This window comes from Drosophila arizonae, chromosome 2 (genome assembly GCF_054131065.1).
Source record: "Drosophila arizonae isolate 15081-1271.41 chromosome 2, UAZ_ARI_1.0, whole genome shotgun sequence".
Lineage (NCBI taxonomy): Eukaryota > Metazoa > Arthropoda > Insecta > Diptera > Drosophilidae > Drosophila > Drosophila arizonae.
In genome coordinates, this window is record NC_142922.1 from 7,475,905 (window position 1) to 7,882,888 (window position 406,984).

Genomic DNA, 406,984 nt, shown 5'->3' on the forward strand with positions numbered 1-406,984 from the left:
ATAACATGTTGAATTTCTAATTGTTAAATTTGGAAAACTTGTTTATCGATTGCCTTGGGCCTAGACCATCTAATAAATTGATTGTGAATTGGCAAAGCAAACCAGAAAAAGATTCTCAGATCCGCAATAACACTTAGCCACATGCCAAGCATTGGCGGCATTCGCTTTACAGTTGAGGAAAAGGTCAATAGTCCTAGAGACTTGAGGGAGCTCACCTTTCGGCTGCTTGGCAGCGATATGTAATCAATGCTTTGAAAAGCCTTTTCAATTCGTGGCTCGGCTTTTGTTTTGCTGAAATCAAGTGCGGCAAATTGCGCAGCCAAATCCGTTGATGTGGCGGTGCGCAATAAGGCCCGCCCTAAGGTGGGCGTATCTGTGCCCTCGCCGATTGAGCCTCTGGGCAACTCCGTAAGGTTTTGCGTGGCTGCCTATCGCTGGAGGATATTTCACTAGTAGCCGAGTGGTAGCTGAGCTGAATACTTAAACAATAGAGCAGATCTCTGGGCATGGCATGTATTTAATTATAATACTAATAATGTAACTATTTAACGACGTGTTATACAAGTTCAAATGGCTGTTCACCTGCAGATAAGTCGTCATTGGAGCAAGAGGATGACGCAGATTGGTTGCCTCAACTTAGGATCAATCATGCATAGCTGGCAGCAGGCAAGGCAGATGATATATAATTAGTGCAGATGAGCTGCATGTCGATAATGAGAAGTTAATTAAACTCAATACTTATTCGATAAACCTATCAAAATCTCAGCGCTAAACAACTTAAAAGGAAGTCTTGTAGTTGAAGTTGAAAATTTATTGAGTTATATTTGTCTGCTCTACCTGGAAGTAAAATTCGTATAGTTTTAAACATATTGTTATTACAGTTAAAGTTAGTCAATTTATTTATTTTTAATGGTTAAGATAGATTGCAAGAAGTAATATAGAAATAACTAATAATAACTCAGACTTTTACAAAATTTGATTTTTGTAAAAGTATGAACCTAATTCTGTATAACTCTAAACATATTGCGAATTACTTATCTCTTATGAGTAAACTTTTGTGCATTGCCCGGACTCAAATGAGACATACACTCGCATATGCATATATACACGTACAGAGTGCAATTTTGCTTTCCATACAATTTGTAAGCTTTAAAGTTTCTTTCTGTTCTGGACTCCCATTTGATATTCATTGGCAGCCGGGCCAAGTGCTTTCCATTTGCGACTCCTTGACTCTGTCTGTAATTCACTTGAGCAATTAGTTTGCTTGATATTGAAATTTCCATGCAAGCTCGTAAATTTTCATGTCTTGTGAATTTATGCTTGTGAAGGTTTTATGCTGCAACTGATGTTTGTGTTCATAGACCAAATTGCAGCGGCACTTTAGAAATATTATGATGATTATTTGCCCTGTTTGCCATCGTTGTAAAACACTCATACGTGCTTGCTGCTCTTAAAGTGAATCATGGCAGTCGCAGTAGCTAAACCGAAGCTTATATGCTCTAGTAGAGAGCTGACCTTTATAACGGATTGAATACTGTAGCTCTAATGACTAGATTGTCAGAGAGAAGAGATTGTTAAAATGAACGACAATTTTGCTTAAATACACTTTTATATGAATCTTGACATTAAAGCAATCCTTTCTGATGAATTTTTATGGGTTCAGGTATCACAGCTAAGCTGGACTCATTCGGAATGTTAGGAAAAGTTACGTGCCACAGCTCTAACAGAACTTGCACTGCTAAAAGTCAAATGGACTAATAGCTAACTATGTGTGCAATAAGCTTCGGATGGGTTTGCTGCGTTTATCAAGCGATTGCCAACGACAGGCACTGTCAGAGCCAAATCGAACGCCCTGAGGCACTTTGGCATTCATATGCATATCGCTGGCAGCTCCACTCAACGTCAAGCAAGTGGCCAGGCAACTACGTGACAATGTCGAGCCCATGGAGTGTCGCGCAAACTTTGGCGCCTCGAACTTGTCGCACATGTGTTGCCTAGACAGCACACGGCAGCCACGATGTTTACTGTATGCTACATGCTACATGCTACATGGTATATGGCATGTGGCATGTGACACACGGCATGGGGCACTGTTGACTCCAGACTAGTCAGAGTCCTTATGCCACTGTATCTGCCAAAGCTCGTATAAATATTTAAACAATAATAAGTTGGCGGAAAAACGCAGAAAACTTCCACTGTTCCACTGTGGGCCTGCCTGTGCAGGGGGAGAAAATAGCGAAAACTTTTGTTATGTTTTCACCGTGAAAACGGCACGAACTGAATGTAGCTGGCTTGAGCTGTCGGGCGCACTGAACGTTCACTAATCGTGCCAAGGGTTGGAGCAGGTAACATTGTGTATACGCCGAGTATGACGCATATACAGTCTGTCTGCGAGATATCGCATTTCATGTTTTCAATTAGTGTTAATGTCAACGCAAACATTGAACTGGAAACGGTCTATGAGCCACGGCTGACCAAATAAAGTCGACGATATACTAGATATAAGTAGACCATATCAATCATGATTACAAACAAATTGTTTATTTGAGAAAACGAGATGATTCCTAAATTATGATCCTTCTTGAAGTCTGTCTAATTGAGTAGTTCCTCTCAGTTCCATGTAGCGCATGTGAATGACTTGCAGTATCGAGGAAGGTCCAAAGAAAGGGTTACAGTTATACAGCAGTGGCTGTGTAAATATTGTCATAGTCAACACCCCCAAACGAGGCGCGGCCCTGTAAGCCATTTGCATAAATGTCAATCATACGCCGCGTGTACCACAAATGTTGCTCCCAGCAGTGCCTATTTAGACAGCCAAAATACACGAACATATGCGAATGTACATTCTTTTTTTTTTGGTATTTTTAATCCACTCACACCCCGCCCTTGCGCCCCTCTTCGGCGAGCAAGTACAAGGAACACGGCACGGCATTGTGACTTGCGCTACTCGATTTGCGTTTTATTTCAAAATTGAATTTCTGCACTGATTATGTGTATGTATTTTTCTTTTCTCTTTCTTTTCTTTTATTTTTTTTTTTTTTCGATTCTCGGTACTCGTGTTGTGTTCTCTCTCACTCGTTTGCGCTTGCTCTTCCTGTCTCTTATTTGGTTGCTTGGGGTGCATAAATAAGGAGCACTCAATTATTCGTGTTGTGGCTGAAGCTATATTCGTAATCCTTTATCCTTGTACCTGCGACGTGCTGATTTGATTTGCTTTGCAATTTATTGTGGAAACATGCCACACTCGCTATCTCTCTCTCTCTCTCTCTTTAACGCTCTCTCCCTCTCTCTTCCTGTGCTCGTTCTTCCATATCATCTATATAATATATTCCGTCTGATAAATGCTTTATAAGTTTTATGTTTATGCTAATACTCAACAGAAATCAATTTTAGACCCGACGCGCGACTTAAAGCATTCGGATCGAATTTCAAAAAGCGTCTGTTGCGATACTTATTGCTGTACATGTAAGTCGAGTACGAAATACTCTCAAATTGTTCGCATTTGTTGTCTTTGGGTCGAACTTCATACCTTTGGCCCGCCAATAGCTGGCATGCACATATTTAGCCTGTAAAGAAATTTTTCATTCGCTGCGAAACGTCGCTGGCAATTCTCATTTGACTAAGAGCATTTAATTGTGACCCATTTCAGTTTTATTTGCGATTCGCCTTTGAGGCTCCCCGTTGTAGCATTTAATTTCAAATTTTTCAATAAAAAATGTTCACTCGAAACCTTTTACGGCTCCACTCATTGTTGCCCTTCGGCCCAACAGCCAGTTACAAATGTTCAGCTCATTAGGAATGAATGAAATGAAAAAAAGACGATATTTCTTTTTCAAAAGCAATATAATAAATAGAGATACATTTAAGTATGCGCTAAAGCTTTGCCTGGCTCTCGTGCATTGAATCAAAAAAAATTTTATTTTGTTTTTCTATTCTACGCAAATGCTGGATAATTGACTATATTTTAAAAAATTCTATTAAAGCAAAAAACAAGAAAAACTTTTCCGGAAATTAATACAAGTTTTTAATGGTTTGAGTGCCCTGAATTGCACTGCAAGTATAATTAAGACATACATGTATAAAACGTCACAAAGTTCGTCAAAAAAAAAAAAAAAAAAATTATAATAAATAAAATTTCAATAGGCTTTAAAAAAATGTAGCCAGGAATAAAAGAGCCGAGAAAATTCAATGAGAATAATAAAACCAGCGTCATTTTTATCACATCCATATTTAAATTTGATGGGAAAAGTGTCAACAACAGCCAGCATTCAGTTTCCAGAGTTAATCGAAAAGTGGACATGAGAATAGAATCGAATCGAATTTATATATATATATATATATATATATATATATATATATATAGCTATTTACTACACAAATATAGATTAATTAATATATATACACATGGGAATAAAAAGCTTGAGTGCCTTAGAGCACTTAGGGCTTGGTCTGTAATTGTTTAAAATATATTAGAAAATCTTATTTTAAGATGCAGTATTTTTTTAAGCCTGAATATAAATATTTTATATTACTTTTTTATATGTAATTAATATTTGTTTAGCCAATTTTTTAGGTATCTCTCTCTCTCTCTCTCTCTCTATTTCTCTCACCTTCTCTTTTCATATCACTCTATCTCTCTCACTCACCCTATCTCTTTCTAACTCTCTCCCACATCCCTATCTCTCTCCCTCTATCTCCTTCTCTCATTCCATCTCTCTCCCTCTGCCTGAACTTATGTGGGATATCTGTAATATATTGATCTTTTCGTATTAAAATATGCATATTTAATTTTCCCTCAAGCAATTGTTATATTCTTTTTTGTTCCATTATATTGGTCTGTTAGCGCGGCTGCAGCTGCAACTTTAACCAGTTCACCTGCTAGCCTAGTATCAGAAAAGGTGAAATGTGCATCGCGTGCTGCTCTTCGGTAGCTGCACTTAATTAGCATCGTTGCCAACGGGATATGTTGGTCAGCCAATTGACTCTCTGACAGGCAATCAACCCATTTCAGTGACAATTGCACTTTGGCTTATTATGCAACCTGAAAATGCAATATTGTAATGTACACATACGATATGCATTGTATATATGTATGTACATGCATATATGCTCTACCATGGTCAATTGTCCAAGTTAAGAACCAACAATATATATGTGCATATGCACACATATATTTATATATATAAATTTACACGTATGTAAATACCAAAGAGCACCACAGGCTGAACTCTTATGAAATTAAAAAAGTGAGCCTTTTGTCCGTTCAAACGGTTATATAAAAGTTGTTAACGATTCTGATTTCTGAACGCATTCCATGATTTTTAATTAATTATCCGCGCGAAAATCATTTAAGATTCCAGCCTTAAATAACTCGCATTTAATATTTTAAAAATCTGTATCAGTTTTACGTCAAGTTTTCATATGCTTCATATTGCTGACAAACTCATAATTATAATTTAATTTATAATTAAGTGGGGCTTATTTTTTTGGCATAATATTTATCAACGAAAATACTTAAAAATTCGTACATTTTATTTAAATTTTTTAAGCAACTCTTTTTATTATCTTTTGTGAAAAATCTTAGAGCTCTCAACATCTAACTTAATTTTATACAAAAGCGAAACGTGTAAATTAATTGTTAATATTTTATTTTAATAGTTTATTAATTAGTTTATATTTTAGAAATATATTCAATGTAACCATTTTTCTTTTTATAAATCTATACCATTAAAACTCTTCTTTTAAATAAATTCCCAAATCGAAATGTGCAAAGTCCATTCAAAGCGTAAGCTTGTTAAAGTTCACAATATTTTTTGCTAAGCTTGATTAATAATTTATTTTATTTCATACTCAATTTAACTTTGTGAAAAGTAACCAGATAAGGTAAGCTAGACAAGATATATATATATATACATATATACTTATATATATATTCAAGATGCTTTATATATGTATACTTATATATATATATATTCAAGATGCTCCAATCAAAGTTTCCATTCATGAATTGTGTGCAAAGTGGGAAATGCTGTGGACAGAAATTGACTGCGATCCCATTGAATGAATGACCACTGTGTGGGATGGCCAGTCCATTGGTTAACCTAAATGGCAGCAAATTAGAACTGAAGTGTTTGGCGCTTGTTCTAATTCTTCGCCTCGCTGCCCGTTGAAAAATCGAAGTCGCTTTCGCTGCCGACGCCAGACGCGCTGGCCGCTGCTCCCGCGGGTGCTGTGGCGCTTGGGCTGGGGCCGGGGCCGGGGCCGGGGCTGCCAGTAAGTCCGGGTGGCTCCTGGACTGGTTTCGCGCTTGAGCTATCATCCGTTTCGCTGCTGTCAACGAAATTAACGCGCTTCTTCTTCTTCTGCTGCTGCTGCTGCTGCTGATGCGCATCATTAGGCATCGCTTGTTTGTCTGTCGACGCAAGTATCGATGTGGGTTTCGCGGGCTTGGCGGTGCTGCCGGCCACCGCTGGTGAGTGAATGGCCTCGGGCTTTGCATCAGCCCCGTCTGATGGCGGGGCTTGCTCCACTTCCTGTGGTGCGACCAGCTCCGCTGCTGTGCCATTGCTATTGTCAGACATCGGATAGGCGCCTTGCTCTTGTTCCTGATGCTCTTCCTGTTGTTGTTGCTGCTGCTGTTGCTGTTGCTGTTGCTGTTCGCCATAGTAATCATAATTTGCCGCTGCAGCATCATAGTCCTGGCCCGCGTAGCTGCCATCCGGGGCATACTGAGCTGCATTGGGATCGGCTATGTACTGGCCAGTGGCCTCATCGTATATGTAGCCCGGGTACTGGGCATTGGGATCATAGCCAGCTGCATATTGCGCGGCATCGTAGTTGCTGTAATCCATGCCGGAGTACTCTTGCTGCGCTGTGGCTGCAGCCGCCTCTGCCTCGGCCTCGGCTGATGCGTTTGCTGCATCCGCTGCATATTGCTGATAGTCTGTGGGATTTCCGATTTCACTGTACAGTGGCTCGGCCGCAGCGCCTGCCGGCTGCTGCAACTGTTGCAGCTGCTGCTGCGGAGTCGACTCAATGCTGGCGTAACTGGGCTCACCCGGATCCACATAGCTATTGGCATCATACTGCCCGTAGGCTGTTTGGTCTGCTCGCTGCTGCTGCTGCTGCTGCTGCTCTGACAACTGTTGTGTATCCATGGCACTCACCTGCTCATTCCCATGCTGCTGCTGCTGCTGCTGCGGATGTTGTTCCTGTTGATGTGGCTGTGGCATCGATGCGTTGCTTACCAAATTCTCCACTAATCCCGGTGTCGATGCAGTTGTTGCTGTTGTTGTTGCTGCCGCCGCCGCTGCCGTTGCCGCTGCTGCTGCTGCTCTGGCTGATATCGCAGTGGTTGTTGCCGTCAAACGTTCACCGTAAATGGCATTTTCAATATTCTCAATCGACACTCCGGGCTTAGCGAATGGCTCATTGGGTGCCGGTGGCGACAATTGATTACCTCGTGCTAGCTGCTCATCAACCGCAGCCGCTGCCTTCTCCAAAGCAGCACGGCTGGCTTTGACTTCGTCAAGCAAATCGCTGCTGATGCCGCCAACGAGGCCGCCAATGGCGCCATCGCCTCCAACTGTTTTCATTTTGCCAGCACGCACGCTTAGATCCGCTCTGTCTTCGTACTGGTCCTTTGGCCGTGTCATTGTTGCCATTGGAGCTGCCGTTGGTTGCCAGGGCTCATCGATTTTCATCTCACCAAAGTAAGCATCGAAATCGCGTTGCTGTTGTTGTTGCTGGTGTTGCTGGTGTTGCTGGTGTTGCTGTGGTTGCTGTTGTTGCCCGCTCGCCTCATTATAGCCAACGACACTTGGCGATTTTTCAAGCTCGCCTTTAGTCACGCGTGAATTTGGCCAAGCATCCAGCTCCTGCTGCTGCTCCAGCTCTTGCCGACTGCCCCTACGCAACTGCGCCGACACTTGCGGTCGACCGCCAGCGTCATCGACGCCAGCGACAGCGACAGCTGCAGCTGGCAGCTCAGTCTGCGCTGCCGTCATTGGCAATTTATCAAATGTCAACGAGGATGTTGCCAGCGTCGAGGATGTGCTGCTCAGCTCCCGTGCGCTCATATCTTTCACTGAGCATGGAGTTGATATCGTCGTCGTCGTTGTCGTTGTCGATGTCGTTGTTGTTGTCGTCATGGCTGCTGTTTTTGCTGGCGCTGCTCTGTCAACGCCGCCACCTCGAGATTCATCGACTGCTAGGGCGGCCGCATCAAAGTGCGTCATTCGCTCCGGTAAATCGGCATTTTCATTGTCCAGGGCACGCAATGTGGCGCGCAGGTCGAACAGATTGGATGTGGCAAGCGGCTGTCCCACGCCCACCACGCCATAGCCAGCCCCTGCGCCGCCATACAAGTCCGGGTAGGGCATATAAACGGCGGGCTGTGGTGTCACCTGCGAAGTTAATAACATGCCAGCTTGAGTGTGCGTCGACGTCGGCGCCGACGCCTGCGTCGCAAAGGCCCATTGCTGTGGCCCTGCAGTCGTCAGGGGATACATCAGTGGCTGGCTCTGATTTGCAATGGGAGCTGCTGCAGCATTAGCCGCTGCTGTCCCAACAGCTGGACTCGACACGGCCGTCGCCTGGCGCTGGGGCTGTATGAGCACAGGAATCGTCATCGCGCCGCCTCCTGGAGCGGCTGTCTGTTGTATGCAGCGTAGTGTTTGGCTTTGAACCAATTTGGCAAAGTACATTTGGTACTGCAGCTGCATGTGGACAGGCAGATGCACATGGAATTAGGATGCGGCGGAGAGTGACTTTCGAATTGCACCTGTGACTCACCTTCATCATTTTAAGTCTCTCGCTGCGCTGCGACATGACAGCCGTCTGCTCGTCGATGCGCTCCAGCATCTGCACCAGCTTTTTGTTTCGTTCGTTGCGTAGCGTCTGCTCCTCCAGGAACTCCTGGTATTTCTGGCGTGTCTTCTGGCGTATGCCTTTCTCGCTGGAGCACATGAGAATGAACGACGTTATAAATGAGTTCTTGGACTCGTTGGCACAGCAAAAACAAATTTTACTCACATTTCACTGCGCTTTTGCAGAACCTTTTCTAGTTTATGCTCCAGCTGCTGGCGATTGTCCTCGCTGTGGCACCGGGCAAAAATGCGGAAATTAGTCATACATAAGAAGCAAAAAATATATTATAAATAACAATTTTTTGTATAACCACAATATTGATTCCCAACTTTTAAGTTTTGCCTCACTTACTTAACTCAAAGTTCATCAAATAATTAGAAATTAATGTAAGCTACAAGCAAAGTTGCTAAACTAAAAGCAAAGTTAAGTATTCTCCTCTTCTTGCTCTGCCTGCAAAACTTATTGAATAATGTTTTTCTGCGCTTGCTTAAAGAGAGCTCGCCTAAATCATATTTACTTCATGTTGCACTTATATCTAATTATAAAATGTGCTCCACAAACCTGCGACGCAGCTTCTCCTGCAGCAGCTCCACTTGCAGCTTGTAGTTCTCCAGCTCCGCCTGCGGATACATCTCGCTGCTGCACTGGGTCTAGTCACGCTCGCACTCACCGTCCGACTGTCGATGGCAGCCGGTGCTCTGCTATGTTGACACAGTTAGCGTGGCACCGCGGGCCCAGCACCAAATACAATAAATGCGGCATTGAGAGTTATTTTTAAAGCAACTTTATTCGAATGGGCGCATAAAAGGTGCAAGCGTATGTGTGCCTGTGTGTGTGTGTGTGTGTGCGCTTGGCATTTGTTTATTGAGTGCGGTTGTCATGGCTACCTCATTTCTTGGTTCAGTTCTGTTCACTTTTTATACACTTTTGGTGGTTGCTTGGCATTGGCCCGGGCTACAAGCGACAGGAGGCAGGAGACAGGAGACAGGAGACAGGCGACAGTCGACACTGCGGAGTGACCTGCCCTTATTGATTTTACTTTGGCCCCTTTTGGCTATGGCCACACAATGTGGCGGGCATTGAGAGCGGCCGGCTAACTTTCAATTTTGCCCATGTTCACATCTGGGGTGCGCATTAATTGCACGGCCAGCAAGTGGGTCAGTTTTTTAGGCACCTGTCTGGCTGCGCGAGCTCCACTCGAACGGCGAGAATCGTTGGGGCTGGCCAGAGCATTTGTCATGGCATTGCACGAGATCTGCCTGGGCGGGCGACCGCAGACTCCGCACTAAACTTTACCGATCCCTGTCCACACTTTAGGGTGGCTGACAAAAAACACATGTTGTTCTCACTCTCACTCTCACACTCACACTCTCACTCACATTTCTGGCGAGGCAACCAAGCGTGCGGCACCTGAATGTGAATTAATGGTAGCGTCTATCACTCGTTGGCCGCAGACAACGGCGCTCTGACATATTCACAGAGTCACCATCATGACCAGAGCCGCGACATCGCCAGTCGGTGCAGCAGAGAGGCCCGACTCCTTCTCCGGCTCCTGCTCCTGCTGCTGCTGCTACTGAGGTTGGCTTGGCTTTCGCTTGGCATCTGCCGTTGTCGTCACGGTGTCGTGGTTGCGGCTCGCAACATACAATTTTCGGTTATTTACACTGGCCAACATAAATGCGACAAGTAATGCGCGCATAAACAGAGTATGCAGCATGCAGTGTGTGCGTGTGTGTGTGTGTGTGTGTGTGTGTGTGTGTGTGTGTGTGTGTGTGTGTGTGTGTGTGTGTGTGTGTGTGTGTGTGTGTGTGTGTGTGTGTGTGTGTGTGTGTGTGTGTGTGTGTGTGCGGGCTTGCATTGTGGATGGATAGCTTTTAGAGATGGTTCAGTGTATATTTAGTAGAAACTATAAGTAGCTAGCTAAAATATTAAATACAATATACGAAATAAAATAAAATAATAAAAATAAAATTAATGAAGCATTTATGTAAATATTTATTTTCATCAAAAGTCAAATATAAACCTATTTGATCTGTTCTACAGCTCATAGATTTTAATCTAATTAGATCCTAAAATCTAAATCAGATCCTCATTAGTCCATTTTAATCCATTTCATAATACTAAAATTAGTAGACACAAAAAAAAAATTAATAAATAAATAAATAAAATAAAATAAACTATATATTTTAGAATTAATCTATAGTTTACTGTGGAGGAACAGATTGGGAGACACACTAGCCGATATAGTGACAGACTGGCTAGACACCGGAGCAGACTAGCGAGAAGATTGCTTGAAGAAGATACTTGTAAATATATATTTGTAAGTCCTCCTGAATACATCAGAAGGTTAGGTGTTATATAAAAATTCTAATTGTGTTGTTAAGGTACTAAACTTGCATTGTACAGATTCAGCGCTTAAAATATATATACAAACAAAAAAAAAAAAAAAGTAATATCTATAAACCAAAAAATAAAAAAAAAATAGTTATTAGCCTATGATAAGATATAAAAACATGTATATAGATTTGATATTAGAAATATTTGAAAAATAAAAGAAAAAAATAATAATAATTAAATATAAATAAAACTTTATTGTGGTATATTAATTTTTATAATATTTATAAATTAATTTTTCTTTCATAAAATATTGCAAAGCTACTTAAACGCCTTTTTCTTTTCAATTTATATGCCCCTCGTTACCTCGTAACCACATGTCTTATGTAAATATTTAAATAGCATATGACAAAGACAGACATAAGTCAAAAAAAAAAAAAAAAAAAAAAAAAAAAAAAAAAAAAACAGAATTCAAAGCTGAAATTCCGATTATTGTTTGTAGTGTGGTCAGAGTGTTCACCTTTGCCACCACCGTATGAATTCCTATCACCTGTAAAGTCCTCGACTGAGGAATTTGCTTTCATGTTTATGTTGGAGCTTATTGCGAAATGAATTTAAAACAATTGAATTGCCAAATAAAGTTGTTGCCAAGTAACAAAAGTACCAGCCACGCCCATACCACTCCACAAAGCTGATAAAAATATGAATGAATGAATGAATGAAAGCCAAATATTTGCTAGAAAATTCCATTGACATGCAATCATCAGCTCAGAGACTGAGACTGGGCCTGCGGTTGATTGATTTTTAGCAGACACTTCTAACGAAATGTATATTTATTATTAGCATTGATCTGCAGCTCGCGATAAAATGCATTGACTAAGTATTGAACAAACTGAAGCTGGCTTCAATGGCTATGCATTTCTCCAGCAAAGTATAAAAGGAACGGAATTTGCTGGGGAACTTTCTTGGCGAATCGAAAAGAAAATTGAATATTTGGCCAGAGCGAATTTATGTGTATGGCTTTATGCTGCAAATGCCACATTTTGTGAGACTATGCTGCTTGCAGGAGTCTCTCTCTCTCTCTCTCTCTCTCTCTCACACACACACTCTTTCTCTCTATGCGTGCGTGTGTGTGTGTGTGCGCTGCCTGCTTATCAGTCGCTGCACAGCATACTTTTTGGCGCATTTAATTTCAGAAGAAGTGGCGACCTCGACGCCTTTTCCCGATTTGCAGTCAATGAAGCAGAAAACTGAAAACTTTTTCTTTGCACTCTATTAAAAATAATGGCCGCTGACAACGAAGCCACTCGCCCATCGCCAAGCGCCAAGCGCCAAAGACGCCACATGCAGTTCCCATGTGTCGGAATGCCGCGGCGGCTCTGCTCTGTGCCAGCCTCGCAGTGGCTCGCAGTGGTTCACAGTGTGTGCACGAGACAGCAGCTGCCATAATATTAATATATATGTATGTATGTATGTGTGTGTACTTCTGGTAATTTCTCATAGCGCTCCATTCATAGAGCCTGCGCTGCCAATGACCACTCGCGAGTGCCTTTCAAAGGGCCGCTGCTTGAACTGTGGGGCAAAAGTTCAACCACTAGAAATTGATTGAATTTTCTCTTTTTATAAAGTTAGACATTGTGAATAATTTAAGTGCAGACATAGCTGAAATAAATACAGAAAAATTTAATGTATATATTTATTATTTATATTATTAATTTATTTATAATAAAAATATCAATTTGCTTAAATTTCAGTGGTAAAGCTAAGTTGCAGGGTATCAAATAGTCGCATATGCTTAAAGCTCTCCGGACTGTGCTTGCTGTTTGCCCTTTCGCTGTTGACATGGTGGAAAAAGCTTCAGAGCAAAATCGCGCAGCTGTGCACAGGTTTTGCGGTTAACGCGATAATTTAATTGTAATGCGGGTCTGCCACCTTGTGTGCCAATAACTTAAGTTGCAATCGGCGCAGGGCTTATTGGGCAGCAGGCGGTGGATGGGAGCAGGGCATGTGGATTGTGCAAAGACGCACAGGCTAGTTGGCTGGCTGAAGAAGTGAATGAACCCAAGAGGAACCGCCGCAATGGCTGGCAATGGAGCAGCAGGGCAGCAGAGCTCGGGAGACAAAGATAAATTCCGAGACTGCTCATGCTCATGCTCATGCTTCTGCTGCTGCTGCTGTCCCATAAAGGCGCCAGCACGAGTTTGGCATTTTTGCACGTAAACGAACGGGCAACGGCGGACGACGACGGCAAATGCGTAGCATACCCATTGGCGCTTGGCCAAGCAGAAGAGGACCGAGACAGTTGCATTACTTTCAGCCAAACAACAGTTGCCTTGGCAACCTCAAACATGCGATATCGATAAAGTAGCCTGGCAGCTAAGCAGCCAAGCAGCCTCACCTCGCACATGACCCGCTGCAGCCAGTCACAATGGAGGCCTTCGATGAGGAGCAGCAGGCTGAGTGGAAGCGCTTGATGCTGGCTGTCACCTATAAGGAGACCATTGATAAGCTGGTGCTGCAGCAGCGCTCGCAGCGCCTGAATATGCAAAAGCCGCCGGCCCGGCTGCCCGCCTCCTTGCGCAGGCTGCGCAGCTCCTCCATTGGCCAGCAGGCGTTGCCTCAGCGCCTGCTGCTCACGGGCAAGAAGCTGCCGCGGCTGGAGTCCTTGCTGGGCGACACAGATCTGGATGACGTCCAGGTGGATGAGCGTGTGCTGGATGCCCTCAAATATGAACGAGATTTGGACGCACTGCGCGCTTTTGTTATGGCCGCCAACGAGCAGCTGTTCATGACCCAGGAGGAGCTGGAGAGCGAAAAGCCCAGTCGCCTAGAGCTGGCGATTAGTGACCTGAGCGGCAACAACAGCGAAGAGTCCGTGGCAATGAAGGAGCTGCAGCGCTCCAAGGACGAGCAAATTCAGCTCAAGGCTGAACTGGAGCAGCTGGAAATCGACGGGGCGGCCAAGCTGAAGGAGATGGAGGAACGCATCGCCGATGCCAAGTACAATCTGAAGTGCGTCTCGCGGGTCAACGACTTGGAGTTCAGCCTGGTCGAGCGCTGGGAGGCGGCGCGCGTGACTCAGGCCCAGATCTGGGGCGAGAATGCCGAGCGAGCCTACCTGCGAGACATACTCGACTACAAGCAGCGTCTGGCACGCGAGGAGCGCGTCGGCCAGGAGCTGAACGCCTTCCGCGGTCGCGAGCTGGCCGACCTGAGGGAGCGCATTGAGCATTGGCAGCAGCGCTATGCCACTGAGATGCGACGCGTTGAGCGCGAGACGGAGGCCTGGCAGCTCCGCATCCTCGAGCAGAACAAGTTGCTGGCGCATCATCGCGAGCTGAACGCCCAGCACAGACAGTTCGTTGCTGAGTATACAGCCAGGAAGGAGGAGGAGCAGCGGCTGCACGATCTGGAGGTGCATCGCATTGAGTGCGCTGTCAGGCTGCAGGCCTGGTGGCGTGGCACCATGGTGCGACGCGGCCTGGGTCCCTTCAAGAAGAAGCCGAAGCGCGGCAAGCGATCCAAGCCCAAGAAGTAGACAAATTAAATGCAAGCCAATGGCAGTTGAGCCCGCCTTTGCCTTATGGAAATTCACTCGAGCCTTAAAACCAATTAAAAAGTTGGCTCGCTGCAGTTAACACGTTAGCGGTCAACGGCTGGCGTCAGCCTTAATGGCTTGCCGGCATTGTCAACAGCCTTGGCCATTGTTTACGCGCCGCTAATGGGCCAGCAGTCATCACAGTGCTCTGCTGCTGCCACTGACAGCAGAAGGCAGCAGCGGCAGCAGAGGCTTCAGAGGCTGCTGCAGCAGCTAAAGTTGAAGTTGGTATTAAAGCTTTTTTATTTTTTTTTTTGATTTTCTGCTCTTATTATTTGAATTTTTTCTCTTTTTTTTCTGCTCATATACATAGCTGGGATGCATGGCGCCAGCCAAGTGGTTTCCAGTAGCAACAATGGCCTGCTTGGCAGTCAGTTATTGTCGTTGCTTTTGGTTTCATTGTTTGAGCGCTGTTGGTGCAAGGCGATAAACAGCGACAATTTGCCCGCTGAATGGGTGCAACTTTCTCTCTGTCAGGCTCAGCAGAAGCGCAAGCGCAAGCACAACTCGCCAGTGTATGCCTGTGTGTGTGTGTGTGTGTGTGCATTGTAATTTAAAATATAATTAATGGCCGTTGCCTTAATTTATTGAATTTGCATGGGCGCCGAGCACGTTGCCATTCCCTGTTTCACTCTGACCGTGCGCCTTTCGCCCGCCCACCACACGGCCAGCCTGGCCGACTGCTAGCCTGGCTGTTATTGTTTGGCTTAATGCTCACTTTTGTTTTATACCCTGGCACTCGCAACAACAATAACTACCCAATAATGACTGCCGCAAGTCCATTTTGTTGCAAGGCCTTTTGTCTATTTGCTGACGGCTGAATTAATGGAAGATGGCGTGAGAAGAATACAAAAATAAATATAAAAAAAATAAATAAAAAAATGTGAAAGGCACAGTAACCATTTTCATGCACACATCCATATGAAATAGCACGAAAATATTGCTGAAAAGAAAATGTGAACGAAGGCGTATATTGTTAATATGTATATTCCATATAGAACTAATTGGGACTAGCTTAAAGTGCTATGCATAGCTCTATATTAAATCTGAGTTATTTGAATATGATTAGTTTTTGTATGGTAATGAAAGCCATTGCAATTATAGAGTAAAATAAATATGAATGTAAATAAAAAAAATGTAAATTTTAAAATAAAAATCGTAATTAGTTTATATGAATATTCTTTGATAAGTCGACTATATTCATTTCTATTTATATACAAGTATTCAGCATATAAATATGAAAATATAATTTTTATAAAAATAAAATTAGCATGAATTAAATTTTACAGCTAAAAATTGCGACCAATTTTATTTCCAGTAAATCAAAAATAATATAAGCATATTGAACTTTTTACATAAGCTGACATTGACTCAGGGCAAAGCTTTGGCACATATGTACATATATGTAAATTTAAATGATATACAGATTTTTTTTAATTTTGAAAAGAAAATGTAAAATTAGTTTAAAGAGCATTTATAATAAACTAGAAGAATTAATCTGAAAGATGCATTAATGTCATATTGACTCAGGACAAATTTAAATGAATGCATTAATATAAAAATATTTTTTTAAAATTTTTAAATTAGTTTAAAAGGCATTTATAATAAACTTCGATAAATTAAACTGAAAGAAACATTAAATATAAACAGGGCATATTTTAGAACAATCACTCTAGGAACCACATGAAGATTTTTACTCTATTCTCTATTCAGGAGTCGACATTTTGACTGTTTACGCAGATCAAGATATAAGCTACTTCTTAGGCAACTAACTATTCTGTTTTAAAATATCTTTTATATGCCTGTACATAAATGCTTAGCTTCTTGCAAGGCCAGCTTAAGCCTGTCGCTCACCCTTTAATCCGGGGATTAAATTCATAACTAGTTTGATGTGTAGCCCCTCGCACTTGTGCGCCCAAGTCGCCCAGTTACAGCCAAGGACAACTAGTTGGCTAAGGGCTTGCTCTGGAGCTCAGCGCTGACTGTCGTATGCATTAGTTAAAACATACTAAAACGAACGTTTGCCGAAATCCTTTAAAAATGGCGGGCCCCACGAGAAAAGGGCCCCAAATAGGGCCCACGAAAATTTACATTCAAATTAGGGTTAATGAGCAGTGAAATTGTTATTTAACTTCACTTGGCCGTTAGCCGCTTTAAAGGGAGCAGCACTTGGCCAGGTCTTGTTTTAAATAACCACGCAGTTTGCGACACGTTTTAGATATTTTCTAGTGCCAGGCAAAACGAAAAGGAAAAACGGAAAAATGGAAGATTACCAGAGGCAGGCAAAGAGAGTGAGAGAGAGAGGGAGAGAGACTGAGAGAGCAGCAACATGCTGCTTGCTGGATATTCGGGCACATAAATTAATTGAATATTGTGAATGCGCCACGTGCTCAGACATTAATTTCTTACGCATTTTATTTGACGTCGAGTAATATTTAAAATTTAATCAAGCACTTTAATTTGATTAACTACACACGTCTTTCAATATAAATTTATGGCCGCTCGACGCATAATCAGAGACCAGATCCGCTGCACTGACCAACCGTAAAAAAGGGTTGCCCACCTCGCCAGCTCAGCTCACACAATTTTTTAGTCTCGTCACAGCTTTCAACACTCCAGCGCCGTCATTTAAAATGCGTGCGTGACGCGATGCTCGACGGCTGGGAGAGGAAAGGGGTGCCGATGCTTTGGCATCTAATAGCAACACGTACGCCTGATAAAATATTTTATTGGCTTTATATTATTTTAGCATTTAAAATTAGAGCCGCCGACCTGCTGCTCTGAGTCGAGACTTGAAAAATTGACAACTGAGAAATATATAGAGATATATGTATATGTATATATGAGAATTTAATGAGCTTTTTGTGACAAACACACCCAGTCACACACTACGTTCTGCAAGAGTACTTAAATAGTTTGCATTTAAATTCCATTTTATTTTATATTCATTTAAAAAATACAGTCAACTAATAATATATTTATAAAAATAGTACTTACACAAAAATACTTATAATATTGAAAAAAAAAAAATAAAAAAAATTTAAATATTAAAAAAGTTCAACTTACTATATGTATTTAAAAAAAAAAATAAATAAATATATGTATGTAGAATATATGAATATAAATATATGTATATAGACTTTAATTATATTATCAGTTCGCTATAAAACAATTACGTATTTATGGAACATGAATTAATTTAATAACTTTTCAAATTTTTATTTGTATTTTAACTACTGTTTGCAATATAAAAAAAAAAAAAAAAATAAAATAAAATAATGTCCCATAAAAATGCAATGTCTCAATAAAAAATATTACAAATTTTTTTTAGAGCAGCGAGAAATCATCTATCAGTAAATTTTAATTTTAAAACTAGTGTGAAATCGAAGTTTGGCATACAAATTAAATATTAAACGTAAATAGAATTTCCAAAAAAGAATTTCACATATTCTTAAAATAAAATTGGTTGAAATTCGGATCTTATGAATTTGAATAAATAAATATTAAATCAATATTCATATACACAATAATTCCAGATCCAGATTTAGTATTCGACGGGACTGGCAAACTTTTAGAGTATTTCTTGACGGCCGCTGGTCGAAATCCATATTTTATGTAATTGGTGCGGAACTTTAACGCTCTTGGCGTGTGCTGCAATTCGGAGTCCATAAATCATATTCAAATATACGACCCGAAAGTGAGGAGCTAAACACAAACACCGGAGTCATTTTTATTTGCGTACGTGTCCTTTGTGTGGCGCCTGGCTGAGGACTGCGAACAGCCAACTACTCGCACTGCATATCGCATCATGCAAATCTTAAATAAATCTTTAATTTCTGTTTCACGGAAATCACGCCCAGCCGGCCAGCAATTTAAGCTCGTACTTGGACTATCTAGGACATGAATGGCGAACGGCAAACGGCACGCGGTAAATGGCAAGTGGAAAGTGGCAAATGGCAAATGCTTCATGCTAAATTTCAAATGTGAAACGCCAAATGCCGACTTCTGCTGCCAAATGTTGCTGCTGATTGTGATCTATGTGGGCCGCTCTCGCGAGCATCTCGCACAGTTGCTGCTGGCATATTTGCGTTTTCATTGCCGTGCGCCGTGAAGCATGATTTGATTTTCATTTTGCCCGCTCCACATTTTTGTGGCATAATTCAGCAATTAGCTGTGATTGTGAGCTGCGCTTTGGTCAAGTGGGCCTCTCGCCGAATCAAAAATCACAGCCTCGCACTCGCCTCCAAATCTGTGTGCAGCGGACAAGCAAAAAGGAGAAAAAAAAAGGAACTAGGAAAAACGTTGCTCGCAATGGCGATTCGCTGTTATTTGTTTACTATTTCTGCTGTTGTAGTTGCGCGTCGTTTGGAATTTTAAATATGGCGTCTGTTTTGTTTGAAAACGGAAACGAGTGTCTGTCAGCTTATTTGTTTGTCTGTTCGTTATTGTTGCTGCCATGTTGTTGTTGCTGTTGTTGTCAGCGACGTCGACGACCCGAAATGAACTCCAGCAACTTTTATGCCGCTCCCTTGGCAAAGGAAACGCCGTCTAATGTGTTATTTTGTGCATCCGTCTGCTGTGAGTTTTTCCATGTTTGTGTTTTTGTGATTGTCATGGCCAGTGGCGTCGTCGTCGTTGACCAGGCACCAGAGGGTTTTACTACATAAGACATTTACTTGTGGCCCTGTGTCCCCAAAGATTAGTTCTTACTGTTCAGCAACAATAAAAAAACTAATTATATATACCTCCAATTTTATGAAATTTTCATTTGGAAACTATTATTTATTTCATCCAAAATGGAAAATTAATAATGTCTAAATCATTACCAACCATAAATACCGCCGAATTTCGCATGTTATGAATTTTGCCAAGTTTTGTATTATTTTTGTTCTGGCCTCTCTCACCCTGGCCAATTATTTGTATTTAACGCACGTCCCTGTCTCATTTTCAGCGGAAAACTGTTTAAATAATCAACTCACATAGAGCATGACATAACGGCACAGTGCGCTTCTATGCGTTCGCCCTTTGCACTAATAAACTTTACTTTGCATTTTTAATAGCCTACTTTTCGGCGCATTAATTTTAATGTTACTATTTTGGCCAGCAGCCGACAGACAGAGAGAGACTGAGAGAGAGAGATAGATTCTAGAAGGCAGCATAAAAGAGTTGGGTCGATGCGGAGCACCTTGCTTAGCATTTGATACCAGATTTAATCATTTGCAATTTGACTTAATTGCCAGCACTCAATTTGTGACTCGCGAGCTGCCTATCGTAATGGAGAGGCCTTGAGCTGGGCAAATGGATGTGGAGAGCCGTTGGCAAAACAAAACTCGCTTATCGCCAATTCCCAATAGTTTTTGCATGACCTTCGATACACTCGGACACACACTCGCACACACACACATACAAACTAACATATGAGCTATTTATGCAGATTTTTTGCATTTATAATGAGGCAGCCGCTGCCACAGATAAACGTGCCAATAAATTAATGTGCTTTGCATTTCGTTATTTGCAGTCAGTCATACGATAGTGAAATTGCAAATGCATACACAAATAGCATGAATCACATACGAGCTGCCATATATTTGCGTGCTTTTGTGCCGTGATCTGCCTTCGGGCTGCATTTTTCCGCCAAGCTTAGCACAGCACATAATTTTAATTAACTACAGCTCGATGCAGGCAATGCGCATATATCAAAAACTAAACTTAGAAATAGAAAATAAATAAATAAATAAATAAATTCAAGTACACATATTGTCAACCATATTCCCATTCTCAGCGGGTATACCGAATGCGATTATAATATTTAAGTAACTATGCTGGAGATGAGATGAGGTTCGCCCAATGGCTGTGCACTTAAATTTGTTGGCCAAGGCGAACAGCGGCAACCAGAATAAAGCAAAACATTTCTGCATGAAAATAAAAGTGGGAGATGCAGTGACAGATGGGCGAACATTTTGTCACAGAGTATGAAGTGTAAAGCAGTTTAAAAAGAGGGAAACACACAAAAAAGCAAAGGAAAAAAAAAGGAACAACAAAAATAAATAACTAAAGGAAAAATAAAATGCCTGACGCCATGCACAAACAATTTGCAATTCAACAGCTAAAGGGATCAGCACTGACAAGCGCATTTGCAGCACATCAACGGGAACGGGCGTTGGCCATGGCAGCGGTTCAGCCCCCAGCCCCCCAGCTCCCAGCACCGCCCCCGCACCCGCACCCGCAAAACCAAAACATCAACCATACACATGTTTCCTTATCTTTTTTACAATGCTGGATGCAAAATCATCTAGCATCCATATATGCTGTGCACGCTCTCACGCTTCATTTTGCAGTACTCTATCGCAGAGTCGACAGATTTAATTGTGGAACAAGTAATCACTGCTTAATCTAACGAATTTTCCAGAGAAAGTAAGTAAGAATCTCTCACATAATGAGCTGGAAACTGTAGCTGATGGAAAACAAATTATTATAATAAGAAACAATAACCCATATATGTATATAAATATGTATATGTGAAAGAGAAAAGACAAACCAAAGCTAAATTAATATAATCTAAATATATAATAAACTAAATAATAAAAATGTACATAAAATCTAAAAAATTAAATGATTATAATTATTCACTTATTTATCTTGTTCTTTTTATTAATATCACAATTTATTGTGAATATTATTAGAATCATAAAAATTTGCACAAAACGTTAGCTGAACTGCGACTTAAATATATTATTAATTAATTAATTATTAATATTTAAAACACTCCAATTATAACTGAAATATAGCGTATTCATGCTTCTGTATGCATACAGAGCTCTGGCAATTTGTTTTTTGTTTTTGAAATTGTCATTTGCATTGCAGTCGTAAATGCGTTTGTTTCATGTCCTCACTCCGATTTGTTATTGCTCAAGTTGTTGCTGTTATTGTTGAGGACGTCCGCCTTGTTGAAATTAATGAATTTGTTCGCATGAGTGTGTGTGTGTGTGTGTGAGTGTGAGTGTGTGCGTGGTCACACATCATTGTTTTTCGAATCATCGTTAGTGTTGATGGCAGCCTTATGATAAAAATAAATTAATTTTATGCATGCGAAACAAATTTCAAACTTGTTATACCCTGTTGACGCTTGTGCTCATTTCAGTTGCTTACTAGGCACACAAATGATTCCACAATGAGAACTGCTCTCCATATGGAATGTGTTTAATAAAAAACAGAAATAAGAGCGATTTGTCATGAGACTTGAACTCCTTATGCAGGGTATTTGCTGATTCAGGTTTAATTCTGAAATTCAGATTTAATTGAGTTCTAATACAGCAATTGGCCTGCTCTCTTATTAGTTTATTGATGGCAGCTGGAGATTGTTCATTATTTCCGGCTCTGTTTTTCTTTTGCTTTGATTTCTGTGGTTAATTGGTGCCAGAGATGACAAACACCTGATTCGTTGGCCGATAATAAATTGGCAATTAATTGAGACAGTTGCTTACGCGTTATTAAAGCCCACTAAGAGACTGTTATCGATTGTCAGCCAGGGCAGAGCTCATTAATAACCCAGCAGAGAGAAGAAGGCGAGGAGAATGGTGTCAAATAGCTAAGCGGAAAACACCTAATGAAAATACTTATTACTCAAGTGCGAGGGTAAATTGAAAGCGAAATGCATTTTAATGCCACATTTTCAACTTAAATGCAGCGAGCACACTTTCCCTCACACACACACACACACACACACACACACACACAGGCACACGCACACAAACAAACATCCGGCGAGCGGAAGCCACAATGCGCAATAAAGATTGCCGGGCGTGGGCAGTCCATGCTGCTCGAGTGGCGGCCGAGGCACGTAAAGATCGTTGCCATTGATTTATGCACCGCGTGCCAGCGCCAGCGTGAAGCGTGCAACAAGCCAAGGCAACGCGCAGCGCACCGAAAAGTAAAAACCAAAAAATAAAAATAAAAATAAAAATACAAAAATAGAAATAAATATAAAAATATAAAAAAGTTTGCGGGATGCTGGATTGGTATAGAGCGAGAACGCGCTGGGGCAAAGCACAAGCTGAAGTCGTAGCTGGTTAGCTTTTTGGCTTGCTCGCTGGCTTCGGGTAGGAGTGACGAGTGCGGGTCAGCTGTTAAATAAGTGTGTCAACACGTTGACTTCTTGCTCCCAGCTAGCGACCTTGCCGCCCGTTTCACTTAACTGCCAGCCAGTTTTGAGCCAAATGAAGCGTGCCCCAAAGTATGCAGCGAATGCTGTGTAGAACGTGCCCCAATCCATTTTAGCTGCCCTGTCAGTTTGCTTGGCGAAATTTGATTAAGTCCAAGCCGGCGATAAGTTCATTGTGCGCCTCGCCATAGTCATGGCCATTTTACATGCATAATGTGACGTGGTCGTGATGTGAACGCGAACGCGAATGCGAATGCGAAAGCGAATGCGAAGGCGAGTGCGAGACCAGGCGATGCTCACCGCTACGAACATAGCAATTAACTCACACACACACACATATATAGACACACTCTCTCACATAGACAGACCAGCCAGCTGTTGCGGCCTAACACAATTACAGCTGCAGAGTCAAAATTACGGCCTGTCGCCGGCATCAGTGTTCGATTTTTGTCACGCACCAGATGCGAGCTGTGGGCGTCGCTGTGTTGTGGCGGGCGGCTGGGCACGGTTATGGCCATATCTGCTGCCAACGTATTGTCACAATGCCACAAATCGAACGTCGCGGCCTGATGGCACCGTTCGCTTTGCGGCTGTCTGCCGTAAAAGTTTCCTCATATACCGTATAATTACTCATACGACTCGTTGCTCGCTTGCTTTGAAATCGCATTTTGGTCAATGACGACTATGCTATTACATTCATCACCCATTTACATAATGCCATAACCTATAAAGGCGACCCAACAATCACATATCTAACCATATCTAACAACAATAAGCCAAAATGCTAATTCTGCATTTGAATTGCATTGTTGAGTGAGCTATTAATATTTATAACGCACAGACTGCTGATTATGCACATGCTAGGGCCAGTATCTGAAAATATATATAATTGGCTGGGCAACAGATTTATATTGTCCTCAACTATAAATTGCAATTGAGAAAAAAAAAAAAGAAACAAAACAAAAAAAAAATAAATAAATAATAATAATAATAATAATAATAATAATAATAATAATAAATAAAAAATAATTTTAATTTCATGTTTTTTTTCTAAGAAAATATCTAAGCTACTTACAAACTTAATGTATTTCGATTGGATTCGCCGAAATAGGGCTTATTAAAAAAAATTTATATTTTTATTATTTTACTATTAATTATATTTTATTATTTATTATTATATTTTTCATTATTATGATGACTGTTATTATTACTATTAATATTTTTATAAATATTATAGTACATTATTTATGAATATATTTATTATTATTATTATTATTAATATTACATCACATGCTATAAGCAAGAGGACTTAATTAATGGGCAAGTACACAGTTATTTCGCAACATGAACGAATATTAAAGCAAAGATAGTGTTATATAAATATTCCATAAAACAATAAATAAGTTTGTGTGAACTTAAGCCACAACAAAATCAATAAGAAGTGTTAAATGTTGTTTTAAATTATTTACTTAAACTATGTTTAATTAATCAGCATTGACTGTGCGCATTGGCCTGCGTATAATAATAACAATAATGATAAATAATGCAAAATTAAATTTTCTCAAAGCAGATATCAATTGGAAATTGTAAAACACTTAAGTTAATTTAGATTTCCTTTGGCCATCGAAATGGAAAATTATTGTGAAATATCTATGCAAATTTGCACTTGCCAGGCTGGTATCTTTAAATGAGATTGGAAATTTATAAATTGACAAATGGTATTCGTATAATCTCTGAAATAAAAATGCAACGCCAGCAGCTCTCCGATTATTCATATTTGCCAATAGAGCCTGTTCATAATTCCATTTGATAATGAGGGCGCATAAATGATAAAATATGCATGAGAGTGCACATAGCATTCACACAAAAAAAAGGTACAATAAAAACAACAACAAATAGGAAAAAAAACAATGCTGCAAAATGAATCTGATGCCTCGGGGCGGCATCACAGGCGATAGTGCAGATGCCAGGGGCAGGCAATTTCCGCAACATTTGCGCAGCTGTTTGCGACGTGATTTGCATTAGCCACGCCCACCAGCTCCGCCTGGGCGCCGATGCCGCCTTGATGGGCGGCCGGGACAGATGTTTTCTCCTCCTCTTCCTCTTTTTTTTTTTTTACTTTTCACATCGCCATCAGATGGCAAGTTTTTGTGCAATCTATCTGCATGTTGCACGTCATGTTTAGCTATGTTGCACTTATGGTTTTATTATATTGCGGCCGAAGATTTATGGCCCGACAGTTTATATTCGAGCTGTGACCAAATCTTTCAAGCAGCTGCGGTCATGGTTAGCTAAATTTATGTGCGCCTAAGACAGACCACAAATGCCAGCTGGCGAGCGATAACTTGACACAATGTTGCACAAATAAACGGCCTTAAATAATGAGTGCAGCGACAAGAAAATGCCAACGAGAGAGTGAGAGAGAGTGGGAGAGAGAGAGTGGCTCAAAGACTGTCCCAAAAGGGGCAGATCCTTGGTTAACTTGGCCAACTCCGCATAAATATTTGCACTGAGCCCCAAAGTTGCAACTGCCACAAGAATTTCGTGTGCGCTCAAAAGTAGGCAATGGAAACTCGAATCGTCAATTGATAATGGCTAATTATTGGCAAGTACAATTCGCTGGAGTTACAGCCATTCTTGGCCGGGTCAGAGCCTTCGCTGTGCCGTAACTCTCAAAGTTTTGAACAAAGATATAAAAAACACTGGCCATAAATTCGCAGTTGGGCAAGTTGTGCATTGTCGCCCGGAGATTTCTGGCCCGCCTGCCAAGCAAAAAGCCAAGAAGCAAGAAGCAAAAAGCAAAAAGAATGCCAAGCCAGTGCACAGCGCGATAACAACAATAAGTTGCAAGTTGCAACTTGCAGCAGCAAGTGGCAGCTTGCTCGACTGCACAACAGGGCAAGAGTCGATAGTTTCGGAATACTTTTGGCACTGCCAATGCGAGCGGCCCGCTTGCCCCTTTGATAAAACATTCGAACAGTCAGCGCCGTTTACTGTCAGTCCGGCTCGGCTGGCAGTTCGAGGCAAGTCGAAGTGCTTGGCTGTTTGTAATTTATGGCATTTTAACAAGCAGCCAGCAAAAAGCAGCAAGCCGAACCAAACCAAGCACCGAGTGGGCCGCGGGGTGGGAGCGGGCAGTTCCGTTACAGTTTCTTGCTGCAAATAGGCATAAATTTGCATTTAATGCAGCTGAGAATGAAATGGGCTAAAATGAGGAGCGCAAATGCCAAAAATTATTTTGCTATTTAGTAAGTGTATAATTTCCTGGTCCGCTTTGGGCCTCCACCTGGATTGCAGGTGCCAGGTCACAGGTCGCCGCTCACAGGTCGCAGGTCGCTAGGTGCCATAAAAGCGGCATAAATTTTTTTAAACTTTTACAACAAATTTGCATTGCAAATGCCTTGAACACACACACACACATATACACACACACACATACACACATACAGGTACACACACAGGCATATACGCTGCTTGCTTTAGTATTTTTCGCGTTTTGCATGCGGTTTTAACAGCGTTTGGGTCAGTCTATTAAAATGCAAAAACCCGTCGCACGCCCCCTTCCCCCCCCCCCCCCCCCCCCTCCTTCCCCTTTGCCACCCGGAAGTCCATTTTGTCTTGTCGTTCACGTCATAAATATAGCCGGGCAAATGGCGTGCTGTTTACGGCTTAGTCTGCCCGTATAGCCGGGCTGACAGTGTGTGTGTACGTGTGTGTGTGTATGTGTCTGTGTGTGTGTGTATTCGTTTGTTTATGTGTGCCGCTTTTAATGACAATTTGCTTGGGGTTTGCATTAAATTGAAGCGAATTTCACTTGACACACATACGTGAAAATATTTATATGTGAGTGTGTGTGTGTGTGTGTGTGTGTGTGCGCACTTTGCACCATTTCGATGTGCGTCGCTTCTTTCGGCTTTATTTTGACAGCATAAATTTAAATAATTTCCACTCTGCATTCGCTTTTACAACTCGCTTTTTGAAATTCGTCTGTCTAGATACTAATCTATATCTCAGTGTGTGTGTGAGTGTGTGTAATAACTACCTGGTTTACGGTTCACATAATGACAGTGGACTGCGAGAGCAGCTGTACTATCATCAACTCAACCTGCTGCTGGTAGCGCAACATGTCTGAACTCGCTGTTTATGCTTGATACAACTCTTTGCGTCTGACTCATATGATTGAGATAGAACACTTTACACTGAACTGAACATCTATTTGAAACTAGCATATAAAAACTTGTAGCTCCTGCCATGGTCTCCTCCTCCATGTAATTGAATCATATGAAACATATGTTTTTATCTTGTTGACTTTTTGTTATTATTAATATAATATATACATGTAGACATATGTATAAAATATTAAATATAAGCCGAAGGCCCCAGTTGCCGCTGCTTAATATTCAAGCTAGTTTTAATTTAACATTAAATATAAAATTCATTTTATTTATTTATTTATTTATTTATTTTTTCTTATTCTTACTCACAACAACATTCCCGCTTAAATTTAATATGATGCAAGTCACATTTTAAAGTGCTAGATCCAGTACATGCTATTTTATAAACTAACGCTATGTGTCTTATTTTTGAGTATTATTTTCCACACGAATGCTTTAACATGCCAAAATTTACTTGCGAAGGCGAAAAGGAAGATGAAGTTGCTGTAGCCTTTGCTACTTGTCACTTAGCTTGAAAAACAATTTTTCTCCAGCTATGAAGCTATGTGTGGCCATGCTGTAGCTGTATGTGTAGCTGTGTCTGTGTGTGTGTGTGTCTGCGCTTGTGTATCTATCAAAAAACCAATTTTCGCTGCTAAATTGATGTTTATAGCAATGTACGATGATGACAGCGACGAGCTAGATGATGTTGCCGTCGATGGCAATGATGAGCTCGTTGTGACCACCGTCTCCCTTGTCAGCCTCGTCTCCAGCTCCCATCCTCCACCGCACACCAGCTGATGAAGACAAAGTGCCAATGCGAAAAACTAAACGGCAAGCCGCCCGTCTAGGTTCTCTCACTTGCTACAATGCGCCATGAAAATCCTTTTTCGACTCAACTCAGCCCGCCTCGAGTGGCGTCTGCACACGCGACGCGCCTTGACAGCATTTTGATGCTTCCGCCAGTAATTTATGTGACACTTGCAGCACGATAGATCAGTAACAGGCGCTGCGGGCCATGACATAGCAGCGTCACTGCTTTTGTTGGCTTCTTTTAGTAGCTATTTATAGCCAGTTTATGATCCATTGATGGGCCTGGACAAATGCCATCAAAGGCAATCAGGCTCAATAATCACGCAATGTAACTGCCTAATCATTTAATTAAAACGGAAGTGCAAACAACAAACACACACACACACACACACACACACACACACACACACACGCACACACTTGAGTTTCCTTTTGTTTAATATTCTCCGTGCTGCTGACACCGCATTCAATGCAATTGCATATTAATTGAAACTCTCTCAAACATCAGCGCACCTCTCTACGGGGTGGATTGCACATTGAAGCCCGCCTACGCCGTCTCATACGCCCCGTCAGCCACTTGCCGTTTTCCATTTGCCACTGCCACTGCCACTGCCAGTGCCACTTGGCATCTGCCACATGCCGCATTCAGCTTTATTGCGAGTATATTAAAACGTTTGGCTGCACGCTTGCATTTAATGAATGCATATTAAATGCTTTTCTCGTGATTACAACGTGCTGCACTTGAAATGCATTTGGCACACCCCAAAGCTTAAGCCGGCTTGCATTTGACATTAACTTATTCATATCTCTCTGTAAGTCAGATCAAAGCTCCCATGTCATATTTCCCCCACTGCCAAACACGTTTCGTTAAGTGGTGCATAAATGTGCCTGACAGCGGCTTCTGCGGCAATTAGTTCACATGAACAGCGAGAGAGAGGTGAAGAAACAGAGAGAGAGAGAGAGAGAGAAGGAGTTGCATTGACAGGATTAAATATGATATTATCCAAGATCAGACTAATGGGAGTGAACTAAAGCTCTCAGCTTGAGCAACTGAGATGTGCTTACCATGTGCAGCTCTAGCCGATTGTCAATGTTTGGATAGCCCTGACAACGCAGCAAATTAGTCATTAACTCTGCCGCTCATTTGCACAGCTGTTTTCAATTAGTGTCACTGCCATTATCTATTGGCCGGGGCGTGGCTTGAACAAAACTTCAATGTTCCTGCCAAGCATTAGGCTGTTGGGGCACACAGCTGAGTGCCGTCGCATCGAACAGCAACTTGATTGCTCCACTCCGAAATTCGCTCGAATGAAGCTATTAATCTGGACGTGTTTGCTGTGCCTCGCTCGCAGCCATGTGCGTGGCATGTTCTTCGAGCTGCCCGAGAATGCAGCAGAGTCGGCGGATGGCGCTGACTTTATGGACGAGGCACTAAATAGCATCAACCAATATTTTGGCATTCCGGCAACAGCAACAAGTCCGAAGCCCACAGGCAGCAATAGCCCCAAGGCAACGGCAGCCACAACATCATCGACATCGACATCGTCTGGGTTCCTCGATGAGGTGGAAACGTCGCTGGAGCATGCAACAAACACACTCGACGATCTGTGGCAGCAATTCAGAAAGGTAATTAAGATAGCACCAACACTGATTGCGATATATATCACGCACTGCGTCTGTTACAGGGCCTGGCTGGTCTGCTGGGCGGCTTCAATGCTGACAACACAGACACTGATCGGCAGAACGCAACGGCAACGAATGGCTTACAGCAACTGGAAGTAGCCACAACTGCGCTGCTTGTCGAGCTGACATCAACAACGCACAGGCCAATACCCGAAACAACAACAGCAGCAATGGCAACAACACCATCAGCACAGGCAACAGCAACAACCACCGTGCGACCTGCTACGCCGTAAGCACTTCACAAGCAAATATATTATGTTCACTGGTATATTGAATAGACATATACAAACATATTTTCCACTTTTATTGTTTAAATATAAAAGAATAGAGTAAATTGACAACTGTTTTAGAATATTTGCTCAGATGTTTACAGTATACAAAATATTTTGATGCGCTTCAGTCGTACAAAACTCGACTCTACAGTCGTTCCCGACAGACACGATGAGCTGCTACATTAATCTAGCTCTCCTAACGCTGGCGCTGAGCTCAGCTCTGGTGCAGGTAAATGCCGAAGCCAGAATAGAGAAAGAATAAACTACATATGCGATCAATAATCCGTGTCTACATATAATAGAGCGCTCCACGGGATGCCGTACTGACCATATATCGCGTTGAGCAAGCGGGCTCGCCAGCCAACAACATTGTATTCCCCGAGAATCCAAAGATGGTGGTCCAAATGATCCCAGAGCAGCTTTCAGATGTGAGTGCGGTCCAAATGCATTTTCTGCAACTGAATCTGCTGAAGATTTTGATAATATTGGATGTGATTATTTTAATGTGCGTATATTATTCCATGAGCAGCGATTAGAATTGTACTATTTATTTAAATTATATCAATTATGTAATAGTTCGCTTTAGGCTTTAAATAATGAATATAATGTGTAAATAATATAATTAAACCAATGCGTTGCGTAATTAAAGAAAATGTATGACGACCCCACATGATTATGAGATGTATTAGCGTGAGATTGCACTGAACTTGTTTATTCTATCAGATCCTGAGAATAAAAAGTAAGAAGGCTCCAGTCGAGACTGCTCGACTGGGAGATACCCTGAACCCTCCAAGCTGATATTCTACTCATTCTGCACTTCTTTTATGCACACATACATACACACGCATCCACACACACGTTTAGTCACGCGCTCTACTGATTGCGCAGTTAGCAACGACAGCGGCAATACTAAGAGAATTATTAATTGAATGATTTCTTCTGTAGTGGGACTATCTTTATGACTATCTCTTATGAAAGCGTTCAAATTGGGCTGAAAAATCAAAATAAATTTTTCGATTATTCTCGATAAACAAGTTATCAGATGAGTTATCGAAAACATATGATAATCTTGTACTGCCTATGGTATACACGGGTATGCATGCCAAATTTCAGCTCTCTAGCGCTTATAAATTCTGAGATCGATTTGCGCAAACGGATGGACGGACGGACAGACGGAAAGGGCTATATCGATTCAGCTCGTCGTCCTGATCAAGATTTTTCCTAGGTCCGTGTATATCACGCGCATATCAAGTTTTTCTTTATATTTCGATAACTAGTCCCGATATTTTATTATCGATTAAAAGCCTTATCGAAAGCTAGTTATTTAATTATATCTCCTACACCTTTAGAGCTAGAGCTTCCAAATTTTAAATGTAGACTTATATGTAATTTCGATTTTTATCAAAATTTACCCCCACCCCTATATTCACCCCCTCACCCTCACCTTTGTAAAAGGCGTATTTCAAGTACTAGAGACGTGTGCTTTGGAATGTACATACATTTTTACCATATGATTAAGCTCTGAAAGTTTCATTAAGATTGTACGCCTAGAAAATAAATTATTCAACAAATAAATTCTCATAATATTGCCCACATTGCAGCGCAGCCCAAGCGCAGTCGCTGCTTACTGCGCAGTTAGCATAGCGCGTTCTACGTGCGTGTGTATGTATGTGTGCCGAAAAGAAGTGCAGACTGATTCTTTTTAAATAATATACATATAATATATTATATCACTAGGGAGCCTGATATCCATAAAAAATAATATGATTTATTCCACCATCTGATACTTCACTTCACAATAATAAGTCATTATGATTATCTCCAAGCTAATCAACTACTCTTAGAGCTGCAACTGCAGTAATAAGCTATGAGCCAGAATTAGCAAACCACTCGAGTTGCAAAATAAACATTACTCTATCATCTTTTTGAACTGAACGGAAATGCCAAAAGGCAAGGCCTATGCAACATGAAATGTTTTTAATATTGTTTAAATATAATCGCATGGTTTACTTTAGCAACTCAAAGTAGCTCGGAGAGTCTCCTCAAGTCGTGTAAACGTAGCCAGAGTGTTGTGGCTTACTTAATTCCGTTTTTGTTTGGCTTTTAGTGTAGCCGGAATATAATTCCATTTGGCTGAAGTAGTCAGAGTTTTGCTTCACTTTGTGAAAGTGAAGTTTACTTATGATCACATAATACCTTAATTGCCATAGGCCATACCGCATCTGGCAATTAACGCAGCCTGCAAAGCTATTTTAACTTTATTTGTGTTGTGCTGGCAACTGCGCAATGTAAGTGCACAGTTATTCAATAATTATAAACCACTTGATTCGCTGCGAGACCTGAACATCATGGCTAGCACCCTTGAGGCTAGAATGCAATGCGCAAAATATCATTAAATATTGGCAGCAACTCATTGGACCAATAGTGCTGGCCAATTGTGTATAACCAGTCAACGGCAGCAGCAGCAGCAGCAACAGCAGCAACAGCAGCTGCAATGGCAGCAATTGTTGTTGCTGATTCTCGTTTTGTTTGTTTGCTTTTTCGCTGGTACTTGCTATGGTCCCATAGCCTGAGTTCATAAATATTAACAGCTATTAAAACACTGAAACTGGAGCAGGCTGAAAATTAATTTTAAAGTTTTAAACCGACTGCCGCGCAGTTTACGCGCAATTTAGCCAACAATGTGAAAACACGGTCGGGAGTCATGTGCAAAGGGGCGTTTAAACCAACACACAAATACATGCACATGTGTGCGTGTGTGTGTGTGTGTGTGCGCGCCTAAAAGCTTTCAATGGCAATGGGCAGCCTCAATCTAATGGCTCATTTAATTAAAAACGGAAATTGAGCAAGTGACCAAGAACGAGCCGAGTGGCCAAGAGGCCAAGTGGCCAGCAGAAACTTTTTACCAACTCCTAGGAAATATTAAAAACGGAAAACACTTTCAAGCAACTAATTCTCAGGCAGTGGCTGGCATGCTTTTTTCTCGCCTGCTCTTCTGCTCTTCTGCTCTTCAGCCTTTAAGTCTTTTCTGCTCTTCACATGAGTCTCACGATTTTGTCATGGAGTATGCCGCACCTAAAATATATATTTTTGATTATACACACTCTGTGGACATATCATATATAGTTATATACTTGGTGCAATGCTCTTTGCAGTAGCAGATGCATTTATGCTAGTTTGCGAAAGTGTATCAAATTGTCGACAGTCCTTGCTGCAATTTTTTGCCGCTTTTTGGCAGCCTTTTACGGGCTCAGGACTTGGCCGGTTAGTCACTTTGCAGAATGGGCGGGGCGCCGCTGCACAGCCAGTTGAGTGCCAGTGCCAAGAAAAGGAAGCTAACGCGGCGCAATTAGCAAGTTTATTGCATGAAATTATGAAACGCTTAATAAAAGAATATTTCGTTTAGCTCTTTGGCTAAGGACGGACGTGTGCGTAAATAGAAAAAAAAAATATAAAAAAATAAACGAGAACGAAAAACAAAACCGAAAACAGAGCCACTAACAGCAGCAGGAGGCGGGCTCAGTTTGAGCCCAGCGAGTTAATTAAAAGGTTCACATATTTGAAAAGTTCTGTGCTCTCGCAGAACAAGCCCGACGCAGTTTAATCATGTAAGTGCTGGCAAATTGTCGGCTAAAAATTAGAGCCAGATAAATATTGCGCATACGCTCAGTATGCGCGTTAAATGTAGGCTGGCTGTTCCTCTTCCAACTGATGATGCCAAGTTTTATGCTAATGGCTTTCGTTTAAAGCCAAAAGTAATTTATTGTTGTCAGTGGGCACCATCAAAAATGTTGCTGCACATTCATTATGCCCCAATGTATGCGCCTCTCTTTGCTATATATGTAAATGTGTGCGTATGTGTGTATGTGTGTATGCGTGTGTGTCTTTGTTGCTTCTGTGGCTCTGTGTGCTCGCTGCGATTGTGTATGTGCATTAAATATTTTAGCTGAAAACATAAAGCCAACTCCCCGTGTCGCCTGCGAGCTAAAAGCTTGCATAGAAATTAAGTTAGCCAAGGGGAAAAATGCTTGAAAATTAAATGAAATGTTTTGCCACAAGTCTTGCAATTATTTGGTATGCAAACTATTTAAATACCCTGTACATATCAAGCAAAGGCATTAGGAAGTGAATTAAATTAAGGCTTAACAAATGTTGTTTATATAATTTTCAGATTTATTTTTTCTGATAGTAAGCAACATGGATTCAATCTTTTCTTACTAAAAAAAAAAAAAAATATATATATATATATATATGTTTCATGGGTATCTCTTAGTTTGTCTCTTTAGACTTTTTAGATTTTGTGACGGCTGCGTGAAATAATAAAATAGAAATATTGTTGATTTCCGTGTGCAATAGAACATGAAATTCAATTTATTACAGTTGTTCTTTTTTTTTTCAATTATTCTAGATTTGCATATTTCAAATGCTTTCAACCACAGATTCAATAGTTGATGGTAATGTACTCTATTATAGTACTATTTTTGAATTATTCAATTGGGTCTAATACCCAGAAATCCTTTATATATGTGTTTAATTTGTTAATTAATTTCAGAAATTTCCATTGATTGCATTCAACATGTTTTCCATGCTTCTGTTCAGAAATATGTGTTTCTAATCAGAGAGAATCTAATCCGAGTCCATTTATGGAAGTAGGGTAACTTATGCATGCAAATATTTTATCCCTGGCTTCTTTTCATTTAAATCTTTGTTTTTATTTAAGCAGAGACACAAAAGTTTCATAGTTTGTATTTGGACTGGCTTAATGTATGTTTGTTCGCTCGCTGGAGAACTGGATTTAAATATTTAAGCAAGCCGCTTGCTGCCCACGCGACACGTCTTTGACGTTGTTGGCCTGCTCGTTCTCTGGCCGTTTGTCGTTGCGATGCGGCCGGAAGTATGCAAAAGATAAAACGGGCGCGAACTTTGCAACATGTTTACGGTAAAAACGTGATTTTCTGCCCAAAAACTGAGCCCGGCTGCCGCTGACCAAATGTGGCCAAGGCCGAACCCTTCACCAACCGCAAATAAGTTAAGTTGGGCAACCACCCACGCACCACCAACCAACCTCCCCTTCCCCCCCACCCTTTGCCCATCCGGTCGCAGAACTCTACTGGCTTCACGAGGAGGCTAAAGCTCGTATAAAAATTAAGCATTTGTAGCTTTGTCACGTTCGTGTTGACACTTTCTTATCACAACCGGGCGAAATGAGTCTCTCCAACTCCAGATTCAGCTCCATCTCCAGCTCCAGCTCCAGCTCTATCTCCTGCTCCAGTTTCGGTTCAGTTTTCGGCACCCGACCCGGCCCCAAAATATGTGGATGTGCGTGACGGTATTGACTGTGACGGTGCTCTGTGCCGCACGCTAGCTCACCTGACCCTAGTTGAAATGAGAGTGCGTTAAGGGGCGTCTGCCACGCCCTGCTATATACACACATATGCTCCACGTTTTCATTACGCTTAAAAGGCGAAAGTGCGTCAACAATATGTCTGACTGAGCAAGAGCCCAAATGCTAAGCGAACTTTTTGCCAAATTGAACAGCAAATCTAGAGGCGAATGAAAACCTTGAAATGAAAATGAAAAGCCTTCAAAGTTTTATGCAAATTGGCTAGAGTTTCACTTCGGCTAGACTATTTTTTAAGTTGGTTAAAGCTTCGGGTTTTTTTTACAACTTAATGTATTAAGCATCTCCACATTTTGTAGCTGCCCGAATGAGTATGAACATCTTAATACGCTTCTTAGTCTGGCTTACACACATCTGACAGCAGCATCAACTACAGCACTCGGCGCCGACCTAATGTGGTCTATAGCTTTGGGCCAGTTACCTGAGCTCTTAATGCATTGCCATTGCCTGGGCCGGAGAATTTCATTTTCATATTTAATAACTACGAAACTGTTGTTCGTCAAGCCGAGCTACGTCTTCTGAGGTAAATTTATGGCATGCCATTCAAGTTTAAGTTTTAGATCGAGTACGTATGTACATGTACGTGTATATGTATGTACGTGAACGTTAAGTGGGCGAGAGTGAAAGTTGAGGACAAGTTTGTTGCCATGCAACTTTAATAAGTCGTCACACGAGACCCCAAAACTTGCCAGCCAAACGCTTCAAATTGAAAAAGTTTAATGAGCATGCGTATTTGATTAACCTAAGGCCACACATACAAACAACCACACACACGCACACAGACACTCATACAGGTATATATGCTACACTCTTTTCACTTTGCAACACATTTTAGTCCTCACAGCATTAAGCACAAATGCAATAAGAGGAAATAAGGCAATTGGGAGAGAAAAAAATCGGCAGTCACAGCATTTTGCTTTGTTTCTAGTATATGGTGAAACACCTATGAGACTACAATAATGTGAGTTTCCTTTGTCGAAGCTAGTTTGGCGTGTGGCTCAGCATTTTGTAAAGTTGCCATGGCAGATGCTATTGCTTATTACATTTTTAATGCACTGTTCATAATAGACAGGGGGCCGTATAGTGCCACCTGTGGGTTCCAATGCAGCACAGGAAATGAACATAGACGAAGTGCATGTCAGTTCAGGCAATTTCACAGCGTGTTATTCTCAGAAATCAAGGGACAAGGTTTGTGAAAATGTATGTAACAGGCAGAAGGAGGCGTGGCAGACCCCATAAAGCATACATATCGGGTTGACGAGCTGAGTTGATTTGTCCACGTTCGTCTACCCTTATATATATGTGAACGCGTCGATCTCAGAACTTGTAAGGGCTAGAGGCTACAAAATTTTGGTGCTGTTATATGGTAAAGTTTGTTTACAAAAGTCGATAACTATCACCGTTTTAGAGTTATCGATTAAAAGCTTTATCATATATCAGTTGAAGGACTATATCTTCTTCCTTTGTGTTGCTATATAATAAAGTTTGTTTACAAAAATCGATAACTATCACCGTTTTAGAGCTATCGATTAAAAGCTTTATCACATAACAGTTGAAAGACTATATCTCGTACATATTCACAGCGTGTCACCAAATTTGTGATATATTTATAAGAATTTGTATTGTTGTATTTTGAATAACGGCTCCAAACTTTAACTTCGCTTTAAAGGTTTATGATTATAAAATTATCAATTGCAAGCGTAATTTAATTTCGTATTTATTTATAACAGACTCTAGAAGACTCAACAATTATATTCAACAGTGCCTATCGAAGCCCTGAGTAGAGCTTTCAAAATACATTTCGCCTCACATTGTTTCAAAGACTCCAAGTGTTTGGCCTAGACACGATGATCTGTAGTTTTGGCAAACGCAGTCGCTCTGTCTGGCCAAGTCCCTGGCAGCTCGCAGAAAGAGCCATTCATAATTTAAAGCTCAAAAGGCGCGTGTCGTGCGCGCTCGTATATTCAGTCTTCCTTGTCTCAATGGCAATCAAAGTTACAAGTTTTTTGCAAACCAAATTGCTAAAAAGTTGAATAGACTTGAGCAGGAAATTAAGTTGATGCTTCTTTTGGCTCAATTTTGAGCGCAAGCGTCTCCTTTGTGCACATGCAACACACTTGACTGCTTATTTCCATTACCCAACTCGTCCTACTCGTCGTACTCGTCCTACCAGTTGCCATGGCACGCTTTGCTGGTAATTATTTTGACTCTTTCGGCTCTTTGGTTTTCGAGGTTAACTTCAACAGTTTAAACGTTCTCCGGGCCAGATAAAAGATGGCTTTTGTACGCGGAATGCATGAAGAATACAGAAAAATTCGACGGTTTTTCTTCAAGCAGCTTCTTTAATGCAACTTTATTCATATTCTAAGATTAAACTTGTTTGGTTCTATTCATATCCTTATACATAAAGTATTTATGTAATTATTAAATCAAACTAACTTAAATCAAAATGCTTTAAGTAAAGTATTTGTATAAAAATCAAATGCAAAACTTCTAAGGGCATTTTGCATACGACTCTCAATGAATAAAGACTTAAATATTTTGCAGCTTATTTTTTATTTTTATTTATTTTTCTTTTGTTTTATTTTTACTGCTTTGTTCGTCACAATTTTTTATTAAGTTCCGTGCATGAATTTCTGAGAAGCAAATGCCAATTTATTTAAGCTTATTTTACCATAAACTTAAAAATATTTGTATTGTGTTGGAAAAAGGAAATTAAAGGCAAATTTCTTATTAACTTCATGGGCAAATATTAGCTTCCAAAGGATTCCGTGCCATTTGAACTGAGCAGCTCGGCATTAGCAGGAAGCACACAAAATAACACAGCGCTACAGCTGCCTCGGCACACTCACCCGAATAGTCATTTGCATTTCCCGCAACAGTTTATTAAACTTTGAACTTTTGCAAATTACATGAGTCCTGCCACCGGATGCTGTTATGCTGTTTACGGGGCACCGATGTCGTTATCGCTCTTTGTTGTTGCAGTCGCTATGTGTGTGTGTGTGTGTGTGTGTGTGTGTGTGTGTGTGTGTATGAGTGGGTGTATATCTTAATGCTTGTATGTGCTAATGTGTAGCCTAATCTGCGCTCCTGGTGCAGTTCGAAACCTGTGCCATGGCCAGTCGAGCACCATGTCCTGTCGAGCAATGCAGCTGCATCAGCCCCAACTACAGATTTGGCACTTTGAAATTGAATTTGTTATCAAATTAGTTACATCAAACTGAAATTGGGACGCAAATAGCTGTTGCAGCTCAAGAAACATTCACATTTAAGCTGTCAAATAAATAATGTAAATATAAGTTGAGCGTATAATATTGTTTTGTTAGAACTTAGTAATGACCCGACAACATAATCACTTAAGCCAGTCTTTGCTCACGAGCTACTTAATTAGCCATGTACAAGAGACTGCCAAAGTGTAAGTAATTACAGTAAAGTATAGACTTTTGTCTTAGACTTAATCATTCATTAAGATGTGCATTGGCTATTGTTATTATACAACAACAAGACTACTGATATATGCAGTCTATGCCTGAAGAAGCAGAGAGTGGCTTTCAGACAACCTCAAGTTCCACTTGCCTGTGTCGATATCTATATATACAGATATTATATACATATATATTTATTCATATCAATATCAATTTACCTACAGTGCCGTGCTACAATCCCGAACAGGCTAATAATGTTTGTGATTCAGCCAAATGGAAAACAATATTGAAAAATATCACTTGTCCTGCCAACAGGTTGAATTGTCATGTTCTATTTGCCTCGGTCGCATCCAAAGCAGCCAACGACAATGCTCAGCTCTCTGCAGGTTGGCATGAAAATAAAAACACAGAATAACTTATGAAAATATGATGCCAGTCCTCGTTTGCTGCTGGTCAGATAGAAGAGTGAACCGACTGCAGCAACTGGCTGGAAGAAGATGGCTTGAGCAATTGCACGACTGCGGCTTGATTTGGTATTTAAATGAAGTGGTTAGCCGGCCCTTAGAAGCAGAGCAAAGTATCTGTGTGTCCGCTCAAGTTGAATATATTCACAGCTGTAATCAATGAAAGGATGTTGAGAGTCCTTAAAGCTGCAAGCGGCTTAGTCCTGCCATTACTGCGCCGTTGCTCTATGAACTGCCATTAGACACGAGTGCGAGGTCGCATTCATCGACATTTAATTAATATTAATTCAATTTAATTACAAGCCTGGTACACTCATTATCAAGTGTTTAAACATTCCTTCGATGCTCGAAAATCAATATTTACAAATAAGTTTCCTGTGCAGGCAGTTAAGAAAGAAGAAGTAAATAAACAAAAAGGCAAGGAAAACATAAATACACACGGATACTTGCTTCCTTGAAAGCAAGACTGAGTTTGCTTCAGTCGAGTATGCTCGCCTGAGAGACCGTGTCTCGAGTTAATGAAGTAGAATTATGCTTTATAGCATGATGTTCATGATGCATTTTAGTCGACTCCAATTTGCTGCCCCATAAAGAGCTGCGTCTGCCATGGCTTTGGTATTGAGCAAGCTATATTGCAATTTTGTAAATGTGGACAGACAGGAGCCGCTCATGCCATTTTCCATGGGTAAATAAGTAAGCTCAATACTCGTTTGCAATTCAATTCAGTATAGGAGAGTTGGCTCATCGTGTTATGTGAGGTATTTAAAGTCACTAGCTTTGAGATGAGACATTACGACAGAATGCGTTTAGTTCTAAAAAGTTGCAGCCGTTGCCCTCTTGAGGCGCACTGGCCAATGTTAAGGACATGTAAATTGGCTCAATCGTCACTAAAGCGTAAAGTGTAAAACTTTGAAGGCTTTCAGATGGCAACTATCAGTAGCATTTGGGCTTAGCTCTGATGTCCTCAGATGAATAATGTGCAAAAGCCAATTTGCACACACATGGCAATAGCTGTATGTGTGTGTATTACCTGCGCATTTTATTTTCGCAATTTTCCCAAATGAGCTTGGCGCGGCTTATGCATGTACGTACTTTTATTTCCGAAACCTTTTTCATTTACTCGCTTCAAGGATCTGCTTGAAATTGAGGTCAGTTATACTTCAATCAGCCTTAAACCGAAGTTCAAACTTAATTTCATAAAAGCAATAGTGAAAATATGAAATGCTCTTTCAGAGAGAGAGAGAGAGAGAGAGAGAACGTGAAGAGTGAGCTTTTCATTGCATTTTCTTCAACAATGTTGCTTAAATTGATATATCCAAAGCATCCGAAAGGAGCTTAGAAATTCCTCATACATATATACTGGAGTGAAATTATTACGTGAGTTCTCTCTTGCCTTTTCAGCTACGAACGAAAATGCACAGGTGAATGGTGTGGCTCAAATTGGCTGTTGCCTCAAATATTAATTAGAGAATGAAAACACGCACAAAAAGGCCAGGCTTAAAGCGCAGTGGAACACTCTGTATTTCATTAGTTTTCAACTCGGTTAACCAAAGCCCAAATAATTTTGGCACACACACACACACAAACACAAACACGGCTGAACTGGAGCAGCAACTGTGTAAGTGGGCAATGCTGCTTCCTGCTGGCCAACATTCTTAGAAAATGCTTTCAAAGTGTTTGGCAGCGGGTGTCGCCTGGAGTTCTGCCAAAATCTCCATTCAGCGGCGCTAATGCTAATGGCCCTCGGCTTCGTCTCCGGAAAAGGCGTGCTTAAATACGTGTCTGTATAACTCGGCCCCAACTCGCAGACCTCCGCGGCACTGCACTCTGGTGGGCGTGGCCATGCTGCGCAAACTTTAAATCTACTCAAATGTACAATTAAATAGACACTCATTAAAACTTAAGCAACTGATTTTTAATTTCTTCCTGAATAAAATATTTTAAATATATTTCTTGATTCCGCATTGCAAAACCATAACGATAAATTGTGAAGTCATTCAGTTACAGTCTATGTACAACATATGCTTGGACAGCTTTTATTTAAAGTCTTCTAAATAAATATTTAAGTCATTTATAAATTAACGTTAATATTAATTTTTTTAATTACAGATTAGAAATAATTTTCCCCCTGATTTAATATTTAATATAATACCAAAAAATTTTATTTTAGCAATTTGGCTTTTTACCTTACATATGGGTATGAATAAATAATAAATAAATAATAAGTAGTTAAATGTTAAATGTATGTAAGTAATTAAATGCTCTGTAATACTTTAATTATATATATATTTCTTTATTTATTTTTTTTATTTATTTTCAATCTGTTTTACTTTAATTTAATATCATTTTTTATTTTTTATTTATATGGGACACTTTATTTTTAATCAATTTACTGCATACAAAAGTTTTGTGTTTAACATTTTTTAAATTTAAAAGCACAGAACATATTGTCCTTTTCTACTTAAATATAATTCTATTTAATATAATATTATGCATTTTTTTATTGAATTATTTTACCAAATGAATATGACAGAAAGCAACCTACACAATTTAATATTGGAATATTTACAAAATGAAATAATTTCTTTCGCCTTTTTTGCAATTTCCGATAGTCTAGCCTTTTAAAATCAGTTGAATTCTCGTCACTTCACATTTGTTTAACAATTCTGAGTAAATTTGCACACTCGAAAAGAAACAAAATGTATGCAAGGATGTTTTTGCTGTTACTCGAATGCAAATTGAAAGCATGTGAAAACAGCAACACAGTTTTGAGTGATGGCCATGTTGCAGCAGCATGTTGCATGTGTCAATGCAAATGTTGATGGCGTCAGTATTAGTATGCGACATGCAACATGCTGGCATTGCTTGCTGTACACACAATTACTTGGCAAATAATTAAGTACGTGCTCTGACGGCGGCAGCAGCTGCTGGATGTGCAGGCATTTTTTTGTCCTTTTGTTTTTGTTTGTTGCTTTGTGTTTTAAAGGACATTTCAGCTGAGCATCGGTAAATGTTTGCGCTGCAATTAGATGTGCACTCGCTGTTCGAATGAGTTACGTAAATACAAACTGAAGTCAGAGCAGCACGTGTGCCGAGCTGAGCGAGTTTGTTTCGCCTGCAGCATTATATACATATTTGGCCAAATTGGAAACCAGTCAATGGCAGAAGCTGTTTGGCCAAAGGATTCCAGCAGTCGAACAGCCAATACAGTCGCATTAAAAACTGTCCCGGCAGCTGTCCGCTTGACAGCAAGCAGCAAGAGCTCGCCCAAATGTGCGTTGTCAACTGTCGTAAATTTGAAAAATGCTCCACAAATAAACAAATCAGGTGCTGCTGGAGCTGGAGCTTTGAGCTCCAGCTCGACCATTTTGTTTATAATTTATGACATCAACTGGAAGGGTAGCTAAGCCGGCGGCAGCACGGCACGATCCGGCCCGGCCCGGCACAGCTAAGACATCACCGGCCGTAAAGCACAAAACTGAAATATTGCCCAAGATTTTTATTATTTGCACACATTTCTACTGCTGGCAGTCGACCAAAGTAGCTGTGGTTGTTCTTGTTGTTGTTCTTGTTGTTGTTGACTGCTGTGTATTGAGAGCTGGCTGCTTGGCTGGCTGCGTTGGGAGTAAAAGGCTGTAAAAGGCGCACAAATAAAATCCTGCAAATGCTGACTGAGTTTGTGGCTCTGCTGTGGACATATAAACAACAGTAGTGGAAAAACAAGTAGTACAAGTACAACAACAACGGCAACAACAAACACTCCAGCAGGAACAAGAAAAGTGGGTTTCATGTGCTGCTTATTGAGCATAAATCTATAAATATGCCAAGGCAATTGTTCTCAGTGCACACGAGCATGGACATGAGAGCTGGCTCATCTCCCATCTGACCCAATTCTCAGTGCCATTCATTACGCTTTGTTCACAGGACATTCTCGAGGGAAACGCACAAATCACGCTAAATTAGCAGCAATCTAATTGAAATCGCGTATCTACCAAGAAATCGCTGAGCTACACTACATAATGATCTCCTAACAAGGCATTTCATAACAAATTTCGATAGCTCTTCCTATCAATTTAATTAGCTCGAGATAACTGTATTAAAACTGCTTGAAATTCGTAAGAGCCTTTTAAGCCTGCCCCAGTTTATGTTCTTAATAAATTCATATCTTATTTACTCATTGCGAATTAAATCAATATAGAATGCTTAAGAGAGCAATTATTTTATTATCTAACATATGTACACACACACACAGATACAATCGAAGTACTTAACTTGAAGGTCCTTTTGCCTGGCACTTAACTGTCGCATAAATCGCGAGGACTTTGAAAGAGTCACACAGAGTCAAGCGCTCCACTGTTGTCGTTTGTCGCAAATTAGTTCAGTTGGGGGCGGGCAGCACCACTTGCCACACACCACTGAAATGCCATCCCAATATTATCTAACATTTAACGCCCACACACACGCACACACACATAAACTCCGATTAGTGCGCGAGGCAAGTGGAGGGCGAGAGCCGCGTTGATGTTGGGTTATTTGTCATTAATATGCAAACAGTTAACAACAAGTGCATGATTTAACTGTGTGTGTGTGTGTGTGTGTGTCTGTGGGTTGGTTGTACATCACTGTATATGTGTGTGTGTGTGGGTGTGTGGGTGCATTGTGCATTGTGCATGCAACATAGTTGATTCAGCACTCGCTGGCTTCAATCAATGCCGGAAGCGGAAGTTAATTGTGCGCATGGCTCGTGCCTGGCAGTGACCGTTTAAGCATTTTACGTAATGACAACAACAATCAAGTGTGAGCGAAAGAGAGACCCATAAACAGTTTCATTTTATAGTGCATTGTCGATAGTAAATTACTGTGATAAGGATATTTAGGCAATGCGACTCAGTCGGCTGCATTCGAGTTTATATCGTGTTAGCTGGGCCAATTGGTAGCCAGGCTTTAAGCTGTAAATACCAAAAATTCAATAATCTGCTAAATTCCTAGCGTAAATGCAATACACACACACACACACAGACGCCGAGGCGTGGCAGGAGGCTGGCAAGCAAAAAAAAATGTAATTTGTCGCTAACCAAGTGTGTACTAACCTCATTTTACTAAAAGCATTAAAAATAAAACGTAATCACATGCTTCATAAAAGTAATAACTACACACACACACACATACACGTGCGCAGAGATAGATAGAGAAGCAGAAAGAGAGGGACAGAGGGTGAGAGAGAGAGGGAAGCCAGCTTCCTGCAATTCAGAGCGTGGCTGACTACGTGTCGCTATAAAAGTGCTTCTGAATATGCAAGTATACGATTCACTGTGTAAATGTGTGTGTTTGTGTGTGTGTGAGTAACAGTAAAAGCCTTGACGTCGCGCCGTCAGCCGTCACTGTCGCTGGCACTGCCATAGACGATGCCATTGTCTATGTCATAGCACGCACAACGCAACCCCAATTCAGAAAGAATGTGTTAGATAGAGAGCAGTAAGAGAGAGAGAGAGAGAGGGGGGGGGGGGGGGGCGATAGCTACATGTATGGCCATTGCATTAGTGTGCGTGCGCGTCTGATTTTTACGAGACGATTATGGCTTGCTCTTTATGATTTGCCATTGAGCCAAAGCGTTGCGGCATGAAAAGAACTACATGCCATGAGCCAGTTCGATTCGGCTGCTTACCTCAGCAGCTTCTCAGCTTTAACTCTCGCATGTCAGGCAACCGCCTGGAAGTGACAACTTGCCAAACAATTGGACGCACCGTAATTAACCAGCTCAATATTTTAGCACCTGCCGATCGAAGTGCAGTTGCAGTTGCTCGCTAGTGGCTGAGCCCCACAAACCCTTGGCTATTACCATTATCTGTCGTTCCTCAGGCACTGGGGCACTTCTGAGGACAGCTCGCTGTCAGTGGCATCGATGCTGCAGGCAAGCGTTGATAAATGCAGTGTCAGAGAAATGAAATATTGACGCCAGTAATCCAAAGTTTTTGGCTCTGAAATTGGCTTATTAGGAAAATGTCAGAATTTTGAATTCATTCAGCATTCGGTGAAAGCAACTGGCCAAGAGCTTTATCATGTTGCATATGACAGCCAAAACAGCTGAAGCATAATGAGGGCCCTCGGTGGAGGCCAGCTCGACCCCTAATTACAGAGTTGACAAGTCGAGAAGCTAAGTGAAAAGTTTCAAGAAAATTAAGGCGAGCCCTGTGAAAATCTCTCTCGCAGTTAATGAACGTCTCTCAAGTTTTATGAGTTGCTGCATTAGTCCTGACTCAATGTACGAATCCGCAATTGGCCGAGGCCGGCCCAAAGTCAGCTCGTGCGCACATGTGTAGCCCGGCCCCATTATGGCAACTGTTGGTAGTGGACTCATGAAGTATAATCGCCGACCATGCGTGGCAATTGGATGCTCGAAACGCCAAGCACAGTGAGCTATGAAAAAGTTGGTCAAATTAATTAATTTGCATGCGAATTATGTTCCTAATTAATGCAACTGAATGTGGCCCCTGAATGTATTTGAAATCAAGTATTATGAAATTCAAGTAACCTTCGTATTCATCACTAATTAGTTGGACTGTCTGCCAGTTGATTACAGACAAAATGTAACTGAATCCATTTGCTATTGAAAAACAATTTCATTAATTGAATAAATATATATGTATGTAAGTATATACATATGTATCTACGTCCGCACTGCCATTGGCAGGAGTAAGGCAAGCGTTTCTGAATTTAGCGCTCTTCCCGGAAAACACAAGAGATCCGCAATTCAAAGAAATTTGATTTAGCGTCGCATTGCGACTGTAACGAAGCTCTGAGCGACTTCCTCGGGGCTGTTGTCGATTAGGGCCAGGCGAAATTGTATGCAAATGATTATGTAGCCTATCATGCCAAAGATAAACTGTAATCGAAACGGAAATAGCGAAAGCGGCCTTGAAATTGATTTGGTAAGTCGATACACTCACCTTGCCCAGAGACTCATTATTGATTACCATCAAGCCGCCAGCACTGAACCTGAAGGACTCCTGGCCCAGCTGCGCCGAGATGCGGTATAGAGCTGTGTTCAGCTGGGCATTATGCCGATCTGTGGCGACTCCGTGCACAGTGGAGCGCAGCTGGCGCTGCACCTGTTCGCATCTCGTGCAGATGTAGCTGGGCAGAAAGGTCAGCAGCAGCTTGCAGGACTCCTCAGTTGCGCAATCTGCAAGCAGGAATGAGTTAGGACTGGCAGTCCCATTGGGAGTGCTCACCCACAGTATGTAGTGGAAATATCCACATGGTTATAGTTGTTGACAAACATCCAGTAGGGCAGGACGGAGATGTCCACAAAGTACTTGATCAGCACAACTATCAGGCTCAGCGCGAAATTGCGTTCGATGAGCCGCACTGTGTTCCACAGCAGCCCGTGCAGGTGCTGCAGCACGTACAAGCGCTCCAGCGACAGGCGGCGCAGAGACCAGACCTCATAGCGTGTCTTGTCCAGCTCCAGGATCAGCCGGCGGCTAACCTCAGTCAGCTCCATGTAGAAGACCAAGATCAGCACCGCGAACACAGAAAATTCGCTGAGGCGCAACAGCAGAATAACTTCCGAGTAGAAGGCGTAGACGAGCAGCCGCGACATGTTGGTGACCAGATTATTGTAAATGGTCATCAGCAGCAGCATTAGGCAGCATATCAGCAATATTGAGTTGATGATCCGGCAGTAGCGATGCACTCGCAGCATGTTCACCTTCTGGCCGAACTGCACTCGGAGCACGTAGCGCACTCGCTCCAGCTGCTGCTCAATCTGCTCGCTGCGATCCCTCCAGATCAGCTCCATTGCGACGACCAGGTGGGCGGCGGTCAGCGTGACAAAGTTCAGCAAGTCGACAACACGCGAAAAACTATCATTGCGATTGTAGACAACGCCGTAGTTGAAGCTAAATCGCCAATGCAGGATGAAAGCCAGGTAGCTCAGCAAACTAACGGTGTAGAGCAGCCTTAGCTGCAGCAGCGGATGGGGCGGCAACAGCAGCAGCCAGAGCTTCAAGCGGCTTACGCAGCGCAGCGAAGCTGCATGCAACTCGCCAGGCACGTGCCACATGACTAAAGTCCTTTAAAAAGGAGCACAGCCCCCTTTCATAATGTTGCATGCTCTCTGAGATCCACAATCAGCTACTAATTGGCTAATTGAAAGTTAATGCGCTCAACTGTCCTTCAGCGCACACAATGAGCAACGCTATCTGGTTGAGTTTACACATACATATATACTTTGACAAATATGCATATTAATATATACCTACATACATATGTATATGCCAAGGGGAATTCCAGGAAATAAAATGTAAAAGTCTTTGTTGAATACAGGATATCTTATATTCCCATCAACGTACATACATATGTATGTATTTTTTATACTGTTTGTAGCGAAAAGAAAAGTTTCGCTAGAATTTCAGTTTATATCTTGTCTTTGGGAGCTTAAATGCTTCCAAAGAAAGACTTAAGGGCGCTTAACTTGAACTACCATTTCCTAGGAAATTTTCTTCGTTATAAATGTTATAATGAAATAAAAAGAAACGAAAATTAAAACATGTCTCATACTACGTACGTAGTATATATGTATATGTACCTATGTATCTCCTTTTGACCATGATTCTTGATGAACCTTGATAGTCCCTACCGGAGCAGGCATTTATGTATATACGAGAATTGTAACAGACTTAAATAACATACATATTGGGGCTTATAGAAATGTATTTATTTATTGTATTAATTTTATAATTTGTATTCCTTTATTGTTATTACTATAATAATAATTATTATTTTATTATTATTAAATTTATTATTTACATATATATATTACTATTTTAAATTTAAATCATATTTGAAAATTTAAATCAGGCATAGTTTTTATATGAAATTTTGACTATATAACCTTTATGGGGTCTGCAATGATTCCTTCTGCTCATTACATACTTTTTCACAAAACCATTATACCCTGATTTCCCATTTTCAATGGGTTCGAGTTCAAGAATACACAATTACTATTATTAATAATTATAATTTTTTCTTTCAGGCAAATTTAAAGCGTTAATATATTGACATTCAAATTGTTGTTCCATTCAATGGATCCTGATTAACGCCAGCTCCAGTTTCTGCTTCTAATCGCATCTTCGTCGTGTATGTTATCCAAAACTGAATGCAAATCAAAGTATAGCTCACAACTCCGAACAAAAACTGTCAAATTAGTATATTAGAGAAGGCCTTTTTATGATATATGAATCATAGCTCACTTTGCCCAACAAATTATTATTGATCGTAAGCAATCCGCCAACTGTGAACTCACAAGATTCCTGCCCGAGCTGCGCCGAGACTCGTAGCAATGCGGTATTCAGCTGCTCGTTGCGTCGATCCACCGATACTCCGTGGAAAACCGCTCGAAACTTGCGCTGCAGTTGATCGCAGCGGGTCCAGAACCAACAGGGCACACACATCTCCAACAGAATGAGAAGCTCCTCCGTAGCACACCCTGAGAGCAGAACTGAATAGATATAGACTTTATCCAGATGACGAGCCTACACAATTACCTACAGATCTGCATTGGAACATTGTTCGTTTGGATTCTGTTCACATAGGCCCAGTAGGGGTGCACCGAGGTGTCTATAAAGAATTTCAGCATCAGCACAATGAGAGCGCGCTCGAAGTATTTCTCGATGTCTCGCTGCAGATTCCAGAGCAGAAGATGCAGCTGCTGCAGACAGGCGATGTGCTTGAGGGGCAAACGGCGTGGGGACCAAGTGTGGCACCTCGAGCTCTCTAGCCTTGAAATGACAGCGGAGGCAGCCTCATACATCTCCTGGTAGATGGTCAGCACGAGAGCTGAGTGCAATGCGAACTCGCTGCAGCGCAATATGAGCACCACTTGCGAATAGAAGTTGGCGATGAGCAGCAGCGATTCGTTCGAGCTCGTATTGTTGTAAACTGTCAAGCCCAATAGAATGAGTATGCGGAACAACAACAAGCGAAAGACTCTGTTCGTGATCAACCGACTGCGAGCGGCATTGACCTTATGGCCAATTTTCTCATAGAGCACATTTTGTATGTGCGAAAACTGTGCCTCGATTCGACTGCTGCGGCTCTGCCAGATCAATTGGAAGGATATCACGAAATGGCTGACTGTCAATGCCACAAAATTGAGCAGGTCAAGCACATAGGAAACGGTATCATTCAGCCGGTCGTAGTCCACGTGGTAGTTGAAGGCGATGCGCCAACGGGATATTAGACAGAGATAGACTACCATGCTTCCAGTGTACAGCAGTCTCAGCTGCCGGTGTGGGCGTGGCGGCACTATAAGCGTCAAGCACATCAGCAGCCGTATGAAGCGCAGTGCCGAATTGTGCTGCTTGACTGGCACATCACACATGACTGAGGAGCATTCGTTTTGGGTTTTTGCGCTCGGCGACTTAAAAATCAATAGCTAATTGGCTAATTGAATTCGATGAGGTACTGACAGTCCCGCTCATTCGTTTAATTAAAAGCTAAAGTTGTCAAATCAAATATCAAATCGCATCAAACTAAATGAAAGCAATCAGAGATTTTCGAAATGATATTCGAATAGTAATTCAATTCACTTACGGCTGGATTTTTCAATATATGCAAATTGAGAAGCATTCAAATAAATATATAATTTTTTTGTTTCTTTTATATTTTATTTATGTGGCATGTGCTAAATGTAATATATCAACAAATTTCCCTTAGAAATTTTGTCATCAAAATAAATTCTTTAATAATGACAGCAGGACAGGGGAACTGTGCCTGCAATATCAAGGATATTTTGGTTTAGAGCGCAATTTCTATTTATACACACGACCAGCGGATAGCAGATAAAAAAGAAAACAAATAAATCAAGCATTTCCTTATATTAAATACTTGCTCTACTGAAGCTAAACGAAATGAAGAGCCTAAACGTTATGGCTGAGCTCTGAGTTGCCGAGCTAAGCTTAAAGATGCAAATACGCTTGACTTCCGTGCGCTCTTTGAATATTATCAAATCTATAAATAAATTCACCTTCAAAGGGGGCAGCAGCTCAGGTATTCGCTGGAGCAGCTGCGCCAGTTGATTGAAATTGTTTAAAGAGCAGCTGCGAAATGCTCGTCATTTAAAGCCTTAGGCCTCCTGTCTGTCGTCCGTCGGACGCATTGACATCCAGCGGCACAATATAAATTAACTTTTAATTAAAAAACTTTTTCTGATTAATAATTTACATAATGCCCTCATTGGCCTATTATCAATTTAATTATTTCAATGTTGGCGATTAGTCAGAATATAATAAAGCCGAAAAAAAGGCGAATGTTTTCAGAATTTGAATGATAATTCTAATAATATTAATTTTGAATCGTAAAGCGTGTTTGTATTTTGTAATAATTATGATTTGGTATTATAGCAAATTGTCATGAAGTGGTATTGTTATAGACAAAGTGAATTCTATTTATTCACTTATTTATTCAATTTATCTATCACAATAAATATGTGATGTGAATTATAAATTTGCTTCCGTGTAAGACTTGTGTCTCATTCTACATATATGACCACAAGAGCTTATAATCTTCAGAGAACAAAAAAGGAAAACTCTCCCAGTTTGATTATGTTGCTTATCAAATGATGTACACTTATTGAAGTCTCAAGTGATGCATTCAGTTGCTTTCATCTGTGCTGCCTGGACGCGCTGATAAGAGAGCGTTTGTTGTAATCGCTTTAAATGCCATTTAGCCCATTCAAATTGCCATCAAAGTGACGCCAACAAGTTGGAATCAGCCCCAGAGAGGTATTATTTGTTAATTTCATTACACCAAAAGCAAAACTCACTTAGATGTACGTACACACACACACAGAGAGAGAGAGAGACACACACACCAATGCACAGGCAAACAACCACAAAGAGCGACGAAATTGCTTATCAAAAACATGGGCAGGCGCTGGGAGTTGTGGTTGGGGTTTGAGGTCGGAGTCGTAACCAAAGCTGGTATAAGTGTCAAACACACACACACACACACATAGACATGTACATAAATTTGCATGTCTTTATTGCAGCTCAAAGCCAGAGACAAGCAAACAAACATCGACACACACACACACACACACACACATTGTAAGGGATATGGCATGCTGGAGTTATGCAACCACTGAAGCTTTCTGTTTGCACACTTATAAAACACCTATGGAGACGATGGAGCTCAACGCCTCCAGTTATTTGAGGTAATGACTTAATTGCCACGCTACTGCTGCTTAGCCCCTTACTTAAGCCACCCCTCGAAGCAAGCCTCTTCAGTTCAGTTTAGCGCAGCCAACGACACATCATCAGGTCTGCCTGGCTGCCTGCCTGCCTGCAATTGGGCTCATAATTTGTGCAGGTGTCGAGAGCGCTTTGTCTTTGATTGCGCGACTGGCGCGTCTCTAATCTCTGTCAGCCACAACGCAATCATCAACAGCAACAGCCGGATCTGTATTATCCTTTGTGCCAATACTGGGCCACTTAAAGTACAGCAAACATCTGGCGTGGCAGGAGGCTGGCTCGACAGTCAGCCCAGGACGGTGGCCCCGCGGTTAAATTGAAGCAATTGTGTGGCGTTGATTTGTATAATTTTGTAATTTGTATACCAAAACGTAGCCACACATGTGTATTTCCATTAGCCGTGGAGCAATTCCACTTTCCCTATGTATGTATAAATAAATTAACGCATACACATATTGCTATAACCTATGGAATGTCTAGGGGGGCTACAAAAATTACAATGCATCTAACTCAGTTAGAAAATATAATAAATATAATTTATTAATGTAATTTTAAGCAATAAAATTCATTGAAGTGAGAAACGAATCAGCTAAATATATTTCTAAAAAAATATATATATTTTAATTATTTTGCTCATTTACATTTATATGTAGCTAATATCAACAAATCTTTCTATGAAATGAACATCAATAATAATTTTATTTTAAAATTATATAAAGATTTTTTAAAATTGCATACATTATATTTATAATTTTATTTATAATTTTATTCGCTTGTATAGACACGTTTCTCGTTTGTCATAAATTAAATATAAGTATAGTAAATAAAATAAAATAAAATAAAGGTTATTACTTAAATTTCCAAAAAAAAAAAAAGTTTGGTAAATGTAATTTATTTAAATTTTAAATTACATAATTGAAAGCCTTTACTAAGAGATTTCAATATATATTTATTTTAATTTACTTATTATTTCATATTTTGTTTTGAGCCCTGTTTTCTTTATTTTTTATCTTTTTTTTTATTTTATTTATTTATTTTATTTTAATATTTACGTGTTTGTTATTTTACAATACTTTATTTTATTATTTTATTTATTTATTTATTTATTTATTTACTTTTTCTTGTAATATATATATTTTAAGATATAGTAAATGTTTTTTTAATTTTTCTATATATATATATATATATATATATATATATATATTTTTATTGTGCTTCTGCCTTATTAATATATAATTGAAAATGTAAAATTTTTATTTTGCCGTTTCAATATTTCTCTTTAATTCCCTTGACTTATTAATTTCTAATTGAAAATGTTAAATTGGATTTTGTCAGTTTTTGCATTCAACAATTTCTTGACTCAACTATGCATACAAATAGAATAGAAATATTTGTGTGTTGAATAAATTTGAGGAATTCTACGAAATACATTTGGCTCAACTGTATAAGGTTAACACTTAGCATTTCAAGTAAAGCAAAAATATTTTATATACATTTGGTATAGAAGTTGTGCAAGGTATTTGAGTTATTTTCATAACTTCCCTCGCACTTGTTGCCCCACTCCCATGACTCGTGCAGTAAAGGAAACAATTTTTCCAAATGTAATTATCGGCATATTTGTGCACAAGTATTCTACATACTCGCACTCGCACTCGCACTCACACCCCCACTCACACCTCGTGTGTGCGTGTGCGTCTGCTTGTATCCTTGTGCCAGTGAGTGTGCTGCACGTGCCTACTGAAATGCCAACATGCTGACTTGGGGTCTCACTGAGGCGTTTGTAGTTCAAAGAGAGTGCCCGCCGCCCCAACTTGTTTTTGTGGCTTCGCTTTTTATAGCCAATTCGCCTGCTCCTGACGGAATATGAGCCAGAGATCTTTGGCACATCTGCTTATATGACACGTGGAACTTGCCCAAGTGGTGTGTGTGTGTGCGAGAGTGTGAGAGAGGGAGTGTGCTTTGTGTAAGTCATTATATCTTATCTGATTTTAATTTGCAGCAATTTACCTTCTTGCACCTGTTGACCCATGTATGTTAATCTCCAGGACCCCCAGCCGGCTGGCTGCCTGGCTGGCTGGCATTACAAATATGCAAATGCGTAATGCGAAAATGTAAATATGGTAATTTCGGTGAAAATTGATTTTGCAATTTAATTGAAAACTCAACAGAGGTTTTTGTTGCGGCGCACATATCGTTGTCGCATTCATGTACGTTTGCCGTTAGCGTTATTGTTGTTGCCCTGATTGTTCAAGCAGCTGCCACAAATTGCATAAATACTTGAACATTCCCACTGCCACATCTTTCGCACATCGTTTGCGACTTTTTCCTAGATTGTTTTTAATGACATTTAAATTGCCAAAATTACAACAGCATCGCACACATGCACACTGATGTGCTGGAAATCAATAATCAGAGAGTTCAATTGGAGTCATTGGCAGATCCAGATCCAGCCAAAAAAAAGAAAGAAAAAAGCGACCAACTGCGGGAGCTGACAAATGCGCCTGATATATGTTCTAGTCTGGCTCGATAAATTTCATGTGACGCCACGTGTGTGTGTGTGTGTTTGTTGACTTGCAAAAATGCCAGGGGGCGTGGCCAGGATGTGATATATGTATGTGCGGCATGTGGATAGCAATGCAAACATGGCACCTTAATCCACAATAAAAATTAATTGCATTTTTTTCAAACACATAATTATGATACGGGGGAAAGCGGCGCGACATGAAAAACGACTCCAAAGTCACGTTAGTTCACACTGAGACAGACAATTGCAAAAAGTCAGGTGGCAGCACTGACAGCACACACACACACACACACAGATACATAGATATAAGATCTCAGCATTTTGTTACAAACTTCGATAACATCATTTATCTTCACTGGCCACAGGCAGCCAACGGCGAGACGAGGCGGGGCGGGGCGAGATGAGGCGTTGCCCAAGTCAAAGACTCGGCGCGCCGTTGCTAGATTATTGTGGGGCAATCCGGGGAGGGGTCATGGCACAAAAATATTCCTTCTTTGGCTATTTATTGGCAATTTCGTTGCTCGCTGCGATATATTTCAAATGGAAGCATCCTTAGCTCTATATTTCAAACTAATTGGCAAGGTTAAGCGAAGGGCTAACTGCGCAAGTTTCGCATGTGAAAAGTTGTCACTCGTTCGAAATCAACTTTAATTCACTTGATATTCGAGAAGGCGCTTTATTATCTCTGCTGCCAGTTGCCAGCAAGGTCACTGGCATAATAAGACTAAGACCATTTTTATATTGCTCCATATAGACAGCAGCAGCAACAACAACAACAGCAACAGACTTGAGTCGACCCAGTTCGCCTTGGTGTTGTTTTTCTTTCTCTTGGGTGGCTGACGCCGCAATTAGGCCGCTCTAATGTGGCGCAAATTTCATGCAGCCCGACCAGATAAAGCGTATATTTTTTTAAGCCCAGTGAGTTCACAAAAAAAAAAAAAAAAAAAAAAAAAAAAAACAACTCTCAAATATGCGCATACAGTGTATGCTATACCCTCAGTCAGACGAACAATAAACTCGGAGTATCAAGAGGGCGTGCATAACTATGCCATACTTTTGCCACAAATCTCAATAGAAGCTTTGACAGCGCAGACAAAGGAGACATTCTGTGCGAGCACATTATTATATTTTATTTGTTTATTAACCCGTAGGTGATAATCTGTGCCCAGCAGTGGATTGTCACACATACATATACAGCAGACATATAAATACATTTATATCCAACAAAAATCCATAAAAGTCAAGTTTATTCTCTGGCCAAATATTATGCCATTGAAAATGCAGAGAAGCCATTTTGAGAATGAGCAGGAGAGAGATAAAGTTCGAGTGAAAATTTATTCAATTCTCAAAACAAACTGTTAATGTAATAATTTCAATCGAAGCATGAAAACCTATAAGACTTACACGAATTCAAGGAATTCGCAAAACAAATCAAAATTAAAGAAAGTCAACACACACACATACATGATTGTTTAACAACAACATTTTTAATTAACAGAGAGCTTATAAAAAAAAAAAAGCAAATCTCAAGAGCAGCTGCTAGTGAGCCTTGGCCTTAAACTCTGCCGAATACGTGGCTCACTTCTTCTTCACTTATTATGCAGAACAAGTAGAACAATTTGCGCTGACAGGATTTGCCGTGCTGCCAGTTGCCAGTTCTTCGTTGTCAGCTCCGTCTGAGGCTGACATCTTCATGGGAGTCTGGTAGAGAGATAAATACCGCAATTGACCGCAACAGCTCGTATTCATACCTTGTCCACTTGCTATTGAAAATAAAGAAGAGCTCGGTTACATATTTATGAACTTCTTCAGGAAGTGTGTGGTTACAGAAGAAGCCAAGTGTGGAGTTAACTAACCATCTGCTGGCCTTTCCATCTTCCATCCTCCATTTTCCTTCTGCCATCCCTTTCGTCTTCATTTGGTTGTATTTCCATTGGAGGTTCTACTTATTGCTATTTACCATATTTCTGCTTATTTGTTTGCCTTCTATGATAAATATTTGAATTTAAATTCAAACGTGCTTGACACATAATACAGTGCCTGCAGCCAGTACTCGACGTAGCCCATTTCGCTGTGCAAATATTTTATGAATTTCAATGAGCCCCCGGCGTCGTTCGCCGCCTCCGGTGCTCGGCTAAAAGGGAAGCGAGACGTTGCCGGCGCAAATGCGGCAAAGTGTAAAAGGTAACAAAATGCGAAATTAGTTTGACACGTGTAGAAAAGTAAAAGACAGAAAGCTGCTCAGCTCAGCTCAGCTCAGGCCAGGCCAGGCCAACCAGGACCAGGACCAGGACCAGAACCAGGCGTGGCTGCCAGGCCAGACCGCAAATGTCGCAGATTTGGCTGGCAATGATTTCTAGGGGATTTGCATCCCGTCGCCACGCCCAACAAGGAACGTATGTTTGCTTTCCATATTTGTGCTGGATTTATAGATTTATGTTGGCCAACGCTTCTTCAACGTCTTCAAGGCTTCTAATTTATTCACACTTTTGATCCTTAAAGTAACAAGTCATGTTGCTCTTAATTGAATTACATTTATAATTAAATATAATCCATGGCCATGCAATTTACATAAAAGTGTTTTGACTTTTCAAGGCTTGCCAAACGACATGCTAAGTAAAACCACTAATTAGATTTGAAGTTTGCTTCCTTTGTTAGCCAACTACAACATAGACTGCCATCAGCTGGCATTTTTACACAATCCCAAGCCAATGGGCCATGCCGATTGCTGGCGTAGTTGGCTGTAAGGATAGAAGCTTTCAGGGACAACCAGGCCAGCAATATTCGTGAACAATATATGCAAACAAATGGGCGAATGTGTACCCACATATGTGTGTGTGTGTGTTGTGTGTGTGTGCACATGTCACCGCAAATCTACTTAAAACGCAATTAAGTTGAATGCAAATACAGTCGACGACAGCGCCTGACAGTGCAGCGCACACAATGGCAGATAGCGCGAAGGTGGATGCAGCTCTAATTGTCCCCTCCTCCCCCCCCCTGGCCCAAACACCTGTCAGCTCACCTATCGCTGGCTGTTTGTGATAATAATTCTGGATGGAATAAGAGATATATGGATATAAGAAACTATAGCAATGTATGCAAATATGCCACGAAGACCTCAACGAACAAAAGATACCCTGTAAAAGTGAACTATGCGAGATCTGCCAGACTAACTCCATACAAAGTCAATGGAATCTAATTAATTTAATAATATTAGAGCATAATTTTCTTAAAATCTAATTAGATTTTCAGCCTTTGCTAAGATTTCATTTCATTCAAATATATAAACGCTTTATTTGATTAAATTCTTTGGAAGTCGACTTCACTAGAGCCGCATAAGTCGCCCAGCATATGGAGCAGGCAAGTCGACATCTATAGAGAGTTGAGTCGTGGGTGCTTAGCTCCAGCTCGAGCACTAAGGCAGTGTAGGATTTGCGCATATGGTGGCGATGTCCTGAATTAAGCATCCTTTCAACCTGCTGCTGCTGCTGCTGCTGCTGGGTGCAGTGCATCATGCCGCACTCAGCTGGCATTGTTCCTGATGCCTTAAAAGTTAAATTTGTTTTTGAATAAACTTTAATCAACTTTATTTGAAGGGGGGAAAATAAGACACGAAACAGAAGTCGTCGCATTGTATAACAGCGAAACGTTGACGGCTGCAACTTTTCCATTCAGCTTGACGGCATTCTTGAAGGTTCTTTGAAACTTTGCTGAAGAAATAACCATGTAATTGATGCTGCCGGCACAAGGGAAGCCCCGCCAGCACATTGTCTATTGTCTACCCATATGCGGCAGCTGCGGCCCGTGTGTGAGGAATTCGTTTGTGAATAATTCACAAATTAATAGCGCGCTCGTTATGAAACCTTTCAACAGTTTGGCATTCAATTAGGCAGCCCTGTATCGGTGTGGTGTGGGAGCTCGTATGCAATTGGCTGAGCACGAGTGCATTAGGTTCCCACAAAACATCCAAAAGGCCGCACCTTCCGCACTTCCGAGACTAAGACATAAACAAACGGCCAGTGCCAGGCAGGCCATTCCAGCTGCAGTTGCAGTTCGAGCTGGGGAAATTTCTTGCCATAAATTTACTAAAAGCTTTCGCAACGAAAATTTGTTGCTGCCTTCCGCTGACAACACGGCTCACCTGGCAGAAGCCACACACTATATCTCTCGCTCTCTCTCTCTCTCTGTCTCTCACTCTCCCTCTTGGTCTCTCTCTCTCTCTCTCTCTCTCTTTCTTTCTAGCGCTTTCTCGCTTCGCAGGCTGCAGCCAAAGCAAAATTTACGCCTCTCCCTTCATTATTATTGCACTCTGCCCCAGCTCCAGCAACGTTGTTCTACACGTGCTTGTTGTTGTTGTTGTTGTTGGTGGTGGTGGCGGTGCAGCGGCTGCTGGCGGCTGCTGTGGCTGGCTTTGCGCTACCGCAGACAATTTGGCAGACGTGCAAACCAAGTTTCTAAATAAAAGTGCAAACTAAATGAGCATTTAGTGTGCGCGCATCGTAAATTCCTGTTGAAATATTTCTGTCGTCTTACAATTTAGCTGGCATTCCAGCGACTTGACTTCCACTTCGAGATGCGCACGAATTTAAAGCGTTAAATGTGGGCTCCGCCAAACGATGTAGGCGGCATGTGTTCAGTTTACACTTGTGTGGATTTGTATAGGTGTGGTGTGGTGTGTGTGTGTGTGTGTGTGTGTGTGTGTGTGTGTGTGAGTGGGAATCTTTGACAAAGTTAAGTCCGCCCCATGGCGTTGGCCATAATAAAATGGTTTAATGAGGCGTCGCTGCTGCCAGCGCCCGTCATGCACCTTTTATATGTCTGGCAATGGTCGTTTGCCTGGACCTGGACAAGACAGACACACACACACTCACGTACATCACACTCGCACACATAGACACACGAGCTGCCACAGTTGCTGTCAACACACAGTCGTACATGACTTCATTAGTGTAATGAAAACGGGCAAAACAGAACAAGAAGAAGAAGCAGAAGCAGAAGCAGAAAATGTCAAGGTTGCTCTCGGGCCTCTGCGTGCGAATTGTGGCCGTCAATGTTGGTCCATTTGCGAGAGCTTAGCGCCTACTGCCAAAAGGTTAACACTTGCAAAATGGCTGACGTGGACGTGCCGCATTTTCGTTTTGAATAACAAATTTAATTAGAATTAATATATGAGAGCTGGAGCCGGGCAGATCTAAACATTACCGCAGCCGCCTCTTGGCAAAACTTGTACCAATATAAATGCATATATGTGCGAACACATATACATACGTATATGGTCATGTATGAGAAAGCCATTCACATATACGAGTGTATTATACACATCAGGCAATTACTATTGCTATGGCTCCACTTCCTTGGCTCGTGCAGTGCTCTAAGCAGTCGACCTTTTATAAGACTAAAGGTCCTTCGCAAGTAGATCTAATAACAAATTTAATCTACAATTTACTAATTGAAAAAATTGAGGGTAATTGTTTTTCTTACGGCTGAAGCTGAAATACTTAAGAAGCCAATTAAAGCGAATGTTCTACATTATGAACTTTTGGCAGGATATACTAATCATTCTTGTTAGCCTAAGCTTGAATGCAAATTGAAGGTATAATTCAAGAAAATAAGGCAAAGAAATTCGAGTCCGAACTCGCACAATTTCCTTGACACAGAGTTCATCTTTTCATCTGTTTGATGTGAGCTCAACATTCACCTGAAGAATAATAGATCTGAAACATTTAAGTCGATCAACATCAAGCAGAGATTAACTTTATTTAGTATAATTAAAAATTGAGTCTCATAAAACTACTCGAAATATTAAATATACAAAGTCGGAGAATTAATGGAGAAAATTAAAAAAAAAATTTTACAAATATATAGAAATACAGCAACGACATTGTATATGTAAATGATTTCATAAGATATGAGATGTAGTAGAAAGAGCAGAACGGAGAGAGAGAGAGTGAAAGAGGGAGAGAGATAAATTGATTCCAATTCTTGAGTACAATTCGAACGATTAAACAAACAAGCTTTAATAAGAGACTTACTACAATTATAAGAATAATATACTTGTATAGTTAAAGTGTATAAATGCATATGAAATATAACTGGAATGTTATAAAATTGTTCAATGGTGAGTTGCATAGTCTTTTTAAAATTTATATATTTAAATTTTCGTTTAAGTTTACCATTATTAATTAGTCGAATAGGTTGGGTCTTAAAGAGCGTTTCCAGGTAAATGGCATGTTGAAAATTAATTAAATTAATTTAAACGCTGCATAATTTTTGTTAATTTATGCGTTAATTCAATTCGACGTGAGAGCTGCATTTCGAATATAAGCCCAGAAAGGCATATTAAAGTTAACTATGTACATGTATGTGTGTATGTATTGCATATAGTCAATATAGTTGTATGTATAGGTTTATTTACAGAAACATAATACGGCGCACGGCACGTGGCGGATCCTCTCTGGGGAGGCGAGGGTGTGGGGTCCATTGCAATTTAACGCGCAATGGCCACGGATATCCGTTTAATGGCCATGAATACATAAATAATAAAAATGTATTTGTTTATTATACACAGACATCAGAAAGACACGCGCACACACCCACACACACACACACACACATGTGCAGAAGTCAGCTTACATGCTTTTATGCCAATTTATTTACCTTCGCAAATAAAATATATGGACAGTCTTTTTTAACGGAAAGCAATTTAAACAATACCCAAGAGTATTTATAATAAGCGCAATAAAAGGCAATGCAAAAACTATCTGCGCAAACTGTGAAGAGATTGCCTTTTGTGAGTGTGTGTGTGTGTGTGCCTCTGTTACTGTGAGTGTGTGTATTGGTGAGCACTTCCGTTTCCTGTGGCTTTGTTGAAAATAATTTAATTTTATTGCATTTCAATTATTGTTTGCTGCTTGAATGGGCGAAACAACAACTAAAGCTATTTTCTTACATTTTAGAAAAGAGTTCGCATTCAAATAAAAAAAGAAAAGAAAAAAAAAAATGACAATGGTAAAATCAGACACTTTAGCACAAAGACTCTTCACTTTTACACTTAGATATTCCGAGCGGAGTAAATTAAAAATGCCATTGGCCAGTTGGGATATGTGCAAGGGGGAGTATCTGCATGTGCTCCACTTACACAAAGTGCTTAATCAAGCTAAAAAATAGACGACTTGAAAAAGAAATAACACACACACGTACACCCACCCACACACACACACACACACACACACACACACACACACACATTGGCACTGGCACTGGAATGGCTCACTCATTGAGTGGACAAAGTAAAGTGAAGTACTTTAAAATTAACAAGTAACACGACTCACAAAAAGGAAATAGAGCCGACTGGCAGATACCCTAAGTTGCTGGCCTAAGGAGCTGTGAAATATAATTAAATATCAATTGTTATTATTTGGCACTATAGCAATCGAACGAGCAGATAAAAGTCCCCTACGGCTTGTAGCACAACAAAAACTGCACTAAGCTAATAAGCTCATTTTACCCATTGCAAATGGACTCAGGGTATAAAAAGGACACGTGATCCTGCAGCGCGGACGGTCGCCTAAGTGAAATTCAAGCGAGCAGACAAGCGAACATTGGGATTAGGAGCTGCTCCGGAGGGTGCTTTCATTTGATTTGGCTGCCTCCAGTTCGCCTGCATGCCGCACACATTCGAATCAACGATTCTCTGCTTGTGTCTATTCTGCTAAATGTTTGCACATTGCAACGCACAAGAAGTGCAATTATGTTCACCAAATGGAAAATGAAGCAAGAAACTGGAACAATTGCAGGCAACGTATATGTATATATGTATATGTATATATATATATATATGTATATGTGTATATGTATATATATATATATATGTATATGTGTATGGAAAAAGAAAAAAGTAATAGAGCAAGGCTAGAGAGAAGGAAGGAAAGCGGCTCAGAGAAAAACAAGACCTTACTAATTAGTTTACATGGTTAGTTAATAAGTGTTGGCTAGATAAGCTTGTTATACAAAAACTAAAGAACCTCTTAGAAATCGTGTAAACTATAAAATCAAAGGATTACAAATATACTTACATATATATATATATATATTTGAGGCCTGCGAAGAGCTCACACATATCTGTTCATATAAAATGTAATGTTGAAAACGATTTTTAAATATATATTAAAGCAAAGTATACCTAAAAAGTTTTTATATATATAAAGTAAGCCTAGAAAAATATCTATAAAAAAATATATATAAAATGGGTTTAAAATAAAAGAATAAATGTATAAAAAATATTTGAAAAAATATAAATATATGAAAAAGTCTGTTTAAAAGCAAAAATAATAGAAATAAAAATATATAAACTAATCACTAAAATGCACATAAATATGTATAAAATAATAAATTTAAAAAAAAACACCAAAAAGATTGTAAAAATTAAAATAAAGTACAAATAAAAATTAAATATCGAGTTTATACGTTTTAATTAATGACTGTAATACTGTTACTAAAAATAAAAAATTATAAAGAAAAGTATTTACATATGTATATAGGACAAATTACCTTGACCTTTTCTTAACTGATTCGATGTGCTCATATTTGTTTTACCTTATGCAAATATTCAGCTGTTTTATCAATGCAATTAATCGCATTGCCCAAATAGCCTGGAACTTAACTAATTAGTCGAACTTAACTAGTCACTCGAATTGCTCGCTCGGTAATATGCTGACTGCAGCACGGCCCTATCTGCAGTTGCTCGCGCTGCTGACGCTGACGCCGCCACTCAGCTTCTCTGCGTGGCTGCGAGAGGCGGCTCTGGATGCTCGGCTTCGGCTGCTACTGTTTCTGCATTCTGCTGCTGGGCATTGATGTGACCCATGTAAACATCAGAATACTCAACTTTGAAATTCTAATGTTAGAGGTCGAGGACTTCACAAGTGCCCAGGGCAGGGTACAAAAGCTCTGCTACCCGCTGCACTTGATCGTCATTCATGGCAATATGCTGATATACTTTCGCAAACTGGGTAGCATTTACACGGAGATAGCAGCCCTGGAGAGGGACAGCGATGCCGCCTCGCAATCTTTGGGTGGGCTGGGAAAACGTCTCAAGTTTCGCCAGCGGTTGGCTGATTGGATTGTGGCTTTTGTTTCTATCGATTGCGTTTCCATTGATTTCGGTGATCTCACTGACCGAATTTATGGACTGGTACTACAAGATTTTTACCGAATTAATCTTAGTCATGTTTCAAATGAAAATCGTGGAATACGGCTTGTTCGTGCTCTTCGTGGAGGAACTGCTGCTGCTCATCCAACTGCAGCAGGAGTTTACCAACTGCGAGCACCACGCTCTGCTCCAAGCCTTGTGTGTGGCACTCCAGCGCAATAAGCAGGAAATAGCAATCCGGAATGGCTCAGCAATATTCTGCGAGAATATGTACTGCAAATGGAGCATTTAGAGCTGCGCTTTAGTTGCAGGAATTTCTTTGATATAAATCTAAGGAGCTTTGGTGGCGTAAGTTGCATCAGTGAAAAGAAATTCTATTTATATATTCATATAAGATATTATTTGCCTTGCAGATGGTGCTCACAATAGTTAGTTATAGCATTATTCTGATACAGGTCAAGCTAAAAGACTTGGTCGAGGCAAAGCCAAAAAGCTTGCCGAAAGCTCAATGAAAGCTCTGCCCTGCTCTATGTTAACTTAACAGACCTTCAGCTTAACATTGCAGACATGGCGGCAAATGCGATTTTTTAAAATACATATTAAATTGTTTTATTGAAACATTTATGCTATTATTGTTTCTGCAAGTGCATCGGAGCAACTTTAACACTCAATTCTCATTAGGCTATATCTTAGTAGCTAACATTTAATGTTTTTCCAATAAATTGTACTCATAATTAGTGTAATATAATTGCGACAGTCAGCTTATGATTACTTACGAACTAAATATTGCTTATCACCTACTGCTAAACATCTGCCTACCTGTGACCCATCAGTGTTGAATTATTTCTATAATTAGCTTACATTTAATAAATATATGCCTTGATTGTTTTTCTCTTTAACAAAGTCGTGAAATGTTCAGTTACGTACTTTTGTTTGGATTTAGATTCGACATATAACTTTCATTAGATAATCACAGATTGAATAACTGGAATAACTTTTGGAAGTTCCCCGTACAAACAAGACATTGAAGAATATTTAACTAGAGCAAAAATTATCTATTTTAAAATACGCCCAGCGACATTATCAGGCGCAAGCTAACCAACAAATCTCAAACATGCACGTATTTAAATACAACACACACAATAATGCCTTCAGTAGCAACATTTACAATTACGGTTTAAGGTAAAGCTCCATACAGTGATTGTTAATGACTATGTAGCTATGTATGTATATAATTGCAGTTACATCTATAAAAGTAATAACAAAGTGGAAGGACACTGGTGGTCATTTATACATACATAGAACATACAAGGTGTTATCGTAGATACGCAATTAATTTACATCCAATACTCGGTCTAGCTAACTAAAACAGGCCCAAGTTTTCGTTCATATAGCTAAGCAGATAGTACAAATAAATAAATAGACACACTGTAGGCAGGAGATAATTCAGCAGTAGGCTAACTATTATCCCGTCCCGTGCTTTCCGTTCTCGAACAGGCCCTTCTTGAAAAAAGACGACAGCTGAACGAGGGAGGCACGCGTGAGGCCCGGTCCCCCGGGTCCGTCATAAATTGGACACTGCGGTATTTTCGAGCAAACGACGAAAAGACGACGCAAGTACAGCTCCAGCAAGCGACGACGATGCTTCGCTACCGGCTCACTGTTCGACGCAAAAAACTCCCGGCGAGGAAAAGGCAGTGCAGAGATCTGTATAAATCCGAATCAATAATTTATTAAAACACAAAATATGTAAACTTAACGCATTCGACTTACCTTGGCACCATAGCAGTGCTTCATGCACAAGTGCAGCTCTCGGAACCGACTATAACGACGCAAGATGTTTAATTTGCCATCGGGAAGAGCAATTCGTACCTCGTATTCGTAGTGGGTCTGCTTGCCAGCTCCGCGCATCACGAAACTTGGTATGGTAATGAAGTGTTCGCCTTCAGCTAAGCACGTAAAAAAAATACAAATTAATTTTAGTCAATTTTGGGTATTTCAGCAAACACATACGAAATTCTCTCATGGAGGGGCAAGATCTCGTCATACTGGGCGAATATATCTGTGAGGTAGACTCCTCCATACTGGTTGGACTCATCACACTGGAGCGCATTATGGAGCTTTCCATATCGTATTGTCTCTCCATGCCAGTACGCTCCTCTCTGCAGCAATCTGCGTGGGATTCCAGGTCCTGCACTGTTTGCAGCAATTCTTGTTCCATCTGCATGTAGCTTCGCTGAAGTTCCTGTAGGACCGCAATTTGCTCGTCCAGCTGCGCTTTGTTCACATCCGTTTCGAGATTTTTCATAATTTGAGCCTTCTGAGCAGCGATCTTGCGGCGTTGCACATGAAGCGGGCAATAGGCGCGCGTCACGTCTGAGTTTCGACCCAGCTCACAGGAGGAACAGGAGCCCGTTTCATCGTCGCTGGTGCGCGTGGTCTGTCTGTAAGTGCCACCCGATCCGTTTTGGACGACCGCCTGATTGCGGCTCTCAAGGCACACTCCACTGTCGCTCATAATGGCCTGCAAGCTGGGCGCATTTGAAGTGCTGCCGCTGCCACTGCCACTGCTTGGGCCGGCAGTGCATGTGCGTGAAGCATCCTCGCTGCTGCCGGAGAAGTCATCCTTGCGCGTGTCCTCTGCGTCGTCGTCTCTATCGCACGAGCAATTGCTCAGCGGCGACTGCTGGCCCTCTGTGATGGTAGGCGATGACAACAGCGAGAAATCCGATTGAGCCGTATGGAAGGTATCACAGGTTTCATATGTGTCCGATTTCGAAACTTCGTCCGTATCATTTGCAGCCGGCATCGGCAGTTGCATGCTCTGTTTCTTAGCCCTCATTGCCTGGGTCTCCTTCTCGCTTTCGGCACGCTCCTGCCGCAGTCGCTCCAATTGCGTCTGTATTTCCAGCATGGTCTCGTCCACCTTGGCGATTTTGCTTGTGCTAGCGTTCAGTATGCGTTCCTTCTCAGCAATTTGCTCGTCCAGCCTGCGTATCTCCTCATTCTGATTGTATACATTGATTTTAATAAGATAAAAATTGAATATAAAAGACTTGGACTTACATTTCTTCGTACCGTATCCTTGATAAATTGTGCTGCAAACAAATCTAGCGAATCGGAGACATGCAGCAGCAGCTCGTCATTTAGGGGGGTGCCGTTCTCAATCTTCACTCCCATCTGCAAACGACAATTAAGGTTGAACTTAGTTAAGCATACTATCTTATTAATAACCTAAGTGCAAAGCAAAGTAAAATGTTAAAAATAATAAACAAACCTCGTCAAGTTTGCCACAATCATGCAGCTCCTGCAATTCTTTCGCTACATACTCAGAGAAATCGCGTTTCTTAGAGTCGAGCTGCGTTTGAAACGCTGAAATTTGTCTACACACAATGTCGATCTAAAATGAAAATGAATCGAACAGAAAAAAAACCATAAGCAAATGAAACGAAAATAATAAATCAAACTGGACAAGCACATGCGAAACAAAAGAATCGTAGCATTACATGCATTTCGTTTCATCGGTGGCACATACCTGAACTTTTTCATTGTTCTTTTCCCACAGCAGCATATCCTTGCGTGCAAGCAGCTCTTGCTCACGGCAATTCAATATCTGCATGTTATCCATTTTTTCCAGCTCCAGACGCTTCAGTTCCTCAGTTAGCTTTCGCACCTTCGTCTTGTATTGGTCATGCATCTGAACGCGCTCCTGTTGACAACACAATAAAATGTTAACAAATGGCGAGGGAGATTTACTTGAATACCACATACCACATTCAGTTGCTTCAGTGCATTCTCAATGGTATCCAGAATTTTGCGATTTTCATCCTGCAACTCGGGATCGTCGCGCGACGTGGGCCGTTGCGGATAATATTGGCGGTCGGATCGTTTATAGGGCGACGATGTGCTGCCTGTCATGGCATCTTCATCCACATAGGTGCTGCATGTGAGCAGGTTTTCCCGCGACGATGTTATTAGCGACAGGCGCGACATATCCAGCTGAGAACGGTTCAAGTCCTTGCGTAATTTTTCTGCCTCGGTGGGATTGTTAAAGCGAAAAATGTTGGTGCGACCGAGCAGTATGATATCGCCCTGAGAAATCTGTTTGGGTTCATCGATGAGATGCGCATTGACCCAGCACTGAGCTTGCGGACAGGGATGCAGCGTAGCCACACCCCCTTTGAGAATAATGCTGCAGTGCTGCGGCCGTATGCCATCGCCCATAAGCTCAATGTGCTGCGGCACCTCTGCATCCTCAGTGCCGATGCGAGTTTCGCCCTCCTTCAGACTGTACAGAGTGACGCCTGTGGTGACATCATTGTGTATGCCGATCAAATGCGGAATCTCCGAGTCGAGGACAACGCCCACGCCAGACTTGCGCAGCCCGAGACTCTTTTGCTCCTGCAATATGGACTGAGCCACCTTCCATTTTTCGGTCCACTCTTCGGTAAGGACTTTCTCCTGCGCCTCCTTCTTCTGCAGATCGGCCAGCATCTTGAGCGAGGGCTGCAGCGATTGCTGATTGGGCGTAACAAATTATTATTTACATTACTCAAAACATTGAATTAAGCAACTACTTACAACATCGCCAGTCAGCATGGACTTGAGCTTGTTGATTTCCTCGCGCAGTTCGCGTATTAGCTTCACATTCGCATCCTCATTAACCGTGGGCTTGTTGATGATGTTCTTGGCGCGATTCGCGTAGCGCAGTGTGCTCAGCGTTTCGCTGTAGTTGCAGTCCGCCGGAGAAAGAGCTGCAATCATGATGGTCTTGCTGTTCCCGCCCAGACTGTCCTTGAGCAACCAGGTGAGTATGGAGTCCCGATAGGGAATGTACAGCACGCGCTTCGTGCCCCCGTTCGGTGTGGTGGCCACCGTGGAAGTATTATGGGCGCTCGTCTGTTCCGCTAATGCTGAAATGACGCTGCCCAGCGTGACCAGGGATTTATTGATGTGGGCACCCTCCTTTAGCCGCTGTCCCGTTGCACCCGTTGCATTGGCCCGTTCGCTGCAACAACAATTGGTTAATGACATAACTCTATGCTCTATGCAGTAACTAGCTCACCTGCCCGCCAAGTCGACCAAATGGATTTTGGAGACGGTCTCGCTTGGCATGTCATTCATGAAGACAGCCTGCACGAACGTAATCGTAAAGATGGCATGACTGCGACTGCTCGTGTCATTCATGTTGGTGCTGGCCGTGGTGCGATGGGCATTGCCCCGCGCAATGCACTCCTGAGAAGAGGCAGAGACAGAGAGAGAGAGACGGATAGTATTAGTATCGTATGCTACGCAAATCAAGTGCCAGCACTCACCTGTATCTCTTCAAAGTCGGAGACCGCATGCTGCGACAAGTTCTCCACGTAGGGGCCCAGGCTGCGATGCTCACGCACGCGCAGCGCATGGCCTGTGCTCTGCGCGGCGAGCAGATCCTTCACCCGTTCGTTATATATCTCCAGGTAGCTGGCGTGTGTGCGATATCCCGTGCCCGACTCCTGGCCTACGCGCATGCGCGCGAACAGCTCCTCGCAAATGCGCGGTATCAAACCCGGATTGCTCGGCGTGCCCATCATGGTAAACGTCTTGCCCGATCCCGTCTGGCCATAGGCAAAGACGCAGGCATTGTAACCTGTCAAGTTAAACAAAGACCATGTGAATGCCAACTCCTATTACCAATTTGAAAAAGGTGAGAGGCTGTTGCATCGCAAATTGTTGCATGCAATTGCGCCACTTGACAAGCGTTGGCCAACACACGAGTGGCACTGCGAGCCGTGACTAATGTCTGGCATTTCGATTACGTCAAGTCTATTTCAAGTATACTCTTTAAACAGTACATCATAAATATTATCTTCAATAGAGGTGAAAGTGGCAGACGGATGCAAAAGAAAGACATCTGTGCTCATAGATCCTGAATGTGAGATATATTTGTAGCTGCTTCTAATGATTGATTGGCAATGTATAACATACCATATCATTTTAATAAATCATAATATTTTCTGGATTACTAAATATTATTAATTCATTAACAGAAGAGTCTTGTGTTAACAAACTGAAAGGCTTTTAATCCACATAGTTTCCATAGGCCATTATACAAATACTCATACTGTATAATATAATGCATAAATATACATACATATAATATAATAACACAATATAATGCTGACTCATGTGGCTCAGATTAAGGTAAATTGCTCTTTGGGCATATTTACACTATGTGCAATCCGCTTGGCCATTGCACATCCGTAGACGGAAGAGTAGACAATGAAAAAAGGGAAAAAAGTAAAACACTTTTACTGCAATTGCAGCTCAAGTGTCTGTCGGTCACCAGGCGGTCGGTGGCGACAGTTGGTCCCACCCACTGGGCGGGCTGTGACGCGTTTAAAACATTTCAACGGCTTGTTTGGCCGCTGGCTAGCACTGAGACTGCTTGAATGGGACTCGGCGACGACATCTTCGTCTTCATGGACCGCACAAGTGTCGCAACAACAACGCAAACAATTACACTGCCAAGTCACTGGCTCATTTGGCCAGTCAGCCACACGACAGACACTAGGCAAAGGCAAGCCCCAGCACCTCGCTAGGCAAATGGACATCACTGGCAGTTTTCGTTTACTCTTTTGTAGCCTACCCTAACAAGGAGTATGACGCCTTTTTCTTTATATGTGTTTTGTTAGTAATCTAAATAGTATATGGCTGATTACATAAGATATGAATGCTATTGAATGCTTGTTCTGTATATACTGAGTAAATGTATTTGTTTAGAATAGATGTTTAATTGAAATGAGAATTTGAATTGAATACTAGGTACAAAAATATATTTGAGGAGAATATTTGAATAATTTAAATAAGAATTTGAATTGTATATCAATTTTACTGGAAAGAAGCGCATGCATATATGCAGAGGTACATTTATTCTATGATTCTATTCTATTCTATTTCATCACATATGACCTGGCTTTAATTGATTTGTATAATATATTTATATATATATACAGGTATATGCAAGTATAGTATGTTTATGTGTAGAATAACATTTTTTAAGTGAAAATATATTTGCAAAACAGCAGCATTGGCTTCTTAATATTTATTATTTGTACATATAAAAAAATTTTATCAAAACTTTTAATCTTTATTAAAGTCAAGTTAGTTAAATAAATTTATAAGCGCAGGCAAACGCCCATTCATTCAGTTATTCATATATATTTTTACTCAAATTTTAATTTACATATATGTATGTCAGTTTATGATAAATTAATTTAATTCTATACAGATAAAAATAGTCTGATTTGTTGTCTGTACTAGAACTCTATTAATCGTTACTAAATATGATAAATATTTCAGCCGAATTAACTTCTCGAACAGCCAAGGTGTCTCAATTGGTTCGCAAGGGTATCTGAACTTCGGACTACGCAACTTTGTATCCGCGTTTAGGTTTATCCAAGTTTTTTATTTGCTTTTAGCAGCACATGGTTGACTCGTGTTCATGCAGCTTTTGTCATTCCCACTTGGCCAATCTTGGACGGGTAATTTGATATTGAAAGCGTGCCAAGCAGCAGAAACGGCAGCCGCAGCAGCAGCCGCAGCAGCAGCAAAAGCCAACGACAAACAATAACAATAACAAAATCAACTAGATGCAGCAAACAGCTGTTCCATTTCGTTTGGCATTTTCTGCAGTTGTGGGCGAAAGTTTTTTGTTTTTTGTTTTTTTGTATTTTTTGGCTTTTGTTTTTTATATATTTCGCCAGCAATAAAAGAAATTAGCCTTGTACTATAGTTAATGTCGAGTGAAAGCGCATAAAATATTACGCACTGATGGAAATGATATCCCAGCACGTGCGAATCGTGTCAACAATCTATCAGCGCACTAAGGCGGTGCCAGTGCCAGGGCCGGTCGCGGGGTGGCACCCACCTAGGGTATGATGGGCTGGAGCCGAACGTCAGCCGGAAATTTGCATGTCTGTGGGGGCGAACCGCAAAGCGAGTCGACTATTTTTAGACACACGCATTGGGTTAACCACAGCGAAACCCAGCAAAATCGAAAATAAACTACAAAGCAAACTAGAAATTGTAAACAAAGCAGAGCGAGTGCCAGCAAATGAACTGCCAAATATGTGCGTCTGTCTGGCTGCCAATATGCGAAGCCAAATCAGTTAAAGTCGTGGCAGGCCGGCAGCCGATTCGACAGCAATTAGCTGTCGACTAATGTGCACCACCCCGTGCCCCTGAGGACCAGCGAACCGGCGAACCGGCGACCCACAGCAGTTCTGATGTCATCGCAGCGCTTGTTTGCCTCTCGGCTCGCGATTATGCAAATGAGAACTCACCTTCGTAGGCACAATCGACCACATCGTTGCCCAGATCGCTGTACACCTGCTCCTGGGTGGCGAAATGCGAGTCCTCCGGGTCGAATGACCAGTACGAATAGTCAAAGGTGAAGTCGTGGAAGGCCTCCCGACCGGCGTCGCGTATCGACTGCAAGCGTGGCTTCAGCAGGCGCGTCTTCTTGCCCTCCATCTCCACAATTAGCTGCGCGTCCATATCATTCTCGCTGTAATGAAGAGCAGAAGAGTGACATTTCAATACGCCGTAAATGACCTTGGCCCCATCACAATAAAATCAACTGACGTCACGCAAATGATTCGATTTGCCATTGTCATTAGATTGTCCCATTAGTGAGCGCGCCCCCCGCACGTTGGCAACCCGAGCTGGCCCATCCATTACTATTGCTATTCATAAGCGCAGTGCATGATCCCCAAATGGGGTATGACGCGATAGCAGCTGAGCCTAGAGCCCTGCCACATGCAGCGTTGGAGCGAATGTCACATGATTTTTCAGTCGGCCAATTACGAAAACCGATTCCGGTTTTTGTTAACTGCAAACTAAAAAAAACTTGAATCACTAAAAAGAAAAGACGTTGACCAGCGGCCACATAGTAGAACGTTTGCTGCAGCAACCGGTTCACAACGACATCGTCATTCTCATTATGATCATCATCATCGCCATGCTGGTGGAGGCTACACCCACCGCAGTTGCATGTGCCAACGGCATCAACAAACAAATGCCACCAATTTCAAAGACTTGCCACTATGACTCAGTCAATGGCCCCGCATAAAGACAGACGCTGATGCCGCTGCTGCTGCTGCTGCTGCTGCTGCTGCAGCGAGCATTTTATTATTCTATACGCTTCTATAGGGCATTTCAATCATGTCATTGAATATGTGAAATCAATAAAAGGGAATTACTGAGCACAATTCAGTAGTGACTGCTATATTATATTTAGAGTCGTTATAAGAGGCTAAACCAAAAATGAATAATAATAAAAAATAAATACAATTTGAAAATATGATATTAAAGAAAAAACTTAATTATAAAAAAAAAATTAATAATAATGATAACAATGATAATGATAACAAAAAAAAAATAAAAAAATAAAAATAAAAAAAAAAAAAAATAGTGCTAAAATAGTGTTAAGGTTAAACAAAAAAAAAAAAAATAAATAAATGATAATAATAATAACACAAATATTTAAAGTAATAATAATATAAAAAAGGAAACCAGTTTTTAAATATAATTTCAGTGTTATAATAAAGGCTTTAGATACTGAAATAATTATAAATTTAAGCTACATATATGAATAAGAATTATTGGATTTTTCTTATTGTAAAAAAAATTTAAGTTAAAAGAAAAATTAAAATTAGAGGTAGTTGTTTAAATAAAGATACATTTACAAACAAAATTATAATATTTAAAAGTTCATTTTAAAGTAAAAATTTCTAGAATTAATAAAAAATTGCATATGCATAGATAGTATATTATCTTGGTGCAAGCGTATGCAATAGTCGGCCTTGCGAACCTAACTGTTCCATGTCGCTTCATATATGTACATATATTCTATCTATTTTATTTATTTATTTCATTTTTTTATCTACATGCGTCTTGTCCCCATTTAAAGCTCAATTTTAGGTCGTTCCTCTTTTTCTTATGGGCGCATTGCTCATTGCTCATTGCTCGTGCCGCTTTGTTGGTGGCATGTTTACGCTCCACATTCACATTCACATTCAGCTGCAGCCTGCCTGAATGTGAGTGGTTCTCTGCTCAATGCAGTCGAGTGGTTTTAATTCTTTAATCTGTTCGTTGTTTTGTTGTCGAGCGCTTTGAGTCGGTTTATTGCGCATTCCCCTGCGCTTTATCTCAATCTGTGGCGCTGATTTTATTCCATAAACTAGAGACTTCTGCCGTTCTCTTGACTATGACCAAATTTCTGACTCATGACACAAAAAAAAGATATATATTTATATATAAAAATATATATACACATGCACGAGTAAATCGCTAATAAGCTTTATAATGAATGTGGAAGTTGTTTGATTTGCACTTGCGTGCAAAGTGTATTCAACATTTATGCATAATACCTATAAAGCCTGTCTGTGTGGGTTTGTCTGTGTGTGTCAGTTGTAATACTCTGTCAGTATTACTCACGAAATTTGGATACAATTTAAGTGCTGCATACTAACATATAGACAAACACACACATACACCCATCTATAAGTATTCACATACAAACATATTTACTTAATAAACAATTACATTTGGCTTGTTTCATTTTTCGCCCAAGCGAAGCGCTCTTCCATGACTGCTGCAGTGAGCGAAAAAACCGGGTCAAAACCAAATTCCAACTGGAACTCATAATTTATTTTAGCACTCAAAAAAAAAAAAAAAAAAAAAAAAAATTTACAACTTCAATCAAATAGGCAACCATATAAGATTGTTTAATTTTATATTCTTTATTGGTGAATCAACTTTGGCTGTAAATAGACTACAGAGGTCTCTCCTAAATTAACTATTTACATTTAATGGATCATGTAATTAAAATAGTATATTTACAATGTTTCCTACATTTTTTGAGAAATAAGAGAAAGCAAGTTATTCATTAAAAATTGTATATAATCAATGAATGATTCCAATAAAACATCAACAATAAAACACACATATACATCATTCTACATATCGAAAAAATATACGACAAACGTTATCAACACTACAGAGTGTGACTCATTATCTGTGTGGTTTGAAAGATACTTGAAAAATCACTTTTATTTACTTATACCCTCAGCCAATGGAAAAGGGAAATGCCATGCTAAAATGCTATATCGCTTTTGTGGTATATATTTTCCTAATCAGTCTTAAGGACGTAGTTCATTGAACATGATCTGTAACGAAATTTTCTAGTTTCCAATCAATCGATTAAAACTCCCATGAGAACTTTAGCTTTTAGCTTTAGATCAATTATTTATTTGTTAGTACACAGATAGATTCCCCCAAATTGAATACAAATTAAGCTAAGAAAGTTAAAAGTCTGATAGTTCAGGGTACTACGCAGCCGACTAAAGCATTATTGCTTATTTGCTTTTCCATTTCTATTTCATTTCAGTTTCTTTTTTGCCTTTTCTTACCCACAAATACTAAAAAACTTTTATTTATATATAAATCAAATTGCTGATAAGATAGTTAAAAGTTATCAGAAATGTTTGATTGTTATTTGTCTTGGCGGACATAAAATATTGAAGTGTTTTCGTTATCTTTCGTGGCGGAAGTGATGAAGTTAAATTAATCGATGCAAAAAATAAATAATTAGTTATTATTAATTATTTGTTGAGTTTTCACACAAGAGAGCAAACATTTCTCTCTGTGTACAATCAGGTAAAATTTGCAAAAACAAATTTTGTTTTCACGCTAAACAAATCATCAAATATGCATATTTCTTCAAGCTGTGCGAGTGTATGTGCAGGTGTATGTGTGTGTGTATGCGGTTATTTGTGTAGCCGGCAGCAATGGTTTTACATATGCCGGATGACGTCACTTGATATACAAATTAGGAACTCCAAAGAGCAAAAGTGAACTCTAAAGCGCACCAAATCTAAGTTGAATCTCAACATTTGGCGTACAATGAAAGTCATGAAAAAGAAATTAACTCATTTATTTTGCTTCTTTTTTTTCGGTTTTTCTTAATCGAAGCGAAGCGTATGAAATGAATGACATCATTAGGGCTTTGGCTTTGTTGCTTTGTTCGCTGCCTCGTTGCCAAAAGAGTTTTGCGCTTCATGAACGTCTAAGCCAACTAAATGTGCCACAAGCAATGAACGCGTCAAGATAGACAACATAATCACAAACACACACACACACACACACACACACGCATAGTAAATATGTTTAATGTGGTTTTAAGTAGCCGCTGGCCAAGTTTAGGCCAATGTACTTTGAGAGCGCTGGCTTAACTTGTTGGTCAAAAACACAAACAGTAGCAAAAAATAATAATAAAAAAAAATTTCTAGAAAATCACAATCTGGCAACGTCAGCAACGCAAATGTTTTTTTCGTCGCTGCTTTTAAATATTTAACGGGATGCGCAACAGGCCAATCGAGGGGCGTTCACAAATGGTCGCTTTATCAGTTCTAGTTGGAACTAGTATGCGAATCCCAATTCGAATGCAAATCGCACTGGCTGCATACACTTACCGCGAGTTGAAGGGGCGAACCCTTACGGCAACCTTGAGCGACGACATTTCGGTGGTTGCTTTGGCAGCAGCTCTTTTAATTCCTGTTGCTGTTGTTGCTGTTGTTATTCCTTGGCTATGCGCGGCGGCAGCACAGTTATGTTAAATATGTGGGTGCGAGGGGGATGTACAGTACGGCTCGGCTGGCGTGTTTGGGCATTCAACGGAATAGCAACAGCGACGTAACTTTGATTGTATTAGTTTTGCCGCACGATTGTTCACAGTGTATTTTGTTACGATATTTCTTGTTTTCTTCTTTTCGCTTCTTGTCCATGCACATGTATATATGTTTGTATATATTTGCGTGTTACTATTGCTCTCGTTGCTGTTGTGCTTGTTGTTGCTGACCTTGTTATTTTGTTTTTGTTTTCGTTGTCGTGTGCAGCGTTTCATCTTGCGCGCGACAGTCGGAAACAAGCACTACACATAATAGTAATTGAAACAATAATTGTGCACAATTTGATTCACTTGCACCTTTCATTGTTTATCTCCTGTCCAGAGCAGCAGCAGCAGTAGCAGCAGCAGCAAGAACAGCAGCAATAGCCAGCAGCAAAGCCTCTGGCAATGCGCTTCATAAGTGTGCGTGTGTGTGTGTTGGAGTCAATTAGTGTGGTTTGCTTTATTTCAAATGCAAATGTTTTTGTCACGATTTAAGCACAGAAGAGTAAATTGCATATATTGCACATCCGAGCGTGAAAACGCACGACACAAAAATATTGGTTATTTTATTCGACTTGTTTTTCGTGTGTATTGTGCGCGTTCCGATGTTGTTGCTTATGACGTCTTCTTCTTACTGTAGAAATGTTACAGTGTTGCACAATGTTAATGTTAGCACAAGTCGCTGTTGTACTCAAAATGAACACTGTTAAAAAGCAGTATTTTTCAATCTTGCTGGACAGTAAGATAATTAAAAAAAATACTAAAATCAATTCAATTAATATTGCCCAAACTGTAATTTATTAGAGTAGTTGAAAAATATTAATTAAATTCACTAAATACTAAACGTAGTTGAGAGCCAAACTTACGCTAAGATTGTCTTTTATTTTATTGATTTATAAAAAGAATTTTTTGCAATATATATTGTAGTATTAAAACGAGGCATGACGTTAACGCAAAATGGAGCAACGTAAACGCAAGTGCACTGCTTGAAATCAGTTGCACTGCTTTGTGGAGTGCAACGGCGCAATGAATTTTCCAATTGGAGCGGTTGGCAAAAGGTTCCTATAAAATAAGTTACCTAAGATATATTAATTATATTCAAGTAAAATTATAAGAAATTGATCTATAAAAAATTTCTCTAAATCAGTACTAAGAAAATGTACAACAACTTAGATTCCCTTCGAAATTAATTTCCTGTTAAGTTTTACAAAATGCTTAAATTCTAAATCAGTTATATTTAGACATTAAGTCGCTTATACTTAAATTAGTTTTTTGTCTGTGCAATGACCGCACGCACACTCACACAATAGACTGCGTTGCTTTTGCAATTGTGAGTGAAGTGCTTAATATGTGACAAAAGACCGGATATATTTAATTCTGTGACCTGCGTAGCCTGCGCAGAAAACCTACTGATCAGCTACGAGATACCCTGTGTAAAAATATTACAGCTGAATTACAATCTTTTGTCTAACATAATTTGACTTGCATAAATGAGAAGATTTCAGTTGGCAAAGGTTGACAATATTCTCTATGTGTGCATACACCTTTTATAAATTAAATGTTTACAGGGTATTGCGATAACAAGGAAAATATTGTGTAAAGTGTGTAAAACGGCGACAGAAACAACTTCGCTTAAACCGGCTCAGTCGCTTTTCATCAACTACAACAACAGCAAAGCAAGCAGGAGAGCACTAGCAGGGAGTACACGACTAGACCATACCCTCTATTCTTGCACTTTGGTAGACAAACAAAAATCAAAGTCAGGCAAAGTTCGTTCAGTGAATTTTGAATATATATGCTATATAAATATATATTTTTAATAACTTTTTTCTGTATATAATTTAAAAGTTTATTTTCTTGCCAAATGCGCTATAAATAATTTATATAAATGATATAAATTCATATAAATATTTAAAATTTACTTTATTAATTTATTAATTTATTGATTGATCTGACAGATTGGCATTGTCTTCTTCTGCCTGCTGCGTAGATTTGGCTGTAAACGATATACCCTCTTTACCCATTTCCAATGGTAGCTGATTGCACAGAGCCCATAGACATCGTTCAGTCTGTCTGTCTGTCAGTCTGTCTGTCTGTCTGTGTCTGTGAAACTCTCAATGATTTCGCTTTCAGCTTTGGCTTTTCAGTTGCATCTCAAACTGTGATCGCAGCAGTCGCCCGAAGCCGAAGCCCGCTGCCAGAGTGAGTATTGAAAATTTTATTCGCTTTTCCTCTGTAATTCGAACAGAACCGAACCAAACCGAACCGAGCCGACCTGAGCAGAGCAGAGCAAAGCTGAGCTGAGCAGATCAGAGCTGAGCTGAGCTGAGCTGAGTTGAGCTCACTTTCTAAATGCAAATGCTCGATCAGCTGCTTCTGCCTGCTCGCATTCACAAGCTGTGCACGACGTCAACGTCGTCATAGTCACGCCCCGAAGCCCCTGCCTGAAGCTTCCTGACTTCGAGTCAAGCTTAAAGTAATTCAATTCAATCTAAATGGCATGCGCTGCATAATAATCATCCTCAGTTTTGAGTCATACAACAGTTTTACAATCAGAATACATTTGTTATCGCCCTTTAAGGCACACTGGAGAGCGAATAAGAAATGGACAATGGTATTTTAGAAATATGTATTAGACTATTTGGATTGTAAAATTCTGAAAACGAGTTAAGAGAGAGAAAGTTGTTTGTTTTAGAGAACTGAAAGCTGAGTGAAAAATATCTAGAGCAAAACTGATTTACAATTCTTACTTCAATTCATTAAACTTTTATGGTTTAACCTAAACGGAAACAGAGAGTATTAATATAAAGAAACAGTTAAATTAACATAAAGAAACAATTTAATTAAAACTAAAGAGCGACAAAATTTAAAAATAATTGGGGGAAACATTTCCGTTTTTGACTTAATTAAATAAAAGCCTTACAGACATGCTTCAACATTTCAATTGATATGTGATTCAATTTAGAATTAAAGTAATTAAAATTAATTTTAATAATTTTATATTTCAAAAGCAAATCAAGCTGAAAATGTAGTTTTTTATTTACTTTTTTTTCTTTTATATATTAGTTTTATTTATTTACTTATTTTATAAATTTCTTTGAATTATTTGTGTTATTTATTTATTTCTTTTTTTTTGAGATGGTTTAAAGTGGAAGACAAATAGATCTCTATATATATATATATATTTTTTTTATTTATTTATTTATTTTTTGTTTTTTCAGAAGTAGAAAATTAAAGAATTTTAATAGTGAATAGCTTAACTGATAATTAAATTAATTCTAGTTAAATTAAAATTATTATGGAAATTCTTATTTTTATAATTTTTGTCGTATTTTATGACTAAGTTGTTAATAATTCATTATTGTATATATTTATGTAAGGGCTGTTTAAGCTTTTTATGTACGCACAAAAATATTTAAATCTATGAAATCTAAATTAACTGCTCAAAACACATATAAGTATGTATTTCAAATGATTGACAATTATCTCTATTCGAATTTTGCAACGCTGAACTTGATGCCGAATTGTAAATACCCTCAGCGAGTGTATAATAAAATATCTCTTGAAAACATCAAAAAAGCTTGCCTAAAACCAGGAGAGTAAAGGGCCAAAGTAATTTTTGATGGGGCACTCGACGAACTGAAAGGTGATTGCAGTAACAATAAATAAAAGCTTGGCGATCGGGCGTAACTGATTGCATTATACTTGTTCTCGTGCCAATATATATATATATATATATATATATATATATATATATATATAGATACATATTCTTCAGTTTGACACGTAAGCCCTTCAATCACTTAAACTAGTTTATTATACAATTATAATATTACTACCAGAACTAATGAAAATTATTTGAAAGAGGTTAACTAATTGCAATAAATATATCTTAGCTCTGTATACAGCGCTCGTGAGTAACGTAAGAGACAAAACCAATATACTCTTCTCCCACTGCGAGCTGGTATGAAAAGCTTGTTTAGGTTTTTAGTATTTGAATTTACATTTAAAGTGCTTTTAGTGATTTCCTTAACTGGGACGCATGTGAAATCCATGAGGTGCTATGAGGAGACTTTGTTTAGCATATGATATTTATGAGGACTTTCTAATAGACTAACTACAGATTACGAGACTCAAAGTTTAGCTATTTTATTTATTTAACTACTCCGAGCATCAGCTCTGTAATAACTTGTCGTTAGTTAGTTTTTTTTTTTTTTGATCAGTCGAGAGTTCAGCCGAACAACTTGGGCATTGACCATGGTCAGCCATTAGCACTTCCCAGTTGCGAGCGAACCTTAATAGGCTTTAGGGAAGTACTTACTTGAGTTGCACTGTATTATGAGCTCTGCTGTTTGCTGTTTGTCGAGTGCAAATTAACGCATCTAACATCACATAGCAAACGGCTACAGTGGACAGTCGCCAAACAAGACCCAAGCCATGCCAAGTCAAGTGTAGCTCCAGTCAGTGCTCACAATGAGCTAATCAAGCCGACACTAGAACGTCACGGATGCCCCCAATTAGTGACCAATCCAGGCACGCATGCCAGCCACAATAGGCACTAAGCGATCAATTGCTCAAATTGCGCCTCCAGAGTCTCCGGCTCTGCTTGGCATGCCAGGCAGGCCCACCAGATAGACGGCAGATCGCCCGATTAGTCAGACGGCAGACAACGAACAATCGATACGATCTGCCCCAACTGGCCTCAGCTATATGTATCTCTATATATAGTATCTGTGCGACGCGACACTTGCTCAGTTGTCGCTCAGCAGTTGCGCGGACAGCTTGAAATAAACTGTCCAAAACTAATTAGCTGACAAGCCAAAGCCAGAAAAAAAAAAGCAGAAAAAAAAAAAAAATAAACAGAAAAATCTAATTCGATTGTAAGTGAATTTAAAGTTTGCTTAACGAGCTGAAATTACTTAATTTAAAAAGATTAACTAAATGCTAAATGTGAGCCGAGTGTGTAACTGTAACTGTATCGAATCTGTATATTAAGCCAGTGTAATTTGTTGTTATATAAACACCTTGGACCTTGGATATATATCTATATATATTTGCATACTTTGAGTGTTGAAATATAGCAGTGCTCAAAAGACTTAAAAAAAATATATATAAAAAAAATAAAATAAAATAAAAATATGATACTAAAAATAATTTTTTCAATTTTAATTTCTAATTTCTTAACTTGCTAAAAATTTGAAATGTGCTTAAATTAAATAAATAGAAAATAATATCTCAGATAGTGTCATTTCGATTTCAACTTGTTAACGAATTCGTAAGATATTAATATTAATAATTATTTTGTACTGTGCAAATTGTTGTTTACTTATAATGACAATGTTTTTATTTGGCTTTGTCATTAACTACTAACTAAGTACTTATATGACGATAGTGTCATTAGAATATCTTCAAGATATATTCGACATTTTCAGCTGAGTTTAAAGTCTGCTAATTTCATTCGCAAAGTCTGTCATTTATAATTTTTTTTATTTAATATTTATGCAAATATTTACGTAACAAAAAATAATGTGAATTTTGTCAGCCATTTTATTGTATTTTTAAGATACTTTTTGTTGAGCACATATCTCAGCAAGTATTATTTATAGAATTGCAATTTTTGGTTTGGTTTAGTCTTCAGCTATATTTAAGTTTTTTTCTTGCACTGCCATCGATATATCTTTGAGTTAACTTAAATTTCGGCTACTTTACTGCAGTGGCATTGCTCACAGCTCACAGATACTTGCACATTTCACCGCAGCTTCCACTCGGCGTCAGCTCAATTGCACAGTTTTGAAAGCTCAAGTCAAGGTCGATCTTTCGTTAGTAGCGCAAACATCGAACCGGTTTGAGTTGGACTTTTGTTTATTTAGTTTTTGCTGAGCCAAGCTTTTGGCCAGACTCGAAGCAGTAGTTGCACATCAATCACTCAGCCGAGCACGTCGCACACTCGCACTCGTTTACTAAAGGAAGAAAAATCTCTCTTATTTTAATCAAACAGTTTCTTCCCACTTTGGCGAAATGAGGTTCAACTCCGCTTTGATTCTGCTGGGTGCCGCAGTGATTGGCTTTGCCGCTGCCACCGATGTGAGGCCATGCCCGAAATGTGAGTAGAATCACAACGACCACGCCCACACACACACACACACACACAGCTAAACAAGCTAAATTGCTTCACCTCTTCAACTAGCCAAAGCACGTGCTCTGGGCCCCGATGAGGTCACCATATCGAACTGCCCCAAGAACAAGTGCATCCTGAAGCGCAACTCCGAGGCCAGCATCACGATGAAGATCAAGCCGGAGCGCGACTTTGCCGAGCTCACCTCCGACATCCAGGGCATCATTCTGGATGTGCCGCTGCCCTTCCCCGGCTACTATGGCACCAGCGCCTGCCCGCACATCTACGACGCTTCGGGCGAGAACAAGGTGGGCTGCCCGCTGAAGGCCGGCGAGACGTATACGTACAAGAACAGCTTCAAGATACTGCCCGTCTATCCGACGGTCAGTCTGGAGATCCATTGGGGCCTGGGCGACAAGGAGGGCGACGCCGCCTGCTTCCAGATACCCGCCAAAATCAAGGCTTAGACGGAGATCAGATTGCTTTGCACTATAGTTCATAAGTTTTATTTGTTACTATTAAAACGTGTTGTATGTATAGAATAATAGTTACTTTACTTTCGGTTAAGTACAATTTAAATTGATTATGAATTTGAATTCTGAATTTGGAATTCGTATATTTGATATATATTCAAAAACATTTGATTAATTGATCTAGGCAATATTGCGGCATCCAGCCAATGGCGCAATATTGTGCTCGCAAAGCGCAGAGAGGGAAGAAAACAAGAAATATGCATATAATGTGGTTATAATAATAATATTGATATTGTTATTGAAAGTATAAGTAATTGAAAACAAAAGCTTAAAATGTTTCTATCATTTACATTTAATGTTGCTTAATAATACAATAGATCATTCGCATTTAACGCTTAGCTCTTGCTAGCTGGCCGACGTGTCGTATACGCGATTCGCGTGCAGAAATTCCAAAGTTGCGATCAAAAACTTTTGTTTGCCATTTTGTTGTAGTTGTTGTTGTTGTAGTTTTTTTTTTTAATTTTTTAATTTTTTAATTGGGGCGCAGCATGCAAAGATCACTTATCTGATGGAATAAATATCGTTTAATTGTTTTTGCTTAACTTCAGCTCAATTTGTTTATGCGTGTGGCTGTCTGTCTCTGTGTGTGAGTGAGTGTGTGTGTATGTGTGTGTGTGTGTATCTGTGCCTCGTATACATGATTTTCTCATTATTCGGTCAACGTTCACTTTGCAAGTTCATAAAAGTCGGCAACCGGCAACAGTTGCTGCTGCTGCTGCTGCTGCTGCTGCTGCTGCTGCTCTGCCTCGGCCAATGCTTGCTGCAACTTGCGCCAGCTCTCGGCTGCATCGCTCGCATCGAACTGGCGTTGCATCTGGCGCAGCTGCAAGCGATGCTGTCGCAGCAGCTGCCTCCATTTTGCCTCGTTCACATCTCGATTGCGTTCGGCTGCGCTCGATTCGCTCGCTGAGGGCGTCAAAGCGGACGCAGCTTGGGGCAAGTTGTAGTTCTTCATATTGTTGTTGTTGTTGTTGTCATTATTATTGTTGTTGCTGTCATCGTCAATAGCATTCATATTGTTGTTGAAGAGCTGCTCAGCCAGGCTGTCGGCCAGAGGTGTTGGCTACAGACGAATGGAGGGAAAGAAGAAGAAATTAGATATAGTTTTGCAACGAGTGACAGACAAGATAAAAGATATGGGGTTCTATTGTTGTTTGCATGCCATCAGTTGCTTGGATTGGTTATTATTATATCTCGAATAATATTGCAAGCTAATTACGACAAAATTTCTTTCATATAAGAGGTAAGGCAAATGATCTCCATATATCTATATGTTACGATATTATTATAAAAACAAGATACCCTAAGCTCTCTTGTGTTCTTTTAATCATTTTAGCCTAAACTAACCAAAGTTAAAGGCTAGTCAAACAAGACTTTTAAATTTAGTTAACGAGGAGTACAGGATTAAAAATATTGGAATAGTTTGAGTATGACTTTCAGTCAATAGCAAAAGTGAGAGGTAAGCTCAAATAACTGAGTTTGATTTAAATTACTGAGCTGAAACTGAAAGATCAATTGATTGTTTAAAAAAGAAGAACCAAAGTCTAAGATCTGATGTCTCTAGCTGTTATGGCTGCTGAGTTAGAGCTAAACAAGCGGCTCTATCGAATTGGTTACTTAGGCAGATCCAAGAGTAGATACATATAAGCAAATAAATAATAATGGGATCGTTGACCTGTTCTTCTGTCAGCAAAATGCATTTAAACCAAATCCCATTTAATTTGAATTGGGGTTATAAACAAGCTTCAAATGTGCTAAGCAAATACTTCAGAGTAATATTCAAGTGAATAAGTTAACGCCAAAATTCCATTAAATATATTAAATAAAGCAATAAAACTTTGAAACACAGCTAAGAACAAAGACTTAAGAGTCGAATATGAATTCTAGCATATAATTAATGGCTAAATAAATATAAAGCTAAATATGTTTAAAAGTTTTTATAGTTTTATAGCTATATATTATATATTTAATAATTGTAATTAATTTTGGTTGTCGCTAATTATTTTAGCTAAGGGCCGCGACACCATAAAAAAAAAAAAAAAAAAAAAACATTTCCTGTCCCAATTAATATATCAATTGACACGCAGTCAAATTGCGCCATTTCAACTGGGTTATTTAGCTATAAATCCAGCTGAAGCTAAATGCTGCCGGATAAGATTAGCTCGATAATGGTGCTTTATGATGTGGCTCAACATTTGTCAAATCATCGCAATGGGGAACTCACCTGCTTAGCTGCAATTGCCGCCCTGTTGCCCGACCGCTTGCCGTGAGCTATGCCAATCAGAGAGAGAGAGAGAGAGAGAGGGAGATATAGGATGATGCCACATAACGTCAGTTTACAACTTACCGCCCCAGCACGAGTGTCCAAATTCCAAACAGGAGCCTGCAAGCAACAGGGAAAGCAAAATAATGTGGACTTAATAAATCATCATCATTCCGGCAAGCCACTGAAGAGTTAAGCTATGCAAAGGAGTAAATTATGACAGAGCGCCACGAACTGCCCCGCTGCGCTGCACTGATCACAGCGGTACATGGAGTCCAGGCGTGGCTGTGTAGGCGTGGCAGCTGACTTAAAAAGTTAAGAATTGCCCAGAAGTTATGGCGGCTGCTGCGGTTTCCTGGTTTACTTTCATTTTACATATATTTGCCCTTTAGGCAGAGTATTTTAATGTAAAACATGAATCTGACAATATATGGTGTGCACAGTGCTCGACAAATATATGTGTATCCCTTAAGCAATTATTTATTTTCTTGTTCAATTAAAATTGGCTTTACTTCAAAATATATTTTAGGGCATAAATTATAAATAAAATAATAAATTAATTTTGGGTATAGGCATTGTCACTCAAAAGTCCAAAAAGGCAAATCCATCAAAGGTATGCATATATTTGTCGATTACTGTAGATATGTATACGCCCAAAGGCTATTTACTGCCTCACTGGGCTGGGCTCTATACAGTTTAATAGCTCTAGGACTGACATCGTATAGCCATAGTGCAACCATAGTAAAATTAAAGTATTACAAATGCCTTTATCCGATATGCTTTATATAAATATTCATATTATAAATTTGATTGATTGATATATCTATGCAAATTTCATAATACTCATACCAATCTCAGCACATGATACGTGAATAGTCGTATATCAAATCAGGCAAAGCTAACGAGAGAACTCTTTAAGAGTATTGTGTGTGCGCCTCGACGCTGTACAGTAGTACTCCATTATGGTTGCCATGGAAGTGTTATATAATGCCGCGACCTGTGATAAATTTAGTCCATTACAAAGTCGTTTGATATGGCGCGTAATAAGCATGCACCTGGGTAATGTGTTGTTGAAAGCAGCTCTCAGCTGGCTGGAGAAGTGCTAAAACTAGATGCAGAGTGAGATAGAGACAGAGAGAGATAGAGGGTGGAAGAGAGAGGGCTGGAGTGTGAGGAGCTGTTATGCAGCTCGACGTAGATAGGGGAAGGACTATTATGCACTGTCCTTGATGCTGCAGTTCATTGTGTGGCCAAAAACTAATCGCACAAATGGATAGCCACGTCGACAAGTCCACACAAAGGACTTTGGCTTGGCTCACATGTCACACAATGAGGCGTCAAAGAGTCAACATAAGAGCAGCTGCGACACTTGGATAAGTTTACGCAATCCATTCAAGGAGCAACAGCAGCAGCAGCACCGGCACCAGCAGCACCAGGAGCCGCCGGAGCAGCATTTCCTGGCAACAAAGCGACGCAGCTGGGCCGCCCCTTCGTAAGTGTCCTTTGCGTAATCTCCTCCTGGCCGGTGCCAGGCACATTGATAACGGAAAAATCAACTTTGACTGGCCAAACAGAGCCGTCTATCATGCCATGAGCCATGTGCCAAGAGCCATTGGATGACTCTATCTATGACGCCGTATTTAGCTGTTGCCAACGCCCGTTGTCGCCGCCATATGTCCGATGTGTAATCATTTGTCAATTACTTAAGCCATGGATTAATTGTGGCCAACCGCGCTATAGAGATAGCCCCCGCTCAGGGATTTGGATGACGCGTCGGCGGCCAATCGAAAGGCTGTCATTAAATGGCCAAAGAGGACCCTTCTAAGCGCCTAATTAACGTGCCCAGCCACTTGACTGATGCACTGTGTCCAGTTGCTGTTGACGTTGGCGTTGCCATCGACCCTCTTCATTCCGAGTAAAGCCAATTCTTTCCTTTTAATAGCCCCACACAAGTCGCACGTCTAAATTAAAAGTGTTACGCCATTGGGTAATAAAGCTATTTTTAAGTGTCCCGAAGTAAATGCGGGCATAAAATTGTCATTTTTGACAGGGGAATCACCTCTTACGAGGCAGTTAAAAGAATATATATATTCTAAGCTCGCTCATAAGCCAACCTGTTGAATGAATTGCTTCAGGCGTGATTTGGCTTTAGATAAAATTTGAATTTTACAAATTATAACTTTACTATGAATTTTATTCCCGGAACTATAAATGTAATCAGTGAGCTGAGTAGGGAAATAGTATTATGAAAAGTAATGCTTAAATTGCTTAGAAGATTAATCAGTTAAGCAAACGAAAAGTTCTTGAATTTATCGCATTCTCCACTCTATTTAGAGCCACTTCTAACTGCTGATAAGAGTAAGCTAACATCAAAAAACTTCCAAAATACAATATTGCATAGTCTCTAGTCGCTCCAGACATATGAGCAATAGTAAATGCCTTTCCCATATGATGGAAATGCCTGTGCTAATCGCTCGCCTAATCTGTCATCCTGAACCTAGGCCAACCCAGCTAGTTTTCCATTATCTGAGACTCAGTTCAAAGGCCAGTGCCGACACAAGGGCTGCAATCTAAATTGTGCTGAGGATAAGCATGGTCCGTATTAAGCCGCAAGCAACCACAACTGCAGTGGGCTGCAGGCGGTGGCACAGCTTGAGTGGTTCACACGACTCTTTTTTTTTTTTTTTTGCTTCGTCACCTAAGAGTGGAGCTGAAGCTATTGCTATTGCTGCTCCTATTGCTGTTGTTGCTGTTGTTGTTGTTGCTGTTATTTGGCACGCAATTTGGATTAATTTACGACTGCAATTAAAATCGCTGGGGCATTTGCAGGCATTTTGTATACCGTTGCCGTGTGACAATCGACGCAGTTGACGCCGCGACGTAACGAAAAATTATAGCAAATATGCCTGATGGGCGTGCTAACTAATGGGCGTGGCACGACTTGATCAAAGAGCAACGGGAAAATGTGCATAAAATAGATAATGCGCATTACAATTTGCAAAAAAAGAAAAAAAAAAAAAAAAACAAAAAAAAAAAAGAATGAAAGAACAGGAACAACATAATATTAACAGCAATATGTGTTAATCAGGTAGTTGGTGGTTCTTGCTTTTATGGCCGACACCGCATATTATTGTGGGAAATTCTAAGAAGGCTTTTCCAATGACGCATGGTCAGCGCTAGTTTTGTCATGTTGCTGTTATTAAATATGTACTATGTGCAGGTTCTACTAAAATGCAATGGAGTCATGATAATCCAACTCTTGAGTCGAGCACTGCTAAATTCTGATCTAATTGAAATTATGATCCATTATGCAACTGAGATCGATATAATTCTATTTGCAAAAAACTTGTTGATGTTTAATGATAACTTTGAGTTTCCCCCTTCTTCCCTTTGCTGACCTACATAGAGTGCAGATAGGCGATAACAATTAGGGCAAGCGTCATTAAAAGTCACGCTAGTTATGCAGCCACCACTAACCTCTATAACTCAACTGAAGCTTGCCATATAATCTTAGTTTTATAATTAATTAATAAGCGGGTTTATTAAGAGCAAGGGTAAAACTCAGAGGACAAAGCCATAAAAGATGCAACTGCATTTTTATAGCATACTTTTAGGCTGATCCGTTTTTGGCTACCTATAAAACCGAATTAATTAATCAATTTTTGTACAGATTCAGCGCTTAAAATATACATATATACAAAAAAAAAAAAAAAAAATTTTTAACTATTCGATAGGCATATAATTTGGACTTCAAATAAATAATTTCCTCCAACCCAAGTGACTTTAGCTTAGCTTAGATTTATTAATTGTTGACTACTGATTTTAACTGTCGTTATTGCATAAGGTAATACAAAATTGATTACAAATTTATATGAATTATAATATATATTAATATATTAATTATTAATAAGTTAATTATACTTCCTCTAAACTTTCAAATATTAAATTTAAAATATATTAATATATATATTATATATTAATAATTAACGTATTAATATATATTAAATCTAGATAAATTATTTAATAATAATTAAAATATTCGTATGTACTATATTTACATATATTATGTAAATATTAATATATATTATATTTCATGCAAAAATATTTTAAAATGTATATGAATTGTCATTTACTTATATGAATACATGTATTTTTGGATTTAAAAAAAAAAAAAAAAAAAAATTAATATTTATATACTTTTTGAAAAAAAAAAGAAAAACAAATTTTGATACAAATACTATACAAAGTATGCGTCAATTTGTATCAACTTATGTGGGATTTCTTTTGGTACTTTACCTGTCACAAGCGTAAAGAGGACCAGAAATACAAAGATAGTCCAGCTAAATTTCTGGCAGCACATTTTCAGATCGAAGTGAGCACGTTTTAAACTGTCAAAGGGAATTTGTACGATATCAACTGTGGCCCGCTTTCAACTTCACTTTTAATGCACTGGCGATAAAAAACTTTGTGCAACAGTTGCGCTGTGTAGGTGCTCTGTGATGCAGGTGTAAACTGGAATGCGTGTGTTCGAAACACTTTTCGAATTGGCAGCAAAATGCGTTAGACGTGCGCCTTTTATAGCTCGACCCGTGCACAATATATATAACAGAGAGCCGTTACGGCAATGAGATAACGACAGCCAATGCGAGCGTCCACACACGAAGCAGCTGGGCCAGACGAAGGACGACGATGGCAACGCCGCCAACGCACGACCGACGCAATGCCGCCAATGAGCGTTGCGTTCCGTTCCGTTACTTTGCCAGGACCAGCAACAGGCTGATATGGGAGACATAGGGGTTAGACCGCGTGCTCGAGCCCGACCAAAAGGAAAAGCTTTCATTTTAATGCTCTTTAAAGAAAAAACGCAATCTGAACAATTGTTTATTGTCATATCCTAACATAGTTGTGTAAGTCGCCTGTGATGTGCCTGTGCTCCTTAGTATTATCAAGTGTAGTATTATTATTCAAGTGTTTAGCTACCAAATACAACATTTCATCAATCATTTAGTTTCGAACGCAGTGTGGGTTGTGTGTATTGTATCTGAACTGTGTTATAAGTCCCCGATCTGTCTAAGTGTGCGATGTTTCATGTAAAATGGGCCGATAGTCGATGCAGTGTATGGACTTTGGCTTATTCCAGCTTGGCCAAGATGTCGCTTTCGCGGAATAGCACGTATTCGCGCTTATCATCCATGTCCACCTTGGTGCCGCCATATTTCGGCAAGAGCACACGATCGCCCTCCTTGACGCCCACCGGCAAGTGTCCAGCACCAACGGGGTTACGTGCTCCGGGTCCCACAGCTACGACGACACCCTGCATCTCCTTGGGCACTGAGTCCTCTGGCAGCAAGATGCCTCCTGCTGTAGTAGTCTTTACCTCGGCGCGCAGTATTAAAATGCGATCCAGCATTGGCACAACCTTCTTGATAACGTTAGCCATACTTCTGCAGGGCCAGAAAAAAAAACCAAAAAAAAAAAAAAAAAACAAGAAATTGATATCCAAAAACGAATTTTTCCTCAATAAGAAAAAAAAAAAATAATAAATAAAATATTTGTCACTATTTTTGCCAAAACTTTTACCTCAGGTTTTTTAAAACAATTTTTTTATTTTTTTTATAATTTTTTTTCAGCCGTTCACTTCGAGTGCTAGAAACAGACTGAGCTATACGAGTTCTACGGGAGGTAAGGAGCATTACAATTACATGGCCTGCTCAGTTTCAAAATTTGTTTAGCCTACTATGATTTTGGTTCACCCTAAAAAATGCTCAACAGTGTCCCTTTTGGCGTTCAGTGTAATTGTGTTTCAACAAACTTCAGTTACGCGCAATTGAATTATGTGTGAAACTAGTATAAAAACTTTCTAGCTGTGTGTGTGTGTACGTGTATGTGTGTGTACGTACACATACTTCGTAGCTGTTTGAAATAATTTCATGGTATTTGCGCGTTGTTTTCATGAAATTCCCACGCTGCATGCGTCAGCGCCACCTGTCGGCGCTACTGCGCACTAACAACCATGTTTGTGTGAATGCGCGCGAAAATGCTTTTACGTACACGTATGTGTGTGTGTGTGTTTCTTCTTTGACTTCCCGACTAAATGATTGGGATGAAATCGGTGCTTTTTGTACTTCTAACTGTTATTGCTGACAACTTTTTGCCAGAATTTCGCTTTTTTGTTTCCCGAATTGCTCGTAAATCACTAAACTTCACACTCTCTACGTCATTTTGCGGGCGGCCCATGTGTATCAGTGGGTGTGTCTATCGACATACATATAAATGTGTGTGAGTGTGTGGATCATTTTTTCTTTTTTTCTATTGGCTCGAAGGTATTTGTTAGTTCCATGTGACGTACGCGAATGATATGTGAATGAAAGTGTTTAATGGGTATATTAACTATCGCTTGAAGTTTGTGACGCTTACACGGATAACTTGCCTGAAGTTTAACTCAGTTTATTCACATACACGAATTCAATCTGTATTTAGTTTTATCTTTAAAATAGAGACATATATTGTTTTAAAGTTATGTTAAAGTTATTGCAAATAAGAAATTATCATTTGAATCATAATTATTGATAAATCTGTAATTGTTTTACTTAGCACATTTTTGATATACACTAAAAAGCTTAATTATGAATGAAGAAGTTTTTTTTTTTTGCAGATATACATATAAAGCTGTAAATTACAAATAATCTTCTGCAGATTGTGTAAAACTTATGTTAAAAGAAGATTCAAAATTTTTGCACAATACCATAAATAAAGATAAGATAAATAAAGATAAATACTTTATTAATTACTCTAAGTCAGTCTCGGTAAATAATCATCTCAAAACATTTGGAATAAAAGTGTTATAATATATAAAATTTCTTTTAGTAACTTACCAGATATTTACAAAAAATTAAGTCAAATCAATATGTACCATATAATTATGTTTATTATTTTATCAACAAACAAAAATATATTTTTCACTACTCCACAAAGTATTTAGTATTTATTATATTGTGAGCGTGCTTTTGGTATATATGATAAATAAATAATGAAGCTTAGCTCAATTAGCTTAATTATGAAGGAGAGCTTTACTGACTACAGTAACGGAATATATAGAAGATACGAATTTTGCAAACAGAAGAAAATATTTGAGAGTATTCATATATCATCCATGCTATCGTAAGCAATACAATTTGTACTTGCTTATAGATTTATGCTTATGCGCCAGGGATAATTCTAATTGCAGCCAAATCATGACGCATTTGGAAAGTGTTTATGGCCAACTAGCTGTGAATACGTCAGTGAATAGAATGCAGAAGTCGATGCCGGGATGGGAGACAATCACAATGATATGTGGCTAGTCCATTTGCTTGATTGCATTTTCATAAGAAATGCACCTTTGAGTGGGTGAGCGATATTACGCATTCGCCACGTTGACAGTCGCCTGCGATTGCAGTTCGTGACCCTGAGCTGATTATAATCGCAGTGCACGGTGTGTGGGACCTGATTAACATATTACTTATTTATGCAAACACCGAGCGCATTTTCATTTCATTTTCATTTTCATTTGCCTGCAAACCAAATCGATACTAACAAATTTTGCTTACGCGCATTGCGATATAACGAATAGAAAATACATATTTTTTCCACGTCTCCAACTCTAGCACAACAAAAATGGGCAAATTAACGAAACCCTACAAAAAATAATTAACTTTGCTACTTAGTTATTTTATGTGTTTTGTTTTTCATTCACACCAAATATAAATACACTTCAATGCGTACACTTCTTAAAGCTTTATCATCATCATCATCATCAATTAAACTCTCCTTCAGCATTGACATTGTTTACTTTCCGGTAGAAGAAAAGTGCGATATCCTCCTTTTACCCTCTGCTCATTTGTCAATAAAAAATGACAGATTGAACTATTGACGCAGCTCAGCTAAAGTTTGGCAAAACTTTTATTAAGCTATAAGACTTAAAAATGGGAAAAGATTTGCAATTTCAATTTGATTTAAAGATATATTTTTGTATAATAATACTTTAATAATTTCTCATTTATATATATGTCAATATTTTTTCTGAATAATAGAGTTATGCATACAATAATGTAACATGTGTATAAATTGCTATATATATATATATTTATATTTTGGAAACTGATTAGCATAGTACTTCGTTTACAGTATTGTTTATATAACGTTAAATTAATGTTTAATATAATAAGTTTTACAATAATACAGTACATAATACAGTGCATTCTTGTATGCTTAGAAATACGCCAAAATACATCGGATTCACTTGAGAAATGAATTACATTTATAATAGTCTCTTTTAATTAATTTATTTTTTAATTTATCATCTCTTCACTACAGATAATATATTTAAGAATAACGACTAGTTAGTCCAGCATGTCGCACTTACTTAGCTTTTTTTTTTTTTTTTAATAAATAAAAATACTTGCAGCGTTGTCTGAACCTTCAAATTATATTAAATGCGAATTATATTAATACATTTTTCAACTGACATATTTTTAAAGTAAGAAATAAACTCTAAATGAGAAACAAACTAGAACTTGTACTAAACGCTTTGGTAGCTGTTGGTAAACAAATTAGCTTAGAATTTATATAAAAACTAAAGCGACTTACATAGGGGGAGCAAAAAATTATAAATTACAATAAGTTAACACTAGAAGTAAACAGAAAAACGATATATGAATATCGATAAATGAATTCACTATAATTAGCAGTGCATTGTGCATTGCAAATTACGAAACTAGTTGCGACCTTGCCGGCAGCGGGCGTTCATTTAGAGCTATCTAAAGCGACAGAGTGAGCGAGAGAGGGGGAAAGAGAGAGAGAGAGGGAGAGAGAGAAAAGAAATAGAGACAAAGAGAGAGAGATAGAGAGATAGAGAGAGAAGAGTGAGATGAGGAGAGACGAAATCATATAAACAATTGATGTTCTATTGCGTAATTTTAAGTAATATTACTCATACGATCAGTGTTACAGACCTGCATTAGCGTGTGCTTCGACTCAGTGGAATCTCGTTGCGTCTGCGACGACGAGTTGAGGGTTGTTGTGCGCCGCAAGCGACGCGACTCCGGCTGATGGCGTGAGTTCAACGAGCCCTTCGAGTACTTCTTGCCCAGCAGCACAGCCTGCAGCAGATCAATCAAAGAATAAGCAAATATATATATAAAGAGCGCCAGAGTGGAGACTCACTTTGAAGGCCTCGCGGAACTTGTTGCTCATCAGATTGTAGAGCAACGGATTGATGCAAGTGGACAGATAGTAGAGCACACCCGAAATGTATGTCATCACCGTGTAGAGGAGCTCATGCTGATCATGGAGCTGGGCGCCCCGCGCTGGCGCGTAAATGGCAATCAGACGCTGCGCGTGAAATGGTGCCCAGCACAGAAAGAAACAGATGACGACGGCAACTGCGAAACGAATAGATAAACCGAACAATTGTATGTGTATTTATATTCATAAACGCTATGACAACTGTCATCAGCTAATATCATCTATACTCTGTTTAGTTTGATGTTGTTGTTGTTGTTTTTTTTTTTTTTTTTTCGGGGCCCAATAAACGCGAGCGACTCATAAATGTCGAGCATGTCAAATGACAGACGCTATAAATGGGCCAGTGAATGGCTGATTAAACGTGCTCATCGTGTGCCCTCTGCCCTCTGCCCTCTGCCCCCGCTCGGTGCAGGCAAATATAGCCAGAAATTGGTTATTGGGCTCACAGCCTGCGGCCATTCTACATAATTGGCTGTCATCACTGCCGAACCACACTCACCCAGCATCCGCAGCACTCGGCGCGTGCCATAATGATTCAGTCGCCCTCGCACCGAACTCAGCTGCGGCCCCGAACTGTTCGCCAAAGTCGAGCTGGAGCCGGCATAGCGGTAGAGTACCGTATCACTTTGCACCGCCTTCATTTGCTGCTTCTGGAGCCGCACGCCGCTGTAGCCAAAGCCGGCTGACGATCCCCCGCCGCCACCGCTGCCCCCGCCTCCGCCACCGCCGCCAATGACGCTCGATCGGTAGAGATGCAGTCCAATGCACAGGTACAGCACCAAGATGATGGACATGGGTGCGAAAAAGAAGATGATTGTGGACAGCTGGAACGAGTGCTGCACTATGACGCGCACCACCACGCACTTGTCGATGCCGCCGTAGTTGTTGATGCCGAACTGTGCCGCCTGCGGTATGGCCGTCAGCACGGCCAGCAGCCAGATGAGAAATATGATGCGGATGGCGCGGCTCAGCTTGCTCATGGCCTGGCCGAGGAACGGATGGCAAATGGCCATGTAGCGCTCCACGGTAAATGCTGTGATGGTCAATACGGTGGCATTGGCGGATGTTTCGGCCAGCAGGCCACGGCCGATGCAGAAGTATTCGCCGAATACATACGGATACTTGGACCAAATGAAGTACATCTCCTGCGGCACACCCGAGAGCAGCAGCATGAAATCCGATATGGCCAGCGAGAAGAGATAGTAGTTGGTGGCCGTGTGCATGGAGCGATTCTTCTTGATCACAATGCAGGTGCTGATGTTGCCCACGACGCCGGTCAGGAAGATGAGGCAGTAGACCACCGTCACGGGTATGACAATGGCCAGTGGATCGCGCTGGGCCCCAAACAGCTGGCTAATTGCTGACACGTTCTGATTGATGGCAGGTGGCTCGGTTGCCGGCGACATGTTTGCTCGAAATTTTCCTTCAACTGTGCGCTTTTTTGTTTATATTCATTCAAAATTTCCACTTGCGCTGGAATGTGGAGAGCCGCTTAACTGCCAATATATCCCCATATGCTAATTATTATAATTCGATGTCACGACTAAGGTAACAGCGCCACAGAACTTGAGCTAGCCAATCTCCGCTCAACTCGACTCAACTCAACTCGTTTCTTGACTGACACGCAACACACACACAACAGACGACACTAAAGTATATAGCCGGCCCAGCGAGGTCGCGATCGAATCCAGCCACGTTGCCAAATGCCCCCGCCCAGCGATTGCTACGAGCACTGGACGCTGGACACTGCGTTCATTTGATTACAACAACTGGCCAAGCAGCTCCCAGCTAGCCGCTCTCAGCTCACAGCTCACAGCTCGCAGCTCTATATGACAATGCTTGAATGCATTGAGCCCAGCTGCATTAAGCCCGTTGCCCGTATCCGAGTTGCGAACCAAAACCCGAACCCGAACCGCACGCTAGCGCGCTCTGAACTTATCTGATAAGCACTGGCGACAATTTCATTCAGATTTCTATCCACGACGACGCGTCGCTGTCGCTGCTGCTGCTGCTGCTTCTGCTGCTGTCGTTGCCTCTGCCGCTGCCAGTTGACATGTGCATATTTGTAAGTGCTTCGGTCTGTGCCTGGCTTTGTTTGTGTTTTGGCCACAATTTCTCATGGTCGCAAAAAAAAAAAAAAAAAAAACATTGCCAGCTACCCACCCACACTCCGATGCCAACATAAACAAGAGCAGCAATAAGAAACCCCACGATGACGGCTGGCAAAAAGTTTCATTCCATGCGTTTTGTCAGTGCCAGATCTATTTTCCGTTCCACGTAGCTGACGAGTGACATTTTCGTTGGCCGCATCATATATATTAGATACACACACATATATCTCATTCATTTATATTATTTCGTTTAGCGCCACCTTAACTAACTGAACACCCACTTCCCCAGCCACCTCCCTCCCCCACCCGGCGGTGTCAAAGTGCGTGCGTTGTTTTCGAAATAGTTGCACACATACATAGACAAGGAGACTACACGAAAATGGTGGCTGTCATGAGCTACATGTGTGTGAGTGCGTGTGTGGGGGAGAGTATGTGTGAGCTTCAGCAATTGCTTGCTTTAAAATCTCTAACTGCAATCTGGCTTCTCTGTTTGCTTATATACGGCAACTTAACTACAATAATTTCATATACATATACAAAGTGTTCAACAGATTTTAGAGAGCGAAAGTTACACTAAGTAGCAGTATTTACGAATCGAGAAGCAGAGTAAAAAGACATGTGATAGGGGCAAGATTCTGTATTTCATTTTTTAGCCAATTAATCTATGAAATTAGGATTAATTTCAAATTTATAAACAAAAAAATTCCACGTTACTGAACTTTGTTGGCCTGTGTTGTTTAGAGCTCGTGTGTGTTTGATTTATCATATTAAGATTGCTTGCATACATTTAATATATACTCTTATTAACGGTGTATAATGATCTGAATAATATTGAATGCTTAAACCGCCGCCTTTGTTCTAACTCGGAGTCTAGAGTCCAATTCATTTTATCTCAGGCGCTTTCCAGTCTCGTGTTTCGTTAACTTGCAGAGATTTAAGTATTCCAGTTGACTTTTAGTATAACTACAATTTCCCAATTGTCAGCTTCCTTTTCACTTAAAAAAATAACAGGAAAAAGAAATCAAACAATTTTATATAGTTAGACAAATAGATTGAGATGCAACATCAATTTTATTATGTTATGTGATAAATCGTTCGGTAAGACTTAAGACAAATTATTATAATTATAGAGAAATGTGAATACACTCATATATTCCCTATATCAAAAGACAAAGACTTGATCAAATGAAGTCAGTAAATATATCATTAAATCACTGGACACGTATTCAACCAGCCTTCACCGGGATCGGAGCCCGGAACATCGTTCTTCGTTACCTATTCAATAGACATTTACCAATGCATGGGTTATGACACAAAAGTTTATATGCGTTTAGTATTAAAGACTTGGCAAGAACCAATCGTATAATATATGCAATCAACAACACATATGAAATATCTACTCAGTTGCGCATGGCAATAATTATATAGTTGTAGTATATATATATTTATGTATATAATATGTTTGTAAATACTATCAAACTACTAAATATTTATTCTTAAAATGTATTCATTCTACTTCCACATGTTATATCATACACTTAAGTATGATATGGTACTGTTAAAAAAGAAAAAGAAAAAAAAAAAAAAAACCTTAAAACAATACAATCTTAAATCAATTTCATTCTTTTCTTTTCAAACCACAGATTTGTTAGCTGTCAGTAAACAACCTTTTCATGATTTTTCAATATCATTATAAATTAATTAGAATCACTAAACTAGGATAGTTGAGAAAATTTGTTTTCCTTCCTCAATGAATACCCTAAGTATTTAAGTTTTTATTTCTATTCGTAAATATTCCCAAAACTTGTGTAAAATTCAACTGATTTAAATAATCAGAGGGCTATTTCCGGGAAATCTTTTGCTTTGTTTTATTTAACTTAGCTCAATTGATGTACTTTTATGCAACAGGTGCTCATCTGATACACTTGTTCAGCATAATTAATGGGAGAGGGAAATGTTGTTAATAAATGCTATCGACCCATATAAGAAATCTCATCAATATTAGTTATGAGCTATTTCATTGATCATTTAAGTCGATCAAATTTTACACAAGTTCAAGTTCAAGTAATTAGTATTGAAAGCCTCATTCTGTATTTGGCATTGTATAATGTAAATGCGGATAAATATCTGTATATCTATATAGATATATATGTATATAAGTATTTTCGATTATGGTGCAAGTTCGCAATGGGCGGCATTTTTGTACATATAGAGTAAATACATCGATATATCGTATTGATCTTATGATCGTTATGTTGCTCAATAATTTTGACACTTTGAATATATTTTAGACATATATATGTATATCTGTTCTGTATAGTATATATGTATATCTGCTCATAATATATGACTCACAATAAAAGTGTCTTGTAGTGAAGCTCGATAAGTTGGTAAGTCTAGACTTGACTAGTTTTCCCAATTCTGCTTGGGATCATCATTATACTTTGCTATATCACATAACAAAATTTTTGGATAGCTTTCATGTATCTGATAGTTCTTGAAGAATTTTGACTTTTTGAAATGTTTGGATTCATTTATTTAGAGGTATGTTAGTAGCATGACTTTTTGGCTTGAACTATTGTTGAGTTGAGAACCATAGCAGTTACATGAGTTATTGTATATGTATATATAATATTATCTCAACTAACTGTTGAGCGAATTACAACATTTCCTCTAAGTGTATGAATTTGTATATACGTATATGATTTCACCTAAAGTTTACGACATTGTGAAGCACATTTTAATGTTTTGTGTAAAACTTAAATATATATTACTATGTAATAAACAAAAACATGAGACATGAGAAAGGGAAACATGCGTAAAACAATTTGAATAAATTAGATTAAAATATAGGAAGTAATTATTATAATATAGAAAATAATCACTAAAGTCAGATTAGACAGTGAATAGAAGTAGATTCGATCGTATTGCATAGATCTGGCTCAGATAACAATCTCGATGATTTCCGGTTCGTCCTCGTCGTCGGTTCCCCAGCCGGCGTGGGGATTGTTTTCGTCTAGTCAGTGAACCAGCCTCTCCTGCTATAGCGTCACATGCTTCAGTTCTGGCAGCTGTCGCGAAAGAATCTTCTGTGCTGCATCTTGGTCGAGTCCATCAATGCTGCAAGCAATCAATTCCCGCAGATTCCGGCCATGTTTGGCAATATATTTGAAGGCCTGCAGTGTGAGGATCGAGCAGTTGCTGATGGTGAGACTGCGCAGGCGTTTCAAATTGACAACGATGTAGCCCACCGCATCGTCATTGATCAGCGAGCAGCTGGCCACGGACAGCTTTTCCAGGGCTGGGCAGTTGACACTGAGCGCCGCTATGCCATTGGCCTCCAAGCGATTGCAGTAGTCCAGCGTGAGGTCCAGCAGCTCCGGCAGATGCAGCGCTCGCTTAAGCAGACGATCTGTCAGATTGCGACAGCCTCGCACATTGAGCTCATGCAAGCCGCGCAAGCGACTGATGGGCGCCGGCTGATTGCCAAATCCTATGAAGCCCATGTCGGTTACCTTGATGCAGTGGTCGATCCTTAGGAGGCGCAGCAGTGTCTGGTGGCGGAAGATGGTGGAGAGGGTGCGATCGGTGGTTGCCTGGCGGCAGTTGTCCAGGCTGAGCTTGCGCAGGTTGGGCAGACGCTCCAGCATTGTGCACATTGACGCCTCATCGATGAAGCACACATCCTCCAGGAAGAGCTCCTGCAGCGTATAGTTTATCTGCGTGGTCAGGCCCTCGACGAGGCCCCTGCCGGTCAGTGCGCGGCAGTAGGCCATGGTCAAGGACTCTAGGCAGCCGTTCATCTTACGCAGGGCCGACACACAGCGCACGTCCAGTTGCACACAGAACATGAGATCGAGTGAGCGCAGAGTCTTGTGCCACTTGTCCGCTATGCAGAGCAGCATTTCATTGGTTAGCGACAGCATGCCAGTGAGATCGAGGTGCTCTAGTTTGCTCGTTTCGGGAATCGCGTCCAGAATATCATCGAGGAGCACGAGATGACAGTTGCCAGAGAGCTTGAGAGTGCGCAGATTGTTCATCCGCTTGAAGGCCGCACACCAGCGCAGAGTTTCGATGCCCGGCGAGCAGCTGAAGAAGAGGTCAACGCACTCCAAGGTCGGCGCATGATCGTAGAGCACCTGCAGCAGTGCAGTCTCATTGTTACGGCGATACTCGAATTGCAGATGACGCAATCGCACCTTATTCTCCACGCGGCGCAGCTGCAACAGCATCAACAGCTTCAGAGCTGCATCCAAGCTGACGCCATCGCACTCGAAGCCGGTCAGATGCATGAATTGCTTCATATTGATGCCATCGATGGTCATGTTGACATCATCCAGGAAGCTGGTGGTAACTATTTTCAAGATCTTCAAATTGGGCAGCTTGCCATCCATGTTACGAAAGACTGGCGCATGCCGGACCTCCATGTGCTTCACCTCCGGTCCCACCATCTTCAAGAACTGCGACAGCTCGGGACTTTGCGTCAGATCACGCAACTCAACATCGTCGAAGCGCAAATACGAAACTCCACGCTCGATGTGCGCCTTCATTGCAATCAGATTCTCTTTGGTAACAATCACCTTGCCCTTGGATGTGAAATACCGTCGATTGACCAATTCGCGACAGCGCCAAGATACCAAACGCAGTTGCTGCAAGTCTCTGAATGACAAATATGTCATAATCTCGATCCATAGATCATTGGGCAGTTGCTCTATGTGCAGCGGCAGACGTGTTCCATCCTCGCTAAAGGGCATCAGCGAGCTGCTAGTCCCAGTGGCCTCCATATCTGGGTCAACCTTGTTTTCCTATAAAAAAAAAATTCAATTAAGCTTGATGAATTAGATTGGTGTTTGATAATCAACGCGATTCGATATCGAAAAGCTGATATGTCTAGACTATAATTATATTATTATATTTTATAATATAACAGTCAGTCAAATAAAGTTGCGAATATCACAATAGTTAAGTTAATTCAAGCGAGACGAATGGCTTTGAGTCAAACTACTTTTGTGGAGTTGAGGGTATAGTAGGTTTACTTGCAATAAGACGGATAAAGAAAATGTTTAATAAATTATTTATTTTTAAATTATTTATTTAGTGAATTTTTAATTAATACACTTTTATTGAGTTTGTATTGCGACAATATTTCTAATTAATCATATATTACCTATGATTTTTTTTATTTTTTATATATTTTAATGAATTTCTTTTTTATTTATTAATTTTTTAAATTTTATTTTATTTGTTTTATTTATTTTTTATTTTTATTATTATTATTTTTTTTTTATTAGGTAGTGCAATTTACTTTATTTATGATGGGGATGTTAATAATAATTTTTTAACTATTATTTATTAGCTTTTTAATTGACTTTACCTTTTCTCTTTTATTGCGCCAAAACTTATTTATTTTATTTATATATATATATATATATATATATATATATATATATATATATATATATATATATATATATATATATATATATATATATATATATATATATATTTTTATATTTATTTATATTGTATATTTTTCTTTAACTAAATGTTGACACTTTTATTCATGATATAAAATTAAGTTTCATAAATCATTAGTTTTTAAAATTTTGAATATATATTTATTTTCGTTTGTACTCTATGAAATCTTTAATATTATTTGCTTTCTGCTTTCTTTTTTTTGCGACAATATTAATTTGGTTTTGCTATTGACAATTGCTTCTGATTGATTATCATGAAAATATTGAGTATATAGCAGTTGCCTACTCAAACTTCACATCATTCATATATACTTGAAGTTTTCAGTAACAGGGGTGTTTGACAACTAATACCAAGGGTTAAAGCGCCTACTAGCCTCTGTGCAGGTGGGCTGCACGGACTTGTTGGCCTGTCCAGACTGTCCGGGCTGTCCGAAGTGCAGCCGTTAGCTGTTGCTATGCATTGCAGCGCCAGCCCAGGCAGAGCTGGGTTTGCTTCCCAGTCGAACCTCCATTTATATGGTTTATGTATAGATACATGAATGCATGTACGCTTCGATTGCAGTTATACCCACACGACACCCACACAACACCCACGAAGATGCAATTGGGATACTTTTTCAGTGGTGTCAGTGGTGGTTTGACAGCGCGGCGCCTACACAATTTTCACTCACCTGCGCCTCGACGGGCCTTTCGAAGAACACAATTCTGCCCCGGTTTATCCGTACCAATCCACTCGTAGTTAAGTTGTTTCCCATCCAGACAATTTAGGGTTTCGTGTAGAGCAAGCGAGAAATAATTGTTATCTGCGTCAAATTGCGCATTTATGAATGCCGATTCGAATAAGTCTGTCGTCTGTCGTTTGTCAGCCACTCGAGTCGAGTTTTCCAGCGCTCTTTTCCAGTTGAAGTTTTAGAATATTTCTCCTGAATTATTATTATTATCTTTCAATTAATTTATGTATTTCATTTGCAGTGGCAGTTCCCTGTGCGACAGCAACCTGCTCACTGTTCGAATCACAAAACACGAATACCAAGGGGGAACAAGAGCCACGCACTGTCCATACAGCTGTGTATCTAATAATGAAAATCAAACTGCCAGATACTTTTGTGCATGCTGATAGATAATTTACCGTGGCAACGCATGCTCGCATGCTCAACTCGCTCTCACAGTGAGCTCTCTCAGCGACGCACCGTCTCGCTTGCACGCAGTCTGTTGCGCCCCCTGCCTCCTCTCAGTGTTGCGGTCCCACTCTGACTTATGCTCAGCGTTTGTTTATGTTTGTTGCTGGTGACCCAGTTCCGAAAAACAAGAAACTTATATTTTGGGCCGGCAGTGACCTTAGTGGTTGCTTGGAAACGAAAATTCTATTCAGTTTGTCAAGTGTGCGGAAGGGCTGCTCTTTACATTTACAAATACAACAAATATGTGGCTTATAATGAGCGCTATCAGCCGAGCGGACATTGAATTGCCAAACAAATATGTCATTCGGACCACGATAACAATCTACAAAAGTCAGAGTAAATTTGTTTAAATGCGATAATTGAATAAATCTAGACACTTTATTTAACATGAGAATTAATCAGCTGTTTAAATTCAAGTATTTAATTGATATATGTATATATATATATTGATATATATATAAAAAAAAAAAAAAAAAAACAAAAACAAAAACAAAAAATATTTTGAAATTAACTTTTGGTAAAGCTTAAAAATTATTTTAAAAACATATATATATTTTTTAAATCAATAATAAATATTACTACTACTGTGAAGTTTATCAACATTTCTATATTGTATTTACTATGAGTGTAGAAGAAATAGTTAACTCACCTATAAGCTTATAAGCACTTCTGTATATTGTATTTAATTTTATGTAGTTGTTCAAGTGACAGTGAAGTTAGGGCCCACGAACCGCAGCCAACTTCGCGTCTAAAGTCTGTGCTGCCAGATTGTTTCGAAAACATGTTTGTCAATGTAACGGAAAACTTCAATATCAAATTTTCTCAATACGGCAACCGAGATTTCAGCTAATGTATTTACATTGAATTCTCTTAAGAATTAATTTGGATTGACTCTACATTAGAGTCTGCACTGTGGTTTTATATATCGTTTTTTAACGGAAATAAGTTATACAAATATTGAAAATAATGCAGTTCTATCAGATAAGGCATTTATTTAAGATATTAAGCAAACATAATTAAGATTAATTGCTAAAGTTAATTCATATATTAAGCATATTGCTAAGTTTTCTAGATTCTCTAAATAGTAGTAATGCACGTTCCATCGATAGCAAAACCTTTACAGTTAGACCTGAGCAGTTCGGACAGAGCCGGCGCAGTTGCCTCTAAGGATGCGTCTGTTTGCTCAGACGCAGCGAGGGGCGACGCATGCCGACCCCGGGCGCAGCAGTGGTCAGACGGGGCAGACGGGAATTCACTGGCGGACCCATCAGACGATCGGGACCATCCGCCACGATAATGTGCTCGGCGTGACCTTCAATGGCCGGCAAAGGCGAGGCGGGTGACCATTCGGAGCTAGAACTAGAGCCCGGGGAATCGGAGCTGCAGGCAAATGAGATATACATAAATATTGCACATAAAGAGTCAGACAGAGAGAGAGAGACAGAGACAGAGAGAGAAATGAGTGCTGACCTACCCAGCTGTGTATATGGGCGGCAGCTTCTTGTCGTAGCTGCTCGTGCTGGGCGTGACAACTCCCGCGTGTATCTCCTGCTGGTAGAGACCGTAGAGTTCGCGCAGCTCATCCGGCAGCTCCACGTTGCCCTCCTCGATGAGTCGGCGCTGCGAGCTAATGATGTCCTCGCACAGTCGCCTCTGCCGTTCGGCGCGCAGCAGCTGCAGATCCCGACGCCGCAGCTCCGCCTGGCGCGCCAGCCGCTCCGCTTGCAAGGAGACCTTGTCCGCCTCCAGTTCATGCACGCGGCAGAGCAGGGCGAGCAGCTCGCGCTCCTCATCGCTTGAAATGCGCTCTGGAAGCTCCTGAGGATCAATGATTAAATAATGAAATTGCTTATAGTTTCTCGATTAAAGCAGTTCTTAGAAGTAGTTTTAGTTAGAGTAGTAGTCCTCGCACTTACATCCTCTAGTTTGACGCCCTTCTGGCGACACTGCTCCAATTCGTGTTCAGTGTGCTCACGAATTTCCTTATATCGTCGCGTCTCCTTCTCAATAGCCGCCAATTCACCCCACGCATTCTTCAAAGCCACGGATCCCTCTGACTCAATGTCTGTATAAGAGAAGAAATTGAGATAAGAAAACAATGAATCCATAATTCAAAATCAGCTATATCATATAGAGTATAATTAAGATCTACTATCAAACTTTCAGTTATTATATTCCCATATATCAAGAGATTAGATCTAGAGATATCCTATCAAACTTTTAGTTATTATATTCCCATTATATCTTAAGATCTACTATCAAACTTTCAGTTATTATATTCCCATATATCAAGAGATTAGATCTAGAGATATCCTATCAAACTTTTAGTTATTATATTCCCATTATATCTAGAGTATATTATTCCCTTAACATATATCAAGAGATTAGATCTAGAGATATCCTATCAAACTTTCAGTTATTATATTCCCATTATATCTAGAGTATATTATTCTCTTAACTCAATGCTCACCATCTTCTCCGGGCGCATCGTACAGTTTGCCGATGCGTCCCTGCCAATGTGATATGATCATGTGCTGTCGCTCGGCATCCAGCTCAAGGCCCAACAGATGGCTCTCGGCCTCGAGCAGTTTGCGACGCAGCTTCATCTGCTGCTTGAAGGTCAGCACAATCTGTTCGCGCAGATACCGCAGCTCCGCCTTGCGCTGCTCGTTCTGCTCCTCGCTGGGCGGCTGCTGGGCGGCGATTGAAGCGGCAGCGGCGGCAGCACCGCTGCGCGGGCGATCCGTTAGCATTTTGGTGCGCAGGCGGGTGACCTCGTCTCGCAGCTCTGAGACGAGGCTCTGATAGTGTTTGGTGGGGAAATTCTTGAACTCATCGATGTAGACGGAGCTCTGCAGCTTGGTGGTGATGCTGTTCGCGCGGTCCGCGTACACCAGCGTGTTCTTGGTCTCGTCCCGATGCTTGCTCTCAGGCGCCACATGGGCTATCATAACCGTCTTGCAGCGACCACTGAGCGCCTCTTTGAGCAGACGGGTGAGCTTCGAGTCCCGGTAGTTTACGTAGCGAGCACCGCCAGACAGTGCATTGATGCAGTTGCCCAGGGCCAGTAGACTGCGATTGATGTGGGCGCCCTCCTGCAAGCGCTTGCCCCGATTCTTAGTCTTCTTGGCCCGCTCCGAGCCGGCCAGATCAGTGAGGAAGAGCCTTCCCTGCTTGGTGCCCAGGGACGTGCGCGTCTGCACGGTAATACTGAGGAGGGCATGGCTGCGCGAAGAAGTCTGGTTGGCCGCAGTTGGCTCCATTGTTCTCGACTTGTTGCCCTTGATGAGCAGGCTGACGACCTCCTTGCGGCTAGACGTAGTTATCTCGGAAAGGCCAGCCACTGTGATGCGCTGACCCCTGTGATCTTCCCTTAGTTCCAGCGGGCCGCCAGGATTGAGCAAGTCCCGTATTAGCTCGTTGTAGATTTCCAGATACGATATGGATACCTTGGTGGAACTCTCCGGCCCAGCCGCCTCGATGTGACCAAAAATATCCTCAATGGCGCGCACCATTAGGCCAATGTCCTGACTGCTAACGTCAGCCTCGTAGCCAACGACTGCCGTCGGCCCACGATCCGCCGTGGAGGGCTTCTTCCGGGGCACAGGACCGAGCATTGTGTGCGTTTTGCCGGAGCCTGTGGCGCCATAGGCAAACACGGCCGCATTATAGCCATTCAGGACGTCCTTGACCAGTGGTGCTGTGGTGGTTTTGTACACCTGCTCCTGTGTGTCGTTCTCCTTGAAGACGTGATCGTATGAGTACTTGCGTGGCCGGCTCTTGCCGCCGTCGTCATAGAGCAGAGAGCCGCTGGAGATGACCTCGATGCAGCGCTCCGTGGCCTCCAGGCTGGGACGTACGCGCACCGCCACCTGGACAATGCGAGGGCGTGAAGGTTCATTTACCTCAGGTGCCTGATGTTTGATTAACTTACCACTAAACGCTCTTCCTGGGCGGGCTGGGCGGTCGCCAGCTGGCGTCCTTGGGAGGATGTGCTGCCCCCGCTGCTGCCCGACCAGCTGCTGGCACCAGCGCTAGCCGCCATCTTTGATCAGTTGACTGTCCTTCACAGGTGGGCCACGTGCCTTTGCAATGCTGATAACCTGAAACAAGGCAACAACAATAGCAACAACTGCTCACAAATGGTGTCAATTTGTTGTCAACAATCGTAAAACTGTCATTAACTGGGTGTTTCCCAATGTCCCCACCTCCCGCCTACCATCTCCCATCTCCCATCTCCCACCATCCGCCAACACCTTCAAGTAGTCGTAATGGATTGAAAACTTTAGCGCCAAGGTCTTTCCTGCCATGAACATGACTTGGCTTAATCGATGTTGTTGGCCAAGTTTGGCAGGTGAAAGTCCCGCGGGCTTTGTTTACGGCGTGGCGTGCGCCATAAATTAAGCCGTGAACTTGAACACCTTCCTTGCATTTGCGTGTCCTCGCATGTAAATCAACGAGCATTAACTCTTCAAGAGTTCGATGGCAGCTCAAAAGCCCAATAACTTTCCGGATGACCAAGCTGACCGGCAAGGAAAACGGCATAAGCAGACCATGACTCAAAGTTTCGATATTCTTCAAGAATATTATCATTATCGGATAATGAATGTCGAACTTTCAAGTAATATAAACTAGAAAATGTATGCAAATTTCTATAAACCATTTATACGTATATTATTCCAGGTAAAAGCAGAAATTTCGTGTAAGGAGCCGAATCAAGTTTCAAATTAGTGTTCAATTATAAAATAAGTCTCACTTGAAGTGAATATCCATTGTTGACCGCTTGCTCAATTAGTTAATGAATGAATTATGTTAATCAAGTCAATTAAGTATGTGAATTCTGAAGAGCCAAATCATTGTAATAAATTGTATTTTGCGTTAAGTACAAGCCGCAATAAGTTGACCTCGTCAAATTAAATAGTTATCTAGAATAAGTATCACCTGATACCAGACACACACATACTAAGCCGCAATGCCACCCATTTTCATTTCCATAACGATTTTCTTTTTATGGAATAAAACACCTTTCCTTGGCAGTGAATTAATTATAAAGTGTGCGCAGTTGTGGTCAATATTTGGGCGTTAGAATGCATGAAATATTCAATGGATTCAGCCTATAAGTGCTTAAATTATAAAGTGGAATTTCGTATAAACAAACGCGCTGCAATTGGTGAGTGCGTGGCATGTAGACAAATTACCGGCCTTCAGTGTCAATAAAACAAATCGAGTAATCCTCGGGCACGCCCACTGGCAAACCAGGTCTTTGTACATTAAGTAAATATAGGCAATTCCCAATAGATCATCATAGACCCAGCCTATCATGAATTTGATATTCAAATCGATTCACATTGAACGCTTCGTATGCCCCAATCAAAATCAACCTGAATTTTTGTCGACTATTCGCTGCTGCTACTTCTCTTTGAATACCCTGTCAATTTGATTATCAAAATGTCCTCTTCTATAGAGAAATATACGTACATATATGTATAGCATATCAGTAATATCCGAATGAAATTGGCCATTATAGATATCTATGACTACAGACTTTATAAAAAAACAGAATGTTGATATTGAAGAAAAATTAGAAAACTTTTTTAAGGCAAGTTTTATTCGTTTATGATCAAGATCTAACTTCAAAGATGTCTCAATCTGTGCGTATACTTCAGCTGCAGAGTATATTTTAGTCAGTCATTCGCAGCAAGTTGTCTCTATTTATTATGAGTCCATCGAAAATAGAAAATTAGGGTATATAGGATTTCAGAAAAAGTATGTACCTATTTTCAATCAAGGCGGCTGTCCGTCCATATGAATGCTGCGATATTAAAAAGTAATCTGTACATAGTATGAGTTTATAACTTGTTCCGTTAGCTTTCTACCTCCCCGCTTCCTAAATATAGAAGAACTTATGAACTTTAATTACCACCTAGCTGGCTTACAGTATCAGCTCATCGTGTTATACAGAGTATCTCTGAACAAAGCAGTCTCGACTGGAGCACTCATACCTGTTCGCTATTGCTGCTTATTGAAATTGTGTAAATTGCCCGTAGACACGACAACTGTAGAGCAAAGGGACTAAATTTATTTGGTGTCCAGGTGAATAGCTATACAGAGACGTACTTCCCTTTATGTGTGCGTGGTTGTCCATGCTTTTGGTTTTGTTATTTGACGTTGTCGCACTCTCATTGTTAATGTTTTAATATTTTGAAAGACCGCATTTGATTTGATTTCGGTCAGGAGAGTCCGCGACAAAACTTAGCCCAGATTACGCCCAGCGATAGGCCCCCCCACTGCGCTTGCTTAAAGCATGGGGGCAACCCCTTGCATTATGTATATGCATATATGTATATGTAAGTGTGTATATGGGGTATATATTCGTATTGAGGCTCATTAGTGGCCAGCGGGCCTCTCACACCTACTTAGGTGGTATGTATGAGTAAATAAATATATCAGTGGGAGCGCGTGCTCCAAATGAGCTCCACCATTTTTCATTTGCATTCCTGTGTATGTGCTCAGGCCCAGCTCCCAACTCGACTGTCGCATATTGACAAATTGCCGAGCGCTAAACAAATTTCATTTATATTTACTGCGAAAAATCAGCGACAATACACATTTGTTTATCGAGCGCACACTCATAAAATGAAGCCACGCACATTTGTGTGTGTGCTTAAAAAATCTGCAGTAAATTTGTTGGATTAAATATTTTATGCGATTTCTTAACGGAACTGACTTTAATTTATGTGAAATTATTGGATATCTCATACTGAATTCTGAATCTATCAGATAGTTATGTTTTATTAGCTGCTCCTTCATTTAGTTTTTTATTACAATATTCTGTTTCTCCTTTATCCCAGTCTCTTTTTTATTTTCTTCAGATATCAATGTCGTTCACCACATGATCTAGGCTCTACAAAAGAAGGCTGTGGTTCGTCCGTAATTCATGAATTCATAAAGATCTCAGCCAGGAGCAGATATCCTTCTACTCAAGTTGATAAACGGCTCAATTTGGTATTTAAATTTTTCAGTTCACAATCTGAATTAAATACGAAACTGTTAGCTCTCACGTTTAACTATAATTTTACCTTTGACTCTCTGGTCTTAAAATAGTCTATTTTAACACACAAGTACAACTTTTAATTGCAACAAAACGAAAAGTTATTTCTGTTCTCATTTTTGTTCCGAACTTGTTTCGAATCAACAGTTAATTCATGCAGCTAAAACTACTAAAATAAAGTTTTCACTAATTAGAACACAAATAAAAATTAAAAAAATAAATAAAACGCAGTCAACTCATTTATAATAATTTAAGCTTGTGCAGTCCAGGGCTCTAGGGATTGTGATTGATGGCCAGCATTTGTGGCCAATAGTTAATTACGTGTGCTCAGTTGTAGGTGTGTTTTATGGCTATTTATAGAGTCCATCAAATAAAATGTGCCTGGCTAATCGTTGTAATATGAAGTTTTTCCTGGCCACACTTCATCATAAGCCAGCAGAGTGAGCCACGAATTTTGTTGCTGGTTTCGTGGGGCTTCAAGGGAAACTGTTAACCTTCAGGCTGGGCAATTAGTCGGCGCAATTAAAAAACTCGAGACGTTAACGCCAAAACGTCTTTGCAAAGCAGGTGTGCGTGCCACAATCTCAAGTGCTTGTCCTGGCTTAGAATGGAGGGCAACTGCTTCGCATTGTTTACAGTGCCGACGAAAGTTTTCGCACATTTCAAAACAAAATGACGCCCGGTTGGCCCCAATCTGAGCATGAAATAATGTAATATTTTACAATTCAGCTAAAAGTAAATGCAATGCGAGCAGAGATGGCCGCGATAAGCGGCTCAGGCAAGCGCCTCCAACTAGGTCAATTATATGCGCAAACAGCTGAAGGACCGCCAGGACCACCAACAGTCGCTCATAACTGTATGCCCAAACTTAGCATCGATTAACTTCACCAAGAGAACAAAACCTTTGCGCCACTCGATGGCAAAGTTTTTCAGCACCTCTGCAGAATGCCGCACTTACGAAATGTTGTTTGTTCACCAACTATTTGAATATTACGGCAGGGCCTAGATAAATAAATGTTGATATATATGTGTTTGTGTATTTATATATATATATATGTATATTTATTTAGACACTCTCGAGCAAAACTTGACTCGCGCCAACAGCGAACCGTTCGCGTGAACTGACAAAACTCAACTGAAAGTCCACCGGCTCTATCGGACTCTCTGGCCTGGTCGACTCTGGTCAAATTATAGGCATAGAGTACGGCATAGTACCTAGTCGGGAGCTATTGGATACACCCCTAACTGTCGGCTGGCTCTGTGCTGCGCTGTGTTTTGTTCTGTTATGTCCTGGCCGCATAGCTCAATCAATTTCTCAGTTGTTGTTTCTTGGCTCTATTTCTTTTTTTTTTTTTTTTTTTTGTGTAACTCCACTCGTTTTTCGAATTGTTGAAATGCTAATGCGCCATTTTGCATACATTTCTTTGACGTTGGCCAGTTGAGCGTTCGCCCAGGGATTCTTGAATGTGAGCGGATTTGTAATTGTTGGCCTGCATAGCTATGAGGATGGCCGATGGCAGCCATAGAATCCCAAGTTAAGTTAAGTTAGCTGTAAATACCAATTCAAGCTCTTGTTTGCACTTCATAATGATAATTGCCTGGGCATATATAAGTAGCTAAATATATTTATTTCTTAGGCAATATAATATTGCAGAAATGTAACTAGCTAAAAGAGTCGAAATACCTTTCTTATGCATTTACTGACATATATATCTGATAAATAAAAATAAAATTTGCAATACAAGTCCATATTTTTATATTCATAATATTTAAAATACCTATATTAAAAATGAAATATCAAGGCATAAGTTAAGCCTTTATTAAATTTTTATTCCAATCTGCAAAAAATTGCGCATTTTGTTTATCAAAGTTAATTTTAAGAAATAATAATAATGAATTTTTTTTTTTTTTTTTTCATATATAAAAGAAAGAAATCAATATAAAGTTGCATTTATTTTAATTTTGCGTTTTTTCCAGGAGTTAAACCCTTTTTACTTTTTATGCAAATCACTTTAGGTTTTAGTTTTTGCTGCGACATAGTGAAGTCTAGTCGGGCAGCCGGCGCCTGTCCGGAAAACTAGAAACGTTTCCGCCCCATCGATCTCACACCATGCCACAATGGGTCGACTCAAGTCGAGTGAATGGGGCCTGATAATAAATGTTGCAAGTAAAAAAGTGTTACACATCAACATGAAGGCATTAATTTCCGTGTCGTCCTGGCTGGCTGTGGGAGAGCTGTTTGGCCCGATGCCGTTTTGCGAGCGCGACATTGAAATGTGAATTGTTTATATTCATGCAGCAATGGAAAATTGATTGATTGATAGAATTGGGCGGGAGCTTGATAAGCGTTGGCATTTGTAAATATTTTATTGAGAGCAGTCCAACAGCCGGGCACCCACGTCAGGCATCACTCACGAGTCCAGAAGCCAGGGACGTACTCGCATTACCCTTTCAAACTGAGCACTTTCACTGGGCGTCCCAATTTTCATAAAAGATTTCCCCAGGCACACGTGCATCCGGCACGAAAAGGTCGAGAGGTCCTTGGTATGCAAACGAGCAATGCCAAATTGCATGGTCAAACAACGAACAGAGCTTTTGAAATTTGAAATTTTTATTAGCTATTAGACCATATAATGCATGTGGAGCTGTATATATTATAAATGTAATTTGATTTCTTTGTTTTTTTGCAATTTCACTTTAACTAAATCTTTAGTATGCATTGACGCAAAATAATATTTATATATGCAAATTGCAGTGTTCTTGTAAATAATCATGTGTGCATAAGAAAATGCATAACCAATTGGCCAATACTTAAATGCTAAAGGCTAACTGAAATTCGTATAACCTACGATACTGCGGGAATTGGGGGGGGGGGGGGGTCTGGTGGAGGCGTGGTGCAAGCGCAATGTAAACAATAAAAACCATTTTAACACAAATTGTGGTAAGCGCCGGCAGTTGTTTAACCACTTTATACTTTGGGCCGAATTCGTCTATATGTCAGTATAATATAGTTGATATATATATATATTTTTTTTGTATACATATATATGTATGTTCTCAATTTCATGAATTTTTCATTCCTTTGGGCTATTTTCGTCTATTAGATTATTGAATTAGTTTATAGTTAGTTTACTTTATGTAGAAAATAGCGAGCGCGCTCATATAAATGCTCTGACAATTGTTGCTGGAGTGTGCGTGCGTGTGTGTTTATGCATGTATGCGTGTGTGTGTGTGTCTGTGTGTGTGAGAGTTTGTTGACCACTTGTACATATTCAACTATATGTAACCAGTTGCCATTCCGTTTATGCTAGTGGAATACTTTTGGAGCGTACGCTGCGGCTGTAGTTGTATAACTATCATTATCAATATGCGCAATTCTTATCGTTTGCGTTATAATGCATATTATTGTTATTGTTAATTCCGTTGGCAGTGCTTAGACACAGGGCTCGACATAATTTCCCGGGAACAGACCGGTTACACCATCCATAACTCCCTCCCACCAGCCATCGTCATTCTTCTTCAGCACATACAGAACGGAACTCTCCTGGAAGCTGAGCTCGTCATCCTTGTCAGCATAATAATCATAAATAGCCACCACTAAAAGGAAAAAAAAGACAATACATATGAGAATACACATCAAAAAATATATGTATATGCTCTGGAACTTACCCTTTTCAATGTAGTTTTTGGGCACCCAGCCAGGTAAGTTCTGATCCTCCGGCACAATTGGGGCCAATTGTGGGCCCGTTGAAGTGCGTGGTCGCCCAAAGTCTTGGTGCTCATCCTCTGGCGGCGGCGGTGGTGGCAACGGCGGCGACTGCGATCCAGGGCGAGCGAAGTTCAAGCTGAAATGATTTCTAGGCACACGAAAGAATTAACATAAAACTTAACTAAATAGTAAAAAGCATGCAATTTACCTATTCGGATTCCTGTGGCAGGTAAATGGCATTAAAATGGTACGATATGAGTAATATACAAACGAACAATGAGAACATGCTATGTGTGGTTGCTTACCTATTGATGTTGCGACCCAGGGTGTGCATGCCAATGTGACTCTGTTCGGTCATCTCGTGCTGCGAGACGGTCAACGGCGAGGGAGGCGCTGCTAAGGGTAATCACAAGAGTTTTCAGTATTTGCTTTTCGCAATTCAATTCAAATCGCTCGACTTACGCGGCATGCTGCTCCTGTCGTCGTAGGTGGTAGGCGGCGGCGGTGGCAGCGACTGCATCATGCCAGCCGAGGGCAGATTTACGTGCGTGGCAATCTGCTGGCTAGGCGGCATGGGCAGCGCACTGTAGCCGGCGGCGCGCTCATTGCCCGCTGCACCGCCACCAGTGGTGGTGGTTGTGGTGGACGAGGCCGTTGACATGCGCTTGGGATGTCCAATTGGATAGTTGGGAGCATAGTGTGAGGGCACTTGCGGTGGATTTACCACTGGAGGCGTGCGGTACTCCCGCGAACTCTTGCCAAGTGTTCCAGTGTTGCTGACCGATTTGCCCAGAGTGCCCGTGTTGCCGGCACGCGACATTTGTGGTGGTGTCGGTGGCTTCGTGGTGGGCGGCGGACCCACCGATGACGGCACCAGAGATTGAACAGAACCATGACTCGAACCGCGGTGCTTCTGCCGCACTACATGCTGATTGGAGGAATTTATCCCATGTCCAATCTCATCCAGTATGGAATAGTCGATGGGCTTGCGCACATACTTGATGGGCTTCTCGGGATTAATGGGCGCCACAATCTTGAACTGGCGTGAGCTCACCTTATTGGCCGTGAGCACACCAATCTCCCTGTAAGAATATATGATTAAAGAAACTCAAATGGTTATTTGTCTTAATATGGTCTTACCGTCTGGCTACCTTCTCCTTATGTATGTGCACGGTTTGAGCGATGTGGTTCATCTGCGACTCCATTTCGCTGAGCTGCTGCGCCTGCAAATCCAACAGCTGCATGTAGCTGTAGGCAAGAGTGTTGATCTGATACGCGACACTGGCCAGCGACTGAGTGGTGTAGTTCTTGGTGGCCTCAAGTGCAGCCTTTTTATTGTCAGCACGATAGTAGGTGTCCTCGCAGTAGTCGGCCACACGCTCGAGATTCGTGTAGCTGTCGCGTAGACTCTGGCGGCCATCGGGAATTTCGGTACGGATCAAAGATGCTAGTTCGTCCATTATGTTGTCGCTGGCCATGAGCGCTTCGGTTAACATGGGTATGGATGCTGCAATGAACACAAGCAAAAGTTTTTGTTTAACTTCAATGATTGCATTTCATATTCGATTTTCACGACATAAACAAGCGGAAGTAAACATTCGTAGCAGTAGGGCGGTGACGAGCGCTGACGCTGACGTTGGCAGCGACTGAGATAATGACAGAGGCAGCGAGAGCGTGTATGTAGCTTAATACTAATTGGAGCGTGGAATGCTTGGCACTTTAGCTGCGACCTGTTTGTTCACTCACTTGATTCACTACACGATTGCACTAGAAATTGGTTTTTGATTGGACTGCGTCGCGATAAATGCAATTAAATGCAGCTTCTGTTTTACATTTTACGGACGTGAAAAGAACGCAGAGCAAGTGATAGTGCTGTAAAACGCACTGTTAATTGCTCAAACTCTGGTCGCACTACCATAAAATGGTGCTGCCAGATAGTGCACTGTTTCTGTGCAAAATGTAAACAAAGATAAAATGATGCCACCTATGCCACACAAAATTAAAAGAGGTGGCATCGCCGCTTTTCTTGTGAGTAATACACTTTTTTTCTCCTATTAGAATTTAGAATTGCACTCAGTTCACAATGTCGCACCAAACAGGCATCAAAGGTAAGCTAGCGGAACTGCAAGAAAGAAAATATAAGCAATAATTCTATTGGTATAAATTTACATTATTATTAATATCAGCCAACGAGCAACTAGCAAAAGTGTTTGCCAAGGCCAAGAACGGTAAAATACGGGTGATAAAAGTATCAATTGAAAATGGTGAGTGGAACACACACACATAGATATACACATATCTATATGAATATGAATCAAAATATAACACCGGAAATGTTATTTCCGTTTGCTGATTCGCCCCCACAGAACAGCTCAGCTGCAGCGCCACAGCTGATGTGAAAAAAGACTGGGAGCGAGACTATGATAAGCTAATGTCACCCCTAATTGAGGAGAGTGTTCCCTGCTATCTCTTGTACCGCATGGATACGAAGCTGCCTCTGGGCTATGGCTGGCTACTAATCAGTTGGATTCCAGACACTGCCAGCATTCGCCAAAAGATGGTCTACGCCTCAACGAAAGCCACACTCAAGACCGAATTCGGTTCAGCGTACATCATGGAGGAGCTGCATGCCACGACTCTAGAGGAAACCACCCTGGAGGGTTACAAAAAGCATAAGCGTGAATTTGCTGCGCCGGCGCCGCTTACTATGCGTGAAGAGGAGATAAAGGAACTTCAGAAATCTGAAGTGCGCACCGAGATATCCACGGATACACGGCACCAGACGCTGGGCGGCATCTCCTGCCCACTGACGGACGCAACACGGACAGCAGTGCAGGATATGTTGCGCGGCAACTATGACTACTTGCAGTTCCGCATTAGCCTGGAGGAAGAGCGCATTCATGTATCCCATGCAGCCAATGTGGAGTTGAGCGATCTGCCAAAGCAGGTGCCCGACGACCATGCGCGTTACCATCTATATCTGTTCAAGCACACCCACGAGGGCGACTACTTGGAGTCCTTTATATTCATATACTCTATGCCCGGATACTCTTGCTCTGTGCGCGAGCGCATGATGTACTCCAGTTGCAAGGCTCCGTTCCTTGAAGAGCTAGCCTCTTACGGCATAGAAATAGCCAAGAAGGTGAGCAAATCAAGCTCTGTTCAAGGCGCTGGTTGAAACTCATTTGATCTATTTACAATACAGCTGGAAATCGACAGCGGCAACGAACTCACCGAGCAATACCTGCAGGACGAGCTGCATCCCAAGAAGATATTGCATCGCCCAGCGTTTGCAAAGCCAAAGGGCCCACCGAACCGCGGAGCCAAGCGCCTAACGCGTCCCTCCAACGAAGACGAAGTCTGAAATTTATCGAGTCATATTCTTCACACGCATAATTTATGTTTCTTGTTTTCCTCGCAAAGCATTTAATTTATTGCATTTAAATTCTGTGCTCCATCTTCACTGTATCTGAGTCATATCTGTATCTTTAGTTGCACTAGGCATCAACTGAACAATTGAAACGCATAGCAGTAGCCGACTTGGGCTTCCTTAATTGTATTGTCTGTACATTTCGAGGACATTATTGCAATTTATTATTTAAATAAAAAGTATCTAAAGTTACATTGAGCTGCTTCACTTGACCGTCTCCAATGTCACCGTCTCGCCCACACGTTTATCGTGCGCGGTGAACAGATCGGGCGCATCCTTTTCGGCTTGGTTCTTTAAGGCTTGACGGATGTCATCGTCGCGCTGCACCCGCCATTTGTACTGCCAGTAACGCACTTCCTCCATGGTGGTGCCCGAAGCCTTCATTAGCAGCAGCGATGCCACGCCGGCAACGCCGCCCATGAAGCCACCAATGATGCCTCCAGCTGCCATGCCACGCAGGCCCAAGTTGAGTTTATAGAGTGCGCCAGTTATGGAGCCCGCTGCTAAGTACTCGTAAATTGACGACTTGCCCCGGTAAACGGATATACCGGTTATGATGCCGCTGGTGAAAGAGCCAACTCGTTAGGAATCTAGTGGGACAAATTATCTATAAAGACTTACAAGTAGGAGGTGGTAAACAGGCCGACGCGCCAGCCCCATTTGAAGCCGCCTTTTGCGAAATTCACCGTAAACTGATCCTGCAGCTTTTTCTGCAAGTTTCATTGAAAAGTCTACTTATTCAATTTACTGTATGAACTGAGGTGTCTTACCTTGGCATCGAAATGTGATTTGAACGCTGTCGCTTGATTGTTCTCCATGAAGTTCATGTAGCTCACTCGTGATTGTGTAACACCGCCATAGATGGCTCCAACGAGGAAGCCGAAGAAGCCCACCTGGTAGATCGAGTTGAGCTCTGAGGATATGCTGCCGAATTCACTGAAATATGAAGTATTGTTATTTCAAGTGTCTTGACGTCGTTTCAGTTGCTTTACTTACTCCACGGTAAACATTTGCTTGAGCCGCTCCATGCCAGTTTCATCGTCTCTTCTATGAGCTAAGAATGATTTGTATGTTTTGCTCTCTTTGTCGACAACATCGTTAGCGCTGCGGTCAATGCCCGGCAGAATGCCGGCAATCAAAAACCGGCCGCCTTTCCTTAAGAAACTCATGTGAAGTCCAGCGTTAAATAACAAAAAAGTACAAGAAAAACATGCAACGGCACAAACAGCTGTTCCCGCTGATAGCGATGGGCACGCGATATCGTAAAGTCTGTCGCAAACAGACCATGAAAAGTATGAGAAGGATACCCTATGTAAAAACTATTAGAAAACATATTGGTTTAACAAACGTAAAAAGCAAAAAATCATTTATGCTTAAAGTTAAGATCAACAATTATTTTTCCTCTTTGAGCTACTATCTATAATAATGTATTTACATATTGGCTTATGAATTAATAATATTTATTTGAGTATCTCAAAAAACAAAAGGTTTCGGATCAGCATATCTTGCAAATAATACATGATGAAATTGCTATGCATCGGATGCACAGCATACTGGGCACTGTACGCTATCGATATCTATAAGCATCGTTACTGAGCACTAACTATCGATATTCAAGTACTTCGGTGTTACTAACACTAGTCCCAACAGAATCGCCGCTTATTGCGGTGCTTGTAGGATTCGTCATATCAATTTCATCAATTTATTTAAAAAATTAAAGGATTCTTGATATACCAATTTCTTTTATTTTCATCAGTGCACAAAGTGCAACAAGCTAACAAGTCAACATGATGTACGATAATGAAGAAGGTAAGAATACGTCTAACAAAATTGCAGCGCACGCCGCGCAAAAAATTAACATGGCGGCGGAGGCGCTGGCGTTGTCTGCAGAAAATCAACTGAAAAATAAATATTTTTGCAGAGAATTTCGATGAGGAAAATGCAGAGGAAATCTCTCACGAGCTCTGGCAGGAGGCCTGCTGGATCGTGATCAACGCCTATTTCGACGAGAAAGGCCTTGTGCGTCAGCAGCTGGACAGCTTCGATGAGTTCATACAAATGTCTGTGCAGCGCATTGTTGAGGACTCGCCAGCCATTGAGCTGCAGGCTGAGGCCCAGCATACATCTGGCGAAGTGGAGACACCTCCTCGATTTTCCCTAAAATTCGAACAGATTTACTTGTCCAAGCCGACGCATTGGGAAAAGGATGGCTCACCCAGTCCTATGATGCCCAACGAGGCGCGCTTGCGCAATTTGACCTATTCAGCTCCACTATATGTGGATATTACAAAGACAAAGAATGTCGAGGGCATGGATCCCGTGGAGACGCAGCATCAAAAGACCTTCATTGGCAAAATTCCCATCATGTTGAGATCAACATATTGTCTGCTCTCACAGCTCACCGATCGTGATTTGACTGAGCTTAACGAGTGCCCGCTAGATCCGGGTGGCTACTTCATCATTAACGGCTCAGAGAAAGTCCTCATCGCCCAGGAGAAGATGGCCACGAACACGGTGTACGTATTCAGCATGAAGGATGGCAAGTACGCCTTCAAAACGGAGATACGCTCCTGCCTGGAGCACAGCTCGCGCCCCACCTCTACGCTCTGGGTGAACATGATGGCGCGTGGCTCGCAAAACATCAAGAAATCGGCGATTGGACAGCGGATCATTGCCATTCTCCCATACATTAAGCAAGAGATACCCATAATGATAGTTTTTCGTGCCCTGGGATTTGTGGCTGATCGCGATATTTTAGAGCATATTATATACGACTTTGACGATCCCGAGATGATGGAGATGGTGAAGCCCTCCCTGGACGAGGCCTTCGTGGTGCAGGAGCAGAATGTAGCCCTTAATTTCATTGGCGCTCGCGGCGCACGCCCCGGCGTCACCAAGGACAAGCGTATAAAGTACGCCAAGGAAATTCTGCAGAAGGAAATGTTGCCGCATGTCGGCGTCTCTGACTTTTGCGAGACAAAGAAGGCCTATTTTCTAGGGTACATGGTGCATCGCTTGCTGCTGGCCTCGCTGGGTCGCCGAGAGCTCGACGATCGTGATCACTATGGCAACAAGCGCCTGGATCTTGCTGGTCCTCTGCTGGCCTTCCTCTTCCGTGGCCTCTTCAAGAACTTGATGAAAGAGGTGCGCATGTACACACAGAAGTTCATTGACCGCGGCAAGGACTTCAATCTGGAGCTGGCCATAAAAACAAACATTATCACTGACGGTCTGCGCTACTCGCTGGCCACCGGCAACTGGGGCGATCAGAAGAAGGCGCATCAGGCTCGCGCCGGTGTCTCGCAGGTGTTGAATCGTCTCACATTCGCCTCCACATTGTCCCATCTGCGTCGCGTCAACTCACCCATTGGACGCGACGGCAAGCTGGCCAAGCCACGTCAGTTGCATAACACACTGTGGGGCATGTTGTGTCCGGCAGAAACGCCTGAGGGCGCAGCTGTGGGCTTGGTAAAGAATCTGGCACTGATGGCTTACATTTCCGTGGGCTCACAGCCGTCGCCGATTCTGGAGTTCTTGGAAGAGTGGTCAATGGAGAATCTGGAGGAAATCGCGCCCTCTGCTATTGCAGATGCTACCAAAATCTTCGTGAATGGCTGTTGGGTGGGCATACATCGAGATCCCGAGCAACTGATGGCCACACTGCGTAAGCTGCGTCGTCAGATGGACATCATTGTATCAGAGGTGTCCATGATTCGCGACATTCGCGATCGCGAGATCCGAATCTACACAGATGCGGGTCGCATTTGTAGACCTCTGCTCATTGTCGAGAATGGCACGCTACTGTTAAAGAAGACTCACGTGGAGATGTTGAAGGAGCGAGACTACAATAACTACAGCTGGCAGGTGCTGGTTGCTTCTGGTGTTGTTGAGTACATTGACACACTCGAGGAGGAAACGGTCATGATTGCCATGTCGCCCTACGATCTCAAGCAGGACAAGGACTACGCCTATTGTACCACCTACACTCACTGTGAGATTCATCCGGCCATGATCTTGGGTGTCTGTGCCTCTATTATACCCTTCCCCGATCACAATCAGAGTCCACGTAACACCTATCAAAGCGCTATGGGTAAGCAGCAGATGATCACTCTGATTAAAGTGTATATTAACAATTTCTCCCTATTTCTGGACTCTAGGTAAGCAGGCCATGGGTGTATATATAACCAACTTCCACGTACGTATGGACACCCTGGCGCACGTGCTGTATTATCCCATGAAGCCATTGGTGACAACCCGATCCATGGAGTATTTGCGTTTCCGTGAGCTTCCTGCGGGCATCAATTCGATTGTGGCTATTTTGTGCTACACTGGATACAACCAGGAGGATTCCGTTATTCTGAATGCCTCCGCCGTGGAGCGTGGCTTCTTCCGGTCGGTGTTCTATCGATCGTACAAGGATGCGGAGAATAAACGCGTCGGTGATCAAGAAGAGAACTTTGAGAAACCGCATCGCGGCACTTGCCAGGGCATGCGAAACGCTCATTATGACAAACTGGACGATGATGGCATCATTGCGCCTGGCATTCGTGTCTCTGGCGACGATGTCGTCATTGGCAAGACAATTACGCTACCCGAGAACGACGATGAACTGGACAGCAATACAAAGCGATTCGCCAAGCGCGATGCCTCCACATTTTTGCGTAACTCTGAGACGGGCATTGTAGATCAGGTTATGTTGACACTAAACAGCGAGGGCTACAAGTTCTGCAAGATTCGTGTGCGTTCCGTGCGCATACCACAGATTGGCGACAAGTTCGCCTCTCGTCACGGGCAGAAGGGAACATGTGGCATCCAGTATCGACAGGAGGACATGCCGTTCACCTGCGAGGGATTGGCGCCAGATATTATCATCAATCCCCACGCCATTCCCTCTCGTATGACAATTGGCCATTTGATCGAGTGTCTGCAGGGAAAGCTTGGCTCCAATAAGGGCGAAATCGGCGACGCCACGCCCTTCAACGATGCCGTCAACGTACAAAAGATTTCTACTTTCCTTCAGGAGTACGGCTACCATCTACGTGGCAACGAGGTCATGTACAATGGTCACACTGGCCGGAAAATTAATGCTCAGGTAAAGAGGAATATCCTGGCTGTATAAATGAATGAATATTTAAAAAAATGTCTGTTGCAGGTATTTTTGGGCCCAACCTACTATCAGCGCCTCAAGCACATGGTGGACGACAAAATCCACTCCCGTGCCCGTGGTCCAGTGCAGATCCTAGTGCGCCAGCCTATGGAGGGCAGAGCCCGTGACGGCGGCTTGCGTTTCGGTGAGATGGAGCGTGACTGTCAAATCTCTCACGGTGCTGCTCAGTTCCTGCGCGAGCGACTGTTCGAAGTGTCCGATCCGTATCGCGTGCACATTTGCAACTTTTGCGGCCTGATTGCCATTGCCAATCTGCGCAACAATACGTTCGAGTGCAAAGGCTGCAAGAACAAGACGCAGATCTCGCAAGTGAGACTGCCGTACGCGGCGAAGCTGCTCTTCCAGGAGCTCATGTCAATGAACATAGCGCCGCGCCTGATGGTTAGCTGAGCTCCTGATAATTTATATTAATGTAATAAGCATCATTTCGGAGCTCTTTGTACTTCATTTAGTAAATAATGATTTTCTCGTAACTATAACCAACTTAAACCCTATGCGAATTGTATTTTCTACATTGTCTTCTAAGTCCATCTCGCAAGTGGAGCAAATGCGTGCGCAGAATTGTAAAGATGTGAACGTGTCTGAGACTCTTAAATAGCTGAGCGAAAGTCTGCATTAAAAATTTACAACGTTTAATTAATCTGAGCCGAAGAGATTTTTCAGATGGATCGCTCGGTTTTCATACAAAGTTTGTAACGTGTAATGAAGCAATGCAAGATTTCAGAATTATCAGGTTTAATATCAGAGTTAGGAGTATATAAGATTGCAATCTAGCGATCTCTATAAGATACACTCTCAATATTGCCAATTTGTTCTTAACATGTAATTGTTTGGCATACTTCATATGGTATACTTTAAATATGGTTATCTCTGTATGTGTCTATCCTAAATTTAAACATGTCTATTTCCATCAATATATCTATATATGTATGCTGTCTGACTGTTAACGCTCTTACTCTGATTATTCTCTCTTATTCAGAGCTGGCATATTTCAATGGAATCGAATTTTCAAAGCAGGTTTCGCGTATTTCATCATTCATCATTAATTTTTTTAACATATAGGCTTGCAGATTTTGGGATATATGAAATTTCAATAAGTTAGAATTAAGAAAAGTTAATGAATAGAATTTACCTAGTACTCATCTAAAATACTAGGTAATTATTTAAAATGTTTATTTGCCTCATTTTGAACAGCTTCGTTTTCGCCTTACTTTCGACTTCTCCCTGGTATCGTCAACTGCAGCTATCACCTATCTTATGTAGCGAGTGTATTCGCACAGGGGCTCTATGATAGCTTTCCTTTCATGGCATTTTGTTGCTATTGTTGCTTTCTATGATTTTGACGTAATGTTTGGCCCGCGGTCTGTGCTGGCCGATGACAAAAGGGGATTAGTTCTTTGTTGTGATGCTGGAGCTTTGAGTTGGCTTTAGTTGTGGCAACCAATTGACTGACAGTTATTAATTGCCGCTTGACGTGAGCCCGTGCGAAGCGCGTGAAATTGTGGCTGTCTGGGGCTTTGGGGGGTTGGCGCTGTTGCCACCGCCCATCATTCAGCGGCAAATGCGGCCGCCTTTGTTATGGATAATTGAAATGGCATGTAAATCGTCTCGCCAAAGCGTGTCTGATAAGAGCCTTTCGGCAGTATTTGAACAGCTCCAGAGGCATTTATTTATAGCGGCTTATATACATAACATAAAAAACTTAAAAGCTTAAGTGCAACAAGGATGCAGCACTCGGAACTACCCTCCCCCTATTCACTTCTCGCCGTTGCGGAAAACGGTGATCGCATAGAACTCGGGCAGTCGATAGACCTTTAGGCGCTCGTGACTGAATTGTCCATTGGCTCGCGCCTTCACAAAGAATATGTCCTTAATGCTCAGCTCTTTGCGGCGCTGGGGCTTCTCCACGTGTCGCTGCTGCTTGGGCCGATAGCCATCCAATTTGTCCGGGAGCAACTTGACGTAAATTATGTCCTGCTCCCCATCGCCTGCCGCTGTGCGCGCCTGATAGAGAAACTCCTGCGTTTCGGGATAAATCAGCAGCGGCTCAATGGGCAGCACTTCACTTGGGGCCTCTGGATATGTCACGAGATTCCTGTCAAAATTTGAAACTGGAGCACCAAGCGATTTGTCGACAGTCAAGCTGAAGCACATGCATATTATCAATGCTGAATGGACGGGCTGTGGAAAGGAAGGAATGATAGGTATAGAATATTTTTAATATAATTAAAATAATGCTGAATACCATAAACATAAAAATTTAGAAATGTGAGAAATTATGCTCTGATATGATATGATGAACATATTGAAAATTTCAGTTTAATCTAAAGTAAATTCTAAAACATATTTCTTGTCAAGATTAATTCGCGAAATAAAAAACAATAGTAATCATTTGATATGAAATTCAGAGAAACAAATGCATTATACTATAAATTAAAAAATTTGTAATTACGAAATTAGCTACCACTGTTACACTATCCAACATAGTTTTTAACCAAGAACCGGAATATACTTAACGCTTAGAAAGAATATTTAAGCAAGAAGCTTACACTAGTAATTCATTATATATATGGTAATGAAAATAAATTTTTAAGCTTGTTTTTAAATCGGTTTAATTTTGTAAGTCAAGAGTTTTTAAAAGTATAACTATAATATATAATAAATATAGTAACATATAATACAAAATTATAACACACTATAAACACTTTTATATAAAATGACTAAAGGCTGGTTGCCTAATGGCAACACGGTGGCTAAAACGAGATTTTAAATAGGCAAATCCCAAAACATATTATTTTAGATTTTGTTATTCTATTGTGATTATTATTTAAAATGTATTATATTTTCATTAATACGAAGTACTTAAGTTTGTAGTCATATAAAAAATGCTTGGTAATCAAGCTACTAATTAGTTTTGCGATAGTATCCGACCATGGCCAGATGATTGTTTTGAAAATCATCACTTTTTTTTTGTTTGTTACTATTTTTAAATTATCTTTACACTGTTTAATTTGTGTCCCGTTTTGCAGTTACCGTTTTGAACTTATGCTGCGACATGTTGACTGATAAATCGTGGCACGCTGATTAGGCTTTAAGGCAAATTGGATTCTATAATTTAAGCCGATTTACGCGCTGCCAAATATATATAATAATAGCCGAATGTCGCGATCAGAGCCGTTGTGTGCGAATAGTCTTGAGGCAGTTGAGTTTAGAGCCAAGCGCGACGCGCAAATGTTAAGCAGAGACTGGCGCGCGACAAGGCCAGGTTACTTCATTTACCAAGTCCAAGTCCAAGCCGGCGATGGCGACGGCGACGGCGACGGCGACTGTCTGCGTCTGCGTAAGCGTCGTCAGCGTCATCAGCGACGACGGCGACGGCGTTCTGCGCAAAATGAATCGTAAATTGAAGGTAAATAAATAACGGCTAAGTAAAATGTTAAATGTAGAGGCGTTGGGGCGTTGAAGCTTTGAAGTTGCTAAGTAGCTGCCGGTATCGTCTAATGGCAGCAGCTAATAATAATATTCATAATATTATTGATATTAATTGATCACTAGGTCGTTGGGGCCGAGCCAAGTCAGCGCGGGTTCAATGCTATCGACATGCTGCGCTTCGAGAAGCTCTCTAACACCCGCAGCAGATGCTCAGCTGACAGGCATTTACATTTAGAAATAACAAGGTTTGCTTGTGTATTTTATGCTTTTACGCGCAATGATGTCAATTTTATTATTATTGCCCAGATAAATAAGAGTGAGAGAGTGAGAGAGAGAGAGAGAGGGGGAAAAACATGCGCAGAAATGTTTAATTAGCAAATATTTGCGCATACCTGAAGAACTGTTTGGTTCTGCTTGACTATTGTCTTTGGCCAAATTATAATAAACATTTCTATGATTTGTGGTATTATTAGCCTAGCTGATTGGCTACTTTGAATTGACATTGATGAGTTTCTGCGACTGTTGATTGCAATTGAACGTTGCGCGCTGTAAGCAGAAGCGTTTATTCAATTTGAGATTTATGAATATGAATGACGTGGAAACCCTTACGAAACTTTTGCTTTGGTCGTATAAGTAGTATATAATTGATAATTATAATTGTCAGTAAATTGTTGAATATTGTTATAGCTGCTTGCTGTAAAGGAGCGGGAGCGAGAGAAATTGCATTATTAGATATATTTTTGAGTATTCTTCGTTTTGTTAAAGTATTTGCTATTTATCTTCTTATTGAATCGATCAATAATGAGCAATAGACTTGCCACGAGCATGAACCTAAATAGGTAGCTCCCGGTTGATCTCATTTAAGGATTAACTTTTATAAAGAATAATAGGCTTTCATTACATTTAGTTTTAGTTGTTGTTGTTGTTGCTGTCCAGAAAGAGTATTAATCAGTCGGTTATTTATACCTAAGTTTGACGAAAGGTGTTAAATACCTCAACTAAGTGACGATAGGCATCAAATTATTTTTTATTTATTTTGTTTTATTTAATTTAGTAATTTGAGATTTTCCACCTTCCAAATATATAATTAATAAATTAATGTTAATCCCTACATCTTTTATTCTAATATAATAATAATGCCTTTCAGTCTAATAAAAAATATATATAAATGAAAAACCAGACCAATAATAATATATTTTTTTCTAGTTTCCTACTTCCATATTTTGTACGCACAACTGGCGTGAAGCGCTTAAATACTTTCCATTATTTATCGGGTTGACCTTAAGTTTAGCTATTTACCAAATAGAAACGAAATATTGTTATTTTACTGTGTAAGTAATTTATAATTAATCATGCGTCCCATGGACTCCACTGCCTCACAAGCTTTCCAGTAGCAATGAAAAAAAAAAAGCCTGCCTAACAACATTGTATACACTATATCTAATGATGTTTACGCAAGCTAGAGGAAACCGTGCATCAGCTTTTGAAGTAAAAATCACAACAAACTAAGCCCAAATAATTGAAGTAGCAACACAACACGCTGCGCTCTTAAGAGTTACCAACTGGGCATTATCAAGGCCATAAGCGAAATTTAATCGCTTTAAATGTGAAATTATTTACAAGCTAGAAAAATAGAAAAAAGAGCATGCAAAAAATGAAACTGAAATGAGGCTGAAATTGAATTCGAAGCACATCACATAATCAAAACAGTTGTCGCTTGATTTCATTTTTGAGCGCGGGTCGAGTACGAATTCGTGATTTTTTAATTGTAGCAGCGCATCTCTCACCTGTTTTGCTTACGGCTTACGGCGTACGGCTTACGGCTTATGCTTTCAGCGCATCGCCAATGGGCGATCTGATTTGAGCCACTCTACGCTCTGGCATTCAATTTTCGTTTCGTTTCGTTCTATTCCACCAGAAGCGAACACGATTAATGGCCACATTCGTATGCAGCCGGGGAGTTGTGTGAAAGGTGAATACTTATCGCATATCGAGTCGCCTCTGGCGTTACTTAGCTTTGATTCCGATGGTGCTACCGTTTCAGCAAATGTCACGAAAAGTGAAAGCCCAGCTGTGGCGCCAGCATTAGCCATAAATATATACACATATATGTATATGTTTGCACATATGTATTATGGTTTATTTGTATGGCAAAGCTATCATCACAGAGTTATTGGTTTGTTAGTTAGGGCGCCTAATTTAAACTGGCGACCATTGGCATTTCTCTTTAAAATGCAAACCTGTTTATTATAGCGAAGTCGAAACTCTCATGATAGTTAATATGTTTCTGACTTTATTATCAGCTCATTTTGCTTTCATCATTCGCTTCCGCATATCTGGATTATATATGTAACAATCTTTTGGAATATAATTTAATTGTAATATAACTAAGTATTTCCTTTAAGTATTTCCTCTTAGTATTTACTCTTAGTATTTCCTCTTAGTATTTCCTCCAATTATTTCCACTTAGCCTTTAATGCTTAGCTGAACGGTCACTCAATTCACTTCACTTCACTTTACTGCACTGCGACTGACCCTCACCAGGCCTGGGTGACTGAAGAAATGCTGCAGCTGCTGCCCTTTATATAGGACAACTTTAACTCAATCACTTAGTCGCTCTCAAATGTTGAGCCCGATGTCAGTCGAGCCTTAAGTGACCAATGGGAACACTCTCTGCTGCTGAAGCACTCTAATTTCGTTTTAAATGACCTTCGGTCCTCATTCTTCGTTCCTTACTCTTGTTAGGTACACAGACAGAGACACTGCCAGAGAGACATACGAACAGATATGTGTCAACACGACGATCTCTATAAGCTACACGAGCTAGAGAGCTAGCCTCGTGCAGATCGAAGAACGCTAAGCATTTTTCCTCTTCGCGTGCACACATACATTCAAACACGCATGGGCTGTATTCTATGTGAATATGCGTGCATTCTAGTATATTCTACAAATCACAATTATTATGCAATTGGGGATACTGTTATAAGAGACTTGATGAAAATATTTCAAAGAAACTGTATGGAAATATAAACAACATATATTGACAGTTATAATGCAGTTTATAAAAATTATATATATAAAAATTGTTGGGTATTGATATATCATATATGCGAACCATGTTTAACTTTATGTCTGTTGTTTTTTAAGCAAACTTCAGGCTTAAATTTGTTAGGTAAACTTCACATCTGCTGCAGTGTCTCACCTGCTCTTTTTTGTGATTCCTTCTAATTATAGATATTCTCAAACACTTTGAATGCAAAAAAGAACTAAGCCGCTTTGCCCCTTAATAAAATTGCTCTTTCCCTGCTCCTTGATTTCAATTCAATCATAACAAAATATAATAATAACATTTTAGCAAAACATATATATGTATATTTCATATTTAATCAAGAGGCCGACTTTCACAAAGATTTATTGAAACTATTTTAGCAAATTGGTTTTCCGTGTCATACTATTTAAACCAGAGAAGCATTCAAAAGTCAAGAAAACTTTGGGAAAATAGTTGGGTATGGTGTACGTACAGGCAGCTATAAAATGTTTATCTGTAGCCAGCTTTAATGGCCAAAACTTGTGTCTGCTATGGCTTGTTCAATGTGCTTTTCCAGCTACGTGATGAAATAAAATTATACTGAAGGAGAATCTAAAAAGCCAGAAAGGTGCTTCACTATACAATAAGGCACGAGGAAGACAAGTCGGTGCTCTTTTAATTACCATAATTACATAACTGCACACACGCACAGGCACACGCACACACACACACACACACACACTTACAATGATAATATTGCGGTTGCCTATAAGTATGCAGCACTTTTAATTGGTGGAAGCGAAACAGCAAATGTTTGTGGAGTGGGCTAAGTGCAAAAACGACGGAAGAGAGTGAGCGTGAGAGAGAGAGAGAGGGAGTGAAGCTACAGGACAGGCATGTGCCACCCTGTTGCTCTGCTTTTATTGTCCTTATCGCATAAACTTAAATAGTTTTTACCAGCCACTTTGCGGTTTTTAAGTTATTTTGCGTGCAGCACTCTCAAGTCGCCTACTCAAGCACGGGGAAGCCAGCTTTCCTATACGCCTCTCACTCTCACTCGCTCTCTCTCCCTCTGCTGCTTTTCCTCGCTCGTATTTTCTTTATTGTTTGCTGCCAGGGCAAATTAAAGCTGACTTTTGAGGTTCTGTGCGAGAGCTGCAAGGAGCAGGTGTTTAGAGTCTTACGCGGGGCGCCAAAGTTCGAATGTTAAACTAGTTATTTGGCTAATTAAATCGCAGGTCCAGTCTGATATTCATCTGGCCGCAAGTCTTATTTGAAACTTTTAATTATTTCTCATAAGATGGGGTTAACCTAAGGTACATTCAGACCCACAGTTTGCACGGCAACTCAACCCACCTGCTTCCTACCATACCTTAGCACTTAGCCGCCCGGCTTAAATGTTTCGCAATTAATTTTCATGCAACTCGGTTATTAACCCACCTAACATATGAGGCGAGTGGGTCGATGTGGTCTTTGTTGGCCTCTTTAATTTTCCCAGCGATTTGTTCTGCTTGGGGGCGTGTTGCCGGTGGGCGTGTTCGCTGTACTAAATCAAAGCTCTTACCTATTTGCATTCAAACACTCTTGCATTTATAATTGCAAAATAACTAGTGATTAGCACGTTCAGCTATTTGGGCCAATGGTCTGACTTTAGTTTTTATACAAAGGGTTTACTGATGGGAATTAAATTTATATAAAATCTATTTCAATAAATATAAATTTCTAATTAGTAAAAATATGTGTTAATTAATCACTGTTAAAGAGAATATTTTCCCATACAATATACAATATATACATATGTATATAAAATCCACATTTTTTATTGCTGTAAAATATTTTCATTTATTGCATTTCCTCGATAATTTATTCTGTCGGACACGAATTTATGCAGAGCACTAAAAATTTACATAAAAACAAAAAGGCTTAAATTTGTTACATATGCAAATTCCATTCCATCAATAATAAAAAATATGGTGTCAAACAATTTAATTTTCAATTGCAAGCGAAGTATTTGTTTGTGACATAATTTAAATTCATATCAGATTTTCTTTTAATTGCGTTACTCGGGATTGTTTAGGCTTATGACATTAAACTGTCGCTTTATAAGCAAATTATTGTTAAATCAATTGCAATCAGGAATTGCAAGGTAAATTGTTGACTGTAACAAGTTGTCTTGTACTACTTTTACTACTCCTACTACTATTATTTTTACTACTATTGCCATTACTTTTACTACTATTACTTTTACTACTATTGCTATTACTTTTACTACTATTACTTTTACTACTATTGCTATTACTTTTACTACTATTACTTTTACTACTATTGCTATTACTTTTACTACTATTACTTTTACTACTATTGCTATTATTTTTACTACTATTACTTTTGCTACTATTACTACTACTACTTTTACTGACACTACTACTACTTCTTTTACTGCTACTACTACTACTACTTTTACTGCTACTACTACTACTACTTTAACTGCTGCTACTACTACTACTTTTACTGCTACTACTACTACTACTTTTACTGCTACTACTACTACTTCTCTTACTGCTACTACTACTACTACTACTACTTTTACTGCTACTACTAGTACTTCTTTTACTGCTACTACTACTACTACTACTTCTTTTACTGCTACTACTACTACTTCTTTTACTGATACGAATACTACTTCTTATTCAACTGTTACTACTACTTCTTTTACTGCTACTACTAATCCTACTTCTCTTCAACTACAATTGCTACTATTACTAATAGTACTACGACTTCAAGTAATACTTCTACTAGTACTACTACCACTTATCACTATTACAACTACTACACAAATAAGTACTACCATTACTATTAATACTAATACTACTAATAAGGGTACTACTAATAATACATCTCAAACAATTCTATTTATGACAAATTATATATTTGGACTTGACTTGCGTTTTCTGGCTTGTGTCTGAATGCAAATAAGTTATACAAAAGGCATTTATTAGGAAAGCATTGGTACTTATGCTTACCTATTTATTTAGCAAACAGTCTGAGACTAGAATTTTAACTTTATTGACCTGTTGTCCAATCGGGCAAAATGGCCAAGTTATACGTGCGTGCGTGTCTATCAAATTGCCTTTGCTGGCAATTTCAATTTCATGATTCGGTCACAATTTCCATTGTCGAGTGCCCCAAATGCATTTGGCTTTCATAAATAAATAAGTCCGTTAAATTGTCCATGCTCCAGAGGCTCAGTGCCTTTGTTAGCATGTTCTGTCTCCTGGCCATGCTCTGTTTTCTGCTTGTTTGTCACTTTCTGGCATCGGATTTGAATGTTACTTTGCTATGCTTATCACGTGCCTCAGTCCATGTCCATGTCCATGTCCAACCCAGTACTGAGTCCATGTTAAAATTGTCAGATGTTTGCTAGCTATTATCCCCACGGCTCAAGCGGCCATTTAAGCGGCTTACGGAAAATGCGATTGAAAATTTCCATGAATTTCTGTTTTGCCAAAGGAACACCGAAAAAAAAAAAAACAAAATATCTATATTTATATATATATATACAAAACATTGACAGCATCCGATTTGTAACTAACGTCCAGCTTTAAGTTCGTTTTCTAGTTGCTCGTTAGCTGATTATAATTAACTACATTGAAATGTTCTCCAACGTCTTTCAACTGGCAAGTAATTGATTTTTGCAAAACACTTTTGATTCTCCATTAAATGCCAAAACTTGCTGGCTATGGCTGAAGGAAAGAGGAAAAATGGCGTAACTTTGATTGCCAATTTTGTTTGCCTCAACCAAAGCTCATTTTGTATGCTCCACTAAGTGAGAGAGGGTATAATGCAATATTACGAATTGTATGTGGAAGTTATCAATTTATTCAGAGAACCCCATCGTTCGACTTTTTTATATTAAGTAATTTTCTATCCATAAAAGAGAGCCTAGAAAAATATACTGGTATTCTGGTATTCTATTGTCATTAGTAAAGATTCTTCATTCTAATGGGTATCTTCTAGTTGTTTAGTCCCACGTCCGTTGAGCTCTTCGTTTGTGTGTTGCAAATGCAGTTTTGTCTGTGCGCGCTTTTTGCAGCTATTTCGACTGTTTTTCTTCGCTTCCTTTTCTTTCTATCTTACATTTTTTAGCAGATACTTTCCATTTTTTTCGTTCTTGGCATTTTTCATTTACCCACCTTGTGTACCTTTTGCCTTGCAAAACAAATCCTAAATCGAGTGTGGCCTGGCAATGTTTACTGCTTAGTTTTGCCAGCAGCTGCAGGATAAAACAATTTGATGCCAATGTCAACAGCGAAGTATTTAGAGCAACAAAAATTGTGCCATAAGCTCAGCTTTATGCATTTTGCTTTTTGCATATATAATAAAAGAGAGTTGACTTCTTATTTTGCTAGGTAAGTTTCGACATGTCTGGTAGTTTTAGAAATGGAAATTGATTTTTCGGTGAAGCAGGATTAAATAATAAATATCGCTTTTGCCTTGGGAAGTTTTGAAGTTTATCTAAAAATTGCAATCAATTAACTTTAGCAAATTTGTTTTTTTTTTTTTAGATGATACGAATATTATGACAGATTTTCATACTAAAATAACAAAAGAAAATGTTTAATTAGAGGTAAAGTTTATTTAATTCACTTTTATGTTCAATTCTTCTTATAATGTAAATACTGTTTTTTAAAAAACAACAAACTGACCTTTAAGTATCATAAACTTTTTATACCTCTGCCTATTTACTTATTCGTGTGTATATGTATGCATGTGCATGTCTATGTGTGTGTGTGTGTGTGTGTGTTCAAAGTTACAAGCGCATTGACAGGAAACACATAGAGGTCTAATGGCACTTAAACGGTAGAAAAACTATAATGTCGACAAACAGAATAACGATATGAGATTGTTGCTTGGACACTGCAGAGAAACAGAGACAGAGCAATACAGGCATAGAGAACGAGACGGAGAGAAATGGGGAATAAGAGATAGAGTCTGGCAGCATAGAAACTTTGCAGACACGCAGCGAAAACTTTTGGCGTACCTGGCGAGTGCGAGCAGTCGAAGATGCGTGTGCTGAATTTTATTGATGGGCAGACGAAACGTTTGCTGCTGCGAAACAAGGCAGCTAGCTAGCTGTATTTACAGCCTTATCCAGTGATATGTCAACTGTCAACGGCTGTCAATTCTTAATTAAATGTATACCGGCAACTAGGTGACCAGCAACTGTGCCTAAGCACACTTGATTTATATATGAGCCAGTCAGCTGGATGCCGCCTGTCACCCATTGTACGAGTAGTATTCGAGGAAATACAGCTCCAGTCAGCAGTGCCAATCTACCAGATACTTTGTAATGGGAGCTGTTCCATCTACAACTCTATACAGGCTCATAAAAGTTTATACATATATGCACATATAAATGAGATGTCTCATCCCAACTCGTGTCCGGAATACCCAGTTGTCGTGCTGTGCGGAGTGCAGGATATTACAAACATGATACACAGTAGTTCTGTGTGTGGTTGCCCTATGTTAATACTGGAATTGCCCTGACATTTTTATTGCTCGTTACTAATAACTTAATTGGCATATTTGATTGCATGTGTGTGGGTGTATGGGTGTGTGTGTGATTTATGTGCGGTTGTTTGTGTGCGTTTTATGCAATTTGTTAAATTGCTCATTTAAATGCTACAATTAAATGTCTGTGTAAAAGTAAAAATATAATATTTGCATAATTTCTTTTTGACTCCCGCTCTCCCTCGCTCTCTCACTGTGTGCGTGGCCGTTGATGTGCTATTGGTTTAAATTTAATCTTGAGTTATGCCCAGAATGTTGAGTATATCGAGGAATATGTTGATGACATCCAAGTAGAGATTGAGCGTCGCGAATATGTATTCTTCGGGACTAATCGCATATTTGTGAGTGCCGCCCATCATTAGCTGAGTATCGTAGACCAGGTAGATGGAGAAGAGCACGGCGCCGGCCGATGAATACATCAGCGATATGATTTTGCCGTGCATGAAGATGGTCAAGACTCCAAAGAATAAGAGGGCCACCAAGCAAGCGATCAGAATGCCGCCCATCATTGTGAAATCGTACTTGGTCTGAAGGGCGAACACCGTCAAGGCCAAGCAAATGGCGGCTGTTATGCCAATTGCCATTAGCACCTCCTTGGGAGCGAAGCGACTGGCCGCGACTCCAAGCAGAAACGATTCAGCTACAGTGAACATGCCCAGAAATATGAAATTGGTGGGCGTCTCGCGGCGCACCCTCTCGCAGCAGATCATGGACAGCATGGTCAGCAGCATGGTTCCTATAGCCACCCAGAAGAGCCATAGATTCTGGGCCGCAAAGTTCTTGGCGTCTTCGCTGTACACAAACACAGCCACAGCCCCAAATGTGATCACCAGCTGTCCCAGGAGTATCATGTACACCTTGCGTATGAATCCGCGGCGTATGCTCTCATTGTCAAAGGTCAAACCCTTCGCCTGGGCCTCGGCATCGGAGCCATAGTCCCCATAGCCAATAGCGACATTCACTTCAGGTCGACTGTGATAGACAGCGTATGGATATTGTTGGCCGCAATCATTTGATGCCATTTCCTCGGTTAGCCAAAGGTCTTGCAAATGATGAATAGTGCAGAATGTTTGAGTTGTTTTATAAAAAGTTATATAGCTAGATCGACGACTACTTGTGAATTGTTGAAAGATATTTGAAAGATGTAGAAAATCCTTGAGCAGTAGATTGAAAAATTTCACTTGATTTTTGTACTGGGAAATTTAGTTTCAAATATTATTATTATTATCAAATATTTTTGTGGCATCCTTTTCCATGAAATTTTAATGCTCTGTATATTTCGATTTTCAGCCTATTTCTAACTCATAAAATGGCAATTGATAGGTTCCCAAATTATTTATTTAGCACACGAATTTTAATCTGTCCATAAGCCTTGTTTTGATCTAACTATATTATGACTTGTACCTACATAATTTGAATATTACACAAGATAATTTAATCAGTTAATTGCTTATTATCTATTGTGATTTCTAGTGCTTGCATGAATTAACAATGTTCTCAATGCATTGTCAATTCGATTTGGCTTGGCATACATATCACACTTGACAACTGATAACTCGCTGGAAAACAACAACAGGTGTGCCTTTTCCCCATTAAAGTGATTTGCATATGCTTTTCTCTGCTACGCTCTCTTTCCCTCTATCTCTCTCTCTCTTTCTCTATCGCTCTCTCGCTCACATTCCCTCTCTCTCTGTTTCTGACTCTCGCTCGTATTTCGCGTTTGCGCTCTGCGTTTATTCAGCAAACATTTCTTGCTGTGAACCTCTGCTCTGAGCTTTTTTTTTGTTGGTTTTGCAAAATGATTTTCAGTATTTTCAGCGCCTTTGTCGGTTTAAGTGGCCAAAGGAATTGAAAATTGGGCTAGGCAGGAGCTACGCTTGGCATCTTCTGATTGCCTGGTCACCGAAATTGTCGTATTTTTCGGGCTTTCATTGACCGTTTTCAATTGATAGAAAATATTTCTGTTTGAATTTACAATTATTTGTCAGTCGTTTTTTTTCAGATTTTGCATGCCTAATGAATAGAAGTCAACAGAAAAAAAATTGACAGTTCGTGTTATGAAAAGTCAGTAACGAGCATAACCTAGTTCCACTGGCAGCACATTCAAATATTTATGCTCAAGAAATGCACAGCGTACTGCAAACCCTGTACATTGGTTGCAGTCATTCAAAAGCAAATTCTGTTTGCATTGAATAGTTCTCCTATACTTGGGAAGGAGTGTCTAAGATTTCAGAATCATGCTCAAAGTTGATGAAAAATTATCCACACTAAACCTAAATTATGACTGAACTGCGGATTCGCAATAAAATGAATCTGCTGTAGAAAAAACGTTGATTTGAATATTTTCTTTTATAATTTTAATAACTTGAATTCCATTTGAAAAATCTTCTCTAGAGCTCAGTGTTGTCTGATACCAATGCGCATCTATTTCTTTAACTTTTCATATAAATATTACATTTAGGAGTTTGCAATTGAAAAGTTTGGGAGTTACTAACTAAAAGTTGATTTATTGCGCTAGCTCCAGTTCTCCGAGCAGCTGCTAAAATTTGGGTTTGCTTTGCTGACTTGCTTTTTGTCCGCCTGTACAGGGTATTAAAAATATTGTGATAGGCGAATGAATTTTCACATGCCGTCTGTCAATTGCCAGCCTTTTGTTTTGTGCCACACATCAATCAAAATGCCATTTGGGCAGGCATGCGATGCGACCCAACTTCCGAAACCTTACATTTTTTTCTTTCTCTCTTTTTTTGTTTTGCTATTTTTTCGATTGAGCCTGAAATGCTTCTGCCAGCTGGCACGGCACGTGTACCTTTTTAAAGTTGGCTTAAAGCCCGCAAAATCTCCCAGTCGCTGTCTGCAAACTATCAACAAGTTTTATTTGCGGTCGTTCCCTTTTCGTTGTCAGGGCTACGCAATAAGAAGGTCGCCAAAGTGATAAAAAAGCGGATTAGGCGATCAAATGGCCTGTGGGCAAGGCTCCAAGTTTTGAGTAGCATTTTTGTAATATTTAGAGTAAATAGTTATGGGGCCATGCAGACTTGGCTTATTGTTAATAATTTTGGATGCATCTATAAAAACGCTTTTTGCAAACTGTAGATAAGCAACATATGTAAATATAAATCACATTTCTTTTTGCTATAATAAGAATAAAGCGAAATTCAGCTATAAAGTACTTGACTTAGAAGAAACTTTTTTCCAACATTCCCTACGATTGCCGCATGTGAACCTTAACTCGAGGGTAGCCAAAAATAATAGAGGTGAAGTAAGTTACGCGTTGCCCTAATCCCCATTGCTGACACATCCAGCCAGTGAAACTGGCTGCAGCCAAACTTTAAGAGCTCAGCATGGTCGCAAGGGTTTGGCTGCCAGTCAGTTAGGCATCTATCAACAACAAAAGTACGAAAGCGAAAAAAAAAAAAAACAAAAACTACACTTTAAAACTTTAAATGAGTTTTTGTGCGGCGCAAAGTTTGGGCCAAAAATCAGGAGAAATCTCAGCGAGGAAAACTGAGTAGATAAGAGGGGGAAGAAAAGCCAGGCAGCCACAGCCACAGCAAATCGCTAACAATTTATCGACCAAATCGCAGGCGTTGACAGTCTGGCCAAAAATTGAAAATGGTCTAAGCCAAAGTTGTGACAAGTCTTGACCATAGCCAAGATAAATACAAATACAAACACAAAGTACACAGTACACAGTACACAGTACTTAAAAGAAGTATATATATATTCCAAAGATTCGGTAAAAATAAAATACAAACCACACAGCTTAACAAGCAACAAAAAGCTTGTGCAGCTCGAAAAAAAAAAAAAAATCTCCAAGCAACAGCACAAACAACAATGACCACATCATTATGACATACTTTTCGTCTGACCAAAAAACGCGAACTCCATTGCAGTTTAATCTATGCAAATCCAAAAGAAAAACTAATTTTGTGGCTTTCAACTTCATGAAACTCAGATGAAGCCTTTTCAACAACGACGACGACGACGACGGCGACGACGATGACAACCGCAACTGCAAACAAAGACTGTTGAGTCCACGCAAATTTTGCAGTAGTTTCTGTGTACTTTAGTTGGCGAGAGGAGGAGATTTCTGGCGTGGGAATTATTATTGGGGTCCTTTTGTTTTTGTGTATTTCCATACTGGCATAAGATAACAAACTGCGAGTGCATCATACTTATATTTTAATGCGGTTTCTCTGCAGCCTCAATCAACATATTCAAATTTTAAATATAGATGCCGAATTTCACATGGCTTTATTATTATTTCAGTTTAATTAACATTTATGAGAGTTTCATTAAATTGATTTTCACAAGAATTAGTCGAACGCCTACTAATGAGGCATGAAATAAATAGCCCTTTGGGTATTTCAGCAGTCTTTGTGCTGTAATCTAAGCTTTGACTAAGAAAGCAAAGTTCAAATCCAACGAGAGAGTGTTAGTCGAATATGATTAACTCAGAGATACCTTAAGTTCTGGGCAGAATATGCGAAGATGTCATAAAAGCGGATGTTCTTTTGAATTTTTTGTTAGCAAATTTTAAATGATATATGAAAAAGAACTGTATATTTTATAAATGAGTGCAATCAATTTCATATATTTGTATGGAATCATATTCTGGACACATATTCAATGGTATAATGACTTCTCTTTTCAATTAGACTCTACTGGATATATTTCTATCAGGTATATCTAATAATTAATATACAAGTTTCTTTGCCGAAACCACAGAAGACTTCAAGAAGGCAGCAAATTTCTGCACTTTGTGAAAGCTTTCAAAAAGTTTTTGTTTCATGTTACCGCAGTTTATATACCAATTTTTGTTATTAACTCAGCTAAGAATATGCTGATAATCAAAGAAAGGTTACTAGAGATAATATCTTATATATATTTCATTATAAATTTGTATTTTTATAGAAAAATAGGCTAATAATGGAGAATATTATTTAATTATTATTTATATTTTCACTTAACAGCTTGACTTAACTCATTCTGAAGCTTAATTACTATTTTAATATTCATTTATTGGCAACATCTTCTGCTGACTGAATTTTTATTTGCCTTAAACATTTTGTGTGCAATTGCGAAAGTTAACTCATTTTTCTGTCCATTGACTCCAAATATGAAAACATTTAAGCACATTTTCTTTTTTAATGCGTTGCACTTTCGCAACGAGGTCGGATATATGTATATTGCTGGACAGTAGCTGCTATTATTTTTGCTGTTGCTGCTGTGTAAATATTTTGCAAGTAAGCAAAACATTTGTCAAGACATCGACAGACAGTTGGACAGACAGACACCCAGACAGATAGATAGATAGAGAGACTGACAGACAAGCCACAGGCGATGGCAACGATGTTCTGTGTCATCAAACACATTCAGTCAATGACTCGTTCCATGTGTTCCATGCTAGGAATGTTTGTTGGCAATTGAGTTTGCTCTAGCCAGACGCAATGAAAGTGCTTATTTAAAAGCATTTATTAGCTTTCAAGATACACAGATTAAGGATTTAACCTACCCACTAAAAGATACTTTCATTATGCAATGCGAATGCTGTGGTTAATATCATCTGAGATACTGTGAATAAATTTGTTTAATTGAATTTCATGCGGTGTTCAGCCATGCAAAAACCTCTCGCTCTTTGAGTGACTCTGAACATGTGTATGTGTGTGGGTGTATGTATGAGTGAGTCTGTGTGTGACCCACTTGTGCGCACTGCTGTGGATACTTTTTTGTTTCCCATTTGTGGCGAGTCGAAAAGAGTTGGTTCTGGTTGCAAGCCAGCCAGCAAATTGAATAATAAGTGTATTCGTAATTAATTGAATTTATGCCGTCATTTCGAACTCTTTATAATGATAAATAATAATTGAGAGCGCGAAATGTAATATTTCTATTAGTTTTCTGCCATAGAATATTAGTTAAATGGCCGTACGCAAATGAAAAATATCAATATTCCACTATAAAACAGAGAAGCTTAAAAAAGTTGATGTATTTTTTTATTTAAAATTCCGTTTTGGGTCAAAGAGTTGTTCGGGTATTTAAGCTTGTTTTTACTGTTGTTTGACAACGCATTTGTGTGGCTAAAAATATTTATATTCCTGGCCGAAAATACAGGCAGCAAATAAAATAGTTTTATGTCATTGGAACGAAATGCTACAGCTGCTGCTGCTGCTGTTCTGATTTGATAAAATGTGAAAATGAAATTCAAGCATTTTCGGTTTATCCTATTTTATGCAAATATAATAAAAATGCTTTAGCATGGCGATTCGTGCGTATGTTTGCATGCATATTTTATTGCATACTTTGCGGAGCGCTGTGTCAAACGACCTCGCCTGCAGCTCATATGGATGACACCCAAGCACGCCCCCCGGTCTCAGTGGGAATGCCTGTGCATTCAAAAAACGCATAATTAAAAAGTTTTATTTTCAGCACTTTTTACGCCGATGCGTAGCGCCGAGGGCCTGCCCCTTTACCCATAAACAAACTGGCGACACTATATGGTAGCTCTCGGGCAAACCTTTCGGGCAGCTTTGTTCATTAAATGTGGATTCAGTGCAACTGCCTTGAGGACGTAGCAAAATGTGAAAGTTAAACGCTTTGAATATTAAAGAAATAAAGCTAGAAAATAAACTCGATATTTCTGCTATTAGCCACCTTGTTTTAATTACCAGGGAGCAGAAAAAATGCTTCGCCAACAAAGTCACGCAAAAAACTTAGCGCTCGAATCGCCAAAGCAAACCACTTTAACGCTTTAGTCTAGAACTTTTCTCTTTCGACTTTTAACTCCTGTTTTACCCTCTAGCCCAACCTAATTAAAGGTCATGCGGGCTAAGCAAAACTGTTTAATGAACTTAAGCTGTTGGAAATTCAACAAGAAACGTTGAGTCTTTAAAGTATGTAATATACTGAATTTAAATGTTAAATTATTTTTGTCCATTAATCTCTGACATTCTTTACAAACCATATCATAATTTTAAACATTACCTTATGCATAAGAAATAAGTTCTTTAATTTATAGTATATATAATTAAGCTATAAAGACTAAGCAATGAAATAAAAATTACAAAATTATACACAAAATACTTTAACAGAAAAACTGAAAGCCTGTCAAAGACTGAAAAATTCGCTCGATAGTTTAAAAGCCTCGTACTGTTAAAAATTTTGCAATTTGACCTTTCAGCAAAAGTTTCTTTTATTATTTTTGTTCATTCTCTAACATCGGTTTTTACACATTTATAGAATTTGTGTGCGGTTTCTTTTACCCTAGAGTAGTAATAGTAGTAATACTAAATCAATTTTTTTTTTGAATTAGCTTTGGAACTGATATTCATTTAAAGAACTCACACAAATCCAATGAGGGGTATCTCAGCATTGAACTCTTGTATGTAAGCTTTTACTATTTGCCGTTGTTTTCATTTTCTCGTTTTGCAAATTGCTTTACAAAATGTGTGTTTGTATTTTCCTGGACATAATAGTTGCATAATACACACACACATGAATTCACTAACATTTTCCGGTTACGCTGCATAGTTATAGTTGACGCTGTTTGTTCCGCATACGCAGCGTTGGCACAGCGTCGCTTCGAGCACTTTTGCATTAATTAGGCCAACGTTTGCATTGAAGTTGCATGCCAACATGCGACTGTTGCCGTCCACTGCTAGCCGCTTGCATGGCTCTGGCTATTAAAATGCGCCAATCGAATTTTCAATTAAAATTGGGAATTTTCTGAACCGCAAACGTTCGAATTTTTGGTCAAATACCATTTGCCATTTCAAATCTTTCTCTTATGACAAAAAAAAAAAAAAAAAAGAGAGAGCCAAAATCGAATACTGATGCAGCCAGCTGGCTGTTTTCAGTGGGAGCAGCAGGTGTCGCATAGCTAGCAACTACATCTCTCCCTCTTTTCGCTTGTTGTGTTGTTGCAATCGCATCGCATTGCATTTGGCTCAGCGGGCTGGCAAAGCTAAAACAGAAATCTGCGAACGGCTAACTGCGAACTGCCAACTGGCCAAAATGGCAACCGGCTAGCCGACAGCTGGCAAATGGTAACAGCGACACGCGCAGCTGCCTTCAAATTGCAAAAAGTGCCAGAAGCGCAAGAGCGAGAGCTGCAAAACTTTTGCAAATGAGTTAGACAGATTAAGGCGGGGAGTTGGGGAGGGGGCGTGGTGGGCACAACTTCTAGGGAACTTCAAAATGATGGGGCAACGGACGGGCCTTGGGGCATTTACACAACTACAGTCATAATTATAATGAATTATGAAACAATAACTCTGCCTAATGGATCCGGCCCCAGGCCACACGCTCAATACGCATCTCCGGCCGGTTTTTGGCACTCACGTAACTAATTGACAAATGATGATAAAGTGTCTTGGTCAGTACCCAAACGACTTGACTTTATTTTTAAACATTCTCATTTCTTCCTAATGCGGCTGTCCATGTTGGACGGTGTTTTCTTTCGCGATTGTGCTTCACGCTTTCAGGTGTTGGTCTTGCCGCATTTTACATGAAAATCTGATAAAAGCTTTGACTCTGACGCCGGAAACGGATGTTAGCTGCCAGGCCGTATGGACACTGGCATGACTGGCACAAATTGGACTCGAGAGTGGCATGACGAGCAGATTTACACTATTGTGTGAATGCAAGCAACTGGTGTGTGATGCTTAACAATGGAGCTCATATATCATAAAACCACATTAAATTTTTAGTATTAATATTGAGTTGTTATTAAACTGCCAGAAGTTGAACAAATTAAAAAATTTACCAATTAAATTCAAGTAACAAAAATATATACCACTTTAGATCCCTTATCAAACGTCAAATTATATTTTCTTTTTACCTTAGAGTATTTCGTGTTTTGTGTTCGTTTCGCTTTGCGCTAAAATCTGTTCGCCTTTTGACCTCTTGTGGCGAAGCGAACAAATGAACAAATATTTTGCATGAAGACTTCATAATGTTGACCCTTAAATTTTGACCTTTTGCTTTCTGTTGGTCGCGACTCTCAATGTCACATGTTTGCCGCTGAGGCTTAATGTTTAATAAGCCCTTTACCAGAACTCTTGATTCTTTTCCAGGTTTGCATAATGATATTGTGTGTCGTTGAGTCATTAAAAATGTACATTTCATGTTTATTATGCACAAAGCATAAATATTTACAGAATACAAGGTGTAAGGATTTTTGTTGAAATATTTATGTATTGTATGAATATTACGAATATTGCAGGCGTCTAACCATAATTTTTGCAAACAAACAAAATCGAGGAGTTGAATATTGGAAAAATAATATTTTCGCATGAATGTGAATAATTTAGTAGGTAAACTTATATTTATTTATCAAAATGATTTATTTTCTATCGCAAATATCCCTAGGGCATGGTGTGATATAGTGTGAGGGAGGGTCACGCTCCCACGCTGACCATTTGAATAATTCTTCTTCTTGCTTACAATTTCTGCCAGCAGGTATTTGTTGTAGACTTAAGCTTTCGTTCTTAGTCACTTTTTTCCCCTGCGACTTTTTGCTTAATTGCCGCAATGCCTTTAATTAAAATTTTGTATTTGCGTAAATTTGATACCTTTTTGGGTCGCACTCCTTCAGCCTCACCTGTTTATGCCCTCAAAGTATTGCAAATGCGTGAACAGGTATATATTGCCATTGGGCGAATGTATATGTATAAGTTTGCTCAAGGCTCTGCAGCTATGTCTGTCTAAGAATGTCTGTCTGTCAGTCCTTCTATGTGTTATTTAATATAAATATGAGATGAAATTTAAAAAATCGCTTCAAGATTCTTTAAAATGAATTGAGTATATTACAAGTGCTTTAATATTTCACACATTACAACATAGGTAAAAATAATTAATAAATAATTCAAATATATTCACAGAAATTTAGAGTAATTCTGAGAAAATGGAAATAAATGTAAAGTGTAAAGCGCCTTCGGGGAGCGTGATTAAATATTTGTGTGTATAAGAGGAAGCTTAGGCTAAAAGGCTCATAAGCGTAGAGGCAACTGATTAAGGATATCTCATATTTGCATACTTGCGATTAGAGAACTCTTTGTTGTTCAGATTTTTCCTTTTTCCGCATTAGAGCGCGGGTCATTAAGCAGGCTTGATTGCAGAGTCTAATTTACGCAACTCAACTCATCCCTTCCCTCCCTCATTGAAACAGCAATAGTCCGAGTGCCTACTTATAATTGATTATTGTTCTTGTTTCAGTATACGAATTGTGAGTAGGGAAACACATTGATGGAATGCTAATCAAGAATGAGGCCTAAGCTGCTTGGGCTTTACATATTCGCAATGCTAAGCATGTGTACAATTGTAGTTAATACATGAGCCTGGCCGCCTTAGTCTGTCCTAATTTCATGGGCTTAATCAATATGTTTCTTGTAAAGTAAATATTTAACAAATAATATATATTACTGTATTTTCGATTAGTATGAATCGGAAGAAATCAATACGACATATTTAAAGTCTATGAAATGACTTATTCCGAATTCATTCGATTCATTATGCCCTGTTAAATGATTTGCATCCGAAAAAAACTTTTATTATTAAATGTATAAAAATTTGTCGTCTGTTACATAAAAAATGGTGAAAATTTGGTTATCCAAATGTAAAATTAAACTTGATTCATTTGCCGCGATAAAAGATGAAATATTGCCAAATAGGCAAGGAGGACATGGACGTCGAGATCAACGAATTTGGCTCATCACATGGAGGGCTAACTGTTGTATTGAGGGCCTCGTCCCCATTTCCAGACACACCGTCTTTAGATACACTTCCAGCTGATGCACCATATGCAGGGCGAGTGTGTGACGTCCCCATGTAGTGCAGTTATAGCTGCACCAAATGAGGCTTAAACTGCTTACATAAATCGGCGCTGAATACAAATAAGCCGCAAATGTATGGTTGGTGTTGCTGATGGGGACGTGCGTTAGTTTCTCATCTTGATTAGCTCTAATACGGGCAGTAGCAGCACGGATAGCAGCACGGGGTCATACAGGAATTGTAGTACTGGCAGGGGTCGTAGCCTCTGCCCAGCCGCGGCATTGTCTCGAGCGGCGGCATAATCATCGAGTTCATGAGCTGCTTCTTGTGTTCCTCGTAAGTGAGTCCATCGGGTGCCACGACGGGCGGGATCGGCTTCGGGTTCTTTGGCTGAGGATTGTTTGGATCCCAAGGCTTAGGCAGGGCGCCATCTTCTCTCAAATACTGAATAAGATCGATACCCTTCTTTTTCCGTGCAATCTCATTTTTAATCGCATCCTTAGCCGCTTGCTTAGCATCTTTAACTGCTTTAATATCTTTATCACGCATGCGAACAGGGATGGGTGCGGACTTCCCAGTTCCCTTCTTCTTAAGGCCGGGGAATGATTTGTCGAATAGTGCTCCCATTCCACCAGCGCCGCCAGGGCCTCCACCCATGCCACCGCCAGCACCGCCTCTTCCGCCACCACCTCTACCACCACCGGCGCCACCACGCATGGGCCCGCCGTGGCCGGAGCCCCATATGCCGGGTGGCTTCGGTCTTCCACCCGGAGCCGCAGAGGCCCCGTGTGGTCCACCGCCTCCGTGGCCAAAAAGGCCATCCTCAAACACAGGCTCACCAGGCTTGCCAAATGCTGTGCCGGTGTACCGATCGCCTGCAGCACAGTCGTAGACTCGCCAATAGGGATGGATCACAGTTGGATATTTCGGAGTTACTTTCAAGTCAGCCGCGGCCGTCTGCGTTTCATGGTTATGCGTCTTGGGCTTGACGTATTTCTGCGGCGATGCCGCTGGCGGTGACACATCAAAGTCGAATTCCATCTCACTGTCGCTGGTGTCTGTCAGCACCAACTGAGCGACACAGCTTTCCATATGCCGACGCTTGCACTCCTTCTGCAGCGCGGCCTCCAGGCACTTCTTCTCGAAGATATCACGGCATACGCACATCATCAAGGGCTTGTGACAGGTGCACTTGCGGAATCCCTTCGCTTTGAACTTCTTCTTGATCTGACTTAGAGCCACGCCCAGATCACTTTTGACCACCTTGAAGACAATCGGCTTCATGGTCACATTCGGATTATCGAGGGCGCGCAAAGTGATGAAGATTTCGCCGTTCTTCTTGCGCAAATTGAGGATGGGCGGCTTGTCTTTCTTCTCTAGCTCCATTAGTTCCTTGCACTTCTCAGCTGCCAATTTCTCAGGTGAGCCCTGCAAGAAGAATTTCATAATTCTTTTAATCGGCTTGCGCACGAGTCCTGGCTGCCAGCCATGCTTGAGTGCCTCCTCGCTGGCGTACCAGTTCCAGCCGTGATTCGCCGGAATAGAGGGCACGCGGTTCGCGCATTTCTTGTGGGAGGGCGAAATTCTTCGATGGGGTTTGGAGGATCTGCGTTTGATCGGAGCTTTACGCTCGCTGGGAGCGGCTGCTGGCTTCTTCTCATCCTTTCCACAGGTACCAGCTTGCAGTCGCCCGGCTTGCATTCTTTCCGCTTTCTCTTTCCTTGCGCACTCCTTCTGCAGCACGTCGAAAGGTTTGATATCCTTGATATTATTTAAGTCGCGTATTTCGGAGAATACGCGCGATAGAAATGGACGAGAGTCTGTTTCTTTGACGCCCACCTCAGACGTTTCCTGGTCGGAGTCCTCGTATACAAGAGACTCCCTAGGTGGCTTCTCAATGTCATAAAAGTCGGCCACCTTTTCGCGAACTCGACAAAAGGGGCACAATTTGCCGGCCCTGCAAGTGCACCGACATTTCCTCGGCTTCACCTCATCTGGTGGCGTATCTTCTGGTGGTATAATTAGATTACTATAAATCAGATCGTCATCGGGTACTTTTATATTGGGTTTTTGAGGCAATAGCATCGGCTTTAGGCCGCACTTAGGACAGGCAGCCAATATGGGAAGCCACGTCAAATTGGTGAGGCAAATGGGACAGAAACGTTTTTCCTTCAGAAGGTCATTTTTCCTTTCACTTAGTGTGTTGTATTCTTCCGGATCTAGCGGTGGTATGCGCGTGAAACATGGAAGCCGAAGATTACTCTCCTCGAGAGGCATTCTACAGGAATTGTAGTGCATATTCAAAGTGCAAGGATGGCCGAGTGGGTCAGGGGGCCCTCGGCAAGGCGGTCTTAATTTCTTGTTATGATCCAAGCTGATCGTAATTGCGTCAACAGTATCGTTACAGTCCTGAGCCATTTCCTGTACACACAAAAGTATCGTTAAACGCAATCTGGTGGAGGTCTACTTTATTCATAGTTACCTTCACTTCACAACAGATAGCATTGCCAACTGGATTATGAAGAAACCTAGGTGCAGGTGGCTTGCATTTAATATTCTCGTTTGCGAAACTTTGAGTGCCAAATTTGAGATATTCAGAGTCCTCAACGCTGTCTAATGCACCTAGGCAGGGATCGGTGCACTGCTGGGACTCGCTCATAATAAATAGGATATCCTTTTCGTTGATACTTTTGTCCTTGAAGAGCTGGCACGTGCTCTCCTTCCCCCTGGCAAATGATAAAACAGGAATAGAACTTCTTTACTTCATAGCAAAACCGTTTACTCACTTTTCCTCGTCGACACATTTCAGCTGCAGAGAGCATAGCATTTCTACTCTGCCAACAACTTTGCCGTCGCGATCAACCGTACAGGACTCTGTGAGGACCAATTGCTTCATGCTGTCCCCTATCCCCTCCAAGTCTTCTGGACGAAAGCGAACAGCTCCCATACCAACTAGAAAGTCTTCATACCTTACTGATATGGGTACTCCGCATTCCTCGATAGTCTGGCGGAGAACGGTCGGGTCTATGATGACATCCGTGCTATACTCGGGCATGAGCTCGGGCACATTGAAGCCACTTTGTCTTATTGTTATAAAAGCATTACAAAAATTGACCTCAACTTGTACTTTTTGCAGATCCTGAAAATCTGGATTATTTAACTCAATGCTAGTCAGCACTGCATTAAAGCCAAAAGTACAGTTAGCCATTTTTTTTTATTTAAAAGTGTGCGAAAGAGCAAAATGGTAAAAAAAATTTATTGTCAATTTTCAAAAAATATTGAATTTAAGGCACAGCAAATTTTAAGTGAATAATAATGAAACAGAATGCTATGCTGATACACCAAAGGTCTCTATGATTTTGTTTTGATGGCTTACACAAATGCCAAATATACATACATAATATGTATTTAAATTTTAAAATGAAATGAACTCAATTGTTTTACCATGCTAATTCTTAAATAGCTAAAGGTGTTTATTGTATGACTTTACGCTGGTAATTCAGAAGATCATTTAAGTTGTCTATATGTATGCAGCAGAATTATTTTACTTGCAGCTGCAGAGTGTGTTTCCATTGGTCACTTAAGGGTCGACTGCAACGAGCCCTACCTGGCACCGTCTCAACATTTGAGAGCGACTTAGTGATTGAGTGAAAATTGTCATATATAAGCCGCAGCAGCTTCTGCATTTCTTCAGTCAGTCATGTATTGCAGTGCAGTGCAGTAAAGTAGGAAAAAGTGAAGTGTCTGATCATTACAGACTTAGAAGAAATATTTGGAGGAAGGAAGTACTTAGAAGCTTAGGAGAAATGACTAGGGAAAATACTTAGAGGAAAGACTTGGAGGAAATACTTATACGCAATACTCAAATCTGAAATAAAAGGTTATTCATCTAACGCTCTGAGGCCATCACACAAATAAAAAGCTGAACTGACTAATAATAACATTTTATAACATATACATTGCATTTACTCATACAATAATTTATGCTTAGAAATTGTTAAAACGAGTACATAAACATTTGGTGGTACGCGTATTCTGGCACTCGTTGTCCTTGCGATTGGCCAGCTCGATGGGCGGTGAGGAAATTTGCAAGAAAGCGCGTTGTCTCTTCTGTAAGTCGGTCAGGCCATCATGGCTGAGTAGAGGCTTTGGCTTAGTAAATGAGCCGCTTTTCTTCAAATAATGCATGTCCCTATTCAGTTTTCTCTTTGCTATTTCGTTTTCCTTATCTGCAGTCTGGGAGTTGACGTTATTTTTGGTTTTCATCGCCAGCCGCTTGGGCATTGCTTTTGGCATGCACTTGGAATCGCATTGCCCGTTAGCCGGCTGCTTGTTTAATCCAGGTATAAGCTGAACAGCCATCCCGCCAGTAAGGCGTCCGTCGTTGAGAAGACGACCCTTAAAGCTTGGGACAAACATACTTTTGATCAGCTTGTGTTCAGGGGGTTGAGCACGCCCCATATACTCATGAGTTTTATAATCACATTGGAGCGAGCCACTGCTGGTGCTCCCCGGAGTAGTATTCCCTTTGTACAGACCGCCACCCATTTGCCCAAAGACCCCGTCCTCAAGCACTACCGCTGCCGGTCTGCCGAAGACTGTGCCCGTGTATCGGCCACTGGTAGCACAGTCATAGACACGCCGGTAGGGATTTTGCTTGAGGGGATATCTGGGTGGGATGCATAGACTAACATTCTTCACCTGGGTGGCATTATTAACGGTCGGGGGTTTCAGATTCGCCTCTGGAGTCGGCGCCGTCACATTAATGTCAAACTCCATTTCGCTGTCGCTGGTGTCTGTTAGCACGAGATGGTTCGCACAGCTTTCTATGCCGCGACGTGTGCACTCCTTTTGCAGAGCTCCCTCGAGTTTCTTTTTCTCGCAGACGCTGCGACAGACGCACATCATCAGCGTATTGTGACAGGTGCACTTCCGGTAGCCCTTGGCCTTAAGCTTCTTCTTGATGTCGCTTAGAGCGGCGGCTAGGTCGCTCTTAACAATCTTGAACACAATCGGTTTTACTTCAGCTTCCGCGTTGCTGGCAGCGCGCAGCGTTATGAAGATTTCGCCACTCTTCTTGTATATGCGGAGAGTGGGCAAGTTGTGTTCATTCTCGTTCTGTTTCTTTGCCATGCTCAGGCACCTGTTGAATGCATTGCGCTCGGGCAGGTATTGCAAAAAGAATTTCATAATCCGTTTGATGGACTTGCGCACGAAGCCTGGCTGCCAGCCGTACTTGCGGGTCTCGTCGCTCTTGGTCCAGGCCCATCCGTGATTTGGCGGCACGTTGCCGGGCAGCTGAGCGCAGAACTTGTGGCCGATTTTGATGGGCAATCGCTTTGGCAGGACAGTTGTTGATAAGGTTTTCTCGAGCTTCACCAATGGTTTAGTTTTCAATTTGGGCTTGGCACTCGCATTCAAGTTGTTGTCCTTTGGTTTGCATGCCACTGGATCGCATTTAAGCTCTTTAAGCTCTTCCGAGAGCTTAGTTGCATTGATGTCGTATAGATCGCGGAGCTCGGAGAACACCCGCGTCAGATGTGGGCCGCACTTCTCTGTCGTCTTATTTTCCATGCAAATGTCCTCGATCGTGTGCTCTTTCGCGTCGAGGCAAGCAACGGGCTTCTCATCCTCATGGAAAATATCGGCGCAGAGCTTACGTATTCGGCAGTGGGCACAGGTTCTCCCGTTCTGGCAAGTGCACCGACATGCGGGCCTTAGATCTTTTTCCTCAACCACAACTGTGGCGGGTGGCTTACTGCAGTAGTCTTCAATAGTTTCTGGCGGCTTGCCCAGTAAATCCTTTAAGATTTCGTCAGCCGTTGGCGTCTTCTCCTTGTGGCGCTCCTCAATAACTGGCACAGGCTTAGCACCGCACTTCACGCAGGCCGCAAACTTGGGCAGCCACGACATGTTGGTCAGGCAGATGGGGCAGAAGCGTGTGCCCTTAATGTCTGCATTTTGCAAATCTTCCACATCCACTTCCGCTTCCACTGGGACTAGCCGCGGGCCATACAAATCATTGTTGATCACCTCGCTGACTGGATCGTTTACAGAGTAGTGAATATTTGGGGTGCTACGACTGTCCGACAGAAAGCTAACTGCATTGCTGCTTCGTCCAATGGATTTGCGGGCAGACAGCTTGAATGGATGAAATTCGTTTCCTCCCCTTGCGACTATGTCGGTAAATCGCTCAGGTCGGCGGCCCAAGGTCTGTGAATAGAAGCAAAATCTAAGGGGCGAGCTTTTCCAAATGTTGTATGTGTAGCAACCTTTATGCCACAAGTGGCGCCACTAGTTACGGGCTTATTCGGCAAAGGTTCCAAGGGTCGAAGGGGATCAGCTTTTGGCCCAGCACTTTGGTATGACTCCAATTCGAATCGTAGTTTGTTGTCATCTGGCGGCAGTATATCTGGGCAAATATCGCTGGCCTTGGGGCAGTGGAGCACATCTCCCATAAGGAACATAATATCCTGCGGGTGAATGCTATTCTTTGCAGTTTGGCCACAGTCCGATTCGCGCGGCCTGAGACGAAGCACGATTAAGCAATTTAATTCATTGATTTGTGAATCTGACTAGGGAACTACATACCTTGATGTATCCGTACACTTCATGTAGAGGCGACAGAGTACCTCAAGAGTGCCGGCAACTTTGCCCGCCAGCTGAAACCTGCAACTGCTGGCACACAATATATCGTTCATGTTCGCATCTATGCGATCAATGAACACGGGAGGAAATCCGATGTTTCCCAGCCCGATAACCTTGTCATTGTATTTGACGATCACTGGCATGCCATACGCTGCTACATTCTGCCGCAAGATTTCTGCATTGCTGCTAAACTCAAAGGATGACTCGCCCTTGAAGTCCTTCACATTAATCCGACTGGATGTTATCTGCAGCGGTTTGTTATCAAAGCAAACATCAACTTGCAACTTCTTGGGATCTTCGATCTCGATTTCTGTTGTCTTTAAATAGGTGACAATGACATCGAGCATATAAGTACACGCCGCCGTGTCCATCTTTCACTTGCTCATCCAAATTTATTCAAACAAATAATTTTAATATCGAACGGCTAGCTAAATCTGATCTGTGCGCTAAATTCAATTGAAACACAATAAAACTGTAGTCTCTTAGTATTTTATTGTCAAAATTTTTAAATCAAATGGTGGCTTGATTAAAAAAAAAAAAATTAAAATAAATATAAATATTTAAATATATAAAATTCTATACCAGCTACTCAGCTACTACGCTCTGGCTTTGGGACTCTGTGTCTTCGACTTGGCGCCCTTACTCATCATGTACTTCATCATTTCAGCTGTTTTTTTCTTGGCCGTCTCAGCCTGGGCCATCTTGGCTTCTTGGGCGGCTAATTCGCGAGCCCGATAGTAACGCTTCGTCATTCGGACAGGAATTGGATCGCTTTTGACTGGTGGCGCTTTCGGAATACCCGGAAATGTTTTTCCGCCCGGAATGCCCCGACCACCGCGCATTGGTCCGCCAGGTGCTGGCCCCCAAATGGCTGCATTTTTCGGCTGGGCGCCAGGAGGCACTCCGTGTGGACCCCCCTTTTTATATCCAAAGAGCCCATCCTCAAACACGATTTCGCCATAGTCGCCAAACGCCGTGTTTGCAAATCGATCACCGGCAGCACAGTTGTAGAAGCGCCAGTAGGGCGAGTACTTGATCGGAAAGGGTTTCGGCTCTGGCACAGGCTTGGTGGCTGTCTGCATACCGAAATTGACGGTAGACGGCTTAGGCGAAGGCGGCTTAGCCACGCCTGCCGGCGTATTCACGTCGATATCGAACTCCGCCTCGCTGTCGCTGCTGTCCGCCATCACGAGCTGATCCACGCAGCTCTCCATGCCACGCCGCCTGCACTCGCTCTGTATCGCCTGCTCCAGGTATTTCTTCTCCACGACATCGCGACAGACGCACATCATCACCGAGTTGCGGCAGCTGCACTCGCTGAAGCCCTTAGCCCTCAGCTTCCTTTTCATCTCGCTGAGTGCGACGGCAAGATCGCTTTTGACCACCCTAAAGACAATGGGCTGCATCTGCACATGGCTGTTGCTATTGGGCCGCAACGTAATGGTGATTTCGCCGTTCTTCTTGGTCAAGTTGAGCACTGCGGGCCCACATTCATTTTCCTCGTGGCTTCTCAGCACATCCATGCACGTTTTACGCGTGGAGCTTCTTGCCGAGCCATATAAAAAGAAATTCATCAGTTTTTTTATTGACTTGAGTATGGCGCCGGGTCGCCAGCCATATTTGCGCGCCTCCTTGCTGGAGGACCAAGCCCAGCCGTGACGGCGCGCGACGGGTCGTTTAGACTTCACGCAATGTCTGTGAGTTTTACTTTTATTCGATTTTCGCTTTCGACTCTTGCCGCTAATGTTATTTGGTGGGGTTCTTTTCTTAGCCCTGGGCTTGGCTACTTTTTCTACTTCTCGGACATGCTCAACTGGAGCGACTTCCTTCCCCTTCTCCTTCTCCTTCTCCGGCTGAGCACAAGTCTCCTCGTTCGGCTGCTTTCCCACATCAATGTCATACATCTGGCGCAGCTCAGAGAAGACGCGTGATAGAAACGGACGATATTCCGAAGACTTCTTCGTATCTAAACAATAATGTTCGGGATCCGAATCGGTGTCCTCCTCAGATGGCATTGGGACATCTGTTGACCTGGGCTGCATAATGTCCGGATATTGTTTGCGCAGTCGGCAGTTGGCACAGAGCTTGCCATTCTTGCATGTGCAGCGGCACGTGGACTTGGACGACTTTTCCTTGGACGACGCATTGGATGGAAGCTTACACAAGTCGTCGAGGGTGGGCGGGGGCTTGCCCAGATAATCGTTCAGTATTTCATCAGCTGTCATTCGTCTGGGCTTGCGCTCTTTAACGATTGGTATCTGTTTAATCCCGCACTTGGGACAGTTGGCGTATTTCGGCAGCCACGACATATTATTCTGGCACACAGGACAGAAGCGCAGCTCGTAATTAGGCTGTGAGTTGATTGCACTGGGTGGTGCAGCGGCACACATGTTGCTGCTGTAATTATATGGAGAGTACTGACTCGATGACAAGTTCGACAAGGCCAGGTCTATGGGACTGGGGGTCGCCGTTGAGTGTGGGTAGCAGCACGGTGTTCCACAGGGACTTTTCAATGCTCCCGCTGTTTGGCGGGATGTGTTCTTCTGGCTCGCCAGCTGAGTAATTGAGTCGATTATTTCGCCATACTGAGTTGCCATTTTCCTCAAGTCCTCGCAAATGGAGGGGCGCATTAAGTCGTATTTAAAAATCTCTTCATGCTTAAATTGACTTGGCTCCACATCGGGATAGCGTCCCAAATCCAATTTTATATACTCGTCCTCATCTGGCTGCCATGCATCTAGACTAGGCAAAGCTGAGTAGGGATTGCGCTGGGAGTCGCTCATAATAAACAAAATATCCTGCGGTTTAATGCTTTTGTCCATATCACGAAGGCAACTGCTGACATCGATTCTGCAAAGAAAAGTTTCCCATCAGATATAGTAAAGTAGTAGGAAGACTCCCGGACTTACCTTGGCTGAGCTTCGCATGTCATAACAAGCCGACAAATCAGCTCTAGGGTACCAACAACTAACGATCCCTTCCCTATGAAGCAGGTATCCATATGTTGAAGCTCGGGCATGTCCTTGTTGATGTTGTCAATGATTTCCTGGGGAAAACTGATCTGGGCGGTGCCTAGAATTTGACCCGAACACTTTACAATAAGCGGCATTCCACATGATTCTAGACTTTGACGCAGCTTCTCTGGTGATTCAACGAATTCTGTACTTGAGCCGTACTCAAATTCTGATACATTAATTCGACTCGAAGTTATCTTAATTACTTTATTGTTCAAAGTGACCTCTACACTAATGTTGTTCAGGTCCTCATTGCTTACATACGGTGACTCGAATTGAGTTACTATAATATCGAAAACAAAATTGCATGCCATGTTAGTTGATCTCAATATGTCACTTTGGGCAATTTCTGGACTCTGGTAAAATTAGAGGAAATAACATACAAACGAAAATTTCAAATTTATTGTAAATTTTTAAAATTCAAATTTCGATGACTGTGTACACTTAAACATTACAATGGAAACAATAAATAATTTGTTCATTTCTGTACCACATATACATAAAAAAGCAACTATGATGAAGTAAAATTAGCTTCGAATTTCTTAAACAGTATTATTATTTTTAACAGTATGTTAACAGTAAAAGAAAAAACAATGGATTATTCTTGAATTGATGAAATACTTCTGTTTCTACTCCATTGCGGCATACTTGGATATTTTACAGATTTTCGTACATTACACAAATAGCTTTTCGCCTCAACCATAGTAAGTCCATGGGGAGCACCATTGCTGATAACATTGGTTATAGTTTTGATAGCATTGTGCAGCACACGGGTCGAAGCCCCTTCCGAGTCGGGGCGCAAATTCGATGGGACACAGGGGAGCCTGTAGCTGCGAGCGTCGCATACGTTGTGCCGCGGCTTGAGCATCTCGGCCAGCTGTAGAGCTTGACTTGGATTTTACTTTCGTAAATACGTCATGATCCTTCAAATACTCCAACATATTTATGTGTTTATTCGCTGGAGCTGGAGCCGATGGAGGTACTTTTTTCATAAAGTTCTTGGTTAACTTTACAGGAATTGGCTTTTGGCTCGTTGCTTCGTTACCCCGTTTTTTCAGCCCAGCAAATGGTATACGGTTCTTTTGGCTTAATACATTGTCAGAATCTCGTACAGAACGTCTACTTTTAAGAACTGTGCGCGCGCCAAAGCGATTCCTCCATGGATTAACACCGTGCGGACCGCCACCCATGTGCCCAAAGAAACCGTCCTCAAACACCGTCTGTCCTGGTGCGCCGAAGACTGTGCCCGTGTACCGACCACCGGCAACACAGTCGTGGGCACGCCAGTACTTACTTTGCTTGATTGGATATCTAGGGGGAATCTTTCGATTAATATTAGTTATTTGGGTAGCATGCTCAACGGTCCGTCGCTTCAGCATCGCCGGCGTTTGCGGCGCTCTGGATGGCGGAGACACGTTAATATCGAAGTCTGCTTCACTGTCGCTGGTGTCTGTGAGCACCAGATCGTTCACACAGCTTTCAAGGCCTCGACGCTCGCACTCATCCTGTAGAGCCACCTCTAGTTGCTTTTTTTCAACGTTGCTGCGACAGACGCACATCATCAACGACTTGTGGCAGGTGCACTTGCGAAAGCCCTGGGCCTTGAGCCTCTTTTTGATGTCGTTTAAAGTCACAGCAAAATCGCTCTTAACTATCTTAAACACAATAGAGCTCTTCTCTAATTTACCGCCATTCATTGCTCGGAGTGTAACATACGTTTCGCCTGCTTTCTTACACACCTGTAGAATCGGAGGGAGATGCTTCATTTCCTCTCTGGCATGCCATTTCTCCTTGCGCATATTATCGGCTTTTTCAGCGGGCAGATAATACAAGAAATAGTCCATGAGTTTTTTGATGGGCCTCAGGATTGCACCTGGCTTCCAACCATATCTGCGGGCCTCTTGGGTAGAGGGCCAATCCCAGCCGTGACGACGCGGGACTAGAGCCTGCTGTCTCGCGCAGGCCTTCTGAGTTGTCCGTCGTCCCTTTGCTGCATACTGATTCCTACTGTCCTTGTGACTAATGTTTGAGCTGCTAAGTTTTTTATTATCTCCATATACGTTTTTTTCCTGTTTAGGAACGGTGTCTAAATTTGTGTTGTGTTTTTTCTCTTTACATTGATGATTGAGCAACGAACGGTCTTTGGTGTCCTTTACATTATAGAGATCGCGTAGATCGGAAAATACTTTAGCCAAATGTGGACGAGAGTCCTCAGACTTAATACAATGGTCGGACGGCTTTTGCTCAATGCACGCTTCAGAAGATTTAAAGATATCGGAGCACAGCTTACGTATTCGGCAATGAGCACACAGTTTGTTTTCGCACGAGCACCGACATCTTGACTGGCCTTGTTGGGTTACATCCTCTTCAATTGCCAGTTCATTGGGATCAACAGACCTATCTAGTCTGTCAGCCTGGGGCTTGCCCAGGTAATCCTTTAATATTTGATCGGCCGTCAGATTCTTCATTTCGTCAGGCTCACTGTTGACCGGTATGGGCTTGACACCGCACTTGGGACATGCGGCGAATTTCGGTAGCCAGGACATATTATTCAGACAGAGGGGACAGAAACGAATGGGCTTTATCTGCTGGTTATTTTCATTAATGACGATCATATCTGGCGGCTTTGGACTACAGAAATCAACGAGCTTCTCAGAGGTTAAGTCCGAACTACTATGAGCTTCGGGTATAACAGGAAAGTTTTTGTGTCTTGAATTAAAACCTGATTCACCGCAACAACTTTTCAAATTTATAGATTCAATAATGCTCTTGCAGTCCTCTACCAATTTCTGTAAATAGAATTGTGCATCAAAAAGTTATACAAAAGATGATGTAAAAAAAACTAGAACCTTAAGTGGCTTGAGGGCGTCAATAACATTATTGTTATTTATAAAAATATTCGAGTACTTTTCTTCATCAGTATTCACGCCCTGATAGCGATGCAAATCCAAATCCAGGCATTTGTCGAAATCACTCGATTCCCATTTCTCTACACAAGGCTCGCAATTATTGGGACAGTGCTGCGAATTGCTGACAAGGAACATGATATCCTGCATGTTAATGTTATTGTCTAGCGGCCTTCCAGGATGTGTTGAGCATTAATACCAACTCCATATACTCGAAAAATATACTTACTCATCATCGCATTTAATAATGAGACGGCAGCGAATATCAAGCGTACCCACAACTCGATTGTGATTCACGATGTCAACGGACTCTGTGTGGATGAGGTCAGACATACCCCTCTGAATACTTTCGATGTACCTCTCTGGAAAGTATATCTGAGCTCTTCCCACACAATCAGCTTCGTTATATATGAGCATGGGCAGGCCACACCTTATGAGGGCATCGCGTACCTTTTTTGCCGACGCTTTAAATTCTGTGGCTGTACCAGCTTGAAAATCATTTACATTGATGCAACTGGATGTTAGGCATATATCTTTATTATAAATTTTTGCCAACACTTTCAATTTACTGCCATCATTAATAGCCATGTTGGCCACATTTAATTTTGTGACGACAATGTCAAAGACAAAGCTACTACTAACACTCATGGTGTCTTTTGTGCGATTGGGGCTTGTTAGTTTCTTAAAAGTTGCAAATAAATCCCAGAAGAGCAAAAGTTAACAATTTGTAAAATAATTTTGTTTGTAAAACAATAAATCGTGATTCGTGTGACAAAATAAGAGATGTTGTAAAAAAAATTAAACATTACGTTTTCGATCCTATAACTAGGCTTGACTAATTTTTTAAGTATAAACTAAATGTTGCGACTGGGAAGCAATATCAGAAGACTCCCCCAATCTTTTAACAGAATTCCTCTTGACAGCTCATTGACTACAAATTTTAGTCCATCATTAAATCATCACTAATCTGAAAATCCAAACTGTACACAATTAGCAACATACCGAAGAATGCAATTATGATATCTAGTTTATTGTAAAAGTTTATTCTGACAACTGAACATTGGCATTTTACTGGTACTTGAGCCTACTACTGATAGGACCAACACGGATAGCAACACTGGGCTGCGCATGGGTTGCATGGATTGCATGGATTGCATGGATTGTAGTAGCATTGGCAGGGATCGTAGCCCCTGCCCAAACGAGGCATACTTTCGAGGGGGGGTATGCACGCGCCCAGCAGGGCGCGTCGTTTACGCTCTCCAGCCTGGAGTCTTTCCTTCTTTTCTATTTCCTCCTTTAGCAAGTCCTTGGCGGTTTTCTTTGGGGCTGGATTGTTCGGGTCCCAGGGTTTACTAATAGCGCCATCTTTCATTAAGTAATCAATGAGGTTAACGCCCTTCTTCTTTTTGGCTATCTCTTTAAGTTTTGCCTCTTTTTCAGCCTTAGCAGCCTGTTTCAGCTTCTCATAGTGCTTCTTGGGCATTCGAACTGGGATTGGGGCGCTCTTGCCCTTGCCTTCCTTATCTTTATTACCGGGGAACGATTTGTCTTTAAAGAGGGCAGCTAGTGGTCCACCTGGTCCTCCTGGTCCACCTGGTCCGCCTGGCCCTCCTCTTCCGCCTGGTCCGCCTCCTCCGCCTGCCCCGGAGCGTCCACCACCAGTCATAGGACCCCCCTGGCCGGAGCCCCATATTCCTGGCACCTTTGGCCTTCCACCCGGAGCTGCAGAAGCCCCGTGTGGTCCGCCGCCTCCGTGTCCGAAGAATCCATCCTCAAACACAATCTCACCCGGTGAACCAAATGCCGTACCGGTGTAGCGATCGCCCGCCGCACAGTCATACTGTCGCCAATAGGGACCCAGCTTAGTTGGATACTTTGATGGGACTACTAAGTCCTTCTTGACTGTCTGCGTGCCATTGTTCATAGTGATGCGCTTCGAGCGCGGAGACGCTGAAGCAGCTGGCGGGGACACATTAAAGTCGTACTCCATATCGCTCTCACTGGTGTCGGTGAGCACCAGTTCGTTCGCACAGCTTTCTATTCCGCAACGTTTGCTTTCTTTCTCTACTGCCTTTTCGAGATGCCTTTTGGCTATCGGGTCCCGGCAGACACACATTCTCACCGTATTGTGGCAGGTGCACTTGGGGAAGCCCTTTGCTTTGAGCTTCCTCTTGATGGCGCTAAGGGCAACTGCTAGATCACTCTTGACTACCCTGAACACAATCGGCTTCATTTGCACAGTTCCATTGTTGATGGGCTGCAGTGTAACTAGGATCTCGCCATTCTTTTTGCATACGTTCAGAGTCGGTGTCTCTTGTTCCTTTCTCATTGCTTCTTCTTCTGCTACATTTGTGCAGGTATTGAAAGCTGTGTCATCTGGAGAATAGCGCAAGAAGAAATCCATCAGCCGCTTGACTGACTTTTTGACGAATCCTGGACGCCAGCCGTACTTCCATGCCTCCTCCCGTAGGCCCCATGCCCAGCCACGATTGCGAGCGACTGCCCCTTCCGATTTCACGCAATTCTTGTGCAGGGCGCTGATAACTGGTGGCTTGCGCTTGATTGGCTTATAACTTTTCACAGTCTTTACACTCTTGCTGACCGGTATTTTTTCCAACGAGACTGTTTCTCCTGTTTCATTCTGTTTCATTCCACAATTATTACTGCGGAGCGTGTCTTTGATCTCGTATAAGTCCCTCAGTTCGGAGAACACACGCGCTAGATATGGCTTACAATCTTGAGAGTCTTCATCTTTCACACAAAAATCTTCGGAGGACTTCGGCTTAACCTTGGGGCATATCATCTCATTTTTAGTAGCTTTAAAAATGTCCGCACAGAGCTGACGTATGCGACAGTGGACACAAAATTTTCCACCCTTGCACTCGCATTTTCTCGAGCATTCACCCTCATCGTTCCTCTCTCTCTCCGCTTTTTCGCAGGGATCTTCGCAAAAATCAGCATTGGTAGTCTTTCCCAAATATTCCTGTATTATTTGGTCTGGAGTCAATTTTTTCTCTTTATGCCGTTCCTCAAGCACCGGCATAGCCTTGGCACCGCACTTGGGGCAGGCAGCCAACTTGGGAAGCCACGACATGTTGGCCAGACAGACGGGACAAAAGCGTGGTGGTTTAATAAATGGCTTATTTAAGTCACTAATTGGGGCAGGTATTAGCGCGGGATCGCAGAAATCGGGACTATCATCTTGTCGTGCTGGTATATACGAGAAGCACGGGCCATAGGCATCAGCCAGTGCTATACTATCCTGAAAATATTGACTCGGTATACTACAAATACCATCCAGTTCTGGGCCTTCTGGTACACGGCAGGGTGGCTTGATATCCTTGGGTTGACCCACGCGAGCGGTAATGGAGTCAACAATCTGTTCACACTCATTTGCCATTTGCTGCAACAAAAGCAAAGCTCAATTTCAGAGTCGCTACGAAATCAATCGTCGACTTACTTTGAGCTCACAACAAGCTTTTGATCCTGTGGGTTTATGTGTAAAAATTTCTGATATTCTCTGGCTCTTGCCGGTTGGGCTACGATAACGTCCTAAATCGAGAGTCAGCCTCTCATCACCATCATCTGTCTCCAAGGCATCCTGACAAGGGTCACAAAAGCTCGGACATCGCTGGGTATCACTCAATACGAACATGATGTCCTGCTTATTAATCGCCTTATCCACATTACTCACGCATGGAGTGTGTTCCTCACTGTAAAATGCATAACGCATATAAGATCAAGATCAAGAACAAACTTTGCACATGGGTTTACTCACTTGGCCAGCTCATCGCATTTAATGATGAGGCGACAATACACTTCTACCTTGCCAACATACTCGCCTTCCCTCTCGATTGAGCAAGAGCCCACATACATTAAATCTGACATTCCTGCGTCTATCATATCTATTGTCTTTTGAGGCACTGATATTTGGCCGGCCCCGATCACCTTATTGTTATACGAGACCGTCACCACTATGCCACATTCCTCAAGACTCTTACGAAATTTTTTGGGTGAAGTTTTGAGATTAACTCCAGCACCACTTTTGAAGTCTGTTACATTTATGCTGCTCGCTGACAGATTCACTCTTGCATTGCCAAAATTTGCGGTTACTTGCGCTTTACTGAAATCTTTAATTTCGGGACTTTCCAACTGGGTAACGATAATGTCGAGCACAAAGTTAATGCTCTCCATTGTGCAGTTTGCTTGATTGCTTATAGATTATAATGATATTTTAGATTCTGTGTCTGAGCTTATTCGATTAAAACCAAAAATTTTGAAGGGGGTTCTCTTGTAATGGTATTTAGTACATTAAATTTTAATTACAATTTTTTTAGTGTTTTATACATTAATTTTTTATAGACAATACTATTGCATTACTTAAGAATTTTTCAAAATCTGATTTCTGAAGCTCCGGATGTATACACGTTCTAAATCAAATGCTACTATGATAAAATAATACATATGCTTGCCTTCGTTAAATACGCGGCTAGCTTTTCTAATCAAATCGAACTATGCGTATATTTCCTAAGTTGAATACAAACCCATTTTGCCATTCGAACGCAAATTTCCGAGCAAAATAAACAATACACAAATGCTTAATTTTTTATTTTAAGTGTCTTATTACTTATAATTAGTATCTAAGTTGCGTTCTAAATCATCAACTTTCAGGAATAGCAATAATGATAACAATTTTGTGTTGCACTCTGCATCGGTCGTTCCATCTGGCCTTATAAGAGGTCCAGTCATCCATTTATATCATATATCCAGCACAAGTGACTGCCAGTCACTTTCACCATGGCACCCGCCAATGATTTCTGGGTTCCGAGACTGTTTGAAATCCAATAAATATTCATTGGAGCAGTTTTCTTCTTTCTCTTTTTATATAACGATCTCGAGGATCAGCAGATACTAAGGGTCAGCAAATACTAAGGGCTAAGTAAGGAGTGCACATTGAAAGTGATATAGTATTGAGCTCCACTGTAAAACAAGATTCTTCATTTTCGTTAGATTCTTTCCAAATTGCTTAATGCTTATTAATAGTTTTTCTTGACTGTCCGCTTTTTAGCAGGTTTATGTCCACAATAAGCCCTACGCTGCATGTCTTTCATGCGGTACAAGTCCCTTAGCTCAGAGAACACATGTGTCAGATGTGTCGTGCACTCTTGAGGGTCAATCACTTTCACACAAAAGTCCTCGGAGGCACCTGGCGTAGCATTGGGGCATTCAACTTCATTTTTGGCAGCTTTGAAAATGCCAGCACAGAGCTGACGTATGCGACAGTGGACACAAAATTGGCCACCCTTGCACTCGCACTGTTTGTTGCATTCCCCCTCATCGTTCCTCTCTCTCTCCCTTTCCGCTTTTTGGCAAGGATCCTCGCATATTTCGGAGTCAGTCTTCGGCTCTCCCAAAATCTCTTTTATTATTTGCTCCGATGTGAGTTTCTTCTCCCTATGCCGTTCCTCAATGACCGGCATAGCCTTGGCACCGCATCTGGGACAGTCGGCCAGCCTGGGAAGCCACGACATGTTGGTCAGGCAGATGGGACAAAAGCGAGGTGGTTTAATAAATGGCTTATTTATGTCACTGATTTCCGCTGGTATCAGAGTCGGATCGCAAAAGTCCGGACTGTAGCCTTCACGTGCTGGTATATAGGAGAAACATGGACCACGTAAATCACTTGGTATTGTACTATCCTGATGATATTGATTGATGGGACTGGAAGTACCGCCCAGATCCTTTCCGTCTGGTCCCCAGCAGAACGACGTTACAGTCTTTGGCCGACCAAAGCGACAGGTAAGGGAGTCAATCATCTTCTCACATTCCTTTGTCATTTGCTGCAAATAGACAAAACATCAGGGGCGCTAAAAAAAACTAATCGACGATTTAAACCATTTCCACCCACTCTCACCTTTAACTGACAACAGGCGTTGCTACCAATGGGCTTACTTGTGGTAGTTGCTGCAGTTACTCTTTGGGCCTTGGTAGCTGAGCCTCTGTAGCGTCCCAGATCTAGATTAAGCCTTTCATCGCCCTCATCTGGCTCCAAGACTTCCTGACAAGGTTCACAAACGTCTGGACATTCCTGAGGGTCGCTCAAAACAAACAGGATGTCCTGCTTATTAATCGCTTTTTCCACATTGCGCACGCACGGAACCTTCTGCTCCCTGTAAAAGATATGATGCATATAGGAGCCACACTTTTACACTTTGCACATAGGTCTACTAACTCCATTTCCACTTCATCGCATTTGATGATGATGCGACATAGGACTTCTGCCTTGCCAACATACACGCCTTCCCTCTCAATGGTGCAGGTGTCTATATACATCAGATCAGACATTCCCGCTTCTATCATGTCTATGGTCTCTTGAGGCATATTTAGTTGACCGGTACCGATGACCTTACTCCTATACGAGACAGCCATCGTAATTCCATTGTCCTCAAGGTTTTTGCGCAGCTTTGCCGATGGTACTGCGATATCCACTCCCGCACCAGTTTTGAAGTCGGTCACATTTATGCAGTCGGCTGGCAATTTCATTTTTGTGCCACCGAACTTGGCCGCAATTTGCACAGTACTGAAATCTTCAATATCGGGACTCTCCAAGTTTGTAACGATGAGGTCGACCACAAAGTTAAGGGTATCCATTTTGTTTGCTTATGTTTTAGAAAGATATTCTGATGCTGATATTATTTTATGAAGGCAGGGACAGTTTTGACGGATGTTTAGTAGCCGGGAATCTAAATGCGTCTAATTAAAAATTTTTGAAAAATGTTTTTGTTTATTTTTTATTTTTTATAAAAATAGTATTACATTATCTAAGAATTTTTGAAAATTGGATTTTGGACGTTACAAACATAAAGCAAACATGTGTAACTTAAAATGCTACTGTGATGAAGTTAATAGTTTCGAATAGAATTCCCCATGAATTTATCGACTCGGCTCGCTGACCCGTTAAAATTCTCTAATCATGCCCATCTACTTTGTGAAGTAAATAAATTCTCGTATTGAAGATGCATTTAGCAACACAAAATAAAAACACTTTTGAATTCTCTTAATAGTAAGATAAAATTTATAAACTTTATATTCAAATTATTAATTTGTTTATATATATATATATATATATATATATATATATATATATATATATATATATATATATATATATATATCTTAACATGTTCACATTCACCTAGTTCGATGTCCTACTTAAATTTGATTAGTAATGGGCATACTTTATCTGGCATCCCAGTATAAATATCTTCCTGATTATTTTAACAATAGTAGGGACAAGGATTGCAATATTGGACGCATGGAGTGTAGCACTGATTAGCGCATGGATAGTAGCATTGATTGATGCACGGATCGATACCCTTACCCAGCTTGGCTAAGCTGTCAAAAGGTGGTGCGCAAACCTGGTTGAGAGCCTTTCGTTTGCGCTGCTCATCGGTCAACCCATCTGCCCCAACAACCGGACCCGTCTTGACCTTAGACTTGACTTCTGGTTTCGGCTCATTCGGATTCCACGGGGTGGGAATAGAGCCATCTTTCATTAAGTACTTCATCAGGTCAATACCCTTCTTCCGTCGAGCAATTTCATTCTTAACTGCATCTTTTTCGGCTTGGATAGCTCGTTTAACAGCTTCAACGTGGCGCTTAGGCATTCGTACAGGGATGAACGGAGTTGGCTCTGGTTTCTTTTTACCACCTGGAAAATCTTTTCCGCCTCTGCCTCCCCCAATACCCCCAGGTCCACCAATGCCTCCAGGACCACCACGCCCACCTCCTAGTGCACCGCTACGTGCGCCCCCACGCATAGGCCCACCTTGGCCGGAGCCCCATATTCCAGGGAGCTTAGGTCTGCCCCCGGGCGAACCTGATGCACCGTGCGGTCCACCGCCTTCGTGTCCAAACAGTCCATCCTCAAATATAGCCTCCCCGGGCTTACCAAAGGCTGTTCCAGTGTACCGATCGCCCGCAGCGCAGTCGTAGACACGCCAATAGGGATCGAGCTCGGTTGGATACAGTGGTGGAACCTTTTTATCTTTTTCATCTGTTTGGGTACTCAATGTAAAGGTACGTGGCTTAATCGCTAGCTGGGGCTTGCCGACAGCCAAGGGGGGTGTCACATCGAAATTAAACTCCATCTCACTCTCACTGGTGTCCGTGAGGATCAAGTGATCTATGCAGCTTTCCATTCTTCGTAGCTTACACTCTTTCTGCAGTGCGCGTGCGAGATGTTTCTTATCCACTGCGTCCCGGCAGACGCACATCATAACGGACTTGTGGCACACGCATTTAGGAAAGCCTCTTTGCTTCAGCTTCTTCTTGATCTCCCTGAGAGCGACAGCGAGATCGCTCTTGACTATCTTGAACACAATGGGTTTCATCTCCACGTGCGGGCTATTCACCGCACGTAGAGTTATATAAATTGCGCCATTCTTCTTGCGCATATTGAGAATCGAGTGCTGTATGTTCCTCTCGTCCTCTTCCGCTTCCTGACAGGTGTTAAATGCATTATTTTCCGCTGAGCATAAGAAAAATCTCATTACGGCTCCGGCATAGCGGCAAATAGCTCCCGGACGCCAGCCGTATTTGCGTGCCTTTTTGGTCGACGGCCACGCCCAGCCATGACGTCTGGATACATTGAGCTCTTGCCTTAAGCAAGTCTTGTGCCCAATTTTCGGCCCATGCAGGCGATGCATAAAGGTTGGACTTCCGGTCACCTTCACGATGGCACCCGTCGATGACTTTTGGGTCAGCACATGTGAGCTGTTCTGGGATAGTTTGAGCTGCAATAGATTCTGCGCGCATTGCCTCTTTAAAAGAGCAGCCTTATTCTCGTCTCTTTTTTTATAAAGATCTCGAAGCTCGACAAATACTCGTTCCAAGTAAGGGCTGCACGACAGCTGATTGGGCTCGACTATAACACAAAAGTCCTCGTTTTCGTTTGGCTCCACTTTGGGACACCCCTTCCCGGGGCCAGGCGGGGGACCCAGAATGTCTGCACACATACAGCGGATGCGACAATGGGTGCAATACTGGCCTCCCTTGCAGGTACAGGTTGTCGTACACAACTTCTCTTTCTCGTCACTGGCTGGCTCCGCACAGGGATCTTCGCAAAAGTCGTCGGCTAGTTTTTTGGGTTTTCTCAGACACTGATTAATGATTTCATCGGCAGTCAGAGGTTTCTCTGGAATAAGGTCAAGCTTGGGCATTGCCTTCGTGTCGCACTTGGGACAGGGCGAGTATTTGGGCAGAGAGGACATTGGGGTGAGGCACACGGGGCAGTAGCGAATGGGCTTTATGCCCATCACTTCAATGTCGCCAAGCGGAACACTTATTGTGCGATCGACATACTTTTGCCTGAACGGCGTCTGTTGGCCACTCCAGTCTGTGAATATGAGCTCGTTTTTGGGCAATTGCTTTACTTTCTTCATAACGGAGTCAATTGCAAGACCGCATTGATCTGTCATAGCCTTCAGCACGGAGGTCGCTTCCAGCTTATAGTTCTCCGCAGGCGGCAAAGTTGCCCGCTGATTGTCGCCGCGATAGCGATTCAGATCCATTCGGAGTCGTTCATCGCCCTCCACAGTCTCTATCTGCTCTGCACACGGCTCACATACCGAATCGCAGGGGTCATTCCTGCCAATTACAAACAAAATGTCTGCCTCCTTTATGGCCTTTCCTAGGTTGGCACAGCTCTTCTTACAGGGTCTAAGTGAACCAGTAGAATGTCAGTCGAATGCTTTGGATAAATTACGGGTTGCCTTACTCTGTTGTTTCTACAAGGGTCTCACACTTGATGATTAGACTGCAAAACACTTCCAAAGTGCCAGCCACTGCATCGCGCTTAACTAGAGTGCACGAATCCTGATGAAATAGGTCGCTCATGCCGTCCTGAATGCGATCGATGAAGGATTGGGGAAACTTGAATGTTGCAGTTCCCACAGTCATTCCACTGTAACGCACAGTCATTGGCATTCCTTGCGTCTCGAGACCTTGGCGGAGGATCTCGGGATCACATGTGATTGCTGACTGACGTCCTGCCTTAAAATTAGCTACGTTTATACGGCTGGGCGTTATGGACATGGGAATATTATTAAACTTTAGATTAACAATTAGTTTTGATGGATCATCGACTTTATCCTTGGTGAGCTGCAACCGAGTTACAATAATGTCGAAAAGGAAGGTCGGTACCTTCGACTGATGTTCCGACATATTTAATTTACTATTAAAATAAAAACTACAAAGAATCTAAGAAAATAAAAATAAAATTATAAGTTAAGATTTGGCACTCCGAAACCCGTTAAAAACTCTACAATAATGAATTAGAAATTTATCATGACTGAAAATGCTGTTCGGTTCGATTTCTACAAACTTCAAACGGAAATATATTTCAATTTTTAAGGCGGGTGAATTATTAATGCAAGTTGCAATACGAAATTGAAACGGAAAAAACTGATATTACGTATATTAAATGCATTTTTGTCTTTTATTGAAATTCTCATTAAATAGATTCGGCCTAAAGACTTTGCCTATTACAATATTTGCCTAGTTGTGTGTGGAATGCACTTAAAACCAACTCCACAGACCCAAACAAAGCATTCCGAACTAAGCCACAAACCTGCTTTAGCGCCACACATTTATCGCTTCGGCTGCCTTTGATTTGCCTGTAAGCCGCTTAGCACGCAATGTGCCGCCACCACGCGCTCCACTCGCACCACTCGCACCACATATATTTTTGTTGCTCTCGTGTTCGAAGTGTGTGATATTATTTCACCTCATGCACTTATCTAAATTAAGTTCAATTTTAATTAAATTTTGCGCATTAATTTGGCGTTCAGCTTGCGTCTGCGCTCTGTTCATGAGCGAGTGAACGATGGACTTTTTCAATGATAATACATTTACCGTTAACCTTTTGGGGAATAATGCTTGATTGTTTTTGTATGACTGCATTCTGGGGGCCGGTGCATTTATCTCCGAAGACAAGTGCTTAATATACTCTAAAATTTATTGTTTAATTTTTGGTGATAAATAAAAATACAAAAAAAAAATGTTTTTTATTTATATTGATTTATTCAAAAACATCAATTGCCATCATGGAATAGATGTCTTCTCGCTTGACATCGCCTATAATAAATTATTTATCATTATAAATTATTCACTGAGCTATTAAAATTGTAAGTTAAAAAAAAGCGATTCAAATCTATTTATATAAATTAAGATACATATATTTGCACAAAATACGATATATTACAATGATTTGGTGTTTAGACCCCCACCGAGTTGGGACCTCGTGCGAGACTTTTGCACTTTGTGGTCCCTTTGACGGTAGAGATAATTGAGCTCCATTAATACATTTCTCAGTTGTGGACGATTATTGATGGACGACATGTCGTCTTCATCTGTTTTGGATGGACTTATCTGGTCTGTTGATGAGATTAGCTCCGCGCACATTTTGCGAACGCGACAGTGGGAGCACATTTTGTGTCTCTTGCACTGGCAACGGTCGCGGTGTCTAGTCGTCTTATGCTCTTCCTTCTCTGGAGGTTCACAGACCTCCTTAGCAGACTCTTCTTCTGTCGTGGCAGACAGCTTCTTCATGGCGGCTTCTTCAGGCTCCTCGACATAGGACTTTATGATTTGGTCAGCTGTGGGCAATCCCTCCGGATCGATCTCGACCAGTGGCACAGGCTTCGTCCAGCATCGAGGACAGTGAGCGTATTTGGGCATCCAGGACACAGAGTTACAGCAAATGGGACAGAACCGTATTGGCTTCATATCCGCCTCATCCGCATCAGTAACGGAAGCTGGCATAAGGCAATCCGTGAGTTCGGAATTGTTAATATACTGTAGATCCTCGTCATCTGCGTCTTGACAACTTATATCTGGCGTCGACGAAGATAATTCTGTGATTTTCTCAAGAACCGAGTCGATGATTTGTGCGTACTCCGTGGCCATGGCCCTAAGCAGATTACACGCTTCTGTTCCGCTTGAATCCTCCGATGACTGGCTCATACGTTGATTAATGCTGCGATATCGGCTGAGATCTAGCCCCAGTTGTATGTCGTTTTCTTGCTCCTCCGGCTCCGTCAAATATGATTTGTCTGCTATTGCGTCGGTATCTGGATTACGCATTAATATCATGATGTCCTTCTTGGCAATGTTCCCGCAGGCGTCTTTGCATGGTCTAGGGAGGTCAATATGGCATCAGTACTGGAATACCTATCGATAATTGCGAAATATGTCCTCTTACCCTACGAAATCATCTTGACTCTCGCACTTGATGGTCAGCAAACACATCACATCGATAGAGCCCACAAGGCTGTGGTGTCCAAAGAGGTTGCAGGTGCCTGCATAGGTCAAATAGTCCATATCATAGTCAATCTGGTTAATAAAACTTTCGAGGAAGGGGACGCATCCTTTCCCTAGAACCACACCGTTGTATCGCACGATTATGGTCAGACCATTCGCTTCCAGATAGTCACGTAATACTGCTGGATCTGTTTGGCAATTAATGCCTTTCGTTACATCGAACTGGTCCACGTTTATGCGGCTCGATGTGACTTTAAGCTGATTCTTATTAAAGTCCACATTCACCAATAGATTTTGTGGCTCATCGATTTCATGCTTACTCAGCTCTAGGCGCGTTACAATAATGTTAAATAAAAAACTTGCTTTAGCCATTATCGTTGAAAAACCTGAAATTTTCTATAAAATAATTGCAACTTAATAATTTTCTGTTCGTCGAGCAAATATTTAAATGGTTATATATAAAATTTTGTGAGTGAAACTTATGTGATGATATAAATCGAACTGAAATTATGTAAACCTAACTAGTCATGACACTAGGTTCAAAGGTTGCTTCATTAAGTGTGAGTCTTATACAGCTGCTTCTACAATATCGCCTCGATATAGCCAATTATTAAACACGGGCGCACTTGAGCCAAAATTGCCCGCGAGAATTGGCAAGCCATGGCCGTCAAATTGGGTTAGGTGTCATTGTTTAAGGGTATTGCTCATTAAGGCGGCAGCTACTTAACAGGACGATGCACTTGGCGGCTGCGTAAATCCCGCGAGGACAGCCACAGCAACAACAAGCCAAACGTCTGGCCAATTTCTGCCTTTGATTTACTCATAAGCGCCTTAGCACGCAATGCGTTGCGAATCACACCTTCAATGTTAAGAGCTTCAGAGACTCTCAGCAAGCGACAATAGGCCGCAGGTGCTTATCTAAATTAAAATCATATTAATTAACTTTTCGCCTAACTATGGCTTCTAGACTACAGACATTAAAGTCAAACTATAAACTTTCACTCTTATTTACTCATGCCTATTCGAGGAAAACAAAAATTTTAATGACTAAATGAATATAAATCTCAATCTTAAGACTTAATTTAGCGTCTTTAAGGATTACTAGGTAGAAAATAATTCAAAATAAATGATTCATGATTTACAGAAATTGCTATATAGCTTTAATGCTTGGGAACTGATATGATATGACAATGCGAAGAAATTAAAGAAGTTACCGATGACAACCAATGAGAGTAGTAAAAAGTGTTATAAAAATTATTTATATAATCTAGCTCCGGAGTTACGCAATTGATAATTGAGTAACAAATGAACTTCATTGCGGTTAAAACTTAAATAGTTATCAATAATTTTAAATATAACAGTGTATTTACACACACAACCACTTCATTTCATAGCTTTAAAAGCTACATATATATAAAATATTGCACTTTAGCTTTAGCTATGAAATGAATGAACAAATTTAAGTAAATTAAAAAAAAAAAAGAATTAATTTTTCATAGTCATAACACAAGAATAATTGCGTCATATTGTTTCAATATATGATTGTTGAAATTGAATAAATCACACAATGGAATAATAAATTTGTAAATTATTTAAGCTCTCGTTTCTATAAAGCGCTGCCGAGAAAAGACTTGATAGCTTCCAACAAAGACTTATAATCGTTGACTACCTCTGCATTATAGGAAATGGAAAATTTACTTTGGGCATGTTATTGAAAATCTTCAACAAATCGTTTTGTTCTCCCATAACACTGAAATCAAGTGGTTGGAATAGTTTTTAAATAACAGTATACATATGTATGTATCTACTTTGTATTTGTTTACACTATAAGTTCAAGCAGCAGGAATATTTGTTTATATATACACCTACATATATGCATATATTATATGTACATATATGTAAGATACACACACCTGCACTCTAATCAGTTCACACTCCACTTCTCGTTCAATAAAGTTCTGTGCGAATGGCGAAGTGCAAGTCTGTGGCTGCAGCCGTGGTTTCGGCAAGCCACAAGCAGATTCTGTTGCTGGTAAACAAATGAGCAATGCCATTAAATGCGTTTGAAATATGCTGGCAAATCATTTACAGCAGCCACAGAGGAGCAGGTCTGACTGCCTCACTGCCTCACTGCCTGCCTGCCTGCCTGCCTGCCTGGTTGCTTGCTGGTTTTCCAATAAATCTGAAAATGCTGAAACTGACATGGCTTAAGGCTGCCAGCTAAATGAAAATCGGTGGAAAGTTCAATAGAGTTTGGGTTAGGGCTTTGCTATCCTGCAGGCAACGTGGCGCACAGCTATAAATACGTTCCGCCTTTAACCTTTTAGACGATTCAGAATAGAAATATATACTGAGTCTATATACATACATACGTGAACTATATACATATATACTGTATGCATGTAGCCATGTATGTGTGTATTTGTTCTGCTTTTTATTGCTTTTTCGAATTTGCAGCATTTTTGGAATTAGCACGTTTTATTTCTATCAATGCTTAACGATCGCAAAAACTTTTTTGTTTGTCCAATTTGATGAAAATAACTAAAAAGTTTTTTTGTGTTTTTTTTTTCTTCTTCTTCTTTCTTTTCTTTTAACGCTATTTGCTAGTATAGATTCATAAAAAGTTTCTCTTTTCTTAATTTTATATCTTTTTTTAAGAGCTAATATCTAATATCTTTAGGGAATTTCTTAAATAAAACTAGATTATTTAGTTTACATATGATATAAAAAGTCCCTCTGCACACAGCACTAAGTGGCATATATCAGCCGCAGGTTTGCATCGCGATTGGTCGTTTGCCGTTTGGCAGTGAATTTTATTTGGGGGCTGCCCCCAGATATGCAAACTTTTCGGGTATCATTTGCTGACTGGTTTTACCCTATGGAAAAATGGGAATGCTGGGTATGATGAAGAATAAAAACAAAAAAACTGACTCGCAATTTCGTTTAATTCAAGAGCCGAGTTAATTTTTTAAATAATATCTAACAGCTAATATTCGCATAAATTTATTTATTTTACATCAATTGTAAGGCCTAACTCGTAGATAATTATTATTATTATGTACTCAGCATGATTCTCAATATGGTACAGGATATTTACCAGTCGAGTGGCGTTGTCTAGACCATTTTTTGTACTTTATTTCTTTTAGCTTATGCGAATCATGTTTTTCATTAAAATTTTTTACTCACTTTAATGTGTTGAACTCTCGCATTGCCTTGAGGTTATTTGTACGTTTTATTTGAATCCTGCTGCTGCCGTTGCAGCAGTTGGTCTGAAAGCTAAATAAAAGCACATACACGATTAGCCTTGGAAATTGGATATATGCAGACAAATATGTTAAGCAGATGTGAGCCAGCCGATGAGTGTACAGTAGAGCCTTTGTGTGGAAAATGTAACCAAACTCAAATATTTTCAAATATTCAAAAGAGTTTAATAAATTCATGCCGAATTGTATAATCTGTTAACCCGAAAAGGGTATTATCCCTATAATTATAAAGCAAGCGAAATATTATTATTATTATTCTTATTTTTTTTTAATCTCAAAAATACTTATTTAAAATGTGAATGTATAGCTCGTTTTTTGAAATGAAAGTAATCCCCTGTAAAAAAAAAAAAAAAAAAAAAAAATAGCACACACTGTGCGATGGCGCATAAAACGAAGTAAGTTCATCTATTTTTTATTTTTTATTTTTATCTGCTTTAGCCAGATGCCCTCAAAGGCATAAATGTATATTGTGTGTTTGCATGAAGACTCGGTCCATTATGGTTGAAAAGAATCTCCTTTTGGCTTTTGTTGCATTCCTTTTTTCATTCCTTTTTAGCATTCGTGCCGTATTCAGATGGCAGACATTGTGCCAAGGTAAACAAATTTAGGAATAGAATATTTAATAAAATTTAAACATGACTAGATGCAGAGTGGGTTACATCTTGACAAAAGTACCTACCTACATTGCAAAAAATATTAATAATAACAACAATGCCAACAAGGCTCCTCTTCATAAAACCTCTCAAAAGATACTTGTTGTAGGCTCGTGTTCAATCCTTACTTCATATTGAAAACCCTATAACATATTTTAATAAACTCATATCGCATGCTGTGCAGTTAACAATGGATGTATATCCATGGACATTTAGGATAAGCATAGAAAACAGATTAGAAATGCTTTGAGCTTTTCATTTCTACAAAAGAGACAAAGAGAGAGGAAGAGAGAGAGAGAAAGAGAGAGAGAGCGAGAGAGAGAGAAACTGCTATACCATTTAGATAGGCTTTGACCTCTAAAGCTATATGGAATTACAAATTTCATTTAAATTTAAAGAGCAATATAAATTAACAATTATTATATTACACATGCTTCCATACTTATTATAACACGTACTTACCGAAAACAGTCTGATTACGAACCAAGTCCCTCCACATAAATAAACAATGATGAGTTTTCTTATTAATATATTCAGTATTTATTTAAGTAATGCTCAGTAGGTTTTTAACTTAACAATAACTTTGAAATGTACAATTGATAATCATCAATAATTGAATTCATTAAGCGAAGAGAACAGCTGCGGCCTTTGCCAATGGGGTGATCCAAGTTCTTAAATAAATATGGATTATCATCTCTATATAGACATTCACACATAGAACTAATTCCTAGCTCTATTCGAGTATTTTGCAGGGAGTTCTATTTGCTTTATATTTTGTTGTTTTCGCTTTCGCTTTTGTTTTTGGTTTATCTATCCAATAATACTATATATGTTCTCTTATATTTGCATACAATGATTGAACGCACACACTTACATCAATGCTATTATTATTAGACAGTAACATTTAACAATAATTTCTGGCTACATCGAAACATAATATACACATATCATTAGTTATATACGTATATATTGATAATCCATGTGGGGCTTTGACTATACTTTTGCAATCATCGATAAGTGTTTAGCTATCAATATTTCTAGTCCTCCTCAAGGTATATTTATACTATTAAATGCTTTTAGCATAGTTTTTACCTAAGATTAGCCTGTGCATTGGTTTAAGCAATAAAATTCATTTCTGTTGTCAGTTTCCATTAATTCATATAGTAAGTAGTATATAGTTGTTGTTGCTTAGCCATATATATATTATATATACTGTTTTATAAGTTATACTTAGTAGTTAGTTGTAGGGTTCCTTAATAAATTCGAAAGTGGGAATCAGAAGGTACAAAAGAGCTTTGTCATACACATTCATGGGTCTAGTTTTATACATAGATGCATACAGTTATTCCGAGAGAAACACACACATATTGATATTATTTATGTTTATATATGTAAGTAATAGTCTCTATTTGCGTATATCTATATACTGTCATCTCAGCTTTAGTCAATAACATATCGTATAACATAAAGTATTCTCGTAAATTTGGTTTAATTTTTTTTTAACTTCGAATTATACATTTATTTATAATTATTTTTATTAGCTATTTGTTCTTTGGTTATCTAGCCAATTTCTGGTTAAGTCCTCTTCGAGTAGTTATTTACATTTAGCTATTTGGTTACAAGTAATGCAGTTGGCTTAAGTTGCTAAGGTTTCGGGAAGTGGCTTCCGTAAACTTATCTGAGTATGTATGCGTATTGGGGGTCTGTTTGTGGGCTAAAGATATGTGGCCAATGCTATCAAAGTAGCAGGATACTCTTCGCAATCAAGAGTCTTCTGATATGTCTCACAATGTCTGCGTGGCATTCCTTCAGACAGCACACCCAGTGCATTGTGTGTAAGTATGTGTAAGTGTGTGTATGTGCGTGTGTGTGTGTCTGTCTGTGTGTGGGCTGACAAACGTGTGCCGACACTATGCCGCATTGTCATTTCCGCATCGGGCATTCGTATTGACATTTGCACTAATGGCACAGACGCTTGGCTTGTGCATTTGCCGTAACCCAGAAAAAGAGAAGTCTACCCGGAGTCATGCGGTTCGTTATTTTATATTTTATAAAAGCAACATGGCAATATCTATTCGTCAGCCCGTGGCTTGCCTGTCACGGGCTGTGTGCACTAGCCGGGAACGAAGCGAATGCTCCGCAAAGTGGAGCTCAGCTATGGGGAATATCCTTTAATACTTGGCGCTTCGCTCGCATTGGGGGCAACACTAAAATAAATATAACATATAAAACTGTATATACTCTCTGGAATATGTCAACTTCGGTGCCAATTGTGCGCCCATTAAACTATTGCGCTACAGATGCGATGCTGGCTCAGCAGCGCTGCAGCGCTGCAGCGCCCCTCCTCTCCTCAGCTGCTCAGGTTGATATGAAATTCGACATCTTGACAATTTTCAACAGTTTTGACATTTCGACAAATTTCGCAATTTCAAGTTATCTCCCGATGCAGGCAACTGGATGCAAAAAACGTGCCAATCGATGAATGTCTTTGTGCTTTATTGGGGGTCAAGCGGACCTTTGACAGCTCAAGCTTTTGCTCGTAAACATTTTAATAGTCTGGCACTTAAGTCGAAAGAAATGCTGAAATTGCATTAACCAGTGCAACCAGAGAGCTGGAGGCTTACCATTCTTGTACTACAGATATTATTTGCCCCAGTTTAGTCGAAGAAGAAGTTTAAGAAGAGCTGTCCATTCCGGTTTTTTCATTTCAATTTTGCTGTATGCAAACGACTTGGTCGAAAATGCCCCGAAGTCGCTTGAAAAGAAACTCCTTTCACATACTTTCAACGGAAAGCAATTAAGAACCAATCCGGTACAAAGGCTACACTGTCTGCAACTAGTAGCAAATGCTTTTCCTTTTTTTAAGTGTACACACAAACAGCTGATTGTTGCGGTTTTAAGTATGTAAATATTTAGCAAACGGAAAAAATAGACAAACAACCAAATAAAAATACAAGAGTATTGGGAAAGGACCACGCCGGCATTAATTTATGCACGAAAAGTGGACGCAAACGTGTTGAAACTTGCTGGGCGATGCCAAAATGGGCGGGGCCGAGAGGGAGCCGGGCCCGAAATCTCGCAGAGCATTGTTTGCGCTGCTCCGCTTTCAGTTTTTTCCTGCGCCAATTGCAGCTGAAACTCAAACAAAAACAACAGCGCCAAAAAAATGGGGTGTATATATTAAACAAACAAAAGCAAGGAAAAAGAAAATAGAGGCGAAAATTGCCGGCGTGGTGAGGCCTAGTGAAGCCTGGTGAGGCGCAGTGAGCAAACATTTCAGAATTGTTTTTCGCCTTTCTTTGCATGCCGTCGTTAAATGAAAATTCGTGCGAAATATTTAAGCCAAATCTATGTCAGCAGCTCCAGCCAAGCCATAACATTGCCAGCCAGCATACAAATTCACAGCAAAGCTCGTCAACTTTGACCCTCGAATTTCAGCTCAGCAATGCAACTTGATCTATTGCACTCAATTTGGCACTTCACACTAAAGTTTTTATTCATTAGGAGGATGCTTAAATTTCAAATGGCAAATTGCGACTAGTTCTCACAGTTTTCTCTATTTACTTAAAGTCGCGGGACTGAAGTAGTTAATTTTCATTCAAAAGACAAGTATGATAGCATTATCATATTTATTTTCGATTTAACGCTTGATTATTTCTTTAAGATCTGCTACTTCCTCAAGAAAGCTATATACCTCTCTGGCATTTGCTTATCTGATATTTCAGTCCTCTTGGCATAGAGTCATTTCTCTAATCAGCGGCTGAGTTGACACGAAAGTTTCAAACTACAAATTATTCCAAAGATGTTGTGTTTTATAAACAGGCAGCGAGTCACATTTAATAAGCGAGCATTAATGCTCAAAGGGAGAAATAATTTGTATTTACTTGACGTATAATTGATTGCAATTCGCTCCCAACTGCAATCAGTATGCCAAGGATAGCAGCTCTATCCTGTTTTAACTTAGGGCGGCACTTAATTGAATGTTGGGATGCAATTTATTTAATTTCCAAGTGGAAAACTCTGGTTGCGAAACTGCAAGTGAAAGAGGAGAACGAAAAAGAGGGAGATAAAGAGAAAGAGAGAGAGAGAGAGAGTAGGAAAACTTTTTAATGATGCTTATCGATTGGTTTATTGGTCAGCAAATCCAAATCAAAGTTTTGTTAAGTCCGCATCTTCAAATTGGATAATTGAAGTTTTGGCAAATGTTCTCGCATTGTAATTTGCGGACAATTAATTTGTCATAGTAAGTCGTTAAATTGTCTTGGCCTCGGCTGTGTCAATTAATTAAGGATTCGGAAAATTCAAATTGCAAATCAAAGTAACTGAATAATGCTTAAATTCCGAGTCAAGCCACATTCATAGTCTGGCAATTAAACTTCTCTCTGGCTAATGGCCAGTGTATTGAGTAAATCAACTTTAAGTAAATGCCACATTTTGGCTAAGGTCAAGCGAAGCCTCTCCATGCTGCTGTTAGCCCACATGATTAATGATTGCTGCCGCAGAAGCAACAGGAAAGAAATGGAACGCCAAAACATTTAGACAACAGTTTCATGATTTATATCAAACAAATGGTTCACATTTACACGCACAGGCAAGGGGAGGGGGAGGGGGCGTTGCCTTTGCTGAGCTGACCAGCAGCTAGCAAGTAGGCGTGCTACACTTGGGGGCGTGACAATTCGCAGAACTCGCCGTAGGCGATGCCCTAGCCTCTGTCAGAAGAGCACTAAGAGACATTTTTAAGAGAAATCCTGCTGCCTAATAGGCAATTAGCCGAAATAATAAAAGTACACTGCGAGCCGTTTACATTTCGATGAGGCTTCAGTGGGAATGCAGCGCAGCGTAAAAGGCGCTAAGGGAGCCCGTGCCTGAGCTGGAGCTTGCCAGCGCGTATAAATTACAATTAAGTGTAATTAATCATCCGCCGATGGCCGGCCGAGCCGAGGCTGGGGCTGCTGTCCTGCTACAGTTCAGTCAACGTCTATTTCTTGGCCCGCAGGCGTCTGTAATTTATTAGCCGGGGCCACGGTCAAGACATCAACATCAACAGCGTTGTCGACATCGTTGCACAAGACGCAACATGCGGTCCAGCCGCACCTTGCCCACTTGTGGGACGCGCGGGTTGGCGCTCGATTGGTCAATCACACGGCCACTTAGCAAGCTAGCAAAACAACAACAACAACAACAACAACTAGGCCAACACCATCTCTAAGTGACGGAACAGTGCCGGTGACTTACAAACGCTTTTAATAGCCGGCCAAATGGCCAACTTTGCCTCGGGGCACACGCTCTTCTGCGCTAGTTGGTCCTGGCAAAAGCAAATCAATGAATGGATATTCATTCAGAATGACGCATAGCCAAAGGGTTGCACGGACTCTGAGGAACAATGGCAGTGCCCACACAGTGGACTAACAGCACCACCACCACCACCACCAGCACCAGGAGAGCAGCAGCAGCAGGAGCCGGCTTGGGAGCGGAAGCGGCAGAGCGACTCCATCGGCAGCTCGTTCGGCTGGAAAACTTATTGCGCCAGAAGTAATTCTATAAAGAAAGCTCAGTAGCTGTCTATCCCTCCTGCTCACTCTCTCTCACTCCCTCTCTCTCTATCTCTCTCTCTCTCTTTGTCACGTGATATCTTTCCAGCCTTGTCTAACCGAGCGGCTCGTTTAGTTTTCTTGTTGATGAAAATGATTTGCTTTTGGCTGCTGCGGTTGCTGCTGCTGCTGCAAACGCCATGTTATTTTGGTGGCAAATACAAAATCGAAATATAGAATACGTGGAATACGTTAGGTGCATATACATATATAAATATATCAAAATATATATAAACTGGGCGATCGATATTCTCGAGCACTTGGGCTATTTACAGCTCGGCCAGCGAGCCAGCCCTATGGCAAGAAACTCGACTTGGGGCAGTAGATTGACAAAAATATTCGATTTCCAGCATCGAATTTTTGGCTACTGTATTGTGTTGGTTTGGGTTAGGATTTTGTTCAGGGGTAGGGTATGGGTTTGGGATTGGGCTTGGGTTCGGTTGCTTTCGACTGTATCGAATTTTATATTTTGTAAAAATAAATTTAATTTGATTAGTTGGGTTCATTCGCACGACTCAAGCGCACACACGGGCCACAACCCCGTTGACCGGCTGGTCGAAATTGATTTTTCTTCAACGGTTTAATTTGACAACATAATTTAATAATAAACTTTGGCACTTTTAGCCATTACAAAGTCTGGAAAATCGGCACGCAAGCGGAACTGCGAAGCCAGCATGAAGTTGAGCTGGGGCCCGTTGAAGCCTGAAATGCAAGCCATAATGCCAGCATTGTTGGCCCACAGCTAGCCTAGCCGTAAGAGCTCCCGCCCCGTTACCCTCGTCCAGCTGCCTGTCAGAGCCATGCCCGTATCCACGGGCGCTCCTTGGCGTTAGACTGTGGCTACAACTGTGCCTGCGGCTCAGTGGCCGCACTCGCATTTTTATGGCATTTGTTGGCTGGAATTCGAATATTACGCTGCCAGCAGAAATGATTATTTTAAATAGTTTACTCCCATCGCAGTCAGCTGAAAGGTTATTCGAGCTGTTTTATTTTGCGGCTGTCGCAGCTGACGATTATTATTGTTTAATTTAGGAGCAACAACAGCAGCTGCGGTTGCCACCAATAAAAATATTTATCAATTAATGCAACACTAATGTGAGCTGAGCATAAACACCATTTGGCCGACTAATTTATGGGAATCTGTCAAATCTAATTTATGCTCAAATTGTCACGCGCACAGCAATAAATGCAAATTATTGTATACATATATTTATATATATGTATATATACGTTGCGAAATTATTTGCTAATTACGAATTAAGCGGGCTCAATTAGAATTAATATATTGATGTCGATTTAAATTGACAAGTCATCGTTATTATTATTGAGGATTATAATGCGTTAAATATTATTTGTTTCATTATCTGATATACGATATACAGCTAATAATGCTTTTTTAATGTTTAATTTTCAACAGGCTTAAAGCATTTAACAGTCGAGCAATTGACTATAGATTATGAATTAAATTAGGTATTTTATGCTTAAAGGTGTAAACAGTGGTTAATTATAATTTCTTATTTTTGTTATTTCAGCAAAATGTTTAAAGAAATAGATGTTAAAGAAATATGTGCTGGCAAAAGATTTGATTTGGATATGAAGCTGCTTATAACAATTTTATAAGTAGCTCCATTAAATTATGGAAAAATTTTTTTTTTTAAATATTTGGAAAGCACATGACTTATATACTCTTCATGTCTCTATTAGAAGCTGTTACATTTAAGAGAAGCAAATAAGTATATTTATATATAAGTTTATGATAATCACCGTGCTACAAATGAAGTTTTTATTGAATCATGAGTCCTGACACAAATTGATTTTTCTTATATACAAAATTTTATTTAGGAAAATTTACACGCTTCAGCAAACTAACTGATTTATGAATATATAAAATCCAAACACACAACTATATAGTATTTTTTATTAGTGCATAACTTAAAATGTAAGTGAATGAGGAAGACTGCACAAAATATGCTTAACAAGAATTTTTTCACCAACAAGCGAAAGCAACCAGAGGCGCAAGTCAGCAACAAACTACACAATTAAGGCCAGCATATACCCTGTAAAGCTATGAATATTGACAGTAACTAAGATCCATTTAATTTAAATTTTAAAAGTACAGCAAATCGAAGTGGAATAAGAACTATATATAGGTCTTTATTTTCTTTTTTAATATCTTTAACATGAAATACTCATTAGCATAAATTGCATAAGTATATGTGTCTCTGAATAACATTTGTCGCTCTTGTACAGGGTAAAAAATGTACGCTGCGCAACAACTTTAGCCTCGGTGGGAGGGTGCGAGGGGGCAACGATGACGCGGTAATTTAATTTGGGTTTAAAATTGCAAACTATATGTCGTTGGCTGTCCGGGCACGGCTTACGCAGACATATATGTATGTTTATTTGTATGTATGTGTATGTATATGAGTATCGGCTGATAACGTGAAATGGAATGGCGAAAGAAGGAGGATTCTCAGGATGCTGCTGTCCAACTCTTTGCCGTGCTCTGCTGTGCTTGTCGCTTGTCGCTTGTCACGGCCTTTTTAATTAAAATGCATGTCAGGCAACTGTGTCTGCTGCTTGTACTTGTGCAGATCGATTGAGTGCAGCTTAAGTTAAGTAAGCCGTCACACATCCACTGGGAGTGCAGGGAGTGCTGTTATCCACATGAAAGATTAATTAATCAATGTTATTTTGTGCACGAGCAACAATTAAAAGGCCAAGAACTATACGCAAACTTGACTCGCCTTACAATACACAATTTACAATTTGCAAGTTGCAATACGAACTTGATTTCAGGCCGCCCATCAACCGTCAGCCGGCTGAAGCGAAACAAAAACTTTCCATCAGGAGTCAAGTTCGAAATTGAATTTGTTTTTCAATTAAATTGCCATAATTGAAATGGCGGAAGACAAACAGAAAACGGCACTAGGAAAAGATTCGTGAATCGAGAATCTGGCATCGAGAGCTCATTCGAAATGTGCATTATGAAAATGTGCAGCAGCAGTGAAAACTTTTGGCTCTAGGCGGATGTTCTGAGCATTTTCATTTTTAGATAATGGCAGAAGCAGGGTGTGGCCCGTCGGCCAGGTGGTTGAATCTGACTAAGCCGCCGCCAGCGACTCCCCAAGGTGGGCTGGGGCGAGCTGTCAAAACTTTCTGCATTGTTATTGTTGCAGCTCGAGAAACTTTTGGCGTCGCAACTTTGCCACTGCAACAAATGGTAAAATACAAAATGAAATAAAACCAAAAAAAAAAGACGCAACGAGCGAAAGTTTATGCGGCAAACGAAAAGTTGGTGTAACAGCTTTAAGCGCTTTAAGTTTTGCCAAATGCCAAAGATTGCGCATACGCAGTGTTGCCCTTGCCAAAAGTCAAAGTAGCTGCACTGCCAGGTCAATGGAGCAGCTGCCCTTTAACGTTAACCCCCACAATATCTGCCGGCCGCAAGGTCAAGGCATAGGTCGGCCAACGGTACACTGTACACCGCGCTTATCTAGCTCGGCCATGTATGCAAAATTTGCGACATCCATCAAACGCTTAGCCGAAATCCTGGCGCATAAGCAAAAATTGTGATTAAAAGTGTGTTTTTATGAAGCATTGAGTCGTGACCCGGGGCAATAAATGGAGCGCGGTGCCTCCATGTATAAATTAGCACGACCCACAACTCTGGCAATAAAACGCTTTCGGGCGACGTATACGTAGCGTATACGTAATGCAAGCCACGCTCCACTCTGCTGTTCGGCCTCAAAGAGAAAAGTAGGCAACCGAATGACACGCGCCAACGGAATTTGTAGAAAGTCGTAAAACGAAATAAACACTTTAAGGCGCAAAGTCATAAAAGCACCGAAATAAATTCAGAGCCCAGGGGCTAGGAGGTGTTGCGAGTGTTATGAGTGGTGCGGGAATGTGAGCTGGGTGTGCGCTCCACTAAAGTTTCAACTACAGTTCCGGGCGACATTTTGTGTTAGTTATTGGGCACACTGTTCACAACTGTTGCTGGCGGGGAAGGGGCGCTGGTTGGGCAGCAGCTGCAAGTTTCTCAGCTCAGTTGGTTACGCTCTGCAAATGAAATGTCAATCTGTGAATCTGGCAGCCACTAAAAAAAGAAGAGGAACTTGCTAGCTCACAAAAAAACCCATCCAAATGTAACTGGAATTTAGCACTCGCAGATCGCACATCAGGCATTTATCCAGCCATCAATCAATCAGTGCGTTTGGCCCGCCTGATGGCCAATGCTGCTCGTCTCCTTGGCAATCGTCATGCAATTTATGCAAAACGCTGACATTTATCGCCGAGCATTTTGAGTCGCCCGCACTCGGCTTATTTGACTTTTAGCTTTGCCCAAATAGCACGAAGAGCGACGTCAAGTGTAAATGTACGTAAATTGTATACAAACATTTAAAGGGTCTCAAAGGCTTTAGCAACTGCATATATATACATAAGGGATATGTCAAAGGACTGCCGCTCCTGCTGCTGTTGCTGCTGCTGCCTTGTTGACTTTGGGTAGGCTGTATTTAAGGCCAGATTTTGAGTCAGTTTTAAGTCGGCTTTAATTCTGGAGAATATTTTTGCCATCATCTGCATTGAAGTAATCTGTTTGAATTGCGTCAAGGACTTAAGGAAAACTTTTTAAGCATATATGCGCTTATCAAACAGATGTTAAAGCTTTTAAATTATGCAAAGGAGCAAATAGCAAAAGTAAAAGAGAAATCTGTAAATAAATAGCAATTTCTCATTTCAATGTGTCGAAGCTCTTGAATGCAACGAAAACTGATTTCAATTGTGTCAAGCCATAAGCGCAGTGGCACTTTTTTAATGAACCATTAATTGGAGGTAAATGTTTATTTAACATTCATTTGTGTTATTTATGTTTTTTTTTTTTTTTTTTTTTTTTTTTTTTTTTTTTTTTTTTTTTTTTTTTTAATCGAACACGCGCTGAATTGTAAGTGAATTGTATTTGTGTTTGCATTTGCTTTTTTATTTGTATTGAAATTTTAATTGTTTGCTTTGGCTGTTGACACTGATGGCTGTTTGTGTGTTTTGCTTTCCTTTTCTCAACTTCTCTGTGAATCTTTGTGGCAAATAATTGAATTGCGAAAGCAATTACAAGAAATCTGTTTGTTTAAGTAGCAGCAGCAGCAGCAGCAGCAGTAGCAAGTGCAGCGGTGCGTATGAGTAATGTCCAATAGGGCATCCCATGCCGACGGCCGCATTCGCCACACTCGGGCAGCACGAGCGATTCTTTGTTCAGCGATTATGGTAATGAAGGGGCAACTGTGGTATGTTTTATGCAACAGTGGGCTGATTTAGGCCCAAGTCCGCTCAGGCCAAGGGACTCATTTGATTCTTGTTATGCACGGCACGTCGCGGACCAATTGTATACATACCTACACACCTACATACATATCTATGTATATAAATACAGAGAAATATAAATTAAAGAACACGCAACATGAAATAGGTCGACTTCCTGCAAACGAAGCGAAACGATAAATGATTCAATTAAACTACGCAAAAAGTCAATTCGTGACGTGCAAAAGAACGGGACAAAGAAGTTCCCGTTGCTAAAGAAAATTGCATAAAAAATCAAAGTTATTTTAATTGAGGTGACCAAAAAAGAAATTCCAAGAACCTGCAGTACGACACTCTAAGGTGTCTCGCATGCCAGCCACGCCCCCCAATGTCAGGAGACATCAATAGAGAGTTTGGCAAAGACAAAAAGCAATCGATGTAGCAAATCCAAGGAATGCAGCCTTGTATCCAATTCTCTAAACTGAAATGGGCGCAGCAATGCGGCTGGCTTCTAAATATAACCACATATTACTGGCACGTGGCATTTGCTTGGCATATTTATCATGCCATTTGCTGTTTGCCATTTGCCAGTTAGGCGGGCTGCAAAACACCAAAGTCAATGCCAATAGCAATGACAATGGCTCGATAGGAACTCCTCGCCCCGCCCCCACCTGCCTGCACGGTGCGTGCGTGCCGAGCACAGTAGGCGCTGAGCACAATTCAAGCCTTTCGCTGACTTGGAGAGTCACAGCTCCTAAGCCCCGATGCCGGAAAACTTGGCACGTGCGATCAGCATGCGCTGGGCAAACAAAAGTGGAATTGATTGCGTGCCAGATGCTGAAAGGAAATGAGCCAGAGGCTTGGGCAAACCTTGGCATAGGCTCACGGGCGGTGGGCGTGGCAAAGTGAATGAATGAATTCCGTCGCTGTGCGAGTCAGTATAAATAAGTATATTGTAATTAAAATGACGACAGCAGCTGCTTTTAATAAACTGCCAAAACAAATGAAAACCGAAAAAAAAAAAATAAATAAAGTTATTGTAACTTAGAATGCTTGACTAGAAGGTACCCTAGATGGAATATTAATTTAAATAATATATATATTATGTATACAAATTAAAATTGATAATGATTGATAATAATATAAAGTTCCAAGCATTAATTTTATTTATTTTTTTTCTGTATATGTGGACTTTATTTTTAATTTGAATAATTAATTCATAATTTTAGGAAAATATTAAATTGTGAAATAAAGATAGATCAAAGGTTAAAATTTATTATTTGTTTAAAAGCATTCAAGAAAGACTTTCATAAAAGGTAATTGAAAAATGAACACACGAAGTGGATAGGGTCCAGCCCTAATGTTTATGAACTTTTTACCTCACACAAATTTACCAAATCCATATGTTTTTCCAATATAATACAGTAATTGCACAAGCTTATACCCATTTGATTATTTTCTTTGGGTAATGGGTATAAAAAGAAGACATAAGCTTGATTGCGAATATTTGAGCGGATTGTCAGGGACTACACATAATTAACAGAGCAAAGAGTTGCGTTGCGGTAAGGAGGTGGCTGAAGGGTGCCGCAAGGGATTCCGGCACACACAAATACTCAAGTGAAAATGTGTCTGTAGCCTCAAACCGAAAGCAAAACAAAGCAGACAGAAGAAAGAAGCACGAAGAGAAGCTAAAGCAGCGTAATTTTTCATTATATGACTGAGGATGGAGAGCGGCTTGTGTTGTCTTGGCATGAAACGCAAACTGTTTACATTTGTTTCCCTTCAGCGGCGAACGCCAGTGGGCCGGCAGCCAGCGGGCCACATGTTCATTATCTGCCGTCTGACAGGCAGACACGGCTGGGAAGGGCCCGGTGGAGGAGGCGGCGGTGGGAGTCGTTGAGTAGTTAAGGTGTTATCGCCGTCAACAGAGCGAACCCGCATTGCGGCGCTTCAGGTGCGGCTCATTAAATCATTCGGCAATCAGGGAGCAATGCTCAGCCCCTAAGCAACTTGGCGTTTTTATTTCGCCTCAATTTCGGGTCTGTCAATCACAGTTGAAGGCAAATTAAAATTTCAACTCTGCCGGCTTTCAACAGTTGTATCCTTTTTACTCAAAATTGCGCTTATTAAATGAATATTAGTTGATGTTCTTACAGTTTGACAGCCCAAATGAATGAATGCGCATTGCTACAGGCGATAAATTTGCATAGATATAAATCAGATTGAGAAATTCGACACTAACATAAGCGGAATAGTAAACGCTGGGGATCTCAACATTTTACTTATAATGCTCCCAAATCGACATAATTCTCTGAATGATTTATGCGTGCTGTTGGCAGCTTTATGGCACGCTGACTCTTCGACATGTACCGCTTTGCCATATAAATTTACAATAATAATTCAAATGTAAAGCTTCGTTTGCTATCCGTATACGGAAAATGCAAGCGAGTGCCACGTTTTGTTGTTGGTCTTGAATGAAACTGTGTCAATCCATGTATCTCTATATATGTGTGCGTGTGAGTGTGTGTGTGTGTGTCGGTGGATGTATATTGTCCGATTGTGAAATTTGTTTGACTGATGCCCTTAGCTGGCTTAGTCATAATAATCACAACTTCAGCTCCTTGTTAGGATGCTACAATGGTATTACAGCAAACGTTATTCATTCGAGCTCTTGGCCACATGCAAATTGTGTTTTATTGTATTGTTAACGGCTATTGATTGTTGCCGTTGCTTGGCTTGAATCTTAACAAAATCTTAAGGGATCAACTACACGTATTTAGAAGCTCTTTGGTGTGTGGGGATCTTAGACCTAATCACGACTCGGTTGCTAATTAGTAAGTTGTTTCACACATTCATCAAGTTGTAACTTATGTTTACGATTAAGTATAAACACTGTCACATATGACGGCTTGTTAGTAGTAGATTGCTTAGGATACTAGAATACGCTGATAATACTTACAGGCTCTGCATTTGCTTTGGGATTGGGGTAAGCGAGCTTTGGGCTGGACTGGGCTGGGCTGGGAGTGTTACGCATGGATAGATGCGTGTAGGAACCCAATTGCTGACCAGCTTTAGACAAGCTCCGTTTCCATTTGTGCGGCCTCCACTGTCTCCACGATGGTCGTTGTGGCCGCCGCGACCGAATCTCATGGAACGTACCTTGTGGTCAGAACACCATCATCGTCGTCGTCCACATTCAAGCCGCTGCCAGTGCAGCAGCCGCTGCACAGAAGCCAATTGGTTGCGTTGCCGGTGCGTTTTGGTCAAATCGCAGACACCTGCTCCAGCTCGGCACTGGAGCGGCCCGAGTTCATGACCACAACATTCTTGGCGGCATAGTCGGTGATGAATCGATCGCTATTGCGCGGATGTATGTTGCCCACGTCCTGGGCGCAGCACCACGGATTGCGCATGGTCAGGATGCGCTTGAACGCATCCCTGAACTCCTTGTTGAAAATTGAGTAGATGATCGGATTGAAAGCGGAGTTCGAGTAGCCTAGCCAGGTGAGTATCTTGAATGTCTGGCCGCCGATGCACGTCTTGCAGAAGGCAGCCGTGATATTCACGCAGAAGAACGGCACCCAGCATATGAGGAATACGCCCATTATGACGCCCACGGTGACGGCTGCCTTGTGATCGGACACGTGATAGGGCGAGCTGTGGTGCAGATTGCGCACCTTGAACTTCTTCGGCTGGTTCTTGGGCCGACGTATGCTCTTGTATCGTTGCTTCTCGGCCACCTCGCCGGGTCTTGTTACCGCCTTAATTGACTTCACGTGTTTCTGGGCATAGCAGTAGAGCCTGCGGAGTGGAGAGTACACGAGTTCAGGTAATTAATCGATCTTATACGAAACTTGGATTACAGTTAATCAATTTCAAGATGTTTAGAAAATGCCTAAAGCTGATTTTCTCCTTTATTAATAGCCTTGGCCCTGATTTGACTACGATTATAGGTTATGCGCTCTCTGCCAAATCCAACGTAATTTGATAATAGTAGTAGAATAGTAGCTCGGCCCTCAAGCAACGTTTGCCTAACGAACCTATCGAACCGCCTTGTGTAATTTCAATGGAAGGGCATTTGATTAGTGTCTATCTAGTTGTTGACCTGAGTGTTTCTGCCTGCCGCCTATTGTTATAAGTGATATGATAATTATTTACTTTTGCAGCCCTGCCAATTATCAGCCTGCCCCAGGGAACTCCCACTGGGCTAGCAGCTCGCAATCGACAGCTGTCTGCTGGGCCACACAGTGCGTATACTCAATACGCAACGTAGCTCTGCGGCGTGTACGGCGTGTACGGCGTGTACGGCGTGTGCTGCCATACATGGCCGCTCATTTACCGAGCATACGGTCCGGATGGAAACATGAAAAGGATAAGATGGCTACGCACAAATTATGGCGATAAAAGTCTATTTACTCTGTAATTCAAACGAAATTTGATAGAACATTCCACTGGCAGCCACTAGATGCTTTAGTGGATGCCCGGAGCCTCAGCTCGATGGGCGAACAGCTTGTCTCCATTTGTTGCCTAGTTGCCCATTGGCCGCAAATCTCGTTAAGCCAAAATGGCAACGTGCCCAACGCCGTCGGCTATTTTCCTGATGAGCGGCCCTATCGCAGTGCTGTCTGTGATGATGATGATGATGATGATGATGTTGTTGGCATCCTGTTGCCGCCCCTACACCTATTGTCTAGCCCTTTTCGCACACGCCCTCTGCCCGCCTTTGGCTTAGCTCAGGGATTACTTAGCTGGACACTAATGCGTGTGCTTATTTGTTTGCTTTATTTGCTTCGCGTCCCACTCCCAGCACTCTCAGCACTCAAAGCACTCAACACCCAACCAACATCCCAGTTTCAGTTTCTAACTTCAAGTTATCCCAATGCAGCCGATCTCGTGTCTGGGCCACATCAGCGTCGAGGTCCTGACGGCCTTTCAGCATTACGAAAGTAATTTCAAAAGTGTTTGCCATTATTTTATTATTTCCGTCTTACGACTTTTCGTAGCACATAAAAATATTTAAGTTCTTATTATATTTGCTCAAGCCACATTTAATTGTTGACCTAGTTCGTCATCAATTTGTTTATAGGTTAATTGCCTTAACTATTATTTATATTCTGGTTGCAATAAATTCTTTTGTAAGCCAAGTTAAATTGTTTTCCTATATATGAAGTATTCGATAATTGAAAAGACCTTGATCTAAATATATATTTGAGATTTAGTATTTAGTATTTCCTGCTTGCATTTAATTTTGAGCAAAACTCCAAGTGTCGTAAGGCAAAGGCATAAAATTATTTAAGATATATATATATGTATATATATAAGTTTAGCTGTTGACTCTGCACATCTCTGATTTGGTATGCCAACCATTTTCATTTGAAAGTTTTCCCATTACATTTGCTATTCCTTTTGTTTGTGCTTTCATATCTGGCCGCTGAATAATTGTGGCCCGAGAAGTTTTGGGCCATGTTTCATAGAAGTTTATGACGGTACTTATCTAACCATACTCACCGACAGTAGATGCCAATCATGACCACACAGGGAAAGTAGAAGCTGATACAGCTGGAGACGACAGCGTACGTGGGTGTCAGGTCCAGTGCGCATGTGGGATACTTCTTGCCATTATCCATGAAAATCAGCGGCTGGTCGGGTCGATGGATCCCCAGCGAGATGGGCACAAACGAGACGAATGCGGCCAGCAGCCAAATAGCTGCAATGGTTATAACAGCCACCCGGCGTGTCACCCAGCGGCCGTATCTGTAATGAAAGTCACAGAAAGAGATAGAGAAAGAGGACCACATCAATTTTGAGTAAAGGAAGTGCTTGTGATTGTCCCTTGCGGTTGCCTGCAGTAAAATGGTTAAGCGACGGCAGCAGGAGTAGTCCATGGCAAGAGTCAGAAGAAAGAGTCGCACATTATGATTGCGGCTTTGCGTGCTGAGGGCAGTCCGGGGCGACACCAATTTCCGAGAGCAAGCGGCGACAACTGTTGCGGTGCAGAGCGGTGCCGAAATTCAGCCGGCCAAAAGGTGCGCATGGAACAGTCGTGTAATGGCCACTGCGGTTCGCCTGCATGTCATTAATTACCCGAACAGCGTAGGCGGTGCCAAATCAGCCTGAGCCAAAAGCCCAACCGCAGCACAAACCATTGAACACGACGCATTCTCCAAGGGCTGTGCGGTGATATACAGATATACTACATAGTATGTCTGTATGTAGGCCTAGCTTTGCTCTGTGCACATATGCAAATCATCGTGTATGGATTTTTGTAGCACTTCGATTTTGACAACGGTCGCACAATTTGCATTTACAGCAACGGAAATGAGCAGGCAGAAACGCAGAAAGCTGATGGCATTTTATGGCCCACTGTGTGCATGTGTGTGTGCTCGTGTGTGCTTGTGTATGTTTGTACACATTGGCATATGCTGCCGCATTTTGGCTTGTGCGAATGTAACCGCCGGCTGTGCGGCAGACATGGGCAGGAAATCAAACAAAATAATTCAATTTCAATTCAAAGACGCACTCAGTCAACGTGCAGACCGAAAATACTAAAGATGACAGAGGCGTCTGCAGCAGGTGGGCGGGGGAGGCCGAAAGGACAACAAAGCGGAAAAGGAAGTTTTGGTAATTGTGTTCACAAACAAATTCGATTTCATGTGCCACCAAAATTGATTTCTATTCGAGCAGCGACGACATCAGCCCGCACCGGTAGCCATTTAGTTGCCACGCCAAGCCCCCGTCCGTAAGCCCATTGGAGCACAGGAACTGGCACAGACACTGAAAGTAAGTGCAAATACCTGACAGTCCTATTACTCCAAAGAGTTTGCCATGTGCCAAGTGGGGCTAGACGCGTCCACTGATGGAGCAACCAATCATACCCCAAAGAGCTAATTGAAATCGTGTGACTCTGTGTCAGTGTGTGTGTGTGTATGTGTGTGTGCCTCAGTTCTAGACGAAAGTCCGCCCGCATTTGCATTTAATGTTGCCCCTAGGTGTGTGTGTGAGTGTGTTGCACGCACTCAAGAAATTGGAGACAGACACGCACGGTGCTAGCTGTGCGTGTGTGTGTGTGTGTGTGTGTGTGTGTGTGTGGGTTGGGGCTGCATAGCTCGGCTAACTCTGTCGTTTATTTTGTTTGCCTCTTGTCATATGCGGTTTTATGAGCGTTTTGCACAGTGAGTGCCTAAATGTTGCAAGCACACGATGTTGCGATTGTTGCTGTTATTGCTGTTGTTGTTTCAAGTGTTGCGGGCATAGTGGAGAGAGTGCTTACCCAACCCAGGCCCAGGCCCAGCCAGTCCAAAACACAATTACAAACATTCCCAAAGCGGCATTCTCGTTCGCTTTTGTCGCTTAACTGTTATACCTCTCGCTCACGCATGCATGTAACACCTATTCGCCCCAGCCCCAGCCCCAGCCCCAGCCCCATTTCCCACTCGCCCTCTCCTGCATGCGGATGACATAAAAAGTTTGCGTCGCTTTTTATTGCAGTTTAAAGTGAATTTTATGCATGATACGAGTGTGCACACATATGTTTGCTCTGGCCCTGACAGTTACGACGATGACAGGCGCCACCAGATTCAACTTTAGCGCATAAAACAAAGCCAACAGAAAATACAACAAATACAACAAAAGTGATGTTCCTTATATCTGGCATAATTTTAACTTTGTCAGCGGCTGCTTCTAATTAGATTTCCACGCGCTTTTCATTCAAATTATTTCTTTTTTCGCCAATTTTCGCTGGCACTGCACAAATCTGGGCAGGCGCAATTAAATTAAACGCTTGCAATTATTCTAAGACGCTGGGAAAATACGACAAATTTCTCTACGCCAGAGGTGGGCATCCTAATGAGACGCCCAGCCCCGAACAGTTCGCGAACTTTGACACGTCGCGCCACGGCGAGAAAAACTGAAGAACACAAATGCTGTCCCTACTTTGACATGCAAATAAATCAGATTTGCATAAAGAGCAACCCAAGCTCAGGGCCAAGCCTGCTGGCAACGTTCTTCAGGGCCGGCACTAATACCGCTAGACAGGCAGCATTCAGACGCAGACGCACCCCCATCCGTCAGCCTTATTATGTATATCTAGCTTCAGACGAAGATCAAATACTCTTCATTGAATTTGAAATGCATTAATAGTCAAAGCATCCTTATGTAAAACATATCTAGATTTGTGATTCCAGTATATACTTTACTAAGAAAAACTATTCCCAATAAGATTTAGTAAAGGATTTATAAAGCAAGTATGCTTGCCTATAAATGTATAAACAAGTTTCTTGGAAATCTCTTTTTATTCGCTCTTAAGAAAATATTTGCAGATTAAATGTTAGATAATGAGTTCTAAGAAAACATAGTTTCATTCATTAGTCTAAGATAAAAGGGAAAAAGGACAAACTGGTTGCCAAGCTAAATTTCAATTTCAATTACATTTCGCATTATTTATTATTTCGAGTTTTCTTAAGAAATTGTTGAACAAAAATGAATACAGTTCCGAAGTTACATTCCTTACGACAGCACTTAAGAACGTGCTCAGCGAGGGTATATGAATGTAGTAGAGTGTGAGATGCGATGCCTGTGAGACTGGGCGTGGCTTACTCGCAGGAGTGCTAGGCCAGAAGCTTGACGCCTTAAGTACAGCCGCAGACACACTTGGGCCAGAAATTCATGGCGAGTCCAGAAGCCAAACTCGATTTCATTGTGTTTAAATTGAACCGCAGGACACGCGCAAATTTGCAGCAAAGTAGGCAATGCTTTTGTTACCTGCCACGCCAACGCTCTTCAATACAAATTATTTGGTCCGAGATAATTTAAAAATAATATTGAGTCTTATAAGCATTATCGCTCAAACGCCTTGAGTACAATGGAAAATATGAATGAAATGATGTTGATGTTAATGTTGACGTTGCGGCCAGCCCAAGAACATCGCGTTAATTACGCTCAACTGCCAATTATTTCAAAATGATGAGTTAATTAAATTTCTCTCAATAAAAAATGCTTTATGGCTTTATAATGCGGAGCCACTGTAGCAGCTGTGAATTAAAAAAGCGCAAGCCAACTTTTCGCATTCAAATATTTTCGCCACCTCAATTTGCAAAATTTACGAGCACGTCAACTTTGCCAACGCAATGAAGTGTGCTCCAGCATCAGCTCATTATGCGCTGAAAGTATTGCCAATAAAGAAGAACATGACTTCATTTGAAGGCAGCAGCTGCAGTGGCTGGAGCTGCCGAAGATTTAGTGTGTAACATTCTTAATAAACAAATAAAGTTTCACCGTGGACTTGGCAGGTGTGTCAGGCGACAGTAGCCTAGAGACTGTGCACATAAATAGAGAGATGATGGACAGCAAGCCAAAAGGGGTATTCTATGGCTGTGGCTGTGCCAGTAGCTGTGGCTGTGGCTGTGGCTGTGGTGAGCAGAAAATATTTTTCCACTTTTGGCTTGCACTGAAAATAGCATCAAAGCATTTATTACGGCTATTTGCAACAGCAGCTGCTAACGTGCCACTCACAGCCAGCAGTGTCTCGTCGTCATATGTGGACAGCAGCTAAGTTCTTTTCTTTTCTTCTTTTTTTTTTTTTTTTTTTAATTCTACTGCCTGAAATCGCTTGGTGGCAGGTCCTTTGCAGCCATTGAGGCACATCAACTTCATTTGTCTTGCTGCTGTGAATTTTTCCTTGGCCAGCGCAATTTCTAACACACACACACACACACACACAGCAAAAGTGATACAAAACCTGTAGGACATGTCTGTCTGCGTGTGTGTGTGTGGTTATTCTATTGTTTGTTCTGTTTGTGACATGTTGCTGACATGTCATAAATGTTCGTTTGATTTTGTCCAAAAATTGTTTGGCTTCCTGAATGAAATTGTTGGTTTCCTCCTCGATTTTTTGCGTTGCGGAATTGGCAAAAACAAATTTAATTAACCCACAATTGTTAAGCCACAATGCGAGGTACAAACGAATCGCTGATATATATAGTTGTTCCCACTTGCCGGCTTGTCCTTTGTGCCAGCTACATTCTTTGACAGCCAATTCGGGTTGCAGGGCCAACAATCTCAGCTGCCACAAAGCAATCGCACACGCAGCTTGCATAGCGCCCGCAGACGACAAAACTGGCAGAGCTGACAAAATGCAGTACAAGCAGCCGAACAAGACATTATGTCACACCCAGCTGTAGAAGTTAAACTGAGGACTTGGCACAATTTCATTGCGTTTGCCCGGACAGCAGACACACACACATATACGCACACACATGCTTTTACACTCGTAAATACTTGTCTACTAGTGTGTGAAATTAAATTGGAAGCAGGTGAATTTTGTGCGTCTTTAAGAAATAATGGTGCTCGAGCACTGCTAATGGCCGGAATTCTTTATCGCCTGTGCTCTAGAAGAAGGACGTCAAAATTTCGTAGTAAATTATTTCAGAATTCCTGACTCAATTTGCAATTGTTTTCATTTCAAATCTGAAATTCAGATGCTACACATGAGACTGCAGAAATGTACAAGTTGCATCAGTTCTGATTTCAATCGTAGAATACTTAAACAGCTTTAAGCACAATGACTTGCTGAATACATTAAAGTAGATGTAAGCTAAGCCAACAAATCAGTGTCTCGTGAGGCAGCGAAAGTGCTTAGCAAACTCTTATATGCAATGGCTAAAAATGTAGTCAGCATACTGATTCTGTTAGTCGGCAAAAAAGAAATATATATATATATATATATATAAATATCGGTAATCCCCCATAAATCTGTTACTAATGAAACAATTATGAGCTGCGATTAATGAGAGGCGGCGCCATAAACAAATCGAGTGTCTGTGGAGCCACAAAGTGAACGACCAAAACGCTGGCAATGAGAAACGTGACGTGCATGGCAACGCGGCGGATGAGCAATATGCATGAGGAAGGTTGCTGCTCTACGGCAAATTAATGGATGGGGGCTATGTAGGGGAAGAGGCAGGTGTCACTTCAACTGTCTGTTTTTAATAAATCGATATTTAATCGGTCCTCCATCGGGAGCGTCAATGTCACATCAATAATATTTCCACTCTATTGCTGACATATAAGTACAACAACAGCCCTGCATGAGACTGAGAGTCAATGCTAAACTAAATAGGGTTTGCACTCTGCGTTATGCTAACTCACTCCACGCATAGTTCGGTTTCGTCTGACCGCTCGGTCAGATTCCATGAACAATTAATTTTGGATTTTGGATAGGCTCGTGCGAAGGACGCGATGACAGGCAGCTGAGGCTATTGACAAATTGTATTATTCATGCATGTGACAGTGTCATCAGCATTGTCGTCAGCATGATTAGTTATGGCACTCACCTGAGCGGATCCTTGATGTGTATGTAGCGGTCCATGGATATGGCGCACAGATTCAAAATGGAGGCTGTCGAGCACATGACATCAAAGGCCACCCACGTATCACAAAACTCTGCGCCAAAGATCCAATAGCCTGCAATCAAAGAAGTAAACGGCAAATTATTGATTGAATAATTGATTGATTGGCAAATGATTGAGTAACTGTCGCACTGATTGCTTGTTTAAAATACTTAATGACTCCTCCAATACGACCGACTCACTGTACAAATGCAATTTAAGTGACTATGCATGAGCTGGAGCGGAAATTGCCACGTTCCGGCCGTCAGGAGTCACTGGCAAATTCTTAATTTTCTCGACAGCCAGCAGAGGCTGTAACGAGCGGAAAAGGACCGCAGAGCCATATAAATGTCAAAGCTTCTCAGTCAAGCTGCTATAAAGGGGCATGGTCAGCAAATGCAAGTAATTTGCGTATGATAAGGAAATATATATTTATCAATGGGAAATCTACCAGACAGCTTTTCTATTTTCCACATAACTCCAAGTCGACTATGCGAGAAAAAGTCTTAAAGGACTTAAAGGTGTTTTCTATCTTAAAGTCAGCCCAAATCGTTTTGCCACATGCAATACAATCCGCACGCTCTTGCCAACTGCCTCAAGTTAGAGTTGCAAACAATTTCGTACACTCAATCAAGTGAAATGGCTCTCGACAAAGTTTATGGTATCTGGCTTTCGATCATGTTTTCGTTGCTGCAGAGCTCTTGCTAACATGAGTGCTTGTATTTACTTATTCATAACGCAAATTGGGTTTAAACGATTTCATAAATTAATTTCCGTTTCCTGTTTCGCTGCAGACATCAGGATGGCTGTCTGCAAAAGCATGTCTCATATGTTATTTGCATTTGATTTTTGCTGGCGATACAGCGATCCCTTTTTGATAGCATTTCCATAAATGCAGCAATTACGGAAAAGGACTCTGAACAAAAAAAAAAAAAAAAAAAAAAAACCCCAACCGGCGAAGTAATCTACGTGCTCTCTACCAACAACCCGAGCGGATGTCCGGCGCTCTGTCCACTGCACCCTGAACGCTGAACGCGTGAAGGAAATCAGCATCGCACGCAAAACATATAAATGCTTAGCTATAATAAATTTAATATCAGATCTCATAGCCCAAACATATTTATTCAGCGTGCGTGGGTGTGCGCTGACTTCATGACATTTAATGATACACATACGTCATGCTTATACGTCCGCCTTGGCCTTTACGCCACGCCAGCCATGTCACAGGATATGGCTCTTTAGCGCACAGGATGCGGCGCATCAACAAAAAGGGCTTAGCCCGTCTCAGGCGATTATCTGCCGTCGCAAAGTGCAGCACTGAATGCAGGCTATCGATTACGTAATTTCTTGCTCTATCTGCTTATGCCATCTGCGCCCATAACTCTGACGACAGTCATAAATCCATCCTTACATTGTGAGATCCTCTGAACTTTATAATTCATCTATAAATATTTTACTACAGATGAGTAAAACTCATTTCGTGCAACACTAAAAGCAGCAACCGAAAATAAAAGTATTAAAGTTTGAGGAAAACTATTGTTCAATGCTGAAGTAATTTAATTCATTAAATGAAAGCAGAAATCAAATTGGAATTCAATTGCTAAAAATACATATAGTAAGATAGATATACTAAATGGGCGATGATTTGCGCATTTATTTATATATGTATATCAGACAGTCTTGTAAGTGAGGACCTTTCAGAGTTATATACTTGACAATTGCATTGTTAGATCTTTTGCATTGCTCCCGGCTGACACGAAACCTCGTCAAGTTATTCAAGCCAGCCCTGTACATATATCTATAAATACTTATTGGTTATGCCCAATCCACTATAGGAGTATATATAGAGCATATATACTCAATGACTTTGCGTGTGTATTTTCTGAGCTGGCGCAGCTGCTGCCGCCTCGCAGCTTCCCTGTGGCCCGTGTTGTTGCTCAAATTTGTATAAATATGCTGGCGCTTGTGCGTTTATTTGCTGATTTGCCAGCCTTGGAGCATGCCAAATGTTGTTTTACTGGCACCCACACAGGTTCATGTTTGCCGGCACTTTGTCGAAAATAATTTGACTCAACAGCTCTCAATTCACATGTGTACCCCGGCATATATGTATGTATGTGTGTGTGCTGGCTGGCCCTCAGGCACCTCTGCTGGCACTCCAGATGCTGTTTGTCTTCAACACTCTGCAGCCAGAGCATTTTTATTTATTTTTTCACACTTTCTGCTTACGCAGCAGCAGCAGCAACAACACCACCACCACTAGCAGGAACCTCAAGAACGGCGCCTGGATTCGGATTCAAGCTCTGGATCCATCTCGAAGTAGCAAAGTCGTTTATTATTTTCACGCACAGGCAGACAAACGGAATGACAGCCATACATCGAGCCCCATATATATATGGGGCGCGTTGACGTCGCTGTGTCTCCCGGTTCCTGTATTTGCTGTTACCGAGGTAACGCATCACTAGACTTCAGCACATTTCCTCCAAGCATTGCCTGGCCAGCTGCTTCCCATGTTTTATTTTTTTCATATAAACATACATACATACATATGTATATATACTTGGCATCTCGCCCTCCCCATTAAGTAAATACTGAGCAAGCATTGATGTCAGCTGCATGTGGGACTCTTCTCCTATGTAGGCAATTGTCGCTGCCGGCAAGCAGCAAGTCTTCAAAGTGATTCCTTTGATTTGCCTGCTGTTTGCTTAGAATTTGTACTTTTAATTCTTAGCTGGCGGTTTTAGTACATCAATTCAGAGGCTCTCAAATGGCCAACTGCTGCTGGTGGTCTAGTTATAGCCATGGCATCTCGACAGCTATGCTTTTATGGCCAATAATAATTCGTACTGGCTGGGTTAATGGCAGCAGCTGCATTTTGTATGCAGGCTGAGAGCAATGAAACTCGGCTTAGATATGAGCATACATCAAATAGGCATTCGTGTTGCCTGAGTTGTTTCACCTTTTTGCCGAGTGAAAGTGCATTGTGCACTCAGTGCAGGACAGGCTAATGCTCGATGTGCTTTGCGACCACTCAGCCGGCTGAGCAGAGCAGCTGACACTTTAAAAGGCATTGCACCAAGCCATACGAGGAGCCTGCTTTAAGCGCTGCCAGGCATGTCAAGTGGGCTCCTCTGCCAGCCAGCTGACTGTGCTTCCATTAGCCCCATCGAAGATTCGCTTTTGCACGACAGCCTGTAGCATTTTGCATAAATTTGTGGCTCGAGAACTTCAATTTCGAATTTTGTGCTCCACTGTCTGCGTATGAGATTCACACTTACCCAGCAAATCGTTGACGCCCGCAAATGTCATCACCAGAGAGGCCACGAACAGATCCGCAATCGCTAATGAGGCCAGAAACAGATTGCCAATGCGGCGCAGGCTGCGCTCCGTGTAGATGGCCAGGCAGACGAGAATATTGCCGGCGACCGAGAGGAATATCAGAACCGATAGAAAGACGCCTATGGGCGGGACAGAGAGTGGCGGATTAAACGTATATGTATTGGACGTAAGAAACGTGAACATTCATAAACATAGCATACTTATGAGGGGTCGAGCGTGTGCGTGTGCGTGTGCGTGTGCCTATGTGTGTATACGTGTGTGCTTGTATTGTAAGCCACATGCGTTTCTGTGCACTAATTGAACAGCAAATATTTTGCTCGATACTGTGAAAAGTGGTGAAGTGTGCGAACATGTGGTGGTGCGAATGGTGTGGGTGGTGCGGGTGGTGCGGGTGGTGGCGGTGCTGGTGTCTGTTTCGCTTGTTACACGTTCAACGACATTTACTTTACCAACAACTACAATTGACACAAGCGAGAGCTCTTCCGGTTCCTCACCCACTATTGTATCCATTTCAGAGGCGTTAGTCCAGCTCGTTTCATTGTAGTACGATGTCAGCTGCAACGGTATAAAAATTAAATTTAAGTGACTTTAAGTGTAATCAAGATGGAACCTTTAAGAGTATGCTGTATGCTCCAGATCTGTAAAGTGGCAACAGCTGCCAGCATCAGAATATTATCCTTTGTCTCCACTAAATTCTCCTCTAATTACGTGGCATTCAAGTTGCCACACAAAACACAAGGCGACGCGAATTTTGAGGCATAGCGAGAGCACGGCGCTGCGACAACTTTTAATTAACATCAAAGACTTTGACTTGTCTTCACGCTAAGCTAATTAAATATATAAATTCTGAATATGACACAAACTGCTGCAGAATGAAACATTTTACACTAATTAAACTCCAGACTCTATTTCGCATGAGTCTAATTTTCAATTACGTCGTGTTTGCCTTGACTCTGGCCCCGGCATGCAGGACGGATTCTTTGACAGCCCTAGCCCTGCGGTTTGTGGTCTGTGCGCCACATGTCCTGCTCCTGCCGTTGACTTGGCCCACACAGCAACTATCAATCACTTGGTAGATGCGGTTGCCCAGGAGCGAATCACTTGGCTAGGCGCACTAAACCGCATTATTCATAATTAAAATCGACAAGCTTGAGCCTCTGCTCCATCACGTTTTAAATGATAGATGTCTGGGCTATTCTATAATCAATTTGCAACTATTGTTGTCCGCATAGATGCATCACTCAGTGCGAATTGGCTTTGGGCTTTTGCGGCAAGTGGGCAAGTAGACTCTATTCTCTGTGAGCTCGGCATTGGGGCAATGTATTTGCATGTTGGCATTTCAGTGGTTGGCTCATCATCGCCCCCCGGTTGCTGGCCTATGTTATGCATGCATGCATGAATCTAATTCGATTTCAAACCAAAACTGAGAAACGATTCGATGCGAGGCCTTCTTCGACAACACAATATGAAATACCAAAAAAATGCAATTAAAACGCCAAAACCATTTGAAGCCAAGCTTGAGGCTTGTCTACTCGATGGCATTAATATGCATACCAGACAAGCCCTGGCAGTAATAATGAAGGAGCAAGATCTTCAGCAGCTGACATGAGTATAGTATTTCACAGTCACATTGCAATAATTTGCAGCTTGGCTATCTATCTAAGATCTTAATAAATATCTCAGTTGGAAAGCAATAACTAACCTCAGTTAAAGATAAAACTGAATCAAAAATAAATATAAATACATATATGAATATAATATATAATAAATCTAACAGAAGTTCAACCAACTGCTGATGGCAACTTGTTAATTGAAAAAGTTTTACTTCTCGCAGCTGGCAGAGTATTCAAAGCTGTCTGCTCTCTCGCAGTCAATTTAGCGCATTGTTAGGCCCACGCGGCGTATGTGAAACATTCATTTACCACAGCAATGGCTCACACACAAAACATAAGCAACGAAAATGCAAATGAGAATGTGCTAAAAGCCAGCCTCAAAACCGCTGACATATGCAATTAATTAATTTAAACATAAAAGCGCTGCTGCTGCAAAAGTATATTTAACTTGCTGCGGGCTGAGGGGCGAACAGGTGGCAAGGGCGGTAATTGTGATGATGGGTGTTGTGCACCTGTAGACGGAGAGACAGCCAGGTGGCTGGTTAACGTTGTTTTTTTTTTTTTTTTTAATTTTTCTCAGTTTGTTGTTAATTCATATTTTAAGCAGCTTAAATGTTGCTAATTAGTTGAAAATCACGCTATTCATTATATGATGCAATCGGCTTAGCCCAGATATTGTGGGAGTAAGCGAAAGGAGAAAGGTACCTCATACAGTTAAAGCAGCCATGACATATTCCTACAAAACTTTTTAATTAAATACAATACATAAAGGGCAATGTTTCAGTCATTCCATTGAAACGTCCAAAGTGTAGGCTTAATGTTGACAATATGAGCTCCTTCAATCAAATCAATAATGAATATTAAGTCGCTATGATCTGTTAAGTCTGTCCGTCAGAATGCTAAATTGAATTTAATTTGAATATTTTAAAAGCCTAATTTCAAATTCAATATTTACGTAGACAATGTTTAGGTCAAGTGCATAATAAAATAATTACGTTTAAGTGAGTAATTGAGCAGCTCAGAGCGGGCTCAAAGGCATCTGAAACGGCGACTTCGTATCGTTGCTCTGCATGTAAACAATATGAATGGCTTTTTCTGTGGATGGCCAAAATTGAATACCAGACAATATACAGCCAACTAAGTCGGCTAGCAATATAAAAGCTTTTATACGTCGTAATAAATGCTAATGGCTGAGATATTTAAGGATTACGCATGCATTCGCCATAAACAAAGTTAATTGTCGCAAACAGCTTCAGAGCTTCAATCCCTTGGCCATTAAACCATCCTGTGCATCCATCATATAGACACTTGAGATTAAAAATGAAATACGATATAAATTCACTTTTCTGTTTCATGGGCTGACGGAAACATATTCATTAAATGAGCAGATTTTAAATGATGTCAGACACAACGGCATGAATGCTGCCACAAGAGAGGGGAGTAGCACACCGTTATTTTTATGATAATTTTCATAGCATATTGTATTTTTATATATTGGCAGCCTTTTAAGATATGGCATCGCATCATTTGTGGCTGCTCATGATACAAAAATTAGTGTTATTTGTTGCTATCTTGATGCTTCGTGTTTTCATTAACAGTGAGAGTTACCAAACTTTCTTTTTTTTTTTTTTTTGAATGAACACAATTTCATATATAATCATTTTAAATTTGTTTTTATTCATACTGTATTAAATCTAAATTATTGGAGACTTTCTTTTCTAATAATAATAATAATTATAATATATGAGTTAAAATATGTAGTATATGCAGGTTCGAAAAAGTATGCATGGGAAAAAGTTTTAGTGCTAAAATAGAAGACCTTTAAGTGATTTAGAATTTAATACTATTTATCCTATATACTAAAATATCTTATTTGGAAAACTCATACCAGGGGACTAACAGTCAAGCACTGCAGATGACTTGCTTGCCGTTTCCTTCTTTTCTCTCTACCCATTCGCAATCAATGCCACATATAAATAACCAAAGTAGCTACGCTAAGCCGTATGTAGGGCTACATTTAATGTCATTGCTTGTTGTTAATTAAATTTCTAATTTTAACTATTTTACAATTGAAACAATTAGCTAGAGGGTAAGAGTCTGAGCTGAATCTGTTTCATAGACAACAGAGCATTTTGTGAGTGAATGTGTAATAGAATTAGAAAAGTTGGATTCCAGATGCGAGAGCTAAAACAGCAGCTGCAGCATTTAATTGGCAATAAAAAGTGAACAAAAAATGTCATGGAGCAGCTAGAGAGGGTCGCCCTCTGAACTATTTGATCTAGTTCTAAATTTGTTAGCTAATAGAGTGAGAAAAGCTTTAAATAATTATTTAAATTACGCGAAATGAAAAAACAAACTGACGATCAAATATCTGGCAATAAATATATTTTATATTCCCCTAAACAAATTAATTTATTTCTAAGTCTAACATTACGGATTTTGTATAAAATGTTACTCTATTCTGCAAAGATTTTAATATTAAAATAAATTAAAAATAAATCTAAAAATGAGAAATAGAAGATGGTTTGACCTAGCTTAGTTCTATTTCTAATTTTTGGATAGAATTTTATTGGCGCGTCTATATATATGGCAGATACATATACAAATAGCACTTTGAACTCTTAAAGCGTGAAATATTTGTTCTTTTCGTTCGACATTTATACCAAGCCATTTAGCTATGAAGAAATGAATGCTGCATTTTATTTTCATTTTTATTTGTATGCCGCATGAATTGTACTTTTTGTTGAACTCCAGTTGCCAAGTACTTAGCAGCAAGGCGCTAAAAGTCTTCTTTGTCGATTTTTGGATAAATTTTTAAACAACAATTTCGAAGAAAATAAGAACGTTTTATGTTTTTAGTGCAACGGTGCCAGCTACAGCGCCAGCTTCAGTGGGGCAATGCCAGTTGGCCTTCGGTGACCAATGCGAAATGTCATACATTTTTAAGGAGCACTTTCAAGTATTTTTATGTGGCCGGATTGTTATTAAGCTGCTCCCGATAAGGCAGGCAGTGTACGAGATAAGCAAGAGCAACAGAACGGGCACAAAAAACAACACGCCGCAGGATGTTGCTTTGAATTAAAGTGGTCTTGTGTGTGTGTGTGTGTGTGTGTGTGTGTGTGTGTGTAGGCGCTTAGGTTTTGTTTGTAAAGTTAAATGGTACAATGCGTTGATTAAACGCACACCCACTCCAGCACACTCTAGCACACACACACACAGAGAGAAAAAACGGACACTTACACTTACAGCCACACAAATTGCCCAATGGCGGCAGCCAAGCGAGCAACGCAGCAAAGTCGACTACAATAATATTGCGCAGGAGGCGAGTCGCAGAACCTGTGCACCCAACAACAATGACAGAAACAAAACACAACAATAATAGCAACAAGAGCAACAACAGCAACAGCTGTTGATACAGCTCCCTTCGGCAGCACGCCTCCTTTATCTGTCCGCCCAATTGGCTGTCTGACTGTCGGCTTTCTGTGCGTTCGCCATGTAGGCGAGTGTATAAGTGCAAATATGAGCGCCCGACGCGTCGGAAGTAGTGTGATTTACAGGCACGACGCGGCAACAGCCCACGAACGCGCATAATAAGCAAAGCCAGCAGCGACATCAAGCTCTGCAGCTGCGTTGAGTTTCCATTTACGTTCCATTCGCCAGCTTTACGGCCCAATGGAGCCTGTGTACTTTAGTACCTTTACAGTGTCATCTAAGCAGTTCCGCCACTTGAACTGCTGTTTTTTCTTGTTTCGCTCCCCATCCTCCTCTTCGCTTTTTATTGCCAGAACAAACAAACAGGAAGTATACGAAAATAGTTGCTTAGGTTTCAAAAAGCCGCTTTCAAGTATTTCACAAGAATGCAAATATTTTAATGGGAAATTACTTTGAAGTCAGCTCATTGAGCAATTTACAAATAGCATAAATATTTATTAAAGCAATGTATATTAAATCTATCTGTGGTATTTTATTCTAATAAGAAATATATTTATATATACACAGCATGAAGGTAACATCTAATGTAAATGTAACTGCAGGGAGCCAGCGCTTATTTGGTATATTGGCCAGTATCTGTTAAATTATAAGTCAACAAGACACTGGCCAATATCCGGAATGATTGCCTTATAAATCTATGCGATACTAGCCAATATCCGGCACAAGAGCTCTGTCTTGCTGTCCTCGGTATATTTTATCACACACAAAAAATAAATACAAAAAATAAATAGATAACAAATAAACATTTGAAATCGTGACTCAACTGCGGCGTATTTGTACACGATAGTTCTTCGATATATTCTTGTGTGCTGTTGGCATTTCTAACGGTTGCAAATGCATCAACTGCAGCTTTTACTGTTTATACAAAGTCAGTTGCCATATACCACATATACAGATATATTAGTCATATCCTATTTAAGAATCATAAAAATAGAAGATAAAAAAGTGCAAATTTATATTGCATATTATATGAAGATAAATGAATTTTAATATTCCATATAATAAAAGATAAATGAGTATTTATATTCTATGCTTATGTGCTGACAAATTTTCTTAAGTAGATAAATTTTCATTTCCCTTAGCGACCAAGAGCTCTGGCAGTAAAAGTAGTTTCATGTGTATAGAAGTAAGTGCAAATAATTGAAAAAGCTGCTCGATACTAGGTTAAGGGTATTTTCTAGTCACGCACGCCCCCGGGCATTGAGACTGTTTCAGTTTTATTTCCTTTGTCCTTTCGCTTGACACCGCTGCAACTAAGCTCGTTATTTAACTGGCTGCTTTCAGTCGACAGTTTTATTCGAATCGACTGCTCTTAGATTACATTGGCACATTCCGAACGAAGTGCTAGATTTCCTGTGCATAAGCAATTTTTTTCAGCTGGCTGACTGCACTAAGCTTAATAGAAATCAGCTAATAAAACTTTGCAACTTCTGTCGGCGATGATTTAAAGCGGCCTTTAACTGCAACGCCTGAATAATTCAAATTCCAGCACACGATGAACTTCCATGTGTAGAAAGGTAACATGTATTCAATATGTATTCATTGTTAAGCCCACACATACCACAGGCAGCTGCTTATTTTGCTAGCTTTCGTAAACTGTGGCATGGTGAGCTTGCACTTTACGATCAGACAAGCCACAACAATGATTAGCATAAATTTAAATTCACATAATAAACATGAAAATTCGTAGGAGTTTCCTGCTCAGCTCTATTTACCACACACCCACACACACTTGGATACACACATGCACACACACAGTCATACTTGCAACACGTATTTAGTTTGGCAAGTCGTGAAATTGGGCAGAAGGAAGCGTATATATATTAGTGTATGCACAGCATGGTGCTGCTCGACTTGCTTATAGATATGATAATAACTGTGCTAACATGCTGATTTATGCGCTGCGCAAATATTTGTTAAGGCAGCCCAAAGCCTGAAGTCGACTTTAAAAAGTTTCTTAAGCCCGAAGTCATCCCTCGGCCTGATTGCTGGCACACATACAGCGTACGTCTATTTATGTTATGTGAGTGTTGACATTTAAGCAGACTTTTAAAGTTTGGTATACTCTGTATTGAGTTAGAGCAAAGGATGTGGCCATAGTGATGATAAACTCTTAAATTACATCACTTGAATTGCTATTTTAAATAAATATATTCGGCATTTGAAATCAAAGAGCAAAGAGAAACATTTGTACGATTTCTGCTTTGGCTTCGCCAACTGTTCAAATGCCTATTCTTATGCTCGCCTTCTGACAGCACGCTTCTTTCTTGCCCCGCCCACCCACTCAATGAAAATATATGCTGCAATAACAATTGTCAGAGTGCTCGTCGTGCCATTGTTTGCGCTGTCAATGGCTCTGCGCCAGTTGACAATTGCATCCAGCTGGCAGGGCAGCGCCTTGTTTCCACATGTTCACATGCTGCAGAGGAGTTGTGCCTGTTTGCATTTGTCTACGATTGTCAAGGCACAGGCCCTGTGTGTGTGTGTGGGTGTGTGTGTGTGTACATATGTTTGGCTGACACTGTCTGCGACTTGTTTGAGTTCATTGTTGGCATTTGGCATAATTAAACGCAGCTGAAAGTCATGTCAACATGGCTGAAACACACTCACAGCAGACACAATGTTGGAGCCATTGTAATTACGCAAATAGACACTGCGACACTTGGGCTCTCCGGCACGCCCAAAAGTATGCAACAGCCGCTCCACATGTGCTGCCTGTCAAATCTGGCAGCTCATCATAATTGAAGCAAAGCATCTATGAAATTTTTAAAGGCCTTAACGAGCCTCTGCCCAAATGCAAATGAGCATTTAATGGAAAGAAATGCCGTGGCAGAAACACGATAACATATTTTATGGCCAAGCACTTGCGGGCTTAAAAAAATGTATGCGTTGAGTGCTTGATGGCAATTTCAATTATTAAAGCATTAATTAGATAAGTTTCGCACGCAAACAGAACATTATCTACTCCCAGGACACTCGGGTCTGATTTGAGCTTGGACTCAGCCAACTTCCGAGGTGGCAGCTATCACGCCCAACGTAATCTCGTTTGCACATATCCAATTTATGCACTTGATAAATAATTAAAAAGGTTCTCAGCCTCTCTCTCTCTCGTTTTTTGGGCATAACAGTTATTAAGATTCTTCATGGCCAAACACAGCCCTCTGTATCTCTTCTCCCCTCCCTCTACCAATCGACCTCTGAGCTTGTGAACTCTGCAGCTGTCAACTGACCCAGTTTGAAGCTTATCTACACGATTTGTTATCTTGTGCAGTCTCACAGAGAATACGTTTTAAATCAACTGTAATCATGAGCATGACAATTGTTTGAATGTTAATAATTGGGGAACGTGCTCAAAGACATTTGCATATATACACATATCGTATGTATATATTACGAGTACAGAACTAGATAAATTAGCATATCCCACTACAATTGCAATATGTATCAATTTGCGTGTGTATGTGTGTGTGTGTTTGACAATTGCAATGCAACAAATAGAGGTAGATGCTAATTTATCATGAGCTGTGCTACGGCTTTCCATCTGACGGAGCTGCTGTGGCAAACTGTCAATTAGCTGTGTAATTGTTTGGCTATGTCAACGTCACCTGCTCTGCTCTTGTCTGAGATGAGATGAGATGAAGCAATCGATTGCCTCGCAGATTTTCAGGCTATCAACAGCACAATAATTAGCTGCTAGAGCACTTGGGCTTGTTGAACGCCACTCGAAAGCAAGTTGACTTAAGCTGATTGCGATTTGCAGACTGTCAATCGACGACGAGTCGACTGCCGATTTCAATCTGAATTTCCCGCTTTTGCTGCCTTGGTGTTGCTGCTTCATCACACTTTAACTAGCAGTGAAAGCCAATCGATTTTCTGCCATGTGTCGCATTTTTTGCACTTGCCATGCAAGTGAATTTGAGTGGAAGACTTGTAAAGCGAATGGCACTGTGGCTCTCTGTACCTCAGCGCGCGGCGAAGGCTGCGCTCCTCTGCTACATCAGCAACACACACAACCTCGCAGCAGCACCTCTTATTCTGTGAGCTTGAAGCCAAAGAGGTCTGCTCCTACCATTCTCTGCACTCGTCCTGAGCTCTATTGATTGTTGCACATTTATCCAAAAATAAAGACCTGCACTCCCTCACACACGCACACACACACACACTTGGAATGTCATTGCGGCTGCTGAATGGCAAATTATAAATAGTTCTCGATTTATTTCAGTTATCAACTTTTTTGAACATCCTCAACGGACTCGATTTTATTGCAAATTTCTAGTCCAAGTAACTTGTGCATCATTGTTGTATCGCAATTACATGCTCAACTTGCAGGGCTTGAGCTGCACTCATCGATCCCGGCATGAATAGGGCAATGGCTGGAAATCCACAATAAAAAGTACGTAATGAAAGTAGCAAAAAAACGGCTCATGTTTTATGGTCAATAAAAAGCGGAGCCTTTTGGGTTTATTGAAACCCTTGGACTGTGCGGCATTGAAAAATCTTTTCCTGCCATCTGACCCTCGTCAAAAGGAGACGACCTATCACTGAAAACTGAAATGCAGACAACATAAAAATCAGAAAGTACCATTCTCATTTGCTCCACAAGACAGACAGAGAGCGACCAAGAGAGAGAGAGAGAAAGAAAATGACAGACATATATATATATAGAGTGGCAAAGGACATAATGCTCTGCGCAATTATATGGCAACATCCATACAAACGTTGCGGCTACTGTGGTTAAGCTTAATGGCTAAGTAGAGGTGTGAAAAGACCAGAGTCGCTTCCCCTAAGCGGCTAAATGGCAGACGCACAGTTTCACACCTACACAGCATTGCAACTGGCCAACGAGTTATGAGTAAGTGTGTGTGTATGGGTGGGGTGAGTGTGTGTGTGCTTGTGTCTGCATTCCCTTTTTGCGGTTTTTATTTGTGACCCAATTTATGGCCAGGCTAGAATGAGCGCATTGCACCCAGACATTGTGTTCATTTGTTCCCATAATAACGTCAGGCATCTGCCAACAGCACGCACACCCACACACACACACATACACACATGGTTGGTGGTATTTAAATCCGGCTAATAAAATTCAATTGCTGCGATTCTCTCACCGTTACTGATGATTTAATTCAGTTGTGCCACATCAAAATAAATGTTTGCATTTACATTTTTAGCTAGGATACAAATTTTAATTACAGCAAGATAAACTGATTATTTATAAAAACGTTATCTGATTAGCTCTCACAAATATATCTGCCCCAAATTATAGATATATGTTCGCTGAGCCAGCAAATTGGTGTTGAACCATTATGAGAGGTATGCGCTATTCCCCTCGCAGTCTGATTGACCGGTAATCGATGCCGCTTGTCACGCCCACCGGCAGCGATACAATCCTAATCGAATTCAACAAATTATTGGCGGAAATGTTTGCACATTTCAATTGGCACCAAGGCCCACATTGTGCGCGATTCTGTTTGCATTGTATTTGACCGACAACAGCCTGTGGGCTGTGGTCATAGCAGGGGCAAATATGGGACAATAAACGCTACATTGTGAAACATCAACAATGGCTAATGCTATTAATATTTTATTATTATTATTATTATTACTACATACTTCGTAGCTATGCCGAACAATGGCAAAAACTGGGCATTCTGTGCTCCTCCTGCCGGCTAATGGAGAATGCCGAATTAAATCCAACACAGCATCGCAGACAAATAATAATGGCAACAATAGCGTCACTGTGTAGTTGTATGGGTGTGTATACGGGTGTGTGGACTGTGTGGGTGTGTATACATTTGCACATCCCAAGGCAACGGAAAAAGTCGGACGTGTGGATTAATAATTCAATTGGATTGCACAATGCGTCGCATGCGTTTTGCACTCTAAATGCAAAGTGCCTGCCAGGGCGAGAGAAAAAATAAGCATAGCCCGGAAGTGCCCAACTAGCAGATACCCTGTACAAATGTTAATATGCTTATACATACAGATTACATATTTATTTATTTATTGTTGTATTTTTATTCTGATCATTTTAGGTTTCATTTCACTAAGAACTACGGTTGTCGAAAATATAACAAAATATAAATATTTTTATGTAAAAAATACATTTATATCGGAATATTCTTTTTGATATATTTGAGTGACAAGTGAAGCAAGCGAAAAGTACGAATATTGAACATGGTGAAAACGAATTATTCTGAATTTAATTTGGGCATTAAAGTAATAAGAGCAAGTGCCTAACACATCAGAGACTCTGGAGTTAAGCAGTTTTTAGCATATAAATAAAAAATACTTATTGTTATTATTCTTGTTTTTTGGGACGGATTATAAATTGATTGAGGAAAATCTATATATATAAAAGAAAGTTGTGTAAAAGTGAAGACTGCTTATAACTTGATTTGGGCTGAACCAATTTTCATGGTTTTTGATTTGTTGGATTTGTCTCCGCAACGAGTTTAGTATAGGGTCTTAAAAATACTGAAAAAATTTGCCGAATACTTGAAAAACGCGGTTTTTTCCCCAAATGTTCAAATTTTTTTTATACCCAGTAGGCTTGGTAACAGTGACAGTTTTGACAATAGTGTAGAAGTAAATAAACAAATGTAGTCAGTCAGTCTACGGTCTCCTGACCTCGAGCAGACCTGACTATTCAAAAATAAAAAAAAAAAAAATTTTCAAATCAAAAGGAAAAATATTTCAAATCAAAAATCTGCAAAAAATCAAAAGATTAAAACCTGACTGTTCAAAAAATAAATAAAAAATTAAAAATTCGAAATTAAAAAAAAAAAAGGTAATTATTAAAAAGTGTATTTTTGGCTTTTTATATTTTCGGACTTTTAAACTTTATAAATATTTCAAATCAAAAATCTGCAAAAATTAAAAAAAAAATCAAAAGATTAAAACCTAACAATCAAAAATAAATAAAAAATTCAAAATTCAAAATTCGAAATTAAAAAAAAAAAAGTTAATTATTAAAAATTGTATTTTTGGACTTTTACAAAAGCTAAATATCTCGAAAGTTCAGGTATTTGTTTGTCTCAAACATAAATTTGTGTAAATTATTTATATTTATATTTCTCGATTGTTTTATATGGTTTTGTGCGAGGGCAGTATTACTATTAATAAAAATGCCGCGTCCTAGAAGATCTAATCTTTCCCGGCGGACCCATAATGCAATTAGGCAACGGAATAGCGCGAGTCAATTATCTGACGAAGAGCGAGAAATCGCCCGAGAAAGGCTCCGCGTTAGTACCCAGGGAAGAAGGGCCTTAATTCGTGCTTCTCAAAGAGAGGCAGCCCGTGAAATGGCAATAAGAAATGGTTCAAGGATTGATTTGAATCGAGCAGCGTTTCGATATGATTGCACCATTGATTACAGCTTGAATCGTTTAGTTTGCATTGGTCCAATGGACGTTGTTTGCTAGCATTGTGGCGCATTGAAGTTTGCTGGTGAAACGCCCGGTTTGTGCTGCCTTAGTGGTAAAGTGACATTGCCATTAGCGGTCACCATAGCCATTGCGTTCCCTGCTTTATGGCGAAACACTAGAATCACGACATTTTCTAGCGAACACTCAAAAATACAATGCCTGTTTCCAAATGACATAATTTGGGGCGGAAAATATTGGAGACGGATATTTAAGGTAATTTACGTTAAAAATTTTATTTTCTATGACTGCCAAAAAAAATTTTGAATAATGTAGTTTGTTAGATTTCTGTAAATAGTGTTTGTAAATATAACTATAATAACTATGGCTTTGAATTTAAAGATTCAAGGCCAGATTTGCCATCGCATTGGATCATTGCAACCTATTGAAGATGCACAGCAAAAATTCTTGCAAATATACTTCATGGGCAATATGGAAGAACAACTTGACCGGCGTCAAGAAATGAACACAGCTATGAAAAGAGCAATTCTCCATGATTTGCATGCTTAGAAATTTAAACCAACCAAAACTGTGCAATGGAACGCGTTTGGTGATAAGAAAACTGATGAGCAATGTGATTCACGCGTTGATACTCAAAGGAAAATTTAAAGATGAGGAAGTTCTTATTCCTAGGATTCCGATGAGCTCAACAGATATGCCCTTTGAATTTAAACGAATTCAATTCCCGCTTCGTCTTGCCTTCGCCATGACGATCAACAAGTCACAGGGCCAATCTTTGACTATTTGTGGCCTCAATCTAGAAAATGCGTGTTTTTCTCATGGTCAATTGTACGTGGCATGCTCACGTGTTGGCAAACGATCCGCATTATTTGTTCTTGCACCCGACCAAAAAACGAAGAATGTCGTTTACAACAAGGTGCTTGAATGAAAATCCGATTAATAAATTTATCAGTGTATCCCAGCCTGAACAACATAGCTTTCAACAATTTTTTACCTAGAAATAATATAGAGGGCAATGCAACGTTTGCCGGGCCAGCTAGTTATATAATATAATATAATATTGATATATCGATATTTTAAAGTTGCATACCAAGTATCACATTGATATTTTTCAAAACCTAAAATACAGCGATACGATATTTTAAAATTGTTTGGCAGCCCTAGTAAGTAACTTTATAACCTCTTAAAGACTAAATATTCATACTATATCTTTAGTTCATCTACATAGATTTTCAGTATACTATATAGATACTTGAATATAAACTCATCAGCCTGTTTGAGTGTATAATATCAGTATTAATCTCTATTCTCTATTATCAATTATCTCTGTTATTATTTGTCTATTATTACTCTCTTATATTCTTTGCCATAAGTGCACTAACAAATATACCCGTTTCTTTTCAAGTTGAATGGGTAAACAAAAACTCATATACATGCAAGTTTAATATGAGCATATTTTGTTCATTCAAATGTTGCTCTGTTGCAATACCAATTTCAATGGCAGTCGACTACAAATTCTCCACCAAAAATGTATGCAAACTTTGCAATTTATCGATTAGATGTGCTTTTCGAAAGTTATGCAAATGTTTGATTGTCAATTAAGTTGACAACATTGTTAGGCAAATTGACACAAATTGCGTTATGAACAATGTTGCCATAGTTTCCGTATTATAATGTTGTTAATAGTCCATCCACTTGCGCAATTGCTCGTTTAATTAGTTAGAGGTCCATTTAGACATAAACTGTTTAACGACGAATATGGCTAATTGCTGCCTGCTCGGACAGGTGCGTACGTAGGTGAGTCAGCAGCAATGACAACAGCAACGGTAACGGCAACAGCAACCGCAACAGGGTTATTCTCAAAGCACTGCACGTTAACTTCGTTCTAGTCATTATTTACATTCGATTGAAAGTTAAGCGTGCAAACAGTTCAGCACAGAGAAAACTTTATCGTTGTATGGATGGGATACGGGCTACGAATAAATACTATATAGTGCGCTCTGAATTTGTATCTGTGTGGCAGCATCCATATATATATATATATATATATATATATATATATATATATATATTTCGAGTACTTTTCATATCCTTTACGTGGCACGTAAATTTTTCGTTAGCCAAAAACAGGATAAAGTTTGGCACCGCCGCGCATTACCCCTGCCATCTGTGGACCCTTTTCAAAAGTGGATTATGCATCGATATGTACATACATCGCATCCATATATATGTATACGATTATACATACATATAAATATTGTATACATATAGATTTACCCATATCTGACTCGTGAAAAGTTTCGCCTGTGCGTGTTCTGCTAATGAGTCCCACATTAATATCCATTTAGCACCTGGTTACTGAGCAATGAAATAGAAAGACACATACTATTTATATAAGCATATAATCATCCCCCCAATCCTCAGCCATAGTTCGTGATTATTTCAATAAACTATAGCGTGGGTAACTATGGCAAGTTAAGTCTCATATGTATAGCTTCAACTAATGTGTACTAGAGCATCTAATATTAATATATATATATTATATATTCATGATATGATCATAGTAAATTCTTTGCATTTTATTTTTTCCGCCCAAAACTATTTACTGCTCACATTTATTGAAGTCTTTAACTCTTTTAGTATGATTACATTTTCCAGCTCAAATATGTCACTGACATTGACAGCCCAAAAATGTTCATCACAGACCAAGTTTACTACCCATCAATACAGAACGGCAGAGAAGGTGAACAGGTTTTTGCAGCTTTTAAATGCTTTTAATATTACCAGATTTGTTTTATCTTTACAATATTGTCTCGGCAAACTTAAATACAAAATGAATCAAGCTTTATATGTGAATAATATTCTCATATACTGAGATGCGTAATCACATATCGACTTTCGATTACCACAATGTCAAGTAGATGCCTTCTTTTCGGCGCTTTTCTATTCTTTGGTTGTTGTTTGCGCTTGACAACTCGTGCATCGGGCGAGGCTAGTGCAGATATTTATTGCGTATACGCTCCATAAACCGCATGCAATCAAGCTACAATGTTAGAGGATATGCGCGCGCGTAATAAAAGTGAGTTCATAAAAGCTGATGGCTGCTGCTATATGCCGGATGCCGGATGCCTGGTGTGGCTTGGCTGATGGCTGATGGGCAATGGCTGATGGCCGATGGCCGATGGCTGTCGTAGTCATGTAGCCGATCAAACAGTAAATTACAGGAGCATCTGAGTCAACAGCAATACCTGAGTCTTTTGTGTGGCAAAGGATAATTTTACGAGCATTCCGAGGACATAAGGCAACCTAAGCCATACCGATAAACCCATTCACAATCGATGTGCCATGCCCATTAACTTACCGTAGTGCCGTCGTAGCCATTTGTCAGCAGTTGAATGTCGATTTCCAGCTCCAGATCCACTTTGGAGGTTGTTAGTTGCAGCGGCAGGTGATCGACAGCCAACAGCCCGCTGTGGTTGCGTCGGCTGCTAGTGCCACTGTGATTGCTGCTGCTGCTGGTGGTGGTATTGCTGCCCGGCAGTAAAGTGGCCTCGCTGAGGTTTCTGTTGTTGCCGCCGCCATGATTAGAGGCAGCCGCAGCCGCCATGGCGGCGGACAGAGCTGCGATGGCCGTTGCGGCGCTCACGGCATTTATCATATTGCTTTCGAGGGGGATGGGGCTGGGGCAGTTAGGCGAGTTGGATGAGAGGACTGGGGGACAATAAGCTGGCTGGTTCTCTTACAGCCGCTGCGTGCGGTAGTATGTGCAATCGAAGTGCAATCTCAGAACGAACAACAATTCGCCAGGCGATTGTGGCATGGCATTTTGGCCTTGATTGTTATGTCTAATTATTGCGTCCTTTGGCTGAGTGGCTCGACGTGTACTTATTGGCTCCAAGCATTATTGCTGCAGCTGCTGCTGCCCTCGATTGTTCTATTCATTAGCGTAAGGCGCATATGCATATGCATTTCCCATTTCCCATTTTGCAGTCGGCACACACATATGCACATATGCACTTAAACAATTGTGAATGCAGCATAAACACTGTGTAAATCAACGTCTCCTAGGCGTGTGCTGAGCTGTGCCCAGTCATCGTCATGCCACATTTCCCCAACGGAAATTGCATATTTTCAACAGTTTTTTGCCGTGCGCCTCCGACTGCAGAGTCATTTATTATTAGCCACGACTATAACATGGCCAAGACGTGACCATTCGACGGCAACTGTGCTTCACTTTCTGTCTGCGTGTGTGTGTTTGTATGTGTTTTGAATGGCACTAAGTAACCGTTCAGTGGAACACTGCATGCAGCCTGGCGCTAGGCCAGTGCCTCTGCCACGCCCTTTTGTAATCAGGCAAATTATCAAATTATCATTTGAGTTTGAGCTCGAGTTTGAGTTGATATTGGGCCAATAAGCCCCGCCACTAGATGTCTTCGATTTGGAATCACACTCGAATCTTGCACTCGGCACTTTAGTGCTTGCACCTTCGCGCGATGTGCACAGCAAGCGGCTTCAACGGAGGCAACTGATCAAGAGTCACTCACGCATACGCACTTACACACACGCACCTGCACACACGGACTGCTGGAAGAACTGCGTCGGCTACTGTTTCGGCCGATGGAGGCTGCTGCCGCGCCGAACTGCGCGATTTGAAGGCTGAACGTTGACTGCCCGTTAACAGGCACGCACGAGCGACACGTTGCTCCATGGCGGGCATACGGACAGGCAGGCAGGCAGGCAGGCAGGCCGGCAGTCGGGCGGGCGGGCGGAACGCAGGCGAATGCCGTGCGTTCATTTGCCAGTGCCGCTCGGTATGCAACAAATTTGAAGCGATTTCTAACGACACTGGCGGCGAAGGCTCCAACGATTCAACAGGATGTGCCAAATGGCTAGTAGCACAGGCGAAATATGTGCGCAGCGCACAGCAGAGCGAGCTTTGCCGAGCGAAAAGAGTGACGAGAAAACGAGAGAGCGGCAACTAGGCAGATTGAGAGTGAGAGGGAGGTGCACAGAAAGCACCCGCTCTTATCGGCTAAGCACCTGTTGTACCACATCGCATTTGGCGCGTTTCATGCGCGTTTTATGCGCTGTTTATGCGCGACTCCTGCTTACATCCCCGCCCGCAATTTAGCTACGTTACCGCCAGCTCGACTCAGCGCGACAGTGTGAAGTGCAAGTGTAATGAAACTAAATTGCGACCTCTGACAAATTGCACTTGCCCAGCAATTTTTCAATTTCAATTTCATCTAACTTAGGCTAGCATTTATTTAGGCACACAATTGAAAATATATATATCTATCTCTCTCTATATTCTCTCTCTCTCTCTCTCTCTCTCTCTCTCTCTTCCACTTATCACAAGTTAACTAAAGCCTAAAAAGAAACGAGTCGAGTCAGAGCCAGATGTGCTGGCGCAGCCAACTAATATGCCTCGCCAGATCTGTATAGATGACGGGCTGCGTCAAATCGCAGCGATTGGTAAACACCTGGCCAGCGGAGACGACGCCGCGCAGCAGCCAGATATTGTTCTCCTGGAGCATGAGGCCGCCGCCGGAGTCGCCGCTGCAGGGTCCCGCCGCCTGTTTATTGCTCGCACAAATTGTGTTTTGCGTGACCAGTCTGATGCCCTCGCTGGATCTCAGACTGCGCAGGCACTCGGCCTCTGTGATAATATCCGTATCGGTCATCTTGGCTACGCGCGTGTTCGGGTTTCCATGCTCGTCGGATCCCCAGCCAGCCACGTAGGACTTGTAGCCAGATGGCAGCTGCAACCGAAAATTCTCATTCCACAGGCAAATGGGCTTGATGTATTCGCCAAAGCTGCAAAAGAAAATGCCAATGAAATTCAGTTTATCAGCAGTTGTTAAGGGCACTATCGAAACCTACCTCACTGGAGACGAAAGCTTGAGCAGCGCTATGTCCGCATTCGAGTAGTTTCTGGGCGTGTATGCTTCGTGTACCATCAGCACAGATACCTCACCCAACAGGCCGTCCGATACCAAGTCCAATGTGTTGCGGCCCAGCGAAACACCGACACGGCTCGGCGGCAAGTTTCGCTCGGCGTAAACGAAGCAGTGCGCCGCCGACAGCACCGTAGAGGCCGAGATGAGCGTACCGCCACAGAAGAAGCGAAGACCGTCGGGACCACGCTCATACAGGGCGGCCATCCAAGGCAGCTGGCCGCGACGCACCTGGCTGCCAAAGTGAAGTAGAGGCGATGTGACCGGCCCTTCTCGGCCGCAGATCTCAGAGAGCTGGGCAAGTCCGCCTGCAGCGGTTGCTGGTGCGGGTGCGGGTGCTGGTGGCCTGGGGCGAGGAGCAACTTTAGCAGGCGGCAATTGTGGCGCTACTGATGTCGGAATAGGCACTTGTGGATTACTGAATGTGGGCCGCTGTGGTTGCGGTTGCGCCACACTTTGTCCCCAAATAGGTCGCTGTGGCTGATTTGTTTGCTGGACGAATCGAGGATCTTGGGTGAACAGCGGCACTGAGGTAGAGCGTAGCGAATGTGACAACGTCAGCGTTACACTGCTCGGGGGATCTGTAAGGGAAATGTAATCAGCTTCGGCTCACTTTTAATAATAATCTACGAGTCACTTACATGGCGATGCCCGGCATAGGACAACATCGTTGATCATCATCAATGTCAGCTTAGGCAGCACGCCGGGAGTGGGAAAATCCACGCGATACTTGATAGGAAGTCCATAGCGCAGGTTAGACTTGGTTGTCTCTTCGTCATCCCACAGAGTGAGGCTGCCGACGTAATTCTGAATAAATAAGATTCTCATTAATGGATGTAGGAAAAAATAAAAAACAAAACCGGAAACCCCTGTTCAGCATTGCTCTTTTATTCCCGATAATGTTAACGATGATATTTTATAATATTTAGCACCGACTCACACACAATAAAAAAGTCGAGCTTTGTCTTTTACATAGACATATAATCATGTATATATAAATAAATTGATTTGGTAAAACCAACAGCGTTGCGGTTTTATTTTTGAGGCAAGAGGCAATACGATTTATGGCAGCAGAGTAAATTAAATAATACAATCGATTGTCAAGAAACCGGTCACACAACTTCTAAAACCCAAGTATCAAAGCAAGAGAGCTGCGTCGTACCATCTAGAATCTTATATTTTGCACTGTGTACTATTTATTGAATCGTAATAATAATTGAAAAACGATTTCTGCTTTTACTATAACACACTCTACAATGATAATATTAACAATATAAACAATCCATTTGCGAGGTCGCTAATACAGGGAAAAATCAAAAGTCTAATCTTCGCTCGGGGTCAGCGTGTGATAAGAGCATAGAACAAATCAATTGGTATGAGACTTGAGCGGAGGGAATTCCAAATACGAAAAATCAAAGAGTAATTTCGAAAATTATTTCTCACCGAGCTTAGACTTCCTGGCTGTGAGAACTCAACTCTGAGCGTGTTTTCCTGATACTGTGGATCATGTCGTATCGAAATGCGACCCACGTATTCCTGATTGTATGCCAGATACTCAAAGTATTCCGGGCAGGCAATGGGCGGCACTTGCTGTGCCGAGCTGAGCCTAGGCAGAAGAAGCAGCTTTATAATGATACCGCACAGTATCAAGAACTGTTCCATAATCTAAATGAGCCGAGACGCGAGACTAATTGAACAAGCGCAGTCACGATTCAGACCTCAATGGAAGAGCGCCAAGCGGTGACTATTGTATGGGGAGTTCTGTTCCGACACGCAGCGGTCAACAATCGATGAGCATCGATGATCTGGGTGAAACCCGTTTCGTTTTCGCTCTGTTTCTCTCTCGCTCCCTCTCACACTCGCTCTGTAACAACAAAGCAATAGTTGGACGATCTCTCTCGTGCTGTGTTTAGATCGATATCAATGTATTAATTTCTCTTTTTTATTCATCTTTTTACTCTCTTTTGAACGGGTATTTATTCTAGATTATCAGTGTTTTGGTTCGTAAATAAACGAGCTTATTTACTCAGAGTCAGCATATTATTGACAGCGTATCTCGACAAGGGAATTTGCATATATATAATCCACCCTGGTGACGTTCATAGTAGTAGCTGGGGTATAGAGCGAATATTTGTATAAATGTTTGATTTATTTATAAATTATTTACAGGAAGAATTTGACTTAGAGCTGAGTAATTAATAATAGGTAGAGCAAAATGCTTTTATGGCACTATTTGGAGACTGGCTAATCCCACATGTTCTGGCGGAGCCAGGCAATGTGTTTGGCCACGTCCGTGTAGATGGAGGGTCGGTTGAGATCACATGTGTTGTTTTTTTGCAGGCCAAGGGAGATGACTCCACGCAGCAGCCAGACATTGTTATCTCGCAGCATCAGTCCGCCGCCTCCGTCGCTGGCGCATGGACCGGCCCCCATGCGCTTCGCACAGATCGTGTTCGGCTGCACCAGGGAGCGCACACTCTCGCGCAGACAGTCGGACTCGCTGACGACGTTCGTGTCCGTGATTTTCGAGAACTGCGTGTTGACATTCCCGTTCTCATCGGCTCCCCAGCCAGCTACGTACATCTTAGTGCCTGCTGGCAGCTGCAGCGGATAGTTCTCGTTCCATAGGCAAATGGGAACAATGTAATCGTTGAAGCTAAAAGGGAATCGAGATAAGTTAATTCCATCGGATATGATCGTACATCGGCTTACATGACTTTCTTTGCTAGTCTAATGAGCACCATGTCCGCATTCGCGCTAAAGGCTTCATATGCGTCGTGGAAGAGCAGCTCTGAGACCTCGCGCAATTCACCCTCCGAAATGATGTCGATGGTGTTGCGACCCAGAGACACGACTGCGCGGTCAGCAGGCAGATCCCGACCAGGTAAGCGGAAGCAGTGCGCCGCCGACAGCACCGTCCTCGAGGATATAAGCGAGCCGCCACAAAAGAAGATCAGACCATTGTCTGTCCCGCGCTCGAAGAGACCGACCAACCAGGGCAGCTGGCCCCGCTGCAGCTGCTGGCCTTGGAAAATCAGTGGCGTTGTAACTGCTTGCTCCCGTCCGCAGACAGTCGTCAGCGTTTGATCTATGGGCACGGGCGTAGGATTCACCCTACTATTCAAATTAGTTTGCTGCTCTACGGCGGGCCGTGACCTGGGAGTTGTTCTAGGCGCCGGCACTTGAATCTGCGGTATCGTGTAGTCCGGTAGCTTCGCAGCCGGAATGGATGGCCCAAGGTCCCACTGCCGAATGAACCCGCTCTGACCACGCCTGGAGTCCAGGAAGGCAAGCGGCACCGTTGTGGACAGCAGTGAATGCCTAAGTATGATGGCGGTCTTTGGTGGTGGATCTGCAGAAAGATGCGAAAATTAGATGGACAACTTAACTATACTGGATTAAGTGACTCACACTGCGCTGCACTGCAGAGCACCTCATTATTGAGAGTGATTTTTGTCAATTTGGGCGGATCGCCGGGTATGGGAAAGTCGACGCGATAGTTAACGGGCTCGCCATTAGCTAAATGGGACTTGGTAACCTCCGGATTGTCCATTAGTGTCAAGCTTCCCACATAGCTCTAAGTAGATGAGAGTTAGAAAAATATATGATTAAATAAATAATTGCACTTGATAAAAACAAAAACAAAATCTGTTTTTTGTCGTTAAAGCTTCATACTTTTGGTAGGGTTATAAAGATGCCGGGGATCCACAGTTGGGTTGATAAAAACAAAAACAAAAGCTGTATATAAACTGGTCGCAGCTGTTTGGCCATGCACCAATACATGCATAGCTAATGCCACTTCGACTACCCACACAGAGAGCAGCAGAATCGAGCAATCAAGGGAACCACTTCAGCTTGTGAAACTTGCTCTTTGCGGCTATTAATAACTGTTCTCTAAGGTTTTCGCTCTCATGTTGACTCAGTCAATTAGGCATCTCATTGATTGACAACTCATTGCGTGCACACCATAAAAAAATATTCACATTTGTTTTTACATTCACTTATTGCTTTTAAATGGGGTTTTACCATGTCTATTAACTAATGCAACTATAACTATTCTGAATTATTAAGTGCATTAGCGTTCACAGCAAACAAACACACTTGTTGGGGTCAATGTGTGATAAGAGCAGAAAAATTAGCACAAAGCAGTCCAGCGGGCAGATCTTACTTACCCATTGATAAGCACCGTACTGTGAGAATTCCACAACGAGCTCGTTGCTCTCGTATTGCGGGTCATGTCGTACTGCAATGTGTCCTATGAACTGCTGATTGTACGATAAATACTCAAAGAACTGTGGGCAAGCGATAGTCGGCAAACGCTGAGCCGATATCGGCGAGATGAGTCCATGCAGTGACAGCAATATGCCGGATAATAGCAACGCACTCTCCATATAAATGGCTACTTGATGAACTGTTGATTATGATGATATGAAAATATAGAATCTACTCGTAAACTACACACGCGATTCACGCTGAAGCGAATGTCTATGTGGAACAGCGACGCACCTCGCGCTTTGAGCATCGGCACACGAATGATTTGTGTTTGCTTCAGAGCATTAAATACTAAGAGAATCGATCTGGTTCACTCAATTTGCTCGGGCGAAACCGGATAGCCACACGTGTGCGCATCGTCTGGTAAAAATATTACTCCTTCACGTGGAGTCTCCCAGTTTCAAAATTCTATTTCCCTTTGGGAATATATTGTTCGAAATATTGATAATCACTTTATGGATGCCTAGCTTATATGTAGAGTGATTATGGTTATATTGTTAAAGGTAAAAAACAAATGAATAAATAAATAAACAGGTTTATTCTGTATTTGGCTAAAACTCTTTTGTGTCAGTTTATTTATTAAATGTTTATATTTTGATTAAGTACTTATCTTCTTCTTCTTATCAGCGTTTTTCAACAAATTTAATAATTATGTATTCATATATGTGTGTATTATTATAATATTTTTCAAATAATAATTATTATTATTACTATATTATTATTTTTAATTTATTTCGAGAAATGTCAGCTGCCTCTGTTCGCTTGGTATATATGTACAAATATTTCCAATTATTAATAGCAATTAAAGATGTTCCTAAATGATTTATTTTTTTAAATTTTCTTTGAAATTAGTTTTTTGTTATTATAAATAAATATCATTATCAGATTCATATGTCATATGTAAAATAATTTTTAGGTTTAGCGCATTTTATTCTTTACAAGAAATTTAGGCAAAATAAATAATTAACGTGCCGACAAAATAATACTTATATTAATATATTTATTGACATTAGACGGCAAAGCATCCGCTTTTAACCAGCTGTAGCATATATTTACGTACTGAGTTTATTAAATTTACATAATACATATACACAGAGATTAGCGTATGTGTTGGTTAATCCAGGACATATGCTTGGCAAGATCGCAATAGAGGACATACTGGTTGTTGTTATTGCAATTGCCAATCGTACTGCGTTCGCCCAGCGAGACAATTCCGCGGAGCAGCCAACGGTTGTTGCGCTTGATCATCAGGCCTCCGCCGGAATCGCCGAGACACGGTCCGGAGCCGTCCAGATTGCCAGCGCAGAGCGTGCGATCCAGAATCTTCTGCACCTTCCAACGGCGTGCGCATTCACCCACAGTGGCTATCCTCGCAGTGACGACACGCGGAAAGCGGGTCATTGAGTTGCCGTTCTCGTCGGTGCCCCAGCCGGCAATGGAACCGATCTCGGGCTCGGCTGGATCCCTCTCAGCTGGATCCCACAGGCAAATGGGACTGATGATGTCATTGAAGCTGTTCAGTACACGAAAAGATCATGAGTCAGAGTTAAACAATCGATCAAAACAAAAGGCGGTTTAACCCACATGACTGGACTATCTAATGTGATCAGCGCAATATCTGCATCGGGCTGCAGCTGAAGGCGCGAGGAATACTCTGGATGCATCACGATGCGACTGGCGTCTCTCACTTCGGCACCGTCCTCGCTGTAATTGTCCAGGTCATAGCGCCCCAGGGCCACCAAGACGCGATCCTCTCTTATTTTGTAGACACAATGAGCCGCAGTGATGACTAAGCTCGTCGAGATGAGCGAGCCACCGCACTTGAAGGCGAGCGAGAAGGACTCTTTGTGATACACAGCTGTCAGCCAGGGATATCGGCCACGAGGAAACTCCATGCCACGTTGAATATAGGGCACCCCCGTGCCTTCCTGGCCACAGACAAACGAAGGCCAAGCTACCCCAGGGGGAGGATTTCCACGAATGCGATTTGGAATGAAAGACGGTGCAGGCACTACTGGTGCCCAAGGCACAGCAGCAGTTCGAGAAGTTGTTGCTGCTGGTAGAGTAGGCCAGATCTGACGAGGCACTGATGAAGTTATGCCAACTATTGCCGGTGACCTGGGCGACCAATCGGCTGCGGTGGACTGCTCATTCACCAGGTCGCCTAGAATACGAGATATCGATCCTTCTGCGCCATCAAGAACTACTGTCTTAATCTGCACATCGCTCGATCCCTCTGAAAAATTGCGAATGCCTGGCGTGGGCGACAGGCGACGAGGCGATGGTGATCCCTTGATTGGAAGCTCGAAGAAACGGTTGAAGAAACTCTGCGGATTATCTACAAACGCAATCTGCATATCATTGCCGTTGGCCAACTAGATCGCAATGTGGCTTACTTACACTCGCTGGCTCTGCACAGTATCTGATTATTGTGTTGCAATCTCGTGAGCTTGGGCAGCACACCCGACGCATCCGGCCAGAGGCTAACTCGAAACTTGGCGGCTCCCGGATTAGCCTGGACTTTGGCCTCATCGGGATACGGCAGCAGAGCGCCAACAGCAGATTGCTGTCAGTCAAGTCATATTGGAATTCAGTGGCACAATCAGTTCACTATTTCAATCGCAACAATCTAATCAGCTTATAGAATAACTACATACATCGTGAGTGCCACGCTGCGAGAATCGCACATCGATTCGATTGAGACCATTCGGTAGGCCAAGCGTCACCTCGCCTTGAAAAGCGCCAATGCCAATCTGCACATACTGGAAATGCTGGGCGCATGGGTTTTCCGGGAAGCGCTGTGCAACGGAAGCCATTAACACCATGGCCAATAGCAGCAGCAGCAGCGCTAGCTGCGCGTCCATTGGAACGTAAAAAAAATGATAATTAAAAACAAATAACAATTCCAGTTAAAATCTTGTCTAGTTATTGAATGCACACGCGACAAGCGCCAGTGGGCGAATATTACTGCATTCGATAATGACAGCTCAATTGCACTGAGCACCGAGCACCGCTGAGCAGTGAGCACCACTGAGCGAGTATGGCAAGAAAACTGGAAATACTACATCGTTCTAGAGCTGATAAAGCCGACATCTACGATAGAGCATCTTTAGAGAGTAAAAAGTGCTGAGAGGAAACTGCAAACTGAAAAGTGAAAATTGAAAACAGAGAACGGAACGAGAACTATACAGAAGCGTGGCTATTAGGAGATAAGCAGGCAGCTCTTTGTTTATTTTGTTAGCTTATTTGTTGGCACTCATCTCACAATATTCCGCTCGACCCAGCCGAGATGTCGAGCAACGTCACAGTAGATGACGTATCGCGACAAATCGCAGCCATTGCCAGAGCGCTGGGCCAGCGAGACAATGCCGCGCACGAACCACCGGTTGTTGCGGAGCACCATCAAGCCACCACCGGAGTCGCCCAGACAGGGGCCATGCCCCTGGCTGTTGCCCGCGCAGAGAGTGCGGGGCGTTAGGAAGTCCTTGGCGGTAACCATCTCACGTAGACATTGCTCCTGGGACACTGGCCGCACGTTGACTGTTGAGGGGAAGCGCGTTGGCTTGAAGTTCGCATCGATTCCCCAGCCGGCGACAGCAGTCTGTTCGCTGTCATCGATGCCGAGCGAGGTGCTGCTGGGCCACAGGCAAATCGGACGCACGTAGGTGGAGTATTGCACCCGCTCGGTAAGCACCAGGAGGCCCACGTCCAGATCGGGCACCAGATTGCCCACAAAGTCCGGGGGCGTGTGCACGGACTGCACGGCCATCAGGGAGGCATCCTTTTCGGGATGCAAGCTGATGTCGTGACGACCCACATAAACTCTTAGCTGAGCCGGCGTAAAGCCGTAGATGCAATGCGCCGCAGTTATCACGGTGCGAGCCGAGATCAGCGTCGTTACGCACTTGTAGGACAGCTCAATCTTGTTGGGATCCACGTTGCTGTCGTGATAGAGCGCGGCCAGCCAGGGGAAACGGCCCCTGGGCAGTGTTTCGCCGCCAATCTGTAGGCCGACGAGACCCTCCACGCCGCACTCATACGCCGCCGGCTCATGCCGCGTATCCACGGTGACAAGAGGCCTTCTGCTCGCCAACGAATTCAAAAATGGATTATCATTCACTACAAAGGACGTAGTCGGACTAGCCGTTGCAGTGGGTCTGATTCTGGTCGTCGTGAATGTGTTCAGCTTTGTGGATGTCGGCACTTGAGCCGATGCATAAGTCACAAGCTGATTGAAGAATGAATCTGGATCTATCGGTTTATACTGCGGCAGTCTCGTTGGGGGCTGCGATGGCGTCTCGTGCATTTGATATGTGGTCGTCGATGAGACAGCCATGTTCAGCTCCCGCGTTGATGTAGTGGCAGAGCCTTCGTCTAAGAAATATGAGATCGATGTGAATATTGATTGAAAACAATATTGTAAGAGCAACAGTTTAATCGATCGTATATGGCTAATTACACATTGCAAATAATATACCATAATAATTGCGTTATTAATACTGCTAAGCTACGTAATTCGAGACGTTAATCAATTTGATTCGATTACTCACATGAGCTGGCTGTGCATAGCACTTGGCCGTTCAATTCGATGCGCACTATCTTGGGCAGCTCGTCGCCGTAGCCAGTAAAGCGAACGAAGCACTCGGCCCGACCACCGTCGTGCATATTCTGTAGAGCGACTTCCTTGCTCGGATACGGTGCCAGGGAACTTATCGTGCCTGGCTGCGAGCAGGTGCAATCGGATGACGTTAGAAACGGGTCTTGCCACAGATACGCGCTGTGTCTACCTACATACGTACCGTGTTAACGCCGTGCGACACAAAGCGCAGTGTCCAGCTGACGCTCTTGAGGCCATCTTGAGGCGGGGTAACGTGGCCAATCCATTGATCGCCCTGGCGCCGATACTGGAAAATGCTGCCGCAACCATTGGGTGGCAGACGCTGCGTCAGAGCGAGGCGCAGACAAAGAGCTAGCGCCGCGAGGCTCAGTGTTCGCTTCACGATGCCCATTGAATGTCGTTTCAGAACTGTCGCTGATAGCAGTCGGGCGAGAACTGAGCATCTCGATTGCCCATGAGGCTGGAATTATCACAACGCCAGCCAGCACTCAGCTAGCTCTCTGCGCACTGTGAAATACCCGAGCGTAAGAGCGACTGACGAAGCCACCATCAGGACAGGTTTTCGGGCTTTGCCCGTTGGGCCCCTCAGGTGAAGTCAGTTTGAAAACTGAATATATATAGTATTCTGGAACCTAAAGCACATGCTATCTACGTGCATATAGTCCGATTATACTGATGCTTGAATGAAGGCAGCCAGCACTTTGTTTACAAAATAAAAACTACACTCTTTCTCTCTTCTCTCTCTCTCTCTTTTTCACTATCTCGACTTTAATCTCAACCGGTTGGAATATGGCTCTCCCTGGGGTGCCTCCCCGTGCTCTCTGTGCATCTCTGATGCGCTCTCAACAGCCAGCATAAGTGCATTTGAGCGAAACGAGTTTGACGGCAGAGGCGCAGATGCTACCTGCATATTAGCTAGTTTTATGGAAATACAGCTTGAATAACTGAATAAATTCCCCTTCTCGCAGCATTTTCCAGTTTAAAGCACGTTTTCCTGGTCTTAACCAAAAATCCTGGCATTGATAAAACTTTTCACTGACGCCACAATTTTCACTTATTATACGAAAAGTTATAGATTATATCAGACAGAAGGCAACTTTTAATGCTGTAACGCAAAGTATTTGTATGTAAATATATATTGAATATTCTGGTACACACGCAAGTGTCAGTATGTACTTGTCAAAGTAGCAGAACTTTTAACAACAATATAAACGCACCCAATTCCGACGTTTAGCTGGAGCAACGAAATTCCGGCACCTTTGGGGCTGGATGACATTGTTGTAGCACTGGCATGCTCTGGCTCGGGCTTCTTTTTTTCACACCAACTTTTATAATCAGCTCAAGTTTGTAAAGCTTTTGTGGTAATTTGTTCGGATTTCTCGTAAATTTCATTCGCTTTGCCAAATATAATAAATGAAAATGAAATATGGCTCCTCTTGGCTAACAACTTGCTGCCAAGTTTCGGGGCTAATGGCCGACAAAGTTGACGCCGCTGGCATTCGTGACAGCCGCCAGCATTGCCCCGAATGCCTCAACAAGCACACTGAGACGTCTATATCCGACCAATTTGACAGCTCCTCAAGGCGTTTGCAATTGCTTCCTAACAGTCGATGCAAGTCGCCCAATGCCAGCTGCAGGAAGTGCCTGCGCCCCGTAAATTGTGTGCACTCGAAAGCCTTTGATTGCCACTGCGGGGCTACGCCATAGGTTAATTAGAGGCAGCCACTACAGAACTACCTACCAAAGGGATCAATACTTTAAGATGAGCTGAAGTGTTTTGCATTTTCCGTTCAATAAATCATTAGTATTATTATTATAAAACTTAGCCTAGTCTCAAACAAAAAAGATTAATTTAGGCCGACTCTGACTATTCGCTATGCATGTACTGAGTATAAGATATGTTTTAAATATCATTAATCATTTTATGATATAATTTATTTGTCAATTTTAAACTCTGAACCAATTGAAAATGGGCACTTAAAATTGGGTGATTCATTTTTTAAATTTATTTATACATTTACAAAGTAATTAAAAACTTCAAAATTTAATTTAAAATATACGAATAAGAATTACATTGTGAAATTCTAGTGAAATCCTAATTGAAAATCCCGGAACAATTTTACGATCTGCATAGAGTTGCTACGTTTCTTGTTTTGTTATATCCTGATAATAATTACCTTAACACACACAAACTTGAATTTTCATACTGTACATCGTTCGTATTAAATCAACAAGTTAATAGATAAATTTGTTAGTTAGATTGCCAATAATCAAGTGCGGCGCAAAATTTTGAAGGTGTCGCAGGTGCAGAGACCGCGATAACGCGAGAAAATGAAAACAAATGCATCGGCGCAGTTTTTGAAGAGCTCCAATCTGGTGGCCTCTTTGAGTCCCGTGCGGAGGGAGCAGTGCAGCTCCTCGTGCCAAGAGTTGCGCATATTTTCCTCTATTATCAACGTGTGGAAGACGTTGAGGAGCTGCAGGTGCCGCTGGACGCGCGGACAGCGCACCAGACACAGCATCTGGACGTATCGACGGAACTTTGTCCAGCGCAAGAAGTCGTCGGCGCAGACCTCAGTGCTGGCATCAATTATCATAAGCTTGCAGTCATAGTGATAGATGCCCTCCAGGATGGCACGCTCCATCGGGCAGAAGAACTCATCGCGCACCTCATCCGTGAGCAGGAAGCTGATCTCCTGCACTGGTGTTTGCATGGTCCACGGATATGCGCGATTGGCAAAGGAGTAGGCCAAGCGCTGGCGATGCTCCTGCGCCTCGCACTGGTGCTTGACCTCGTTGTCAATGCGCACGATGCCACGCGAGCCGGTGGGCTGATAGTCGCCAATAGCCTTTTCATTGAGCTCTTCAGTGGCTTTATTGGCCTCAGTTTCGGCCAACTTCTCCAAGTCCTCCTCGTCCTTGGCGGCCTGGCAGCATCGCATATTATGTGGCTGCTCATATAGCGGAAAGCCAACCTTGGCCAGCATGCTATGCCAATGCAGATAATCGAATGGTATGCGCGGTATGAAAAATTCAACGGATTCGCTTTCCACTCGACACTGATTATCGTCCAATATCAGGGGCCACAGCGTTTCGAAGAAGGAGCTATCCAAGGACTTATTGTCGTCCCGACTATCACTGTTTGAGTGGCTGCTGGCCTCCATGTTGAGGCTTTTTCAGAAACCAAAAACAAAAACTTGGAATTTGTATGATTGTTATTTAGTAGCTTGAAGAATGTAGCTATAAGTTGTGCCTATCTGACAGGCAATGCCCCAGTGCCTTACTCTCTAGCATACTATTTGATAGTCCATACGATACGCACACTTGTTGTGCTCTCGTTCAACGAGGCGTATGAGCAACAATTTCATTTTATTATCAGCTCATAAATCAGCTGCTGACTCGCATTCTCTGGACATTTGTTTATATTTGTCTCGAATTTATGTACGCCCATGGCAATAACGGCATCAGCAACAACAACGACAACAGTTCGAGTATATTTTATGCCATTTCTGTCGTAGGTAGTCGCCGATCGCCGTCGTCATTTTATGAGCTCGCCTGTGCCGGAGCTGTACTGATTTTATGAAGCAATGTATGCACTGCAATATGCCTACGATTTTCATTATGTGATGAGAGCTGCGATGGGCATGGCTCCTCTAATAACACCCACGAATTTGTGTTTGTTTTTGTTTCGGGCTCATTAGCTTTAATGCCTTGGATTTTATTGCCACGCACGCACAGCGACATTTCAGACATGCCATTCGATGCGACGCATCAAACAGCCATTGCTCATTACAAAACAAAACAACAACAGATAGCAGACAGCTGACAGACATGGGTAAACCAATTCTTGATCTTGACAATGGGCATGAGCAGTTAAATAGAAAATACACAAGCAGGCCAGCAAAAAGAAAAAGGGGAATCGAATCCTTACACATATACATACATACATATGTATTATCTAATTATAGGCTTGAACCCCTTTTGCACTTATTTTTTAACAAAATCAAGCAAAAAATTTAAATTGCTTCGTCAAACAAATTGAACCCCCAGATATCCTTACCTTAAAACCTCCTTCGAGTCGCGGCTGCCGTTAATTATAGTGTGTTCGGGCGTTCTGTGGTGAGGTGTGCGTACCCACTGTGCCATGCTACAGAGATTGAGTATACGCCACATGTGGGCAATAAATTTTCATAAATCAATTGCGCGTGCTACTTTCAACGCGCCCCACTGACTAACTGACACGCCCATTGTCCGCCCACCTTATGCCCACCAGCCAAATTGAAATCAACATCAAATCCGAAAGCCCTTATACCTTATACTTTGCCGTCGTACATTTTTGAATACCCTGTAGTGTACTGATAATGGCTAATCACAAGAGTGGAAGGAGGGGAAAAGAGAAGAGAGCAGACTGCATTGAGAATCAATTCAGATTGATTCTGGTCACACTCAAAACATTAAGTATGCTGTAGGGTATATTCCAGCCGGTCATTCTTCTCCCATTCTCTGGTATCAAATTTATATGCACACAATTATTTCAAGTTCGTTGCGGCTGCCAAATGTAAAGAATAAAATTTAGTGACGAATGCTTATTTTACGCTTCAGCTTTCGACAACTTACGGCAAATGTGATTTCATTTCCAAATTCTGTTATTCATTCGTTTTCGCTTTCGTTTTTTCAGTTTTTTTTTTTTTTGCGTCACGGTGCGAAAATTTGATTTGTGCTCTGAAGCAGAAGCTGCCGTTTTAATTTAATTCTGTTTGGATTCTTATTGCCTTCTACATGTGCGAGTGAAGATTTATGGCATACCGTTTTACCAACACCGGCTGCTCTCGAACCTTGTGGAGGGATAGAGAGGGGCGGGCGCAATGGCAAGGGCGAGTCTCGAAATGTATTTTTAATATTTATGCCGAGTTTCAATGAAATAGCTGAACACTATCATGCTCTTAGCCTCCCACTCGGACAGGCTGAACTAAAAGTTGCGGCAAAGTTTCCCCATACCAATCGGTTTGGGCCAACATGTTTGGGTGCTATTAAAATGCGACAAGAATTCCGCGACATTCATCCGCAGGCGAAACGGCAGCTTAAACGAATGAAAATTATTTGTATATTTATTGTGTTTTATTGAAGCACTCAAAATTCGAGCTGTAAGAGGATACACGGAAGTAAAAAAGTGGAAAATGTGAGAGATACTCATGCGAATGAAAAACACAAGGAAAACAAACGGCGAAAGCACCGCAACAAGAGAGAAGTAAAATCCATATTGACATAAAAGCCAATCATTTTAAAATAGCTTTAAGCAGAGTCTACGAGTCTGTACCAGGCAGAAAAAAAAAAACGAAAAAAATAAAAACATCAAAAGGTCCTGCCAGTGAGGAAAATACCAAGTACACGTCCAATTTGGAGGCACTGTGGAGAGCTGTGTAGCACAGCTTCTGGCTGGCTGCAAGTGTGTTGTGGACAAAGTGAATGCATTTTTCTGCTTGAGCACAAAACCACCGCAGCACTGACACCAGCAACAAGCACCACATCCGCTGGAAGCAACATTTCGGTTGCAGACAGCCACAGCCTTATGCACTTTGAACTATCGCCAGTCCTTCGCCGTGGGTCTCTTGGCCGACCGAGTGCCGCTGCACGCTTTGCAAGTTAGATTCGGGAAGCTATTAGCAATGCATGGACAACGCGTACGCGTAGCCTTGGAGTGCAAACTTAAAGCTGCCCAAATATGGGGGCTACGGCAAATCAATCAATTATCACTGAAGCGCAAGACTCCATGAATAATGTGCCCGACGCCAAACATCAATCATCGTTCAACTTAAGTGTAGTGCTCTGTGGCGAGTAGATAAATCAGAATCAATGCGTTAGTCTGGAGAGCTGACGTTGCAGCTGCACATATAGCCCTTCATATATTATGGTTTTCGACAACAATGATTAAAGACACAAAAGTCATCTGTTCAACATTCAAAATAATGCTCAATAGAAGAGTTTCATGGTATTTACTTTTTGATTATACAGCTCAAATGTGTGGCACAGTCAATAATACAACTTTTTATTACTTTGGCAAATAATACAAAAAATATATATATATATATATATTTTTTTTTTCATAAAATAAAATAAAATACAAAAAATTAAATTTAATTACTTTTATCTTAAATTAAAATTGTATATATTCTATTGTTTAACAATTTAATTTTCTCTATAATAATAATAATATATGATAATATTAATAATAAATATATGATTTTATGCTAATTAAGTATTTGTCATACATAAACTTCCTCTCAGTCTAGCTTTCAGTCTTATTCTGTTAAAAAATAAAAAATAAAATAAAAAAAAAAAAAAAAAAAAAACATTTAGGAGTCCCCTAAGTCTTCGTTAAGTATATTGTTTGGACTTACGTAATTTTATTTTGTTTTAAATATTTTATTAGTCTAAATTAAGCATACGAGTTCGTAGTATATGCTCAAGTACAACAGAGTTACTTGAGGTCTTGTTATAAAACTCGCAGTATTTTTATAAAGACACGCAAAAGGCTTACGTTTTTAAGCGGATTATTGTCAAAAACACAATAAATATGATTTCACACTCAAACAAAAAATAAGTCAATAAATACATGTCACTCGGAGCTTAAATTTCAGCTAAGTAATTGCCAACACTTTTGCTTTGATTAGATCTTAGAGAGATTTAAATCTTGGCCACAATACATTCATATTTTATATATTTTAAGTAAATAAAATTGATATAGGAAATATTTGCATGCCATTTGAGTGATTGCATGTCTAATGCTGCCATTTAAACCTGTTATCCAGATAATCGTTTACACAATTTAAGAGAACAAAATTTAAGCGTAGTTTTCCTTAGCAGCCATCGTGTGTATTTGTAGATATGCAAATTGATTTTGCAAGGTTAAGTGCCTTCAAAATTCTTGCAATACTTCTGAGTAAATATTTGATGTTTGCTCGCTGGTGCATAAAAATAACTCAGCTTTTGCAGCATTAAATGCATTCAGCTCGAGCATGCAAGAGAGTTCGTACTGAAATAGACTGTCCTAGTGCTGCACAGATAAACTGCTCAATTTCAAGGCAAGCTCTTGCCGCATTTTCCAAATAAGACAGCAGCATATAATCGGCAGATCGGAAAACTAGTCATCAATTTGAGGCTTGACCCCGTGCCGAATAGATGGCTTTGATCAGTGAAGTGAACAGACGCGAAATGTGTATTTAACTTGGGGAAAGTGCAATAAGCACTTGAGGGCAAGTCGGCCACGACTCGCCTGGCGGCAATATTTTATCACCCACGTGAAAACAATTTCGTCTCTATTTTATCTGGCTGACTGACTCATGCTATGCACAAATTGAAGCTCTCCTTCATACTTGCAAACTCCTGCGGCTTACACTTTATCGATTTTACACCTTGCAACTGGCAATCAGTTTTCGGAATAGCTGCCCTCAGTAGCGTTTAAAGTTGCAAATATTTTATCAGCTGGTAAATTGCTTCTCTCGTTGCACAGATAATGACCACAAGTATTTACGTTGGCAGCGCAAGGATGCAATCAGCTTTGCCCATTGTGCTTAAAAGTTTCATTGCAATTGCTTTTCGCTTTTAAGTCAATCGGCTTTAAGGCCAGCTGGCCAACAGCATTGGCCACATGCTCACGTTAAGTGCACATCAACTGGCGAGTATTAATTGCCACAGGCATCTTTGCTCAATGAGCTTCATTATGTTGTGTTTGTGCTTAGCTTTGACCAACTCCAAGTTTGCCAACGCCAACCATCAACCATCAACCATAAACCATCAACCAGCCCAAGGACCCCACAGAGTGCATAAACATTTTCTGGTCGTGTCGAGTTCGACTCTATCGAGAGCAGCGTAGCCCACAGCACTGCGAGCACTCGCGGTTTAGTTAAACGAATTATAAACGTTTATAATTATGCTTCACAGCAGAAATTAGATTATGTCTTTATTTCAATTTAAATGCACTTAGCTCGATTGATTGCATGCATGCATATGTTATTCATTTTTTATACTACTACCCATAGAACTGGAAATTTCAACAAATATTCACGCCTTTGAATTGTTTAGCAAGAGAGCATGCTCAACTGGTCGATACCCAGCAATGCGTATGAACATGAGTGTCGTTGCTTCGAAAGAGGAGAGCTTCAACGGGTGAGGCTTATTTGAGTTTGTTTTACTGACTTGCAATAGCAAGTTACTCTAAAGTAAGGCTATATATACATATGTACATCCAGAGAGTGAGATGTGCCATTCTTAGACAGTTGTATTATCAGCAGATTTGGCCATCATTGCTTTACTGCTCCTTCTAAGCCATAGCCAGCTTATAATTCCTTTCACAATTATACTGGACTAAAAGAACTTGACTATTGGAGAGTATACACACTGATACTCTTTATAGTTCATAGCTCATCAATACAGGGTATGCTAAAAACAAATTTCAATTGCCATTTTTTTGTATATATATTTGTTTTTTGCCTTTTCTTTGCAGTGCTTGTTGTCAATTTGTGTGGTCGCCCTCAATGCTTCTGCATTTGAATATTCGTGTGTGTACGTGTGTCAATTTGTGATTGCGTGTTTGTGTGTGTGTGTGTCAGCTCGTGCGTGTGTGCGTGTGTGTATGAGTGCGTGTTTGTCGCTGCTCGGAAATCAATATTTAAACAGCGTATGCTCGTTTAGTCCTTGCCTTCGTTGCTTCAGCCAGTGAGCGTTTAAAAATAAAATCCAAACTCATTCAACTCGTTCAACGACTCAATAAATGTTGCAAATGTGCTCGTTGTCGCTGTGGTTGCTTATTGCTGTTGTTGTTGTTGTTGTTGCTGCTGTTGCTGTTGCTGTTGTAGCTGTTGCTGGCTGGTGAGCGTGCTGTACCATTTTATTTATATAGTGGCCAGGGGTATGAGGAAGCGGATAAGAACATATCCTACCATGTCTGCGCTCTGTGCGCTTCACTCGAGTGTGTAACAAATTTTGCTACAGCAACATTTCAAACGTTATTTATCTTGATTTCTCTAGCTCCGGCTGTGGCTGTTGCTCTGGGTCGTTCGTCGGGCTATGGCTCGCTCGCTCTGATGTTTGTTATTTGCTAACCGAAATGATATATACATTGCTGGCCACAGTTATCATTAATCATGCTTTGTTTCACAGACAGTCGCACACTCGTCCACACACACACACACACACACACACACACACATTCGAGCATACACATCCTTTGGGGCATTTAGCCAGCATTTCGTATACTTGATATAGCATATTGTTCGTGTCCCGCCTAACCTCGTTTATCGATTAGTAAAAACTTTGCATAAACTTTCTGCATAATTCAAACGAATTTTGAACTTTCTGCACATTTCAATGCTCAAGTCTATAAAAGTACAAAGCCATCAAGAAGGCCGTCAACAAACGTTGCCGTTAATTACTCGAAATTTCAGTTCCTCAAGTGCTTTAGTTAAATTAGTATCAACTTTTCAAAATATCGACAGCCCCAAAAGTTTTCTTATGCAAGGTTGCCAAACGGCATTAGCCGTTTTATTGCCAATACTCTATGGGCGGATGGCAGGCGACAATCTAGCCATTATTAGCGACTCGGCATGCCCTAAACTGCAATTGACGTTGGCTAAACATTTTTGAAATTTCCCAACACACAAATGTCAAGCAGCAGCCTGTTGGGCCATAATCAAAATCTATTAACGTCAGCTCAGCTCAGCCCCACTCAACACAATATTGACACAAATCGACTCAGCTAAGTAAACCAACAACTGCTCGGTACTCGCGTCGCTAAATACTCTTAGAGCCAACTGAGTGTTCATAAATAATTCACTTACTTAATTGAACGCAAAGGACGCGAGACCAAATTATGTTTGTTGCTGCTTTTTACTTAGTTTGAGATTAAATTTTAGACATTTGACATTTTCATTTTGAGCATTGATAAATTAAGTAGCTAATATTAGTTTGACATTCTAAATATAAATTGACGCCAACTAAATTGTAGGCTATATCAGACTCCCATCTAGATGATTGTTAGCTCTCATAAATTATATAAAATTATATATTACATTATATTTCATTATATATATTTAAATTATATATTTCATACATTTGAATTTATTATATTTTTTCGCGTTTGCCTCAAAGCAATATAGATCTATGAATGAATGAGTTTTGCCAAATCCAAAATTCATCTAGCTATTGACAACCCATTCAGTGCTCTTTAAATTCACATTTATTTCATTTTTAACGCACATATACAAATTAATAATTTATATTTACGCACACGTATATTTATATACAAACAGTCTAATTTGAGAAAACAGCAGCAACAATTACTAATCTGCTTTTACTCATATTTTACATATATTTTGATAACATGAATATATTCATCTCTTATCCGATGTATGTTTTCATTTAAAATATTTATCTTTAACCCAAAACTTTTAGTAAAACTGCAATAAATTTCATTTCCCTTTTACTAAGCAAATATTAAAACGTTAAATAAATTTAGTCATATTAAAAAAATAGCCAGTGTATAAATGCATTACCAGCACACAATAGAAACTCAAATCAAGTGCATTTAAAATAAAACAAAAAACTTGCATAAATATTTCAATCGATAATTAATTATGGAGTGCATATTGTTACAGCTAGTAGTTTCAGGGCCACAGGGGACTTCAGAAAGCATAACAAAAATTTAAAACCATTTGTTTTTATGAATACAATTTGCACTGAATGGACTCTGAAAATTTAATGGAAGTGAGAAAAACAAGAGAATAAAACAAAACAGCCGCAAAGCTTCCCCAATGCTCGCATAGCATAAAAATACACAAGTTAAATGTAAAATTTAGATATAAGCCCAAAGCTTGTTTTACAATACGATTCCGGTTGTAGCTCGGCTGGGGAGGGGAGGGGAGGGGGCCGCTTAAACTGATTGCAACAATAAAGCGAAATAGTCCCAAAACAAAAAGGGTCGAAACCTGAGCTCCGAAGTCGAAGCACTTGCAGCTGGGTGTTTAGTTGAGTTATCTGCCTCAAGCTGAGCCGATAACTTTATGCGCCCAATTCCATTTGATTGATGAGATTTATGCTCACTACGCCCACTCAGATTTGCAATTTATTTTTATTTTTATTTTTACTTATATTTGTATGTAGTGGTGCCTCGAAATGTAGCTACAAATTCAAGCCTGTTGCACGAATTCCTGTTGTTGTTTTTCTTGTAGCTTTTATTTCTCGGATCCCAAAACAAAGTCAAATAAATAAAAAGACATTTAAAGCGGCTCAGCGCCAACTGTTGAAGGGCAAGTCCTTTATTCCGGTTGCTTTACGCATCAAGTCAAGTCTGCCTGTTGCGCCGTACGAAAGGAAATCAAGTGGATTTATTGTCAAAAGACGTATTAAGGCTTTGTCTTTATGTCATTGTCATTTTTAATTGGCTTCATTGTGCTCTTTGATATGAAAACAGTCCGGCACCAGGTGGATCGGCATTAATTAGTAACTGCAGCAACGCACCTACAGGTCGACGACTTTAACATCTCCCATTTCAGACAAACCTCACTCATGTCAAATGCCATGGCTACAGGACTCGATGTAAGATATCTTTGCTCAAATACCTCTTAATACGCCGACTCCAGGTGCTCCCACACAGCCATATATATAGATGCAGGCAGGCTGAGCGGGTAGAAGACAAGGGATGCTCTCACAGCTGCCTATATGTACTTTCGTTGGATATATGGATATGTTTACCGTGTCGACCAATGCATGCATGCAGCCTTTGACAGAACTCCTACATTATTCATTCTCTGACTACGACGCGTCGTCCACAGGAGTAGCAACTCGAGTTGTCATAACTCACAGAACTCATAGCTTTCAACATCAAAGCCAATAGCAATTCACACATAACTTACAGATGCATAAGCCCACTAATATATTGATACGTTTCAATTTAGCTATTCGGTTTCTATATATTTTTTAAATTTTATTATCAAACATAGAAGAAAATACAAAGATATAAAATATTGATGATTTTATAGGGGTTTCCTTTTTCTTTTTTTTTTTTTTTTTTTTTTAATATCACATGTATTATTATAGTATTATATTCGAATGTTTTTATACAATTTTTGCCAATGTCAACTGGATTTTGACTAGATTTTATTAGTTACTCTAATAATAACAAGTACTTTGATGATAGTTAATAGTGATAATTATGAAGATCAGTGTCATAAAAAAAATTTTTTAAAATGGGCTCAGGGTATAATGAGAGCAAATTCCAATACTGACCTGTCCATTGATTAGAAATACATTACTTAATTAGTCAATCTAAACAATTTGATTACAAGCATTACATACATATGTGGGATTCGTAAAAATTGCAACACCCCTGGCAGATGAACCGCAGGGAATCGGAGTAAACGTTAGTTTTTGAACTAGATCAAGAGTCGTTCTTAGAAGAAGAAGAGTCGTTATGCAGTCGTCGACTAAGAGTCGCGAGGCAGCCGTCAAGCAGCTAAGACGTACAACAGAATCAAGTGTCGCTAAGTAAAAGTACCGAATAAGATAAAGAAGAACAGAAGTGAAATAGAGATCACAAGAAGTGAAAAGATCATGAACACGTACAATTAATTAAATAACCTAAGTGTAACTAAAATTAATCTCTATAATAAAATACAATATAATATAATATAATTTTGTAGACATTTGTTGTAAAACTCGTTATAGTTTAAAGTTAAAAGGAAATCGTTAAATTGACTTTTAATTTACTCAATAAATGTAAAATCCTACACATATATAAATCTATAAGAGCTCAGCTGCGGTGCATATATGTATTTTGTGTACTGAAAGTAATTGCAGAAGACAAACCTTGACATTACACAAGCACACAGCATCTGCACACCTACACCTACACACCTACAAACACCCACACACAAAGGCATAGCCGGGGTAAGAATATTGCAGTCGAAATTAATTTTCTTGCGCTCATTTGTCGACTGTCGGCGCCTTAGTCTTTGTCGTCCCGCTCGTCTTGAGCTCAAGCTGTTGTTTGCCCACGCTTTATATTACAATTTTGCATAGCCTTCTAGCTGCTCCCTTCGCTGGCTGCTTGCTGCTTTAGCAGCTCATATTTATTGCATAGTTATCCATGCCAGTTGGCAAGCAATCAAACAGAAAAAAAACACTCATACTGCATATTATGCTGTAAATTGATTAACCTCACTTCATCAGCGAAAATATGTATGATCGTTACCAAAATAAAATTAAAAGAAAAATTAAAGCTTGCATCTACTGGTAATACATATTGAGACCTTTAAAGACGTACGAGATTAAACTAATTGTATAAACAAGCAATAACAGCTATAACCTGCCTGGAACCACACCCGGCGAGAGCCAACACTTAGCCTTGTTTAGTGTTTGGGCCAACCAGACCACACACCAATACTTGAGCAACACACGCAAACAGACACCCTTTCAGCGTGAGGTTAATAAAGGTTCTACGACATTGTGACCTACAAAAAATCTATGTATATGTATATATATATATATAAAATAAAATGGCTACCAGTCTGTTGCTTCCGCAGTGCTGGCCATGTTGTTGTTTTTGCTGCTGTCGACTCTCCAGCTGCGCCGACAGCCTGAAAGTATGCTTCAAATAGTGGCATAGTAAAATATTTACTTTGGCAGCGGCTGCAACGACAAGTGGCCCACAGCCGGGCAGGGATGGGGCCATAGCAGCAGCAGCAGCAACAGCAACAGCAACGGCAACGGCAAGGGAAGGGCACAGGCGAAGGGAACGGCAAAGCCAATGGCAAAGGCAAAGTGCGGCTGCCACTGTTGCCCACTATAAAATGAAAACCAAAAGCCGGGCAAGCAGAAAAAATTCATTAAAAGGGATAATGACTCACATAGTTTGCAGCGCTCGTTGTGTGTGTATGTGTATGTAACGGATTAAGGATTTTGGTAGCATTTTTGAGCGAAATTTAATTACAAATTATGTGAAGCGGCAAAACAGTTAGACAGTGGACGATTCGGCTTTAAGTAGGCCAACCACGCGGTTAAGTGCCATTCAGCTGGCTCTCTAACTGGCTAACATAGTTCACAAACAAAAAGCGGCTTATACCGACATTTTCGCATACTTGAAACCGTCCATGTTGCGGAATTTATTGTTGCGCCAGTCCCACTCGAGCGTCAGTGACAAAAATATAAAAATTCTGCACTAATTAACGAGTTTTTCTAATTAAAAGCCAAATTTGCTTTACTCTATTTACATATTTAATTGGCTTCTTTATTAAATTACACGAGATTGACTCGATGACCCTTTGCCATTTTATGGCAATTTAAGCGCATTAAATTTTTGTTAGCTTTAAACAGTAAATATGAAGGATTTTGTTTTTCTTTTTTTTTTTTTTCTTTTAAATCGAGGTGGTGAAAAATATGAATATTTATAATTTTAAATATTATACAGCAATAATTTATTTGGATTCTATATTTTCACACTCCAGTTTTTAAATTTGAATTGCCTTTTTAAATCTTATATTACACTAACATTTGCTTTGAGTATCAAACAGCCGATTAAAGGTTTTTATAGAAATGAAATAAATTAGTATTGGTTTCATATTTGATCTGTATGAGTTTTGTTTAATGTGCATATAATACATATATAGCAAATACTAATATTTCAATAAACAAATGCATTTTTAATTATCAATTTTAAAGTGAATAAATACAGTTATAGTCTGGTAATATAAATTTCAACTTTGACTACAAATAATGAAAATTCGGAATATTAGTATTCCAAAGAAAATGTGAAATAAAACCTTGCTGCACATAAAGCTCGGTTTATTTTCTATAGTTTCCATGCTCGTTTCAAAGATGTCTATCTGTTAAGATTATTAAAAAAAACATGCTCTGCTGGCTTTTTGTTTTGGATTTTCATAAAACCAAAGATTCGTAGCCTGCTTCTATAAGGAGTCATTCATGAAATTCAGCTCTGTTCATAACGGATGCGCTTGAGGCACACTTCAGTCATGACTTGCCACATGCAGCATATGCAGCAGCTCAACTTGCCGCATCACTCACTCAACTGCAACGGCAGTAGCCGGAGCATGCCCCGAAGAGTGCTGACTAAGCAAAGCACCAGGAGCACCAGAAGCACCAGGAGCACCACGAATACCACGGCACATCAACTCAGACTGCAACTGCAGCAGCCACTAAACAAGAGCAACAACAATGTGGCTTTAATCGCTGACAGTGGTGCAGAAATTAAAGTGCTCGAGAAGCTGTACGATTTTTAATCAGAGCGCACAAATGTACTTTTGAATATTAAAGGAGGCAACGAACGGACAACTTAACTCAAAGCAATCAACGTTCTATAAGTCAAGCGGCGTCTCGCATCTACTCCTGCTGCTGCTGCCAGTTCTGATTTTGCATCAGCAGCTCGTTCCGCAGCTACTCTGTCAGATTTCTGTGCGCACTTCATTCAAGTGATGCACGTGCATTTTTGTTCTTTTTTTTTCGGCATTCGCTAGCGGATGCAGCGCACAAAAGCTCAAGGATACCGTTGCCATTTGGCAGCAGCCTTAAAGAGTAACAGGAAACGAAATCAATTTGCGCTTTGATGTCTGATTCCAGCTGAACTCAATCTGCGATTGTTGTAATACTCCAGCCCGAAGCACATTTAGCCTGGCCAATGCGCTTAATTTGGAGTATCGCACATACGCCACGTAAGACCAAGACGCAATTAAATTATGCATCGTGCTCAAAGGTAATGGAAGCGATAGCAATCCGGTAAGATCCGTGTATGCATATCCAATTAATCAAAGTGCAATAGCACTAATGAACCTTTAACGCTTCTGCTCGAGCTTAAGCAGCATTAAGTCGGAGCAGTCGCTAAACGCATTACCTACTGCAGGAGACCACCACCGCACGGTGTCCTGCGGCTCGCTGCCGCACTGCTGCTGCCGCCACTTCATCCACAACCGCAGCTGGAAGCTTCCAGGCTGCCGGCTGTTGCTATAATTAAATTTATTATGCAAAACCAGCAAGTCAAGCATGTTGTTGCTGCTCTCGCAGCGGTCGCAATCACTTGAAACTAGTCGCGCATCCGTATCCTATCATCTGCCTTTGGCATTTTCTGACCGCACTGACGCCTCTCGCCAACGAGGTGTGTATCAAAAATAACTGGAATATTATCATTTAACTCAGCTCGAGCGTTAGTACAACGCCCACGCACATACAGTACCCAGCGGCAGAATAGCCCAACTAATGGAAAATAGTCCAGATGCCGGGCATTGCACATGCCATGCAAAGCAGTTTTGCCTGGCACATGGCGACATATATGGCAGGACATTCCGCATTACCTTTATAGGCGCAGCGCCTCCTGCTAACCCATATACCACCTCTTGGCCGCGCGCACAATCCAATTTATTGAAAAGCAGAAGCATTTAAAAATAGGCAGACTAAACAGCTCGGACTTTCGAGTTCAAGTTGAAAGGCTGATTATTAATCTACCACGAAGCTCAAGTTGAGGTCTGTGAAATATATAATTCGGTATGAAAAGCGAATCATATTTTTACATTATTTTGATGAAATCAAGAAATCCTAATCAAGATATAATAATAAATATATAGTAGTGAATATAAAATAATAAAAAATATATCAATAATTTACCAGGCGTATAATTGATAAGGATATGGAGGGGCATGTTAAATTTTTTTAAATTACGTAGGTTTTTTGACAAAAGTATATAAAACTATATTAAATCAATATTTATTGACCTAAAATGTTTCTTTGTCACATCTGACTATTTTTTCAAATTTATGTCATTTGGATTTCCCAAGAAAAATGTCAAACCTACGACATTTTCTATAGAGACATTTTATATATTGCCAAAAACTTTAATGCCGCAATTATAATCTTGCTCCAAACTGACGTGAACAGCGCACACGAAAGTCTAAAGCCCTTTCACTCTGCTAAACGCAGCCGTAAGAAATCAGTTATGAAAACCCTCTAGAAGTAACGCAAGAACTTAAAGCAACCAAAAAATATGTGTTCATCTGCATGTTTTTGTGGGCGTTAGGGCTTACACGTTGTTAAACAGCTTGTATCTATTTCACTAATTAGACTCACTTCATGTGCGTTGACACGAATGTGCGGCAAGTTGTTGCCAGCGCCCGGCTACAAACAAATCTGAAAGTTGCAAGAGCCCTTCAGCTGCTGCACACGGACGGAGGACGACAGCCGACACAGGATCCGGCAGGCTGTGCGTCGCGTTAGTTTTATTAATTGGCAGGCGCTGCTTATGGGCAGCTTGGCAACGCGGCATATTAAAAGGCAACAGCAACTGGCCTTTTTGTCTGCCAACACTTTGTTGCAACAGGCCAGCACTTCACTCGGCGTATACGCAACGTTTTATTATTGCCTGCTTAGCCTAATCAGCATTGGCTCGTTGCCGTGTTGCCTCGTTATTGCAGTCGCTGCAGGAGGTCAACTGAAGTGCCTCCTTCTTCTTTGTTAAGATGCCCTTTGAGTGCGCTGAGTGGGCGTTATTTCTCAGCTGGCTCAAACCTTTTATAACTCGTCTTAAGTTTCACTCTCAGCATTGGCAAATGAAAACAAGTTAACAAGCTCCAGTGACGAGGCAAATTGCTCGCACAGCATCTCTCTAGCTAGCTTATATCATTAAGTACTTTAAAGGCGGAGACGCAGCTGCTTTAGCACTCGGCCCCGCCGGCCATAAATAAAGCACGAGCACCTGAACGAATCTCCATTATGTGCAATAAATAACAAAATATGCCGCTGATATGCGACCGGAATGTGACTACAAGATAGATTCGAGTATCGGAGGCCGTTGTTCCGCTCTTGGCGCATAATTAAGTGGATTTTAATGAGCGTCGGCCCGAGTAGAAGCTTCGACCGTCCCCGGCTCAGAGTCAAATAATAATGGGCTCAGTTGTGCGCTGCTCGGGCTTTGATTTGTGGCCACTTGGGCTGGCTATTTAGATTAAGTATACGCAGCGTGCCACAAGCCCCAATTCATAAATGTCACGACGAAGCCAAATGAATACATTCAGTGGAGAGTTAAGAGTTGAGTTGAACTACTCGAGCTGGGCTACAGTTTATTACAGCTACGTGCCGGGCTAACTCAGGACATGGTTGCTGATGTCTTTCGTTCTCTTTTGGATTTACTTCGCTTGGATTGCGCCGCAGACTGTGCTCGCTGCTCTCTCGGTTTATCCTGCTGCTCGACAATGCGCTGGAATAAAAGTGCACTGCTGTGCTCGTCCAGCTGATGGCTCTCGGGCCCGTTGCCAGAAGTGGCCGTGGCGAAGCTCTCGCCCAAATGCCGCCAGCTGCGCTGCGCTATGGGCACGTTCAGCTTATCGAGCAGGCGGCTGGTCAGCTGCGGCATCATTGGCTGCAGCACAATGCCGCAAAGCCGCAACGCGTCCATTGTCATAGCGATGATTGTCTGGAGGCGTTGTGCATTGGGTGAGCTGCCGCCCGCCTTCAGCTCCCAGGGTTTGGCGCACTCAAAGAAATTGTTAGCCGCATGCAGTGCTGCGATGGCCGTGTCCGCCACCAAGTGGAAGTGATTGCCTTCGTAGTGCTGCTCGCAGCGCCCTGTAAATGCAAATGGGAATGAAAGTGGAGGCATTACTTGGCTGCTTTCTGGCTGGCCGCACTCTCAAGTGCACTTCGCCCACAGTTATTTTGCCGGAAACGCGCTTGCCAGCGACATCCAGGCAACAAACTTAACTTCACTCAGCCACTTCGGAGCGGCTGCTTAAATATTAAAATGACAAACACGCTGACTTACCAGCCAGATGGAACAGCGCCTCCTGCAGCCGTTTGCCAGCATCCAAGTGCTGCAGCAGCTGTGACAAGTGCTCCACATGCGCCTCCGGATACATTTGTTGCGGGTTTAGCGACTTGGCACAGGCGCGCGACAACAAATTACCCAAGGTGTCGGCCAGCTCCGAGTTTAAAATGCGCAGCGCCTTCACGTGGCTGAAATCTGCAAAGGTTTAAACAATTTAGCAGCGTCAGCAAAATATTCACCTAAAATGCCCCTCCCAAGCGAAATTAAGCTGGGCGCCTGATTGATGTTCCCTTATCGACGGCCAGCCAGCCAAGCTCCAGAGGCCAAGCATTTAGCTTTTAACTGCCTGCAGCATGGCCTATTCCCTTAAACTCGTTGTCCATTAAGGCGTTTACAGCAACAACAAATGCCTAAACTGAATAATGTGCTGCTGGGCCACGTCCAAAAGGCTGCTCGGCAGATAAACTGATGTTAAAGCAAATACGACAAGGCAAATAAATATGCATGCGAATCACTAAGCGAAGCGAAGGCCGCACACACAGCTGCAGCATGCAAATACCAGAATAAACTGTTGCCACAAATCCAATCCAGTTCAGCTCGAAATATCGCATTTTTCAAATCTGCAACAAATGTTTAAGTTGCTCAACGAAGCAAAGGATTCTCTACAAATTGTACATCAATTTTGCTCTGCTGCTCGATGCCAAATGATGCTGGGCCAATTTATAAGTGAGGCTAGGACAAATGACGACCCTGAAGTGATTTGTATGCAACTTAAACTTACTTAATAAACTGAATGTAGATTCAATATATAGTATAGATGATAACCCTGAAAGGATTTGTATGCAAGTTAAAAGTCTACTCTATATAGTACAGATGACTACAACTTAAAAATCCACACATACAATATATATCACAAGTTAAAAAACCAATATATACCCTATATAAATATATATATAGCGACGAGCCTAAAATAATTTTTATGAAAGTTAAGTCAGTATCTACCCTATATATATTATATATACATATATTTAGATATGCAAATGTATTCGTATACCAAGAGGTTTCTTTTGTTATGCTTGAATACTTGTGGAGCTAAAATATCACAATACTATAAATAAAATAAAAAAATTTTTAATTAAAAAATTAAGTATTTACTAATTATGTATTGTCCTTAGAGTTGAGCAGACATGACTTCGTTATAGGCCTATCATTATTTTACTATTTATTCAAATTAATTCCGCTTAGTTAAACAAAACTGATGCCAATTTCCCTAACTTTCTTTCAGCTGCTCTTTAATTTTTACAAAAAATTTACAAAATATTGCAGAAAAGTCAACTCAGTTGTGGCTCAATTCAATATTGAAGCCCACAACCAGGCGCAGATTGGCAAAAAGTATTGAAAATGGGGCAACCATAGCAACCTGTATTAATCAAGACATAAAAAAGTTCATTCGCTGCCAACATTCGATACGTTATTGCCGGAATAATAATCCATATATTGGACCGGGGCAACCAAAATTGAGCCGCAGGCTTGAAGCATTGCCATATGCGTGATTCACACCTAATGAATGAGTGCCAGAAAAACCTCAATTATTTTACTGATGGAAAATATCCCAGATAATGGAGTCGCTTACGTTCGTTTACTTAACATAATGGACAATGCTGTGCGTAATTCTGATTCATTGCGTTATTGCGATGCCAGTTCAATAGATTAGCAATGGCCCACAGTCCACGAATATTGAACCCGCTCAACTGCCAAACACTAACTAAGTAAATGGATAACAATTAGCAGTGAGGTGGATTTATTTACCTGTCTAACTGTTTACTGAACGCGACAATATTAGTTACATTTCATTCCCAATTAGCGTCGCTAATAATAACCGACATCATTATCTGGGCAAAAGCATCAGATTCGCCCAAGCGAATTTCAGAATTTCGCATGCAGCGTTAATTAAAATACATGAAATTTGATTTCCATGCGACAGGCGCATCCGCAGGTCGCAGCACGGCCCGAACAATGGCCGCCGATCAAAGTTGGCCATTGCATAATTTTGGCCAACAATACATTGCTGTTGCCAGTCCATGTTGCCTGTCCATGTTGCTGCCAGTTGCGACTGTTGTTATAGGTAATTAAAAGTTTGCCGCATTGGCCCTGGCTGATGCATAAATTGCACGTGGCATACGGCCAGCTATTGCGACAATTGATTGACGCTGGCTTTTCCAATAAAAACAGATTTCGGTGCTAATTAGTTGTAGCCATAGGAAATCATTGAGTCATTGCAGCCCGGTAGCTGCGTGCAGCGCACTCAAATTCACATTCACATTCACATTCAAATTCAAATGCAAATTCTAAGCTCCCGCACAACTACACACACAATGCTACTTGTTATTCAAGTATGCATAAAACTCGCTGTGGTTTTACAGTGCAGGGAATTGCATTTCCATGTCGAGAACTTGAGCCCAGCTCCGGTAGTTGAGCAGCTGTCGTGTGTTCCAAAAACAAAAACAACAAATGCATATGCATGCGCATTACACCTGCACTAACGAGAGTGTAAATGTGTGTGTGTGGGTGTGAGAGAGTGGGCCTGTTGCTGGGGATATTTCGCTCTCTGTAACCTGAGGTTTGACAGCGACCAGGGTTTCTTTCTTTCCCCTCTTCTTTTTGGCCATGCAGCTGCAACGACCAAAAGTGTTGCCTGCTTCTGGGCGCCCACATCATTAATGCAATTGTATTGCCGCTGCCTGCTCAACTTTTTGCTGCTGCCGAACTCTGCTCCAAAGTCAAGTTGGCAGCCAGCTGAATTTGAATGCCAAAGCACACGGGCGTGCAGTCACATGTATAAATACAATACTTACATGCAACGTGGCTCTGCTTGACGAACAAATGAATATTTCGGCCAGCCAATCGCATGACTCTCGCAACACCCTGTTTGGAGTGAATTTTTCAAATTCTATGACCCCAAGGCTGATTCATTGTGTTATAAATATAATTATTTATATTTTTTTCTATATTTTCTATATGTAATTTTCTCGATTTTATGAAATCATGTTTAGATGAGTTTTTTCTTATTTTAATTATATTTCCCTATCTCTTTCTAGGGATATATCTTTTCTTATACTCCAGATTTCTCTTCCTCTCCCTCTCCCTCTCTTTCTATATATCTGTATATGTCTCTCACTTCTCTTTCTGTTTGCTTCTTCTTATTTCTATTGATTCCTTCCTTAGCTCGTTTATTCTTTTTTTTTCTCTCTCACTCTTATGATTGATAGGAAAAACCTTTCCTCGACTTCCCAATATTTTTAACAGTTCTTCCCAGCTTAGCTTTATTTGTCATCTGAGAATGGTCTCCTTTGCCACATGTTCAATTCTCAGGCACACATAGACACACATGTAATATTGCAGCACTACATAATGTAGTCTGGTATACCCATGTGATTGATGAGTATTGAAAATTCATTCAATTTGCTTAAACGAGTGTTGAATTGAATTGAATTGAGTTTTCCGTTGAGCAGCATTTGATTTTCTATGCATTGCATTGTGAGGGTCATGGCTGCAAGTTACGTTCGGCTTGAATCAATCGCAATCCCCATCGCAATTGGAAAGAGAAATTGCGAAATGTACTCAAACATTGACCCACTTCACAGCCATTTGGGTAGCAATTATGCCGACGCGGGTTAGTTTTTGATGCACGGGAGCGAGCCCAGAGACCCGCAACACGTGGCCTAACAGCAATGTTCAGCTATCCCAATCGCAGATGCAATCGCACTCGCAATCGTAATCGCAATCCAACCAACTCTGTCTGCCGGCCGGGCCATGTTGCTTTTAACTGCTTACGTGTGCAGCTGCAAATTGCAAAGCCGGCGCTAGCAACAACAACAGCGCCGACTCCGGCGACATGAGGCGCGTTACAGCCCAAGGGGCACATGCAATGCCAGGTGCAGCAGTCGCCGCCATAACATCCGTAATTTCGCCAAAGTTTTGCACATGTTGCACAACGGGGCACGTGACTGTCGTACTAGATGGGGGTCGGTGGCCCATAGACAAATGTTGTGCCATTTGTTGCCCATAACAAAAAAAAAAAAAAAAACAAAAAAAAAAATACTTCCATACCATTCAGGTTCTTTGTTTTTTGTATTTTTGGCCGACTTCAGGCACTGGAAATTGCTTAAATGACTTGTCGCATGTTTTTCCTGTCACCTACAAAGCGTTTGGCCCTTTTTTCGGTGCTACTCCTTCGGGCAACTGACTATCGCAGCCGTAATCCCGCTCTCTGCGTATATGTGAGCCTTTTTTTGCAAATTACATCGCTGCAAGTCTGACAGCCACACCCTCTGGAATTTCGGGTGGCCCCGGGGCGGAGAAATGCCAGCTTGATGAGCGTCAACGTCAACTATTTGAGCGTTTTTATAACGCCCATTGCCGAATTTAAAAACACCTAAAGCGACTCAGTCTCACGCTGCCTGTGGGCAGTGGGAGTGGATCAATATTTATCAATATTTCCATAAATCTTTATGGCATCGGAGTCTGTCACCTTTTTTGACTACTTTACTTTACTTAAAGCAGGTGCATCTACCTGCTTTATTTCCACGGTAATAAAAGTGCTCTGATGCATGATTGTTTAACAATATTCAACAATGAACAATAATATGATGAATTAGAAAATTAAAATAGTTTGATCAATTGACTCTTGACGTATTAAATATATCCTCAACATAAACACTCTTCTATATCTCAGAAAATTAATTACATTATCTAAAAAAAACTCGAAACACTATCTATCATCGATAAGAATCATGCCTTTCCCTTTAACTGTCACAGAGAAAATCTACCATATTTTCTATATCTATACATAAGATTATAACACGGTTTATTGAGCAAAACCTCAGGAAAGCAAAAATTCTAGCTCGAGAGATTAGATTGTTACCCCAAGTTAGGCTTAGCTGGGCTCTATGTACTGTCATATTACGTACTGAGGCTGGGATAATACTCATAGTTTACTGGGTGTCGACCTATAATCCATAAAATATATCCGTAGAATTACGCTTTGAGGGGGCAATGAGCTTGAATGGGAAGAGAGAAGGATAGGAAGAGAGAGGTAGAGGTAGAGAGAGGGGGGAAGGTTGAGGGGCAAAGTCTAATGGAGCTTGGAGGGCTAGGGCATAGGATGGGAAGGGCGTGGAAGGGGATGGGGTGGGAGTGGAAAGGCGAGGAAGGGGGTGGGATAGGATTGGGAGCTTGTGGTGAAGAGAGAGGGGGAGAGAGACTAGTTTAATAAATTCTTGATTAGGGGTGGGGGGTAAAAATTAACAAAAATCTAAATTTTATAAAGTATATATGAATCTACATTGTACGCTGTATATACGGACATAAAAAAAATGCAGGTCTCAAGCTCTTATCGAAAATCGACTCAGCTCGTCACCCTGATCAAAATATATATACAAAATATATATCCTTCTGCATGTTACATACATTTCAAGAAAACCATTATACCCTGATTTCCCCTTTGAAATGGGTTCAGGGTACAAAAATAAAAGCAAATCAATAAGTAAATAGATAAACAAATGAATAAATTCATAACTACAAAATAATAAATAAAATTACTCAATCACATTAAAAATAACAATCAAAGATATTGCATTGCCATCCTGGAAAATATTTTATAAAGCTGTGATCAGAATGTTAGTTGAGAGACAGCAGCACAACGTGATAACTGACATTGAGCACACATAATATTTATTTATAAGCCATTGCGGGGCAATCCCATGGAGTTGGGTGTAATTTAATGCAGACAAGTGCTTCAGTCCGTAGATAGTTGAGCAAGTGCTTGATATTTAAACCGAATGACGCCTTTGGGGTGCTCTGTCAGTTGAGTTTTTTTTTTTTTTTTTTTTTTTCTTATTCGTTTTTTATATTTATTTGCGCGTGTTTTCTCATGTCCATAAAACTTGACGGGGGCGATGCTCTGAGGCATTCCGTTAGCAGTCGCCCGGACACTTTCGCCAAATGCAGTTCCAGTGTCGCAGCAGGAGGCGGACAGCTTTCTCAAGGCTGAGGCGGAAGTGGGCCGGCGGCACCGATGCAGCGACCGCAGTGGCAGAATTTCAAAATTAAATTGTTGGTAATGAAAAGTTGCGCACTTAATGATGTGGCCTCCAATGCGAACGATGATTGCGCCGCTGTTGACGCTTGTGCTCGCCATAAAAACTGCGCTCAAATGCTGTTAGCTGATGGAGGCGGATGTCGCCAATCAGCGCCACCGGGAATAAACGAACGCAATCCAAAAACTTATTCAAATGCACATTGAAATGGGGGGATTGGGGGGGGGGGGGGGGGGGGGGCGGCCCCGGAGTGGCGCTGGATGCGTATTGAGTATACGCCGCATTATGCAATCCTTGGCGACTGTGGGCTCGACCTGTAGCAAATCTGATTTCAAATCGCAGAACCAATATGGAACAACTTATAAAGGAGAAACACGCCAGAAAGCGGCCTAATTGAATTCAACATGCAGAGCGCTGCAAATTTGCTGCTTTTCTTCTGAATGAGCGCAATATTAACGCGAAGCGCTCAAAATGCAATAAAAATGCAATTAAATTAGCCGCAAGGCAACAGGCCAAACAAAAAAATAAAATAAAAAATAAAAATAAATATAACCGAGAGCCAAACAGAGTCGAGCTGCCCGACAGCCAACAGAGAAATTCATCAGCCATAAACTGTAGAGGCAAATTGAATAAAGGCAGGTGTGGGCGTGGCCGAGCCGAGCAGAACGGAAAGGCAAAGTTGGCAATAATTGAAAATTGAAATTAAATTTAAATTCCTGGCAAACAAAGCAGCCGAAAAGCCATTAAGCTTCAGACTCGGCAGCGGCCATTTATGCAAATTGAATACCGAAAAGGTTATGGAATCAATCAAATCGCATCAAAAGTGGGCGTGACAAACAACAACAGAAACGCGCTGCAGCAACAACAGCAACAACAACAACGACGGCAGCTCTCAAAGTGATTTTGATGACTTCTGGCTGTTTGTCGAGCCGTGTTAATTGCTTTAGCAAAATTTGTGCGTGTCTCTGACGGCTGAGTCGTGTCCAACAGCCTCTTGTTGGTAGCAAAACAATTGAAATTAGTTTATCCCTATGTGAAACTGGTGCTGCATGATGGGCATGCATGAGCTGCATGCCTGGGCTGCTCACCTGCTGATGGTACAATAGATTGAAGATGCTCGGCCCAGCATTAAATCATTTCGCCATCCATTGTGCCGGGAATGAATTTTACGGTTGAGCGAAGAGAAAATATTAAAGTGTGGCGGAGGTGGTCACGGAGGCGGAGCAGTGGGTGGTGGAGACAAATGACAAACTAATCATATCCAACAGAAACTTGCCCTCAACTTTCGACAGCCAGCCACAAGCTCGAGTGGGAGGCAGCCTTAGGAATTAGCCAGCGGTGCTCTTATGCAAATCAGCAAATCCTGAGCCAAGGTTCAAGATACAAAAACTTTGCCAGCAAATAAACAAAAGTCGGTTTGGCAGCAGCAGCAACAGAGGCAACAGCAACAGCAACAGCAACAGCAGCAGCAGACGAAAAGTTTTTTCCGCTTCTTGCTATAAAATTGAAATGCAAATTCAACTAAGGTACAAGCAAAACTAACGAAATCAGCAAACTGACGAGGCAGACATATTTGCATGCGCAGATGTGTAGGGGCTCCGCTGATAGGGGAAAGCAAACTCTTGAAATAACCGCGGGTGGTGTTTGGTCATTTTGGCTTGATAGATTGCAGTGACTGCAGCAGCCACAAGGGTCGGAAGTTGGCTGGAATTACTTACTGCCATCGCTGTGCGCCACGCCCTCGCGCAGCAGAAAGTAGCGCAGGCCCTCCATCGTATACTGCTTGGCTGCCTCGACGGGATCTACGACATTGTGCTTGCTCTTGGACATCTTCTGACCATCCACAGTCCAGTGAGAGTGCACATGCAGCTGGCGCGGCGGCTCCAGGCCGGCAGCCAACAGAAAGGCGGGCCAATAGATGCCGTGGAACTTCAGTATGTCCTTTCCAATGACCTGCTGCGCCGGCGGCCAATGAGCCAGATACTACAAAGGCGAAAGATACGCTCTAGTCAGCAATAGGTCTAAGATTTCTCTGATATAGTTGCGCTAACCTGTTCATTGGGATAGCCCAGGGAGCTGAGATAGTTAATGAGAGCATCCAACCAAACATAGACCGTTTGCGTCTCGTCATTCGGCACGGGAATGGCCCAATGCACACGATTCGCTGGCCGGGAGATGGACACGTCGGGCAATGGTTCGCTTAGCGTATCAAGCAAAATCTTTTCAAATTTAGCGGGACGAATGCGCGCTTCCTGCTTTACCCAGTGACGCACGTCATCCTGAAACTGGGACAAGGGAAACATGTAGTTCGTCTCCTCAGTCCACTCCACGGGATGGCCAGACTCTAAGGAATAACGGGCTCCACTTGCTTCATCCAGTCGCAGCTGCGAGTCAGTCAGAAAGGTCTCATCAGAAACGCAGTACCAGCCGCTATATGCCGCCGAGTAGATATGGCCACGCGATTGCAATCTGTGCTGTGGAGGATACAAGATAGTTAATGGGGATTAGCAATCAGCAACTGGACTAACTCACCCAGAAATCAGATACGGCCAATTTGTGTCGCTGCTCGGTGGTGCGAATGAAATCATCGTATTCTATCCGCGCCGCCTTAAACACTTCACGATAGCGCGCGGAAATCTCATCGCAGTACTGCCCCACAGGCACCTCGTGCGCTGCTGCCGCCTGTTGAATCTTTGTGCCGTGCTCATCCGTGCCGGTGCAGAGGCGCACTTCAGTGTCCGGATAACGCAGTCGCTGGTAGCGGCAATGTGCATCAGCTATGACCGCTGAGTAGAGATGTCCAATGTGTGGAGCTACTCAAGGGAATGATTATTCTCAAACTGTTATTCAATATGCACGCGCCTTACGCGTACCTGCATTAACGTAGAATATTGGCGTTGTAACGTAGTGGGAGCTTCTGTAACGGACTCCAAGTAGTTGGATGTGCCTTATTTTACTAAATAACATTTTAAAACAAGTGCATTACTTTTTTCACTTTATAAATAAACTAATATAACAATTTGCCGGCTTCTTTAGCTGGGTACAGCTGTTTGGCAGTGCTGCCCATCGGTTCAACAGCAGATGAATTGCCATAACAGCGAGCATCAGCTGTTAATAACAGGTTGACAAATGTTATTTAGTATATTCTGAAATCAGAACTGTTAATAAGCGATTGGGACTTTTGGCAGTGCTACCAATAATTCAGCGCTGGGGAAATTTATTTTTGAACAAAAACCCCTAATGAGAAATGCAACCCCAAATTTTAATTATGTAACGGCTTAAAGGAATTCAAACAAAACCAACAAGAACATAACAGGTGGACCATAAATATCAACTGAAGCTAACAAAAGTTTGAAGCCTATAAAGAGATTAAGCACTACTTCTTGGTGGCAGAACCAGATTTCATTGAATCTTTTGCTTGATGCCAACGAGTAACCATGCGACGATTTCTGGCAGCTTTTTGTTTGGCCTCGACTGCTGCACAGGCTGCTTTATATGCAGCCTTCTTCGTCTTCTCAAAGTCCTGCTTGGCCTCGTTGAGCTGGCGATTGAGGCCCTCCACGCGATTCTTGGCCGCCTCCAGGAGTTGTGTTTTCTCAGCCAGCTCCTGCTGCGCACCGTTTGCCACATTCTCAATATTGGCCAGATTCGCTGTGAAGGCGGCTACCAAGCGTTTCAACTGATTGAGCTGGGCTTGCGACTCGGCGACAACTTGTGTGGCGGTGTTGGCATTCGCCTGTGTGGTCTGCAGTGATGTGGTAATGTCCGCCACAACGGCATCCGCTTCTGTCATTTCCTGCTCCAGTTGCTCCACAATCTGCTGCTTGCCGGCCAGCGCGGCCTCGGCGGCACGTGCCGACTGCGCCGCCCGCTCGGCCAACTCCTGCTTGACCTGCGTGGCAGCTGCCTCTGCGGCGGCCATCTGCGCATCACTGGCGGCCCTCGCCTCCTGTGCCGCCTTCTGGGCAATATTCGACGCCTTTGTCTTGGGATCACTTTTGTCCAACATATTGGCGGTCTTTTTGCTGCAGCCGTCATCCGAGCATCCGCCCGTATCCTGTTCGCCAAGAGCTCGCTCTTCCCTCTTAGCAGGCTCGTCATAGCTGTAGCTGCTCAGCCGCGGTATGGCCTGCAGCAATAGCAGTAGCAACAGCAACACGGTTTTATAAAACATATTCGACAGCGACTTCACAGCTTTGATGCCAGTTTTCACATTGACTAAGTTTTCACAGCACGAGAAATCAAAGTACTCCAAATATCTAAAAGCCTATGAATCAAACTTGAATCGACATTAACTTCCATTGCTCCATGATTGATATCGTATTTTATTAGCATCACATTCCCATCGCTGTATACGATATTCTCAAATTTGCGCAGGAAGTGATGCCAGTGATGCCCCTACATAAATCTTATCACAGCAGATTCTATTGGAATCGAATTTTATTGAAATCAATATTTCCCTAATCTTGTTCTCAGGCATAAAGTCGCAGACATTGCGCAGTGTCTGCTGATAAAAAATATACAATATGAGATAAATGGTCAAGGAGAAGGTGATTTGGGATCTGCGGCTCTACGTCGAGTCCTCTGCGCCTTCTGCTTGGCCTCGACCGCCGAGCAGGCGGCTTTGTAGGCCGCCTTCTTGGTCTTATCGTAGTCCTGCTTGGCCAAGTTCAGCTGACGCAATAGGCTGTCCACTCGATTCTTGGCCGCCTCCAGCAGCTGCGTCTTCTCGGCCAACTCCTGCTGTGCGCCGCCCGAGACGTTCTCGATGTTGGCCAGATTCGCAATGGATGCCTGCACCAGCTGCTTTAGCTTTCCGAGTTGGTTCTTAGCCTCGTTGGCCGCATCGCTGGCCGCTGCGGCATTCGCCTGTGTATTCTGTAGGGAGTTACTTACGTCCTGAACGACCGCCTCGGCCTCGCGATGCTCCGCCTCCAGTTGCTCCATGATTTGTTGCTTGCCCGCCAGAGCTGCCTCGGCCGCGCGGGCCGACTGTAGCGCCTTCTCGGCCAGCTGGATTTTCACCTGTGACGCAGCTGCCTCTGCGGCGGCCACCTGTGCATCATTCGCCGCCTTCGCCTCCTGCGCCGCCTTCTGGGCAATATTTGTGGCTTTGGTTTTCGGGTCGGTCACCCCAATGGAAAGAGCTCCAGAGCACGTCTTGGTTTCACACTCCTGACCAGTCCCGCCGCCAGCGTCTTTCGCAGCACCCGAATCCTCCAGCTTCACCGTGTCCGGATATATATCGAGGCTACGTTTGCTGGAGGCCTGGCAGCCCACGTTAAATTCTAGATTCTAAAATTAAATTCTAAATCCCAATCACATTCTACTGACCTTCTCGCGCGCACCGATCTTATAGCTCTGGGATAAGCAGCCGAAGTTAAGGACCAGTAATACGTATATATAGTGCATTGTGCTAGCCCTTTTAAGTTCATTGTTTCGATTTCAAGTTTGACGACTAAAACTTTTATAGAGAAAATAAAACATGTGGAAGTGCTCTAGTCAACACTGCTCGACTAGAGGAGCCCCTGAACCCCGCATATTCCTATCATTCTGAGCTACACACACACATATGCACACGCAGACAGAAACACGTTAGCCTTATTATAGGATGGATATAGATGACGACCATAACCGACCATAACATCACTGATCTGTGGATCTGTGGATTGGCAGGTCTTGCAAATAGAGTAACCCCATGAAATTGGTGACATTATTGAAATATATATTTTACTGTTCTTAATCAGGTTGTACATTGTGCTTGTTCAAGGACGATTTACCTCAACACCATCTTTCCGAGGCAGGTTTCAGTTTTTTTTTTTTTCAGGTACAAAAGTGTTTCAGTCTTCTATAATACATAGCAAATATACAAGAAAATTTATTTTTGCATCTTTGATGCTATAAAGCTTAAACAACATTATTCGATTGCTTAAAATCATTCACAGTTCGATTGAAATTATTCTGACGCCGACTCCTTTGCGCCTTCTGCTTGGCCTCGACTGCTGCACAGGTTGCCTTGTAGGCGGCCTTCTTGGTGTCCTCGTAGTCGTTCTTGGCCTTCAGCAGCTGGCTGGCCAGGGTTTGCTGGCGATTCTTGGCCGCCTCCAGCAGCTGGGTCTTCTCGGCCAGCTCCTGTTGGGCCCCAGTCGATATGTTCTCCATGCTTTCGAGATTCTTGGTGAAAGCTCGCACAAGTCTCTTGAGGTTTTCCAGTTGGTTCCTTGCCTCGACGATGGCATCGTTGGCAGCGATAGCATTCGCCTGCGTATTGTGCAGCGAGCTGTCGACTTCCTGCACCACAGATTCGGCTTCGCGGTTCTCCAGCTGCAGTTGCTCGAAGATCTGCTGCTTGCCGGCCAGAGCGGCCTCGGCAGCGCGTGCGGACTGAAAGGCCTTCTCGGCGAGCTCCAGCTTGACCTGAGTCGCGGCAGCATTTGCCGCTGTCATTTGTGCATCATTCGCCGCCTTTGCTTCTTGAGCCGCTTTCTGGGCAATGCTGGAGGCCTTGGACTTGGCATCTGATTTGCCAATCGAAATTTTGCAGTCCTTGGGGTCCTCACCGCCTCCATCCTTTTTATTATTACATTCCTCGGCCAGCCGCGCAATATTTGGAAATATCTCAAGGCTACGTTTGCTGTAGATCTGTCAGTTTGGGTTTGATTCAAGCTGGAATGGGAATATCGCACTACTGACCTTCTCCGACGGCCTGATGACAGAGCTCTGGGATATACAGCCGATGTTTAGGACCACAAATACGGAAATATAGAGCATTGTGCCGCCCTTTCCATATTCATTATTATGAAACACAGCTGTCAAGTGGCACCATGTTTTGAAACTGAGAAAGTGAAAAATGTTTGTTAGTACGGAAAATGCGACTAAACTTTCAAATCATGTGGTTCATTGTATTGTCGTCCGTTACACAAATAGAATTCACTTCGGGCTACTCATCCCGCCGGGATCTGCATAGAGCAGCGCATCAGGCTCGGTTTAAGCGGCTATTGAACCACGATAGCAAATTCGTCGACGACAGAGTCAGTTTCCAGGGCACTGGGGAGAGGGATCACTCGGGCTGTGACAATGATGGCGACAAGCCGTCGCCTCAACCCAGACCCAGAAAGTTGAACTCGAAATCCCATGGGACGGGCATAGCGATGAAAGCAGCGATGGAGGCTAAACAGGCCAACGACGATATGGAGAGTGCGGTGAAGGAGGCGTCCGATCGGATTAAGCTCGAGTTTTCGGAGAAGGCGGCCGCAGCTGCCAGGGCGGCGGAAGCTGTGCTGTCAGGAAAACTTCAGGTGCTCGAGCAGCTGGAGATGGAGGTGCGGGAGGCCGAGATAATTGTGCATGAGGAATCCTCGGAGCTCAGCTCAGCCGAGTCGAACAGCCAGTTGGCGCTCAAAGCACACCGACAGGCCCAGGAGGAACTAAAGCTGCTTATCGCCGGCCAGAAGCTGGCCAGAGAGAATTGCGATAGCGCAGAGCAGGTCTCGGCCGCCTGCCAGCAGTCCATGTCGGACAAGACCAGCCTCCTGGAAGCTGCCCAGAAGCGCGTCTCCGTTCTGCTGCGCCAACTGAGTGAAGCCCGCAACGACTACGCCAAAACCCAGAAAGCCGCACGCAACGCACTCTGCGCGGCCAACGAGGCGAGGCAGCGAATTGATCACGCCAAACCCTGAGCTAATCGCAGAAATTTGTCTCTCAAGGAGTTTAATTTCTTTCAGCATACTTGTGTATGTATATATATATTTTGTATTGATCAATCTGTAGAATAAGAGAAAAACAAAATAGTCCGTAGATCCTCATTTGATCCTCATCATTTTCCAAGAAAAAGCAATATACATTGTTTAAAATAATTTATTCTGTAGTTTATTAAACTTTTTTCTTTAGGGAATAAAAATATAAAATTCCTTGACGTCGGACAAAAAGTGCCCGCGTCTGAATGGCTGCCAAAAATGCTGTGGAACTTTGCCTGTACATTCGTATGCTTGCTAGCTTTCGTATGATTCCGAACCGAACTATGTAAGTTATACTATAGATAATGTGGTTGAATTAATCAAACCGACTTTTGACAAAAATACAAATATAAAACGAGCTAAAAGTAGGCTTAACCGAATCAATACATATTACAACTAGTAGAATACAAGGGAGCTGCTTAATAAATAAGGATTACTTGTAAAAGCCGGCAATAAGAGGCTGATGTGACGCATAAAAAATAAAAGAACAATTTTACATATTTAAACTAGTTATAAATTTAGAACACAATCTTTTGTTTTTAAGCGACGACAAACGAATTACACGAATTTACATAGAATTTAAGAATCGACAAGAAATACATAAATAAATCGCACGAATACGTGCTCATTTGAAAACTATAGTATAATTATGCGTTTGTTTGTCGCTTCTTTACAATTACATTGGTGTTTTCTGTTCACAAAATAATTTCAAAGGTGATGCTTAGTTACTTCTCGCGTAGCCAATACTAACATACATATGTGTATGTGTGTTTGTGGTGTGTATGCATGTTTAAGTATATATGTATGTATATATATTAGATTAGGCCATTGGATTATTATTATTTGTAATAGTTAGTTAGTTAGTAAGTTCAATTGCAACAAACATAAATACTCAATTTGCAAGTGCGCATATATCTACATAAAATAGTTGAATCTGCTTCTTTTATAATTAGAGATTTGTTGCTTCTTATGCATAAATATTTAATTACCTAACACTTTATATTTAATTCAATGTTCGTTTTTGTTTCTTTATATACAATCTAACACAAGCCCCTGTAAATAATCATTAAATGGTTGTCCACCGATTTGGCCATTCATGGATTGATAATCTGACCAAACAGGTATACATATATATTGATCTTGATCGCGTGATTTGCAACATTATTATGCCTAGGTTAATTATTTTAATATATATAGAATCTGTCAAGCCTTAATATACTGAATTTCATATCTGGTAGCTAATACATATGTATATAATGCATATATTTTAAACATAGTTCATATACAGTTAAACCATTTTCGCCGAATACTGAAATCATCGAGTTTTTCCATATTATTATTATGTGTGTGTGTGTGTATGAGTGTGTTACAGTGTAAATCTACACACTTTAGATACATGATAAAATATATATTTCGTACAGATTATATCAATGGGTTTGCCATATAGATATGAGCACAAGTCGCGTTATATTATTAGAATATTAGTTGTTTATATACGAATATGTATGGGATATATATTTTATATAATATCAACGTTTAACTCTTACGTGTACAACTGTTTTAACTACGTCTACTTAAAATATATGCTATCAAATGAAATGTATCACGATTGACCAAAAATAAGATCGAAATAACCGTTAACTACACATGTTGCTTGTTTGTCGTATTCTTCATTGAGTATGTCCTGGACGAGCGCGCTGCGCCGTCCATTATTTGTATTCTATATATGTTTCTATATGCATTTTGGATCTGGCCTAGTTTAAGTACTTGCGGCAACGCTTTGAGCCGCATGAGCATGGTATTTTCTCATCCTCGAATGGAAATTTGTAGTCATAGGTCAGCTCCTCGCCCTGCACGATGCGACGCAGGGCGAAGATGATGATGTGCTTGTGTCCAAGTATATCGACGACTTTCGAGTAGCAATTCGGCTGTGAAAGACAAAATCATTCCAATTTTATTATCAATGTATTGGATCAACCTAAAGCAGTACCACTCACCTCACAAGAGTGATTGATAAAACGTGCCGCATTGCCACGCATTGTGGCATCCACAACTAGATTGTCGTCAATCTTGAACATGTAGCAGCCAATGCCGCGGCTGTCATAATACCGCTCCCGCTTGTCCGTCAGCGTAGAGCGTATCAGTTCTCCAGCGTACTCGATAACCATTTCACCTGTGGAAAATTAGTTGCTCAACAATTAGCTTAAATTCATAGAAAGTTCAAGGACATTACGCACCCGCTTCGATATCTTTAGTGCAGTAGAGACCACGTCCATGGATGTGAGAGCGGAAGACGCCCACGTAATCCTTGTAGGTCTCCTTCAGCGTACGGTACTTCATGGCCATGGGAAGATTGCTTCCAGTTCCGCGTCTACAAAATAAATCGTGGATTAGTTCAGTTCGCATATCACTCAAAGTGATGTGACCTACCTGGGCACCAATTCGTTATCGGAAGGCTGTACAAACACCTGGATGGGCTGCTTGCGATGCCTGGACGCCAGCCAGCTAAACATGTCGTATTCGGAGCGACTGCTATAGGGCTCACAGCGTGCACACTCGTATGCGTTCTCCTGCAGCTCCTCCTGATCAGAGCCGTAGTCTATAATCGGCTGGCCATCCGTTCCAGTGCCAAGAAGTGCTGCACTGTTGCCAGACGCCCCGCTGGCCGCATGCCCAGCTCCGGCAGATGTGGACACATTCCCGTTGCGCTTGTGATATTTGGGCGTGTACTTGACGCACTTCTCGACGCCCGGCAGTTGCTCGATCAGATACTTGAGAGCGTTCGTCTTGAGCCCGATCATTTGCACTCCGCTCATGTCGGCCAGTGGTCCTTCTGGCAAGGGCGTCAGACCGTGAGCACGCCGTGCCACCTGCACAGCTTCGAACACCTTCTCCCATATCTCGGCAATCGAGCTCGACTTGTAGGTGAAGCCGTCTTCGCTTTGTATCTCGTACAGCAGGTGGGGTCCACTAATCTTCTTGGGGTCGCGCACTGGCGGCGGCTGCTGTGGGGCAGCGGCTGTGGGCATCTCATTAGGCTGCACGGCATCTGGCTGCTGTGGCAGGTCGAGTTTGGGTTTCTTCAGCTCCAGCTCAACACCCGCTTGTAGCTTCAGCTGCAGCTCATGGGCTTCGGCCATTTCGTTGATGTAGCTGGCCGCTGCTTCTACTGCAGCCGTCTCCTCTGCTGTGGCCGTGAAGGCTTCGTCATCCGTAGCCACTGAGCCGGCGCCAGTCGTGGCCAGCACATCCTCGACCATTTGCTGATAGCCAGCGCTCGCTTCGACTGTGGTTGCCGTGGCTATTGAATCGGCACAATCATCGTTTGTCAGGTTGTCCAGAATCTTGCTGATCTTCTCCTTTACCGCTGGCTCCTCACTATCGGACATCTCGTGATCATTGCATGCCGACGTTGCCATCTTCAAGCTAAAGTCATCGTCGTCTTCCTCCTCCTCATCGGCATCATCCACTTGACCCAGCCCCTCAGTGCCGTTGCCGTTCTTCAGGCTGTCATAATGATCGTCCGTCTCCATGGGCACAGCCTCCACATGGAAGCCATTCTTCTCCAGCAGGCAGCTCCCGTTAGATGTTAGCTGAAAGCCATTACTAACTATATCCATATGCTGTTGCTGTTGTTGTTGTTGTTGCTGCTGCTGTTGCTGTTGGCATGAGGTGGAGTCAATGAGCATGAGATCGTTGGCTTTCGGTTTCTCCAGCTGTGGCTGTGCCTCCGACTGCTTCTCGAAGATGTGTTCGTTGTAGAGCGGCTCCTGTTGCTGCTGCTGCAACTGCAGCGTCGTTATGGCATTCGCCTGCACGAGACTATCCAATGTGGTGTTCGTCTTCAATTCCGCCTCGTAGCCAGGAGATTTCTGCTCCTGCTGCGCGTAGCATTTGAGCACTGCCTTCTGGGTGGATGCGGCCGCAATCACTGGCTCCTCTATAGGCTTAGGTGGCGTCGGCGACTGAACCACGGCGTCGCAGTTCAGTGGCGCCGGCTCCTGCCGCTGTTGCATGGGCAGCACCCGATTCGTGGGCCGGCTATTTATCGTAATGCTGTTCTGCGACGCCGCAGTGGTGCTGTTGTTGGTGGTGCTAACAGCTATCGGCTGCTGCAGCTGCAGAGGATTTACCACATTCGTGGGTAACGAATTGCTGGTATAGTGCTGCAGCCTCGTAGGATTGCCATTGATGAGAAGATCCGGCTGCTGCTGCTGCAACTGCTGTGGCTGTTGGGACTGCTGCTGCTCCAGCAGCTGTATGGGCTGTGCCTGCACCGTCGGCGTAATTACAAACTGGGTGGTTGCCTGGGGCTCTGATGTGTTCACTATGCTGATGATTGGCTGCTGTGTGGGCAGCAGTTGAGGCACGGATAGCTGCTGCTGTTGTTGCTGCTGCGGCTGTAGTTGCTGCTGCTGCTGCTGTAATTGCTGTTGCTGGAGCGGTGCGGGCAGGCGCTGTTGTAACAGCGCCACCTTAGGCATCTGATTAGCCACCGCTGACGGCTGCTGCTGCTGCTGTTGTTGAATTGCAGCTGCCGAAGTGGGTAGCTTGGGTGCCGGCTTCATAAGCTTTGGCTTCACCTCAACCTTGTGAATGGGCCTGATCAGGTTGGTTTTCTTCTGCAGCGGCTTCGAGGCTATGCTGGGTGGTGCGCCACACGTGGTGCCCGTCTGCTGCTGCACCGCTGCCTGCTTGGTCTTCAGCTCATTCGTCAGCTGCTGCCGCTGAAATTGTGACGTATGTTTCACATTCAGGTGACTCGCTTGCTGCTGCTTTGGCTGCGGATGATGCTGCTGCTGCTGCTGTTGCTGCTGTTGTTGTTGTTGTTGCTGTGGCTGCTGCTGATACTGCTGCTGTTGTTGTTGCTGTTGCTGCTGCTGTGTAACCACATTGGTGGGCAGCACTTTGTTGACCACTTGTGGCTGCTGTGGCTGCGGCTGCACCTTGCTGAGCACCGAGATGTTTGCCTTCGTCGCGTTTGCATTGCGCTTCACTTGTGCCACCGGCGGCACCTTGGCCGTAACCACCATTGGGGCCACATAGTCCGACATGGTCTGCTGTGCGGACGATGTGGGTGTGGCGGTCTGGAACTGAAAGCCAGCATTCTGCAGCAGCTGTGTGGTAGCGTCCTCTGTCGTCTGGGACTGGCTCTGCTGCAGCACGCTGGCAGTATTCCAGCCGGTGCTGCTGCCCGCATCCACCGCATTGTTGAGCACCACATAGCCAGCGGGGAGATCGACAATCGGCTCGATCTTGCTGGCCTGGAACACCTGCGTCGTCGTGGCCGAGAAACTTGCATTCTGGCTGAGCACACCCGGCATGGCCGTGGACACAAACTGCTGCGAAGACATCACCGTGTTCTGGACTATCGTCTCCAGGCCGTAGTACATGGGCTGCGTGGCCAGTATGACCTGAGGCGTCGTAGTGGCAAACTCCAGCCCAGTGGCAGCACCACCAGTTGCACCACCCAGTATGAGTGGCTGCTGTGTTGTCGCACCCTGCGTTCCATCTCCCCCCGTGGTTAGCTGTAGCGTCTGCGGCTGGATGAGCGTACCGATGACCTGGGGCTGTGCCTGCAGCGATCCGGTGAGCATCTGCAGGCCCGAGTTGGTCGGAGCGGTGGTTAGCACCAGATTTCCACTTGCATCGGTTTGCAGAAATGTCGCGCCGCCGCCCGGCGCTGTCAGGAACGTGGGCGTGGCCGTCGTCTGCTGTGACTTATAGTCATTGGCCGTCGGTATCGAGATGTACTGCAGCGGCTGGTTCTGACTGCCGTCCCCGGTCACAAACGAAATGATGTTCTGCGCCTGCGTTTGCGGCAGCAGCAGCTGCGATGTTTGCGGCTGCGAGTTGCTCTGGAACAGCAGCTGGGGCTGCAGCAAATTCTGGCCAAGCAGCTGGGTGGTGCCAGCGGTGACCGTGATGGGCTGTTGTTGTTGATGCTGCTGCTGCTGTTGTTGCTGCTGTTGTTGTTGCTGTTGCTGCTGCTGCTGGGGCTGCAACTTCGCCTGAATGGGCTTGACGCCTTGCGCTGACTTCAGCTGCTTCTGCTTAGCCGCTGCTGTTGCCTGCTGCGCCGCTTTCGTGGCCACCGTCTTGAGCGGCTTGGCGGTGCCACGCAGCGGCAGGACGATCTTCTTATCGCTGTTGGTCGCCTGCAGCGTTTGGTATGTGGTCGTTGGCATGGCTGTTGGCGCAGTCGTCTGCAGCAGCTGTGGCGCAGCTCCATTGGCCTGTGGTATCTGTATGAACTGCTGCGTTCCATCCGGGTTCGTGGAGAGCGCTATTAGCTGTGGTTGCGCCTGTGCATTAACCGTGGGCTGTGTCAGGGCAAAGCCGCCGCCCAGGTTGGCCGCCAGATTCTGCAATGAGTTCGCATAGAGCTGCAGCTCATCGTTGCCATTGGACGTCGCCTGTGTGGCATTTGGCTGGGACAGAAAGAAGCCATTGCCCAGAGACTGCGCCTGCAGCTGTAGCGCCTGCAAGCCCTGCAGACCCTGCACTCCGAACTGGCCCAAGGTGGTCAGGTTCTGCACCTGCGGAAAGGAGGTCTGCAAATAGTTGAGTCCGCCCGTGTTGCCCAGCGTGGCTGCGGCGATTGCCTGTTTCTGCAGCTCGTTGAGGCTCTCGGCGCTGAGCTGAGTGGGCCCCGTCGTGGTCTCCGACTCCGATTCGCTGGTGGACATGGGCTCACAGCTGGCCAAGTGTCGCTGGAAGGAGTCGTAGTTGCGATATGTGCACTGGCAGCGCTCACACTTCACCTGCCCCGTGAACTGGGCCGTCGACAGGTTGCCATCGCTGCCAATAATCCGATACTCGGTTATGGAGTCGTCCACGCCATCCATTTGCATAATCTTCAATTTGGCTGCCTCGTCGCGAGACTCGCTCTTCTCGAAATATCGCTTCGCTGCACTCCACGTAAAGCTCTTGGTGCGCATGGCTGCGTTTCCCTCGGCGAGCAGCTCGCTGCTGCCGCAGATCGACTGACGCCTCGTGATGCCGGCCACGGTGGCCATTTCCTTTTTGTTGCGCTGATTGAGACTGAGGAGCACGCCCTCGGGCAGGTTCTTGGAGAGCTTGCGCCGCTTGAAGACCGCAACGCTGCTGCCATCCATCTTGGGCCAGGAGCGCGTTTGGGCTGTGGCCGTTTTCTTAAGCACCTCGCTGTTTCGCTGCTTCGCCTGGTTGGAGCTGCGTGTGGCGGACAGCATGGCATCTTCAACGGGATTGCTGGCTGGCCAGCAATTACTGAGCTCCAGCTGCTTGCTGAGGCTATTTGAGTTGCGCGTGTCATCGTCGCAGATGCTCACTGATCCGCCTGTCGCCTGTGATGTGGCCGTTGTGCCGTCCTTGGACTGCTCGCTCATGGCGAACAGTTCGGTCTTGTCGCCCAGATCTTCGTACATGAATATGTCCAGCATGGAGATGCCATCGAGCAGTTCGTGCGGCAAGTCCTCGAATATGGCATCCTTTATCTCTGGCGGCAACAGATCCGCATTCTGTTGCGGCTCCTCCTCGGTATTCTCATCGGGTGGCACATACGAATTCGGAAACTCGGCCCAGTCCGTCTCCAGCAGGTCGCTGCGCGCCAGACTGCTGTGCCATCGCGCTATCTGCGCCAGCCCCAGCTGCACCAGCGAATAGTTCGGATTGGTGTGATCCACAGTGAAGTTTCGCCCGGCGTCGAGTGTCAGTGTGGACGAGTAGCTGTTCTGTATGGTGGTGCGCACCGTGTACTCAACGATCTTCCAGGGCTCCTTGGAGGACCAATACAGCCGGCTGCACAGGAAATTGATCGGAACTAGGGCTTCGAAGGAGTCAGAGAAGCGCGGCACAATGGAACCCAGCTGTCGCACCTCTAGCGATCCAATGTGGAATTGCACCTTGGCGGGCTCAATCAGCTTTTTACGCTTGCGATCCAGCTCCACGTAAACGGGACGCGAGACCTCAAAGTTCGTTTCGTAGGTAACGCCCGGGGACCCATTCGCCTTGAGCGCATTGCGAGCATGAACCGGACAGTACATGGACTTGTCAGTGAGGAAGGCACAGTCGATGCTTCGCGCACAGGGATAATGATAGTGCTCGCCACACGACTTGACATTGCAGCCAACTGTGGCGCCGCGATTGCCGCAGACGGTGCACTTGATCATCCGACCGCGGGCCACCGCGCTGTGCACATTCTGCAGCGAGCCATCGATCTCCTCGAACACCTCGGCGGACCACATGGCGCAGTTCGTGTGCACCCAACAGTCGTGGCCACAGTAAAGTAGACGCGCTTCCTCCCCGGATAAGCCCTCGCCGCTCTTGCGGCAAAAGAGGCAGACGCGCGTGTCGAGACGTGTCTTCACCGCACATCCACCCAGATCGTCCACGTCGGCCAGCGGTATGTCCAGGAGGCCGGCACTTGGTGGCTGCGTTGCTGTATTGTGCTCGGCATATGCGGACGGAGACTCCTCTAGTTCCTCATAGCCGCACGACTCAAACATATCCTCCTCGAGCGCATCCGTGCAGGCCTTGGTCTCGTTCTGAAACCAGGGAAACTGCTCGCTCAGCAGCTCCTTGTAGGCTATGTCCAGCTCATCACAGTTGCTCTGCTGTATCACCTGGCTCATGTCGTAATTGAACTCCGCCAGCGAAACGTAGGCATTGTTCGCGATCTTCTGCTTAATGTCGACGAGGCTGAACGACTGCGATTGGGTCGATGGCTGCAGGCAGGTACATGGCACCGGAGTCGAAGGCTTCGGATTGGATGAGCTCTGCTGCTCCTTGAACTCGTACACATCGTCGCTGTTCTGGCTCTCGCCATCGCTGCCCAGTCCGTTGTAGGTGAACTGCAGCGCCTTGGGCTGCAGCTTGCCTTGAGCCTGAGCCTTGCCTCCTCCTGCAGCACAGCTGCAACGGAGTTTCTTGCGCGGACTCAGCTTGAGCAAGGCGCACGCTTGCCGTGACTTGCTGAGCAACTTGAGCACACTGTACAGGCTCGACTTGAACTCCTCCATGACAGCCTGACGCCACTCGTCCGCTTTTTGGCGGGAGACATCGCAGCGCCTGGCGCACTTCTTGCATATGAACTCAATGGATTCCGGCAGCGTGCTCAGCAGATTGTACTGCTCGTCGCTGAGGCCCTCGCATTTGGAGTGCACCCACTGGTTGCAGTCGCCGCACTCCATCATCTTCAGGTCGAAGTCGTTGTCGTCGTAGCACTTTTGGCAGATAGGGCAGAAGTTGCCCTTCTTGCGCAGCTTGAAGCAGGCGGTGCACATGGGCAGATTGCCCACGAACTTGGACACCTTGGTGGTGGCGCAGGACTTACACTTCAGACAGTTGACGCAGATTAGGGGCCGATCCGCACCCAGCAGACGCTTGCTGGTGCCCAGGCACGTGCTGTGGTAGTTCTTCTGGCACTTCTGACACTTCACCTTCGACCCGGACGACATGTTGCACGTATAGCAAACGGTGCACCGCGGACATAGCCAGTTGAGTCGCTGCGTCAGCTGATTCAGCGCCGTATTCGTTGCCGCTGAAATGGCGCAGGCATTGCTGGACGTGTCTAACAGGCTATTCATCAGCGTATCCTCGAAGGAGCTGTGCTTCAGATTATACTCGTCCAGCACACAATACTGATGGTAGGGCTCACAGCAGCAGGCGCAAAAGATGAGCGGATCCAGGCCCGTCGAGCCGCACAGAAAGCACAAAGCACGCTGCGCCACTGGCTCCGTGACAATCAATCCAAATCCCGTTTGACATACTTCGGCCGGATCGTAGTTCTCCCAGAAATCGATTGAAATCAACGCCTTTAGCCGGTTCACTTCCTTGCCCAGGGCACGGCGACTCTGAGGAGCAGCCGCCTGATTGCCAGCCGTGCTGCTCCCCTCGTAATTCCGCTGCTTCTTGCTGGGCATCAGACCGCTGGCCGCTGATGTCACAGTTGCAGTCGCATTTCGCGTAGTAACCTTGCCCTTGGAGGAGGCCGATGTAGTTGTCGCCTTTTTAGCCTCTGTTTGCGCACTTGATTTACCGCTCTTCGGTTCCAGCGCAGCCTTAGCGACTGGCTGGGCTTCTGCTGTGGCTTCATTAGTCGCTGGCTTGCAGGTGGCACAGTTGTCGTTCTCATCGATGATCATCTGCACGGTCTGTGGCGACTTGGGCTTCTTGGCGTTGGCCTCTGACACAGTTGCTGGCGGTGCTGTCTCTGCCGCTGCCAACTCATCTTCCTCGTCGCCAAAAGTGGCTAGCGGCTGACCAAGAACTATGGATGCACTGCGGCACACGTGTTTCACACGCGGCCCCTTCAGGTCAATGCGCTGCCGCTTCAAGTTATCCGGCGCTGTCGATGTCGGTGTGGAGGCTGCCTCAGCCGTCTCCATTGCACTGTGGGTGGCGGAAGTGGAGTTCGTTTGGGCTGCAGAAGAGCTGGTGATGGACGCTCCAATCGCTGCAGCTGGCGGATGTTGTTGTTCATCCTTTTGAGTCTCCGATATGTTGACATCAGCCGCTTTTCTTGTGCTGGGACTAAGCTGCTTATCGCCTTCCTGTTCCTTTGCTTTCTCCTTGTCCTGCTTGGCCTTGCGCGTGGCTTTGTTTGGCGCAGCTACTGATGGTTCACTGGTGCTGGGCACTGGACTTAGAGCAACCGCCTCCGTGGACGCGGACGCGACTTTTAATTCTTTCGGCTTTTTGTTATCGCTGGCTATCTTTAAGAACAACGGCTTTTCGAGTATTGCAGGTCGGAGCAATGGAGTGCTGCCAAAGGTAACATTATTCTCTGCCAGAGGATTCGACTTGATGATGTTCACTGCAGACTCCGCACTGGACTTCCACATGATGGTCGTGCCGGAGCTCGCCGACGTGGCGGAGCTAGTCGGCGCTGTGAAGCGCATGTTAGCCGTGGGCGACAGCAGCTCCGAGCTTTTATCATCCTTGGGTGCGCTCTCTTCGCGCATATTGGCGGGCAGCATGGCACTCAAGCGGCTTCTATGCCCCGAGGGCAGCTGGAATACCGTTATGCATTTCTTAAGCCAACAAGCCGTGCAGCGCTCCTTGTAGAGCTTCTTGAAGTTCTTCAGCTGGCTCTTGGCCGATTGTATGCTGCAGTTGCCGCCTGTAGATTGAGGAAATATTATTCATGTATCTATTAGCAATAATTTTGATAGATGCATACCGTTTGTGCCCTTGCACTGCAGTTGCTGGGCCGACTGTGTTGGCGTCGATAGCTTGGATACCTTTGTCATTCTTGAGTTGAACTTCCGACAAACATCACAGGCAATTGCGCCATATTTTCGCTCCAGCGTCGCATTCTTGCTGTTCACTGGCGCTGAGCAAATGGCGCATGACGTACTCACAGCTGAAATTACCAAAAACTCAATAAAAAACGATGCTCTAAAGGTGCTTCAACTCCACGATTCCCATACCTGAATTGGCATTATTGAGAGAGCCAAAGGATAAAGCATTTGCTAACGAAATGGCACTGGATAACGCAGGCGATGGCGACGCTGTGGGCAGCTTGGCGCCCACAAACGACGCACCCTTGTCACTTTGGAACTGCAGGCGCGGCTGGCGCATCACAAAACTGCTGTTGAGCTTCGTTGTGCCAAAGCTCGGAAACGTTTCCTTCAACAGCTTCTGGCTCAATGCAACGGACGATGATGATGACGATGATGCTGACGACGTCGAAGCGGCCATTTCGCTGGCAAAGTCCGTCAGCCCAAAGTAGTTCTTCGGCTTAGGCTTGCTAACGGCATCGCTGTTGCTCTTCTTGCTACTTATCCCGCCCATGTCAAGAAGACGCTTATTGGGCTTTATGATGCGAGATGAGCGCGTGCTGCGTTTGGGCAACACGAAATGCTTATCCACGACCAGCTGCCTGTCGTCCCCATCCTTTTCATCCAGATTAGCTGTTGTTTCAGCACTCTTCTCCGGCTTCGCCTCTTCCTTGTCCTCCACTTCTTCATCATCAATGCCTTCATCGTCCTCAATGTCATCGCTACTTTCGGAGCTAGAAATTATAATAAAAATTTCGTTTAGTTATCATTTCAAAATATTTTGTATATTAAATTAGATCCCTGAATGTTCCGCGAAAATTATAAATAGGAATTAGATAAACAATGAATGCGCTAATTCACTCAATTATTAATTAATTAATACACTTACCCATCATCGTCGTTGTCTTCCGTTGCTCTCGACTGGGGCTCCTCCTTGCGAAATGTGACACCGCCCGAAACGGTGTCCTCGTCGTCCATGGGGGCGCCAAAGGCTCGACTCAGACCAGAGCCAAAGAGACTTGCGGAGCTCGATTCCTGTGCGGTGCTTGCCGAGGCGTGCGCTGAGCGAAATTTCAGCGAGTTGAGCTTGTCGATGTTGGAGTTTTTGTTGAGTATCTTGGACAGTATGGAGGGACGCACAATGAACTCGCTGCCCCGGCAATAGGTGAGCGGTCGGTTCAAGCTGTCCTTCTTCATGATCGAAACGAGCGGCACCCGATTGTCCGGATTGTAGAAACGCTTCACCACCGACTTGTCATCACTGGTCTCGAGTATATTCTTGAAGGTGACCGTCTTCTTCTGCTTGGTCGCCGTGGGGGCCCCTGGGGCGGCACTCGTGCCGGCCACCGCATTGGCGCTGGGACTGCACCCATTCGATTTGCCTGCGGCGACAGCGGCTTCTGGGCCGGCCTCAGTGCCCATTTCGTTTGAAGCCTTTAGCTGGAAAAACGCAAACGGCAGGTTAGTCATAAAGGTTCCCCTCCATGTCTTTTGGCCAATCAATAATGCATGCAAGTAAAAACAACTAAAGCGAGTAAATAACATGCATGCTCGTAAAATAAAAAAAAAGCAAACAAACAAAAAAAAAACTAAAGCAGGCGGAAGAGCATGCAAAGCAAAGCAAAGCAAAACAAAGCAGGGCAAGGGATATGCGAATAGGAGTATGGGGATGCAGAGGCCGGGGTGCAGGGTGGGGAGAGCAGTAAGCAAGTGCAAGTTTTGGGGGAAAAACGAGTTATTTGCAGGTACAGACAGGCAGGTAGGTAGGTAGGTAGCTAAGTAAGTAAGTAAGCAGACAGGCGGGGCGAAGCGCGAAAACGTCATAAGAGCCAATTAAGCAGGTAAGCGAGCAGCTCACAGGCAATAGTCAGACAAGCAGGCGATAGGGTAACCACTAGTTAGTTAGCAATCCGAGGGGCGCATAATTTAGCGCCCGACTTGACGGGATTCTTATTTACATTGCCTGAAATGGGGCAGAATAAGCAAATAACACGCAATACACATAAGACGAGACACCAAACCAAAATACAACAAAAATCACTGAGTTAAATCGCTTTTAACTTATTTTTGTGTATATATATATATATAAACATATGTACATGTATGTGTTGCATGTTGCTGTAGGTGCGCATTTATTAAGCGGGCGCGTATCGTGTGTGTACAGTACAACATGATCTAAAGAAATCCACTTACCATTGCAACATCTTCGCCAGCGCCTGCTGCTGCTGTTGCTGCTGATGCGGCTGCCGATGCAGCGGCTGCTGCCTCTGCCACGTTTGTCTCGACGCTGGCAAAGGGGTTCGCCAGAAGGCCAGCAGCAGTGCCTCCCCCGCCCCCAGCAGCTGCTGCCAGTGACGTCCCAGGCATGCTTGACGCCGACGACGACGTTGACGTTGACGTCGTTGCCGTCGTCGATGCCAGCGCGGCAATCGCTAAAGCCGTCGCCTTTGTTGTCGTAGGAGCGGATGACGATGAAGACGATGAAGGGCAATTAAGTTGCAATTGCTGTTGTTGTTGTTGTTGTTGCTGCTGCTGCTGCTGCTGCTTGAGTTTCGACGTTGAGGGCAACATCACCTCCGCTCTGGCCAGATTCAAGTTTTTGAATTTTTTATTGCCTCCTTTGCGTGCACGCTGCAACGCACCGAGCCCGGGCCCGAAAGAGACAACGCCGGCTGTTGCCTTCCTGTCATTGCCACTGTCATCCTCGTCATCGTTGTTTGTGTCCTCGGCGTCATCGGGCCCAGCGCCAATGCAGTTGTTGGGCTCGATATTGTTGCCTTGATTTTTGCATTCCTTGACCTCTGCCGACAGTGGGGCTGCAGCTGTGGCGTTCTTGTGGTGACTGCCTCCATTTACATTGCCGCCATTTGTTGTGTTACCCCCGCTGGACCCGTTATCGGCGCTGCTGCCACCTTCGGTGGCAGTGGCACCCGCAACTCCTCCGGATGTACTACTGTTTCCGCTGGTCGTCGCACCACTTGGCGCATTATCATCGTCATCGTTATCACAATTGTTGCCCTTCTCCCGCGACGCTGAGCCGGCGCTTTGCTCGCCCTGCTGATGCTGCTCTGTTGCCGCTGTGCTAGCCGCAGCGCTAGCCGCCGCCGCCGCTGCATCATCCTCCAATTGCAGGACACTTATCCGTTTACGGTTGATCGACTTGGATGGTTTCCCGGGGAACTTAGAGCGGCCCATAATATACGCACTTGCTGATCTTTGATTTTTTGCATTTGTCTATGCATTTGCATTGGCAAATCGTTTATATTGACCTGGCTCTGTATTTGCAACGCGTTGTTGGCGGCACAAACTTTCTTTGCAGCGGCTGCTGGGAACAATGCAAAAATACGATAAAAAAAAAAAAATAACAACGTTCACGTGAGTCGAAAAGACCGGTATTAGCAACGCGGGACTGCAATATCAACAAAAGCAGCGGCAACAGCTACAAGAGAAACAACGTCAGAGTCAGCGTCAGCCTATGCCTGTAACCGAACCGCGTTTGGAATGCGTCAATTTCCCCCTTGAGCACTCACAAGCACTCTTACACACACACACACACTCACACAGGGACAGACACTAGTGGGCTTTTGTTGCTGTGGTTACCGATTCCACTCTACTACGCCCTCTACTCCCCTCTTCAAAAACGCTTTACTCGTTTCGTCAGCTCGTTCCTTTTCTCGTTTTGCTTAGCTCGTTTTCGCGCGCGTTCCTCGCTCCTTGCTTTGCAAATTACAACTACTAAAGCCGAATGGCCGAAGGTGACGTCGCGACGCGCGGCAGCCGCTTCGTTTACTTCGTTTGTTGTTCGTTCGTTTCGGCCCTCGTTTGCGCTCTCTGCCTCTCGGCACACACGAAACATGTACAGAGAAGCCGCTCTCTCGGCTGTCGCTCTTTGGCGCTCCTGTCGCTGTCGCTGTTGTTGCTGCTGCCGCTACCGCTGCCGCTGCTAAAGGTGCAATTGCAGCTGCCTTTGTCTCGCTGTTATTATTGGTTCGGCTCCTGCAGACGATTGCCACGTCTTGCGTGACCACCAGCACACACACACACCACCTTTTCACTCTACTACCACTAAATATATAGTTTACAAAAATATATATCTAAAAAAAAAAAACGTCGTCGCAATAACAACAACGGCTGCTTCTTAGCTCCTTAGCACGCGTTCGTCTTTGTCGCTCGCAGATTCCTGTCGCGCCCTACCTCCCTCCCGCCCTTGTCTAACACCTTTTTACGCTCTCTCTCGCTCGCGCTCTAGCTCTAGCCTACGCTCGCTCTTCTGACGCGTTAATCGCATCGCTCGTCCGACCCCGTCAGCGTTTCATCGATGTTTTAAGTGGTTTTTCTACTTCGGACTTGAACTTTTTTTCTACTTCGCAGGATTTTCTTGTTATTCGCTGTTGTTGTTGCTTTTGTTTTCTTTACTTTATTTATTTTTTGCTAGAAATTGAAATTCTTACTGTTGTTGTTGTTGCTGTTGAAGCCCACTACCCTGTTAAGTGGTGGGTTTTCCTTTATGACTGCCTTTTTACGACAGTTTTTCTTTCCTTTATGGGTGTCTTATGGTGACGCGAGCATGAAAATTCTTCTTTTTGCGCGTTTAGTTTTTCTGCGTTTTGAGTTTTTGGTCGTATTTACAATTTTCCACATTGCTGTACTTTCGCGAAACGTTGCTCAACTATGTTAGCAGTGCGGCCGCGGCTGCCACATTAAAATCAACAACATCTTCATCATGATTATCATTATGATCGCTTTCATTATCATTGCAATCATCTACATCATTAGATACTAGCAACACACTCACACATATACTAGCACACTTTTTGCGCATTTATATGCGTGCCTGTGTATGTGTGTATCTGCGCGAATTTTTGTCTTAGCGCGATTTCTTGAATCTGGAAAAATGATTGAAAAGGGGGAAAACAAAGTAGAAATTTATTAGTTCGCTTCGTCGCAGTTGGCAAACAAGTTCAGATTTTTACTGTGTGGGTGTGCGATGACTGTATGAGTGTGTGTATGTGCGTGTGAGTGAGACAGTGAATGAATGAATGTATGTGAGTGCACGGGTGAATGTATTTGATGTGCTACTGTTGTTGTTGCTGTTCTTGTTGTTTTTGCTACTGCTGCTGCTGCTGCTGCTGCTATTTGCAGGAGCTACATGTGACGGTTAACCAGGTTTGCTGCTGAACTACTTAATGGCCGATGGAATAAAAATGAGGTGAAAAACGTTCAACTGCGTGTGCGCCTCTCCACTCCACTTCAGTCCACACTATGTCCCACCCTCACCGCCACTGCTATACTCATCCCATTCTTTTGACGACTTGTTATTGCAGTTTTCTTCTTTTTCACTCCCTCTCTCTCTTTACATATATTTTATTTGCTGTTTCTGTTGTTTTTAACAAGCTACTGCTGCAATTGAGTTCGAGTTCGAGCATGAGTCGGTTCGTCAGTTGGTCGCTTCGTCAGTTCGTGCTAGGCTGATTGTTTTTGTGCAAAAGGTGTTTGTATTTGCCTAGAGACACACGACACGGCACGACACCAGGCGACCCGGTAGCGGCACCAATTACCACAACAGTTACTGCTGTTTGTGGCACCACTGACTTGTCGGCCCGGCCAAAGCTGGTTAGCTGTTAGCTAGTTAATTATGCAGCTAGTCGATCATGTCAACTGTACTCCAAGTGCAGTTTTGCTTTATAGTTTGTTTTCCTCCAATACCCTTTATGCACCAAATTGCTTCAGCAGGGTATGCCTGTACAGCAAACCATAACAAAACTTCACTCGAAATACTTTATTCATAAAAAATATTTTATATTCTATTTAAAAAATTGAGATCAACACCAAGCAATGCCATCCAACGGCAGTACGTTGATCTGATTTACAATACAGACTACAGGGTACTTTTTCGTCCATCATTCTTAGTTTTGTATTTTTTTTTTTTAATATATTTCTGGACAGTCAATTATTTATTTTCCCATACACACACACATATATGTATGTATGTACATGACGTCTATAAGCAACTCTATCTGAGATTGGAGATTGTAATTTCATTTCAAGCTTGAATTGCTCGTTGTCGATTTTCCTTTGATCTGCGACATGATGTAAGCATTAAGTTCAAAACGATCGACTAACGCTTAACGCACATACATATACATATATAAATTCCCTGTGTATACAATGTGCCTTGCGATTACACAAATTGCATAGAGATAATATCGACAAGTATATCGGGATTTTGCATGCTAAATAAAATCAATTCATATAGTGATTTATTTTCAGGTGCGATTCATTTGATCAATATTCAATTCACTGGATTAGCACCTCATTCTGCATTGACTTGAACTGAAACATCGTGAAATGCAACTATATATTACCTCAGGACTGCATTCCGATTAATAAGTCTGCTGATGTCACGATGAGTGCATGCAAATTATTTTAATTGTGAGACAGAATCAATGGCAATTAAGTACTAGCTATTTCAATCAATTTGAATATTGATGCACATATTCACATAACATGACAGATGACATAACAAACTAAAGGTTAATTTGCTCAAGCTCAAAACAATTGTCAACAATTTGCTACTCTTCGAGTCGTTCGCACACAACACGAGCGCAGCAAACTACAAACTGCGCTTTAAATTGTAAATGGAATACTAAATGACATAAAAGTTTGCAAACTAGAATTAATAACAACGCGGCGTTGACATCAATTAAGTAAATCGCAACAATTATACACACATGTAAACATACATAGGTATGCATGTGTGTGCTGCCCGGCACTGGTAGCCACAGTTGAGCGTAATGTAATGCTTAATGTTGAACTAATCAATAAAATCTCAATAGATGACAAAATACAATCGAATGGCATTCAAATATACCCACAAAGCAGCAGATGAAAGCAAGTCAAAATGTAAACAGGGACAGACAGAGAACCGACTAAAAGATACCCTGTGTATTAAGCAGTTTCATTTAATATATGTGTATTGCATATGTACATATGTATATCATCATATTAAATACGGATGAGTCGCGACAGGCAACATCGTTAACAAATGCGAATAACCTTCTTTAAGAGTGTATAAAATAAGCAACTGATGGAAATAATTTGAATACTACAAATAAATAAGAGTCACGCGAGGTGCGTGGCTTATGGTGGAGCACGAACGTGGTGCTCTGGCCGAAGGTGGCTGACAACAAACCACATATGCATACATACATGTTATGGTACATATGTATCAACAAAATATACATTCGCCGATGTACGAGCGAGCCAATTTGTGCAAGCGAATGAAAGACGACCGAAACCGAAAAGATACGAGCCAAAGGAGCCGAGCAAAAACGACGACAACAACGTCAAGGCGCGAGGCCGCACACACACCTTTAATTTAATTGCCATCAATTATGGTAAAAAGATTAAGAAATCAAAACAAGCTCAAAACGTACAGCAACATGAATAAGGCGAACGAGAAGCAAAACGAAACGAAACATGAAGACAGACTGTCACACAGACACAGCCACGCACCGCCACAGGCACACGCACACACGCTCAGCCAGGTAAGCAATGAGATAGACAGAGACAGTGACTTACTCAAACAGTCGCACACACAACTTGCAAATTGCGAGTAATTGAGCAGATTAAAGTCAAGCAGCGACAGCAACAGCAACAGCGACAGCGACAGAAACAGAGGAGGGAGCAGACCAGACAGTCAGGCAAGCAGGCAGGTAGCTAACAACAACAACGATGCCTGCGAGATGTCGATTGAAAACCGAATCGACTGACGAACGATTAAAAACGTGAGCACGACAATCACAACAGCGAACTATAGAATAGATACACACACATATATGCATACATACCTTCAAATGTATGCACACAGAGCGCGACAAAATATGCACGCTTACACCAACACACAGATATGCTAATTTGCATGAAATTATGCAAAAATGCCCAAATTATGTGTACATATGAAGGCATGTGCAGGCGAGAGCAGCACAAAAAGAAACTTAAAGGAGACCAAAGACCAGTGTGTAAATAAAGAGCGCAATGGAGCCGAACAAGAGAAAGCCCAACAGGCCAAGCGGAGCAGCTGAAGATGTTGAATTAAGCAGCCAAAGACAACAAGCAACAAATGTGTCCCGTCTAAAGATAAAAAAAAGAGCGTCTAAAACCAAAAGAGCGGGAAGGTGAAAGAGAGGGAGAGGGCCGGAGCCGAATCCAAAAAGAAACGAAACGAAGGTGGGGCCAAATAATGAGCGTGAGAGCAAATTTGCGGGGGTGTGAGAGTCAAATAAGGACAGAGAGAGAGATAGAGAGTGAGAGGGAGACTGAATATATATATGAAAATATATATGTGTGTGTGAGTGAGTAAATGCGGCATAAGCGATTGAGCAGCCAAAAAAGACGTCGAAATCAAAACACGCAGTAAAGGTGAAAGAAAATGTGCGCGCCAATACATAAGTATGTGGGAGCGCAGCCCAGAGGCACTATACATATGCATATGTGTGTGCTTGTGACTTCATGAATGAGCATTTAACACTGAGCGCGAAAATGATGTTTGGTGCTCGATTGCCACGAATGCGAACACAACATCAACATCAACAGCTGCAGCAGCACCCAATTTTAGCTGTTGCACTGTTGCTACTGCTGTTATTTGAATCAAAGATGGGTGTTAGATGTTTTGTTGGCACGAGATGAAAACACACCTCAAATCGAAAACACATCCCAAACCGGATTAATTAGTCAGTGATTTGCTTCTTTTTTTTTCATTTAAAAGCGTGCATACGTTAAATTGGATTCGAATATTAAGTGGAGTCATACACAAGTTGAAGCGGCTCGTGTATGCTCGTGTCACGACACTCGTGCAACTGCGGTAGGCTTTATTATTGTTGACGTTGGTAATTGTTGGTGGTGTCGGTGGTGGGTTCTTTTCAAGTGGCAGCAGCTGCTGCGCAAAAACCAATAGAATTGAAAACTAATATTTCGCCAAGCGATGTAAATTGTGCGAGATGAGTTCGTAAAGTTTTCGGTAGTTGCAGTTCCCGCTGCAGACATCGCGGCGTTGCGTCCGCTTAACAGAGCGTGAAAAGCAAATTTGTGACGTTTCAATAATTCAGGCATTAACCCATGGCCCACTGGCTGTGGCTGCTGTTAGCTATTGAAAGGCAATATATTGCATACAATCAACATTCACACACCAACTCACACACTTGCACATTCAAATGCAAATACACAATATGAGCAATTACTCATTTCGTACGCGCTCACACACTTAATATTCGGAATTCGCCGATTTATTTTTATTTTTTTGATCGACTAAAATGCCTAAGCAAATGTGGTGTCAAAAGAGAGCGCGCGTGAGAGATTGAAAGAGGTAGGGACACACACACGCACAACAAACAAGCATATATATATACACACACACATGGCCTATGCAAATAAATAAAACAAAAACACATAAAAAATATTTCGTAATTATTTATCAAAAAATTAACATCGACGGCCACAGCAGCCGCAAATATCAACGCGACCGGCCACGACACAGCAACAAAAACAACAACAAAGACAAGAACGACAATAACAATAATAAAACTGAGAGAGCAAGAACAACAAATACAAGCCGTATTGTCGTAAGCACAGCAACTCGGGCCAATCGATTTGCCAGCTATTCATTTTATTATATACACACACACACACATACATATGCATGTGTATGAGTGTGTACATAATTTATTAAAAAGTTTTAACACCAACGCAAGTGATCAGCGCAATTTTAGTTATAAATACAAGCACTTGGCCGCATTGGTGCGTGCGAGATGCAAAATTTGGTAGACAACGAGAGTATGAGACCGAGATAGCACGAGCATTTGATTTTAAATGAGAGCTTTTAACAAAAACAATTAACTGTAGGTACTAACTAGACACATTAAACTGTTATTTATTGATGCTGTTTTATTGCTTTGTTTGTTGCTCCTAACTGCCGCGCGCTCTCCGTGTCTAACTCTCTTGCTCTCTCGCGCGCTCAGACACACACATACCGTCAGCTTTTATATGCATGTGTGTGTGGTGTTTTCCAACTTGCTTTCTATAGTATTTAATATTGCGAGTATATTTGTAAATAACTAAACGACGTAGATACAAAAATATTGTATTTAGATGCAAGTAACTGTATAATTTGTAGACTTTTGCTATTGGGCGTCGCGTAGCGCCTTCGGTTCAATGTAAACTAACTACAACTACACATGACAATTATCTAGCTAAGTATATATATGTATGTAAATGAGTTGTTAGTTTAAGTGTCAAAATGCATTTGTTAGAAACGATACGATTTGATGACTACATTAAGTGAAAAAAAAAAAATCAAATATGAAACAAAAAAGAAAACAAAACTCGAGCGTCTGACTCATCGACCAAAACAAATCCGCCGACAACGCCTGGATGTAGCATTATTTTGTATTTACCTTATTTTTCTTCTTCCCGCAATGATATTACGACGTATCCAACTTTTTATGTCTGCGTCAAAACATAATTCACCTTGCAGAAATGCACAAACGCTCAAACAATACTTAACATTCAACAATACAACATTTAGCGCACACGACTTGTTCGATATTCGGTATTTTTCGTTTTTATTTTCGTTCACTTATTTGTTGGTTTTTGCTTTGCTCTCGCATTCGCCTTGTTGGCGCGCTGCTCTCGCTCTCTCTCACCGACACGAGCACACAAAACAGCGCAACACACTCACGCATACAATTACACATTCAACTCTACTCACGCTCTTTCTTTCTCTCTCGCGCCCGCGCGTTATTTATACATATTTACAGCTGCGTGTGTGTGCGTGAGAATGTCTGTATGTATTTTACGACTATGAAAAAAGCCTGCCTCTTCACAAATCAGGTTTGCAGCCTTCTTATTTCACATTTTTGAGCATTTTCTAAAGAAAATTAGATTACAATTCACTTTATAAAGCACTTATAAACACTTTTTACAATAAATTATCAATTTATTGCGACATTTCGACCGTTTTTAACGAAATTTCTCGAGCAGCTTCTGAACGCTGGCTGTTGCCAGATATCATCGCGTATCGATATTAAAATTTCCACCCTGCGCAGCTAAAATACTATCGGTATTAGGACTACTCTAATCGAAACATTATCGAATTTACGTGAAGATAAATTAATGTCTATAAGTTTTTATTATAATGTTAAACTAGAATAACTAGAATATTTCTAAAGCAAATGTAGACATTTTTATTACGACTAAATGCTAGCTAAATTTATGCTAAACTCATATAGTAATGTTACAAAGCAGTCGCAATGTAAGCATCAGCGGCACCTGGTGGGCTTATAAGGAAACATTTAGATCGGTTAAATTTTGAATTGGCGGCAATTTAAATAGAATGTTTTTTTTTTTAACATTTTTTTAGCTCTAATGGTAATGTTAAAACCCCAATGTATGCATTAGCGACACCTAGCGGAACCACAAGTACTGATATGAATCGGTTAAAATAGAAATTGGAGTCAATTCAAATTAAAGCAATAAATTTTACAATTTATTTCATTTATGGTTCACATCAAGCAATATAAGCTAACGATATTGCTGGTAGCTCCCTGCTCCATAAGAGAATCTCTCTTCCGAACTGTGATAACTATCCTGTTGTGAGAGAATTATATTATAATCCCGAAGTTTTTTGCTCGCCAGATACTGAATTCGCTTCTTCGCCTCGGTCAAAGAGCTGCGGAATGCACCCAAATGTGATTCGAGAACAGCATTCAACGCAGTCGTCGCCTCGATTACATTTTCATCCATCGGAAAACAGGCCAAGGCGTTCTGGAACATCGTCCTCAGCCTCTCGATTAAATGCTCAAAGTTCTGGATCTCGTCGTTGTCCAGCATGAAACGCAATGTTTCCCAGTCCAGCTTGTCCTCGACATCGTGGTTGTAGTGTAGATTCTGGCTGTACTGGCGCCACAGATCACCGGAGCGGAAGGGCCAGTTGATGTGGTCCCGCTTGCGCTTGGTCAGGCACTGGAGCATCCGCAACGAGTGGTTCTTCTCCACAAGATAGATCTGCCAATCGATCAGTATGTCCGGGGTCGAATCGAACTCAACGGGCTCCCCGTCAGGCTCATCGTCAACATCAGAATCAGACTCGCTATCGTCTCCCTCCTGAGTCTGGCATGCACCATCGTCCAGCCTAGGTAACTTGCTTGGAACTGGGTACGCACGCTCTAGCTGCAGTGGCCGCACCTTGCGTCTCCGTAGCAACGATTTGGTATTCAGCTGCGTCTCGTTGCTCATGTCGATCATGGAGAGACACGTGCGGTAGATGGCAGACAGTTGCTTGCCGGCGGCGTGCACTCGTGACCCCGGCATAAAAAACAAACTGGAGTTGGCGAAGATCAACTCGAAGTCTTCCAGCGCCTCGTTCGCCCGCCAGTAGTAGTTGTTGTTCAGGCGCTGGCGTATGGTGCTCAGGTCCATGGGATGCTTAATCACAGTGTGGTAGTCCGGAATGCAGAGCTTAGACGCATCCACCGGTTTCTTGAAGTAACTCGACCAGCGGCTCCTCCACAGAGACTCCAGCACCGACTTCAGGCTCTCCAGCACGTTGGTCAGCCGGCCAGGCCTCTCCGGCGGCGGTATCACCGGCGGCTGAACAACCCCATTCACCGGCAGAACACACGGCTCGATACGAGGCGGTATCTCCTCAATGGATGGCTTCGCCTGCTTTGGCTTCATCTTGCCCTTGCCCAACTTATACATTCTCGAAAAATTCTTTACAATCCGATTCAGAACTCTCAATGAAATCAAATGTCAAACCGAAGGCCAGCTCAGCGTTTGCACTTGCTTTGACAACTGGCATCAAATGCAAAGGTAACTAAGCTGGCAACATTTAGAATTTATTTTCGATTATTCTGAATTTGAATGCAAATTGTAACGAGAAAAAAAAACAACAAAATTTTAAGAATGTATATTGTAAACATATGAATTTTTATTGAAACTGAATATTATTAAAAAGTTAAATTTTAAAGCTTTAAGAAAGTAATATAATAAACAAAACTGCCTTGAATATGAGTAATCTTTTGAATGATCAGAAAATATTAAAATCTAAATAAATGCAACAAATTACAATAAAAGTAATCTGAAGATACAGTCGATTCTCAATAATTTGTACCCTGCTATTTCAAATCGAACAAATTATAGCCCTTGAAAAAGTTTTATTCTCGATAATGATCGATTATTGTAACTTCAGTGTAAATCGAAAAGAATGCCCTTGCCATTTCGAATTATCGGAGTTCGATTATGTCGATATTAATAATTTATTTTTTTGTTATTTGTTCTTAACTTGTTTGAACATTATATTTAAATTATGTTCTTATATTAAAATATAGATATTAAATATAATTTTAAAATATAAGATATCTAAATTGAATAATATATATTAATAAAGTCTCAATAAAAATATTCATTTATGATTTTAAAAATCTAAGATAAGTAAAATTAATATTAAATAATAGTAAATAAAATTAAATAAATTTAAACAGCTACAAAAAAAATGTACAGTAATTCATAAAAAATATTTGAAAGTGGTTTTCTTTAACTTGAGATCACTTGAATAGATTTAACATTCACTTGACGGCAGGCTCTCCACACTTCAAGGCGAAACGAACTTAATTTTGAGTCCAATTCAGCTGAAGTGTCATCCATATTTCCAGACTTGCCGCTACGCAAATTAAGGGCACTAATCGATTTGTTAGGGGTATTCCGCAGTGAGAAGACTCGCTACTTTGTATTATTCATTTCAGTCTTTGATTGGATTGCACAAGATGTTGACTCTCAAGCTAGTTTTAGTGGCGCTGCTGCTGCAGCTGCTGGCAGGAGCCACGTCATCTCACGACATGGTCCGGGTACTGCAGGGCGAGGACGATCTGTTCAAGGATCTGAGACTCTATGTGGCAGCTCTGGAGCGCAAGGCGCGGACGACTCGCCTGTAAGTGAATCACTGAAGTTGATCTCTATATACAATATAAATCTATATATTTCTCTAGAGTCTTAGAGGATGCCCTGGCCAGGCTGGAGGAGTCGCAGATTGATCCCACGGCCTATGTCGAAAGTCCGTTGGTCGCTTTTTCCTTGGTGCGACGCATGCACATGGATGCGGGCAAGATATTGAACTACCTGAAGCAAGATGCGGGCGCAGGTAAACCAATTCGGCAAAAGCTCATTCGACAGTGACACCAGACTTTATACCGCCCACAGATCTACAACAGATTGCGGACTATCGTCTGGACATCATCACTGAGGAGGATCTGGCGAAGGCTACGCAGGGCTTGCTCCGCCAGCAACAGCTCCAGGGCCTGAGTGAGCGCGATGTGGCTCGGGGTCTGCTAGGCCCGAAGCAATACAAGTGGGTCTCTAGTCTGTAGATCGCCAAGTGGACTAGGTTCGATATCTTCGTCTCTTATATCCATTGCAGCGCCAGCCTGAGCACGCCCGACTGTCTGACCCTGGCGCAGCACCTGCTCAAAAAGGGGGAGGATGAGCAAGCCAATAAGTGGCTAGAGCTGGCACTGGAGCTCTATGAAGGGACGCCGGAGCGCGTCTACGAGCTGCTGAGTATCGATAGTGAAACCATATTACGTGACATGGTCGACATTCATGCTTCCAGGGGTTAGTGCCATGAATAAACAATGAATCCAACTCGACTTTCTGGTGGTTTTTGTGATTTCCTTGCAGAGAATTGGCTGCGCGTTCGGGCAGTTCTTCTGCAGATGCTTGAGCTCGCTCAGGACAAGCAGCACATCTTGAACTTGCTGCGCTCCGTGGACTTTCATCTCACGAACTTTGAGATCTGTCGGGGTCAGAGGCAGCTGCCCGTTAGCGACTCGCTGCGCTGTCGCTATAATGCAGAGGGCTCGCCCTTTCTCCGACTCGCTCCACTCAAGCTCGAGCAGCTGAGCATCGATCCATATGTGGCGCTCTGCCACAATGCCATCCATGACAATGAGCTGGAGTACATCATCGAGCAGAGCAGGCCCTATCTGAAGCGTGCCCTTGTCGATCAAGGCGTCGTGCATGAGAAGCGGGTCACCATGGATGCGGCATTCGACCTAAATGCCTCCACCCAGGGACGAACTCTGCGCCAGCGGCTGGAGGATATGTCCGGCTTCGATCTAAGCAACAGCGATCAGCTGGCAGTGCTCAACTATGGCATCGGAGGTCACTACTCCATGCACTTTGATTGCTGGTCTAGCAGGGACAACGTGAGTGCTACGAATGGGTCTCAAATTCTATATGGTAGTAGAGGTAGGCCTGGGTAGCGGTAGACTGACTGATTGAGCTACGGAACTTGACTGAGGTTCAGATGACTTCACTTTCCTATTGGGCAAATAACTGGATGATTGAGTCATAGATTGAATGGCTGATTGAACAAATCATAGAACTTCTAACTTCTTGACTGACTGATTGACAAATTCAGTGAATAATCTAGATATTTATTGACTGGTTGATTATCGGCATGATTGACTGTCTCATATATTGATTGATTGACTGATTGATAGCTTGATCGATAGATTGACAGAACGAATGATTGCATATTGATCGACTGATTGATAGCTTGATCGATAGATTGACAGAACGAATGATTGCATATTAATGGACTTAGTGATTGAGTAATTGATTGACTAATCACTGATTGAATGACTGACAGATTAAATGATTGATTGACAAACTCATTGGCAAATTGATTGACTGATACACTAATTGCTGATAGGCCGACTAATTGATTGACTGGGTGAGTAGTTGAGCTATTGACAAACTGATCAATATACATAGATTAAATTTAGTAATGGAGTAACTGATTGATCGACGCAGATTGAATAACTGATTGGCTGACTGATAGCAACCCTCTGACTGACAAATGATTTAGTGACTGATTGATTGACTAACTTAGGAGTTGGGACAGCTTTCAGACTGATCAGTATTGATTACTCTAAAATTCTACCATACTTCCAATTTAACTGCAATTAATTACAGTAGTTCAAGTTTACTTGCGATTACCCATTCCTTTATGCCTTTATGCTTTGCAAAGGGATTAACTTTCACTTTTTGTTGAGAGAAATCTTTGAAGTTTTTAATGCAAGTTTTGGCCAAGGAATCTGTTAGGCAGGCCCGACTTGTCGGAGCTCCAGTGCTGGGCACACTGACAGCCGCTGCTGAATGCCTCGGATTTATGTATGTAAATACTCTTTTTTGGCAGGCAGCCTATGAGGCTTACATCAGGAGTAATCGCATTGCTACCATTTTGCTGTACGTAAGTAGAGGGCTTAAATCGCATATTGCGCGCCAGTTGCTTCCTCACTCTTGTTTATCTTCTCCTCTTCTCGGCGTCCTGCTCGTCCTTTGCAGCTGAACGAAGTGCAGCTTGGCGGCATTACATCCTTTCCCGCTCTAGGCCTGGGCGTGCAGCCAATCAAGGGCTCGGCCCTGATCTGGCATAATATGAACCATGAGATTGAGTGCGACTACCGAACCCTGCACGCCGCCTGTCCCACTCTGCTGGGCAATCGCTGGGGTAAGCTAATTAATTGAATGCACTGTACGAGGGCCGTTCTAAAGCTAACCGACCTAGCAAACGCATGATATCTGGCAAAGCAAACTTTCATTGGCCAACTTGCTGTTCGATTCAGTTTTCCCAGCCATTTCCAATAACTTCAATTTCCTGTTTATAATGAGAACTGTCTAGCTCAAAATAGATATTTGCGATAGATTTCAGTTCTTTACGGCTGAACTTTTTTCGGAAAACCATTTTATTGAGTTAGTTTTTTAATACAAAAAATATAGATAAAACAGATCAAATATAAAATATTTCAGGGGTTTTCAAAATGAAAAAGTATTCGATGGCGAAGCTATTCCTATATTAATGCCTGGCTTTTATACTCGCTCACACAGTGAAAAGAGTATATTGATTACGCGTAATGCTTGACATGCTCTGATTTCGTCTTATTGTTCGTCCGTCCGTTCGGTTGCTCTTCCGTCTCTTTGTCCATCCATCTTCTCGTCCGGATATCCGCCAGTCTGATTGAACGAAAATCATTTCACCGCTACTGAAGCTGTATAGTTTTGGGAATTTTTACCGTAACATTTTTTGTATGATTTTTGAATACATCCAGGGAATGAAAAATATATATGTATATATTTGGTATACATAGGTTATGAAACGATTGAGTTTGGACACTTGAAATATTGAAGAAATCATAAATCTCATCTAGGAATGTGGGGCAGACGTAGCAGATCGAGAATAGCTAATGATGTAACGGGAACGATATAATTAAAGACTATACATATGCCATGTATATTATTTATCATATACTATGTAGATGATTCATTATTAAAAGATATTATACGACTGAAAAAATAAGCTGATATAACTATTTGTATATAGAGACAGCCGTTGCATTTGAATTCCTCTATAGAGGGTTCTATAAATTATTAGGTATATACATTCCGTCAACGTGCAGTATGCAATATCTCACGAAACTACCCTCGCCCCTAGGCTATTTCTCTCATACTCACCTCGACCACAACGCGTCGAGTCAGCTTCGATAATCGTTGCAATGAAGGCTTTGACATGAATGCATTGAGTCCTCGTGTCATAGAGCATAGGCTGGTCGGTTGCCTTTGGAAGTCTCTGCTTGTTGCAATGTCCGCCTATTTTTTGCTCACACATCCCGTTTATATGTATGTCTTCTTCTTTGTGCAGTGGCCACCCAGTGGGTCGACGTGGACGGGCAGTGGCGCAGAAAGCGCTGCACGCGCAGCTCCCCGAATTAAAGAGGGAAGAACGCATCTGGCTTAGTTTTGCGATAATTTATTCAATAATTTTCCATTAATTACATTTATGCACTATTTTATAGTATTCATGTGTCTTCATATGCAATGCGACATATTTATTTACTTTATTCTTATTTTTTGGCATTATTTTCCATTTGCCATCTCTTTCTTTTGTTTTTCTTCTTCGTTTCGGTTATTTATGGGGGGAAAGGACTTTGAACAACAATTCTCGTGATACGTATTTAAATGATATTCGCGGGGTGGGGGAGCTTGGGGCCCACAGCGCTTTTGTAATATGTTTAGCAGTACGTTGCATATATGTATGTATATATATGTATATAAAAATGTTAAAAAGAAATTGTAAAAATGAACCAAAACATTGGGAACAAATTGAAAGCCCTAACAAAAACAACAAACAACACAGACGCTGATAAGGAATTATGGGGGTCGCGGGGCTTGAGCGGGAGCGTAAGCGAAACACTTTGCGGAGGGATGGGGGATATCGGCTCAAGGGCTGGGTAACACCTGTAGGAATACTTGATTGCCGGCTCTCGCTCAATTTTGATATCACGCACTCCAAGCGCACAGCAGCAGCAGCAGCAGGGGCAGCATCAGCCACGCCGTCTGCTTGAAGACGGCGGCCACATTGCGAGCCTCGTCGTCCAGACCTGCCGGCGGAAATGAGAAATCGGAAATCGGCGTCAGTAATTGGCTTGAGAATTGTGGAGCGTACGAAAAAAGTGAGTGGAGCTTACCGCCAATGAAATTGAGGCTCTCATCGTTGCTGGCCGAGGCGCCCGGATGTAGCTTGATTTCTAAAACAATCGCAAGGTCAAAGGTTAGACAAATCGCATGGGAATGGGGCATGGGAATTGTGTGTGCCGATAACGCATACGCACCGTATAGCCGTAACGTGCCCTCGGCACGGCCCAGCGAGTTTGTGCTGACGCAGTGATAGGTGCCCACATCGGAGGCAGAGAAGGAACGCACCACCAGCAGCATGACGCCGCGATAGCCATCGCGCTTTTCCGTGATGCCATATTTGGGCCTGGATAGCAAATTCGTGAGATTGTTTGACTTGTGCAGGGCTAAAAATATTGGCCCACGGCTCAACCACTCACCCATCCAAGAGCATTTCGGGCCCGGGCGAGCCGGACTCCAGGCTGGACGTCGAGATGCTGGCGAACCCGTTCGAAGTGCGCGCGCCCTTCAGCCAGTAGGAGACGGGCGACGGGGAGGCCTCCACCTGGCACTCGAGCTGCACATCAGAGCCGAGCGGCGTGCCCAGCAGCTGGCTGGGGGCACGCACCATGGGCGCAACTGGAATTGGGGAATGACAGACAAACGCAACAATGAATCCCACTTATCCCACTGACACTGGGGCAGATACCTACACTGTACGCTTAGGGAGACGCGCTTGCTAACCGCCGGCGGCACATCGTTGGAGGCGATGCAGAGGTAAGCGCCCATTTGACGGCGCTCCAGGCGAATCAGCCTCAGCGAGGACCCATTGTAGGTTTCCACTGTGAGTGAAGATTGTGATGGAGCTTAAGCTGTCGGGCTACATGACGTTGTGGCACTCACCTTTCATTAGCTCCCGGCTGCCCGGCTTACGTATTAGTATCATTTCGCCGTCCTCACGCCGCCAGATGACTCGCGGCTGCGGATTGCCCGTGGCCTTGCACGTGAGCGTCGCATCCTCGCCCTCCTGCACGGCCAGATCGGCCGAGGACTCCTCGTTACTAATGTCCGGTGGCACTGCGAGCAACCAACATGGCATTACATATATATTCGCATATTCTCTTCAATAGAGCAACTCTCAAATACCTTGCACATCGATGCAGCCCACCTGCTTCTTCATGGGACTCGTGTTGATTTGGCACATGTAGCAGCCGCGGTCGGACTCCCTCAGCTTGCTGATCTTTAACTTCCAGCTAATTGGCCGTAGCAATATGGGAATATAACAAAGAAACAGATGAGAATATGTATTCTAATTAAGATAATATATTGTATATATGAAGTGCTAAGTCAATAAATCGTTTGCATAGATCAACATTGATCTTTCAATATTATAATTGATCTTCATTCTACGAAAAGTGTTTAGGAAAAAGCAAATATCTCCGTTGAATATATTTATGTTTATGAAAGAGCTTCGACTTTCAGCTAAATTTAGCAAGAATATTGTTATTAAATTCTCAAGCTCTACCTATATAAATCAATATATAATAGTTCAAGTCTTTATATAGTTAACTTGTATATCGAAGTTCTTCAAAACTAAAAGTTTTTTAAGCGGCCCAAGTCTATTCAGTGGACAAGAACTGCACATCGACCAACTTTTCAACCTCTGCCCACACTTGGTAAGGTTCATTCTATCGCTTTATGGCGAAAAATTGCTGTAGCACTTATTTCTTGAATCTTGGTTTCCCTATAAAATAAAAAACTTATTTTAAAATAAAAGTAATTAAACAGCTTATTGAATTAATTCCTCTTAAGGGTCTATGCTGCATCATTAATTGTAAAATTTAATTGTAATAATACTAATAAAAATTATAATAATAATACAAATAATGTTAATAATAGTATTAATATTGATATAACATTTTTTTTTATTTATTTATTATTTATATTTTATTTTTAATGTATTAAAAAATATATGTATACTAATATCAATAATAACTTAATTAATTTCTGAATTATTATTAAAATATATAAAATAAAATGTATTTTGTATGCCAATCAACCCACTCTAGGTGCTTCACTTACGTGTGCATATCCTGATGCATGACACTGATCCGTGCATTGTGAGTTACGACGCGTCCTTGCAGGGCCAGGACCGTCTGATCGGAGGCACGCAGCCAGCCGACCTGAGGAGCGCAGCAGAAAGGCAGAAAATACGATCAATAGGAATTAGATGGTGTGCAACTTGAGTCAGCCAGGTGAATGGAATAGTTGACCTACTTTATTCTTGCCCAGATTGCGCACGGAGCAGGCGAGAACGGCCTCACGACCAGCCGGATACGTGACATTGTTGATGAAGCCAATAAACTCCGGATCGGGATCCAGCTGTGAGTTTAACTCTGTGCACAGCACGTGGCATTAAATTGAATTAGAATTTGATGTTGGGGCCAATGGGGGCAATTGAATGCTTGCCCCTGCTCGACGCTCTACTTACCATGATGCTGATTCTGTGGATTTCCATTGGCGCATTTGGCGGCCATTATCAAAATGACAAAGAGCAGGCCTAAATGGCTCTTCATTTTGTTATTGTTGCTGTTGTTGTTGCCCCTCCTGCTGTTGTTGTTATCGTTATTGTTGTTGTTGTTGTTGTTGTTGTTGTTGTTGTTGCGGCTTGTTTTTTCGCTCTGCAGCTGACGTTTGTTATTTGCAGCAGCTGTTGCTCGATTCGCTGTTGCCGTTGTTGCCGTTGTTGCCGTTGTTGCTGCTTTTGTTATTTTATGGGTATTTTTTGTAGCGAACGCCACAAATTCTATTTGCATTTGAATTTCTATTTCTATTGCTATTTGCCGCATGCGTTGTTTGTGCAAATTGCGCAAGGGGCTTTGATTTCACTGCATCTGCATCATTCCCAAGTGCTGTTGACATCTGCAAGCAAATAGGAAAAAATAGCAAAAACAAAATAAAATGGCATCAGCATAAAACACCCAAAACAAAACATCAAAAATTTCTAACCAAAAATTTATTTCACCAAACAACAACAACTGCAATTGAGTTTAGTTTAAGTGCTGCAGCAGCAACAGCAGCAGCAACACCAACAGCAACACCAACAGCAACAGCAAAGCTGCAACAATAGCAATCAAGTGCTGGGCTGCTGAACTGGTTGTTTGTGGAGCTCACTGGGCCGTGTTGGGGGCTGTGGCGCTGTTAACTTGATTATGTGCGGCGCACAGTTTAACAATGTTACGTTGGCTGCTTTTAGGCGCGGCCAATATGGCCCACAGTCCGGCAGAGAGTCGTGGTCCGCTATCTTCTTTAGCCGCTGCTCAAAGTGAACGCAAATGCAATTTTCAACACAAACACAAATTTATGGCATGGCCATCGTGCCACGCCCATGTCACGCCCATCCACCCAGCAATAAAAGAAAAAGTGCGCTCTGACGACGAGCTGCAAAATAAAATATAACTGGAACAAAATAAGAGCACGAGTTGCGAGCGTTGCGAGCCAGAGCCGAAGCCGAAGCCAAAGCCAAAGCCAAAGGTGCAAAATATGAATGTAAATATTAAAAAAGTTTCAAGACGCAAAAACTAACGAGATGTACGCTCATTTGCCCAGCTTCCACCGGGGACCAGCCGGCACCACCAGGCACTACCAAACACCATCAGGCACCAGCATCCAGCGAGCTGCTGCACTTTGCTGCATCTGTAATTTAATTTCTGTGTGAAATTGAGCGCTGGGCTAATACTGAATTTGCAGTAAACCAGTTAGCAAGCCAGGCCGAAGCCAAAGTGCATTCAAGTCAAATACGGAACGGGGGGCTGGTTGCGGGGCGGCTGCGGGGCGGGCCAAGTGCAAACTTTTGACGAGGTGTCAATGCCGATGCCACGGGGCTAAAATGCGCGAAATGCCGTCAGTGGATGCGATGCCAAGGAAGGCAACTTTCTAGCAACGGAAATGCGATTTGCTTATTGAATTACCTTTTGGCTGCACAGAGTTGCGACAGTGCAGCTGCCACGACCAGGAGTAGCACGAATAGCAGGAGCAGCACCAGCAACAACAACAGCAACAGCAGAGCACACCGCGATTGATTAAATAATATTGTTCGCCTATTCGCATAATTGAATTTCTGAACAAAGCACTGGAGAGCTTTGCGTTCAATACAAATAGCTTTGCTATGCGTCCTTAAAGAGCTGACCACAGGACGACGTCATTTCAAAAAGCCAGACTAAAACATTATTTTTCAATATTTATCGATCAAATTTTGCATATACATAAGCGAGGTATTAAGAAGGCTCCAGGTCAGAGCTCTCCTTCAACTCTGTTGGTTTATTGGTACACATTAGGATAACCTAATTATTACCTTTGATATTCCATTCAATATTCGAATCAATGTGTATTCAAAGGTCTGTGGAGTAAGCAGATCCAGTGCAAAAAATTATTGCCGAACAAATGTTGCATTTGATCTTTGAGTAAGTTACAGGGCTCTAAACGGGAGTTCTTTGTGATTAAATGTTTAAATGACGACAGCCTAAGAATCGTTAATTGTGCTGAGGCATATAAAGTAAGGAGAACCTAACAATTTATTGTACTCTACCGATTATCGCTTCGCTTTAATTTAGAATATTTAAAATTTTGAGGGCACAAATGGGTTACTTATGTCCAGTTCCTCGTTTTATTTGTTGTAGGATATAATTTAAATCCCTCAATTCCACAGCTGAGACTCAACAACACTTGTTCATCATAGGGAATGATTATAGCCAGTGGCGCAGTGGATATCGGGGTTTGAAATAACCCGAGTTTTTAGAGTCGCAAATCTATTGATAATGAATCGGCCAATCTAGAGATTTTTGTTAACCTTGCTTTTTCTATTTTTTTTTTTTTTTTTTTTTTTTTTTTTTTTTTTTTTTTTTTTTTTTTTTTTTGCTTTTAATTGTTTGTATCGATTTTTTTAATAGTCACATAAAAGGTACACAAAATGGATCGTTATGTGTGCATTCGGATATCAGGATATTTATCACTCCAATTAATAATAATCTATATTAATTTCTTTCTGTAATCTAACAAACTGGCAATTAATAAGAATCAATAAGAATCACCTCCCATTATCGACAAAGTCGCTACGCCTCTGCAGGTGAAAATATGAGTTCTTGCTACAGTTCTATCAAACTCTACTTTAGAATTTAGAATTTATTGTACTACTAGCATGCACTCGATAGTTCTTGATCTATCTTTCTCTCTCTCTCTCTCTCATGCTTTCATGTTTTGCAAATGTAAATTCACCTGACTATTTCCAATCTATATGTATAAGCCAATTGCCCTTTGCAATTGAGTTGATTTTCTTTTAATAGCTTACAGATGAAAAATATGCTCAAGGTACTTCGATAAATATATAGTTTATTTATAGTTAATTCTGACGAGGCTTCGCATTGCTGTCTATAGAGCAGTTAAGTGGATAAAACAAAATGTCGCCGGCAGCTCATCCACAAAGTTTTGTGTTTGTGTGTGTGTGTGTGTGAACATTTAATTTTTAATTGTGGCACATAGTCCGAGGCAATGCAATTTATGAGCGAGCTAAATTGTTGTGAAAATGCCAGCGGAATTCAAACTTGAAGTGAAATTTCAACTCATCAACTTGAACAATTGTGTTTGCTTCCATAGCTATTTGGGCGCTTTTTGTCGCTGTCAGGAAAAACAAATTTGCATCCGCACTCAAGAAAGGGAATATTTAAGAATGGGCTCCGAAAAATGTGCCACAGCGCGAACATAAATAAATTTGCCGTGTAAACAGAAAATATGGCAGAAAAAAAAAAAAAAATGGAGAGAAGGATAAAAGGAAAAAGTGCGGCAAACAAATGAAAAGTAGAAAGTAGAAACTGCAAATCAGCGCAGTTGCAGCTGCAAGGTACGCCAACAGCTGCCCCAGAGAAAGACACAGGCATACATAGAAAGAGTGAGAGAGAGCGAGAGAGAGAGAGAGAGAGAGGGCGAGATGGAGCTGGAGTGTGGGTGAGACAGCATCTGAGTGAGCAAGCGTTGTAGCAAAGTGGCAGCTGAGCCGGCGGTAACAAAAAGAGCAAAGGCGAACTAACACAGCGCCAAAACCTTTTGAAGTCGCACAGCTGGCAACAACAACAACAACAACAGCAAACTGGGCAACAACAACAAAGAGGGCGTGCAGGATGGCGAGGGCAAGCACTTGAGCGACAAGCGTCAGCAGGAGCTTGCTCGCTGACAGCTGAGCCAGGTCCTACGGCCAGCGAATGGAAAATGTCTTAAATGCCTATGCCGTATGGTTGATGGCGGCCCGAGGAGGGCGGGTCAGATGTGTTGCTAAAGGCTAACGGTAAACTGTAAATGACCGACGCTGCTAAGCGGCAAAGTGATTTGACTTAAAAGTGCTGAGCACTTGCTCGGACGCCAGCAGCCAACAGGCAGGCACTCAGGCAGGCAGCGTGGGCGCGTGGGCGCGTCAGCCTCGCGGAGCTGCTGTCACAGCGACAACAGCAATGCCAGCAAATAAGCAGCGGGCCGGGCCTTAAAGGATCAGGTTTAAGCTCATTTATTTAAATTAAAACAAACACTGCGGGGCTAAAAAGCCAAAGTCAAGTTGCGAAAGGGGCTGCTGGGCGGGATCTCGCACAAATCCACAAAGTCACGACTGAGTGCATCCAACTACACACATTGTGCGCTCGACTCCACAGCTGCGTGAGTGTGTGTGTGCGTGTGTGAGTTTTACGTATGCCTGCAAGGCGCGGCTCTCCCTCTCTCCCTTTCTCTCTCTCTCTCTGTGCGTGTGTGTGTGTGTGACTGCTGTAGAACTTTGGTAACATTTCCGATTGCTAACGCTGGCTTTAGTCGCAGTTCTGGCATTGTCCTTTGTCCCTTGGCCGTCAGCCGCCCAGCCCGACCAGCCCGCCCGCCCGCCTGACTGTCATTTGTCCACTACACAAACAGGGCAAATTGTTTGCAATAATGCGCGTGGCAAGTGGGCGGCATGCCTCGCCCATTAGCCAACGCCCCCACATTCGCCTCCAGCCGCGCCCGTTAACACATGCGCCGGCATTGATATGACAACGAATGCTCGCTGCAGGTAGCCCACCTGGCATTCCCCCCTCAGTTGCGCTGGCCATTGGGGATAATGAATTTCGCTGGCAATGGCAACAACCGCAACAACACTAACACCAGAAGTAGCAACAACAACAACAACAACAACAACAACAGTGACAACAACAGCACTGACAAGTGCGATAAATAACGATGCAAAGTTTAAGCAGAAAATCACAAAATGAAAATGTTAATTGTTTGGCTCACTTTTCTTATTGCTTTGATTGCGCCTCATACCCTGGGAAATGCCATAAGGGAGAATATGCACTATGAGAACTAGGTTGAATATTAATCTGTATATGAATGTTAAATTAAACAATAATAAATGTGTATATACGTATATATATGTGTATGAATATTTTTAAAAAAATATATGAAATGTTATTATATAAATTATTTTCTATTTTCTATTTTTTTCCTATTATTTATATTTCAATTTTATATTATTATTTTTTTTTATAATTATTTTATATATATATATATATATAAATAATTTTTAGATTTTATATAGGCATATATATTTTTATATTTTATGTTTTTTAATATAATTATTTATAATCTTTTATTAATTAATTTATTATTATTATTATTATTATTATTATTTTTTTTTTTAATAATATTTACACAAGTACCTAATATCTACGTTTTTTCTTTACGTTAATAACATAATGTTATGCTATGTAATGTTATCTGCTTATAATATGTTGTTAATATAATAACATAGCTTCGATAAGGAAAGTAAACCAGATCACAAGGTATCAATTCGTCGTACACTTTATAACACTTTTGTTTGTTTAACTTTTGTTTTATTTTTTCTGCATTTTTTTTTTTTTTTTTTTTTTTTTTTTTTTTTTTTTTGTATGCAGAAAAGTTGTGCAGCATTGCTCAATGAGATTTTTTATTGCAGTCGGCGAAAGTTTTTATGTGGCGCCATTAGTAGCCAATTATTGGCGACTTTTTACGCCCGAACGCTCGAAGCTTAGAGTTCTGGCTGACAGAGTGGACTTATAGCATCGCAGACTGGCAGCTGGCAGCTCGGCAGCTGGGCAGTCTGGAGGCTGGCAATCTGGGTGGCTGGCAGCTGGCAAGCCAATTTATATTCGCTGTCAGCGGCTGCAAAACTATTTGACTGTCTGCATTAAAAAGTTCAATAATTAGCTACTAATAACTCAATTTGCGATTCAGCCAGAAAGGGAGCTGCTAATTAAAACCGCTGTCAGAGGACAGAATGTCGCTTAATTCAGTTGCAGGGCGAGGCGCAAACGAGTGCAACGTTGCATTTTAGCTAAATTAAACATTGGCGCCTCCGTTTTAATTGATTGTGAACAAACTGTAAAGCAGACGTGGTCGTTGGAGCGACGCGGAACAAGACGGCGAACTGGATGAGTGACTGGCTGAGAGACAGGGAAAGATGTAAATAAACAATTTAACTAAATGCGCCGCAAAGTAGGCAACGCTGCCGTCGCCGTCGCCGTCGCTGCTGTCACAAAAGCCTTGAGCATTAGACGTGGCATAGAAATGATGCTTTCAAAGTGTAAATGTAAACAGAGCCGTGGAACAAAAGGCCGGCAAGGAGTCGCGCACGAACAATGCGTAGGGCCAAATGAATAGCAATGCGAATGGGCACGGGTAAGGGTACGAATAGGGCTGTGGGTGTGGCTGGTGATGCGGATGTGGATGTGGATGTGGATGTGGATCTGGGTGTGGAAGATGCTAGTGCTGCTCTAGGCCGTTAGCTGGCGGCGACTGCTCGCTGCTCACTGCTCGCTGCTGCACGACTGAATGAATGAATAGCAATGGCTATGATTGTAGGTTTGGTTTTCACGGCTGCTGGCGGCGCGTCGCGTCGAGGGTCGAGGGTCCCGCCCCCTTGCCCCTAGGCAGCAGCAAAAATAACAATGGAAGCGGCGCACAGTGTGCCGGCACAATTGTGATAATTGCCGTTGTCTCACACCTTTTGCCAGCGGCAGCGGGTCGTGAAATGATGACAAGCAAAAGCTCTTCCGCTGTCTGTTTGTCTGCCACTCGTAGGCATAGCAAATAAACTGTTGCCCCCTCGCTGCCCCCCGCTATTTATTTTATAATTTCATTGTTTACATTTATGTTTTAGCTTTAACACACACACACCAGCACACACACACACACACACGCACATGCAGAGAGTCGGGGTACATAAGCCCTGGCATCATGTGTGCGCCTCGTCTATGCATGCGGCACAAGTTTCTCCGGCTCCTTGCTGCTCGTCGCCTTTTCTCTCTAGTCGAATTTTCTTTCATTTTGGCGCTTTCTCAACTTTTTCGCGCACAATTTGCATGCGAATTTGCCGCTGTCTGTTCGCCCAAAACTTTGCCCCGTTCGTCTGTTCGGCTCGTCCTGCACATCTGTCTGTCCCTGCCGGTCGTCCGACCATTTGCTATCCTCCGGCTTCATGCGCGTGCCTTTTACTGCACGACTGCCACTTGCCAGTTGCCTGCCGCCTCTCGACCCTCTCGGCTGTCTTCCCCCACACACACCCTGCACATCTAGTGTCAGCTCTACATGGCCGCCTGCCTGGTCTCGTGCAGTTTTTCTTTCATTTTTTATGCGCCGTTAACAACTTTTGCTCGGTTTACTTTTTCCGTGTCGAGCGGCGACGCCGGCGCTGCTTCTTTCAAACTTTAATTGTTGTTGCATGTCCTTTAGCGCACTCCTCGACGGCATCGTCGTCGTCCTCGTCGTCGACGTCGTCTTTGCCATCCCTGTCCTTCTTTTCTCTCGCGCATTCCCCCATCATCATCGCTGTTCTCATAGCTGTTACTTTTGTTGTTGCCCATGTTGTTGTTTTTCTGGCGTAAATTGTACGCCTCACGTTTTTACGCCTGCAGCCAAAGGACACCCATCTGCATATGTGTGAGACTGTGTGTGTGTGTGTGTGTGTGTGTAAGTGTGCACGTGTGTATGTCTGTGGCGACGGAAGTGTGAAACTGAAATTGAGCAACTAAAGGACCAAAAGACTCTGCAGGTTGCCTACTTGCCATAACTAAACACTGGTTTCAATTCTGCTTAAATTATTATGAAAATAATATCAATTAGGAAAATAAAAAAGATTTTATTTTACGAAGAAAAAATTTTAAGTGCACGCTTTTCATATATGTAATATGATTATTACTTATATTTAATAAAATATACCTATAATGGTAAATAAATAATAATAAATATTTAGACAAAAAATATATAAATTTTTAAATTGGATTCATGAGTTTTATATATATGAATGCAATATATATTTTCTTATATTAATAATTCCAGAAATTCTCGACGATACTGATTTGTTTTTACATCTTTTGTATATTATTTATGTTATATGCCCTACGGAAAAATAATCTAAGGTATCTTGCTAACAGTAGTTATATTGAAGTTAAACGATATTTCCAAGACATTTTTAATTTTCATGTAAAATAAATATAATCAAACTCATAAATTAATTAAATTACTCAAAATTAATAAAAATAATAAAAGAAAAGTGATATATACATTTTTTCATAAGCAAGTAACTTTTTTATAAAACATAAATAAAATGTAAATTTGTTTTTGTTCTGCACAAATATTAAATATTGCAATATTTATGGCATTTAACACTTGCAGTGAAAAATAAACGGATGAATATATTTTCATATCAAAAATACGAAAATAATGAATTCATTTCGGTTTCGCATGTGTTGGTCCACTGTGCCTGGCCTGTGCATTTGTGTTCATTGCCAACGTCTGTTACTGTTAAATGTGCGTGCGTGTAAGTATCTGAGAGAGCTATGTGCGTGTGTGTGTGTGTGTAAGTTTGTGTGCATGTGCTCGACTTTATTTGGTTTTGCGTAGCACTTGGCATTTATTTGCCCACACCGGGACATGAGGATGCCGCCACCACGCCCCGCTCCCACTAGACGTAGCAAAAAACTTCGTTTGTCGTTTCGCTTCGCTTCGTTTTTTTTTTTTTTTTTTTTTTTTTTCTGAGAAAAAAGTTGGTTTCGAAATAGCTTTAGGGAGTTTGTAAAACGCATTGTGCTGAACGCTTTTAGCAATAGCCCCATTGAACCGGGCACGCGTGTTTGTGCTGTCTTCTTCTTCATTTTATTTATTTTTTTATTTTTATATCTGTACAGCTAGGCGAGCTGGATAAGATAACCCATATGGCTGGATAAAAGGCTACATTTGTTTGACATGAGTTATCTAATAGTCGTGATTGCTCAATCAATTCGCAAATATCATTATAATTGAAAGCGACTCGTAAAGGATGATTGAGATCGGAGTGTTTCCATTAGAGGCTTCAGCAGCAGTTGACATACTCGACGGAATTATGACAAGTTGTCAATGAACTCAGCCTCTGGCTTTCAATTGAGGCACAGCTGGCTGCTGATTCGGGCCCAAGGCAGCGCTCCTTTGTGTAGGGGCCAGATTGTTTGTGGCTTTAATGGTTGAAAAATTCTTAACAACTGCTGGATTGTAATTGCCGCTGCTTGCTGCATTCGTTACCATAATTGCTGTTGGCTTAATTTCAACTGCCGACTTCCGGACCGGCAACTTCAACTGCTTCTGCTGCTTCTGCTGCTTTTGCTTCGCCTGCGTTGGTTTCTCGAGCTCCCGTTGTTGTAGGCAGCTTCAGACAAGCCAGCGACGGCGACTACGACGACAATAAGAAAACCCATTTGACTTACAATCTTGTGAACGTTACATGTGTGTACGACTGCAAATGTGTGTGTGCTCGTGTGTGTGTATGTGTTTGTATGTGTGTGTGTGCTTGTGCGGTTTGCTCATTTGGTTGGCTTTCTTGGACAGCAGCCGTTCCCTGGCTCCTTGGCTGCAAATGAACTTGCTTTCAACTGCGCTTGCTTCTGTCATTTTTATACTCTGAATCCATCGAACATGGGAAATCAGGGCATCACAGCTTTGGTAAAATGTATGTTACAGCCAGAAGGAGGCGTGGCAGACTCCATAAGGTATACATATTCTTGATCAGGGCGAGCTTTTTCGGTTAGTTTGCATGGTCGTATATTTGAACGCATCGATTTCATAACCTGTTAGAGCTAGATCCTTGAAGGCTATCGATAACCCACGTTATTTATCGATTAAAAGCCTGATGATGATGATTTAGTTATACATTTTTCTCTCATACATTTAAACAAATCTGTAGCTAACGCACGTTGCAAGCAGCTCTGTGCTGTAATAAGCTCTACGTGTGCACACATTCAATCACGCGTTCAAACTCGTGTAAGAATCGCAACTGCGATTGAATTGTGCTTGAGTTTACAGCTGCTACTTTAGTTTAGATTGAAGATATTAGGATTTGGAATCATTGGAATTTTGATTTCGTTTCTTATAAGCGTGAAGAGGCGGTGGGATTAGAGCCTAAAGGCTTTGACAAGTACATAGAAGATGTTTGGAGTCCAGGAGAGCTGATATCAGTTTTGTTTCATTTACTTCATATTATTTTATTTATTTCTGTTCAATAAATATGAAACTTGATTGTTAAAGTGCAAGTTCTAAAGTCCTGAATATTTTAATGCCAATGCTAAAAAGCCGGAGTATATTTGAAAACGTTGATCTGACGGGCTTCAGGGAGTCTCGTAGTCGGGCACCTCGGCAATGGCTGTCCTACTTGTTATTGTTGGCTTCTTGTCGACTCTGTGTGCGGGCCTTGCTCTCATTGAGCTCTCGGTGGGCATTGCCTTTGCCTTTAACTTCGTATGTGGTTCTGGCTAGCTTGCTTCCCCCTGTCCCCTCTCTGCTGTCCTCCTGTCTCCTGTCCATGGTTGTCTTAAAACTGCGGGCCTCTTCGTCCGACTGCATCTTGCACCTTGCCTTCACATACAACGCTCATCAACGCCACATTTACTTGCCTCTTGCTTGCCACCCTCTTCTGACTGCAGTCCTTGCTCGTTGGTCCTTGGTCCTTGGTCCTTGCTCCTTGTCCATTACCGTGTCTCTCTATCCGCAAGCATTTCAGCTGCACATTTGCCTGCTCGCTTGAGCAGCAATTCAACTGTGCACTGGTCACAGCCAGCCAGTGCTGCTGGCGCCACCCGGCTGCCATATTACCATAGCTCACCTCAGAGCCCCCGCCCGCCCGTCGGTTCGTCCGTCTGCCTTCTGCATCCTTTTTGCATAAATGACTGCGCCTGTATATTTGGCATGACTCTTGAATTAATTTTGCAACATTTTAAATTGAGCGCAATTAATTGCAAAAATGTTTTATTTTTACCCACTTGCGCTCGTTTTACCACTCACGAACACCCACACATTGAGTGTGTGTGCGAGAGTGTGTGAGTGTGTTTGGGGTTTTTGAATGGGCTGCTGTGCATTTTGTGTAGTCGCATTCGCTGCTGTTGTTGATGTTGTTGCTTTTTGTGTGCAAGTGCGAACACGCGCATTCAAGCATATGGACGACGGCCCGGCTGAACACTATATGCATGCATACATTCACACTCACACTCACACACACATGCAAATAAATTTGCATGTGTGCGACGTTGCTTTTTGTGCCCCCATCGTTTGGACGTGTTGGCTTTTTGCATTTCTTTTCTCTTTTATACATTGCTTTTATCGCGCTTTCCATGCGTCTCGCATACATTCATTTTCTCCATACCCTTTAACTAGACACATATACACACACACACACACACACACTCACTCAGTCACTCGCTCACAGTACGCATCGCCTAAAAGTATGCAGCATGCATTGAAAGCCTTTTTACATGACGCTCCCCCCACCCCTCAGCTGCTGGGCCCATTTTTTGTGCCCCGTGCATGTCGCCATTTCTGTTATTGTTTTTGTTGTTCTTTCAGTTGCTGTAGTTGTAGTTGCTGCTATTGTTGATGTTGTTGTTGTTGTTGTTGTTGTTGCCGACGCTGCTGCTATTGCTGTTAATTTTTGGGACGCTTCTGTTGCATTTTTGCCATTTTGTTGCCTAGCGCATTTCATTTGGGTCTCACTTTACATCCGACTCTGCCCCAGTCTCCACCATCCCGCACCGCGCTGCCCCACTCTGTCACGCTCGCTCCGTTAGTGTGTGCGCTGGCGTACAGTGTCGCTTATTTATATCCAATTGTTCATTTGTCTTTGGTTTATGTTACGCATACGTCATGTTTGCCCATATTTTATATTTTCATATATGTATATACACATGCATTATAGTTGCACGCTTCGCTTCAGCAACAACCGAATGTATGTCTATATATATATATATATTATGTGTGTGTGTGCTTGTACATATATCTGGGTCTTACAATCAGAGTGGTGGACCACAAATGTAAAATATTTTTCGTTATATTTATGCGTGTTTTCAGTTTTCCTTTATAAATTAAATGTGTCAGCCTTTTGCAAGGAATTCCATATCGTTCATGCACGGGCATTGGAAATGCATTTCGGCTTTCGCCATCCTCGCAAATTTAAGCAAACGGATTAAAAGCTATATGCTATAAAACCATATTTTATATGTGGCACAAGAAGCACACTCGCAAATTTCTGTCACTGAAATGATATTCAAACTGTTTTAACAATTATTTATAATTATCTCTTAATAACCAATAAATTAGTTAATTAAGCCCTTGACATAACGTGAACTAACAAATCCTTGTGCAGAAGAGGATGAATGAAGAATTCAATTGTTTCAATATTTCCATTCCATATAATAAATTCAATCTATCGACACAGCCGCACACGTACACACGCACACATGCACACACGTACAATATTTTATATGTGTATTTACTTAGCTCCACTGTCAGACATTTGTCAAAAAACAGTGACAGCTGTACGTATCTATCGCATCTGTCAATCCATACAGTCAGTGCTTAATTCTATAGGGTATATTCGCTTCGCTCCACTCTGCTCCGGTTCGTAAATCTCGTTACACATGCATACAATTTTGCACTTTCGCTTCAGCATAAAGTACAACAATAACAACGACAATAGCAATAGCAACAACAGCAACTACAACAAAACAAAAAATGAAATAAAATAACAAAATCAATGTAATTTTTCTTTTCAGTATGCAATTTTTTATTTTTGTTAGTTGAATGGGTCTTATATTTCGTTTTCGTATATTCGAAGCTTGATTTTTTAGTTTATTTCTGTGTTGCCCTTTTGTATATATATATATATATATATATATATATATATATGTATGTTTGAGCATGTATATATAGAGTTGAATTTTTTTATTCAGCTTGTTCTCTTGCAGCAGCAGCAGCAGCGGCAAAAATGGCAATAATAAATACAGGAACAACAACAAAATCAGCAATGACAACAAATTTGTCTTGCAAAAAGTTTTATTTTGTTTGTTTGTTTGTTTGTTTGTTGTGTTTTTTATATTTTTTTTTTTATTTACGCTTTTCACATTTTCTTATTGTAGCTGATAAACTTCCTACTTCGTGCCCCAATCTGTTGCAAAAGGCCATGTCCAAGTGTCTATGACTGTTTATGGGCCGTCAGTCAGTATGTCAGTTTGTCAGTCTGTCCGTCAGTCCGTCTGTGACGCTGCCTGTCTGTACGTGTGTGAGTGTCTGTCTATATGTCTGTCTGTCTGTTTGCGTGTGCCTGTCTACATGTTTTCGTTTTTTATTATTCAGTAAATCAAATCAGTTTCCTAACAACTCAATCCAAACACTTGCAGCACGCTTCATGGACATGGTCCGAACACCTCGCCTCTCGTTTCTCTGTTCTTCATCGTTGCGCTTCCGTCGCAGCCTCCACTCCCGCACTATGTTGGACTCAACTAAACTTACTCGCAGGACAGTTAGCATGCTCCCGCTGCTGGGCATTGCCTCATCTTTTTTGCCCCTCCCCTCACTCGCTCCCTCGCTCCCTCGCTCACTTAGTCAGCTGCAGCATGTCTCTGCGATATCTCTCTGTCCGCCAGCCTCTGCCTGTCATAGCCATGGCTCTAGTTGTAGATGCTGCTGCTATCTTTTGTATGTTGTTTTTGTATAATGGTGATGTTGCTGTTGTTGTCGCTGTTGTTATTTTTACAGTTAAGTCAATATGCAGCCGTCAAAAGCAACACTTGATACTTTTGTGTGCTACTTGGGTTGGCCAAGTCCGATTTTCTTGCTAACCCCCCGGCCACCCGCAAAGCAGCTCGACTCTTTGATGAGTGTCACAGTTATTGCGACTTTTTCTTCATTTTGTTTGCGAAAGTTCTCTGAACACAGACATGAACTTGGCAATAGAGCAGCATAACAAATTTATGGTCATATGAACAAAAAAAAAAGAAAGATGCAAACAACTAAGTACACACACACACACAAACACACTCGCTCACACATTCAGATAAGAAACAGTGGTTAGGCAAAGGGTGACCATAATCGACTTATGTGCATAAGCCGTCGCCCAAAAAGCTTGAACTATCAACCTAAAAAGTTAGTGGGCTCCTGGTCCATAAGCGCCAACAAGATGCCGTATCAGACAGGATTGCCAGCCGGATAGTCAGTCAGACAGTCGGCCAGCCAGTCCGATGTCCCACTTGATGTGGCTTTGATGATAGAGTTGCCATCTTTTTCTGTTTTTTTTTCTGCTTCTTTTTGTTTTTGTTTCTCTGCATTAAGCTGCAGTTACTGCAATGTAAATATCATGACTTAAATTCGTGGAAAGCCGATTGCTATCAATCAAGGCAAGTCATAAAGGTGCGCCCACAGCAGAGCTTCAATAACAAATGTCGACCATTTATTCAAAGTTAACTGAGAATATTTTCGCTCGATTTAAGCTGTCTTTAAGACCCAACTAGTATTTACAGAAGTTGCAAAACTGTTGCCCGGCAACGCATCGGCTGTGAAACATTTTAAATCCCGACTCGAAATGAAGCAAAATTGTAAAATCAAACGTAAAATCAAAACTCATGTCTTTTTAATGATTTGACATCAGACTTTGGTTTTAATTCAGTGAAAACATATCGCTTTGTCAGCTCTGAACTGGAACGAGCTGTGGGAGCCGGTTTTAATTATTTTCTCATCTTTAATTGAACAACTGAAACATATAAAATATTTATGTGTGAAAATCGAAACTTAATGAATTCAGAGACAACGGCATATTGTTTGTTGCTTGCAATTTTGTTTTAGTTAAATTAGCCTGAAATTTTTGAACATGAACAAAAATTGTACCATTTTTTTAGACATTTTAATTACTCGAGTTGAACTCTCAGCCATGGCCAAAGGAGTCTAACCATTTCTGTGTATGTCGGACTTGTTTTATTAGCAAATATGCCAATGAAGGAACAGAAAATGATTATCAATGAATGAACTGCCTGCAGATTCGATGAGCTGGACTAGTTGCTAATATTGACAGAGTCAAGCGAAGAGCAGAGAAGAGTAGTATTCGCATAATCAATATTTGATATTGACGTTCCCATTGATTAATTGACGACAGTCGATTTGAAAGTTCTCTTTGGACATGGCATTTGATTTAGAAAACACTAGTGCCAAGATGTTAATGACCAGCAAGGTCTCTCCTCGAAAACAATTTTCCGACAATGTCTGCGCCGACGATCCGCATGGCAGTAGCTGAGGCACGTAGCTTCCGTCCGGCGCTTGGCGCTTCGTCCTACACCTATCGTTGCTGCCGTTCGCCTGGGTATTGTTCTGCTGGCAACCTTTTTTTACGATTTACGTGCCGTCTCCTCGGGCAGTGGGGGCGGTGGAGGCTGGGGCCACTCTCAGATGTCCGTGGCTCATGCATGGCTTTTAATAATGCTCATATTTTTATGGCTCGCCCAGACGACGCGGCGGGTGGGACGTGTAGTCGGGGGACGTCATCACATTTCGTGTGATTTTCTTTCTTTTCTTCTGTTGTTTTTTCTGCATTTTCATTTTCGTTTTCATTTTCGTTTTCAGTTTTATTTTTGTTGATTTCATTTTTTTTTTTTTTGCCAGTTGTTTGTGACTTTTGTTGCTTAAATTAACAAGTTCGGCCCGCCAAAGCCACATGCTGTGGCACGTATGGGCCAATTGCAAATATTGATGTTTGTTCTGTTTAACCTAAATCCGCTTTAATTGAACACGCCAAAGCCGCGAGACATTTTCAGTTATTAATGCAATGCAATTTTAATTATCAAATGCGCATTTGTGCTCCCATTTCAAGTCATGGCCGATTTGCCAGCCATTGGCAATGCAAAAAATTCCACTAAACCAGCAACAAAAACTCATACTTATACTCTCTCGCATGCAGGATACTATAGCAAGTGAATCGAAGCTAAGGTAACGATGAGATATGGTAGCAGACCAAAGATGATATATAGTTCAAAATAATTTATATTTTAAGATATTTGCTGCAGCTATTATATAAATAAGCATCTGTCAAAGTGTGTTTATTTTCATAATATTTATAAATTACAATATTTGCAGAAACAGTTTTTAAAAAGTTTTTAAATCAGTTAGATTGATATGTTTTGGCAGTTATGTTAGCAAATATTTTAATATATAATAAATTATAATTTCAAATAATACTTGACTTTCAAAAATTTTGGAAGTGAAATATATGAAATATTGTAGAGATTTTCTAGTTTCAAAATTTATCAAAATTCGTTTGTGTAAAATATGAACTGCTTCTCAAAGTAAATTAATCAGAAAGCATTGCATGAGAAAGCAGAAAAACTACCAGAATTTTATCTGAAACCTCAGCAAAATAAGAACAGACATAGCTTCTAATTATTATTATATTATTTAAAAATGAATGTCTTGAGATGAAAAATTGTAAAAAATCCTATTAAAAAATCCTTATATTATGTTTAGTAATCAGTTTGCTGTTTTTAATTCAAACAAAAAATAAGCCAAATATGAACCAACACAATTAAAATTTTAATATTTGAAATGAAGTTTTCAGTTATTTTACATACATACAAATATATGTATTTAATTAAATATACAGTACAGTAAGAATTCATCAAAAATTAATTCATATTAAGATACGATTGATAACTTCTGATATTCCTTGTCGCCCATGCTAGGGTATCTATGCTGCTGCATTTGAAAAATAAATTGTGTTGTTTCTAGTTATTGTCGACATTGTTATTCATGCCATTGTGAGTTTGGATGTGGTTGTTTGCATGTGTGCTCGCTCATGCCTTGGGCCTCAGTGCTGTAATTGAATTTGAGTAAACAAACTTTGTGTTGATCAGCTCAGTTGAGTGGAGTTCAGTTGATTATTTGAGCAACGCCGCATCAGCGCATTACCTGCCAGGCTCATTTGCTGTTATGCTGCATATTTAATGCAACAAATTTTTATTATCCTTATGCGCTCGTGTGTCTGTGGGCGTGTGTGGGCGTGTGTCGGTGTGAGCGTGTGGCAAGGCACAAACAAAGCCAAGAAAGTTTAAATAAACTTTTAACTTGAAGGCATCAGCGCAAGTTCGGTTCGAATGTCAAGCATCAGACGGCAGGCGGTGGGCGGTTGACGGTGGGTGCTGGGAGGTGGAGGACGGGCGGCAAAGAGCAGCAGCAGCGTCAGCAGCACCATCAGCAACAGCATCAGCATCCATCTAGGGAGTTGTCAGTGTCGCTCCGCTTCCGTTCCGTGCTATGCTATGCTATGCTTGGCCCCGACATGCCCTGTGTCGCCCTGCCAGTGTCCTGTGGCCCATTTGCCACTTGCTGCCGAAACAGAGGAGTCATCATCTTGCCCCCGCCTGGCCATTGTTATGCTTGTTGTTGTTGCTGTTGTTGTTGCTGCTGCTGTTGCTGTTACTGTTGTTGTTGCTGTTGCTGTGGTTGCTGCCAAGGGTTGGCAAAAATGAAGTTTTTCTCTTGCCATGAATTGATAATGTACACATGTTCATATATGGGGAGGTGCTGATACGATGCTGATATTTGCATAACCATATACACTCTAGCATCTATGTGGGTGCGTTACTGTTGCTCTGTTTTCCTGTGTGTGTGTGTGTGTTTCAGATTATTTAGCTAAAAGTTGAAAGGTATTCGAAATGCTGCAGCCAAACTAAAACCAAAAAAAACAAACAACAAAAAATGGAAAAAGTAAAAAGGAGGAAGAAAACCCAAAAACTTTTATTAAGTTGAAGATATTTTGTTGAAATTTATACACATTTGCCATTTGCCATTTTTCTTTGCACATTTTCCCGTTCGCCCGTTGCCCATTTCCCCACATTTCGTATTGTTTTTGTTACTGTGGCTGGTGCTACTTCTTTTGCCATTTTTTGCACTTGGCCGTTAAAAAAAAAAAAAAAAAAAAAAAAAACTACAACCAAACGGCTGGCTACAACATTTGGCATTTCTTTTGCGTGCATCTCGCTTCATGGGGATTTATATTTTCAAATGGAAAGTTAAGCTTATAATAAACTGTAACGAAAAAGGAGCTGCTTATATTGTTGTTCGCCATTTCATTTTTCTTGAGGTTTTATAAGGTTCCATTGGTCGTTCGTTTCGCTTTTCTTTAAGCTCAGCCGAAATATTTGCCAGCCCATCTGGCTGGCCCCCACCCAAGAAGAATAAAGAAAGTTGAGCTGCCAACAAAACCAATGCTGACACTGCCCTAAACCAATAATTAAACCGTAAAGGATTTCGCTCTTTTGAATTTAGTTGTCCATTTATAGTGCGCGACCACAAACCTACTGAACTTAAAACTGCATTTGAATTGCTATGTGCTCGCTTCGTCCAGCTTTTCAAATAGGCAATCAGAATGCACATTCACAAATGATACGAAACAATTCTATTTTCGATTTACATATAAATTGAATAATACAACAATTAGGAGTGCTATCGTCGCTATGATCGCACAGGGAATACCCTTGAAGGCCTCTTTCCATTGATATCCATATACCCTACATAGACTATAAGCCACTTATGTACATGGTAAACTAGGTTGACTGTGTTCCTTGACTGAGTTACTATGCATTTTATTTGACAAATATATATACATACATATGTATGCGTACATATATATGTATATGTATATCAATCAAATTTTTAATTTTATTTTTATATTTAATTCAAATGAAATTAATTAGGTAGCAAACCCGACATTGACAGGCTTTAGATATACTAAACCTTGCTTTAAGATATACGAGTTAAATATTCGATTTTTTATTTTATTTTTCCCAATAAATATTCTTAACGTACTTGTGCTGCAAAGGAATATTATTAAATCTCTAAAATTGCTAAAATCAATAGGTAAGCGGCCTGAGGTAATAAATTGTTATTTTATTTTATCTACTTTAGAGAAATTATTATGTTAAAAAATTGTTATTTGCGTTAGAGAAATTTATTTTTAGATTAAATCGCATTTAAGTTATTTTTACGCCACACCAATGGATTGGCAGTAATTTAAAAACTATCATATTTACACTAAGTGTAAGAGATTTCATGCATATATGAAGCACTTCAGGCACAATTAAATCGTATTTTATAATTAAAATGATCAGATTCCTAATTATATAAATGATAAAATTTAACTTTGTAGTTTATTGCTGAAGTGCAAATTAATTTAATATGAATGATTTATTTTATTTATTTTTTTTTTTAGCATCAGAAGCCTTTCAACTTGACAAATATTCTGATTGAAATTCTAATTTAAATATGTTAGCGCTTTACTTAATATTTTATTGAATATGCAATTCTGCAAACAGCCTGTATTTCATCTATGAAATCTAATCGATATATAACCCAACTTCGATCCATCACAGACTCTCCCAAAAAATTATGCATGCCCATAAACAAACACTGTTTACAGGGTGTCAAAACATAAAAAACAAAAACAACATCTAAATCAGATGAAACAAAATTCATTAGGAGAAATCTGAATAATATTTTAGTCCGAGTGTAAATCGATAATGAAAAGCATGCAATAAATTACAGAATTATTATAGAACACAAACAACACAATGTCGCAATTCCGCAAAGCAGCTGCAATGCGATAGAATGCAAGTGGCATTGGATGGGCGGGAGTGGCGTTTGGAAAACATATTTATAAATAATTTCCATGCTAATATGCATTTTATGTAATTAGCGGTTAAAATAATAAATACACTACATAATTATCGCCCATTGGCTGACCGCATAGCACGGCAGCGATAAAAATGAACTCGCCAGAGAAGGCGGCAGAGCAGACACATTGACAGTAAGTGGGTGGATGGGTGGATGGAGGATGGGGCACATATATAGTAGATACACATACATTATGTGCATATTATATCTGTAGTCCGACACTTATCGCTACGTGTGCACCACCAATTTATGTGTGTTGTGTGTGTGTCTGTGTGTGTGTGTGTGTATGTGTGAATGGGCGTAGGCATTAGCATTAAGGCATTAGCACCGCAGAAACATCAACTAATTGTGCATTTTAGCGATAATAAACATAGGCAACAAGAGTTTATTATTTCAGGCTTCGTTGCGCATACGCGATGTGTGCCAACGAAAGCTGAGAGCTCAACGGTGTGACAAAAGTTTGAAACTCGACGAGCTCACACACGCACACGCACACGCACACACACACATATGCATGCCCAGGGCAAAATTAATAAGCATCGCATTTATTAGCAGTCAAATAAAGAGATAAATGTCACTCATACGCACCGTATGATGGCGCCCAACAGCAGCTGCTGCCAGACCCCAGTAAAATGTTAAAATATTTAATTTGAATGGCAACTGTATGCGATGGCAGCCAGCCCAGTCAGCCAGCCCAGTCAGCCAGTTAGCCATCCAACCATTCAACCATGCCCATACGGCATATATTTCAAGTAGTTAAGCGCATTAGCGGCACTTTTGGTTGGCTTTGTCATTGAGCGAGCCAGCCAGGGGCAGGGCGTCTGAGTGGGTGCGGCAAGTGTGAGCCCTTTTTGCATATGGCAGTTATCGTACATCGCGCATACGCAGCGGGTGCCGCAGCCAATTAAAGTTCTTAAGCCCCTCGGTGCCCATAGACCAATCTTGTTACACACACACACACACACCCAAACACACAGTCCCTCCCACTCCTTCTCTCTGCAGTCGACAGCACCCAGCAAGTGGAGGACACAAACAGAGCTGGCAGCTTGTGCATTATCCAATGCAATTGTTTAATGAACTTTTGCACACTCTAATGACTTCATTAACAAGAATCAAAAACGAAAAACTTTCGCATTGAGTCGACGTAATTTTGTTAGCATGTTGCAAAATGTTTTCCATACATTTTTAATTTGCCCACATGGCAGCTGCACGTACATATATGTATGTATATGTGCGAAATCAAATTGCAGTCGGTCGTCAACGAAAAACACTAAATGCTTGCATACATTTAGCAATTTTAATAAATCATTTTGTGTTTTAGTAATGAGCCAACAACTCTCCAGTGTCGGAGCGTAGCTCAAATATTAATGTCATGTCAAACAGCAATTACAACATGTAACAACAACAACAGCAACAGCAACACGAACACCAACAACAACAACTACAACGACAGCAACAACATGCAGCTAATAAATGTGGCATTCATTCTTTGACATACGCACACTTGAGCAATTTGGCAAATAAATCATTATTATTTCATCAAATTTGTCATTGATAATGTTCAAATATTATCCATGTCTGTTTGGTGTGTGCTTGTGGGTGTGCCGCTTGTGTGCACTCAGTTGAAACGAGCTAAAAGCCATTTGAGTAATTCATTGAAGCAATAGACATCATGTTAGCTGGACGACTTTAAATTGGCAATGTTTTAGAAATTTGCATATTCAATGCATTCGGCTCGGCATTCTGTAATGCATTTCAAGAGTCCTTATCAACGCAGTTGCCATTGCCAAATCTTTGTAGCTATCAAATTTGCACAATGAACCTGCAATGCAACGAGAACTATATCATGCCGCAACAGCAGCAGGAGCAACAGCAGGAGCAGCAGCAGGAGCAGCAGCAGGAGCAGCAGCAGCAGGAGCAGCAGCAGCAGCAGCAGGAGCAGCAGCAGCAGCAGCAGCAGCAGCAGCAGAGGCTGTAAATGCAGATAGCAATGCATGTTAACAATATTACTGACAATTATCAATTTACATACACACGCACGCACACTCACACACATTGGCACACATATGGACGTATACAAATTGGAATTTAATATGAAAATATTTTGGACTCCAGCCAGCCACAGCGGCAGATTGAATTAGAGCCAATGGACGCACGGACGACTGTTAATTAAATTTATATAGAGATATCAGTTGACTTTTATTAGCTGATTTCATTTTGGTTAATGCGCATTACAAATTTGCATCTGCTGTTGCAGCATTCAGTGCCCAAATAGTCTGCTTGATTACCGCATATGTATGACTTAAAATATTGCAGCTATCTCTCCACATAAAGCAAGTTTCCAGCACTAAATCAAATTAATTAAATTATTCGATTGCCCTGCGCACGCTTCAAATGCCATTAGCGTAGAATTTCTATCGTCATTGGCTGCAAAGTATTTACAAATGTTGGCCAAAAACAAATATGGAATTTGCTCTAAATTTGTCCTAATTTATTTAATTTGCTTATTTACTCTTACCTTTGTATACGATTTAATTAGAACTAAAAGTTTATTTGGCCGCTAAGGACTATTACAGCTCTTTAAATAACAAATTATTTTCATAAAGACATCATTGAATGATTTTAATAAACTGAGATGCTCAGCAATGAAAAACTTAATTACATAAAATTAATAATATTTCTTTATTTTGGAGATTACAAATATATACACATAAAGATCAAGAATTTGTGTTCTATGCATATGCTCAAAAATAAATTACTTTTAAATTTATAATATAATTAATACATATATGTAAATTCTTGGAGAGTGAGTCACATACAAAAATTAATGAATAAATTATAACAGAAGAATTTTGTAATACTCATCCTATATTTGCGGCTGCCAATCCAAATTAAGAATTGATTAAATTGAGTTAAGGGGTCAAACAAACAACCTTGGCTTGAATATTCTGGTAGTTGTTTATCAACAGAAAGCTAACGAAATATCAGACTTATTTCAATGCAAGATATTTTTCAGCGTCTTGTCAAGCATTTCTTTGAATTAAAAACTTTTATTTATTATAATTACTTTTAAATCTTTATTGATCGCTTAACTTTACATCTGGCTAATATGAGTGTTTAGAGTGCAATATATTGCCTTAGTCATTTGCTACTCATTAATTTGAAGGCTTTTAAATTTTATAGCTTAGCCTTAAGCAATTTAAAAACTATTTGATTGCTACAAATACACAAATAGATAAAATAAGAGATGTCACGTTCCAGCCCACACCGAAGCCCAATTATATAAATATAAATAAATAGAATGAGTCTGCCTATCGTAAAAAATCATCATTCTGTGAGGCTCTCGTTTGAGCATCCAGAGCGGAATAATTTGAGTGCATTGCCATGCAAATGAACCAGAAGCTAAAACAATTCAAAGGAAGCAGAACGCAATAATTTATTAGTTTTTGCAGAACTTATCAAAATTTATGATTCATTGATTTATGCATACTACAATAATAATAATAATAATAATAATAACAATAATTTTAAAAATGAGCCATGTGAGTGGCGCAGGTGAGCAGAATGCCTTGTCGGTTGCGTCTCATTATGCGGTATGGCAAATAATTATCCACGCACACAGAGACAAATATGTTATTTGCATAATTCATGGATGCCATTAGTGTGTTTGTGTTTGTGTTAGTGTTTGTGCTAGTGATAAAGTATCGGGACATATAGCTAGGAGTGGAATGCAAATCCTTTTCACTTACCCACACCGCAAACGCGCGACAGAAGCGGATTTCCGTCAATGCCAGGCACTTGAGAATTAATATCAATTTGTATTCATTTGTGAATATTACAAAAGGATTATACAAAATTAATTAAAATTTGCACAATTTACGTTCGACGGCAGCGACTATGGCATCGGCATTCGCAACGACATCGCCTGCGCCATCGTCTGTCGCATTGACAGCGACAAAGACAACGCGTTAGTATCGCTAATGCTGTTGCTTGTCGTTGGGATCTGTGGGAAAAGTTTTGAGCAGCTGGCGAGGCGCGAGTGTTGGCGCTTAATGGAGTTTAATCGCATTGATGAGCATCAATTAATCATGCCTCAAACGCAAACGCAAACGCAAACGCAAACTCAAACGCAAATGACAGCGCGCACAGACCAATGCGCACACCCAATTGTCCTAATCCTAATCAACGGCCGTTAAGCCCGCACATTATGCATACGACACGTACGCCAAGCAGAAGGAAAATCGAATAGCCAATTAAAAACGGAACAGGCCGAGCCAAACACTTGGCAATTACAACATAATCGAAAGCAAACACCCACTGCTAGCTGCACAGCCAGTCCACGCCCCCAGCCTCCAATCACTCACGCACGCCCACACGCACGCAGGAAGTGAAGGAGAAACCGCACAGTTAAAGCACTCAATAAACGGCATCATTTGTGCTGGCTGTCAAGGAACTGTGAACTGAGCACTGCGCGCCGAGAACTTAAAGCCCGGCACACCTGTCGCCAGGCGAGGCAATTGCCAGCGATTGTGACTATATACAAACGAAACAAGCCATTATCATAATGCGACGCAAAGATGCCGAAGGAGTGTGACAGCCAAAGTCGACATCGATGACGATGCAGACATCCAGCGAGGCATACACACACACACACACACACACACACAAACGTATATACTTATATGCATATATACATACAGTAAGACATGCACACAGACACCTTTAGCGATTCAGGTTAAGTGAAGCACGCGATATGGCGGCAACAGTTCGTGTTCGCATAACTGAGCATAATCGACGCCTTTCGGTTATAATTAACTCATTAAACTGAAACGTCAGCCGCAGGATGTGGCAACGCTAACAGAAGGCAAACCATCAAAGCGCACATGTAATCCTACTCTTCAGATGACGGCGATATCGACAACGGCGGCTACACTGACAGCAACGGCAACGGCAACGACAACGGCGCCGGCGACGGCGACGGCAGCTGAGCAACAGCTGCTAATAGTCGCAAAAGGTGGGAGCTAACCAAGCGTAAGCCACACATACTCGTAAATAAGAAATGAAATCAAAGTAAACATTTTGTAAATCGGGTTTTTATAACTTTTCCTTGTGCCACATACAAATACGCATTTAACGCGAGTACACACGCACACGTACAAACACACACACACCTAGAGAGCTGTAAGGCACACGAGATGTGAAATTGCAATTAAATTAATGTCACGCATACGCCGCGTATAGCACGCATTCTCTCGCTCCGTCTCCCACGCTGTTGCGCTCAAGTGAAATGGTACAGGAATTGCGGAAAAGCGGGCAACATAGCTCAGGTTTTATTGCTGAGCCACAAACAACAGTAGCAACAACAACAGCAACAACAATAACAACAACAACAACAGTCACAACAATTAGTGCGTGTTGGCAACCAGCAGCAGCTGCTACTCCCGCTTGTTATATGTTGTGGGAGCGTGGACGCGGCAGAGTGGCGGCGCACTGGGCCGGGGGTGGACGGCGGCTTGTGTGCTGCATATAAATCGATGCTGATGCTGTGAAAATTTGCCAAAATAACTACAGACATACACTTGCCAAAAGCAATTAAACTGCTAAAACCACATTTTGTGCGAGAAATAATTGCAAAAATGCCAAAACATAAGGCCAAAGCCAAACAACAAGCATGCTATTGGCAAAAACAGCCCAAATATATACAACAACAACAACAACAGCAACAAAATGAAGAAAAACAAAAAACAAACAAAATAGGCAATAACAAAAACAGTTGCCAATTACAATAAAGTATAGATGCGATGCGTGGCACTGATCGACATGGCCTACAAAAAGTCAAGCCAAATAAATAGGCCGTCAGAAAAAAAAAAATAAATAAATCAAACAAAAAATATATGTATATACACATATATGTATACATATATATATATGTATATCACCCATATATGCAGGCAACAAAAAAAAAATGAAAACAAACAAAACGACAAATTCCAACAACAAATCAAATATATTATAGCATAAAAACAAACCAAAGTCAACGCCACTTCCAATAACAACAGCCTAGCCTGGGCCTGATATGGCTGGCGGTGGTGCGGTGGTGCGGTGGTTGCTTTTTGAATGCCAGCTCTAGCGCCACAATTCAGTTGCGGCGGCTTTGTTTACACTTTACAACGGGATTTTGTGGGGATTTCTCGAATGAAAACCAAAAATTTGTAGTTTTATTCATTTTGCGTTAGCTCAAAACTAATGCGAATGATCGCAGGCGGCTGACAAAATTTGAAAAAATTCATATGCAATTTATCAAAAATGATTCGTCGAGTGCATAAAACGTTGCAATTTTAATGTAGTTAATTGAAATGTGATGGCTCGTTCGCAGTTCTAGGCAAATCGACATGGTCAGCAGAACAACAACTGCAACAAAAAAAACTGTTTTCGTGTTTGTCATACTGATTGAATATGTATGAAGGATATCAAAAACAATTTCAGTGTTCCTAGCTTAATGAGAGAAATACTCTTTTTTCCCCGGTAATATTTAAATTTAATTCTTAAAAACACGTTCACTTTTTATAGGCCTACAAAGCCATGTCCATGAACTTAACTTTCACATAATGCCAGCGTATTATACGAGGTTGTTTCCATAATTACCCAATCTCATTAGTAAGAGGTGGGCATTAAGTTAAGATATTAAAAAAAAATTATTTTAAAAAATTTAACTGCTAATTTTAACTGATTTTTCCATTTTTATAAATTTTCTAAGATCTTTCCTCAATTGCCACTGTTCAACAATGTAATTAAACGAATATTAAAGCCGAACTTGATTCTATTCTGGTAGCGTCTGTTCCATCGTTTAGAAGCACAAAATATTTGTTAGCAGACTTTAAAGCTCACAGGTGTGTGAGGTAAAGAAAAGGTAAAATTGAAAGCATTAAAAGCAGAAAGTGCTATGCAGCATATATTGACCGGAAAATTTGAGATGAAAAACTGTTTGCAAGACAACTGCAAAGAATAAAGAGGTAGACAAAAAGGCGTCAGTAGATGGCTGAGTCGATGAGCCTGACAGTTCATACTATAAACTGAGCATTGAAGCTATAGAATATCCCTATTGCTAAAAGAAGACTAGAAGAAGCTAGACAGCTCAAATTATAAACGGAGTATTGAAGCTAATGAATAAAGCTAAAGGCAGATGAATCATACTATAAACGAAGTATTGAAGCCATAGAGCTAAAAGAAGCCTCGAAGAAGCCAAACAGCTCATACTATAAACCTTAAAAGCCAGTTGAAGCTATATAATATCGCGAAAAAAAAAAAAAACATAATGTTCAATAAATACAAAATGTTTGGTGTTTTCTTTGTTAGTTCGTGTACTTCTGGGACGGCCCGCGTATTCAATCTTAATAATAAGATGGAAATAGGAGTGTCAAAATCCAGGGTAGGGTTAAAATTGCACAAGAAAAACAAACGGGATGAAGATGTGCACAGCAGCAAGAAACGAAAAGGATCCATTACAGTTTGACAACACACAAAAGTGGGCAACAATTTATCAGGTGTTCAGTCGGTTATTGGACAGACGGACAGATAGAGAAGAGATATAACCTGAAGATGTCTCAGCTGACTGGGAAATTCCAATTGCCGTGCATGGTAGAGCACAAGAAAAATCACAGCAGCCAAGAGACAAAATCAACAACAACAACTACAACAACAGGGAGAGTAACAACAGCAACAACGAAAGAATGAAAATGAAAACGACAAAACAAAATGAATGGCAATCGCGGTTCAGTCGGCGCCAGTCGCGCGAGTGAAAGACAAATTAAGATTATAAAAAAAATAATAAAAATACACAACGGGGGTAGCAAAAAAAAAAAGAAATCGAATTGATTGATTGATCTATCAAAAGTATATATATTCACATATACATATATTTATTTGGCTTTGTGCGTGCGAGTGTGCGGCACAGGGTGCGTGAGTAGGGAGGAAGAGGAGCTCGAGTCCTGCGGCCCTCCACTGCGAGTATCTGTGCCTCTAGCGGCACGACGCACGCCTCGCCTTTGTGTTTTGACAGACAAACTGACAGCAGCAAGACGCGGGCTGAGGGCTATGCCGCGGGCAGTGCCAGACAAACGGGCCACAGACAAGTAGCGACCTGTGACTGACTGTCGCCGTTTATGTATTCGCGCAATTCCCAGCCATGCCCCGCCCTGCCCTGCGCTGCCCAGCCACAGCAACGCCAACCCTCTGCCTCTATGTACCGCCCGCACCTGCTCAGGCAGCCTACGCATTGTGTCAGTGTGCGTTAGGTATGTGCCTATGATGCGGTGATTGTATTTGTATTTGTGTATACGCATGTGTGTGTGTGTGTTTGATTTTGCGTTTGTGTGTGCGACACGTAGCACATTTTATTTTCCAAGTAATAAATCAATTTTCCGCACCACTAAAAATGAAAACGAAAAACGAATTGAAGCTGAAGCTGACGCTTCCTATCGACTGAAGTGTTTGTGTGTGTATGTGTGCGTGCTAGTGGGGTGGGGGTGGCGTTGGGTAAGTAAAATTTCGCTAGGGATGAGTCGTGGATTGAGCCGGCTGCCAGGCGGTCACAGCTGCTTGGGCAGCTTCGATACATCGGGGGTGGGGGGCAACAGTCGGTGCACCTGAGGAGAGCGTAAATTAAAGTCACTAAATCAAAAAATTCCCAAAAACACAGCACAAAATGAAACGGAGCAAACGAGAAAGTTAACATTTGTTTACGTGGTTCTTGGACGGCCGCGCCTGAAACTAAGATTAGCCAACGGTATGTGGCGGCGGCAGGGGCAGGTAGGTGTGGCCAAAACTTGGCACGGCTAGCTCCAGTCATTTATTGGCCAAACTTGGCCAACAGACACAGGCGCATAAAGGAACGGGCTCCGGCAACGGGCAGCAAATGAGCAACTTGGCGCACAACAAAAAGTAAGCAAAACAATTTGCTGTTTGTTTTTGTTGCTGTTGTTTTTCTTCTATTTTTTCACTTTTTCACTTTTCCCTTTTTTTTTTATTTTATTTGATTTTTTCTTTACTGCTGCTTTCCACCTTGACTTCTACTTTGCACACTTTTGTTGCCTTCTGTTTGGTGCGTCCAGTGCGGCAATTTGTTTTGAGTGGGCTGTGTGGGTGGCCCGATGGGCCGAAAGGCAGCAAAACAAATCAAGTCAACAATCAGCAGCACACACACACACACACAGACACAGAGACACGCCACACATATAGACGTTAAGGTAGACACTCTGTAAAAGTTAATGTAACGGCGCATTTAATTGCACGCACGGCACAATTCCAACGCGCCAGACTGCCCACAATGCGGAGCCCCTGCCCCCCTCCCCCCCCGCCCGCACATCAGCACAGACTGCCCATAATGTGCGTCTCCCCCCGCGCCCCCCGCCCCGTTCTGGCCGAAAAGTGGACAAGCGTAACTTTTTGCCCAGGGCACTTACTTGGCTTTTTGGCCCCGCCGTTTCAGGTGAGACTTGCTCTCGCTCAAGTAAGTAAAAATGGCTATTAGCCAAAGCATTTTATGTGGCTCCTTTTACTTGGGCACGCCCATTGGCTCGACGGCGATGCAGTGCCAGTTGGCCAGACAGTGGAAACTTGAACGGCTGCCGCAGGCAGCTTTTGTTGCCTAATGCGCTTTGCAATTTTTTTTGCTCTATCTTCTTTTTTGCTCTTGTTCTCTCTTGTTTTTTAATTATAGCGCAAGTTACCTGCGAATGAAAAGTAAAAGGGCTGCCAAGACGACAGCAATGAGACGACGGCGACGACGACGACGTCGACAACAGCACGGCCGCATCCCCATCCGCATCCCCATCCGCATCCCCATCCGCATCCCCATCCGTGTCCGCATCCGTGTCCTGGCGAAGGAAGTGGAATCAGGCAAGACACGAAAACGCTGTAACAGACACACTTAAATGCCTTTTAGCTGCAGCAACAGCGAAAAAATCGCTGGCAACAATTTTAATTGCGTAAAGTGTGCATTCTCCTCGCACACTTCGCAACGCCCCTAACTGCTATGCACACTCTCTCTCTCCCTATCTCTCTCGCTCACTCACTCTCTCGCTCTCTCTCTCTGTTCTACTGTCATTCCGCACACTACGATTTTCGCCGTCTGTGCTGTGTCTGCAACGCCAAAGGCCAAGCTGCAACAAAATTAAATTACTCATTCGCTCAGTTGGTCAGCAGCAGCAGCAACGGCAACGGCAGCAGCAACGCCTGCACTCGAGACTGCAACGGATTTATTGTTAATTGGAAATGAGGCATGCTCGGACTATTTGATGCGCAAAATATTTCCGCCACTCAACAAGAGACCAAAACTGCTTCTCATTTCTGCAGCAGCACAGAAAAAATCCACAAACCAGAGACCAGAGAGTAGAAGAAAAATTGCTGACAAATAGCACGCGTAATTAGAAATTAAGTTGGCGCTGCTGTAACCGAGTTTTCGATGATTAAGAGGAATGATAATCGAAATGTGGCAAGCACAGACTGGAGCAATCCAAATAGCTTAGCATTCCAATGCCTTCATTACTAATCAATAATGCCATACATATGTATGTACATATGTGTTAGTATATGTGTGTGTACATATAAATTAAATGATTTACTTTTAACGCAGATGATACCAAAATACTCAACAGTTGCAGGCCTGCCGATTACTTTGGCCAAGTTAATTGAAATTTATTATTTCAATAGCTAAATTCTTAAAAACATCAATTTGTATATGCATATAAAGCGCACAATTGCAATGGAATAGAAAATACAATAATTTGAAAACGAGTGCGTAAAACATTTCTGGCTCGCAAAGCATTCACAATTTCGCACTCCAAATGAGACTTAATTACTGTTCCAAAGCAATGTAAATGAACGCATAATTTATTTATAATTTTCTAAGTACAAATTGTTGTTCTGTCAACTAATTACATTAAAATCGCATATCCAATATTGCACAGAATTGTTTCGAACGATTCTTATATATTGCTTAAAAATACAAGCATTAATCTACGTCATTTATTATATCGCTTTTTACTTTAATAAATTGACGCAATTTATTCTTTTTTTTTTCATGTTCTTAAGTATTTTAACTGCTTGACATTTTGAAATTTTATTATGTTTTTATATCGTACATAATAATTCGGAGTATAATTCATTATGTATTCGCATTTATGACGCTGTGCCATCAAAGTAAAGAGATTTGATTATCGAAGAATATTTTTGCACCGATTTTCAACAGTAATTCTGTATATGTATATATATAAATGTGTGTAAATGAATTACAGGAGTCGAAAGTAAATTTAAATACAATTTTTTCACAGGCTTTGAGTAAAAGTTTGATATGCTGCCAATTGGATTTATTGGACATGTATGAAGAGCTTTATGCCCAAACTGTAATTGAAGCCTAATTTGATAATACTGAAATGCTGCATTCGCTGTTCTATAAACTCGTTCGTTACTTTGTGCTCAATTTTCCGTGTTGTGGAAACAGCGTGAGTTTCTGACAAATGCAACGAATGTGGAAAATAATACTTACTGAATTGCAAAATCAGCGCTCTACCGACATTCTCTCATTTATTCAGGTAAAGTTAAGCAAGTCAGATTGACTGGACACATCAGCGAATGCTTTTCAGAAATAATGAACCAATTTATGCAATGAAATTCATTTCAGTCAGTCAATCAAATTGTAAAAATATTCTTCAATGCAATTAAAATGGCATTATAAAACAATTATATTGAAAACGTTTAGCATTTGTTTTTTTTTTTTTTCAATTTTGTTCGAAATTTCAGTTATTCCAGAAGGCAATGCTCTGGATTCTTCCTTTTCTATAATTGTGAGGATATTTGAAAATTGTGTTGAATTTTGAGTATCGCATGGGAACGAAATTCATTCAGCAGTTTCTTTGATAGAGTATCTATTAAAAATTTAATGTATATTCTAGAAAATTTAGAGAAAATAATTTGTAGGTACATTTGAAATATTCCTATTTATTTATTTTTCACAGATATCATAGTAATATAAAGATTTATTTATTCATTTCCTTTCCAAAATAAGTTACACTGAATTATAGAATGATACAACCATTATTATTATTATTCAACTAAAAAAAATATATATATATATAAATAAATAAATTTAAAAAAATAAAAATCTTTTTTGCAGAGAGGTAGAGCTTTCTATACACCTAGCCATATGACATTTAAAGAAACAATAATTAGATAATGATTAATTTTTAGCTAGGAATTTTTTAACCGTAATTGCTTCTTGTTTATTAAAATAATCGTAATAAAAATATTTAAAAAATTCTAACTCTAACATTTCCTCTATCAACATACACAAACGTTATTAGTAAAGGTTGACAATTGTCGCCAATCAATGCTTAAACGAAGACAAATATACCTTGTCAACATATTTATAGAGCACCTCGTCCCATTCTGCACACAGTGCTGGTATTTTTGAGCAATTAGCCCGGTAGACGAGAGAATGACCAATTGCTGATTGTACACATTTTGCCTAGGCTCAGTCGAGGAGAAGTATTGCCAGCCCGTGGCAAGTGGAACTTTCGAATTTGTAAAGTGTCCTTGTAATGGTGCCAATAGTGACCAGCAGTTAAATTACTTGTCGTTTATTTTAAACTGTGAAAAATATGTGCGAATGCTCGGCCAGCAGCAGAAGCAGGAGCAGCAGGAGCAGCAGCAGCCATTGCAATATAATGCCGAACGAGCACACTCAAACGGATACGAATCCGAGTGCGAATGCGAATGCGAATAGCCCGAATGGCGGTGTGAGTGCCGCACGAATAAAAAGCGTCGAGACAAACGCTGGCAGCAATGAGCCAGAGCCAGAGCCAGAGCCAGAGCCAATGCACAAACACGATGAAAGTGTTTTGCACAATTCGCTGCGAAATTTGTGCGCTGTATTTTCAAATAATGCGAAAACTTTTCGCCTATGTTATTAAGGGGGGCGTGGACCGGGTGTTCCAGTTGCACTGGGAAGCAGCCAACCGGGAGCTTTCAATATACTATGCCTTTGTTGCTTCGCCTCCATTGTCCTGCATTTGAGCGTTTTGGTTGCGTCAAATGCAATTTCTCATATTTGCATAACTGCAGACAGCAGATAGCTCAAAATAAAGTTGAAATTTTGGTGCAGCGGCTGTGTTTGCAGCCACCATAGCAACAACAACAACAACAACAAGAACAACAACTGCAACGGCAACAACAATTAAAGCAACTAGAGAGTGAGTAATAACAACAACTTTAATATCAACACACTGTGCTGCGTAATTGTCCCTCTGCCGCCACGCCCCCCTAGCAACCTTAGCAACGGCCAACAGTGGCGTAATCCTTCCGCTTGGCTCATGTACGCAGCGCTTTGCTTTCCGGTAGTAGTTTCAACAATACGGCGCACGAACTGCAGCGGTGTGGCATCTAAATTCAAATCGACGAAGTCACACACACACACACACACACATGCAATGACAGCTTTAATACACACACACACCCACACATACAAGCGCGGACTCTCGCGAATCACAACTCGCAGTACGTGTAAGACAAAGCATACTTTCGAGCGCAAATAACAGGCGGAACAACGAAACAAGCGAGAACGCTAGCAACTGAGCCAGCAACCCACGCCGGATATCGAGCTCGGAACTGCGGCTATTCTATTAGGGCATACACACACACACACACATTCCAATTTACACACACAAATTACAGAGGGAGCTAGCATTCCAAATTATACGCACAAAAGCAAACAAGTGGGCCAAACGTTGCGCTGTGCGTTTTGTGCTCTGCGTCCTGCCTCCTGCGTCCTGCGTTCTGCGTCCAGTGCCAACATCATCGATGACCAAAGCAAACATAATTGATATCGTAATCAATTCAAAAATCCAGCAAAACTAAAAACAGCAAATGCTGTGAAAGCAACGTCGTCGCTCGCTCGCTCGCGCTGCCAGGATGCTGAGCACATGGCCACAAACATGGCAGCGTATGGCCACAGGCATGTCAGCAATGCGCACGTAGACCCACTACCACCCCCCTCCTCCCCCTTCTACCCCGTCCCCAGACACTTTGCCACTCCGCGTCACGCCCCACGCCCCGCCCGCTTGCCTATCCCTATCATATATGTATGGACCTTAGTGTATATATATATATATGTGTGCGTGTGTGTGTGTGTGATGTGTGGCAGTGCGTGCCACTCAATCAACTCTGAAAAAGTCTACAAATATTAGCCCCTAATGCCATTGAGACCAGGACCAAGACGTAGCTGCGCTGCACACACATGCCCATGCCCACGCTCTTGCCCATGCCCAAGTCCATGGCCATAAAAAACTGGAATTGTGTATAAAAATGAAGCAGCAAAAAAAGTGGCAGCTTCAAATAAAATTGTTGCGACAAAGGCTCAAACAACAACAACAACAACAACAAGAACAGCAACAGCAACAGCTACATCGACAGCGACAACAGGCGCGGCAGTTGAAGGAGCAGCAGCCAGAGAAGCTGCATCGGGCACGACGATAACATTAAGACGAAGTATCGAAAAAATGTGTAGTGGCATACAAAAAGAAGCTGAGGCAACGGCAGAGGCAACGGCAGCGGCAACGGCAGCGGCGACAAGGACACAAAAGCAGAATAACAACACAATCAAGCGAGGCGCGCGCCATAGCCAGGACGTGCAGGAGAGGGAAGCGTGTCCGGGCATAAGCGGCACTGCATAACTTGGCACTGCCAACGCCAGCAACAGCGACAGTCTCAGCGCCGGCGAAAGCGGCACGTAATAACATTTTTCTAAAGAAAGCAAAAGAAAAAGAAAAACCGAGGGAAAATAAAGAAAAGAAGACCGTTACACTCGTCTGCCAGGATGGCGACACAGATGAAGACGCAGACGTCAAGCGAATCCAAAGCTGATGCTGAAGCCGAAGCCGAAGCCAGGCCGAGCCAGGACGAGCCAGGACGAGGCAGCCAAGTCGTGGCAAAAACGTGCGTAGTGTGTGCTGACGCTTGTGGAATGCTGTCAGGAGACAAGTTATTGTTTTTGATTTCATTTTTCTTGCGTTTTTTGCGGCTCCTGCTCACTTTATGGCCAATCCAAGGCTGGGGAGCCAAGGCATGTGGATTTGACTGCGGCTGTGGCTCTGCCTGTGGATGTGGTTGTGGATGTGGATGCGAATGAGAATGAGAATGTGAATGTGGATATGGGCATATGTGAATATGTGGAGCTGCTTATTTCCATACAGGAATGTGTTTGCTCTCTGGCCCCCTCCACGCCCCTCTACACCCCTCTCTCCACACACGTCCCTACGAAATTGGCTAGTTTGGCTAATCGAGGCATTTGCCAGAGGCATAAGCTGGATTTTTTTTTTTTTTTTTTTGGATTTATATTTTTATGACTATATGGAAAATTGCCTCCGGCAGCGTTCATATATATTATTAGTATTATTACTATTATTATTATTATTATCATTTTTATTAAAAGTGCGCCAAATCCAAGAAGTGAAATATTTCCAAAGTCAGCAACTTGGAAGTAATTCCAAATGGGCAGGTGGAGGATTAGAATTGACTCGACTTAAGCTTTCGAAAGACGTCTTATCTGCTTATCATATTGAAATATTGAAATTTAAAACTTGCCTTGGGTTATTCTATAAATAGTTAGGCAAGATAATCATTTTGACATTTTAAGCTCGTTGGCGCCTTAGGTATGCTTAACACTTCAACTTTACTTGATAGTAAAGTGATAATAATAATAAAAATAGACGAATGCCTAGATGTGTTTTAAATGATAAAATTTAATGTGTGAGCAATATTTATATTTTATGTAACGTTCGTTAAACTAGAGAGTAAACAAGAAAATGAAGAAGAAGAAGAAAATGAATTTGATAAAAATTAAATATGATAGACAAAATGAGATGAAGGGAGAGTATGAGTAGATGAGAGGGAGATGAAAAGAGAGAGAGAGGGATGAAAGATGAGAGATAGAGGGAGATAGCGGGAGACATAAAGATAAACACATAAGGACACAGAGGACTAATAAAATTATTGTGAGAAACCGAGAATGAAATAAACAAAGAGGATCGAGATGAAGTTTCTCTCTCTTCATTTCGATAGAGAAGGGAGCGAGAAAGCCAACTATAGACTGCGAGAGAGAGAGAGAGAGAGAGAGAGAGAGAGAGAGAGAGAGGAAGATAGGTAGAGTGAAAGAAAAATAGTAAGAGTACTTATAAAGACGTGAGTAGAGAGAGATCCTGGCCATAGGGAGTTAAGATGAGATATAGAGGGAAAACGTCACAGAGAGGGACAGAAAAAAGAACAGAAATAAATCGAAATGAGAAAATAGAAGAGCAAGCGAAAGATCCTAATCATTTAATGTATGAAAAAAGAGGGAAAGATGGAAGGGTGAAAAAAGAAAACTGAAAACTATTTTTACCCTTCAATTCCATATTTCTGACCAGTAAATACACGGTCCAAGGGTCTTTGGAAATTCAATTAAACTATACACTCAATGAAAATCGCAAACTGCGAACAGAATCGAGTAATATACACTGTAATTTACAGCCATCTATAACAATCAATCATTCCGTTGGCAATATAACTTGCGCTATTTCTCTTGTCGCTTGTCTGTTGTCAGACAGAGCGGCATCATTAGGCTTGCAGCATTTCAGAATTTTGTTCGCAACTTTGGTTGTGCAACACTCTCAAACTAACTTTAAAACTTTCTAATAAAATAGCCCTAGACCGCCATAGCGCTACAAGACGCCGAAAGGTCCATTGTGGGCAGGACAACCAGGGCCACGATGACGATTCGCTTGCGACTCAGTCCTTCTGCAGCTAATGTCGTTGCTGGCGGCAGTATAAGCAACCAAAACCGCAACAGCAGCAGCAGCAGCAGCAGCAGCAGCAGCGGCAGAGGCGGTAGCAGCAGCAGCAGCGGCAAAGGCTACACTCCTGCTAGTGCAACAGACAATGATGCTGCATTAAACCCAACCTGCAGCACAGCACGAGACCCAAACAGCAGCTCCGTGCGCTCTCACTCACTCCCACTCGCACTCGCATACGCCAGCCAGGCACAGTCACTACACACGCAACAGACTTAAATGCAGTTTCCCGTTACAAGAGAGCACAACAGAGAAAAAGCTTTTTATACTGGCGTTGCTGTTTCTCTTTCGTTTTTGCCTTCGTCTTTGCCTTTGCCTTTGCTTAACGCTCGGCGCTCAGTTGTTCGTTTCCACTTGTTTCAGTCGGCGTGCGTATGTGTGTGTGTGTGTGTGTGTATTTGTGTGTGCTTGAGTACAGCACACATACACGGCCGCAACATCCGTTACAATTTTTTACGACTGCGACTCTGTCTGGCGCTGGTGCTGACGTTGATGTTGATGCTTTTGGCGGCGGCAGCGGCGGCAGCAGCAGCCACTGAGATGCTTTGTGGTTGCTCTATGGCCGCCCTAAGTATGCGTGCGTATGTATGTGTGCCGGAGAGGGGAATGGAGGGAGTAGAGAAGAGGGAAGAGTAGTAGTAGATGCATGGGCATGTCGTATTCAAGGATTGAGTAAATTTTTGTGGGTTGCTTCAGTAATGATATGGAATGTGTTGGAATTTCAAGAAGTTACTAGAGATTTCTTTATTTATTTAAATGAGCAGCCACTGAGATGCCACTGTGTCTGCCCCGCGAATGTCTGTATTTGACTTCATATTTGTGTCTGCGGTTGTTGGGCAGCCAGCCAAGCAGCCAACCAGCCAACCAGCAGCCAGTGAACAACTTCAATTGACTGACTCGCTGGCTGTGACGGACTAACTCACTCTCTGACTGAGCAGCGTGCAGCTAAATGAGCCTGTTATCAGTCTCTGCTGCTCCCCATGCAACTGTCGCTTCGCTCTGTTCGAGTGCTGCCAACTGTATTTATATATGTGTGTCTGTGTGTTGGTGTGTGTGTGACTGTGCGTGTAATTGTAATGGTACAAGAGGCGTCGAGGCAGCAGCCGGAAACGGCAATCGCCTAAGAGAAAACCCACCAGCACCGTCATTGAAATTTATGCGCGCTGTACATTCGTGTAGTGATATTTGTATTGGGAATTAAAACTATGCCCCCGGGACTATAGCCTAATTTTTGGCACTGTGCGTTTTGGCTCTTCATTTATGGCACGCCCCATCCACGCTGGATAATACCTCCTCCTGGTTTCCTGCCTGTTTGCCTGTCAGACTGTCAGACTGTCTTCCCGTCTGTCTGTCTGTCTGGCTGTCTTCTCGTTGCCGGTTTTACTTTTCATTGCTCTTGTTGCCGTGTAATTAAAATAAAGGCGTGGAGTAATTGCTGAGGTCAGTGAGCAGCAGCAGTCGGCGAGTACTTTGCAACGTACTCCTACATAATGCTAACTAAGCGCACAGCGCAACGCTGAAATTAACACTTTTTTTTCCTGCCAGCTACTCGGTTTTTGGGTGTGTATTTTTTCCCTCGTTTTTTTTTTTTTATTTTATTTTATTTTTTTCTGTTTTGCCTGGTCAGTGTATTCTTTGGAGCTGGCCCTGAATTACCGAATCGCAGATAAAATTCTCAGTTTAACACTTTGTTAAAATGCTGCCCCAAATGCCATGCGGTGCGGCCCTTCCGCCCATAAAATGTGCCCACTCTCCATTAAATGGGCAAGTCTAGCCTTGGGTCAAACTAGCTGGCCATTTGGTATGGCATCGCATCGACTTGGTCTTGGTCTTGGAATTGGAATTGGAATTGAAATTGCTGCCGAGCCACAGTACCACAGAGTACCTTCAGCCATGCCATTGCCCCTCCTGCACTCTCGGCAAATTTCATTTACAGCCCATCAATAGAGCATGGCATTTATACCCGAAATATCCATGTTAATTGGCGTAGCCCCATGCACACAAGATTTACAAATAGTAAAGCCAACTTTAACAAGTCCTAATTGGCCGACAGGATATCGAGCAAGCTGCTGCTGCTGCTTGCAATCGCTCACAAATTATGAAAAGTGATTTGTGCAGAACATCTCATAACTGACTAGTTTGTTCTTACTCCTCTTTTTATTACTTCAATTCCAATTGGGTTTTTGTTACTCGGAGCTACAGACAGATTCAAATGTGCACGTCAAACCGGTTGAAATTGGGAGCATCGACTGTCTGGCAGCAAAAGGTAAATCGATGTGGAATCTATTGATGCAATGGGATAGGCTAATCAGGTGATTTATGGAATGTTGTTATTTATACAAGTATAGTAGAATCCGAACGGACAATGCGACGTTAATTCTGATCCCCAGACAAACTTATATGAGTAAACTTATATAGGTATAGCGTCATACGATTATAGCCGGATTCCACTGTATATATAGGATATGTAATATTTAGGACATGGTGTACATAGTATATAGGACATATAATATATATAGCACCTTAATATTTGTACAAAGAATTTAGAAAGAACAAGAGATTCTTATAAATATTCAATATTCCAAAATTGATTATTTTACAAATATTTTATACTTTTCGATTCGTTTCTAAACAATCAAACAACAAGTAAAGAAATAAATTTAAAATAAATTTAAAAATAAATAATCAATTTAAAAAAAAACAAGTAAGAACGTTGCAGTCGGGCGATACCGATTGCAGAAGACTCATTCACAGCCCAAACGCTGTCAACCAGAGTATATAGTGCAATTTTCAAGTCTAGTGCGCAACAAAAAACAGGGCATGATCCCATTTAAAATGGGAAAATCATCGATAGCTATTGCTATGATCATTGCATAATTGCATTCAAATTACATGCATATGTATATAATTTATACAATTTTGACTTTTAATAATATACATGTATTTATATCCATATATTGGATACCGGCTTCAAGCTAGCAGCAGATCAGCGCGATTTTACTATACATGTGCACACACTCATCGTCTATTCTATGCGTACAGACAGAAGCGCGCCTTTTCTCACATTCTTAGAATTTCGATTGATTTCTGGACTTTCTAGCCGTTACTGTAGTTTTGTCTGATGACGCTCTCTTATTAAGCTATTCTATTTTAGCAGCTGAGTGCTCGAGCAAAGCAATGGCGCGGGTGCTAAGGGCGACGCAAGTAACGTTAGAGTAGGGAGGTTCGAACCTCTACTATGTTTTTTTTTTTTTTTTTCATACATTTTTCGTTTTTTATAAAATAGATATTTTATTGGGAAGGTGCGAGCTTGACTGAATGGCACTTAATACTTTTCATTTTCTTAGTCGAATAATTTTATAAGTTTAAATTTGTTTCTTCTTAAATAGCCCTCAAATACATATATGCAAATACATACATATGTATATATGTAAGTGTGCACGCATAGCATCAAGCATTCCAGCCTTATACACGCGCTCATTTGTATGTGTGTATGTATGCACACATAAATGCGTACTCTAGCATATTCTAAGAATCTCGTTGCGATTGATTTGTCTTTGCATTGTTTTTGAATTTCCAGCCACCACTCTGGCTTTTCTTTGCTATGTGGCGTCATAACAATAATGTGATTTCGTTTTAACTTCTATTGATCGAAACGACGCGGTGGTGCTGTAGGCTGAAGCGCCGACGACCATTATTTTAGCTATTTTGACAAACATGCTGTTTGGGTTGGGTGCGAGTTCAAATCCCGCGGAAAACACTTTTTTGTAAATTGCAAATTTTTGTTATTTTAGCTTCTTTTAAATTTTTTTTAAATTCATAAAAATGTTTCCTTTTGTATTATGAATATCTATTAAGCTTATTTATATGTACAAATGCATAAATAGATGGCTGACGCATATAAATGTCGCGATACGGGCACTGTTAATGCCGATTGCCACGCCCCTAGTGGCCGTCGACTCCTCAATTTTAGCCAGTTCTTAGAACGAGTAACCGGTTACCTAAATGCAAAATTTGAATTCTTACGCTCAAAAAATGTGAAAATTACAGGGTATTTTTCGATATGCCACGCCCCTAAAGAGGCTTAAAAATTATTTTTGGGGCATCGATAGAGGAGGCTACCAGTAACTTAACTATCCAAATTTGAAGCTTCTAGCTCTTAAATTGTAGGAGATATAAACTTTTGCGGTTTGCCACGCCCCCTATGGGCGGACATATATCTACCATAGCTCGTTGGACTTGGGTGATCAACCCGCGTATATATACCAAATTTCAGATCTCTAGCATCAATAGTGCCTAAAATATAGCAGAATTCGAAAAATCACTATATCTTCAGGTCCGATTTGCCACGCCCCTAAGGGACGTAGATATATAATTTTTTTCACCCATCTTCATAGAATTAAAACATTAGCTTACGTGCAAAATTTCAGCATTCTAGGTTTATAACTTTAGGAGATACAGTTTTGTCCGATTTGCCACGCCCCTAATGGGCGGAGATATATCCGCCATAGCTTGTGATCTTGGGTGGTTGGCGCGGACCTACATACCAAATTTCAGCTTTCTAGCTCTTCAACAAACATGATTTCTGGTATATCGGAAAATGCATTTTCCGATTTGCCACGCCCCTAGTGGGCGGATCAGGAAAATTTTAACACTTTATAAATCGGAGATATACACGAGTATGTGTTCCAAATTTCAAGTCTCTAGCTTCAATAGCGCCGAAATAGATTGCGTTCATACGGACAGACGGACAGACGGACAGACGGACAGACGGACAGACGGACGGACAGCAAGACGGACATTGCACAAAACCAATATACTCATTTCACTTTCGTGAATGAGTCTAATAAATAAATTTAAGAAAAACAAGAAGAACAGAAGAAAACTCGAACCAACTTCAAATTACTACTCAAAGCATTTCAACTCTTCTAGCTATTTCACAAATTTGTATTCTCTAAATCTCATACTCTACATTATTTATTATTCTATTCTTACATCATTTATTAATACTACTACAATTAATGTTTAATAGTTAAGCATTCAGATTGCGTTTACTAAGAGTACAATAGATGTATTCGCTATTGTATTCACTTGAGGTAAATTACTTCATTAGCATTTTGGTTCGCTGATTAGCTCGCAAACAATCAACTGCATAACTGTATAACAAACAATTAAACAGTTTCGTAAACAGCCTTCAATCAACTTTGCGGCAATGAACTATTCATAATATCAAAACTAAGTTTGCAAACTTTTTAATCCCGAGAAATCAACAGTGGTTGACTAAACGAAACAATAGATAATTCAATAGAGCTCCTCATTAGCTCAGATTTCAATTGTGGCAAGTGTTGCGTAAACTATGTAACTAATAGGATTAACTGCAATATCACATTGCAGTACTTCAGATTAAAATGACATCTATACTATTGTTCTCCTCAGTGCTTTAGTTGAACACATTTGAGAGCCTATTAAACAGTTTTAACATTATCATTTGTGGCCTTGAATTAGCTAAATTACAAAATACCTGGTAAGGGACCGCTGGATGCCCAGCGGAGCAGCAACATCTGCAGTCGACCTGACGATTGTGTAAGGGAAGGAGGGGAAATGAGAATGGGAATGAGAATGAGAATGGTCGCTGTTGAAGTGCCCAACTGCTAACTAAGCCAAATTGTACGCTCAAGTGCCATAAAGCCATAAAGTAATCAAAGTTGATATCAAAGTACCAAACTGCTAACTTATGCTCTCATGTATTCAATTAGGACAGATTTCAAATGGGGCTGTCCTCGTTCATTTTGAAAGAATTAAGCACTTTTGTGGGGCGCAGCTGCTAAGAAAATACCGCAGCTCCAAAAACCAGTTTCAGCTGCAGCTCCTGGTCTGCAGGTCGCCCTTAGCACAACTTTCAACAACTTCCTATGCTCAAAGTTTCCACAAATTAGTTATGCAAATTATGTGAGTCGCCTCTACCTCAGCGGCAGCAGTCAACCGCCAGTTACAACAACAACAATGGCGGCAACAACAACAACAACAACAACAAGAATTACGACAAGAACAACAACAACTTTGACGCTGGCTGTTAGAAATCCGTATTTAAAACAATGAAGACTCTGTCCATCTTTCCATCTCCCCATCTTTCCATCCGCCACCCAAACATGGCCCTAAACTCAAAACTCAATCCTCAGCCCGATTAGGGCGCATAACAAAGCAGAATTTGTGTAAGTTCCTATTTAACATGCTTTATGCATTCCTCAATTATAAATAGATTAAAGTCCAAAATAGAGTAAAGTTAAATGTTAACTTTCCGGCCGAGCCGGACACCATTCACAAAGCAATTAACGCGCCCCAAGGAAGCAACGCCAGCGGCAAGGACGCCGCCAAGGGTCTGCGGGCAACAGCGGGGGCCAAGGGCCAAGGGCCAAGAGCCAACGGCGACGCCTAAGCAGAACTCAATTTAACTGACTGCCAACTTTCACAATCACTGCCCATCATCAATTTCAGATTTTGCTGTATGTTTTATGTAGTAGCTGAAGAAGAGGCCACGCCATTCAATTCCTCACTCATTCACTCAGTCAGTCAGGCAGTGAGGCAGTCAGTCAGTCAATCAGCTAGTCGGATTGGGGAAAAAAGTGAAAACAATGCCGAAACAGCCAACTCGCAAATGGCTGTGAATGGTTGCCCAGGGAAGCGACCGTCAGAGAGCCCGAAAGTGTTTCAGTGTGTGTGTGTGTGTGTGTGTGTGTGTGTGCGAGGGTGTGTTGATCTGTGTGTCTTGGTGTGTGTTTGCTTAAGCGTAAGTCTCGCACCGCCCCTGGCACCACCTTGCACTAAGCTTAAACCACACAACAATGGCAGCCAGATAAAACAGCGAACGGACAAAAAAGGGTTTGCCGTTGAGCAACGTCTGCCTGGTTGCGTCTTAAAGGATTGCTCAAGTTTTTGGTAACCAATATGTAAATGTGCGTGCTGTGATTAAGCACAATGGACCTGATCAAACCTTGCCAAGAAAACATAGACACACAAACAGACAGACAGACAGAAAAAGAGAAAGAGGGAGAGAGAGGATGAGAGGGTGAGAGAAGGACAGACAGACAAGTCTTTGCTTAACCTAAACCGAAAACCCAAGCCCAAACCCAAACCCAATCTGAAACCTAAACCTAAACCGAAATCTAACCACAATTTGAAGAGCACAAAATGTGAAACCAAAACAAACTGAAAAACGCAGCCGAGTCGATGGCTGGACAAGGCCAACTTTACACACCTCAAGTGTTTGTTTAGGCTGCCAAAAGTCGGACCGCATTGAGGTGGTAGTGGAGCATTCGCCATGACCATTTGCTGTCTTGTTGTTTTTGGCCAGTGGCTACATAAATCTTGTCTTGCCAAACAAAGGCTCGCACCAGAGTTAGCGATATGCCACCTCAGAGCGATGCTCCGCCCAGCTGCCCCAATAAGTGGCGCTAAAGACAATGCCGGACGAGTCGTCGTCCGTCGGCAACAACCGAAACTATTAGTGAAGCGCCTTCGACTTTGAGGCCTCGTCCCGAACCCATATCCGCCAGCAGCTTGCAAGATGTGTGCGAATTTTTAAGGAGCACGCACATAAATTGCAACCGCCAGGTAAGCAATGCTGCCACAGTGTATGGTTGTGCAGGTGTGTATAGGTGTGTGGGGGTGTAGGGGTGTAGGTGTGTAGGTGTGTCGGGCGCCTTGATGTATCACACAAACAGACACAAATGTGTTTATGCTGTGGGATGGAGGGAATGGAGGCGTCTGCAAGATTCGCTTCTTATGGGCATCAGCCGCGTTCCGGCCGTAATAAAAACTAAAATCCGCACAACAATATGTGCGGGGATAATGCCATTTCCGTTTTATGTGAAATCCTCTCTCAGTAGTCCGTGTCCGCATATTCGCATATCTGTCGCCCCCTGCGCCCACAACTCGCTCACATGTGTGTGGGTGTGTGTGTGTGTGTGTGCGGGGCTTCAGCTCGAAGGTGTGCGCTTTCCCTCGGCCTTGGCCAATGGGTTCGCTACACAGTGCCGAAATAGGAGTACGGTCGAAAAACTTTTTTTCGTTATGGCACTTTTGGAATGCGGATGGATGGCTAAATGGATGGGCCAGTTTTTATGGATTCGCCCGCCCGTTCAGGTTAGGCGCAATAGACACCATTGAGGAGCCTAGACTGCATGCCGCTAAATAAAAGCTTTTAAAATAGCAACAGCAAGAGCAGATGGTGATGATGATGTGACGATGATGATGATGATGTTGATAAAGAGAGCAGATTATAGCTATATCAAAGCATACCAAATTACGAAAACAACTATTACCGTTACTTTTATTGTTATTTACAATTGGTAATTATACAAATTTATAATTATGATATTCGGAGAAATTTTTTGAAAACACAGTTACTTTTTCTTATCAAAGTCTATATTATCGGGATCATAAGTTCGATCAAATTTATTTATTTAAAATAAATGAGTTCATTTCTGAGAGGAATCTAAAATTTATTTTATTTATATTTTTCAATAGGAATTTTAAGCGTTTTTACTGTTGCAGAAGCTCAAATTTAATTATATAAAATCAGTAAATAATAAAGTGGCAAATATAAATATATATATTTTCAAATTAAACATTTCGTTAAAATTTTGCATTTAACTTATTTTCTATTTTAATTATTCAATAATTGAATGCAATGCATAATTTTTGTAAAAATAATAAATTGCAATTAATGTTGGCAAAACTATTTACATAAAATGATTTATGAAATAAATTAATGCTTATAGTAAATAAACATGCATAGTTCGCTTAATTGTGTATAATGAGTTGAAATATTATTATAATTTATCGCATTGATTTGTATAGTTGAAATATGACATGTTAGCAGCTTTTCAAAGAGAATAATACCATATAAATGATATATAATACTAGTATTTATTTGAACTATTTTCAATAATTCTGAATGGAATAAACTCAGAAATGCTGTCTATATGAACTTTTCATTTTATCGAAAACAAATTGTGTGTAAAATTGAGTGAAAGTATTTAAAATTGTAGCAAATAGTTTAGTGAGAAATTTATGATTATTCACAGTTATTTCTTCAGTTGCTGCAGAGCTTATTTGTCAGTTCCCGCGTGGGATTATAACTACTGCTCATTTGCAACATTGTGGACTCATAGTTGTAATCAACATCAAATGGAAGCCTTGGCAACGCCATAATCGCTCAGCTCTGCCATAATCGAGTGCAAAATGTAAATGTGGCGCTGTTTTTGCTCAGTGTGCGAGGCGAGCGCCAAGATGAAACAAACGTGCATCTTCGAGTGGCAAAAAGCGCAGCGCTGGCGTGCGAGACGGCAGCAAATGTAGAAAACAGAAACGGAAGAAGAAATACCATAACTAAATCCATTGCCATACCCAAATCCGAGGCAAAGTCTGCGATGCAAATAGTAGAGATTATGGGGCTGCCGCTGCTGCAGATGAATAAGAACAAGAGCAAGGCAGCCGCCGTGCTGGTGTTGGATGAGTTTCTATTCGCTGCTTGGGCAGCGTGCAAGCTTCAGTAGGTGTTTACAGTAAGTCGCTACGTGTGTGTATATATATGTGTGTGTGTGTGAGTGTGAGCATGTAGCAACGTGGCTATGTGTGGCACAATAAATCTTACAAGGGTGCCGAATGGCCGGGCCCAGCCCCGGGTCCGCGCACGGTACGATGTCGAAGCCAATGCTGGAATAGAGCTGCGACCGAGTGCCGCCAGTGAAAACCAAAACCAAATAAAACTGACATTATGCGAAAAGCGAAAGCCATAACTAAAAGTTGGGCTAACGTGGCATGATGGAGCAGCACTAAGCTTGATACCGGCGTAAAAAGGGGCGGACAGAAAAAAAAAAAACAAAAAAAAAAAAGAAATAGCAAAATAGAAATGATAGCCGAGATATCCAGCTGGAGCTGAGTTAGGAAGTCAAAGCGAAGTTAAAGAGGCTATGCGGGCGCATCATGTGATCGCCCGCAAACGGAAATCGAGCTTTGGCCCTTACCTGACTGTGGGAGCCTGCGTTAGTTCAACTTGCAGCAAGTTATGCAAATGTCCTCAGTTGCCACCAATTCACTGCTGCTGCTGTTGCTGGTGCTGTTTGTTGTTGCATTTGCTGATGTTGCTGTTGGTGGTGCTGCTTGTGTTGGTGGTGTTGGTGGTGCTATCAATCGAGAACAGCGACGTTGACGCTGGCTGTGTCGTGTGCTAATGACATTTGCTTTGATTGCGACCAGAACTTCAAACTGTCATTTTCACTGGCTGAGAATTATTTCATCTACTTGTCGTGTTGTTGCCGCTGTTGTTATTGTTATTGTCCTTGTGCAACTGTGGAGCATTTGCTGTGGCGTCTGTCTGTTTATTTAATTTGCATGCAATTTTCAATTTTTATGCCAAATACTTTGAATTGACAGCAAACGACGCGCGCACACACACACACACACACACTCACACACACACTCTTTTCGTCCATGTACAATAGAAATTGAATTGCAAAATTTGTTTGCCAGTCAATCGGCGGCGGAGCAGATAGAGTTTGTCTACTTGAGGGGGGGCAAGGGACGGCCTGCAGAGACAGCAGCGGCAAAGTGCGCCACGTTCATGGCAATGTCACAGCCACAGCCTGAAGAAATCGCACAATTTGGCGGCGAAAATGTCAAGTATTCTGAATGCCACGACCGGGTCGTCTAGTAGGACGAGCACGACTGTCACCACAATGGGCGCCTGCAACAACAATGATGCCGGCAAATATGCACACACACATACACATACGCATACACAGACATAAGCACTCACTCACCAATACACTTGCACACACAAACACTGCAATTCACATAAACTGAATTAGAGTCAAGTCGAAACATATATATTGAAAGCGAATGAGTCAGTCGTAGGGCTTTCAAATTTACGCAATTCGCATAAAAAAACGTCTGATATAAACAGAGGCGCGAAATCGAGACACGTTGTCGCTGCGGTCAACTGGCTGCTGCCTAAAGGTTGGCTTGGTTGTTCCGCTAATGCGACCGACTGCAACGACGAACGCTTCGAAACTGAAACACAAGCGGAATCCTGCAAGCCTCAAAGGATGCTGAACAAAGCGCCAAGCGAGGCCGACGACGACAACAAAACCCGATGCTGTTGCCGAACCAAACGATGCTGGTAGATGCTGCTGCTGCCGCTGCTGCTGCTGCGGCCCTAAGAGAGTGACAAAGCGGCCAAAAGAGAGGGCAAGCGAGCGTGAGCGCCAGAAAGCAGCTGTTGGGATGCTGGCGCTCTCTACAGTTGGCGACGGCAGTGACTAACGTGCGACTTCGTTAAATTTCTGCGGCGACAGCACACAAAACGGATTCGGAAGCGGAAGTAGCAAGTAAGCGAGCGAACGAACGAGCGCCAAGGGAGGGTGGGCTGATGCTATAGATGATGCTGTAGCTCAAGTTGAAGCTGAAGCTGAAGCTGAAGCTGATGCTGATGCTGCTGCTGTGCAATCAGAAAGTAGGCGAAGTAACGCGAAGTAGCTGCCTCCAGTCGAGTGGCCGTCGGCTGCGGGGCACGCGAAGAAGCATGAGCCATGGGAGCGAGGGGGCATGGGGTCGGGTGGTAGTTAGAAAGTGGGTGGACTGGAGTGGCTGGTCTGGGTGTGCGGCATCAATATTCACATTCGCACTTGTGCGAGTATTTTCTGATTTGCCGCAATCGCATTGCCAACAATCTTTACAAGAGCAACAACAACAACAACAACAACGTGGACATATAGAACAAATTTTCAACCGGATGCAGAGCAAATCTTTTTTGCGCCGGATACTAACGGTGTCTTCGACAGAGCCAAACACGGCAGCACATCCTTGCACCCATAGACACATGCAGGTGCGCCTGTTTCTCTATATCGATAACTAATAATGGCATTACATTTATGTTGGCCAAACACAGCCTCCTGCCGTCTGCCGTCTGTCGTCTGTCGTCTGCCTCCTGCTTGTTTACCCTGCTAGAGGTAGAGCGTTTGGCTCGTTAGTCCTTTGGCTGCAGCCTCGCACAATATTTCAGTTTTTAGTTTTCCGTTCTCACTGCTCGCTGTCCCATTTCCTCCTCTCGTGTTCGTCTCTTCTCTGAGCAGTTGTTGTTGTTTTTGTGTTGTCTGTTTTTGTTAGTTTCTGCAATTGCATTCGTCCTTTGCCCACAGACACACACACACACACCCACGGACACACACATACAGACACCAGCAACTAATTAGAAACACTTGCCATACGCTGCAGCTGCTATAGCCAGTGTTTTTGTGTGCAGCTCATTCCGGGAATGGGTGTGAGCGATGAGTGAGCAGGTTGAACTGGAGTGGAATGGGGGATTGGCAATTGCTTAGTTGATTTTCATTGACTGCCCTTTGGCCGTGTGGACAGATATTGTAGTTGTTCGCTGTCATTAATTGGCTGTTGGTTGTTGTTGTCATTTCCTTTTAGTGACAGCTCAAAATGATCTCACCGTGGATAGAGGCTGCGCATTTGGCTAATGCAACTGACTTCACTGAGATTATCTTTTAATGCCATAAAGAGCTTTGCATGACTTTTAATTGAGTCTCGTTTTTGCATCTGACATTATTAATTATTGATGCTGCCTTTCTAATAAAAGTCCTTACTTCATTCGCTTCACTCATGCAGCTCATAATTAGGTTACGATTCACCAGGCATTATTAATTACCCGTCAGCCCGGTGCAGTTGAGTGATACTCTAGGTTCTCTAATAAAAGTCTTGGCCCCACTACTTCATTTCCTCGCCCCACGCGCGCTGCTCATAATCAGCTTCCGACTTGGAAATTTCAAAGGCTTTCGCAAACTTAACGGCTTCCGGTCTCTGGTCTGGTCTGGTTTTGTCGGACCGCTTTCTTATTCACAAATATCAAAGTTCTTCAATCGAGAAGACTTCCGCTTTTTACAGCCACATATTGCAGTTCTGGCCCATGGTGCACTGCTGGCTCCGCTCGGAGTGGCCCCAAGCCAGACCTAGCACGAACATCGCCACAACCACAGCCACAGCCCCACATACACAAACACAAGCGCACACAAACAGGACATTGAATTTGTTTTGGGTTTTGATTTTTCGATTTAAAATTGTCCGTTTCAATGGCAATGGTCTGCCCAGAGCCAGCTGGGCAACGGGTCGACTGGTCAACTGGTCGACTGGTCGCCTGGTCGACTGGTCGACTGGTCGCTTGGTCTAGTTGTCTAGTGGGCGATTGTTTTTGCTCAAGTTGAGGTGTTGCTTTTTACACATTTATGTTGGATGCTGCACTTCTCGCCGCACATGATATTTCATTGACAAAATATTTAAGAGCTCTTCCATTCGACTCTCAGCGCTCAGCTCTCAGTCTTAGTTATATGTTATAAGCTATGCAATAAAGTAATTAAGTTGTATGCCTGCCACACCCTCACTCGCCCACACTCTGTGTGCAAATCTAACTATAAATTTGAGTTTGATGCCAATATTTGCTGTCTCAATTTACGTAATTGGGAAATTGTATTTGGATTCTCCCTAAATTTATCTAATTTTCAAATGAAATACTTTTCGAAGCCAATTGCTGCCATGCCAAACTTATCAATATTATTTGACTTGTATATTGATATTGAAATTGTTAATCTATAAAACTTTTGAGGCACAAATTTCCGTTATTCATTCATACAAAGCAGCAGCAGCCAGAACAATAAGACGATATTCGCTTTAAATGTACCCGAACCCAAAGCTTCTGAGTAATCCGATTAATCTGCCCAATCAACGCCATGATAATCCATTCGGTACCTATCTCGCGGCTGAAACAAGTAAACTGATTAGTAAACTGATTATGAAAGTGTAATCTAATTATACAGTTTGATTGCAAAGTTAATTTCATCGGATTACATTGCAGGCAAAAAAACATCGAAATAAAGTTTTGCATGTTTTTGATTAAGTTTCACATATGCAATTCATGCATTTTATTATATTTACATATTTCATTTGAAAGTTGTACTGCTGGAATTTCTTGCACAATTTCGATTTTTTTTTTTTATCTTTTTAACCTGATCCCATTAAATATAAGAAATCCGGATATATAATATATTATATATTAAAATTAAGACTTTAAATAAATATAAGAAAAATATATATATATTGAAAAGCAAAACGGAAAAAAATATTTATAAATACGCAAATATATTCCTTAGTATTTGAGTTGAAATAATTGAGAAAATTGTATGCTTCATTAGTTTGGAAAATGATATCTTTTATAATTTCATATTAATAAATTTTGTGCTCTCAATAAATCTAAAATAATGATAGTAGTAAATTGGCTATCAATAAATTATTATCAATAATAATTATAATAGTAGCTAGTCATAATATAGAAATATTTTATGAAATATTGTTGTTAATTGTGATTTTTCAGCTTAGACTATATTATATTTTGCCTTTACTGGCAATGGAATTAATTATTATATTTTGCAAATTTGTATAATGTATAATCACTTATTCGAAATTATATTGTCTCATCTGTATCTGAAAAATAAAACCTATTATGCTAGAGCAGACGTGCATTGCAGTGTTCAACTGAAATAATATTGCAAGTAAATAATAGAATCCATGATCTCTTAGCGCTGTTTCTCTGTAACAAATGGCAGAAAGGTGACTACAGCTAAAGCCTGGCTTAATGATTCAGAATTTCGCTCATTAAGGGGATCAGTGCTTGGTGAGCTGCAGGTTTATAAGCAAATGCCGTCAATGCAGGGGTTGCCTAGTAGTTAAACTACGCAGAGCTCTGGCCGCGACTCGACAACTTCTAGTTAAGAAATTGAGGTGAGCAAAGCTGCTCCTGCTGCTGCTGCTGCTGCTGCTGCGGCACTGCATTGACAGTCGCCATAATTGTAAACGATGTTGGCATAGTGCCCTTTAGACCTAGACATGTTGCAGCTGCAGCCTTTTACATAAAGCGTTTCGCGGGTCTCAGCGTTATCTGAAGCGAAGGCTGCAAGTTGCCGCGTGTTGCCGTGACTCCAATAAAAACTAGCTTCGCGTGGCAAATGGAAGAGAAATGTTATTTCCCGTTGCAGTCGCTGCTGCTGCCTGTGCCTGTGCCGCTGCTGCTGCTGCTGCCGACGTCGCAGTTGACGCTGCTCTGTTGTCCTGTGCTTGTTGTTTACGCTAGTTGCACTCGTCATTGCTGGCGATGTCGGCAGCCTTTGAGCGATCGCTTTGACTGCGACTAACAACGCCTTATTGTTCATGTAGTTGCTGTTGCTTGTTGTTGTAGTTGCTGTTGTTGTTGTTGTTGTTGTTGCTGTTTGCAGAGCTGGTCACGCTCATTTGCGCTGTACCGTGAAATGCCGTAAAAAGCAAAGATGAAAACTTGTTTACCAGTTTCTATCGCTGCCGCCTCTGGCTTTGCTTTTTGCCATAGTTGGTGTTATTGTTTTGTTTTGTTGCTGCATATCCTAGACTATTTGCAGCATTATGGGCATAATGCGCACCCACACACACACACACACACACGCACACCGACACAGCATATACAAATATCCAATACACACACACGCACAGAGCTCACAATGCGACTGTAATACATTTAAACTTCTTAGGGCTCACTCCGCTTGAGGGCAGGCATCCGCAAAGTTTCGAGCTGGCGAGCTTAGCAGTTGGGCTTAGTTGGGGCCAAGCGCTCTCAGCCGCATCCTCATACAGCAGGCAAAGCTTTAGCCACAGCCACAGCTACAGCCACAACCACAGTGTGCGCCAATGGACGCAAGTGAGCGGCTTTTGGAAGGCAAAGGATAAATACGGATTGAAGTGAGCTGCATCGACTTCTACTGCTTCTGCTGCTGCCACTGCTGCTGCTGCTGCTGCTCCTGCTGCTGCTGCTGCTGCCACTGCTGCTTCTGCTTCTGCTGCTGACGCCATAGCAACTTTTGTTGCCTCTGCTTTCGCCTGCTGCTGTTGTTTACCAAGTTCTTTCTTTGCCTTTGCCGCTTTGCTGCTTTGCTACGGCCCTGGACTAGAGACGCGGCGCAATGCCTCAGTTCGCCTGGTTTAGAGTCGGGACGGTTTTCGGGTTTGTTTGTTTGTTTGCCTGCCTGGTACCCGAGCGATTCGGCGCTTGGCTGCCTGGCCGCACTCTGCCCACCTTGCGCCCTACCGCCCTACCGCCCTACCGCCCTACCGCCCTCCCGCCCTGCCGTCCTGCACACAATCTGCGTTATCGAGTTGATTGATATTTTTAAATTATGTGCCGCAGTCGGCATAAATTTAAATTTTCGGCTGCTGATGCTGTTAATCCAGAGCGGCTCAAGGCATCGTCAGGCACTGTCCAGGGCGCTGTCGTGTCAAAATGCCAATCGAGCGTCGGGCGTCGAGCCCGATGATGCTGATGCTGATAATGATGACTGTGCTGATGATGATCCCGTTGATGTTAATGTTGATGTTGATGCTGATTGGTATTGGGCAGCGCCGTAGCCGCTGCGGTTGGGCGGCGCTGCCATTTTCTTGGTTACATTTTCCCCGTTGTCGATTTTAGCATAAAATTAACATTAATTTACTTGCGGTCTTTGAAGTTATTGTCGGCTGCGTCGACTTCTTGTTGCTCACACAGCCGCTACAGTCTTGCCTGCTTTGTTCTTGTTTTTGAATTATGGAGCGTTTTTGATACTGGCCCCAGAATCAGAGCCGGCCAAACAATGCGCTGCCAGCCATTACGCACCATGCATTTGGATTCCAGCAACAACAACAGCAACAGCAACATTCACGTCGGCGTCGACGCTTATCGAAGCATGGCACAAACGTTATCGGCCATTTCCATTAAGAGGCGGCCGTTTAATGAATTCTAAAGTGCTGCCAACGACAACGCTGCCAAGGATAGCAGCGCAGTAGACGCCAACGCCGACGGCGACGGCAACGGCGACGGCGTCGGCGCCGTTGAAGGATGTTCGTCCGGCTTTGAAAAGATTCGATTTTGGCTTTTCAATTGTTCGCACGGCAGCGCGGCCCAAAACTAATTTGCGGGTAACGTTTTCGGGCGCCGGAAATGGCTGAAGCCATTAGGCTCGGTCTATGGTTACGTCAAGGCCCCTGTCTCTAGCCAAAGTGCTCGCATCGAATGGCTTATGTGGAATGGATGCCATTGCCATTGCCATTTGCATTGGCGTTGGCGCTGCGTCGACCTCGTCTAGCACATGACGATTCTGGCATTTTGATAAGCCGGCGTAACAAATTTAACGCCTGGAGCTAACTGAGACGGCTGGCATTGATTAACTATTTTACCGTTGCCACCGCCCCTGCCCTGCCCCAAAATGTAGGCCCTGTTTTTTTATACCCTGAACCCATTTTCAATGGGAAATCAGGGTATAATGGTTTTGTTGAAATGTATGTAACAGGGAGAAGGAGGCGTGGCAGACCCCACAAAGTATATATATTCTTGATCAGGGTGACGAGCTGAGTTGATTTGGCCCTGTCCGTCTGTCTGTCCGTCTGTCCGTCTGTCCGTATGTATGAACGCGTCGATTTCAGAAGATATAAGAGCTAGAGACTTCAAATTTTTTTTAAAATGTCCGTAATTACAGCGCGCATATCAAGTTTATCATTAAAATTCGATAACTCATCCCGATCTTTTTTTATCGATAAAAAACCTTATCGAAAACCAGTTATAAAATTATATCTTCTACACCTTTATTGCTAGAGTCTCCAAATTTTTAATGTATGCTTATATGCAATTTATACAATTTCGGTTTTTGTTAAAATTTACCCCCCACCCTTAAATTAACCCCCTTACCCTCAATTTTGTAAAAAGCGTATTTCAAATACTAGAGACTTGTGCTTTGGCAATTACATGCATATCCATGTTATAATCATAATCTGAAAGTTTCATGAAGATCGTACGTCCATAAAAAAAGTTATTAAACAATTAAGTTCTCATAGTAAGCGCACACTGCAGCCCATGCGTGTTTATGCGTGAGTGCTTGTGTGTGTATGTGTTTGTGTATGTGTGTGTATGTGTTTGTGTATGTGTGTGTGTATGTGTATGTGTGTGTGTATGCGTTTGTGTATGTATGCGTGTGTGTGTATGTGTGTCTGTATGCGTGTGTGTGTATGTATGCCTGTGTGTGTGTGTGTGCGTGTTTCTTGTGTAAGCTGAAAGACGCGAAAAATTATTGAAATATCTATTGCTCCAAGGGTTCAGGGGATCTCGTAGTCGAGCAGTCTCGACTAGAGCTTTCTTACTTGTTTTATTTTGAAACTTGATTACGTGATGGATTCGAGTCATTATGACTGGAAGTTAATTTGCATTGTTTGCGTCTCCGGCGTATACGTAATACGCTGAGAGTGAGAATTTGTGGAAGTCAATTGCTTCAGCTTGACATAACAGTGGCTTAAGTGCATAAGCCATCTCTAAACTGACAGGAATCTGTCACATCCCACATCGACCTGCTGGGAGCGCACATCACGGACAGGCGGCGTATGCGTAACATTTGCACAACTTCAATTCCCAGAAATTCGCAAGCAACAAGCACATAATAGCTAGACATTATGCAGCAAAATGCATTCGAACGCACATAGCCGATTCGATTCATAACTCACAGAAAGAGAGAGCGAACAAGTGAGTGAGAGAGAGAGAGAGAGAGAGAGAGCGCGAGGCTGACATACGTTGGCTATGTCACTTACTTATTCAAATCAACATAACAAGCCAATGCAATTAATTCAAGTGGCTCATGTGAGCACTGCTTAGATATTAGCCAAATTAAAATGTGCTTTACGTTATGAATGGAAATATTTGAATCTGGCCCAGGATGATGGCCTCGGCCATTTGGAGTCAAATACTTAGGCACATTGTTAAGACGGCTTCTGTTACTTATTGGCAGTTCAATGGCAATGGATGCGACTGGATTGGCTTGCCAAACAATGCCAACTAAACAGTTCAAAGTTGGCCAAGTCGCGGCCAAAGGCCATTCTCAGTTGGAGTCAAACAAATGGCAGTTCAAAAGCGATTTGAAAATAATGCCAAAGACAAATAACATTACCTGTTACACACGTTCGCATTCAGAGTTCACGCACAGACACCCACACCCACACCCACACACACACACACACACACACAAACACAGACAAATATTTTGGCAGAGCCTTGGGCGATGTCGGCTTATTTATTTAATCAACACTCCACAGTTGGCTTAGTCAGGTTTTCTGGTATGCCTTTAAGCCAAATAAAGTGCGGCGCTTAATCTTTGCCACATTTTATCAATTTAATTATTTCAATTTGAGCGTAAGCAGCAACAACAACACCAACACCAACAGCAACAGCCACCGACAATTTCTGTTTCAGATGCGGCATACTCGCACACACCCACACACACACATACACAGACACCACAGGCACATACTATATAGACAGGCAGCTAGGACGCGGCAAGGAGGCATTCACTAGCATCCTGTCTGTCCTGCCATGCCCTACCCCTCCAGTATTCCTCCTGGCTAAAATGCGCGCAATCTGCGCATCAATAAACGCTTTAATCTCTACTTGCCTGCCATGTTGCTGCTGCTGCTGCTGCTGCTGCTGCTGCTGCTGCTGCTGCTGCTATTGCTGCTGTGGCTGTTGCTGACTTGTTTCGTGCTGTTGTTCCTCTTGTTGTTGGCTGCCTAGCTTGGCTGGCTGGCTGACAGTCTGGCTGTCTGTCTGGCTGGCTGGCTGGCTGGTTGTCTGACTGTTCGTGAGCTTTGACCTAAAGCGATTCAATAATCAACTGCCAACAATTTTACCGTACTTTACTTTATTTTCACGCTAAACTATCTCAAAGATGCGAGCTCAAAGATACGCTACAGCGATTTTTTGTGCGGATTGCGAGCACACCCTCAGTACCATCCACACACAGTAAGCAAGACACACACACACACACACATACAGCCATGTGCTGGCTGTGTGCAGCCTTAGGCCAAAAGTTACCATACTAACTTGTTTTTAGTTTCGAGTTCGTACGACATCATTTTACTTTAAGCACTTAAATATACTTTGTGCCCACACCCCGAAAACAGCCAGCGGCCACCGGGCGGGTTCAGGGAGGCGGACAGGCAGGCAGCCAGCCAAACCGCCTGGCTAAGCTATTCCGTTCTATTCTATTCTGCTCTGCTCTATTTTATTCCATGTCTGTGAGGCGGCCACTCGAGCAGTCCACACTTTTTATATCGGTAAACTTTTGTTGCTCGCCGAGTTGTTTGTGTTTTTCTTTTGCAGTTTTCAGTTTGTTTTTCTGTCTCTTTCAGCAGTGCTCCCTCTCTCTCTCTCTCTCTCTCTCTCTCTCTCTGTCTCTCAACCTCTACTCTTCAAATACATATATCTTTATATATGTATATAAATATCTCGCTTGTCCCCGTGTTTGCCTTTGGTTGATCTAGAGATTTCTGTGCAGCTACCTAGAACCAATGTGCCAGCTCACCTCCCTGGACCCCCCCTCCCAATCGCTTATAGCGGGAAGCTATGGGAATGAGAGCTGTGTCCCAGTGCCTCGCCAAAGGGAGGCGTATTGAAAATGGCATAAAAATCGCATTTGAATGTAGACGCCTTCTCGACCCCTTGATGCTGTTGTTGTTGCTTTTTGTTGCTGCTGTTGTTGTTGTTGCTGTTGCGTATGCCGTCCAGAAGTTCCTTGGGGGGAGGTTCTGGTCGAACGCGCCACTTTGGGCAGCGCGTTAAGTCAACGACGCGGCCGGTCGACCCTTTTAGAATCTGCAGCGCATATAAATTTTTGCTGGCGGGCAGCCCACACGATGTTGCTATTGCTGTTATTGTTGTCGCAGTGATTGTTGTTGTTGTAACTGTTGTAGCTGCTGCTGCTGCTGCTGCTGCTCTTGTTGTTGATGCTGGCGACATCGGCAGAGCCATTGCCATCGCCAGCGTCGTTTTCGGCCTTGTGGGGCATTAAGGCAAATCGGGTTTAATTGAAAATAAAAATTCTTAATGGTCTTTAACCCAAGATTATGGGGCTGTATTGCTTGCGCCTTTTAGTGGCCTCTTTTATTAAACGGATGAGTGTGAGTGTGGCTGTGTGTGTGTGTGGCTGTGTGTGTGTAAGTGTGAGTGGAGCAACCCTTTGCGCCCCAAACTGCCAGGATGTGCCTTGGACTCGACGCTGGTCAGCGCCAAGCGCCATTTTTATGTCGCCGGAAGTGGCGTGTAATCGTTTTTATTTTGTAATTGTTTTAGTGGCACTTCCTTTCGTGTTTTTTATGTGTCGCCCGCTTGCCGCATCTTTCGGCTTGGTCCTTTTTTCATTCTTGGCTGCTGTTGTCGTCCAACGGTTTTATTTTTGTTGTTGCGCACTTTTGGGGCAAATAGGTGGCCTCATAAATCAAATATGTCACAGCAATTTAGGTGTCAGAAATTTTATTTTTTATTTTTATAACGTTTTCTGGCCAAGACGCAGCCCATCGGTCCCAAAAGGGGCCACGACGAAAGGCCAAACAAAATGCGTAAAACCCACAAGAAAAAAAATATATATACACTTATATATATATATATATATATATATATATATATATATATATATATATATATATATATATATATATATATATATATATATATGTATATATGTATGTATATATTTGCGCTGAATGGATGGCAGTGGGTTAAGCCAAATGGGGTGGGCGTTGGCCATTCGGTTAGCTGGCGCAAATATTTTCAAGGGTTCGAAGCGCCGCATAAGAAAAACGCTAAATTTAATGAAAAAAGTTTCATAAATATGGCAATGAATTTAATTAAAACACACAAAATACAAAAAATAGAAGAGAGAAATGCGAGCGTAAAAAAAATGAGGGAAAATCGCCCAACATGGAAAACATACCCGAAAATGTCGGCGCACTAATTACGCGAATTAAACGTCAATTTGCAAAAACAATTCGTTTCGCCCGAAAACAAGTCGAATCTGAAATATACCTAAAAGCTCAAATGCCCTATTATTAATACACTTTATACAAATTATTTGTATTTTTGTATCATTATTATTTGTATACCAGGATCCCTTTGAAAATAGAAAATCGGGCTATTATGGTTATGTTAAAATGTGTAAATTATTGATCAGGGCGACGAACTGAATCGATTCAACTTTTTCTATATCAAAACCTATGCTAACTAAAAACTTGAAAATATTTTTGTAGGTCTATGTATAGACGCGCAAATCAATTCTGTTTATAAAAACTCTATAACTATTCTCGCTTTAGACTGTATAATAAGAAACCAAAAAAGGAAAAACTATTTTTTTTTTATTTATCATCATTAAAATATATATTTTTATATATGCCCCTTAACCATTTATTTAATATTTTACCAATAACAAAATTTTAATATTAATAATTCATTTATTTTTTGTAATGCCTGTATTGCTGTGTATATTGTGTAAAAACAACCTAACCTAACAATAAAATAAATAAATTTATTTGATTGGATTAATTAATTATGTTATTATTGTTTAAACCTATCCATAATTTAATTTCGCTATTATAAATCCAATCAGAATGCAAATTTCTTATTTTTATTTTGACTGAAATGTCAGTAATATACCCAATTAATGTTATAACAGAGATATACCAACTACATGAATTACATGCAATCCTGATCAGTATTAATTCAAAATGCTCCTAATTTTTGTTTGCTTACACATCTACTTATATATGGTATTTAAGTGCGTATTTCTCAGATGAAAATCGAATCGAACTGAGCATTAAATAAAACCAGTTTTTAAATATTTCTTATTGCCATTTTGCAAATAGCTTTATAAGTGCAGTATGGAGTATATAGAGAGCAGAGAATATTTCTCAAAGTATTTGATTCTACTGGCTATCCAATAAACTTTATTGGCTTACTCGTTTACTCGTTTACAAAGCAAACAGTTTATATTGTTTTTAAATTTGCTCTTCCCCTCCATGGAATGTGGATAATTTGGTTTCTTTATTTTTCGTCTACCGAGATATGAGCGCAAGTTATATGTGATGTTATTAAAGTTTCTGTTTCTTTTAAAAACGCTTATCATTCATTTCATTTCATTATTTTAATACATACTATTTGTTCAAAGGGAAATCTGCCTACTCGACAATCGCATTGATTCATTAAATGAAGTGTACAAAAGCCCAGATACATATGCACATATATGTATGGTTGTATGTACCTAGATGCATGTATAAAATCTGCATAAGCTCTTTTAATTAAGGGCCATTGTTGAATTAATGTAACTCTTTAAACACCTTCTGCAATTACGCAAAACACTTAACACACATATTTACAAATTGAAACTCAATTGCTGAGCTTTGCACCACTCAAAAGTTAAAGCTGCAGTGGGAGCTGCTGGAGCTCGAGCCGCTGCTGTTGCCTTAGCCGCTGAGGTCGTGCCTGGATCAAGTATCAGTGAATTAAGGCGAATTATCTTTGAATATCTTGCCGTTAATGTTGCGGCAGACGCCACAAGCACACGATGCGAACGTGAGCAACTTAAAGCATCAGCCAACATCCAACTGCCAACAGCCAGCAGACAAAAATCAGCCGCTTCGATAGAGATTCATTAACTGAGTGCCATCACAGTTCACGTTTTGTTGTTCTGTTGTTCTGTTGGCGAAGTTTCGTGTTCTGGCCGTGGCAAAATGTTAATGAACGCACACGGACATGCCCAGTTGTTGCTAGGGCCAGTTCGAGTGACTGTCTGGCCGACTTGCTGGCAGTACATCATTGTAATTGAGTGTTCATTAGCGGGCGGGTCGAAACAATTTTGGCATATTGGTTGCGGCCAGAAAATTGACGGTACAGCGTCATTAACTTACAACCCAGTCATGTGGGCCGAGCCATGCTGTGCCAATGCCATGCCATGCCATGCTATGCCATGCCATGCCACGCCCCCGCATCAAGGCTCATTATCGTCATCAAGTCATCATCTTTATTCGCTAATATTTGTGATGTACGCGCCAACTTTGGCCAATTTTATTGTACATTAAAGCCAACTGTGGGTCGGGGGGTGGCTCTGAAGCGACAATATGGCGAGGGGTTGGGCTGGTGTGGAGTTGTGGCGCTGGGTGGCGAGAAGTTTACAAATATAATTTTGTAAATGTGCGTTATGGCAATGAAAAGGACGCTAACTCTTTGGCTAAAACGTTGCCGGGTGAATGCCAAGTGGACGAGTGGCTCAAAGCCACCGCGGGGCCTGGACCCACTGCTTGTTAAGGACCGACTGCCAAGAATAACAACAACAAATTGCTGTCGCTGTTGTTGTAGTTGTTGTGCTGCTGTTGTGCTCAAGTTTTTTGGCAGCGCGCAACATCTGACTTGGATTTGATTAATTCTGAAGTCGGTTTAACGGCTATGCCACCAACTGAAAGAGGAAGCGGTGGGTGGTGGTGGTGGCAATGCTCGCAATACTGGCAATGCTCGCAATGGTGGGCATTCGGTTTCCGGGCCGGAGGAGCTGCTCATTCATTTTACTGTGGCTGCCGCGCTGTCTGTTGGGGTAAACTTTGATGAGCAACAAGAGGACGCCAACAGACGTTAAACCGAAAGTAGCACGAATAACAACTTTGATTATAAAATGCAACAACTGTAAATGTTATCATAGCGAATATGTACGTGCAATACCAGACCCACCAGCGGTGCGGGCTAAGCAGACGGGCTAAACTGACAGCTGGGACATCTTGGTCCCACACTTAGTCGCGGCATTGTTCTGGCTCAACTGTCAGGTCAAATTAGTGCCATCGAGATGCGGTTGCTTTGCAATCTTGTAGAAACTTGAATTATGTGCGTCTGATGAGATTCAGTCCAGCTCTGCAGGCAATCGCTTCCAAGCTATCCTCAGTTCGAGGCACTAAAATCTATTTTATTACTAATTTTTTGTATATATGTGACTTTTAAATTTTAGTTACTTTATCCCCTTTTGAGTAGCTTCAAATGCGATAATGGCAAATGTGGTACAATTCAAATGCAAATTGCCAAAATCGCTTCAGACACCGACTTTAGCCGCAAGAAGTTTAGTGATAAATCCACTTTAAAAGTCAGATAATCAAAAACAACTTTTAAACTGGCTAAAGCCCTAATGTACTATACGAATAAAGAATTATATTGCTAAGCTCGACATCAGACAGACCCTTGTGATGGTGGTGATGCTGCTGCTGCTGCTGCTGCTGCTGCTGCTACTGTTGCTTCCTGCTACTGTTTGGATGTCAATCCAGAGCAGCTACAACAGTCAAGTGGGAGCGCAGCTCGAGTGGCAGCTCGGCCAATGGACAGACCACTCTGCTGATAGTTAATTTCAGTCATTCACATAGAACTGGCTGCATTTGTTGCTGTTGGGAAACTTGAATTATGTGCATGTCATTGTGTAACTACACTCGCATAAAACTCATTTGCCATTGCCACCAACAGTGTGGCGGCCACACAGCTCAGCTTACTTGGACGCGAACCCAAACTTGTGCTTGAAGTTGGAGCTGGAGCTGGAGTTGGTGTCCATCGTTGTCCTGGTCATCGTCATTATCATTCAACTATCTAACTGCGACAACGATCAAAAAACACCAGAATATTTCCCTTTAGCAAACAAAATAAATTAGAATTGAAATAATTCGTAGCAAACTTTGCGTTTTTCCTAGTTTTTAATAAAGCAAACGGCGCGCTCTGCAAACTTTTGCCCAGCGGCAACGCTGCGTATGGGCAATATGCAAAATGCCAGCAGACCAAGTCCTCTTGCCATCTATCTCCTCTATATCTATCTCTCTCTCTCTCTCTCTCCCTCCATCTCTATGTCTCTCCGCCTGTTGGCTCGTCAGCGCTGCCCGACTGGGGCCGGATAGATTTTGCGGTTGGACTCGTAGCTAACAAACAAACAAGCATTACAAAATGAAGGAACAGTAAAGGCAACGAAGTAACAGCAACAGCAACAACAGCAGCAGCAGCAGCAGCAGCAGCGACAGCAGCACGAGCAGCATGGAGAAACAAGAACCTACGACTCGGGACAAACGGGCAGCTGGCTTGCCATAAATAAATAAAATTTCAAGGATGCGTGCGCTTTTATCTTCGCAACTAGGTTTTGCCTTCAGTGGTTTTTATTACATTTTGCTGTGTGCACTTTTTCATATGTTGTAAATAGCTGCGCTCAAAAAATAAAATAAAAATGAAAAAAGCAAAAACAAAATAAGTTAGAAGAAAGAAGCGACATCGCTTCCCCAAAAACTTTTTGCGGCAATTCAAACTAATGATTAAACATTTTCAGTTATACGCTTTGTGCTGGTGCTATGACATTTCAGCATGCGACCGTTCTCCATTCATGCCTCGACTACTGCCCCACTGTCTCACTGGCGCCAGGACATCCCTGCACGACGTTTTTTTTTTTTTTGCCTTTGCTTTTGCTTTTTGGTGTGGGCGTCGCTTCATTCATGATGGTTGTCTTGTTGTTCGGTCAGCAACCGCAATTTGAATATATAAATACATTTTAATGATGTCGCCGCTCATTAATCATAATCTATTCATTAATTTTTGACCCATCTCGGAATCTGACTCCACTGCTGCCCAGTCACCCACTCGCCCGCCCCAGCTGACATGTCAGGAAAATCTTAAACAAAAAGTGAAATGTGTACAAATGTTTAGACCTTTGTTCTACATGGAATTTAGATAGGATCTCGGTCGAAAAGGAAAGGCAGCGGCATGGCAAAAACAAATAGAACACGTCATGCCAGCTAATTAACGAATATTTTTCGCCGGGCACCATGCAGCAGGCACCCGGCACCCGGCACTCGGCACCAGACACCAGGTACCAGCGCCAACACCTGCCCAATTAGTGAAAAACGAGCATCGCGCTTTTCTTAATGGCAATGACAAATTTTGTTTGTATAAATTATGTATTAGCTGGAGACGCTAAACGCTTTTGGAGACAGCCGGCACAAGCTCTCAGCACCAAATACTATTAAATATTTGAAAGATAAGTAGAAGCTCAGCCGGAGACCGAGCCGGAGCCGGAGCCGGAGCCGCAGCCAGAGCCGAAGCTAAGCCAAAGCCACTCGCCGTAGCTGAGAGGATGATGCTGTTACATAGAATGTGACCCATTAGCCGTTTTCTTTTACTTCTACTTCTTCTTCATCTTCTTTTTTTTTTTTTTTGTATATTAAATTCAAGCACAGTTGTTCGACTGGTGCTGGATTTTGGACTACTCGCCATTTTGTGTGCGATTTGATGGGTCCCGAGAAATCGAAGCGAGATAATTTGTCACCAGAGAGAAAATGGTCAAACATTAAATTTGCCAAATAAATGGACACTTGTTTGTCATAACGCTACAAATGCGTCCAAAAACGACTAAAAATAAAAATGAAAAAACCGAAAGGGACGATGCCAAGCCAATGGCCAGAGCAATGCCAATGGCAATGGCAATGCCGATGGCAATAGCAATGCCAATGCTAACGGCTACGGCGACAGCTACGATGTTATCCAAGCAGAGAGAGAGCGAGAGAGAGAAGAAAAAAAAAGAAATTTTAAAAATGAAAAACAAGACCATTTTCATTTTGTGCAATAAAATAGAAAACAACAATAAAAATGAGTGTGTGAGAAAAAAATAATAATAAATGGCTTACTATAGCCAACTAGCGAAATACACTAACTGCAAATGTTTTTAAAGATCTTTTAGAGCCCTTTTACCAGGAAAAATATATCTAAATGTAAAAATCTATATAAATCATATTTGAAACGAATGGAATAGACGGTATAACGATAAATTCTGATACAATATTTGTTAATGTTTCAGAAATATTTTATATATGCAAGGCATAGTAAAATTTTTGGAACTGATCGTATTATCAGAGAAGAAGAATATTAAAATCTTTTGAGTTTTCTTCAGGTAAAAATTCCTCCCATAAGATCAACATTCAACGATCATATGGTATTCAAATAGCTCCTGTTTATTACCATATATGCAGCCTAAAATAATAGCGATAAACTCTTAAAAATATCTAAATATATTCTGTGGCGTGAAAGCGCTTAAGGATTTTCGAAAATATACAAAGCATGAAATCCAGATTAAAATTGCTTTTAATGTCCATATGCCAGAGCTAGTTGCTGCATTGTGCGAGCGAGAGAGTGAGTGAGAAGAGAGGGTATTTGCCAAAATATACGACGGGCGGAGCAACAAACGGCAAATGGCAATGGCAAAAAGTAAATAAATCGCTTCAAATTTTCGCATGGGTTGCGAGTCAGGGGAACGGACCAAAACTGCTGAGCACAACGCTCAACTGAGCTGAGTCCCAATCGGTGGCAGCTACAAAGAGAGAGACAGGAAGAATGAGGCAGAGAGAGATAGAGAGGGACAGAGTGAGAGTGAGAGAAATGTAGCCTAGAAGCGTGGAGCCGTAAGTAGAAGAAAAAGCCGGCGTAACTGCAGTGAAGCAATGGGAAGTGAAAAACTGGGAAACTGGGAAACTGGAAGATGGGAACTTACACCAAACCCTATACGACTTGGTCCTTTATTGTTTTTGTTGAATGTTGTTTCTTTTATTTTTTTTTTTTTTTTTGCTCCTGCTCTTGTTGTTTGCTGGTTTTGTTGGTGTCGTAGGTTGTAGAGGTTCTGCTTTTAGCTCTGGTTAGGGACATTTTCTTCGTAGTATGTACCAGGTGCAATCTATCGATTCATTCCTTGGCCCCGCAACAACATCGTCGTAGTCCTAATGCGCGTTCGCTCGCTTGCTCCTGCTCCTGCTCCTGCTGCTGTTGCTGCTCGTTATTGCTGCTGCTGCTGCTGCTGTCCATGTTGCTCGCATTGTTGTTGCTGTTGCTGTTGCCGCTCCTGTTCCCTAGTTGTTGCAGTTGAAATATTTACGATGTACGTTGGGCTATTTCACTATTTGTAACACCCCAACCCGCAGTTAAAGTCGCACTCGCAGTCTCGGAGACACACGCACAAGTGTTGCCATTCATGCTGTTGTTGTTGTTCTTGCTGTTGTTGTTGTCGGCGGTGCGTCAGCTTTTTTATTGTTCTTTGGCTTGTAACGACAAAAATGAAAACAGTTGCACCAAAATATATAAAATTATCAAATAAAAAAGCAAACCGAAAAAAAGAGAAAATTACAAATAGAGCGCTTAGCAAACATGTTCAGCATCAGAGAGTTCGACTATGTAATGCTCTATTGATGATGCTCTTATCATATAATTATAATAATAATCGTATCATATAATTAATCTAAATAGCTGCTGCGCTCGTGTGGACAACAAAAACACGCTCTAGCTACATTAAAGCTACTAACTAGATGAACGTTCTATGAGATGACTAGACCGAATTACACTAATTACACTCGAAAGTTTCTTTAAAAAATTTATATTTGTTATTTAACAGTGAGGTCTATATATATATATATATATATATATATATATATATATATATATATTAAACATTTATCCAATATTGCAATTAGAATTGAACTTTGTTATGCCAGAATAGAAATAAAATAATTATACTATATAATAATTATATACAATATATTCATAAATAATCCATACTATACCTATATATTCAAATATCGTTCTTATTATACATAATCCAAGTCACTTATCACATCTGTTAGTAAGCATACTCCATTAAATGACTATTCTGAAATATACTAAACATTTAAATTGGTAGCTTCAGCGAAAACAAAACAAAACGGTACAAATTTCCATTCATAAAATTCGCTTTGTCTATTTTGCAAACGCTTAAAATGCAATTAGCTTAAATGTTCAACAATGTAAAAAAAAGGAGTATAACAAAAATGAAAAGGAAAAAAATAGTTGGCGTTAAAACAGGATGCATGCGGGCAATAGGTGATTTTGACGGAATAACAAAGCACTGTAAAGCGATAAGGGATATATACATATATATATGGTTTTTTTATGAACTTGCCAAAGTAAACTATATTTGAATTGAAATTGGTTGTATCATCATGCTCGCTTGCGAAGTAAAACGAGTATGCACCATCTCCCTCTTGCTATGCGTTCGTCCGTCCATTCTTATGAACGCAATTTATTTCGCTACTATTGAAGATGGTAAATTAAAATTTGAGAGATATACACGCTCGTTATACCCTCTTTTTCAATAGAAAAATATTATAAGACATACCTATCTTAAATTATATTTATATAACATGAAAATATTTTGAATCACAAATATTTCTTTAAAATGTACTTCTACGATACAATTATAAAAGCTTTAGACAATACCTCAAGTAAGCCTTTTTAAAGTTCGACTTTTAAACTAAGTATTCTTTGTTTGACAGTTTGACTTTAAGTTTATAAAATATGAATTCCTATAAATAAAAAAAAAATATATTCTTTAGCTTATATGTAGATAAAAGTCAGTAATTTAAAAAGGTTTTAAATTTCTTAAGTTTATTAAAATATCAACTAGTCTCTTATTGATATCTTTAATTTACATTCCATATAGAGTGCTTAAGTAATATGCACCACATCTTAACTACCCCTAACGAGGGTATATTGTTGGCGCTGCACGCGTTGCTTTCATTTATAATTTTGTTTATTTTCTCAATGCATTTTGCGCAAATAAAGAAATAAAATGAACGCAAAAAATATAATAATTTGTGCAAATTTTATTTGCCGGCGCTTTTCATTATTTTTATTTGCTGTAACGAACGTGAAGCGGGAGAGGCGGGAGAGGCGGCAGAGGCGGGAGGAGGCAACCGCAGCGTCAGACAAGATGAAGAAGAAGAAGATGAAGAAGGAGGAGGAGAAGGAGTTGGAGTATTTTAATAAAACCACACATACAAATACACATACACCCATACATACACGCACGCAAAGTCGCATACAGTCACACACTTTGTCAGGGGCAAAGAAAGCAATTGAGTTGCGTTGAAGTGGCATAAAGTAGTAACAAGTGGCGGTTGCGCTGCGTTCGGCGTAGTTGTTGGGCTGGGCTTGCTTTTTAACCATTTTGTTTGGTCTATGAGCTTTCCCTTTGGACGGGCGTACGCGGTGCTCAGGTGGAAGCACAGCCAAGGCTCGAGATGGTGGCAATGAATGCCAGATATCCCCAGCGCTGGGCTCTACAAATGTAATGGGAAATGAAATGAATGAATGAGCATAAGCACTTCTTTGTTTGTATGCTTGTCTCTCGGCCCGGTCTGACTCTCCGTCTGTCCGTCTGTCCGTTTGTCTGTCTGCATGTCTGCCTGTCTGTATGTCTGTCTGTTTGTTTGTTTGTTTGTGGCCGTAGATGCGTGCAGCGAGTGCAGCGGGGTAAAACTGAGATGCTGCACTTCAAATTAAAATGCGAATGCAAGCGAAAACTTCAAAAGAAGCACTAGAACAGAAAACAGGAGCGCAAACGAGATACTAATAGACAATGGCAAAGCCAAGTGCTGGGAGTGAAGGGGACAGCGAGGGGTAGACCTGGCAGGGGCGGCTAAGCAAGAAGGGGCGTGTTTGCTTGCTACGTATATGCTGCAATTGAAAAGCACATAAACACACTAACACACTGCGATAGCGAAAGTGTCGCTGACTATGAGTGTGCATGTGTCTGTGAGTGTGTGTGTTTGTGCTGTACCAGGCAGCTAGCCAGCCAAGGATAAAGTTAGCGACAGCAGCAGCAGCAGCAGCAGCATCAACAGCATCAGTAGCAGCAGTGCAGGACATACAAATGCACTTTGGACGTGGACGACGCGCACTAAATTCGCTTTAATTCACTTTTCATACAAAACAGCAGCAGCAGCAGCAGCAGCAGCAGCAGCGGCGGAGACAGCGGCAGCGGCTGTAGCGGCGTCGACAGTCTAGGCAGTCGAGCCACAAGCACAAAAGCACGCGCCTCACACAGACTTTGACTCTCACACGTACACACACACACGCACACAGAGACAAGCACGTGTTTGTTGTAATTAATTTAAAATATTATTATATGCGCGCGCGAGCGCTAAACTAAAGCTGGGAAACTAAGGCAAAGGAGCTGCCGGCACAGAAGCAGAGGCTGAGGCAGAGCCAACGCAAAGAAACGACTGAAACAGAGACATAGAGAAAGAGGGAGGAGAGTGTGTGTGTGTGTGTGTGTGAGATGCACAGCAAGGGTGGGCGTGTGAGAAAGTAGGAGCACTGACAAGGCAGGGCTAAATAATTATAGCCCACGCGAGCTGCACACGAAGCGGCAGTCAAACAAGCAAAACAACAAGTAAAACCAACTATAGAATTACAAGCAGATGTGCGAGTGTGTGTATGTGAATGTGTGTATTAATGTGTGTCCGTGTCCGTGTCCGTGTCCGTGTCCGTGTCCGTGTGTCCGTGCCCGTGTGCCCGTGTGCTGACACATGTGTAACCTATGAAGTTAAATACAAAACCAAGTACTCTAGTCAAGTTTTTTAATTGACGGAACACAGCGCGACTGGGGCAATGCCATCGTTCCACTAATAACTAACAACAAATTAACAACTGACTGCAATGCACAAACACAAGCGCAAAACTAGTTCAAAACAACACGCACACACACATGCACACTCACACAGATAGACAGGCAGACATCGTGTATGTGCAAGCTCGACATGCTAGACTGTGCGCCAAATGCCAAAAATACCGAAGACGACGAAATTGAAAAAAGTAATAAACGTAAAGCTATTACAAAATCTGATAATGGTCTACTGCTGGCAGTGGAGCGAAAATGCCGGCACATGGACACAAACACAGACTTAGACTAAACTCACACACACTGATAGACAGACACACATGTACAACAGAAAGAGCATGCTAGCAACTAAGAGAAATTCAAGAGAAGAGAGCATGAAACAAATTGGAATCGGAACACAACAACTTGGCAATGGGCAACGCAAGTGTTACACTATGCAGGCAGCGGGAGCAGGCCACATAAAGAACCGTTACAATATGCAGCTGCAGCGCCAGCGCTACAACAACATGCGACGTCAAACATAAACATTGTGGCGCGCGTGCTGCTGCTGCCACGGCCACTGCCGCTGCCGCTGCCTCCGCTGCCTCTGCTGCTCGAATCGTGGCTGGCGCAATATTAATTTCACGAATGAACAACCCTTGAATAACCATACACTTCATGTCCCGTTATTATGGCATTGCTACGTGAATGAGAGAGCGCCAGCGAGAGACACGAATGCACTGAGAGCCGATGCTCGCTCGGAAAGCTTTCAATTTGCCGAACCCGAACGACATAGACAACACGACAAAGTTGCTTCGTTTTGTTTGTTCGGCTGTGAAGAGCCGACAGCTTCTCTGTGTACGCGTGTGTGTGTGTGGGATGGCACTGAGTTTTGTGCGTGTCTGTATGTGCGTGTGTGTGTTTGCCTGTGCTTTTTCATTGTGCATTTCCCAGAGGTGCATTTTTCTGAAAATCTAATTTGAGAGATTGAGATTGTTTGGTCTTTCAATGTTCTGCTCGCTCGTTCGTGTTGCGACGCTTGCAATTTTAGCCCCAGCCACAGCAACAGTAACCATTCTTATATTTATGTGCGTACACATACATACATACAATACATACACACAGTACATACATACGTGTACACATACTTTCGCACAAATGTAGGCAACATATTGGGGAGTTATTACTCAGCTACCGCACATTCCGCTTGTCTGTCTGCCTGTACTTATACACGCACGCACACACACACACACACACACTCACATATACACCGCTTACTTTAATTGGACGCGCGGGCGTTACGCTGTCGTAATTTTTTGAAAAATCTACATACTTGGCCTCAGCATTCGCATCCGCATTCACAACAGCATACGCATTCGCATCAGCATCAGCATCAGTATCCGCATTCGCATCCGCATCCGCGTCTCAACGATAACGATGCGACGCGTCGCAATGGCTTCAATCATTGCGCGCAGCGCTCACTGCGGTTTGACAAACATTTTTCACTGACTGTGCAACGGCAACGACAGAGCGTCGCGTCGCCTCGCGTCCTTCCACAACAGATCTGCCACACACACACACACACACTTACACACACACCCCCTCCGACAATCCGTGTATGTTTGATGAGTGTGCGAGAGTTTTATGGCTGTATTGGGAATGAGCCGTCCAGGCTGAGTAAGCGAATAGCTCCAAGCAGGGGAGTTCGGGGCATTGGGGGCTACGGCTGAGTAGGAGCTGGGGTGATTGGGTTATGCTCTGATTTTAATTTTGAAATCATACAAGTGCAGCACTGCAAAGTGATACATGCGGATTTATTTATTTATATACGTAAGTGCCCATTCATATGAGTGTGTGTGTGTGTGTGTGTGGATACAAATGCGTTTGTTTGTACCCCACAGTCATTCACTCGCTCTCTCTCTCTCTCTCTCTCTCTCTCTCTCTCTCTCTTTCGCATTCTCGCTATGCATGTGTGCGCGAGATACGATAAAGCGACTTACAGGATTTGGATGATGGCTGAAGGCAATGCCGCTTCTGTTTGCAATTTGATAAGCTCTCTGGCATTATTTTTACGACATTTCTTTCTGACAAGCCGCTCGCCTGAAAGTATGCAATAAAAATATCAATGTTGAGTCAATGTGTAAATCTTATTGTTTTAGCATTTTTCCATTTTCCTCTTTTGCTGCTTTTCGCTTTGCCAATGCTAACAACCTCTTCCAATGCCAACATCGAATGTCCAATCAATGCACTTCAAAGTACAGCTTGAAAAGCTACTTCGCAATAGCTAAGTGGAAAAAAATGTTCAAAATATACAAATCAGCATATCCTGTTGCATTAGTTACCATTGACATTTTCATCTTATTAGCAACTATAATCCCATCATCTTTACGTAATCTTCTTATTACCCTGATTTTCCATTTTCAATGGGTTTTGGAAAAAAAAATGTGTGTAAGAGGCCAAAGAAGCCGCAGTAGACCCCATAAAGTATATATATTTTTCATCAGCGCAACGACCTGAGTCGATGTAAATATAACATAAGATATCTATAAGAAAAGCAAATCAGCATCTAAAATATTTAAACACTATAAACATTTTCTTTCATTTAAAAAAATAAAGCAGTATTATTTTGCATCAATCGAAGAACTTTATTACATTAAAATCAAATTTCAATTAACATATCCCAAAAAATATAAAGCGATTTTTATTGCAATTCGATTAGGTTCGTACATAAATATATACACAGTATGTGTTACTTGATCGATCATCTTTAGCAGAAGTTGTACATTTACAAACTAAGACTAAACAGAATAACGGATAGAGCGCTTTAACCATAGGACTAAACGTAATCAATGTGTCGAGGTGCCCTAAATACTATAACTAAGCTAATCCGAAGTTAGAATGTTCCAGATACAATACAAAATGACAAAAGTTAACCTTGATTTTCGACAATATACACAAAGATGCTTTAAAAAATTCTATGCTTTAAAGAAAATAAACTTGATAATCCCGTAGAGCGCCCAAGCCGTTAATGAATAGACGATGGCCAATGTGCTATAATGCAGAACCATCATGCTGAAAAATCGAAAATCACATATAAGATAATATTTGTATATTTATGAGTTCTTAGACTCACCGCTTAATGCGCTTGATGGATTCGGGTAAGTTGCTGGGATCATCCTTCACGACGTACAAGCGCAGCCCATATAAGCTGACCCGGAATAGATTTATCCAGTCCAAGTCCCGCATATCGAAGGCGAATATTCGCTTGTCCCGCTCATCCAATTTGTCTGCCAGCCGTCGCACATTGTCATTATCGAACCGGAACTCATTTGAGCTGAAGAACTTTAAAACGTTGCTGAACTTGTGTATCTTGCGATAGATTTTCATCATTCTGAATGGATGGAATAATAAGACTTCAATATGCGAAATGCAAGGCAAAAAATCACTAATCACACAACTACCTTGGCTTCTTGCCCATCAGAACCATAATTAAGTCCATGAACATGGCGGGCAACGTGTGGTATAAGAAGCAGAGAATGTGATATTGCCACATGTATGGCACGATGGTGAAGCACGGATACCAGATGGACTTGCGCATGGGAATGTCGTTGACGTGCTTGAACCCCGTCTCCATATAGTTGCGCCAGGTGACCATGTTGTCCACATCAGGCACATAGTTATATATGGGCGGCGTTTCATATCTATTGCGTAAAGGTATTAAGTACCACACTGCACTGTTGACGGCTCTGATGCGACTGCACTTACGTGTTTCGTGCCACATCCCAGGCGCTGGCCAGCAAGGCATTCACACACAAATCCACCGGCACTATGTGCGCTTTGTTATCCATATTCCCAGTGAAAACCCGCAACACCCCCGAGCCGATGCCCACAATGACGCCGCAGGGCCCGTACATATTGTCAATCCAACCAGTCACTGGCTCCCGATAGCTGGTGATAACTGAAAAGCGTAGAGCACGAGTCGTAATGCAGTAGAGAAGCCATACAGCTGCCGTAATTCTATATCAAAGCTCATCTTACCAATGCCTGGCCGAAATATGGTCACGGGCAATTTCTTTGCATCCTGCTGCACCACGTTCTCAGCAAGCACTTTGGTGTAGGTATATGTATTCGGGTATCCCTTTATCAGTGTCGGCGTCAGCGTATTCAGCGTGTGCTCGTCCAGGCACTCAGTCAGCTTGCAGGCATTGTCGCCAGTCATTGGGCCGCTGTAGAACTTCTCCTGGATATAGCGCATATTGCAATGGGCAAATGCGGTCGAGACGTGCACGAGAGCCTGAGGATTGAAAGCAATTAATTTAGCTCAATTCTGTCAAGTGGCAAATATAATATGACATATATAATATATAATATTCTTAGGAAGTCAACTTAGTCTGACCTTAAAGAGGGTACATGTATATTGTATATATTATGATATAAGATCTGATTAGCTAATACATATAGCACTCAATTCTTTTATGTAGATAAAGATGAAATTCAACTAATTCTGACTTTAAATGCGCTATATATGCATATACATTATTTATGTATGTATATAATCAAGATCAAGATCTGAATGGAATTAGCTAATATTTAACTCTCGTTTCTCTCAAGCAACGAGAATAATATGTGACTAAGATGGAAATCCGCTAAGCTTTGTCTACGTCTATGGAGTATATATACCTATATGTATTCAATCAAGAGCTGAAAGCGATTAGCATATATATATATCTAAAAGTTCTTTTAAAAATGTAAGATGAAATTCAGCTAAGCTTTGTTGGACTATATAGAGAATCTGAGTATCTGTTTACAATTAGTATCTGAAATGGATTTTTTCAAGCAACGAATACAATATCTTGACTGAGATGGAATCTAAGCTAAGCAATGTCTAACAATTGAATAATATCGAATAACATATCTGTCCATACGGAGATCTATGCTCGATTAGCTCATATACTGACTTGTGGGGATATTTCAAATCAAAGGTTTATACTAATAAGCCCTGTATATCTCTCAATGCTGTCTAATGTGAAATTCACTTAAGCTTTGATTGAGACTGTCCGTATATAGACAGAGTATATATACATCAAAATCTGTGTGGGATTAGTTAGCAGTCTCAACTGTATCCAGGTAATATAATTTATATTATATAGCTTCAGTTATAATCGAGCTTACCTTTAGGTGAACAATCTCTTTGGCCAGCTTGATTAGCTCCTTTGTGCCATGCACATTGATTGCGATTGCCATTTTGAGCTTCTCGTCGAAGCGCACTGTGGCGGCACTGTGTAGCACAATGTTTACATTCTCCTTGATGATCTCGCGTTCGTTCGGGGAGATGCCCAGGCCAGGCAGCGAGCAATCACCGCTGATGATTGTGATCTGACAGCGATACTTTGGATTGGCCTGTTTCATTTTGGCAAAGACCTATGCCGGAGCGAGCGAATAAAGTAGGAGCAATTAATCAGAATTGGATATTCGACAAATCAGTTAGCCATCTATATTGGACAAATTATTTACCGGATCATTGAACAAATCCTCAATGCGTGCATGGGCATCCTTGCCCTTTTTGGTGCGTATCAGCAAATATATTTGGGCCACCTCCGTAACACGCAACAGTTTCTCAATAATAACTGCGTACAAAATCAGTTCGTAAGTAATCAATTATTCAAGTCACGTCCGCGTTTGCCAACTTACTTTTGCCAAAGAATCCAGTGCCGCCAGTGAGAAAGACGCCCTTATCCTTGTAGAACATTTGCATGGGCGACTCATCTGCAAAGATCAATGCAAACAGCCATTAAACAATTAGCCAATTTGATGCGCATCATTGTGCCACTCGTGGGCCTCCCCGCCGAGCTGTGGCAACGGTGGCAACGGTGGCAGCAGCCCCACTCACCATGCTGAATGCTTGTTTGCCACCCACTTGACGCGCGTCACGAATTTAAATGCGCGCCCCAAAAGCCACTTCAATTGCGCATAATTCACGCCGTCACACACAAACACACACACGCATGCACGCACACAGCACGCACACACACGCACACAGCACGTACATAGTCACATAGAGAGTTACACCCAGTCGCACGTAAAGAGCGTTTGGCATGTGGCTGCATTTTGGCCATATGTCAAAATGGCAACAACAACACTCAAAGTTAACGCCAATGCTGACATTGTTGTCGGCTGCCGCTGCTGCTGCTGCTGCTGCTGCTGCTGCTGCTGCTGTTGCTGTTGCTGCTGTGGCTGGCTGCCACTTGTGGGGCACTCATAAATATTTGCAAGTTAGCAGCTCGTCGAGCTATTCATCTATCGTACAAAAGCACACACATTCGTATGCACACACACACACGCACACATGTTTGCATATATAAATGTGTTTAGTAGGCACATTCCTGTGTCTTCAAGGTGCCCATGGTCGGGCCTGGTCTGGTCTGGCCTAATTGCCAATCGACGACGTAAATCACTGTCACTGCATCGGTTATACAGGCTATGCACACACACTTGAGCGCATTGCCCACTCGATAATTGCATAATAAATGCAACATTGTTAAGGACTTCAACTGGCCCATTGGCTGCGGCGTCAAACATAACACACACACACGCACACACATACATATGAAATGCTATTCAGACAAATACGGACACTTAGTGGAGCTGACACCTATTCATCGTATAGATGGATACAGCAGCCCTCCACCATCTATCAGCAGCACCCCAGGGGTCGCACTCAACCAAAAGCACTTGGCGTGCTCACTCAAATGTTTTGTTTACCTATGCTAATTGGCTTAAATGCAACTCAAGCGCACTTCTCATCGCGCCAAGCCGAAACTGAGCCGACGCCGACGCCGACGCCAAAATGGCCCGCCCCCCAGCCCAAACCCATCCACTACCCCACTGCTGGGCACCCGGCCACCATTGTTTATGAGCGCTTCGGAATTGAGCTCCAGACCCCAACGCGTGGCCTCACTTGGAGTGCGGCGTGCGGCATTCGGAATGCGGCATGAGGCGTACGGCGTGCGGCATGCGCATTTAAAGCTTTTGAGCGCTTTGGGGCATTTGTTCAGCGCCAGCGCCAGCGCCAAAGCTAACAACAACAACAACAGCAGCAGCAGCAACAGCAGCATTGCCACTTTGAGTGAATTGTCAACAATTGTGTTGGCTCTTTGGATTTGCGCGCCACCGTTGTCGACGTCGCTGTTGCTGTTGCTGTTGCTATTGCTGTTTTTGTTGTTGTTGCTGGGGCTGTTGCTGTTGTTGCTGTGGCTGTTGCTCGTTGTCTCTCGCAGACAAAAAGTCTGTCACATAATTTGTCAATTTCAACAATTTTGTTTACCACCCCCGCGCACGCCGTGCAGTCTCCGGAAGACAAACGTAATTCTTCATGAATGTTTATTGTTTTTAAGAAACACTGAACTGCTTGCTTTGTGTTTGTATATGTATTGTATATATATATATACTAAGTATATGTGTGTGCTCAGTATTATTGTATATTCACTTTTTGCGGTCATGTCTGAGCCTGACTCTGACTTTGACCCTGAGCTGGAGCCTGACCGTGGCATTGCCCTTCACACTCCACAGGTCACTCACCCTTTGTGCCAGTTATAAGCTGACAATGATCGTCCAATGATTTCGTAAATCCATTCCGCAGGTTCATTAATTTTGCCTCGTCCATGTTAGCCAGAATAGGATTTTGTCGGGCTGCAAATAAGAAATGCAAATTAATCAAACTAATTAATTAAATATGTAAATTTAGAATAATTCTCATATTTTTTTTTTTATTCAAATTAAAATGATTGACAAATTAATTTTTTAAATGTCAAACAGTGTGATTATACCATATTTGGAATATTATTAAATTCGATTAATATGTGATGAGATTTAATAATGGAGTGCAGCATACAAAGCCTCAACAGTTTAAGCCCTTAAAAGTTTTTTGATCACATTGAGCAACCATACCAACAAATTTCATTATTATTGAGTGCAAAATTTAGAATTTATAGTTAGATATTAAACTTTCTACATCAAAATATATAAAAAAAAATTTCTGCCTGACAATTTATTTAATCATTTTATTTCTTTATCTTTTTATTATACATATTATAAAAAAAAAAAAAAAAAAAAATATATATATATATATATAATTTTTATTATATTTTTTTCATATTATTTTATTTTTATTTATTTATTATTTTTATTTATTTTTTTTATTTTATTTATTTATTTTATTTTATTTTTTTTTTTTTATTTTTATTATTTTTTTGCCAAAACAATTTTAAGTTCAAGCATCGAAATGAAACAAAACGAAATTCTAATCTATGTATTATACTCTGAGCCATTTCAATATATTTCTTTATTAGCTTCTGCTTGACTATATAATTTGCAAGATTTTCAAATTTTATTATATCACTAGATCTCACATACATTTTTTGAGGGATATAAACGCCGAGTTTATGTGGTTTTGCATTTGAACAATTTGATGTGGCTCCATTTTGAGCTGAAAGTTGCGAATCCTTTGAAGCAATTAGAGAGTTTGAATGTCTCTTTCTAATTAGGAAATGTTTCAATTGAAATGTGCTAAAGCAATTACAAGACCGGCGGCGGTCTCTATGCGACTGTTTCGTGGCGACTAAAAATCAAATATAAGTGAATTTCATTACAAATTTAATTAAAACTTTACTCTGGCTTTGTGTTCGGCAAAACCGTCACAAGAGTATCGCTACACTAAAATTCTGTAATGAAGTGCCAGACGCACCTGTTGACAGAGGGCGGCAAAAACAAAAACAGAGAAGAAAAAAACAAAAAAACAAAAAAGAAACCAAAAACCAAAACGAAAACCCCAATTTCAACTCGGGTACAAATTTAATAAAATTCATACTAAGCGGCGAAGTGAAAGTCAAAATGAAAGTGGATATCCTCTATACAAAGCCCCACAAGCACTAAATGTGCTATTGTTGGGTTCTTTTAATTAATGCTCCATCGAGAAACACAATAAAAAAAAAAAAAAAAAAAACCCAAAAACTATGTCGGCCAAACCAAAAAATGCCATTGAACGCTTTAAATATTCAAGCCATTCTATTGCGAAATTGCGAGAATAAAAATAAATTACAATATAAATAGTGTAAGTCTATTTTTATATAATGAAATTCAGTTGAGGGCATATATGCTATGCTTCTTAATTAAATATAATCGTTATATTATATATTGTATAAATCAATCAGCGCAATTTTAATATACTCGATAAAACAAGTTTGTACTTTCGAAAATCCGACTTGTGATTTCTATAGTGGTGTCATACTGAGATCAAGCACTGTAAGTACGACTGATTAATTGCCTTTGATAGATAATTAGCTACTACAAATCGAAATGAGTAACTGCTAATTAACCCAACGTATAATTATTCCTTTCTAATAATACACAAGATAAACAAAATAAACATTGTATATAATTACTATATGTTTGAAAAATAATATAGAACAATAAACTGTATTGATTTCAAAATCAATTGTAATTTTACTTTTGCAATTTTATCTATGATTAAACACTCTTCCAAAGTATACATATATCCTTTTTTACACTTGAGGCTTCACAGTATGCTTGCATACAAAGTATGTTCAAGGAGCATCCGCTTCCGAACGGGAGAATACATCAACAGCTTTGAGCATCGTGGTTCATAAATAAGTTATACTGTTAAAACGGTGAGCTGCTTACACATATATGTATATATATATAACAACATTTCAGTATATACTTTAAGTCATTTTAACCTGTTTTCTCTGGAAACACATGTTCAGAGTGCAAAGAGCAGTGCATTTAATTTACTGGTATTTCTCATTAGGCCATATCGATAATATGTAAGTCGTAGAACAAACCCGCAATAAAAAACAAATACAAAAATCGATTAGGGTTGGCAAATCTAATAAAGCACATTCTAGAGAAATCACAATAATGGAAATTCGTAAATTTTCTAAGACCAAAATGAAGTCAAGATCAAACTAAAACTGAAATTCTCAATTTATACATAAATGCAAGAATATTCTCCCTTAATCTCCTTGATTCTACCCTGATAAACGTAAGTATTTGGAAAAGATAAAATATGCATAAAATTTAAATGGACTTGTGAAGAATTCCTGTATATATTTTCCCTTTAAATATTCAACTTAAAGCAATACATTAATTTATATGGAAAATTGTACAGGTATTAATTAAAAGTAAATTCAGTTAATGGACTGAAATATTTTCCTCAATCAGATTCGCAGAGTTTTTTATGTGAATATTTAAGAGTGTAAAACACGATTGAGAATTTAATGAAAAAAAAAATAAAAATAAACATAAATCCTATTTACATTTTCACAAATATTGATTGATAGGGGCATTAGCTGTGCTATATCCACCTATAAACCATTTATGGTTTCAGTATCGTAATGCTATGCTTCTGGCATTTCCTTAATGGATATTTAAGCTTATCAATCATTTTACTTCATGCGTAACATATAATTCCAATTATATTTGCAAATAAATAAAAATCACTACTAATTATACAGCGCGATGCCAATGGATATGAATATAGGCTTCGGGTTTTATGCATAATGAAGGTCAACAGATGTCTTTAAATATTTATGGCGTGTGTTTCAGAATGATGACACATATTCCAGTTCTATTTAAAAGAGAAGTCAATCGTGGTCAGTCTACAATGGATGCAAGAAACTGTCCCTATGGGCATATGATCTATTATAATCAGGGTAGACATAAATTGATTTCAGCATTTCAATCTCCTCAGATTCCTTAAAGCTAATATACTCTGATAACATTGCAAGCCAGTATGGGAACTATTATGTATAATCATAAGTTTAGATACTTCATGCTTTATTCTAGAAATATTTCAATTAAATGCTTCCGTTTCTAATGGGATTTTACATGCATACACATACACAGCTGTTTGCTCGCGTCGGGTCGAGTAATCGGACAATCAAGTTGTAAAACCAGCCAAACAGAAACACAATACACGGGCAATAATTACCTGGGCAGCTAGACAGCTACATCGGTAACTAGGAAGCCCCGTGGCTGGCTACTTATAGTCTTGAATAAAATTTAATTAAAATGCTCATGTCGATGACGCTGTAGAATTTTAATTGCGCACAAATTAAAAGTCAAAATGTCAACACCCAAAAACTAAACAGAAACTAGGAAAAAAAAACCATATATACAATGACAATTAATAATAAAAATGAAAATTACAAACTCAAAAGTACGCAATGATTTAATTACTTGATTATCGACGACTAGCTGGCAAGTTCAATGAAAATCTACTATAGGTAAATGGCGAGCGTATAACAATGGCCGCGTTGCCAGACTCATGTAATAAATGTAAAGAAACACGATTCGCTGCACAACAGACAATGCAATCGAGAGTGCGGGCCAGAGCAACGGGGGGCGGGGCGATATAAGAGTGGACATTAAATAATTTGAGTGTCGAAGCCGCGCACAATTAACCCATATTTGCAATGGAAACCAGCCAACAAGCCAGCCAGCCAACCTACCAGACACTCAACCAGTCAACCAGTCAACCAGTCAGTCAGTCAGTCAGTCAGTCAGTCAGTCAGTCAGTCAGTGAGGCAGTCAGCCAACTAGCATGTTGCATTTCACACCAATTGGGGGAATTTTCACCCGCTTGGCTCGGCGCTCACTCAATCGTATGAATGACGAAAGCACTGAGAGGTGAGGGGCGAGTGCATAGGCAGGTAGACTGCATGGGCAGCTTGCCAACCTGACTAGCTGGCTGACTACTGACAGACTCACAGACTCACTGACTGACTGACTGACTGAATGGCTGGCAATGTCGGGCAGAAAGCCACAGCAACTGATTGCACCACACCGGCGACCACAGCGCCACCAACGCCAACATCAAAATTGGAGAACGCACTGCACTGCACGAATTGTTGGCGACTTCAGCTATGATCCGGGCTTGATGGTGTCAGGGGCAGTTTGTAACTAAGGGTTGGGGGTTGTTTTTGTATGCGAATTTATACATTGTTTAACTATAGGCCACAGCTGCAGGCACTGTGCTCGCCTTTCTATTGTTGTTGTTATTAACTTTTTGTTGTTGCTGTTGTTGTTGTTGCGTCTGCTGTTGCCGCTGCTGTTGCCATCACTGTCGCTGTTGCCTGTTGCCTGTTGTCGGCGATGCACATCGAAGCGCAGCTAATTGAAACATTTTGCACACTGTGTCAAAACTATGCAAATAAATTTGCAATCATAAATATTTATTTAACAAACATAGCAATTTGTACGATATTGCTGTGTTATTCTAAATTATATATTGTTCAAGAAATTTAGTGTGCTGTGAATATTTTAAAATTTTACATTGCATTTTTAATATCGAAATTCACTTAGTTTGTACGAAAAATACGATTTAGTTAAATTTTCATTATGATATCATTTTCATTTCACTGGAAAATAATTTGCCTAATGATTTTTTATTTTTATACTCATTCACGAAAGTGAATCAGTATATTGGTTTTGTGCAATGTCCGTCTTGCTGTCCGTCCGTCTGTCCGTCTGTCCGTCCGTCCGTCTGTCCGTCTGTCCGTCTGTCCGTATGAACGCAATCTATTTCGGCGCTATTGAAGCTAGAGACTTGAAATTTGGAACACATACTCGTGTATATCTCCGGTTTATAAAGTGTTAAAATTTTCCCGATCCGCCCACTAGGGGCGTGGCAAATAGGAAAATGCATTTTCCGATATACCAGAAATCATGTTTGTTGAAGAGCTAGAAAGCTGAAACTTGGTATGTAGGTCCGCGTTGACCACCCAAGATCACGAGCTATGGCGGATATATCTACGCCCATTGGGGGCGTGGCAAATCGGATAAAACTGTATCTCCTAAAGTTGTAAACCTAGAATGCTGAAATTTTGCACGTCAGCTAATGGTATGATTCTATAAAGTCTGAAGATAAATTATAAGTCTACGCCCGTTGGGGGCGTGGCAAATCGGACCTGAAGATATAGTGATTTTTTAAATTCTCCTATATTTTGGACACTATTGATGACAGAGACCTCAAATTTTGTATATATACTCGGACTGATCACCCAAGACCAAAAAGTTTTGTCGGATATATGTCCGCCCACAGGGGGCGTGGCAAACCGCAAAAGTTTATATCTCCTAAAGTATAATAGCTAGAAGCTTCAAATTTGGATAGTTGAGTTACTGGTAGCCTCCTCTATCGATTCCCCAAAAATAATTTTTACGCCTCTTTGGGGGCGTGGCATATCGAAAAATACCCTGCAATTTTCACATTTTTTTAGGGTAAGCATTCAAACTTTGCAGTTAGGGTAACGTTATCTCTTTCTAAAAACTGACCAAAAATGAGGTGTCTACGCCCAGTTGTTGCGTGGCAAATCGGAAAAACCTGTATATTCTACAGTATTAGAACGAAACTTAACTACTAAATTGTTGATTGGATGTGAATGAGTATTCCGCAGTCGGTAACGCCCGACTGCAACGTTCTTACTTGTTAATAATAAAAATGACAATATTTTTTCATTTTCATTAATTTTAAATATTTTTATTTATTTTTTACAATAAATAATATAATTAATTATCATTTATTATTCATTGTTTTTTTATGCTCTTATAAAAATATTTAATTGTGTATAATTTATACGGCATATAATTTAATGCCATAATGAAATTAATAATTGTGATAGTACAATATTTCTAATTAAAATTCAGTTATCAATTCAGTTTCCAATTGAATAGCTGCCTACGTATAATAATAATATAATTAGCATCATGGTAAATTTCCCATAATTTTAATTACATTTATTTATGTTATTGTGAGCACAATGTAAACATACAGTATTATTAATTTATACCAACATAAAAATTGGTAATATTATTAATATTTAACTGTAAAGTAATTTACATAACAATCGAAAACTGAAAATATGAAGATGCACTTCAAAGTCTACTAATGGTAGACGGGACTGCCAAAGGAATACTTAAGTTGTTCCTCTATGTTATAAAAAAATATCAAAGAATTAACTCAATTCAGATCTTGAACCCTGATACCGATTACTTATCAAGAAATACATTAATTACCTATGGGCCGACTTGTGCTGACTGTAGCTATATCCCATTTATAGCAACACTTTGAACAAATCTCTTAAAGATTTTTTGAGGATTATATAAATTCCGTCACGATATTCGCATGGGCACAAGCCTTTTGCGACACTGTTGAAGTGATTCTCATCCCAATGCCATAATGCTTTTGGCACTTTTGATACTGATACTTGGCTGTGGTCCTCGTACTTTAGCGCTTGTTTACCGCCGATGCTGTGGCAACGGCAAAACTCGAAACAATGGTCCAAAACAAAAGACAAAAGTATGCACCGCAACAATAACAACAAAGCGAACAACAACAACAAACACCCAGAAAACTGAAAGCAATGCAACAAACATTGCAGCGTCAACGACTGCGCCTCGCATATTTCAATGAACCCAAATGCGAATCGAAGAGGCAGCTCCTCGCTGTTCCGTTAACACCGTTTGCCCCCACTGCTACATGCCTTCCATTCTCCTCTCCTTCTTCTCGTACTGGGTTGCCCGCACTTGCGAGGCCCATTCGCTTTGAATTTTATTTAATGCTTTTGTAATAAAGTGCAAAATGGTGAAAAAGTGCAAACAAGGGCTTTGGGAGCAGCGGAGGCAGTGAGCAGTAAACAGTAAGCAGTAAGCAGTGCACAGGGAAGCCCCATTGCATAATATCAACAACATCATCATCAAACGCAACAACAAACAACAGCAGCAACAGCAGCAACAAGGACATGGCAACAGCAATAAGAACGACGGCAGCAGCAGTGGCCACATTAAAAGAAGAAGAAATAATTAACAGCAACAGTTTGAAAGTCCATAAAGCGAAAATGGTTGTCGTTGCCATCAGCAGCGCAAAGCCTTCCACTTCGTCCGTCCATCCGTGCGTACGTCCGCCTTCAGCCTCTGCTGCATACTTCATCCCTCATTGGCTCCGCCGCATGTGGCATGGCCATACAACTTCCGGCTTCCGACTGGCTGACCGGTCGCTTGGCCCAACAACTACAACTACAACAACAGCAGCAGCTATATAGCTGGAGATTGTTTGTTGTTCTGTGTGCTGTGCTCTGAAGGAGGGATTGGGATTGGGATTGGCGACGGGATTGGGTGAGTACTGAATCTGTGCCGTGCCGCCCACAGTGGCAATAAGGACAGAGGCAAAGTCAGTGAGAAAAATATTCGTTAAATCTATTAAAAGATAATTACGTGAAGACAAATGAACGGTAGGTTGGGCACAGAACCGGGACCGGGACCGGGTCCTGGAACGGGACTGGCAACAGGACCGGGACTGAAGCTGTTATCTCTGCGGTTGTCTGCGGTGCACACAGACATATGTACGTTATTATTATTTGAGTTCGTTGATACGATAACGCTAATGGATATGGATATTGATTATAGTTTTTATGCTGCTTGCTGAAGCTGTCTGGCCCAGCTGCCACTCCCACTGTCCGGATAATGATCATTTCGATTATATTGATGCGTCATTTTATGAGCCGCAATGGTATTGAAATTGAGTGGCTTGTGACAGCTTCTAGTTTATGGCGGCACATTAATGGTCCACGCTTGCAACAACATATTCATGATGGCCCCAAACGCAGGGGAATCTCAATTATTAGCAGCTCTAATATGTCTATGTGTGTCTGGGGGATGCTTCTGAGTGTGCGTGTGTGTGTGTGTGTGTGTGCTTAGCTTTAATTAATACAACAAAATGCGAATGCATATACGTAATTATTTGTAGACACTGTGATATTGAGTTTGCTCATTTAACGTACATAAACACTTCAATTAGAATGCACATGAAGCGTGGTGGGAAAACTTTTTGAAAATCTTTTTCAAAAAAACGTAAATAGCTACGAAAATATAAACAAATTATTAACTGAAATGCATTGAATAAATAGCACAATAGTCAAGTGTCATCGAAAGTGATAATGTTTACCACTAATTGCGAGAAACACCTTTGCCTGCATCGTTAGCAACGAGGTGTGAAAGGTTGGGGTCAGCTAATTGCGTACAACCGTGAGATTTTCTGAGATACAAGCCCATTCGAATTGCATCAGCGGAGTGCACTCAAATCGAACTGTAAAAGTTCTTGCCATGCTAATTAGCCCGGCCAATTTAGTTGCGGAGGGGCACGTGTGAAATCTTTTACATATATGCCATTTATTCAATTATGAGTTTCATGCAAAGCAGACAAAACATTTTCAATTACAATGCTACGTGTCGCTTTCTCTCTCTTTCTCTCTCTTTCTCTCTCTCTCTCTCTCTCTCTGTCTCTGTTTGTCTGGTTATTCCCAATGCCAACCGACAGCTCTTATCAGCTTTACATCTGTCGAGCTAATGCCAAAGTGTTGCGCATGCGTAAACCGTTGAGGAGAGAAGGCGCGAGGGAGGCGGCGGAGGCGGGCAGAGCTCAAGCTAATGACCGTTGGCGTCAACGTCACATGGTTGATATGCCTCATTGATGCCATTGTGGTTGCGGTGCCCGCCACACCTCTCTGCCCACTTAAACACAGGCAAACTCACGCACATGAAGATACATCCATTGTGCGCACCTGAGTGTAACCGAATTGTTGTTGCTGGCTTACTGGCTGTGTTCGCATTGCTATTGCTGGTTATGTTGTGGGCCTGGCCATAACATTTGCCTATCAGTTAGGCAAATATTAAAAGCTCGCTTTCGCATTGCCACATGCCCAACAGCAATCATATCAAAATGCTCGTATAGCAGCTGTCATACATCATGATTGAGGCAGACGCCAGCCTGACACGCTTTGCATGTAATACCTAATTATGAAAGTTTTCAATGTTCAATGATAACAACTAAACGACAATCGAAATAAGACATTAAGTATACGCGGCATTGCACAATTAATATGCACGTATTACATTGTAATCAATTGCATTCCATCAACCCGTGTGTCTGTGTGTGTGTGTGCGTGTGTTTGTGTTTGCTTCAGTTTGTACTCATTTCTATCCAACTTACTCCGGTTGCTCTGGTGCAACCGTAAAAGCAATTTAATTATTGCCCATTATATCATTTGAATTATATGCCATGTTCATTTTGCAATGTAATTAATTTCTTATAATTTAATTTCGCTTTAATCAATTCCGCGACGCTTGAGCTGATTCAATTTTTTTCTGTGATTTGTGCGAGTATTTTCTAAATCAAATTCAATTGTTTCGTTGCGCAATTATTACACCAATTAATTTATGGCCAATATTTCAACATTGAAAATAGCCCACACAAATATATATAAAAAGAAAAAATCCACATAAGTCGCGCACTGAAATTTTAATTACATAATTCGCGCATTATCAATGACAAGTCCAAAAAAAAAAAACTTCATGTACACAAAAAACTAATTTAAATAACGGTAAAAAACCCCAACAACAACAAACACGAGACCTTACAAAATCTATTTGCAACAATAACATGCAATAAACATTGCCCGTTAGACTTGTAATTTATATTAATTAATAGGTTTTTTAGCGCTGTATTTCCAGCCAAAATCAACTGAGAAATAGCCCACAAAATAAAAAAAAATAAAAAAAATACCAGACATAAAAAACAACAATCAAATATATAAAAACATATATAAATAAATAATATATAAATAAATATCGAGCTGCAATTAACCTGAAGCCATTTGAATTACAGCGTATTTATTATTTCCAGCGACAAGCTTTTATTTTTGTCGTGCTGCTCTGCCAATATTTATTTTGTTAATATTTATGTTCGAATAAATGTACATAATTTAATGAAAAGTCTCCTCCTGACTCGTTGGTGCTACTGTATATTTAATTCACAATTTTATTAAATCTAATGCGCTGATTTGTGTTGCGGCTGCCACTGGTTTTCCGCAGTTAACTATATTTTGCCTTAATTTACACAAATGTAAATAATAATAATAATAATAAGCAATTAAGAGAGCTCTGATTGAGACTGCTCGACTGCGAGATGCCCTTCGATGAACTGACATACTCAAGCACGTATAAAATAAAATATAGCAGAAATCAAAGTTGCTATTAAATTTACTTTTATTTAAACATTTTTTATGGAATCTAGAGTCAAATAAATTTTTGGGGTCTGCTACGTTTCCTGCTGATATGGGCTTAGGGTCTAGTAAATGGGATGGATAATAATAAGCTTGTCTATTGCATTATCAAAAGCTGCAATTATTTTATAAACAATTTGCATTATTTGTTTGAAACATATAAAAGTTAATATATAATCAGATGATGTTTTAAATCAAAGTTTACTTGACTTCGCAAGAAAACAAATTATATTGCAAATATGTTGTGTTTATTTATAATCTAAATGAATTGAATTAAATGTCAGAAATATTTGAGGCTAGAATGAAATTTTTGTAATAGTTTTCAAAAATTTTGATTTGAGCTCAAACTTTAAATATATATCAGATGAAAGTTAATAAATAAAATAAAAATACAAATATGTACTTCATTGCATCAATTGAAATGCATAAGACTTCCTTCCTTTGTATTTAAATTTTAAAATGAATTCGCTTCAGTTTAAAAAGTAGACTGTAAGTAGTCGCTTTATGAATATACATAAAACCGAATATTTGCCTCAAGCCTCGATTTTAATATTGACTTATAATTCGGGAGTCGATGTGCTTTTGACTGTAAAAATAATATGTTCATCATGTATGAAAAAGTAAACAAAATCACTTAAAAATGCAACTTTTTTAAAGCAAATATTTCAATTTTTATATATATTTAAATTATTGATGGAAAATTAAAAAAAAAAATAAAAGCATAATTGAATCAATTATTAAAAGCATGAAATTTTATTATTCTTATTTAAATTGATCTCATTGCAGAAAACATGAGAAATAAAATCACAAGAATTTGTGAGACTTGCGGCTGAAATAATTATTGAAACCTATTTAAATTTCATGCGCTTGCTGTTGTTGACCTATGAACTGTTTTTCCAAGCAGATTTTGTGTGTTTTTATATACTGTATTAGTTTAGCTTACTGTTTTGCAAGTAGTTGGGTTTAACGGCAACAAATAAACTAATTAGTCGAGGTCAAAGACTAAATATAATAGTAAAGCTATGGCAAAAATACAAAATATTAATTATATATTTAGTTACACTACTCAACAGTTCCGACAAGCTGTAACTTATACAATTCGTAAAGGCATAGAAAGTAAGCATTAAGAACAAAAGAGAGATAAGTATTATATTAAAGCTGCCACTCATAATGCATTTCACGTTTTACTGGGTGAACGACTGTAAATAATCTATGTAAAAAGTCCATCATACGTGGTTGCCAAGAGCACACACACACTTTATAGAAGATACTAATCCCTTTAAATCTTAAATTCCCATTTTAGTCCACAAGCCCTGCTGGCTTAGCAATGTTAGCTATGTCTACCCCGTTTGCCAGACAAACACCTCACCCTCACACGGTGCTGCGCATACCAAAGGAATTCTGAGCACTGAAAATGGAGCTGAGGAACTCTTTATTAATATATTTTTCTTATTTTTTATTATTTTGTAATTAATTTAAGAACTTGATGTTTGTATGCTAGCGCTTAGTCTAATGCTAGTTGAAGAGGCTAAAGCTAAATCAAAAATCATTTATTGCTTACGAACAAAAAAGGCTATACCACACAGATTTATATTATAGCTAGCGATTATAGTCGATGTTTAATGGTTTGGACAGGAGTTTATTAAGGACACGCTGTTTATTCAATTCTGTTGAAATTACTACAATTTTATATGCATATATGAAGTGAGTTTACTTTTACTAAAATCTTATATGTACATATATATGTTGCGAATCATTGAAACGGTATCGTCTTACACGAATCATGCCACAAAAGGCTTTTAATTTAATAAGTCTGTATCACTAATTAGTATCTCATAGCAAGAGTCAAGCGTATAAAATGTAATCATCTACTCAGATTTCAATTCCTTTTTTATGTTTGTAATACAAAACCCAAAACGTATGAGCAGTACGTACGAGCATGTATAAGTGTAGATATATAGTATATATATGTACATATATATATTGACACAAGTGTGAAGGCGCATGAATAGCTGAAGAAATCACGCCATAAACGTGGCGAGCACGAATTATTTACAAAGCAAGCGAAAGCCCAAAAGAGGTCCCAATAAAATAACAATAAACTATGTCACACTTTGCTGGATAGCCTGGAGGTAAGTGTGAGTATGTGCGTGTGTGTGTGTGTGTATGTTGGTGTGTGCGACAAACCATAAAAACACAGCAACAATAAGAAGCCGCAAAAGCAAAAGCATAAACAATTGTATTACAAATGTGACTACAAATGCATAAAGCAGCAGAGCCTACAACAACAACAAACTAACAACAAGCTACAAAAAGCTCCTCTAGACGATTATTTATTGTTAACGATTAATATTTGCTATTGTTGTTGTGGATGATGTTTCTGCTAGTGCTGTTGTTGTCGCTGCTCAAAGTGCTCAGATTTCAAAACTGCCAACATAAGTACGATGCGACTCACATAGACTAGTTATGTATGTGTATGTGTGTGTGTGTGTATGTGTGTGTGTGTATGTGTGTGTGTGGGCGTGGGTGTACGTGCGAACGTTTGAGTGCGAGTGCCAGATTGCAAGCTGCGGGGGTCGATTGATGCGTGAGGCTAAGGAGGTGCTGTTGGGGTTGCCTACACATCAATTGAGCCCGATAGCCGGCTCAAGTGTCAACAGCGAGGCACGGATGAAAAGTCAGCTGGGCGTGGCATGAGCACACTGGCTGTCGGCTGGGGTGGGGTGGGGTGTGGTAGGCTGACTTTGGGTATTTTGCGTGCTATGCTAACGCCTGGATAAATAGATGAGCTACCTCTGCAGCAACAAACACAAACTGGTCGACTTGACTTTGGCTGAACACGCCCGGCCATGCCACGGCAGGGCACGGCAGAGCACGGTGCGGCACGGCACGGCACGGCACGGCATGGCATGGCCTGGCATGGCATGAACTGGCCGTAAGGCGAAAATGTTACAGATTGTTTTCCCACACGTTGCCGCATTGCGTTTCGTCATCGTCAACTGTGCGGCATGTTTGACAGCAATGAGTGCTTGACACGTACAAAGGCTTTTGTTCGGCCAAAGTGTTCTCTGGCTCATTGTTTTTGTTGTTGCTGTTGCTGTTGCTCATCTGGCCGTTTATCTTGGCATTGTGCACGTTATTTAGAGTTCACTGTTGTTGCTCTCACACCGAAAGCAATGTGCCGGTATTTTCTTTAGACGCATCTCCCTCTAGCTTTATCAATGCACGTGGAATGATTGTTCTCTGTGTGTGTGAGTGGGTGTGTATGTGTGTGTGTATGTGTTGACAAGATTTTTTGTCGAAATTCATTTGCTACGCTCGCTTAAAGGGCAATTTGTTGTTGTTACGCCCAATTCATTGAGTGCGCCACCCAATCTGGGCGGCGTTCGTCAACAACAGATCAAACAACCAATCTGGCAACAACCCCATCGGCTGTATGAACGACCGACTGACCCAGACAAAGTAGCACAAAGATGTTTTACTGCCAGACGCTGTTGCTACAATTTGCTCATTATTTTTTATCACTAGTACATCATCGCATTGCCACACCCGCCCATCGAGGGACAATCCCAGCATTCAGCCAGGCAATAGCCTTTGGCCCCAAAGTAAATTGTTGCCCCTTTCTATATGTATGTATATACATATATAAATATACATATTTTTGCTGTTTGTTGGCAGTCTCATCTCTTGTATTTTTTTTTTATAGATATTTCACTGATTTTTCCATTGTTAATTCCAATGATTGCGTTGCTTCTGCAGCACCCTCAAAGCCAACAACGAACTGCAAATAGACCAGACACAGCCAACAACAGCAACAGCAACAGCAGCAACAATTGCTGGTGTGGGGCAAAGTTCGAATTTCGTGTGTGGCATGTTTTGTGGCTAGAAGCATTTTGTTGCTTTCGCCATATAATTATACATTTGTGCATCCGGATACTTGATACAAAATATGAACAGACTAAGCTGGATGTGGCGGCACTCATATGCATTTGGCCAACTGGGCAGCTGGGCTGGCCGGGCTGACCGGTAACTGGATTTATGTTGCTCATTTTTATGCGGCCCACAAATTGCATGCAATTTATTTTGCTTGTTGCAAATCAAAAATTTCCATAAAATCAAATGCTTGGCACAATGTTTGCGCTGCGCATAAAAACATACAAACACACACACACACACGCACAGACATATGTACACATATTTAATGCAGCATAAAAGTTATTACTTCATTCATTTTAAAATGCAAATAAATTTATTTGTGGCCTTTTGATTTCAGATTTGTTTTCGTATCTTTTTCAAAATCGAGCAGCATATTAAATAAATTAGAATGTTGCATTAATCTTCTGTTGCGCAATACTTGGCATATCTCTTCATGGACATATGATTTCACATTGAAAATGTAAATTCAATATTGCTCAATTGATTGTTGTTCGTAAATCATTTTCTTCATATTCATAAATTTCATAAATGAATGGAATAATATTCCAAAATTAAATTTGATTGTATGTTCATTTATTTATTTTTATTTTTATTTATCAAATTTGAAGATGAAACAGCCTCAGCTGCATTAGCCACGTAGAGAGTAATTGAATATCAATTGGCTATAATAGCAAAACTAGGGGGAGTGGAAAAATAATAACAATTCACAATGTGGTTTACAATTCAGATTCAATTTAGCATTTTGTTGGACCTGTAACCAATGAATCGTTGATGTCGGTCATAACTATTTTGAGGCCAAGTATGTAACAGATAGAGGAACATGTTCGAGATGAATTTATAATTAGCTGTAGTTCCTCTAAGTGAACTAAAACTGACTTTAAATCTGACCTACATATGTACATATGTATATATGCTGAATTTTGAATAAAAGCATTTTCATCAATACTTAGCAGGCGTAATTTTTTTTTAGCCTAGGGTATCTCCCACGCCGTCTACTTGCAACTCAACAAATATCCTATTTCCACTTGATTTCTTTTAAGTTGTATTTTTTAATAAATACTAAAATAAAATCCAAATAAGTGCTTATCCCTAGCAGTAGCTTTAACTCCAGCAAAACTCGCACATACTGAAACACACACACACACACACACACACATACACACAGAGTAGCACGAGAGCAAGTCGAAATAGAAAATGCTTTGCGTATTTGCATAAGAAAACGAAGTTGAACCGAAATCAATGATTGCTCAAGCAATACTTGTGAGAACTACAAATGCCACGCCTCCTGCTTCAATGCAGCCGCCTCCAGCTAGACATATATCTATATATACATATATATATGTAGTGAAACACTGGTAGCTGCTGCGCTGTAAGTGGGTTTTTGGGCATGGGAATGGGAATGGGAATGGGGTTTGGGACATGCCGCTTTCATATTATTACTTTATGGTTGCCTCCAGTTATGCATACTATAACCATAAATATGCCCGAACCCTGGGCATGCCAGCCAAGTCAAGTGGGCGTCCAGCGACAGCAACAGTAACAACAGCAGCAAGAGCAGCAGGAGCAGCACGAGCAGGAGCAGCACAAGCGGCAGCAACAAAGGCATGTGAATCATATTTTGTGCTTGTATTAATACATCCCCATATTTATACTATAGCTCAAAACAATAAATAGTAAAAGCTGGATTATGATTAAATCGATTTCATGGAGCCTTTCCGATATTTTCTTGCTTGTGGGATGGGCCACACGCTCGTCTTGCTTATAATCCAGCGGATACATGGCTATATGTGTGTGTGTGTGGGTGTGTGTGTGTACTCATTGATTGCTTCTCTTTGACTGCAATGCGCCCAATCCGCCCACGCACGTTTATCGATTGCACTTGCATGCTTTAACTAACGCAACAAAATATATATATAAATAAAAAACAATAACTGTAAAGAGCAAACAAAACGGCGCAAGAAACCATAAAAAATAACTGAATCGTTTGTGGATGGTTGGGCCGGGCCTTGCCTGACCTGGCCTGGAGTGCTGCCTGCATGCCTGTTGGTTTAAGGGCGCCTCTATATATTTATATGTATATGTATACATATATACATATACATATGCATAAATGCAAAACAAAAATGTGTGTACTTACATACAAAACTCTTTGTGCACAAAATAAATACAAGAACGCAACATTCAGGCTTCATAAATGAATTGCTTGGTCGCCGCCAAACCAATGCATGGGCCATAGCCACTATCCCCAGCTCGGCCGTTTGGACCAGGCGCCCACTCGCATCTCGCCTCTCGCCCATCAATTGAATAAGAGACCGGACAAATTGAATGATTGAATCCAATCGCATGCAAATGCGATTGAAGTGCTGCAACAATTTCCGCCCTCTCCCCTCTCTCTCTCTCTCTCTCTATTTCTGACCGCCTCTGTCAATCTCTCTGGAGCTTTGTAGATGCCCACTTAGCTTCTGACAGATTTTTATATGAATTTTTACATTGATAAAACGGAGACTTTAACATGCTCACAAAACGTTCGCTTTTTAGTATCGAAATTGAATTTCCGCCCAGTCGAGAGAATCACAATTAGCACTGAGCCTCTTATTGACACAATTGTTTGCTCAAATCATCCGAAAATCAAGTAAACTGTGGCCATGTATTTATATTAGTGTATATCATTATTTACGCATCCGACCATGTATTTCTATTAAAGCTGCTCATTATTTAATCAACTGTTTAAACAGCCAACACTCATGTTCATTCATTCAGGCCAGCTCACGTGGCCATTGACCATTCGGCCTGCTGTGCCAGCCATAAGCTCACTCACATTTTTGTTTTTATTTTTGTATTTTAATATAGATGTCCTGCTGTGTAACCCGTTAACCAATTTCCTCTTTCTCCTGTCACTTGATATATATATTTATATTCATGCAAATATGTCTCACTGAACGCTCTTTGATTTTATGATTGAGCAGAACTCTATATATTTTTCTATGTATGCAATACGTGTTATTTTATTTCTTTTTTTTTCTCTCTCTCCCTCTCTCTTTCTCTCTTGATTTTATTTTATTTTTAGCCCAGAGCACTTTTCATTGCGATATTGCGTGTGTGCAGGCAGCGGTTTGCATTCATATACACTAATCTGAAGGGTAGTATCTATACTACTCTCTAAACATTAGCATACATTATCTTTATTGCAAAGTTGAAAAATACATTAAAATAAATTTATATCAAATACAATTAACGTTTAAACCTTTATGTTATATATCGCACATAAAAATACAAAAAATTACAACTCAACTATTAGGTATACAAAAAAAATAAATAAATAAATAAGTAAAAAAAATATATTAAATTATTTAAATTATGCATTAATTAAAAAGTTCGAAAAAAATTATATATATAATTCTATTATTATATATATATTTATATGATATTATAATATATTTTGTAGCCATATTCTTGAATATAAATTAAAAATTTGTATATTTTACGTTTTAGGTACAACAAAAATGAAATTTGAAATAAAATAGATAGATTTCGTTTAAGCCAATGAAAATGTTGAAGATTTATGTAATTTGTATGGAAAGAGTATTAGCTCTTCGTGGTACTGCTATTGTTTCCCTATTAACTAAATTTTTGTGGCATTTGTCTTTCGTTTGATGTATTTCTGCCAATGGCATTTAATACATAAAATAACTAAACCTAACTCAATATCTAATAAAGTAAGGCAAATTTGCACGTTATGATAATAAAAATAACAAAATAAAAAACAAAATAGCCTTGAAACGGTATAGAAATGTGGTTTACATGTATTATATGAGCTTATGTAAATTTGAAATAATAAATCAAGTTGGCAATCAACTGAACTTAAGATAAACGGCATTTGAATCGAGCGCGAATGGAGAACTTATCAGAGAACGAGCAAATCTATAAATATTTACAATGGATATGAATTTCTTGATTGCTCAGTAATAATTTATGAAATTAATTGCGCCGGAGGCCAGTTGCTAGGCCAGCTGCGAAAGTGGCTCACAAATGATATCACGTATTTTGACGAATATGTTAAAACGGAAGATTTTGAAACTGGGACTGGGCCGCGATTGGTAAGCGAAGCACAGGAAGAAAACTCGCGCACATGTTTCAACATCACCGAGCTGCGTAGTGCATAACAAAATTTGAATAAAACCAAACAAGAAAGACGAAATTAATGGAAAGCCCAATCGCAACACGTTTTGGGGGAACCGTTAAGAATCACCTACGTACGCACCATGACCGCTCATTATGGACATCTCACTCTGGCCAACACAACAAATATTAAATAGTGTGTGTGTGCGTGCGTATTTGTGTGTGCGGGTGTCAATGGAAGGGCTTGAGATTTAATGGGCAGTTTATTTATTTATATTTTTTTTTTTTTTTTTTAGTTTGTATTTTTCTTTTTTGTGGTGAGAATCCCGTGCAAGCACCACTCCTAGCAAACAACTTTTATTTTCACATATATCTGTTAGAAACCACGTACAAATGTGTACGTGTGTTGTCGTGCGTTTTGATATTTTAAACAAATATTTAAAACAAATTACCAAAGCGCAAAAGAAGCACGCAAATGTATATAAAAAGCTTAGAGAGGCGAAGCAGCCAAGCAATGTACAGTGGATGCCATCCAAGAGGATAAGTTGAAAGAAAGAGAGAATGTTTATTAAAGTCGGAGGAACTCTGAATGAATACGAAAACTATGAAAAATATGAAAACAATTTTTAAATTTGAAAATTTATATTTAAAATTAACTATTACAATAAATAAGTTAAGGCTTTATATAAATTATTTCAAATTATAATGCAGAAAATATGTATGTATATATATATTTGTTTTATTTTTGTAATAATAATATCTCTGCATAACTCTTACTGAAGGTATCAGAGCACTAACTGAATTTCGGAACATTTATGTAAAGGCAAGAAACATCACCTACTTTGGCCAGCTGCTTATTGGGTTTGAATTCAGTTGTATTAGGAAATCTATCCTATTTGGAATTTATAACTGAAAATTTCATTTAAAAGTCAAAATTGGATGCAAATAAATCTTGTCTTCAATCCTATTTTTTCATCTGAGATTTCCGGTTAATTTTCATTGAATTTGATAATTTAATTGGCCTTTACTTTGAGGCAATATATGCTTAATTGTATCCGAGATTTGCTGATTTGTGCCCACTGTGCACTTGGCATTGCTTTGATTTATTTACGAGCTGAAAGTTGGTAGTCACTATGGTGTAGGATTTTAGTTAGTATCACTGCTGCTACCAATGCATGCATACATACATATACACATACATACATATGCACATAGTTTGGATGTGGTTTCTGTGGCTAATATGTGCACACAGAGATACGCACGTCGGTTTGGGTTGGAAATTCGAAAAAAGATAGAAACTTTTTGGCTAGCCAGTCGACTGTGGACATGGGACAGCTGTGCGTGCGGCACTTTGAGGGTAGTCAGAGATGTGCGGTGGGTGAGGAGGGGGGAACGGCAACAGCTAACGGCTGTGAACCGACAGCGTTGGCGACTGTTGCGCATAAATTGTGCAAACAAACTGAACAACCGAAATGGTAGTGGCCCAAAGATATAGCAAAGCCAAACAGGCAAATGTGAAATGCAACACATCGTATCCATGAGATACAAATAAGCAATCAGATTCAAGCAGGCGGCCAACTGGCCAAAAACCAAACTTACTCAATAAAACGCCACTGCCATGCGTATGCCAGACGTTTCGATTCGCGAACGCTTGGCTCTCTTAATCAGGCTGGAACCTGTCGGCCGGCGCGCCTCTCTGTCAGTCAGTCAGCCAGTCAGTGAGTCGGCCCGGTCAGTCAGGTGTTTAGCTGTCCGTTTGGCCACATTTCGTGGCTGCAAAATGATGTCAAGCCAGCTGTTTGGATGGAGACTGCAATTGGCTCGCCGCACGATTGAAGCTCAGAAATTGTCTTGGAAGCTGTTCGGTCGCGGTATTTATTGTGGTGCAACCGACTTGATCTAAGGCAACGTAATCAACAGCCGGCAGCCAGGCAGGCAATCATACCAACTGCGCTCGTAAATAATGCGCAATGAAAACTTTTGTTTGCGGAAGCAGCCGTTCAATGGCAGGTTCCACTGCAATTTTCAGGTTCTGCACTAAACCAAGCCAAACCGGCTTCATCGATCGTTCGTACAAGCAATTAGCGTAGGACAATACACTTGAGTCAATTCAAGCCGAATTCAAAAAATACACTCATATTAAATTTCCATTATTGAAATCATTTCGTTTATCAGCGCATCCATGGCTGTGTTTTTATGTCGTTGACACAAGCCAAAAGAAACAAGTTTGAGCCTGTAAATATTAATGACGGCCGAACAGATACCATCAATATTTTGCAAATGTCATTCAGTGACTAAAGATCTACCCTAATTCTACTCAGAAATCACTTTGAATAGGACTCAAATATTTCAAACTGTACGTATTCCAACATCTTAAACTAATTTTAGTGATATATATTTTATACTAAATACCTCTTGAAATGCTAAATACAAACTGAAACCAGATTAGCTTTATCAAGTGGTATTTCTAATATTTTCTAAGAAAAATTTCTTCATTCAAAAGGCACATTCAAACTTTCTAATCAACAACTTTCATTTCACTATTTTAACAATCTTAGTTTTATTATCAGAGCAGAGTCTTCTCTCTCACTCTAACTAAATTTGTTGGTCTGCCTTATCTATATAATAAAAATGCAAAATATAATGTGTGCAGGTAGACAATATGACATATAAAAATATATTTCATAAATTTTGCTTTTAAACCTTATATTTATACAATATAAAATTATTTCCCACATTCAATGCGTTAATTTTCTGAAGATTCTTCAGATGCGCTCACATTTAAGCAAGTCTAGCATACCCACTTGATAAATATTCAATGTTTCCTGGGTATTAAAAAACTTACAAAAATTGGCGACATCGTGAAAAAAGAAATACATACATATATGTATATATACATGTGTATGGCGTATGTGTCAGTGTATGTAAATGGCAACTGTATAAATGCATCCTGAATCGAATTTAATTGTATTTGTTAGTCCATATGCGAGTGCACACTCGTATCTTTATCTGTGGCCGTATCTATAGCTGTATCAGTAACTGTAATTGTAGCTGTGACTACGCTCGCACATGTATGTATCAGCACGCTTGTCCATCTATCTGTCACGCTGTCTGGTATTTGCATCCGAAGCTGCGGCTTTCGGGTTTAATTGGCTGCGGAAATATTCCATGTGATTACTTAATGAGATCCAACTCAGTTTTATTACCCGCGGACTCAACACGGCTCTCAGCTAAAGTGCATAAAAGTTAAAAGGTTAACAAATTAAACAAGCAACAGCAACGCTGACTGCAGAATCAACAACAACAATAACAACAACAACAACAACAACAATAACAACTATTCGGCCAACTGCATCTAGGTACAAATATGTATTCCCTAGAGGAGGCGCGGGCGTGTGCATGTAGTTTATTATTCAATTATGCATTCATTAAGGTACAGAATTATTAATTCAATAAAAGTAACAACATTATTGCCTCAATTTGATTTTCTGTTCACTTAAATTACGTCATTTTTTTGCGTGTGTTAATTTCACTATTCACTAGACGGCAAATATATTTTAATTGGCTCTAGAGTAGTGTCAAGAGACTAACAGCATGGCACAGTTTATGTGGAGACAATGAAGAAACAATGCCAGATGAACAGAGATTAAAGACAAGAAATATTCTGTATAAAATAGCTTTAACCTATGGAATCTTTTTCTATAATCATCATATATTACACGCTTACCAGAGTACAAAAGCCAATAGAGTGAACTACTCTGTAAAATTAAAGCAACCTCTTTTACTTCTCAAACTACTTTAAGAATATTGTGTTTTATTACTCGTTCGAGATGGGAAAAGAGCATATAATATACTTATATAAATATTCTCTCGAATCAATATCTATAGAACTATCACAGCTATGCGCATACGAGAAAAACCAAGCAGAAAATATAAATTTTATTGAAATTTAACTGAGCAAACACCTTGAGCGAATATTAAACAGGCGATTGCACTCGGCTGTGAAGTGGCTTTCATTCTTTATTTAAATTCTCTATAAAACTTTGGCAACCACAGCATGAAGAATGTGTGTAAAAAGTAAAGAAGCTTACAATTAAGTCATATTAATACGAAGGCAAAGATATACTTGTGGCCACGATGCTCATAAAGCAGTTTGGCTTTTATACATGATAAAAATTGAATAAACTTTAAAGATGCGTGAAGGATTACATTCGATGAAATACACACATATATAAACAAAAAGTGCATTAACTTAAAAAGTCTTGTAGGATTGATCAATGACATTAGATGATGCAAAAATAAGCCGTGAATCATTGTGGAAAGTCTCATGATGAAGCATGATTCCTTGACGGCGTGTTTACAGCACGTTAGATTTAGTACAGTGCTCTACACGTTTGATGGCCTGTAAATCTGCGTTTTATGTACACGTTAAGTCAAGGTCTGTGGCAGCTGGCATTAGCCAGCTAGGCTGGATGGTAATGACCCAATTGCTTATGTTGGCAGACAAAACGTGGCGCTGGCCAAAATGTTTATGGCCAAATGAATAATTAAGAAGCTATTACGGGCAGTAAGTGCTCGCTGGCTTATTAAATACGGCAGGTAGGTAACCAAAGTTGACAAAGGAAAAAGATGAAGAAAAATATAAATTTAAATATGAGAGAAACTATCGCAATTAAACGTGCCGCATGGATGGTTGCATTTAACACGCTTAACCTTTCATTGGCCAGAGCCAAAGGCATAAATAATTTAATTGTGAGTGCGCTCTTTGGCCAGCAAAATGGCCACAGAGATGGCTGGCCATCGACAGATCTTGTGGCAGAGGCTAGCCCACAGCTTTTCACATTTTGAATGGGTTTGCCGTGCTCAAGCTCAAGCTCAGGCATCGCATAAGCACAGTCAAGGTGTTCCGGTGCATTTATTGCAATTAAACACTTGTTAATGCCAAAGCTGTTGGCCACTAAAAACAAAACCACATAGTATAACAAGAAGCTGGCGACGAATACAGATACACACATCTGTATTAGTGTGTGTGTGTGTGAGCTTGATTGTATTTACAACAAGATTAATACTTGGCATTGTGGCATGAATCAACGTTTCGTTTCGTTTAGAATTCGCTGGCGGCCGTTAGCAGAAGCCCCAAATAAACGGCAATGCGCTAACCTTGTCACTGGCAGCAGCAGCTACTTGCAACTGCAGCAGCTAAAAAATGCAGCGACGGCGGCAGTAGCGGCTGCTGCGGTTCGAGTGGTTTTCCTTGTATTTGATTTTTCAATTTTAACTGTAGAAATAGGCGGCACACTCGCACGTACATAATTAATGTGCCAAAGAATTGGCATAGTAAAGTTTTACCAGTTACACATATACACATACTAATGCATACTTATACACATACAATACGTATCTTTTGGTCTGGTGTGCATGCAAAATCGGCAAATGCCAAATGTTTTGATTGTTGATTTAAACGTATGCGCAATGTTCGCACATTTATCGATTACAAATCAATTTTATACTATTGCGCATCTCACGTAGCAGCTGGGCGAGCTGCTTGGTGGCGACCTCGACTTGGACTCTGTTGGCGTTGCCCAAGCCATCGAGATGGGGCCGAGGGTGGGGAGAGTGCAGGCTGGGGGCCTGTTTGCCAACTTTGTGCAACGCATTGCTGCTGCCGGATTACACTATTAACGCCAGTTGCATACAAATTGGCGCATTTCAGCATTTCAGGTGTGTGTTACCTGAGCTAACCGTAAGATACAGATACGCGGCTGCACTCGTTAGCGTTGTTAGTCGGTCGGTGTCGGTGTCAGTGTCGCTGTCGCTGCTTGCTTGTGTGTGTGTGTGTGTGTGAGTTTTCTGTTACTGTTGCTGAATCTGAATCTGAATCTGCATCTGCGCCTTCATCTGGGGGCATTCTGCGCCCATTTGCTTGCCTTTGGTGTGCGCCTCGAGTCGCAGCTTGCATAAACAACAGCCGCAGCAGCAGCGGCAGCGGCAGCGGCAGCGACTGCAAACGAGCCAAACAAATTGAATGCTGGAAAAAGTGCACAAGGTGCGATATATAAATTACACCTCGATTAAATTGCAATGCAAATTTCAGTTGTTTTCGTTTTCGTTTTCGTTTTTCTTTTTCTTTTTCAACTCCGCCCTGGACAGTGGCAAACTGGAAATACATGCAATACATCTGCGCTTGTGCATGCATGTGCTCATCTAAGAAGACTTTCGGCTTCTGCTTCAGTTACAGCTTAATGCTGTCAGACGCAGCTTCCTGCAATCCTCATCAGTATGACTGGCCGGCTACCCATCGAATACAGACGTGACGACAGCATAAGTAAGCAGCGCATTCGCGGGATTTGTCAAATATTTGCGCTACGCTGCGCTCATTCATAAAACCTTTGGCTAAAGCCTTGGCTCCACACTTCCACAGCTCTGACACCAGCCGCAACCTTAGCCTGTCAGTCTATGCATCTCTCTCTCACACACACACACACACTTTGATTGCATGCGCGCTCTCTCTCACTCGCTGTCTCTCCCTCTGACGCTGTCGTTCTGTCTCGCGCATTGCTGATGCAGTTTTTTACGCCTTTTGCGAGGAAAAACAAACTTTTTCAGACGTTGGGTAAAGTTCGGCAAGTTTAATGCTGTTTGACTTTGATTCAATATTTGCATCGATTAAGCTTTTCAAGGTTTTTACTTAGCTGAAAATCAAAATGGCAGGCACACACACACACAAACACACGCAAACAAACACATATAGCTTGATATATGTATGAATGCGAGCACTTGATAATTTTACATACGTGCAAAATATAAACATGCTTGAATTAATCTCTAGAGAACGGCAATCGCACAAATATTCATCAAAATATTTTTATTTATTAGAAATTCAATTTCAAATACAGAGTCAACTCAATTTGATGCCTCTCATTCATATTATCCATATATATTCAAGAAAACACTCAGAGTTAATCAAACTTATTTTGTTTGCAGCAAATCTATTGACTAATTTAGTTATTTAACACTGAAGTTATTAAATTCTAAATAGCATAGAACTTACTTTATTTGATTTAGAAATTCAATTAAATTGATCAATCCCTCAATATTTATTTCTATATATTCATTGCCTACTTTTGCTAATAAACAAATTGTTAAACAATACGGAATTCCCACAATTTCTATCCAAATCTATATAATTATCAGAATTCATACATCAAATTGTAGTTCAATTAATTATTGAAATGCAAAAATGTGTTTGATAATTTTCTTTGATGTGAAATAATAAAATTCCTAAATCATTGGCGATTATATCAATTAAATAATAAATTAGCTATACGTATTATACATACATATTTAGCACAATTATTTTAATGCTACACATTTTTCACATCTTAATAAACGGCAAAACATTTACATGTAATTTTCCTCGGGCAATTTAAATTATTTTTTTATTGCAAGGCAAAGTTCGTAGCTTCACTATACTATATATAAATATCAATCAATACATAAATCTATATATATATATATAATTATAAATGACTGCAAATTGAATAATCGAAAATAAGCTAACATAACTTTTTATTCAGAGTATTCGCTGTCGTAATTTAATATTAACATTCTTTTATTTTTAGAGACTCGCATAAAAATAATAAAATAATGCAAGTTAATAACAAAATAATTTCACAAACAATGCAATGCAAACAAATACTATTCTTTTCACAAAAATAATATACATTGTACGACACGTCGTATGTGTAATATGCTACCAAGCAATATATTTTGTCTGTGCTGATTTAACTGAATTATTGATACTTATTATTGAAATACAATTGCAAGTAGCTTAAATTACATTTGCATTTTTTTAGAGCTGCTTTTAAAATAAATTTCATCATAGCAGCGAATTGTGAGCAAAACTATTTTTTAGTCAATATCTGATTTACACAGAAACGTTGGTCGACAGCACAGCAATTTTATATATGATTATTATTATTAAGTATTGCAATTGTAATGAAATTTGTTCACTAGGCTTACTCTGTTGTTCGAATTCCAGAAATGCAGCGATTTCAATCACAGCTCCCTAATTTTGAGCTCTTCAATTGATCTATAATTTTGAATCTTGCCAAATGAGTGGAAAACTTCCTGTTTGCTGTGAGCGTGTGTATCCAAATTGTGCTTGGTGTAATCGATTGCGCACTTTCGAAATTTTCACGATTTTCACGCAGAGCCCCGATATTACACAATTGAGCTGGACTGTGGTAAAAAAAATCCAAACTCCCGAATTGGCAGCGAGCACAACGTCGAAAACGTATTTCAGGAAAATCAACTTGAAACTATTTTTTTATTTTTGTTTTTGTTTTGTTTTTCTGGCTTTTAGTGCGACAGCACAGCACCGAAACCACCGAAACCACCGAGCCAGCGAACCGAGCTTATTTTTCAACGAATTGAACGCGTTTCAGAACTGCGCTGCCAAGCAGACGAAAACCGACTCAGCTCGAGTGCGGCTTGCAAAAACGACAACACCTGAACAGGGGCCCAAACTGAGGCCTGAACGCGACTTGGTAACAATTGACGCTGCCGCCGCCGCCGCCGCCGCCGCTGCCACTGTCGCTGTCGCTGTCGCTGCGATTGCCTATGACGTATGGCGCCGACTGCAGCGTCAGTGTGGCCAAGCCTAGCTTGGGGGTAGTAAGCGTACGTCTCAGTGAGACTCAGCGACTCTAAGTAGCTGTCGCGCTCTAAGTAGCTGTCGCAGTCGCAGTCGCTGTTGCTGTCGCCGTCGCCGTCCCTGTTAGCGGCGCAGTCGCAGTCGCGATCGCAATTGCGATCGCTGTTACAAGCTTCACTCAAATTGAGTGGCGCTGTCGATAGCCAGAGCAGCAGCAGCAGCAGCAGCAGCAGCAGCAGCGAGAGTCGCCAAAACGAAACTGTTAATTAATAAACTAAGTAAACCTGCAAATGCTATTCGGCAGGCAGTTGGCTTGATGTTTATTTTCTCAAGCGTGAACTAAACGTGGCTTTTTCATGCGCGGAACAGAAATGATATCTAAAAATCTCTTAAAGCTACACCAAAGTTGAGACGATGTTTCTCATTTGCGATGGATGGCATTTCCCATTTAGCGCTCACGATGACCTGTTCTCTTGCACTCGAAGTTGCTCATGGATTTTTTATTTTATTTATTTATTATTATTATTATTATTTATTTTTTTTTTTTTTTCAAATTAATAGAGGTGTATTGACTTTATACACGGATTTCGAGCTCCCGTCAGCTTGATATCCTACCTATCTTGTCGCTAGCTTCTTTTTTGGTTTAACACGCAGCAGGGAGAACGCCAAGTTGAGCCTGTGGAGCGATTGAATCATCGCTGCCCATTGTCCAGTTCACATCCGTCAATTGATCCTAATTGGTATGCCTGCATTGTCCGCCCGAGACGTCGTTTGGAGTTGTTCGCTCATAAATCTACCAGTTCAGTAATTTTCCCCTTTTGTTTTATTTTTCTTGCCAATCTGTAGACGACAAAAGTGAATATTCTACAGTACACTCACTCTCAGAACTTTAATCGTGGCGCAGCCATCAATCACGTAATTGCCAGCGTGTTTGTTGCGCTGTTTGCATCTGTATCTTGCTTTTATATCTTTTCGCACAAAAAAAACTAAAATCTATTAACTGAAATACATATATGCATACAGAATATACATATAAGCAAACAAAAGACGGAATTATTCAAGACGCTTCACAAGCTACTGATTGTGCTTTAATGATGTGTGTAAGAAAGCAAGCATAAAAATAGACACTCATATTATATATTATATATGTATGACTCGAACATCGGTCCGTTATGCAAAAGTGCTAATAACAATAATAAATAAATTGCCAATAATAAAGACCCATGTATCCATGGCAACACTCTCCTCTTCTCAAACATTTACCTCTGCATTTTCTGCTCTCAATCCTCTAAAATATATTTTTATTCTCTCTTTACTCAACTTTACTTTGCGCCATCCTTTGTCGCCTACCCTCTATCTTCTATCCAGGATCCTTTATACTTTATCCTATATTCATTATACTCTATCGTCTATCCTCTATCCACAATGTTCTATTAGCGGACAGCGTCCTCTATCGTTTTTCCTATATCCCCTATCCTCAATCCTCTATCCTTTACTCTTTATCCTCCGCTCTCTATCCTCAATCCTCTATGTCCCGTATAGGATACGGTATATCCTACATAACTATTGTCCACTCTTTTCCCTATCCATTCTTATTCATATGTTTCGTCTATATTATACGTAGAGGACTACGATTGTCCTTTGCCAGCGACTTTAACCTCTTAATAATTGATAAAGAGCAAGGCATATCAAATTTAACTAAACATTTATTAAACATTGCCGTTTGTATGTTAAAAACCTTCATCATAAGGAAAACTAATTTAGAGCTTCAGACTAAAGCAGATTTATAAACATTGATCACAATAACATAAAACATTATTCATTCCGAATTCAACGTTAGGTACATAAACAAATTAAATTCCCATTTTTCCTCCGCGTTCAATTAAAGGTATTTGCATGATAAAGTCGCACTATTTGAGTGATAAGTAAAGCCAAAGCACGTGTTGTGCCTCGAATTTAACTAGCTTCATTTCGCATATCCCCATTACCACCCAAGTTGGCTCTTGTGCTAAGCACACTTGCCTATTACCTGTAATTATGATGAATAACATTATTTTTTTTCGGCCAGTCATGGTGTCTGTGGAATACCAAGCCGAAGCCGAGCCCAGACAACCGAATGTACAAAACGTACACAAACAAAATAGAGAATCATATAAAAGTCAATATCGAAATTAGCAACATTTCTCAGAGGTAATTGCTATTGTCGAATTGTGTGTGTGTTTGTGTGTGTGAGTAGTGGCAATACATAGATATGGGTACTACGAAATGGGAAACGGGGTGGTTCAATTGTCTGAAACCCTCGATATGCCATTGGCGTGATTTAACATCGACGCTTCTGTCAAGCTCTCTGATTTATTTTATGACTCAACACATCAGCCGTGCGGCGTACGACTTTAATTCCCTCCATATAAAAATACCTGTCATGATAGAACGCAAAAATTACCCGCACTTGTCCAAAGCGTCCGCACACAAAATCCATTGAAATTCCGGACGAGTTCAGCATGGGCCACAGCTACAAATCGCGTAAACAACTCGACTGCATTTCGTGGCAATGCCATCTTTCACCAGGCGCTCAGAGCCAGGCTAAGCTTCGAAATGCTGTTGTGTATATGCATGTGTGTGTGTGAATACTTGTGTGTGAGCGTATGCGTGCTCCTGCCTGTTTATACGTATATATATGTGTGTGTGTGTGTGTTTGTGTGGCAGCCACCAATAAAGCCGCAAATGCGATTTTTCTAAATGCATTCGAGTGTTTTATTTATTGAACTGCTTCGCGTGTGTTGCCCCTGTGCAGGTGCAAATATCTCGATAACTATTCATTTAAGCGCGTAAACAAATATATTTCAAGCTTATTCAAGCGTTGGATGGCAAGATAGTTACCGTTTGACAAATTATAAGACTAGCCCCAAGGCTAATAGAATAGTACAAAAATTGTACAACAATAATATGTTCTTCAACAAAATAATTTACATTAATTATATATTTGCAATATTGCGAATGATATTTCTTACGCTTGCACTTTTTGTTCAATACATGACAATTTGATTTTTTTTAGGATTTCTAAAATGCATCACAAATTTCTTGTTTACTTTACAGTTTTAAAGCAAAGTTCAAAATATTTGCTTATAGATGAAATGAGCAAACATTGTGCTTATACTTGATTGCACAAATTGCTACTTTATTGAATATTTACATTGCATTTCGAAGAAAAACAGATGTTCTCTGTACAAATTAGATAAATTGGGTATATTCACTTTTGAAATGCTTATTTACAATACATTGCATTACTATCCGAGTGCAATAAGAACAAAGCAAAATATAGCATATAAAGGGAGGCAATCCCAAATAGATATCCATATGTTGTCTTACTAAATGAAAGGGTTATAAGACTCTCGTGTAAATAGGGAAAATTTATGGGAAAATATACGGGAATATCACCGATTGTTAGAAGCATACTCGATCTGCTGCTACTATACAAGGGCCTACAAAAACCTCTAGGTCTTATAGGCTCTGTACTATACGTACTAAATCGGCTCAGCTTGTTCATCCGCTCATTACATTCATACAACTCCCATTATCAATTGGTTAGGGTATAAAAATTCAGTACCAATATAAACAAATATATAGATCTAGATCTATAGTTTAACTGCCTATTTCAAACTATTTACTGAAGCGCAACTAATGCATAAATATATTCTAAATTCAATTATGACTTATGACTTATGACTCAGCTCTGGCTGTTCGACGAGTAGATTCCCTGAAGAGTATTGTACCTTGATGAGGACCTATTGATTTTTCCTTGGTATGAAATTCGCTCTTGCTAATGATATAATGCTTAAACTGTTAAGCTTGTAGCTTATTCATATTTGCACCCGAAAGGATGGACAGTCGGGAGAAAGCACTGGAATACATGGTTCGGTTCACTCACCGTTCATCTTGTATTGAAAGAGATTATAGATTCAATCGAACATACATTTCCACAAGACCATTAAATTCCGATTAGCCTTCAGTAAATCCACGGTATAAAAGGAAATTGTTAGCATAACGTGCTTAGCTATCGACATTGACCAGTGTTTTATTATATATTACTGCAAAAATCATGCATACAATTGATTGGAAGTGTTTGCTGTTGTCAAGTTCGCTGCTTACATTATACATAAATTATAATGTAATTGAAATAAGTATGTTTAACTATAACCAAATATACATTCTAGCCTTTCCAGTATGGTGCTTCTATTAAAATGACAAATGCAGTCTGCAATTCCTATAACAAATCCTGGGTGGTCATAACTCAATGCCGATTGAAGGCCCTGCAACGGAACAAAACGATCCTCAATGTTGATATGGATTTTATTCATCCGGTTAATGATATCGATGTGAGGATTCAAATTTTAAGAAAGGGAAACGGTTACAAGCCTTGGCTTTTCGATATTTCATTTGATGCCTGCAAGTATATGCGGAGGCCCAATAATCCCGCTGTTAAAACAATTTTTTCAATCTTTAAAGAGTATACCACAATCAATCACACATGTCCATATGATGTAGGTAAATACAACATATTTAAAGAGTTTAGTTTAATTTTGTTGATTTTTTTTTTTTTTTTTTTTTTTTTTTTTTGCAGGGCCATCAGGGAATCACAAAATTTTATCCAAACATCGATAAATTTCCCATCCCATTTCCAACTGGTGACTATTTATTTATTTTCGCCTTTAACTTTTTAAAGAAACGAACTTTTGATGTTAATGTTTACTTTTCATATGTAGAAGACATTTTATAAATATTGCAGTACATTAATAAAAATTCCAAATTAAGCATATAAATTGCAATGTTATTATTTATCTTTTGTTTATTTTATTTTATTTTTATTTTTATTTTTTTTTTTTTTATTTATTTATTTCTTTTTTTTTTGTTTTTTTTTTTTTTTTTTTTGTTTTTGAATACCCTGAACCAATTAATATTGGAAATCAGAGTAGAATGGGTTTCTTGAAATGTATGTAATTGACAGAAGGTTGAGTAACAGTATGCCTATAACAAAGTAGTCATATTATTGAGCTAAGTCGATTTAGCCCTGCCCGCCTGACTGTCTCAATTATGTATGAGCGCGTCGATCTCAGAATATTTAAGAGCTAAGGACTGTAATTGGTAAATCCGTATATACAGCACGCAAATCGAGTTTGTTATATTGTTATCGATTTAAAAAACATACAATCGTGTTTAATTTATAGGATTTCGATTTGTTTTTAATAAATAGAAAGCCCACACTGCGGCTATTGCGTATTAATGCGTACGTGCTATGCGTGTCTGTGTGTGTGCGCGTGGGTATTTTTGCGTAAGCAGAAAAGGATTCTCGTAATCGAGCAGCTGCGACTCTGAATGAAAGCAATGATCTCTTGAAATATCTCAAAGATATACTAATATTAACTTTAATAGAGCCTACCAAATTGAATCCGTTTGGAATATATCTCAAGATTTATTCCAAAAGTATCTTTAATAATACCTACCAACAAAATCAAAGAAAATTTTTATTATTATTGCATTTGGTGATGATATCTCCCATGATCGTCAAAATTGAATTTCGTACTCATAGCATCCAATTATATTGTTGTTTTCAGTCTACTGAAGCATAACATGAGAAAATAATTACATTGAAATATTTGAGTACAAAAAAAAAAATTGAATTATTTAATTAATTTTATATACACTTTCTGGAATTTTATTGTTCTGTATCTCCGACTAGACTCAAAGCGGATTCCTGTTTTAATAATGTTTCAAATTCTGTATAGCTGAAGCTACCGCATTCGCATAAACTACTGACTAAAGGGTCTAGGCTATTTTATCTTTTTCAATCATAATTATTATTTATTTTAAAAAACCATTATACCTCATTTGCTATGGACTCGCAGTATAAAAATGAAAGTTATTGTAGGCGTCATGATTAGAGTGTGATTAGCTATTTACATATTCCAGTAGTTTACTTTAAAATCATGTGGAGAATTTATTGGAATTGTTTGCTTACATCAATTGTGTTACTGATGTTGAACACAAATTATAATGTAATTATATTAGGATTGTTAAACCGCAACTAAATATTGATTCATCTTTTTCCAGAATGGTGCTTCTATTAAAATGACAAATGCCGTCTGCATTTCGTATAACAAGTCCTGGGTTATTATGAATCAGTGCCGATTGAAGGCTGTGCAACGGAACAGAACCATTTTAAACATTGATGTGGATGTCTTACATCCGGTAAATATGGTCGACGTTAGAGTGCAAATCCAGAAAAAGGGAAACGGCTACAAACCTTGGCTTATCGATGTTTCATTTGATGCCTGTAAATATTTAAGAAAACCCAATAATCCCGCTATTAAAATGATTTATGGATTCTTTAAAGAGTTTTCAACAATTAATCATACGTGTCCATACGAAGTAAGTAAAAACAGATCTATAGTGGCTTGTTTAATTTCAGTTTTCTTCTCTTTTCATTTTGTATTACCAGGGTCATCAGCGTCTAAGAGATTTTTATCCTATCATCGAGAAACTTCCTAATCAATTTCCAACTGGAGACTATTTACTAATTCTAACATTTATATTTTCAAAGCAGCGAACCGCTGAGATAAAAATATACTTTTCATTTATTGAAGACTTAATATAAATACTTCAGTGTTTCGAATAGTTATTATTATAATTATATATTTAGTTTTATATTAAAATCCTCGGCTATTCGATTTGTACGTGCCCATTTATCGTATATAACCCGAAACCCATTGAAAATGAGAAATCAGGGTATAATTTTTTTGTTAAGGGTATGTAACAGGCAGAAGGTACAAGCTGAGTCGATTTATCCCTGTCCGTGTGTCCGTCTGTCCGCCTGTCCGTATTTTTTAACGCGTCGATCTCAGAAGATATATCTAGAGACTCGATCGATAACTTGTCCCGCTATTTTGTTATCGGTTAAAAACATTATCAAAAACCAGTAATAATTTTATATCTCCTACATCTTTAAAGCTAGAGTCTCCAAATTTTAAATTTAGATTAGTTTTTTTTTTTTTTAACTAAATTAACCCCCACCCCTATATCCACCCCTTATCCACATATTTTAAAAAGCGTATTTCACTATAGATTTGTGCTTGGCAAATACATGCATATCTCTATTATATTCATAATCTAAAAGTTTTATGAAGATAGTCCATCCACAAGAAAAGTTATTCAACAATTAAGTTCCCACTGCAGCCAATGCATGTTTATGCGTGCGTGCGTATGTCTGTATGTGCGGGTTTGTGGGTGTGGGTGTATTAACGTTAACGTTAAATTAATGTTAATGTAACTTACTTATTAAGTTACAATTAAAATTATGGGCATTCAAATAAAAGCCTACGGCGCTTACAAAGATTTCCCATACTAGATTTGCCAAATAGACAGAATTAGTTATTAATATGAAAATAAGTAAACATAGTATATGGATTGATCTCATTGGAGTTCAAACCATTATTATTATTATTATTATTATTATTATTATTATTATTATTATTATTATTATTATTATTATTATTATTATTATTATTATTATTATTATTATTATTATTATTATTATTATTATTATTAGTCATACCGGTTGACTTGCTTGCCCAAGAGCGCAAAAAAATATGGAATCTTCGGCAAAGAGGAGAATACTCAGAACATGCGGCAAAGAGCATACGACAGCAAACCATAGTCTCGTGGAAGGCGAGATGGTCATGCGAAAGGTATGGAAGATGGACCGCTAAAATAATCCCCGATCTGGAGCAGTGGATAAATAGAAAGCACGGTGAAACGTCTTTCTATTTGACACAACTACTCTCCGGACATGGATACTTTCGAAAGTACCTAAATAAAATGGGGAAAACTGCCGAATCCAGCTGCATTTACTGCGAAAATGCAATGGACGATGCAGAACACACCTTCTTCAATTGCAAAAGATGGTCGGAAGAAAGAATCGACCTGGCAGATACAGTAGGTGAAGTCAAAGTAGAGACGTTAGTACAGCAAATGTGCAGCAGCATAGACGCTTGGAAAAAAGTCTATGACTTCGCCGAAAAGGTTCTGCGGCGGAAGAAGTATGACCTGGACGCAGGCACACAGAGGGCAACGCTCATTTAGAGCACACAATGGGGTTCCACCTTGAAGGTTAATGCGGGATATCTCCTGGTTCCAAGGTGGATTTGAGCCCCAGAAGAGGAGGATTTTTTAGTCGGTAAGCAGTTATGCAGTCCGACACACCGGTCAAAGTGACGACATGACTGACGGTGCATAAAGCATTTTTTCCTACCTCAGCCCAACAAAAAAAAAAAAAAAAAAAAAAAAAATTATTATTATTATTATTATTATTATTATTATTATTATTATTATTATTATTATTATTATTATTATTATTATTATTATTATTATTATTATTATTATTATTATTATTATTATTATTATGGTGGGATGGGGTTACGAAAACAAGGCAACGCTACGTTGATCGTCTAGAGACTTTCAATAGCAATCCTTGTCACTGGTAATTCAAGTTGACACACAGCCTCCGCGATCGGCCCCACTGGATAGCGATTGGGCAGCCGACCAATCGTGAACTAATGTGTGCAGCGACTTTAGAAGAAATAGAAAGATGGAACTCACTAAAGTGAAATCTTTGACCGACCCCTGACTTCGAAAAAATACACGACTTCTGAAATGTTTGCCCCTGGGCTGACAGCTGTCGCATTCTAGGACCTCAGTAAGCAGGAGTGACATCCTGCGGAAATGGCTCCTAGGTCAATGCTGCAGCTGCCCCCGTCCCGTTAAAACCCTGGCAGGCCTCCAAGTACGTTCGAAGATCGTCACCAACTGATTTTCCATTGGTGGTACAGGTTTAAGTTGATATATATCCTTAATTTGTGCAAGATCCTGGCTCTGAACATTGGCTCCCATAAGGACCAAAGTCAACCCTCGCATGGCCTCCCTGCTATGCACAGATAACCATGAGGATCGTTTGAGTAACTGTACACCCGATCTAAGATAGCGGCTTGGAGTCGGGACCCCTTAAAATGGAATTTAGAAAGACCCCAATAACCAAAAAAACAATCAGTGGAACACCACTGGAAGAGAGCGAGGCCCGTTTCACGGACCCACGGCTGGGCTTTGGCAAAAGCTCAAAAATGCAAAGGAGCCCTGTAGCGCAGGCGCCAAGAAGTGTGGAGGAAACTCCAAAAACCGCTGCCGCTGAAGTAGGTGTCCCAAACACTGTTGCAGAGGCGGTAATCTCTCCAAGGCATGAGTACATGTTGAAACTCCGGGCCGAGGAAGAGGATGCCATTCTAAAATGTCGCCAGGCGCTGCGGCGCATAAAGACCGCTGTCGCTAAACAAAAAAACATCAGTCTGGATGTTAAAAGCGGGGTATCCGACCTAGACGAACTACTCGATATCCTAGGACACTGTAGGAACTCCTGGAAGAAACTGGAAGCTGAAGCAACTAAGCAGAAGCAATTAGAGCCAGCAGCAGAGGCACGGATCTTGGAAACGGTGGAAACACCTACCATTCAAAAGAGACAAGCCCCTAGCCCCCTAGAGTCTGAGTCCGGCAAAAAACTTTGCAAGGGACAACAGAACTTGTGGCAAAAAGTCACCAGAAAAGGGACTTTGAAACAAAGAGCGGAAAAGACTACTTCGGCACCCGCAGAAAAGCCGAAAGTAGTAAAACAACCAGCAAAAAAAGAGAAGAAGAAACCTCCCCGTTCAGAAGCAGTCCTCATAAAACCTGAAAGTGGACAAAGCTACGTAGATGTTTTACGAAACATACGCAGCACAATCCAACAAGACGAAAAGGCAAACGTGAGAGGCATAAGGAAAACCCGATCCGGGGCACTCCTTGTAGAACTGAGCAGAGGGGAAAAGTTACATCCAGAACTAGTTGAAAAACTAAAGGCTACCGTTAAAAAAACCGCTACGGTAGCCGAGTTAAAGCCTACAGCGACAGTGGAGATCCGAGATCTAGACTCACTAACTGTAGAGTCTGAGGTGGCTGAGGCAGTGCGACAAGTCCTTGATAATTCATCAGTGGACTTGCGCATAAAAGTCACTGCCCCAAACAGTCGAGAGCAAGTAAGGGCCTTTGTAACTTTAGAAAGCCAATTAGCGGAGACGTTGCTGAGCTCAGACATTAAAATTGGGTTTGTCAGGGCTAGGCCCAGGATGTGTCAACCCATCCGCAGATGCTACAGATGCTTCGGGGTCGGCCATCTGCAGACCAATTGCACAGGACCGGACAGAAGTGGTGGTGGCATCTGCATTAGATGTGGTGAATCAGGACACAAGATGAAAGACTGCAAAAAACCACCAAAATGCTGCATTTGCACGGATGCGGGGCGTACTTCTGTCGATCACATGCCGGGATCGCAGAAATGCCCAAGCGCACGACAAACTACAGCAAAATGTTGAAAATTCTCCAAGGTAATCTACACCGGAGCAAAACGGCAGATGCACTTTTGACACAGATAGTAGCAGAACATGCTATAGATGTAGTGATCATCAGTGAGCAATATAAGCGAAAAGAGAACGAAGTTTGGTTAGAGGACGACACCAAGACTGCGGCCATATGGATCCCCAGTAGTAGTGGACAACAGCCACTAGAAAGCAAGATGGGAAACTGCTACGTCTACGCACGCTTCAGAGAAGTCGCAGTAGTCAGTTGCTACCTAACCCCTAGCGATGACATAAGCACCTTCCAAAATAAACTCGATGCAATCGAGGATCTCCTCGTGGATCGACGGCAGCCCTTCATTGTGGCAGGCGATCTGAATGCACGAGCAGTGGATTGGGGAATGTCGTCTACTAACTCTAGAGGACGAAAAATTATGGATATGGCTGCTAGGTCCGGGTTAGTGGTAGCAAACCGCGGAAGCAGACCTACCTTCCATAGGCCGGGATGTGACGGCACAATACCTGACGTAACCTTTGGATCCGAACACATCGTAGATCGGATAAAGGACTGGAAGATACTCGATGACTTCACGGGAAGTGATCACGAGTATATATCATATGACTTCCAAAATACCAGTCAGCAAAACCACCCATCATACTCAAGAAAGACTTCTCATAGATGGGACATAAGTAAGGTGGATACAGGCAAACTACTAACTGAATTAGATAGGCGAGAACGACAGTTCGACGGCACATTGACGTCGAAGCAAGTGGTCGAAAGAAGCCTAACCGCTATGGAAAGAGCGTGTAACGTATCGATGCCAAAAACGCACAGCAAACACGGAGGTAGACGACAGGCGTACTGGTGGAACCACGATATTGCAGAAAAAAGGAAAGTATGCATACAATGTAGAAGAAGGCTAACAAGGGCACGACGCTCTGGAAATTTCACGACGGAAGCGTTAGCAGCCAAGATTGCGAGAAAAGAACTGTCGATTGCTATCACACGCAGTAAGCATGACAAGTGGAAAGAGCTCTGCAAAGATATAAATAAAGACCCTTGGGGACTTGGCTACAAGATAGTCATGAAAAAGCTGAGAAACTACGGAGCAGTGCCAAACGTGGATGATAACACGATGGATCACATAGTGGAAACACTATTTCCAGCACACATCCACGAGGCGCATGAGCGAGCACCCGTAGAGCTCGATGGTTCAGTCCCAGATTTCACCGAGGAAGAACTCAACATTGCAGCTCTCTCCCTGAAGAACAAGAAAGC

General features: G+C 41.4%; 43 protein-coding genes, 3 long non-coding RNA genes and 2 pseudogenes across 68 annotated transcripts; 12 read left to right on the plus strand and 36 right to left on the minus strand.

Moving 5' to 3' along the window:
- Nucleotides 1-5,594: 5,594 nt before the first annotated feature.
- LOC108609294 (uncharacterized) lies at nt 5,595-9,627 on the minus strand. Its single transcript, XM_018001052.2, has 4 exons — nt 9,430-9,627; nt 9,034-9,096; nt 8,794-8,956; nt 5,595-8,717 (listed from the first exon to the last, which is right to left on the minus strand). Exons 1-4 carry the CDS (start codon nt 9,498-9,500, stop codon nt 6,144-6,146), a joined length of 2,871 nt encoding a protein of 956 aa, XP_017856541.1. The 5' UTR covers nt 9,501-9,627; the 3' UTR covers nt 5,595-6,143.
- A 4,003-nt stretch (nt 9,628-13,630) lies between these two features.
- LOC108616145 (dynein regulatory complex protein 9) lies at nt 13,631-15,900 on the plus strand. The gene has a single exon (XM_018011169.2). It carries the CDS (start codon nt 13,631-13,633, stop codon nt 14,738-14,740), a length of 1,110 nt encoding a protein of 369 aa, XP_017866658.1. The 3' UTR covers nt 14,741-15,900.
- An 11,535-nt stretch (nt 15,901-27,435) lies between these two features.
- LOC149270255 (uncharacterized) lies at nt 27,436-29,734 on the minus strand. Its single transcript, XR_016271666.1, has 3 exons — nt 29,600-29,734; nt 28,994-29,533; nt 27,436-28,829 (listed from the first exon to the last, which is right to left on the minus strand). It is a non-coding gene; the product is annotated as an uncharacterized LOC149270255 (long non-coding RNA).
- LOC149270256 (uncharacterized) lies at nt 29,139-29,844 on the plus strand. The gene is made up of 2 exons (XM_089476506.1): nt 29,139-29,554; nt 29,614-29,844. The coding sequence occupies exons 1-2, from the start codon at nt 29,144-29,146 to the stop codon at nt 29,842-29,844; spliced, it is 642 nt and encodes a 213-aa protein (XP_089332632.1). The 5' UTR covers nt 29,139-29,143.
- A 131-nt stretch (nt 29,845-29,975) lies between these two features.
- Nucleotides 29,976-30,668, plus strand: LOC149270257 (uncharacterized). The gene is made up of 2 exons (XM_089476507.1): nt 29,976-30,112; nt 30,186-30,668. The coding sequence occupies exons 1-2, from the start codon at nt 30,053-30,055 to the stop codon at nt 30,417-30,419; spliced, it is 294 nt and encodes a 97-aa protein (XP_089332633.1). The 5' UTR covers nt 29,976-30,052; the 3' UTR covers nt 30,420-30,668.
- Nucleotides 30,669-45,713: 15,045 nt separating this feature from the next.
- Nucleotides 45,714-47,238, minus strand: LOC108616061 (putative gustatory receptor 98a pseudogene; annotated as a pseudogene). The gene is made up of 2 exons (XR_016268540.1): nt 46,121-47,238; nt 45,714-46,056 (listed from the first exon to the last, which is right to left on the minus strand). The product of XR_016268540.1 is annotated as a putative gustatory receptor 98a pseudogene (transcript).
- A 586-nt stretch (nt 47,239-47,824) lies between these two features.
- LOC108615980 (Gustatory receptor 98a) lies at nt 47,825-49,787 on the minus strand. The gene is made up of 3 exons (XM_018010922.2): nt 48,726-49,787; nt 48,428-48,663; nt 47,825-48,371 (listed from the first exon to the last, which is right to left on the minus strand). Exons 1-3 carry the CDS (start codon nt 49,555-49,557, stop codon nt 48,240-48,242), a joined length of 1,200 nt encoding a protein of 399 aa, XP_017866411.1. The 5' UTR covers nt 49,558-49,787; the 3' UTR covers nt 47,825-48,239.
- Nucleotides 49,788-62,660: 12,873 nt separating this feature from the next.
- Nucleotides 62,661-63,700, plus strand: LOC108615910 (putative gustatory receptor 98b; annotated as a pseudogene).
- Klp98A (kinesin-like protein 98A) lies at nt 63,686-76,465 on the minus strand. 3 transcript variants are annotated; one of them, XM_089472450.1, is made up of 13 exons: nt 75,618-76,465; nt 71,427-71,650; nt 68,418-68,731; nt 68,168-68,337; nt 67,684-68,110; nt 66,874-67,620; nt 66,638-66,811; nt 66,380-66,502; nt 66,169-66,282; nt 65,116-66,109; nt 64,975-65,051; nt 64,876-64,924; nt 64,617-64,809 (listed from the first exon to the last, which is right to left on the minus strand). In XM_089472450.1, exons 1-13 carry the CDS (start codon nt 75,662-75,664, stop codon nt 64,760-64,762), a joined length of 3,510 nt encoding a protein of 1,169 aa, XP_089328576.1. In that variant the 5' UTR covers nt 75,665-76,465; the 3' UTR covers nt 64,617-64,759. The 3 variants fall into 3 exon arrangements, with proteins under 3 accessions (XP_017874414.1, XP_017874418.1, XP_089328576.1); XM_018018925.2 differs by having other exon boundaries at nt 63,686-64,809; nt 64,876-65,051; XM_018018929.2 differs by lacking the exon at nt 66,380-66,502 and having other exon boundaries at nt 63,686-64,809; nt 64,876-65,051.
- Nucleotides 76,466-80,658: 4,193 nt separating this feature from the next.
- On the plus strand, nt 80,659-82,728 carry Npc2b (Niemann-Pick type C-2b). The gene is made up of 3 exons (XM_018018942.2): nt 80,659-80,694; nt 81,813-81,917; nt 82,002-82,728. Exons 2-3 carry the CDS (start codon nt 81,833-81,835, stop codon nt 82,394-82,396), a joined length of 480 nt encoding a protein of 159 aa, XP_017874431.1. The 5' UTR covers nt 80,659-80,694; nt 81,813-81,832; the 3' UTR covers nt 82,397-82,728.
- On the minus strand, nt 82,263-89,360 carry CCHa1 (neuropeptide CCHamide 1). The gene is made up of 4 exons (XM_018018940.2): nt 89,022-89,360; nt 84,810-84,845; nt 84,687-84,733; nt 82,263-83,525 (listed from the first exon to the last, which is right to left on the minus strand). Exons 1-4 carry the CDS (start codon nt 89,083-89,085, stop codon nt 83,127-83,129), a joined length of 546 nt encoding a protein of 181 aa, XP_017874429.1. The 5' UTR covers nt 89,086-89,360; the 3' UTR covers nt 82,263-83,126.
- A 199-nt stretch (nt 89,361-89,559) lies between these two features.
- Nucleotides 89,560-90,466, minus strand: LOC108621544 (10 kDa heat shock protein, mitochondrial). Its single transcript, XM_018018943.2, has 2 exons — nt 90,306-90,466; nt 89,560-90,169 (listed from the first exon to the last, which is right to left on the minus strand). Exons 1-2 carry the CDS (start codon nt 90,416-90,418, stop codon nt 89,857-89,859), a joined length of 426 nt encoding a protein of 141 aa, XP_017874432.2. The 5' UTR covers nt 90,419-90,466; the 3' UTR covers nt 89,560-89,856.
- Nucleotides 90,467-92,772: 2,306 nt separating this feature from the next.
- On the minus strand, nt 92,773-95,979 carry PK1-R (Pyrokinin 1 receptor). 2 transcript variants are annotated; one of them, XM_018018937.2, is made up of 4 exons: nt 94,510-95,979; nt 93,930-94,147; nt 93,719-93,865; nt 92,773-93,523 (listed from the first exon to the last, which is right to left on the minus strand). In XM_018018937.2, the coding sequence occupies exons 1-4, from the start codon at nt 95,414-95,416 to the stop codon at nt 93,473-93,475; spliced, it is 1,323 nt and encodes a 440-aa protein (XP_017874426.1). In that variant the 5' UTR covers nt 95,417-95,979; the 3' UTR covers nt 92,773-93,472. The 2 variants fall into 2 exon arrangements, with proteins under 2 accessions (XP_017874426.1, XP_017874428.1); XM_018018939.2 differs by having other exon boundaries at nt 92,774-93,393; nt 94,510-95,978.
- Nucleotides 95,980-97,173: 1,194 nt separating this feature from the next.
- On the minus strand, nt 97,174-103,093 carry LOC108621538 (uncharacterized). The gene is made up of 2 exons (XM_089463023.1): nt 102,270-103,093; nt 97,174-100,926 (listed from the first exon to the last, which is right to left on the minus strand). Exons 1-2 carry the CDS (start codon nt 102,351-102,353, stop codon nt 99,163-99,165), a joined length of 1,848 nt encoding a protein of 615 aa, XP_089319149.1. The 5' UTR covers nt 102,354-103,093; the 3' UTR covers nt 97,174-99,162.
- Nucleotides 103,094-103,761: 668 nt separating this feature from the next.
- Nucleotides 103,762-112,275, minus strand: Kif19A (Kinesin family member 19A). Its single transcript, XM_018018930.2, has 6 exons — nt 110,789-112,275; nt 106,714-106,882; nt 105,250-106,651; nt 104,696-104,844; nt 104,254-104,597; nt 103,762-104,159 (listed from the first exon to the last, which is right to left on the minus strand). Exons 2-6 carry the CDS (start codon nt 106,822-106,824, stop codon nt 103,943-103,945), a joined length of 2,223 nt encoding a protein of 740 aa, XP_017874419.1. The 5' UTR covers nt 106,825-106,882; nt 110,789-112,275; the 3' UTR covers nt 103,762-103,942.
- A 148-nt stretch (nt 112,276-112,423) lies between these two features.
- Abi (tyrosine kinase Abl) lies at nt 112,424-115,448 on the minus strand. 4 transcript variants are annotated; one of them, XM_018018934.2, is made up of 7 exons: nt 115,286-115,448; nt 114,680-115,046; nt 114,002-114,621; nt 113,845-113,932; nt 113,748-113,759; nt 113,500-113,687; nt 112,424-113,427 (listed from the first exon to the last, which is right to left on the minus strand). In XM_018018934.2, exons 2-7 carry the CDS (start codon nt 115,033-115,035, stop codon nt 113,264-113,266), a joined length of 1,428 nt encoding a protein of 475 aa, XP_017874423.1. In that variant the 5' UTR covers nt 115,036-115,046; nt 115,286-115,448; the 3' UTR covers nt 112,424-113,263. The 4 variants fall into 4 exon arrangements, with proteins under 4 accessions (XP_017874423.1, XP_017874422.1, XP_017874425.1 ...); XM_018018933.2 differs by having other exon boundaries at nt 113,845-113,935; XM_018018936.2 differs by lacking the exon at nt 113,748-113,759 and having other exon boundaries at nt 115,286-115,447.
- A 43-nt stretch (nt 115,449-115,491) lies between these two features.
- Nucleotides 115,492-117,161, plus strand: twf (twinfilin actin binding protein). Its single transcript, XM_018000752.2, has 4 exons — nt 115,492-115,647; nt 115,726-115,803; nt 115,906-116,681; nt 116,745-117,161. The coding sequence occupies exons 1-4, from the start codon at nt 115,623-115,625 to the stop codon at nt 116,901-116,903; spliced, it is 1,038 nt and encodes a 345-aa protein (XP_017856241.1). The 5' UTR covers nt 115,492-115,622; the 3' UTR covers nt 116,904-117,161.
- On the minus strand, nt 117,110-118,273 carry 140up (RPII140-upstream gene protein). The gene is made up of 4 exons (XM_018000753.2): nt 117,966-118,273; nt 117,740-117,905; nt 117,591-117,679; nt 117,110-117,531 (listed from the first exon to the last, which is right to left on the minus strand). The coding sequence occupies exons 1-4, from the start codon at nt 118,136-118,138 to the stop codon at nt 117,174-117,176; spliced, it is 786 nt and encodes a 261-aa protein (XP_017856242.1). The 5' UTR covers nt 118,139-118,273; the 3' UTR covers nt 117,110-117,173.
- A 315-nt stretch (nt 118,274-118,588) lies between these two features.
- Nucleotides 118,589-122,625, plus strand: Polr2B (RNA polymerase II subunit RpII140). The gene is made up of 4 exons (XM_018019457.2): nt 118,589-118,778; nt 118,891-121,059; nt 121,127-122,061; nt 122,122-122,625. Exons 1-4 carry the CDS (start codon nt 118,757-118,759, stop codon nt 122,524-122,526), a joined length of 3,531 nt encoding a protein of 1,176 aa, XP_017874946.1. The 5' UTR covers nt 118,589-118,756; the 3' UTR covers nt 122,527-122,625.
- A 1,110-nt stretch (nt 122,626-123,735) lies between these two features.
- Nucleotides 123,736-132,161, minus strand: LOC108621882 (uncharacterized). Of its 6 annotated transcripts, none has more exons than XM_089463027.1 (2): nt 131,620-132,161; nt 123,736-124,317 (listed from the first exon to the last, which is right to left on the minus strand). In XM_089463027.1, exon 2 carries the CDS (start codon nt 124,288-124,290, stop codon nt 123,892-123,894), a length of 399 nt encoding a protein of 132 aa, XP_089319153.1. In that variant the 5' UTR covers nt 124,291-124,317; nt 131,620-132,161; the 3' UTR covers nt 123,736-123,891. The 6 variants fall into 6 exon arrangements, with proteins under 6 accessions (XP_089319153.1, XP_089319154.1, XP_089319151.1 ...); XM_089463028.1 differs by lacking the exon at nt 131,620-132,161 and adding an exon at nt 127,356-127,662; XM_089463025.1 differs by lacking the exon at nt 131,620-132,161 and adding an exon at nt 125,138-125,715.
- Nucleotides 132,162-134,112: 1,951 nt separating this feature from the next.
- Nucleotides 134,113-135,442, minus strand: Recs1 (protein lifeguard Recs1). The gene has a single exon (XM_018019464.2). The coding sequence runs from the start codon at nt 135,187-135,189 to the stop codon at nt 134,398-134,400; it is 792 nt and encodes a 263-aa protein (XP_017874953.1). The 5' UTR covers nt 135,190-135,442; the 3' UTR covers nt 134,113-134,397.
- A 9,249-nt stretch (nt 135,443-144,691) lies between these two features.
- On the minus strand, nt 144,692-148,301 carry LOC108621878 (uncharacterized). The gene is made up of 3 exons (XM_018019461.2): nt 147,724-148,301; nt 147,420-147,663; nt 144,692-147,358 (listed from the first exon to the last, which is right to left on the minus strand). Exons 1-3 carry the CDS (start codon nt 148,143-148,145, stop codon nt 145,127-145,129), a joined length of 2,898 nt encoding a protein of 965 aa, XP_017874950.1. The 5' UTR covers nt 148,146-148,301; the 3' UTR covers nt 144,692-145,126.
- Nucleotides 148,302-148,865: 564 nt separating this feature from the next.
- Nucleotides 148,866-151,972, minus strand: LOC108621877 (uncharacterized). Its single transcript, XM_018019459.2, has 3 exons — nt 151,529-151,972; nt 151,210-151,462; nt 148,866-151,150 (listed from the first exon to the last, which is right to left on the minus strand). The coding sequence occupies exons 1-3, from the start codon at nt 151,954-151,956 to the stop codon at nt 148,925-148,927; spliced, it is 2,907 nt and encodes a 968-aa protein (XP_017874948.1). The 5' UTR covers nt 151,957-151,972; the 3' UTR covers nt 148,866-148,924.
- Nucleotides 151,973-152,058: 86 nt separating this feature from the next.
- Nucleotides 152,059-155,069, minus strand: LOC108615825 (uncharacterized). The gene is made up of 2 exons (XM_018010669.2): nt 154,495-155,069; nt 152,059-154,435 (listed from the first exon to the last, which is right to left on the minus strand). The coding sequence occupies exons 1-2, from the start codon at nt 154,911-154,913 to the stop codon at nt 152,182-152,184; spliced, it is 2,673 nt and encodes an 890-aa protein (XP_017866158.2). The 5' UTR covers nt 154,914-155,069; the 3' UTR covers nt 152,059-152,181.
- Nucleotides 155,070-155,126: 57 nt separating this feature from the next.
- LOC108621879 (uncharacterized) lies at nt 155,127-158,348 on the minus strand. Its single transcript, XM_018019462.2, has 3 exons — nt 157,735-158,348; nt 157,449-157,677; nt 155,127-157,388 (listed from the first exon to the last, which is right to left on the minus strand). The coding sequence occupies exons 1-3, from the start codon at nt 158,151-158,153 to the stop codon at nt 155,295-155,297; spliced, it is 2,742 nt and encodes a 913-aa protein (XP_017874951.1). The 5' UTR covers nt 158,154-158,348; the 3' UTR covers nt 155,127-155,294.
- Nucleotides 158,349-158,514: 166 nt separating this feature from the next.
- Nucleotides 158,515-161,963, minus strand: LOC108621876 (uncharacterized). Its single transcript, XM_018019458.2, has 3 exons — nt 161,284-161,963; nt 160,966-161,218; nt 158,515-160,908 (listed from the first exon to the last, which is right to left on the minus strand). The coding sequence occupies exons 1-3, from the start codon at nt 161,697-161,699 to the stop codon at nt 158,593-158,595; spliced, it is 2,985 nt and encodes a 994-aa protein (XP_017874947.1). The 5' UTR covers nt 161,700-161,963; the 3' UTR covers nt 158,515-158,592.
- A 135-nt stretch (nt 161,964-162,098) lies between these two features.
- Nucleotides 162,099-164,407, minus strand: LOC108621880 (uncharacterized). Its single transcript, XM_018019463.2, has 3 exons — nt 163,738-164,407; nt 163,420-163,675; nt 162,099-163,345 (listed from the first exon to the last, which is right to left on the minus strand). Exons 1-3 carry the CDS (start codon nt 164,154-164,156, stop codon nt 162,542-162,544), a joined length of 1,479 nt encoding a protein of 492 aa, XP_017874952.1. The 5' UTR covers nt 164,157-164,407; the 3' UTR covers nt 162,099-162,541.
- A 254-nt stretch (nt 164,408-164,661) lies between these two features.
- Nucleotides 164,662-167,865, minus strand: LOC108609293 (uncharacterized). Its single transcript, XM_018001051.2, has 2 exons — nt 167,284-167,865; nt 164,662-167,225 (listed from the first exon to the last, which is right to left on the minus strand). Exons 1-2 carry the CDS (start codon nt 167,727-167,729, stop codon nt 164,783-164,785), a joined length of 2,889 nt encoding a protein of 962 aa, XP_017856540.1. The 5' UTR covers nt 167,730-167,865; the 3' UTR covers nt 164,662-164,782.
- Nucleotides 167,866-168,716: 851 nt separating this feature from the next.
- Nucleotides 168,717-170,361, minus strand: LOC108609532 (uncharacterized). The gene is made up of 2 exons (XM_018001257.2): nt 169,768-170,361; nt 168,717-169,701 (listed from the first exon to the last, which is right to left on the minus strand). Exons 1-2 carry the CDS (start codon nt 170,196-170,198, stop codon nt 168,765-168,767), a joined length of 1,368 nt encoding a protein of 455 aa, XP_017856746.1. The 5' UTR covers nt 170,199-170,361; the 3' UTR covers nt 168,717-168,764.
- A 13,826-nt stretch (nt 170,362-184,187) lies between these two features.
- On the minus strand, nt 184,188-216,934 carry Dop1R1 (Dopamine 1-like receptor 1). 2 transcript variants are annotated; one of them, XM_018000658.2, is made up of 6 exons: nt 215,200-216,934; nt 199,846-199,906; nt 199,291-199,470; nt 195,959-196,088; nt 190,137-190,382; nt 184,188-188,429 (listed from the first exon to the last, which is right to left on the minus strand). In XM_018000658.2, the coding sequence occupies exons 1-6, from the start codon at nt 215,494-215,496 to the stop codon at nt 187,892-187,894; spliced, it is 1,452 nt and encodes a 483-aa protein (XP_017856147.2). In that variant the 5' UTR covers nt 215,497-216,934; the 3' UTR covers nt 184,188-187,891. The 2 variants fall into 2 exon arrangements, with proteins under 2 accessions (XP_017856147.2, XP_017856146.2); XM_018000657.2 differs by having other exon boundaries at nt 199,801-199,906.
- LOC149270258 (uncharacterized) lies at nt 210,801-212,809 on the plus strand. Its single transcript, XR_016271653.1, has 2 exons — nt 210,801-211,477; nt 211,564-212,809. It is a non-coding gene; the product is annotated as an uncharacterized LOC149270258 (long non-coding RNA).
- A 183-nt stretch (nt 216,935-217,117) lies between the features above and the next one.
- On the minus strand, nt 217,118-219,560 carry LOC108609251 (chymotrypsin-like protease CTRL-1). 2 transcript variants are annotated; one of them, XM_018001002.2, is made up of 4 exons: nt 219,239-219,560; nt 218,437-218,602; nt 217,722-218,376; nt 217,118-217,655 (listed from the first exon to the last, which is right to left on the minus strand). In XM_018001002.2, exons 1-4 carry the CDS (start codon nt 219,455-219,457, stop codon nt 217,229-217,231), a joined length of 1,467 nt encoding a protein of 488 aa, XP_017856491.1. In that variant the 5' UTR covers nt 219,458-219,560; the 3' UTR covers nt 217,118-217,228. The 2 variants fall into 2 exon arrangements, with proteins under 2 accessions (XP_017856491.1, XP_089319351.1); XM_089463225.1 differs by lacking the exon at nt 219,239-219,560 and adding an exon at nt 218,958-219,051.
- A 365-nt stretch (nt 219,561-219,925) lies between these two features.
- LOC108609215 (serine protease gd-like) lies at nt 219,926-222,344 on the minus strand. Its single transcript, XM_018000952.2, has 4 exons — nt 221,968-222,344; nt 221,207-221,372; nt 220,508-221,147; nt 219,926-220,451 (listed from the first exon to the last, which is right to left on the minus strand). The coding sequence occupies exons 1-4, from the start codon at nt 222,184-222,186 to the stop codon at nt 220,040-220,042; spliced, it is 1,437 nt and encodes a 478-aa protein (XP_017856441.1). The 5' UTR covers nt 222,187-222,344; the 3' UTR covers nt 219,926-220,039.
- A 720-nt stretch (nt 222,345-223,064) lies between these two features.
- On the minus strand, nt 223,065-225,122 carry Sp212 (Serine-peptidase 212). Its single transcript, XM_018000951.2, has 4 exons — nt 224,725-225,122; nt 224,468-224,633; nt 223,652-224,405; nt 223,065-223,580 (listed from the first exon to the last, which is right to left on the minus strand). The coding sequence occupies exons 1-4, from the start codon at nt 224,929-224,931 to the stop codon at nt 223,166-223,168; spliced, it is 1,542 nt and encodes a 513-aa protein (XP_017856440.1). The 5' UTR covers nt 224,932-225,122; the 3' UTR covers nt 223,065-223,165.
- Nucleotides 225,123-225,267: 145 nt separating this feature from the next.
- Nucleotides 225,268-227,259, minus strand: LOC108609245 (chymotrypsin-like protease CTRL-1). 2 transcript variants are annotated; one of them, XM_018000993.2, is made up of 3 exons: nt 226,867-227,259; nt 226,618-226,789; nt 225,268-226,441 (listed from the first exon to the last, which is right to left on the minus strand). In XM_018000993.2, the coding sequence occupies exons 1-3, from the start codon at nt 227,074-227,076 to the stop codon at nt 225,324-225,326; spliced, it is 1,500 nt and encodes a 499-aa protein (XP_017856482.1). In that variant the 5' UTR covers nt 227,077-227,259; the 3' UTR covers nt 225,268-225,323. The 2 variants fall into 2 exon arrangements, with proteins under 2 accessions (XP_017856482.1, XP_089319350.1); XM_089463224.1 differs by having other exon boundaries at nt 226,859-226,998.
- Nucleotides 227,260-228,670: 1,411 nt separating this feature from the next.
- LOC108609617 (uncharacterized) lies at nt 228,671-229,976 on the minus strand. Its single transcript, XM_018001341.2, has one exon. The coding sequence runs from the start codon at nt 229,847-229,849 to the stop codon at nt 228,956-228,958; it is 894 nt and encodes a 297-aa protein (XP_017856830.1). The 5' UTR covers nt 229,850-229,976; the 3' UTR covers nt 228,671-228,955.
- Nucleotides 229,977-244,760: 14,784 nt separating this feature from the next.
- Nucleotides 244,761-254,673, minus strand: MetRS-m (Methionyl-tRNA synthetase, mitochondrial). 2 transcript variants are annotated; one of them, XM_018018801.2, is made up of 6 exons: nt 254,474-254,673; nt 254,133-254,413; nt 253,652-254,074; nt 253,319-253,583; nt 245,500-245,697; nt 244,761-245,303 (listed from the first exon to the last, which is right to left on the minus strand). In XM_018018801.2, exons 1-6 carry the CDS (start codon nt 254,565-254,567, stop codon nt 244,825-244,827), a joined length of 1,740 nt encoding a protein of 579 aa, XP_017874290.1. In that variant the 5' UTR covers nt 254,568-254,673; the 3' UTR covers nt 244,761-244,824. The 2 variants fall into 2 exon arrangements, with proteins under 2 accessions (XP_017874290.1, XP_017874291.1); XM_018018802.2 differs by lacking the exon at nt 254,474-254,673 and having other exon boundaries at nt 253,652-254,069; nt 254,133-254,320.
- A 106-nt stretch (nt 254,674-254,779) lies between these two features.
- On the minus strand, nt 254,780-255,899 carry LOC108621484 (uncharacterized). The gene has a single exon (XM_018018805.2). The coding sequence runs from the start codon at nt 255,772-255,774 to the stop codon at nt 254,977-254,979; it is 798 nt and encodes a 265-aa protein (XP_017874294.1). The 5' UTR covers nt 255,775-255,899; the 3' UTR covers nt 254,780-254,976.
- A 123-nt stretch (nt 255,900-256,022) lies between these two features.
- LOC108621483 (uncharacterized) lies at nt 256,023-257,136 on the minus strand. The gene is made up of 2 exons (XM_018018804.2): nt 256,935-257,136; nt 256,023-256,868 (listed from the first exon to the last, which is right to left on the minus strand). Exons 1-2 carry the CDS (start codon nt 257,010-257,012, stop codon nt 256,140-256,142), a joined length of 807 nt encoding a protein of 268 aa, XP_017874293.1. The 5' UTR covers nt 257,013-257,136; the 3' UTR covers nt 256,023-256,139.
- Nucleotides 257,137-257,446: 310 nt separating this feature from the next.
- Nucleotides 257,447-258,429, minus strand: LOC108615769 (uncharacterized). Its single transcript, XM_018010546.2, has 2 exons — nt 258,294-258,429; nt 257,447-258,242 (listed from the first exon to the last, which is right to left on the minus strand). Exons 1-2 carry the CDS (start codon nt 258,369-258,371, stop codon nt 257,508-257,510), a joined length of 813 nt encoding a protein of 270 aa, XP_017866035.1. The 5' UTR covers nt 258,372-258,429; the 3' UTR covers nt 257,447-257,507.
- A 40-nt stretch (nt 258,430-258,469) lies between these two features.
- Nucleotides 258,470-259,661, plus strand: LOC108621482 (uncharacterized). The gene has a single exon (XM_018018803.2). It carries the CDS (start codon nt 258,470-258,472, stop codon nt 259,277-259,279), a length of 810 nt encoding a protein of 269 aa, XP_017874292.1. The 3' UTR covers nt 259,280-259,661.
- On the minus strand, nt 259,444-281,691 carry trx (histone lysine N-methyltransferase trithorax). Of its 3 annotated transcripts, none has more exons than XM_018018800.2 (10): nt 281,052-281,193; nt 275,052-275,486; nt 272,794-273,922; nt 271,490-272,040; nt 270,751-271,334; nt 270,501-270,683; nt 261,767-270,440; nt 261,574-261,707; nt 261,334-261,509; nt 259,444-261,264 (listed from the first exon to the last, which is right to left on the minus strand). In XM_018018800.2, exons 3-10 carry the CDS (start codon nt 273,793-273,795, stop codon nt 261,091-261,093), a joined length of 11,478 nt encoding a protein of 3,825 aa, XP_017874289.2. In that variant the 5' UTR covers nt 273,796-273,922; nt 275,052-275,486; nt 281,052-281,193; the 3' UTR covers nt 259,444-261,090. The 3 variants fall into 3 exon arrangements, with proteins under 3 accessions (XP_017874289.2, XP_089319033.1, XP_089319034.1); XM_089462907.1 differs by having other exon boundaries at nt 272,794-273,925; XM_089462908.1 differs by lacking the exons at nt 272,794-273,922; nt 275,052-275,486 and having other exon boundaries at nt 281,052-281,691.
- On the plus strand, nt 271,975-281,455 carry LOC149270259 (uncharacterized). 2 transcript variants are annotated; one of them, XR_016268690.1, is made up of 2 exons: nt 271,975-272,061; nt 276,871-281,455. It is a non-coding gene; the product is annotated as an uncharacterized LOC149270259 (long non-coding RNA). The 2 variants fall into 2 exon arrangements; XR_016268689.1 differs by lacking the exon at nt 271,975-272,061 and adding an exon at nt 275,539-275,809.
- A 423-nt stretch (nt 281,692-282,114) lies between the features above and the next one.
- tbrd-1 (testis-specifically expressed bromodomain containing protein-1) lies at nt 282,115-283,512 on the minus strand. Its single transcript, XM_018002114.2, has one exon. The coding sequence runs from the start codon at nt 283,354-283,356 to the stop codon at nt 282,178-282,180; it is 1,179 nt and encodes a 392-aa protein (XP_017857603.1). The 5' UTR covers nt 283,357-283,512; the 3' UTR covers nt 282,115-282,177.
- Nucleotides 283,513-284,382: 870 nt separating this feature from the next.
- Nucleotides 284,383-288,511, plus strand: LOC108609356 (prolyl 4-hydroxylase subunit alpha-2). Of its 2 annotated transcripts, XM_018001134.2 has the most exons (8): nt 284,383-284,584; nt 284,643-284,794; nt 284,854-285,001; nt 285,071-285,264; nt 285,331-285,857; nt 286,853-286,906; nt 287,002-287,167; nt 288,356-288,511. In XM_018001134.2, exons 1-8 carry the CDS (start codon nt 284,421-284,423, stop codon nt 288,424-288,426), a joined length of 1,476 nt encoding a protein of 491 aa, XP_017856623.1. In that variant the 5' UTR covers nt 284,383-284,420; the 3' UTR covers nt 288,427-288,511. The 2 variants fall into 2 exon arrangements, with proteins under 2 accessions (XP_017856623.1, XP_089320087.1); XM_089463961.1 differs by lacking the exon at nt 288,356-288,511 and having other exon boundaries at nt 286,853-286,902; nt 287,002-287,142.
- Nucleotides 288,448-339,129, minus strand: DIP-gamma (Dpr-interacting protein gamma). 3 transcript variants are annotated; one of them, XM_089463945.1, is made up of 12 exons: nt 338,867-339,129; nt 338,072-338,421; nt 291,599-292,029; nt 291,385-291,503; nt 291,190-291,290; nt 290,254-290,360; nt 290,011-290,184; nt 289,821-289,949; nt 289,548-289,746; nt 289,326-289,474; nt 289,182-289,241; nt 288,448-289,094 (listed from the first exon to the last, which is right to left on the minus strand). In XM_089463945.1, exons 3-12 carry the CDS (start codon nt 291,954-291,956, stop codon nt 288,994-288,996), a joined length of 1,497 nt encoding a protein of 498 aa, XP_089320071.1. In that variant the 5' UTR covers nt 291,957-292,029; nt 338,072-338,421; nt 338,867-339,129; the 3' UTR covers nt 288,448-288,993. The 3 variants fall into 3 exon arrangements, with proteins under 3 accessions (XP_089320071.1, XP_089320077.1, XP_017856272.1); XM_089463951.1 differs by lacking the exon at nt 338,072-338,421; XM_018000783.2 differs by having other exon boundaries at nt 338,072-339,129.
- A 23,968-nt stretch (nt 339,130-363,097) lies between these two features.
- Nucleotides 363,098-395,315, minus strand: wat (waterproof). Its single transcript, XM_018000706.2, has 10 exons — nt 394,639-395,315; nt 368,006-368,116; nt 366,119-366,193; nt 365,942-366,054; nt 365,600-365,848; nt 364,466-364,721; nt 364,193-364,385; nt 363,889-364,128; nt 363,561-363,818; nt 363,098-363,499 (listed from the first exon to the last, which is right to left on the minus strand). Exons 2-10 carry the CDS (start codon nt 368,088-368,090, stop codon nt 363,403-363,405), a joined length of 1,566 nt encoding a protein of 521 aa, XP_017856195.1. The 5' UTR covers nt 368,091-368,116; nt 394,639-395,315; the 3' UTR covers nt 363,098-363,402.
- A 5,908-nt stretch (nt 395,316-401,223) lies between these two features.
- On the plus strand, nt 401,224-401,924 carry LOC108615694 (uncharacterized). Its single transcript, XM_089462045.1, has 3 exons — nt 401,224-401,325; nt 401,381-401,698; nt 401,769-401,924. The coding sequence occupies exons 1-3, from the start codon at nt 401,257-401,259 to the stop codon at nt 401,922-401,924; spliced, it is 543 nt and encodes a 180-aa protein (XP_089318171.1). The 5' UTR covers nt 401,224-401,256.
- Nucleotides 401,925-406,984: the final 5,060 nt, after the last annotated feature.

What these genes read in the sequence shown, in the direction of transcription:
- LOC108609294 (XM_018001052.2), bottom strand. Translation starts at nt 9,500, where the DNA reads ATGTATCCGCAGGCGGAGCTGGAGAACTACAAGCTGCAAGTGGAGCTG. An exon ending in CTGCAAAAGCGCAGTGAAAT is followed by an intron (nt 8,957 to 9,033) that starts GTGAGTAAAATT and finishes CATGTGCTCCAG; the next exon opens with CGAGAAAGGCATACGCCAGA. An exon ending in AGAGACTTAAAATGATGAAG is followed by an intron (nt 8,718 to 8,793) that starts GTGAGTCACAGG and finishes GTCCACATGCAG; the next exon opens with CTGCAGTACCAAATGTACTT.
- LOC108616145 (XM_018011169.2), top strand. Translation starts at nt 13,631, where the DNA reads ATGGAGGCCTTCGATGAGGAGCAGCAGGCTGAGTGGAAGCGCTTGATG.
- LOC149270256 (XM_089476506.1), top strand. Translation starts at nt 29,144, where the DNA reads ATGTTCCTGCCAAGCATTAGGCTGTTGGGGCACACAGCTGAGTGCCGT. An exon ending in TGTGGCAGCAATTCAGAAAG is followed by an intron (nt 29,555 to 29,613) that starts GTAATTAAGATA and finishes CGTCTGTTACAG; the next exon opens with GGCCTGGCTGGTCTGCTGGG.
- LOC149270257 (XM_089476507.1), top strand. Translation starts at nt 30,053, where the DNA reads ATGAGCTGCTACATTAATCTAGCTCTCCTAACGCTGGCGCTGAGCTCA. An exon ending in TGAGCTCAGCTCTGGTGCAG is followed by an intron (nt 30,113 to 30,185) that starts GTAAATGCCGAA and finishes TACATATAATAG; the next exon opens with AGCGCTCCACGGGATGCCGT.
- LOC108615980 (XM_018010922.2), bottom strand. Translation starts at nt 49,557, where the DNA reads ATGTGTGATGTGCCAGTCAAGCAGCACAATTCGGCACTGCGCTTCATA. An exon ending in CAATGTTCCAATGCAGATCT is followed by an intron (nt 48,664 to 48,725) that starts GTAGGTAATTGT and finishes TTCTGCTCTCAG; the next exon opens with GGTGTGCTACGGAGGAGCTT. An exon ending in ATAATAATTTGTTGGGCAAA is followed by an intron (nt 48,372 to 48,427) that starts GTGAGCTATGAT and finishes CTAATTTGACAG; the next exon opens with TTTTTGTTCGGAGTTGTGAG.
- Klp98A (XM_018018925.2), bottom strand. Translation starts at nt 75,664, where the DNA reads ATGTCGTCGCTCAAGGTTGCCGTAAGGGTTCGCCCCTTCAACTCGCG. An exon ending in CCCCTCCATGAGAGAATTTC is followed by an intron (nt 65,052 to 65,115) that starts GTATGTGTTTGC and finishes TTACGTGCTTAG; the next exon opens with CTGAAGGCGAACACTTCATT. An exon ending in AGCACTGCTATGGTGCCAAG is followed by an intron (nt 64,810 to 64,875) that starts GTAAGTCGAATG and finishes GGATTTATACAG; the next exon opens with ATCTCTGCACTGCCTTTTCC.
- Npc2b (XM_018018942.2), top strand. Translation starts at nt 81,833, where the DNA reads ATGAGGTTCAACTCCGCTTTGATTCTGCTGGGTGCCGCAGTGATTGGC. An exon ending in TGTGAGGCCATGCCCGAAAT is followed by an intron (nt 81,918 to 82,001) that starts GTGAGTAGAATC and finishes CTCTTCAACTAG; the next exon opens with CCAAAGCACGTGCTCTGGGC.
- CCHa1 (XM_018018940.2), bottom strand. Translation starts at nt 89,085, where the DNA reads ATGTGCTGCCAGAAATTTAGCTGGACTATCTTTGTATTTCTGGTCCTC. An exon ending in CCTCTTTACGCTTGTGACAG is followed by an intron (nt 84,846 to 89,021) that starts GTAAAGTACCAA and finishes TGTTGCTTGCAG; the next exon opens with GCTCCTGTTTGGAATTTGGA. An exon ending in TGGACACTCGTGCTGGGGCG is followed by an intron (nt 84,734 to 84,809) that starts GTAAGTTGTAAA and finishes TGATTGGCATAG; the next exon opens with CTCACGGCAAGCGGTCGGGC.
- LOC108621544 (XM_018018943.2), bottom strand. Translation starts at nt 90,418, where the DNA reads ATGCTCCTTACCTCCCGTAGAACTCGTATAGCTCAGTCTGTTTCTAGC. An exon ending in ATTGTTTTAAAAAACCTGAG is followed by an intron (nt 90,170 to 90,305) that starts GTAAAAGTTTTG and finishes CTGGCCCTGCAG; the next exon opens with AAGTATGGCTAACGTTATCA.
- PK1-R (XM_018018937.2), bottom strand. Translation starts at nt 95,416, where the DNA reads ATGTCGCCGGCAACCGAGCCACCTGCCATCAATCAGAACGTGTCAGCA. An exon ending in AGTTCCGCGAGGCCTTCAAA is followed by an intron (nt 93,866 to 93,929) that starts GTGAGTCTCCAC and finishes GATCTGCTGCAG; the next exon opens with GCTGTGCTGCTGGGCAAGAA. An exon ending in CGAAGCACACGCTAATGCAG is followed by an intron (nt 93,524 to 93,718) that starts GTCTGTAACACT and finishes CTGTCGCTTTAG; the next exon opens with ATAGCTCTAAATGAACGCCC.
- LOC108621538 (XM_089463023.1), bottom strand. Translation starts at nt 102,353, where the DNA reads ATGGGAAACAACTTAACTACGAGTGGATTGGTACGGATAAACCGGGGC. An exon ending in AAAGGCCCGTCGAGGCGCAG is followed by an intron (nt 100,927 to 102,269) that starts GTGAGTGAAAAT and finishes TTTTTTTTATAG; the next exon opens with GAAAACAAGGTTGACCCAGA.
- Kif19A (XM_018018930.2), bottom strand. Translation starts at nt 106,824, where the DNA reads ATGGCGGCTAGCGCTGGTGCCAGCAGCTGGTCGGGCAGCAGCGGGGGC. An exon ending in CCCAGGAAGAGCGTTTAGTG is followed by an intron (nt 106,652 to 106,713) that starts GTAAGTTAATCA and finishes CGCATTGTCCAG; the next exon opens with GTGGCGGTGCGCGTACGTCC. An exon ending in CCGCCCATATACACAGCTGG is followed by an intron (nt 104,160 to 104,253) that starts GTAGGTCAGCAC and finishes ATTTGCCTGCAG; the next exon opens with CTCCGATTCCCCGGGCTCTA.
- Abi (XM_018018933.2), bottom strand. Translation starts at nt 115,035, where the DNA reads ATGTTAACCGAAGCGCTCATGGCCAGCGACAACATAATGGACGAACTA. An exon ending in CGACAGGAGCAGCATGCCGC is followed by an intron (nt 113,936 to 114,001) that starts GTAAGTCGAGCG and finishes GATTACCCTTAG; the next exon opens with CAGCGCCTCCCTCGCCGTTG. An exon ending in CAAAAACTACATTGAAAAGG is followed by an intron (nt 113,428 to 113,499) that starts GTAAGTTCCAGA and finishes TTTTCCTTTTAG; the next exon opens with TGGTGGCTATTTATGATTAT.
- twf (XM_018000752.2), top strand. Translation starts at nt 115,623, where the DNA reads ATGTCGCACCAAACAGGCATCAAAG. An exon ending in AAAAGTATCAATTGAAAATG is followed by an intron (nt 115,804 to 115,905) that starts GTGAGTGGAACA and finishes TCGCCCCCACAG; the next exon opens with AACAGCTCAGCTGCAGCGCC. An exon ending in GCATAGAAATAGCCAAGAAG is followed by an intron (nt 116,682 to 116,744) that starts GTGAGCAAATCA and finishes TTTACAATACAG; the next exon opens with CTGGAAATCGACAGCGGCAA.
- 140up (XM_018000753.2), bottom strand. Translation starts at nt 118,138, where the DNA reads ATGAGTTTCTTAAGGAAAGGCGGCCGGTTTTTGATTGCCGGCATTCTG. An exon ending in AAGCAAATGTTTACCGTGGA is followed by an intron (nt 117,906 to 117,965) that starts GTAAGTAAAGCA and finishes TTCATATTTCAG; the next exon opens with TGAATTCGGCAGCATATCCT. An exon ending in CTGTTTACCACCTCCTACTT is followed by an intron (nt 117,532 to 117,590) that starts GTAAGTCTTTAT and finishes CTCTTTCACCAG; the next exon opens with CGGCATCATAACCGGTATAT.
- Polr2B (XM_018019457.2), top strand. Translation starts at nt 118,757, where the DNA reads ATGATGTACGATAATGAAGAAG. An exon ending in GATGTACGATAATGAAGAAG is followed by an intron (nt 118,779 to 118,890) that starts GTAAGAATACGT and finishes ATATTTTTGCAG; the next exon opens with AGAATTTCGATGAGGAAAAT. An exon ending in GCCGGAAAATTAATGCTCAG is followed by an intron (nt 122,062 to 122,121) that starts GTAAAGAGGAAT and finishes TGTCTGTTGCAG; the next exon opens with GTATTTTTGGGCCCAACCTA.
- LOC108621882 (XM_018019465.2), bottom strand. Translation starts at nt 125,193, where the DNA reads ATGTCGCAGCATAAGTTCAAAACG. An exon ending in CGCAGCATAAGTTCAAAACG is followed by an intron (nt 124,318 to 125,169) that starts GTAACTGCAAAA and finishes TCCTTTCCACAG; the next exon opens with CCCGTCCATTCAGCATTGAT.
- Recs1 (XM_018019464.2), bottom strand. Translation starts at nt 135,189, where the DNA reads ATGGCATCAAATGATTGCGGCCAACAATATCCATACGCTGTCTATCAC.
- LOC108621878 (XM_018019461.2), bottom strand. Translation starts at nt 148,145, where the DNA reads ATGGCTAACTGTACTTTTGGCTTTAATGCAGTGCTGACTAGCATTGAG. An exon ending in AAATGTGTCGACGAGGAAAA is followed by an intron (nt 147,664 to 147,723) that starts GTGAGTAAACGG and finishes ATCATTTGCCAG; the next exon opens with GGGGAAGGAGAGCACGTGCC. An exon ending in CTATCTGTTGTGAAGTGAAG is followed by an intron (nt 147,359 to 147,419) that starts GTAACTATGAAT and finishes TTGTGTGTACAG; the next exon opens with GAAATGGCTCAGGACTGTAA.
- LOC108621877 (XM_018019459.2), bottom strand. Translation starts at nt 151,956, where the DNA reads ATGGACACGGCGGCGTGTACTTATATGCTCGATGTCATTGTCACCTAT. An exon ending in AAGTGTACGGATACATCAAG is followed by an intron (nt 151,463 to 151,528) that starts GTATGTAGTTCC and finishes GCTTCGTCTCAG; the next exon opens with GCCGCGCGAATCGGACTGTG. An exon ending in GCGCCACTTGTGGCATAAAG is followed by an intron (nt 151,151 to 151,209) that starts GTTGCTACACAT and finishes TTCTATTCACAG; the next exon opens with ACCTTGGGCCGCCGACCTGA.
- LOC108615825 (XM_018010669.2), bottom strand. Translation starts at nt 154,913, where the DNA reads ATGGCATGCAATTTTGTTTTCGATATTATAGTAACTCAATTCGAGTCA. An exon ending in ACATGCGAAGCTCAGCCAAG is followed by an intron (nt 154,436 to 154,494) that starts GTAAGTCCGGGA and finishes TTTTCTTTGCAG; the next exon opens with AATCGATGTCAGCAGTTGCC.
- LOC108621879 (XM_018019462.2), bottom strand. Translation starts at nt 158,153, where the DNA reads ATGAGTGTTAGTAGTAGCTTTGTCTTTGACATTGTCGTCACAAAATTA. An exon ending in ATTATTAAATGCGATGATGA is followed by an intron (nt 157,678 to 157,734) that starts GTAAGTATATTT and finishes ACATCCTGGAAG; the next exon opens with GCCGCTAGACAATAACATTA. An exon ending in ACGCCCTCAAGCCACTTAAG is followed by an intron (nt 157,389 to 157,448) that starts GTTCTAGTTTTT and finishes TTCTATTTACAG; the next exon opens with AAATTGGTAGAGGACTGCAA.
- LOC108621876 (XM_018019458.2), bottom strand. Translation starts at nt 161,699, where the DNA reads ATGGAGAGCATTAACTTTGTGCTCGACATTATCGTTACCCAGTTGGAA. An exon ending in AAATGCGATGAGCTGGCCAA is followed by an intron (nt 161,219 to 161,283) that starts GTGAGTAAACCC and finishes TGCATTTTACAG; the next exon opens with TGAGGAACACACTCCATGCG. An exon ending in AAGCTTGTTGTGAGCTCAAA is followed by an intron (nt 160,909 to 160,965) that starts GTAAGTCGACGA and finishes CTTTTGTTGCAG; the next exon opens with CAAATGGCAAATGAGTGTGA.
- LOC108621880 (XM_018019463.2), bottom strand. Translation starts at nt 164,156, where the DNA reads ATGGATACCCTTAACTTTGTGGTCGACCTCATCGTTACAAACTTGGAG. An exon ending in TGCGATGAAGTGGAAATGGA is followed by an intron (nt 163,676 to 163,737) that starts GTTAGTAGACCT and finishes TATCTTTTACAG; the next exon opens with GGAGCAGAAGGTTCCGTGCG. An exon ending in ACGCCTGTTGTCAGTTAAAG is followed by an intron (nt 163,346 to 163,419) that starts GTGAGAGTGGGT and finishes GTCTATTTGCAG; the next exon opens with CAAATGACAAAGGAATGTGA.
- LOC108609293 (XM_018001051.2), bottom strand. Translation starts at nt 167,729, where the DNA reads ATGTCGGAACATCAGTCGAAGGTACCGACCTTCCTTTTCGACATTATT. An exon ending in ACCCTTGTAGAAACAACAGA is followed by an intron (nt 167,226 to 167,283) that starts GTAAGGCAACCC and finishes TGGTTCACTTAG; the next exon opens with ACCCTGTAAGAAGAGCTGTG.
- LOC108609532 (XM_018001257.2), bottom strand. Translation starts at nt 170,198, where the DNA reads ATGGCTAAAGCAAGTTTTTTATTTAACATTATTGTAACGCGCCTAGAG. An exon ending in AGTCAAGATGATTTCGTAGG is followed by an intron (nt 169,702 to 169,767) that starts GTAAGAGGACAT and finishes TGACCTCCCTAG; the next exon opens with ACCATGCAAAGACGCCTGCG.
- Dop1R1 (XM_018000657.2), bottom strand. Translation starts at nt 215,496, where the DNA reads ATGATAAATGCCGTGAGCGCCGCAACGGCCATCGCAGCTCTGTCCGCC. An exon ending in CACATCAAGGATCCGCTCAG is followed by an intron (nt 190,383 to 195,958) that starts GTGAGTGCCATA and finishes CTTTCATTACAG; the next exon opens with ATACGGCCGCTGGGTGACAC. An exon ending in ATGATTGGCATCTACTGTCG is followed by an intron (nt 188,430 to 190,136) that starts GTGAGTATGGTT and finishes TCCACTCCGCAG; the next exon opens with GCTCTACTGCTATGCCCAGA.
- LOC108609251 (XM_018001002.2), bottom strand. Translation starts at nt 219,457, where the DNA reads ATGGAACAGTTCTTGATACTGTGCGGTATCATTATAAAGCTGCTTCTT. An exon ending in AGCCAGGAAGTCTAAGCTCG is followed by an intron (nt 218,603 to 219,238) that starts GTGAGAAATAAT and finishes TTATTTATTCAG; the next exon opens with AATTACGTCGGCAGCCTCAC. An exon ending in AAGCTTTCGTCTCCAGTGAG is followed by an intron (nt 217,656 to 217,721) that starts GTAGGTTTCGAT and finishes TTTCTTTTGCAG; the next exon opens with CTTTGGCGAATACATCAAGC.
- LOC108609215 (XM_018000952.2), bottom strand. Translation starts at nt 222,186, where the DNA reads ATGGAGAGTGCGTTGCTATTATCCGGCATATTGCTGTCACTGCATGGA. An exon ending in AGTACGGTGCTTATCAATGG is followed by an intron (nt 221,373 to 221,967) that starts GTAAGTAAGATC and finishes TCATCTACTTAG; the next exon opens with AGCTATGTGGGAAGCTTGAC. An exon ending in GCTCTGCAGTGCAGCGCAGT is followed by an intron (nt 221,148 to 221,206) that starts GTGAGTCACTTA and finishes ATCTTTCTGCAG; the next exon opens with ATCCACCACCAAAGACCGCC.
- Sp212 (XM_018000951.2), bottom strand. Translation starts at nt 224,931, where the DNA reads ATGGACGCGCAGCTAGCGCTGCTGCTGCTGCTATTGGCCATGGTGTTA. An exon ending in CGCAGCGTGGCACTCACGAT is followed by an intron (nt 224,634 to 224,724) that starts GTATGTAGTTAT and finishes CTTGACTGACAG; the next exon opens with CAATCTGCTGTTGGCGCTCT. An exon ending in ACTGTGCAGAGCCAGCGAGT is followed by an intron (nt 224,406 to 224,467) that starts GTAAGTAAGCCA and finishes TTGCGTTTGTAG; the next exon opens with ATAATCCGCAGAGTTTCTTC.
- LOC108609245 (XM_018000993.2), bottom strand. Translation starts at nt 227,076, where the DNA reads ATGGGCATCGTGAAGCGAACACTGAGCCTCGCGGCGCTAGCTCTTTGT. An exon ending in TGTCGCACGGCGTTAACACG is followed by an intron (nt 226,790 to 226,866) that starts GTACGTATGTAG and finishes ACCTGCTCGCAG; the next exon opens with CCAGGCACGATAAGTTCCCT. An exon ending in GCTATGCACAGCCAGCTCAT is followed by an intron (nt 226,442 to 226,617) that starts GTGAGTAATCGA and finishes CATATTTCTTAG; the next exon opens with ACGAAGGCTCTGCCACTACA.
- LOC108609617 (XM_018001341.2), bottom strand. Translation starts at nt 229,849, where the DNA reads ATGGAGGCCAGCAGCCACTCAAACAGTGATAGTCGGGACGACAATAAG.
- MetRS-m (XM_018018801.2), bottom strand. Translation starts at nt 254,567, where the DNA reads ATGTTATTTAGTAAAATAAGGCACATCCAACTACTTGGAGTCCGTTAC. An exon ending in TGGGCTATCCCAATGAACAG is followed by an intron (nt 253,584 to 253,651) that starts GTTAGCGCAACT and finishes TCGCCTTTGTAG; the next exon opens with TATCTGGCTCATTGGCCGCC. An exon ending in CGTGGCGCACAGCGATGGCA is followed by an intron (nt 245,698 to 253,318) that starts GTAAGTAATTCC and finishes AAACCTTTGCAG; the next exon opens with ATTTCAGCCACGTGAAGGCG.
- LOC108621484 (XM_018018805.2), bottom strand. Translation starts at nt 255,774, where the DNA reads ATGTTTTATAAAACCGTGTTGCTGTTGCTACTGCTATTGCTGCAGGCC.
- LOC108621483 (XM_018018804.2), bottom strand. Translation starts at nt 257,012, where the DNA reads ATGCACTATATATACGTATTACTGGTCCTTAACTTCGGCTGCTTATCC. An exon ending in AGATCGGTGCGCGCGAGAAG is followed by an intron (nt 256,869 to 256,934) that starts GTCAGTAGAATG and finishes GTGGGCTGCCAG; the next exon opens with GCCTCCAGCAAACGTAGCCT.
- LOC108615769 (XM_018010546.2), bottom strand. Translation starts at nt 258,371, where the DNA reads ATGCTCTATATTTCCGTATTTGTGGTCCTAAACATCGGCTGTATATCC. An exon ending in TCATCAGGCCGTCGGAGAAG is followed by an intron (nt 258,243 to 258,293) that starts GTCAGTAGTGCG and finishes CCAAACTGACAG; the next exon opens with ATCTACAGCAAACGTAGCCT.
- LOC108621482 (XM_018018803.2), top strand. Translation starts at nt 258,470, where the DNA reads ATGCGACTAAACTTTCAAATCATGTGGTTCATTGTATTGTCGTCCGTT.
- trx (XM_018018800.2), bottom strand. Translation starts at nt 273,795, where the DNA reads ATGGGCCGCTCTAAGTTCCCCGGGAAACCATCCAAGTCGATCAACCGT. An exon ending in GCAGTGCAAGGGCACAAACG is followed by an intron (nt 270,441 to 270,500) that starts GTATGCATCTAT and finishes CTCAATCTACAG; the next exon opens with GCGGCAACTGCAGCATACAA. An exon ending in CACTAAAGATATCGAAGCGG is followed by an intron (nt 261,510 to 261,573) that starts GTGCGTAATGTC and finishes AATTTTCCACAG; the next exon opens with GTGAAATGGTTATCGAGTAC.
- tbrd-1 (XM_018002114.2), bottom strand. Translation starts at nt 283,356, where the DNA reads ATGTATAAGTTGGGCAAGGGCAAGATGAAGCCAAAGCAGGCGAAGCCA.
- LOC108609356 (XM_018001134.2), top strand. Translation starts at nt 284,421, where the DNA reads ATGTTGACTCTCAAGCTAGTTTTAGTGGCGCTGCTGCTGCAGCTGCTG. An exon ending in CGACATTCATGCTTCCAGGG is followed by an intron (nt 285,265 to 285,330) that starts GTTAGTGCCATG and finishes ATTTCCTTGCAG; the next exon opens with AGAATTGGCTGCGCGTTCGG. An exon ending in GCTGGTCTAGCAGGGACAAC is followed by an intron (nt 285,858 to 286,852) that starts GTGAGTGCTACG and finishes CTTTTTTGGCAG; the next exon opens with GCAGCCTATGAGGCTTACAT.
- DIP-gamma (XM_089463951.1), bottom strand. Translation starts at nt 291,956, where the DNA reads ATGCGGCAAATAGCAATAGAAATAGAAATTCAAATGCAAATAGAATTT. An exon ending in TCCACAGAATCAGCATCATG is followed by an intron (nt 291,504 to 291,598) that starts GTAAGTAGAGCG and finishes TGCTGTGCACAG; the next exon opens with AGTTAAACTCACAGCTGGAT. An exon ending in GCAATCTGGGCAAGAATAAA is followed by an intron (nt 291,291 to 291,384) that starts GTAGGTCAACTA and finishes TGCGCTCCTCAG; the next exon opens with GTCGGCTGGCTGCGTGCCTC.
- wat (XM_018000706.2), bottom strand. Translation starts at nt 368,090, where the DNA reads ATGGACGAGGCAAAATTAATGAACCTGCGGAATGGATTTACGAAATCA. An exon ending in AGGATTTGTTCAATGATCCG is followed by an intron (nt 365,849 to 365,941) that starts GTAAATAATTTG and finishes GCTCCGGCATAG; the next exon opens with GTCTTTGCCAAAATGAAACA. An exon ending in TGGGATGTGGCACGAAACAC is followed by an intron (nt 364,129 to 364,192) that starts GTAAGTGCAGTC and finishes TTTACGCAATAG; the next exon opens with ATATGAAACGCCGCCCATAT.
- LOC108615694 (XM_089462045.1), top strand. Translation starts at nt 401,257, where the DNA reads ATGTGGAGAATTTATTGGAATTGTTTGCTTACATCAATTGTGTTACTG. An exon ending in TGTTGAACACAAATTATAAT is followed by an intron (nt 401,326 to 401,380) that starts GTAATTATATTA and finishes ATCTTTTTCCAG; the next exon opens with AATGGTGCTTCTATTAAAAT. An exon ending in ATCATACGTGTCCATACGAA is followed by an intron (nt 401,699 to 401,768) that starts GTAAGTAAAAAC and finishes TTGTATTACCAG; the next exon opens with GGTCATCAGCGTCTAAGAGA.